The 576,716-nt window shown below is 38.6% G+C and overlaps 2 protein-coding genes and 1 pseudogene across 2 annotated transcripts; 2 read left to right on the forward strand and 1 right to left on the reverse strand.

The window, feature by feature from the left end:
• Window positions 1-73,753: 73,753 nt before the first annotated feature.
• LOC149189610 (uncharacterized) lies at window positions 73,754-394,267 on the forward strand. The gene is made up of 18 exons (XM_089411857.1): window positions 73,754-74,173; window positions 106,105-106,326; window positions 140,463-140,558; window positions 156,582-156,634; window positions 199,627-199,723; window positions 202,183-202,256; window positions 203,292-203,403; window positions 223,157-223,270; window positions 261,762-261,838; window positions 301,101-301,167; window positions 312,779-312,844; window positions 342,176-342,283; window positions 342,536-342,666; window positions 342,867-342,933; window positions 343,149-343,219; window positions 343,316-343,409; window positions 392,983-393,053; window positions 393,264-394,267. The coding sequence occupies exons 1-18, from the start codon at window positions 74,024-74,026 to the stop codon at window positions 393,655-393,657; spliced, it is 2,064 nt and encodes a 687-aa protein (XP_089267983.1). The 5' UTR covers window positions 73,754-74,023; the 3' UTR covers window positions 393,658-394,267.
• On the reverse strand, window positions 227,296-228,919 carry LOC149189611 (uncharacterized; annotated as a pseudogene).
• LOC149189612 (uncharacterized) lies at window positions 236,627-237,603 on the forward strand. The gene is made up of 2 exons (XM_089413247.1): window positions 236,627-236,892; window positions 237,003-237,603. The coding sequence occupies exons 1-2, from the start codon at window positions 236,765-236,767 to the stop codon at window positions 237,463-237,465; spliced, it is 591 nt and encodes a 196-aa protein (XP_089269373.1). The 5' UTR covers window positions 236,627-236,764; the 3' UTR covers window positions 237,466-237,603.
• Window positions 394,268-576,716: the final 182,449 nt, after the last annotated feature.

The raw sequence follows: 576,716 nt of genomic DNA on the forward strand, positions 1-576,716 counted from the left end.
TTAAACGAAGAGATGGGATCACTATGGCATTTATTTCTATATTATAAAAGGAAAGAGGCAGATTGTTATCAAGCTGCTTACCATTAAAGAGGAGCCGCAGAAGGGAGGAAGGGATCCCCAACCTCTGTTCGAGAATCTTTGAGAGATGGCGCACTGTGAAAGATGGCCGGACCTCAAGGTGTTAGGATATTCCGACACATAGGAAATAGTTAAGTACAACTTGGTCTAGTGTAGATTTAGGTATAGAGTTAGGTAAAGTGTGTTTCTTTACCGTTGTACATTTTGTAACTTACAATCCGACGGTCACGATATGTAGTGATCCGACGGTTCATTCTCTCCTCGGTATTACCGACACTTGATCCGTGGCTTGACACCCGATTGGTCCATGAATTATATTTAAAGCGCATGGAGGGTCGTTTGTAGGGTAATCCGTGCATGAGAGAAACATATGTAAATTTTCATTCTTTTATTAATAAATTGCCTGAAGTGGCCGCGTTGGCTCAGGCCGTGGACTGTTTCCCTCTTTGAGGGTTTTAACCACGTCAAAAATACTGGTGTATTGATCTGCGATCTGGTTGTGAGCGGTGTCCTTTTGGTGTTCTGTCTGAGGAACTTACCCTGTAAATTCCTACATGGTATCAGAGCAATTTGAGGGTCGCGTCCGTTGGTGATCCAAATCTGAAGCCGGTAGAACTGCATCCGACTGTCGTTTCCTAGATCTGTTGTTTCTGACTGCTTTCGGGCCGAGAGGACTGCTCTGTTGTGTTCGGAGCATCTGTTCCAGTGAGGAACCCCTTTTGTTTCACGCGAAAAGGTTTCTGGTAGCCCTAGCTGCGTCATTTTTAAGATCTAGAGGTATATAGTGTTTATTTGCAGTTTACTGTTATTTTCTCTCTGTTTATTTCGGTTTCGGTTTATTTAGCCTTTTTATTACCGGATCTATACCTTTCATTTCTACGTATGCTCTTTGCCCTGCGACTCTGTGCAATCTGGGCAAATCGGAAACAGAAAGGAAGGATTTTTCTCATGCGTATGCTCTTTTCCCTGCGCCTTAGGGTGATCTCGAAAAATCAGAAACATTGAGAAAAATATTTAGTTTCCGGCCAAAGCTAACTTTGAGCCGAAAGGTTCATTTTTGAAAATATTTAGTTTTTCGGCTAAAGCTAACTTCGAGCCATAAGGTTCATTTTCTTTGCATGTCCGTGTTGGGTTTTGTGTTTTGTGTTTTGTAGGGAAAAAGAGCTTTCTCAAGGCAAGCACGCAACCCAAAGCACCCCCCCCCCCCCCCTCTCTCTCTCTCTCTCTCAAATTTTTTGTATAGATCAATTGGTTCAAAGCTATTTTAAGAGAGTAGAGGTCTTGGGTTCAAGTCTCCATTTTGTGGGGGCAGACTTTTTCATTCCCGCACTTCGTCGGCAACTTCAACAATTTTTTTTCAAAAAGCCATAACTTCTTCATCCGGAAGCCGTTTTCAGAGCCGTTAATTTTAAACCAGCCTAATTTTTTGAGATCTATCCATTGGAACACTTACACTCTGCATCTTTAGCTTCAGTTTTTGTTGAAATGGAAAGTCAATACCAAGTTACCCTTGACAGCACCAACTACTTCCAATGGTTGTCCTACATTGAGGATTTACTTAGAAGTAAAGGTCTCTACAGAATAGCCACAGGCCAAGAGAAGAAACCGAAGGATGAAGATAAGGTTGCTAAATGGGAAAATAGACAAGATCAAGCACGTGGTTTGATAGGGATGTCTATCTCTCCTGATCTTAGATTCCATATTGCAGAACTTGATACTCCTAATGAAGCATTGGAACAAATCACTAAAGTTTTTGGGATTAAAAATGAAATTAGAGCCCATCAACTTGAAAATGAGTTGCTTACATTGGACCCTAATAATTTTTCTTGCATTGAAGATTTCTTGTCCAAGTTCAAGACCCTTAGATATCTCTTGGAAAGTGTTAAGGTTAAGAAAGAAGATAGTAACCTTATTTATTCCATCCTTACTAAGTTGGGACCAGCCTACTCTGTATTTGTTTCCACCTTCCATTCTACAAGAGAAGCCTTCATTTCTCAAGGAAAAGACTACAAGCCCCCTTCCTTTGACTCTTTTTGTGATTCTTTAATAAGAGAACAAGAAAAACTCTTACACCTTGGTCTTCTTAATCTTGGAAACTCTTCCAAGAAAGCGTTAGCCGCCCAGCAGCAACCAAATTCAAAGAATCCTAAGAAGTCATATCCTAAAAAGAATGGTCCTAAACCAAACAAGGGTCCTAAGCAATTTCAGCCCCAAAATGAAAAATCATTTCAACAAAATGATAAGACAAATAAAAACAAAGGGAAGAAGACTGATAGACATTGCAATTTTTGTAATCGAGATGGCCACTTAGAATCAAAATGCTTTAAGAAGATGGAAGCCTTGGAAGCAGCAATGAAGAAGCATAACATCCATTTGGGGCAATCTTCAACTTCAACTTCATCTTCAGGAATGGCACTTTCTGCATGTGGTTGTCAAGCATCTCGATCTGGCTATGCATTAAATGTATCTTCTTCTTCTCATTCTCATGAGTGGCTCATTGATTCTGGAGCTTCTTATCACATGGCCAAAAACAAAGCCATGTTTTCTTCTTTAAATGATTGTAACACCAAAAATATATATGTTGGTGATGATAGATCTCTTAATGTTGTAGGGACTGGAACTGTTCATCTAGACAATGGTCAGTTTAATGATGTATTATGTGTTCCAACCTTATCCTGCAACCTTCTATCTGTATATCAGATAACTCATTCAGGTGAAGGTAAAATCGTTGAATTTTCACCTCATGATGTTGTAATCAAGGACTTAAGAGATCCTAAACAGATTTTGGCTACTGGCATTGCTGATGATTCCACAAGGTTGTATAAGTTTCACAACTTTGGGTCATCAAATCTTCCCTCAGGATTTGTTGCTCATAACGATGAAGTGAGCAAACTTTGGCATGAGCGATTTGGTCACTTAAACTATCGCTCCCTTCAGCATCTATGTAAAGAAAATATGGTGACAGGTCTTCCTATGGTATCTTGCAGAGATGGTGTTTGTTCCGGATGTGTACTCGGAAAACATCATCGGGACAGTTTTGAAAAGCGTGCCTCTTGGCACGCCTCAGCCCCTTTACAGCTTGTGCATAGTGATTTATGTGGTCCACTTCCAGTTGTGTCATTCTCTGGCTGCAAGTATTTCTTAACTTTCATTGATGATTTCTCCAGACGCACTTGGGTATACTTCTTAAAACTCAAGAGTGAAGTATTTAACACTTTTTTGGCCTTCAAGGCCTTTGTTGAAAAACAATTTGGACATCAAATTCTTAAGTTAAGATCTGATAATGGCGTAGAATATGTTAAAAACACATTCATCAACTATTGCACTGAGAATGGAATTCAAATGCAACATATTGTTCCATATACTCCACAACAAAATGGTGTAGCTGAAAGGAAGAATCGCACCTTAAAGGAAATGGCTAATTGTATGCTACAATCTAAAGGACTTGGTCTTAGTTTTTGGGCAGAAGCAATTAACTGTGCAAATTACATAATAAATCGCACTCCTGCTAAGGCTTTAAAGAATATCACTCCAGAAGAAGCATGGAGCTCAATCAAACCAGATGTAAGTCACTTTCGTGTCTTTGGAAGTGAAGCGTAGGCCCATATTCCAGATGAAAAGCATAAAGCTTTAGAACCTAAGAGTGAAAAATGTACTTTTGTTGGATATTCTGAAGATGTCAAAGGCTATAGACTTATTCCATTTAAGTCCAAAAATGTTATCATTAGAAGAGATGTAAAATTTGATGAAAATATATCGGCTTGCGAGCCTAGTCCGGCGGTTGTGCCACCTCTCCCTATCTCTTCTACTTTTGAAAACATTTCTTCTTCAGATGATGAAAGTGAGGATGACAATCCTCCCCCACCATCTCAGGATCCTCCTTCAGCTCCTGAGCTTCCAAAATGGGTTCGTGCTACTCGAGATGCAGCAGGTGACCTTGCCGGTGATCCTACAGATCAGCGACGTACACGTTCTCAGTTCGAGAGAGCCTCTTCTTTACTGGCTCAAGCTCCAGTAAATTATGATCCTGACACCTTTGCAGAGGCTTCAGGCCATCCAGATTGGGAAGCAGCTATGAATGAAGAATATCATTCATTATTGGCAAATGATACATGGGATCTTGTTCCTCTACCAAAGGGACAAAAACTTGTCAGATGCAAATGGGTTTATAGAACCAAGTATGGACTAGATGGGAAAGTTGATAAACATAAAGCTCATCTTGTTGCTAAAGGTTTTTCACAGGTTGAAGGCATTGACTACACCGAAACCTTCTCCCCTGTTGCCAAAATGAACTCTATCCGCCTTGTTCTTTCCCTTGCTGCCTCTTTCAAATGGGAAGTCCATCAGATGGATGTTAAATCTGCCTTCTTACATGGGGACTTGCATGAAGAAATCTATATGGAACAACCCATTGGCTTCATACAAACAGACTCCAGCCTTGTATGTCGACTTAAGAAATCCCTTTATGGTCTCAAGCAAGCTCCTCGGGCTTGGTATGCCAAAATGGATAGCTTTCTTTTAGAATCTGGCTTTTCTAGGTGTCATTCTGACAATACTGTCTACACCAAGAAAGTGGGCAACTCTCCTATCATCCTTGTTCTTTATGTTGATGATCTTATCCTTACTGGTAGTGATCCCAACCTTATAAACCATGTGACGTCTAGCCTTAAAAGGAAATTTGAAATGACAGACTTAGGACACTTACACTATTTTCTCGGTCTTCAAGTCTTGCAATCCAAGGAGGGTATTTCCCTTTCCCAGTCCAAGTATGCTTGTGATATTCTACGTCATTTTCACATGGAAGACTGTAAGCCAGCCCCTTCTCCCTTTCAGTCTGGAGTCAAACTTTCAGTCACTTGTACTTCTCCTAAAGTTGATGCTACATTATATCGTCAACTTGTAGGAAAACTCTTGTATCTAACTCATACTCGTCCTGACCTTTCCTTTGTTGTTGGCCTTGTTGCTCGGTTCATGCAAAACCCCCGTGAAAGTCATTGGAAAGCAGCTAAAAGAATACTTCGTTATGTTCGAGGTACAGTTCAGTTTGGGATTCATTACAGTGCCGAAGCATCTCCTCTATTGGTTGGTTTCACTGATTCCGATTGGGCTGGTGACCCTGATGATCGGAAGTCTACTGCCGGTTATGTGTTCACTCTTGGTTCAGGACCTATTACATGGGCTTGTAAGAAACAAGGTTCCATTTCTCTTTCATCAGCAGAAGCAGAGTATCGTGGTGCCGTAGAAGCTAGTAAGGAAGCCTTGTGGCTTCGTCAGATCCTGTCAGATTTTGGCTTTGAGCATCAGCATCCGACTACACTTTGGTGTGATAATCAAAGTGCCATTCAGCTATGCAAAGATCCAGTCCAACATCAGCGCAGCAAACACATTGAACTGCACATGCACTTCATCAGAAAGCTCATTCATGACCATGTTCTTGAAGTGCAATATTGTTCAACAGATGATCAAGTTGCAGACATCTTCACAAAGGCTCTCACAGAGGCGAAGTTCACTAAACTTCGATTTATGGTTGGAGTTCAGGAAGTTGTCACTAAGGGGGGATAGGCTCTAGTGCCTCCTTCCTTCTCCTATTGTGTCATATTTGTAAATCCTTCAATCCTATCCCAAGTTGTTCTTAAGGGGGGATGTTAGGATATTCCGACACATAGGAAATAGTTAAGTACAACTTGGTCTAGTGTAGAGTTAGGTATAGAGTTAGGTAAAGTGTGTTTCTTTACCGTTGTACATTTTGTAACTTACAATCCGACGGTCACGATATGTAGTGATCCGACGGTTCATTCTCTCCTCGGTATTACTAACACTTGATCCGTGGCTTGACACCCGATTGGTCCATGAATTCTATTTAAAGCGCATGGAGGGTCATTTGTAGGGTAATCCGTGCATGAGAGAAACATATGTAAATTTTCATTCTTTTATTAATAAATTGCCTAAAGTGGCCGCGTTGGCTCAGGCCGTGGACTGTTTCCCTCTTTAAGGGTTTTAACCACGTCAAAAATACTGGTGTATTGATCTGCGATCTAGTTGTGAGCGGTGTCCTTTTGGTGTTCTGTCTAAGGAACTTACCCTGTAAATTCCTACACAAGGAGAAGGGTTTTGCCTGTCAAAAGAATTATTTGGATCTGAAAACTTGCTTGCTGGAGATGAATAAAATCTTGGCTGCCTGAATGAGGGATTGAGGTTGAAACATTGAGAATGCGGGCCTGCGGAGCCATCACCAGATCCTGGCTATACTGCTGCTGCATGTGGACGAGAGCGGTAGTTGCCGGGGAAGGGAGTCTGCAGGCAGGGACGTGGAGTAAGAAGAGCCGACGGCCCAAAATGGAAAAGGCCAGAGCGATCCATCTTGCCATAGCGCAGTTTGACGGCCAAATAGCAATGGCGTCCAGAGTAGTCTCAAGCTGAGGGGCCAATGCACCGAGGAACCCAGCTCTTTTTCTCCACATCGCCCACCCTTTCTGCCATGGCACACAGTCTAAAGGGCAGCATCTCGCACCATTCTTACTCCTGGCATGTCTGCAGGGGTTCCAAGTGGTAACCACCGTGGGAAGTCGGTCCTGAGCCGCGGGTATGATCCCATCATTCTCGTTGCTGTAAGAGAGCAGAGACCCATTTCTTTGCCCCGCATAAACCTCCCTACGTTCAGATCCATGGCTGCACCTCCAGGACGGCGCGAACCAGCAAGCAGCTGCAGCGTTCGAGACCTGAAACCCTAGGGTGGGAGAAAAAACGCCTGCGCACTCCATCTCTCTAAACTTTGCAATGTTATGTACAATGAGAAAAACCACTTGTTATTGTCGTCTATGTCTTCTTTTTAATATAAAGAAAAATTGTTTACGATATTGTACTGGTGCAGACTCATACCAGTACCCATGCAACCACCTGCAGAAGGCTACAACCTTCTCTCGTTCTCCAGCTTCTACTGGAAGGGAGCTAAACCCCCTAGCTCTTGTACTAGCCGACATGTTTACTAGTACGTAGGCATCGACCTACAGAAGGCTACGACCCTCTCTCTTCCTCCAGGGACCACGTTTCATAAATTTTCATACTGGATGCTCCTGGTACACAACAACATAATATGAAGGCCTCGTTTCATCAAATTTTCACACTGGACCCATCAGAAACTTTGAAACTCAAACTCTATAATAATAACTACATCAACCAACAATCAGTCAATCTGAAGAATCATATCATTGTCACCAAAATAATGTGCTAAACCTAGAAACATTCATCATCATTCATAACCAGCTGCAACCTCAAAAACCATACATCAGAATACATATGCTACTTTAATGAACCCAACCTGCATGTATATGCTACTTCCTTTAACCAAACCTGCAGATACCTCCAAAACTACTAAATCATGAAGACTTCTGAATCAAATCTGTACCAAACAAAAATATTATGAATATCTACTGTCAAATTACAGAGATCTAGACAGTCAGCATTAAAGATCACCCTTCTCTCTTAATCAATCAAGCAATCAAACTGAATCTCCTTATGCATTAAGTTCTTCTTTCAGATCTAAGATGACATCAATGAAAGACAACAATAAACCAGCAGCACTAATCAGATAGATTAGTCATTTCTAAATAATAGGATTTTATTTTGTATATACTACTTGGAAGCTTCGAACCAGTGTGTATACGCGCCTTCATCAACGCGAACCAGAGTATATATCTGTAAATACTAACTTACAACTTCGCTGCTATTCCAGATTTTAGACATACCCAGATCATGATATTTAAAGAATAAAACATGTGTAAGCAATCAGATCTAGCCCAACCAATATCATATCATTCAATGATAAGTCATTTCAGGTCTCATGATCCTGATCCAACATTGAATTCAAGGTGCACACAATATTTCAGATTATATCATAATCATAGCCCCTGCAACATAAAATATACTTCAAATAGAAGTATTCCTGAGAAACCCTTTCACTTTCACACATGGCCCTTTGATCTTCTCCTCCTTATATAGTTTTTGGCATTTCTCAATACCTTGGACCAAAACAACACTTAAAACCTGTGGTATTCTTGGACGGGATCAAATAGTCATTACTCTGCTCAATATTGTGGGCTAATACCATGGTATTGACCCTTGGTATTCTTTAATCTTGAATTTCCTTGATTTTCCAACCCATACATGCTTTTCCTCTTGTGAAAGTGCGTGCATACATATACGCCCTTTTTGTTTTGTTAACCCGCATGTATACATTTCTTTGACAAGGTGAACCTACATATATAGCTTAAACTACCTTACAACATCCTTTTCCTTCAACTTCTTGATTTTGATCAGTAGACCTTTGTTCCAACTTCCTGTTCTTTTGTACCAATGCCCTGTTACCTTTGAATTGACCCGTTACAATGTGAGTTGACCTTTATCAAATCTGAACTGACTTGTGAGTGAGTTGCCATCAAGGACAACACCTATATCATAATTCCAACAGTCTCCCCCTTTGGACTTGATGGAAACCATATTGGTGTTGATTACTTCAAGCTGTTGAACCTATTAGAGTTATCAAGCAACACCAAAATACTCTACCCCTTTCACATCAATGGCAAAGGGCCGACCAAGATATTCTCTCCCTTTGAGATACACTATGTTGTCCATGCTCCCCCTAAGTACATGCAAAGTCTACAGAGATATTTTTCAAAAGAATAACATGAGTCTATAACTCAACTATGTGAGTATGACCTTCCTATCACCAATGACTCATACATACATCAATCACCCAACCAAGTGGGGATATACCAATTGTTTATACATGACTGAAATATAGCAATTATTACATCATCCTTCCCATGCATAGTGGGGATACAAATTACATCACATGTCCAATAAGACTCACTCAAAAAAAAGACTAAGACAGAAGAATAAATCAACAACCATAATGCCAACAATGCAGAATGATTGTGAAGGCTAATGCTCCCCTTGAACCTGTGCTACCTGTGCATTGTCAACAAATCATTCATCAAGGCACCTTCATCTGTCAAATAAAAATCAATGAACAATGCATATCAGCACACTGTAATCATCAATATCAGACTGAGCACCCATGTCAGAGTCTGACCCACTATTTTTCTATCAGAAAAACATATACGCTCCTGCAACGACAAAAACTCATGTATATATGTGATTATCCTTCATGAAACCCTTGTATAGGAACCTTCCTCTGAAAATTGATTTAACAACAGGATGATGCAGAAACTACTCCCAGCTTTTGTATAAGATATTCAAATGTTTCTCTAGGAAGCGGTTTGGTAAATATATCAGTAATTTGTTCTTTGGAGGGAACATACTCCAATTTAACCTTTTATTCAAGAACTTGTTCTCATATAAAATGGTACTTAATGGGGTTGTGCTTGGTCTTGGAGTGCATGACTGGATTTTTCGAAATGCTAACGACACTTGTATTATCACATAGAATGGAAATGAGTGGATAACATGTGATTTGAATGTCTTGCAATGTTTGCATCATGCAGAGTAGTTGTGTGCAACAAGATGCAACAACAACATATTTTGCTTCAGATGTAGATAAGGCAATCGAACTTTATTTCTTTCTTAACCAAGACACTAACCGTGATCCCATATAGAATGCACCTCCACTAGTTCTTTTTCGATCATCAACATTTCCTGCCCAATCCGTATATGTATATGCATGAAGAGGGAGATCTATATCTTTAGGATACCATAGACCAAAGTCTTGAGTTCCTTGAGGATATTTGAATATTCTTTTTATAGCCTGAAGATGTGATTCCTTTGGATTTTCTTGGAACCTTCCAACAAGTCCTACAACATGCATGATATCAGGTCTAGTGCCTGTTAGATAAAGAAAACTTCCAATCATAGATCTGTATGCTAGTTGATTCACTGTACGTGATTCAGTGTTAGAGCTGAGACTACATCCTCTTACCATTGGAGTACATACTAGTTTAGAATCTTCCATTCTGTATTTCTTCATAATCTGCTTGAGATATTTGGTTTGTGAAAGAAAAATACCATCTTTTGTTTGTTGTACTTGTAGACCAAGAAAATAAGTGATTTCACCAAGGACATTTCAAATTCTTGCTGCATAATCGAAGCAAATTTCTGACTCATAGATTATTCATTGCTACCAGAGATGATATCATCAACATAAACAACAATAATTAACAGTTTATCATTCTCAATATTTGTGTATAAGTTGTTGTCTGTAGATCCTTTTGTGAGACCTTGTTGTTGTAGATATTTGTCAAGACGATAATACCAGGCCGTTGGAGCTTGTTTCAAACCATATAGATCCTTTTTGATCTTGCATAAAAGTTTTGCATCATTTCCTAGAATGAATCCTTCTGGTTGTTCAATATAAACTTCTTCTTCTAAATCTCCATTAAGAAAAGCTGATTTTACATCCATTTAATATACTTTGAATTTTCAAAAACTTGAAAGAACAAGAAACATTATTATGACTTCAAGTCTAGCAACAGGTGCAAAAGTTTCTTCAAAGTCTATACCTTCTTGTTGAGCATGCCCTTTACAAACAAGTCTTGCTTTATTTCTAATAACCTCTCCATTTTCATTCAACTTATTCTTAAATGTCCATTTTGTTCGTATAACATTTTTATCATGAGGTCTAGGAACTAATTACCAAGTATCATTCTTCTCAATTTGGTCAAGTTCTTCATCCATGGCCTTAACCCAACATTCATATTTTCTTGCTTCATTAACATTCTGTGGTTGTATGGAGGATAGTAATGCTAGATAACTGGAAGTTCCTGTAAGAGTTCTTCTTGTCTGTACACTAGACCCTTTTTCTCCTAGAATTTGAGATTCTGGACGATTCTTTTAAACATACCTGGATGGAGTCTTTTCCCTGTCAGTTGTATCTTCTTCTGATGCTTCATTAGTTTCTTCCTCTATATCATTTTGATTTGATACGAGAAAGCATTCACCATCTTCCTCATTGTCATCTTCCTTTGTTGATTTCATTTGTTCCAAATTTCTGCATGCTTCATCAATTACTACATCAATCCATTCAACAATTTTCCAAAGTCTCTTATTATAACATTTGTAACATTTACTTCTAGATGAATAACCAAGGAGAATTCCTTCGTTTGCTCTGGGTTCAAACTTACCAAGTTTTTCATCAGTCTTTTTGATGAAACATTTGCTTCCAAAAACTCTAAAGTGTTTTACAGTAGGAGGCTTATCAGACCAAAGTTCATATGGAGTTTGATCACTATTTACCTAAACATTAGCTTTGTTGAGAATAGTCACAGTAGTAAATGCAGCTTCACCCCAGAAGGTGGTAGGAGTTACTAGATTCATCAAGCATAACTCAAGCCATTTGTTGAACTGTTTTGTTCATTCTTTCCACTACACCCTTTTGTTGAGGAGTTTTGGCAACAAAGAACTTCCTTTTTTTCCATGTTGTTCACAAAAATAAAAATAAAAAATTCATATGATATGAATTCTCCCCCTCGATCAGATCTGAGACGTTTGATTTTTCGATCTGATTCATTTTCAACTAAAGCTTTAAAGGCTTTAAACTTTTCAAATGCTTCATTTTTATGCTTTAGTAGACATATCCAACACATTTTAGAAAAATCATCAATGGATAAAATAAAGCATTCTTCTCTAGGAGATGAATTTTTCCTTGTTGGTCCACACAAATCAGTATGGATGAGTTCAAGAGGCTTACTTGTTGATCCTTCCTTTTCGTTGAAATGAACTCTGGTTTTCTTACTCACTTGACATTGTTTGCAAATGGAATTTTCTGAGATGCTGATATCTGGAAGATCACGAACCGCATTGATCCTGCATTCTTTTCTTATTTGAGAAAAGCTTAGATGCCCCAATATTCTGTGCCATAACCAATTTTCATATGTTTTGCTTAGATATCATTGTTTTTTTCCTCCTTTTAGTATATATAGATTGCTTGGATTTCTTGTGCCTTTGATTACGGTCTTTCCTGTATCAAGCTCACGAACCACACATCCGTTTGATCGAAACACAACTTCATTTCCTTGATCACACATTTGACTGACACTCAACAAGTTATGTTTAAGCCATCAACATACATGACATTTCCAACTTTAACCTTTTCTTTCAAATAAAATGAACCTTTACCTCTAATGACAACTAGTGTGTCATTTCCAAAGGAGACATTCTTTTCCTTTTCTAAAGCATTATATGAATGAAGTTTCTCTTTATCACCTTTCATGTGTTTAGAGCATTCTTTGTCAATGTATCATTGATTTTCTTTTCCTTCTGCAAACAGAGCTATGCCACATATTTCTGATTGAAATTCCTTCTTTCTCCATACCTTGGAGTTTGATGATGTTTGCTCCTTTTGAAGTGTTGGCCGGAATTTTCTCCTGCATTTAGATTCTTCATGACCAAAGTTATTACAAAACGAACATTCAATTTCATCTTCAAGAGGAGAAAAGTTATTTTAAGAACTTTTCTTGATTTGTGTTATGCTCCTTTGATTTTGTGCTTCTCTAGTCATGATAGTTTTGTAAGCAACACATTGAGTAGCCTTATGTCCAAAGTTATGGCATGAAAATCATTATCATTAAAGAAGTGTATGTGATCATAGAATCTTTTGGTATTGTTTACCTTTTGGTTGATGCTTCTATTGATGTTCATCCTTGGAGTAAATTGAGCATGATTTACCTGATGAGTACTTTTAGGCTTTTACTGACGATTAACATATTGTTCACTGGTCTTTGTTGCATCAAGATATCTTATGGTGGAGGCTGACGGCTTTTGTGATTGGGATGATTCTTCAGTATATCCAAGGCCAGTCTTTATAAGAGGAGAATGTTGAACCTTAATGATTTCATTTAAAGTTTCTGATCCTTTAGCAAATATAATATTAAGAGATTTTGTCTTCTCAAGTTCTTTTCTTAAACCCACGATTTCACATTCTAGTTTGTCATTGTGCTTTTCTCTTTCAGTGAGTTGATGTGTCAACATATCTATGATCATATTCTTTTCTTCCAAACATATTTTGAGTTTAGTGATTTCTTCAAGAAAGTCTTCCTCTTCTAAGGCATCCAAAAAATCATCATTGTCATAAGCCATGAGTAGTTTATAATCTTGTTCAATTTCATCTTCATCACTATTAGATAATCCATCACTATCTTCATGAGTATAGTAACTTCTTCTATTAACAACTTTTTTTTTTGGTGACTAGTGGTATCGTACTCGCGTTACACAAGGTCGAATCCCACCGGCTGCCACTATAACCTCTAGGAAGAACCGCCCAGCCTGCAAGAATGGCCCCCAGTTAAGACGAGACTCGAACTTGTGACCTGCACAGCGACACGGACAACTTAGCAGATCATCCGCTGGCCACGAGACCAAACCTCTGCGGGCTATTAACAACCTATTTTCTATTTCCTTTTGCAGACTCCTTTCATTTTTCATGATTATCTATATGAGGACATTTTGCAGCATAATGACCAACTCTACCACAAGCAAAGCATTTGAATGGTAGCTTAACTCTGAATATTTCAGAACCCCGTTGAAGCTTCTTGACAAAGTTTACCTCATCTTCTTTTTTTGAAATATATCCTGATTCATTGAGCTCTTCCTTTTCTTTTCCTTTTGCTGAAGCTTTGAAAGTGGCTTCTCTCATATTTGATGGACCTCCTTTCCTCATTTCAAAGGCAGTTAGAATTCCATGAAGTTGAACAACAATAATAGATTGAATATCCTACTTTTCTTCTATGGCAGATACTTTTGACTCAAATTTAGAAGACAAAGATCTCAAAATTTTCTCTACTAAAGTAGCCTCCTTTATCTCTTCACCCAGATTCTTCATACAATTAACAATCTCATCTACACGTAAAAATTAACTAGCAATACTTTCATCACTATGCATCTTAAGAGTTTCATATTGAATTCTGAGAGTTTGGAGCTTAGCACATTTTACTTGGGAGTCTCCTTCGTAGCTCTGAATGATTTTGTCCTATATCTCTTTGACTATCTTGAGCTGCATTACTTTGACAAATTTTGATTCTGACAAACTTCCCAATAAAGTATTGACTACTTTGGCATTGGTTTCGTATAACTTCTTACATGTTGTATCTGTAGGTATTGCTACTAGAAATTGTTATCCTCCTTCCACAATTTCCTAAACATCGGCTCCAAGCGACTAAAGATAGGCAATGGTTCTTATTTTCCAATATACTAAGTTGTTCCCATTGAAGATTGATGGTCTAATAGATTCCATGCCTCATGATTGTTCATCTTGAAAGATCTTCCTTCAAGCGATCAAGCTTCTTCTGAAGGACCCGCTCTGATACCAATTGTTGGAAATAATATTGGGAGGGGAGGTGAATCAATATTTACAATTCAATACCTTTTCATTTCACAATCATATTTATATACGCTACTTCAATGAAGTGAACTTGCGTGTGCACGCAACTGTGATTAAGGAAACCAGCGTATACCCAGAGAACTTATGATTTAGTTAATTCATCATGTGTTGATCTTTAATCAGTGCAATACTTTATTATACAGTAATTATGTGCATTAATAACATAATAAACCATCACACATAAGCAACACACATGAACACCAAGATTTAAGGTGGAAACCCAATGCGGGAGAAAAACCACCTATTGTTGTCATCTTTGTCTTCTTTTTAATATAAAGAAAATTTGTTTACAATCTTGTACTGGTGCAGACTCATACTAGTACACAGGCACCCACCTACAGAAGGCTACAACCTTCTCTCGTTCTCCAACTTCTACTGGAAGGGAGCTACAACCCCCTAGCTCTTGTACAAGCTGATATGTTTACTAGTACATAGGCGTATAAAAGGCTATGACCTTCTCTCTTCCTCCAGGGACCATGTTTCATAAATTTTCAGACTAGATTCTCTTGGTACACAACAACACAATATGAAGGCCTCGTTTCATCAAATTTTCACACTGAACCCATCAGAAACTTTGAAGCTCAAAATCTATAATAATAATTGCATCAACCAACAATCAGTCAATCTGAACAGTTAGATCACTGTCACCAGAACACTATGTTGAACCCAGAAACCTGCACAATCATTCAGAACTAGCTGCAATAAAAAATCACACATCAGAATGCATATGCTACTTTAATGAACCCAACTTGCATGCATACGCTACTTCCTTTAACCAAACCTGTGTATACCTCCAAAACTACTGAATCATGAAAACTTCTGAATCAAATTTGTACCAACGAATAATATTTTGAACATCTATTGTCAAATTACAGGGATCTAGACAATCAGTTGTAAAGATCACCCTTCTCACTTAATTAATCAATTAATCAAACTCAATCTCCTTATGCATTTAGTTCTACTTTCAGATCTAAGAAGACATCATTGACAGACAACAATAAACCAACAGCACTAATCAGATAGATCAAACATTTCTGAATAACAGGCTTTTCTTTTGTATATGCTACTTGGAAGCTTCGAACTAGCATGTATACATGCCTTCATCAAGGCGAACCAGCGTATATATCTATAAATACTAAATTACAAATTCGTTGCTATTCCAAATTTCAGACATACCCAGATCATGATATTTAAAGAATAAAACATGTGTAAGCAATCAAATCTAGCCCAACCAATATCAAATAATTCAATGATAAGTCATTTTAGGTCTCATGATCCTGATCCAACATTGAATTCAAGGTGCACACAACATTTCAGGTTATATCATAATCATAGCCCCTGCAACATAAAATATACTTTAGATAGAATTATTCCTAAGAAACCCTTTCACTTACACACATGGCCCTTTGATCTTCTCCTCCTTATATAGTTTTTGGCATTTCTCAATACCTTGGACCAAAACAACACTTAAAACCTGTGGTATTCTTGGACAGGATCAAATAGTCGTTACTCCGCTCAATATTGTGGGCTAATACCAGGGTATTGACCCTTGGTATTCTTTAACCTTGAATTTCCTTGATTTTCCAACCCATACATGTTTTTCCTCTTGTGAAAGTGCGTGCATATGTATATGCCCTTTTTGTTATGTTAACCTGCATGTATACACTGCTTTGACAAGGTGAACCTGCATATACAGCTTAAAATACCTTACAACATCCTTTTCCTTCAACTTCTTGATTCTGATCAGTAGACCTTTGTTCCAACTTCCTGTTCTTCTACACCAATGCCCTGTTACCTCTTAATTGACCCGTTACACTGTGAGTTACCCTTTATCAAATCTGAACTGACCTGCGAGTGAGTTACCATCAAGGACAACACCTGTATCATAATGCCAACATAGTTGTTTCTCTCACTATAATGGAGTGGCAAATAAGGTTATAAGATAGAGCATACCATGGAAATAATAAACAAGTAAAAAGAAGGAAACACACACTCCAACTAACCTAGAATTAAGCCCGAACTCCAACAACAAATCACTTTGAGATTCTAAACTATAGCATTGAAAATGAGGTTGAGGGCATTTGGAAAGAAACAACAAACAAGGAACTAGATGAAGAAGAGAAGGATATCACATCAAATATGGAATATTAAGGACCACAAGAAGATAAATCGATGAAATAAGTTGCAATTAGAAAAGGGTAAGAAGAAGTGGCCACACGAATTAATTATTACTTAGGAGTCATCCACTAAAATCCCTCTCCGCATTTAGCTCAATCCCACTTACTGGAGGCCATAGGTTATAGAAAGTGCTACCATGTGAAAAATAAGTAGACATGAATAAATCTTTGCGATACAGATCCTCATTGGCTATATACAATTACATATCAAGCTTTCAAATAATATTTAGTTATATTCCCTTGATCTATATTGCTTTGCAAACAACTTGTCAAGCAAGTTAAAAGTCTTCTTACCGTCAGCCATAGAGAATTAAGAAATAAAACTTATGTGTCCCAAACTTGGGGTGAAGTGTAATTTGATAAATCTCCATAACCAATAATGGATTGCACATATATAATGACAATTCTCCACCTTTTTATAATATAAAAAACCATAACCATTAATGTTTAAGAAACAAAATATAGTATAAATATACAGCAATTTCCAACCTTATATTTTAAAAACATCTTCAATAAGTCTCAACAGCCTTATCACTTAAAAATATCTTCAATAAGTCTCAAGAACCTTATCTCTTAAAAATATATTCAAAAGTCTCAACAAAAATCTCATTTAGTAGAAACCAAAACTTTTAATATAACTATATTTAGTTATCTATATAAAAGTCTCCTTACTATCAATTATAGAAAATCAAGAAAGAAAACTCATGTGTCCCAAGCTTAGGATGAAGTGTAATTTGGTAAGTCTCCATAAATAATAACAGATTGCACATATATAACGACAAATCTCCCCTTTTTTATAATATAAAAAAACCATAACCATTATTGTGATAGAAACAAATATAGTATAAAATACAACAATTTTTCAACCTTATCTCTTAAAAATATCTTAGTAAGTCTCAACATAAATCTCTCCCTTTTTTACCTTATCTCTTAAAAATATCTTAATAAGTCTCAACATAAATCTCTCCCTTTTTTATAAAATAAAAGTTTTCTTACTATCAACTATAGAGGAAAGAACCCCGGATGCGGGTGGTTGTTAGACACATAAGGCTCATGGCTTGTCCGCAGGGCATGTGTCCGCCCGGACAAGCCACGTATACCAGGAGGACGCGCCTTAACAATTCCGGCATGCAGCATTTAAGGAGAGGAGTTATGGTATTCTGCAGAGATGTCCCTTCGACATTCACTGCTCGCCTTGAGAAACGTAACATGGCGCTTCATAGCCGGGAGTTCTCAGACATTCTCCCGCATTTCTCGTCTTCTCCTGTTCTTGTCTTGAGGGAAGTGGCGGAGGCTCATTGTCTCGGCTCTCATTCAGGCTCTGAGAGCGACTGTGATGGTTTAGAGCCCATCGTTTTGGGCAATTGGAGAGCATACGGGCAGTTTGGTTGCGAACCTGGGAGATTGGCGGTGTTGCAAACCTGCCATCCGCATTCTGGTTGGGGGATTGGGCGTCCAGTTCAGAGGAACAATCTGTGTGTGCACACTCGCCACCCGCTCACATTCAGTATGCAGCGTGAACGCCTAAGGGGAACAAGTCGGCGTGGCAGCTATAGTGGAAGAGCCCCTTCGCCCTCTTCCTCAATTGAAGAATCCTCTGAACGCAGAAGACCGAGGGGAAGGCCCCCGGGCAGAGGAAGAATGGCGGAACCTCCAGAGAGAATGGATTGTGGGCACACTGAGCACCCAATGGTAAGATACCGCCTTCCATGTACTTTGTCCAATTCCACTTTCTTCATAACTGTTTCAGTGGAGCATTGCAGCAATCCGTGGGGTGAAGAGGAAGCTCCTCGTGCCAACCCTCCGCGTATTCCTGGGCTTGTTCCAACAGTGGACATGGAATTCCCTGCCATAGATATGCTGAGGCCTGTACATGATCTTGGAGCAGGCCCGAGTGAACCTGTACAGCGCAATGCTAGTAAGGCTATACTCCAGCCTCCCTGCTACAAGATGGAGGATGAACCGCAGACTACGGAAGAAGATTAGCATGCCCAGCTCGCGCTCCAGGTTTCACTGCACGAATTTTTCTCTCTGTCAGCTCCCTTCGCGATCATATATGTGTCTGCTCTTTGTCACTATGTATCTCTGTCCATCTCTGTTATGGTGTCAGTTATCTGTTATCTCTGTCATGGTGTCAATGTCCTCCATGTGTTTCTGTTGTTTCAGTCTCCTATTGCTACAGTCCATGTGTCGGTTACATGAGTATCACTCTGGTTTCCATTTTTGTAACCCTGGAATGCATACTCCCGAGTTTACTGTCTGTCCCAGGACAAGTTTTACAGAGCCTTGACCCTGTTGTAATACTGCTGATGTAATTTTTCTCTTGCTGTAATATAATAGTTCAGTCTTATTTAGAAAAAAAAAAAACTATAGAAGAAAGAAAACTCATTTGTCCTAAACTTAGGATGAAGTGAAATTTGGTAAATCTTCATAACCAGTAATGGACTGCACATCTATAAAGAGAACTCTCTCCTTTCTATAATATCAAAAAATTGTAAGCATTATTATGTCACTTCCAAATGACATATAGTGATAGTGTAGGAGCACTAGTTTCTCCATACTAAAAAATAAAAAGAAAATTATATGACTTTCCAATGTTAAACATTGGTTTGAAATCATTCGTACCACAAAATTCAGCTGACATATTCATGTTGCCACCGCCAGGGCTACATAGCCCAAGGGAATACGTCAGCATTTGTGAAATTGAATCAGATTTATTGCAGACGGAAAATTAAAGCCACTCAATCACATCTTATCTGCATGACTTCGTAGAAATTCCGAGCGTGGACAATGTTTGGGTCACATCCTTTTTACATAACGCCACCAAGGCTCTATGAGTGTCTTTTCACCCAATATCCAAGAAAAAAAATCGTTATGCGCTTGTCACATGCATGTGATTGCAATATCAGTCTAACTTTTCTGGCACATGCCTCGTGACAATGGACTACAAATTATCTCCTTCAGCGGATGTAGACCAATCTGAACAAACGTTGGTAAGTAGTCAAACCTTTATACCGATGGACTTCAAGATAAGTACCAGGCATAATGGAACTTTGATGCGATCGATAGCAGGTAGAATCCAACATATATGAAAGATCTTTGTAGGGATTGGTCAAGTAAAGTTGCGAAGGTTCGGAATTTTATAATAAATTTTGTAAATATATGAAAGTAATGTATTTTGTATGCAATTCTATATCACAATCAATAATTTCAATAAGTTAAATCTCGCATCCACATATTCTTCCCCTAGTTGAACCCATAACCAATTGGAAAAAAAAATAATGTCTATTAATGTGTCATCAACCAAACAACACAGTGGAATTATTCACATTTATAAAATTTGATAAATAATATGATATTTCAAAATTCTAAAAAGAAAACCATCATATCAAAATTTGTTATTTATTTCATGTTCACACAAAATAAGAAACTTCAAACAATACAACAATCTGCTTATCGAACAAAATCAGGAAATTTTAACCAATACGCAATAAACATATCAAAGATATATCATATGCCTAGCTATTTTAAGCTTCTCCATGACAAAAGTTGAAGCTTCCTTCTTGAATTGGCCAAGATGCAAACTACCCATCATTGGTTTTGCCCAAATATGGATATGATAAGTTCAAACTCTTACGATTATTCGTTATTATTGGTTTATACTTCAGATTTAACTGTGGGTAGTGAGGCTTCACATTACATGCAATTATAATGGTGCATATACATGTCATAGAACCCTGTTAGACAAGTAAAATTCTATTTTATGAGTACACGGAATTTTGATTGCAACAATTATAAACCATAAGCCAATGCATATTTATGGACATCTACAAGTTGAATTACTATGAAATCCATTCATACTTCAACCAGAGTTGATCAGTTGTATAGAAATTGTCATGATAGCTTTTAGTTGGATCCTAATTGACTAAATGTATGTGCAAGCCTCCTTATCCTCCTCTTTGGAAAGAGAAAATAATATCCCTTGGTTCATGACCAGCTTTGTCCTTAATTATCCACATGGTTTGCATTTTCAAGGATAGTCTTGTGGGTATGGAGGTTATCTTATGACCTCTGCCCATTTAAGGATCATTCTTAACATATTTATAAACTGAATTTAGACTTAAGTAGAATGTACAACTATGACCAAGCTTCCTACTATGTACAAATATTCATTCATTCACATGAATAGTTGTTAGAATCATTAAGAAACATACACCTGCAAGTATTCTGAAATATGATTAAAGAAACTTTGTTGCCAAGTTTTTGGAAGCATTTTACAATTTTAGAGGGTCTCTTCTCCACTGTGACAGAGTTAAAGAGAAAAGTATATCGATCAACTAAATTTTAGAATGGGGTACAAAAAATTATTTCAATTTAATTAATTTATTGGTCACACTATAATTTTGACAATATACATAGATTCGAAAACCACAAAGCTTAGATCACATTTTTTGGTTAATAAAGTTTCAATTATGAGATTCTTGCCATTTCCGTTGTTTAATTTGGGGCAAAAATGTGTCCGAAAAACATTGTAAATTGGACGATTTAATTTTTCATCAATCCACATTGACTAGGAGGAGCTACATAGTACTAGTCAATGACAAAAACTTTCCTATTTTCAATCAATTGTTTTTCTTTTGTATCACTTAAATTGTGTTTCTTTCCGAAAGATGGTTCAGGATTTACTCTATGTTGCTATTGCTTGCGCTTTTTTTAACCATTACTTTAATGTTGTGTTTTCCAACAAGTTGGGCCTTTTCCAATTTTACATGGTATTCCATGATATTAAAAAGGGGGGGGGGGGGGGGGGGGGAATTAACGCCTCCCACCTGCTTGTAAAACAATATTAATATTTTGCATCCAAATTTCAAACTTTGATCCACAAAATATCTTATCAGCATTAATATTTTATCCATTCAAACTTCAAACTTTCAACAAACCGCAAAAGCAAAAACAAGAGCCACGTGGGAAAAAGTAGTGACCTTGCCACCACGTTGCTCTTGTTGTTATAGAAATAAATATATTATAAAATACAACAATTTCTCAATGTTATCTCTTAAAAATATCTTAATAAGTCTCAACATAAGTCTCATTGAGAAGAAAGCAAAACTTTTAATATAACTATATTTATTTATTTATACGATTCAAATTATAGTGTTATATTAATATTAATAGAAATATAAATATTTAATAACCATTCTTTAAAATTGAAATGTAAATCTCTTATAATTATGATCGATGGTTATTAGATGGATGGTAGGGACTTAATGCCCACCAAATATTTTAGTATGTTTTTAGTACGGCTTAATCTAACGAATAGACAAAATGGCTTTTTGGCAGGAATCCAGTAATACAATTTTCAGTAAGATTGTGATTTCTTATTATTTAGAATGCACTTTTGAATGCATAAATAGATTTAGCACCCTAAAAAACTTAAATATGATTTTGCATATTAAACAACTTAAACTTGTGATTTTTAAACTTTGGACAAAATTAACAAGAAAATTTGTTCAAAGAAGAGTCATTTCCTCTATTAGTGATTATGTGTTTTTAGTAATATTCACAAATTAAATGTTGAGATTTATCTCAAAAGTAACTAGGGCATCCATATAAATTAAATGGTTGATAAATGTGGATAAGCATCAATCCGTAATCAACATCAAAAGACTTACTTCATGATAAGTCTCACGTTAGTAAAAAAAAAAAATCATAAAAATTAACTAGATTATAACTTTATTTTAACTTATTATTATTAATAATTATAAAAATAAATAATATATAAGTTAAACATACAAACATTTCAAAAAACATATAACAAGATTCTTAACTGTAGATATTCACCCCCACTCTAAACATACTTTGTTACAATAATATGGGCTAATACCATGGTTTATCAATATTAGATGTTCAAAAAACCATAGCTCATTTCACATGACACTTGTTCATATGACATTCTTTTTAATTAATCAAATAAATTAAAAAGAACAACCTTTGATTTGTGAATACTACTAAGATTAGTGCAGCGAGATAAGTTGAATAACTAATAAACGTGGACGGACATCAATCCATAATAAACATCAAATCACTAACTTCATTATACATTTGAAGTTGACCAAATTAAAAAAATAACAAGAATTAACTAAATTATAACTTTAGTTAAAATAATAAAAATATTTATCAATAATAAAAATAATTAATATATAAATTTTTCCATATAATATTGAGCGTTATATTACTGACGCAAAGTGATACATAGAGTATATTTTTCCAAATGAGAAACAGACCCAATAACACAAATTTAGTTGCTTCATATTACATATGTTTTTACTTACAAACATGTCCATCCAAACAAAAAGAGTGCCTAATTTCAAGTTGTTGTACCTACTCTAATAAAATTGGCTTTGTTTATCAGAGCGAGCTACCGTAAAACAAAAATGGTAAGCATAATCTATAGTTAAGCAAAGACATCATTTAAGACCATTGAATGACCTAGAATTGGCAGCGAACAAGCCTCCAGAGATGGAGCATTGACTTGGTACCCACTTGGAGCATGTTTCACCAACCCCAGACCAACTTCAGTGAATTATCATGTGACATGATCCATGAAGAGGTTGTGAGTCATTGACCAGTCCAGGGCTGTGAACGGAGCATCATGCTTGATGATATCCTGAGTTCTGAACCAGAGTCATTGCGCTGCTGTGAGGCGTTGTAAGACATTTCTCCCAGAGATGTTGCTTATTGTTGACCATTCCTGACAAGAAGAGAGACGTTGGACTCCTGTGGGACCAAACCTGGCAAATGTAGAGCCAATCCGTGAAGTTGGTTGCTACCCTAGCCCCATGCAGATGTTGGTTGACATATAATTGAGTCAATCACCATGGATTGTGATCCACAGTGGCCTTTGAGAAATGGAGAGTTTGCAACAGAGGTTCGTTCTGTCGTTCAAGGAGATTTTGATGAAAATGGAGTGGTTGGACTTATAAAATGAGGAATGACTGAAGGCAAAGACCGATTTAACGACCATTGGACTGCTTGACACTGTGAAATTGCTCAATCCCATACCTTTCACCATCAATTGGGCTGGGCGCTGAGCCTGAAAGCTGGAATTTGGCCATACCTCAAAAGAAACCTCAATGATCAGAGCTTCTGAATTATGAAGAAACATAGCAGTCGCGGTGAGGGTGGTAACAGAATAGTAAATATTGGGGGCCAATGGAGGTTGCATAACCATCCTGCAAGCAAGGGAGTTTTGGGGTGCTCGAGAGCGAGACCTACAATGGTACTAACATTCCAATGTTGAGAAAACCACAAGAAGCTCAGAAGCGGCCCCATAACAAACTGCGATGACAGTATAAACACGAGGCATGATTCGCTTTCGATGGCATAATAAATCATGTCATTCTCCTTGTCGAATGATTCTCATGGTGAGGAAAAAGTGAATGAAATAAGGATGATGGAGGTCCATGGCTCATCGTGACACCACCCTCGTCCGACTAAGCAAGGAATTGCTACATACAATTATGAGGATCCATTATGTTTATGCAATGCAAGTCAATTACAAAGTAAAGTGACCAAGGTTCACCTAATATGGCCATTATTTCAATGTAATTCCAAATGTGTTGGCGAACTGAATGCTCGGTCGGATGACTTGCATTCCAATTCAGCCTTGAACACTTACCATGGGGAATTTTATAAAAAAAAAAATTGTAACTTGAGTAATGGTGAGGCTATAATTAATATAATGTGTTCGCGAATTGAATGCTCGGTCGGATGACTTGCATTCCAATTCAGCGTTGAACACTTATTATGGAGAATTTTATAAAAAAATTGTAAGTTTAGTAATGGTGAGGCTACAATTAATATATAAGTTAAACATATATACATTTTAGATAAACATGCAACAAGATTCTTAACCAGGGAGATTCACCCTCACTTTACTATGGAGATTTTTAATATGTAAATAGACTTTGTTACAATACCATGGGCCAATATCATGGCTTATCAATACTACATGCCCTAAAAACCATAACTCATTTCAAGTGACACTTGTTCACATGACATTTTTTTAAATAATGAATTTAATTCAAAGGGAAAAAAACATAACTACTTGCAAATAGATCTCAACATTTGATTTGTGTATACTACTAAGAATATTTTAGAATATTCTATGGAGGTTAAATCCCTATTGTCCACCTAATAATTATTGATAATTAAATTAAATTTTTGGAAGCCCTGTTCCAAAATAGACATGCCTATCGACATAAGTATTTTAAAATATTCTATGAAGGTTAAATTCCCATTGTCCACCTACTAATTATTGATAATTAAATTAAAATTATGGAAGTCCTATTCCAAAATAGACACACCTATTGACATAATTATGCCATGTATAAGCTTTTATCTTAATTGATTAATTGAAAATGTCATATGAACATAAGTTATGGTCTTTTTAGCATGTGGTATTTGTATGGTATTAGCCCATGGTATTGTAGAAAAACCTATTTATAAGCTAAGAATCTACTTGGTAAAGTGGGTATTAATCCACCATTGAAATGTAGACCAGTTAGTCATAATGGGTTTTAGTCCCCCACCTCCCCCCCTCGAGCTCTCGGGTTAAAACTTCATCAGGAGGGGTTGAGGATGGAAGCCACTTTGGGGAAATTAAACTATCTCAAGCCTAAAATAGCCTCACACAAAGACAAATAAAGCTTTTAATGAATGTTAATGAGTGTTGATTTTACAATTATTTTCTTAATTGATAATTACTTCCAATGATTCTTAGCCCAATTCATTTTATATCACATTCATTATTAAGCAATTATACAAGAAAATCATAAACAACAAAACAATAAAGCCAATAAGAACAAGAAGATACAACTAAACACAAGAGACACAAGTTTACTTGGGAAAACCCAAACCATGGGAAAATACCAGCAACTTTTTCTAAGAGAATTTGTTCATTTCACCATGAGATACAATCTAAAACATCATTAAAATCAAAGTCAAAATGACCAGTAACCAGCCTCAGAAATTCATCCCTCTCTATCTTATAAATTCATCCTTCTTTGGTCTACAAAAATATCAACCCTACTCCTTAGATATGCCCATAAATTAACCTCAAAATGTATCCTTATCTGCGTCAGAATAGTGCCTCAGATGATTGAATTCTTCCTCAAATAATCTGAAAATGGATGCCCAAAAGTAAAGGATGAATAGGAAATGCATAGAGGTTATATGATTCGAATGAGTGTGACCCTGGGCTAGAGTCGATCTAACTTTATGCAAGGACGACTTTCTACAAATTTGAGGAAAAATTCATATTATAAAATTCAAATTTTAATCCTTTGAGAGCCGACTTGAAGCCAATTTAAATTTTCCAATTTTGGAGGGCTAATACAAATAATGAAGACTGAACGGAGCTACAAAAATCCAACACTCACTCTTAGCTAAGAAGGTATTCATAACGATTTCCACATATGCTTTCTTGTTGGAAATTTCTCTATTCTAATAAAATTTTTTATCTATTCAATACCAAAACCATGTGGAAAGCATACCAACATCCACATCAGGCACAAGCTCAACCCACTAGCCAAACCCCATGGCAATAAGGTCATAGCCCTATTGATTGGGGGAGAATTCTATGTAGTTCATGAGGCCAATCTCTCCAACCATAAATAATGGTTTCCTAGTCAAACTCCATGAACTAAGATAATAATTAGAGTCAATCTCCACGACCATAACTAATGGTCTCCCTATCAAACCCCATGACCTAAGGGAGTAATCAAGATCAATCTCTCCAACGATAATGGTATCTCACTCAAACTCCGTGACCTAAGAGAGTATTCAGGGTCAATCTCCTCGACCATGAACAATGGTCTCCCGGTCAAACTCCATGACCTAAGGGAGAAATCCCAATCTCAAAGTCAATCTCCCCAACCATATGGTCTCCCAGTCAAACTCCATGACCTAAGGGAGGAATCCTTATCTTGATGTCAATAGAGTCAATCTCCCCAACCATAACTCATAGAGCCAAACTAGGCTTGATGCTTATAAAGTCAATCTCCCAGTCAAACTCCATTGCAATAAGGTCAAACCCCATGACCAAGGGAGAAATCTAGGCTCATGAATGTTGTAACATCAATACTTCATTTCATCAAGGAAGACATTCTTAATTTATCCAAGCTTGTCCCAGAAGTACACCAACTTCATACAAGGATAGAGGTGTTAACCAACTCGACCATAGAAATACATAAGAGCCTCACTGCTCTACCTGCACTGACCTGTCATCATGGTAGTCCTTGCACTTGATCAAACAATCCTAAAGCTACCCTGCTTCATAGATTTGCAAAACAAACTATAATACATGAATTTGTATATCCAACAGTCGTACTTTATGAAACATATCTCAATCACACATCTTGTGCCACATGCCTTGGCTTAACCCTAAACTAACCATTTTGAATCCATCATCGCAATTGAAACAAATCTAGGTGATACATTCCAAGTGGCTCCCTTTATCATGGAAGAAAATATTCTAGCCACTCTTGTTCCCTCTGAAACGAGAGTTCTTCAAATCTACTAGTTTGCTTACTTCTTTTTAACAATGAGCCCTTCCGACATGACTCCAGATATCAATATAGTTTCTCCCTCCTAATCATGAATCATTCCAGGGAGAATCCTCTTGTCACATGCTTTTCTTCTTTATTCCAATAATTCCATCTATTGCCAAAGCCTTGACAACCTACACAATGTACTTGCAATATTCATCAGGAGGCCATGGAAGAACGATTACAACCCAATAAAAAGAAATAAAGACAAGAGGTTAACTAATAGTAAAAATAACAACAATAATAATCAATGAAGAGAGATATAAGATACTTATATTTTGAGGATAGAGGGGAATTTTTCATCTCCATATTAATCCTTGCCATATTGCAAAATCCATATGCAAGCTCGTCATCCTTGTCTTCATCATCAACATGTTGTCATTCCTTCCTTGCATGAGCTAGGAATTCTTCCTTCAACGGAAATGTTGAGCTAGGTCAGGTTCTAGGGTTTTGTTCATAAACCTTATGGCTTTCTTATTTAAGCCCTTTTTCCTGCTAGGGTTTACAAACCCTATATTTTCAATTATGCAAGTTCATATTCAAGTGTCCAAAACCCTAGAAACGCTTACATGAGATGAAATCCATCATTTTCATCAATCAAGAAAATTGTATCCAATAATTTGGCTCTAAGTAGTTTGGATTCTTCAAAGCATTGTAGCAACAAAAAACAATAGATTTCATCAAAATGGATCCCAAAACCCAAATACCCATAGCATGCAAGGTTTTCCATGACATCAATAAATTTTTTACAACAACAAATTTAATCAAAAACTTCAATCTAATATGTCTTTAGTCAATTGTATCCTTGGTCTACCTTAGTACTAGGTCTACAAATGACTTTATCAAGCCAGCCTTTGATCTATGAGCTTAAAGAGGGACTTGACCACTTTTTACCCTTTTGAGCTAGAGATATTTGAGCCAAATAGATTCAATAAGTGACCTTAAAATGACCATCTTCATATTTTGCAAAGTTAATATTCAGGCTTCTCAAATTCAATAATTTGATCTTTTTTTGCTAAGGTAATCCTCTAACCATTTCAATAGCCTTTCTTAACTCCCTCTACTTTTAGTAAAACATAATGTTATGGTATATCATTATCCTTAAAAGATAGCCTCACATCTTTAGGGCCTTGCCTTAACAGTGTGAGAATCAACCAAGCTTGTAGCTTCAAAGTAATGCCCGCTTTTGAACATATAATGCAACACCTTTCAAGGAAACACATAGGTTCATTAAAATTTCAACACATGTTTATGGTTTACATATTTTCCTTTATGAGACATTGTCTTGCAACACTACGAATATTTCTTGAGCCAAATGGGAGGTCACCTGTGAATCTTATCACTTGTAACTCCTTCAAAAAGTCACCACAGCTGCCCTAAATTGATTCTTCAAGAATCCCATAATGACAATCCTCTGATATGACTAACCACACTCCTATTTATGAAAACAACTTTGATACAAGTTTTACATTCCAAGTAAGTGATGATACATACTTTCATTTCACATATGTATAACTTCAATGGTCTCTTTGTAGATCAAGATTCATATCATTGTACTTTGTATGAGACAAAGTCATGTTTGCTTAACACTTTGATCTTGCTTCAGGTATTCGTCCTTCTCAAACTTATCATCAGTCTAATCTTTTTTAGTACAATGCCTTCCACAATCAAATGGCTAAAAAGAGAAACAATATTGCTAAATTCTTTTTTAAACTTCTTTATACTGCTTTGTTAGTATAGAAACCTCACAAAGACAAATTACAAATCAACACAAAATAATGTAGGTTGGATTTTCCATTATCTGAGGCATTTTTGTCACTGTAGTTAGATCATATTCGACCTCTTTCAACCATTTTTAGTTTATGAGGTTATGTTTGAGGATTCTTAGTCTTCAACATAGAGATTTAGACTTCCATTATACAAGGAAAGACGTCTTTTGCACTTCATGGCTTCTCTTTAATTAAATAGTCCAAGTCAGGGTTGTAACCAAATCATAGGTTGGCCCTTTTTTTTCCAAAGGTAACTCTTGGTCACTGTCTCGGATCTCTTGAAGATATTCCTTAACAAATCTAGAGTCTTAGAATGAGATTATTTTGGCCTCTTAGGATTTTTAGCCTACCTTCAATACAAGGTTAAGACTTTGAGCTTCTTACTAATGAATCATGGTTTTATTCCAACAAAGAAAGGTTTTGAACTTAAACTAGGGTTTCGACCCTTTTACAGAGAATTGGGTTCTTGTGGCTCGAATTAGGGCTTCTTACTTACTATACTTTCGACCTTATTCTAGAATGTGATTCTTGAAATGGGACATCTAGGGCTAGTTGACTAATCAAGCCCTAGAGGTGACCATAGCTCTTAAACCATGTTGATTTTACAGTGATTTTCTTAATTGATAATTACTTCCAATGATTCTTAGCTCAATTCATTTTATATCACATTCATCATTAAGAAATTATACAAGAAAATCATCAACAATAGAACAATAAATCCAGTATGAACAAGAAGAGATAACATAACACAAGAGACGCAAATTTACCCTTGGAAAACTCCAAACAAGGGGAAAACCCAACAATCTTTTCTAAGAGTATTTTTCCATTTCAACATGAGATACAATCTGAAATATCAGTAAATCAAAGTCGAACTGACCAGTAACCAACCCTTAACAAACCTCAAAAATTCGTCCTTTTTTATCTCAAATATTTGACCTTCTTTGGTCTCATAAAATCTCGATCCTACTGCTTAGATATGCCCATAATTTAGCCTCATAACTCATCCTTATCTGCCTCAAATTACTTAAATTCTTCCTGAGATAATACAAAAAAGGATGCCCAAAAGTGAAGGATGAATAGACAATATATAGAGGTTATATGATTCAAATGGGTGTGACCCTAGGCTGGAGCCGACCTGACTTTTTGTTGGGCTGAATTAACAAATTTTGGAGGCAAAATTCATACTATAAAATTCAAATTACGTTTCTCTGAGAGTCAACTTGAAGCTAATTTAAATTTGCCAATTATGGAGGGTTAATACAAATAATGAAGACTGACTAAAGCTACAAAACCTGATCAACAAGTACACAACCATGTTTAAATAGATTGAAGTTGTTAAAGGGAGAAAAAAAAGAGATATATAAAGGTAATTAACGAAAGAAATTAAGCTGGGGACAATTGACCGAAAAAATAGTAATATTAAAATGGATAAAGATTATGTGTTGGGTCCCTATAATACTAGTGATTACCCCATTAATATTGTAGTTGCATTCCTATTAATATTGTTGTGCCCCTATTATCCCCATATTGTTATTACTGTGCCCCATAGAATCCCTCTATTGTTATTTTTGTGGCTTTATATTATTATTGTTAAGTCGGCTGAGTTATATTGTGACTCCTTAGACTCCTATATATAGAAAGGAGGTTTTGTCATTTGAATCATGGAAGAATTATTCATTTATGTGATGTAAAGGAGGTTGCCCCCTCGAAGAGGCTGAATTCTAAGGCGTGGATCTATCTTTTCTATATTTTTCTTGAGCTGGTTTCATAACATTTGGTATAAGAGCTTTGGATTCTAGGGTTTCGCTGCTCTAAACAGGTCATTGTGCCATTTTCGTTATAACTTTTTTTCTACGACGTTTCAGAAGCTAAAAAAAAACCCATTTGAGAAGAAATCGTGCTGAATCTTGGGTCCACATTTCAGAACTTTTTGCGCTATATTTGTGGAGATATGATCTGAGGAAGTTGGTCTTCTTGCAGACTTCTGAATTACATTCCAAACAGGTGACCTAGGGAAAATCGTCATAACTTTCTCTCTGAGCATCGGATTGAAATTTCGTAAGAAGGTACAGAAAGAGGACGGAATGTAGTTGCTTGTATGTATTTTTTTAGAGCCAAAGGTTGAAACAGTGACTTGTGGCACGTCGTAGAAGTTCGCTCTACTGAACTAGTCTATAAGCAGGTCACTGTGGGAGATTTTGCATAACTCTTCCTTGGAGAATCCAATTTGGATCAGACTGGTGGCATTGGAAAGAGGACACAGAGGGCTACTACAGATTGCAATTTCAAAACTAGATGATCCGAAAGTACAGAGATACATCAAAGGCAATATCGAGCTCCTACAAAGTGAAAAAAGGTGTGTAGATTCTTTTAAATTTTTGCTTAAGATTTGTTTGAAAATTTATTTTGAAGGAATTCAAAGGGTATAGTAGAGAATTATTATCGGTAACTAATGCCCCGAGGAAAGAAAATGCAAACACCTAGTAAGGAACCTGAAAGCTCTAGCATGACTCATGAAGAAGAGGAAGAAATGCTACATGATATATCAAAATTACAAGAACAAGTGCAACAAATGTCACACTCATAAAAGCTAACCGAAGCTAAGAATGGTGGGGAATCTAAGATAAAGGACATGGAAGCTAAGATGGATGATTTAAAGATAGATTTGAAGACAGATTTGACAAATTTTCTACAAGATATACTTACTAATGGTGAAAAGCTTGTAAAGGAAACTCATGATGCGAACAAAAGAAATGTCAATCATGATTTCATATACTCTAATGTGGGATCGAAGACCCACCATATTCCAAAAATCGATATGGGGAAGTTTGATGGCAAGGATCCCGCAACATGGATATTACAGATGGAGCAATTTTTCGATCTCAATAATGTGCAAAACACACAAAAGGTACATATTGCAACTTTATATTTGGAACCAAATCAGTTTGTATGGTATCAATGGCTTTGCTCTCATAAACAAATTATTACTTGGGCAATTTTTAAGGAAGAATTGACAGCACATTATGAAGATACAGAAAGCAACACTTTTTTTAGCCAATTGATAAGTCTCAAACAAAAGGGTTCAATAATGGAGCTCATTGAGGAGTTCCAAAAATTGAACATAAGGGTAAAAAATATTCCAGAGGAGCATAGAATTGATGTGTTCATAGGGTCTTTAAAGGATAATATCAAACATGATGTTCCCCTTTAGGAACTTGATTCATTAGAGAAGGCATTCAGGTTAGCAAGAAAAATGGAAAGAAAAATTATGGCAACCAGGAAGCATACCACTCACAACTATAAAGATGGAAGTGTTGTTTCCTATAGTCTTCCACAACCTATAATGTTGACACAAAAACAATTGGAAGAAAAAAGAGCAAAAGGGATTTGTTACAGTTGTGATAGAAAATACACTAAAGGTCATAAGTGTGCTGAGAAGAAATTATTCTACATAGATTGTGAAGAGGAAGAAGAAAAGGAGCAAGAAGAGGATATACTCCAAGAACAAAGTCTAGATAAAGAAGAAATGAATCCGACCATATCTTGTAATGCATTGGCTGGAATTACCACTCCTCAAACCATCAAGATAGAAGGACAAATCAAGAAGAAAAAGGTAATAGTGTTGATTGATTCAGGAAGTACCCACAATTTTATTGATTGTAAGGTAGCAAAAGAATTGAATTACTTCTTATATCCAGCACCAGAGTGTCAAGTGATGGTTGCAAATGGAGGAACAATAAATTGCTCTGGAAAGTGCCATAATATCAAGCTATCGATGGGAGAATATGTATTGAGTAGCCCAATGCTTTCCATTCCAATGGGAGGTGCTGATGTTGTACTAGGAGTCCAATGGCTACAATCCTTGGGTACAATAACTTTTAATTTTCAAGAACTTTTCATGAAATTTTCTGTGGAAGGAAAGGAAGTTGAATTAAGGGGTATTGTAGGGAAACCAGGAAAGATAATCAGCTATAACGGTATGACAAAGCTTCTAAAAAAGGAACAAAGGGGTGTAATTGCACAATTATGTTCGCTAGATGTTTCCACATTGGAATCATCTATTTCTACAGATCTCCAAGAAGTCTTGAACAATCATTCCAAGGTATTTGAGACTCCCAAAGGTCTCCCACCTATTCGTGATCATGATCATGCTATTCATCTGATTCCAGGAAGTATTCCTCCAAACATCAGGCCGTATAGATATCCCTATGCCCAAAAGAGTGAAATTAAATGAATGGTTGCAGAAATGCTAGAGGCTGGTATAATTCAACCGAGTCAAAGTTCTTTCTCTGCCCCAGTAGTATTAGTGCACAAGAAGGATGGATCATGGCGCATGTGTTTGGATTATAGGGAGCTCAACAAGCTCACTATTAAAAATAAGTTTCCCATTCCTGTCATTGATGAATTACTCGATGAATTGCCTAGATCAATTTACTTCACCAAGTTGGATCTTTGTTCAGGATATCATCAAATCAGAATGAAGACTGAAGACATTCTGAAAACAACATTTAGAACTCATGAGGGTCATTATGAATTTTTGGTCATGCCTTTTGGCCTTACCAATTCACCTTCAACATTTCAAGGTTTGATGAATTCCATTTTCAAACCATTCCTTAGAAAATTTGTGTTAGTATTTTTTGATGATATACTAATCTACAGCAAGTCTTGGAAGGATCATGTTGAACATGTTGACAGGGTGCTTGATGCAGGAGCATCTGGTCAACAGGGTGAAGACCGAGGGAGGGCGGACAAAGTTTCTGAAAAAGATTGGGGACGAGAAATAGTTCACTGAACGGACAGCAAGTCTGTCACGTTCTTATGTTTTTCTTTTTTCTTTCTTTCTTTGTCAGCTACATTGTTAACCGTTGTTATTTTGGTTTCTGTTCATTATGTCTGAATTACTGTAATAGGTTCTAATTAGAAACGATAATAGTAGGTTAGGGTCATTAGACAGCTAACAATAAATTCCTATTGTAAAGAGTAGACTAAGTAAACTAGTTAATAGTCAAAGAGAGTCATGTCTGTAGTAACTGCTAAAACTGTAATTGAGCAACTACCAGCAGTTATCAAACTGCCTGGAAACATTGTATAAAATACAAGCAAGCAAACCCAGTGGGGTTCAGCAGCGAAGCATACACAAGAGAATAACAGAAAATCAATATACATTTCCTTCATTTTATTTCAGTGCACAAGCAAACAGATTATTCATATATGTGTCCTCAGTAACAAAAGCCTGTATGTACAGTGTTGTATAAATACTTCACTTTTATTTACATATATCAAAAATTCTTTACAGTATTCGAAGAGTTACGAACTGGCAGAGAAGAAAGCGAACAAGAGGCGAGAAGGACCATCACCCACTACGGGTTCAAACCAAACAAACACAGTCACCAGGTAAGCGACCAGAACTGGCAGTGAATGAGTCTATCTTCTACTTAATTTTACAATGTATCTTCTCAGCATAAAAATTACATAGAACAGTTCATCATAGTGCAACCGAACAGCGTTGCAACCGACACCACAAACCCTTCTAAGTTACGGCCAAGGGTTTGACAAACCCAGAAATTCCAAACACGACAACTAAACAGGTATTCCACATAACAAGCGACCATAATCCGTGACCAGGACCAAGACTCATTACAGAAAAGCAAAACAAGAACAGGACTACCCGGAAGGAGTCGACGAGTGCCACTGCCACGACACAGAGGACGGCCACACCTGCAAAAGACACAAAAGGCGGAAGGTCAGGGTTTCTTTTAAATAAAACCCTTGCATAAGAAGTGAAGCCGTAAAGCCTGGAAACGAAAACCCTGAGCATGGATATAAGAGAGTGACCATACCTTATAGTGAGCCGGAACCGTAGGCCAAAAGAACCCGAACCAGAGACCCCTGCCCACAGAGGGGCCGAAGAACGTTAGTCTCTGTGCAAATAAAGGTAAAGAAACTCCAGCATAGAACTGTGACATACCTTGTCAAAATAGCCGAGCGCCGGAGAGGAAAGAACCCGGAATTCCATCGACCTGGGTAACTGTCGAGCTGAGCGGACCGAGCACCATTACGCCATAGCAGTTAACCAAAGAATTGTCAAGAAGACCAGACCAGACAGTACCCACGTAACCAAACAAAGGAGAGTGTTCACAGCCATGAAAAACGAAACGAGCATATGATGGAACCGTAATAACTTACCACAGAAACCAAGCGCCGGACAGACAAACCAACACAGGAACGACAGAGTATAGCTGAGCCCTCATCATATCACCACGGAACAGGCGGAAACCCAAAGGGTTTCATCACAGACAAATAACCAGAGGCGGAACCAAACAACACAGAGGCCACCGAGACCAAGCACCGAAGGTAGAAATGACCGCAAGGGCGCGAACCGGGTAACAAAAACAAGGTAGGGTTTGCTAGGATCCCGAGGAGGACAGGTGTCCAACGGAGGAGTAATGAGAGTACATGCCAAGTTGATTGCAAATTAAACAATAATCAATTTCCAATTAACGCGCATCTAACCAGTTCAATAACGTAAGTCCACATCAGCTGAGGCAAGGCGGGACCACGTGGGTTGGCCCCATCAAGTGGTATCAGAGCAGTTTCTTTTTAGAAATAGAAGAGGATGGAAGTACCAAGACGAGGACGTGGAAGAGGTGCACGTAGGGGAGCAGATGAAGGATTGAGGGAGCAGATTAGAGTTCTTACAGCTCGTTTGGAAGCAGTGGAGGCGGGTAGGCGAAGAGACCCGGAACTTGGAGATGACAGTGAGGAGGAAGCGGTAACTGCTACAGACGGGTCAGACGAAGAAGCTCCGGAATTGAGACTGCTGCGTTCAGTTCTATTGGCCAGCAGCAAACCCAAAACAGAGATTTCTAATTACGATGGCAGTCTGTCCGCAGATGTCCTGTTGGACTGGATAAGCGAACTAGATAAATATTTCGAAAATGAGGAAGTCAGTGAGGATAGAAGAGTTAGGTTCGCTGCAACTAAGTTAAAGGGACACGCCCTCTTGTGGTGGGACAGTGTCCAAGCGGACAGAAAACGAATGAATAAGTTGCCGATACGAAAATGGTCAAGGATGGTGGCAAAATTGAAGGGCAGATTTCTGCCAAAAGACTACCAGGTGGAATTATATCGGCGAGTACAGAATTTAAGGCAGAAGGGTATGACTGTCAAGGAGTACACGGAAGATTTTTACCGAGTGAATTTACGTGCTGGTTATATGGATGATACCCTAGAAAAAACAGCAAGGTACGTAAATGGCTTGAGGATGGAAATATTGGATGAAATCAGTATTCTTTCTCCCCGGAATATTCAAGAAGCCTTTCAGAGTGCTGTAAAGGCTGAGGAGAAAATCAACAGAAAACAGAACAACAGGAGAGGGAGAGGGAATGGCAGAGGACGGGGACAGTCCTACGACAGAGGAAGGACTGTTGCGAATAGCGAAGAAGGCAACAGTTCTAAAACTTCGGGGACAGTAGAGAAAGGAGAAAGCACCAGAGGAGGTCGGTCATATCAGCGAGGACGAGGGAATGGCCGCGGAAGAGGGACTAGTGTCCAGTGCTACAGGTGCCATAAATGGGGGCACAGATCCTTTGAATGTTCAAAAGTTGAACAGGCAGGTCAGAGGGGAACACTTATGGCATAGCCTGAAGAAGCTGAAGCACAACCCCGGGAGGTGGAAGACATGGCGGAAACGGGAGAAGCTTTGATTTTGAATAAAGTGCTGTTAAAACCAGCCAAGGAGGTGGCTGAACCAACACAGCGGAAAGCACTATTCCGGACAGTCTGTAAATCGCATGGAAAATGTTGCAAATTGATAATAGACAGCGGAAGTACGGATAACTTGGTTGCCATTGAGATGGTGGAAAAGTTGGGGTTGAAGCGGCTGAAGCACCCCACACCTTACAAGGTGTCGTGGCTACAGAAAGGCCACCAGCTGTTAGTTGATGAACAATGCGAGGTAGAGTTTCACATTGGCAAGTACCACGACACAGTGGTCTGTGATATTATGCCAATGGACGTGTGCCATATACTGCTTGGAAGACCATGGCAGTATGATCGGAAGGTGACACACGATGGAAAGACCAATTGTTATAAATTTACAAAGGATGGGGTCAAACACACACTTGTACCCATCAAAGAGGAAGGCACAGTAGAATCAAGTGGAACAAAGGCGCTGTTAATTGGAGGAAAACAGTTTGTAAAACAGGTTGAGGAAAATGAAGTTAATTTTGCAGTTGTGAGGAGGATGAAGCCAGTATTGCTGAACTTGGAGAAATCAGAACTGCCCAAAGAAATACAGGAGCTGTTGGAAGAGTTCCAAGACATTGCGGCTGAAGAGTTACCTGATAAATTGCCTCCCAAAAGGAGTATCAGCCATCACATTGATTTTATACCAGGAGCAAGCTTGCCGAACAAGGCAGCGTACAGGATGAGTCCAAAGGACAATGAAGAAGTACGCAAACAAGTGCAGGAGTTGTTGGATAAGGGACTGATCAGAGAAAGTCTGAGCCCCTGTGCAGTACCAACAGTACTTGCACCCAAGAAAGGTGGCGAATGGCGAATGTGCACGGATTCGCGGGCTATAAACAAAATTACGATTCGATACAGGTTTCCCTTGCCTAGAATGGACGACATGATGGACTGTCTTAGTGGGGCAGCTTACTTTACAAAAATAGATCTGAAGAGTGGGTACCATCAGATCAGAATTAGGGAGGGAGACGAATGGAAGACAGCCTTCAAGACCAACGAAGGACTGTACGAATGGCTGGTCATGCCATTTGGGTTGAGTAACGCTCCGAGTACTTTTATGAGACTGATGAATGAAATGTTAAAGGAATTTATTTGAAAATTCGTGATAGTCTATTTGGACGATATTTTAATTTTCAGCAGGACGAAAAGAGAGCACCTTCAGCATATTTGAAGGGTATTCGAGAAGCTGCAGCAGAAAAAACTGCTGATAAATTTGAAGAAATGCACTTTCTTGCAGAAGGAGTTGATCTATCTAGGATTTGTAGTTGCAGAGAACGAGTTAAAGATGGACCCAGAAAAGATTGCGGCAATCATAAGTTGGCCGTCACCTAAGAATTTGTTTGAGGTACGTAGCTTTCACGGTTTAGCAAGTTTTTATCGAAAATTCATTAAGAATTTCAGTGAGATCTGCGCACCAATGCTAGAGACCATCAAAAAGGCCAGCCAACCTTTTTGTTGGACCAAGGCGGCAGAAAACAGTTTCCAACTTCTGAAGCGGAAAATAACGGAGAGGCCGATCTTGAGACTGCCCGATTTTAGTAAACCTTTTCAGGTTCGTTGTGATGCAAGCGGGACAGCTATTGGCGCTGTGCTCAGTCAAGAGGACAGACCAGTGGCGTTTTTTAGTGAAAAACTGAATGAGAGTCGGCAGAAGTATTCGTCATATGACAAAGAGTTCTATGCAGTGGTCCAAGCTTTGAAACATTGGAGGCACTACTTACTGGGCAATGAGTTCGTCTTTTTCTCTGATAATTCAGCATTACAATATGTAACGCAGCAGCACAAATTGAACCATAAGCATGCCAAGTGGGTAGAATACTTGCAGAGTTTTACTTTTGTGTTAAAACACATAAGTGGGCAAGCCAAAAAATTGGCGGATGCTTTAAGCAGAAGAGCCTTGCTCTTACAAGAAAGTGGCATACAGGTGATGGGATTTGAGTATCTGAAGGATTTGTACCAGATGGACGCGGACTTCAAGGAAGCTTTTGAAGCATGCCAAAATCCCGTATTAAGGAATACAAGCCCATGGCTAGATTTCAATTTACAGGAAGGATTATTGTTTCGAGGTGGACAGCTATGTATTCCGGATTGTTCGATGAGGGAAAATTTAGTAAGAGAGAAACACAGTGGCGGACTAGTGGGACATTTTGGCATCGATAAAACGTTGGAGCAGCTCGGGCATTTTTATTATTGGCCAAAAATGAGCCGGGACGTGCAGAGGTATGTAACCAGGTGTAAAATCTGCCAACTGGCGAAAGGACACAGCCAGAACACTGGACTGTACACACCCCTACCTGTTCCAAGTAGGCCGTGGGATTCAGTCAGTATTGATTTTGTCCTAGGATTACCCAGAACGCAGCGGGGATATGATTCAGTGATGGTGGTGGTAGACAGGTTCTCAAAGATGGCTCATTTCATTCCTTGCCGAAAAACTAGTGACGCCACGAATGTGGCACACCTGTTTTTTACAGAAGTAGTTCGATTACATGGCTTACCTAGAACTATTGTTTCAGACAGGGATGTGAAGTTCACGGGACATTTTTGGCGCACCCTGTGGAAAAATTTGGGCACGCAGTTAAATTTTAGCTCTGCGTATCACCCGCAGACTGATGGACAGACAGAGGTGGTGAACAGGAGCTTAGGAAACTTATTACGAAGTTTGACAGGAGAAAATTCACGATTATGGGATCGAGCTCTTGCCCAGGCAAAATTCGCTTATAACGATTCGCCCAATCGAAGCACCGGATTTAGCCCATTTCAGATTTTGTATGGTATGCATCCTCGAGGGGTACATGAACTACGAGATTTGGGACAACTAGAACGGAGAAGTGCAGATGGAGAAGATTTTGCTGAAGCAATGAGTGAACTTCATGAAAAGGTCAAATTAAGATTGCAGGACAGCACGCAGACACAAAGCGACGAGAGGTACATTTTGATGTTGGAGACGAAGTCCTTGCGCATCTGCGCCGGGAACGGTTTCCTAAGGGCACATATAACAAGTTGAAATACAAGAAAATCGGTCCATGCAAAATTCTGCGGAAGTTTTCGGCTAATGCGTATGAAATTCAGCTGCCACCTGATATAGGCATATCACCTATATTCAACGTGGCAGACCTGTTCCCATATCATGCCCAGGCGGAAGATGATAGGATGGTACAGCCACAACGGGACACCCAGTTAGAGAGCAGTCTTTGGAAGAAGCAGATGCCTTCGGTCCGGACCCATGAAATTGAAGGAATCCTCAGCACCCAGGTAGCCAAGAAGACGCGCAGGAAGGAGTATCTGCGTTACCTCGTCAAGTGGAGAGACCGTCCAATGGAGGACAGCTCATGGCTCGACGCGGCGCAGATTCAGAAGGCTGGTTACTCGGTGGAGGAGCTCATGGGACGGAGCCATGAGTTCTCTTTTACCCCGGAAGCCTGATGCAGGAGCATCTGGTCAACAGGGTGAAGACCGAGGGAGGGCGGACAAAGTTTCTGAAAAAGATTGGGGACGAGAAATAGTTCACTGAACGGACAGCAAGTCTGTCACGTTCTTATGTTTTTTTCTTTTTCTTTCTTTCTTTGTCAGCTACATTGTTAACCGTTGTTATTTTGGTTTTTGTTCATTATGTCTGAATTACTGTAATAGGTTCTAATTAGAAACGATAATAGTAGGTTAGGGTCATTAGAAAGTTAACAATAAATTCCTATTGTAAAGAGTAGACTAAGTAAACTAGTTAATAGTCAAAGAGAGTCATGTCTGTAGTAACTGCTAAAACTGTAATTGAGCAACTACCGGCAGTTATCAAACTGCCTGGAAACATTGTATAAAAAGACAAGCAAGCAAACCCAGTGGGGTTCAGCAGCGGAGCATACACAAGAGAATAACAGAAAATCAATATACATTTCCTTCATTTTATTTCAGTGCACAAGCAAACAGATTATTCATATATGTGTCCTCAGTAACAAAAGCCTGTATGTACAGTGCTGTATAAATACTTCACTTTTATTTACATATATCAAAAATTCTTTACAGTATTCGAAGAGTTACGAACTGGCAGAGAAGAAAGCGAACAAGAGGCGGGAAGGACCAGCACCCACTACGGGTTCAAACCAAACAAACACAGTCACCAGGTAAGCGACCAGAACTGGCAGTGAATGAGTCTATCTTCTACTTAATTTTACAATGTATCTTCTCAGCATAAAAATTACATAGAACAGTTCATCATAGTGCAACCGAATAGCGTTGCAACCGACACCACAAACCCTTCTAAGTTATGGCCAAGGGTTTGACAAACCCAGAAATTCCAAACACGACAACTAAACAGGTATTCCACATAACAAGCGACCATAATCCGTGACCAGGACCAAGACTCATTACAGAAAAGCAAAACAAGAACAGGACTACCCGGAAGGAGTCGACGAGTGCCACTGCCACGACACAGAGGACGGCCACACCTGCAAAAGACACAAAAGGCGGAAGGTCAGGGTTTCTTTTAAATAAAACCCTTGCATAAGAAGTGAAGCCGTAAAGCCTGGAAACGAAAACCCTGAGCATGGATATAAGAGAGTGACCATACCTTATAGTGAGCCGGAACCATAGGCCAAAAGAACCTGAACCAGAGACCCCTGCCCACACAGGGGCCGAAGAACATTAGTCTCTGTGCAAATAAAGGTAAAGAAACTCCAGCATAGAACTGTGACATACCTTTTCAAAATAGCCGAGCGCCGGAGAGGAAAGAACCCGGAATTCCATCGACCTGGGTAACTGTCGATCTGAGCGGACCGAGCACCATTACGCCATAGCAGTTAACCAAAGAATTGTCAAGAAGACCAGACCAGACAGTACCCACGTAACCAAACAAAGGAGAGTGTTCACAGCCATGAAAAACGAAACGAGCATATGATGGAACCGTAATAACTTATCACAGAAACCAAGCGTCGGACAGACAAACCAACACAGGAACGACATAGTATAGCTGAGCCCTCATCATATCACCACGGACCAGGCGGAAACCCAAAGGGTTTCATCACAGACAAATAACCAGAGGCGGAACCAAACAACACAGAGGCCACCGAGACCAAGCACCGAAGGTAGAAATGACCGCAAGGGCGCGAACCGGGTAACAAAAACAAGGTGAGGTTTGCCAGGATCCCGAGGAGGACAGGTGTCCAACGGAGGAGTAATGAGAGTACATGCCAAGTTGATTGCAAATTAAACAATAATCAATTTCCAATTAACGCGCATCTAACCAGTTCAATAACGTAAGTCCACATCAGCTGAGGCAAGGCGGGACCACGTGGGTTGGCCCCATCAGTGCTACAACTATTTGAGGAGCAACAATTATATGTAAAAAGATCCAAATGTTTCTTTGGAGTACAAGAGGTGGAATATCTGGGTCATATTGTATCTCATGAAGGAGTTAAGGTAGACCCTAGCAAAATTAAAGCCATTAAGGAATGGAAAATCCCCACATCCATAAAGCATCTGCGAGGATTTCTCGGGTTGACAGGGTATTATCGCAAGTTTGTTAAGATTTATGGGAGAATAGCAGCACCTCTAACAACATTATTGAAGAAAGATGCATTTTCATGGACTCCAGAAGCAACAAAGGCCTTCGAACATCTTAAAGAGGCAATGTGCCAAGCACCGATCTTAGCTACACTAGACTTCACAAAAACCTTTATTGTGGAATGTGATGCTTCAGGAAATGGAATTGGTGTTGTTTTAATGCAAGAAGAAAGACCCATTGCTTTTGAAAGTCGTCCAATCAAGGGAAAGTTTTTACACAAAGCTATTAATGAGAAGGAAATGTTGGCAATACTCCATGCACTTAAGAAATGGTGACCCTACCTAATGGGAAGACACTTCAAGGTAAAAACAGATCATGATAGCCTTAAATACTTTTTAAAACAAAGATTATCCTCTAAAGAGCAACAAAAGTGGGTCACAAAGATGTTGGGTTATGACTTTGAAATCATCTACAAAAAAGGGAAGCAAAATGTGGTGGCAGATGCACTCTCAAGAAAGGATGAGGACGTGGAAGCATTGTTGTGCGCCATTTCTATTATCCAACCAGATTGGATAAACGAAGCAAGGGAGGAATGGAAGAATGACGAAGAAGTGTGGGCACTTATTCGAAAGTTACAACAAGATTCCAGTACGTCTGATACATTTAGCTGGCAAAATGATTCTTTATGGTACAAAGATCGCTTATACCTCCGTAAGAATTCCCAGCTAAAACAAAAGATTCTTATAGAATTGCACACTTCTCCCTTAGGAGGGCACTCAGGATTTTTAAAAACTTACCACAGGGTTAAGAAGGAATTTTTTTGGGATGGCCTTAAATCAGATATTCAAAAGTTTGTGGCGGAATGTTTGGTTTGCCAACAAAATAAAGTTGAAACAATTAAGACCCCGAGTCTATTACAACCTTTATCCATTCCAAGCCAACGTTGGGAGGAGGTTTCAATGGATTTTATCACAGGTTATCCAAGTCTGAGGGAAAGAGTGTCATCATGGTGGTAGTTGACAGACTTACCAAGTATGCACACTTTTGTGCATTATCACATCCATTTAAAGCCAGTACAGTATCTATTGCATTTATGGAAACAATTCAAAAGCTACATGGAAACCCAAAGATTATTGTAAGTGACAGAGATCCCATTTTCACTGGAAATTTTTGGACAGAATTATTTTCTTGTCTTGGTACTCAGTTAGCTCATAGCTCATCTTATCATCCTCAATCTGATGGGAAAATTGAGATAGTAAACAAATGTTTGGAAGTATATCTTCGTTGCTTTGTATCTGATAAACAGACACAATGGGTCAAATGGTTGCCTCTGGCTGAATGGTGGTATAACACTTCCTTCCATACAGTAAGAAAAATGACCCCATTTATGGCACTTTATGGATATCAGCCACCATCCATCACATCATATTTAAGAGAAAATTCTAAGGTTCAAGCAGTGGAACATCACATCGAACATCAACAACAAGTCCTCCAACTCCTAAAGGATAACCTCTTGTTGGCACAGAATAGAATGAAACAACAGGCATATCAACATCGCAGTGAAAGAAGTTTTGATGTAGGTGATTGGGTATTCCTACGGCTACAACCATATAAGCAAATTTCCCTCAAGCAAGCTAAGAAGGATAATAAATTATCACCAAAGTATTATGGTCCGTACAATGTGTTGCAAAAGATTGGTACTATGGCATACAAATTGGAGCTTCCTGCAGCTTCTTGATTGCACCCAGTTTTCCATGTTTCATGTTTAAAAAAGGTTATAGGCAACAAGCTCCAAGTTCAAACAATATTGCCAGAACTTGACGAGGAAGGAAAAATTATATTGGAACCGGAAGCAGTCACAGAAACAAGAACTCGACAACTACGAAAGAAATCGATCAATTTCAGAGTATCTTATCAAGTGGAAGAACTTATCCGCTGAAGATTCCACATGGGAGGATGAGAATTTTATACAGAAGCATCCAGAACTACTCAAGCGTTGAGGACAACACTTTTTTGAAGGAGAGGGGCATGTTGGGTCCCTATAATACTAGTGATTACCCCATTAATATTGTAGTTGCATCCCTTATTAATATTGTTGTGCCCCTATTATCCCCATATTGTTATTACTATGCCCCATAGAATCCCTCTATTGTTATTTTTGTGGATTTATATTATTATTGTTAGGTCGGTTGGGTTATATTGTGACTCCTTAGACTCCTATATATATAAAGGAGGTTTTGTCATTTGAATCATCGAAGAATTATTCATTTATGTAATGTAAAGGAGGTTGCCCCCTCGAAGAGGCTAAATTCTAAGGCATGGATCTATCTTTTCTATCTTTTTCTTGAGCTGGTTTCATAACATTATGATTATTAATGACCAAATTATTATATAGTATTAATATTAATTATTATAGTTTCATAATATTATGTTATGTTGCATTGCTTTTTAAGACGAGGAAATGATGGGAATGGTGGGATGCACCTTTGCGATGGCTAGAGTGCACACCCAAATTTTTCAGGGGACGACAATTATCTATATATATATATATATGAAAAAATGATCACTATTAGCATTTGTAGTTGCTTTAGGCTTATAAGCATAACAAGCTATATTACATAGTATTATGCATGTCCTTTGCACTTGCTAATTTTGAAAAATATCAGGCAACTTAGAAAAGGGTTGAGTGACTTTCCATTATGGGCGAGTAGACATGAGTAAAATGCAGTCTCACTTTATGAAGCATAAGTGTAACTATTTTCAATTTGTAATAAAGTTCATGGACAATCTATGAGATAGATAATTGTCTATGTAACAACTGTTATTTTCAGAGATAAATCTTGGTCATTGTCTTGGATCTCTTGAAGATTTTCCTGAACAAATATTGAGGCTCAAAATGAGATTATTTTGGCCTCTTAAGGTCTACAAGTTTTTAGCACATTTAAACATACTGAGGTTTTTCTAGGCCTAAGGCTTTTCATCCTACCTTCAATACCAGGTTAGGACTTCGAGCTTCTTACTAATGAATCATGGTTTTCTTCCAAAAAAGAAAGGATTCGAACTTAAACTAGGGTTTCAACCTGTTTACAGAGAATTGGATTCTTGTGGCTCGAAATAGGGCTTCTTACTTACTATACTTTTGACCTTCTTCTAGAATGTGATTCTTGAAATGGGACATATAGGGATAGTTGACTGATCAAACCCTAGAGTTGACCATAACTCTTAAACCATGTTGATTTTACAATGAATTTCTTAATTGATAATTACTTCCAATTATTCTTAGCCCAATTCATTTTATATCACATTCATCATTAAGCAATTATACAATAAAATCATTAACAATAGAACAATAAAGCCAGCCTGAACAAGAAGAGACAACATAACATAAGAGACGCAAATTTACCCTAGGAAAAACACAACAACCTTTTCTAAGAGTATTTTTCCATTTCAACATGAGATACAATCTGAAATATTAGTAAACCAAAGTCAAACTGACTAGTAACCAACCCTTAACAAACCTCAAAAATTCGTCCCTTTCTGTCTCAAAAATTCGACCTTCTTTGGTCTCATAAAATTTTGATCCTACTACTTAGATATACCCTGAACTTAGCCTCATAACTCGTCCTTATCTGCCTCAAATGACGCAAATTCTTCCTCAGATAATCCAAAAAGGGATGCCCAAAACTGAAGAATGAATAGGAAATATATAGAGGTTATATGATTCAAATGGGTGTGACCCTAGGCTGGAGCCGACCTGAATTTATGCTGAGCTGAATTAACAAATTTTGGATGCAAAATTCATACTACAAAATTCAAATTACGTTTCTTTGAAAGTCAACTTGAAGCTAATTTAAATTTGCCAATTATGGACGACTAATACAAGTAATGAAGACCGACCGAAGCTACAAAACTCGATCAACGAGTACAAAACCATGTTTAAATAGATTGAAGTTGTTAAAGGAAAAAAGAAGAAGAGATATATAAAGGTAATTAACAAAAGAAATAAAGTTGGGGACAATTGACTGAAGAAAAAAAATAGTAATATTAAAATGGATAAATATTATGATTATTAATGACCAAATTATTATATAGTATTAATATTAGTTATTATAGTTTCATAATATTATGTTATGTTGCATTGCTTTTCAAGACGAGGAAATGATGGGAATGGTGGGACACACATTGGGATGGCTAGAGCGCACACCCAAATTATTCAGGGGACAACAATGATATATATATATATATATATGAAAAATTGATCACTATTAGCATTTGTAGTTGCTTTAGGCTTATAATCATAACAAGTTATATTACATAGTATTATGCATGTCCTTTACACTTGCTAATTTTGAAAAATCTCAAGCAGCTTAGAAAAGGGTTGAGTGACTTTCCATTATGGGTGAGTAGACATGAGTAAAATGCAGTCTCACTTTACGAAGCATAAGTGTAACTATTTTCAATTTGTAATAAAGTTCAAGAACAATTTATGAGATAGAGAATTGTCTTTGTAACAACTTTTCTTCATATTTCTTGTGAATGATAATTATTGTAAACATAAAAGACATTCCCTTCTCAAGATGTTTTGAAAACTTTTACATGTGTATTAAAAACCACTACTAACTACTTTGATTCCATAAAGAGATTAGATTCATATTTCATTAAGCAGGTGGTTGAATAGGAATTCATTTAAACAACTGGCACCCAATCCAAGTTACTACTATCTAATTGTTTTTCACAATGCTTGAGGTTGGGATGGTGGAATCGTTGGACTTGGATGACTCCTGGAAACACATATACATTGTTGAGCTGACCCAAAACATGAGAAAAAGAAAGAGTAATAACAATAAGGATTAGCCCTCTAAAATGTTGCATTTCCTGTTTTCCTGACATCGAGGCTTTGTTTACTATAATTTGTTGTTGAAAATACGACATTTAAATTACTAGAAACCCAACTGAAACACATCATCATAAAAAACCCATGTTTGAGTTGCCACTTGTACAATATATGTAGATTCGGTGCAATACAAAAATATTGGATGGGAAAAGTGATCATATTGTTCAATCAACAAAGTCCATGATTGTCAAAACTGAAGATATATGATCATATTATCCCTAAAACCTACCCAAAAATCCTTAGAGTCTTTCCAATACATCCCTTAAATATGCTTGGAATATCCTGAAATCTTCCCAGAACGCATTAGGGACAACAAACAAGTTCCCGACTCCCTAAAGGAGTCCACAACAATTTGGGGATGTTTCCTGTGTGTCCATAAGTTCTTGGAATGATTTTGATTTATGAAGGAACGAAATGAAATACATATATGTATAGAAACACAAAGATACAATGTAAACATAACTTCAATTCATTAATAATAAAGTACTGAAAAAAATGTTACAAGCTGAATGGAAATAAAGTAGCTCAAGCGATGGTAACTTATCTTTGAGAAGATATGTGGTGGCTACATGCCTATGAATTGTGTTACAATGAGGCTCGAAGGCCTATTTATCATTGAGAAACAATGGAAAACCTTAAACATCCAAAAACCTAACCCTAGGAAATCAAGCGTCAAAATTGTGGGCCCTGTTGGGGTAAATTGGTACATTAACTTCCCAAGGTCGTAACTTTGGCATACGATCTCCATTTTACACGCACGATACCTCGTTAGAAATATCTATCCGAGTAAAACTTTCGACTACAAATGTGAGGTAAAGCCCAATATTTTCCTGTTTTCCAAAAAACGTCATTTAGGGCCTCAAAAAGGCTCGATAAGTTCAGGACAAAAAAAAAATGCAAAAAATAGTAAATTGTGCTACAATTGAGGAAATTGAAAGAAAAAATGGTGGGGGCCCAAGTGGAATAGGAGGGTGGCCACCAATATACACTTGGAGCAATTCTCCCCCCTCAGGAAGCAATGGTCCCCATTACATTGAGTGTCTCCATGAGATGGGGAAACTTCTATTTGCCTTCGTGCAGGAGCTAGTCTACTTTGACAACTCGATACAGTTGGATCTTCCGTTGGCGAGCTTTATTGATCTACATGTCCATGATCTGATCAGTTGTGGCCCGTTCCATGTAGTCTGGGTTTAGCTCTGTTGCTCTGAGTTGCTCTGCAATGTCTAGTGTGTCGAATAATGGTGGAAATTATGGTCAAAGGCAGTCCACATTGAAAACTAAGTGTAGACCAAGGAATGGGGTAATGTTGAGCTCAAAAGCATTGTCTCCCACAACCTTGGTAATGGTGTAAGGCCCATATTAGAGTGGTCTAAGTTTTCAATGGGCTCTGATAAGGCGTTCTTTCTGCAAATTCAACCAAATTTTGTCGCCCACCTGAAACTTGTGTGGCACTCAATGTTGATCATGCCATTGCTTATACTTAGAATTAGACTTCTCCAAGATGTCATGAATTTGTTGGCGGATGTGCTGGATGCATTCAATAAACTTAGTTTCTTTATCGACCTCGGACTGTACATTTGTGGATTCTATATGTGTAGTCACATGAGGCATGACAACATCAATCAGACACAATGGTTGAAATCCTAGACCCACTTGAAAGGGGTTGCAACCAGTCGAGCTATGGAGAGCTCTGTTATAGTTGTGATGCACATAGGTAAGTCTCTCATCCTAGCTCTGTGGATGATTGGAGTTGTACATGTGGAGTATGTGTACTATTACTCTATTGACGACCTCTATCTGGACATCAGTCTGGGGGTGGAATGCAGTCAAGTTGGTGAACTTGGTGTCCAATAATGTCCAGAGGCTTGACCAGAATGTGCTCAGGAACCTGTTATCCCGATATGATATAATGGTATGCAAGATCCCAAAATGCACCCACACTCATTCAAAGAAAAGTTTGGCAATGTCCTCTGTTGTGATATAACCATCTTAGAAAATCTATCCACAACCGCAAATACACAGTCATTATCATGCTTGATAGAACGGAATCTAGACCGATAATCCATGGATATGGATTCAAAAGGTTGGTTGGGGGTAGGTAGAGGAGTGTACAAGCCTTTCTTCTTAATGGTTGGCTTGGCGATGGCATAGGAAGCGCAGGATCTAATATATTTACAAGTCTTGCTTCTTGATGGTTGGCTTGTTAACGACATAATAAGCACATGATCTCATATATTTTCCAACATCCTGCCGAAGTTTTGGCCAATAAAAGTACTTTTGTAGTACGACCATAGTTTTCTCCACACAAAAGTGTCATGCGACCTAATTGTAGTACACCTCCTAAATCAGCTTGGCATGCTCACTTGAAGGAACACAAAGGTGGCATAGGTGGCATAATAATGTGTAGTTGAGGTGGAAATCAGGAACTTGCTTGCCATCCATGAGCATCTAGTATGTGGTGGTGAAATCTAGATCATTTTTGTACAGTTCTGACCATGCAGAGGTCTTGTGGCCACACGAGTTGAGAACTGTAGCCAGTGCTACATCCGGGGGCTGACTAAGGCAATTTGCAACATGATTTGTGCTACCTTTTTTGTATTTAATGTTCAAGTGGAATTGTTGTAGACATGAAGACCACTTCTGATGATGATCGTTTTGCAACTTTCCTTGTGTCTGTATAAAATAAAGAGGTTAGTGATCAGTGTCAATCATTGTCTCCTTCCCCAAAATGTAATGTTTCCATTGTTGGAAAGCCTGTACGATAAAGTACATCTCTTTATCATAAGTGGGGTACTTCCGAATTGTATCAGAAAGTGTCTCACTATGATAGGCCATTGGATGCCCGTGCTGGGTGAGGACTGCACCAATAGCATAGTCGGAGGCGTCTGTCTCAATTTCAAATGGATGTTGCAAGTTCAATAATGTGAGTATAGGTGCAGAGCAGAGGCTATCCTTCAACTCAATGGACACCTTTTTTTGGGACTTGGAACAAGAAAACTTGGCTTTCACTCCGCCATTGGTAATCTGACTTAGAGGCCAAGTGATATGGGAGAAGCCCAACACGAACCTCCGATAAAAAATTGCAAGGCCTAAAAAGATGCGAAGCTCTGTTAGAGTGGTCGAGGTTAGCCAATCCCAAATTACTTGGACCTTAGATAGATCCACTTGCACGCCTTGCTCATTAATGATGTAGCCTAAATATTGGACTTGACCCATGCCAAGTGTGCATTTCTCCAAGTTGGCACATAGTTTGTGTTACCGAAGGGTTTGAAGGACCTACCGAATATGTTATAGGTGTTCTTCCCAACTCTTCCTGAAGATGAGGATGTCGTCCAGATATACAACCAAAAACAAGTTGGTGAAGGGCTGCAAGATGTCATCCATCAGCCTCATAAAAGTTGCATGGGCATTTGTTAACTCGAAAGCCATGACCAATCATTCGAAAAGGCCCTCCTTAGATTTGAAGGCGATCTTCCATACATCTGTGGGCTCTATTGAACACTGGTGATAGCCAAACTTTAGATCGATCTTGTTGAAATACTTGGCCCCCTTGAGCTGGTCAAGAAGGTCATCAATCTACGAGATTGGATACTTGTTCCTGACATTGATTTTGTTCATTGCCCAATAATCAATGCAAAGCCTCCAGGCCCCATCCTTCTTCTGTACAAGTACAATTGAGCTCCCATAAGGTGAGGAACTTAGTCGAATGTGTCATTTTTGTAGCAACTCCTAGATCTGTTGCTTGATCTATTCATTTTCTAGAATGGAGAGACGATATATCGACCCATTGGGTAGAGGTGCTCTGAGGGTCAGATCAAACAAATGATTGAACTAACAGTGTAAGGATGCCAATGTGGGTGAGGAGAAGATGTCCCTATATTATTCCATGACCTTATCCACCTTCTTCTGCTGCGTGGAGGAACCCTTCCCAGGGGCCATGGATGTGGCCACAATCTTCCCCTTAATTTGAGAGCGAATACAAAAAAAAGCAAATTTCCCAGTCTTGGAGATAATCTTATTGCATTGCTTAGTAGAGATCAAAGAGATGGTGGCAGGCAGGGCTACCTTTGGTATCTTGCATAACTTATTGCCCAAAGTAATAATAATAATGTGAGACCTAGACTCATATACAACATGGTGTTTCCACAAGTATGGTTGGCCTAATAATACATCACAAACTTCAAGAGGAGAAACATCACACAATACCTCATTTGTGAAGTGTTTGATCTTGTAGGGTAGGCATCACTATTGGATGATGTGGAGATCTTGTCCTTAGTGAAGCCACCAGATGGTGTATGATTGCGGGTGTGGTGTGGTCGGTAGGCCCTACCACTTAATGACCTCTGCGGAGATGAGTTTAGTTTGGCTCCGACTATCAACGGTGAACTGTAGCGAAGACCCCTTCACCTACATCTACGAGTGGAAGAGACTCTCCCCTTCCTCTGGATCTTCAAGCTAAATCTTTTGGATCTTAGTGGTGGCAACGGTAGTACTAGGCTTCGCATCAATAATCTGCTTCAATTTTTCATTCCCCTTGTCATGTTATGACTTGGAATCAGAACATGCATCTGACTCTGAAGCCTTCAACTCGACCACTAATGACTGCTTGGATCAACAATCACTTGTGTTGTGAGTGGGACTCTTATGGAACTCACACCACTTTCCTGTGTCCTTATTTGTCTTCGTGGTGTTGTTCTTTGCTTGTGACTTTGACGGGTTGACTTGGGTCACCCTGTCTTGGCTTTGTCCTTTGTTATGTGGTTTGGGGGCTCCTTTCCCTTTCTTTGGATTTGTAGATCCAAAGTCTCTCTTCTTCTATTTAAATTTATGCTTGATCTTGACAGCGGATCGATAAGCGGTGCCAAGCAAGCAGATGTCCATGAACTCCATCTCATCCTAGATGTATTTGTGTAGACATCTACGGTACTTAAGTGCCAGATGCCACTCAAAATCCTTGATACCCAAATTTGTACGAAGGGTATGAAAAATATTTGTGAACTTTGACACGTTTTGGTCCCTTCCCTGACGAAGTGTGGTCCATTTTATGTACTTGTCTTCATAGCTCCCAACAGGATAATACTATTCCTTGATGGCGTCTTAGAAAAAATTCCAAGTGGGTGCGACTAAAAATAATGAGGGTTCATCTCATCCTTCTTCTCACAATAGGTTTCCCACCAGTCCTTGATGTGGGGGGCAGCTTTGAGGAGTGAAAAAGTAATATTTTCCCTATTGGAAAAATCATGAACTGAGAAATACCCTTCCAACAAATTTAACCATTTATCTATGACATCTACATCTATTTGGCCTTCAAATACAGGAATTTCAAAGTTGACTTGTACCTTAAATGGAGTGGTTCCTCCAAAGTTGTTGTTGGATGAAGATGCATCGCTTGTGGTCATCCACTGAAGGATCTAAGCAAAGTTATCCATCATCGCGTTCCTTTGTTGCTTGAGGGCTTCTTTGAGCAATATTTTGAAAGGATCTCCTGCTCCCTCGTCTTTATTTTCTTCCACCATTGGATGTCATCGGGGTCGGTGAGGCTGGTCTTGCAAAAGTTCAACCAGTTCAAGCCCTAACTCCTTATACCCCGACCTCGTTGGGGACATGCACAAAAAACGAAGAAAGAGCAGACCCCTCTGATACCACTGATCTGAATTTACGAAGGAATGAAATGAAATACATATATGAATAGAAACAAAGAGATACAAAGAAAACATAACTTCAATTCATTAATAACAAAGTACTAAAAAAATGTTACAAGCATAATGGAAATAAACTAGCTCAAGCGATGGTAGCTTATCTCTGAGAAGAGATGTGGTGACTACATGCCTCTGAACTATGTTACAAAGAAGCACGAAGGCCTATTTATCATTGAGAGATAATGGAAAACCTTAAACTTCCAAAAACCTAACCCTAAGAGATGAAGCACCAAAATTATGGGCCTCATTGGGGTAAATTGTTACATCAACTTCTCGGGGTCGTAACTTTGGCATACGATCTCTATTTGACTCGCACAAAACCTTGTTAGAAATATCTATTCGAGGACTATAACTGTCAACTACAAACGTGAGCTAATGTCAAGACTCATATTTTCCCATTTTCAAAAAAAATGATGTATAGGGCCTCAAAACGACTCCGGAAGTTCAGGACTCGAAAAAATGCCAAAATTAGTAAATTGTACTACAATTAAGGAAATTGAAAAAAACAATGGTGGAGGTCCAAGTGGAATAGACGAGTGGCCACCAATATCCACTTGGATCATGGAATGCGAGAATGTATGGTACATAAGATATTTTAGGGGGGACGAGTCCCCATGCAACATAATAATTATGATATTGATACTAATATTAAATAAATTAAAAGGTATTAAGAATTAAAAATGAAGTAAAATTTATAAGATTCAATTAAAGGAAAGGGATTTAAGGAGACTAGGAAGATTTATTATAATAATATATTAATAATGATAATATCAAGTAATTAAATTTAAGGAGATATTATTAAAAAAGGAGCAGAGAACATTAATGTTAAACTTAAGGGGTAAGGATATTAATATTATTATATTTTATTATTGCAATATATGATAATTAGATTATTATAAAATATTATTATAGTAATTATAAATTTAATATGAGAAAATGAAAGAAAGGAAAGGACAATAGTAAGGTTAAATTTAAAAACCTAAAACCTAAATCCCCAGATGGGGTGCTTGGGTTGAGAGAGGGTGGGGAGGTGGGTTATTGTCATCCCACTAGGCCACATGTTAGGGGGACATGGAAACATGCCCCCATAATAAATCATGTGAAAGCATGCAAGAGGCACATGGGAACCATTCATACCACCATCTTGTGATTAGCACGACATATCAATTCAACCTTTGGAATCGTTGTTCGATGGATTCTTGTATAGTAAGGGCATATATCACATCCCTTGAGGATACCTGTCCACCTAGTGTGCCTATCACTTGGTTGTGGCTTAAAAATAGGCATTTAATGATTGTCAAGCAGAGAAGGAATGCAACAACTCACTACTTAGAGGATTTATTTTGCATCATTACCCTAGTGGCTCTCCACTCAGACTCAAGCTTCAAAGCATTTTCATGGGGATGAGGCTTCAATAGTTGCCCATGGCAGGGGTGTTTTATTTATTATTCTCATGTAGATTTTGAATATACCTCTTAGGCAATTCAATAAGTTGATATTTTGGCCTTCAATTTGCTTCGACACCAGCCTAGGGGTCTCGACGAAAGATCGAGCAAGTTAATGATGCTTCCCTCACCCTCCTGGATTCCAATCTCCTTCACAAATTTTTATTGGTCTTTATTATGCCTTGGCCAAGCTCGAGGACAAATTTGTTTAGTTGTACCCAATGCCTATAGGCTTTCCATGTTTGGTAAAACATACAAACTACATATAACCTTGGAATTGAGGTTTGGATCCACTCCTTTTAAGTAATTTTTTTAATTCCTCATAATTATTAGTTTGGTATTAGTTATTATTGCAGGTAAAGGTGAATGAAACATGTTCTCTTTCGAAAGAGAGTCTCTCCCCCATATCAAGGCTGCCAGATTATTGCTCCAAGCACAGATCCTTGGCTGCATTTAGCATAAAAGGCTCTCCCTGGTGAGCACATATTTCAAAGGTTCATCAATTTCTCAAGATTTTTCCCTAAGCCTGGGGGCCCCGTGTCTTCCATTGGGCTAGAATCTCATTCAAGACAACTAATATGCCATGTTAAAGAGCTTGGGTTCACCGCAGGGAGGCATATTATCAAGAGTGAGGGTGCACTTAAGCACAATTGAGGGTTGAAAGCTCTGTTGTATGGTTTAGAGAGCTCACTCCTCAAAATGTCTAAGAGGAAATTGCTCAAGTTGAATGAGAATTAGCAGACCAGTGACGTACCCTCGCAAACACTAAAGTTTTAGCATAAGTAACGAACAGGGTTCCTTATGCAGGATACACTAGAGGGTGTTATAATCAATACATGTATGCAATGTACATATATTGGCATCTCAAGTTCCTACTTGGTAGAGTCTTGGTGGACATAAATGAAAGCAGGGAGGAAACTCTCCTCTCTTTGGATCACATGCAGTGACAAATGAAAGCTCTGGATCACATGTTAGGCCGTATTAAGAAACACATGGACATCCTTCCTGAACTAAGTTGCTCCCCAGGCAACAACAAGGAACCCATACCTGTTGAAGCAACAAATTTAGATAATTCCTCTTAATTGTCTTTTATCTTCTTGTCTTTTCCTTTCCGTTTTTCAATTTTGTAATTCCCAGTTTAAAAATGGCCCAGGAGGCCCCACTTCCAGCATATGTATTTTGGTTTTTTAAAAGTGTGGGTAGATTTTTATATTTTGCACTTTTGAAAATGATCCGGATTTAAACAGGAACACAACAAATTACAGAGATAACCATAAACACAAAGATGCAACGGAAATAATACTTCATTTCATTAATGTAAAATACTGAAATATGCTTACAAACAGAAATGGAAATAAACCAGCTAGGGTGATGGTAGCTTATCTCCTAGAAGAGATGTGGTGGCTACATGGCTCTTAATTTTGTTACAATGAGGCTCGAAGGTCTATTTATTGTTGAGAAATAATGGAAAACCCTTAACATCCAAAAACATAACCCTAGAAGATGAAACACCAAATTGTGGGCCCCGTTTGGGTAAATTGATACATCAACTTCCCAGGATCGTAACTTTGGCATACGATCTTCGTTTGATGCGTATAATAGCTCATTAGAAAGATCTATCCGAGCACTACAACTTTGGGATCCCAGATTTCCCAAAAAATGTCGTTTAGGGCCTCAAAACAGTTCTGGAAGTTCAGGACCCGAAAAATTGCTAAAAATAGTAAATTGTGCTACAATTTATGAAACTGAAAAACTGAAAGACAGTTGTGGGGGTCTAAGTGGGATAGGTGGGTGGCCACCAGCATCCACCTGTATCATTCCTCCCCCCTTAGGAAGTAATGGTCCCCATTGCGTTGAGTTCCTCCCTGAGATGAGGAAGCTTCTGCTGAGCTGGGTCCTTGGTGAGCTGTTTTGCAACCCCTGATGTGTCCAGTAATGGTGGGAAGCACGGTCGAGGGCGGTACACATTGAACACTTGGTGCAGGCGAAGGAATGAGGGAATGTTGTGCTCCAAAGCATTGTTTCCCATAGCCTTGGTAATGGTGTAAGGACCATGTCGGAGTGGTCCAAGCTTCTGATGGGTTCTGGTAAGGCGTTCTTTCTGCCAATGCAACCAAAATTTGTTGCCCACTTGAAACTTGTGTGGTACCCTTGTGGGTGAGGAGAAGTTGTTCTTTTTTGCTTTCATGACCGTATCCCTCTGTTGTTGCTACTACGTGACCATGTCGGAGTGGTCCAAGCTTCTGATGGGTTCTGGTAAGGCGTTCTTTCTGCCAATGCAACCAAAATTTGTTGCCCACTTGAAACTTGTGTGGTACCCTTGTGGGTGAGGAGAAGTTGTTCTTTTTTTGCTTTCATGACCGTATCCCTCTGTTGTTGCTACTGCGTGGAGGAAACCTTTGTGGGGGTCATGGATGTGGCGACGATCTTCCCCTTACTTTGGGAGCGAACAAGACAAAAAATGCATTTCCTAGTCTAGGAGACGATCTTGCTGCATTTCTTAGTAGAGATCAAAGAGGTGGTGGTAGGTGGGGCTACCTCCGGTATCCTGTATAATGAATTACCCAAAGTAATAATAACAGGGCGAGGCCTTGACTCATATATAACATGTCAGCTCCACAAGTATGGTTGGCCTAATAATACATCACAAACATCCAAAGGTGCAACATCACATAACACCTCGTCTGTGAAGGGTTTGATGCTGTAGGGAAGGCGACATTGCTGGTGAACTCAGAGATCTCGTCCTTGGTGAAGCCACCCGATACTGTACGACTACAGGTGTAGTGTAGTTAGTAGGCCCAACCGCTTCACGAACTCTGTTGAAATGAGGTTCTTTTGGCTCCCACTGTCAACAATGAATTGCAGCGGCGAACCCTTCACCCACATCTGTGAGTGGAAAAGACGCCCCCCCTCCTCTGGATTTTCGGGCTCATTCTTCTGGATCTTGGTTGTGGCAACAGTGGCGCTAGGCTCCGCATTGATGATCTGCTTCCCTTTGCCATTCCCTTATCGAGTTCTGACTCAGGGTTGGAACATGCATCTGATTCAGAAGCCTTCAACTCTGTCACCAACGACTGCTTGATCCGGCACTCACTTGTGTTATGAGTGGGGCTCTTATGGAACTCACACCACTTTCCTATGTCCTTCTTCGACTTCGTGGTGTTGTTCTTTTCTTGCAGCTTCGACGGGTTATCTTGGGTCACCTCGCCTTGGCTTTGTCCTTTGGTCTTCAGATTTGCAGATCCAAAGTCTCGCTTCTTTTGTTTCAACTTCTGCTCGATTTTCACAGCATATCAGTACGTCGTGCCAAGCAAGGAGATGTTCAGGAACTCCATCTCTTCATGGATGTATCTGTGTAGGCAACTGCGGTATTTGAGTACCAAATGCAACTCAGAATCCTTGATACCCAACTGTGTGCGAAGGGTATGAAAAATGTTTGTGAACTCTAGCACATCTTGGTCCCTTCCCTACCACAGCATGGTCCACTTTATGTATTTGTCCTCATAGCTTTTGACAAGGTAGTACTGCTCCTTGATGGCATCTCGGAATGAATTCCAAGTGGGTGCGGCTGAAAATAGTGAGCCCGTACTTTCATCCTTCTGCTCGCAGTAGGTTTCCCACCAATCTTTGACGTGGGGGGCTGCTTTGAGAAGAGCGAAAATAATCTTTTCCCGACTAGAAAAATCACGAATAGAAAAATACCCTTCTAACATATTTAACCATTTATCTACAACATTTGCGTCTATTTGACCCTCGAATATGGGGATTTCAAAATTAACTTGTACCTTAAAGGATGTGGCATTTCCAGAGTAGCTGTTGGAAGCCAATGCATCGCCTTTGGGTAGCCGCTGAAGGATCTGCACAAAGTTGTCCATTATCGCGTTCCTTTGTTGCTAGAGGGCTTCTTCGAGCAAGATTTTGATAAGATCTCTTGCCCCCTCGTCTTTCTTCTCATTCGCCATGGAAGGCCGTCGGGATTTGCGAGGCTGGTCTTGCAAAGGTTTGACCAATTCAAGCCCTAACTCCTTATATCCCGACCTTGTTGGGGACATGCAAAGAAAAACAGAGAAAAATCAGACCGCTCTGATACCATGGATCCGAATTTAAACAGGAACGCAACAAATTACAGAGATAACCATAAACACAAAGATGCAGCGGAAATAATACTTCATTTCATTAATGTAAAATACTGAAATATGCTTACAAACATAAATGGAAATAAACTGGATAGGGCCATGGTAGCTTATCTTTGAGAAGATATGTGGTGGCTACATGCCTCTGAACCGTGTTACAATGAAGCTCGAAGGCCTATTTATTGTTGAGAAACAATGGAAAACCCTTAACATCCAAAAACCTAACCCTAGAAGATGAAACGCCAAATTGTGGGCCCCGTTTGGGTAAATTGGTACATCAACTTTTCAAGGTTGTAACTTTGGCATACGATCTCCATTTGACACGTACAATAGCTTGTTAGAAAGATCTATCCGAGCACTACAACTTTGGGAAGAGAAGAATTGGTCCATGGACCCATGTTGCTCCCATATTTCCAAATAAACATCGTTTAGGGCCTCAAAACGGCTTCGGAAGTTCAAGGCCCGAAAAACTGCTAAAAATGGTAAACTGTGTTACAATTTATGAAACTGAAAAACTGAAAGAGTAGTTGTGGGGGTCCAAGTGGGATAGGTGGGTGGCCACCAACATCCACCTGGATTAGAAAAGGTTGAAGTTCTAGGTCTAGTTAGTCCTTCCTAGTGACCAACAAAGTCATAATTCAACAACTTAGCATGTAAACTTTCTTTTTTAGGCAATACGAATCATTTACTTGAAATACAAAAAATACTAATCATTTACTTAAAATACAAAATATACTAATTCAATTCAAAGAAAAAATGAAAGAATGAAATTGAGAGATAAAATTAAGGCTAAAAAAGATAGATTAGAAGGAAGGCGAACTTGGAATAATAACGAGGAGGAGGAGATAGGTTGATAAAGAAAGTTAAATGGATAGAATAAGAACTGGGGGCATAAATAAGACTAATAGAGGGTAAAGATGGAATAAAGGGAAGAGGAAATGACAATTTGTTTTGAAAATTAAGAAGATTAAAGGAAATGAAAGATGAAGAATAATGAGAGAAAAATATTTAAGGTTAAAATGTTGTAATTTATGGAGTAGGAACATAATAGTTGGAAGAGAAAAGGGCTAGGTGCTTGAATTATTGTGATTTTTAGAGATATGATGGATAGCGGGTTTCCGAAAATGAGTTAATTTGTATCTTTCCTCCCAATTAAAATTGTTATAATGTTTCTCAATTTCAAGGGCTTATATGATGATGCGATGAGGGTAAAAGGGAGAGGATGAAATAATTTTAAATTCATCAAAATTAATTAGGTGTTTGGAATTTTGTGAATGCTTATCAATGGTTGATTTAGAGATTCTATCATGTTGATTGTTTGTTATGTGCTCTTTAAGCCAAACCTTGAAATATTTTCTTGTTTAACCTATGCAAGTTTTTTGGCAAGAATAGGGGATTTCATAAATATCTGCACTAAGCATTGGATCAATTTTGTCTTTAGTAGATCCAAACAACCGTTTAAGGGTGATGTGGGGTTTACATAGTGTTTTGATGTTATTTTTTGCTAAATTTTTTGAATGTGATCAATGATTACTTGGATGCAAGGAAGAAAACTCTGGCTATGGGGGTAGAGGTAGGATCGTTATTGGTTTGGGATTGATCGTTGATCTGAAGGCTTTATTTTTTTTATGCAGGGAGGTGGTAGCCATTGGTTGATAGGGCTTTGGTTAAACATTATTTTCTTTTCAAGGAATTTGGTGGGGGGGTGCGGGGAATTTTGAAAGGCCCGAGTAGCTAAGGTGTCAAGAACAAATGATTTTTGGGCTGGTTGATGTTGATAATTAACGTGAAGGTACCTATCAATGTGCACCTTCTTTCTAAAAACTTGGTGAGTGGGGGTCCCATAAGGTTGGAGTGAGATTGGAACATTAAGATAAGGGAGTGAGTTAGACTGTTGAAGTTACATGGTAAATTAGATTTGGGGGGAAATGTTGTTTGTGTGGACCAGAAAGGAGTTTAAGCTTAGAAGGCCATGGGGCCATATTACAAAGATTTCATTAACAAACCTACACATCATCTGAGTTGTAAATAGAAGTTGTTTAAATCTTTAGTTTCGAAATGTTCCATAAAAATGTTGTCAACCACAGGGGACAAAGAATATCCCATATTGTACCTTCAGTTTCTTCATAACAAATCCATTTGAAGCTAAAGAAAGTGGAGGAGAGGCAAATATCAATGAGATTAACGGTCTTAGAATTGGAGATAAGATTGATGGCTTAAGTGTTATGAAACTACCTCACAAAAAGATAGAAAAGATAGATCAACGACTTAGAATTCAGCCTCTTCGAGGGGGCAACCTCATTTGCATTACACAAATGAATGATTCCTTGATGATTCAAATGAAAAAACCTCCTTTCTATATATAGGATTCTAAGGAGTCACGATATAACCCAGCCGACCTAACAATAATAACATAAAGACACAAAAATAACAATAGAGGGATTCTATGGGGCACAATAATAACAATATGGGGACAATAGGGGCACAACAATATTAATAAGGGATACAACTACAATAGTAATGGGGTAATCACTAGTATTGTAGGGACCTAACATGCCCCTCTCCTTCAAAAAAGTGTTGTCCTCAACGCTTGATTAGTTATGGATGCTTCTGTATAAAATCCTCATCCTCCCATGTGGAATCTTCAACGGATAATTTCTTCCACTTGACGAGATACTCTGAAATTGATCGATTTCGTAGTTGTCGAGTTCTTGTTTCTGTGACTGCTTCTGGTTCCAAAATAATTTTTCCTTCCTCGTCAAGTTCTGGCAATATTGTTTGAACTGGGAGCTTGTCGGCTATAACCTTCTTTAAACATGAAACATGGAAAACTGGGTGCACTCGAGAAGCTGCAAGAAGCTCCAATTTGTATGCCATAGTACCAATCTTTTGCAACACCTTGTACAGACCATAATACTTTGGTGATAATTTATTATCCTTCTTAGCTTGCTTGAGAGACATTTGTTTATATGGTTGTAGCCATAGGAATACCCAATCACCTACACCAAAACTTCTTTCACTGTGATGTTGATCTGCCTGTTGTTTCATTCTATTCTGCGTCAACACGAGGTTATCCTTTAAGAGTTGGAGGACTTGTTGTTGATGCTCGATGTGATGTTCCACTGCTTGAAACTTAGAATTTTCTCTTAAGTATGATGTGCTGGATGGTGGTTGATATCCATTAAGTGCCATAAATGGGGTCACTTTTGTTGTTGTATGGAAGGAAGTGTTGTACCACCATTCAACCAGAGGCAACCATTTGACCCATTGTGTCTGTTTATCAGATACAAAGCAACAAAGATATCCTTCCAAACATTTGTTTACTATCTCAGTTTTCCCATCAGATTGAGGATGATAAGATGAGCTATGAGCTAACTGAGTACCGAGACAAGAAAATAATTCTGTCCAAAAATTTCCAGTGAAAATGGGGTTTCTGTCGCTTACAATAATCTTTGGATTTCCATGTAGCTTTTGAATTGTTTCCATAAATGCAGTAGAAATTGTACTGGCTTTAAATGGATGTGATAATGCACAAAAGTGTGCATACTTGGTAAGTCTGTCAACTACCACCATGATGACACTCTTTCCCTCGGACTTGGGTAAACCTGTGATAAAATCCATTGAAACCTCCTCCCAACGTTGGCTTGGAATGGATAAAGGTTGTAATAGACCTGGGGACTTAATTGTTTCAACTTTATTTTGTTGACAAACCAAACATTCTGCCACAAACTTTTGAATATCCGATTTAAGGCCATCCCAAAAAAATTCCTTCTTAACCCTGTGGTAAGTTTTTAAAAATCCTGAGTGCCCTCCTAAGGGAGAAGTGTGCAATTCCATAAGAATCTTTTGTTTGAGTTGGGAATTCTTACAAAGGTATAAGTGATCTTTGTACCATAACGAATCATTTTGCCAGCTAAATGTATCAGATGTACTGGAATCTTGTTGTAACTTTCGAATAAGTGCCCACACTTCTTCATTATTCTTCCATTCCTCCCTTGCTTCGTTTATCCAATCTGGTTGGATAATAGAAATGGCGCACAACAATGCTTCCACATCCTCATCCTTTCTTGAGAGTGCATCTGCCACCACGTTTTGCTTCCCTTCTTTTTAGATGATTTCAAAGTCATAACCCAACATCTTTGTGACCCACTTTTGTTGCTCTTTAGAGGATAATCTTTGTTCTAAAAAGTATTTAAGGCTATCATGATCCGTTTTTACCTTGAAGTGTCTTCCCATTAGGTAGGGTCACCATTTCTTAAGTGCATGTAGTATTGCCAACATTTCCTTCTCATAAATAGCTTTGTGTAAAAACTTTCCCTTAATTGGACGACTTTCAAAAGCAATGGGTCTTTCATCTTGCATTAAACCAACACCAATTCCATTTCCTGAAGCATCACATTCCACAATAAAGGCTTTTGTGAAGTCCAGTGTAGCTAAGATTGGTGCTTGGCACATTTCCTCTTTAAGATGTTCGAAGGCCTTTGTTGCTTCTGGAGTCCATGAAAATGCATCTTTCTTCAATAATGTTGTTAGAGGTGTTGCTATTATCCCATAATTCTTAACAAACTTGCGATAATACCCTGTCAACCCGAGAAATCCTCGCAAATGCTTTATGGATGTGGGGATTTTCCATTCCTTAACGGCTTTAATTTTTCTAGGGTCTACCTTAACTCCTTCATGAGATACAATATGACCCAGATATTCCACCTCTTGTACTCCAAAGAAACATTTGGATCTTTTTGCATATAATTGTTTCTCCTCCAATAGTTGTATCACCCTGTCAACATGTTCAACATGATCCTTCCAAGACTTGTTGTAGATTAGTATATCATCAAAAAATACTAACACAAATTTTCTAAGGAAGGGTTTGAAAATGGAATTCATCAAACCTTGAAATGTAGAAGGTGCATTGGTAAGGCCAAAAGGCATGACCAAAAATTCATAATGACCCTCATGAGTTCTAAATGTTGTTTTCGGAATGTCTTCAGTCTTCATTATGATTTGATGATATCCTGAACGAAGATCCAACTTGGTGAAGTAAATTTATCGTTGCAATTCATCCAGTAATTCATCAATTACAAGAATGGGAAGATTATCTTTAATAGTGAGCTTGTTTAGCTCCCTATAACCCGGACACATGCGCCATGATCCATCCTTCTTGTGCACCAATACTACTGGAGTAGAGAAAGAACTTTGACTAGGTTGAATTATACCAGCCTCTAGCATTTCTGCCACCATACGTTCAATTTCACTCTCTTGGGCATAGGGATATCTGTACGGCCTGATGTTTGGAGGAACACTTCCTGGAATCAGATGAATAGCATGATCATGATCACGAATAGGTGGGAGACACTTCGGAGTCTCAAATACCTTTGAATGATTGTCCAAGACTTTTTGGAGATATGGAGAAATAGATGATTTCGATGTGGAAACATCTAGTGAACATAATTGTGCAATTACACCTCTTTGTTCCTTTTATAGAAGCTTTGTCATATCGTTAGAGCTGATTATCTTTCCTGGTTTCCATGTAATACCCCTTAATTCAACTTCCTTTCCTTTTGCAGAAAATTTCATGAAAAGTTCTTGAAAATTAAAAGCTATTGTACCCAAGGATTGTAGCCATTGGACTCCTAGTACAACATCAACACCTCCCATTGGAATGGAAAGCATTGGGCTAGCCAATACATATTCTCCCATGGATAGCTTGATATTATGGCACTTTCCAGAGCAATTTATTGTTCCTCCATTTGCAACCATCACTTGACACTCTGGTGCTAGATATAGGAAGCAATTCAATTCTTTTGCTACCTTACAATCAATAAAATTGTGGGTACTTCTTGAATCAATCAACACTATTACCTTTTTCTTCTTGATTTGTCCTTCTATCTTGATGGTTTGAGGAGTGGTAATTCCCGCCAATGCATTACAAGATATGGTCGGATTCATTTCTTCTTTATCTAGGCTTTGTTCCTAGAGTATATCCTCTTCTTTTGACCTTTCTTGCTCCTTTTCTTCTTCCTCTTCAAAATATATGTAGAATAATTTCTTCTCAGCACACTTATGACCTTTAGTGTATTTGCTATCACAACTGTAACAAAGCCCTTTGCTCTTTTTTCTTCCAATTTTTGTGGTGTCAACCTTATAGGTTGTGGAAGACTAGGGGCAACAACACTTCCATCTTTATAGTTGTGAGTGGTATGCTTCCCGGTTGCCATAATTTTGCTTTCCATTTTTCTTGCTAACTTGAATGCCTTCTCTAATGAAACAAGTTCCCAAAGGCGAACATCATGTTGGATATTATCCTTTAAAGTCCCTATGAACACATCAATCTTATGCTCCTTTGGAATATTTTTTACCCTTATGTTCAATTTTTGGAACTCCTCAATGTGCTCCATTATTGAACCCTTTTGTTTGAAACTTATCAATTGGCTAAAAAAAATATTTCTTTTTGTATCCTCATAATGTGCTATCAGTTCTTCCGTAAAAATTGCCCAAGTGATAATTTGTTTACGAGAGCAAAGCCATTGATACCATACAAACTGATTTGGTTCCAAATATAAACTTGTAATACGTACCTTTTGTGTGTTTTGCACATTATTGAGATCGAAAAATTGTTCCATCTGTAATATCCATGTTGCGGGATCCTTGCCATCAAACTTCCTCATATCGATTTTTGGAATATGGTGGGTCTTTGATCCAACATTAGACGAAATCATGATTAACATTTCTTTTGTTCACATCATGAGTTTCCTTTACTACCCTTTCACCATTAGTAAGTATTTCTTGTAGAAAATTTGTCAAATCTGTCTTCAAATATTTTTTGAAATCTATCTTCAAATTGTCCATCTTAGCTTCCACGCCATTCATCTTAGCTTCCACGCCATTTATCTTAGCTTCTGTTAGCTTTTGTGAGAGTGACATTTGTTGCACTTGGTCTTGTAATTTTGATATATCATGTAGTATTTCTTCCTCTTCTTCATGAGTCATGCTAGAGCTTTCAGGTTGCTTACTAGGTGTTTGGATTTTATTTCTTTGGGGCATCAGTTACCGATAATAATGCTCTACTATGCCCTTTGAATTCCTTCAAAATAATTTTTCAAACCAAGCTTAAGCAAAAATTAAAAAAAAATCTACACACCTTTTTTCACTTTGTAGGAGCTCGATATTGCCTCTGATGTATCTTAGTAATTTCAGATCATCTAGTTCTGAAATTGTGACCTGCAGTAGCCCTCTATGTCCTCTTTCCAATGCCACCAGTCTGATCCAAATTGGATTCTCCAAGAACGAGTTATACCAAATCTCTCACAGTGACCTGATTATAGACTAGTTCAGTAGAGCGAACTTGTATGACATGCCACGTGTCCCTGTTTCGACCTTTGGCTCTGAAAATACATACAAGAAACTACAGTCCGTCCTCTTTCTATACCTTCTTACGAAATTTCAATCCGATGCTTAGAGAGAAAGTTATGACGATTTTTCCCAGGTCACCTGTTTGGAATGTAATTCAGGAGTCTGCAAAAAGACCAACTTCCTCAGATCATATCTCCGCAAATATAGTGTGAAAAGCTCTAAAATTCGGACCCGAGGTTCAGTGCGATTTTGTCTCAAATGGGTTTTTTTTTCCGCTTCTAAAATGTCACAGAAAAAAGGTTATAGTGAAAATGCCACGATGACCTATTTGGAGCAACGAAACCCTAGAATCCAAAGCTCTGATACCAAATGTTATGAAACCAGTTCACAAAAAGATAGAAAAGATAGATCAACGCCTTATAATTCAGCCTCTTCGAGGGGGAAACCTCCTTTACATTACACAATTGAATGATTCCTTGATGATTCAAATGACAAAACATCCTTTCTATATATAGGAGTCTAAGGAGTCATAATATAACCCAGCCGACCTAACAATAATAATATAAAGGCACAAAAATAACAATAGAGGGATTCTATGGGGCACAATAATAACAATATGGGGACAATAGGGGTACAACAATATTAATAAGGGATACAACTACAATAGTAATGGGGTAATCACTAGTATTGTAGGGACCTAACATTAAGTGATTGGGATTTTGGTAAATAAGGAGACTATGTTAAAATCACCATAATGTCATGTCCACCTAAGTGGAAATGTCTATTTTTGGATGACGTCAGAGAAATATTTGATAAAATAGGAGGTATGGATGGTAACAGGCTTGAGCTTATGGTTAAGAAATTACGAGAGGACATGAGTGGGTGCACTAATGGCATTGACAATGACTTTGAAGGGGATATATTTTTTATGAATCTTAGGTTGCTTGTAGATTCTAGGGATGTGAGGGTTATGAGGAAGGAATTTTTTTTAATAGAAGGGTCTAGAGAGGAGGATTTAATAACTTCATCAACAAGATTAGAAATGGAGTTGAGGGGGTTATTGGAAAGGGATTTGTAAGAAGAGGTGAACAAAAGGTTAAGCATTTTAGAATCATAGTAAGTCAAATTCATAATCACAGTGACATTTCCCTTATCATCTTTTAAAATGTTAATGTTTGGGTTATTATTCAGGCTCTAGATAGTGAGGAATTCTTCCTTAAAGAGGTTTGGTTTGTGGAGCTTGGATTCACTAAGAGTTATGCCATTTTCTTGGCAAATTTCTTTGGCTTCATGCAGGAGGAACTGAGGGGCTATGGGTTCAATGGAGTATAAAATATCCTAATGGGGAATGCACTTGGAACTAGAGTGAAATTAAAGTCTTATTTTAGAAAGTTCAGGATTGAGGGTTCAAGGTTAAAGGATGAAAGATTGACTACGATTGAAGGGAGGGAGGTACTGCACATCGAATGGTCAGAACTACTGTGATTAGGGTTGGGTTCTATGTTGGATTGGTAAGGAGAAAATCTTACAACTAGTTCAAGATATAAAAAAGGGATACATTTAGTGAATGGCTCAATCGGTTGATGGTTGCACAAGGTGGAGTTAAACTCGTGATTTGGTGCATTGGAGGCGTGAACAAATCTAGTAACATTATGTAAAGGACCACAATGCATAAGAGCTGTTGAGGAGGGAGACTTGGAAGAAAGAGAACCAGGGTTGGTAGCAGGGTAGAGAAAGGCATACTAGAGTTGATAGGTTGAGGGTTTTGGATGTAGCATGGGTGCAGACCGGGGGCTGAGAGAGGAATGCTCGAAAGAGAAGAGGAAATGCACCTTTGGGGGGGGGGAGAATGACTGACATGATTAGGAATGGGATCAAAATTGGAATGACAAGAAGGAATGGTTATGGTTTGTGAAGGAGGATTGGAGGGGAGACCATCATCACTTGGTTCAACTAGATGAGTGATGGAGACAACGAAGTTAGACAACTCCCGTGCAGGATAAATGGAGTTGTGGTTAGGTTTGCAATTAGGTTAACACCAAGTAATGGACATAACTGAGTGTGCATTGTTGAGGTATGAGAGCTGGTGGAAGGAGACATAAGGGTGGTTATGAGGTGTAGTCAGACACGAGTTGGTTGGATTGATTTTGCCTAAAATCCAATAGATATTTTTAAGAATAATAAGTTTAATTTGCAAATTTCCAACGCACGATGTATTCTTTTAGGATGCTAAACCCATTTATGCATTCAAAATTGCATTTTAAACAACAAAAAACACAACCTTGTTTGAAATTGTACTCCCTAATTTGGACCAAAAAAATATTTTATTTATTAATTAGATTGCTCCATATTAAATATTTCCTCTCTTTAATATTATTAAATTTAACATTAATATTCTCCACACCTTTTCCAACAATTTATCCTTAATTTCTATTACTTAATATTATTATTACAATATAATAATATAAATCTTTTTAACGTCCTTAGCCCCATTTCCTTTAATTAATTAACAATTAAAATTTTATTTTTTTAATATCTTTTAATTTATTTAATATTAATATTAGTATCATAATAATATTAATTAATATTATTACTATATAATATCGTATTTATTGGTTTTAATATTATTAATCTTTTTATCAATTCCACCCCACCTTATTTAACTACATTTATTACTAATCTCTTGCACGGCAATTTAGTTCTTGCCACTCAAGTTAAAAATTATATTATGGGAACACTTGCATAAAAAATTATAACCTATATTGGTCAATGTTAACTAACTTAATAGTGGTTGATAGGCAAATGGAATCCTATAGTGTTATGTTGGGAGGAACCAATAAATTGAGACGTGAAGTGGATAAATTAATTGCTTGCTTAGGCACATGGACTTGCATAAACCAATAAATTGAGACGTGAAGTGGATAAATTAATTGCTTGCTTAGGCACATGGACTTGCATAAATTTTGGTGGGTAGTAGCCACAAGTCTACATATTTACAATTTTACTCCTACATAAGTGCTCAGTGAACCATAAATAATGGTGAGAAGTAACTAGTGGTAAATATATTAATTTAGATCTTATTTCTATTCATTTTTTATGTAAAGACTTGCTTAAATTATGGTGGCAAGTAACTAATGGTAAATATGTTATTTAATTCCTTCAAAGCTTAAGAATTAAAAATCACTATACAAATATCAAAAAATGATGCATGAATATTGCAACTATATCCATAAATTAGGGCATAAAATATGTGATGCAGCTATCCACATGACATTATCTTGTGCAAAGGCTACAATAATACCTTTAAGTTATGGTCCAATCAAATGTTTAAAAATTAGTTTTTTTTTTTGTTAAGTTGGGCAAGTCCATCCATTTTTTATTATATATTAGGCAAATTTACACTACACAGATTGACCGGGTGACCTCAACTTGCCTCGAGGGGAAACCAAGTCTGTTGGCCATCAGTCAGTGTTATAAGCCATCCAAAAACAAAATTGCTTCAGTCTTTCTAGCCAAGCTAGATAAGTCTCAATCTCATGTCCAGATACTACATAACCATAAAAACTAGCATATGCAACATGAAACTTAAAAGCTAACCGCATAAACAAAAAACTATGCATGAAGAGTCTAGTCTTTTTGCTCTTTCGGTTCATCTGAGATAGAGGCTACAGGAGCAAGATCTTCAGCATTCGCCCCTGTCATTCCATACAACTCCAGTATGTAAGGGATGTGGCGGTCAATTGGATCCATCCTAATGTCCTATTTGTGCAACTTGAAGAGGATTTTTTCCATGTCTTTTTTATAGTTTGGCAAGCCCTGCACTATTACAACCATCCCCATAGGGATTTGTTTCCAAGAAGACTTTTCATTAAGAAATACAAATAAAGGGTGTGTTTAAACTGAGTAATTCTACCATGGGTATTCCCTGGATCTGGGACCAACGTCCTCCAATTGTCAATCTCTTCCTCTGATTCACTTTCCTGCTTAATCTCTACTTCCCAGTCTTCAATTAGCTTCTGAATTCCCGTGCTCATTTCATCTAAGTATGTCGCTGCTGCCTCTGCTATGAGGTGCTCGACAGGCTTACGACCCTTGCGAGCTTCTGACATGCTCGACCCCTTGTCTGCCCGGTGGGCTGGGCCTCTCCTACCACACCCATGTCCTCTTGCTGCTCGAGCCATAACTTGTGCAGTGGCGCCCGAGAATCTATTTCTTGTCTACAACCAAGGTTACTTGCTTGCCTTCGCCCCTCCCTAGGTTTGAGTCACCTCCCATCTCCACAGATGCTCTCTCTTACCCTGCACGTCAAATGCCTTAACCTTCTTTGCCACCCTTCCTTATTCCTTCCTTCGCCACCTTACCAACTCACTGTCCATGCATTCATATCGAAGGACACTGCACCCCTTGCCTTGAGCATGTGGGGGACGACAGTTGTTATGACCTTCGTACTGCCCATATCACATCGCAACCTAGCTTCTTTGACATCGGCTGACATCCCAATCAGGAGAAATTTTTTTTAATAATATTTATTTTTCAAAGTTAACCATTATAAGTTGCATTGGTCAATGCTAAACTAATAGTGGCTCTGTTTGGCATGGTAGTAATGACATAGTCTAACTTATAAACAAAATAACCTTTTTTACCCGAATGTATGATACAATTTGAAGCAAAATTGTGTATGGTGTGAGTCATAAGGCATTTAAAAAAAAATGAGCAAACAGAAGAGGGTAGATGACCTAAGATTGTCTTTAATGACATTGTGCAAAAGAAAAAAGACTTGGACACAACAAAATAATAAATGGTTTAGTAAATGGGGTATTTGCTTGAACACGTGCCCCGCAAACAATAAAGAGATAAAAACTTTTGTTATGGATAACTTCCATAAGCTTACTTGGGATAAGGAGCTAGGGAGAAAGAAACAATACTATATTGAAGTGTTTAATCCCACTCAGAGTCATCAACAAAAAGCGTACATAGAGGCCAATATTTATTGGAGATTCAAAATTCTTATTACTCTATTAAGGACTAATTCTCATCAACTCCATTGTGAGACAGGGTACTCAAAAAGGCAAAAAGAAGAGGAAAGAGTATGTATTTTTTGTTCTTCGAGAAAAGTGGAAACAAAAAAGCATTTCATTTTAGATTGTGAGGCCTTCAATCTAACAAGTAGCACTTAGGATAAGGGTTTGTTGAAAAGCTGGGAGCATTTATTGTGAGACTTCACAGGAAAAGGGCCAAATACATTAACCATATGAAAAAAACAATCTGTCCCATAGGCTATCTTTAGCCTCGTAGACGTTAAAATAAATTTCTTTAAACAAAGTCTTTTGGTAGAAATCACATGAGAGAATTTTTTGGCCAACGTGTTTTGAACCAACAAGTGTGGTTCATCAAGGCAGACCATGGCAAAGGCTTAAATAGAAAGCAATGTAGAGACAAAATTTCAAATAACGACTATAATTGAACAATAATGTTTAAATTATAATATTAATTTATTAATATATTAAAAACAAATATTATTAAGTAACGACTATATTAAATGGCTAGTTTTTGAAAAAATATATTTAAATGATGATATTATTTCATTAATTTATTAAAAATATTAATAGGTAACGATTAAATTAAATGTCTAATTTTTGAAGAATAATATTTAAATTAATTTATTAAAACCAAATATTACTAATTCTTGAAAAATAATATTTAAATACTGATATTAGTTTATTATTTTAGTAAAATATTAACATGTAAGGGCTATATTAAACAACTAGTTTTGAAAAATAATATTTAAATTAATTTATTAAAACCAAATATTACTAGTTTTTGAAAATAATATTTAAACTGTGATATTAGTTTATTAATTTATTAAAAACAAATATTAATAAGTAATGGCTATATTAAACAGCTAGTTCTTGAGAAATAATATTTAAAATAAATAAATAAATAAATAATCAAAGTCAAACTTTAAAGGAAGAGAGTAAAAAATGAGAAATAATATTTAAAATAAATAAATAAATAAATAATCAAAGTCAAACTTTAAAGGAAGAGAGTAAAAAATTATAAAAACCAGTGAAGACCCTAATCAAGACAAAATCATTTGATAAATAAATAACTAATGGAAAAAATAAATTAAAAATAATTAATGGAAAAATAAATAAAATAAAACAAAAATATACACAAGTCAAAATAAATATATATAAATAAATAAATAAAACAGAAACATATATATATATATAGCCAATAAATAAAACGGGTCAACAATAAAATATGGGGCTAAGGCCCATTAAACACGTAACAAAATACTAAAATGAGTTAAAGAACAAATAGGATGATAAAATACATAAAAAAAAACATGAAGTATTAAGAAAATATCCTCTAATGAAGAGTAAATCAACAACAAATACTATAAAAAGGATGTCAATACTTACATAGATAAACAAACAAACAAAATAAATCTCAAAAAGAAGCCTAAAAGACTAGGAGGACAAGACACGGACCCAACTTCTACTAATATTCCAACCATCATCTCTATTCAAATTATTGGGTCTTTTTTTCAATTTCTAGGAACTCCCTCAATTTACGATGATGGAAATGATTAACCTTAGCAACGACTTGGGCCTCCTCATTGCAGATGTGATGCCTACATTTATCTACATGCTCCGCCAAAGCAAAGGAGCAACTCCTGCCATGCTTGAGGTCAGCGACATGCTCACGAATCCTTTGATTAATCGAGCGACCAGTATCACCAATGTAGGGAGTCCCACAAGAGCATGGGATAACGTAAACACCCTTCATATTTTTTTTTCTTACACTTTTGAATGCATAAATTGATTCAACACCTTGAAAAATACCTCATAAATTAACATTTATTAAAAAATTTATTTATCCCTTATAATAAGTGAAGCATCATAAAATATTCCACACACTTTATAATTTATAATTTATCCTTGATAATAAATAAATAAAACATCATAACATGTTTCCCACACTTTACAAAATCATATTTAAAAACAATTAATTAACACCATAATTTCTAATTATGAAAAAATGTACACTTAGATTTAACATACCAACAACTACCCTTAAAAACAAATATATATAAATTAAATTTAAATTTTATTAATAAACACCATATTTTGACTTACTAAAATTTAGTACTCTATAATATATTATATATATATATATATATATATATAATTTATATTTTATTAATATACACCTAATTTTGAAAACAAATATATATAAATTAAATTTAAATTTTAATAATAAACACCATATTTTGACTCAGTAAAATTTAGTATTCTATAATATATATATATATATATTTATTATTATTTTTTTTTAATTTTTTAATTTTATTTATTTATTTTTTTAGTGTGGTTTACAGATACCTGTGGTCACTGGGTAGCCGCTATGTCCATGGATCACCTGTAGGGTGGATCCCACCCGAAGGGGATCACACCCTTCGTGGCCATATTTATTTGCCCTGACCCCAAAAGCTTTCGGGAATTGACCTTGTGACCTCTCCATTGGAGAGAAACTGATTTGACCGATAACTCTGGAGGCTTTGACTTAATAATTTAACAACATATAAATTGAATTTAAATTTGATTAATAAACCCCCTATTTTAACTTAGTAATTCAATCTATTAAATTAAATATTACTAATATTATAATTTTATTTTTTCAGTCACTACATTAATAAAAGTAATCGATAAAACACAATATTTTTTAAATAAAAAAACCTAAAACCATGAAATAAACCAAAATAAATTAACAATGTTAACTGACTCAGATTTTGAAGTACAAAATAAACCTACAGAGTTAATCACAGCAACGCTGATTGCATACAAATGGATTCCAGTAATAAGTTAAACGGATTTCGTTCGAAATAAGTGCTCCCTGCTTCCGCTATAAAAATAGAAGACTACTTTCCAACCAAAATTTTATCCTTCTGATGTCAAAACGGAGTGGTTGTTGTAGACTATCAAGGGCCTACCCCTACACCACACCTCGGCAAAACCGACCCCGGATTTCATTATTTTAATGCTCAAGACACCGTAAGTGTTTTTTCAAAGACAAGGAAGGTTTGAGCTGGAGTCACGGCAGGAAGCACCCGTGGCAATAAAATTGATCTCTTTTTCGTTCATTTCTTCTCCGTATTGCAGAAGGAGAAAACAGAGGATACCATTTCAGAACAACACCAGATCCCATTTATCGGAATTTCTGTGAATTGGAAGCAATGTCGTGGTTAAGAACAGCCATGAACAAGGCCGCTGAGGTGGGAGGGAAGAACAACTTAAGTCGCACGGTAAAAAACTATGCAGGCACCGTTGTTCAACATGCTGGCCAAGCCGTCGTTGAAGGGGCCAAACTCTTCCAAGATCGTATCGTAAGTCGTATTAAAAGCTTGAGTTTAACTAAATTCGTGATTTGCATGCCTATATTGAGCTCATTTTGCCAACGTTGAATTTATTTTCAAGGAGCAGGTTAGGTTTTGATTACATTGCCATATGCACAAAATATCCAGGTTACTGCACACGCCGTTCGTGTAAGGTCAAAACTCTTAGGGTACTTGATTTCAGATAGAAAGCTCACTTTTAAACAAATCTAAGGAATATGCGTATGCAATGGATAAGTTTAAGTAAATACTGTGGCATGTGACTGATCTGAGTCATTGCTATATAAATTTAGCTTAATAAACCTTTATAACATTTTAGAGTAATAACCTGTAGTTTGTCAATTATGAAATCAACCGCTTCCAGAAAAGGATAAAGAAAGTAAAAATTGTATCATTTTAGTTTGACTTATCTCAATATAACCGAGTGAAAGATCGCGGTGTGAAGTAGCAGGTCTATAATGCAAAATCTGTCTCTATTTCTTGAGCTGTGGGATAGGATCCCAAGTTTTGTAAGGGAGATTGCCAAGGAACCATAATTTCCTTAACATCATTTTTAAATATTTGGTGAGGATATTGTGAATATATTTAATTTTAGGGCGTCCATATGTTTAGGCCAAAAGTTGGCAAACATTTTCATGCAAACTAGCTTGGACCTATAGAAATCTGGGTGCATACTCATTTTGAAAAATCATTTTGGACAAAGTTTGCAAACAAGTAGCCTGGCGAATTTTAACCCCCTAAGATTTTCTCTGATTTTATAACCACGTTATTGTGCAACTAGTTATTAGGGAGAGCGGACACGATAGCTCAATGCAAGTAAATTTCGAGGGTAGGGCCCACGGCCGAACAATTATAACAGATTATAATTGCACATTACAAGGCCAGAACTTCTAACACGCCATGTCCTTTTCACAAGAAGTATTCGTTTAGCTATAAGTTTCTTTATGAGCAATATGTTCTTGGCGGTGTTACACTACTTGACTATTGAGTTTGAAATTACTCTTTGAGGAAACTGAATCAAGTCAGCTTCTCAGATTATTGTTAGATTCTCTCAAACCATGGTAAAATGATTCTGCGTTTTAAAAGAATTTCAGCAGGAAACTAAACAGCAAAAAATTGCATTCTGTAATCAACCTGGATCTATAAACACATGCTGCAGAAAATATATTACAGAAACACAATAAATTGACTGTCGAGACTCAAAACCCTGTACTGCTTTTCAGTATATCTGAAAATTAGTGAACTGGTAACTGCTGAACCGAAAACTGAATGACTAAAAACCTATACCCTATCTTTTCCTTTATAGACTAGAAGGTATAAAGATTCTGGACACATGTACAGCAGTGCTTTAAGTGGAAATATTAAACCTAATCCTAAATTGCCTTCCTTGCATGGGTACATGTGCTTATGTGAAGTGTGCCTCTAGTGGAGTTGAACTGAGGCATGGAAGCATGCATCCTGCTAGATATATGTGCCCTAACTCATACTGGATTCCACATGCATGGGCGCCTTGCTTAATTATGAAACTGTATCCTTCAATTGTGCATTCACATACTAACTAAAAAAAACCAGAAATAGAACTGGACTGCTAAATATAAAATAATCTAAACTAGAATGAAACTGAGGATGTTGCATGCATGCATGCACACTCTATCTCTCTCTCCACAAATGCTCCTGCTACCTCATTACTGTTGTATGAAATTGGTGAAGGATGGCTGTGTGGAGCTGCAGTAGAACTCTGCTGGAAGAGGGTTGCCTTGCTGCTGTACTGAAATCCACACGTCATGCATGCCTTCTCTGGATGCGCACACGGGTCTTCACTACTTGCTGCTGCCATCAATGGCAGCTCTGCTGTACACTTTCTAAGCTAGCAAAAATCCAACACTCCTGCTTACTGAGGAAGGTGTTCTCTGCCAAACTGAAGATACTCACTTTGCATTTAGAATCTTCCCTCTTCTAGGAGCTTGGTTGAATAGTTGACCATCAATGAACCTGAAGAAACATGAATCTGAATCACTGCTTTCTTCTGTACTGTGAACTCTGTTTAGCATCTTCAAGGTGAAAACCTTTTGTACAAGGAACACTGCATCAGCAGCTTGCCAACGGTAGAAGGGTAGGACCCTTCTTAACTTCGTATTTGTCCCAAGGGGACAATGTTTTGTGAAATCTGTTGATGCATCTGCACATATTAAAGATGCACAACTATCATGTGAGTTGTTGGACATTTTCATTCAGGAGTTAGGTCCACAAAATATTGTCCAAGTCATAACGGACAACGTTGCAAATATGTTGCTGCTGAGAGGTTGCTTATGGGGAGGTATCCTAATTAGTTTTGGACACCTTGTGCTGCACATTGTATTTACTTGATGTTATGTGACGTAGGGAAGATTCTTTTTGTGAGGGATATTGTTGAATCATCCAAGAGTGTAACAAAATCTATATGTAGTCATGCATCTGTGCTTAACTTGATGAGAAGATTCACCAATAACAAGGAGTTGGTGTGTCCTACCATTACATGGTTTGCCACTGTTTCATATCTTTTCAATCTCTGTTGAATTCTATGTGGGTTGTGAAGACCATGTTTCTTTCACGAGAGTAGCGTGGTTTATTCAACTTTATTTTCTAGTCGGCAAAGTGGAGGGAGAGGCCATATGCATACTAGTTTCATGTCAGGAGATCTTTTGGGTAAGAGTTGAAGTGTGTGCCATTTTGAACCGTTCATGGATTGGTTGTGTTGATTTTTTAATGTACCTTGGACAAGTGTTAAATTATGGTATGTTCTATATGCTTAAGAGCAATTTACTTCAATTCTTCTTATTAGCCCAATATCAATTTCCAGTATTGCAATCACATCAACATGATAGTAAAATGCAGATATAACATAAATGTAAACAACAGAAGACAAGCCAAGACAAGAGACACAAGATGTGGCACCAACCAGGGACAAATCCCAATGCGGGGAAACCCTTTGATCAATTCTTCTATATTCTTTAATAATTCAGCAAAGAGAGAGAGATAGTACAATATCACAAATCTGTGATTTACAACAGCAGAAATGTAATTCTGATCAGCGATGTCAAAGCTGGTCAAACAGCTCCAAAAGACCTCAAGACAACCTAGGAGAACTCGACCTCCAACAATAATAGATAGCAGCCCAAAACAGTTCTCAAAACATGGTCAGAACAACAGTCAACATATCAGCTCCTGCAGTCAGCCCTAACCAGTCAACGTTTCCCAAAAGTGTGGTCAAACAGTGGTCAACAAAGGCTGATCTGAACTGTGGCTAGCAAGATAGAGGCTCCCCACACAAATCCGCAGTCAAGGGTGTCTTCACGCTGGTCAATGCTGTCCTCTAGCACCTCGGTCAACCCAAATCAATGCTGTTGTACCTTCCTGCGTCCTCCTGCACTTAGGTCAAAGTTGCTGCTCCTAACTGCGTCCTCCTCCTCCTCCCCACGTGAGAGAGTCTTCCTCCTCCTATGCATACCCAAGAGACTAGGAGAGAGGAGATGTGGAGGTGAGATGAGTGTCATAATGCCTGAAGGTCTCCTCTACTTATATGCCACGTTGAGGTTTAGCTCGGGGTGTGCAACACTATTTTACTTGCTGGCCAACCTTGTCAAATTGTCAAGAAATACAAATAAGTTCATATCTCCATGAATACATGTCGGAATCGGAAGATCGTTAGATCAATCCTACACCTCTCGACGAGAGGAATCCAAGAAAAATATCAACTGCCATAAATAAGATGACCCACATGGAGTTTGGCTCTAGTTGCCAATTTTAATACTCCCTCTCAACTAGGGAGAACTCCATTTGGTAATCCATCTGTCTGTTGGTACTATCTTTGCCATCAAATACACTGCCCTGCACTGCTCGGCTCTGCTGAACTATGAATAAGAAGAAATGATCGAGAATGTATCATACCATCCTCTGCTGACCCGAAGTCAGTACTAGATAAAAGAGAGTGTCCAATAGCACTCTTGCTGACCCGAAGTCAGTCCTAATGAAGAGAGTGTGTCATACCACTCTGACTGACCCGAAGTCAGTTCCAAATAAAGAGAGTGAGTTATATCACTCTTACTGACCCGAAGTCAGTTCCAATTGATCCCAGGTCATTGTCATCCTAACATAGGGAGTACGGTAGGTACATGGTGTGTTCATCGGTATTACTGTTGTCCCTACCTATCCTCATTTCCCTACTCATTGGCTAGATGAGAGGTGCTTCCCATGAGTCCCAGACTGCATGGGTAGGATGTCTCGGCATGAGAAGGATGAATTACTCATCCTGCCTACATGTCGCCATGGGGTATCACAGGGGAAGGCTGAATCATTCGCACTGTACATAGCGCACCACTAGGGGAGGGTGAGTCACCCTATGGTCGCTCGTCGCTCCAAGAAGTACCCCAAGCACCTCGGAGCTCCCAGAGCTCAATGTACGCATCATACAGGGCCCTCATAAGAGGGTCTCTCAACGACTCCTAGTCGTTCTCGGAAAGTCAAGAATTTGACCTTTCCTAGGGGCATTGTCAGAATGTCGGCGACTTGCGCATATGTCCCAATATGATGTAGCCTTATTGCTCCTCGTTGTACCATATCTCGGATAAAGTGGTACTTGATATTGATGTGCTTGGAGCGATCACGAAATACGAGATTCTCGGATAAACGAATCCCACTCTGGTTGTCGTAGAGGATCATGGTAGTATCCAACATATGTCCAAACAGCGCACTGAAGAGCTTCCTCAACCAGACAACCTCACAAGAGGCCATACTCGCAGCGATGTATTCTACCTCAGCGGTGCTCAAAGCCACCGACTTTTGCTTCCTGCTCATGTAGGATATCGAGGCAGATCCCAAAGAGAAACAACACCCGGAAGTGCTCTTTCGGTCCACCACACTGCTTGCCCAATCAACATCGGAATATCCATGTAACCTCACATCTACGGCAGTGTATCTCAACCCATGAGTGATTGTGCCCCAAAGATATCTTAGAAGATTCTTGGCACCAATCCAATGTGAGTGATGAGGCTCAACCATATATTGGCTCAACGTGTTGACTACAAAACATATATCCGGATGGGAGTTCACCAAGAATATCAATGCTCCTATGAGTTGACAATACTCAGAAGCATTTCCCAAAATAGGTCTGGCAGCACTACCGCATAACTTCTTGAAGTTAAGCTCCATCAGGGTAGTCACGGGCTTGCAGTCCACCATACTAAATCTTTCCAATATCTTCACCACGTATTTTTCTTGCGATAGGAAAATTTCTCCTGGCTTTTGCCAGACTTCCGGCCCTAGGAAATAATGCATTAGTCCTAGGTTCTTCATCTCAAATTTGGAAGCCAACTCCCTCTTACATTTGTGAATGAGAGGGTCTGCACCTGTCAGAAAGAGGTCTTCAACATACAACACCGGTATGAGAGGCTTATCATCCTCAACCTTAAAGTAAAGGTTTGGATCGACTTCACTCCTAGTGAATCCTAGCTTCATCAAGTAGCTATCGATCCTCTCACACCAAGCTCGAGGTGCTTGCTTTAGCCCATAGAGAGCTTTCTTCAACCCACATACGTGAGATTCCTGATTATGAATCTCAAACCCCTCGGGTTGTTCCACATAGACTTCCTCTTTAATCGAACCATGCAAGAACGCGGTCTTGACATCGATCTGATGTAGATTCCATCCTTGCGAAGCGGCAAGGGCTATGATCGAGCGGATAGTGGTGTATCGGGCAACAGGTGCAAATATCTCGTCATAATCTACACCTTCCTTTTGAGAGAAACCTTGAGCAACAAAGCGAGCCTTGTACTTTTCAGCACTCCCATCAGCTCTATGCTTGATTTTGTAAAGCCACTTCGAGGTGACAATTGTTTTGTCTTGGGGTCTGGGGATCACATCCTAGACATCATTCTTCATAATGGACTTGTATTCCTCATTCATAGCATCCTTCTGCACTTGATGCTTCACGGCTTATTCTAATGATGAAGGCTCATTTTGAATGATGGTGCTCATAATGGTCAAGTATCCCTAATACTTGGTCGGCTTTTTACTTTCATGGAAAGTCCCTCTGGGTGCAATATGTCTCTCGGCATCTTCAAGGGGCCCCCTAAGCCATGAGGGCCTCTCCCTAGAAGAGGAAAGCTCTTGCGGAGGGGGATCAATAAGATCCATAAGTTCTTCCACATCGGGCATCATCTCATCTTCCTTCTCATCTGACTTCCTGGAGTTAACTTCTTTATCTTTCCTTAAAATAGGAAGATTGTCAACCTTGCTAAGAGCCATATGTTCGTCAAAGGTGACATCATGACTTATCTCGACTACCCTTTGACCAGCCACATAGATTCTTAGCCCTTAGAATTTTCGCTATAGCCCACGGAGATTCCCTTCTTTTCAGATGCACCAATTTGCTTCTTTTCTCTTTCAGCACATGAAAATATACGGGACTTCCAAAAATTCTAAAATGAGAGACATCATTTTTCTTATTAGTGAACATCTCTTCGGCGGTCTTGGAATCCAATGCTTGATGAGGGCATCGATTTTGAACATATACGACGGTGTTCGCAGCTTCGGCCCATAGAAACTTTGAAAGCCTTTGATCATGGAGCATGGCACGAACAACTTCCACAATCATACGATTCTTCCTTTCTGCCACACCATTCTGCTCAAGAGTGTATGGTGTTGCGGTCTCCCTCTTAATGCCAACTTCTTTGCAAAAGTCATGGAACTCATTGGATTCATACTCGATCCTATTATCAGTTCTTAAGATCTTGATCCTCTTCTCGGTTTGATTCTTGATCAAGGCTTTGAAGTGATGGAACTAGGAGAACACTTCATCCTTCTTTTTCAAGAAGTATATCCAAGTCTTGCGAGGATAATCATCTGTAAAAGTGATATAATATAGATATCCTCCCAAAGAGTTCACGGGCATCATACCAGATATGTTGGAGTGAATTAACTACAAAATGTCAGAGGTCTTGCTATGGATTGAGGGGAATGGTCCCCTTTTGAGTTTTCCTTCAGCACATCCTGGACATACACCTTCATGCTCTATTTTGAACTCGGGCATCCCTGTCACCATTTGTCTCACATTGGGTAGAGCCTTATAATGAAGGTGGACAAACCTCCGGTGCCATAGTTCAGACTGAAGAGATGTGTCGCAAGACATGACTCCCAACGGACTTCCTCCAACTTGATATAAAGAGTCAACTCGAAACCCAAGAGTGAAAGCATCCTTAAAATTTTTTTTCCACACAAGTACCTTGCCATTGATGAAGGCCACTTTGTAGCCTTTGTTTTCCATTGCCGAAATGGACACCAGGTTCTTGAGATCAGGTACATATAGGACTTCTTGCAAATGGATTGTGTTACCTTGATTTAATCGAAGAGTAACATTCCCTACACCCTTTACGGGATAGGTGGAATTGTCTCCAAGAATAATCTCCAAGTTTGTCTCCTTCTCTATCAGATTAGAGAGAGCTTCCTTGTAACCAGTGAAGTGCCTTGAGGCACCACTATCAATAAGCCAATTGCCCAACGAGTCCGGAGGAGAGGTGGTGGAGAGGGCCAATATGAGATAATATTCATCTTGCTTTGATTCATACCTGGAGTTCCTTGCTTTCTTGTTGGGTTGGCCACTTCCTTGATTTCCCACATTCCTCTTTCCTTTGCTATTGAACCTGCCATTCCTTTGATTGTGGTTGTTGTTGCCCCGAGAGTGATTTTGATCATCGTTATTCAATGTGTCCTTTCTATTTGGAAACTCCATCACATAGTGGCCAAATTTATTGCAAACGAAGCATCTTCCTTTCCTTCCACCCTTCGAACCGGTCTTTCCTTTGAAGTGACCTTTAGGCCCATAATTATTTCTCCTTTTGGCATGAGAGGAGAAAGCAGTGGGATTGCCTTTGCCTGAAGGCATTTCTTGCTCCACCATCCTTGTCTCTTCTTGAATGCATCTCGCCATCAATTCTTCAAATCCTGGAATTCGATCATTGTTGAGAAGAGTGGTTCTAAATACATACCATTCGGATGGGAGTCCTCCAAGAGTAGTGATAGTTAGTTCCCTGTTAGAAATGACTTCTCCAATTGATAGGTGATCATTCTTGATCTCAGTGATCCTTAAGAAGTAGGATTGAATATCTTTATCCTTGCCCTTCCTAATATCCTTCAACTTATTTTTGAGGAACAAAACTTTATGTGCATCACTAAATTTAAACAAGCTTACCAGTCTATCATAGATCTCCTTGGAGGTGTTCAACTCGGAAATGTAGGCCACCAGAAGCTTGTCAATTGAATCCCGTATGATCTTCTTTGCTTTGACTTCACCCTTAGTGTACTTGTTCCTTGTAGCAGCTGGTGCATTTGATGGAGGCTTCGTAATTCTGCCCCTCACATAGTCCAACACTTATTGCTCTTCCAATGTCAGATCATGAGACATCTTCCATCCGTGATAGTCAGACATCTTCCATCCGTGATAGTCAGACTTCTCACATAGCTTGTCTTCGGCGGGGAAGTGTGATGAGGAACCAATGAAGCCTTTTGACTTTTTCCAACTATCTTCGGTGATTTCTCTTGCTCTTGTTTGGGCTTTGTCTTCACCTCACCCCTGATACCATGTTAAATTATGGTATGTTCTATGGTTAAGAGCAATTTACTTCAATTCTTCTTATTAGCCCAATATCAAATTCCAGTATTGCAATCACATCAACATGATAGTAAAATGCAGATAGAACATAAATGTAAACAACAGAAGACAAGCCAAGACAAGAGACACAAGATGTGGCACCAGCCAGGGACAAACCCCAATGCGGGGAAGCCCTTTGATCAATTCTTCTATATTCTTCAATAATTCAGCAGAGAGAGAGAGATAGTACAATATCACAAATTTGTGATTTACGACAGCAACAATGTAATTTTGATCATCAAGGTCAAAGCTGGTCAAACAACTCTAAAAGACCTCAAGACAACCTAGCAGAACTCGGTTGAACTATGAAGAAGAAGAAATGATCGAGAATGTATCATACCATCCTCCACTGACCCGAAGTCAGTACTAGATAAAAGAGAGTGTCCAATAGCACTTTTACTGACCTGAAGTCAGTCCCACTGAAGAGAGTGTGTCATACCACTCTGATCGACCCAAAGTCAGTTCCAGATAAAGATAGTGAGTTATATCACTCTTACCGACCTAAAGTTAGTGCCAATTGGTCCTAGATCATTGTCATCCTAGCATAGGGAGTATGGTAGATACATGATGCGTCCATCGGTATTACTATGATCCCTACCGATCCTCATTTCCCTACTCATTAGCCAGATGAGAGGTACTTCCCATGAGTCCCAGACTACATGGTTAGGATGTCTCGGCAGGAGAAGGATGAACCACTCATCCTGCCTACATGTCGCCACAGGGTATCACAGGGGAAGGCTGAATCATTCACCCTGTACATAGTCCACCACTAGGGGAGGGTTAGTCACCCTATGGTCACTCGTCGCTCCAAGAAGTACCCTAAGCCCCCCAGAGCTCCGAGTGCTCAATGTATGCATCTTACAGGACCCTCATAAGGGGGTCTCTCAATGACTCCTAGTTGTTCTCGGAATGTCAAGAATTTGACCTTTCCCAGGGGCTTCGTCAGAATGTAGGTGACCTGCTCATCTGTCCCAATATGATGGAGCCTGATTGCTCCTCACTGTACCATATCCCGGATAATGTGGTACTTGATATTGATGTGCTTGGAGCGATCATGAAATACGGGATTCTCGCATGAACGAATCCCACTTTGGTTGTCACAGAGGATCATCGTAGTCTCTGACGTATGTCCAAATAGCTCACTAAAGAGCTTCCTCAACCAGATAGCCTCACAGGAGGCCATACTCGCAACAATGTATTCTGCCCCAGCGATGCTCAAAGCCCTCAACTTACACTTCTTGCTCATCCAAGATATCGAGGCAGATCCCAAAGAGAAACAACACCTGGAAGTGCTCTTTCGGTCTACCACATTGCCCGCCCAATCAACATCGGAATATCCATGTAGCCTCACATCTACGACAATGTATCTCAACCCATGAGTGATTGTGTCTCAAAGATATCTCAGAAGATTCTTGGCACCAATCCAATGTGAGTGATGAGGCTCAACCATATATTGGCTCAATGTGTTGACTACAAAACATATATCCGGACGGGAGTTCACCAAGAACATCAATGCTCCTATAAGTTGACGATACTCAAAAGCATTTGCCAAAACAGGTCCGGCAGCACTACTACATAACTTCTTGAAGTTAAGCTCCATCAGGGTAGTCACGGGCTTGCAGTCCACCATACCAAATCTTTCCAATATCTTCACCACGTAATTTCCTTGAGATAGGAAAATTTCTCTTGGCTTTTGCCAGACTTCCAGCCCTAGGAAATAGTGCATCAGTCCTAGGTCCTTCATCTCAAATTCGGAAGCCAACTCCCTCTTACATTTGTGAATGAGAGGGTTTGCACCTGTCAGAAAGAGGTCATCAACATACAACACCAGTATGAGAGACTTATCATCCTCAACCTCAAAGTAAAGGTTTGGATCGGCTTCACTCCTGGTGAATCCTAGCTTCATCAAGTAGCTATCGATCCTCTCACACGAAGCTCGGGGTGCTTGCTTTAGCCCATAGAGAGCTTTCTTATCCCCACATACGTGAGATTCCCGATTATGAATCTCAAACCCCTCGGCATGTTCCACATAGACTTCCTCTTTAATCGAACCATGTAAGAACGCGGTCTTGAAATCGATCTGATGTAGGTTCCATCCTTGCGAAGCGTCAAGGGCTATGATCGAGCGGATAGTGGTGTATCGGGCAACAGGTGCAAATATCTCGTCATAATCTACACCTTCCTTTTGAGAGAAGCCTCGAGCAACAAAGCGAGCCTTGTACTTTTCAACAATCCCATCAACTCCATGCTTGATTTTGTGCCACTTCGAGGTGACAACTGTTTTGTCCTGGGGTCTGGGGATCACATCCTAGACATCATTCTTCATAATGGACTCGTATTCCTCATTCATAGCATCCTTTCGTACTTGATGCTTCATGGATTATTTGAACGATGAAGGCTCATTTTGAATGATGGTGCTCATAATGGTCAAGTATCCCTGATACTTTGTCGGCTTCTTACTTTTAATGAAGTCCCTCTGGGCGCAATATGTCTCTCGGCATCTTCAAGAGTCCCCCTAAGCCATGAGGGCCTCTTCCTAGAAGAGGAAAACTCTTGTGGAGGGGGATCAATAGGATCCATAGGTTCTTCCACATCGGGCATCGTCTCATCTTCCTTCTCATCCGACTTCTTGGCGTCAGCGTCTTTATCTTTCCTTAGAATAGGAAGATTGTCAACCTTGCTAAGAGCCATATGTTTGTCAAAGGTGACATCATGACTTATCTCAACTTTCCTTTGACCAGCCACATAGATTCTATAGCCTTTAGAATTTTCGCTATAGCCCACGAAGATTCCCTTCCTTCCAGATGCACCCAATTTGCTTCTTTTCTCTTTCGGCACATGAAAATATACGGGACTTCCAAAAATTCTAAAACGAGAGACATCAGGTTTCTTACCAGTGAACATCTCTTTGGGAGTATTAGAATCCAATGCTTGATAAGGGCATCGGTTTTGAACATATACGACAGTGTTCGCAGCGTCGGCCCATAGAAACTTCGGAAGCCTTTGATCATGGAGCATGGCACGAACAACTTCCACAATCATACGATTCTTCCTTTTCGCCACACCATTCTGCTTAGGAGTGTATGGTGTTGCGGTCTCCCTCTTAATGCCAGCTTCTTTGCAAAAGTCATGGAACTCACTGGATTCATACTCGGTCCCATTACCAGTCCTTAAGATCTTGATCCTCTTCTTGATTTGATTCTCGATGAAGGCTTTGAAGTGACAGAACTAGGAGAACACTTCATCCTTCTTTTTCAAGAAGTATATCCAAGTCTTGCGAGAATAATCATCTGTAAAAGTGAGACAATATAGATATCCTCCCAAAGAGTTCACTGCCACCATACCAGATATGTCAGAATGAACTAACTGCAAAATGTCAGAGGTCTTGCTATGGATTGAGGGTAATGGTCCCCTTTTGAGCTTTCCTTTGGCACATCCTGGACATAAACCTTCATGCTCTATCTTGAACTCGGGCATCCTTGTCACCATTTGGCTCACATCGGGTAGAGCCTTAAATGAAGGTGGGCAAACCTCCAGTGCCATAGTTCAGACTGAAGAGATGTGTCGCAAGACATGACTCCCAACAGACTTCCTCCAACTTGATATAAAGAGTCAACTCGAAACCCAAGAGTGAAAGCATCCTTAAAATTCTTTTTCCACACACGTACCTTGCCATCGATGAAGGCCACTTTGTAGCCTTTGTCTTCCATTGCCGAAATGGACAGCAAGTACTTGAGATCAGTTACATATTGGACTTCTTCCAAATGGATTGTGTTGCCCTGATTTAATTGAAGAGTAACATTCCCTACACCCTTTACGGGATAGGTGGAATTGTCTCCAAGAATAATCTCCAAGTTTGTCTCCTTCTCTATCAGATTAGAGAGAGCTTCCTTGAAACTAGTGAAGTGCTTTGAGGCACCATTATCAATAAGCGAATTGCCCAACGAGTTCGAAGGAGAGGTGGTGGAGAGCGCCGATATGAGATAATACTCATCTTGCTTTGGTTCATACTTGGAGTTCCTTGCTTTTTTGGAGGGTTGACCACTTCCTTGATTTCCCGCATTCCTCTTTCCTTTGCCATTGAACCTGCCATTCCTTTGATTGTGGTTGGAGTTGCCCTGGGAGTGATTTTGATCATTGTCATGCAATGTGTCCTTTCTATTTCGACACTCCCTCGCATAGTGGCCAAATTTATTGCAAACAAAGCATCTTCCCTTCCTTCCACCCTTCGAAATGGTCTTTCCTTTGGAGTGACCTTTAGGCCCAGAATTATTTCTCCTTTTGGCATGAGAGGAGAAAGCAGTGGGATTGCGTTTGCCTGAAGGCATTTCTTGCTCCACCATCCTTGTCTCTTCTTGAATGCATCTCGCCATCAATTCTTCAAATCCTGGAATTCGATCATTGTTGAGAAGAGTGGTTCTAAATACATACCATTCGGATGGAAGTCCTCCAAGAGTAGTGATAGTTAGTTCCCTGTTAGAAATGACTTCTCCAATTGATAGGAGATCATTCTTGATCTCAGTGATCCTTAAGAAGTAGGATTGAATATATTTATCCTTGCCCTTCTTAATATCCTTCAACTTATTTTTGAGGAACAAAATTCGATTTGCATCACTAACTTTAAACAAGCTTACCAATCTATCGTAGATCTCCTTGGAGGTGTTCAACTCGGAAATGTAGGCCACCAGACGCTTGTCAATTGAGTCCCGGATGATCTTCTTTGCTTTGACTTCACCCTTAGTGTACTTGTTCCTTGTAGCAGCCGGTGCATTTGATGGAGGCTCCGTAATTCTGCCCCTCACATAGTCCAACACTTCCTACTCTTCCAATGTCAGATCAAGAGACATCTTCCATCCGTGATAGTCAGACTTCTCACGGAGCTTGTCTTTGGCGGGGAAGTGTGATGAGGAACCCATGAAGCCTTTTGACTTTTTCCAATTGTCTTTGGTGATTGCTCTTGCTCTTGTTTGGGCTTTGTCTTCACCTCACCTCTGATACCATGTTAAATTATGGTATGTTCTATGCTTAAGAGCAATTTACTTCAATTCTTCTTATTAGCCCAATATCAATTTCCAGTATTGCAATCACATCAACATGATAGTAAAATGCAGATAGAACATAAATGTAAACAACAGAAGACAAGCCAAGACAAGAGACACAAGATGTGGCACCAGCCGGGGACAAACCCCAATGCGGAGAAACCCTTTGATCAATTCTTCTATATTCTTCAATAATTCAGCAGAGAGAGAGAGAGATAGTACAATATCACAAATCTGTGGTTTACAACAGAAGCAATGTAATTTTGATCAGCAAGGTCAAAGCTGGTCAGACAACTCTAAAAGACCTCAAGACAACCTAGGAGAACTCGGCCTCCAACAGTAATATTCAACTCCAAAAGACCTGAAGACAACCTAGGAGAACTCGGCTCTGCTCTGCTCTGCTGAACTATGAAGAAGAAGAAATGATTGAGAATGTATAATACCATCTTCTACTGACCCGAAGTCAGTACCAGATAAAAGAGAGTGTCCAATAGCACACTTACTGATCCGAAGTCAGTCCCAATGAAGATAGTGTGTCATACCACTCTTATTGACCCGAAGTCAGTTCCAAATAAAGAGAGTGAGTTATATCACTCTTATTGACCCGAAGTCAGTGTCAATTGGTCCTAGATGATTGTCATCCTAGCATAGGGAGTACGGTAGATATACGATGCGTCCATCGGTATTACTATGATCCCTACCTATCCTCATTTCCCTACTCATTGGCCCAAAACAATCCTCAAAACATGTTCAAAGCAACAATCAACATATAAGCTCCTGCAGTCAGCCCTAACTAGTCAACTCTGTCCCAAAATTGTGGTCAAACAGAGGTCAATAAAGGCTGATCTGAACTGCGGCTAGCAAGATAGAGGCTCCCCACACAAATCCGCAGTCAACGGTGTCTTCATGCTGGTCAACGCTATCCTCTAGCACCTCGGTCAACCCAAATCAATGCTGTTGTACCTTCCTGTGTCCTCCTGCACCTAGGTCAAATCTGCTGCTCCTAACTACGTCCTCCTTCTTCTTCCCATGTGAGAGAGTCTTCCTCCTCCTACGCATACCCAAGAGACTAGGAGAGAGAAGAGATGTGGAGATGAGATGAGTGTCATAATGCCTCAAGGTCTCCTCTACTTATATGCCACGTTGAGGTTTAGCTGGGGTTGTGCAACACTATTTTACTTGCTGTCCAACCTTGAAAATTGTCAAGAAATACAAATAAATTCATATCTCCATGAATACATGTTGGAATCGGATGATCGTTAGATCAATCCTACACCTCTTGATGAGAGGAATCCAAGAAAATTTATCAGCTGCCATAAATAAGATGACCCACATGGAGTTTCACCCTAGTTGCGAATTTTAATAGTTAGTCTCTAGTCTCTACCAAGGGAAAAGTGTCCAAAATAATTCTTTTCCTAAATGTGACTTTATAAAGTGAAAGTGACTTTATAAGTCGTAAAGTCAATGTTGCCAATTTTAAAAGTTAGTCTATACCTAGGGAAAAGTGTCCAAAATAATTCTTTTCCTAAGTGTGACCTTATAAAGTTAAAGTGACTTTAGACATAAAGTACATTGTGGGTACTTTATTTAATGGGTGAGTTAAAAAATAGAAAGTGAGAATTAAATGCACATTTATTCTCATCCCTTGATCTAAAAGAATTTGAGCCATTAGATCTTAGGGTTGCCCAAAAGTCATTTAGGGAAACAAAAGGGGGAAATGCAAAGAGAGACTGATTCATTTTTCATGAGCAGATTGGAGAAAGGAGGTTGAGAGCTGGAGAAAAGTTCTGAAGGAGATATTTGTTGCAGCAAGCTAAAGGAGTGATTTATGGGCAAAGTTGGGCATGAAAATCGAGGCATGGAAGACATCAGAAGGTACAGTACGAACAACATTTAATGTTGTGAGCTGCACGCCGTTTGGGAGAAGTTTTTGAGATTTTTTTGAAAGAATCTGTACAGTCCGTACAACGGCATGGAAATTCGTACAGTCTGTACGGAATACGTACAATACAATCTATACAGTCGTATCCATATAGTACATATTTTCAGCTTCAAGTGGGCACAAAAATCGAGGCAACGTGGGCATGGTTTTCAAGGAGTTTTGGGCTGAAGAGATAACTTGTATTTTGCTTTTCTGTTTTGTCTGCAAATTTGCACTGGTAGCACAAGAATTTGATCTCCATGAAATCGAACTATTGCAAACCCTTTCTAGATTTTATTGACCCGGTTCAGAGATGAATTTTTTGGTACACTATTTTGACGAGGTTGTTGTCAAGGACTATCTAGTGTGTGTTGAATAAAAGCAGCAGTAAATAAGTTTCCAAAACTTATATTTTGGCATTTATAACATCATCAAGTCTTGTCTGATCCTATTTAAAAGAGAAGAAGTTGAATATTTGGTTCTGATGAATTTGAAAAGTCCATTTAAGAATCTCTTTCTGAAGCATTTCTCTTTGTGAGTTAAAATACTACCAGAGGTAGAGGCACATAGTAGTAGCATATATTCTCAAGGCATCAATTGATCTACAGATGTAAACAGGGCATCTGCATATCAAGGAAGTCATCTACAGGCAGAGGCATTATCGTGAGTACTGGAAATGGGGAAGGTGTTGAATAGAGATATTGATGGTTTGGAGCAGTGGAGAAGCCACTGAAAACCAACTATCGACATTGCTTAATAATAACAGCAACAATCTTCTCTAGTGAGCAAAAGGGCCAAATATGGTTCTCTCTCTCTTGTTGACATACCGTCACCCAAAGTATGAATCCTGTTGAGGAAGATGATCAATATGAAATTGCTGTCAAGATGCCCCATGATCTGAGCCTGAGGGATTGTCCATTTGCAACAGATCATACACTACAATGAAAGGTTGAGATCAACAGGCTGCTTCCTAGTAGGAACTTAATAAGATTATAATTCAAGTTGAAAAATATGTGAAAGCTTCATTGATTAGCATTTCTTTAACGACCAAGGAAACATAAAATATGTTACATTGCATTCAGGCAAAAACTGTTATTGTTACAAAATATGCTTTAGTATACTTCACTATGCCTCTATTATAGTATTAGCCTCAATATGCCATGATTTTCCTGGAAGATGAAGAAATCCTTGGTCAATTTCATCTCTCTCAGCATACTGCTATTATGTTATGTTATTCCAAATACCAATCTCGCTATTATTTGGGATACTTGTTTACATCTATGTTGCATGAGGACCTAGCCTTGTCAGTCGTTCTTGTAATATCAATTATAAGGTTCTATTGATATACTGCTGGTGAGATCTGTCAGTTGAACAAGCAGAGCATGTAAGCGATTTCACCTGTGTTTTAAGGTTTGGTATGATAACATATCATCTCAAATATGACGAAAGGTTGGATGTCCAACTGAAGCAGAATTCAGAGGGAACTATATAGATGACCTTGGCACTTGGATCCAAGGAACAATGACAGAAATGCTAGCAGGTTGTAGACAACTTGCTATTTAGAAGAAGTCATGAACACGGGTGCAGCCATTAATTTATGACTGCCTATGGTCTGATGTACTATGCTGGAAATTTGAACTGTCAGGCATAAGCCCAAATCTAGAAAGAAAGGTTTGAAGACTCCCTAATTTCTTACCTCAAGAAGATAGGTACATGATAGGATCCTCTAATTGATTATTGATGTTTATATATATAAGGATGAAGCTCTTTTGAAGCTGCCTTCAGATTTTGAGACTAATCATTACATACTGAGTCTCCATGGGAGTTGTTTGTTGGACCTTCCCAGCAGTATAACAAAGAGCATCACCCAAAATCATGGCATGATTAAGTGTACTAATAAATTGTCTACAAAGTGGATGGATCCAATGATGAGTAGGTTCCCAGATAGATGATTTGCACTTTGGAAAGATAAGCTTAGGCTTGTGGTCTCCCTGAGTAAGAGGGAGTAAGATTAGTTAAATATTTTCTTCATCAAGACATGCAAGAAGCAAAGGATTTCTCTGCTGTAAATCAATATGTTTGCTGTGTATACTAAAAATCCAATACCGTCACCAAGATCTAGTCTTGATTTTTCAAAAAGCAGCTGGGCACTATTCAAGGATCTTTGGTTAAGATTGAACATTGAGCTCTAGGAGCTCCTGGGGGGTTTTGGGTACTTATTGAGCTATGAGCGACCATAGGGTGAGTGGTTCACCTTCCCCTAATGGTGCGCTGTGTACAGGGTGAGTGGTTCACCTTCCCCTACTGTTGATGACATATGCATAGGATGAGTGGTTCACCTTCTCCTATGGTATATGAGCAGGATGAGTGGTTCACCTTCTCCTACGGATGCCCTAGTGAGAGATGCATATAGGCATCTGTTGACATGTCAGTGGGATGTGGTTCATCCTTTCCCACACGTAGGATGCTCATTCCCCACGATTATTGGTTGACATGTCTGTGGGACATAGTTCATCTGTTCCCCACGTGTAGGATCCTTCCTACAATTGATTGTTGTGCCTTGTGTTTGTAGGACGTAGTTCATCCTTTCCCTATGTGTGATTGTGATGTGTGATTGTAGGATGTGGTTCGTCCTTGCCCTACGTGTGATTGTGATGTGTGATTGTAGGATGTGGTTCGTCCTTTCCCTACGTGTGGTTGTGAGTAGGATGTGATACATTTGTTCCCTGCTATTGATTCAAGATCATCCTATCCATGTACTCCGAGACACATGGAAAGTACCTTTCATCTACCCAATGAGTTGGGAAAAGTGATTAGGGACCATAGCAATAACGATGGATGCATAGGGTATTGCCGTACCTCCTATGACTAGGATGCATGGTGTTCAACCACTTGATCTGGGATCAAGTCCGATGGTTATATAGATTGACTTTTTGTCAGTAGAGAGTAGCAAGGTCTTGTGACTCACTCTCGATCGATTCTTCTTTATTATTCATTTTAGTGTTCAGCAGAGCAGAATAGAGAAGCACAAAGTAGTGCAAATACATAGATGGTTCATGATGACAGGATGGCATGCTGATCTATGATTCATAGGTGGAATTCTCCCTAGTTGAGAGGGAGTGTTAAAATTGGCAAGTAGGGCCAAATTTCACTTTGGAAAACTCCTCTGAGGAAGATAATTGAAGCATTGAATTCCTCTCTTCGAGAGGACCAAAATCGATCTAAAGATCGTCAAATTTGGATAAGTAGAAGTGGGATTATGAATTTATTCTCTCACTCGAAAATTATTCAAGGTCGGCCTTATCTCTATGTCGGCTCAACAATCCAAAAGACACGTCTCTTGACCCCCACCAACTCCTATATATAGAAGCGTCCTCCAACCTCTTTTGGCACATTAAAAAGGGTTGATTATGTCTGGGACAACTGAGCTTTTGGAGGAAGATGAAGGGCATTGTTTTTAGGTCTCTCTTCTACAACAGGGGCCGAGATTCTTTTATTAGGTAGGCCATAGATCTCAATGGAAATTTTGGGTTGTATTCATCATCCAAGTGCAAGCATCTTCTCTGTTTTGGGGCCGCAGGTCAAGGAGCATGTACAGTGAAATAACATGAGCCATTTGAGTTTGTTTAGGGTTGTGTTACCTCTGTAATGCAGGTCATAGAGGGCCGAGTTAATTGGAGGAGATATGGGCAGTGTGGGTGCCTATTGGAGCTGCATACTAACACAGATAAGGGCTGCAGACTTTCCTGTAGTGACAGTATGTGTACAACCCTCATTTGAGGAGGCCGAAAGGTGTATCACCTTATTTTGGCTAGGCCGCAGTCAAGGGAATATATATCGAAGTGTTGAGACCAGTCTTAAAGCATAACGCTTGGGTTTGCAGCAGTGTGTGAGGTTGTTGTAAAGCCCTAACAACAGGATGAGAGGCCTGATTCTAGATCATCTTCTAAAGTCAAAAAATGGCAGTGTATTGTTTTTCTCTGTTGAGCCACAACTAAAATAATGTATCAGGTGAAACATGATGAACTGAAGAAACCCTAATTCGATCAAGGGTTTTCTCGATCTTGGGGTTTTTCCCCGGCTTGAGCCATATCTTTGTGTTCTCTTGTCTTGGCTTGTCTTCTGCACTTACATTTAATGTTCTTTCAGTAGTTACTATTATATGATGATGATGATGGTCAATGTGATGATAAGATAATGGGTTAATGATCTCATGATGTAACTAACCTAAGCAAAGAACATGTTAAGCCAAAATTAACACCTCAACTGTGCATTTTCTTACTCCCGTGGTTTCAGATTTGATGCCAAGGTGATGGATGGATTCCTCACTTGCGTTGAGAAGATGGTGTCATATGAGCAAGCATGTGAAGATATTTCTGAAGAAATGGAGATATGTACATTGGCAGGTTGCACATTTAGTTTTAGCATGGCTATTAAGGATAGGAAGACCAAAATGCCATGTAAGCTTCAATTTGTGTCAAATTTCAATGTCTCTTCATAATTTGCTTCAAATTTCATATTTAAATGTTTTTCTTATTTGTTCTAACTTTTAGATTCTTGATGGACAAACTATAGTGGTAGAGTACCCAATCTCCAAAAGCTTGCCTTTTGAGTGCTCAGCCAAACATGTAGTTCATCCGGATGTGAGCACAATTGGAGTGTATTTGAAAAATACACACCAAGAAGCGCAACAAGTTAAAAAAATTCAAATTAAATATTTTAATTCATTATATATTATAATTTATTTTTTTAATATCTAAATATATAATTATTAATTTATAATTTATGACCCTCTTACAAGTTGGAATTCCAACGCATTAATGACAGTCTACATTTACTACAATCTCGATTGTGGGTGAGGCAACTTAGAAAACCCCTGACGTGGATGCCATCTCATTGGATAAGATTGACACCACTGCTGCATGGAGGGTTGAGATCGAGAGGCTTGTCATGGAATCGATTTTTGATTGGTTAGAGAAGGAGGCATTGGAGGAGCTAGCGGCTTTAGGGGAGAAAGAGGTCTAGGAGGAGGAGCAGGAGATGGCGGAGGAGCAACAAGAGGAGGAGGTGACACCACCTAGAATGGTCACCAATAGAGGACATCAAATGCTACTTCCTATTTCTTCTTCTAGAGTACGTCAAAAGTCCAATTTTAGTCGCAGGGCCTTCTTCCTCTAATTACCTTTTATTGTAAAAGGGATAGAGGAACTCACTCCTTTATGTACCTAATATGATTGTAGATGACTTATGATGATGAAATACATTAATTATATTTTTTGTTGATATTTTGACTCTTACGGATGAGTCAAGACACTGGATTTAGGACATGATTCACTATTGATATGTGATGTAGCACTAGATTTCTTATAAAAGAATATCGAATGAATTAATTAGAAATGAGCAAACAACTCAATGATAATACAAAGATATTTACAATAATAGAAACATCAGGTTTCTATGTAGAATATGGAAACAAACAGTTTCATCTAAGAAACTGCTAAAAGAATAAAAATAGCAACAGCTAAAAGACTGAGCATTAAATACTAAATATGAATATTCTAATACCCTCCCTTAATGCTCAATCTATTTACAACACCAATAGACCCTCAAAATTTTACAAATTTATCAGGACCAAGAGGCTTGGTGAAAATGTCGGCGGGCTGCTCTGTTGTGGGAACATATTGCAACTGAACTGAGCCATCTTCAACCAGCTGGCGAATGTAGTGGCAATGAGTTTCCACATGCTTTTTCGTTCATGAAAGACTGGATTCTTGGCAAGTTTGAGCACTCCCTGATTATCACAAAACAAAGAAGTAGGCCCTGTCTGGAAAACATGCATATCTGCAAGCATACGACGAAGCCAAACTGCCTCACAGGATGCCTTAACTGCTCCCCGATACTCTGCTTCTGTTGAGGAGAGAGCCACTGCCTGTTGCTTCTTACTAGCCCAAGTAACAGCACCAGATCCTAGACTAAATACATACCCAGCTGTAGATTTACGGTCATCAACCGAACCGGCCCAGTCAGAGTCAGTATAGCCACTGAGAATAGGATTGGAGCTGCGAGTATATAAGAGGCCATAATCAGAAGTACCACGCACATATCGTAGCACCCGCTTTGCTGCTATCCAATGATTAGCTTTAGGAGCTGACATAAAGCGAGAAATGTAGTTTACTGCAAAACTGATGTCAGGTCTGGTAGCAGTAAGATAGATGAGACTGCCCACTAATTGCCTGAATAAAGTTTCATCCACAAGGGGAGAGGATGACTGAGCTGAAAGTTTGAGCCCTGGTTCCATAGGAGTCGTGGCCGGTTTGCAATCCTGCATTCTGAACCGTTCCACAAGATTTTTGGCATACTTGGACTGAGAGAGAAAGATCTGATTTTCAGTCTGCCAAACTTCAACCCCCAGACAGTAATGAAGAAGTCCCAAGTCTGTCATCTCAAAAGTTCTGCATAGATCTTGTTTGATCCCATGGATCAAATGTGCAGAGCTGCCAGTAATGATAAGGTCATCCACATAGACAACCACAAACAAGATATCATCACCAGTATACTTGATATACAGGTTTGCATCAGATGGACTCCGCTGAAAACCCTGATCTGTCAGGTACTGATCAATTTTCATGTACCAAGCCCGAGGAGCTTGTTTCAATCCATAGATTGCTTTAGCTAACCGACACACTTTTTGTTCTTGACTAGGAACCTTAAATCCTGGGGGCTGCGTCATGTAGACTTCTTCTTGAAGATCACCATTTAGGAAAGCACTCTTTACATCCATTTGATGGACTTTCCAATTGAATTGAGCTGCTAGGGCAAGGACAAGCCTTATGGTACTCATCTTGGCTGTAGGAGCAAAAGTCTCCTCATAATCGATGCCTTCCTTCTGTGAGAACCCTCGAGCCACAAGACGAGCTTTATACTTGTCTATGGTTCCATCAGCTTTGTATTTCACTTTATACACCCATTTGCAGCCTATGGGCTTTTTTTCGGCAGGAAGATCAGAAAGTGTCCAGGTGTGATTCTTCTGAAGACTCTGGAATTCGGCTTCCATAGCCTGCTCCCACTCAGATGTACCCTTAGCCTCTGAATAGGTTTGAGGCTCAAAAATACTGTGGAGGTTAGCCATAAGAGCAAAATTGACTATAGACTGTTGTCTGTTCTTATGTCTAGAAGTTCTACCTTCAAGGAGCTCATCATCCCGGAGATCACCAATGGTTTTAGCCCACCATTTAGGCCGAAGAGAAGAAGAACCAATATCAGGAGTAGAGGAACCAATATCAGGAGGAGATGGAGAAGACTCAAGAGCAATAGGGACAGCAAGGGGAGGGTTAGCTTCTGGAGAAAGCTCAGATAGAGTATTATCAAATACTGATGCTACATCATCCCTCCCATCAGGTGGACCGACCGGAAGAAGAACACTGTGAGACTGATCCTCAGAACGCTGCTCAGAAGACGAAGACTGAAAGAATCCTCTGTCTTCATCAAATACTACATCTCGACTGAAGCTAAGACGACTAGTGGCTATATCTATCAGCCTATAGGCCTTGTGATGATCACTGTAACCTGTCATCATGAGTTTCTGGCTTTTGGAATCCAACTTAGAGCGCTTAGCAGATGGAATCCAAACATATGCAACTGAGCCAAATACTTTGAGGTGACTGATCTTAGGCTTACGACCAGACCAAACTTCTTCAGGAGTCTTCCCTTTAACAGCTTGAGTAGGTGATCGGTTAAGAAGGTAAACAGCAGTAAATACTGCTTCAGCCCAGAATTTGTTTGGAACACTCCTGTGTTGTAACATGGAACGAGCCATTTCAACAACCGTGCGGTTGCGACACTCGACAACACTGTTCTGCTGGGGAGTGTAAGGGGTGGTTAATTGACGTTTGATGCCATGAATATCACAAAAGTTGGCAAAAGCTGAGGAACAAAATTCCCCACCATTGTCGGTCCTAAGGGTCATGATACTACAACCAGATTCTTTTTCAACTAAGGTTTTAAACTTCTGAAAGGTACTAAGAGCATCAAATTTATTTTTTAAAAAATACACCCACATCTTTCTACTGAAGTCATCTACAATAAGTAAAAAATATTTGCAAGCAGTGATAGAAGCTGTATTCATAGGACCACAAATATCAGCATGAAGTAACTGAAGTACCTTAGATGCTCGCCAAGATTCTCCATTTGTGAATGAAGACTGATGTTGCTTTCCTGCTTGACAGGCGCTGCATACCCCCAACTGCTGAGTCTGAATATCAGGTAATCCTGACACAAGTCCTTCCCGAGAGAGCTGAGAGAGATACTGCATATTTAGATGCCCATATCGCTGATGCCATAGAGTGCTGATGGGAGAGACACGTGCTGCTAGAGCCACTTCTGGAGAGTCACCGGTGTCAAGTAGCCTGTATAGACCATGGTCCTCTAGCCCAACAACAACTGTTAGACTGGTCTCCCTGTCAATGATGGAGCACTTGTGTGCACTGAACACAACATCAAGCTGAGGAGAATTCCTCATAATCTGGCTAACAGATAGCAGATTAATATCCATACCAGGAACATAGTATACATTCAGAAATATGAGTGTGCGTCCACCAGACTGAATTTGAACTGTACCCCTGCCAGCTACAGTATACTTTTCACCTCCACCAAATACCACGGAATCACTGAATGGTGAGAAGTCAATAAACCAGTCACGCCTGTGAGAGAAGTGGCGTGATGCACCAGAATCAATGTACCATGCAGAGGAAGGAACATGTTCTGAAGACCTTTTAGCCATAAAGGCGTAAAAGGCAGAATCTGTCTGCTCTGAATGTTTTGCAACATTGGCTGTCTGATGTGGCCCTCCCTGTTTCTTCTGTTCAGAAGCAATCCTCTGTCGGCAATCTTTCTTCATGTGACCGAAACTGTGACAATAATTACACTGCACACTTTTCTTCCTAGCAGGATCCAAAGACTGAGAAGAGCCTTTCTGCTGCAAGGACTGAGAGGACTGGTATTTTGCAGTAAATGCATTTTCTGAGGACACTGATGAAGCACCACTACCAAACTGCTATTTCCACCGATCCTGCTGCAGAAGTTTGGTACATAAATCTGGAAACTTCAGATCAACATTTGTGGTCGTAATGTTGAGAGTTTTATGAAGTGTTCATAAGATTTTGGTAGACTTTTCAGAGTAATGACTACCATATCTTCTTCCTCCATGGTCCGACCAATGGCTTCGAGTTGATCTCGAATGTCTCTAATTTAGTTGAGATGTTCCTGTAAAGACATATGTTCATCCATCATGATGGAGAACAACTGATTTTTGAGAAAAAATGCTCTGCTTTTGTCAGATGTCTCGTGCAGTTCTTTCAATTGTTGCCAGATTTCGGCAGCGGTCTTGCCAGAAGGAATCTGAGGTAACTGATCATCAGCGACAGAGAGCTTGAGAAGCATAACAGCTTCTCGATTTCGATCATCAAATTTATCTTGATCGGTACCAGCTGTACCGGGACGAGACTCTTTGCCCAAAATGAGCTGATCAAGATGCCTGTATTAAAAAATGGTCAGCATTCTTTGTTTCCAAATGTTATAGTTGCTGCCATTAAAGTGTTGATTTCCTTCTAACATCAGATTGGTGAGCGTGGCCATTTTCCCAAAGACAATACAGAAGACTGAAAAAAATAATATAGCTGTCTGCTTAAAATCCCTCTTTCAGAATGACTGTACCAAACCTTAACAAATTCTGATTTGAAAGAAAATAGGCTTTCACAATGACTCAGATCTGTACCAGATCAACACACCAGACCAAGAGGTCACATGTATCGATATACACGCTGATGATATATACGCTGTTCTGTTCAGATTATATATATATGCGTAGACTGAATGCGTGATATATATATGAGGTTATATATGCGTGATATATATACGCTGAACTGGAGAAAGCCGTCACTATAATCGGGAGCCGTGATATATATATATGCTGTTATATATGCGTGATATATATACGCTGAACTGGAGAAAGCCGTCACTATAATCTGAACTGATATATATGCGTGATAGCCGTCACTGGAACTGAAGAAAGCCGTCACGTGATATATATGCGTGATAGAATCTGAACTTGAACTGGAAAAAAATGCCGTCACTGTAATGCCGTGTAGTTGGTTATCACGTTAGTCTTACACACTGAAGATCCACAGTTCGAGTCTGGGCTTAGTTACTGTTTCCGTCGATGCCAAACTGTAATATGAGAAATGCGTGATACCTTTTGAAACAAAAATGCCGTCACTGAAAAAATGCTTTACGTGGTGAAAACGACACTGTAATCTCGATCTGTCGAATGAGCCAAAAATTCGTGAGCAAAAAGGAAAACGATTTTCCGCTTCCGGTTCTGATACACAGGCTCTCGATACTCGAACGCGATTTCCACTGACGCTTTTCCTTTTCACATATATAGTGACCCCGAGCCTTTTGTGTGAGATTCGAGTCACGATAGTGGCATCAATGGCCCCGAGAGCAGAGAAGAGACCCGCGGCTGGAAAAAAAACGGTGATGAGGAATTCGCTAAGTTGCAGGAAACGTGGCCCTAGGGGGCGTTTCGCTAGGGGAAACGAAACGAAACGCGTTTCCCCATACCGTACGGCCTTGAAACGCGTTTCCGGCCGGACGGCCACGTTTCCCGAAACGGAAACGTGGCCGTGCGGCCGGAAACGCGTTTCCAGGCCGTACAGGCCACGTTTCCCCCAAAAAAACATTTGTTTTTAATTTTAATTTTTTTCTAATGTATATCTCTTACATTTGTTTGCCCTAGTGTTGATATGCAGTTCATGGTAATGTTAAATTCTTAAAGTAAAAGTGATATTCTCCTTTATTTTTCATTTTCATCCTTTTACTTAAATTTTTAACATTACCATGAAATGACTCAGGATGTTTGAGAGTGGTTTCGCCGTCATTGGATTTCATATGGAGAAAGTAGAATTTTAGATCTTACTCAAAATCCAGCAGATTTATCTGTTTTTCAGGATTTCAGGATTGGGGGGATTTCAATGTTTCCATTGGATTTTATCATGTACTAGGGTATGGAACTTGTATTTAATTGAGAGAACAAAGCCCTCTATGCAGGGGAGACTCCCAATAATCAAGAGAATGTAGGGTACTAGGGTATGAAACTTGTATTTAATCAAGAGCACTAAGGTCATTCGACTATGTAGGAGGAGACTCCCAATCAACCACGAGACAAAAAATTAGAAATTTCTCGTGGCTGATTTTGGATATTTCTATTTTCATTATGTGATTATTCATGAGTAAATGTGATGTAAATTTAGATACTTATTCTATGCATTGACAATTGACAATTTTATCATAATGTAATAAATTAGAATGTATCATATATGCTTTATGATTGCACATATTTCTTAAATTTCTAATATATATATATATATATATATATTCGCGTTTCCCCGTTTCCAAAATTTGGGGAGGTCGCGTTTCGTATCGCTTCCCGTTTCGGAAACTCGTACCCGTTTCCCCGTTTCGTGCGACCTTGGGAATTCGTTTTCAACAGAAAAGAAGCCTTTGAAGCCGGAGAATAAGCTATTAAGGGAAGGCGACAGAAAACGCAGAGGCTGGCTATTACAGCGAGGGTAAAAAACTGAATACGGGTTTTACACTGTTCCTTTCAAAGCAATTTTACAATTCCGAGCACTGCTACAAAATTCCTCATAAAGTGATAATGCAGGAGAAGAATCCCTTTCTGTATCGAGATTGACGACTGTAAGCTTTTATCACAGTGAGCAAAGCCGAGGCTAAGACTCAGTGAAGGCTACCTGGCTTACAGAGGGCTCGACCTTAGAAAGGAATGAAGGAACTCAAGAGGTTAGGATACGAAGAGGATAGCTAATCAAGAAATCTACAGATCCTGAGAGCAGTTTCGAAATGAACTACTGAATTTTTCAAACTATGAAAAATTATTTCGAAAAAAAATCCCTGTGCTCTGATACCATAAAAGAATATCGAATGAATTAATTAGAAATGAGCAAACAGCTCAATGATAATACAAAGATATTTACAATAATAGAAACATCAGGTTTCTATGTAGAATATGGAAACAAACAGTTTCATCTAAGAAACTGCTAAAAGAATAAAAATAGCAACAGCTAAAAGACTGAGCATTAAATACTAAATATGAATATTCTAATATCTTATACATCTTATATATTAGTTTTCTTTTCATATTTATGTTACAATGCATTTATCTGATGTTGTGGATACTTTATATGCTAAAAAAATTGAAAAGAATGAATATATATATATATATATATATATTTTTTTTTTTGGTCTAATTTTAAAATTTTGCTGATGTTTTGTCGATTTTTACTGATTTTTTCTTGACTTTTATGACTTTTTTTTTTTCGTTTTTTGGATCCTTTCTGGTTTATTCATGATGCCGACGTTTTCAACATTGATTCTTAGAAACTTTCTCAATTAGCCATGATCTAGGGTTGATGGCGTTCGAACAAGATGTAACCATCTTAGTGAAAATGCCTGAATCCAATATGCCATTTTCTCTCATGAATTGTTGCAATGGCTATTGATATCCTGTCAGAAAAGATCATGGTAAGCAGATTTTGCACTAAAGAATTTAACCTAAATCTCAGATATCTTGATATTGAAAACTCCAACCAAAATGACACTATAAATTATATTAACCTACTAACAAATATTGTTGATGATATCAACAACGAACTTGTAGATCTAAACTCTCAAAATACAAAGCAATTGCAAATCTCCAATTTGCTCACCATCAGAGTGATGCACCCTTCATCTCTTTAATAGAGTAAAAAACAAAGCTAGATACAATGTATTTGGACTCAGGCATGAAGTACTTTCAACTGACAGGGTTGAATCCTAACCTTAATCAATACAGTGAGTGTGCCCTTCTAAATGTATATTAGTGCTAGAGCTAATGTGCCCCAACTAGAGGATCAATTTGGCATGTATGCATTCACACTTATTGGGATCTACCCACTCAATCAACTCTTGCAAGTGCCCTAACTACCTAGGGTTTTGTGCCTCTCTCTAGGAATATATTATGCATGTGCTTTAAACTGAACTGAACTGCAATAGAAATTGAACTAAACTGGAACTTTCTATATCTGAAACAACAGTGAACTGAAGGTGGAAAAAAAACTAAAAATAAACTAACATTGGAGGCGTGCATGTGCCCTCTACTCACCCACATAATTGTGCCTCACACACTATGGTATGCATAGGAATCTAGGCAGACTGCAGTATGGACCTGCTCTTGTGTGTGCCTTGTTCTAGTGGAGACTAAAAAATCTAACACTCCCTCTTAGGGAGGAAAGTGTTCTCTATCAATCCCGCTTTCTTCTTGAACATCTCAATTGTCCCCTTAGCTAGGGGCTTAGTCAAGATAGTTGCATCTTGCTAATTTGTTTGAGCATATTCAAGAGCCACTGATCCTTTCCATACTTTGTCTCGTAGAATGTGGTACTTAATGTCAATATGCTTTGAGCAATCATGGAATACTGGATTATTAGAGAATTCAATACAACTCTGATTGTCACCATAGATCACAATGGGTTAAACATTTCTCTTGTCAGCTTTCCCATCAACCTGCAAATCTAGATGGCTTCACAACTGGCAGTGTTGGTTGCCTTGTACTTTGTCTCTGCTGAACTTAATGAAACTTGCTTCCTATTGAACTAAGATGTTACTCCTAAACCCAAACTAAATCAACAACCTGAAGTGCTCTACTTGTCACCAACCTTTGCCTGGTTGAGAATCAACGAATCATGTAACATCAACTCATCATCTCTTGTATACCACAGACCATATTGTACTATGCGCTTCAATTAATGGAACACATGTTCTGTAGCTACCTAGTGAATCTGAATCATGTAACATCAACTCACCATCTCGTGTATACGACAGACCATAATGTACTATACCCTTCAATTAATGGAACAGATATTCTGTAGCTACCCAGTGAATCTGCTGTGGCTCGATCATATACTGGTTCAATGTTTTTACTGCAAAACAAGTATCAGTTAGGTATTAACCACATATAGCAAAGATCCAATCAATTGTCTATACACTGAAGAATCAACCAAATTTGAATCCAAATCAACATACAACTTTAAATTTGGTGCCATGGGAGTAGGTAAGGGCTTATAATCCATCATCTGAATTCTGAAATCTCTTTAGAATATCAATTGCATACTTACCTTGTTTGAGGAACAACTCACCTTCGCTATGCCACACCTCTAGACCTAAGAAATAGTGCTTCTCAGAACTCCCTGTAAGTATTAGGGCATCTACACACATGACCTGAACAAGCAGATCAGATCTGTCAAATAAATAATAAAGATTGAGTTTTGGAGAAGTTTTGGTAAGACCAAATCTAAAAAGTGCTCATCAATCCTAGAGTACCAAGCATGTGGTGCTTGCTTTAGCCCACAAAGGGATTTGTTTCAACCTACACACATGTTTGTCATGCCCATGCACAATCACACCATTGAGAAAGGCTGTCTTTACATCTATATGATATAACTTCCAATCAAACATTGATGCTAAAGACATGATAGTCTTGATAGAAGTATACCTGACAATTGGAGCAAGGGTCTCCTCACAGTCACTCTGTTTTTATGAGAGAATCCTCTAGCTACATAACAAGCCTTGTACTTCTCTATGTTGCCTTCGGCTGTGTGCTTTAACTTGTACAGCCACTCAAAATCAACCATTGGTTTCCCCTTTGGTCTAAGCACAATCTCGCACACATCATTTTTCATGATGGAGTTGTGCTCCTCCACCATGGCATCCTGCCATACTTACTCACCCCACTGCCTCCTATTGAAGGGCTCTGCTTCTATAATGGAAGACATCAGTGCAACATAATTGCGAAACTTCTTAGGAGGATGTTTTACCTGAAAATAAGTATTTGAAGCACCAACTTGTTCTTCTGCCTCCTGCAATGTCTATGTGGGCCACATAGGCCAGCTGGGTGTAGTGGCACAGTGGCTGATAAGGTTGTCTTGGTACCTGTACCATAAGCTGACTGATCCAACTTTGATAATACCTGGAATCTGTGGATCAGTGTTCGAGGCAGCAAGCTTCTCAGCCTTCTCGATTTCAGCTGGAGGGTTTTGAGATTTAGAGAACCCTGCATCATTGCCAAACTTGACATCTTGGCTTATGACTAACTTTCGTTGAGATGGAATATAGACTTTCTAAGCCTTAGAAGTCTTTCTGTATCCCGGAAAAATACCCTTTAAACTAGAGGGTTCCAACTTGGTTCTTTTATCCTCGGGAATATAAATATATGTAGGACAATCAAGACTACAAAAATGTGATACTTATGCTTTCTTATCAATAAAAGCTTCTTATGGTGCCTTGTCCTTCAATATCCTGTTCGAGACACATGTTTAAACTTTAGAATGTAGACTGCTTTGCAACATGCTTCTGCCCCAAGATACACGGGTTTTTGTTCATGGATCATTGCCCTGGCAGTTTCTATGATGGACTTGTTCTTCCTTTCTGCAACTCCATTCCACCATGGGTTGCAAGGCACTGTCAGTTTCCTCTTGATCCTTGCTTCCCTGCAAAAGGTGCAAAACTCCTTGGAGACATATTCTCTTGCATTATCTAATCTCAATACTTTAATCTTCTTACATGTGTGATTTTCTACAAGAGCTTTAAACTATTGAGATTTCTGGAAGACCTCATCCTTGGTTTTCAAGTAGATATGGGTCTTCTGAGAGGAATCATGAACAAATGAAACATAATTTATGTTACCTAATAGCGAACTATCATTACTTTATCTAGCATTTTTATTGACATTTTCTTTTTAATCATTCATCTGTTTGTTGATTAAGCTTCCTTTTCTATTGGTTTGGTTTTATAAAAAGCATTATATCTTCATGTTTGAGCTCTCAAATTTCTTTGAACTCTCTCCCTATAGTTATTACTACCTCTCATTTTCTTTATGAACTTGACTGTTATCAGTAAGATATATGGAGATGAGACTAGCAAATGCACATTGAATCAGATAGCTTTGCAATGCTAATATTGCCCTCTAAGAGAAGTAATTTTTTGTGCATTGGCTAGTCTCCAATTTGAGGTATCCTGTCTTGAATTGTGGCACAATAATGATACACTAAACTTTCCTGTTTTTAGTTTGTTCATGACTGTATCTATGTTGTTTGTCGACAATCTACATCATTGCATATGCAACATATGGCATATATTTATGGAGATATTTCTTATGTTTTTGCAGTCTGTACGAAACCCAAATAGCTTCAAACTCGCTGTGAGAAGATTGGAAGAGGTTGCTCTGTCTGTAAGGGGAATAGAGAGGGTCCAGGCACTACGAAGGTGGTTGGTTGCGATCAAGCAAATTGACAAGGATTCCAAATCTTCGGTTCATCTAGGAGAGAGAAACAATGAACAGGTTCACATATCTGATGATGACAGTGCATCACCAAGAAAAGCTTCTATGGTGAGTCTACTTGATTGACAATGTTTTGGTTATGGTATTTTTATTTTCTCAGTGCATTACAGGTTCTACTTGTAACATCAAGACGCGGAGAAATTGATCATAGTATCCAAACATTGGTTGGACTAAAATTTTTTGTTACTACATTTAAGGCATGCCTACTAAATTTAAAGCAGAAATATATTAAAAAAGTATCACACATCATGAATGTTCTCAAAACCAACCTGTCTCGTTCTTTTATAGTATCGTTGCATGAACTTTCCATGATCTGATTTCATATAATCTTATTGTCTTGATCAACTTCTGTGTATATATGCTTCTATCTAGTCTGCATTTATAAAAATCCTTACTAATGGTAGTTCATGCAAGTCATGTTCATGTCTTATTTGAATTCCATCAAGATTACGTGTGCAAAATTGAACCAAACAATTTTCTATACTTTATCCTTTATCATAAAGATATGTTAGATTCTGATGTGCCATTGCCATTGTGGCAATGCTGGCATGGTAACTGGTTTACAAAAGCCATTTTGTTTTCTTTGGCGCTAAGTATGTCCACAAAACTTTTCAATTTATCCTTGATCAATGGCTTAGTGAAAATATCTGATCTTGACATATGCAATAGATCAATATGATCCCCTTTGTCTATGTTTGTTCTCTGATGTAAGTTGGATACACTACATTCTTGCATGAAACACTATTTTTTGTAAGTTGGATACACTTTGATTATCAGATAATTATCCTTGTGAATAATATTGATGCATTAACTGCTGCTATCTTGTACTTATGCTTCTTTGGAGGATGATGCACTGGTTGATTGCTTTTTTCTACCCGGGGAGATTACTTTTAAGCCCCATGTTGAGTGGATATCTTGTGTAGATTTTCCTTTGTCTATGCAACCTGCCCAGTCTGAATTTGTGTGACCAGTCAGCCTAAAGCTATCATTTTTGCAGTGTGCACATAGTTAAGGGCAGATTCAATGTTCCTTTCCCATATTTCAAGATTCTTTTTGTCAATTTTAATGAATAGCTTTGAGAAAATCCATAAATCGTCCTACAGTGCCAACAATACAACTTATATTTAGTCTTGTAATGCTAAGTTTGATGAGATTCCATATCAGATGTGTATAGGGTATTGTATCCACTTACTTTGAGTCTTCATAAGCCAACAATTTCATATCTGTGTTAATAGGACTTGCTGCAGATTTACAATCAACCACGTTAAAACTTAAATTTCTTCTTCACACTTAGTTTGGGATATGAACATGTCCAAAGCCACTGTGCTAAGTCCTTCTAGCACTGTTGCTAGTTTATAGATCCATTAGGATTCCCATTGTGGATCTGTCTTGGTCCTTTGAGACACCCACTAAAATAATCTGTTGCCAATCCCTTGACTTGTATGGTTTCCCTCTCTCACTTTGAAGGATGACCTCTGCCAATCTTGTTGGCAACACTGGTATAGTCCTTCATAGTATCTTATCTTGTCACATCTGACTGTTGTGACCTGCGTCTCATTCAATGGTTGTTCTGGGCTCTTGCAGCTACACGTATTCAGTACTGCCCTATCTCTGGCTGCTAGCTAGCTGGATGCGGTCCTGTGGCTTCCTTTATCCAAGGCCCGTCTCCTTGGCGGCAACTAGGTTTGATCCTCTGCAGGATTGTTGCCACAATCCAACCCTGTTTGCTTCAATGGCAACCACCTACTAGTGGCTGGCTGGCTATGCTCAACCTTGCTTGACCCTTGCTTGTGGCCTATTTCTCATGCCCAACACACCCTTGCTTGGCTCCTGTGACACTCTTTCTACTTTCCACGGTATTTGCATGTTGCCGGCCTGACTCAGACTGCTACCTTATTTGCTGGCTCGACTCGCGGCCCAGCTGTCTCAAGTCCTCTGTTTGCCATTTTGTCGGGGGCTGAACCTCAGGGTCCTTGTAGCGGCTATCCTGCTGGCCTTTCACGTAATCTCCCTGCCCGTCTGCTAGTCACTAACTTACCTGCGACTGCGGCTAGCCCGAATCTAACGTGTTTTGGCGATCGCTTGTGCTTATTTGTTGGTTGTTGGCAATCACATCTTTCTCTCTCTTCATCTGATTGGGTCGTACGAATTTCAGGAAGCCTGTTCTTCTTCACACTTGCAAAGAGTTGATTGGATATTTCTGTTCTCTGCGTTGACCGAGTTGCAGCGAACTTTGACCAACGTTGACTGGGCAGTGTTCGACTTTGTTTGACTGCGTTTTTTGTGGGAGACTTTCTGTTTGGCAGGCTGCATATTCTGGCACAGAAATCGAGATTTTCTGTGCAAGTTGACCAGCGTTGACTGCAGCAAGTTTGATTGCAGCGTTGACCTTCGTTGACCAACTTTGACCGAGAATTTCCAGACTGTTTTGGGCTGATTTGGACTGTCCCTGAAGGCCGAGTTGACTGGGTTTGACCGAGCTGTTTTGGAAGAGAATTTCTGCTGGTTTGACCAGCATTGACTTTTTGGTTAGGGCATCCTGTTGATTGCATTTTGACTGGACTGTTCTGACAGTATTTGGGCAAGGAAATTTTGTATGATGTACTCTCTCTCTCTCTGCTGAACTTTTGAAGAATAATAAGAAGATTTGATCAAAGGGTTTTCAAGTATGGGGGATTTACGCAGTGCATTATATTAGATATCATTTTTGGGATTCAACTGTGTTAAGTAAGTCATTCAAACGTATGACCATTTCCATGAGAGGTAGTCGTAACTGACTAATTTCTCATGATTTTTGAATAGTTCACTTAGCACTCATTGCATCGGGTGATGCTCACAGGGGTGAAGAAGTGGGATTGAAACTAGTGAAATGTGGAGAACGAATCACATAGCATCAATCATCACTTCCGGGGCTTGCACCCGGTAACCAGGACTTCCCAGGAGGTCACCCATCCCAGAACTCCTCTGGCTCAAGCGCGCTTAACTGTGGAGTTTTCCCCACAATCAAGCCCACTTAGCTTGCTACCCCATTTGCAAAACCTTAGCAAGTATTGTGCCTCATGAACCATTCAAGTAGAGATCCCTTGACTCTTTTTGAATTTAAGTATGGGGGATTTACGCAGTGCATTATATTAGATATCATTTTTGGGATTCAACTGCGTTAAGTAAGTCATTCAAACGTATGACCATTTCCATGAGAGGTAGTCGTAACTGACTAATTTCTCATGATTTTTGAATAGTTCATTTAGCACTCATTGCATCGGGTGATGCTCACAGGGGTGAAGAAGTGGGATTGAAACTAGTGAAATGTGGAGAACGAATCACATAGCATCAATCATCACTTCCGGGGCTTGCACCCGGTAACCAGGACTTCCCAGGAGGTCACCCATCCCAGAACTCCTCTGGCTCAAGCGCGCTTAACTGTGGAGTTTTCCCCACAATCAAGCCCACTTAGCTTGCTACCCCATTTGCAAAACCTTAGCAAGTATTGTGCCTCATGAACCATTCAAGTAGAGATCCCTTGACTCTTTTTGAATTTAAGTATGGGGGATTTACGCAGTGCATTATATTAGATATCATTTTTGGGATTCAACTGCGTTAAGTAAGTCATTCAAACGTATGACCATTTCCATGAGAGGGAGTTTTCCCCACATTGAGGTTTTTCCTGGCATCTGCCAAATATTGTGTCCTCTTGTCTTGGTTTGTCTTCTGCTTATTGTTTATGTTATATCTGCATTTACTATCAATGTTAATGTAATTGCTAATCTGGAAATTGGTATTGGGCTAATAAGAAAAATTGAAATAAATTGCTCTAAAGCATAGAACATACCATGGTTATCTAAAATTAACAATTTTGCTACCACATATGGTTGCGACTGAACCTGGCCTTTTTGCAATGCCTGTCCGAACTTGGCTTCCATGGTTATTCAGAGATCGGTTTCAAATTTTACACTCAGATACCATGTTAATTTCTATACCTAGTGCCTGACACTTTATTAACCTAGTAGATTACAGATCTATTGAATGACATGGCATGGCAATACGCTGAAATGTAGCATGGCGACAGGATGCCATGTGGAGCAATTGAAGGCTACCATGTGGACCTTTTACAAAGCATATGTGGCACTTGTTCTTATCTCCTGTGTGGCGGTGGAATCTTTTGTGTAGCATTGCATGGCAGAGTTGGTTGGCAGGTTTTTAATTTTGGTTTCATAATTCATAATTTGGTTAAATATGGTTCATGTCCTAGTTTGTAATGAGTATCACATATATGTTATATCCGAAAAGTCTCGTGTTGGATAAAGTTATATCCCACAAAATTTTGTAATAGCAAGAGTTGAACCCAGGACCGTGCCATATATAACCAAACGACTTACCACTACACCCGGATGTAGTCGTGAAGATATGGGCACATATTTTATTAAATGGGTGGTTTGAAAATATTGTTTCTGGAAAATAATCCACAAAATCATGTAATGGCAAGAGTCGAACTTGCGACCTTTCCAGTATAACCCACATGCCTTACCATTACATCAAGACTTTTTCATATAAATTATTGAGCCCAAAATTGTTTATAAGGTGCTATTTTGCAGCAGTTTGGGGAATAAAGGTCATAAAGGTAAAGGTCATAAAGGCTTTTTATTTGCGAGAAGAGGCCGGGGAGAGTGCTCCAACAGTGCTATAGTCTTCCTAGAAGAGTCTGAGATATTTCTATTGCATGTTGGAGATCATTTTGATGTAAGAAGGCGTTTTGATGTATTTTTGCACCTTTCTAATGGATCGGATTCTCATTTGAAGTGGACCTAGAGATGTAGCCGAGGAGAAGTGAACTCTGTTAATAACTTGCTATTATTTGCCTTTTTTAAAACTGTTTATTCTTTAATTTTGTCTTTTAAATTCTCATTAAACTTTATTAAGTCCATTTAATTAATGAAGTTTAGAAAGCATACAAAGGCAATTTAAGCATTTAATTTTGGATCGCCCTTTCATCTCCAAAATTGCTACTTATGCACTTCTCCATAAAGGGTATTGAGAAACATGCTCAGCGTTCAAAACTATGAATTTGATAAAACTATAAACTTTACCAAAATATCAAATCTTAGAAAATGAGAGGACCCTTTTGAAACTCTTGCTTCTCCATAAAGGTATCTAGAAACATGGTCAGTATTCCAAAATATGAAGAATACAAGGTTTACCAAAAAAACAAATCTTGAAAATCTGAAAGTATCCTTTTGAAACTTTCACCTTCCATGCACGTGCCACATATTGCATGTCAGGTTTAAGCATGAGAAACCTGTTGAACTCAAGAAAGCTATTAAACTCTCTATTAATATGAGCGTGATCGGCTGTTGAAAAAAATTGCAAAGAAGATCTCCTACAAGAAAACTATTGATTGTTTAGCTCTAAGAATGAAGCTTTGTGACCATGGGCTAAGGTATAGCTAAAGCACTTATGAACCATTGATGTCAAGTCATTTTCTAATGTATCAAAAAAAAATTAAATTTTCCGAACTTCATTCTAATGCATTTATGAACTATTGTTACCTATTCAACCAAGATATTCTTTCAAGAAGTTTGTTCTAAGTGATAATAAAATACATTGTTATCAGTTTTGTTTTCCATTTCTATCAAAGAGTTTGATGCTAGTTGTAGAAATTTGATAAGACATGCAAGATAGGAAAGCATAACAATAGATCTGCTGGCTATTTGCCAATTAAAAGCTTCAAATAACCAAGCATTCATAAAATGAGAGATTAGACAAGCCCTTTTTTTAATGAACAAATCTCCCAATACAATGACCTGTCACTCAAGTATGGAGTTCATATGGAATGCATACACTGACCACAAGATATGAAAATAAGAGATAACTTGAGATACTTAAGAAGACCATATCAACCTCCTTATATTGTTTTGTAACTGGAGTGATCATATCCCATGAACAATTTGGGACAAACTCTTACACATTAATGAGTAATTAATTGCACTAAAGGGCCCAAATGTGTAATTAAGTAAGACATTAGAGATTCTCACTACTGGAACTGTTAAATTTGGCAACTAGGGCCAAATTCCACCTTATAACAACTCGTTTGATGGAGATGATGATTGCATTAAATTCCTCTTTTCGAGAGGACCAAAATTGATATAAAGATCTTCTCATTTGGACAAGCAAAAGCGTGATTTTGAATTTATGCCCTCACATGTGCAAATTGTTCAGGTAGGCCTCATCAACATGTAGGCTCAAGAAGCCCAATGGACGTGTCTCTTCACCCACAACGAATTGTATAAATACAAGTGACCTCACACCTCATTTGGCATCATCATCACTCACACATTCTTCTCTCTACTTTTCTCATTGGTTCCTATAGCTATTGGCCAGCTCCTCTCTCTCACACGTGTGGCAAGAAGGACAAGTTTTCTGGGCTGAGTTGCAGGACCAAAAATTACAGGCAGCAGACCAAGTTTGATCAACATTGATCGAGGGTTCGTTGACCAGCTTTGACTGCGTTTTTATTGAGGATCTTTTCTGTCTCTTTAGGCCCCATTTTTGGGGTACAAAAATCGAGGGAATTTGAGCTGTCTGACCAATGCTGACTTCAGGGTTGACTACAGAAAATTACAGTAGTTTTTTTCTCTCTTTTGACCAAGTTTGACTGAGCTGTTTTGGGCTGACTTTGACCTTTTGGTAAGGCCGAGTTGACTAGGGAATACCGAGCTGTTTTGAGGATGATTTATTGCTGATTTGACCAACATTGACTTTTTGGTTAGGGCTGAAGTTTGACTGCAGAAATTGACAGGGCTGTTTTGACTTTGAATTGGGCAAGTCAATTTAACTTCTATACTCTCTCTCTTTGCGTAACTTTTGATATAATAATAAGAAGAATTGATCAAAGGGTTTTCCCCACATTGGGGTTTTTCCTTGGCATCTGCCAAATCTAGTGTCCTCTTGTCTTGGCTTGTGTTCTGCATTTTGTTTCATGTTCTATCTACTTTTACTGTCAATGTGATTGCTACTGGAAATTTAAATTGGAAATTGCTATTGGGCTACTTAAGGAACATTGAAGTAATTGTGCTAAGCATAATACATACCATTGCTAACTAAAATTAACATGGTTTTAGAGCCTAGGTCAAGACAAAGCCCAAGCAAGAGAGAGAAAAGCAATCACTAAGAAAAGAGTTGTTGGACAAGAATATTGGTTTAGCTTCAATGGCGACTACATCATAGTTCAAATCTGAGGATAAGCTCAAGGACAAATCCGGCTATCATGCATGGAAGATGACTTTGGAAGAGAATGATGCTATGGACTGTGTAAAGGGAAGAGTGCTGGGACCTCCTTCAAATGCACCTGCTACTACAAAAATAAAGTATAAGAAAGGCGAGGTCAAAGCTAAGACAATTATCATAAACTCCATTCAAAAGAATTTGGTTGCCTATATTTTTGATTTGGAAATATCTAAGGAGATGTATGACAAGCCAGTTGGCATGTTCAAAATGAGCAATGCAAATCAAATCCTCTTTCTCAAGAACAAGTTGAAGGACATCAAAATGGACAAAGGTGAGTCTATCCAATCCTACTTCACAAGGATCACACAAATCAAGAATGACATTCTATCTATTGGAGAAGTTGTTGCTGACAAGGAGCTCACTCTCATTGCACTTGGAAGTCTTACAAGAGCATGGGATGTGCTTAACATCACCATCCTCAACAATGACATGATTCCTGGTTTCGATGAATTATTGGCTAGATGCACTCAAGAAGAAACAAGGATGATGGAGAGAGATAAGCCTTCAAATGGAAATGATCCTACTACTTTCTCCCCTCATGCTAAGAGGAAGAACAATGCTGGTCCAAGGAAACAAGGTCAAGGATTTAAACTAGGATTCAAAGAAGGAAGAAAAGGAAGGGTGCTATAATTGCAATAGGGTTGGCCACTATGTCAGAGAATGCCCTCACAAGAAGGATACTTCACAGAATGACGACAAGAACAATCACAACAATTTCAAAGGCAATGACAGTCAAAGGAACAACAAGTTCAACAACAAAGGAAAGAGGAATGCTTCGGTAACTTGATATGGTAATGCTCGACCACCCAAAAGGACGAGAAATTCCAAGTACGAGGAAATTAATGTTGTAGAAAAACAAAAAGAATTTTATCTTATTTCTGTCCTCACTGCTACCTTTCCTCCGGACACTTTGGATCATTGGTTGATTGATAGTGGTGCCTCTAGGCATTTCACTGGGTACAAGGAGGCCTTGTCAAATTTGATTGAAAAGAAGACTAATTTGGAGATCATACTTGGAGACAATGCCACCTACCCCGTGAAAGGGATAGGGACTGTCACTCTTCACTTAAATCGAGGTCAAACCCTTCATCTACAAGAATTATTATATGTACCTGATTTGAAAAAGAACTTGGTGTCTATTTCTATGATGGAAGATAAAGGCTTCAAGGTAACATTCATTGATGGAAAGGTACATATTTGACAAAGAAACCCTAAAGATGCATTTACACTTGGATTTAGGGTTGAAGGTCTCTTTCAAATTGGAGGAAGTTCTTTGGGAGCTATGACTTGTGATGCTTCTCTTCAATTTAAATTATGGCACAGAAGATTTGCTCACCTTCATTACAAAGACTTACTTGGGGTAAGGAAGATGGTCACAGGTATGCTCGAATTCAACATAGATCATGAAGGTGTTTGTCAGGGTTGTGCAACTGGGAAACATAAAAGGGGTCCATTCCCTTCAAGTGAAAGTCAAACAACCGACATTCTTCAATTGGTCCATTTTGATCTATTTGGTATGTTGCTCATAGATCCATGTTTTGTGAATGACTTCTCTCACAAAACATGGATCTACTTCTTGAAGAAGAAGGACGAAGTGTTCAAATGGTTCCGTTCTTTCAAAGCTTTGGTGGAAAATCAAACAAGGAAGAAGATCAATATATTGAGGACCGAGAATGGAAACCGAATATGAATCAAACGAATTCAATGACTTTTGTGGAGAGGTTGGCATTAAGAGGGAGACAACCGTTGCATACACTCCTGAGCAAAATGTTGTCGCTGAAAGGAAGAATCGAACAATCATAGAAGCCACTCGTGCACCAAGGCCTACCAAAGTTCTTATGGGGAGAAGCTGCCAACACTACCGTATATCTTCAAAATAGGAGCTCGTATCAAGCATTGGATTTCAAGATACCCGAAGAAGTTTTCACTAGTAAGAAACCCGATGTCCTGTGTATTTTCATGTTCGACATCGGGTTTCACCTTCCTCTGTGATACCCCATGATGGTAGACATGTGTGTAGGGTGAGTGGTTCGCCTTCCCCTACAATTACAGACACATGTATGTAGGGTGAGTGGTTCACCTTCCCTTATGATTGACATATGCATAGGATGAGTGGTTCACCTTCTCCTATGGCATATGAGCAGGATGAGTGGTTCACCTTCTCCTACCGATGCCCCTGCATACATCCTACCCATGTAGTCCGAGAATCATGGGAAGTACCTCTCATCTGGCCAATGAGTTGGGAAATGTGGATAAGGACCATAATGTGGATAGGGACCATAGGGACGCATCGTGTATTGCCGTACTCCCTATGTCTAGGATGCATGGTGTTCAACAACTTGATCTACGATCAATAGAGGTTCTACCTTTGGACTGATTTTTGTCAGTGGAGAGTGGTAAGGTCTTGTGACTCACTCTCGATCTATTCTTCTTCATTATTACATCATGGTTCAGCAAAACAAAGATGAGATGACATAGATGATTCATGACGACAAGATGGCACGATGATCGATGCTGACAGATGGATTGGTAGAATTCTCCCTAGTTGAGAGGCGGTGTTAAATTTGTCAACTAGGGCCACATTCCACCTTAGGACAACTCATTTGATGGAGGATGATTTAATTAAATTCCTCTTTTCGAGAGGACCAAAATTGATATAAATATCATCTCATTTGGACAAGCAGAAGTGTGATTTTGAATTTATGCCCTCACATGTGCAAATTGTTTAGGTCAGCCTCATCAACATGTAGGCTCAAGAAGCCCAATGGACGTGTCTCTTCACCCACAACGAATTGTATAAATACAAGTGACCTCACACCTCATTTGGCATCATCATCACTCACACATTCTTCTCTCTCCTTCTCTCATTGGTTCGTACAACTATTGGGCAGATCCTCTCTCTCTCACACGTGTGGCAAGAAGGACGAGTTTTTTGGGTTGAGTTGTAGGACCAAAAATTATAGGCAACAAACCAAGTTTGACTAGCATTGACCAAGGGTTTGTTGACCAGCTTTGGTTGTGAGTTTTGGAGGATCTTTTCTATTTCTTTAGGCCGCAATTTTGGGCACAAAAATCGAGGGAATCTGGGCAGTTTGACCAGTGCTGACTTCAGGGTTGACTACAGTTTGACCACAAAAAATTACAACCTTTTTTCTCTCCTTTGATCGAGTTTGACTGAGTTGTTTTGGGCTGAATTTGACCTCCTGATCAGGTCGAGTTTGATTGGGGAAGATCAAGTTGTTTTGAGGACGATTTATTGCTGATTTGACTAGCGTTGACTTTCTGGTTAGGGTTGCAGTTTGATTGCAGTTGAGTGCAGAAATTGACAGGACTATTTTGACTTTGAATTGGGCAAGTCAATTTGAGTTTTGTACTTTCTCTTTGCTGAACTTTTGATATAATAATGAGAAGAATTGTTCAAAGGGTTTTCACCACATTGGGGTTTTTCCCTGGCATCTGCCAAATTTGGTGTCCTCTTGTCTTGGCTTGTCTTCTGGATTTTGTTTCATGTTCTATCTACTTTTATTGTCAATGTGATTAATGGTTAATGTGATTGCTATTGGAAATTTAAATTGGAAATTGCTATTGGGATGCTTAAGGAACATTGAAGTAATTGTGCTTAGCATGGAGCATACCATTGTTAACTAAAATTAATAGGAACACATGAGAGGAGATGACATTCCATTATAATCCACCATAACGACAACCTTGAATAACCCTGATTAGGGTGAAAAGATAAGTGAACTTTGCCTCCAGTAAGAACAAATTATGAAGTAGATGATTGAAGAAGCCATTGGTAATAAGATCTTGAATAAGTTGTGATTATGGAAAACCTTGTTTCCATCTAGAACCAATGCAAAATTGGCAACATCATTTTGTCGATAATAAAGTGAAAACATAATCTATATAGAGTATCAACATGCACAATCAACTTGTCTCCAAACTCTTCACGCACATCTTCAAAATAGGTGAAGTAAATAGAGAGTGAGCTGCAATGTGTTAAGAAAAATCTCCCATGAAAGATGCTAAAGAAAATGAACGGAGGACTTGGACAAGATCACACAATGACCAAGTTCCACAAGTGCTTGTGCGTTCATCACATGCAACAATTTTGACTGGTCATTAATGCACTGTTCTAGGATAAAGCGCCATAACTATCCTATTAAGAACACTACCCAAAACTAGGTTGTTGGTACATACAAGTATAGGAAAAAGTTGATGATATACAAATAAACTATTGCATGGCTAAAATACTTGAAATTGAGATGATTGATACAAAAAGGTCAACTTTAATGCACTTGAAAAAATTACACTAAAAGGTGATTAAGTTAGGGAGCTATGCCCATTTGAAGTTCCAAAAATGGGGCCTATATTTGGTTTTTTGAAACAAAGGCAATCAACCAGGTGTAAATAATGCGATTTATTGAAACCACTTATTTCACTCAGTAGATGACATATTAATACTAAATAGAGAGTTCGTGAAAGACCGCACCCAAAGCATATATCGTATGTGAAAATTATCAAGTTTAAAAAATGCCTTCCAAAATCAGCTACTAAACCCCCATGGATAATATCTGTGGCATGCTGACTGGGCATAACTGCTGACATGGCAAGTTGAGCTTGTTGTTGTAGTGCTAACGTAGGTCGTGGCGTTGGGCAATGTACATGTCACAAAGCCATGTGGTGGCAACCAGGTGTTTCTTGTAGATGTGGAATGGTACCATATTCGTTAGATAGATGTTAAATTTGGCAACTAGGGCCAAACTTCACCTTGGACAACTCATATGAGGCAACTGATATTTTTACTGGATTCCTCTCTTTGAGAGGTGTAGGATTGATCTAAAAATCATCCCATTTTGACTTGTACAAATGGAATTATGAATTTATTTTGATTATGGACAAATTGTCAAGGTCAGCTAGTCATCTAATTTGCACCTCAACATTGCATATAAATTCAAGAGGTGTTAAATTATGGTATGTTCTATGCTTTAGAGCAATTTACTTCAATTCTTCTTATTAGCTCAATGTCAATTCTCAGTATGGCAATCACATTAACATAAAAGTAAAATGCTGATAGGACATAAATGAAATCAACAGAAGACAAGCGAAGACAAGAGACACAAGATGTGGTGCTAGCAAGGGACAAACCCCAATGCGGGGAAACCCTTTGATCAATTCTTCTATATCTTTCAATAATTCAGCAGAGAGAGAGAGATGGTACAATATCACAAATCTGTGATTTACAACAACAGTAAAGGAATCCTTGAACAACAATAACAAGGGTGATCAATCAGCCCCAAAAATGTCCTCAAGACAACCTAGGAGAACTTGGTCTCCAATAGCATTAATGGCAACCCAAAACAATCAAAGTAAGATGGTCAAAACAACAGTGAATGCTACAACAAACTATAGCCAGACCTAACTAGTCAACGCTGTCATAAATGTGCCCTCAAACAGTCAACGCAGACTTGTCTAGCACTTCAGCTGCCCTAGGAGAGGCTGCCCATACAAAGTCGCAGTCAATGGAGGTAATACGCTGGTCAACGCAGGCCTAAATCACCCCAAACAAGATGTTGCACCTTCCTGCGTCCTTGCTGCCCTAAGTGCATCCTCTCACAATGATGCCCTAGCTCCGTCGTCTTTTCCACATGAGATCTGCATCCTCCTTCCTTCGTATACCCAAGAGACAATGAGAGAGGATGCGTGGATGAGATGAGTGCTCTACTGCCTAAAGGTCTCCTCTATTTATATCCCACGTTGAGGTTTAGCTGGGGGTGTGCAACACTATTTTACATGCTGGTTGACCTTGACAAATTATGAAGAAATACAAATAAATTCATATCTCCATGAATACATGTCGGAATCGGATGATTGTTAGATCAATCCTACATCTCTTGATGAGAGGAATCCAAGAAAAATATAAATAAGATAACCCACATGGAGTTTGGCTTTAGTTTCCAATTTTAACAAGAGGCCTCCTCCTCATTTTGGAACTTCACTCACTCACTCACACATCTCTCCCTCATTGTTTGGGTACAAATCTTCTGAGGCTTCTCTCTCTCCACACGTGCGAAGAAGGGACCGTTCTTCGCTGTCCCTGCGTTGACCATCTTTGATTGCGGTTTTGTGTGGGGTATTTTTATTTGGGCATGCCGCAGTTAAGGCTTGCTGCTGCGTTGACCAGGTTTGAATGGATATTTTCGGAATGTTTTTGGGCTGATTTGATTTGCTGTTGGAGGCTGAGCTGACCAAGTTTGACCGAGCTGTTTTGGAGGTCAAAATCTACCTTGTTGACCAATGTTGACTTTCTGGTTAGGGCTTTCTGTTACTGCTGTTTGACTGGTCAGATTTCACTTTGATTGGGCAAGTGAATATTGTATATTGTACTCTCTCTCTGTGTTGAACTTTTGAAGAATTATAAGAAGAATTGATCAAGGGTTTGCTCACATTGGGGTTTGTCCTTGGCTGGTGCCATATCTTGTGTCCTCTTGTCTTGGCTTGTCTTCTACTATTATTGTTTATGTTTTATCTGCATTTTAGTATTATGTTGATGTGATTGCTAATCTGGGTATTGATATTGGGCTAATAAGAAAATTGAAGTAAAATTGCTCTTAAGCATAAAACATACCATTGTTATCTAATATTAACAATAGAACATTTGGAAGCTGATTTAAGCTAAATGAAAGGTGATCTTGCTTAATTTCCTTGCTCTGGTTGCATTGGAAATGTTAGATATGACAAAAGTGTTAGTTTTCCCCATTGTTATTAGAACTGGACCTGTCATCAAACCGGTAGACCCCACAGACTAAGAACTGGTTGGAAACCAGTGAAAAAACTGGACCAAAAATCTGGTCAACCAAAAACACATAAAATATTTAAATTTTAAAGAAAACCACATATGTTCATGTGCATCCATATAAATCCAATGTTAGAAACCAGGACAATACTGAGAGGGGGGGTGAATCAGTATTGTAGAAATTTCACAAACTTTCTTTCACTTGCAATGATACTAGGACACCAAGAAATACTTCAGCAATTAATTTAATTGAGCATGACAAGGATCAACATAACTAGCACCAATAGTACACAGATTCTTCAAATTATTATTCAAATTACTTCACAAGGCAAGCTACTACTTTGCTGTTACAAAGGGTTTTTATCTACAACCAACAGGAAGCCACTATTCCCTGATTTATTAGCTACAACTGAAAGGAGATACAACCCTTGAATTTATCAGCTTATACTGAAAGGAGCTCCAACCCCAAAAAATTTACCAGCAACCACTGGAAGTAGCTACAACCCTTGATTTGCAAGCTACAACTTGCTTGACCTCAATGATTCATCTTTCATGCAATTTTCATACTCAAATCAAGAAGCCATCCTTTTTACAAGATAAAACAATTTTTCCACCATCACCAACACCTTCAACAATCTTTGATTTCTTGTAAATACACCAGCACAATCCAACCCAACTCCTACATGCACTCCATAATTTTGCATAAACTTGTTCCATTGATTCTGTTTATAAAGAATTTTGACTGATAAAATTAGCTTCTTTGCTTTTTAGTTAACTCCCGACCCTTCTTCATGCATAAACTTTGTTTTTGTCTTTCTTCTGCTCTTTTGTATGTCATCTGCCGGTCTTCAAACATTTCTTTGTTGTTTAGAGCTCAATCTTTGAATTAAACTGATTAAATCTACTCAAACAGGCAATTCTGGAGCTTTATCAGAGTTTAACTAAGACTTTCCAATTTTAGTTAAATTCAAAATTTAGCAAAATTGCTAAATATGCCTTTGTAATTATCCATGCCGCTAGTGGAGCTTCCAACTCGTTCATGCCTCTTTTAGAAGTTTTAGCGCTGCACTTTATTTGTCATAAATGCCATATTATAATGCCGCCGACCCGTTCATGCACAAGTCCGAAGGATTTATATAAAAATGCGACCAAATATGTGCTATAATCTCGGTTGGGTGCTCTTTTGTTCTATAGCCCCAAGGGCTAATATAACATTGCAAACACTCCGCGCCTTTGGTCATTATGCCGCATAGAACCTCGTCTTGTCGCTAAAACTTGGCCCCCGACTCCTTTATCCCGACGCTCCTCTGTTGTACCTTCAATCGCCTTGTAGAGTTTGCCTTGCAGGATTACGTGTTGCGTGGGGCCACCTTTCCGCTTCTCCCATTGGTTTCCATTGCCCGATTGTACATGCCATTGTGTCCTGACAGTTGTGATCCCACCGTTCTTCTTCGCGCACTCTTAAAACCTTCCAGGGTCAAGGGATCAGGATGAGCTGTCCTAGTGGGTCTGCCTGTTGTACCTGAACACCAATCATCTGCTAGCCGTGTTGAGTTATCTCTGACAACTGCCATGTGTGCCCGTCGTCTAGTCATCCCGTAACTCTTCTCTGTGCTCTACTCAAGGTCTTCCGGGGTTGACGTTCAGGGATTACATCATGCTCTCGTCATCATGCTAGGTGGTGCCATCGGAGTGGTGACACATGTCACTTAGATTTGGCCCACTAGGGTACCTGAAAAGTCCAAAAATGCATGACACGTGTCCATCGTTCTTGATGACACATGAGTGACGCTGATGTCATATGCTGATCAAGTAAATGTTGCCAATTGTCGTCGTCGGACCCCTATCTCCTGCTAGTTAGCCACCTGTTGGCTTGCAATTCCACTTCTGTGATCACATGTCGTGGTCACGCTATGGTCACTATTATAAAAGACCTGTTGGTGGTTTGTGCACCCCCCATGCATGGTTTGTGTTAATGAAGGGTGGGGGGTCTGGAATTCATCTCCACTGTTGATTTGGAGATCGACAGTATGCGAATTACCGCCTATTGGTTACCCCCACTGCACATTAATGCTCAAAAGTGCTCGGGCCTGCGCATGACCAACAATTTGTCAGTGGGCGTGCGTGGTGGCAAATTTGCCTGCGAACATGCTCGTCGTTTAAACGGTCTACTGTGGTAGTCTTTTTGTCGTCTACTTTGCCAGGTTTGGATGAATGCCAAATTTAATGCCTGCTAAGTCCACCACACCATATTTAACTGCATCCTTTGACTTTTCGGGGTTCTGCATTTGACTAACCATATCTTCTGATCCTTGAGGCCATTTTCTAACTTCCATATACCACTGGAAAGCTCTTTTAGAGCTATTTCCATCTATAAGTGGGTTCCACCTGCTCTTTAAGTGATCTTATGCTCTAGAAATGGCTTAGAAGTCACTGCACTTTTCACCTTTGCTCTCCTTTGCCATTCCTTCTACCTGTATCTTGATCACTTGTGTCATCATCATTAACACCTTTGACACTTTTGCCATCCTTTTCCATTATTTGCCGTCAATGACAACAAAATTCTAACATTCGCCCCCTTTGGCATTGATGGAAACCTCTTGATCAAACAAAACATCATCATGAAGACAAAGTGGGCTATAAACAAAATGTGTTTTTTCTCTTATTTCTCCTTTGGATGCTGCTCCCCCTCTAATGCACTTCATCTTCTGCTGTGAAGCACACTCACCTCAGCACCAATACTATTGTCTTTTGTTTGATCACCAAGACTTCTCCCCCTTTGACATCAATGGCAAAGACTCTAATGGATTTCCCTAGTCAACAATTTTCCTTCTTCATGTTGATATGCTGAATAATATTGGCTTCCTTTCTTCCTTTTGGAGGAAGTTCTAGTGGAGGGAGCCAAGAGGAACAAAAATTCAACACTCTCCAAGCTCCCATTGAAACTCACAAAACTCCAAATGAGATGTGTGAGGAAAATGAGAGGGGTGAGCTCCTTTCAAGGGCTTGGAGAGGGTGTTTTTGGAGGGAAACAACCGTTACTTTCCCTCCAAAACACCCAGGAAGCTTCCAAAAAGAGTTCTTGTGGGTCTGTTATCATCCGCCGTGGCCTTGGTAATGAACCGGCCGGTTTGACCATAAACCGACCGATTCCGTCATAAACTGGCTGGTTTGACTGGTTTTTGTGATTTTTTGGCGAAGTCAGCCCTAAAACCAGGGTTTTTGCCCGGTTCGGCCCGACTGCCTAATGAACCGACTGATTTCTGGTTCATGCCGACCGATTTTTAAAACTATGCTTCTAATCCCATAGTTCTGCTTGTCTACATCTATTCTGAAGAAGGCATGAAGCTTTCCACCCTCCTTGGATTCTCCTTGATCTACATGTCTCCCAGCTGAGTCTATAGTGGAAATTGATTCATAGATACTTGTACTCATCTACAACCTCCAAGGGGCTGCCCTCAAAGAGAAAAGTAACCTGTTGTTTCTTTCTTTTCAAAGAGAAAATCATGACTTTAGTTTTGCTGGTATTTACTTGCATTCCCACCTCTTGACAAAAGAGTTCCAGAGCTTTCAAGTGTTTTCTCAAACCTAGTGTAGATTTAGCAATAAGAATAAGGTCATCTGTGTATAAAAGAAGTTTCACCCCATATCTTGCTAATTGGATGCCTTCTCCTTTTCTCCAGTTGCTAATGGAGAAAATGAAATAGTAGTTGTAGGTCAATGAATAAAATAAAATTGATGAGAAACCATTTTACCATTGATACCTTGATTAGACACCACACATTTTACCACATTTGTTGGGAATAATATATGATCATAAAGATAATAATAACAATTATTATTATTATCCAATTTTAAGGTCACGACCAATCCAGACACCACATAATATATTACTAGCCTTGAGGGTTGGCTCAATTGGTTGGTCCGACTGTTGCCAAGATTTTGTTGATAACTTTACATGTTGTGTAGGTCCTTTATTTAATTTCCAAGGGGTTAGGCATGCTAAGTTGAAGTCACCTACTTTACATTGGGGATTGTTACCACCTGCCTTCTACACCTTGTTAGTTTTTGGTAGCATCTGATGTGCTCTAGCCTTGAAAATTGGTGGAGAGGCTTAGGCACATGAGTTCTAAAGAACTCAGAAACCGTTTGGTGAAATTACACTATTGTATTTTATTAAAATAAGTAATATTTTTAATGGGGTTCTTAAGTCTAAACTTAGGGAAATTAAAATATTAATGGGTATTAATCAAAATATGGGTGAGAATGATCTAGAAGGCGGATCAAGTCATGTTTTAATCTTAGTCGTTGATTAGAGATTTAATCTCGGCCGTTGAAGACTCAACAGGAAAAGTATAAAATGGAGGCTTGGGGTTCATTTGAAAACACACAGAGAGATTGAGGAAATTGATTTTCTGAGCTGAGAAGTTCTTAGGAGGAAAATCAATTGGGGAGATCTTGTAGCTGAGGGGTAGAGAGAATCCGGGAGAAGGACTTTCCGGAAAATACAGAACAAAGAGGCGGAGAGAGTTTGACGCAGAGGCAACGCAGTCGCTGGGAACTGCTAGAACAACTGGGAGAGTTGACGTAGAGGCAACATAGTAGCCGGAACAACTGATGTAGAGGCAACACAGTAGCTGGGAGAGCTGACGCAGAAAAGTTGCCTGTCACGCAGAATCTAGAATTGTAGGAACAACCAGAACTTTCGGGAACTGTCGGGACTGCCGGAGAGCTGACACAGAGGGCAGAGAAGGTGATGCAGGGCTGATGCAGAGCCAACGCAGAAAAAGCTGGGGTTAGTTAGTCTTGTGCTGGATCAGTTAGACTTCTGCAGGGTGAAGTGAGGTAAAACTCACTCAGATTTTTCGCCAGTATTTTCTCTATAAAGGATTGCTAGATGAGCATCCTAGATTTGTATTCAGATATTTTTCCTGCATAATAATAAACCCTCAGAGCTGCTGCACCAGTGTCCCGCATCGGGTTTTTCCAGGGACTATTGTGTCCAAAAATAAATGTATCCTATGTATCTTGTTCTTTGCTCTGTTTTCTGTTTCATGAGATCAAATATTTAATTAGTGTACGCTGCAGAAGTAATTTGCTTCAGTATTCAGAAGAATAACTTGGTTAATGTATATTAAAAATCAAGTAGGTGAAGTAGATATAGACTTGCTGCAGTAGGGGTTCCTTCAGAGTGTAGGAATTTTCACATGGTATCGGAGCATTGATTTTGAAACAAGAAGAGTAGATCCAATGTTGAGCAGTGAGGTTGAAAGCTGCACTTAGCAGCAATTTGAATCCCCTTGAAGGGATTGCGCAGTCCTTGCCGGGAAGTAGATCCGAGAAAATCTCTCTGAGTGAGACGCCAGAGAGGTACGATTTCCAGTTCGTGAGTTTGCAGAGGCAGAGGGAGTGACACAGTGCTTGAAGGGCGTAGTTTCTGCCAGGGCAGAAATCCGCTGGAAAAGAACAAAGACACGTAGAAGGGAAATTTTCTCCTCAGAGAACTTTTTGCTAGAAAGCTCGAACTTCTCATTTGCTGAGCAGCTGAGCAGTGCTAAGCAGTGACTAGAGGAGTCAGTTCAACAGTTGGGTGAGATGGCATTGCATGGGCTCAGAGATCAAGACAGGTTGGACGAAGCTTCCAACTATGTCATATGGAAGACCATAATCTTATCTGTTATGGAGGAATATGATCTCAAGGCTTACGTCAAAAGTGTTGTAGCTGTTCCTGTTGACAATGACCAAAAGAAGAAGTACAAGGCCGAGCAGGGAAAGGCAAAGAGGCTCATGCTCAATGGAGTTTGAGATCATGTGGTCTCACACTTGCAGGGCAAGGATACAACCCGAGAGATGTGGGAAGCCTTGTCTTCTTTGTATGAAGACTCTTCCGAACAGCAGAAGATGTATTTAGAGCAGAAGTGGCAGCGAACTTTGATGCAGAAAGAAGGGGTGAACCTCTATCTTCAGCATCTTCAGGACACTAGAGCCCAGCTTGCTTTAGTGGGGTCCACTCACCAGCCAACCGCGACGGTGAGGATAGCCTTGAATGGAGTCTCAGATGAATGGCAAGTTTTCGTCCAAAGCATATTGGGCAGAGAAAAACTGCCTTCATGGGAGGAGATGTGGGTGACTCTTCAACAGGAGGAGTTAAGGAGGGACCTAGTGAAGGTCAACCTCAATGGCAGCAGTGGGAGTGACACAAAGACGAAGGAGGAGGAGGAGAACACAACTCTAGCATCGAAGGGACAACAGAACCCGAAGTGAAAGAAGGACATTTCCAAGGTGAAATGTTTCAGTTGTGGTGAGTTGGGCCATTATGCATCCTAATGTCCTTTGAAGAAAAAGGACAAGGATGAGAAACATGATCCTAAGGCTGCTCCAGCAAAGATTGATGAGGATGAGTTTGCCATGAGTGCCCATGCGTCTCCAGGAGGGAGATGGGGCGATATTGAGCTGTAGTCGGGAGGACTACATGTGGGCAGGATCCTTGAGGAGTCCACCTCTTGGATCAATTTCTTGCTACGGGAGCCCAAGATTCAAGAGTAGCGAGTTGGACTTAGTGTCAGATGATGCAGTGGAGTGTTTGGAGTACAATTGCAGTAGCGGGGGACCAAACACTGATTAGCGCAGAGCAAGGTTGGCAGGAGTGCAATTGGCACAGTGCAGAAGTTAGTAGCAGTGCAGAAGATTCAGAGGGTCAGAGACTAGTAGTTGTCAGATTCCAACATTCATGGTATTATGTTGAACACATTTAAGTTCAACTAATTTTGGATGTTTTTTAGTTGCTTCTCTCATCAACTGAGTTGCAATACGAATGCAGTGTTAGCAATGGCAGTGCTAGCAGCATAATAGATGCAACATTTGAGAGGGAGCTGTAGTACAGATGCAACAGCATAATAGTAGCGACAACACAGTGTTGGTGGCAATAGCAGTGCATAAAGGAGGTGCTTCAGAAACAAAGCAACATGCAGGTGGATATTGTTACTAGAGCACTTTTCTCGCTAAGAGGGAGTGTTAGTTTTTGGTAGCATTAGATGTGCTCTAGCCTTGAAAATTGGTAGAGAGGCTAAGGCACATGAGTTCTAAAGAACCCAGAAACCGTTTGGTGAAATTCCACCTGGATTGTATTTTATTAAAATAATTAATATTTTTAATGGGGTTCTTAAGTCTAAACTTAGGGAAATTAAAATATCAATGGGTATTAATCAAAATATGGGTGAGAATGATCTAGAAGGTAGATCAAGTCATGTTTTAATCTTAGCCGTTGATTAGAGACATAGTCTCGGCCGTTGAAGACCCAACAGGAAAAATATAAAATGGAGGCTTGGGGTTCATTTGAAAACACACATAGAGAGATTGAGAAAATCGATTTTTTGAGGTGAGAAGTTCTCAGGAGGAAAATCGATTGGGGAGATCTTGTAGCTGAGGGGCAGAGAGAATTCGGGAGGAGGACTTTTCGGAAAATACAGAACAGAGAGTTGGAGAGAGCTTGACGCAGATGCATCGCAGTAGCGGGGAACTGCCAGAACAACCAGGAGAGCTGACGTAGAGGCAGCGTAGTAGCTGAGAATTGTCGGAACAGCCGAGAGAGCAGAGATGTAGAGGCAGCACAGTAGCCGGGAGAGCTGATGCAGAAAAGTTGCCTGTCACGCAGAATCCAGAATTGCAGGAACAACTGGAACTATCGGGAACTGTCGGAACTGTCGGAACAACAGAGAGAGCTGACGCAGAGGGCAGACAAGGTGACGCAGGGCTGACGCAGAAAAAGCTGGGGTTAGCTAATCTTGTGCTGGATCAGTTAGAATTCTGCAAGGTGAAGTGAGGTAAAACTCACTCAGATTTTCCGCTATTATTTTCTCTGTAAATGATTGCTAGATGAGCGTCCTAGATTTGTATTCAAATATTTTTCCTGCATAATAATAAACCCTTAGAATTGCTGCACCAGTTTTCCAGCATCAGGTTTTTCCAGGGACTATTGTGTCCAAAAATAAGTGTATCCTATGTATCTTGTTCTTTTCTTTGTTTTTTGTTTCATGAGATCAAATATTTAAATTGTGTAGGTTGCATAAGTAACCTGCTTTAGTATTTAGAAGAATAACTTGGTTAATGTATATTAAAAATCAAGTAGGTGAAATAGATTTGAACTTGATGTAGTAGGGGTTCCTTTAGGGTGTAGGAATTTTCACACACCTACCTACAAGTCAGTGGGAAAAACCTTCAACCCCACAAGGTGTGGTTGGTGGCAGGGAACTCAGAGAAGGGGTTGTCACACTAATCCCGACTCTCTCCGTTTGGGCTATCTCCTAGGTTAGCTAAGGGGCGTGGTCCCTAATGAAAAATTACTTTAAAAGTTATATGAGTTTCTAAGAGAGTTAGAGTTAAATTGGATTACTTCAAGATTATGAGCGAGTTGAACAAGTATGATGGGAAATACAAGATATGAAATGAATATATTCCCAATAATCATCAACACATAATTCAGAGATAAGCATGTAAAACCAGTGCCTTAACTGCCTCAAAATAAACACTTGCTCAAAAGAAACAAACAAGTAATCTTGCAAAACAAATCAATATTAGATCAAGATGAGCATATAAGTATCACTTGCAACTATAAAGAAAATGGTACTTTGGAAGAAAATGTCCCACATAACAAGATGCATCAATTACTCATGACCATAATGATCATCGAAGCAATAACATGAAATAGAACTACACTAATGAACAATATTTTAAGTACAAGAAAATTAAATTGTTGCAAAAGTAAAGGACTCACAATACTTGCATCATAAATGCTTCTTGAAATGAAAAGAATGATATTTGCAAATGAAACTCAAAACACATCAAGATAGTAAAATGGGAAATTGCAAGTAAAGTAAAATGACGATGTAAATGTGCTCTTGGTTGATTTTATTAGTTAAACTCTAAAAGCAGGATTTCAATTAAACTCCAATCTTCAGACCTCACCCTTGCCAGAAAATTCAGATCTCACAGTGAGGAGTCAATAGCGGTGGAGGGTTCCTAAATGTCTGTAAACCAACTTAAGTGGAGATTAATTTTGAATGAGGCTTTGGAAGCTTGTAAAATGCAACTAATTTAATATGCCTACTATGTCATGCAAATAAATTTGCAAAAGTTAAGTAAATGATAGAAATTGCCTTAAACACAAGATTGCATACACATATAGGATTTGTGAAAAATATTTGCTTTGCCTTATGATAGGTTTGTGATTTACCCAAAAGCAAATAAAACTTGAGAGATGCCTTGCATGCAAGAAAATAACAATTCTTGTGATTAAGTGAATTCAAGATTGATTAACTTTGCAAAAGAAATGGACTTGAATTTGCAATATGGAATTAAAATGACTTACAGAAAAATTAAGTTAATGAACATGTGAAAATTAGATGGTTTGAAGTAAAGTGCTTGTAGCTCAAATCAACTTATAAAATGGAGAATGCAAAACCTTAAGTTGAATTTGTAACAAACTTATTTGAACAAAATAAAAATGTGATTAGTGAGGTTGTGTAAATTTTAAACATGCAATTAAAATGGAAAATGAGAAGATGCAAAAGTCAATTCACCCACATGTTTCTTTCCCTAGATGGAGAGAAAGGATGCCATGGGTAAAACCCAAGCTCCTACAAGAAAAATAGATCTTTTATTAGCTTTTTACAATGAGTAGAAGGCCTCTTAATGGGCTGCCCAAAAGATGGAAGAGACAATTACAAAATAGGAGTCTATAGCAACCAAGATCTCCTTCCAAGAAGTGGCAACCACAATGGCTGAGAAACAACTCTTGAAATCTGAAAATTACAAGTGGGCCTAACCAAGATCTCCTTCCAAGAAGTGGCAACCACAATGGTCGAGAAACAACTTTTGAAATCTGAAAATTACAAGTGCACAAAGGCCCATGACCAAGCTGATTTGCTGCTATCCAAGATTGCTCACGACCTCCCTAAAGTTGATCTTCAAGTGCTCTTGGGGTCCTACAACAAATAGTTAGAGTTTCAAACTTTAGTTTTCTCAATCCTGTCAACACAAAAGGTGAACATAGTCCATAAATAGATTTGAATTTTTTGCAAAACCCACACTCAAACTTAGTGTAAAACAAAGAGGAAAGTTAGAAAATACAATCTACAAATATTCTACAAAATTTAGACTAAGGAATTGGAGTGAAACTCCAATTCTTGCCTAATTTTCAACATGCTCCTCAATAGCGAAATAAAATTGTTTTTAACACAAGAAATTGAGACAAATGATTTTAATTGAAATTGGATTTTGAAACACAAGCTAAACACCAAGGATTCCTGCAACACAAAATCGTGAGATGAGGCTTTGGGAGATCACAAATGCGGGTTCTTCATTGAACTTGCTCAAGAGGGATGATTCTTCCAAAAATTTCGCCTCACGCTTGAAGCTTGATCCAAGAGTTGTCTCTACACAACTTCGAATAAACATTAGATCCACATGGGTTAAACGAAATATAATGATAAAGAGATCATAGAAATTTATTGGAAAATCAACTAAAACTTTATTTAGAACAAACTCTCAAAACCAAATGCCAATGTGAGATAGCTGCACATTAACAAAACTCTAAAAGCATAATGGAAATTAATAAATACAATAGCATAAGTAGAAAATGAAACACAATGATCACGATATTACCTTGCTCAAGAAGAACAACATCTCGTATATGAAACCCCAAAGTCTTTTATCGCAATAGAACATAAGTGTACATAAGAGCAACGATTCCCCAAGCACAATAGCTCGTTTTCAATTCATACAAATGAGAACTTAAGGCTCTATTATATAAAACTATGAGAGCTGATTCCAATGTAAAATCTATCAAACAAGTGGCATATAATTGTCAATCTCAATGTGAAGTCAAGCTACATGTGGAGAGATCACGGTTTGTAGGTTGCCAAAGAAGCTACCAACCTATTTCCTTTCCTCATGTGCCAATTTTTTTATGGCTGCCAAGTGTGAAATAAGTGAGACTCGAGGGGAGAAAACTCCCACAAAATCTGAGCTAAAAATCAATCAAAATCCTTGTGTGATCTTCTGTTGTCAACTACTGTGCGTAACTCTCAAATAGACCTGTGTATTTGGCTTTTTATTAGTTGCTAGTGGGACATAGGTGGAAGCTTCCAAACATGTGTTGCGTACATATGATTGTGTTTGGGTGAGTGGAGACAAGCCTCCACCAATTTTTCCATTAGATCTTTCAAACTAGATTTCATTTCACTCGCTGATTTGTACCTGTGACAACTGCGTTGAATTTGGGCCTACGTGGAATTTATTTGCTATTGTGCGTATATATTTGGGACTGGCTAGCAACACATGGATTGTTTGCATGGAGTCATGTGTATCCAAGTGGCCAACCAAATCTTCAACAAACAAATCATTTAACCCTCAACAAACTCGTGCTCATTTTCTGCTAGCAGCATAACTACCTGTGACATATGCATTGAACTTTAAGTGGGTCAACATGGAGTTTTATTTTTAGCATGTGCCTTTTGTCTCTGAGTTATACGTAAATCATATATAGTGAGGTGGGGTCCCTTCCCACTCACTTAGTTTACCTTTGCACTTTTAATTCCAAATTTGATTTAAATTAAATCAAAAGTGAACTTTAACAATTCGATGTGCCTTATGAATTTCAACGGGGAACTTTGTTGACTGCATTTGACTACCCTTTGACTTTGATTTGAAACTTTGACTTGAGTTGTGGCTTGCTTGGTGGGCCCCACATGATTGCCACATCACCTTTGACTTTCATTTGAATTGCCATCTCACTTGTTTGACTTTCTTTGACTTTGGAATTTTTTTATTTATTCATTTTTTTTCCAATTATTGAATTTTTTTCCTCATTTTTGCTTCTGTCATTAGGAAAATCGGCTTTTGAGGGACTATAAGTCGTTTTTTGACTCCCAAGGAGAGTACTAGGGTAATGTTGGGTCTCTGAAGACGAATTTCGAGTAGTCACACGCCCTAGATCTTTCCTAAGGCCACTTATTTACATCATTACATAGAAAATAATTAAAAACTCTCGTTTTGTAGGAAATTTTTAAATATTAAAAAATTCTACCTAGACCTAACCAAATTCAACGAAATCTTTTGTGTGATCTAGTATGGTAATATACATCGACTCTAGACAATAAGATGTGTTAAGGGCTCAACCTTCAAACCGTCCCCTCGACTTTGGGGTAAAAATTGAGTGAAAAATCCCATAAAATTACCTACCTCTGAAAAAGAAGGGATAATTAACTAGATAAAAAAAACACTTCAATGTGTACTCGTTTGCTGATCGAGTCCATACATCCTAGGCTTGTTATAGACTCAAAAAACTCATCATTATTAGTATCACTTATTACAATTCCTTGCAAGGTGTGGAATTTGGGTACGAGAAAGATGATGATAAGATAGAAGTAGAGTTAAAAAAACCTTGTTGAATGATGACATTTGATGGTACAAATGTCCTCTGAATCATCATTGTGTGTGGAGTCTTCATATAATCATCAGGTGCCACTCTAGTGGTCAATAGGGACAATCCCTAGAACCAGGGGAACTACTCAAGAGTTTCCCAAGGAGTTAATTCCAAGCAAATATATATATATATATATATTAAATTTAAAAAGACAAAACACACACACACACAAGTAACCAAGCACCTCTGGTCTTCACCCTCTAGCTTGTAAGAAACAGTAATATATTCCTACTGGCTTACAACCTCAACAATGAAGGGAAAAACATGTTGGAAGAGGGATTTAAACCTTCATGGGGACAACAACATTTTTGTTCCCTAACAACCAAGTTAGACTCAGTTGACACACACACATAAACATAATTGTTGTATAAATACAAGTTTATCACATTTATAATTTTTTTTTCCTTTTCTTCCAAGGAAGACCTCAAGGGATCTTACTCTCTTCATTGGGATATGTGGATGGAGGGTGGTTCAATTGCTATGCATAGTAGTCAATAGTAACTTGGTGAGATGGAGTTGGAATAAATAGGTACCGTACAATGAACTCTGTTCTAAAACCTAAGTTGCAGGAAACATTGGAGAAGGGTCCGTTTCCGGTCGGAAACGAAATGGAAACGAGGAAACTCGTACCGTACAGCCTGGAAACGCGTTTCCGGCCGTATTGGCCCATTTCTCGAGGAGGAAACGTGGCCAGTATGGCCAGAAACGCGTTTCCAGGTCGTACGACGGAGTTTCCTCTTCTAAATTGACTTTTTCTTGTATTTTTATTTTTATTTTTTCGCTTCTAATTTTTTATTGGGCGACTAAAATATCTTCTAGATGCCTCTCAAGTTATAAAAAAGAGGATTTTTTGAGTGGGGCAACTTAATGTTCAAGCCTATGGCCCTAGTGTTGATATGCAGTTCATGGTAATGTTAAATTCTTGAAGTAAAAGTGACATTCTCCTTTATTTTTCATTTTCATCATTTTACTTAATTTTTAACATTACCATGAAATGACTTAGGATGTTTGAGAGTGGTTTTGCCTTCATTGGATTTCATATGGAGAAAGTAGAATTTTAGATCTCACTCAAAATCCAACAGGCTTATTCGTTTTTCAGGATTTTAGGATTGGGGGAATTGTAATGTTTCCATTGGATTTTGTCATGTACTAGGGTATGGAACTTGTATTTAATCAAGAGAACCAAGCCCTCTATGTAGGGGAGACTCCCAATAATCAAGAGCATGTAGGGTACTAGGGTATGGAACTTGTATTTAATCAAGAGCACTAAGTTCGTTCGACTATGTAGGAGGAGACTCCCAATCAAGCATGAGACAAGAAATTAGAAATTTTTCGTGGCTGATTTTGGATATTGCTATTTTCATTATGTGATCATTCATGAGTAAATGTGATGTAAATTTAGAGACTTATAGTTTATGCATTGACAATTTAATCATAATGTAATAAATTAGAATGTATCATATATGCTTTATGATTGCACATATTTCTTAAATGCCTTAATCTATATATATATATATATATATTGCGTTTCCCCGTTTCCAAAATTTGGGGGGGGGGGTCACGTTTCGTACTCGTGCCTGTTTCGGAAACTCGTACCCATTTCCCCGTTTTGTGCAACTTAGTCTAAAACAATCCATTCCAACTGATTGAGCTAACCCACTGGGCTTATCTCATTTATAATTATGTTATATATATAACTCAAATAATAAGCAAAAGGGTACTGTTTTTAAAGTACCATAGAACACTTCACCTGTTGAAAGTGAAAGAGTGATTTTTTAACAAAGATATACAAATGGATCCTAGTATGAGGTTGAACTCAAGTAAAAGCTCTTTGATGTCGAGAGATGGCTCAAACAATTGCCTTAGTCCAAACATGAGTTGGTTGATGATTTGAAGCAAGTGTGGGACTATTTATCTATGGTGGAAGCTGTGACAATAACCTCTTGACACATTGAAAAATGCAGTATGCTCCTTAATGAGTGCATTGGTAAAGCCAAAGCTTTTAATTTTCTAAGATAAAGATGTTGGGCTTGTTGTACGTTGGGGGACAATATTTGGCTGAGTAGGGATCAATGCCCAAGACATTTACTGAAAATTGAAAATTGATTGATTTGTTGGCCCATCATCTTGTAAAACCACAAAATGTTTATTTTTAATCCTTTAGTCCTCAATATATGAACAATGTCTCTCAAGTGGAATTCAAATGTTGAATACAAATGGAAAGGAAATAGTAAGAAGTGCTGGTGAAAAGTTTCAGATAACAGGCTGTTTATACAAAATCTTTTATCTTTGACTTAGAAGAAAGTGTAATTGGCATGAAATGGAATTCAAAAAGAAGAGCGTTTTTAAAGGATTTTTAACCTTAGATTTATAGAAACTTAAAACCACAAAACTGCAAAATTAAGGCCTGACAGAGAAGACAAATCATACCCAACAATTTCTGGAATCACTGTGAAAATCTTTATTTAATATTATATGAAGATCCAAAGTATAAAACTGTAGTCTCTCCTGAGGTGCCAAAATGTTGGAACTTTCATTCATCTTCTTCAAGTTCTTTTTACAAAATTTTCAAAAGGATAGTTATGGGCACTGTCAACTTTCTAAACTACCTTACATTTGATCATTACATTAAAACAAAAAAATTACATGACTTCATAAAATGAAAACTATTAAGAAATAGAGCACTTCATCATTGAACAATTTGTGACTGCGGGGTAGTAGAAGGTTTTGCTTTTGTAGTGTTTGCCTGTGGAGACATACATCCCCTGCTTTTCCTCGAAATCTCTACATTTGTACTTGGGCAATTTATAAACTTTACATGTGCCATCCTGAAATTTGTAACCCTGTTGTATGTTGGCTTCTCAATGAAAAGAGTTTTCATCATCCAGAGGAGTTGAAAATCTTTATGCAAATAGTTAACAATGGTAGCTCCTTTCAACACTGTAGTCTTCTCATGTGTGGAGCTAATTTTGCTTTTAGCCTCCACCAATAATGTTTCATATATTTCCCAGGATAACAAATTTCCTTGCTGATCCCAACAGGATGGTAAACCAACTCTGGTTCTTTTGTCGAAAATGACATTGAACTTCATCACTGCTTCTTTGACTTCAGTAAGCTTTTTCTCTGCTGCTTTCCTATATGAATTCTTCACTATCATCTTATTGATTTCCATTATATGTTTAGCTTTGACCTCTACACCAAATTCCTTCCTGTGCAGACCTAGAATTCAGGAAATCAATCATCTTCTTAGCAAATTGGGCTTTTAATTGTAGTTTTTGTTTGTTAGCCATAATGATTTCTTCTAAGTCTCTAACAATAATCTTTTCTTCTTCCATGATGACTAGAAATTCCCACATGTTCTTCATTGTATTAATTATATCATTCCACAATATTTCCCTTGCCTGTATAAGGGACATGTTGCCTTTCACCTTTTCTTTTAACTCCTTGATTTCCTAGTGAGCAATTTGATAATCTTTCTATATTTCTTTGCAGTTTCCTTAGACATCAGTAATTCTTGCTCAATGGCCTTGACAACTTTCATGGAATTCTCAAAATCTCTTTGTTTTTTCTTCAGTTCATTTTCAGCAATTTGTAACTCAGTCATAACCTGAGTTAACTTAGCAGTGGGGTCCTCTGAGTCTACTACTACCACAATTGTACAGACATGTGAATCAATCTTCTGCTGTAGAACAAGATTCATTTCCTTCAATTTTGTTACCTCTTCATTTCTTTGCAAAAGCTCTTGAATCAATGTTTCTTTTTCCTTTTCAACTTCTGCCACCTCTGTAGCCATTGGATGTTCTACAGAAGGAAGCTTCAGTTTCTTCTTCAACACCTGAATCTCTGTTTCAGCACCCTGTAATAGTTTTTGGATTGTAGTTCTGTCTTCTGGGTTCACTCCAATTTTAACAATTAATTTTTTCAATTCTTCATTTTGGGTATTTAGAGCTCTAGAATTAGCTTTCTCCAGCTTCAACTGATTCACTACTTTTTCTAGCATACCTTCAACCTTAGTAGCAACTGAGAAAGATTTGTTCAAATCATTAAAAATCAATTGACCAGTCTGCGTATGAAGATTGATCTTATCAGGCAGAGGAATTTTCTTTGCATCCACTGTTAGATTAACAGTCTTAAAACCTGCTGAAGATGATACAGACATTGCTGAAGGATGAGAAAAATAAATTTTCAACTGACTTCTTTCTAAATCCATGGCTGACAATAACCTTGTTTGATATTTAGAAGAAATTTGAGCCTCTGACTGAGACTCCATATTCTCTCTAATCTTCTTGTTTCTTTCCTCAACCTGCAAAAACATTTGTTTAATTATAGACACAGAACTTTGAGAAGATTCTTTTGGAATAGGAGAAGAAGGTGTACAAAGTGTCTCCCCTAGCTGCAATTGAAAACCAAGAACTGATGATGAACTGGCCTCATCAGACATCTTTGCCCTTTTTGCTGCTCTATCCACTTCTTCATCTAAATCAATCACCTCTGCTCTACCTCTCTTCAAATTCTTTTTAGTAGGGAGAGGGGTTTCAATCTCTATGCCCCTTGATGAAGCAGACTGTCCCTCATTAGCCAAATTTTCAATTTCTGGTCTAGAATCATGTATAAAAGGGGCATAACCATTCTCCACTCTTCTGTTTGAAATTATATGACATGGGTCATAGGCCCATTTTTCTCCCAGCAATAAATTCATCCCCTCCAACATTTTTTGGACTTCTTATGCTACCTGTCTAGTATTCACAATGAAAGGTCCAATAGTTCTAGGCAATCTGAAAATATGTCCTTTCTTTGCAGGCACAAAATGTATTTGATCTACATTTAAACTCTGCCTTATGAATTCCAGAGCAAACAACCTCATAGGAACAAAAGTTGGCAACCTATAGGGCACAATTTCAGCTCCATACAATCTGATTTCCACATGATCTTGAAAAGAAAACCAATCTCCAACCTTTGCATCTTTGCTCAATTGAAGAAAAGATTGAGCTTTTGGTAACAGGCATGGTGTAGGTGAACTATTTATAATTGAATATACTACTGAGAGAAAAGAGGAAGCAAAATCAAACAGGCCTTCATTTTTAGGATCACTCCTTATTGTATCAGTCTAGAAGACTACTGATTTCTTATTTTGTGAGGATCCATAATGTTCAACCCCAAATGCATAAAACTTTCAACATGAGTGTACAAGAATAGATAAGTTATTAGGGAGGGAAACCTAAAGCAACCAGTAAGTGAAAGATTCATGAACTGAACATTAATCACTCCTTCCCAAAAAGTAGGTATATCTAAAACAACCTCAGGTTTCATCATCACACTAAACATCCCCAAAACTGCTTTATCAATCACTACAGTGTCTTCTTTTCCCAAAATTTTGGCTAAAATCTGAAGAACAGGTCTAACATCTTCAACAAAAACATCTAAAGGAAATTGTGTTGAGTCCAAAGAAAGCTGCTTTCCATCAGGCATAGGGTAAAAGATGACTTGAACATACTCTGGTCTAGTTAAATCTTGAAAATAGGCAGATCTTTAGAGAGAGAAAAATATGTATTCGCAGAAGGATAACACAATGCTTGTTGGATTAGAAGTGAAGATACTTGAAAAATATTTTCTCCTAATTCATTCATTACGAAGAATTTCTAAGCATACATTGCTGAGACTAGCCAATGGATAAACTCTGGAAAAAGATAGGTCTGAGGCACAAATGCAGATAAAACACTTGACCTTATTACTGCGACATAAATGGGGGAATTGGATTGGTTTAGATGAATATGTTGATAGAATTCAAGGTGTTGTACGAGACATATAGCATCAAATATGTCCCTTTCTATGTCCATGAGGGGAATATGGGAGGATGATCTAGTTAAAGCAACTTTTTTGGCCATTTTAATTATTATATGATGACTAACTCTAATATAAATACCTGGTGCTGATGGGTTACGATGACTGGGATGCTACTTGAAGTTTTCGGAATCTGCAACAACCATAGCGAAAGGACAAGTGAAAAAGAATGACTCGGGAATGAGGTTTTATAGGTGAGATGGAATAACAATAGGGGGAAAACAACATTTATTGTTTTCGTGGGAATTTCAATTTTTTTGCAGGATGAATTTAATGAATGATTGGACAATTCGGATGACAGTTGGCAAAAGGGGAATGACATGGCAGAGGAATGGGTGGGGTCCGACTTACTTGATGACGCAATTGGCTCGCCTAATGACGCGATTGCGGGGGACTCCTCTATACGGGGCTTTTTCGGAGTAGTGCCCCTGTAGTTAATTTGGGCCGTTTATCTGGAGTCAATGCGCCCAGCTCCAAGTCTTTGCGGATGCACCCACTGTGATAACCATCGAGCAGTTTGTGAAGTCGGGTTTGCACCATCGTGTAGGCCCCATCACTATAACACATCTCCGACATTTAACTTGTTTGTTCGTTAACCTTACAACCATCGGCACACGGTCCCACCTTTGTTGTATGAAATCTTATGAGAAGTGCTTAGCACCAATGAATAGTCTTTAATAAAATAATTTAATAAGAACTAAATCACTTAAGTATGATCAAAACTGAAACTATCTTTCACATATTTTCTTTCTTCCCTTTTTTTTTGCTTGAGTATTTGATTTTTTTTTACAATAAGGTAAGATATATACAACATAGGCAAATTTTAAAAGGAGTTACAACAAGGCTCATTATTGTTAATTGCATCAGCGAAATCAGTATAATAACAAAGATTACACCATTACATCAATAGATAAGTTGATAAGCACTGCATACTTAGATGAGGTTTTGGTTAGTTCCTCTCACATCCATGATATTTCCAAAGGATCAAAAGAAACCTTCCTTGAAGATCTTATATCACTAGTGGAATTCCAGGATCAAAATTTGTATTGCATCACTATTCCTACATCATCTCCTACTCATTATTTCTCTAATTGATGTCGTATGTATGGCATTATTTTGATTGCTTGTGGAGTCAATTTGCTAGTCTTTGTGATTGATAGAGGCCTCTGCTTATTAGATGAAGATTACAATGTGTTAATTCATGGTATAATTTTTGAATTCACATTCGTACTTATTCTTGCTTCGAGGATGAAGCCTTCATATGTAGGAGGGCATGTAACTTACCTGATTAACCCAAGTCACTCAGAATCAAGACTATTCATTGTGGCTTTGCCACTTCAACAATATAATAAATTATAACATATGCATTCATCGAATTGTACTTCGTATCAATATTTGTTGTTTTTGTCCTTTTGGGCTATATCACTGTGTTGTTATTTATGAAAGCTTGTGGCCTCCTGCTAGTACCACAAGGTACGTCACGGACAATTACCATCCAACATAGATGTGGGACTTGAAGGCAACTCTTGTTTTCCATAAAGTGTAACACTTTTTATTCCTTTTGTCCTTTTTACTGTGAATCACTCAACTTTTATTACGTTGTTTCGCTATTGAAGAGTTCGCTTGTATTTTTTCATAGAGTTATTTTGTCACATCAGAGTAGGGCTTATCGTATCTCCCCAATTGACATTCTTTGAATTCTTTGGGTTTCCTTAAAGTGTGCTTCAATATGCATCTATCCTTTTTGATCTACAATATAATTATCCTTTTATATGCATGCAGGTTCTTTTCTATGATCCAGACAATGGAGATGAACCGATGAATTTTCGTGATGTCTTTCTTCATAGTCAAGCATTGGAAAACATTGCAACATCTATGGTAAGTGTTTTTGGTTTCATTATTTATTTAACTAACTTTTATAGCTACTTAAGATAATTTGAGTTGTCCATGAAAATTCTTGTGTTGAAACTTGATATGCTCTAATGGACAAGAATTTGGTGATTATTTTTAAACGATTAATGGTAGCCCACTAGCTCAAGTAAAACTTGTCTAGGTTATTTGCAAATGCTAATTTCGTGCTGTAATGTCACATGCATATGCATTATGATGGTTTTTGTTAGATCTCACTATGATAGCCAGGAGTTTATATCCTGGATGCTCATGTTCAATGCAAGCTCAAACTGAGCCTGCACCATTTTTAGGGTCTGATTAGAATGTTAGTTATACAAATGCACTTTGTGAAGAAAATTTTGTTTATGCTGTAGCCCAACCAGTTTCAAGTTTTTGCATGGTTTAATGCCCAAAACCCATTATAAACATATGACTGATATAAAATTAAATTTGCATTTTACTTGAAACAAAGAACTACTCTTCCATTTTTCACTTTTCAGCTGATATGAGAGAAAATATACAAGCAAGCACACTTAGACGATGAACACAATATTTTTGGTCTAAGACCCTAGAAAAACCCACAAGGGTAAACCAGTTTTCGAGGAGGATTTATTTGTTTCTCTAGAAAATTAGAAATTTATTACAATCTTTAATACAACAAGAAATTTGAGCTTATCTCTTCCCTTAAAGGAGTGCCTCTGAAGTTTTTTTTCCAGAGTCCTGAACTGATATTTCTTACACACAGTCAGCTCTCTCCTCAAGCAAAAATTTCGGGCCTCTTGTCAGCTCCCTCTACACAGGAAATTGGACCACTGGACAGTCAATAAGTCTGCTTGGAAACTTGGGTCTTCTCAGCTGAAAATACACCCTCAAACTACAAATGTTTCCTCCCTAAACAAGAGCTGATCCACACTGAGAAAACAGGCCGAGAATCTCACTGACACTGCCCGGAATTCTAGGAATACATGAAGCTGTCTTGAGATAAACTTCAGGCTACTGTACGCTGGTTTTGACATGTAAATAACTTGTCCAGACCTGAAGATAATCTTGACCTGTGTGCAGATGATTGCAATGACTGCCTCCTTGAGATTCGACCTCCCCTATTGACTTGAACTCGTCCTCCAAGAGTGATTCGACCTGCTGTGGTGTTGCTATCTTGTTCTCTGCTATAGAGTTTTTCTCGCAAAGCTCTCTTCCTCCTGTCAAGCTCCTTGCTCTCCTCTTCTCAAATCTCTTGAGAATAATGAGTCCCTCTTCTCTCCTCTTCCCTCAGCTCATTAGATCAAGGGTGGAGATCATTCCCTCTCTTGACACCCTGTATTGTCCCCCTCAATTAATGAGCCTCCTAGTACTTTTTAATGTTTTGCACCATGTGCACTTTTTCTTTTATAGTCACTTTTAAAACATAAAAGCCACTTTAATAATATAAAGTGTACTTTATACTTTTCTCATAAAGTCACTTTATGACACAAGTGACATTAATAAATTAAAGTACATGGTACATAATTCATAAAAAGTACTTTGGTCCATGACATTAATGAAACTCATAATGTCACTAGACAAAAGGGTCATTAATGTGTCTCCCTAGGCCAGAAGGATAAATGTCTAGGAAACATCTCCTTGGTATTCTCACCACTCCCATACTTGGTGAGAATGTCTACTACTTGTTCATCAATGGATATATACTCGAGCTTCATAGCTCCCCTCTGAACCCAGCCTTTGATGAAGTGGTATCTGATCTCAAATTCTCAATACGCTTTGACCGGGTATGAAATACTCGATTCTCAGAGAGTTTGGTACAACTTTGATTATCACAGTATATCGTAGTTGGTCCCAGCGTTCGACCAAATAAACCATGTAGCATCTTATGAAGCCAAAGTGCCTCGCAACTAGCCTGACCAGTTGCAATATACACTGCCTCTGCGCTGCTCAATGCCATTGACCTCTGTTTCCTACTGAACCATGACACAATCGCTGAACCCAATGAGAAACAACGTCCGAAAGTACTCTTCCTGTCACTAGCACTGCCAACCCAATTTGATTCCATCACCCCTGACATGGTTCAGACCATAGTCCACTGTGCCCCGTGGGTACCTCAATACATGTTTCGTAGCCATCCAGTGCACTCTCTTGGGTTCCATCATAAGCTGACTCAACGTGTTGACTGCGGATCAAATATTCTTTCTAGTGTTGACCAGATACATCAAAGAACCGATCAGTTGACAATCCAAGGTGGGGTTCACCAACTCGAAATCTGAAGCATGCAACTTCTTCCAGTTGGTGGTCATAGGAGTAGCCATAGACCTGCAACCCTCCATACGAAATCTCCTCAAGATATCCCCTGCATACCTGTCTTGGCCATTGAAGATATGCCCATCCTTTTGCAAGACCTCTAACCCCAAAAAGTAAAGTATTAGTCCCATATCTGTCATGTCAAACTTTGAAGCAAGATCTCTCTTGCAATGTTGGATGAGTTTGTCATCCACATACATAAACAAGTCATCCACATACATAACCAGAATGAGTGGATCGTCACCAACTATGATGAAGTACAGGTTCGGATTTGCATCAATCTTCTAGAAAGCCATCTGTTGCAAGTAGGCATCTATCCCCTCTCATACTATGCCCTCAGTGCCTGCTTCAGTCCATATAAGGCTTTCTTAAGCCTACATACATGAGATTGCTTCCCATGCACCTCAAAGCCCCTTGGCTGCTCAATGTACACTTCCTCCTATATAACACCATTAAGAAAGGCGGTCTTCACATTCGTTTGGTGATTTCTCCAACCCATCTCAGCTGCTATAGAAATCACTGCTCTAATGGAAGTGTAACGATCAATAAGTGCGAAGATATCCTCATATTCAAGGTATCTACCTGTGAGAACCCACGTGCCACAAAACAAGTTATGAACTTCTCCACACTGGCATCCGTAGCATGTTTGATCTTGTAGAGCCACTTGGAAGTCACCACGGACTTTCCTTCAGGTCTCAGCACTACCTCCTAGATGTCATTCTTCATGATGGAGGCATACTCCTCCACCATGGCACCCCTCCAATTTTGTTGATTGGTGACCTCCTCATAACTAGCTGGCTCTGTATCCACAACATTTGCCATAAAGCCACCCAACCTCTCTGGTGGTCTGCTCTCCCTCACTGACCACTTGGGTTTCCCCACTACCTCTTGGACTTCCTTTAGGGTGTCACAAAGCCATCTTGGCTTCCTGTTCCCTGTAGTAGCCTCCTTTATTGATATGGGAAAATCCTCAACTAGAGCCTCCTCCTGGTGAGGAAGACCCTCTTGTGATTAGTGGTGATCCCGCACTTGGCGATCCTGCACTTGGCGATCCTGCACCGGGTGATCCTGCACTCGGTGATATCAGACTCTATGAACTTGTCACCCCTGAAGAATGTGATCCTCTTGACCCTGGTGTACCATTTGAAGATCCTGAAATTTTTGATGTGGCCCCTTGTTTAGTAGCATGCTGCTTTCCCTGATCAACCTCCCGAGACCTCCTCAAGGCCCAGCCCTTCTCAAATCTCACATCTTGCCTTTGGACAATTTTCCTCTGTGCAGGAATATATATGCGTTAGGCCTTGCTGGTCTCACTGTAACCCACAAGGATACCCTTCTCTGCAGTAGGTTCCAACTTCATCCTCTCCTCCTTAGGGACATGTGAATAAGGCACCCAAATACCTTGATGTGCCCAATCATAGGCGTCTTCCCCCAGAAAAGCCTCCTCGGGAGTCTTACTCCCTGAAATTCTATGTGGGCTCTTGTTATGCAAATACACTGCAGTGTTACATGCCTCGGCTCATAAGAAGAAAGGTAATCTCTGATCATGCAACATAGCTCACGCCTCGGCCCACAAGAAGAAAGGTAATCTCTGATCATGCAATATAGCTCTAGCTGCACCCACTATGGCCCCGTTCATCCTTTCCGCCATCCCATTCTGTTGCGGGTTATAAGGCACTATATACTCCCTCTTGATGCCTGCACTCCTACAAAACTCCTTTATCTCCTTGGAGCTAAGTAACCGGATTCGTTGAAACAGCCCGACAAATTCGAATCCCGCGAATTGGATACGATTCGCTGGGAATTCGAATCCCAGAACAAGATTTGACGAGTCCGAATAGGATTCATACGAATCTTGTACGAATCCCGTACAACCTACACGAATCCCGATTCTGGGATTTGTATCCCAAAAAACAGACTCCCGCGGGTTAAAAAAGACGCATTTCCTTTATTGCTTCATGCTGTTTGTCATTTCACTTTGCATTGTTTGAGCTGTGGGCAAGGAGATAAGGGTTTGGAGCAAGGAGCTAAGGGAGTAGAGCGTTCGGCAAGGAGATTCAAGCACCAGGTAAGTGCATTTCAGCTCCATTTTTTTGCATTTCTTATTCTATTACAGCAGTTTGTATATGATTTTTTGTTTACAAATTTGTGCATGTTTTGTTCATTTTTTTTCAGTATTTCTGGCTCAATCAAAGGCAGCAGTTAGGGGGCAAAGGAAGGGCAAGAATGTCTCCATTGGAGATGCCCCTCCTCCCCCAATATCATCAGAGTCTGCTGCAAGTAATGTTGAGGGAAGAGGAGGACCTAAAGACAACATTGAAAAATATCCCTTGTGGAAATATGTCACAAGAGAGGATGGGACAAGCACCAAGGGGAAGGGAGGAGGCAATGTGCAATGGAGATGCAACTTTTGTCACATTGCTTTCAAAAGCACATATTTCCGTGTGAAAGGCCATTTGTTGGCTTTACCGGGTTGTGGGATTGGAGCTTGTAAAGCTGTTCCTTTACAAAAAAGGAAAGAAATGGAAGAAGAGTCCACTGTTGGTATGGAAAATGTGGCTTCAAAATCAAGAAAACCCAAGAATGAAGACCCCCTTCCATTTTTGAGGAAAGGCACCACCAAATTTCCATTTGAGAGTTCTACTTCTGTTGGGGGACAAGCAGCAAAAAGAAGAGCAATTGTACTTGGTCCAATGGACAAGATTTTCCAAAAAGAGAGTCGGGAAGAGCTTGATCTCACCATTGCCTTCTTCTTCTATCAAAACTTCATATCATTTAATGTTGCACGCTCACCTCTATTTATTGAGATGTGTTGAGCTCTAACTCAAGGGGTTCCATCAGGGTATGTGTCTCCTGGGTTAGAGAAGCTGAGAACCACATTGTTGATGAAGACAAAAAAAAGGGTGCAAAAAATGCTTGAGCCTATTGTAGCTTCATGGCCAACATGTGGGGTTAGCATTATTTCTGATGGATGGACAGATCCAGCACGACACCCAATCATCAACTTCATGGTGTCTTCCTTGAATGGTCCAGTTTCTTGAAAGTAGTGGATACACTTGGAGAATGCAAGGATGCACAATCTATTGGTGAGTTATTTATTAAAGTTATTGAAGATGTAGGTGTTGATTCTTGTGTGCAAATCGTCACAGATAATGCACCTGTTTGCAAGGCTGTTGGCATGATTGTGGAAGCTAAATATCCACAAGTGTTTTGGACACCTTGCATTGTCCATTCACTGAAATTAGCATTGAAATCCATTGCTTCTGATGTGCTTTGGATTGGTAACATTATTGAGGATGCACGACATATTCGTAACTTTGTGCAAAATCATACAAATGCCCTCACTATCTACAAGGAGTACACCAATCTATCATTGTTGAAGATTGCTGATACACGGTTTGCCTCTTCATTCATGATGTTGAAGAGGTTGAGGGAGGTCAAGACCGCTCTTGGGTCCATGGTTGTTTCTAAGTTTTGGTCTTTTTGGAGAATGACAGATCAGGTAGCCTTTAAAAGAGTGAAGGACACAGTGCTAGATGATGCTTGGTGGGAGAGGGTAGATCTAATTATTCGGATCATGGACCCTATCATTTCTTTGCTTCGATTTGCAGATATACAGACAAACCCATCCTAGGAGAGGTTTATGAGGGATGGGATTCCATGATTGAGTCTGTGAGGAGCATTATTCTACAGAGTGAGTGCCCCGAGTATGAGACATCACCAGAGGCCTTTTGTGAGACTATACAGGATATTCTTGTCAGCAGATGGGACAAGAATTGTACACCTTTACATTGTTTGGCTCACTCATTGAACCCAAAATACTACAGCCATGAGTGGCTGAATGGTGGACCTTCCCACAGATTCCCTCCTCACATGGATGGTGAAATCTCACAGGGGAGGAAAGATGCATTCAGGCGGGTTTTTCAGGATAGAGCATTGCTTGATGAGGTGGAGGATGCCTTTGCAGAGTTTTCCACTGGCACTGGTTGATTTGTAGGAGATAATGTGATTAGAGATAGGGGGGCTAAGAAGCCCTATTCTTGGTGGGCAAATCATGGGGCAACAAGCCCTCCTCTTCAGCAGTTAGCCATGAAGCTCCTCTCTCAGGTGACTTCATCCTCTTGTTGCGAGAAGAATTGGAGCACATATGGGAATTTGTATAGTGTGAAGAAGAGCAGGCTTGAGCAGTCCAGGGCAGAGACAATGGTGTATGTGCACACCAACCTTCGTCTTATTTACAGGCAGAGGGAAGAGTGGTTGAGGGGAAAGACAAAGATGTGGGATGTCTTTCCTGATGATATGGGTCTGGACAACAGTGTTGAGTTGGCATTGGCCAACATGGATCTCAATGATCCAGTGCTAGAGCCTGTTAGATTTGATGACTTAGAGGGGTCATCCTCCACACCAGTAGATGCAGAGGCGACTATGGATACAGGGGAGGAGGAGGATGTAGAGGAGAGCAGTGGTGACCATGATGATGAGGACATTGATGTTGATTCTGATGATGACTCTGAGGATTGATGACTACCTATTGCCTTGAGGCTTGTATACCTGTAGTTGTTTTATATTTTCTATTTCTATTTGCCATTGGCATTGCACCAGCACTACCTATGTAACACATGCTGATTTGATGACTTAATGAGAAAACTACAGTTGTCAATGTCTTTATCTTACTATCTTGTAGTTGTAAGTTGTCTTTCATTTATGAATTATGAATCATGATTTATGTGACCACTGACATGTATTTGAATTTTGTATGTACTATGCATGCTATAGATGAAGATCTATGTTTGAAATCAATGAATTTGTATCATTAATTAGAACTTGTCTAAGAAATATCTAATTTTTAATATATATATATATATATTTTAATAAAATAATATATAACGAATCCTACATGTCCTGTTCCTGGGGGTCAACGTGTCCGAATCTGACACTCGAATCCCCGAATCCTATGAATCTCGAATCCCCGTGTCAGGTGACTTAGCCTTGGAGGTATACTCACCCCCATTGTCTGCTCTCAACACCTTGATCTTTTTCCTTGTTTGGTTCTCCACAAGAGCCTTAAACTCATGGAACCTCTTGAAGACTACATCCTTGGCTTCAAAAAGAAAATCCAGGTCTTCCTGTAGTGCTTATCAATGAAGGTCACATAGCATTCCCATCCACTCAAAGATACATGAGACATATGACCACAAACATCAGTGTACCAAGTCTAGGATACCTGCGACTCTGGTGTCACTGCTTGGGAAAGGTGTCTTGCTGTACCTCAAAGCACACCCCTTGCACACATTATGATGCTCTGTGCTGAACGCAGGTAAACTAGTAACCATCTCCCTCAGCATCCTGAAAGATCCATGGTGCAAGTGGGCCATCCTCCTGTGCCAAATCTCGCACAACTCACTGCTGCTGGATTGTGCCACCAAGGCTCTAATAGGCTAAAACATAAACCTGTTTAGTATCCCATTATGGACTCCAATCACACGAGTAGACTCGATACTGGATCCTCTGGGATATACCTCCTCTGAACACTACCTCATACCTGCTGTCCTCTTAGCTAGAGACTAATATCAAGTACTTCTTTAGCCCTGGAAGATAAAGAACATTTGTCACTTTCAAAGGAGGAAATGACTCCATTTGAAATGACACTGTCCCCACTCTTGGTACTATGACCTTGGAGTTATCTCTAAACACAACCTCCAAGTCATTATCATCCTCTGAGAGACTCGTGAGGTGCTCTCTCACTCCGGTCATATGGTAGGATGCTTCACTGTCAACAAACCACACACAGGAAGATGTGACATGAGGGCTAAACTCACCACTAAGGCAAACTCATCCACCTCTGCTGATATGGCAAACTCTATGTCAAATATGAAAGCGATCTCGTTCACCTCTACTGAAGTTGCAACTCTCTTCTTCTTATTGCCCTTCTTGTTGGGACACTAAAGTTCATAGTGACCCATCTTGCCACAAGCAAAGCACTTCACTTTGCCCATGTCCTTCTCCTTCGCCTTTAGCTTCCCTTTCTTTTGCTTTGCTCCACTAGAAGAGTCCTTCTTGGCCTTCTTCTTGCCCTTAGCTGCAAGGGAAACATTCTCCTCCTCACCTACCCCACCACTCTGACTGTCAGCCTTGGCACTCCTCCTGCTCTCCTCTTCGATGAAATTTTCCCACATCCTCCTCTAGTCTGGAAAGTGCTCTCTGGCCCCAATTCCATGAATGAATCCATCCCATTATTGTGTGAAACCATCTAGTGCAATCCTGACCAACTGGTCCTCTGGATACCCTCTCCCACAATAGCCAACTCATCCTTCACCTGTGAGATCTTGGTGAGGTATGTGGTCACATTGTCAGTCTAGGTCATCTTGCTATTTCTTAGCTTCTGCCTCAACACAATCTTCCTATTCTCATTAGAACTATGGTGTAGTGTGACTAGGGACTCCCACATCTCGTAGGCAAACTTCTTTCCAGTCCCGTGAGGGAATAAGTGATCTTTGATGGCATCAAAGATGATTCTCCTTGCCTACATATTCCTCTTGTTCAAGTCCACCCACTGAGATGGATCAATAGGAGGTTGCACAAGAGCCTCCACTATATCCCACACTTAAACTTCTTATAGTAAAAGTATCATCCTCTCCTTCTAGGGGCCAAAATTGTCAGCCCCACTCAATTTGTCCTCCACCCTCAAACCAATTGCCATGACCCTCATAACCAACACAAAGTAACAAATCTGTTACTAGGCAATCTCCTCCCTCACAACCAACAATTCGTTGGGTTTCTGGCTGAAGTTTAGTGACTGCTATTCACTTATATGGAAAAAATTTGCTTGTTGGTCCTTTTATCAACTGATATATATATATATATATATATATATATATATAAATATATTTTCAGATTTGACTCCCTCAGGCTTTGATACCATGAAGAAAATTTTGTTTATGTTGTAGCCCACCTAGTTTCAAGATTTTGCATGGTTTAATTAAACATAATCATTAAACATTTTATAGTTTGCATATTGAGGACTACTAATATTTGCCAAGGTTTCTAATTCCATCCTTAAGATCTTCCTTGACGGAAGGGAGAAATTCCTTGAGGCGTGTGGAGGAGAAGTTAATGTAATCTCGATCAAAGAGTAAGGTGGTATGGTGGTTTGGCAGGGTGGTCAAGAGCTGGGGAAGAGGGGAAGTGGTATAGAGGGAGAAGGTGAGGAGGGTGTGGTTTGCCAAGGTGAGATGAGAGATTGTGAAATGCCCGTTATGCAGGAGATCTTGGGTGGTTAAGGCATACTCAACAATGTTGGCCCCTCCCACTATGGGGGAAGCAAGTAAAGTCACTAGAACTCAGAAAGCTAGGAATCCCATTTAGGATCAATAAGGCATGGGATTCACCTAGTTGCAAGAGATGTCTCCTTTAAGTTGTGAGGGCCCCATCATTGTCCTACGAAACTCCAATGGAAGCCCATATGTTCTAGTTCCAACTCTTGGAGGCAAAGTGTGTCATCTGCTCTATCAACAAGAGCGGAGCAGTAGGAATCCCATTTAGGATCAATAAGTGATTGGATTCACCTAGTTGCAAGAGATGTCTCCCTTAAACTTTATGTGAAGTGTATGGTGTGATGAGGTTGGGGGGAAGTGGCAATCTACAATTTAGCTGTCTCTCAATGAAGGGAGCCATACCAATTGAACTGGATCCACAAAAATATGGCATGTTCATCCGATGACAACACAATGACCTTGCTCTAGAGAGAATCCCATATAAGAGAAACAACTATCCTAGATCCTCTGACACTATTAGATCTTGCCTCTTGTTGGAAAGACCACAGCTAGTGATACCCATGGATCTTGGGTGGTGTGCGCATGGGATTGACATGTGTTTCTATGAGGAAAAGAAGGTCACAAGACCCGATTGTGTCATGAAGTGTACCTGGTGAAGACCAAAATGGGCCATTACAATTCTCGCAACCAATGGATATGGTGGGCCAACTCCCTTTAACATATCCTCTAGCTAAATGAGACCATGATTTGGTCCAAGGGTGAGAGTATCCTGGAGGAGCCAAATCACAGATTATGGCTTTGAGATCTCGAATTACCACCCACTTCCCTTCTTTACATGTAATCCTTAGACAACTTGAGTTCTGCCTATTGAGATTTGGTGAGGTCAACATCAAATAGGATCTTCTGTATGGGTGGGAGTGATGTCAGTCTTGTCATGCTTTGGAAGGCTTTGAGTTGATTCTCTAGTGACTAAATGTAGAGGAAGAGTGTGCAGTCGGTACACATTAATGCCTGGTCAAGGGTGATGTCCTTCAGATCCAAAGTGTCATGGTTGTATTTCATCTCTCAAATACTTTCCTTCAGGTTGCTATTCTGCTGTGCTCACAAGAAATATGTTAGGATGAACTATGGAAAATACACTTGGGTTGGAAAAGCTCTAGTTGTAAAGGTTACATAGCTGCTACTGAAGTGATTGTGGGTTGTAGGATTTTCAAGCATTACAGATTACACCCTTTGGCCAGAGGACTCTTCTTTACCTACGGTGGGGAGGTCTTAAACAACCTCCAATGGGTGTCCTTGATCTTGTCCCAGCCGCCCGAGTACATTTGGCAGTATGAATTATGGATGCTTTTACTGGGTGTTTCATAAGGCTTCATGACTATTTCCATTTCTCAATACTTGATATATGATGCTAATGAAATTGGTAGATTCTCTTGCATTAACTTTTGACATACTGCTTGAATTCTTAGATGAGGTGATTTTGTCTAAGATTCTTCCTTGATTGATTTCCTTGTGCTTGTTTTCAAGACAAGGTTTTAGTCTGTCCTTCAATTGCTTGCATTTATTTCTATATGGTGGTCATTGTGGTCCCACACTTTGAGGACTAGGGGATGTTGTTCAAGAAAGTGTAACTAGGTTCGATATTTATAATGATACATGATGTTAATTTGTATCTAGCAAATTATTTTGTAAAATTTGAGTCATGGGTTTCATGCTCAAAATTGTTTTAGTAACTCCCATTGTGAGCTCTAGGCTAGGTGATAGGATTATGTCATTATTGTAATTGTTACACTTGTAAATAATATGTCAAAATGAGAAGTTGTGTCTCCAAGATCAAGGGCAATAACCATGTAAAATTCCTCCTCCAAAAGCAAGGCAACAGAGCCATTAATTTGGCACAAAGAAGGCTTACAAATGCATTGATAGAAGATGACTTCAAGGCAAATTTCAAGTCGGCTTAGGGACAGTCATCAAGTCGGCTTAATGAGGCATCACAAGAAGACTATAAAAGGACCCCTCTCACCTCATTCAAGGACATCAATTCGGTCACTCTATCATACTCCAGAACTCAGTCAAAATCAGAGATAAAGGTGCAACGAAAAGGTGAAGATAAGGAGTCTAAGGTCAGCGAGAAAAAGTGTTAATTTTAGGTATGTTTTGTGCTTAGAGCAATTTATTTCAGTTTTCACAGTTAGCTCAATACCTTTTCCAGATTAGTAATCACATCAGCATTAAAGTAAATTGTAGATAGAACATAAATATAGATCGCAGAAGACAAGCCAAGACAAGAGGACACAAGATGTGGCGCTAGCTAGGGACAAACCCCAATGTGGGGAAACCCTTGATCAATTCTTCTTATATGTTCTTCAATAGTTTAGCAGAAAGAGAGAGAGAGCATATACATCAGAAGTCAACATTTTGACTTGTCATAATAAGAGTAGAGATCGTCTCTAAGAAGATGATACATGAGGTAGCTAGACTCAGTTGAAGACATGCTGCTTCAACTGATTCTCCAAGGTGACTCCATCACCATGTTGTGCATATCACTGTGCTGCACCATGCTGCACCATCATACCATATCCAGCATCACTGAGCTACACCATGCTGCACCATCACTATGTCCAACATCACTGAGCCATGCTGCACCATCACTATGTCCAATATCACTAAGCTACACCATGCTGCACCATCTCTATGTCCAACATCACTGAGCTACACCATGCTACACCATCACGATGTCTAGCATCACTGAGCTACACCATGCTGCACCATCTCTATGTCCATCATCACTGAGCTACACCATGCTGCACCATCACTATGTCCAGCATCACTGAGCTACACCATGCTGCACCATCGCTATGTCTAGCATCACTGAGCTACACCGTGCTACATCATTGCTATGTCCAGCAACACTGAGCTACACCGTGCTGCACCATCGCTATGTCCAGCATCACTGAACTACACCATGCTGCACCATCACTATGTCCAGCATCACTGAGCTACACCATGCTGCACCATCACTATGTCTAGCATCACTAAGCTACGCCATGCTGCGCCATCACTATGTCCAGTACCCATCATTGCTACTGTGTGCACTATACTGCACTATGCATCCTGTACCCATCACTGCTACTGTGTGCACTATGCATCCTATAGTCATATACTATGCTGTCTATAATGTTATAACATTCATCATAAGACCAAGGTGGCTAGCTATAGTGCTATGGCTTGCGACCTAGCACATAGCAATGCCAATGTCTTCTCCTATATGACAGCGTTAGAGTGACAACGATAGGCTTTTGTTAAGACAATGATTGGATCTATCATTCATGACTGTGTTTCAATCAAAACAGCAATTAGAGCATCCTTACTTAGAACAACGTTAAGGATAGCTGAAGGTGTGGCTTCTTTATCTCAACGTTTAAGTGTGAGAGCATTCCTTCTATACTTTTCATGACTGCGTGTAGGATGAGGGTTTTTCCTTCCATGACAGCGAGGGCATTCCATGTGTAGAACACTCTTCTAAGACAACGTTTAGGTGTGAGAGCATTCCTTCCATAACAACGAGGGCATTTCATGTGTAGAACACTCTTCTAAGACAACGTTTAGGTGTGAGAGCATTCCTTCCATAATAGCGAGGGCATTTCATGTGTAGAACACTCTTCTAAGACAATGTTTAGGTGTGAGAGCATTCCTTCCATAACAGCGAGGGCATTCCATGTGTAGAACACTCTTCTAAGACAGCGTTTCCACTTAGGGATTCTTCTCTCCACTAAAACCCAAAACGAGTGGAGAAGAAGAGATCTCAAGTGAGTTGTGTCTTTGCTAGGCACTTGTATTTATACTAAAACGTGGAGCACAAGTGGGGGCAGTTTGGTTGCTGGCCGACCTTGACGAATTGTCCCATCACACAAATAAATTCATATCTCCATGAATACTTATCGGAATCGGATGATCTTTAGATCAATCCTACACCTCTCGATGAGAGGAATCCAAGAAAAATATCAGCTGCCATAAATAAGATGACTCACATGGAGTTTGGCCCTAGTTGCCAATTTTAACAAAAGGGAGTCTGTTCTGCCATCCGAAATAGCAAGAAGTCTGTTCACACGTGCGGCAACAGATTGAGACTAGGACATCATCTTGTGTGCTCGTTTTGGCAAGGAAAGGGTTCGTTTTTGGGACAGTTTGAAGGCAGAAATAAGTGGAAGTATCCTACTAGAAGAGCGAAGGTTTAGGAGGGCTATAAGAGCCCTAAACCTCTCCCACGTGTGAACTTGAATTGCAGACCTGTTCTTCTCTGATTTAGGGCTGCTAGGACAGTCATCCACAAGGTCTCCAAAAGGTTCATTCTAAGGTCAAGGGTAAGGATCTTGATACACAAGACTAATCCTTAAGGTAAGCGAAGATATAGGAGGCCTAGGAGAGCCACTCCTTGACATCTAGTGAAGTCATTCACAGTGAAATTGCAGACTTACAGGGCTGACTGAAATTGCAAGAGGAAGATCAAGTTGTTGGGTAAAAACTTGATTTGTAATCACCCTTGAAACAAGTACAATTTGAGGAAAGGTACAAGGAAGGTAGAAGCTGCTCCTAGCTCATCTAGAAGCTGATCCATTTCACTGTACAGCGGTTAGAGGACAGTAGCAGTAAGAGGACAGCAGCAGTCAAAGGTACTTGCCTTGATCTTGGAGACACATCAGTCAACGGGTCTTTGTATAGGTCTTGGAAATTTTGTCAAGTGAAGATTCTATAAAAAGATTTTCCGTGGGTTTTCCTCTCAAGGTCTTGGAGAGGTTTTGCCCTGGCTGCTGCCTATATGTTGTGTTATTGGTCATGGTAGCTGGTTGATGAAGTTAATGAACACACACATAAGGAAGAAATTGTTTATATAAATAAAAAGTTAAAAAGGACTTCACAAGTAGTTACCTAGATCGAGAAATCATTAACATATCAAAGCCGTAGATTTCTCAACAGATGCTTGGGGAAACATTTCCCCATGTCCCCCTTTTGGTGAAACTTGGGGTAACACATGTGAAAAGGTTTCCCCATTATGGGAGACATTTGAGCACTTCCCTTCCCCAAAAGGACGCCTAGGTATCCCCTGATATTTTTTGTTCAACAACCCATGACGATAGAACAAAGACAAGGGATTGAGCTTTTGAGGAGTTTGTGACTTTGGTAATTAATGGTAATATTAAATTCTTAAAGTTAAAATGGCAATTGGAATTCTCCTTTATCTTACCTGACAAGTGACATTCTCCTTTATCTCACGTGTAACAAGTGACATTTTCCTTTATCTTACCTTTTCTATCATTTTACTTAAATTTGTAACATTACCATTAGTTGTTTCAGCCTTATATGATGTTTGAGAGAGGTTTCAACCTCATCGAATTTCATATGAAGAAAGTAGAGTTTCATATCCCATTCAGAATTCATCAGACTTAACAGTTTTTAGGATTGGGAGGATTATAGCATTTCGATTGTGTAATATTTGTGGGTGCTTCCACACTTCCCCGTTGTGCTCTCTCATCCCAGAAAATTGTTGGAACATAGATAAATGTAGGTCTGCCCTCTTTACTTGTGTAGGATGGATGCATTAATTGCAGAGGTTAGCCTGCAATGAGTGCATTTATTGTGGCTAGTATGCATTATTATTTCATCTTGCTATGCATAATGGTGGTTGCAATACATATAAGTTTGGTCCCATGATTTGGGGATTCACAATTAATTATTCAGTTTTATTTCTCTTTGTTTTTCGTAGGGTAATATCTAGACTATATTCTTTTTTCTTTAACTAGGCTGTCTTCTATTGTCTTAAAGATGTATTAGGATGTTCCTTATTCCACATTATTTGCCTTGTGCGGGGATGTAAAACCCAGTGATATTCCTCTTGACATAATTCTCATGGCGGATCTCTGTTAATTTCCTGTCATTGTTTACTTTTATTCATTTCTTATGGTATATAGAGTGTTCACATGCACATGGCTTGCCCTGCCATGATCTTTTTTCATCTCCTTGCACCACCTTCATCATCTTCCACAATGTAAGTCTGTCATGGCTAGTTTTTCACCACATTTATCACCACACGTTGTCTTAATTTAGGTCACATCAAAATAACGGTGGTCCTAATGACTTTACATGAAGATTCATGTCAAACTTTTACTTAAAAATAACATTAGGGTGCTGATGTTTTCATATTGGAGTGGATGGTTGTGGCAGGGCGTTATATAGCCTGCTTGTACTATCCTCATACAATGGTAAGGGCAGGAGCACAATGTGAAAAAGAAGGAAAATAATGCAACTAGTATTAGGAATTGTATGTGTGTCTTGCAGAACATGAAGGACTAGGGTTTGTCAATTTATTTTGTCAGACTTTTTGTTTGGCTTACTTTTTCGGCTGACAGTAGGTTAACCGCAGGTTGGCTCTTGTCTCTGAATTCAGATACTTGAAGCGCCAAGTGATGATGAGGTTTCTTTGCTGCTGGGACTGTTTGAGTAAGTGCTCTCTACACGATGTTGGGAATCTCTAAGTAAGTCTGTCTAAATCAAGTGGTTTCTAACATTTTCCAATAAAAATATTTACATTTCATAATAATGACTTTATGTTTTAATTTATCCCTAATTTATGACTAAGCAATGTTTAAGGCATTTTGAAGCAATTAGCAATTGCCAAATTAAAGCTGTGTACCTTGGAGGAAAAGTGATGACAACCAAAATACTAAATCAAGGGACCAATTTGAATTACTTTGAATTTTGATAGATGGTTGAGATGGCCTATTCAGATTTTGTCGTACTCCTGATCTTGCTTCTAAGCAGTCATCTTACTCTTGGAATTTGGTATCTGTAATCGTTTTAAGCATGTGCAGAACTTGTGACTGTGCCTTTCCCTTCTATTCATGGATAAAGGTAAATATTTTATAATGTGTTCTGAATTGTTTGCATCATATGCAAGTTAGAATATTTGTATCAGCTTTCATGAACACCTATATTCCATTTGGACTTTGGTACAGTGGTCTTGTTAGCATTAGGTTTTGGACACCAATTATTCAAGATCATTTTTCATTAACTTAAATCGATGATTGGTCTATTTAAGTCTGCATAGACTTCTTGAGGATCTTATAGTTTTTTTTTGTGAAATCCTTGTCCCACTACAACTTTAGCTGCTAGTAAAAAAATGAAATGTCTATATTTTTACCAAACATTTTAATTACTGCTCTAGAAAGAAACTGCAACACTGTTTACTCTAACTCAAGAAACCGTGGACTATGGTGCCCTCTTCTTCAGTTGTTTATTTCATGGGCCAGTCCTCTTTCTGCTGATTTTCTTGATGTCAGTATGATGGCTTGCAGAACGGTTTGTCTTGACTATTTGTTTCAATTATGTTGTGGTGCATAATTTTGTTAGTGCCCACATGGATTTTGGTTGTCCAGGCCTCTTAGGTTATATTTTGTCGTCTATAGATTATTCATGAAATTATTTTCTAATTTACTGGCCTCTTAGAAGAAGGCTCTAACATTTCTTTCAAATGTTGTTAATATAGTCTTTGACTGTTTATGCAACCTTACGAATGGACAAACTTTCTTCTATATGAAACATTTGTATGTGATTAGAAAGGAAAAGATTCAGTGCTTGTAACTGCAACAACTAGTATAGCTTCTTTATTTAAAGTAGGTAAGAGATTGATTATTGAAGTTCCCATTGATGCAAGTACTTTGTTATGAGGTAGGAGAGTTTTCGTCACTTACGAATTGAATGTGTGGGGTAAGGTGGAAAGTGCCAAACAAACGATGGTTGAGAGTTGCTGCTGACATTGATTTGCAAAATCAGTGGCCTAAATTATTTGGCCAATTTTATGAAAATGCAGTGAACAATAAAATTTGACCTCGAGGCATTGGTTTATGTTCTTTCTTGTATTAAAAATCATCTGCATCCCACTTTTAAAATATTATTCAAAATTGTTTACCACATGTTCAGAGGTAATCTCGGTTTAGCCAAATGTTATCATGACCACAACCAGACCAGAACAATTTTTCCCATAATCTCAACTCCAACTGTAATGGACTGAAGAACTAGTAAACAGGTCGGTGAAATAAAAAATACATAAAATATTCAATTTTTAATAAAACATATATCCATGTTAGTCTTGCAGGAACTGTAGCTCCCCACGCACCGGACCTCAGAACTCTGCACCGTGCAGAACCATGGTCAAAGAGCCTCTGAATCACGCTTCCAAAAATCAAAATCACACTTCTGGCTCAATTTGCGCAGTTCCTGCAAATTTGGAACTGCCATGTGCCAAATCGTGCTCCTGTCATGCTTCCTGGATGTTTTCATCCATTTACTTGAATTTTTTACTTTACTATTAGTTTTTTCAGGATGTTTGAGAGTGGTTCCAACCTCACCAGACTTCATATGGAGAAAATAGAATTTCATATCTCATTCAAAATTCAGTAGGCTTAACAATTTTCAGGATTTCAAGATCAGTGGGATTCTGGCATTTCATTAGACTCTATCATGTATGAGGGTATGTGATTGGCACTTAATCGACATCACCAAGCCCTATATATACCCTAGTGTTCGTGGTGTTGATTGTTGAACTCCTTTGTCATGGCCTTCGCATAACATTGTCTTCCCCTCAGAAGATATGCTATGTCTGCAAAGCATAGGTAGCGAGGGATGTTGTTGATGAAATTTTTTTGTCTCCCAAGAGGCTTCTTCTTTCGGTAGGTTCTTCCACTTAATAAGATATTCTTTAATTACTCGTGGTCATAATTTATTTTCTTTGGTGGTAACGATAGCTTTTGGTTCTAAAACGATCTTCCCTTCATCATCTAATGTGGGAAGTGTTGTCTATGCTGCTTGTTGCTTACCTGGTGCCCTCTTGAGGCAAGATACATGGAAAACATTGTGAATGCAACTTTTGTCAGGGAGGCTCAATCTGTATGCTACTTGGTTGATTTTTTTTGTCAATTTGATATGGTCTATAGAAATTTGGTGCCAATGTGTTCTTTCCTTGCCATTTCAACGATAATTGTTTGTAATGTTTGTTGTTGCCTAAGATGTACGCCTAAGTGTGGGAAAAGTTTTCAACCCCACAAGGTATAACATTAAGGTGTAACGCTTAGAGAAGGGGCTGTCACCTATTCCCAACTCTTTCCTTTTAAGCTCTCTTCTAGGCAAACTAGGGGGGTAGTCCCTAAAGATGGTTAGTAAAAGAAAACTTGTTGAAAAAAACAAGCACTAGGAGACAAAGGGCAAGGCAATTACCTCTCAATATAACTTGAATTAAAGATTAATTAGAAAAGATGATTATTATGAGCAATGCAAATAAGATATATTCAATTAAATCATTAAGACATTGAATAAGATATATTCAATGAAATCAATATGACATTGAATAAGAGAGAGAGTGATAGACCAGTTCCTTATAAACATTGCTCAAATAAAGATATAATACTTGCATGATAAAAAAATGATTCTTCAAGTTACAATATAGACAATGTGGCAAGGCAAGGTTAGTACAAGAGATTAAGAGATTTTATGCAATTAGAAATATGAGCAGTGAAACGAGAGATAAAACTTGCAAGAGAAGAAAGCTTGTACTTCAAGTAAAAGATGATTTAATTATGATATGATATTCAAAAGACAACAAACATGAAATTAATAAGTACAAGGATATGAAGTAGAGCTTGCAAGTAAAGAACTGGCCCACAATTCCAATTATAATAAAAAAATTGAAATGCAAAATATGACAATGTTAGATGAATGAATGCAAAACTATACTATGTGTGATGCAAGAATCTTGGTTGATTTTAATTGATATGCCTAATCTATGGTGAAAATTTCCTCTCAATTTCACAATACTTGGTAAGGACTAGGGTGGCTTGCAAGAAGGATAGGCCGAGGAGGCGCTCAGTCCATTATTAACGATAACCACCTAGCCTCCTTGACAATCCAGGTCCCTGAGTTCCTACAAGGGCTCGACTGCAAGAGAACTGTGAAGTCACATGTTTTAACCAGTGTTGCACTAATCGCGAAAATATCGCAATAAAATCGTTTTATTGCGATTTAAAAAAAACGATAACATCGTGCAATAAAAATGTTTTTTATTTTTTTATCCGATTTTTATGAAAAAATTAAATTATGAGGAGGAGGAGGTGACCCAAGCTAACCTTGTCACCAGTAGAGGACGTGGTCTACCTCCTGTAGCTCCTAGTTCTTCAGCTTCTAGAGCACAACAGAGTCTAATGCCAAGTTCCAACTCCACCGACATCTACATCTAGAGGGGCAAAGGAAATCAATAGTATTAGACTTTAGTTATTTGGTTCATTTCATTGTATATGACATTATGAATCATGGTATGAGATACATTATTATATTTTTTGTTGATATTTTGAGGCTGAGTTGGGAGTCATGAGTCAGGACTTACTATTCAGGACATGATTCACTGTTATGTGTGATGTGGCACTAGAAATGACATTAAATATCTTATATATTAGTTATTTTATCATATTTATGTGTCAATGTATTTATTTTATGTTGTAGATGCTTTAGATATTAAAAAAATTGAAAAAATATGAATATTTTTGTATGTTACGATTTTTTCCCGATTTTTACCGATTTTTACGATTTTTTCCGGTTTTTTTCCCTCGCCGATAATATCCCGATAACGATTGGTGTCACATTGGTTTTAACCTTACTTAAAACTCAAATTTATCAAATTGAATGAAATTTAGGGAGTTGGCCCTAAAATTTCTATCAACCAAGCTTATGCTTGGAGGTAAATTTTAGAGCATGCAAGCCTAGATATTATATGCAAATGAAATGCAAATGTTAGTGCAATGTCTCAATGAGATATAATTATAACAAGATGCTTCAAAGAAACCAATTCAATTGTAATCACGATTATGGTAAGCACTTAGAACACACGATTATAATTAGACTAGCTTATTACAATGATTCAATGAAGCAAGTAAAGGTTTACTCAATGAAACAAGGCGAACTAGAGAAATAACACAAGTGCTTTTGATAGCGAATGCTCTTAATGTGAAAATGAATTATTGATTAGACTAGAATTTCACTTCACTTATAATATGCCTTTAAGAGTGTTTAAGAGCAAATATGAATTTAAGAGCACAAGTAGTTATTTAAGTGATGATAGATGAGATTAGAAAATTGAAATATACTACTTTAATCTAAAACACAAGTGAGATAAAGACAGTGATCACTCAAATGTAAATTAGATCAAGTAGCAATTAGATCAGATAGTTAACAATGAAGTCTAGATCTAATAATAATCAATTTAAGGGATTAGAATTAAAATGCAATGAACATGAGACTAATATTAACCTAATGAAATGAAAGAAAACCAGTTAGGAATTAGATCTAAAGACTAATGAAATGAAAAACTAAGTTAGGAAGTTAGTCACTACCACAAGAAATCCTCCCTTTTAAATAAGGAGGTGGTATACCATGGGAAAATCCCAAGCTCCCTCTAGGAAAAATATGATTTTATTAAAATTACAAAGAGCACCCTTTAGACAAGAGAAAGGGTTTTAAAATTTAAGGAGGGTTTACAAATGAAATAATTAAATACCCCTCAAAATATTAATGAGAGAAATTCTTTACAATGATCTTATTAAAATAATAGACATTCTCCCAAAATGAAATCGATTTCCTCCAAAGTGAAATACGCTCCATAAATAAATGACGTCAAAGTTTCAAGGAGGAAAAACGAAAGGGATTAAGAGGAGAACCTTGCGGTTAGGAGATTGGAAACTTCCAAAAATTGAGTCTTTAGATTATCGAACCTTATAAATGTTGATTTTGGGTAGCATCGGATGTGCTCTAGCTTCGAAATTTTGTGGAGGGACTGGAACACATGAGATCTCCAAGATCCAGAAATCATTTGGACAAATTCCACCCAGATGAGGAGTTATTAAAATAATTAATATTTTTAATGGGTTCCTAAGTCTAAACTTAGTAAAATAAAAATATTAATGGGTATTAATAAGAATATGGGTGAAAAACTTTTAAGTGACGAGGATCAAGTCTGTTTTAATCTTAGCCGTTGATTAGGGACTTAATCTTGGTTGTTGATTCATCAACAGGAAAAGTATAAGAGGAGGCTTGAGGGTCAGTTGGAGATACACTTGAGAGATTAGTCAGTTTGATTTTTCTGGGGCGAGTTTTGCGGAGAAAATCGAACAAGTGATCTATTGTAGTGAGATGGACAGTAGTAGAGGGTTGGATCGAAAGGGAGTTCCGAGCCAACGAGTACCAAACAGAGAGGCAAAAGTAGCATCAAAGAGGCAACACAAAGGCCTATGCAGCCCATGAAGGGGTTCACGCGGAGCTGACGCAGGCCAAGAGCGTTCTTGTAGTGGTAGTGCGAGATAATCGTCGGGAGTTCAAGATTTTGCTGGGAGTTCAATGTTCTGAGCCGGGAGGGTTGAAGTTGAAGCTCTTGTGAGCAAATAGAGCCAACAGAGAAGTGACAAAGTCTCCCAGAGGCAAGACATTGGCCCACACAGAGTAGATTGTGCTGGGATTTTCGCAGTGCTTACTGAAGTCAACCATTCAATGGATCAATTGTGACTTGGAGAACGAGGTAAACCCTAGTAAGCATTTCTTGTTGTCGAGATTTCTCTGAAAGGTTAGCCGGTGTGAGGGGAAACTTGTTGTACTTAGATTCTACCTGTTTAATAATACAAACCCTCATGCTGCACTAGTTTTCTTGCATTGGGTTTTTTTGGGGATGTTTGTCCAAAAATAACAGTCCCTTGTGTATTTGTCTCGTTCTATTTTTAGGTCATGATCTGTATGTATGTGTAGTCTGCAATAGTGCTTTCATCGCTGTTTAATATTTAAATAACTTGTTGAATGTAAAAACAAGTAGGAGATGATAAACCAATGATTGCAGTAGGATTTTTGATGTATAGATTCATAAATTTTCACATGGTATCAGAGCATTGCAGATCATAGGAGACTGAAGACACCATCGGGAGATCCAGAGAATTTGCTGCAGAGAAGCAGTTGTCCCGAGTGACACTGTTGTTTCAGAGGTAGAGGAGTAGCTGCAAGAGTGACGCAGAGCCAGAGGAGTGACGTAGAGGCTCACGTAGTGCCTGCATCAACATTCCAAGCCTGTAGAGGGTGATGCAGTACTTGAGAGGAGCTCACAAAGTGACTGCGTCAGCGCTCTGGGCCAGCGCAGAGCTTGAGAGGCTCAATTCAGTCAGTTGTCGGGGCTGGAGAAGCAGTGCAGATTCAATCAGTGGAGCTGGTGGGACGCTGTTGCTATTGGTGCAGAACAATGTCTGTGGAGACAAAGCTGAGGTAGAGGGAGTCACTGCCTTGACAAATTTCTAGCCAAAGAAATCTAGATCCGGGTTGCAGCAACAAAGGAGGATTGTAGAGGACTGATTCACATTTGGCCGAAGGATTTTCGTGAAGGAAACTAAGACTTAGAGGGAGTCTAGAGGAGCTTGTTCCTTAGAGGGTTTCTTGCACCAAAGAAATCCAAATCCAAGTCTTGTTGGATTAGCAACAGGAGAGGGAGAAGAAAACTAGTTCTATTTTTCTAGCAGAGATGGTGTCAATGGACTAATGGATCAGGACAGACTGGATGGAGCTTCTAATTTTGTCATCTGGAAGCCCAAGATCCTAGCAGTCCTGGACAAAAATTGCATCAAGGACTCTGCCTTGAAATTAGTTGGTGTTTCGGTCGACGCTGATCCGTTAAAGAAGTACGAGGAGGCCCAAGCAAAGGCCAATTGCATGATCCTAGACGAGGTAAAAGATCATGTAGTACCACACATTGCTGAGAAGGAAACAACAAGGGAGATGTGGGAGGCATTGACCACCTTGTACCAGGGTACTTCCGTCTAGCAGAAGATGCTGTTAAAAAATCAGCTGAGACAGTACCAGATGCAAAAGGGAGAGGAGATTGATCCCTTCCTCCTCAGGTTGCAAGGGATTCACAACCAGTTGACTTCCGTGCGGTCTACACCAGATCCTGAGTTCATGGTTAGGACTGTCCTGAATGCAGTCACCGAGGACTGGGAGACATTTGTCCAAAGTATCTTGGGCAGAGCGACTCTCCCTAGTTGGGAGGAGATGTGGGCAAATCTTCGACAAGAAGAGATCAAGAGGCTGACCAAGGCGAGGGGTAGCAGTAAAGGAGCCCGGGTCAAGGAGAAGGAGGAGGATGCAACTCTCGCATCATCGAGACAACAAAGGCAGCAAAAGCGGAAGGAGGAGGATATTTCCAAGGTCAGATGGTTCAAGTATGGGGAACTTGGACATTTCGTCACTCAGTGCCCCCAGAAGAAGGGCAAGGAGGAGGATTCTGACTCGAAAACTGCTCCAGCGAAAGCTGACAGGGAAGGCAAGGATGACGATTGTGCCATGAGTGCTCATGCGCTTCTGGAGAAGAGGTGGGGCGACATGGAGTTGTAGTCGAAAGGACTACATGAGAGGCAGGATCCTTGAGGTGCCCAAACTCTTGGATCACATACGGATATGGGAGCCCTTAGTGACAGTAGCAAAATGACGGGCTGTCGGTTGGAGCGAGGTGTGATGGAGCGACAGTGGCAGAGCTAGAGTGCCAAAGTCTGAGGCAACGCAGTGGATGTTGTAGCAGTGCAAGAGGCACAAAGCAATTTGCAAGCAACCCAGTAGCAGCAAAGGGTCAACACAGATTAGTGGCAGAGGTAGCTTCAACATCACGAGGCGTCCATAATGACCAGCATGTCAGTTTTTGGGTGAAAGTTTCAGTTGCTTACTTCTCAGCAACTGAGTTGCAGTGAAATAGTTAGCAGTGGTAGTGTTATGGGCAGCATGAGGCAACATTTTGAGGAGTAGTTGTAGTATAGATGTAGCAGTGGCAGTGGCATAGTCATGGGCAATAGTACAGGAAGCAACAGTGCAGTGGATGAAGGGCATCAGGCCAAGCATTAGCAGCATAGAGGACCAATGCAGTGGATCAGTGTAGTTTTTCTATTGATAAGTGTTACTAGAGCACATTTCTCGCTAAGAGGGAGTGTTGATTTTGGGTTGCATCGGATGTGCTCTAGCTCTGAAATTTTGTGGAGGGGCTAGAACACATGAGATCTACAAGACCCATAAATCATTTGGAGAAATTCCACCTGGATGAGGAATTATTAAAATAATTAATATTTTTAATGGGTTCCTAAGTCTAAACTTAGGAAAATAAAAATATTAATGTGTATTAATAAGAACATGGGTGAGAAACTTCTAAGTGACGAGGATCAAGTCTGTTTTAATCTTAGCCGTTGATTAGGGAATTAATCTCAGCCGTTGATTCATCAACAATAAAAGTATAAGAGGAGGCTTGAGGGCCAGTTGGAGATACACTTGAGAGATCAGTCAGTTCGATTTATTTGGGGTGAGGTTTGCTGAGAAAATCGAACAAGTGATCTGTTGCAGTGAGAGGAGCAGTAGTAGAGAGTTGGATTGAAAGGGAGTTTCGAGTCAACGAGTACCAGACAGAGAGGCAATAGTAGCATCAGAGAGGCAACACAAAGGCCTACGCAGCCCGGGAAGGGGTTCACGCAGAGCTGACGTAGGCCAAGAGCATTCTTGTAGTGGCAGTGCGAGATAATCGTCGGGAGTTCGAGATTTTGCTGGGAGTTCAATGTTTTGAGCCGGGAGGGCTGAAGTCGAAGCTCCTGTGAGCAAATCAATCTAGCAGAGAAGCGACGAAGTCTCCTAGAGGCAAGACGTTGGCCCACATAGAGCAGATTGCGTTGGGATTTTCGCAGTGCTTGCCGGAGTCAACCATTCAGTGGATTAGTTGTCACTTGGAGAACGAGGTAAACCCTTGTATGTATTTCTTGCTGCCGAGATTTCTCTGAAAGGTTAGCTAGTGTGAGAGGCAACTTGTTGTACTTAGATTCTGCTTTCTTAATAATACAAATCCTCTATATGTTGCACCGGTTTTCCGGCATTGGGTTTTTCTGGGGATGTTTGTCCAAAAATAACGGTGTCCCTTGTGTATTTGTCTCGTTCCAGTTCATGATTTGTATGTATGTGTAGTCTATAGTAGTGTTTTCGTCACTGTTTAATATTTAAATAACTTGTTGAATGTAAAAACAAGTAGGAGATGATAAATCAATGATTGCAATAGGATTTCTGATGTATAGATTCATAAATTTTCACAATAAATACTTTACTCTTTCAAAAATGAACTCACATAATGAGGAAATGAGCTCCTTCAGGGTCTGTGGCTAAGCAGAAAATGGAAAACAAAAATTTAAGGACAACCTCCACAATTTTTTTTTCAATCTATAAGTGATATTTCTCCAAATCGATTGAATTTTCCTCAAATGAATTTAAGACTTTCACACCCTTGAAAGATTTATGCTCAAGAAAAAGAATCGACCTCTCAACCTTGCGGCTAGTAGAGATAGGCTCCAAATGCAAGCCACCTTTTCCAAAAATTTTAGATTTGACTTTAGAAGTGGAGAAGGCTACCAATTTTTTTTCGATTTTTTCCTCAACAAAAAGAACATGGTAAATTTTTTTGATTTATGAAAACCCTAGTTGCTTTAGGTGAGAAGAATTTGCACGAGAAGAGAGGAAAAAAGCCTCTTCTGCTCACGACTTCTAAAAAAAATTTGATTCTGAATTCTAGAAAATGAAAATAGCGTTCCAAGGAAATCAATCGAGTTTGCAAGCTTCAAATGGTAGATATTTTGCAAAGTCAAACCTGCCACAACCTTCCAAACCCTAGCGATTTAGGATTACAAGGACAAATGAAGACAAGAGGGTTTAATAGCAATGAGCAGGGATTTTCTTCCAAGGAAAATTTTTGATTTTGTATTTGATGCCCAAAAATCCACTTGCAAAGAAAATTTATGCCAAGTTTCAAGATGAAACCCTCTTCTCTTAAGTAGTTCTGCACAAGCCAAGGAATATAGATACACGTATAATAGAAGATGAACAAAATTATATTTTCAATTAACCCTTTTCAATGGGATAAGTGACCTCCTCATGAAATTCATAATAAGATGGAACTTGCTTCAACAGATTGGGAGGCCACTCTGTTGAACGTTCTTTGTTTTTCTGCCATTCCTCATTTGTCCTATGCTGGAACTTCTGTACTAGTGATCTTTCCATTTCCTTCAACCTATTTTGTAGGGCGCTTATTTCTTTGGCATGATTTGCTTCCATGTCATCTAACCTGTTTTGAAGAGTGACTTTATTAGCTTCCATGGCACTCATTTCCTTCACATGATCTGTTTTTAATTTTGCTTGAGTGTGTTCCATGGTTTTTATTAACTGTGCTTGATTGTGTTGCATATCCTTAATCATTTGTGCGTGATTCATTTCCATATTCTTAAACATTTTGGTCAACTCCTTAATGGGATCTTTATTATTTTCCTTCTCATCATTAAAATTATTCATGCTATAAGAAGATTGGAGTGTTTTCACATCATGACTTTTTTCCACAACCTCCATCCAATCCTTTATAGACAAGTGATGTTTGACACCAACAACATTAATTTGATCACTTGTCCCCGCCATTCCACTATCCATGATTCTTTTCACAACACGACAAATAACATCATTATGAAGATCGTCGCAAGTTCCAAAATAAGGCAAAGCTTGCTAAACAAGATTGGTAAACTCAAGCGGATTTGGCAGTCTTTGCTCATTAGGAGGGCCCCCCTTCTACCATGCATTATTATTTCTATTGGTTTGCAACCTATCTCCTTGAGACCTCTCCATATTAATTAAACGATTTTGAAAAGTAGTGACTTGATTCACATGACCAATTTGCATATTCTTAATGAGTTGCATCAATTCCTTAATATGATCACCTCAGTCTCTTTAATCTCTTCTCCTTTTGACTCATTCTTATGGTGTCTTCTAGAAAAACCTGGAATTTTAGACTACTTGGATGCTTTCCTGGATTTTCCAATTCTTTGGATAAAACTTGAGCTGCCTTCACATCAACAAGTTTCTCATGCTTTAAGCCATAAGAAATATCAGTTGCAAATGCATCAAAGTAATAGATTAACAGAGACTTGTTCGAGGATTTATAATCCTGAGTTAAACTCTTAACAATATCATTAAACCTCTTATTGAATTCATCCAATGTCTCTTTTTCATTCTTCTTCATATTGCTAATGGTTTTAAGCAAATCCCTTTCGTCCTTCTTATCTCTATATATATTATTGAAGGCATTGAGGATGGATTGCAAAGAATCGAATGTGTTGGCGGGAAACTCTATGAACTAGTCCAAAGCATCCTCTTCTAAAGAAAGGACAAAGAGTATCATCTTCACATCCTCATGGTTAGCACCATTACACCACCTACTCACACAAAGATTAAAATTCCTAATGTGAGTGTTGACATTAATGGTATTATTGCCTTGAAGTGAAGGTAACTTCTTGATGGATTTTTCCGGAATATCATGCGAATAGCCTTGAATGTTAGCAAAATTACACGGGGCAAACAAGTTATTCACGAGGACTTGTCCACTTGACCCTAAGAGAGAAAATGGATATCAGAGGGAGTCTCCTGTCCAAGATTAGCAAGAAGTCTACGAGAAGAAAGCTTCAAGCAAAAATCCTTGTAGAAAATGAAGCAAGTGGAGTCGCCACTTGAATAGGAATCTAACTCTAAAAATCCAAATGCAAGAACTAAAAGTTAGTCGAAAAGCCGAGTCAAAGAAAACTTCTCCTTGACAACGACGCTAGAAAATGTCGTCGCCTAAGATGTACACCTAAGTGGGAAAAATTTTCAACCCCACAAAGTAATAGTCTCTAAGGCCCAACACTAAGAGAAGGGGCTATCACCTATTCCCAACTCTCTTCGTTTAAGCTCTCTCTTGGGAAAGCTATGGGGGGTAGTCCCTAAAGATGGTTAGTAAAGGAAAACTTGTTGAAAACAACAAGCTATCAGAGACAAAGGGCAGGGCAATTACCTCTCAATATAACTTGAATTAAAGATTAATTAGCAAGTATGATTAGCAATGTAAATAAGATATATTCAATTAAATCAATATGACATTGAATGGGATATAGAGTGATAGACCAACACCTTACAAACAATGCTCAAATAAAGATATAATATTTGCAGGATAAGAAAATGATGTCTCAAGTTACAAGATAGGAAACTGTTAAAATTGGCAACCAGGGCAAAACTTCATGTGGTTCATCTTATTCATGACTAATAATATTTTTATTAGATTCCTCTCATCGAGAGGTGTAGGATTGATATAAAGATCATCCAATTCCGATAAGTATTCATGGAGATATGAATTTATTTTGATTATGGAATTATTATCAAGCCGACCTACAACTCATGTAGGCTCAGAAGCCCAACAGTCGCATCTATTCACCCACCAACGTTGTGTATAAATATAACTGGACTTTTCCTCATTTGGACTCACTCATCTCATCACATCTCTCTCTCTCTACTGCGCAGATATGAGTCTCTTCTCTACTGCGCTGAAATGGGTCTTTCTCTCTCACACATGTGAAGCCGGAAGCTGTTGAATTTGAAGCTGCAACTGCAGAAGTAAAAATTGACTTGCGTGGCCTAGAAGATCTGCTCTTTGGAACTGCGCTGTGGGTTCATCTGAACCTCCTTTGAAAGCCGCAACTTTTGGTGGTGGAATGAAGTCAATTCGACGAACGGTTTGCAAGATATCGACTGCCCTAGTTTGAAGCCGGAAACTGCTGAAACTGAAGCTGCAACTACAGAAGTAAAGATTGACTTGCGTGGCCTAGAAGATCTCCTCATCTGAACTGCGCTGTAGGTTCATCTGAACCTCCTCTGGAAGCCGAAACTTTTGGTGGTGGAATGAAGTCAATCCGACTGTCGGTTTGTGAGATATGGTCTGCCCTAGTTTGATAATGACGCCGCTAATGTTGATGCTACTGATCTAGGGTTTGCTACTGCTGATATGAATCAGATTTATTGTACTGTTTCTCTCTGCTGAATTATTGAAGATAAAAGAAGATTTGATCAAAGGGTTTCCCCACACATTGTGGGGTTTGTCCCTGGCTAGCCGCCACATCTTGTGTCTCTTGTCTTGGCTTGTTTTCTATCGATCGTTTAATGTTCTATTTGCACTTTACTTTATGTACATGTGATTGCTAATTAGTGGAATGTAATAAGAAAAAGAAGTAAACTGTTATAAGCATAGAACATACCATAACTTAACAGAAACGCTGCAAGGTAAGGTTAATACAAGAGATCAAGAGACTATATGCAATTAGAAATATAAGCAGTAACTTGAGATAAAACTTGCAAGAGAAGACAACTGATACTAGTAAAAGATGTTTTAATTAAGATATGATATTCAAAAGACAACAAGCATAAAATTGATAAGTACAAGGATATAAAGCAAAGCTTGCAAGTAAACAATTAGCCCACAATTCCAATCACAATAACCAATTGAAATGCAACATATGACAATGTTAGATGAATGAATGCAAAACTATACTATGTGTGATGCAATAATCTTGGTTGATTTTAGATTATATACCTAACCTATTGTGAAAATTTTCCCTCAATTACTTAGTCCATCATTAACGATACCCACCTAGCCTCCATGACAATTCACTGCCTTCGTTCCTACAATGGCTCCACCTCAAGAGAATTGCGAGGTCACATGTTTTAACCTTACTCCAAACTAAAATTTATCAAATTGAATGAAAGTTAGGGATGTTGGTCCTAAAATTTCTATCAACCAAGCTTATACTTGGAGGTAAATTTTAGAGAATGTAAGCCTAGATCTAATATGCAAAGGAAATGCAAATGTTAGTGTAATGCCTCAATGAGATATAATTATAACAAGATGCTTTAAAGAAACCAATTCAATTGTAATCAAGGTTATGATAAGCACTTAGAACACAAGATTTAGGGTTATGAGCCCCCTAAGTGGAAAAAAGGTTAGCTTTACTTGATCCATGACTATATGCTTCCAAATAATTCGAACCCTTGATCACCTGCATAGATCCTGAGGAGGAAATTTGATTTGAATTGATGGAGGGGTTAAATGACCAAAATATGATTTTTTTGAGTGGTTTGGACCACTAAAAACAATTTTATCCCCTTTTTCTCGAAAAACTCTTAGTCAAAATAAACTCCTTAGACCAAAAATTCGATTTTGTTGGACCATTAGTTGTTGAAGAGTGGCGACAAATTTTCCTGGGACCAATTCTTCTTGGAAATAGGACTCACATTTTTTTGATTTATTTCCTTCCTTGGGAAAGTCCACATCCTTTTAAAATTATTTTTCCACTTGGAGAGAATTTTTATTTTCTCTCATTTTAATTTCTGTCTAATTTCCAGCTAGTTATTTGCCACTTTTTGCCGGAAAATAGAAAATATGGCTCTTGTGCGGTTTAAACATATTTTTTCATCCTCAAAGTGTGTCAAGATAGAAAGTTTAGGAGTTGAGGTGTAATTTTAAGCATTCACACCCCCTACAACTTCTATAGGCAACACATTTTTATATTTTACATCAAATATTACATAAAAATCCCATTTATAAGGGGAATTTCGACAATTAAGAACTGACCCCTAGAGGCAACCAAATTCTGTGAAACTTTAGACGTGATCTAGTATGGTAATTTACATAGACTCTATACACTAGGGCTCACCTAAGACTTCACCATCAAGCCTCACTCTAGCTTTGGGGTATATTTCGAAGAAAAACTTAACTGATTGTAAGTGTTGAAAAACACAAATAGTGAGCTAAGGAAAAAAAACTCCTTGGGGTGAAAACTCTCTAGCAAAAATCTTAATCTACCTAGATGTGTTACATGGCTTTATATTCAACATACTAGAATCATTTTGACATCATGACCCACAGGGTTGCAAAATTTGGATTGCAACATGACGACTAGATGCTGCATGATGAAGATGAAGTTTGAAAATTCGATTGTTTTGAAATGTACTTTGCTCATGGGGTAGTTGACACTTGAGTGGTCAACAATGTCAAAGCTTAACAAATACCCAATCTCCAACCTCAGATTCTCTCTCTATTTTATGTTGGTCAACTTGTTGTTTCATATGATTTCTTGCAACATTTAAATTTTCCTTTAGTGTTTGAAGGACCTTTTGGGTTTCTTTTAATTTATCTTTTATTGTTGTAAATTTTGTTTCGTTTATAGCAAATTTTGTCCATTTAGGGGACTCATAACTATAAATAGCTTGAAATGGAGTCATTTTGGTTGAAGTGTGATAAATAGAGTTGTACCACCATTCAACAAGGTGCAACCATTAAAGCATTATGAATAAACAATTCATTAAAAATATTAATTAATAAATAATATTAAAATATTAGTATTAATAATAAATTAAATAATAAAATTAATTAATGGCCCATTAATTATGAAAGGGCAATGTTCAAAAGGTGTGATCACTCACCTTCATGGCCAGTGAATGCCTATATAGGCACACCACCACAAATGATTGTAATCACCGTTCAGTTCTTATTTAATAATACAACTACTTACTTACACAATGTTAAGTTATGGTAAGTTCTATTCTTAGTGCAATTTACTTCAATTTCTTCTTATTAGCCCAATGTCAATTTCACCGTTTAGCAATCACATTAACATAAAGTAAAATGCTGATAGAACATAAATAAATCGAAAGAAGACAAGCCAAGACAAGAGACACCAGATGTGGCAGCTAGCCAGGGACAAACCCCAATGTGGGGAAACCCTTTGATCAATTCTTCTATAATCTTCAATAATTCAGCAGAGAGAGAGAGATAGTACGATTTCGCAGTTCTGTAATTTTATGACAGCACTAATAAAACCCTAACCAACAACTTTAAAGCTAGTCAAACAACCCACAAAAGACCTCAAGTCAACTCAACCTTCAACAACAATGAAGGTCAACCCAAAATAGTGCAAGAGAGATGGTCAAACAATGGTCAACGCATATGTAACCCTCCTGTCAACCCTAACCAGTCAATGCTGGTCAAATCTGAGGTCAAATCAAGTCAACGGTTTGTTGTCCAGATCTGTGGCTTGCTTGATAGAGGCTCCTCACACTAGACCGAAGTCAAACTGACCTCCTCGCTGGTCAACGCAGTCAAACCCAGCCTGCTGCTCCTTGGTCAACCTCAGTCAACACTGAAACAATCCTGTGTCCTCCTTCTTCCCACGTGAGAGATGCTACTCCTTGTATACCCAATCAAGTAAGGAGAGAGAAGAATGTGAGATGAGAGATGAGTGAATAATGCCACAAGGTGACTTCTATTTATATGAATCGTTGAGGATGTGTGCCACACATTTTGTTGCTGGTCGACCTTGACAAATTGTCAAGTAAATACAAATAAATTCATATCTCCATAAATACATGTCGAAATCAGATGATTGTTAGGTCAATCCTACACCTCTCGACGAGAGGAATCCAAGAAAAATATCAGTTGCCATAAATAAGATGACCCACATTGAGTTTGGCCCTAGTTGCCAATTTTAACACTCCCTCTCAACTAGTGAGAACTCCACCTGCTAATCCATTTGATCGTCGATACTATCTCTGCGATCAAATGCACTGCGCTGCACTGCTCGACTCTACTTTGCTGAACTATGAAGTAGAAGAAGTGATCGAGGATGTATCATACCATCCTCCACTGACCCGAAGTCAGTCCCAGATAAAAGAGAGTGCTCGATAGCGCTCTTATTGACCTGAAGTCAGTTCCAGAGTGTGTGTCATACCACTCTTACTAATCCCAGATCAGTGCCAAAAGAGAGTGAGCTATATCACTCTTAGTGACCCGAAGTCAGTTCCAATTGATCCCAGATCAATGCCAAAAGAGAGTGAGCTACATCACTCTTACTGACTTGAAGTCAGTTCCAATTGATCCCAGATCAATGTCGGTCATCCTAGCATAGGGAGTATGGTAGATACATGATGCGTCCATCGGTACTACTATGGTCCCTAACCCCTTTTCCCTACTCATTGGCCAAATGAGAGGTACTTCCCATGAGTCCCAGACTGCATGGGTAGGATGCCTTTACAGGAAAATCACTTATCCTATCCATAAGTTGCCACAGGGTATAGCAGGGGAAGGCTGAACCATTCACCCTGTACACAGCGCAACATTAGGGGAGGGTGAGTCCCCTTATAGTTGCTTGTCGCTTCAAGAAGTACCCCAAGCCCCCTGGAGCTCCCAGAGCTCAATGCATACATCATAGAGGACCCTCATAAGAGGGTCTCTCAACAACTCCAAGTCGTTCTCGGAAAGTCAAGAATTTGACCTTTCCCAAGGGCTTCGTCAGAATGTCAGTGACTTGCTCATCTGTACCGATATGATGGAGCCTTATTACTCCTCATTGTACCATATCCCAGATAAAGTGGTACCTGATATCGATATGTTTGGAGCTATCATGAAATACGAGATTCTCTAATAAACAAATCCCACTTTGGTTGTCACAGAGGATCACGATAGTATCCAATGTATATCCAAACAACTCACTAAAGAGCTTCCACAACCAGATAGCCTCACAAGAGGCCATACTTGCAACAATGTACTCTGTCTCAGTGGTGCTCAAAGCCACCGACATCTGCTTCGTGCTCATCCAAGATATCGAGGCAGATCCCAAAGAGAAACAACCCTTGGAAGTGCTCTTTTGGTCCACCACAATGTCTGCCCAATTAGCATCAGTACATCCATGTAGCTCACATCTCTGGCAGTGTATCTCAACCCATGAGTGATCGTGCCTCAAAGATATCTCAGAAAGTTCTTGGCACCAATCCAATGTGAGTGGTGAGGCTCAACCATATGTTGACTCAACGTGTTCACTGCAAAGCATATATTCAGACGAGAGTTCACTGAGAACATCAATGCTCCTATGAGTAGATGATACTCGGTAGCATTTCCCAAAGTAGGTCCGACAACACTACCGCTTAACTTCTTGAAGTCAAGCTCCATCGGTGTAGTCACGGGCTTGCAGTCCACCATAGCAAATCTCTCCAATATCTTCACCACATATTTTCCTTGAGATAGGAAAATCTCCCCTGGCTTCTGCTAGACTTCCAGCCCTAGAAAATAGTGTATCAGTCCTAGGTCCTTCATCTCAAACTCGGAAGCCAACTCCCTCTTACATTTGTGAATGAGAGGGTCTGCACCTGTCAGAAAGAGGTCGTCAACGTACAACACCAGTATGAGAGGCTTATCATCTTCAACCTTAAAGTAAAGGTTTGGATCGGCTTCACTCCTAGTGAATCCCAACTTCATCAAGTAGCTATCGATCGTCTCAGACCAAGCTCAAGGTGCTTGCTTTAGCCCATAAAGGGCTTTCTTCAACCTGCTCACGTGAGATTCCCGATCATGAATCTCAAATCCTTCGGGTTGTTCCACATAGGCTTCCTCTTTGATCGAACCATGCAAGAACGCAGTCTTGACATCCATCTGATGTAGGCACCATCTTTGCGAAGCAGCCAGGGCTATGATTGAGTGGATGGTGGTGTATCGGGCAACAGGTGCAAATATCTTGTCATAATCTATACCTTCCTTTTGAGAGAAGCCACGAGCGACAAAATGAGCCTTCTGCTTTTCAATACTTCCATCAGCTCCATGCTTTATTTTGTAAAGCCATTTCGAAGTGACAACTGTTTTGTCCTGGGGTCTGGGGACCACATCCTAGACATCGTTCTTCATGATAGACTCGTATTCATCAACCATAGCATCCTTCCATACTTGATGCTTCACGACTTTTGCGAACGATGAAGGCTCATTTTGAATGATTGTTCTCATAATGGTCAAGTATCCCTGATATCTATTCGACTTCTTACTTTCACGGAAAGTCCCTCTGGGTGCAATGTGTCCTTCGGCATCATCAAGTGTCCCCATAAGCCATGAGGGCCAGGGCCTCTTCCTAGGAGAGGAAGGCTCTTGCGGAGGGGGATCAATAAGATCCATAGGTTCTTCCACTTCGGGCATTGTCTCATCTTCCTTTTCCTCCGGTTTCCTAGTGCCAGCTTCTTTACTTTTCCTTAGTATAGGAAGATTGTCAACCTTGCTAAGAGCCATATGTTCGTCAAAGGTGACATCATGACTAATCTCGACTTCCCTTTGACCAACCACATAGATTCCTGGTCGTCTTAGCTTCAGTCGGGATGTAGTGTTAGATGAAGACAGAGGATTCTTTCAGTCTCCTACTTCTGAGCAATGTTCTAAGGATCAGCCTCACAATGTTCTTCCGTTAGGTCCACTTGATGGGAGGGATGACGCAACATCAGTATTTGATGATGCACTACCTGAACTTCCTCCAGAAAATAATCCTCCTCTTGCTGCTCCTGTTGTTCTTGAGCCTCCACCCACTCCTGATATTGGTTCATCTACTCTCCGGCCTAAATGGTGGGCTAACACTATTGGTGATCTTCGGGATAATGAGCTCTTTGAAGGTAGAACTTCCCGAAATAAGAGCAAACACCAACCTACAGTAAATTTTGCTCTTATGGCTAACTTACACAGTGTTTTTGAGCCTCAAACTTATTCAGAGGCTAAGGGTATACTTGAGTGGGAACAGGCTATGGAAGCAGAATTCCAGAGTCTTCAAAAGAATCACACTTGAACCCTTTCTAATCTTCCTATAGGGAAGAAGCCCATTAGCTACAAATGGGTGTATAAAGTAAAATACAAAGCTGACCGGACCGTCGACAAGTATAAGGCTCACCTTGTTGCTCGAGGATTCTCACAGAAGGAAGGCATAGACTATGAGGAGACCTTTGCTCCTACAGCTAAGATGAGTACCATACAACTTGTTCTTGCCTTAGCAGCTCAGTTCAGCTGGAAAGTCCATCGGATGGATGTAAAGAGTGCTTTTTTGAGTGGTGACTTACAAGAAGAAGTCTACATGACGCAACCTCCAGGATTCAAGGTTGCCAGTCAAGAACATAAAGTTTGTAGATTAGTCAAAGCACTCTATGGTCTGAAACAAGCCCCTCGGGCTTGGTACATGAAAATTGATAAGTATCTAACAGATCATTGTTTTCAGCGGAGTCTATCTGATGCAAACCTGTATATCAAACATACTGGTGACGATATTCTGTTTGTGGTTGTCTATGTGGATATCTTATCATTACTGGCAGTTTAGCACATTTGATCCATGGGATCAAACAGGATTTGTGCAGCACTTTTGATATGAAAGATTTGGGACTTCTTCATTATTGTTTAGGGGTGGAAGTCTGGCAGACTGAGAACAACATCTTTATCTATCAGTCCAAGTATGCTAGAAATCTTGTGGACAGGTTCAGAATGCAGGATTGCAAACCTACCACGACTCCTATGGAACTCGGGCTCAAACTTTCAGCTCAGTCATCCTCACCACTTGTGGATGAAAATTTATTCAGGCAGTTAGTGGGTAGCCTCATCTACCTTACTGCCACTCGACCTGATATTAGTTTTGCAGTGAGCTACATTTCACGCTTCATGTCAGCTCCTAAGGCTGATCATTGGATAGCAGCAAAGCGTGTGCTGCGTTATGTAAGAGGCACTCCTGATTATGGACTTCTGTACACTCGGAGTTCAGATCCTACACTCAGTGGTTACACAGATTCAAACTGGGCTGGTTCAGTTGATGATCGTAAATCTACAATTGGGTATTTGTTTAGTCTGGGATCTGACTCTATCACATGGGCTGGTAAGAAGTAGCAGACAGTGGCTCTCTCCTCGGCAGAAGCAGAATATCGGGGAGTAGTTAAGGCATCTTGCGAGGCAGTTTGGCTTCGACGTATGCTTGCGGATATGAATGTTTCCCAGGCAGGTCCTACTCCCCTGTTCTGTGATAATCAGGGAGTGCTCAAACTCGCTAAGAATCCAGTCTTCCATGAATGAACAAAGCATGTGGAAACTCATTGTCACTACATTCGACAGCTTGTTGAAGACGGATCCATTCAGTTGCTATATGTTCCCACAACGGAGTAGCCAACAGACATCTTCACCAAGCCTCTTGGTCGTGATATGTTTGTAAAATTCAGAGGGTCTATAGGTGTTGTAAATAGATTGAGCATTAAGGGAGGGTATTAGAATAATGCTATTTTAGTGTTTACTGCTCATCTATGATTGTAATTAGCAGTTTCTTGTTAGAAACTTGCTATTTCTATATTTTTAGTAGAAACTTGCTGTTTCTACTTTCTTAGTAGAAACTTGCTGTTTCTACTTTCTTAGTAGAAACTTGCTGTTTCTGTAAATACAATTGTATTATTTATTGAGCTTTATTGCTCATTGTAAATCAATTCAATACATTCATTGATTAATTAGTCCAAAAACAACGGTGTCACTTGTTTGCTTGTTTCTGTTTCCTTCAGTTGATGATCTATAATGTGTTGAGCATGCACTTTTATTTATTTCCAGTATTTACATGGTAAATAACCTGTTAATTAACAGAACAAGTAGGTAGGAATAAATCATAAAGTACATGAAGGGTTTCTAACGAGTTAGACTTAGAAAGTCCAAGATGGTATAAGAGCATGGTTGCAAATCACAGGAGAACTGAAGACATCAACTGAACAAAGCAGCAACAATAGAAAATATTTGTCTCGAGTGACAGAAGTTGTCCCTAGCAGAGTAGCAGCAAGGAAGGGGTGACACAGTGCCTATGTCATCAAGATTGAGCCAAGAAGAGGCAGCGCAAAGGCTGAGGGAGACAAAGGCAGGCTCATGCAGAGCCACATAGAGGCTAGGAGGGTTGACGCAGTAGGTCGAGGAGGCTGATTTGCCAGTGCCGGGATTGCGCAGAGCCTAGGAGCTCTAACCTTCAGTTTGCTGGGGTTTAGGAGGCTGTGGGTAAGTTGCAGAGTGGAGCTGGTGGGATATTGTAGTCAGAATAGTACCTAACAGGGCAAGACCAAGGTAGAGGGAGTTGTTGCCGAGGTGGATTTCTAGCCGAGGAATCTAGATTAGTATTGCAGTTGCACAGACGATTGGAGAGGGGCATCTTGACATGGGCAGAAGGGTTTCTAGCAGGGAAATCGAGGCTCAGAGGAGTCATACCAAGAACTTCCAGGAGGGAAGTAGAGGAGCAGCGGAATGGCACTAAACAGAGTAAGAGACTAGGACAGACTGGACGGAGAGCCTCAAACTTCGTAGTCTAGAAGGCCATAATCTTATTCGTACCAGACAGGAATCGTGTCAAGCACTTCGCCTTGAGGACGATAGCTATCCCAGTTGACCCGGCTGATAACGACAGGTACGAGGATGCAATGGCGAGGGCTAAGAGTATCATCCTTGACAGGGTCAAGGATCATATAGTACCACATATTGCCAAGAAGAACACGGCACAGGAGATGTGGGAGGCCTTGACCAAGTGGTATCATCATACTTCCGTGCAGAGGAAGATGCTACTAGAAAATCAGCTGCAATCATACAAGATGAAGAAGGGAGAACATATCGACCCATTCCTCAATCGATTGAAGGAGATCCGAGATTAGCTGACTTCCGTAGGGGCAGCGCCGGATCCAAAATTGATGGTGAGAACAACCCTAAACGGAGTTTCGGAAGACTGGCAAGTGTTTGTCAAGAGCATACTGGGCAGGGTGACCCATCTAGATTGGGAGGAAATGTGGGTTGCTCTTCGCCTAGAGGAGATTAGAAGGTTGAGCAAGGCGGGAAGAAGCGACAAGGGGATCAGAATCAAGGAGGAGGAGGAGGAGGAGGAAGATGTTGCCCTAGCATCTGAGGGAAAGCAAGAGAAACGAAAGAAGGACCTCTCCAAGGTCAAATGCTTCCACTATGGGGAGCTGGGTCATTATGCGACCCAGTGTCCAAGGAAGAAGAGTAAGGGAGAGGCCTACGAGACCAAGGCAGCACTAGCAAGGGCAAAGAAGGAAGTGGAGACAGACGATGATTGTGCCATGAGTGCTCATGTGCCACTTCAGATGAAGTGGGGAGACATCGAGCTGTAGTCAGGGAAACTACAAGCGATGAGGGGCAGGATCCTTGAGGTACCCAGCCTCTTGGATTAGACCTTGCTATGGGAGCCTCGAAGAAGAGTCGTAATGGTGATGTCAGTAGAGACGGATGCAGATGGAGTGAAATAGGGAGTTACAGTGCAGAATTCCCAGGACAGCGCGAGGCTAGCAGGCTGCAACAATGCGAGAGGCATGGGAGTGTTGCACTAGTGCAGGATGGCACAAAGAGGTGTGCAACAATGTGAGATGCGTGGAGTTGTTGCAGCAGCGTAGAGGTCAGAGAGGGAGCACTTGTCAGTGACAGAGGGAGCTTCAGCATTAGGAGTGTTTCTAGCCTGACGGAGATGTCAGAGTTGGGAGATCAGTTACTTACTTCTCAGTAATTGAGTTGCAATGCAACAGTAAGCAGGGGTAGTGCTATGGGCAGCACGATGCAGCATGATGAGAGGGGTTGCAGTGCAGATGCAGCAGTGGCAGTGGCAGGGCCATGGGCAGCAACACAGATGCATAGGGAGTTGCAGTAATGGATGTAGCGGTGGCAGTGGCAGGGCCATGGGTTGCAGTACAAGATGCAACAATGCAGAGGATGTTGGGCAGCAGGCATAGCATCAACACAGGGGCCTATGCCGGATGATCAATGTGATGCTCAGTGAGGAGTATTGCTAGAGCACAGTCCTCGCTAAGAGGGAGTGTTGATTTGGGGTAGCATCAGATGTGCTCTAGCGACGAAAATTGGTGGAAAGGCTAAGGCACATGAGATCTCCAATGCTTAGAAAGGGTTTGGTCAGATTCTAAACAGTTTGGGAGATATTAAAATAATTAATATTTTTAATGGAGTCCCTAAGTCTAAACTTAGGGAAAATAAAATATTATTGTGTATTAATATAAAACTGTGCTAGAATGATCCAAAAGACATAGATCAAGCCAGATCTAATCTTAGCTGTTGATTAGAGACTTAATCTCGGCCATTGAAATGTCAACGAGAAAAGTATAAGAGGAGGCTTGAGGGTCACTTGGAGAACACACCAAGAGATCAAGATTTCGACTTTCTGGGGCTTGGTTTGCTGAGAAAGTTGAGAGAGTGATAAGAGTTGCGGCTGAGGGGCAGTGAATACAAAAGCAGAGAGGCAGAGATAGCATCGGGAGGATTAGTGTAGTAGCCGGAGAGAGGGACGCAGAAGCAGCCAAGAGTTCACGCAGAGCCAGCCAAGGCTCACGCAGAGTCAGCTAGGAGCTCCGCAGTGCCTTAGAGGGCCAACATGGGTGACGCAGAGGGTTAGAGGACTGATGCGGTGCCTCCAGAGGCTGACGTAGCCCAAGATGGAGTGATGCTGGGCTAACGCTAGGCCAGAGAGAAGCTGACGCAGTCCCAAGAGGCTGACGCCGGGGTTTCATGGGGCAGATTGGAGCTGTGGAGCTGCTGGAGTGTTTATCCGTGGTTTTAGCCGGAATATTTGCTTTCGAGTAGAGAGGTACTACAGCCGAGATTTTTCTCTGTTGGGTGAGCTGGATTTGGCACCCAGATTGTATTCTGTAATTGCTTAATAAATCAAACCCTCAGATAGCTGCAACTGTTTTCCCGCATTGGGTTTTTCTGGGGACATTAGTCCAAAAACAACAGTGCACTTGTGTGCTTGTTTTTGTTTCCTTCAGTGGATGATCTGTAATGTCTTCGGCATGCACTTGTATTTATTTCCAGTATTTACATGGTAAATAACTTGTTAATTAATAGAACAAGTAGGTAGGAATAAATCAGAAAGTACATGAAGGGTTTCTAATGGGTTAGACTTAGAAATTCCAACAATGATCATATGACAACACAACCATTGTCATTGATCGGGAAGGAAATCCAAAAGGAACTCCAGTTTTTGGTTCAATTGCTCAGGAATTGATAAATTGAATTCTGTGAAAATAGTTTCATTGGCTCTCGAAGTCTTATAAGTACTGACAGATCTATTAGAAATATTCTACTTATAGATCATCAACTTGTACATGGAATTCATTGTACCTCAATCATATTCCTTGAAGAAGATAGAACATGCCTTTTATATTGATACCAAGAATTCCTAAGAATTCATTCGTCATGGGTAACGATACTATTGCCAATCTAATTACTTCTATAAAAAAATCTGACATGGTACAAAAAGGAATGAGTTTAGGTTGTCGGGCACTCCCACTCATTAATGAAAAAATATAATTACTTTTCTAATTTTTAGGTGGAGGTGGGACCTAGGATAGGTTTAGGGTTTAGGGGAAGTGAGGATGAAACCAAGAGAGCTCTTCCTCCCCTCTTTTCCTCATTCCATTATCTTTGTTTGCTTGAGCTTATAGTGGAAAGAACAAAGGGGAGCTTGGAGGAGAGAGCTAAGGAGAGTTTGGAGGTGTGAAGGAGGAGGAGCTTGGAGGAGAACAAATGTTGCCATCTATTTCAATAGCTAAATAGGTATGTGCGAACCTCAACTCCCTCATTTCCTTGCGTTGTTTGTTTGTGATTTTTTCCTCTTCTCCTACTACTTCCCATTCCTTCTTCTCCCTCATTTTAGTGCAATTTGTTCATCTAATACTTGAGAAATATGTTCTTCTTGTGGTTTATCATTCTATTTTTGATTCTGTTGGTGTTGGTGGTGCATATTGATTAAAGGAAAGAAGATGATAGTGGTCGCTCTCATAATGACCCAATGCATGATCATGAAGAGTTTGAATGGGATGAAGGCAATGAAGGTGGCAAAGCTTCATTGATACCCTTGTGGAGGTATGTGACATAATTTGAAAGGGAGAAAGGTGGTGGAAGTTGGGACCATTGAATTTTCATGTCATCATGATTATCATTAAGGAAAACCTTATATTAGTTCATATACTCAAGTGAGGAGGCGTCTTTGTGGGTCAATGGAGGTTGATGACAATAAGGGTGCCATTGGGATATCAGTTTGCCGTCGGATTTCTAAGGAAGAAAGACAAAAATACATCAAGATAGGGGAAACTTCACAAAGAAAGCATGGTTAAAAACAACAACTTCAACCATTAGATGCATCATTTGGATTTGCTAGAAACACATGTCCATCTCCTCATGGTTCTGTAACCTTTGGATTTAGAAGAACAATAGCATATTTACTTAAAAGTTAATATTGGTTGTAGGGATGAGGTGGATACAAAAGTGGTGTTCTTTTTCTATGCTTGTGGTATACTATTCATTGTGCTTCTCTCCTCATCTAAGTTGCACGAAACGTCGAAACATTTCAGAGTTTCCGAAACGGGTATGTTTAGAAACGTCACCTCCCAAAAATGGAAACGTCGGCCGAAACGTTGGTTGAAATGCCATATATGTTCATATATATAAAAGGAAATTTATAAATAAGTGAATAACACATTATCTTGCAAGAAAAAAGGGAATGAGACTCATATATGATAATTTAGAAGAGACCCTAGATGATAATTTAGAACGAAAACCAAGTCTATATTAACTCTCATAGATGATTAGAAAATGGTCGAGTTTCGGTCAAGTTTCGGCTGAGTTTCGGAGTTTCGGGTATGGGTATGTCCCGAAACGTCGGGTTCCTAGAAGTTTCGTGCAACATAGCTCCTCATATTGGCATGATATGGTTAAGGTCATCAATGAAGCTCCTAAAGGATACAAGAACCCAAACTATGAGAAAGGCAAAACTATGTTGCTAGATAGGGAAAGAGCAAAAAATCAAAGGGATTTAACACAATATATAGATAAGTGGAGGAGCATTGGGGTATCCATTGTACTTGATGGGTGGACAAATGTGGAGCATTGGGGTATCCATTGTCCCTTGATGGGTGGACAAATGTTAGAAATCAACATTGTCTAAATATTTTTGGTGTTTCTGTGTAAGAGATCTAAAAATATAAATATCAATAAATAAATAAACAATAATAATTAATAAATATAATTAGTAATAACAAAAGGACATGAATCTTAATCAAAGGGCACTTCTGCCTAGGTATATATGTGGGTTCTCGTTTATAATTGATATCGTCTCTTATCATTTTACTATATATATATATATATTGTCCTTATGGATATCTTTATATTCCAAGTATTTTGGATGTTTTATTGGTGAGCCATATTTGGTTGTCACATTTTGTCTAAGTTGCAGGGAACATTGCCCAGGGGTTCGTTTCTGGCCGGAAACGAAACGGAAACTCGTACCGTACAGCCTGGAAACTCGTTTTCGGCTATACTGGCCCGTTTCATGCTGGGGAAAAGTGGCCAGTACGACCGGAAACGAGTTTCCAGTTAACACTCGATGTTTTCTTTTATTTTGTTTTAATTTTTTTGCTTCTAATTTTTTATTGGGTGACTAAAATATCTTTTGGATGCTTCTAGATGCCTTTCTCAAGTTATAAAAAAGGATGTTTTTTTCTAGTGGGGCAACCTAATGTTCAATCCTATGGCCCTAGTATTGATATGTAGTTCATGGTAATGTTAAATTATTAAAGTAAAAGTGACATTCTCCTTTACTTAAATTTTTAACATTACCATGAAATGACTCAGGATGTTTGAGAGTGGATTCGCTCTCATTGGATTTCATATGGAGAAAGTCGAATTTTAGATCTCACTCAAAATCCAACAGACTTATCTATTTTTAAGGATTTCAAGATTGGGGGGATTGCAATGTTTCCATTGGATTTTGTCATGTACTAGGGTATGGAACTTGTATTTACTATTTAATCAAGAGAACCAAGCCCTCTATGCAGGGGAGACTCCCAATAATCAAGAGCACCTAGGGTACTAGGGTACAAAACTTGTATTTAATCAAGAGCACTAAGGTTGTTCAACTATGTAGGAGGAGACTCCCAATCAAGCATGAGACAAGAAATTAGAAATTTCTCGTGGCTGATTTTGGATGTTGCTTTTTTCATTATGTGATCATTCATGAGTAAATGTGATGTAATTTAGAGACCTATAGTTTATGCATTGACAATTGACAATTTAATCATAATCTAATAAATTGGAATGTATCATGAATGCTTTATGATTGCACGTATTTCTTAAATGTCCTAATATATATATATATATATATATATATATATTGCGTTTCCCCATTTCCAATTTTTTTTTGGTAGGGGGGGGGGGGCACGTTTCGTACCCATTCCCGTTTCGGAAACTGATACTCGTTTCCTCGTATCGTGCAACTTAGCATTTGGTATTAGAGGTTCATTGTCTAATCTTGACACTTGGTCAACATTTTGTTTCCCTTGGCAACATATTTATTGTCTTTTGGCCTCATAAAATTTCAGTGGTTCTTTGATGTTGGCCCTTGGCTTTTTACAGTAAATAATCTGGTCTCAAAAATTGAAGAATAAATTATTTAAAAATAAAAAAATCGATTTATAGCAATTTGAAGAAGCTGGGATTTAAGGGAAAAAATTAAAAATTAAATTGAAAGAAAAATATCTACCACTGGCACCAAATAGTTCATACATATTGCTGAAAATATCACTGTCCCTACACAGTCACCGTCCATGTGCTGTCATCTGTTATGCGTGCAATGATTAAATAGAAACTGTACAAATAATTCACTTTACAAATTTTTTTGTCCATACAAGTCAAATGCTGCCAACTGTACCACAGCTTCCATTTAGAAACTAACTGCTTTTCTGTACAACATTGTAAGTGCAAATTATAGTCCACGCAAATTGATAATATCTACAGTTATATGTTCTGCTGTAAGCTGTGATTACTTTTTAGGTCCACCTTACACTACCATCAATCATTGTTTCTATACAATTGTATTAAACCATCCACATGCTTTTTCATTGCAAAAATCAGTACCATCTAGTGTGCTTTAATTTTCCACGCGACTGCCCTTACAGTCACGTCTTATCTCACTTTTTTTTTTAATTGTTGGAGGGAGGGAAATTCAAGTAATTTTTAATTTTTGGAAGAAAGTGTCCAAGTAATTATAAATTACAAGATTTATAAAGGGGAAAAAACTATCATTAAAAAAGGTGTTATAAACAGCGAAATTATTAAAGAAGCTATAAGTGGTGAAATAAAAAAGAAGAGAAAATGGTAAATTCCACAATTTATTTATTTATTTTTTTTCGAAATGTCCTTTTTGTGAGAAATATCCTAATTGCCGAGTCATTCAGAAATCAAAATGTCGTCTTCACAAAGTGTTACAAAATGTTCACTCTGATATAGTATCGAGGTGACACACAATTACAACCACATATACATGAAGGATTAGAACAAGTCTTGGCGAAACTTGAGCAAATAGAAGATTCCAACAGAGAACATGTGTCTCAAGGATTGAAGAAAGCAAAACCCAACTTGCAAGTTCAACACTAAACACCACTCCTACATGACGCCACAAATTAGTGTAACCAAAAATCACAGTTAGAAGATCACAAGAACTCACATATAAAAAAAAGTAGATGATAAAATAGCAAAACTTCAACAAAACAAGAAGGAATCACAATAGAAATATAAACAACTCGAGGATATGTTTTACAAGGAAGTAATGAAAATGGCTGAAGAAATTTCTCACTTAAAAGATCATAGTTAGAAATTACTTGCACAAGTCAAGAAGTCCAAGGCTACGAAGCAAAGTAATCGAAGATTAGCACAAGAAAAGGAACTCAAAAAAGAATTCAAGAACCTATTAACTAAAGATGAAGAAAATTCTCGCTAGAAGATTCTTAAGTTGAAGAAATTTTACATCCCGAGAATCATAATCCAATTTTACTTACGCAAATTAAGAAGCTTAAAAATGATAAAAAATGATTGGAAAACCAAATAGAACAACTTATGCAAAAGAAAGCATTGAAGTCATCAGGTAAAAAAGTCCAAGTTCAGAAAGGAACAATACAAATTCCACTGATATGATGACTAAGAAAGATGCCAATCCAATTGAAGTAAAGAGATACTTGGATGTTGTAGTAAAAACGATGGAAATTCAAAGTGACTATCTAATGGCAAACCAAGCAACATCAATGCATGAATGAAATTATATATCGAAAGTAAACCGAGAAAATGCCACAAGTATGACAAGAGGAAGTTGTATTACAAAAACTCCTTATTGACATGCAATTCATAAGAGCAGACATCTTAGCTAGTCATTCTATCAATATCACTTAGGAAGTTAGGACAAAAACAACTAACTTATGTTCCAAGAAGTATTGATGCGACATCAATTTAGTCACATAATAATAATTCATCTTCAAAATCCTATGAGTGCAATGTTCCACAAAAGATCAAATTAGGATGGTTAGATTGTTTTATGACTAGATAATTCATAGCTAAGAACAACTCCAACTATGTGTTGGAAATGTAACTGGTTTCGGCGTTCATAAATGTTATTGTACTCATTTCAATATGTATCTTATGTAACAAACAAAAGAAGAAAAAAAAGCTATTATTTTAAAGCATGGGTTTCATGTTCCTAATTGATGGTCTTCTAGGTAAAAGGATGTTCCTCATGCTTCCATGGTTTGTTAGGCTATAGGATATATTGTCATGAGTCAAGATAGTCAACACCATGTTTATAAGACCCTTCCGAGCAAGATGTAACTTGTAAAAGAATTTATTGTGTCTAGAAATTCCTGGAAACCTTCAAAGTACAAGTTGGCCTTGGCATCAAGTTGGCCCAAAAGAGGGAATTTGACCCCCTTGGAAATGTTATATCAAGACGCAGATTCTATAAGAAGAGAAGATATTTTATGGGTTTTCCCCTCGGAGGGGTTTTTCCCTAGCTTGGAGCCTAATATTTGTGTTCATTGTCTTTATTGTTTTGATCTTGATATTTATTTGATGAAGAGATCTAATAGAGAAACACAAGAAGATAAATAAGATTCACAAGCAAGTATGAAGGAAAAAGGAAAATAGAAATTAGTAGCTACCACATGGCATTTTCCAACACTATGTTATCTCCCAAAACAAAGAATGATGCAAGGACATTACAATCCAAGGAATAGACATCAAGCCATTCCATAAATGTGCTTTGAGGACAAAGCATTTCTTAAGCAGAAGGCAATGTAATAGATATAAAAATATAAATATCAATAAATAATAATAATAATAATTAATTAGTATACTTAGTAGCAATGAAAGGACATGTCTCAAAGGACACGACTCTTAATGAAGGGCTATTTCTATGTAATTATATATATATGAGGCCCTCATTTGTAATTCATATCATTTTCTCGTACAATTTATATATTTACCAGTGTTGCAAAAATCACGATTTTTTTGGCATGGCAATTTAATTAGCAATTTTATCATTTTGAAAAAATTTCCAAAAAATCGTGAAAAATCTCCAAGCTTTTTTCCAAAATGAAAAAATCGCGATAAAATCCTAAAAATCGCCAAAAAATCTCCAAAAAATCATAAAAATCATCAAAAAATCGTGGATGCTTTAGATACTTTAAAAAATTGAAAAAAATGTTTTTTTTTTTTTTTGTTAATGTTGCCGATGTTTTACCGATGTTTTACCGATTTTTTTCTTGTTTTTTACGATTTTTTCTGATTTTTTCCCCTCGCCAATTTAATCCCGATAGTGATGTTCACAACACTGATAGTTACTGTCCTTGTGGATATCTTTATATTCCAAGTATTTTTGATATTTTATTGGTGAATCATATTTGGTTGCCCCATTCTGCTACTGATGCAATGATTCTTGCAGTGCATGATCACTTCTCAATCATCACATCTACTCAAAACATTTTGGAGCTCCTATTGAAAACTATTAATGATTTTGGTCCTTTTAATGTGATTCAAGTAATCACTAATAATGTAGCAGATTGTAAGAGAACAGGTAAAGTCATTAAGTGAGTTCATCCACAGTGCACACATCTTATGGTTTGGGTATTTGGTGCACACTTTGAAGCTTTTGATGCATGATATTGTCAATCATAAAAAATGTGGAAGGATTAATGACTTGTACGAGAGTGGGAGACAACTCATCAAATTTGTCATTGGGCATACAAGGGTGAATTACTTTTAGGTCACTCACTTTAGTTTGCTACTACTTAAGATTGGATTGGAAAAATTAGATTTGCTAGCTATTTCCTCACCTTTAGGCAACTATTGAATGTGAGACAAGCTTTGGGTGCTGTGGTGATGAGTGATAAATGAAAGGAATTGAGCACAAGTAAAGATGTTGCTAATGCAATGGAGACTGTTGTTGGTTTTCATTTTTGGTCACGGGTTTAGTATGTTTTGCAGTAACCAAGCTAATTAATCACATGATTAAGTTTGTAGATTTAGATCAACCAATCATTGGAGAGGTGTATGAGTGTATGGATGGCGTGCTAGGGAAATTTAAAGACATTGTTGAACGTAGAGATATCAACTGGTATAATCATATTACTATAGAGGTGGAAATCCGAAAAACTATGGGAAATGCTAAATAGTCCACTACATACCTTAACATATGTGCTTACACCTAAAGACTATCATGTATCATGGCTTTCATCACCGATACTTGGTGGTGGGTCAAAGCAAAAGCGACAGCAAGATTCAGAGGTTCAAGCTGGTTATATGAAAGAATTAGACAAATCTCTCCTTGATGAGAAGTGTGACAACATATGGAGATAGTTGAGCTATTACATCCTTAGCAATGGCGGCTTTTGGAGAAACCATGCAATCAGATATTGAAGGAATTTGACTTCTCTTTAGTGGTGGAACATGCGTGGTCATGCTAACCCACAGCTACAATGCTTGGAAACATGGGTGATTTCATAGGTGGTGAACACTTCTTTTGTAGAGAGGTGTTGGTGCAACTACAGTTTCATGCATAGTGTGAAAAGTAAATAGGCTGAATGCAAACTGGTCAGAGAGCTTGGCTTATGTTCATTACAGCTTACGATTATTATTCCATTAGTGTGAGGTGGAAGAGCTGGATAAACACTTGAAGGATTGGGACAACAATCCACAAAGGATAATTTGGGGGATGGAATATTGGTTTTAGAGCACTTGGAGAATCCTCCCATACACTGCCATGGTCCCCATGTCTAGGACTCCAACTCCAAAACTAGGGGCTTCATCTTCAGTTATATATACTTCTTCTTTTACACAATTTCATCTTCATCCGTCTCCAGTACCACCACATAAAGGCCCATGTAGCTGTGGTGGTTGCAAACAATTAGTAGATAGAGTGATAGATATTAGAATAATTGTTCTCCTTTTTCACTACTTTATATGTCATAGATGATAGATTTATAGTATTTAGTGACTATCTTAGTTTATTGTTTTGAACCTTTCGGTCGTCATATCTTTGTGTGTAGATGGCCTACATCATAAACATAACTATTTGGTCATGTTGTTGTTGACAAATGCTGGATAACCTATTTCTTTCCATAAGTTAATGGTCTACTTTCTGTTTTATGGCTTAGAAATTTGTATGTTTATTTGTAATTGCTAGAATCTAGATGGTTGATGCTTGAATGATTAATCATTAATGTACAAATATGCATGTTTTCATATATTTTGCAACTAATTTGGCATTTTGCATGTTATTTTTGAATATAAATGCAATACTCTCTCTCTCTCTCTCTCTCTCTCTCTCTCTCTATATATATATATATATATATTCCATGTAACCAAGCATCTCACTGTCCAGCTCATAGGGAAGGGTAAGATATTTTGTAGGGTTCGAGGCTGTACAATAACAAGACTCACATATATATAGGATGCTCTTGAGAGTCTCCACTTCTGAAGTTTTTTGGAGAATGATGCTCCTAACACTTCCATTCTCTAAAATTTTCCTGCTCCGCCCCATGCTCTGCAAACGTTCAACATGACTAGGTTGAAGGTGGTCGATTGGATGATGAAGGGAATTAGATCTCATTTTTTTGTTTGGTATTTACTATTTCTAATGATGATTGTGCAGCTGTTAGGTAGGCTTGTCAATATACTGGGACTAACCAATTCAGAAGTTGAATTAGCCAAGTGACTAGTTTCACATTGAGCTTGTCATTTCGTGGTATGAACCAGTAGGTTGATGTTGATTTGGTTGCTGAATCAGCCTTTGGGCCATTCAGCAATCAATTGTAACCAGCTTGGTGATAATAGTGTCAGAGATGACTAATTTGGTTTCAACTGTCCTATTATGACCATGTTGGGTTTATCAATATCCTTAGTATAAAGTTGTGATTGTTGTTATTTATTTTATGGAATTGTGCCTTTGCAAGTACAATTTATTGTACATATTCTTATCACTCTAGGCTAGAACTGTGAATGCCTACAATATAGAGTAGTTGGAATGCAAAGAATTTAGTGCTAGGAATTTATTGAAGGATCATGGGTCTGTATACCTGTAGACATTTAAAACTTTGATTTAATAGGGGTTCTTGTTTTGACAGCTTTCTATTTTTTTATCATTGACATTCCCCTGGTGACAGCATTAGTTAGTTTATTGATGCCTTCTCAATGATTGATGTTGCAGGGGTTACTTAATTAACTAAGGCTGTTGTGGTTCTGAATTTGTTACATTTGTTGGATCAATGCCCAGATGGGTATGGACCACCTTTTTTTAGCAATGTTTTGAAACACGGAATCAATTGAGGGTTAAACTGCACTCTATTGCAATCTGATTATAAGCAGTTGATGAATCAATTTATGGACTAGTTTACCAAAAAAATACATAAAATATGAAAATTTTAATGAAAGAAATATATGAATGTACATGAATGTTGAACCTGTTGAATCAGTTGAACCGGCCACTCTGATGGGTTTCATACTGAACAGACTGGTTTGGTATAGAACTGGTTTGTCTTCTTTTAGGGTCAAGCTGGCCAATCTGACCTGTTTGGGTTTCAGTTCACCTGTTTCAATATCCTTAGTATAAAGTTGTGATTGTTGTTATTTATTTTATGGAATTGTGCCTTTGCAAGTACAATTTATTGTACATATTCTTATCACTCTAGGCTAGAACTGTGAATGCCTACAATATAGAGTAGTTGGATTGCCAAGAAATTAGTGATAGGAATTGATTGAAGGATCGTGGGCCTTTATACCTGTAGACATTTAAAACTTTGATTTAATAGGCGTTCTTGTTTTGACAGCTTTCTATTTTTTTATCATTGACATTCCCCTGGTGACAGCATTAGTTAGTTTATTGATGCCTTCTCAATGATTGATGTGGCAGGTGTTACTTAATTGACTAAGGCTGTTGTGGTTCTGAATTTGTTACATTTGTTGGATCAATGCCCAAATGGATATGGACCACCCTTTTTTAGCAATGTTTTGAAACATGGAATCAATTGAGGGTTAAAGTGGACTCTATTGTGATCTGATTATAAGCAGTTGATGACTCAATTTATGTACGGGTTTACCAAAAAAATACATAAAATATGAAAATTTTAATTAAAGAAATATATGAATGTACATGAATGTTGAACCTGTTGAATCAGTTGAACCGGCCACTCTGATGGGTTTCATACTGAACAGACTGGTTTGGTATAGATCTGGTTTGTCCTCTTTTAGGGTCAAACTGGCCAATCTGACCTGTTTGGGTTTCGGTTCACCTGTTTTTAAAATGTTTCTTATCAGGTTAACCAAAAGTTCACTAATGGGATTTTACTGTTCAGCCTTATCATTAAAGAGGGTAAGTTGGACAATGGCTTGGGTCATTGGAACCATACGGGTAGTGCTTGTTGTCTCAGTGATGGGAAAGGTGAACAAATGGGATTTTACCCCATTATGATTTTAATAAATCACCCGAGGGCATCTCAACTATGGCCCATGTTGAAATTTCATCTGTGCAAGAAATAAAATGCTACATAAAACTAATGATGCCGGAATTAAATGCCACATAAGCATCCTCAAATGCATCCATACAAGTGCATGGAATTATACCTAATAAATAAACCATAACACTAAACTATAATTCAATGGCACGATGATGATCATACCAACATCTAAAGATGTCTAATAATGTTGAAGTGGAGAAAAAATTTCTAATGCTATGGTTTAGGACCTATTTCTATATTTCCAGCTCCATGTTTGCTCAAAGTTTTGCCTAAAACTAAATTGGCTGTAATTTTTTCCAATTTTGAAGTAAAGATCGTAAATGTTCTGAAATTTTCTGGGAGCTGCACGGTAGGCCTTTAAACTAAGTTACCAGGATTCAGATAGGGATGCGGATCTGGATCTGGATTTGCTAGATTTTTGAAAATCCAGGATCTGGATATGGCAAGGATACGTCAAGTACAATTGGAAAAATATAATAATATTTTTTCAAAGTGCTGATCTTCGTCGAAGAAACTCCAGATTCTCCTTTAGGTGAGAATATTACTCAGCATCATTATTTCGATGACATGAGTCTGATATATATATATATATATATACATATAACATATTTGGTTCTGGAGCGTGTTTGACGAAGTGCATCTAAGTTATTGTTCAAACTGCAAAACTGTATAATCAATTGTCAATCTATGATCTGCAATCCTGGTGACATTGATCAGAAAGCTAGAATGCTATTCACATAATATGCAAGCATTGCATGACAGTTCAAAAGGTTTTGTTTGCTTTATACTGAAAATTTGAGAAAACATTATTTTGTGATTGTACGCTCATTATTTTCTTGCCATCTTACCTACTTCTATAAGTAAAAACCTGGATTTTATTTGTGTAGGTCCAAGTTCACTCTTGGATAGCTATCCATAAAACATATTAAAACATAAACTACGGATAACCAAAAAGAGGAATAACATAAGCATAAACTACATATAACATACTTGAAGTCATACTTGAAGTCAAGGATTTGTGGTCAAGTGTCAGTGCTCAAGAGTCAAACTGTTGTGGCCAAGTTACAAACCGCCATGGCCTCTTCACTGTTGCTTCCTCCTCCGCTGCTACTTCACTGCTTCACTGTTGTGGCCGACCAAGACAAAGCATAAAGACAAGATACAAATCAAGATAAGACAAAATCTAAATTGTAAAAACCGGTTTTTAATTTTTGAAATCCGTCGATTTTTTTTGAAGGATCTGATTCTGTCATCGGGATTCATTTCTGGGCGTTGGGATACGTTTCCGAATTTCATGGATCCTCCACTAAGGCGTATTTTTCCAGTTCTAGCTGGATTCGGATACACGGATCTGTGGATCCTGGACCCTCGACCAGCAGATCCAGTAACTTAGCCTACAAATTGCCTAGTTGACCATAGGAAACTTCTTGTTTTTGTTTGAAAATATGGTTGTTTATTCCCATAGAGGTTGTTTTCCTATTTCTGATCTTAAATTTAGGTTGCTTCCCCTTAGAAGTACCATGCTATCTATGGTTACCATTTTTGTATTTGACTTTTATTTTCCAAGGTAGGCAATTGAGGGTACTTAACATACTCAAAATTCTGCACAGGATGGAGAGATATAAACTTCATGTTTAATGCAGAAAATTATTTGCAAGTATGGCGAGTATTGCATGGATGTCAGCCATTAGTAGGCTAACTGATGTATGTATGTATTCATTGTAGCATGGTTGCAGCTAGTTGTGTTGGCACTGATGTCAAATTTATGATGTCAACCTTATGAGGTCATGCACTTATGTCAACCTCAAGATGATGTAGCTTGATGGAGCAGTTGGTGTTTGTCGGTATGTGTTGGCATTGATATTGTTCCTATGATGATGGCACATTCATGTTGGTCAGATTTTGGCATTGGTTTGGTTGACAATGCTGCTACAGATGGATGATGGAGATCTATATGTGATGGTGATGGGTGATGGCACACTAGTTGAGTTGTCAACTAGGTCTTCATGTCCATGCTTATAAAGATGACTTGTTGGAGGGATGTGTTGGCTTGATGATGGTGCTACAAAGTATTGCAGCTCTGTTCAGAGGTGTTGCAATTTGTGGAGATGATTGATGGAGAGTGGAGGACTTGTTGGCACTCTTGCCAACCTTGTTTGTTGGCCTTTTAGGTCAACTTGGCAAATGACACTTGGGAGACATGTTTGATCCACTTGTAGATGTGTCAGAAGCTATGTCATAGGTTTGGAGGCTTGTATAGGTGCTTAGAGAAGAAGATCAATTTCAGGAAGTTTGGAGCCAAGAAGAGTTGGAAAACTTGGTTTTTGAGGGCATACGCTGGTTTTCTTCATAGGAACCACGTACATATACAGGTTTCCTTCATAGGAACCGCGTACATACGCAGGTTTCCTTCATAGGAGTAGCGTATGCATTTGGGAAGTGATTTTTCTCCGTATTTCTCGTGCTGTTTGGGAAAAAATTGACATGGTAATTTGTGGAAGCTTCTAAATTAATTAGTTAAGGTCGAAAATGGCTTGAAAAGGTCCTACAATGATGTGAACACCTTAAGTGCACAAGTAGTGGTCTTCGTGGATTGGTTTGGTCCAATTTGTGCACCCTTGATCCTAGCCCTAAGCTCAATTTTGCCCTCTAGGTTTTATATTCTTGACTTTGGATCTTAGTGACTGTTGATGGTATGTAGATGGTGAGTGTATGTGTGTAAGAGAAGGCTCCATAGAGTGATTATATTTCAGATCTATTGGAGAGCATAGATGCTTCAGTGTATGCGTGTTAATGGATGCATAGTGGGCAGATCTGAAGCATGCTGCAAAATAGATCAGATTTGATGCTGTTGGAGTAGAGATTGTTTGGAAAGTTTTTGTGTGCTGCTGGAGAGTGTTTTTGTTGGTGAATTTCACATTTTGTTTTTGCAGGAGCTACGGATGCATTTGGCAAAGAGGCATAGTGTCTTATGATGTTAATTGTATTATGCAACATTATATTGTTGTGAGGGTCTGATTGTATTCAAATTTATTGTGGCCACAATTTTTGCTTGGTTTGAGAGCATATGTTTGTGGAGATTATTATTTTGATTTTGATGAAAGGAAATTTTGGGGTAAGGCCAAAACCCCTTTCATTTACATTTTCCATCCTGAGGCCTGTGGGTTATGGCCCACAAACCTATCAGAAGCATTAAATAGCACTTTGGCCTTAAAACACCCGACCACCACATAAAATCGGGACCACTCACTTGATCGGAATAACACGGGAATACACCGGGAAACACAAGAACAAGCGCCGAAACCCTTAAGGCCGGACTTCAGAAATTATAAACCCACATCTATAAATATCGGCGGGTCTGTTCTTCGTCCATCACCTTCTCGCTGCGCTCTCCGATCACCGATCTCTGATTGGCCCAATCTCCGCCATTGATTCCGTTTTCCGATCCAACGGTTATCGCGCTTCACTTAATCGCCCATCGGTGTATCGGCCATCACTTATTGACATTCCTTCGTCCTTTGATCTTTCTCTATTGCGATTTGCGATTAGACCTTGACCGTCCATTGTATCCTCCAATCCAACAGTTGACGTTACACCCGATCAACAAACCTAGTCGCTGATCCCCCACTGTCGATTAACCCGCGACAGATCCAACGGTTCACAAAGATTTCAGGTGAGCAACATGCACGAGGATTAACCGCCCGAAAAGTGGTTTCCTCTCTCCTCCTCGCTGCTATGTGTCCTCCTCTAAGTGGAATCGGGTGCCAACCTGAATTACCACTTACCACTTGTGACCTCGCCCGAAATACCACCTTTGGTTGCGAAACCACTTCTCTCGCGCATTAACTTCCGCCATGTGATGACTGTTGATTTCTTCCATCGGATGGTACTCGCTCACTTCAGGTTTAGCTCAAGTTTGATCGGGTTTCCTCTGTTCCACTTGGACTTGGCGTTTAACACAGTTTCTCCGCCATTTCTTTGTTACACATGACATCACTCCATACAACAGTTAACTATGATATTTTAGATTGCCATCGATCGTTTCAGTGATCGATGGTCAATCAACACACTTATAAATGAGATTTAAACCATTCACGGATATATACAGCATAACTAAAATACACAGGCACGCGGAAATCCACAGAACACACAATCTATTCATTATACAATATTGAATACAGACTAAGGCATTTCAGCCTTAAAGACAAGTTCCCCTCTCGACTACATCGAATCTATCTATTGCTCTCTGTCTCTTACTCTGTCTGTCTCACGATATATATAGAACATACAGGTTCATCGTTTACAGAAATATTAGATCGGATCACTGAAAGGATCCGATCGATCCTCTCCTTGATTTCCTCAACAACCCCTAATTCTCTCTATTCATATAGATACATATGGCAAATTACATTAGATAAGTCATCTAGAGACTTATCGCTTCCATCATTTTAGTCCTGTTTTAAACAGAATTTGTCCCTGTTTTGCTCTGATTGTCCACATCCTCTCGTTCTCAGCCTTGGATTCTTCTTTTGATTAAGGAGGTAAGATGCTCCTGCATCAGACTCTCGAGGCACAAAAATTTATGACCTCCTGGTCATATGCTTCTCCTTATCCTTAGCAATTTTACTCACATCCCTGTGGAATTGCCTTCATGATCTTCTGTGAACTCCAACCAACCTCTGCAGTAACAGTCTTCCTCTGCTACACGATACCTCACCAATCTTTCTCTTCTAAGCTTAGTCTTTTGGCATCGTTCTGGTTCTCTCCTCTGGAACCAATTGAGCACACCTTGCTCTAGGTTGCTGCAAGTCTTCTCACCTTCCGCTGCCGCTATCTGCACGATGGTAAGACCATAACTCTTTAACTTTAAACAACTGTACCCTCTTCTCCTTCTGCTTGCACTCTTCTTCCTTCTCGCAGGAAATCCTTTCCCTACTCTGATACCAAATGATGAAAGGAAATTTTGGGGTAAGGCCAAAACCCCTTTCATTTACATTTTCCATCCTGAGGCCTGTGGGTTATGGCCCACAAACCTATTGGAAGCGTTAAATAGCGCTTTGGCCTTAAAACACCCGGCCAACACATAAAATCGGGACCACTCACTTTATCGGAATAACACGGGAATACATCGGGAAACACAGGAACAAGCGCCGAAACCCTTAAGGCCAGACTTCAAAAATTATAAACCCGCATCTATAAATATCGGCGGGTCCGTTCTCGGTCCATCACCTTCCCACTACGCTCTTTGATCACCAATCTCCGCCGTCGATTCCATTTTCCGATCCATCGACTATTGGCGCATTGCTTAATCGCCCATCGGTGTATCGGCCATCGCTTATCGGCATTCCTCCTTCCTTTGATCTTTCTTTATTGCAATTTGTGATTAGATCTTGACCGTCCATTGTATCCTCCGATCCAATGGTTGACGTTACACTCGATCAATGAACCTAATCGCTGATCCCCCACCATCGATTAACCCATGACAGATCCAACGGTTCACAAAGATTTCGGGTGAGCAACGTGCACGAGGATTAACCACCTGAAAAGTGGTTTCCTCCCTCCTCCTCGCTGCTACGTGTCCTCCGCTAAGTGGAATCGGGTGCCAACCTGAATTACCACTTACCACTTGTGACCTCACCGGAATACCACCTTTGGTTGCGAAACCACTTCTCTCGCGCATTAACTTCCGCCATGTGATGACCGTTGATTTCTTCCATTGGATGGTACTCGCTCACTTCCGGTTTAGCTCAAGTTTGATCGGGTTTCCTCTATTCCGCTTGGACTTGGTGTTTAACACAGTTGCTCCGCCATTTCTTTGTTGGTTGACATAATAGAAATTCAGAGCAGAGCAACAACAATAAGGGTGGTTTTTCTCCTAGAAGGGTTTCCACCAGAAATCTTGTGTCTCATGTGTGATTGATGTGATTGTGTGCATTGTTCATTGTTTATATTGCTGCTTATGGTTTAGGTTATAATATGACGCACATGTTTAATGAGTTGCTGCTAACATGTGTGATTCAGTAAGGGAAGTTAATAAAAGGTAAAAATCGTATATAGATCACACTATTGATTCAGCCCCCCTGTCTCAGTAGTGCTCAAAGGTTTCCAACAAATTTCCGAAAAGTTTGGTTGTGGTGGAAAAAAACGAGGCTGGCTCCATAGACCTAAATTTTTGTCAAGAAATCAGAAAAGAAAGAAAATTCTACCATTGATAGACAGTGTCTTATTCCTTCTGATGGTTTGCTTCTAATGCCAGCAAAAATCTCAAGCATCATGTAGCTCTAACATTATGCATGGACAATGAATTGATAATGAAATGAGGAAGATGGGGTTATTTATACCTGCAAAATGCTGTTCGGATGCCATCTTTGCTGATGTATCCTGTTTAGCCAAACCACTGAATTGCAGTATCAGAAGTCATGGTGGTATGTTTTCATATGTTACTGATGTGAATTGATGACGTTGTTGATGTGTTAGCAAGAGGTGCAGTTTCTTATTGTCATCAACTCTCTTTCTCATGAACATTATTATCAATTTTTTGAAAAATACAACATTTGTCACTCAAGTAGAAACTAACTTTTGTTTTTGCATCAAGTTGTGGGCTATGGCTTGTTTTGAATTTCATAAAGATCTAAAATGCTTGACTATGATACACTGATGAAAAACTGCTTTTGCTCTGTAAATGTATCTGCAAGGGCTACGCACTTAAAGCTCTTGCACTGATAAAGCTGAAATATAGCTTCTTTGTTATGTTTTAAATTTTTTTAGAACTATTTTGAAGGTTTAACTTTGAGTGAGACTCCATAATATGATTCTTAGATTGGTCCTTATCTTGTGCCCATGTATTGCAGAGTGTGCTTGATAGGGGGTAAAGAGGTGCACAATGCTATCATAAGTTGCATGCAAGACCTGGCAAAAGCATTTTCTAGTTATCAAGAAGAAGTGCTGGTAAGTCCTATATCAACAACAAAATAATTTGTATGAAGTAATTGTGGGATTGAACAAAGAGATTGGTATGAAGTTTAATATGTATATGCAGTGGAAATGAACTCCCTGACATTTTTTGTGGGATGAATACTGCACACCTGCATTATACTTGTTTCCTTGGAATAATGTATATTAGTAGGTAAAACATTGGTAGAAGAAGACCCTAGAGTCATGCTCGACACAAGGAATATTTCGGTTTAATACATAAACAAAATAAAAATAAAATTATGGAATCTGGTGAGGCAAAGGCTCAAGAGTTTTGTTGGAATATATATAGACCTTTATTTAAATTATAATCCCAGCATTACATTGTACGTCAAGAGGTTGATTAGTCTTCAAAATTTTAAATATGTTGTAATTATTTGTTATATGTTTTCCGCTGAAGATGATAACAAGAGTGGTGATTATAAACTGGATGCAGATACAAACAATTGATAAATCTACTATAATGGAAAGAAGAAAATAGCTGTGTATGTTGGAGAGGACAAAGATTACAATTAGAAATTCTGCTGAAGCTGTGAATAACAATCTTCTGACATCAAAATCATCTGAATAACATTTTCTGATCATTTAATGATTCTGAATTTTATTGAAAATTTTCAAAAAACAGATTGTCTTTCCCAGTTTATTCTCTTTAGGCCAGGGCATGTTCATAAATCATTGAGACAATGGTCTGCATAATAGAAAAGCTGGAGGTCTAGGTCATCCTTGCTGGCTACTATTAGAACAAGGGAAAATAATAGTCTACCTTGCTTGTCACAACTAGGTCAAGCTCTTCCTTGCCAACTACAATCAGACCAACAGAAATTAGTAACCTACCTTGCTGGCCACAGTTGGACCAGGGTCTTCCTTGCTGGCTACAATTAGACCAGGACAATTATGAATAACAGGACAAGAGCTTACATAAGAATTTAAAAATTTAAAATACCTCATATTACATGTTTGCTTGGGTGTCTATTAAGGGTGCCCTAACATTTCTTCATCGTAAACACAAAGACAATTGTCCTGCAATTTCATCCAATTTCAAGTTATGCTCATATATTTTATGACGAATCAGAATTATTTGGTTCGCCCTGAAATTAGATATAGATGCTTATATGGCAATGTATCATCATGTGGGGTAGTTCTGGGCCTAGACTTGGTGATTGCAAGCTTGCATTTGTGCTACTGTGAATATAAAATTATGAATTGCACTGTATGAGTGACCAATAGACAATAGCATCACATTAGCTTCCAATATAAAATGGTAACATTTGAATGCTCATTAGGAAATGGTAGCATATGAGTGATGATTATAAGTGTTAACAAGGTACAAATATCAATGGTGGTATTTACGTGGCCAATATAAAACTGCGTGGATGAGTTGCTAATATGTAAAGTACTCTACGTGTTGCCAAATTAGCTCATTATAATGATTGATAGACATGCCAATTTCATGGAGGCAATGTGTATATATATTTTCCCAAGGAAAGCCTCAAAAGGAAACTGAAGGAATGCTTACAACATTTGGTGTATGGCATCCAGGAAACTGAAGGAATGCTTACAACGTTTGGTGTATGGCATCCCAAGTAAACCTGTAGATGTAGGCTATTGCAGCTCACCTAGAGGGATTTGAACTGGGCAACTGCTGGCACAGAACTTGCCAAATGCCCAACAACATTGGTGACAGCTTTTTGAGCTAACCTTTTGGGATCATGGAGGCAATATATTGTGTGGTAACACATTGCAGGGTAACAGGGAGGCCATATGTTAAGGTGATGTTGCACAATGCAGTGTGAGAGGGATGCTAATCCCTAGCAGATATCAATCCTACAAAATCCATCACTAATACAAGTTTAGAACTTGACAGCAAAGACAATACATGCATAAACATAAATTGTTGGTCTTCTATCAAAGCAAAGCCTAGATTCATGAGTTCCATTCTTCCTATTACATACCTGATGACAATAACAACATTTCCATAAATCCAACTATATATATAATAAAATAAACTTAAAACTAGTTACTTGTTGAACTATATAGAACCAAGGTAGGGCATGTCATTGATTACCCTGAATGATGAACTGACCTGTTAAACTGGGAATCCTGATGGCATCTATGGTTTTGTCTAGAGTTGCTGCTATGCAATCTAATGAGGGGACATGAGATTATGATTTTTATGACAAGCTTAATATCATTGACATTTTATTCTTTGTTATTCTTGTATTTTTAAAATTTTTTAACTGTTTTAAAGAATTTCTTTATTCCTTTATTGCCTTGTTGAAATAGAAGTGCTTTTAATGTTCGATATTTTAGAGTTCCCTTTCCTCTGGATGGATTTTATAGCAATCTAGGAAGCATCACATCACATGTGAAGCATTGCAGCAATAATATGCAATATCCTTGAGCCTTCATTTTGATTATTGGCTGCTTATTTTCAGGTGAAACGTGATGAACTCTTGCATTTTGCACGAGCCGCGATTACTGGACTCAAGTTGAATGCTGAGATGTCAAGGTGGTTACTGGTTAAGATGTCAACTCATAATTGCCACTTTTATTTTTTTTTTGAGATAGCCAGAATTGTCTTTGATTAAAACAGTGTAAGGATTCATAAATGTTTTTAATAGTTTTGTATTCTGACCTTTACTCTTTTATCCATTGATTTGTTGTTAAAGGTTCACTGATTGATTGCTGTGTTCTAAAGATAAATTGAAGATTAGTGATAAGCATCTTCATGAATACTTTTAATATTTTGTCATCTTCAATGCGATTTTGTCTCACCAGCAATGTCTTTTTTAGTGCATAGGCTACTGGCGGTTGCCTGTATTATGTTGTTAAACCGACATTCTCTTTGGCTTCAACATAAAGAGGCTTCAAATGTTTGTTGGAGTTTCTTTCCTGTCAGCTATTGCGAGGGTAGATGTCCATCTAAATAATGTGCCAATGTGGGGTTGGCCTCCATAGCTTCAATTTAAAGAGGTTCTCTATGGCTGCCTTTGTAATGCTCTTGTTATATAGCAATTTGTGTCTGTTAAAATTAGAGGACAGGTCATGTATCAAAGTGTAATCTTCTGACCAATTTGTGATCTGGAGTGTTTCTAGATAACATAATTGACTAGCTATTGTTCTTAGATAACATGATAAACTCATTGTTTACCAGAATTCATAATTTATCTGTCATTATGTCATATTTATGGTCCAGGATAAGATCTTGCAAATTGTGAGTGATTCTAAAATAAGGGATTTTAGGGAAATTATGAACTGTTTTCCTAGCTATGCTAAGCGCAGTAGTAAACCATAAATGGTCCAATGTTGATGGTGATATGTGCTTGATTGACGAATCCTGACAATTATTTGTGGTCTGCACTCCAGATCCCCCCAGTTTTGTCTTTTGGTTGATTGCAAACTTTGACCATTTGTTTGTTGGCAAATATTTCATATCCCGGTTTTAAGTCAAACCTATTGATTCTGATTTGGTGCTAACTTCAATCCCTGTATCCTGTGATGTAAATATATACATGGACTGATTGATCCATTTTGCTCCAAGCAGAATAGATGTGGAGATCTTGGATCTGAAACGTCAATTAATGGACAATAAATTCGTGGACTCTGGAAGGGATGATCAAGGAAAGTCTGATGAAGTTTCACCTGCTATTATTGAGGTAAGCTCCTTTAACAATTTCAAGTGATGGTTTATCTGCTGTGCAAAACTATTACGTTATGAAGAAGCAATTTAGCAATTTTTTTTTTGCTCTCATTGGGTACAAATAGTTTCAGTTCTGTACCTTTAATGATCACAAAGGCCACTGTTATTTTCTTACGGATTTGACTTTGTGATTGAGAAGATTATTTACAATGAATATGATGATGTATTTTTTGTATAAAATATGAGGCAAGAGCTGAGGTATGTTAATTGGGCAGCTCAGGGACAAATTCTCTCCTTTGGACATCCTTCCTCATCAAGAAAGATCCCTCCTAGCCCTTGGAAGAATTTAATTTGGTCAAGGAAAAATTTAATTTTTAAAGTGAAACCCACAAGTACACAAAAGTACAAGTCGCCCTGGACAAGTTAATTCGACCTCCTAAGATGCATATAAATACACCACATGTCACATCACTTTGGAGCATCAACACATCATCACATCTTCTCTCTCTTCTCTTGATTGGTTCATACAGGTCTGCAATTGGAGGTCCGAGCTCACATGTGCGAAGGGAAGGAGGCTAGTTCTGATTTCTGCATTGACTAGTTTTGACTTGACATTTTAACTTGAAAAAATCTGATTTTAGGAGGCCGAATTGATTGGTGAAGGAACCAAACTTTTCTGGGCAGTTTGACTTGGGTTGACCACAAGCATGTTGACTGAAGTTTGACTGCAGAATTCTGATGTTTGACCACAGACTTTCTCTTTCCTTTGACTGAGCTTCTTGGGACTGTCTTGACTGATCTTTGACTAGTAAGGAAAGCCAAATATTTTGACTGTTGACCAAGCTGATTTGACTGCTGAATGTTGACTGATTAGGGCATCTTTGACTGCTGTTGAGTTTGACCAAAAGTTGCAGAATTTGACTTTGGATCAGATTTGACTTTTGGGCTCATCTCCTGGGTATTGGTTAGTTGATTGTTGGACAAGTCAAAGATTTGACTATGACTCTTTATTGATGAATTGAAACATTGTATCTCTCCGCTGAACTTTTGATGACAATCTAATAGAAAAAGAATTTGAAAGGGTTTTCCCCCTTGTGGCATTTTTGCCCGGTCTTTGACCAAATCTTGTGTCTCTTGTTATTTCTCTTGGCTGTCTTCTATTTTCCATTGGATTTACTGTTCTATCTATAATTGCTTATTGTTACTAGAAGACTGAATTTATGGGATAATTGATTGCTAATTGAAGAAGAATTGGAATAAGCATAGCATTGAACACTCGAAAATTAACATGGTATCAGAGCTGATGTGAAGACAAGCCCAAGGAGACAAGAGACTAAAGCAATCACCTTTGAAGGAATTTATTTGGAAGAAGCTACTTGGTCAAGATGTCTACCTCATACTTCAAGGATGCAAAGACGCTAGGTGACTCATCAAATTTTGCTACTTGGAAGATCAGGGTAGAAGTGACATTGGATGAAAATGATGTTTTGGAATATGTGGATGGAAAAATACATGAGCCATCGGAAAATTCTCGTGCTGTTGCCAAGGCCAAGTATAAGAATGGTGAGATTAAAGCCAACAAAATTCTTATTGATTCTTTGCAAGATCATTTGATTACTTACATTGGAAAGTTGATGACGTCCAAGGATATCTATGATAAGTTGGTGGGATATATGAGGTCAACAATTTGAATCATGTTCTCTCCTTGAAAAATCAAATCAAGGACATTAAGATGAACAAAGGAGAGACAATGCAGTCATATTTCACGAGGCTATCTCAACTATGGGGTCAATTGCTGACAGTTGGAGAATCCATGTCTGATAGAGAGTTGGTACTTGTTGCCCTTCAAGGTCTTCCTCCTATTTTGGAGACAGTCATTACAACAATAAGCAACAATGACAAATTCTCGACATTTGATGAGCTGGTTAGAAAATGGACTCAAGAAGAAACTGGGATGAACTCTAGAGGGAGGATTCAAAAGCTTGAAGAAGGAGAGCCCTCTACATGTTGTACGTGACAAGAAGAGGAATGGAAGAGACCATCTAACTTAGAAAGCCTGCTCAAGAGTCCAGTGATTCCAATAGAAGATTCAAAACGGAACTATCAATAATTGAATGCTACAATTGCCACAAGCATGGTCACTGTGCCCGAGTTTGTTCGAAAAAGATAGATGCTCCCAGGTCCAACTATAGCAACAATCGTGGCTTCAACAACAATAGGTTCAGTGATAGAAGAATAGGAGATGATATTGTTGATTTTTGGGTAGCATCGGATGTGCTCTAGCTCCGACATTTTGTGGAGGGGCTAAAACACATGAGATCTCCAAGACCCATAAATTGTTTGGAGAAATTCCACCCCGAGTGCATGTTACTCAAATAATTAATTATTTTTAATGGTGCCTAAGTTAAAACTTAGGAAATTAAAATAATTAAAGTGAATTAATGTAAATATGGGTGAGAAGCTTCTAAGTGACGAGGATCAAGTCTAATTTAATCTTAGCCGTTGATTAAAGATTAGATCACGACCGTTGATTTCTCAACAGGAAAAGTATAAAGGAAGGCTTGGGGTTAGTTGGAGAAAACACACAAAGAGAGTAGCACTTGAGCTAAGTCGAAATTCTGGGGCGTGTTTTGCAGAGAATTTCGGAGTGAGCTTCTAGTGCAGAGAGGGGCAGTTCGACATAGGGATATATGAGGTCAACAATTTGAATCATGTTCTCTCCTTGAAAAATCAAATCAAGGACATTAAGATGAACAAAGGAGAGACAGTGTAGCCATATTTCATGAGGCTATCTCAACTATGGGATCAATTGCTGACAACTGGAGAATCCATGTCTGATAGAGAGTTGGTACTTGTTGCCCTTCAAGTTCTTCCTCCTATGTTGGAGACAATCATTACAACAATAAGCAATAATGACAAATTCTCGACATTTGATGAGCTGGTTGGAAAATGGACTCAAGAAGAAACCGGGATGATCTCTAGAGGGAGGATTCAAAAGCTTGAAGAAGGAGAGCCCTCTGCATGTTGCACATGACAAGAAGAGGAATGGAAGAGACCAGATAACTTTAGAAAGCCTGCTCTAGAGTCCAGTGATTCCAATAGAAAATTCAAAAGGGAACTATCAATAATTGAATGCTACAATTGCCACAAGCATGGTCACTGTGCCTGAGTTTGTTCAAAAAAGATAGATGCTCCCAGGTCTAACTATAGGAACAATCGTGGCTTCAACAACAATAGATTTAATGATAGAAGAATAGGAGATGATATTGTTGATTTTTGTGTAGCATCGGATGTGCTCTAGCTTCGAAATTTTGTGGAGGGGCTAAAACACATGAAATCTCCAAGACCCATAAGTCGTTTGGAGAAATTCCACCTGGAGTGCATGTTATTCGAATAATTAATTATTTTTAAGGTGCTTAAGTTAAAACTTAGGAAATTAAAATAATTAAAGTGAATTAATGTAAATATGGGTGAGAAGCTTTTAAGTGACTGAGGATCAAGTCTAATTTAATCTTAGCCGTTGATTAGAGATTAGATCACGACCATTGATTTCTCAACAGGAAATGTATAAAGGAAGGCTTGGGGTCAGTTGGAGAAAACACACAAAGAGAGTAGCACTTGAGCTAAGTCGAAATTCTGGGGTGTGTTTTGTTGAGAATTTCAGAGTGAGCTTCTAGTGCAGAGAGGGGCAGTTCGACATAGGGAATTTTGTCCAAGGACGAGAATACATAGTAGAGAGGCAGAGCGGCACTAGGGAGAGACATCGCAACTCCAAAAAGGGTGACGTAGAGGCTGGAGGGCTAACGGAATCACTTAGAAGCAGCGCTGGGATTTCTGTGAGGCAGATCAGGCAGCAGTTCAGTAGATTGATTTCTGAGGCGGCAAGGCTCATTGGGAGGGTGACGCACCTCCTAGAGGAGGTGATGCAGTTCCAACCCAGAGCTGGGAGTAGCCATTGCTGCATAGCACTAGGGACAACACAGTCACCTATGGGGTTTGTTCATCCAGTTGCTGGATTTGCCAAAATATCTATCCGTGGATAAAGGCACTTCTGCTGGGTTTATTCTCTGTTGGGTGAGCCAGATTTTGCACCCTAGTTGTATTCAAAAATTTTCTTAACAATAAAACCAACATATCTGCTGCACTGGTTTTCCTACACTGGTTTTTTCTGGGGATGTTTAGTCCAAAAATTAGCGTGTCCTTTGTGTGGTTATTTCATTTATTTTCTAGTACTTGATCTGTATATTGGTGTAGGCTGCAATGTATTTGCATTGATATTTTCTGAATAATTATGAAAATAACTTGTTAAATGAAGAACACAAGTAGGTAATGCAAATCAGTTTACTGCAGTGGGATTTTTGATTTATTAGATTTAGAAATTTTCACATGGTATCAAAGCGATTACAGATCAAGGAGGACTGAAGCCATCAACGAAAGGACAGAGGAAAAATCTGTGCGTGAAGACAACTGTCCTGAGAGACAACACAGTTTCAGGCCAAGAGAGCAGAGGAGGGGTGACGTAGTCACCAAGGGAGGCTCACGCAGAGCCTGCATTAGTATGATTGGGTGACGTTGTTGCTGTAGAGGGCAACACAATCGTTACTGGGCCAACGCAGAGACTGTTGAGTCTCGATTTTCCAGTTGCAGTGGCTGGGTGGCAGCACAAATTTTATTTGGAGTTGTTGCTGGGGTGTTGATTCTATTGGTGCAGAACAATACCTAGTGGGGCAGAAGAAAAGTAGAGGGAATAAATTCCTTAGAAGATTTCATGCCAAGAAATCTAGATCTAGTGCTGAGCAACAACAAAGAGAGATCAAAGAGGGGTGGTCCGACAGTAGTTGGCAGAAGGATTTCTGTGAAGGAAATCGAAATTCAGAGGGACCTTATTCCTTAGAGGTTTTTTATCGCCAAAGAAATCCAGATCTGAGTTTTGCTGGGACAACAGAGAAAGAGGGAGAAGAGAACCAGTTCGACATTCATTTGGCAGAGATGGCAGCTGCATCTCCAGGAGGGAGGTGGGGAGATTTAGATTTGTAGTTTGAAGGAGCTACAAAAGTGGGCAGGATCCTTGAGGTGCCCAAAATCTTGGATCACATACGGCTATGGGAGCCCTTAATGACAGTAGCAGAATGACGAGAGTCAGTTGGTGCGAGGGATGGTGGAGCAACAGTGGCAGAGCTAGAGAGCCAAGGTCTAAAGCAACGCTGTGGAGTGTTGCAGCAGTGCGAAAGGCACAGAGCAAATATAATAGTAACGCAGTAGCATCAGAGGGTCAACAAAAATTAGTAGCAGAGGTAGCTTCAATGTCAAAGGGCATCCACACTGACCAACATGTCAGCTTCTGGGTGGCTTTTCAGCTGCTTACTTCTCAGCAACTGAGTTGCAGTGCAGCAGTTAACAGTGGCAGTGCTATGGACAACATGATGCAGCATATTGAGAGGAAGCTGCAGTACAGATACAACAGTGACAGTGACAGTGTCATGGGCAACAGTACAGATTGCAACAACGTAATGGATGAAGGGCAACAAGCCGAGTATTGCTAGAGCACATTCCTCGGTAAGAGGGAGTGTTGATTTTTGGGTAGCATCGGATGTGCTCTAGCTTCGAAATTTTGTGGAAGGTCTAGAACACATGAGATCTCCAAGACCCAGAAATCGTTTGGAGAAATTCCACCTGGAGTGCATGTTATTCAAATAATTAATTATTTTTAATGGTGCCTAAGTTAAAGCTTAGGAAATTAAAATAATTAAAGTGAATTAATGTAAATATGGGTGAGAAGCTTCTAAGTGACGAGGATCAAGTCTAGTTTAATCTTAGCCATTGATTAGAGATTAGATCACGACCGTTGGTTTCTCAACAGGAAAAGTATAAGGGAAGGCTTGGGGTCAGTTGGAGAAAACACATAGAGAGAGAGCAACACTTGAGCTAAATCGAAATTCTAGGGCGTGGTTTGCTGAGAATTTCGGAGTGAGCTTCTAGTACACAGAGGGGCAGTTCGGCAAAGGGACTTCAATCCAAGGCCGAGAATACATAGCCAAGAGGCAGAGCAGCACCAGGGAGCACTGCTTTAAGAATCGGCCGGCTTGAAACTGATTCAGCCGAGCTGGTCCGAGTCAAGCCCTCACCGGGTCGACTCGGCCATCAAATCGGTTCGGCCGGCCGGGTTATTACCAAGCCCGCTGAGTTGTCTAACAACTCGGCCGGCTCGGCCGAGTCCGAGCCTACTTGGCCAGCTCGGTAACAGTGGCTTGAAAACTAAAAAAAAAAACGATTTTTTTACTTGCTTTTTGATGAAGAGATTTGTGTTAAAAGCTGGTGGACACATGAATTCCACATTAGCTGACTGTTTTAACTTTTCATAGGTTGTTTACTTGTTCACATGGCTTCTTGTGGCATGAATCGTTTAGTGCTTGAAAATAGAAAGTGATGAGTCTGGTGCTGGCAATTTGATAAGATCTAATGTTGTGAACTTTTTGCCAAGAACATGAAATCTCCTGTAAGAATGGAGCAAGACATCTGTTGCCTTTATTGTATAAAATTCCTCTAGGAACAATTTGAATTTCTAAGTAAACAATGATACTATCTGAGAACCACGTAATAAAGAGGGCACATGAAATTGAAATGTTGATCAGACATGTGATCCTAGTTAGAATGTTTATAGGTGCAATTCTCTTCTTGAAGATGGCAGTTTATCTTTACACATATTACAAAGTTGATGGGAACAAACTTGAAGTTGCCCCAAGGGATCCAAAAACTAGAGAATAGCCACAAAATATTCTATGGGGTGTAGATGGGTCTGTCATGATTGCATGTAGATGTGGATGCAGAAGTTTTGGCGTTAGGGATCCTATATCTTGATCTGTGTCACATAGAAATTGCTTTTGTAGTTCTTCTCATGAATGCATCTATTAACATCCATCTTGGTGAGATGGTCTAAGATGATTGATGAGGGTACAAGATTAAAAATGAGTTACAAACTATGAAGCATATAGATATGCTACCAATGGTTGATCCAAAATGATCTTGTTTCCTCTAGCAGTAGCCACTAGCCAGTAGTACTGGTCACAATTTACTTTTGTTGTAGAGGCCATTTCTAGCCTCCTTGGTTATGTGTTTTTGTTTTGATCTCTATATCATCATCATGTATGTATTGGACAGTGCACTGGGTGCCATTTTGATATAATGGATAGATTCGTGAGCCTACTTTGATCATATGTTGTCTTCTATCTATATTCTAATGATGTGTGTTTGGGAACATGAATGAAAATCTTTAAAATTATGTTTTTTTATAAAAAAAAATATTTAATGTATTTTTTACAACGACTAAGTCATTGAAATCAAGGCGACCGAGTCGATACTGAGTCGGAGTCAGAGTCAGAGTCAACCCTCAGCCGAGTCGGAGTCGAAGTCGGAGTTTTGAAACATTGCCAGGGAGAGACAATGCAACTCCAGAAAAGGTGACGCAGAGGTTGGAGGGCTGACTCAGTCACTTAGAAGTAGTGATGGGATTTTTGTGAGGCAGATCGGGCAACAATTCAGCAGATTGATTTTTGAGCCGGGAAGGCTCACTGGGAGGGTGACGTGGTTCCTAGAGGAGGTGACATAGTTCCAACGCAGAGCTAGGAGCAGCCATTGCTGCATATCACTGGGGACAACGCAATGTTTTTAAAACCGGAACTGGTGATCGGACCGGTCCACCTAATGACCCGGTTTACCGACCGGAACCGGTCTAACCGGGACTGGTTTGGTCTAAACGAACCGGTTTTAAAAAAATACATTAAATAATTAATTTTTTATGAAGCAAAACTATTTTTAAGATGTAAAACCATGATTCCAAGCCAATAGAGACAAAATATGCAAAGTTTGCTCATTTATATACCATGTAAAGGTGAATATATCAAAATGGCACCGAGTGCAATACATATCATCATCAAAATAGCAAAATACATAAGAAATGAGGCTCTAAATGGCCTATAAAGTCCAAAAACAATGCTGCAAGCTATGAGGCCATTGGCTTACTACAAGTCTACAATGTACACATGATCAATCATCAAGTTCATCACCACTACTAGACACAAGATCATCATCAGGAGCTACATAGACATCATCTGGTTTAGAGTCTGAGGATGCCTCAGCTTGATCTGCAACCTCAGTATCAATGCCACCAATGACAATAGAAGTGGACCTAATGGAAGCACGAGTTTGTCGACCTGCATGACTAGTGCCTTCCATTGGTTCTTTGCCTTTCCTTGATGCCGCTATTGATCCTGGTTCTGATGCCACCACATAATCTGCTTCATCCCCTGCCAAAGCCATGTCGATATCAAAATCAGCCTCAAACACAGGTTCGTCAGTCTCCTCCACCCATTCTGATGTTGGATCAATATCGTCCAACACAATGGGATCTAGATCAAGAGTTTTTCTCATCATTTGGAGCTCTAATTGCATTTATTGTTTACCCCCAAACCATGAAATCCTGAAAACCATTAAGTCTGCTGAATTTTGAGTGAAATCTAAAATTCTAGTTTCTCCATATGAAATCCAATGAGGTCGAAACCACTCTCAAACATCCTGAGTCATTTCATGGTAATGTTAAAAATTTAAGTAAAAGTGACATGATGAAAATGAAAATTAAAGGAAATGTCACTTTTACTTTAAGAATTTAACATTACCATTAATTGCCAACATTGTTAGGGTTGAAACACGCTTAGTTCCCCCCCAAAACCCCTCAAACACAGTAAAAATATGCTTTTTTAACTTTATGGTGGGTGTGCCTAAAACCGGCCGGTTTAGGACAGACCCGGCCGGTTTGTTACAAACCGGCCGGTTCCGTCCCGGCCGGTTTTCACCGGTTAGGGCAAAAAAATGGAGAAATCAGCATTTAAACCGGGTTTTTTGGCCGGTTTAGACGGGCGGGCTTGCTAACCGGCCGGTTAGACCGGTAACCGGTTTTTAAAACGGTTTTTAAAACACTGGGACAATGCAGTCACCTGTGGGGTTTGTTCATTCAGTAGTTGGATTCGCCAAAATATCTATCTTCGGATAGAGGTATTTTTGCCAGGTTTATTCTCTGTTGGGTGAGTTAGATTTGGCACCCTAGTTGTATTCAGAAATCTGCTTAATAATAAAACCCTCATATCTGCTGCACTGATTTTCCCACACTGGGTTTTTCCAGCGACGTTTAATCAAAAAATAAGTGTCCTTTGTGTGGTTGTCTCATTTATTTTTCAGTACTTGATCTGTATATTGGTATAGGCTGCAGTGTATTTGCATTAATATTTTCTGAATAATTTTGAAAATAACTTGTTAAATGAAGAACACAACTAGGTAATGCAAATCAGTTTACTGTAGTAGGATTTTTGATTTATTAGATTTAGAAATTTTCACAGATAGAAGAAGAAGAGATGTTCCTGATGATCGTGAAGAAGGCAATCGTCCTCAAAAGAGATCAAGGAACTCCAGATATGGAAATAATGCAGCTGCCACTCAATATGCATATGTTCTTATTTCTGCTCTTTCTAGTTCCTCTCCTTTGGATTTGTGTAATGGTTGGTAGATAGTGGGGCCTCTAGACAATTCTCTAGGTATCGTGAAGTCCTCTCAAATCTGGTTGAGAGGGAGACTAATCTGAAGATCATTCTTGGGGACAACTCTACTTATCCTATAAAAGGGTTTTGGTTTTGTCAAATTTCATTTGGATTATGGGAAACTGTACTTCATGATGTTATGTATGTTCCAGGATTGAAGAAGAACCTAGTATCTATATCTGCCTTGGAGGACAAAGGGGTGAGAGTTGCCTTCATAAGAGGAAAGGTCCTAACCTAGCCTATGGAATATCGCATGACGGATGCATTCACCTTGGGATCTAGAATTGAAGGTCTCTATAGAGTCAGTGAAAGGCCACTGCGAGAAATGGTATATGATAACAATCATCAAAGTGAGTTGTGGCGTTGAAGGTTTGCACATCTACACATGAAGCCCTACCAAAATTAAGAAGAATGGTTTCTAGAATGCTTGAGGTTCAATCTAATCATGATGGGGTATGTCCGAGATGTGCCGTGGAAAGAAGTCAAGGGGACCATTCGCCTCCAGCACAAGCAAGACTAGTGATATTCTTCAACTCATTCGTTCTGATCTATGTGGACCCATGTTGATAAAATATTTAGGTGGCTATCTATATTATACGATCTTTGTGGATGATGATGGTATGTAGATGGTGAGTGTGTGTGTGTGTAAGAGAAGGATGCATAGAGTGATTATATTTCAAATCTACACACAATCCTTGGGATGATGATACTTGATCTTGATATGCTTGGAGTAATCATGAACGCTGGATTCTCAGAGAGCTTAATGCAACTCCGATTGTCATAGTGTATCACAATAGGCTCCATCCCTTGTTTGAAAAGTCCCACAAGCAACTTCCTCATCCAGATAGCCTCAACAACTGGCAACCATGTACTCAGCCTCTGCTGAACTAAGTGCAACTGATGTCTTCTCTTGCTGATCTAGGAAACAATTGCCAACCCAATGTTGAAGACGCAACCGAAGTACTCTTCCGATTTGTGGAGCTCCTTGCCTAATCTGCATCTGTGAAGCCCTTTAGCCTCACTCCATCAACCAGTCTGTACCATAATCCATAATATGCCATGCCTCTGAGATACCTCAAAACATGCTTTACAACAACCCAATGAAGTCTGGTAAGATCCATCATAAATAGGCTGAACTAGTTCACTGCAAAACAAATATTTGGCAGTGTGTTGACTAAATACATCAACGAACCAATGCGCTGCCTGTACAATGTAGCATCTACTTGTTCTGCTCTACTAGTGTCCAACTTCCTCCAATTTGTGACTGGAGGCGTCGTCATGGGCCTGCAATCCTGCATATGAAACCTCCTGAGGATATCTGTAGTGAACTGCCCCTTCCCCAAGAAGATTTCCCCATCACCCTGCCATACCTCTAACTTGAGGAAATAGTGCATAAAGCATATATCCTTCATCTCAAACTCCCTTGCAAGGTATGCCTTGCAATCCTAGATCAAGTTGTTTGCTCAAGTTAATATAAGATCGTCAACATAGAGCACTAGAATGAGTGGAAGCCCTCCAACCATGATGTAGTACAAGTTGGCATCTGCCTCACTCTTAGTGAGACCTAATCTCTAAAGGTAGCTATCAATGTGAGTGTACCATGCTCTCGGAGCCTGCTTGAGCCCATATAGAGCTCTTTTCAGCAAACAAAAATGAGTGTCTTTGCTGAAAGTCTCAAACCCCTCTGGCTACTCCATATAAATATTTTCCTCTACAACCCCTCTGAGGAATGCTGTCTTCATGTCCACCCCATATGAGCTGCAAGTGCTAGAATTGTCCTGATGGATGAATAACGAGCCATTGGGTAAAAAGTCTCATCATAGTCGATGCCCTCAACTTGTGAGAAGCCCTTGGCCATAAACCTGGCCTTGTACTTCTCCACACTTCCATTTGCTCCATGGTTCACCTTGTACACCCAGTGTGACCCTACTTTTGATTTGTTCTCTAGTCGTGGCACAATCTCCCATACATCATTCTTCATGATGGAGGAATATTCCTCCACCATGACATCCCATCAAACCTGCTGAAAGGCTGCCTCCTCATAACAAGAAGGCTCTGTGTCCAACAACTTAGTCATTAGTGCCATATATCCGGTGTACCTTTGTGGCTTCTTTCTCTTCCTGAGCATAGAGCTAGGAGTCTCAACTCACTTTGGGCCTCTTGAATCAACCTCTCGACGCACTTGGTTCTCTTCCTCCCTGTGCTAGGAGTCACTCATTGAGTGGCAACATCCAGTCGTCGTATTCCCTCCTCCTCATCCTGTGTTGACTCTTGGTCATCGTGATGTGCGGCCCTCTTGCGACTTGGATGAGACTCAATATGTGATCTTGGCTGAGGCTCCTCCGCAAATACTCCAACTTGCTCTTGCTCTAAGGACTCCCTTAAAGCTCTGTCCTCCTCAAACCTCATGTCCCACCTGATAACTGCCTTCTTGAGTGATGGTATATACACTTTGTACGCTTGAGATGTCTCACTTTAGCCCACGAAAATTCCCTTTTCAACTGTGGTCTCCAGCGTCTACTTGCTCTGTTTGGACACATGGCACTAAACTTTTGTGCTAAAGATGCGAAAGTGAGAAACATCAGGCTTCTTGCCTGTGAAAGCCTCCTCTGGTGTAACTCGTCCAAGCACTCTATGTGGACTCTTGTTTTGCAGAAATACTGCAGTGTTGCATACCTTTGCCCAGAAGAACATGGATATATACTATATACAACTTGTACGCTTAAGATGTCTCACTTTAGCCACGAAAATTCCCTTTTCAACTGTGGGCTCCAACTTCTACTTGCTCTCTTTGGACACATGGCACTAAACTTTTGTGCCAAAGATGCGAAAGTGAGAAACATCAGGCTTCTTGCCTGTGAAAGCCTCCTCTGGTGTAACTCGTCCAAGCACTCTGTGGACTCCTGTTCTGTAGAAATACTGCAGTGTTGCATGCCTTTGCCCAGAAGAACATGGGTATGCCGCAGTCATGCAACATGGCCTTGGCCCCTCCAAGTATGTTGCGATTCTTCCTTTCAATCACCCCATTTAATGGAGGGTTATGGGGTGTTGTAAGTTCGCTCCTAATGCGCTCCTTGGCACACAAATCCCTGAAAGCATTGGAGACCAAGGAAAATTTTAAGGATGGAAATTTATCTTAACATTTAGAAACCTTGGCGAATCTCACTAGTCCATGATATGCCATATATAAAATATTTGGTCGTATTTCTATAAAAATACTCAAATTTATAATAATTTTATATAGTCTCTATTTAAAATTTTAGCGATTTTTAATGTAAAATAATTTTATACTAGCCCCTTGTGAATATTAGCCCCTAAAAGTTTCCCTGTTGGAGACATATTCTTCGCCATTGTCACTCCTCATTCCCTTGATCTTCTTCCCAGTCTGGTTTTCTACAATCCATGAACTTGGAGAAGATTTCCTCCTACTTCTTCATAAAGAAGATCCATGTCTTTTGGAAATAATCATATATGAAAGTGACATAGTACCTATGTCTCATGAGAGATGGAGAAGAGAATGGCCCACATATGTTTGAATATACGAACTCCAAAATCCCTTTCTCTTTGTTGGCTCAGCCTTGAAAAGATGACTTGGCATACTTGCCAAGTTTGCACCCTTGCACAGATCATGCTAGTTGAATTCGCACTGTGGCAGTCTTGTGGCTATCTGCCAAGTCATATTCAGCGTCCCATGATGCCAGTGTCCCATGTGCCTGTGCCAAAGTTCTCACATGTCTCTACTCTGCGCACTTCTTGCCTTGTTGCTCAAGGCTGTGCATGTCTCAACCTCTATGTTGCACGAAACTTCAAAGAACTCGACGTTTCGGGCCGTATCCATTCCCGAAACTTGGTCGAAACTTGACCATCATGTAGTCATCTATTAGAGTTAATATAGACTTGTCTTTCCTTTTAAATTGTCATATATGAGTCTTATTCCCTTTTTTCTTGCAAGATAATGTGTTATTCACTTATTTATTTATATATGTATATATATTTTTATATATACATATATGACGCTTTGGCTTGTGTTTCCATTTTTGGGAGGTGACGTTTCTAAACGTACCTGTTTCGGAAACTCCGAAACGTTTCGGCGTTTCATGCAACTTAGCTCAACCTGTAGCCTATAAAGATTCTTCATCCTCACACCAATATGCTTCACTGATCCAGAAGCTAAGTGCTTGAGGTAAGCCTTACCTTTGCTGAAGATGGCATCATAACCCTTGTCCTCTAGGTAGCCACTGAAACAAGGTTCTTCTTCAGGCTTGGAACATATAGAAGATATCCTTGAGATGGAGAAAGCTACAAGAATCCCTCTAAAAAATGACAATACTAACTCCCCTAGTGATGTACTTTCCATCATATCCTAGCTTAATGTTAAACTACATGTTCTTCTTCTTTAGTTGGCTGAAACACTCCTTGTTCCCGGTCATGTGGAAGGATACTCCAAAATCAATGTACCATACATTGTTGCTTACTGAGCTTGCCATGCACGCTATCAATGAGAAATCTTTCTCGAACTAAGAGGAAAACACATCTACCTTAGCTGATGCAACAATATGATCCTTACTAGACCCCTTCTTTTGATTAGGACACTTAGTAGCATAGTGCTCGAACTTGTGGCAATGGAAGCACTTGATCTTGCTTTGATTTTTCTTCTTCTTGTCACCCTTCTCACTGGACTCGGCCTTTCCTTGGCCCTTCTTGCACTTGGCTTTGTTGCCTTTGCTTTCCAGGGCAAAGTTCTCCGTGTCCTCTACCGTTGTTGATTTTCCAGCTCTTGTCCCTCTCTGTATTTCTTTTTGAACGTAGTCTGAGGCTTGAGCACAACCTTTCTTAGCTAGGAAGATTCTTTCTGCCATTGACTACATCCTAGAAATTCTTCCAAGACTTTATGAAGTCCCAGAAGCGCAAGACTCACAATGTCATTGTTTAGTACAGTAGCACCCACTCCAACTAGCTCATCTCGAACTTGAATGACCTTGGAAAGGTACATAATGATGGGCTCACCTTTTATGATCGAAATATTTCTTAGCTTGTCCTTCAATGCAAGCTTCTTGGTATCACTGGAACCCTGATACAGATCCAAGATGACTTTCCACGTCTCGTATGCTATCTTCTTCCCATGCAGATGAGGGACACTATAGTCTCTGACCCCCTCAAGAATGATCCTCCTGGCCTAGGTGTCATTCTTGTTATGCTAGATAATTGTTTGGGATCTTGAGGTGAAACTATTTGATTTGCTACATATTCTAGCACCCCATTATCCTCCAACACTACTGAGGTCTGCTCCTTCCATGAGCAGAAGTTAGACGCTGCCTCGAAACTGTGATTTGCCCTTTTAATCCTTGGAACTATATCTTGGTATCCAAAAATGACTCTTCAAAAGTCAAGTGCGAGCCTCCTGCTTAAACTGCGCTCTTCACTTATTGAACAATTTTGTGCTGGTCTTTATATTGAGCTCTGCTATGATATCATGTTAATTTCCCTTGAAAATCTGCAACTACTTTGATGAATTACTGAAAAAAGGAAACTGAAAACTAAAACCAAATTTATTTTCACAAAGATACAGAGTTTCTTAACAATCTACGAGCAACAAAAAAACACCAGAGATAAAAAAAAACACCTACACACAAATTGACACACTTGTTTACCCAGGAAATCCAAATGGGAAAACTGGCCTTATTTGTTGTGGTATTTTATTTATGTTCTTGAGAAATTGGATCTATTACAATTCACACTGCTCCCTGCAGCTAGCAATCAGTCTCTGAGGATACACGTGTTCTCCTGCTGAATAGCCTTGTCTTCCCCTTGCAATCCCTGATCCCTCCTCCTATTTCCTTGTGCATTGGAGCCGCTATTTCCTTGCACACTTCCTCCTATTTCCTAGTGCAAATCCTGGCTCCTATTTTCTAGCACAAATCCCCTATTTCATTGCACACTTGTGACCTCCTAAATCCTAATGCACAAGCTCCTCAACTTTGCCTACATACCTACAAAGGGTTGATCTCTCAAGAATGATTGATCCTGTGCATTCGTCCTCTTTATAGAAAAAATTCGAGCATTGAAGAAGGAATTTAGAGGTTTGAGTTTTGATTGCGAGTTAATTGAAAGTTCTACTCGTCCTCTCTCCAATCAACACTTGGAGTCTTAACTCATTCTCTCTCTAATAAACACTAAAGACTCACTTGTTCTAACTGAACTTGTAACTGTCACCTCATTTTGTAGTCAAACCGAAGAAGACTCCACAAAACTAAAGCTCCAACTTTATGCATGCAATCTTGATGATCATTCCAGTAAACTGGAAATAAACTCATCGTAATCTATCTCATGAGTTCACAGTCATGCTGAGAGAAAGACAAACTCGTGGTCCTAACTGGCTAAGGCATAAGCCAAAAGACCTTCACTTGCTACATTTTCAACATCTAGCCCAAAAGCAAAACCAATGATAGGAGTTAGGAAGGGAAAGTTGTATAGGGTACAGGGTGAACTTGTTTAATCCCTAGTTCATAACAATAACAACTTGTATGAGTTATGGCACAAGAGGATGGGGCAACTGCATTATAGAGCGTTGCCTATTCCAAAGGACATAGTCACAGGTCTTCTAGAGTTCAACATTGAGCAATAGGGAGTATGCATAGGGTGCACATGTTGAAGGCACGACGATGCTGCTTTCCTAGGTAGTGAGCATAGGTCTAAGATGATTTTATACCTGATTCATTCAGATATTTTTCGACGTGGATTTATTTCTTAAAGACCAAGTATGAGGTCTTTAGTGGGCTTCAAGAGTTCAAGGCACTTGTTGAGAACCAGATAGGAAACAAGATCAAGGTTTTGAGATCAAACAATATCGATGAGTATACCTCCAACGAGTTGAAGGATTTTTACAAGGAGGTAGGAATCAAGAAGGAGTTGTCAGTTCCAAACAATCCGCAACAAAATGGGTTGCTTAAGCAAATTAATCGATTCATCATAGAGGATTCTATGGCCATGTTTCTTTGGGAAGAGACATGCAACACAACAATCTACATCCAAACACTAGAGGAGGCATTCACTAGTGTGAAGCCAGAGTAAGTCGTTTTGGCATCTTTGGTTGTCTAGTTTATATCCATGTACATATAGAAAAGGGGACCAAGTTGGAATGCTTTGGTAGGAAGGGTTTATTTGTGGGTTATAGTGAGACTTCAAAGGCCTATAAGGTTCATATTATAGATTAGAGGAAGACAATAGAAGCAGGGAATCTTAAGTTTGGTGAATATTTTGGTCTAGGAAGTCACATGAGCCTGTTCTAGTAACAGAAGATGAATAATAGGAAGCTTTAAAGGTTGAGCTAGGGTCATCAAAGACATGAACGGTTTCTAGTTTAGGACGACAACCTTTAGGTGAGGAGGAGGAGACATTAGCCCCTTCCAATTCTGTAAGGAGACCTCAATTGTTCACATAGACATCGAGGGATGCTCACGAGTATGTTTTGAACTTCTAGCTCCTGGGAGCATATTTAGGGATATTAAGTGTCATTGACGTTGTAGACTATAGATCTTATTTAGCATAGTTTATATATGCGTTTATCATAGCTTTATATGCTTTTATAGTAGTGGCCTTAGTGCTCCCATGATGTATCCCATATTGTTTTACTTATTAGTCCCTTTCTATAACCTTAGTTTAACTAAGATGAACCACATGTTAGCAATGATTACAAATGTGGGTCGAAGCATATTGAGATTCATTAAAGAGAGGATCAAATGGAGCCAACCGACAAATCCCTAATTCTGCAATAGAGAAAATAAGCCAACACTAGAGTGAAACAACCCTTGAGAGAATAAACCCAAGCAAAGTGTGCTAGAGAGGGAAATAACTCAAGGGTAAGTCCACTAGAAAGAGAAATATAGGAAGCACGAGCAAGCACAACACTTTGAAGGTGTCCTAATTCATAACTCTTTGTCAAAGATAGAAAAGTATCCACTTAAATAGTAAACTACAAGCAAATGTTGTGTATTTATACATATGTTACGAGCAGGGCACTTTCCTTGAGAGGGGTTATGAACCTACATGTACAAAGTCAACCTTAGACAAACCTAGAGATACAATAATGATTAGAGTATAACATTGTTTCTAAGAAGAAGAGAAGTGTTTATACCATTTTGCACCATCTCCCCTTATGGTGAATAGGGGCCATGGATAAAAATGTTGAAGTTAAATGAGAGTGGTGTATAGATACCCAACTCAGTGTAAGGTTTTCCGAGGTTGACATCCAAATGACCATGGATGTATAGAGTAATGAAGCTGAATACAAATGAGAATAGGTGTAGAGATTCCCAACTCAATATAAGGTTGGATGTTGCTGAAAGTACAAATGAGAATGGGTTTATAGATATCCAACTCAATATAATTTCAGCTATGGATGAAACAAAAATGAAAGTGGGTGTATGGATACCCAATTCAATATAAGGCCATGGCCAAAATACAAGTGAAAATGGGTGAATAGATACCCATTTGAGTACAAGGTCAGTTGTGGCCTAAAATGAAGATTAAATCCGTATTTTTAACATCAACTTTTAATATGAACTGGGGGCTGTGGAGAGAAGACATCACATCACAAATTTCACATGACACCTTAATGCTGAACTAGGTCCAAATAGATCGGTTATTACAACTAATACACAGTGCTATATCTCCCACAACAATATGATTCCATGAGTTGATGATAGTGGCCTTTGAAAAAGGTTATGTGAAGATTTTGACAAGCTGGTCTGCTGCTTGTAAAAGAATTGTCACCAGCTGTCCCTAAGAATGGTGCTGGCAAATGTTGTGTAGGCTCAAATAGAATTTTGGAGGATGGGATCTGAACAAGTCATTCATATGATAGATTCCAAATAATATCAGTATAGAATATAATAGACTGCAAATAATATCAGTATAGAATATAATAGATTCCTGGAAATTGTCGATAGAGGTTCCAAATAATATCAAGAGTAAAATGAAATGCAATGCAGTCTTTTATCATTCCTGATTCACATGATTAAATGAGACAGTCTGGTATTAAACTGCTTCTTGTAGTAGTTGTCCAATTTGTTGGCCTAAGCATTAACTTTGTCACAGTAATGTTATTATTATTTTTTTTGCTAGAGGAATAGGCAACTAGTCTGGTTTCATACTCATGTGACATGGGGTCGATTCTGACTGCTATCACTATACCTCTAGGTGCCGACGTATACCCTGCCCGCAGGAACGGGTTAATCAATGGGATTTGAACCTTGAATCTCATAATTTACATGATACTTCATATCACAGAGATTGCCAATTGAGCTGCTGCTCGAGGGCTGTCGCACTAATGCTATTACATTACATTATAGTACCTTATTTATCCTAGAAATGCCCAACATCAAGTACAAATGGTCATCAATTCTGAGAAGTTTGTTCCTGCTTCTCTCACCACCTAGTTTTGATTCTTGAAAGAACGTTCTCATAGGATCTACCTCTATTACATTTCCTGTGTTTATCCTTGGTCACCGTCTTTGGGCTGTCACAAAATGCATTGTGAGAGATGAATGAATAATCACAATAAGGAAACATATGCCACCCTTGCAAGATGGGCATAAACGACATAATTTGTTTACTTACTTAAATGTTCACGGTTCATAGTTTCATAGTTTACTTAACGTGTTGTGCTTAAGAGAAATGCAATATTCGTTAACTGATTTTGGAATTTGAGGCCAAATTGCATGAGGGGTTTTGCCAAAATTTAGGGGCTTCTCTTCATTCTGTAGAAGAGGATGAAAGAAAAAAATCCATTTCTTTACCTCAACTGTAACCCTACTCTTCCCTGGATACCAATTGGTAGAATTGTTGTTCCTTGAAAAAACAGATGTCCGTCATGAAACTTAAGTGACAAGTGAATTAAGTTTATTCTTTAGAGCATTTGTTAGGTAAGCTCCCTGTATGTTCGTCATAATTTGAACAAATCTGCTCTTTGACGTATAGCATGCTCTATCTAATGAGAAAGTGAGATGTAATAATCAGGCAGCTTGTCCTCCTTGTTGTTGTTGGACAGTCTCAGTATTTGGATGGTATCGTTTCATTGCCCAAATCTTTAGTAGGATTTTACTAATTTGTTGAGTTCTTTACGATATTTCTGGTGCATGAAAAATCATATGTAAATGCTACTCTTTTTGTAATGTCTTACAGGATATAAAGAAATCACAGGAAGCTATTCGGATAAGCTCAAGATTGCAATTCCTCTTGGAAAGGAAGAAATCTATTATACGCAATGGAGATTCAAAGGAGATGCATGCCCAAAAGGTAATTGCTTGTTACTTTTTCCTAAAATGTTGTTTCAGGTTGTTGGCACTGAGAGTTCTTCATTGTATTTGTTATCATAAATGGTCAAGTTCGAAACCTTGTAACCACGGGGCTTCACTCACTGAACCTCTGACATGGCACGTGCGTTCGTGGCATACTAAAAAATATTCTTAATTTGACTACATATTGGAAAACACCTCTAAAAACTCACATTATTTAACCCCCTACCAATATAAATCCAATACACCTTCCCAATTTATAAAACCCCTATTTTCACTAAATATTGTATGTCTGTTTTTTTATTCACATTTTTTATACCCTTTTATTTTTATATCCCTAGTATAGTGACATGATGCCTCTCTTATGACCCCACATGAATTCTACAATGCACCTTTCTTCTTTTGATATACATTGTAAATGCATATTAGTTCTTCTTTTGATATACATTGTAAATGCATATTAGTTGCACCTTTCTTCCTTTGATAGACGTTGTAAATGCATATTAGTTATCTCACAATGCAATTAATTAACCCACACTCAAGCACATCTCACTATGATTTGTGGCATTTAATGGCCGACAGGATATGTACCCTATTGAGCCATCATACCTGAGAGAGGAGAAGGCACCCTGGTTTCCAGCATACTCGAGAGAAAGAAGAGAAGTCTGCACTGCCAGAACAGAGGGAAGTCTGCACTGCCAAACCATGAGAGAAGGAACCGTCACAACTTGACACATCCACCCAACATGCACAGTATGGTACTATGACATGATATGGCACTGAATGATACACACTGTGAGGGTTAGGCACACTGCCTGCTCATTGATAATACTTGCTGCTTGCTGAAGGGAAGTTCGGGCTTAGAATGAAAGTAAGGTTATTATTCTTTCTTTGAGGAACAAGAAGTGGTAATGAAAGGCCTTGCCTTAAGGTCAAGCTCTTCTTTTAGTTTGAGGGAAAGTGTAACCTCAAGCTCAAAGTCAAGCTCAAGGTCAAGGTCAAGCTCTTCTTTTAGGGACAAAGAGGTAACATAAGGTAGTTAGCCCTTATGGGAGATTAGGTTTCATTAGGTTTCAAGGGGCAGTGAACAAGCTAGACTGATTCTACTGAACGACCCATCCAAGCAATCTAGCCATCGCCATAGCCATCTCACCATCGTTGATCCTACAAGGTGCTTGCTTTGTCCTATTGATTAGTGCTGGGCTTGTTGTTCTTGTTGTAATGCTCTCTGCAGGTCTTTTCTATTCCCCTTCCCTTCTTTGTTGAGCTCTGTCGTTGTTTTTTCGTTTGACAAGAACCCCTTTTTTTTTGTTTTCCATTGGTTGTTTCATAGTTGGAAGGTATCATGGGGGTGGATAATCTTTGAGAGATAACAGAAAGAATGAACACAACACTGAAGCGAAGAAATACTTTCAATCTTTATAAAGGAAGAGTACTATTCAATGGCAGTTGGGGAGGGAGGGCCAGCCAACATGATAGGATGGACTTTCTTTGATTCCGGATATAGAAGCATTGTTTCTCCTTCCACCTGGAGAAACATTGTTGGCTAAGGCACACAAAGATCAACCATGTTTAGGAAGATTGATTATGTGCATGTTTATAAAATAACATATAAATTGATCTATATGATGATGAAAAATCAATTGATGAATCTTTATGAATAGATTTGCACCAAATAAGGTGTTCAAGCACAATTCTAGACCCTCTAGATGCAAGACAACTATCTACAACCAAGGTTGGGGCCCCAAATCTCAAATCAAGGGTGCAATCCCAACCTAGACATGCTTAGAAGAAGAGGATGGAAAAGTACCAACACATGCGCTCTTAAGGGAATAACACGAAAGCATGAAATCACCTTTTGATTCACTGTCATCTCACCAATGAGATATGGACTATCACTCATAGACTATGTAAAATGCAACAATGGATTGGAGATAACACAAAGGCATTAAATGAATGGACTACAACTAGAACATAAGACAAAATTTTGGTTGTAGAGGTGATTTGCTCCATTTGGCTAGCTCAAAACAATGGTGTATTCCAAAATAAACCTCCAAACGTCTACAATATTTTCTACATGTTGAAGGCAAGCATTACCTTATCATGCACCTCACTAAAGACAAGGCTTCCTTGCACTCTCATACCTTTGAAATACAATTCTAAAGGTCACAACCAAGCCAGACCCCACATTGGTGTATGAGACCCCCTTACTTGTGGGACAAGGGACCCACCTCCGCACAATGATTTGAACGCTAAGTCAATGAAGGCATACATACTCTACCCCCTCTGGTTTTGAACCTGTGACCTCTTAGGAGGAAACACATGCTCTTAACCATTAGGCCCACTCAATCTAGATATAGTGGATTTCTCTTTAAGGTCTCTTTTACATAATGAGTGATTACATTGGAACCACATTGGAACTAACATCATATAGGAAATAGAAACGACTCTGTAAACAATATCAAGAACTAATATCACTTCCTTGAAATAGGAATGACCCTGACATTTCTATAATCAGAGATTCTCTTGAAAATTTAAGCTAAACAATATTAAGTAATGTCTTGAACACTAAGAACCAAGAGCCTTATCGCCCTATAACGAAGCAACCTATGCAAGATCAGATTTAAGGCCTAAAATTTCAACGAAATAGAAGGCATACAGTTTTGTGCCGTCAAGCAAAAAGTAAATCCACACTTACCCTAAACTCTACATGGACGTTGGTTCTTGCCACTAATACAGTGAAGCCCTTTCTATTTTCCATGACCAAGAGTTTATTAAGAGAGGAGATACAATTCACATAAGTACCAAAACATTGATAAGTAGCTATAAAAACTACAATAGCCCATAAACATTATTAACAGAATTATATACAAAAATAATACGACCAACTAAAGCAGTATCGTTCCCTTCCTTTCGCACCTCAATTCCTACAGGTTATTACATTCACTTCAATAGAATGTTATCTTTACTCCATCACAAAAAATGTTTCATGGTCTATATAAGGTACATCTGTTATAATACATGAAGAACGCAAAGAAAGGCTAGTGGAAGATAAATCTGACACTTCAAATCAACAAATCACGAACCACTAAATCAAAAGCATTCAAGGTTAAACACAAAAAAAAATAGCTTTAGACCCACTCCAACTGTAAAACAGATATAAAAAATGCGGGAATTGTTTATTTTTAATCTTTAAGATGCTTTAAGGGTTCCCAATAAAATGCCTATAAATCAGATGTCTCATTAAAACAAAGAACATGATCCAACAACTTAAAACTGATACTAAAAAAAATATAATGAAGCCTATCTTTGTAGAATAAGAAAGACAAATGAACCATAATCAAGAAGGTATTAGCAACACATAATTCCTAGAAAGACTCACCCCAAACAGATTTTGCATCGGTGTTACATTTGAGATTTGCTCCTAAATCCTGCTCTGTTTAGGTCTCAAGCTTCATGAGATGCAACAAGATAGAGACCTTGGCTAGGTTAAAAAGCTGAAATCAACAAAATCTTGAACAGGAAAATTAGAATATTGGGGGTACACCCAAACACCTCTAGGTTTTCAAAGCCACAGATATAATGGACTCTGAGAAATAACATTTTGCATCTCCTTGCTTCAAAGAATGTATAATAGGCAATAAGAAATATAAAGCATCTAATCCTAACCATTTTTTATACTACTGATAAATTGAATATATTGAGAACTAAATATAGCTACATAACAATTCATGGATAATTTGTTACATCATAAAGAAAAGACTAATAAAATCATATGCAAGAAGCTAAAAACTGTAGTGAACATTTATAAAAGGAACTAGATAAGTTAAATTTACAAAAAGTAAATTGATAAGAAATGCAAGTCAAAGAGCCAAAACCATGGCAACTAATCGGTGACTATATAATTGTAGCAAGAGTTGCTGCAAAAGCCAAGTTCCATTTTCGCTATGATATGTAGGATAGCAGTAATCTATCATTGCAATATTAAAGAAACACTCCTAGAGTTTTCCTCCTCTCTTCAAACTCTAAACCTGGGGCAGAACTCCCAATGAATAATGTGTAAATTAAGAAGCTAACCTCCAACAATGCAAAAATTTAAACCATAGAAGTTCAGCTGGATGCATTAAGTGGGGGCTCAGGGGTCTGTTTTACTGCAGTGTGGTTGGAAAGTGAACCAATCTCGTTTGCCATTTGTCCTGCTTGACCTTCAAGTATTTTTTCCCTCGGGTCATGCACTTCCTTCACTGGCTCTGCATGTTTGACCTAGGCACAGTTCTCCAGTGTACTTGTACCATCAAAACCATTCTCCTTTGTTACATCAATTGAATCTTGCTTGGGTTCTTGAGGCTCTCCCTTACTCTCCAAATCCCTGTGCTTTTCTTCATTCTCCAGCACTAGATCTTTCTTTATGGCACCTTCTGCCCCTTATGGTGCCATCTCTTTTGCCTTCTCATCCATTTTATTTATTTCTTCAGTTTTGGACCCATGTATTTTTTCTTTGTTTTCTATTTCCCTTTTGTCATCACTCTCTTCTTCTGCTTCCTTCTTCTTATCAAGATCATCTTTTCCCTTCCCTTCTTCTTCCTTTTTGTGATCAACATCTTCCCCTGTTTCAACCATATATTCCCCGTGTTTCAGCCATATTCCCCTGTTTCAGCCATATCTTCCCCTGTTTCAGCCATATTTTCCCTTCCCTTCTTCCTTTTTGTGATCAACATCTTCCCCTGTTTCAGCCATATCTTCCCCATGATGGGTATCATGCATTTCCTCTTCCTTACTAGGTTCTACTTGTGATTCTTGTTTCTCTACATCTTCTGAATCTCCTTTTGATTTTCTAGATCTCTTTGGTTTTTTCTTCAATTCACTTTTTGGTGTTTTGACTGGTGATTTCTTTACTTTTTCACTTATCCTTGAAGATCTCCTTGTTGGTGTTACCTCACCTATGGTACAAAGAAAATGTCAAATTATATTTTCTAAAAGATTTATCCCAATATCCTCACAAAAAGGGTATGGATTTCAAACGGAAAAAAAACAAAGACATGTAAGAACATAACTTCAGATTAGGAAAAACCAATAAAATAACAAACTTTACCTGTGCTCCGAACATAGTTCAGATCAGGAAAAACCAATAAAATAACAAACTTTACCTATGCTCCAATCAAATTCAGAGATAGACGGCCCTCCTGGATTTGCCTTCAAGTACCTCTCTATTGCCTTTTTTGTCTTGAATTCTTCACCTGTTGGGGCGATAAAAACAACTTCATATTTTTTGGGTGTCCCACCCTTCTTTGGAATAAGCTGGAAAAAGAATTTCCAGAATTTCAGCACAGTACAAGATATACCATTGAATCTCTACAATTAGTTTAGAAATTCAGAAGAGCAACTCATATATGAATCCAAAACCTGTACTGTGCACACTGCATCTACAATATAAAAATTCTTAAACAACTGAGCAATAAATAATCTTTAGGACATGGATTTATTTGACAGCTAGTTAGGGCTTAATCTTTTAAATTTTCCACTCAAAATTTTGATTTGCATTGTGACAGGAAGGCAATAGCTTCCTTTGGAAATGACACAAAAGAAAATTTGAGTTGGCAAAGCTTAGGGCTGAAATCTTAACACCATGTTCAAGCACCTGCATTCTCATTGTAACTTGAGAGGCCCACACTAACACCTTATCTATTCACTGTTTGCTCTGGCACTCCTAAAGTCTGAAATTGATTTGGTGAAACATGGGGCTCAAAACCTCACTTCATGCTTATTAAGCACCCAGTCCCTATTTATTAGGCACCCACATTCTCCTCTATGTTTGCACCTGCATTTCCAACTTATGTCATTTATGTGAACACTCTTGACAATGCCACCAATCATTGTACAAGAGAAATGTGCAGGGTTAGCAGGAATACTCATCATGGATGGATATGACTGACACGTAAGGAAAGGAGATAGGTAGAAGAATATATGCCACTGAGAAAAAAATCAGTTTATATGGCGGAATAAACTATTAATAATTGCATTCTATAGTTTTCTTGGGAGAAAGAGCCGCAGGTATGTGGCTCCATGCGTGGAGGATAGGAGGTCTGTCTGGGAAGCGTATCACTTAATTTTGGGTACAGATTCCTTGTTGAATATAGCCGCTATCAGAGGAATACATGTTGGATGTTTTTCTGTGCTATTTGGTGAGGTTTATCTTTGTTACAGGCCGTAGGAATAGAGCTGCTACAGTAGCTTGTTGCTAAGACTATTCGGTGGGTATGAAGGCATGTATAAGTCCTCTCTAGGACGCATATGCCCAGGCTTGAGTGTAGACAAGTCAGAATTCTTCCATGTAGTTTGGGACTGTTTCAAGATTCGTTGAGAGGCCCACACTAACACCTTATCTATTCACTGTTTGCTCTGGCACTCCTAAAGTCTGAAATTGATTTGCTAAAACATGGGGCTCAAAACCTCACTTCATGCTTATTAAGCACCCAGTCCCTATTTATTAGGCACCCACATTCTCCTCTATGTTTGCACCTGCATTTCCAACTTGTGTCATTTATGTGAACACTCTTGACAATGCCACCAATCATTGTACAAGAGAAATATGCAGGGTTAGCAGGAATACTCATCATGGATAGATATGACTGACACGTAAGGAAAGGAGATAGGTAGAAGAATATATGCCACTGAGAAAAATCAGTTTATATGGCGGAATAAACTATTAACAATTGCATTCTATAGTTTTCTTGGGAGAAAGAGCCGCAGGTATGTGGCTCCATGCGTGGAGGATAGGAGGTCTGTCTGGGCAGCGTATCACTTAATTTTGGGTACAGATTTCCTGTTGAATATAGCCGTTGTTAGAGGAATACATGTTGGATGTTTTTTTGTGCTATTTGGTGAGGTTTATCTTTGTTACAGGCCGCAGGAATAGAGCTACTACAGTAGCTTGTTGCTAAGACTATTCGGTGGGTATGAAGGCATGTATAAGTCCTCTCTAGGACGCATATGCCTAGGCTTGAGTGCAGACAAGTTAGAATTCTTCCATGTAGTTTGGGACTGTTTCAAGATTCGTTGAGGAGGAGCTACCAAGCTATAAATAAATGATTGGGTGTCTTCTATGGATAATCTCAGACTATTGAGGGAGAGGAGAATGAGGACTGAAGCTGACAGCCCTAACCAGTGACCAGGATTACCATCAACACTTGAAGCTAACTGTGTTTGTGCCCTAACCAGTATTCAGAATTGCAGTATAGAAATCTCCAGCCCTTGGTGCCAGAATTGCAGCTTCATTAAGTCATATTCATGTTTAAGTGCTTTGGTGTTAGATCTTCCATTTGGAAAGTCAGTATTGACTTTAAATCATTGTTCTCTATATCTCTCTTTGTTGAACAGTTGATGATTAATAATAGGAAGATTCGATCAAGGGTTTTCCCCATCTTGGGGATTTTCCCTGGCTTGAGCCATATTCTTGTGTTCTTATGTCTTGGCTTGTCTTCAACATTTATCTCTTATGTTTTTTCATTAGTTACTGTATGATTGTTGATGGATTAATGGGCAAATGGATGTATGAAGTAACTAACCTAAGCAAAGAACATGTTAACTTAAAATTAACATGGTATCAGAGCTCAGGTGAGGACAAGCCCAAGTATAAGAGATTGCAATCACCAAGAAGCTTCTGAGGAATTTCATTGATTAAACCTTTAGCCCTCTGAGATAACTCTAAGTTCAAGAATAACAAATATGTGACATTCTCTTAAAGATCATGGATACCAATCCAAGAGCTACTCGAAAATCACGGGGAAAGGTTGGAAGTCATCAAGGTATGTTCCTGTATTCATAAGGTATGTTTTGAGTAATGTCAAGATATTTTCGAAGGATTATTTAACAGTCCTAGCTTGAGACTGTATAAGCATATAGGAGGATATACTTAAAGATTGAAATCTTCTATGATCCTTGGAGATAGGGCCTAACCTCTGTAGATGCTTGATTGAAGTATTACAACCCTCATTTTAGAGGACTGTATCATTCTTAAAAGAATAATTTCTCTTGGAGATTCTCAAATCCTTGGAACCTTTCAGATGACAGCTATGGTTTCACATCCATCTCATCCCTTTTCGGTTCATTGCTTATCACTGAGCATTTAAAGCCGAGTTGTTAAAGGGTATATTGAAGACAACCCAGTTTGAGCATGAGTACTGCATCTTTGTTGAGAGTTTGTTGACAATTCTGAATATAAGGATCAACCTTGATTATCCTATGTGGCATACTTTCTGGGAAATTTTTCAGATCAAGGAGCAATATTAGGTAATCAATGATTGTATTGACTTTTGCAGCAAATTTTTTTGGGATATATGTATATTTATGTTATCGACATAATCTGTTAGGTCTGTGAAGGCATTATGGGAGATGTATTGATCACTTGATATCTCAAGGCAATACGTCCTTTCTTCTTAATACCAACTCTAAGGTTCTAAGTGACCTTGCTCTGAACTTGATTTAAGAATCTTGATCTCTAATGATGATGTAATCCTAGCAACATTTGATTGATGCTCTTCTTGAAGGTATCTCGTCTTCATTAAAATCAACAATTAAGTTCCCCACAAGAATTATGGGCTATGCTTAAAAGCCTGACCTATTAAGTTTTCTTGTTGGTAAGTAAGGCAACCATATTTTTTGCTAAGAGGTTCAAATTTGAAGATTGAAGTCGAAGCACATAGAAATGTAAGGAATTCTATTACATCTCATATTCGATGCCTTGACAACCTTATCCTATCTCTGACCTTGATATCAAATTATAGTATCATTTTCTTCAAAGTCAAATGCCTTATCATATTGTGAAATGTGGCTCTTGGTTGTCAAATCTACTTGACCTTCTCTCTCTTGAATTATTGAAATCATTCAAAGCTAAGAATGGAACATCTCCAAGAGCAAAGGTATCAGCTTGATGGAAAGTCATTTTGAAATCATATAAGTGACAACTGAATTAGGACAATTTTATGAAGATATGTCTAAGATTCAGGTTGAAAATTGACTGCGTGTAGAAGTTGTCATGGAATCATTAATAAGTAGAAAAGGGTTCCGCTCTTGTTGTTAAGTTGTATCACTAATACACATCATCGGCTGAATGTTGCAGTGAACCTGTCAGAGGCTGAAACATTCAGATCAAGGACACAACTTGTTTTCGCTGATGAATATGTATAAGGAAATGTTGAGATTAGTTACTGCTGGACATGTATTACTATTATCTCTGGAATAAAACTAAGAAGCCTTGTTAAAAAAACAATGCTTGTATGGACCATATTGGTATATTGAGTAATGATGGGGTTGTCCTGGAAGTATGAAGATCTATAGCTATCAAGGATAGTATCCTGTGCAGTAAAGATACAATATCAGTGGCACTGTCTATGAATGACATCCCTGTACATGCAACACAACATCATTTATGCTCTATTGTCAGCCCACCATTTTGTATGATATTGCTACAAGTCTAGTAGCAGTGGTGATATGTTGTAGGCCCTATATGTTGATGCCTGTGTTACAGGATTGTTCACAATCAAGCTGTAAACCAGTCAAATGCATCTTTTGAAGCTTTTATTCTTGAAGATCGGCTAGGAAAAGAATGGCCTTTGTTGAAATCATCTCAAGAAAGATGTCTTCTCCTGATTAAAGAAGAACCTTGTCAATTCTTCAAAAAGTTCCTCTTTGGTTTGGAGCTTCCTTGAAGCCCATACGAGAAGCTCAAGAAATTAAACATAGCAAGGCTCTACTATAAAATCTTTGGATTAATAGCAGGTTGAAGACAAACCTATGAATACAATTTGAGTATGAGGGAGCTATGATTCAGCTATTGATGACATTTGTCCTACAGATGATAACCCTCTCATTTATCAAAGTAAGAGGGAGATTTTTCTTGAGGGGTCAAGATGAAGGGCTCTAAGATTAAAAGGTTTGATAAGATGGAGATGCTGTTAATTTGGACATAGTCATCTTATGAGGTCTCTATATGAAGACTTTTGAGTGGATCCATGGATATGAATTGTTGCTTACTCAGATATCTTTATTGCCTGAAATACATTGCTGAAATTTTTGTTGGTTAGACAGTATGGTAAATGAAAAGTGCACATCTAAAATTCACATTACTTTATGAATAAATCAAAATCTGAAATCTGGATCATTATGAAGGCTGAAATCAGCAAGTATGGCTTCAGTGAGCCATTTATGCACTCCTTCGTTGTATATTGTAGAAGAAGATTTCGAGAATCCAGTATTTCTCATACCACCATATATGGTACAACAAAGGACAAATTTCTATGACATGTTTGGGTGGACAGATCTTATGATGAGAAGGCTGTCAGATGAACACAATGCACCCTGAAAAGACAAAGAGGGAGTAAGATCAATCAAATAATGCAAGAAGCAGAGGACTGTGCGACCAAGATCTCTGCTATAAATCAATGTGTTTGCTATACATACATCTATATGTTATGAGGATCCTATTGATCTAGTCTTGACTTTCAGAAAGCAGCTTGGCACTATTCCCTATATGAAGGGATCCTTGATTAAAGATTGAAGATTGAGCTCTGGGAGCTCCTGGGGGCTTGGGATACTTATTGAGCTATGAGCGAACATAGGGTGAATGGTTCACCTTTCTCAATTGGTACATTGTGTACAAGGTGAGTGGTTCACCTTCCCCTGTGATATCCCATGATGGTTGATATGTATGTAGGGTGAGTGGTTCACCTTCCCTTGCTGGTGATGACATATGCACAGGACGAGTGGTTCACCTTCTCTTAATGGCATATAAGCAGGATAGGTGGTTCACCATCTCCTACGGATACCCTAGCGAGAGATGCATATAGGCAATTGTTGACATGTCGGTGGCAGTGTTGTGAAAATCGCGATTAAATCGCGATTTTTATACGAAAAAATCGGCTACTTTTTTTTGCCGATTTTTACTGAAAAAATCGCGATTTTTACTGAAAAAATCGTGCGGGGTCGGGGCAGCACGATTTTATAAATTTTTTTTGGTTTTTCAGTTGCTCATTTGGACAGTGGTGCGCGAGGAGGGAAGAGGAGCTCTTGGAGAAGAGGGTTTTTACTATTTAGCCAAATCTAAGTGCTTAGAGGAGAAAATCAAGAGGAGACCACCGATTTCTCCATAGAAATGGTATGCGGATTAATTTTTTTTTTGTTTTCATTGTTTAAAAACATTGTTTTTGTATGTTTTTCATTGTTTTTGGTTGGGAAACTTGGTATGGGCAACATTTTTCTTTTGTTTTCAAATTTTCATTGTTTTTAAAAAAAAATTGTATTTCTTCATTGATTTGGGATAGGTAACTTGCTATGACTATGGGAACCAATTTTTTTTTTTGTTTTCATTTTTTTAAACATTGTTTATGTTTTTTTCATTGTTTTTGGCATTTGCCATTTGGTTGGGTAACTTGGGTTTGGATTCTGGAATGGTTGGGTAATTTGTGTTTGAAACTTTGAACTTTGGAATGGTTGTTTTAGGTTGGGTTATGGGTAATTTGGATTTTCATTGTACAATCATCAATGTAAAAATTAAAAATTAAAATACTAAATTGTAATTTGTAAATTTGTAACTTGTAATTTTGTAAATGCTAAATTGTAATCCTAATCCTTATTTTCCCATAGGTTCACAACTGCACCAAAACACCATTCAAGACTTCAAGTTTGCAAATTCAAAGTTCAAAAACAAACATGCCAAGGAAATTGGATCCTTTCTGGGAATATGGTGAACCTAAAGCTCCGAATGATAGACAAAACTTGAGTTGCAAGTTGTGTGGAAATGAGATATACGGGGGGGTGTACAGGTTGAAGTTTCACCTTGCACAAATCCCTGGACATGATGTGGGGCCCTGTATAAATACAAATTCTGAAATTATCCAAAGAGCCATGAGATTGGAAGAATTAGAGCACACTAGAGAGGCCAAAGAAGAACTCAAAAGGCAACTAAAAAGGTCAGCTGAAGGAAGTGGGCCAAGTGGCACTGGTTCTACTGCAGCATTAGTCAATCCGGTAGCTGCATCATCATTTTTTGTTTCTCGAACCACACCTGGTTCACAACCATCTATCGGTTCAATGCTAAAAAGAACTGATAAAGAACAAGCTGACAGGTTGATGGCAAAATTTCTCCTCTGGAGTGATCTTCCTTTCAGCGTTGTAAGGAATAATCCATTTTTCCAACCTACTGTTGATGCTATTGCTAGTGTTGGCCCGGGGTACAAAATCCCTTCTTATCATGATTTCAGAGGTCGGATTCTTCAAAATGAAAAGCGCGACTGCACCCAAAGATTGGAGGATTTTAGGGCATCATGGGCACAAATAGGATGCACTGTTATGTCAGATGGTTGGACTGACCAAAAGGGGAGAACCCTTATAAACTTCTTGGTTAGTTGTCCCGAGGGGACTATGTTTATCAAATCTGTTGATGCATCTCATCAAATCAAAGATGCAAGAACTTTATGTGATTTGCTGTATGTGTTTATTTTGGAGGTGGGTGAACAACATGTTGTCCAAGTCATAACGGACAATGCTGCAAATTATGTTGCTGCTGGTAGAATGCTTATGGACAGGCATCCTACTTTATTTTGGACACCTTGTGCTGCGCATTGTATTGATTTGATGTTAGAGGACATAGGGAAAATTCCCTTTGTCAAAGATATTGTTGACTCATCAAAACGCATCACAAAATTTATATATAATCATACATCTGTGCTTAGCTTGATGAGAAGATTCACCAACAACAAAGAGTTGGTGCGCCCCGCCATTACACGGTTTGCCACGAGTTTCATATCTCTTCAATCCCTCTTGAATTCTATGTGGGATGTGAAGAGAATGTTTCTTTCAGAGGAGTGGCGTGCTTTGTCAATGAACCGCAAACCAGAAGGAGAGGCCATATGCAGACTAGTTTCATACCAGGAAGACTTCTGGGCGGGAGTGCAGGAGGTGTGCGCCGTTACTGAACCTTTGGTAAAGGTTCTTCGGTTGGTTGATGGTGAGAAGCCCACAATGGGCTATTTGTATGAAGCCATGGACAGGGCCAAAGAAGCCATTCGGGCCTACTATGATGATAAGGGAGATGATAGGTTTCAGAAACAACTCCTTCTATGGGGAGTTATTGATGAGCGATGGAACAACACACTCCATCGTCCCATTCATGCTGCTGGGCTTTCCCCGAACCCTGCATTTTCTTATGCATGTGGGTTTGATTTTGATGCTGAGATCATGGATGGATTCTTATCCTGTGTCTAGAAGATGGTGCGATCTCCAGAACAACGTATAGAGATCTCTAAATAAATTGAGACATATAAGATGGCAGGTGGCACATTTGGCTTTGAGATGGCTATCACTGATAGGACGATTAAAATGCTAGGTATTTTTTAGTTTGTAACTTTGTTTCAAATTTCATTGTCTCTTCAAATTCCATTTTTTTCTTATGTTTATTTAAAATTTTATTTGTAATTTTGTTGTAGATGCATGGTGGAAAATGTATGGTGGCAGGGTACCCCTTTTGCAAAAGCTTGCCATTCGCATCCTCAGCCAAACATGCAGCTCCTCAGGATGTGAGCGCCACTGGAGTGTATTTGAAAAAATACACAACAAGAAGCGCAACAGGTTAACACTATTTAAAATATTGCAAATTTCCAAATAAATTTTTGAATTCATTAAACAATATTTTTTTTATAATATTAATTATTAATTATTATTTCATGATCTTTGTACAGGTTGGAGTCCCAGCGACTTAATGACATGGTCTACGTCTACTACAATCTTCAATTGTGGGTGAGGCAACTTGAGAGGACACCTGATGTGGATGCCATCTCATTGGATGGGATTGACACCACTGCTGCATGGAGGGTTGAGGCCGAGAGGCCTCTCATGGATTCTACTGATGATTGGTTAGTGCAGGATGTAGTGGAGGGGGAGGAAGAGGAGGAGCAGGAGGAGGAGCAGGTGGAGGAGGAGGAGGAGGAACAGGAGGAGGAGGTGACACCGCCTGCCCGGGCTACCACTACCACCAGTAGAGGACGTGGTCTACCTCCTATAGCTCCTACTTCTAGTTCTTTAGCTTCTAGAGCACATCAGACTCCACTGCCATTTCCACCAGCACGGGCACCAGCATCTACATCTAGAGGGAAAGGGAAAGCTGTGGCATTTTCTCGCAAGAGGGGCAGAGGAAATCAATAGGATTAGACTTTCATTTTATTGTATATGACATTATGACATGATGAGATACATTATCATATTTTTTGTTGATATTTTGAGGCTGAGTTGGGACTCAGGAGTTAGGACTTACTATTCAGGACATGATTCAATGTTATGTGTGATTTTAGCACTAGAAATGATATTAAACATCTTATATAGTAGTTTTTTTATCATATTTATGTGTCAATGTATTTATTTTATGTTGTAGATGGTTTAGATATTAAAAAAATTGAAAAAAAATGAAAAAAATGAATATTTTTGTACCAAACGATTTTTTCCAGATTTTTCCCGATTTTTTCCCGATTTTTCTGATTTTTTCCGATTTGTTCCCCGCGCCGATTTAATCCCGATCGCGCTTTTCACAACACTGGTCGGTGGGAGATGGTTCATCCTTTCCCCACATGTAGGATGTTCAGTCCCTACGATTGTTGGTTAACATGGTGGTGGGATGTCGTTCATCCTTTCCCCACGTGTAGGATCCTTCCTACGATTGATTGTTGTGACTTGTGTTTATAGGATGTGGTTCGTCCTTTCCCTACGTGTGATTGTGATGTGTGATTGTAGGATGTGGTTCATCCTTTCCCTACATGTGATTGTGATGTGTGTTTGTAGGATGTGGTTCGTCCTTTCCCTACGTGTGATTGTGATGTGCGATTGTAGGATGTGGTTCGTCCTTTCCCTATGTGTGGTTGTGAGCAGGATGTGATACATTCTTTCCCTGCTATTGATTCAGTATCATCCTACCCATGTAGTCTGGGACACATGGGAAGTACCTCTCATCTGGCCAATGAGTTGGGAAAAGTGGTTAAGGACCATAGCAATACCGATGGACGCATTGGGTATTTCCGTACTCCCTATGACTAGGATGCTTGGTGTTCTTCAACTTGATCTGGGATCAAGTCTGATTGAGGTTTTACCTCTGGACTGAATTTTGTCAGTGGAGAGTGGTAAGGTCTTGTGACTCACTCTCAGTCAATTCTTCTTCATTATTACTTCAGTGTTCAATAGAGCAGAGCAAAATTGAGATTCAGAGATGGTTCATGATGATCAGAGACATAGTTGTTGGTTTGACAGGTGGAATTCTCCCTAGTTGAGAGGGAGTGTTAAATTTGGCAACTAGGGCCAAATTCCACCATTGGACAAATCATCTATTGGAGATGATTATTGCATTGAACTCCTCTTTTAGAGAGGACCAAAATCGACCTAAAGATCACCGAATTTGGATAAGGAAAATATTTATTTATTTAAAAAGAAATTCTACAAGTCATAATCTTATTAAGGCGGGAAAATTGAAAATTTGAAATTCAAATTTGCCTCCAAGTGTCAAGGTCGGCTTCACCTCCATAAGGACAAATTGTCATATATATATAGGCATCCTCCATCCTCATTTAGATCATCCAAGTGCTCATCCTCTCCTCTGAAATAGGATGGCATCTGAGGCAGGACGCAGGTGGCAGGGGTCAAGATTATGAGGAGGCATATCTCTGTTTAGGGTACAGTTTTCTTGGGAGAAAGAGCCACAGGTATGTGGCTCCATGCGTGGAGGATAGGTGTATCTAGGCAGCATATCACTTGATTTTGGGTACAGCTTTCCTGTTGAATATAGCCGCTGTCAGAGGAATACCTGTTGGATGTTTTTATGTGCTATTTGGTGAGGTTTATCTTTGTTACAGGCCGCAGGAATAGAGCTGCTACAGTAGCTTGTTGCTAAGACTATTTGGTGGGTATGAAGGCATGTATAAGTCCTCTCTAGGACGCATATGCCCAGGCTTGAGTGCAGACAGGTCAGAATTCTTCCATGTAGTTTGGGATTGTTTCAAGATTCGTTGAGGAGGAGCTACCAAGCTCTAAATAAATGATTGGGTGTCTTCTATGGATAATCTCAGACTATTGAGGGAGAGGAGAATGAGGAATGAAGGTGACAGCCCTAACTAGTGACGAGAATTTCCATCAACACTTGAAGCTAACTGTGTTTGTGCCCTAACTAGTATTCAGAATTGCAGTATAGAAATCTCCAGCCCTTGGTGCCAGAATTGTAGCTTCATTAAGTCATCTTCATGTTTAAGTGCTTTGATGTCAGATCTTCCATTTGGAAAGTTAGTATTGACTTTAAATCATTGTTCTCTATAACTCTCTTTGTTGAACAATTGATGATTAATAATAGGAAGATTCGATCAAGGGTTTTCCCCATCTTGGGGATTTTCCCTGGCTTGAGCCATATTCTTGTGTTCTTATGTCTTGGCTTGTTTTCAACATTTATCTCTTATGTTTTTTCATTAGTTACTGTATTATTGTTGATGGATTAATGGGAAAATGGATGTATGAAGTAACTAACCTAAGCAAAGAACATGTTAACTTAAAATTAACACACTCGCATAAGAAGACCCACGTAGACGATTACCAAAGGCAGACTCGCATAAGAACATCCAGGTAGACAACTACCAAAGGCATATGTGCAGAGACAGGTACAGGTGTGTGGATCTGGACCCATTAAGAACCTCTCACACTATTATTTCTGTTATTGATAAAGCAAAATTTGTCACAAGGAAAACAGGTGAATGAGGCTAGGGGCTAGAAAATCCAGTTAACAAGCCTAAGCTACAAGCTATGGGATACAAGTGAAAACAAGAAAGAAGACCCTAAGAAAGGGTGACCCACGAGTGTTAACCCTAGAAAAGGGAGATGTGCTACTCAGCATTAGATAGTGCAGGCAGATGTAGATGGAGATGTAGAGAGAATACAACCAGTGAAGAACCTGATAAATCTAATGTGTAGACAAAACTTAAAAGAATGAAATTAAAGGAAAATGTGAAGAAGTTTTGGACCCTACTCACTAGGGGAAATGTTAGTAGAAACTATACTTAAAGCATGGTCAACTTTACATGGGGAAATGTCCAGAATTATGTCAATAACTACAAAATTGAGATTTGAAGATCAATACTCATTTCCTCTGACATGGGTATGTTCAACATTTCAGTTATTTACCAGTACCCAAATCACTTTGTTAATATTGAATTTAATATCCTCATACTCTTCTCAAAGGATAAAGAGAAATATTAGGGTTAACCATATATATCCCAAAATTATATGAATAAAGTGTAATCATGTAAATAATTTCTAGATATAGATGAAAAAATATAACATACCTGGCATGCTTTGCATATGCTTCATAGTGTTCCATGAGCATCTTCCCAGCTTGTTCATTCAAAGAAGACTCCAGGAATGGTTCTACAAGTAGGCATCTTATGACCTACAACAGTAATCCAAAGTTTAGAAAGGGAAATAAATTACTATTGTTTATGGCAAAAATCATGTACCCCGGTCCCTATAACTAAGATCCAAGAATGCATACAAACTGCATGAATGTCCATGCCAGTTTACTGTTGCAGAGTTGATAAAAATTGGAGTTCAAACAATAATACAAGGTGTGCTAACTATGCAACAAATAACAATAAAAAATCTTCCAACAATTTTTTTTCTTCTTCACATGAATTCCAGTCAGTTCTCATTGTGCAGTGCGCACAGATCACGTCAAATGTAACATTTGAATACATTTTTAAAATCAGTCAAGGCCCAGACATTCGGGAGAAAAAGCGAAGGTCTGTATTGACCTCATAAAGCCGGATTCCAAGTCATCTCATAGATCTGTAATTATGAAGTCCTATCCATTATTGAAGCTGTTGTCACTATGAACAGGAACCTAAATTCTTGTGAAAGCATTTTTGAGCTGTCTAACTTTCAAGGCCGAGACATCCTAAAGAAAATCTGAACTGTTATGTCACATTCCTCGGCATGTGTTTAAGATTATATCTCTGGTTATTAAGCCACAGACCTGTTCTAATTCTTGAAGAAGGGTCGAACCCTTGCTCCTTTTTTAAAGTCTATACAGTGAGCTAGAAATAGCTCTACCAGCAAGGGAAGAGTTAAAGATCCTCACAAAAGGATAGCCGCAGTTGTTAGAAGACTATTTATGCAAAATATTAAGGCTGTAGAGTACTGGTGATTAGCCCTAACCAGGCCAATGGTAAAGAAAGCCAAGTAGCATTTTGATATGAATAGCCAGGCTGCAAGCTTAAGGACCGAACTTCATATAGACCTGTGCATACATATTTATAGGGAGTCCGAAACCTGTAAGTGACAGGGACGCTCACACTTCTGTCACTTTGTTTAAAATTCATTTTGCAGAAGATGAAATCGTGTATCCCTGTTCTAAGGATATATATAGATAGTTTGATCAGAGATATAAAGCGCCGACCTATGGAACCTAGTGACATGGATAGACTGCAGTAATGTTTTAACATATCACTAATGGAAATCGCTCTCTATGTCATGGATCAAAATTACAGTGAGACATCTCAATTATGCTCACAATATTACAATGGTTTGTTTATGGCTTTCAATAGTGACATCAAAAGAAGCATCAATATATCTTGGTTCATTCTTGTATGGTATCTCTACAGTGGTATCAATATTAAGGTACTTCTACAACAATCGCATATATGGTATTCTTTTTTCGCATATACTGGTTAGTTCTATTGTTTATTTTGGAGTGACTTGTCTTAGCTTATACTTCATATAGAGGTCACACAATATTTTCTGTAGCCCTCATAATGAACACATATGTTACAGTGAGATATACACAGTAATCATGCCTATGATGAATGTACATTGAATCTCATTATATGACTATGACAGTAACCTATGAACAATTTCTTCATGCCAACTCTCACCATTCCCGAGCCCAAAAATTTGGTGTTCTAAATACCTTTGCTACTAGTGCACTGAGGGTCTCGGATGAAAACCACATGGATGAAGAAAAATCCCACCACCTTGATGTTTTTGAAAAGAATGGATATAGTAGACATCGAGGTCTTTTGGCTTTTCAAAAAGCTAATAAAGGCCCTTCGATTAAGAATCTCTTGATGAGCATTCTTCAAATGTTCCTCTTCCTTTCATCCATGGAACCACAGATAAGATTGCTCGTATTCTTAAGCATAATAATGTCTCTGCTACCTTCAAGGCCCTTAATACTATTAGGAGCTCCCTTAGATCTGTTAAGGACTCGGTAAACCCTAAGGACATGAAAGGGGTTTATTCAATCCCCTGCTTGTGTGGGATTCCCTACATTGGAGAGACTGGTCGCTCCATCAATCTGAGAATTCGAGAGCATGTTGCAAACATCAGACATAATTGTTCCCGCTCCTTAGCTATTGTTGAACATGCGGAGAAAACGCAGCACCATGTCTGCATTGAAGATTCTAAGGTCATTACGAATATTGATCATTTCCACCATAGGAAGTTGAGAGACGCTATTGAAATTGAAAACAGACCAATAATCTCAATAGGGATGATGGTTGGAAATTGAGTAAGAGTTGGGTTTCGACCCTTTCTTTTTATTTTCATTTTATTTTATTTCTTCCTCTTTTTTATTTTTTTTATATATTTAATTGATATCTATATATATATATGTATGTGTGTGTGTATTTATAATAACTATATTAATCCATTAGTGATTCCATTTGTATGTAATTGTTACTATTATATATATATATATATATATAACCACCTCTTGAATAATAATCAATTAATAATCTTTCTTTAATTTCATTTTAACCATTTTGATAAGAATCATTTATTATTTTTTGGAATTAATTCCATTATAACTTTCTTAAAACTAAATTAGTTTTTCAATATTAAATGATTTTATAATTAATAAATAATTAAATTCTTTGGTTTCAATTTCTTAACTAAAAACTAGCCGTTGTGGTTAGTTTTTATTAAATAATATTATTTTCCTAACGGCTAATTCTGGAACTTGATGCATCCTCTCACTATTTAATCCATTCATGGATCTGTTTTTTTCACCTTGGTCCTGAAGATGAACCTCATTAGTAGGTTCGAAATGTTGACCAGGAAAACACTGTGATTAGTCCAAAAGTTCGCCTTGAAAACCTCTATATATGAAAATAACCTCAATCTTTGACCTTGATGCATGTGCAATAACCTTATGGCAGTGTATGGACATGACAATATTCATTGTTGCATGTCCTTGCTCTATTTGAGAATGGTTGACCAAACACTTTGTCAAATGATTGCTCCGGCATCAGAGTTGCAGATCGAATAAGGGTGTTTAAGGTAAAGGATCCACCTTCAAATTAGACAAAGAGTATCCGATCTTAAAATAAAAGCATATCTTCTGAATCAGTGTTAGAGAGATCACGCATCAAATAGATCATCCTCAGGCATTTACATAAGTCAATGTACGGTTTTCTTGAGGTAGGGATGGCATCAGACTTGCAGTTAGTCATACGGTCAGTTGGAATCAGAATAAGAATTGATATGACAGTCTAGAGGTCTTTATTTTGGCAAGTCTCTGGTATATGAAAAGTCTGATCTAAGTTGATCTCAGACATCTATCTCTCTGGTCCTCTACAAAATCAAATAAAGGAAGAAGCACAATCTTCCTGATTGCATCCATAAAGAAAAAGCAGTCTAGAAGACCCAGGACAATGAATTATTACAAACAACAAGAATTGAAAGCATCTGATTCATTCATCTCATATAGGAATGGTCTTCCTGAAAGTTACAAGGATACCTCTCTGTAAAGATTCCTATACAGCATCAGTCCTACTATGTGTACCACAACCCCATGTATGACATCTCAACGAATATAACTCAGCATCATCTATGTTCTCTTCTCAGTCCAACTTCATGTCTGATATCGTTATAAGTTCAGTAGATATGACCGTGTTATAGTCTTGTTCACAAACGGAGTTGTAAACAAGACAGACGTAAACTTTGGATAACCTATTTTTATTAAAGGTCATCTACTATGAAGCTACAAGAATCTGTCAGTCACAACTTATGATAAGAAGTGCAGCTCACTTGAAGTCCTCATACTTAAAGATCAGCTTGTAACATCTCTCTGTATCTATCAGCATGCAAACAAAGGTACCTTGATGAAAGTGCATGACCTAAGCACAATTTTAGCATCTTGATTTCTCATAGATATATTGGCCAAGCTGATATACTAATAGCTGTCATCTAGTAATAAAGGATCACAGTTATACTGAGATAATCTCATGAATAGATTTCTTCTTCCTGGGTGAAGAAAGGTTTTAGAATTTCTCTTTGAAGCTTCCTAAAAGTCTGTTTCTCCCATAAGAGAAGTGCTTGATAACCCTCCAGGACAAGACTTCAGAGGGAGCTCCTGATGATCTTGCTTTCATGGAAAGCAAGTCATATCAGTTGAGTATGATGGATCTATAACAAGATGGTTATGATTAATGCAAAGTTACTCCCCCGATATTCAACGGGAGTTGACTCTTGGAAGTCAAGATGTAGGACCTTGCTTTGATTCTGAACTTAAAGGTCTGATAAGATGGAAAGTTACAGATTTGGATATGGACAACTTATGGACACTAGAGTTCTTGATAAACAACTAATCAGGCATATGTCATTCACGAAGATTTTAAGACAACTTATGGCTATGCCTCATTACTGCTCATTAAGATTTATGCTAAGGATTGCTGAATTGGCTGTATGGTGAATGGAAAGAGCACATATAGGTTTTGGATCTCCTAGGACCTCCCCTTTACCTTGTAAGATAATCAAGATTGAAGTCTGCTGCTCTAGGAGCACCATTGAGGCTGAATGAATAAAGCTGCTAGCAATTCTTATAACAAAGACATTTGAGAAAGCTCTTCTGTGAGTCATTTGAACATGTGTTGGAAATCACCATTAGACATCAGGTACCACTTTATTTGGGATATGGCTCAATGGGGAGCAATCTAGCTCCATCACTGCAGGATGGATGTGCAGGTTATCAACATTCTCTCAAACCCCATGATGAGGACTGGTTTAAACTTCCTTCAGAGAGAGAGATTGGGAGTCCTGGAAAGACCCTACTACGAGGATCTCAGTTGAACATTGAGCTCTGGGAGCTCCTAGGGGCCTGAGGTAGTTCTTTGAGCTATGAGCGACCATAGGGTATGTGGTGTGCAGGGTGAGTGGATCACCTTCCCCTCTAATACTCCATCGCAGTTGACATGTGTGTAGCGTTAGTGGTTGACCTTCCCCTACGATTGCGGACACGTGTGTAGGGTGAGCGGTTCACCTTCCCCCACTGTTGATGACATATGCATAGGATGAGTGGTTCACCTTCTCCTATGACATATGAGCAAGATGAGTGGTTCATGTTACACAACAATTTGTCACCATCCCTGCTACCCTTGTCCCGTATCTTGGAGGACTCATTCCGGGACCTATGAGAAGTGACATGGCCTAAAAGCACTTGCATTACATTCCTCTAAACATGAGCTTTGTTTGCCCTGAAGACTGAAAAACCCTAAAACTAACTCTTTTTCCATTGGCGCGATTCCACAGTTTAGACCTCGCGCCAAGGGGGCAAATCCTCCAAAGAGGGCACGCCCATTGGCGCTCTGTCATAGAACCTCACCCGCGCCAACCATAATCAGAGGTGTTTTTTAACAAACAAACAACGGAAGTTTCGTCCTAACAAATTCCTGGACTGAATCTATCTTGAGTTGGGTGGGTTGGCTACGGATTTCCATAGAGAGGAAGTGGTTTTCCACCTCTCATGGAAGCTTCCTTGATGATATGGCCAATCCCATGATTATTGTGGATGATCCCAACTCCCCTTCCTCCATCTATAAAAGCTTGCCCATTTCCTTTGCAAGCTAGTTTTGCTAGTTCGATAGTTCCAGAGATTGAGAATTGTCAAGTTTCCAAGAGCTTCATGCTGCAAGAGCCTTCTTAGTTCCCACAGAGCTGCATCCTGTTCCTTGCTTGGATTTAGAGGAATGTAACTTTAGAGGAGTGTGTTTAGGCCATGTCACTTCTCATAGGTCCCGGAATGAGTCCTCCAAGATATGGGACAAGGGTAGCAGGGACGGTGACAAATTGTTGTGTAACAGTTCACCTTCACCTGTAGATACCCCAGTGAGAGATGCATACAGGTATCTGCTTGTGGACATGTCAGTGGGACGTGGTTCATCCTTTCCCCACCTGTAGGATGCTTATTCCCTACGATCTGTGGTTGACATGCCAGTTGGATGTGGTTCATCCTTTCCCCACGTGTAGGATCCTTCCTACTATTGCTGGTTGGCATGCATGTAGGATGTGGTTCATCCTTTCCCTACTCTCGATGATTTGCATGCATGTAGGATGTGGTTCATCCTTTCCCTATGATGGTTGTGATGTGTTTGTAGGATGTGGTTCATCCTTTCCCTACAATGGTTGTGATGTGTTTGTAGGATGTGGTTTTTCCTTTCCCTACGTGTGATTGTGAACAGGATGTAATATATTCTTTCCTTGCTGACGTTCTTGCATCATCCTACCCATGTTGTCTGGAACACATGGGAATTACCTCTCATCTGGCCAATGAGTTGGGAAAAGTAGAAAGGGACCATAGCACTATCGATGGACGCATCGTGTACTGTTGTACTCCTTATGTCTAGGATGTATGATGTTTCTTCAAATTGATCACTTGGGATCAAGTTTGATGGTTATGTGGACTGACTTTTGTCAGTGGAGAGTGGCAAGGTCTTGTGACTCACTCTTGATCGATTCTACTTTATTATTCATATCAGTGTTCAGTAGAGCAGAGCAAAGGTAAGATACATAGATGGTTCATGATGACAGGATGGCATGATGATCTATGATGATGGATGGATTGGCAGGTGGAGTTATCCCTACTTGTGAGGGAGTGTTAAAATTGGCAACTAGGGACGCATTGCATTTTCGACAACTCCTTTGGGGAAAATAATTACAATATTGAATTCCTCTCTTCGAGACGACCATAATCGATATAAAGATTGTCTCATTTGGACAATCAGAAGTGGGATTTTGAATTTTCGTATTATCTCATGCAAATTATTAAGGTCGACCTCTCCTATATGTCGGCTTATCAAGCCCAATGGACACGTCTCTTGACCCCATCGAATAGTATATAGAGAAGTACTCCCTCACATTATATCACATAATATATCTCTCTGAAATGGCCATAGGTAGAAGGTTAGCTCCAACGAAGATGGATGGGACTGTTTGTTGTTTTGTTTGTGCTACTTTTTGTGCTGGGTTCCCTAGGCTGGAGGCCGCATCCACTAAGGAATGTTTGGGCTTGTATGAATTCTTTTCTGGGCTTCCTTTGCCTTCTACTTCAGATCCGAGCTATCCTGGAAGATGACCGCAAGGGTTTTATGATGTGAAAACCCTTCTCTTTGGTAGGCCGCTATCTCTGGTAATCTAATTCATGCTAGCCGTAGGCTCTATCATGCTACTCAGATCGTCAAAAGGATGATCTTCATCTTTGGTTAAACGTAGACCCTTCTTCATGGAAGTTGGTTGGTATTCAGGTTTGTTTATGGGCTGGATTAAGCATTAGGAGGAGGACAAAGTGATTTCAAGAGAAGTTGCAGCAGTAGAAGTGTTTACAAGGGTTGTATGTCACAAGCCCTAACGTGGAGCAGCAGAGGCTCATACAAAAATGGTATATCCTCCTCATTTCTACCTCCGTATTTCTACTATGATTGGGTCATCTATTGATCTAAGGGATGTGCCTCTAGATGTTCTATTGACAAGTCAATATTGACCTTTTATTGTACTCTCTCTCTGCTGAACAGTTGATTATAATAATAAGAATAATTGATCAAGGGCTTACCCATTGTGGGGGTTTTCCTTGGCTCGAGCCATATTTCGTGTTCTTTTGTCTTGTCTTATCTTCAACACTTATCGTTCATGTTCTTTCGTTAGTTAATGTTCAATGTGATTGCTAATGATTTAATGGGCATATGGTTGAATGAAATAATTAACCTAAGCAAAGAACATGTTAATCCAAAATTAACTGTAACCCCTATTGTTACCCTTTCAACTTTCAAGTAGTATGGCATCAAACAACATCTCTATATAGACATGTCTTCCACCCACCCTCGAGTATATTAGAAGCCCTTCAGGTGCACTTGAAATCAGTGTTATATAAACTAATCCACCATCTTGTTGTTATAGTACACCAAGACCAACATTCAAGGAGATCGCTCTCTAGTACTTGGGAATCAGGTAATATGGCTAAGGGTACAATATATCCCCCTTAGTGTCTTGAGATATTGGGTCAAGTACTATCACATATACTTATTTGTCCATAGGACCTTGAAAACCCTAGCCTTAACAACACCAAGCCACATATTTCCTACATAAATTTGACAATCAAGATTTTGGGCATTCCATTAGTTTTGTAATATTTAATTGGGAGGACTACTATTTGAGCGCACTTGAAATCAGTGTTATATAAACTAATCCACCATCTTGTTGTTGTAGTACACCAAGACCAACACTCAAGGCGATCACTCTGTAGTACTTGGGAATCTGGTAATATGGCTAAGGGTACAATATATCCCCCTTAGTGTCCTGAGAGATTGGGTCAAGTACCATTGCTAATACTTTTTTGTCCATAGTAGCTTGAAAACCCTAGCCTTAACAACATCAAGCCACATATTTCCTACATAAATTGGACAATCAAGATTTTGGGAATTCCATCAGTGTAGTAATATTTAATTGGGAGGACTATTATTTGATTTTTTTTTGGGTCTTGACAACACCCTTGGACGAAACCCATCTCAAAAGACTTGTGTAGTGCTTATTGTTGTGAATACTACTCTCAAGCAATCATTTTTAAGAGGACTCAACCATACACTTTTGAGCAACACATCTTGAAAGACTCCTTGTGAGGTGCTGCTACAACTCTCTAGTAGTCCTTTTTGTGGGCCAAGGAGACAAGCTTGAAACTATGTCCATAAACGTGGATTTCATGATCAGGGAGATAGGTAACAAGATCAACTAGTTGGAAGCTAAGTTTGAAAACCAATATCGCCTCACAAATCACCAAACTTCTCAATTATCAAATTCGTCCACCCTAGTGAATTGATCTACAAATCCATGGATCAGGTATAGATTTAGATCCAGATTCACCTGGATTTGTGAGTCCCCTGATTGAAAATGGATATGGATCTGAATTCACCTAGATCCACTTTGAAAAGGATCTTTAATTAGTGAAACTCATTTTGGTAGTGATCTAACCCCTAAAGACTGCTTGTTGGAAGTAAAAAATGCATCACGACCCCTAACCCCTAATGGTTGCTTACTAGAAGCCAACAATGCATCACACTCCATACTGTCAATGATTTATTTTTGGAAGTTGATATCACATCATGCACTTGGCTCGCCAATGCTGTATAAACGAGAGTGACAGTATGTCAAATGAATAAGAGACGATGCATAAGAGTGACTATAAAGATGATGCATTCCACATGACTGTTGGTATTAGAATCATTGTTTTTTGGATCTTAGATGTACAAACTTGGTTGTTTTTAATTTATTAGTGGAGCATGAATTTCAGAATTGAAGCCACACTCATTCTAACCTGTCTAAGACCCACCCTCGTTGTCGCTAAGGTATGTCCCACATAAGCTAAGCACGTTCAAACTCATGTATGGTTGCATCGAGAGGTTCTCGCCAACCTAACGTGGAAGAGATGTTATCTTGTCCTCTCCTGTTATGTTATGTAAACATTTGACTCAATCAAATTACATAGAAATAAAAATAAAATAAAATAATAATAATAATAATAATAGTAATTATAATTATTAATTAAAACATTTTTACTCGGTCAAATTACATAAAAAATTAAATTTAAAAGTAAAATAACATAAAGATAAATTAAATAATAAAATAAATAATTATAGTTATAATTAATAATTAAACCAACGTAGATCGATTTTAGCTCCGGATCTACCAAGCGTTGAGAGGGATAAAATCTTTCAAGGTGGTGTATTTTATTTACATTAATTTAATTATAACTTTATAGATATGCTATATTTTATTTATATTAGTTTAATTATAAGTTTGTAGATATGTTACATATCATTTACATTATTTGAGATATGTTATGCTCTTATAAAGTAGTTTTATTGTGTATATATTATAAATTGACTATTTAAAATATATCAAATTTATTATTTATACGTTTTAAACTAAGCCCCTTGGCACAGGGACACGGGACACACAGGACACAAAAATTTGAGTGTCTGACACGGGCATGTTGCCCCCCCAGAACAGGACATGTAGGACACGTTATATATATATATATATATATATATATATGTATATATATATATATATATGTATATATATATATATATACATTAAAAATTAGATATTTCTTACACAAATTCTCATTCATTATACAAATTCATACATAGGTCTAGATTCTACATTGTAAATTTAAAATTTGGAAGTTTTACAAAGTAATATTATGCATACAAATACATTTGTGACAGATTCATCAATGATCCAATAGGAGAAAGACAAGAAACTGCAGTGTTCTCATTAAGTCATCAAAATCAAAATGTGTTACATAGGTAGTAGCAATGCCAATGGCAAATAGAAATAGAAAATACAAACAACTACAAGGTAGCAGGTAGCTCATGAGTCATCAATCATCATCATCATCATCAAAGTCAACATCACTGCCATGGTCACCACTGCTCTCCTCTTTTGCATCCTCCTCCTCTGTATCCAATGTCATCTCTGCATCTGTTGGTATGGAGGATGATGCCTCAAGAGTATCACCATCATCAAAAGTGACAGGCTCTAGCACTGGGTCATTAAGATCCAAGTTGGCCAATGCCAACTCAACATTGCTATCCAAACCCATATCATCAGGAAAGACATCCCACATCTTTATCTTTCCCTTCAACCACTCATCCCTTTGCCTGTAAATAAGATGAAGGTTGGTGTGCACATACACCATTGTCTCTGTCGTGCATTACTCAAGCCTGCTCTTCTTAACACTATACAAATTCCCATATGTGCTCCAATTCCTCTTGCAACAAGAGGATGAAGTCACTTGAGAGAGGAGCCTCATGGCTAACTATTGTAGAGGAGGGCTTGTTGCCCCATGAGTTGCGCACCAAGAATAGGGCTTCTTAGTCTCCCTGTCTCTAATCACACCATTGCCTGCAAATCGACCAGTGCTAATGGAAAACTCTGCAAAGGCATTCTCCACCTCATCAAGGGATGCTCTATCTTGAAAAATCCGCCTCAATGTATCCTTCCTCCCTAGTGAAATTTCACCATCCATGTGAGGAGGGAATCTGCGGGAAGGTCCACCATGCAACCACTCATGTCTATAGTATTCTAGGTTGAATAAGTGAGCCAAACAATGCAAAGGTGTGCAATTCTTGTCCCATCAACAGACAAAAATATCCTATATGGTGGTGAAGGAGGCCTCTGATGATGTCTCATAAAAGGGGCACTCACTCTGTAAAATAAGGCTCCTCACAGACTCAATCATGGAATCCCATCCCTCATAAACCTCTCCTAGGATGGGTTGGTTTGTATCCGCAAATCGAAGCAAAGAAATATGGTTTGGACGATATGGTTTCTTAGGTTTTAAAGTCATAGATTGTAACTTGTATTATTTATATATAACAAACTTATGATTTAATTTATATTAAATATTGAATGTATTAAATTATTATTATTTATCATTTAATTATTTTAGATATATTATAATTTATAATTTGACTTTCATAAACTAATTAATGTATTATATTAGTTATTATTTGTAAGTATTATACTTTAATTATCTAGTATTTTATGTTTTTTCCATGAAATTCATGCAGAGGAAACTTTTAAAATTTCTTGCTATTTATGGGTGGTAATCACAACCAACATTGCAAACATCCTAATTTTATCGCAATAAAATCACGAAATCTTGGATTTTTGGCCTAGTCGATGTTTGCCGATTTTTATCGATATTTTGGTGATATCATAAATGTGTCGATGTTTGTCGATTTTTACGATATTTTGGTTTTCTAGCCCTTGCCGATGTTTTCAACATAATTCACAATAAACCTTAAGACGTCAATTACAAACATATTAACATGTTACATATGCATCTAAAATCAAATCACTTCGCCACTCAAGCTAACCCATTAAACCATAACATCAATATTATATATTATAAATGTAAATATAAATTAATATTTTTAAAATTTTTATTTATATTAAAAAAATTAAAAAATATATTTATATTGATCGCACTTGTTATTTCCTTGTTGTATAAGGATCTCGGCTTTTAAAAAATGTCGTGGATCTGAATCGGGATTTGAGTCCATACCCATATCTAATTCTTTGTAACTTAGCCCAACTTGAATCTAACCTAGAGAGCAAGATTGATAACCTCTAATGCGATGACCAAGGCATATGCAACCAATAAGCTCTTAACAAGAAAGGTATTCAATTGGAGTCACCAGAGCAACCAGAAAGGGGTGAGTCCTCTATTAGTGAAAGGCATAACCGTGTCTCTCTCTTCATCAAAACTCAAAATAACTTGTGGCATAGATATTCGAAAGTAGTGTTGAATAAGTTTGACGGGCCTAACATCACTAGTTGGGTTACCCAGATGGAACACTATTTCAGCTTTCATGGAATTATTAATGACATGATGAAACCTAAAGTGGAAGTATTATACCCAAACCTAGAAAGATGGCAATAGTGTCAATGGGAGAAGAAATCTTATGGAGGTTACATTTTTGGAGTTAGTTTGTGAAATCCATCTAAGACAAATACCAACCTCTTCGGATGATGTGCTATCCTTGATCTAGTCAAACCCACTCAAATCTCTTCCAACAACACAACTTCGACTTTTTGTTGCAGAATTTCGGCCTCCACTATAGACCTGGACTTTTCGGCCCTCCTACAGTTGTTGTTGTCACACGTGTGAGCCTCGTTTAGCCTTCCAAGGCTTCGTTAGACCTTCGCATGAATTTCTTTGATTTCTGGAGCTTGAGGATGACCTCTAGTGATCTTCACTTGACCTTCTTGCCTTCTTTTCTCCAAGATCGAACTTGTAGATGAAAACCCTGGATCTGTTGTAGAAACCCTAGTCCTCCTTCGCAGGTGTGAGAGAGAAATAGCCCAAACCAAAGTCTTCTTCGTTCTCTTCCTTCTTCGTTGCCTTCTTCTTCCTCCTTTTTTCGCTAGAATGAGTTAGTGATGAATGTGCTTCAAGGAGGTCGAGTTTCCTCCTTTATATAGGCTCTTCAAGGTGGACATGGCTCCTCTTTTTAAGCCGACTTGCTCGCTGCCAGGCCGACTTGGTCTTGGAGGGTATTTTGACACTTCTAAAGACAAATAATTTTCTTTACAAGTTACAATGTGTCCGATGGGATCCTCAACTTATGACAATGACTCTTTTGTCCTCAACTTATGACAATGACTCTTTTGACTTCTTGACCTAGGACAAACCCTAGAAGCACTCAATGGGTGCTTGACCTATAAAATAAAAGACCTTGAGCATGAAACCCATGCTACAAAAATAATAATAATAATTTTCTTTCATTTTACAATTTACAAGAATCAAAAGTACATTTCATATTTATGAAGATTGAACCTAGTTACATATTTTTTCAACACCTTTATTGCCCCCTTGATCCTGAAAGTGTAATATTTGGGGGTTCTTGAAAGAGATGCGATAGTACCACCCTTGATTTTTGGATGGGGCTTCTCCTCTTCTTTAGTCTCCTCAATGGGCTGCTCTTGCTTAGAGCTGCTAGGTTCATTGCTTGACGTGGGTGCTTGATCTTCTTTGTTGTTGTTGTCAGACATTACTTCAATATAGTGGGTTCTTTTTTCTTTGCCCAAACATTAGTGACCAAGCTCCCATCGTTCTTTGCAAGTGAAATAGAGCTTCTTCCTCCTTAACTCTCTCCAAGGTTCATCATCCAACTTGTCCTTTCTACTCCAATCTTTCTGAAATAACTTCTTATGTTTGTTCTTAAGAGGGACTAGTGGTTTAGATGGGAGTTTCATCTTTGGTGCAACATCAATAATATTTCGAGTCTTGGTAATGGTGTCATGTAAGGTGGTAGGCTTGAAAGCCTTGACCCAACCATGTAGTGGCTTAGCCAAACCTTCTATAAAGAGCATAGTCAACCTCTATTCGGAAATATTTGTCAGCATGACTGCTAAGTGATGGAATTCCTGAGATGTAGGACTCCGGTGTCTTGGTTTGCTTGAGCTGTGCTAGCCCTCTGAAATGTATATTAGGATACTTCTGGTTGCAACGATCTATCAATCTTTGAGTGAATTCCATATAAGAGGTTATTCTGGAGTACCCCAAGGTGACCAATCCATGGTGCCACCATTCATGTGCCTCCCCTTCCAAGTGTAATGTGGCAAATTTGATAGTGTCTACTTCTAGCATGGGATTAAGTTAGAAGAAGGTGTCCAACTTTTGTAGCCAAGCACTCGTTGAACACTTAGATGACCCATCAAAAGAGGGAATGGATAGTTTACCCCCCTTGCGCATCAAATCACGATTTTGCTATGTCTTGAGTCTATTCTTGTAATTGTTGTTGTTGAACTCTTGAAAGGTCATGACTTCTTGTACATTTTCCCCTAGTGTTGCAGACTCTCGAAAGTATTCATCAAAGTTTCTATTCTGTTCTGCTACTTCTTGTGTTGCTGTTGTCAGACAGTCTAAAAGTTGTGGAAGTAAGGGTCTATGATTTCTTCCACTTGTTTCCCCTGCGTTAGATTGTGCAAAGATATTGAAAGGGCCAGGATTATGGCTGCTGCTCCTTTCAACAAAAGTCATGTTACCAGTATTCAGTCCATTAGCAATATCGTTACCTGTGATGTTTAGGTTTCCCATGACCTAGGCAAAAAAATGAGTCAATTGCTGGTCCTTGAGCTATCTATTGCCGCCCCAGTGTTAACAATTGGGCTATTTGTTGCTGCCCTTGAATTTAGCTCATCCAATAGTTGTTGTTGTCCCCTATTTAGATCATTCAAGAGGCCCATGGGGTCTGCTTGTTCTCCCCTGTCCTTGATGGCTGAACTATGGGTAACTCTTCTTTTTTTGACTGTAATGTTTCCCCTATCTTCTGGAAGCATACAAAACTCATATGCTTACGAGCTGGTAGGATGCACAACTTTGATACCACTGTAAGCTCTTCAATCTCCCTAGGAAATTTTTGCCCTTAGGGTTACACAACCACAAGATAAATTCTACTAATTTCCAATTTCAAACATGTATAAACATACAACAGTATCATAATACAATATCAATCCAAATTTTACAATTGACCTTTGGGGTGTTCACTAGTAGACCTGATTGTTTAACATTCATAACAGTGGTAGTCTATCCAATATACAACTAGCAATGTATATGCGATTTGAACAATAATCAAAACCTTAACCAACAATCCTATCCCACAACCAACTTACAGGATCTATAACAATTTAAATCTGTTACTCTAGTGGTGCCGTAGCTGGCTGGCCATATTGCTTTCTTACACAATGTGCTAGTCCAAGTCTTGACGCTAGTGCCAAATTTGTCCTTTGTTGCCCAAGCCTAATCCGTCACCTAATAGGGCCTCAGAAAAGTAGGTCGCAACCTCTCAAAACCCTTTTTGCTATTACAGAGCTTAACTTGCAGTGTGAATCCACTTTGCGTTTGCTGCTTTGATAAATTGTTACCCAACACCCTGATCATGATTGATCTACTGTACAGGGCCACTTTTTCTATGCAAATCCATTCCCTGGTGTTGAGAATGGTCCCTCGTTCCTCCTAGTTTGAATGTCGCAGGGAAGCCCTAACTAGCCGCAGAGATACCCTAATTAGAGTGTTCTTTCTGTATTAACTGCCGCAAAGGGTGTCCTAACTAGCCACAACCAACTCCTCTTGTCCAAGAAGTATTCCGCCTTGGTTAACCCACTTTCTTAGCATGCTTCTTCAATTCCTCAATCGTAGAATCTTCTTGTTGCCAAAAATCAATCGAGGTGTGCCTCAAAAAATTATGCTAGACCAAGGTTGCGGGGGAGTGCCTCCCCCTCGATCTCGCTCCCAATCCGCGCTTCAGGCGAGAGCAACTTAGGAGCGGGTTCGGAGCGCGCTCTCGAAATTGCTCACGACCTAAAAAATTTGCTCCCTGGTTTTTTTGGGAGCGATGGAGGGAGCGTCACTCCCGTCGTTCTGGGAGCGATTTTTCCAACTGGGGAGCAATTGCTCCCGACCACCCCTGGGTTGGAAATATTGCTCTCGTCTGGCAGAGAGCGATGCCCGCTTGGGAGGGAGAGGCAACGTCGACGTGGAGAGAATGAAGGGGAGGGGAGGGGAAAAAGGAAGGGAGGGAGGAAGGGGAAGGGGGGGGAATAAATAAACCCTCTCCCTCTCATTATTCATTTCATTCTAAATTTCTAAGTGTGAGAGAGTGAGAGAGAGCAAGAGAGTGAGGGAGAGCAAGAGAGTGAGAGAGAAAGAGAGAATTTGGAGCAAGGAGAGGCATCCAAGGGGAGATTGAAGAGAGGGGGAAAAAGGGAGGGAGATTGAAGAGCTTGCAAGAGTTTGCAAGGGGAGATTGGAGGCCAAAGAGGTAGGATCTACACTCTAATCTAGCAATTTTTTTTTTTTTATGTTCATTCCTAAAAGATTTTTTTTTTTTGTTTCTCTATTTCCCATTCCCATTCCATTTTTTTGTAGATTCAAAACTTCAAATTTCAAACATCATGGTTATATTGCTTGGAATTTTCTTTTTCTTGGTTCCTTTTTTGGTTATTATGGTGCTGGAGAGTAGAAAAAGGAGGGTTGAAAATGAAGAAGGGGATGAAGAAGTGGGTTATAGTGGATTTGAAGAAAACCCCAGAGAGGAGTACCTTGGTGAGGAGGAGTTGGAGGAGAGTGAACATGAGTCAGCTCAAAAAACTAAACAAGACCAAACCTCATTGTGGAAATATGTTAATAGGCCTGAAGCAGGGAAAGGGGGTGGAACCATTAAATTTCACTGCCCCCATTGCAACAATAATTACATAGGTTCATACACCCGTGCCAGAAAACACCTCTGTGGGAAAAGGCCATGGGATGGAGATAAACAAATAGGAATCAAAACTTGTACATGTGTGTCAGTAGCTGATAGAGCCAAATACACAAGGGAAGAGGAGGAAGCTCAATACAAATCTTAAAAATCAAAGGGTTTCCTTGAACCAAGCTCACAATCACATGCACAAAGAAATCCTTTAGCATCCTCCCATGGCAGTGGATATGGAGGCACATGGTCACCAAACATCTCTTTAAGGCGTAGAACCATATTAGATTTCCTTGATGAAGGGTGTAGGAATGATGCAGATTCAAAAGTTTACAGGTTTCTCTATGCATGTGGGATACCATTCAATGTTCTGCGCTCACCTTATTGGCATGAAATGGTTTTTGCATGCCCCTAAAATACAAGAGCCCTAGGTATGACAAGGCTAGAACCATTGGACTTTATCACGAAAAAAGAAAAAATATCACATTCTTTGAGTAGAATGACAAATTATTGGACTGAGCATGGGGTTTCCATTGTATCTGATGGATGGATAAATGTAAAAGCAAGCCATTGATAAATGCTCTCACTGTGTCTGTTAGTGGTGCCATCTTTCTTTCAGCATATGATTACTCAGACAAGTTCAAGACCGACATCAACATTGCAGAACCATTAGTGGAAACAATTGACCGTATTGGGCCATACAATGTCATCCAAGTCATCACTGATAATACTCCTAATTGTAAGGTAACAGGAGCAATTATTGAGGATAAATACCCCAACATATTTTGGTCTAGGTGTTTGGTTCACACAATGAACCTTTTGATGCATGATATTATTAAGAACAAAAACCAACAATACAAATGGATTGGTGATTTGTACAAGAGAGGCAAAGAAATGATAAAATTTATTACAAATCATAGCAATACCCATGGCCTTTTCCATAGTCACTCAAGATTGGAGTTGTTGAAGATTGCGAAGACTAGATTTGGTAGCTATTACCTCACCTACAGGCGCCTTTTGAAGGTAAGAGAGTCATTGGCTAGCATGGTGTCAAGTTCACACTGGCAGGTATTAAAGGAAAGGGCTACAAATGTAGCTGACAGACAAGGTTTTGAACAGGTGGAGGAGACCGCTCTTGATGGTCAGTTTTGGGCACGTGTGAGGCAAGTATTGGGATTCACCAAGCCCATTTATCACATGATTTGGTTTGCAGATATAGATAAACCAATTATTGGGGAGGTGTATGAGCAGATGGATACCATGTTGGGACAAAAAAAAGATATTGTTCAGAAAGATGATTCCAACTTGTATAAACGGATTCACAATTGTGTGTGTACACAGTGGGATAAACTTAATGTTCCACTACATACCTTGGCATATATCCTTATGCCAAAATACTACTTTGCATCTTGGTTGGGCCAACCTGCACCACGGGGTGGGGTTAGGGTCAAACCCCATATAGATGAAGAGGTATCTACAAGATATTTGCAAGCATTAGACAAGTTGACACTTGACAAGGAGGAATGTGCTAATCTGTGTCTTGAATTAGGCAGATACTTCAGTTGCACTGGTTTGTTTGGTTCCTTCCATGCAATGGAAGATAGAGATAGATTTGATGCTCTCACACAGTAGGAAGCATATGACGGCCAGGGACTTTTGCCAAAATTGGAAAAAAAGTTCTCTCACAGGTTGTAAATACTTCTTTTGCAAAGAGGTGTTGGAGGACCTACAACTTCATACATAATGTGAGAAGAAATAGACTCAATGAAAACTGGGTAGAAAGCTTGGTTTATGTGCACTACAACTTGAGGTTGTTGAGTCATTACTGTGATCAGGCTTATGAGGATCCAACATATAAAATTTGGGACAACCACCTAGAGGATGATAATTTGGAGGATGGTACTATACATCTTGAAGCACTGGAAGCAGAACTTATGAGAGAGGAAGATGAAGCAACAACCATGCCACCCCCACCATCCAGTAGCAGTGCTCGAGTTCCAAGTTTTGTTCCTTTGCTGTCGCCGCCTCCATGTACATCCTCATGGAGGGAATGTGCCTTCTGGTTCTGGTCATGGGTCTGTGCGGGAGGAGACTCTAGAAGACCACCACGACCTGCTCGGAAATTAGACATTATTCGTGGTTGAAAGAGGAAGATGTAGATGATAGATTTACTTGTCTTTTCTAGTTTCGAGTAGTTTTTATAACTGTTGACTGTTTCATATTTATTATGATATTTTTGTAAACAATAAATGACAATCTAAGTTTGAAGTGGGCAATTATAACTCATTGGTAATGAATTATGAATATGATGCTTTGTGAAAGTTGTTTCATTTCATTTTATGTTCGATATTATTTGTTGTAATGGTTAAACTTAGCTTACAAGTACAACTTTGGGGATCAATGATGATAAATGTTATATATTGAATTTGAAATTTTGAAAGATTGAAGTTGAAACTTTAAGATTGATGAATCATGATTCATGAGACTCAATATGTTGCATGTTACTAACTTGTGGACATGGTTGATGAAGATTATAACTTCTAGATGATTGCTGTTATATGGTTCAATCTATGTTGTTGTTGTTGTTATATATATTATATAAAAAACGCTCCGGGATTCGCTCCCAAACTGGGAGCTTTTGAAAATGTCGCTCCCGCACCCGTTTTCGCTCCCACTCCCTGCTTTCGCTCCTGCTCCCAAGTAACCCTATGCTAGACAAATGAGAAAAGAGAGGAGTTTGGCTAGGGTGGGATATTTCACCATCGAAACCAATCGAAGAGAAAAGGGGTTTTAAAACCTTCAGAGCCTCAACTCACAAAACAGAAATATCCAGTTCAACCTTGATGAGAAAATGATTTCTCCTCTCCCTTATTATAAATTCCTTATGGGGTCTCTTCTCCTTAGTTTCATGTGAGGGGTTGCACATTTCCCTTCACTTAACCCCCAATTTTGGCTTCCTCCACAAGTTTTGCTCCAATTACCCCAAATTTACCTAAAGTTTCCTTGAGAACATTGGATAATGGGTTTCCCCCTTTATCATTGACTATTGCCTATGGGGTTGGATAGGCTATTTCGTTCTCCCTTGGCCAGTTAATTAGAAGAAGACATTACAATCCCCCCTTCTTGACATTGCTTTCCCTTAAGCAATTGCAAACTCAAGTGCTGCAAAATTTGTTTTCCTTCCCATGTTGTGTCCTCTTCAGGTACGTTCTTCCATTTAATGAGATATTCTATGATCATTCTGCCCCTCAATCACCTTTCTTGAACTGCCATGATTGCTTGTGGAATCAATTCTAGCTGTCCTGCTTTGTCCAAAGGGGGTAGTTCAATAGAAGTTGTGACCTGCTGCCTGATGGCCTTCTTAAGAAATGATACATGGAATGCTTTCTTCTGGCAGTTTCAGTTCATATGCTACCTCACTGATCTGTAGGAGTACTTTGTAAGGTCCATAAAACATTGGCTTCCGTTTTTCTGCACTTCTCTTCTTGAGTGTAGATTGTCTAGACTCTATATGGTCATAATTTCAAGAAAACAAGCTCTCCTATCTCAAAACTGCGTTCTGTTTGGTGCTGGTCCACATACATCTTTTGTTGGTTCTGGGCAGTCTGTAGTTTCTCCTTGAGTACTTTAGGAATGTCCTGGCTTTCCTATATCCAATCTTTAGCTTTTGGGGCCCTGCTATCCCCGAAGGCCAAATTGATAAAAAATTGGGATGTCATACCCATACAGTTCCTTGAATCTGGTCATCTCAATAGACAAGTGATAAGTGGTGTTATAACAGTGCTCCCCGAGATGCAACCATGTGGTCCATGCCCTCTGCTGTCCCGTCACATAGTTACACAAGTACCCCTCAATCCATTTATTCACGATCTCCATCTGGCCATCTATCTGAGGGTGATAGCTAGTACTAGGGGTCAATTCTGTTCCCACTAGTCCGAAGAGCTTTTGCCAGAATGCACTCATAAATCTAGTAGCAGTATTAAATGTACTAAGAAAAAATTTAGATAAAATTTGAAATAGAAGTTACACTGTTACAGAAAAAGTTGATGATGAAATAGGCTAGTAAGTTTCTGTCTATCATCTTAAGAAAATAGTGATAGGTGCGAGCCTCAACACAAACTGACGTACTTTCATGCGGTTATCATAAGCATTATTTTTCCTTGGTGCAGCTAATTTTTACAATCAACCATCTCAATTATGAATTGCCATTTCTTTTGTCCATTCTGCAGTTTTCTTTAATTGGTAGTAAGCAGAGGTGAATTTTTTAGTTGACATGTTGGCCTTTTAGATATCTATGCATTTTAAATTTTATGACGATTATAACTTGGGAATGGTGTTGAAAAGTACTTGCTGGTTAATGTCGATGCTGTTTTTCCTGTAACCATTCTACAGGTGGATAAATTGACACTTCTTGCAGAATCCCTGGCCATTTCAACGGCCAAGGCAGAGAAGCAAATTGCAGATAACAGGTGTTTTAGCATTTACTTTTTTGGCGGGAGAATTGCTGTTCCATAGTTAACTGTTTTATACTTTCTTTGAATATTTTTTGGTTCTTCTGTGTTTATCACTATTTTTGAATTGCCTTTTGTAATGGAAGCATATTACATGCAACGTTTACTGTTTAATTAGATGTCATGGCTCTCCAATTCCATCATTCACGGCATTTTCACTTATTAAAGAAACTGAATATGCATAAAATGAAGTATGTAATTAATCATGAGAAGCTTGAATAAAAGGAGACTCTGGTGTATGATTCAGTGTTGGAGAGACAATGAGACTAGTAAGTTAGTAACTACGTCATGCGTAATATGCTATTTTACACGTGCTTTTGGAATGTAGGTATGGATGTTCAGAACGTCTTTAAGTTCTGCCCAAATTTCTAGGAAACAGCAGGTTTGCAATGGCAAAAACGGAATAGAAAATATAAAAAATTTAGGGGAGTTTCCAGGGACGGTGGAAGTGGTTCTGGGGGTGGTTCCATAATATAAATATATTAATAGAGTGCTGGGGGCATCTGCCAAGTTGGAAACCGTATACAAATAATAAAGAAATTGCAGTGTAATTGTTAAGCAGAGGACATAATGTAAAAGCAGGACTGGAAGTTTTATACAACTGTCAATGATCAAGTCTTGTTCTCCTGCATTAACTGCTATAAGTTTAATGATATTTTACCCAAGTGTGTCACAAGTGAAGATTATATAATAACAACAGTGACCTGAACAACGTTGGATTGTTATGTAGCAGCACCCCTTGAAGAGATGGTGTCTGTCCCATAGTCACAGTGTGCATTAGAAAGTCTTGTATGTGAAACAAAAGTACAGCACTCGTTTGAAAGTATGCAAAAATATGTTGGGAAAGGAATGCTAATTTTTCTGAGGGCTTTATTGTTCTTTGTTTTAGATAATCACATTACACCTTCTGCACATTAAATTCACCCCACAGCATCATAACATCATTACACCAATAGCAGTTATGTAGAAAGAACAATATCAACAACAATGCAACAGAACATAAAGGAACAACAGAAGAAAAACACATACACATAGAGACATTAGGATTTGGTCGGAGACCAGTGCAAAACCCTACAAGGGGGAAAACCCAGAATTCAATTCTTCTTCTTCTATTACATATTCATCAATTGTTCAGCTGAGGTACAAAGTACTAATATCATGAGACATAATCCAACACATCAGGCTACCTAGGGCCTATACGAGTATTGTTCACAACTATGTTTGTGAACAAGATTCATTGTGAATACTAGCCATACAAAGCTGTTATCAAGAAGAACAATGTCACTGCAACAAAATCACTGTATCATCATCCCTGTGTTAGGTCACTGATATCATATAGCTCCCATTGTCATGTCCATCAAGGGATGAGCCATTACTGGCATATGGAATTATCACATATCCACCATCAGTTACTGTCATGCCAAATTGAAGTGCTGTACATTATCGTCCACATAAGTTGGTTCCAGAATTTAATTTCCACAGGTCACTGTTATGACGAGGTTCCAACATACATCAAAGTTCCAGCATATATCATGGTTCCAGCGTACATACATACTCTACAGATCACTGTTATATTTCTCAAATACAAGCCACTATAAAGAATCATACTGCCATATGCATAAACTGCTGTAGATGGAGACAAACCAACCCTTACAATCCTCAGCCAATCTTTGCCATACTCAACTTAGCAAAGTCATAGAATGATGCCACCATAGAATATAACAGAGAAATAGCTATACATAACAGAGAGATGCCATATATATATATATATATATATATATGACTGGAAGACAGAGTATCGATGCCAATAAAACCATACACACGATGCCTACCATACTCTATTAAATAATTCATTGTTTATGTCTTGCATAGTGATTAGTGAAGCCCCCATAGAGATATACCATGTCATGCGTAGACCACATTATCGCTGCAGAAAGAGATGGCACAGAGCTACTGTCAAGAGCAACCGATTCATTATAAAATATGAGCCACATATAGAAGAAAGCAGACAGTGATGCCAATGAGTTGTGAGTCATCATACTATGATGTATGCGTCACACTTAATATATGCGGGCCATAACATAATTTATGCGTTATATTGTAATGTGCGGGCCAGAGCATAATGTATGCGACCATACTGTTCAAACTAAGATGTGTGCGTGCCATACCTTAATATATGCGTCATATTGTAATGTGTGGGCCAGACCATAATGCATGCGACCATATTGTAATGAAGAACGAGCCACAAAAATTAAACCACAGAGTGTGATCAATTCAAGCCACAGAGCTAATCCCTAAAATGCGAACCACAATATCAAGTCAATAAAACCCAGATGTGAAACATATAAACCGCAGAGCCTTTTCAAGCTGCCCATATGAAGAAATTAAACTTGAGTGGCGAGCCATAATAATTTTATAGTTATTGCCATGAAGGGTCACGATCCTTGAGGGGAACCAACATGAATCTTTTGAAGCTTATCTTGAACTTTCAGGGGGAATTTAAATTCAAATAATTATTATGTATAAATGCTTTCCTTCTATTTTTCCCAAATAAACTTGTGCCCTTAACAATTGATCTCTTTTGGGGCACAAGGGATCGCTCTTGGGGACTTAAGGTTTCCATGGGAAATTTGTCTCGACGCTGCCCAATTTTAACACTCCCTCTCAGCTAGGGAGGAATTTCCATATGCATCAGAGGTAGATATACAAGTATACTTCATCATGTCTCATTTCGAATGACATGTTTTAATATAAGAGGACATGCAGCTGCATCATCATTACATCTCATCTCACAGAAGAAGAACAACACACAACCAACGATAGGGGATATCAATCAAATATCCAGGTCAAATCTCATGATCTCCATCTTAGCTACATAAACAAAATATTCATCTTATCCTCCTTTGATCATCAACTGAACAATCTTGATCTAAAGAAGAAGAAGAAGAATCATCTTAGGGGAGCTCAGCTACCACCCTATCAACTCAATCATCATCATAAGGGAGTCCATCTTAACCCATATTATAATCGAGGAGCCTAGCTGAACCCTCTATCCAATGATCAATATGGTCATCTGAAGTAGAATCATCATCTTCATCAAATAATGTCTCGTCTTGGCTCATCTCCCACTGTTGGACAATCTCGAATCTGAAGAAGGAGAATCTGACATCATAGGGGAGCAAGAGCTACCACCCTCTAGCCAAGGACAATGAGGAAGGTCCTATGGGACACTCTCACCTCATGTCTTCGACAATGGGGAAGGTACATGGGACACTCTCACCCCAAGTTATCTCATCACAGGGGAGCTTCAGCTACCACCCTATATTGAGCAATAGATGAGATACAATTTACCGAGCATGGATCACAACCATCCCATTGTCTAATCAATGTGTGAGATACCACTTGCTATGAGAGGTAAGGATCACATCCATCCTATTGCCTACTGATCTTCCCAGCAATGGCCCTTGAGAGTCATGTGGTAGAACACCTGCATCATTATCCGAGCTTGGGTGAGATACTCGTCTTACCAAAGGTAAGGATCACACGCCCCAATCCTCCTCAAACCATTGGCCAGATGGGGGGTGGGGGGGGGACAATCGCAACAAGCCCGACTTGTGCATATGATGCCAACTGGGGTATACTCTGCTAATCCCGATAGGGGGAGATAATATGACTTGTCATGAGAGACAAGGATCATGCACAACCTATAGTGACAATAGGGGAGATACCTAACCTACTACAAGAGTAAGGATCACACATACCTATTGTCCATAGATCCCTCAACCCTAGGAGCACTCAATGCTCCATTCCACACTCTAGCAGCTCAACAGGGGAAATAGCTATGCTCAGTGTTCTCGATCAACAAGGACCTCTTCCTCTCATTATTACCTTCACTAGGCTTACTGCTATTAGTCTTGGCCATAGTGCGTGACACTGAGAGATCATCGGGTCAACCACAATCATACATGTTGCAACTCAAGAATCCAAATATCTCCCTGCTCATTAATCAAGAAGGTGATGGAGTCTCATATCTTGAATATCTGATATGTCATGGAACACATGATTCTGGAAGAGTTTAACTGTTTTTCCTTGTGCAATACTTTCAATCAAAAGTCCTCTGCTTTCCTGTTTATGCAGGACATCAAATCAAATATTATGTTAGACCAAACACATATCATAAAGAAAGGAGTACCATATTCATCCTTTCTTCCTCTTATGTAGGTAGTTAGTAACCACAAGCCTAAGCTTGTCTCATATATGCTATAACAACATTCTCTCAATCCATGAAGATGTTTTTGTCCCAACTATATATGACTAGGCTGTATCTAATTTAAACTGCATACAAAGATCCATATGGGATCCATCAAATCCAATAACAATAATCCATTACTGTAATCCAACACATCATAAAAACATTGCTACACAAGAGGTGGATCCTAATATTACATGGGGTAAACCAGTCCTATCAACAAAGAATTGTTAGCTCATAAAATTAATAGGCAAAGACATATCTTTAATAATATTAGATGTTCATTAATAGAAGACTTGTTTCATTTTGCAATCATAATCATTTGCCGCAGATAATAATAGGTACTGGGATCTCATCAAGGGTTTCGCCCTTTGAATGGGAAGCCTCTTCAATCATTGTCAATCAAGACATCAAGCTATCTAACATATTACTGCCATGCATCAACAAAGCTATTAGATCACAAAGTTAAATTATATCAGGGTCTCATATATGTATATATCATAGTCATGACAAGTCACCATCAACTGCTTTACTGTCACATATGAGCATGTCATCGAACATCCATGAAAGGTTAATGGTCACATCTTCACTTTATTTATCACATTATACAAACATTCTCCATCAGAGTCCTAACATCATCAAGTCAGGGCATCCAATTTAGTCACATTGTCAAATGTTGTCAAGTCATCATAGCAGTTACAACTTATCAAGGCCTTATCTAGATCAATCAAAGAGATATCAATGGATCCTGAGAATCAATCTTACAACCACACTTATCCATCAGGGTTATCATACTCATTATTAGTATAAAAGATGCACTATTATATCACATGTACATGGAATCAAACATACATATGCATGCGAATGATGGGCATCACACAAGAATATGAATCAAGGTTTCACTGAATCATACCTCAGGACTTAACTTGCCATCTGATATTACTGCTAAACAAAAACATAAGAATTATGCATACCTCCTAATATTCAGATACCTTGACAACTTGTAGCCTATACACTTGGTCATCTCGCATGGGCCTGAAATACCTTTTACTAGCTTCCAAAATAGATTTGCATCAGGCTCCTTTCCCTGTTCTAGCTTCCTCCTTCCTGCATCAACATTCTTCCTAGACAAGCTCTCTTTTCTTGTACTTATTTAGCGTCCAAAAGATCCTTAAGAAGGATTTGATTACATCTTCATTAGGAAGTTAGAAGTATTCAAATGTTCATGGAGGAACAATAATCAAAATGATAAGTCTAAAAGCAATGTCATAAAGAAATAACATAAGTTTGGAAGGTACCTATCTTTAACGAGAGGTGATCAACTCCCTTTTGATCCAGATTTCAAGAGTCACTATTACCCATCATTCATATGTTAATGTTGCTTTCAGAAGAAATACATCAATAGGTCCTTTCCTTCTTCATCATGAGGTACCATAGGCCATCAACCATATATCATAGTTATCGTAGATACCTCAACAATTAATAGCCAATTTTAACAGCCAAATCCAATAATTATCATAACATACTATCTCCAGGAGTGAATCTAGGGTTACACTAAATCTGTCACAATAACTAAAATAACTTCTTACTAATCATGCTAGGGTTTCAAGACTTGTTGAACTCAAGCCTTTATCATATCCAGGTTCTTCCAGACATACTTCAGGTTTTTCTTCCAAACCTTAATCTCATGTTATCCATCAAACCCTAATAACCATATTGGCTAGGGTTTCCTTCAAACTTAACATTCTTTTAGGTCTCTGCCATCTTTACATGCTTCAACAACGGTGTCTTCATAGGGGTGATATCCATGACTTTTCTTCATCCCAACTTCTGATACCATGTTAATTTTTTTTAGAGCTTTATTGTTCTTTGCTTTAGATAATTGCATTACATCTTTTGCACATTAAATTCACCCCACAACATCATAATACCATTACATCATTAGCAATTATGTAGAAAGAACAATATCAACAGCAATGCAACAGAACTTAAAGGAACAACAAAAGAAAAACACATACACATAAAGACACCAGGATTTGGTTGGACACCAGGGCAAAACCACCCCAATGGGGAAAACCCGGAATTCAATTCTTCTTCTTCTATTAGATATTCATCAATTGTTCAAATGAGATACAAAGTACTAATATCATAAGACATAATCCAACACATTAGGCTACTTAAGGCCTATACGAGTCTTGTTCACAACTTCGTTTGTGAACAAGATTCATTGTGGATACTAGCCATACAAAGATGTTATCAATAGGAGAAAAGTGTTAAGTTTTGATAATCATGTTCTTTGCTTAAGATAGTTTCCAAGATAGCCCAATTTATATTTTTGTCATTATCATTACATTGATGGTAACTGAAGAAAGAACATAAACCATAAATGCAAAAGACAAGCTAAGACAAGAACACATAAATTTGGCTTAAGCCAGGGAAAAACCTCAAGATGGGGAAATCCCTTGATCAATATTATCATTAATATCAAATGCTCAGCAGAGAGAGAGTACAAAAATGGTCAGTCAAAATTGACTTGCCATATTACAGATAAATAGAAGACCCAAAAATAGCAATCCTGAAGAAGACAAACTTGGCCCTGATGACAAACTGTTGTAGAAGCGTGATCTGGATAGGGCTACCACTGCTATCTTACTCAACAAGACTATGGTGGTGATGACTCCTCTAAACAATCATTATAACCACTGCCTTCTCTGCAATAATACTAGGGATCTGTTGCCTATAGTACTGAGACGAGATCACACACAAAACTTGCACATACCAAATCAGAATTGTGCTACTCAAGGATAGAAACCCTTCAACTTAAATACAACATTCTCATACCTCAAGTCTGGTGTGTTTCTGTCACAGGTTAGGTTGACTGGTTAGGGCTTCTATTAGCTCCCAATTAGCCCTTCCTTTCACCTCTTCAAGGCCTCCAATAGTCACGACATACTTCTCTTGTTTTACTGTAGTTACACGCTGGCTGTAGGGTCAATCTCCAGCTATCTGTTCATACTTTTGGCCCTATCCAAGCAATGGAATAGAGTTCGGCTCTCTGTCTAAGTTATGATGCAGACCTATGGTTTCATCATAAAGAAAAGCAGCCCCAAACGAGTCATAGAAACAACCCAGATTTGCACTAGGAGTCTTGGCCTACCTGCACCTATACTCGGCCTGCTCGAACAGTCATAGAAAGGACAAAGCACAATTCCTCCTTCCTTTGTTTGGGCTTCTTATTATCATTGTGGCTACAGAAGCTTTGGAACACGGTCTTGAAGAGGGGTCGAAAATCCTTCTGTAATTCTGCCTTAGGAAGATTGGATGATGCCACATACTTGCCTCAGGACTTAACATGGTGTCCCAGAAATGAATATCACAGTGAAAAACTCGGCCTTCTATGATTGTTGGAGCGAGTGAAAACTAAACGGATTTCTCCCTTCTATTTTCGTCTTTAATATCCTTTCCTTTGCTTAGATCAGAGATAGATAAGCAGATCGAAGTGTCTTCTTGAGGTAGATGAATAGACTATTTATATCCTTCATGGGTAGGCAAACTTGGTCACTTGTGGAGGCAAATTCAAATTTCAATTTTTCCCGCCTTAATAAGGTCATGCCTTGTAAAATTTCTTTTGAATAAATAAATATTTTTCCCTATCCAAATTTAGTGATTTTTAGGTCGATTTTGGTCCTCTCGAAAAGAGGAATTCAATGTTGTAATAATATTTCCCATAGGAGTTATCCAAAGTGGAATTTGGCCTTAGTTTCCAAATTTAATACAAAGTTAGTGCAATAAGATCACTGTATCTGTTAAAATTGGCAACTAGGGCCAAACTCCACATGGGCCATCTTATTTATGACAATTGATATTTTTCTTGGATTCCTTTCCGAGAGGTGTAGGATTGATCTAAAGATCATCCGATTCTGACATGTACAAATGAAGTTATGAATTTATTTTGATTATGGTCAAATTGTCAAGGTCGACCAACAAACTTATGTAGACTCGGAAGCCCAACAGTGATGTCTATTCATCATCAACGTTACATATAAATAGAAGGTTAAATAGCCTCATTTAGACACACTCATCTTCACACTTCTCTCTCCCTCCCTCTCTCTCTCTCTCTCCCCTCATTGATTGGGTATGGATTTCTGGGCCTTTCTCTCTCCACATGTCCAAAATTTCAGGAGAGCGAAATTTCAGGAGGCTGAAATTTCAGGGGAGCGAAATTTCAAGAGGCCAAAATTTCAGGAGGCTGAAATTTCAAGAGACTGAATTTCTGGACAGTTTGACCAAGCGTTGACCAGCATGTGTTGACCTCCTTTGACTGCGTTTTTGTGAGGGCTATCTCTGTTTGTGCAGGCCACATTTTTGGGCATAGATAACAAGGCTAAACATTGACTTTGACCAATGTTGGCTGCAACTAGGGCTGACTGCAGGTAGGCTGTTTGACCAGATTTTGACTGGGCTATTTTTGGGTTGTTTTGAGGGCTGATTCATCTTGTTGTTTGGAGGCTGAAGTTGACTGAAGTTGACCAATTAGTTGAGGGTCAAATTTGTCCTGTTGACCAATGTTGACTTTTTTGGTTAGGGCTCTTTTGCTGCTGTCATAAATTATCAGATTTGTAAATTGTACTATCTCTCTCTGTTGAACTATTGAAGACTATAAGAAGAATTGATCAAGGGTTTCCCCACATTGGGGTTTGTCCCTGGCTAGTGCCACATCTTGTGTCCTCTTGTCTTGGCTTGTCTTCTACATTTTATATTTATGTTCTATCTACATTTTACTACCATGTTGATGTGATTGCTAAATTGGATATTGATATTGAACAAATTAAGAAATTGAAGTAAAATTGCTCTAAAGCATAGAACATACCATTGTTGTCTAAACTCAATATGGTATCAGAGCTGAGGTGAAGACAAAGCCCAAGCAAGAGTGAAAGAGAAATCACCAAAGACAGTTGGACAAGGACAAAAGGTTCAATGGGTTCCTCATCCTGCTTCCTGGCTGAAGACAAGCTCCATGATAAATCTGACTATCATGGATGGAAGATGTCTCCTGATTTGACCTTGTAAGAAAAAGAAGTGATGGACTATGTGCAGGGTAAAATCCTTGAACCTCCTTCAAACGCACCGACTGTTGCGAAGACCAAATATAATAGGGCTGAAGTCAAAGCAAAGAAGATTATTAGGGATTCCATTGACCACCATCTGGTGGCCTACATCTCCAAATTGAAGACCTCCAAGGAGATCTACGATAGGTTGGTCGACATGTTCAAGGTTAGTAATGCTAATCAAATTCTATTTCTCAAGAATAAGTTGAAGGATATTAAGAAGGGCAAGGACGAGGATATTCACTCCTATTTCTTGAGGATTACGAAGATTAAGAATGATCTACTCTCGATAGGAGAAGTCATTCCTGACAGGGAACTTACTCTCACCACCCTTGGAGGACTCCCACTTGAGTGGTATGTATTTAGAACTACCGTCCTTAACAATTATCAACTTCTAGGGTTTGAAGAATTGATGTCGAGATGCATTCAAGAAGAAACAAGGATGGTGGAGCAAGAAATGCCTTCTAATTGAAGCAACCCCACTGCATTCTCTGTTGCCAAAAGGAGAAATAATGCATGGTCTAAATGTCATTTCCATGGAAAGCCTGGACGTAAGGAAGGAAGGGCAGGTTCTTTGTTTGCAATAAGTTTGGCCACTATGCAAGGGAGTGTCCAAATAGAAGGAACACATCGCATGATCACAATCATTCCCGGGGCAACTTCAACAACAATAATCAAAGGAATGGCAGGTGCAATGGCAAAGAAAAAAGGAATGCGGGACATCAAGGAAATGGTCGACCCTCCAAGAAATCAAGGAACTGCAGGTATGAAGAATCAAATGTTGTTAACAATAAGCATAAAGAGTACTATCTTATATCGACCCTCTGCACTGCCTCCCCTCTGGACACTTTGGGAAATTGGCTGATTGATAGTGGTGCCTCAAGGCACTTCATTGGATACAAGGAAGCCCTCTTTAATTTGATAGAAAAGGATACAAACTTGGAGACCATCCTTGGAGACGATGCCACCTATCTCGTGAAGGGAGTAGGGAATGTTACCCTTCAATTGAATCAAGGTAACCCTATTCATTTGCAAGAAGTACTATATGTACCTGATCTCGAGAAGAACCTAGTGTTCATTTCAGCCATGGAGGACAAAGGGTTCAAGGTGGCATTCATCGATGTAAAGGTAAATGTTTGGAAAAGAAATTTTAAACATGCTTTTACTCTTGGGTTCAGGGTTGACACTTTGTATCAAGTTGGAGGAAGTCCATTGGGAGCCATGTCTTGCGACACATCTCTACAATCTGAACTATGGCACCAAAGGTTTGCCCATCTTCATTATAAGGCCCTACCCGATGTCAGACAAATGGTGACAGGTATGCCCGAGTTTAAAGTGGAGCATGAAGGTGTATGTATGGGATGTGTCGAAGGAAAGCTTACAAGGGGACAATTCCCCTCAAGTAATAGCAAGACCACAGATATATTGCAATTGATCCACTCCGACATATCTTGTATGCTGCTCGTAAACTCTTTGGGAGGCTACTTATATTATCTCACCTTTACAGATGATTATTCTCGCAAAACCTAGATCTACTTCTTGAAGAAGAAGGATGAAGTGTTCACTTGGTTCAGACACTTCAAAGCCTTGATCAAAAACCAATTCGAGAAGAAAATCAAGATATTGAGGACTGATAATGGGACCAACTACGAATCTAATGAATTCCAAAATTATTGTAGAGAAGCTGGCATTAAGAGGGAGACTACAACACCATACACCCCCGAGCAGAATGGTGTGGCTGAAATGAAGAATCGCTCTATTGTAGAAGCTGTTCATGCCATGCTTCATGATCAAGGCCTTCCAAAGTTTCTATGGGCTGAAGCTGCAAATACGCCTTGTATGTTCAAAACCGATGCTCTCATCAAGCATTGGACTCCAAGACTCCCGAAGAAATGTTCACTAGTAAGAAACTCGATGTGTCTCATTTTAGAATTTTTGGAAGTCCCATATATTTTCATGTGCCGAAAGAGAAAATAAGCAAATTGGGTGCATCTGGGAAGAAAGCAATCTTTGTGGGCTATAGTGAAAATTCCAAGGGATATAGAATTTATGTGGCTGGTCAAAAAGAAGTTGAGATAAGTCATGATGTCACCTTCGACAAAGATATGGCCCCCAAGAAGATCAACAACCTTCCTATCCCAAGGAAGGACAAAGAAGCATAAACCAGAAATCATGGTGAAAAAGAAGACGAAATGATGCATGATGTTGATGAACCCATGGATCCTATAGATCCTCCTCCTCCTCATGAGCCTTCCTCCTCTAAGAGGAGACCCTCATGGCTTAGGGAGACTCTCGAAGATGCTGAGAGACACATTGCACCAAAGGGGACTTTCCATGAAAGCAAGAAGCCAAACAAGTATCAAGGATATTTGACCGCCATGAGCACTATCATTCAAAATGAGCCTTCATCATTCAAAGAACCCGTGAAACATCAAGTATGGAAGGATGTTATGAATGAAGAATACGAGTCAATTATTGATGTTTGGGATGTGGTCCCTAGACCATAGGACAAATCGGTTGTCACCTCTAAGTGGCTCTACAAAATCAGGCATGGAGCTGATGGAAGTGCAGACCCTCTCATTCACAAATGTAAGAGGGAGTTGGCTTCTGAATTTGAGATGAAGGAGTTAGGACTGATGCACTATTTCCTAGGGTTGGAGGTCTGGCAAAAGTGAGGTGAAATTTTCCTCTCTCAAGGAAAATATGTTGTGAAGATATTGGAAAGATTTGGGATGGTGGACTACAAGCCTACAACTACTCCGATGGAACGTAACTTTAAGAAGTTATGTGGTAGTGTTGCTGGACTTCAATTAGGAAACGCTTTTGAGTATAGTGAACTCAAAAGAGTGTTGGGTTGTGTTATATTCTTTCCACGTAGTTAATAGGGGGTTTGAAGGGCACCCGTAACCCGGAAAATTTTGGTTTTGGACCATATGTTAGGTTGGGCGGACCCACCTATGGTTTTGTGCATGATTTTCGCACATGTTTTTTGGACGCGATGGCTTTCGGTCCATGGTATTGGACGCGATGGTTTTCGGTCCATGGTATTGGATGCTTCGGCATGTATAAATATGTATTGTAACATTGAAAGGAACATAATGAAAAATCAAGCTGGTAGTCCCGGTTTTGGGATCCAGGGAAAAATCTCTGTGCATATGTGTTTTATGGGTTATGCTCTCGCATTGCTTATTTTCTTTGTTTAAGAATTCGTATGCAGGTAATTTCTGTACAGGGTTAAAACCTACAAAGAGCACTAATGTTCTTGGTGAACTCCTGTTTGGACATATGTTTTGCAGTTAACACATTGAGCCAATATATGGTTGAACCTCATCATATACATTGGATTGGTGCTAAGAATCTTTTGAGATATCTTCAGGGCACAATCACTCATGGACTGAGATACATTGTCGAAGTTGTGAGGCTGCATGGTTATTCTAATGTTGATTGGGCTGGTAGTGTAGTGGATCGCAAGAGCACTTCTGGATGTTGTTTTTCTTTGGGTTCTGCTTCGATATCCTGGATGAGCAGGACGCAAAAATCAGTTGCCTTGAGCACTGTCGAGGCTGAATACATAGCTGCTAGTATGGCCTCCTGTGAAGCTATTTGGTTGAGGAAGCTCTTTAGTGAGCTGTTTGGACATACGCTGGATACCATCGTGATCCTCTGCAACAACTAGAGTGGGATCCGATTAGCAGAGAATCCTGTGTTTCATGATTGCTCCAAGCATATAGATATCAGGTACCACTTTATCCGGAATATGGTACAATGAGGAGCAATAAGGCTCCATCACATTGGGACCTTAGTCACCAGGTTCGAGTTCGAGTTCGAGTTCGAGGACCATGAAATTCGAATAAAGTTCGGCAACTCAAATTTTGTCGATAAAATTCGACATATAGAAATTCGAAAAAAAAAATGTATATTAAAGATAGATATATCATATGCATATGAGAAATGGTATGGAGTGAATTTTATCATGATTATCCTTATAATCAGACTATTAAATGCTTAATATCAAATTTTATATCAGAATAGATCAATTTTTCAATAGCTGCACTCACCAATTGTTAGCTCAAAACCAAATATCAGACCTTTATGACTGCTGCAACCACAGTTTGTTAGCCCACATACACATGCCAATAACAGATCAGCCTTATAGAGAAATAACTAGCAGAGCTAGGAAATGAAAATTTGGAGATTTGACCACAAAAAAGTGATGTTTAATGCTTGATACTTGGTGACCAACCCTTGCAAGGTCTGAAAAACGCCGAATTTCCCTTGAAAAACGCCGAATTTCGAATTTAATGCTTCAAATTCGGCGTATCTGGTGACTAAGATTGGGACTAATAAGCAGGTCACCGATATTCTGACAAAGCCCCTGGGGAAGGTCAAGTTCTTGGCCAGGTCAAGTTCTTGGCCTTCCGAGAACAACTTGGAGTCATGGAGAGACCCTCTTATGAGGGTCTTGTATGAGATGGACATTGAGCTTTGGCAACTCTGGGGGGCTTGGGGTACTTCTTGGAACAATGAGAAACCATAGCTTGAGTGGTTCAGCCCAACGTTGCATGAAGCGGGGATGAAGCGAAGACGTTTTTTGTAAGCGGGGATGTGGAAGCGTCATTTCCTAAAAATCTAGGAAGCAAAGTGTCTCGGAAGCGTCTACTATATATACAATTTTTTTTTAATCCATTTTTGCATTTATATTAAAAAAAAACATCCAAAATACCAAATTAGTTGTAGAAGATATGGAAGTATGCATATTTGTACATAAATCAAGATAGATATGGCATCCATTGTACATTAATGATTAATTAATCGAGCATCAACCATTTGGATGCATCAACCATCTAGAATCTAGACTCTTCTCCTCTTGTCTAGCCTTTGCCTCTACCTCAATTGTCTAGGGATATTAGGCAACATTGCCAAATTTTGATCAAACTACCTAATCCAAGCCTTAAAATATGGTAGAAAAATATTAACATGCTTGATCAATGATTTTGACTTTGATTGAAAGGTAATTTTTTGTTAAGGGCATGACAAAGGAGTTCAACAATTAACACCACCAACACTGGGGTACATGTAAGGCTTGGTGCTCTTGATTAAATGCTAATCACATACCCTCATACATCATATAATATAATGAAATGCTACAATCCCATTGATCCTGAAAACTATTAATTCTCCTGAATTTCGAATAGGATATGAGATTCTATTTTCTCCATATGAAGTCCAATGAGGCTGGAACCACTCTCAAACATCCCGAGTCATTTCATGTTAATGTTAAAAATTTAAGTAAAATGATGAAAATGAGAAATAAAGAGAATGTCACTTTTACTAAGGAGCATCAAGGGAGCACCTTGGGAGTGTCTGAGAAGCCCCAACCTAACTTAGAACCCTACGAAACCTTATGGAACCGCCCGTCTCCCTTCGGATCTGTGTCTGATCCGCCGCAGATTCGGGGAGGACCCGTTGTCAGATCTGCTGTTCAGAAATCTAGAGCCACGGATCGCGCTGGCACGGTTCTGAATTTCCAGGAACTGTCTTTGCTGGCTCGATCTGCGGTTCCGAAATTCCGAACCGCGGATTGGACAACTGATCCCCTACAGATCTGTACGGGACATGGTTCCTAGTTTGGATACTTGGGGGGTGGGTTTGTGCAACACTGGTTCGACCTTCCCCTAGTGGTTTGCTGTGTATAGGGTGAGTAGTTCAACCTTCCCCTGCGATACCCCTTGGCGACATGTATGCAGGATGAGTGGCTCATCCTTCTCCTGTTGAGACATCCTACCCATGCAGTCTAGGAATCATGGGAAGTACCTCTCATCTGGCCAATGAGTAGGGAAATGAGGATAGGGGCCATAGTACTATCGATGGACACATCGTGTACCACTGTACTCCTTATGCTAGGATGACTGATATTGATCTGGGATCAATTGGAACTGACTTTGGGTCAGTAAGAGTGGTATGACACACTCTCATTTGATTGGGACTGACTTAGGGTCAGTAGAGAATGGTATGATACATTCTCGATCACTTCTTCTTCTTCATAGTTTAGCAGAGCAGAGGAGTGCATTGATGGTAGAGATAGTATAGATTGGCAGATGGATTAGCAGATGGAGTTCTCCCTAGTTGAGAGGGAGTGTTAAAATTGGCAACTAGGGCCAAAATCCACATGGGTCATCTTATTTATGACAACTGATATTTTTCTTGGGTTCCTCTCTCTGAGAGGTGTAGGATTGATCTAAAGATCATGCGATTATGATATGTACAAATGAAGTTATGAATTTATTTTGATTATGATCAAATTGTCAAGGTCGGCCAACAAACTTATGTAGGTTCAGAAGCCCAACCGTCACGTCTATTCATCCTCAACGTTCCATATAAAGAGAAGGTGACGTAGCCTCATTTGGACACACTCATCTTCACACTTCTCTCTCTCTCCTCATTGACTAGGTACGGATTTCTGGGCCTCTCTCTCTTCACACATCCGAAATTTCAGGAGAGTGAAATTTGAGGAGGCCGAAATTTCAGGAGACAGAATTTCTGGACAGTTTGACGAAGCATTGACTAGCATGCGTTGACCTCCTTTGGCTATGTTTTTGTGAGGGCTATCTTTGTTTGGGCATGCCACATTTTTGGCTACAGAAGTCGAGGCTAAACGTTGACTTTGACCAGTGTTGATTATAGCTAGGTCTGACCGTAGGTGGGCCGTTTGACCAGATTTTGACTGGGATGTTTTGAGGGTTGATTCATCTTGCTATTTGGAGGCCGAAGTTGACTAAAGTTGACAAATTAGTTGAGGGTCAAATCTGCCCTGTTGACCAGTGTTGACTTTTCTAGTTAGGGCTCTTTTGCTGCTGTCATAAATTATCAAATATGTAAATTGTACTATCTCTCTGCTGAACTATTGAAGACTATAAGAAGAATTGATCAAGTGTTTTTCCACATTGGGGTTTGTCTGTGGCTAGTGCCACATCTTGTGTCCTCTTGTCTTGGCTTGTCTTCTACTGTTTATGTTAATGTTCTATTTGCATTTTACTATCATGTTTATGTGATTGCTAAACTAGATATTGATATTGGGCTAATTAAGAAATTGAAGTAAAATTGCTCTAAAGCATAGAACATACCATGTTGCCTAAAATTAATAGTATCATCATCCCTGTATAAGGTCACTGATATCATATAGCTCCCATTGTCATATCCATCAAGGGATGGACCATTACTGGCATCTAGAATTATCATAGATCCCCCATCAGTTATTATCATGCCAAACTAAACTATTGTACATTATCATTCACATAAGTTGTATCTAGAATTTAATTTACACAGGTCACTGTTATGATGAGGTTCCAACATACATCAAAGTTCCATTGTATAAAAAGTTTCTAGCATATATCATGGTTCCAACATACATACATACTTTACTAATCACTGTTATATTTCTCAAATACAAGCCACTATAAAGAATCATACTGCCATATGCATAAATTGTTGTAGATAACCAACCCATACTCCTCAGCCAATCTTTGCCATACTCAACTTAGCAAAGTCATAGAATGATGCCAGCCTAGAATAGAACAGAGAAATACTAATACATGACAAAGAGATGCCATTTATATATATGACTGGAAGATAGAGTATCGATGCCAACAGAACCATACATACGATGCTTGCCATACGCTATTAAATAATTTATTGTTTATGTCTTACATAGCGGTTAGTGAAGCCCCCATAGAGATATATCATGTCATGCGGAGATCACATTATCGCTATAGAAAGAGATGCCACAGAGCTACTATAAAGAGCAATCGATTCATTATAAAATCCAAGCCACATATAGAGGAAAGCAAACAATGATGCCAATGACCCGTGAGTCATCATACTATGATGTATGCGTCACTCTTAATATATGCAGGCCATAACATAATGTATGCATTATATTGTAATGTGCGGGCCATACCATTATGTATGTGACCATACTGTTCAAACTAAGATGTGTGCGGGTCATAGTGAGCCACAAAAATTAAACCACAGAATGATCAATTCAAGTAACAAAGCTAATCTATAAAATATGAGCCCCGAAATCGAGTCAATAAAACCCAGATGCGAAACATATGAACCGCAGAACCTTTTCAAGCTGCTCGTACGGAGAAAATAAACTTGAGGCATAGTAAATTTATAGCTATTGCCATGAAGGGCCATGACCCTTGAGGGGAGCCGACATGAATGAAGCTGATCTTGAACTTTCGACTAGAATGTAAATTCAAATAATTATTTAAATATAAATGCCTTCCTTATGTTTTTCCCAAATAAACTTGTGCTTGTTACTGCTCAAACTAGCAGGGGTCCGAGGAGGGGATCCTATAGAGCAACTACTAGGTCAAGTGGCAACAATGGAGCAATAGCCCACTGTCACCTCAGTTAAAGCTCCCTGCTCTTTACGGACTTTCATCGATGGGAGGAGTCCCGGTATGAGAGGAATCACTAGAATAGATGGATCAATGATAGGATGCAGGGTGATTCCTAAAGCCTATTCACAAGAGAGGCTCAGATAATGGGCTTACTTGCTATAGAAGCAAGATGGATGGCTCTCTTAGAAGGGCTAAGAGGATGCCTAGACCTAGGGTTTGAGGAGTGTTACTTGAAAAGAAGTGCCCAAGATCAAGGAATCCTAGAAGACTAGGGTTTCTAAGTGATCTTTGTGAAATTGAAGTTATAATGTAGTGGGACCACAAAGAAGCCCAAGTGGGCCCAAATGAGGTCAAGGGTTTGGATTGGAGCGACAAATGGATGATCTTGACCAAGTTGAGGAGGGGAATAAGATCAAAGGAATTGATTTTCTTTTGGAATTTAAGTACAATGATCCTAATGAAGCCACCAACCAAAGGGAACCTAGGCATGGGAATGGTCTTCAGGCTAGGGCTTGCAAGATCTTGAGATTCCACCATGGGAGCGGCCTTAAATTTGGAGGACCTCTCAAAAAGACTCCAACGTAGCAGTTGACCAATTTTCAAAGATTTTCAATGGCTAGAAACGATTTTAGGTGATGCCCTAGGAGGCCTACTAGGTTAGGGCTTAGAAGAGAAGGTAGGAGGTGAAAAAAGTTCTTTTGCGATCACCTTTGGATTAGACCAATGCCTAACCTATTGGGAGAATGGAGTCTAATGGAAACAATGTTTAGAGATGCTTAATTCCAATCATGCAGTTCCCCAGCGACTTTGCATGGCATTAACAACAACTAGGTTACAAGGGAAATTTATACTTCTAATTATTTGCAAGTGATGACTTATCAAGATATGCATGAGCAATCATATATCCCTAGGACAATAATGCACCATACATTTCAATAATCAATATGAAAAATCTCTCACAAAGACAAGATAAGCAACTTCACATAAGCCCAAGAGTAGCTACACCAACTTCATGAACGAAAATATTCCATAGATCATTTCATGAGACAAAATTATAAGATAAGAATGAAAAGAGTACTCACAATGTATAGCAAAATTATTCCAATCATCAACTGCAAGAAAAGCAAAGCTCCAAGACAAAAATTAAGACCTTCCAAACATCAAAATGTAGTAATTCTCCAATTCGTCCAACAAAAGGTCTTGCGAAAATCTCAGGAGATACCAATCATCCAAATCCAAGTGATGATGAGATTCAAATGAGCTCTCATCAATTTATATCCTTCCTAAAGAGTTCAATTTGCCTAATTAGGCCTAATTAAGCTCCAAATAATAAAATAATGTACAATAATGACATGACTTGGTGACAATCCCACCAAGATGTGAAAATTCTATCACTGCAGCAACTAATTTACTCTTCCTACTTATTCCACAATAAGTTATTCATGAAATTACTTCAATAAACATTAAAATAAATATTGCTGCAGATATCACATCGTAATACAGAAACAAACATAAGCACAAGAATCAACACATTGACACAGTTATTTTGGACAATAGTCCTCGGAAAAACCCAATGCAGGAAAACCGGTGCAACAAGGGAGGTTTTTATTATTCAGCAATTCTTTAGTACAACATTGTGTCAAACTAGCTTATCCACAAAGAGAAATGATTCTCCAGCACTTCTCCCAATCCCAACGTCAGCCCGACTGACCTCTGTGTGGCTCTCCAACCCTCTGCGTCAGCCCTGGGCCTCTCTGCGTCACCCACGCAGGCCCAACTAGTGATTGTGCAGTCTTCTGCTGCCTTTGCGTCTACCTGAAAAGTCCTGCGTTTGCCTCTCCTGCGTCAACGCTGATCTTCAGTGGCTGATCCCGCCTCTCTGCTCCGTATTTGCTGCCTCCTGATTGCTCACCAGACCACTAGTTCAATTTCTCAGCTAACCCCGCTCCAAAAATTGAACTGATTGCTCTTCCTCGGTGTGTTCTCCAAGTGACCCTCAAGCGTCCTCTTATACTTTTCTCGTTGACACATCAATGACCGAGATTAAGTCCCTAATCAATGGCTAAGATTCGATCTGGCTTGATTCACATACACTTTTATATTAATTCACATTAATATTTTATTTTTCATAAGTTTAGACATAGGGACTCCATTAAAAATATTAATTATTTTAATATCTCCCAAACTGTTTAGAGTCTGCTCAAACCCTTACTGGGTATTGGATATCTCATGTGCCTTAGCCTCTTCACCCATTTTCGTGGCTAGAGCACTTTTGATGCTACCCCAAATCAACACTCCCTCTTAGCGAGGACCGTGCTCTAGTAATACGCCTGACTGAGCATCACTCTGATTATCCAGCATCGGTCCCTGTGCTGATGCTAGGCCTGCTGCCCAACATCCTCTGCACTGCTGCATCCTGTATTGCTACCCATGGATTTGCCACTGCCACTGCTGCATCCGTACTACAACTCCCTCTGCATCCGTGCTGCTGCTGGTCCTTTCTCCCACACTGCATGCGCACTCGAAATCCCTCTACATCCTCGCTGTTATTACTCCCATTTCTGCTACTGAAATGGGTTCTTTACCATCCCCATCTTTTCCCTGAAGTAGTCAAACTTAGTCCTTCCAAGGGCCTTGGTGAGTATTTCTGCCACCTGTTCTCTTGTGGGAGTGTAGCTCAACCGTACAGCTCCTCGTTGGACACAGTCCCTGACAAAGTGACATCGGATATCAATATGCTTCGACCTATCATGAAACACTGGATTCTTAGAGAGCTTGATGCAACTCTGATTATCGCACATGATCCTGGTTGCCTCCATATTCCTTCTGAATAGGTTCACAAGCAATTTTCTAAGCCATATGGCCTCACACGAATCTGTGCTTGCCGCCATATATTCTGCCTCAAATGAGCTAAGAGCAACGAACTTGTGTTTCCTACTGCACCAGGGGGTCATTCCCGATCCAATGTTGAAACAATACCCAGAGGTACTTTTTCGATCCACTAAACTTCCTGCCCAATCTGCATCAGTAAATCCACTCAATTTGATATCCTTACTCCTGGCGTACAAGAGTCCATAATCGACTGTTCCTTGTAAGTACCTGAGAACATGTTTGTAGCTGCCCAGTGCTCCCTCTTCGGTTCCACCATGAACTGACTGAGGGAGTTGACAGCGTAGCAAATTTCTAGCCTGGTATTGACCAAATACATCAGGGACCCTATGAGCTGCTTGTATAGGGTGGGATTGACATCCTTGTCTTCTGATGCATCAATCTTCTTCTAGTTGGTGATCGTTGGCGTAGCCATAGGTCTACAGTCCTCCATCCCAAATCTTTTCAGGATTTCCGTAGCATACCTCCCTTGCCCAAGGAAGATTTCTCCCTTCTACTGCCAAACTTCCAACCCTAGGAAGTAGTGCATTCGTCCCGAATCCTTCATATCGAATTCAATGGCTAGATTCTTCTTGAAGTCCCCAATGAGTCTGGATGATTCTATCAGTATGAGATCATCCACATACAATACTAAGATTAGGGGCTCGTTCTCTACAACCAAATAGTAGAGGTTTGGATCCATGTCACTCTTGACAAACCCCATCTTCTGCAAGTAGCCATCTATTCGACCATTTTGATGCTCTCGGTGCCTATTTCAGCCCATACAAGGCTTTCTTCAATCTGCATACATGAGACTTCTTCTCATGGGTTTCAAAGCCCTTTGGTTGTTCAATGTATAGTTATACCTCCTCTTCTATTACCCCGTTTAGAAATGCCGTTTTGACATCCATCTGATGGGTCTCCCATCCCATCTGGGCTGCAAGAGATATCACGGTTCTAATAGATGTATACCTGGCTACCGGGGCGAAGGTATCCTCATAGTCAATCCCTTCCTTTTGAGCATACCCCTTAGCCACAAACCTGGCCTTGTATTTCTCAACACTGCCGTCTGCAGCGTATTTGATCTTGTAGATCCATCTTGAACCTACCACAGATCTGTCTTGAGGTCTTGGCACCACCTCCCAAACATCGTTTACCATTGTGAAGTTATATTCCTCCACCATCGCATGAAGCCAAACTTGATGTTGAGTTGCCTCCTTGAAACTAGCAGGCTCTCCATCCTGAGCTACTAATGCCTAATATCTATCTGGTTGTTTTCGCTCCCTCTTATTGTTTCTTGGCGCACCGATGAAGTCCTCTACATCTCGCAGAATCTGACAAAGTTCCCTGCTAGTTCTTCCTTTGCCAACAGGTGCTTCTGTTCACTCCTCCTCCTCATCCCGAGAATCTTCCTATTCTGAGGAAGAATTCTTTACTTCTGTTGGTTGAAGAGGCTTAACCAATGGCTCCTCTTTCAACGGCTCCTCGGAAGACATCTCGCGAGATCTTTTGAAAGCCCTGTCCTCCATGAATTTTACATCTCATCGTACTACTACCTTCTTGCTCCCTGGAAGATAGATTATGTATGTTGTAGCATTGTCGCTCTATCCCATCAAATATCCCTTTTTCGCAGTCTGATCTAGCTTCTTCCTCTTTTCTTCAGGTATGCAACAATATGCTAAATTGTCAAATATCCTGAAATGATTGACTTCAGGTGTCTTCCCCGTGAAGACTTTCTCTAGAGTAATCTTGCCCAATGCCCGATGAGGAGTCCTGTTTTGAACATAGACTGCTGTGTTGCATGCTTTCGCCCACAGGAATTTTGGCATATCCTGATCATACATCATGGCCCTAGTTGCTTCTACAATAGTCCTGTTCTTTCTTTCTGCTACCCCATTCTACTCCGGATTGTAGGGAGTTGTCCACCCTTTTCTGATGCCCTCCTTAGCACAAAAAACAGTGAAGTCTTTATCGACATATTCTCCACCATTATCTGAGCGCAAAACTTTTATTTTCTTCCTAGTCAGATTCTCCACCAGAGCCTTGAACTCCTTGAATCGACAGAAAACCTCATCCGTGGTTTTCAGAAAATAAATCCAAGTTTTCCTTGAGTGGTCATCAATGAAGGTAAGGAAATACTCGGCACCACCGAGAGCTTTGACGGACATAGGTCCGCAGATATCTGTGTATCATTCCTAGTACACTCTTGGCCCTGTGTTTGCTCCTAGGAAACGCTGCCTTGGCATACTTTCCTAGAGCACATCCCCTGCATACATCATCTCGTAACGTACTCATATCCGGAACTCCTGTTACAGTGCTCCTGAGAATTCTCAAAACTCCATGGTGCATGTGACCCATTCTTTTGTGCCATAGTTCGTTCAAGTCCTTGTCTCCATGACTGCTTATTAATGCCATTGGTGATTCTAGTTGTAATCTATACAACCAATTACTTTTGATCCCGATTTGCACTTTCTTTTTCCAGCTTGGGTGTTTGACATATACCTTCTCCTTGATGAACTAAACGTCATAGCCCTTGCCTTGTAGTTGCGATACGGAAAGTAAGTTCATCCCCAATCCTGGTACATGTAGCACATTTGTAGCATAGAACCGTTTTCCCGATTCTGTCTGAAAGACTATGGAACCCTTCTCTACTGGAGTACACTTTGCCTTGTTCCCCATGGTGATCTGAAAGTTCATCTTCTCTTCTTGATATTTTGAGAAACACTCCCTGATTCTCGTCATATGCCACGAGGCTCCACTGTCTATATACCATACTTTTGATGATGCAACACTAGTCATACACGCCACTTCTTCTTCCAGCCTGGAAGCTAACATAGAGAAATCGACATCTCTTTCTTTTGTGTAATCTTCTGAAAATCTGTGTTAGTCCCCTGACGTGGATGCCTTTGCATCGTGGTCTCGACCCATAACTAATTTTCCCTTCCTGTCTTTGATTACTCCCTTTGATACCATGTGAAAATTCTATCACTACAACAACTGATTTACTCTTCCTACTTATTCCACAATAAGTTATTCATGAAATTACTTCAATAAACATTAAAATAAATACTGCTGCAGATATCACATCGTAATACAGAAACAAACATATGCACAAGAATCAACACATTGACACATTTATTTTGGACAACAGTGCCCGGAAAAACCCAATGCGGGAAGACCGGTGCAACAAGTGAGGTTTTTATTATTCAGCAGTTCTTCAGTACAACAGGTTGCCAAACAGGCTTACCCATAGAGAGAAATAATTCTCCAACACTTCTCCCAATCCCACCGTCAGCCCGACTGACCTATGCATGGCTCTCCAACCCTTTGCGTCAACCCTTGCTTGACTGCGTCAACCCTGGGCCTCTTTGTGTCACCCACGCAAGCCCAGCTAGTGACCGTGCAGTCTTCTGCTGCCTTTGCGTCTGCCACTCCTGCCTCCGCGCTGATCTTCAGTGGCAGATCCCGCCCCTCTACTTTGTACTTGCTGCCTCCTAACTGCTCACCAAGCCACTGGTTCAATTTCTCAACTAACCCCGCTCCAGAAATTGAACTGACTGCTCTCCCTCAGTGTGTTCTCCAAGTGACCCTCAAGCTTCCTCTTATACTTTTGTCGTTGACATATCAACGACTGAGATTAAGTACCTAATCAATGGCTAAGATTAGATCTGGCTTGATCCATGACTTTTGGACCATTCTAACACAATTTCATATTAATTCACATTAATATTTTATTTTCCGTAAGTTTAGACTTAGGGACTCCATTAAAAATATTAATTATTTTAATATTTCCCAAATTGTTTAGAAGCTGCCCAAACCCTTTCTGGGTATTGGAGATCTCATGTGCTTTAGCCTCTTCACCAATTTGTGTGGTGAGAGCACATCCGATGCTACCCCAAATCAGCACAAGGTAACTCCATAATACAAAGATAAGCCACTCAAGGATGAAAAATAGTAAATACAATGAGTCGTTGGGCCCTTGAAGAGGCCTAGTGGAGTCCAACTTGTGCCAAGGTGAGAATAGGCTCCAAACATAGTGGTCAAGGGGGTGGCCCCTTGATATCCAAGAAAATCAAATGTGGTGTCCCCAAGTGGGTGTGGGGGCACGATGACATCCTCATGGGTCTCCATGTGGATCAGTAATGCCTGTATACCATCTGTAAGGGCTAGAATGATGACATAAGCCCTCCCTCTATTTCCCACGGTGAGACATATCCCCATTTGGGCCTTGGAACATCTGCCAAGTGTGTGGTTCAAGTGTGAAGCTGACATGGTGGTCTAGGTGCATCATCCTCATCCAAAAAAGGTGGAACACGGGCAATCAGTGAGTGGTGCTGAGGGATCCATGAAGTGGCAATGTGATCTTTGCTACGGTGGAGGCCCATGGCTCTCAACGCTCACCCTACAAGTGCCAATATGATCCCTTGGACGGCTTGGACCCTGGATAGGGAGACCAAACCCAAACCCAAATGGAGACCCACCTGCAATCTTGCATAAGATCCAATACATCCCCTCGCCTTCCAGTACACCAAATCATTAGAGTAATTGAGTAAAAGAGCTTACAAATCATGGAATCAAATGGACACTTCATAGTAGTATGCCCTTCCATAGTGGGCTTTAACATGTACTGGTGTCTCCAAGCTCAATAAGTTTTGAAATATGTAACTAGGTTCGGTTTTCATAATGACATATGTAATCATGATTTTATGTATTTGATGTAATGAGAAAAAAATAAATTTATTATTGTTATTCTTGAGGCATGGGTTTCATGCTCAAGGATTTCTTTTTAGGTTAAGCTCCCATTGTGAGCTCCTAGGGCTTGTCACTAAGTCTACAAGACATTAAGTCATTTTCATGTATGAAAGACCTATTTTGGGGCATGTTACACATTGTAAAAGAAATTATTTGAGTCAAAATAAAGTCAAATAACCCTCCAAGACCTCATCAAATGCTAACAAACAAGTTGGCCTATCTAGAATGTGAAGTCGGCCTAAAGGCAGTTACAAGTCGACCTACAATGATGGACATGAAGCCTTTATAAAGGAGGACTCGACCTCATTCAAGGACTCACTCAACACACACAAGTTCAAGCAAGGAAGAGCAGAAGTGTGAGGAAGAAAAGGACAAAAGGGAAGAAGAAAAATCAAGTTTTGGGACTGTATTCTTGGGTATTCTTCTCACACGTGCGAAGTGAATTAGGGTCTCCTTTTGTAGCAAGTTACAGTCATCATCAAGGACTAAAATCTGGGTCAAGGAAGGTCTCTCTAGCAAGCCGATTTGTTAAAGAAAGGAAGTCAAGTCAAGCGAAGTTGAAAGGAGGCAAATTTTTCGATTTTCAAGTGACACGTGACCTAGGGTTTCTGCTGAAGAAGCAAGCCAAAATTTTGAGCTAGGGCCAAAATTTGAGGCAATGGAACAAGTTTGACCAGCGTTGAATTGAAGGAAGAGATGTTCATCAAGAAGAAACTTTGAATTGGTCTTGGAGGGGTTTTGGTCAAGGGTCTAGGTCTTGGAATTCGTCAATTGAAGATTCTATAAGAAGAATAATTCTTGTGGGGTTTCCTCCCAGATTAGAGAGGTTTCGGCCTTGGTTGATCGCTTATATCTTGTGTCCTTTGTCTTATTGTTCTTTACAGATTGGTAGCTATTTGATGAAGAAAAACGCTAATAATAACAAGTGAAAGAACAAGCTAACTATGTGAAGTAAAAATGCACCACAAACAGTTATCAAAACAAGAGAAATCTTTCTATGTTGATACCCCTAGATTTCTCAACAATAAGGGGGTTAACCAAGGACTGTATTAAGTGGTTTCTACTTCTAAATGGGGTGACATGTCCATTGTACATCCATCAAATGGTAGGTGACATGTGATTTAATGGTGGAACAAAATGGGGTATCAGGGGAAGGCTCCAAGCCACATGCCACAGTATAAGGGTAGCCATAATAAGGGGAGCCCACACTTGGGTGTATGAATGTAGGAGGGAGCAATTGTGGTACATGAGTTACCCTGACCTTTGTTTTCCACCCTTCTTGATATGCCTTTTTCCTTTTATTGTTTTTTCTTTTATAATTGCTAGGGGGTCGAGGGGACGAGATCATGATTTCTAAGATGTAGCAGTGGATACCCCCTTTAAGGTGGGGTAGTTCATCACCCACCAAGGGTTGGGACAGTCATGGTTTCCTTAATGATGAAAGGGGTCAATATGAGGGGTTCTAGGAACCAGGGTGATGGCCATAATCAAAGGGGTAGAGCTCATTTGGCTTTTCCCCACATGCTAAATGTGTATGTCTCGACCATATTTTGCATTTTATGGTGCTTTTCCTTTTGAGAGTGGCCAAATTATGCTTTTTATTTTTCTTTTAGCTGCATCAACCACCAGGGCATCATTGCAGGCCTGACCCAAAGTGTGGGCAAGGGGAGGGGGAGGCTAACTCCTTGTGGACCTAATGGACAAATGTGGACCCAAAAGGGAAATATGGTGAATGGGGTTATAATGAGCGAAGGGGAGTGATGTATGTGGTGCCTGCGGAGGGGAGTGATGTATGTGGTGTCGGGAAACAAGACCACACAACCAAATCAGGGTTTCCCATCTAGTGCCACCCCTAAAGCTAATAGCCAATAAAAGAGATCCCACGAGACTAGGATATAAGGCTAACCATCAAATTGGACAGAGGAGATGAATACAAACCAAACCCACTCTTTCAGTTGAATCCCCCCACCAATCCATGCCTAAAAGTGTCCATGATAAGTAAACAAAATTACCCAACTACACAATTGAAAGCCATAGCTTCGGGGTTGGGAGGCCCATCATCAAACATACGATCATAACAAATGGGTGAGGGACCACATGGCTGGCTCAGGTGGCCGACATAGTGGCATATCGAGCTATCTGGTGGCTGCAAGGGGTTGGTGATTGTCGGTTGAGGACCATCTAGGACAAAATTTTTCTCCTATGGATACCATCCACAAGTGGTGGGTAACATCTGGCTCCAATTGGGACATGATCTCACAAAAGAGTGCTCGAACATACTCGAACGAGGAGGTCATGAGAACACCGACAATCTCTTGGGACCGCAGACCTATCACCTGCACATATCAAAGATCAAGCACATGGGGCAACATGTTTTTGTGGTGTCTTATGATCACCCATGCTTAATATTAGGCCATAAAATCAACACAAAATAATGTCAAGTGTCAAGAAAATGGGTGATATGACTCAATTTGACTGGTTGTGGCCAAAGTTCGTCGTTAAGTTTGGAAATGTAATAATAATCTTCTCTGACCTTTCCATGAATCTTGACAGGCACAGGGTTTTTATCTACCAAAACTACACCCCCAACCTTTTATTCCTTTTTGGGCTTCCATTTCTTGTTTGTCTTGTGATTGTGCATCTTAAGGATACGTATTACAGACCTCTTGAGAAGGGAGAATAAAGGACGACTCCTTGGTCTCAAGAATCTTATAATAAGGGATGGGCCCTGGTTTTACCACGTGAGTAGGGTACATGGGTTCTCTATAAAGGGTAAAGGGAGTTCCATCAGACTGCGGGATGGTGACATAGGATAAGTCCATTTGGAGTTGACCACCAGAAGTAGCCACCCCATTTCCTAGACAATAGCATTCCTCACATATTGTGAATATCGATGACCACAACATCCATGAGTAATGATATATCAGGTTCATAGCTAAGGAAACCTTTAGATCCCTTATGAGGCCTTCTGCTTCAATAGGCTTGGAGTTGAAACCACAAACCACCTTATATTCATGGGTAATGCTAAGATTTAGTTGCTTCATGACTTTTAATGGCATGATATTTGCGGAAGCCCCTGAATCCCGCATACAATTATGTAAGAGGAGGTCATTGATAGCTAAGGTCAGCAAGAATGGTTCCTGTCCCGGATTTCATTTGGAAAGGTGAATATTCTGCAATGTTGTTGGTGTTAATTTTTATTATTTATCCATAATTATAATTATGGTTCTTTACTGTCACATCTTTTCATTGTGACTTTATCTCTTCGGCATCATATAAAGAGGTCATATTGATCAATTGTAGTCATTCATTCATATTAATTTATATATGTTTTCTTGATCCTTTTGGATTATTTAGACTTGTCCTTTTATTTGTTTTAGACTTCACGTTATTTTGAATCCTTTCCAAAACATTTTTAGATATAGAGGAACATGACGAGAATAAGTGGGTAAATTTTTTGAAGAAACCATTCGAAAAGATTGATTTACAGTTTGAAAACAAGCTCCTTGCTTGTGAAGGTGATTGTGTAAAGCATTAGCTAGAAAGTATTAAAAATATTATGAGGAATCACAACAAAAGAAGGAAGATCTGTAGAATTTTTTTGACTAAATTTTCTCATACAAAGATAAGGAAATCATTCCTATTAAAAGTCATAGTCAAAGCTTTGTTACTGAAAAAAGAGTAACATGTGAAGACATCAATCCAGAGGTTGGTAATGTGACATCTACCGACCCAATTAGAGCAAGAATGTTTTCAGGAGTCAAAGTGCAAACCAGAGAAAAAAGAGAGCTATATGTAATCAATTGAAATGAAAATTCAAAATATTATTGATCTACAAAATGACACAAAGTATAAGATGAATATTTTAATAGACAAATTATATTGAATTGGAGTATCTTAAAGATGAGATCAAGACGCACCATGTTACAACTACAAGGACACGTTATTGTCATCCTAATTCCAAGATTTGTCATATTGACCAATTGACTTATTAGTATTGACAGTACTCATAGCAAAGTAAACGGTTTTTACATTCCAAAGAGACACAATTGGGAAACAACTGGGAGAAACAAGTCATACTTGGAGTTACAAACCAAGAAGTTCCAATCAAGAATCTTATTAACAGACACTTTATTTAATCCATCTACGATGGGCACTATTGTTTAAGACTTGGAATATCTTTTCTTTTTGTTTCTTCAATTGCTTTTAGGTTGAAGCATCTCGAGGAGAGCTGACTGGCAGTATTGTTTAGGACTTGGAATATCTTTTCATTTCGTTTCTTCAACTGCTTTTAGGTTGAAGCGTTTTGAGGAGAGTTGAATTATAGTATACCTAATCAAATCTTTGCATTGTGAATTACCTTGTCAACATTATATAAAGAGGTCATATTGATCAATTGTATTCCTTCATTCATATTAATTTATACAGATATTTTTAATCTTTCTGGATTATTTATACTTGTATTTTCATTTATAATGGCTATGCATAGTGACCATTTGGCATGTTACATTTTTGTTCAGTTTTTCACAATCAATTTTATCTTAAAACATTGAAGTAAAGACTTCCAATATCATATAATCAACACTTGCATTTTGAACTCTACTAAGCACCATTACAAGTTCCCATAGTTTGTAATTTTGTACATATTGAATAAATGGATTTTCCATAGATATACAAATCACTGAAGGTTTGTTGTTAACTTTGATTGACAACTCTTACTAACTGGATACCCATACATCTTCTGATATTTGTTTTTCATTCATAGAGATTCTTATGCCTGGCTTGCATGTCCTTATTTGTGGAAATAAGGATTTTCTGAGCCTTTTATTGGTAGATGTGAGAGCATTAACATGAACATCATTAGGTCCACAGAAGCACAAATGAAAACAAGGCATGGAAGAACCCTATATTTGGATGTATTTGACATGTTTTTGTAGAATGGGTGTTTCATCGGACTTTAGATGCAACATTTTCCTTATACAAAAATATCTTACTTATGTATCAGATATACAGCTGCTATAAATGATAGTTAACTATTGGGGAATTAAATATCCAGGGCTCTGAATGTGGACGATTTAAGAATGTTGCATCTGTCATCAACAAAAAACCTTTTGCTTCAAAGCTAGTGCTTGCAAGTTCCTGGGGGTGTGTCCATAGTTATCAGAACCGGACTGGTCATTGAACCAGTAGACCCCCCCGGGACTTGGAACTGGTCAGAACCGGATGGAAACCGGTAAAAAAACAGGACCAAAAAGCCAGTTAATGTAAAACACATAAAATATTCAAATATTAAAGAAAAACATATATATTCATGTGCATCCTTATGAATCCAAACCATTTCTACACAAATAAGCAAAAGTTCTCATTTATATAGCATGTAAGGGTGCACATAACCAAAATAGCACCGAGTGCAATCCATCTCTATACTGAAAATAAATCAGTAAACAAGCTCCACATAGCCTCTAACATCAAAAAAAATTATGCTACAACAAATATCTACATATCATCAAAATCATTGCCTATATTGGGAGCTTCATCATCAATATCACCCTCTAAGCATTAAAATTAGATAGAAAAATCATAGAATGTCAAGTCAAGGTTTTGTTTGAGTGATGGGTACTTTTTTTAATAGGCTCATGATAGAGTAGTTCGAAACCAATGCCACTAACATTAAGGTACATAGAGGGATTGGTGCTCTTGATTAAATACTAGTTCCACACCCTCGGACATGACAAAATTCAATGTAGCATTGCAATCCCCCCAATCCTCAAATCTTGGAGAACTGTTAAGTCTGCTGGGTTTTGAGTGAGATCTAAAATTCTACTTTCTCCATATGAAATCCAATGAGGTCAGAACCATTCTCAAATATCTTGAGTTATTTAATAGTAATGTTAAAATTTTAAGTAACTTTTACTTTAATAATTTAACATTACCATGAATTGCATATCATTAGTAAGACAATATGGTCAAATAATAGGCTTCCCTTGTTATAAATCAATTTTTTTGAAAAGAAAATTGTGTTCACAGGGTCCTTGGTAGAAATGTACAAAATTGGCGAGTTCAGTATTGAACCCGCTAGTTCAATGAAAAAAGGCCGGTTTGGTACCGAATCGGCCAAAAACGGTTTAAGTCACCATTCGAAACTGGTTTTGGCCTCAAACTGGTTGGACTAGCCGGTTCAGACCAGTTCAGTGTGGTCCTGATAACATCGGGTGTGTCCTTATGGTGATTCATTGATTCAACTTCCTTCCTGCAACTTAGCTACAACCATTTATTGTGATAATCAATGATCATAGTTAATCAATGTTAATTTTAGTTATGTTCTATGCTTGGAGAAATTTATTTCAATTTTCACAATTAGCTCCGTGTCTTTTCCAGATTAGCAATCACATCAGCGTTAAGGTAAAATGCAGATAGAACATAAACATAAATCGCAGAAGACAAGCCAAGACAAGAGGACACAAGATGTGGCGCTAGCCAGGGACAAACCCCAATGTGGGGAAACCCTCGATCAACTCTTCTTATATGTTCTTCAATAGTTCAGCACAGAGAGAGAGAGAGAGAGAGAGAGAGAGAGAGAGTACATTTACAATAGAATTCAACACTTTGACTTATCTAGATAAGAGCATAGATCATCTCTAAGAAGATGATACATGAGATCAGTTGAAAACAAGCTGCTTGAACTGTTTTTCCAAGGTGACTCCTTCACCTATCATCGTGCTGCATCTCGTTATCATGTTGCACCTCACCGTGCTGCACCATGCTACACCCATCATCACAATGCTGGACCTCATGACTGCTGTACCTAATGCTGCATGGTTGTCCCATGTGCCATGGTTGAGCCATGTTATCATATAGCATGTCTTATGTGCTTGCCACAGCTATCCATGCTGTCCATGCTTGTTGTCCCATTGTGCCACTGCTGCACAATGACATGGCAGTCCCATCATTGTTCTGTTTCATCATGCTGCTGTCCCATTGAACATTGTGGCACAATATCATTGCTGCTAGTACTGCTGTCCCATCATGACTTGTTATCTCAATAAACTTATAACAACCCAACATTGCTGCTGTCCCTACAACAACATAGCATACTTACGCTGCTCCAAATATGTATGTACCATTGCCTAGCTGTCCTAGTTGTACTGCTACACTGCTGTACCTAACAGTCATGCCCAAAACACTGTTGTTTTGGGCATATGGCAGTCTTGCTGTCCATGCATCATGGTTCCACCATGCTCCATTGTTGTCACATTGTTGTACCATTGTACCATTGTTGTCCCATTGTGCACTATATGCCATTGACCATTGCTGTCCCATTGTTGTACCATATGCTGCACCATGTTCCATTGTTGTCACATTGTGCACTATATGCCATTGACCATTGTTGTCCCATTGCTGTACCATATGCTGCACCATGTTCCATTGCTGTCACATTGTGTACCATTATTGTACCATTGCTGTCCCATTGTGCACTATGCTGCATTATACATCCAACTGTCATATTCAAGGTGGCTAGCTATAGTGCTATGGCCTGCGGCCTAGCACATAGCAATGCCAATGTCTTCTCCTCTCAGCATTTAGGTGACAGCAATAGGCTTCCATTAAGACAACAATCTATGACAATCAAAACAACAGTTAGAGAACAACGTTAAGGATAGCTGGAGGTGGCTTCTTTACCTCAGTGTTTAAGTGTGAGAGCTCCATGACAACGAGGGCATTACTTGTGTAGAAATTCTCTTCTAAGACAACATTTAGGTACCATCTCCATTAGGCAATGTAGCAACTAAGATTAGGGCATCTTTCCTCCTTAGACCTGTGGTTAGGGTTTCTGCCTTCATTTCCATGGTTGTGTATTTAGGGCATCTCCATAACTGTGGTTAGGGTCACCCTTGGGACAACGTAGTAGATGAGGGTTGTCTTCGTTGACAGTGTAGAGGATTAGGGTTGACTGCGTCCTATATCTAGGTCATGCATAGCGCTGGTAGGGCATCATCTAGGACTGCGTTTAGGGCATCCTTTAGGACAACGTTTTATCCCTTAGAGATTCTTTTTTCCACTAAAACCCAAAACAAATGGAGAAGAAGAAATCTCAAGAGAGTTGTGTGTACAAATGACTTGCAAGGCACTTGTATTTATACCAAAACGTGGAGCACAAGAGGAGGCAATTTAGTTGCTGGCCGACCTTGACGAATTGTCCCATAACACAAATAAATTCATATCTCCATGAATACTTATTGGAATCGGATGATATTTAGATCAATCCTACACCTCTCAATGAGAGGGATCCAAGAAAAATATCAGTTGCCATAAGTAAGATGACCCACGTGGAGTTTGGCCCTAGTTGCCAATTTTAACAATCAAACTCTCTAAGAGTACAATATTTCTTGACAAATCCAAGCATTAGAGATTATGTATCAGTTCATACAAGACAAGATTCAAAAGTGAGTAGTAAAGCTCTAGTTTATTCCTAGATATCCATAGGTAGCTTATATTTTGACCAAGCCATTTGCAAAAAAAAAGTTTGAGCCATTCAGGGATAGATTTGGATTCGTTCAGAATTGCTTCTTTGCTAAGAGGGAGTGGTGAGAAGTGTAGCTTGGATAGGAACTACTGCATAGGTTTAGTGTGCATGTGCGAGTAGTTTGATATATTTTCAATTTTCAAAAAGTATTTCTATTTTGTAATTCACTTCAATAAGAAAGGTGAAAAGTCTTATGTCTAACTGTTTAAGTCTAAAAAAATTGCGTCTCATGCGTGCATGTCTTAGACTAGGAGTAAGCTCAAAAATACATTAGGATTTTGGTCTTGGCTAAAAGTATAAAGATAGGTTAGAACATGTGGCTAGTGGATTACACAAAGTGGAGCAGTTGAGCAAGTTAAGAAACTACTAGAGAGAGAGAGAGCAGGATGATTCAGTAAAGAGGCAACCCTACAAGAGCAGTTTTGTACAGGCTGCACAGGCAGACCATCATTGTCATACATATTTGTACACTATGGACATATTTGTATGGCCATATAAAGTATCTCCAACTGCACAAAAAATTTTGTTTTTTCATATAGACAAGCCATACAACTATTTGTTTGTTGTTTTTAGTTTTTCCAATAGGATGTGTTACCCACCACTAGTGGGTGACCCCATAAGAGAAAAAATTCTCGTAGATTTGTCGTTAGTCGACAACTAGTAGCCCCTGACAACCACTAGTGTAGCTAATATTGTGCCAATTGATCTCTACTCCTTGAGCTAGTCATATGTCCCCTCGCCCGTCTATCGAGAGCATATGTTTGAAGGTGGGCCATCCAATCATAAAGTTATGTCTTTCATTGTGCAATCGGGTGCTTATGCTTGTTTTTCCTTGGGCACACTTGGGTATGGATAATTGGGTGACTTTTAAGGAGGAAGGGTTTTGACTGTAGTCTTTTTCTCACCTTAAATGGGGGGTTAATTCTCAACCCTAGTCCCGTGGGATCTCCCCTATTGGCTTATAGCTTCAGGATGGGCTCTACTTGGGAAACCTTGATTTTGGTAGTGTGGTCCCGTGTTCCCGTTTCATAGTTTCCGCTACCCTTCGCACATTACATGCCCTGTTTCATCATCTTCCCTCTCTGGGTCCACATGATCACTGGGTCCACAAGGCTCCGGTACTTCCCCTACCCTTGTCCAAATGTTTGGGTCATGCTTGGAATGATGCCCTAAAGGTTCATGCAACTAAAAAAAGAGATTAAAAGCATATCATGGCCACATACAAAAGGAAATAATACCATAAAATGCGAAAGATGGCCGGGATAGTATATTAGCACGTGGGCAAAAGCCAAACATGAACTCTACCCTTTATCATTTTGGTCATCGCCTTGGTTCCTAGGGTCCCTTGAGTGCCCCCTACATCACTATGGAACCCATGCATGCCCCAACCCCTGGTGTGTGATGAACTTCCCCACCTCAAAGCGGTAATCATTACTTATATCATACACAACATGCTCTCATCCCCTAGAGCCCCAAGCATTATAATAAAAGAAAAATCAAGAAAAGGCAAAAGGAAAATGAAGAAGGATGGAAAAACAAAAGCCGGGGTAACTCATGTACCGCGATTTCTCCCTCCTACATCTATACACCCAAATATGTGGACATCCCTCATCATTACCACCCTTGAACCCATGGCATTTGGCCTTGAGACCCTCATGTGCCAATCCACCTCATTGTTATCCACATGACCCCTATCACTTGAAGGACGTACCTTGGACATGTCTTTCCCTTTAGGGGATGGGAACACCTAATTGTTTATTAGCCACTCCTACCTAGGGAGGTAACACTGTTACATGCTCAAAACCCCAAATTTGGAAGGGTAACCCATTATGAAGTTTCATTTGTACCCTTTACTAACAAGCTTGGTTCACTTAGATGAACTAATAAATTATTGTACCTGATGGTGAGGATATGCATTGGATCTTATGCATAATTGGCAGGTGATTTCATCATGGGCTCGGCAACTTAACTAGGGCCCAAGCCCACTAGAGGATCATATTGACACTTGTAGGGTTACGTTGAGAGCCACGGGACTCCGTCATGTGATAGAACATTATATCATCTCACAGGCACCCTCAACACCTTAAGCAACTTATTCATTGCCCCATATTATTCGCGAGATGATACACTTGGACTAGCATTGTCGCCGACTAGCTTAGCATTGTACACATGGATTGGCATTTGATCCAAGGCGAAGAGGAGGTTTGTCTTACCCTTGAGACATGGGAGGACAAGCACCATCGACAATGTCCTCATCTGGAGTAGTCCACAGGCTTTCACTAGGGGACCCATGAGACCAACACTTATGCTCCAGAGCGACTTGGGAGCACCACATGATGGTTTACATGGAAATTAAGAGGCCACCCCCTTATGCATTATTTATGGAACCCTCTCTCTCATCTTGGCACATAGAGGACTCAACTCGACCTTCCAATGGCCTCATTCCACCATGAAATCATCATTTTCGACCTAATATTGGATGGTTTATTCATAATTGTGAAGCTACTTGGTGGGCTTGTCACCGAGGCCTTGTTGGATATATATCTTGTCATCTTGTAAGTGCTATTTTTGTTGAAAATTTCTTTGAAGAGTGTCTAATGTGTGGAACTATTGCAACTAGCTAATTCTTTTTGCCCTAATTTATTGAAAATCATTGTAAAAGATTCTTTGGTTGTAAATTGCACATGTTACTCATTGATTGCCAATAGATGAATGTTCCTAGTGGATGGGGTCTTGTTCTTCTTCCATGAAAAACCATAGATATTGAGTAGGTAATTGTTGAAAAGTGGTTGCTAGGGCATCTTTTTAGCCTCCTTGAAGACAAATTTGGCAAATTTTGAATTATCATTGACTCCATAGCCAAGGGAAGTAGGCATTGGTCCAAGCAAAATTGGTGGTCAACGTCTCTTTCCTCAACTTTTCTTCTCTCCAAAATCCCCCCCCCCCCCTCCCCACCAACCCCTTTTCCTAGATGGCTAGCTAGGTCACCCTGCGGAATTCTTTAGGGGATGATTTTCCGAATTTGCTTGGATAGAAACTTGCCCTGGTGTCTCCTCTAGAGGATATTTAAGTTTGGTGGAATTCCTACAGTTAAATCTCTGGAAACCTTATGGCCTAGGTGTGCCCTTGAAAAGAAGTGTAGTTGGTTTTTCCTTATATAAGGTGGTCTTCTTTAGGGCCTTATGAACATAGTATTTGGAGGAATAATTCTTACTAGACCTTTCTTTCTATCTTACCTTACCTAGTGAACACCTTGGAGGAATTTCTTCCCACGAATATCCTAAAAACCCTAGGTCTTGAGTAAGCCCAAATTAAGTCTCTCAAGGATAGCAAAAGCTCATTTGAAGTGACAAATCATCTCGCAAAGCTTCTTGAGAGGTCTTATCTCATATTGGCAGTCTTGTTCCCAAGCATACCCATCCTCATTGCCAAAAATCTCAAGCCTTGGGTCTTGATTTCTGTCCTAGGTCTTTCTTGGAGAGCTTTTCTTTCATTAAGCCAAATAGAGCCTGTTCTTGAATGGGCTTAATGGAATCACTTCATATACACCATTGACCCTTCCCTTTCTAAGTGATTCCTATCCTAGCGTGACTCCTCCCATTGATGAAAGTCCATAAAGAGAATGGGACACTGATTGAGGTGATAGTGGGTCTTTGTCCCATTGTTGTTATTTGGTCTAGTAATTGTTCCATAGGTTCCCCTCCTAGGGCCCCTGCTAGGTCTTTCTTGGAGAGCTTTTCTTTCATCAAGCGTCAATTGAGCTTGTTCTTGAATGGGCTTAATGGAATCACTTCATATACAACATTGATCCTTCCCTTGCTAAGTGATTCCTATCCTAACATGACTCCTCCCATCGATGAAAGTCCATAAAGAGCAGGGGACACTGATTGAGGTGATAGTGGGCCTTTGTCCCATTGTTGTCATTTGGTCTAGTTGTTGTTCCATAGGTTCCCCTCCTAGTTGCCCTGCTAGATTGTGTGGCAACATGACGTACTGTTAGTTTTCTTTAAAACCTAGTAACTGATTTATGTTCTTCTAAGCATGCAACCAGAAAACAACTAAACTGTTGTCCTGAAACTTAAATCACAAATACACCAGAGTTTTCTAAACTTTCACATTTAAAATTTTTAATTTTTATGTGGCCTATGGCCCATTAAAAAGTTAAATTTAATTAAGTTTTCTTTTTATTTTTATCTTTGGTCGCATTAAAAAATTAATTGCCACATTAAATTTGCTTCATAAGCTTAGAACATTAAAAATCTACCTAAGAGATAAGTAAATTCTAATCTAAAGTTTCTTGGTGTCTTTTTGTGTTAAGTGTAAAATTTTGTGGTATTGATTTCTCTATTGTCAAGTGCGATTAATGTTTTAGAATCATATCTAAAGATTGACTATAGGAAAAAGATAAATTATAGATCTGCGTTATTGATGAAAATCATTTTAGATCTGGAATCATTGCTTATCAGTTAAATTTCATAGCTCTTCATGGTATTTAATTGCCAAAATATCTTGCATGATAAAGTTTTGAGCATTTAATCGTTCATAATCGTCACTTTCATCACATTTATTAATTCTCTAGATAACTTGTTTTCATTTAGTTTATGGTTAATTGAATATTAAAATTTAAGGCACTGATCTAAAATCATTTCCATCTTGTGGTAGTGTTTTATTTGTCTTAATTATTAGATCTATCCATCTCTGTTAACCAGGACTGGTTTACATTCATCAAGTTATTCATTCTTAAGTCTCCTAGAGCCTGTGTTCCACAAGCTACCCTCATTCATTCACCCTAGGGACTACCCCCCTTGACTTGTCTAGGAGAGAGTCTAAACGGAGTAAGGATTAGAGTGACAGCCCTTACTCTGAGTGTTGTTGTGGTGCCTAGATACTTTGTGCGACAACACTCTATATTGTGGTTGTATATATACCAGATGATGAAATATATAATATATACCTATTGTGGGACTTCGAGCCTCATGCACACAAACATAAATGCTATTTTCTGTGTTTTTTAATGTGACATATATCATTTATATAAGATATCCAGTCATATAGTATTGATTTAAATTTTTTTGTATCCATATTGGCTCCTGTATCTGTTTGTTTGTGATCAGTTTCTCAATGTGCAAGTGTACAGCTATAGTTCACTTTTATCATGTTAAGGCTGGTTCACATTTTGTGGTGATGAAAAAATATTTTTTGTTGCACATGCTTCTGTTTTTGGTGTACGTTGAATGTTCTTGTTCATTACAGTCAGACCACAACGATATGCAAGTCTGTATGTGCATCTCATTATTCTCTTTGTTTGCAGGCATCAAAAAGAAGAGGCACTAAATTACCGTGTAGCGAAATCTCAGGAAGTAGAACAAATAGAAAAGGTGTGACTTTAACTTCATGATTCTCTTTCTTCGAGAGCTGTTACTATTCGGAAGTTTGTATTCTGTTATTTTCACTGTCCTTTTGATTTAAGGTGATATACTGTGCATGCATCTGCTTGTTTTGAAGTGTTTTAATATTTATAACATGCTTCCTTGACCAATCAATGCCTCTAACTTGTATGGTGACCTTTAGCTAATGTGTCTCATTATATTCAATTAGAATAAAAAACAAGTGGTCCCTCTGTAAATTTCAAGAATACACCAAATAATGCAATTCAGAAATTTCACGTCATTTACTTGAGGTTTCTTGGATCTGATCCCTGTGAACTTTCAGCCTTAAGGCTGAACTGAATTATTAAATTACAGCAATAATATTTTGCTTCCCTTCAATCTAATTTAATCTGACATTCCATGAGAATAAATACTATATGAGTGTACTTCAATACCACAATGCTACAGCCCTTAGGGCACAAGGCATATAACAAGTCTGAAATGTTTTATTGCAGTAGATTATAACATCAGCAAATCTGTTCCTTTATATTTCAGATGTGTTGAGTCACATAACCAATTCAACGATATGTTATGTCAAATCAGCATGAACATGAAGGGTTGAAATCTACTCAGTGAAGTGATCATAGGTGGAAAATCAAATATGAGTACACCGAATTCAGACAGCTGGAAACTTGATATATCAAAGTTGAAGTACATGCCACAACTTTATCATAAGGCTGGTACAAGTCAAGATTTTCAAGCCTCAGCCAGGAAACTATAAGAAGACCTTAGCCACCAAGTCCTAGCTAGGAAACACTCCCAACCAAATCTGGTCATTCCACCAGATAACATCAGAATACAAAAAGCTTGTATTCCACAAGCTTTCCACTCTAGCACTATTGTCTTCCATATGGTTTACAAATCGTAGTTATGTTACATCAGACAAATACATGACAAGACAGCTCTAGCACTAACCTCCAAATCTATATGTTCATCCTAAGGTTTGAATTCTCAAGCCCTAGGTCTTCAACTTTTGGATTCGTGTAAGCTGCAAGACCTCCATGGTGTTAGAAAATCAGAAAGGCAGAAAGACTTTCTTATGTTGATAATTACTTGTGATATTCTTATGATCTTATTATCTTTTCTTATGTTATTCTTTTATCTTTGTTTCATCAAGCAATTATCAAAAGTACAGTATGAAGATCAGGCACAACAGATGTAGGCGAACAGACAGGGCTAAAACCCCTATATAGGGGAAAACCCAGTCAAGAACTCTTCCTTCTGTAATTCAGATTGAGATGGACCAATACCTTAGATGAATAGACCTTCCTCCTCCACCAAGTCAACCTTCCAAGATGATGTAGTACTCTCTTCTTATTCAGCAGCTTCAGCCCAGCAACAATCCAACACTTCGACCTTCTAGTTGCAGAAATTTCGGTCCCTTTGCAGCAGCTGCAGAAATTTTGGCCCCTTTGCAGCAGCTGCACAGCTTCACACGTGTGGGAAAAAGAGAGAGAATCTTTACTTTTGTACTTGAGAGAGTCCTTCACCTTCGCTATTCTTCTTTTCCTTGTTCCTTGAAATTCACACTTTTTCTTGCCCCAGTAACTGCAGATCGAATTACTTGAGTGTGAGTGACAAATGAGGTAGAGTTGTTGCCTTTATATAGTGATTCCATTGCCCATATTTAGGCTGACTTGTACAGTTTGAGGCTGACTTGGCGGAGGAGGCCTAGAAGACTTATTTTAATAGAAAATAAATTTCTTTCTTGATAGATAATTCCCAAGAAGGGTCCTTTACATTATGACATGGACAAAGACACTTGACACAAATCCTAGAAGCCTACAATGGAGGCTTTGACCTAAAAATAATTGACCCAAGCATGAAAACCATGCTTTAATAAGTCAATTTTAATAATAATAAAATTCCATTTTCTTTCTTTTGACAAATACATTATATTGTGACTTAAATACATTTATGAAGACCAAACCTAGTTATATTTTTCAACATATGGAACATGAAGGATACAATGATTGAGTTTTCTTCCAAGCAAGGCAGCACACCAAGTTGAAGAATCATTAAGCTAATCTCTCCATGATCTTGCCCTAGCCGCATGTCCCATAGGAACAAGGGTCCAAAATCATGCGAGGTGTTAGCTCTATTCTCAATACCTTCTACTAGGGTACAAATCCTGGTGCTAAAATAAGAGCCATATGCACCATCATTATCTCCAACTTATTTTGTGGTGCTAAATCCTAGCATCATAAAAGTAAATGCTAGCATCCCGAAAGAGTAGTTTCTCCATGAACATCCAAGATGTTTGTCTCTCTCCCTTTCCTTGACTTCTCCTAGCGTTTCCACATGAACCCTAGTGTATAGGTGTTAATTTTTATTTGTATGTTCTATGCTTCTAACAATTACTTCAATGTCTTATTAGCCCAATAACAATTCCACTTCAGATTCTAATAGCAATCACAATTAACTTCAGTAGGAATTACTTAGCATTTACTTATTGGCAATAATTTTAGATAGAACATCATCAACAATATGCACAAGAAGACAAGCCAAGGCAATGAACACAGAGATTTAGGCTAATGCCAGGGCAAAACCCCAAAGAGGAAAACCCAACCAATCCTTCTTATTGATAAATATCAAATATTCAGCAAAGAGAGAAAATCCAATTTATTGCAATAGTAAAAGTCAAAGTATTGACTTATCTAATAAAGTTGACCAACCAATCATATGAAGTTAAATTTGATCCAATATAATCCTGGTCAATAGTCTGCATTAGACCAGTCAATGTGCCCTAACTAGTCTAGTCAATGGCAGTCAAAAAATAGTCAAATAACCTCCAATTAATTCGGTCAATGTAGCAAGGAACTTGACCTTAATAGCTGTTCAAAGTCCACCCAAAATAGAGATGAAAAACCAGTCAAACTTAGTCAGCATTATGCTATCAAAGTCTGCAGTCCATCCTATGGTCAATGCTAGTCAACTTGCCCAAACAGAGTATTTCCAATTCAAAAACGCAGTCAAACTGTCCCTGAAAGTCCTCGGTCAACGCTGGTCAAAGGTAACTGAACAAAGAGTCAACACAAAATATAAAGATGCTCAGAAAATCCTTGCACATGTGGAGAGAGGAAGGTTGCCTCAGGCATACGAACCAATTAGATGATGTGATGAATGTGTCAAAATTAGGTGACCATATGTTATATATATGGTGGTTAATGTGGGGTCAAGAGTCATGTTTATTCACCAATGGGGTCGACTTGTAGATGGGGCCGACTTGAAGAAAGACCATTTGCAAGTGTGCAAAAATTCTAATTTTGGAGGAGAGGTGAGATGCCATCAAGGGTAGTCTAATGGAGTGATGAATCGTTAAAGAAGTGGCTTCTAGGAAGGGGAATTGGCCCCTAGTTGCACTCTTTAACACTCCCTCTCAACTAGGGAGTAATTCCAATTGTTAATATCCATCCACTGTTATCATGTACCATCTCTGCAACTTGTCTAGTCTTTGCTAAAGATTTATATCATATACCAATAAGAAAGGATCAAAAGAGGGTGGGTCACAAGACCCTGCCACCCTCGCCAAAATGACAAAGACAAGTCCTCTTGTCCAGGGGACAAAACCCCTACCAGGCTTGATCCTCATTGATCAGGCTGTTGAACATCATGCATCCTAGTCATAGGGAATAAAATAGTACTTGATGTATCCATCGGTAATACTAATTAACCCTAACTACTTTTCCTAACTCATTGGCCACATGAGAGGTACTTCCCAAGAGCCCCTGACTGCAAGGGTAGGATGTATGCTGGGGTATCCATAGGGGAAGGTGAACCCCTCACCTTGTTCTCATATAGTGTACTCCATAGGGGAAGGTGAACCACTCACCCTATGCTCACATGCTGGGTTAAGTACTCCACAAGGGAAGGTGAACCACTCACCTTGTGCTCATATAGATCCAAGAAGTACCCCAGGCCCCAGAAGCTCCTAGAGCTCAATGTCTAGCTGAAGTGGGACCCTCAAGTGACGATCTTTCCATGACTCGAAGTCTCTCTCGAAAGGCTAAGAACTTGGCCTTCCCTAAAGGCTTTGTGAGGATGTCAATAACCTGTTCATCCATCGTGATGTGTTGGAGCCTTATCGCTCATTGTTATACCATATCTCGGATAAAGTGGTACCTAATATCAATATGCTTAGGTTGGTTGTGGTAACATGGATTCTATGAAAGGCGAATCCCACTTTGATTATCGTAATAAATGACCGTGGTATCCAATACGCACTCAAATAGCTCGCTAAAGAGCTTCCTCAACCAAATGGTCTCAAAACAAGCCATACTAGCTGTAATATATTCAGCCTCAGCGGTGCTTAATGCAATAGACTTTTGTTTTTAGCTCATCCATGAAATTGAAGCAGACACCAAAGAGAAGTAACACCCAGATGTGCTTTTTATATCCACCACACTGCCAGCCTAGTCAACATCAGTATATCCATGTAGTCTCAAATCCCCGACAGTGGACTTATAGTACCATGAAGATATCTCAAAAGATTCTTTGCAACAACCCAATATATATGATGAGGCTTAACCATAAATTGACTCAATGTATTAACAACAAACCATATGTCCGATCGTGTGTTCACCAAGAACATAAAAGCTCCCACAAGTTGTCTATATTCAGTAGGATTTGCCAAATCCAGACCAACAACACTTCCACATAGCTTCTTGAAATTTAGTTCCATCGATGTAGGCACTAACTTGCATTCCACCATGCCGTATCTTTCTAACAACTTCACAATATATTTTCCTTGAGATTGGAAAATCTCACTTGGAATTTGCCAAAGCTCCAAGCCTAGGAAGTAATGCATTAGTCCTAGGCCCTTCATTTTGAATTCATAAGTCAACTCCCACTTATATTAATAAATGAGAGTTTGCACCAGTCATAAATAGATCATCAACATACAAGACCAAAATAAGTGGCATGTCTTTTTCAACCTTAAAGTATAAGTTCGGATCAACATAGCTCCTTGTAAATCCCAGCTTCATAAGATAGCTATCAATCCTCTCCTACCAAGCCCTAGGGGCTTGCTTTAACCCATAAAGGGCTTTCTTCAACCTACATACATGTGTCCTTCTATCATGTTCTTCAAACCCCTGAGGTTGTTTCAAGTAGACTTCCTCCTTAAGTGAGCCATGTAAGAATGAGGTCTTGATGTCCATTTGATGCAAGCTCCATCCTTGATTTGTAGCAAGAGCAATTACGGATTGTATAGTCGTATTTCGAGCAAATGGCGCAAATATTTCATCATAGTCAACTCCTTCCTTTTGAGAAAAGGCACGAGCCACGAACCTTGCCTTATATTTTTCTGCACTTCCATCAACCCCATCTTTAATCTTGCAGATCCATTTCAAAGTGACCACAGACTTGTCCTTTGGTTTAGGCACCACTTCCTAGACATTGTTCTTCATGATTGACTCATATTCCTCAACGATAACATCTTTTCATACCTGGAGCTTCACAACTTCTTCGAAAGTGCAAGCTTCGGTTTGAATGATAGTACTTATGGCAACCAAGTATCCTTGATACCTGGTGGACTTCTTACTTTCCCAAAATGTCCCTCTAGGAGTAACATGATTTTCAACATCTTGAAGTGTATCTCAGAGCCATAGAGGTCTTTTCTTTGAGGTAGAGGGATCACAAGGAGGTGGATCAAGTGGTTCCATTGGGACATTGAGATTGTGCATGGATTCATCCATCAAAGGTTCTTCTTGACTTTTAGTAGCATCATCATCCTTCCTAGTGATAGGGAGGCCCCTAGCTTTTCCGAGGGCAGTGTCTTCTTTAAAAGTAACATCTCTACTCACTTCCACATCTCTTTGACTAGGTACATAAATTTGATATGCCTTTGAATCTTCACTATATCCAACAAATACACCTTTCTTTCCAGAGGCTTCCAACTTGTTCCTTTTCTCCTTTGATATATGAAAATATACAGGACAACCAACGATTCTAAAATGAGCAACATTAGGTTTCTTACTAGAGAAGATTTCTTCGGGTGTCTTGAAATCCAAGCTTTTGATGAGGGCTCCTATTTTGAACTTACACAACAATGTTCACAACTTCTCCTAATTAAAACTTCGATAGATCTTGATCATAAATCATGTCATGCGTGGCTTCCATAATAGTTCGATTCTTTCTTTTCGCAACTCCATTTTGTTGTGGATTATATGGAATGATTGTCTCCCTCTTAATACTGACCTCCTGGCAAAAGTCATTAAATTCATTAGATTCATACTCTGTTCCATTATCAATTCTCAACGTCTTGATCTTCTTTACATAATTGTAATAGGAAGTGCTACAATTTTGATTGATAAAATGAAAAGACAACTATTAGAATTTACAGGAAATTGAAATGAAGGACCTTGGATGGATTATTGTTTAGGGATTGAGGCATGGAAGGAAGATGGTATGCAAAGGAACTTATCAAAAGATTAAATATGAATGACTGCAAATCAATGTCTACCCCAGTTGTATGGAATGTTAATTTTTATGTTGATGATGATACAAAAGAAGTAAATGGTACTTTGTTTAGGCAACTGGTAGGAAGTTTAAATTACTTACCAAGAATTGATATTGCATACCCAGTTAGCATACTTAGTGAATTCATGGGTAAGCCACATGAGAGCCATGGGAAAGTTGCCAATAGAGTCATTCAATACTTAAAAGGAACTATTGATTTTAGTACTGAATACATTAATCATTTAAATCTTGTGTTGATATACTATTCAAGTTCTAATAGTAATAGAAAATTGAAATATTATCCATTTTTCCACCGACACCCACCTGATGAATTGTTGGAGACCATTTAGTGTTTTCTAGTAGTATAAAATTACCTCCCTAGTTATGAATCACTAGTGATCTGGAATGTTCTTAGGAAAAATTTTCTTTCATAGGACCTGCCATTGTTTTTGGAGGTTCCTGAGTCTCCTTGCTTCGATATCTCCATGCTTGTACCTATCTTAGTTGCAAATGAGTGCACCATTTCTCTTATTCAATGCAATTTCATTAAATCAACTTTCACAAACCTAAGAAATAAACTTTTGTTTTTGCATCAACAACCGTTGAATGTAAATATGTCTCACATATTAGCATAGAATGGTGTCTCACATATTAGCATCTGCTAGTGGTATCTATTTGATGGAGTTTAAAACTACTTAATTAGAGATTGGTGATGATAATTGGAAAAAAGGTTGAAGTTGGGAGATTATTGAGATGTGTACATAGCAAAGCTGCTTGGAAGCGGGAAGCGGGGACGGGAAGCGACGATTTTCAGAGGATTCTGAGTCGGAAGTGATTTTAGGAGCATTTTTTTATATAATGTATTTTTTTTAATATATTTTGATGCATATATGTCAGCAAAAGCATGTAGAATGATGAATTGGTTATAACAAGCATAAAAACATGGATTAAACCATATAACATGAATCATCTAATAGCTATAATTTTCATCAACCATAGGTCCACAACTTACAACATCTCGATTCTCATCATGTTGGGTGTGAAACCTGATTGCCTTTTTGTTTCAAAGGTCTTGTTTCGGCCATGTTTGGATCCCAGTCCCTAACAAAGGGGTGTGAGGGGGCTTGCACCCCCCATTACTATTGTAGGAAAAATATTGTAATTTTGTTGTCAATCTGGATTGTTCATTAGGTGAAAGATATGACATTAGAAGTTATGTTAATTTAGGGTTTTTTTCACTAGAAGGCAGCCCTCGGTTTGTATGGGGGAATTGTATTGCAGTTGGGTATTATTCTATATCTATTCCTATCTTTTGCTAGCACTTGATCACGATTTTTGACTTATATAGTCTTATATTCATCACATGGCATAATCTTGTAGAGATGCTTTCTTACACAAGTATATGAACCAGTGTAGGTTGTTTTACAATGGAAGCATGTACAATTTGTTGTTCCAACCCTTTTCCTTCTCACTAGCTAGGGGGTGTGAGGGGGCTTGCACCCCCCATTACTGTTGTAGGTAAAATATTATAATTTTTTGTTCATTAGGCGAAAGATATGACATTAGAAGTTATGTTAATATAGGGTTTTTTGCCCTAAAAGGCAGCCCTCGGTTTGTATGGGGGGATTGTATTGCGGTTGGGTATTATTCTATATCTATTCCTATCTTTTGCTAGCACTTGATCCCAAGTTTTGACTCATATAGTCTTATTTTCATCACATGGTATAATCCTGTAGAGATGCTCTCTTACACAAGTATATGAACTAGTGTAGGTTGTTTTACAACAAGAGCATGTACAATTTGTTGTTCCAACCCTTTTCCTTCTCACTAGCTATGTTGCATACGTTTACAAGGGTGTGGAACAATAGAGCAAATCTTTTTATGTGAAGAAAAGATAGGGAGCGATTTTTTTTGTTTTTTTCTTTTGTAATCTTTAATTTAGTAGCGGGAGAGTGCTCCTGAAAATCGCTCCCAAACCGGAGCAATTTGGGGGTGTGCTCTCGGGGTTGCTCCCTAAACGCACATCAGGAGCAGATGCAAGGGGTGGGGGGATGGGGGAGGCGATGGAGGCTATCCCGCAGAAATGGTGCATAGCTATTGAGACAAATAATCTTTTCAAAGAACTTAAGATTTATTTATTTACGGGCCTTACTCAGCAGAATTAGGTGCACAAACACAAAGGCAACATCTACTAATTTATTCTATCTTTTTATATATCACATCCTTTACTCACAGAAGTTGATCTATTTGGAACATAGTGTATTGGGTGTTTTAATGTGTCAGGCAAACACTAAATAGATGTCTCCAAACCATGCTTTTCCCTTTCTTACTCAGTTCTATAGCCTGGATATCATAATATCCCCGCCCCCCCTCATCCCCCCACCCCTAGGGGGGGGAAGGCTATCCCGCAGAACTGGTACATAGCTATTGAGACAAATAATATTTTCAAAGAACTTAATATTTATTTATTACTGGCCTCACTCAGCAGAATTAGGTGCACAAACACAAAGGCAACATCTACTAATTTATTCCATCTTTTTATATATCACATCCTTTACTCGTAGAAGCTGATCTATTTGCAAACACTAAATAGATGTCTCCAAACCAGTGTTGCGGGGGAGCGCCCCCCCCCCCCTCGCTCCCGCTCCCGATCCGCGCTCCGGGCGGGAGCGACTCGGGAGCGGGTCGGGAGCGCGCTCCCGAAAAGGGAGCGATTTCGGGAGCGCGCTCCCTAAAAAAAATTTCGCTCCCTGCCTTTTCGGGAGCGTTTTCGGGAGCGTTTTGCCTTTTTTGCATTTTTTTTTTTGTAATAATGTTCGAAATGCAATTTTTTTTGAAAGAAACAAATAGTTTTTGAGTGGGGCAACTTAATGATCAAGTCTAGGCCCTAGTATTGATATGCTATTCATGGTAATGTTAAATTCTTAAAGTAAAAGTGACATTTTCTTTAATTTTCATTTTCATCCTTTTACTTAAATTTTTAACATTACCATGAAATGACTCAGGATGTTTGAGAGTGGTTTCGTCCTCATTGGATTTCATATGGAGAAAGTAGAATTTTAGATTTCATTCAAAATCCAGCAGACTTATCAGTTTTTCAGGATTTCAGGATTGGGGGATTGCAATGTTTCCATTGAATTTTGTCATGTATTAGGGTATGGAACTCATATTTAATCAAGAGTACCAATCCCTCTATGTACCTTGATGTTAGTGACATTGGTTGTCGAACTCCTCTATCATGACCCTTCTAAAAATGTACGCATCACTCAAACAAAATCTTGACTTGACATGCTATGCTTTTTCTATCTTATGTTAATGCTTAGAGGGTGATATTAATGACAAAGATCCCTATACAGATACAAAGGTAATGACAAAGATACCTCTGGATATTAATGCTTGGAGGGTGATATTAATGACAAAGATCCTGATTTTGCAACAAGACTAAAAAATTAGACATTTCTCGTGGTGGCAAGAGGCCCAAGCATAAGAAATAGATAATAGATTTACTTCTCTTTTCTAGTTTCTAGTAGCTTTTATAACTATTGACTCTTTCATATTTATTATGATATTTTTTTAAACAATATATGACAATTTAAGTTTGAAGTTGGCAATTATAACTCATTAGTAATGAATTATGAATATGATGCTTCGTGAAAGTTGAAAGTTGTTTCATTTCATTTCATTTTATAACATTTCATTTCATGTTAGATATTATTTGTTGTAATGGTTACACTTAGCTTACAAGTACAACTTTGGTGATCAATGATGATAAATGTTATATATTGAATTTTAAAAGCTTGAAACTTTAAGATTGATGAATCATGAGACTCAATATGTTGTATGTTACTATGTTACTAACTTGCGGACGTGGTTGATGAAGATTATAACTTCTAGATGATTGTTGTTATATGGTTCAATCTATGTTTTTTTATGTTTTTTATGTCTATTTCATCATTCTACATGTTTTTGTTGACATATATGTATCAAAAATTAAAAAATATAAAAAATATATATATTTTTAAAAAATCGCTCCCCGATTCGCTCCCAAACCGGGAGCTTCTGAAAATGGTCGCTCCCGCTCCCGCTTCCGCTCCCGCTCCCCGCTCCCGCTCCCGCTCCCAAGTAACATTGCTCCAAACCATGCTTTGCCCTTTCTTACTCAGTTCTATAGCCTGGATATCATAATATCATACGACTGTGCTTTTGAAATTACATACAATTAAAATTTGAATTGTGAGTTCACTGAAAAGGACACTTAACATGTTCCATTGTTTTGCTTCAAAATTTATTACTAGGCAGAAGTGTCTAAATTATAGAGCCTTGTAGATGTTTTTAGTCTAACCAACTTATGAATGAATTGTTGATTTGCAATTAGTTAATTTGAATGCATAAACTTGGTCAAAAGATCTATTTGAATTTTGTCGTTCTGAAACATCAATGTCATTAGCAATTCAAAGGCAAATCATATGCATCAAAACTTAGAAGTATTTTTCTAGATTAACTTTTGTTGATGCTACTGTTGAATAAGAGCTTTCCTGTCCCCATCTCTGAAAGTGTGCTCCAAATGGGAGCACTATGGGAGTGTGCTCCTGACATGTCCTTGATCAGAAGCATTTTTGGGAGCATGCTCCTGATATGGGAAAAAGTGCTTTTGAGGGTTCCCCATACATGTGAAATATGCCTCGTTTTTTTAATTTTTATTAACTGGGGCCTATGGGAAGGCCCCAAAAGAACCAGCACCCTATGGGAGAGGTTCATAGCCTATAGAATCCAAAATCCTTTTTCTTTTTAGTCCATTTGTTGTTGACTGATTTCAGTCATCACCGGTTAGTGTTTTGATAATTACTTGCGGTAAGAGGAAACCACAATGGATACTATTGCCTTCCTCCTGAGAGTGTTTTAGGAAGGACTGCTGCTTCCTCCATGCTTTCTACTTCCATGCACACTTCTGCTTTACTGCATGCTCTGAAGCAATAATTAATTGATATGGCTTTATGAGCTAAGCAAATTTTCACCTTTTATTTTTTGTTAGGGTTCTGTTGTCTATATTGTGCCCACTGTTCTCTTATTTTTTCACATTTATGATGTGGATGTTTTGTAGGAATTGGCGACAGAGATTCAAGAGCTTGAGAAGAAGCGAGCAGAGCTTGAAGCAGAACTTAAAAATGTGAGTTTTAGAGTTTTCATATTATTAGCTAGGAATCCTCTGTTTTCCTGTTTCAAGTTCATGCTATTTTTCTATTTTATCATCCTATCTTTAGCGATAATGTCATGGAATTTTATTTCCAGGCTCTTCCACTGAAGCACTATTATTTAGAAAATTATATTGAAGACGAAGTGAATTCTTGATAGTTGAATAATTGCTTCTCTTGGGTTTCCAATGGTTATACAAATCGAAAATCCTAATAGGATGAGGATTGCTTTTCTCTTCCGTTGTCAATGGTCGTTTCTATTAGTTGATGGTGTTATTTATCACAAGTAAACAGCCAAAGCTATGTTACCGGATCCACAGCATCTTGATGCTGGATTCGTGGTTCCCCATTTTGGATATGGATATGGATACTGATACACCCAGATCTACGTAGGATCCACCACATAAACAGATCCTTCAAACCTGGAACGAATCCCATGCTATTGAAACAGATCCTGTGTCAACTAGCTCACACACACCGAATCCCAAACAAATAACATTAGACATTTTGGTTTTTTTCTAAATATTCTGTTTAGATTTTTAGTTAGATCACTTATTAGTAATCTGTTGGCTGTATAGTTGTATAAGTTATTAAACACCTATGGCAATAGGCTATGTAGCACATGATAATGCTACTAGGAAAGGTTTGACACGCCAAAATGTTAATTTCATTTTTTGATAATGCTAACAAGAAAGTGTTAAGACAATACATAGATAATAATATGTAGTGTACAAAGGATGGTTGTGTCATTAATAATTTAATTAGATCAATCCCATCCAACTCTAGGTGAAGAGTCAAGAAAGACTAGGCTATAGCATATTCTCAAACAATGTAGTATGTACAGTATTCATTTACCAAATTTTTAGATTTTAAGCCAAATGTCAAGAAAGATGACAGGTTGATTAAGACGTAGAATTGAAATATCCATCTGATGAGCATATAGAGCCATTTTTTGACATGTAGTTATACCTACCGTACATCATCATATCAATAGAGTGATCATTGATGAGACGCTCAATTTTGTATTAACAGTCATCCTGTTGTATAAAGCACGGTGCATCATGATTTCAATCTTCAGATTTATGAATTAACTAATGATTTCAGTTCTAATGTTGTCATTCATCAATGGTTTTGATTTTTCAATTTGAATATATTTAAAGAAAAAAAAATATTAGTGTATTTTGTATACATGGTGATTCCCCACTGTATCCAGATCCTGGATTTTAAAAAATATGGTGGATCCGTATCTGTATCCGTATCCGTTTCTTGGTAACTTAGAGCAAAAGCCATTATGCTATGTTACCGGATCCATGGGGCTGGGTAGTTGGATCCGCAGATACCTGGATCAGATACGGTTTCAGATCTGGATTTGCTCTGTGCACTTGAAGAGCCGTCTTCGAAAAAAATGGACCCTTTGTAGTAAGCAAGATCTACAAAATCATGTGTGTTTTATGGCGAAGCTTGATTGAAGATTCTATGTGTTGGTCGGACAAGTTGGGTAACAATATGTGCAAAGGTATTTATAAATGTGTGGCAAAACATTTGACGTTATGACCCAGAATGGACCCTTCGTAATAAGCAAGATCTGCAAAATTAAATGTGTTCTCCTGAGGCTTGATCGAAGAGTCTGAAAACGAAAAGGAAGGCATGCTGGTCAGACTGTCTGGTCACAACATGTGTAGTCCTGTTAATGTATGTCGGGATATTTGACATATTATTAACATTATGTTAATCTATTTTATCAACCATTATAATGGTCATACTGTAATACACACCAATCTTATTTCTACATTTGATTACTATATCTAGACCAAGAGGCTTGGTGAGAACATCTGCACTCTGCTTGCTGGTTAGACAATGTTGTAATGCATTCTCTTCGTTCTCCACCAGCGACCAAAGTTAGTGACAATAAGACCAGATTTGATGTTTGCAATTAAACGCTGCAAATATGCAAGAAAGGTGCCCTATAACAATCATTGAGATAGGAGACAGAATCACTTAGATCCAAATAAAAAGATTCAGCAAGGTAATGACCAAGTGTGTATGTTGCTGAGAATTATCTCAGAGACTGCAATATATATTCGTGAAGGCATAATATTTGTATGGATATTCACATCAACCCACAATAACAAATTAGTGTTGTCGAACTGTGTTGAGAATATCTGCAGTCTGCTTGCTGGTCAGACAATGTTTTAATTCATTCTCTTCATTCTCCACCAGAAACCAAAGTTAGTGACAATAAGACCAGATTTGATGTTTGCAATTAAACACTGCAAATCTGCAAGAAAGATACCCTATAGCAATAATCGAGATAAGAGACAAAATCACTTAGATCCACATTGTAACTTTTCTGATCTGAACCAGTAAACTCAAAATATGCATGTAATTAACCATATCAGCAACTTAGATATTCAAACATTCAAGTACAGTTTACAAACCTACAACAATGATCATATGATGCTCTGAAATAGTGGCTAAAACCTGAAAACCAGTAACTGAATTGTCTGATGATTTTCAAGGGCAGTCATCTTTTTTATCATAATCATAATGGCTGATGCCTTGTTGTTAAACTTGGCAACTAGGGATCAATTCCCTCATTTGGCAGCTCCTCTTTATTGGCACTCTTCACCCTTGAAGTGCACTTGATGGCATCATTCTTCATTTGAAATTTTGGAAATTTTCTCCACCTACGAATGCCTCAAAATCAAGTCGGCCCAAGCTGCCCCTCTTCAAGTCGGCCCAGTGATGAATAGACATGTCTTTTCACCTTACGACAACAACTAGAAATATAAGTCAAGACCTTCTCATTTTGGCACATTAATTCACAACACATTCTCTCTCATCTTCTGATTGGTTCGTATGCCTTCTGAGGTAGCTCTATCTTCCACACATGTGAAGGGTTCCTTTGCTGTTCTGTTTTCCTGTGTTGATTTTCTTCTGCAGAATTCTTTGACCAGCATTGACCGAGGACATGGGGAGATCATTTGACTGCATTTTGACTTGGAGAAACTCTGTTTGGGCAGGCCACATCTTCTGACACAGATTCTGAGGTTTTCTGGGCAGGTTGATCAGTGTTGACTGCAGGCAGACCGCAAACTGTGACTGCAGGGTGTTGACTTTGGTTGACCGTGTTTTGATCTCTGTTTTAGGCTGATTTTGACCTGCTGAAAAGGCCGAGTTCCTTGCTGATTTGAACAAGCTGATTGGAGGCCATTTGACAGCTGTTTGACCACCATTGACTGGGCTGGCAAGGGCACATTGACTGCTGTTGACTATTGCAGAACTGTTGACCAAATTACTTTGATCAGATTGGGTCTCATCTCATTGGTTGGTCTACTTCATTGGAAAGTCAACATTTTGACTTTGAGTATTGTACTCTATTGGATATTCTCTCTGTGCTGAACATTTGATATTTGTTAATAAGAAGGATTGATTAAGGGTTTTTACCCTCTGGGGATTTTTCTTTGGCTTTAGCCAATATCTTTGTTCTCTTGTCTTGACTTGTCTTCTGCATTTTATTATTTATGTTCTATCTACAGTTACCGTCAATGTTGATCTAATGGTTAATGTTGATCTATTGGTTAATGTTGATCTAATAGTTAAGTGGAAATTGTAGTTGGGCTGATAAAAGGACATTGAAGTAATTATTACAAGCTTAGAACATACCATTGTTATCTAAAAATAACACTTGTCCATGGACTGTGGAGTCAACTCAGACCAAACATATATGATGGAAGAAGAAAAGGAATGAAGATTGAAGAGAGATTCAGCAAAGCAATGACCAAGTATGTGCCTCGCTCAGAATGATCTCAGAGACAACAGTGTGAACTCATGAAGGCATAATCTGTGTATGGATATTCACTTCAATCCACAATGACAAATTAGAGTTGTTGAACTGAGTTTTGAAATACCTCAAATTTGTCAATACATAGATGTTCTTTTTCATTGGAAGGATATCTATTCACCTTTACTTATCTTATTGATTGAGGGGATATATCATCATATATCACCTTGAAGAAAGTTCTTATTCATGGGAAGGAATATATGACCTTGAAGGAAGCTCTTATTCATGGAAGGGATATTGCATTTCCTTATCTTATTATTTATCCCTGTCCTTCTTTGTATGCTGTTTCTAGCTTCCAGCTTCCAGCGATGAAATCTTATCTTACTGGTGGATAAATGCATGAAATCGAAAGCAAAATACCCATCCATTGAGACATATTACAAAGAGTTGTGCAGCACCATCAGGGTAGAAAACTTGACTTCCTCTTGTGCTTCATCTGTTGAATACAAATAAATGTTTTTGAAGAAGATGCGAGAAAGGCAATCATTTTCATTTTGGATTCGAGCTCAAACAGTAAGTATCTGAAATGTAGAAGAATAAAAAGATGGGAGTCGAAACAAGAAAAGTAAGTTAAACAAGAGAGCTTAAAGCCTTGTGTCTCAACCGATAAGGTCTCTCATTTATAGAGATCTCTTGATTTAAAGATAAAAGTTCCCTGTCCTTCTTTGTATGCTGTTTCTAGCTTCCAGCTTCATGCTATGAAATCTTATCATACTGGTGGATAATGCATGAAATCGAAAGCAAAATACCCATCCACTGAGCCATACTACAAAGAGTTGTGCAGCACCATCACGGTAGAAAACTTGACTTCCTCTTGTGTTATATCTGTAGAATACAATTTTTTTTTTTGAGGAAGATGCGAGAGAGGCAATCATTTTCATTTTGGAATTGAGCTCAAACAGTAAGTATCTGAGACATAGAAGAATAAAAAGATGGGAGTCGAAACAAGAAAAGTAAGTTAAACAAGAGAGCTTAAAGCCTTGTGTCTCAACCCACAAGGTCTCTCTTTTATAGAGATCTCTTGATTTAAAGATAAAATTTCCCTGTCCTTCTTTGTATGCTGTTTCTAGCTTCCAGCTTCCAGCTATGAAATCTTATCATACTGGTGGATAAATGCATGAAATCGAAAGCAAAATACCTATCCACTGAGGCATATTACAAAGAGTTGTGCAGCACCATCATGGTAGAAAACTTGACTTCCTCTTGTTTTTTATCTGTAGAATACAAATATTTTTTTTGAAGAAGATGCCAAAAAGGCAATCATTTTCATTTTGGATTCGAGCTCAAATAGTAAGTATCTGAGACATAGAAGAATAAAAAGATGGGAGTCAAAACAAGAAAAGTAAGTTAAACAAGAGAGCTTATAGGGATCTCTTGATTTAAAGATAAAAGTTCTCTGAAAATATCAACTAAAATGCATGCCTTTATTCTCATCTTGAGCATCCCCTTCAAGCTAATTTCAAGTTGATGCATGTGAAATATTAGTGTTCATTTGTCCTCCAAATAATCCCCAAAGACGCCAATATTATCATCCGAAGAGTGCACACTCTATGCTGATAATAAAACTGATGCATGTGAAACAAGAGAAAATGGATAATCCTCAAGTATGGTGCCCTTAGGCCAAACATAAGAGTTAAAAAATCCTAAGATAAATTAGGGGAAACAACTTAGATGCATGTGGATTTTATCCACACAGAGACTGTAACTACTGTGAAATCAACTCTTAAAGATGCAGATTGTATTGCCAAGAGGAGCGTTTATGTTGTTGTGAGTAGGCAAGAGGATAAAGGTAAACCAAAGACATGCTAAAATCATGCTTTCACAATAAACAAGAAAAAGAATCCTCATGCTTTCACAATAAACAAGAAAAATAATCCATTCTAAGAAAAGGTATGAAGAATTACTTCCATTGATTTCTTAATTAATTCTTCTTGTGTTACATTCATCATTAAGCAATTACATTATTATGCATAGAAAATCTCAACTGTAAAACAATAATGACAGTAGGATCATGAAGAGATAGCTAAACACGAGACACAAATTTTTACCTTGGGTAAACCCTAACTAGGGAAAAACCTGACAACCTTTTCTTAGAGAAATTGTCCAATTCAACAAGAGATACAATCTGATATTTCTCAGCGAAACAACATTAAACTGACCAGCAACTAACACAGGTCAAACCTGGTCAAACTGACCACAAAATAGCCTTAGTCAACCTGCGGTCAAACTTCCAGAGACAGGCCGAATTTTGGCCTCCTGCACCTGCCCAGAAAAACTTGGTCTGCTGCCCAGAAAGATTTGGTTTGCTTCCTAGAAGATTAGGTGGTCAATGCGGGTCAATCTTAGGTCTTCTTGCTTTCTCTTCTTTGCACGTGTGAACAGAAAACAGATGATTGAGTGATCTGAATTTGGTGCCAAATGAGTGAGGACGAATGGGAATATATATTGGTTGAAGGAGCCCAAATTGGTTTGTCTTTTAGGGATGGACCAACCTGATCTTTTGGAGGCAGAATTTTGAATTTCAAAATTTAACTTTTTCCTGTTTTATTTGGAGCCAACTTGAATTCAGATTTGTATTCTCATTTCCATTTTTTTCGGGGAGGGGAGGGCGGGAGAGGGGGCTAATACAATTAAAGAATACCGACTTTAGCAACCAAAATCCAACACTTCCTCTTAGCTACGGGGGTATTCTATTTGACCTCTCCAGATGTTCTCTTGTTGAAAAATTTCTCCATCCCAAGAAAAGGTTTTGAATGAGCTGGGCAATGTTGATGTATCCATCCACTACATGTGGAAAGCATCCTACATGAGCATCATGCAAAGGGATCTGGTTGTCTACTAGTCAACTCTCCTTTGCAAATGGATCTAGTCATCCACTGGCCAAAGGCCTTTTGGGGTCCCACTGGCCAAATACCATTTGGCTTTCTGGGGTCAAGACTAGTCCCGGGTCACCAATTTTCTAAGTAGTCACCTGAAAATTGGTCAACACTTGTGACCTATAGTGAAACCCTGGGAAATTACCATTCCTACATTCCAATTGAATGGTAATACACTTGCCCGATGCTAAAGGCACTCACTCTACCCACTAGACAAGCACCTCTTGGTAATATGAGCCCAAGAAAAAGTGAGGGAATGATCTCCACCCTTGAGAGAAGGGGTTAAGTGAGGGAATGATCTCCATCGTTGATATAATGAGCTGAGATATAATCTCAGTCATTAGATCCCAAGGGTTATGGTTCTCATCTTTTGAGAAGACAAAAAGGGAAAAAGGAAGAGAAGCTCTCATTCATTATTCTCATGAGCACTTGAGAAGAGGAAAAGGAGGAGAAGAAAGAGTCTGATACAACCATTAATTGCAGAAGGAAGCTACAGCACTTAGGAGGCTCGAATCCCAAGAAATCAGTTGGCATGAATTCCAAAGCAGACCTGACTTTCTAGGCACATAAATCAAGGGAGCAGTTGTGAATTTCAAGGCAGTTTTTGGAGTTTATCAAGCCCGAAATTCAAGGGCACATTCTGCTGACTGAGCACGCAAATCAAGGCAGGAATTCTGGCACAAATTCTGAGATCAGTCTCTGCTGAAATTTTCTGGGCTGTCAGCGCATTTTTCGAGGCTCCTGTAGTGACTTTTTGAGGCAGTTTTGGTCAGTGCTGAGGCAGAAATTTCAGGGAATATTTCTGCTATTTGTGGCACAAAATTCAAGGCACTGTTGGGTGGCAGCAAGCACAGAGTTCGAGGCAAAGCACAGCTGAGTTATATGGCTGTGGCACGAATTTCTATGTAACCTGGGCAGTGACATCAACAAGCAAAAAGGGAGATAAGTTTGTTTTCATGTCTGCTGTGTAATTATTTCCTAAGAAGCAATTAAATCCACCTTGAAGGCTAAGTATCCCCTTGTGGGTTTTTCGGACCAGAAACAAGTGTCTATTTTATTATCATTTGTTTGCATTTAAGTTCTTGTATCAGCGGTTAAAGTCAGAAAGAGTAGAGTAGTCTCTTGTTTTAAGTTGAATGCAAAGCTAACATTTACATCAGCTATATGTCATGTTGGGGTCTGGGTATTAAACCTTATGCAAAAACTTAAAAGTGGGTTAGTATCCAAGTTTGAACAAGAACAACTAACTAAGAATAAGGCTATCCTTGGCACTTTGATAAGATTACAAGAAAGCGACCAAAGCAATACCAATCTACTATGCCCTCAAGCTATCCAAATGCACAATGATCAATTTCATAGATGGAAGGAAAGCAACAAACCCTGAAAGATACCATTGTCAAGAAAAAATCAGTCCACTGTCAACAAGATCAGTCACCAAAGAGAAAGAGCAGGAGCTAGAACACTTATTAACTTTCTTGTGATTGATGTGTGATCAAATTTTAATTGTTTTAGGCTTATTATTATTATTAGTATTCTTTTATGATTAGCCTCTCTATGATAATGCTTCAGATCCGATTGTTATGATAGCCTGCAATAGGTTATTGTGGAGGAGGATCTAGGCCTCAAAGCCTTGCGGCCTCCCTTCAACAGCTGATATTAAATGTAGTGACCAAATAGTAATGTCTTGGCTCCAAATAAGAGGCGTGACCCTTACAAAAGACAATGCTGCTCCTGCAACCACAGAAAGTTAACCCTAGGGATGACAAAATGTGGAACAGACCGCCAAATGCCTGCTGCGAGGGCTAGAAAGGCCTCTAGGCCTTGCAGCTAGGGCTGGAGAGCAAAATTTGATGAACCACTGAATACCCAAGCCCGAAACAAGAGTGAAAACCCTTTCCCAAGATGATGGTAGACCTGCAATCGACCACAGTCAGTCAATAAATCAATTAAAATGAGTTTAATAAGCCTTTCAATGGATCAGAACTTCTAATGGCAATTTTTTTGTCAAGATCAGAATCAAACCCTTACAAAAAATTTCGTTTAGGCCTCCAACAAGGTCAGATTAGCATAATGATAAAATGCAACAATTTTGTGAGCCTTCCAACCCATGTGGCTAGGATATTTTGGCAATGTTAGGCTTGTGGCCAAGGCTAGCTAGCCTCAAAAGTTAAAACCCTTGCGGCGACCCAAATGGGGCTAGAGATCAGACTTTTCGGCCCTTAAAAATTAGTCTATGAGTTTTCAATGCAAATAAGTTAGGTTTGATGCCAAAAATATGATTTATAGCCACTAAAATTATTTGCAAAATCTTTTAAATGATAAACCCTTGACAAACCCTTATTTGCAATGAAATTAGCCCTTGTAGAGCTTGCCGACTCCAATCCAAAAACTGATGTCCAGGAATAGATGCTTACGAATGGTGGATCTAGGCCTTAAGAGGCCAGATCTAGGGCCAAAACCCTTGCAGCCCTCTCCAACCAGCTGGACGGCTTCCTCCAAAGTACAATGATGCCCAAACCCTAGCGGCTAGGCTAGGTGACGGCTAACACCTTCAAAAAATTCGAATTTGGTCTTTGATCTTGAAGTATGGCACCTGCAAAACGACAAAGCCCTAGTTGTCCCAATAGATCTACAAGAAAATGAGAAAACAAAACCCCAATAGGCTATATATACAAGGAAAAATAATTACAAGGGTTAGAAAAATTCAAAAAAATTATTTATAAATTATTTACAATATTCACAATAAATTTCTAGCTCTAATTAGCAGATCTATCTTTATTGCACAATTAAATTGAAGATAAATGATTAGAATAAGAATTTTAGATTTTTTTGGGTGATCAATAGCCAAAATCTCTGCAAAAACAAATCGTTAGATAAGCCTCCAAATTTAACAATAGTGGGCTCTTGAGTTTTCTTGACATCAGAGTGGGTTGATCTAACCGAAGACTTCCTCTAACACCCAAGATCTGAATACCAGAAGTCTCTACACACTTAAGATCAAATTATTAGATCAATAGAGGCATAGATAACATAATAACTCTCAAAATATAGAGATACTTGCTAGACAAATCAAATTAAAATGTTTCTCTAAAACCAATTAACTAAAGCAAGATGCCTGTGCAAATAGTTAATCCAACAACTAGCTAATGAAATAATAACTTACAAAATTTTATTCAGTAGAGTATTAAGCACATGATCCAGAAAACATTACCACAAGAAGCTGAAGAGGAACACCACCATGAATAAACCCCAAAGATTTTTCTTTATTAATTCAAAAAAAAGTATTACAACTAGCAGAGGTTGACTTAAAGCTCGATTACAATTTTTTTTAATACCAAGTGAGGAGCAAATAGCTTCCTTATATAGAAAATGAGAGCATCAAACCCCTCCATGTGGAAATAACGACTAGTTTCCCTGATCCATGGCTTGATCCTTGTTAAATTAACTCGATCCCTTGATAGCAAGTGCACAAATTTCCAAAAGAATTCAATTTCCTTGATTGCTGAGCTGGATGGACCAAATTTTGACTTCTGGATGGTTTTGGACCGCTGGAGAATCTTCAAAAATAGAATTATTGTAATTCTCACATTCAAGCAACTACCTTGACCCCATAAATTTGATTTTCTTGAGAAAGTATTATTTTCTGGCCCAACGAATTTTTGGACTTGGACTTCTTGCCTTGGAAATGGGTCCTTTCTGTTTTTTTGAATTTGGAAAAGGACCTCATCAACTTTTATAATTTTTTCCACTTGGAGAGAATTTAATTTTCTCTCATTTTATTTTTTGATTAACTTCTGGCTTAATAATTTTGCCATTTTTTGCAAGAAAATAAATGAAAATGACTTTAGAGGGGATTGGACATATTTTCACCCTCAAAGTGGGTCTAAAAAATATTTAGGCGATGCTGTCTAACTATGATTAAGCATCCACCAAAACCATTCCTAGACAACACTTTTTACATTAAGATATTACATAGACATCCCATTAGAAGGGGAATTTTTACAATTGACGCGTGACATCTAGACTTAACCAAATTTTGCGACACAAGACATATGATCTAGTATGATAAAAATACATAGACTTGATAACACTAGGACTCACCTAAGGTGTTACCATCGAGCACCACTCTAGCTTTGGGGTATGTGTGGGAGAAAATCTCTACCAATTATTTGGGTTCGAAAATGTGAATAATTTGCAGAGGGTAAAAAATCCCTAGAATGAAACTCTTTTGCAAGGAATCTTAGGCTACCTAGATGTTTTTACATGGCTTTATAGTCATACTAGAATCATTTTTACAATAATGGCCCATAAGGCAGCGAAATTTGGATTACAATAATAATTTGGAAGCTGCATAATGAAGATGATCTTTGAAATTCTTTATCTGCTGGGGGTGTTGACACAACTGTGGTTAACATCTGACTCTACTTGGGGACACATTGCTTCAATGAAGGAATGTGAGAATCTAGAATTTGTATCCAAGAAACAAAGTAAATCAAATAGATATCCATTCAAATACAATTTATAATCATCATATAATATCAAGCGCTGGAATAGAAAACTTCTACTCTAACAATACAGAAACAAAATCTAATCTAATGACATAAAATGTAAATGCTGAAATGAAACCCAGGCTAATAACATAGATGACACCTAATCTACGAGAATATGGTTAGAAATACAATACAAAAAATGCCCCATGCCATTAGGTGTAGTGTGCTAGGGTAATTTTACCCTAGGTTTTCTTAGGGCATCAAGGTTCCGATAGATTTTAATATTTCAAACAATAGTTGACTCGATACAACAATAACTTCTTCAATGATCAATTTCAGTTTTGTCGGTAATTGAACAACCATCTAACATTCAAGCATTTCAATCAACCAATGCAATAATCCCCACAATATGGTGTATCATTCACCAAATCAATGCAACAAAACACGTTAAATGTCCACGTAGTATGCTCACATTAAAGGTCCACGTAATATGCTTATTAAAAGTAAAAAGAACCAATCATAAAATATAAACTTCCCTAGACACTACAGGTGGATAAAGGTTTTCAACGCGTCTAATGCTATCTGTTGCAAATTTTTTTGGATTCCATCCTTACATCGATTCACAAAAGCCTTCCTATACATTGTTACAGGATTGTTGTTTTTCCAAGATGCCATAGGAAACTCGACCTGTCACCGAATTGTCGTCTTGCCAATTTGCGTTGCCATAGGGACCCACAAAACCTTCTAGCTAATCACGCTCACGTCATACTGTGTGGATATTTACTAGATCACCACAGGAAATATTACCTTGATTACTTCAACAATTATAGATCGGTCCCTTCATGTGCCATTTAGGAAGTCCGCAACAGAAACTAAATTCGCTGCAGGGATCCCGTATTCAGTTCTCGTTCATAGGGTCTACATGACTCCTTATTTAGAACCCACTATCTACATGAATTGATTATAATGTTTCCAGAATGCTATAATCCATTCACAGTGTTATTTAGGGTGTCAAATTACCTCAGAGCGTAGATATTTGTACGGAAACCCTACCAATTTTGACCTTCAGGTACAATTACAAAGCAAATTCTGAGATCAAAACATTTGCTATTATTGGCCACCCAAGAACTTGTTTGTTTGTAATGCTGACTAAGGAAAGATTCCATTGGATTTAAACTAGCAACGCTCATCAATACACCTGCACCAGAATAGAATTTGTTGCCTTCTCAATGATATCGCCATGCTGCAAACAAAATTTATTTTACAATAATTCGCTTACGCCTTAGAAAAAATATTATTGTGCCAAAACAAAATTTAGTTTCCAAGAATTCGCTTCCTTAGAGAAGACCTTCACCCAAACAAGGAGGAATAATGAGAGGATGTCAACTAGGGTGGAATCTTTCACCACCGAAATTGACAAGAGAGAGAAGGGGTCTTAAAATCCTCAAAGCCTCAGGCTCAAAGAAAAACAAAGATAAATGATCCAATTGATTTCACCCCTCTTGTATTTATAGATTTCTTTGAGGGGATCTTCCTTATTAATTGATTGAGTAAATTTTACTCCAAACCTCAACTTTTCGGTTTCTTCGCCCAACTGCCCCAAAACTTTGCCAACAATAGGAATTTTGGGGTTTTCCCCCTTTATGTAGGACTCTAACCTACGAGGATTGTAGGCTATTTTGTCCCATAGGCAATTTATTTTCCAGGAACATTATAGCCCCCCTCCCGACATTGCTTGTCCTCAAGCAATGATAGTGTCTGTTGCTGCCCGAACTGTTGCTGCTATTGTCTCACAGCCTTGCCAACCTCTACTTGCAATTCTTCATTAGTGAGAACTTCCTTTGAATTTAGAGGGCACTGAATGGAACCCATTTCCAGAGTTCGCAAAAGTGACTGAAATGGAATAGCTATCGATGCCTTGATTTGCTCCACTTTGCTTCTTGTTAAATTTTGGTATGTTCTATGCTTAAGAGCAATTTACTTCAATTTTCTTGTTAGCCCAATAGTAATGTCCAATTTAGCACTCACATTAGCATGCTAGTAAAATGCAGATAGAACATAAACATAAACAATAAAAGACAAGCCAAGACAAGAGAACACAAGATTTGGCACCAGCCAGGGACAAACCCCAATGTGGGGAAACCCTTGATCAATTCTTCTTATATTCTTCAATAGTTCAGCAGAGAGAGGGATAGTACAAATATACAACACTGATATTTATGACAGTAGTAGGAAAGACTGGACCAGAGAAGACAATGTTGGTCACACATGAATCTTCCTCTGAAGATCATTCATATGGTATCAACAGGATGTTCAGCAAACTGAGTCAATCATGGTCAAACCTTGACCCAAAACATCTCCTAGAACTCCGATGTGTTCTGCTGCACTAGCTGTCATTGCTTCATGAAATAAGACACAGTCAATAATAGATTTGCTGTTGTCATCATGATGTCTGGTTAGGGCACCAAGCACTATTGTAACAGTCCTCCAACTGTCATCAAAACAGCCTAGGACAACTCCTGGTTATGCTGTTGATCTGGGCATATATATAAGCCCTCAAACACCCATAAACAATCCTTGATTGTGGTGTTATGGCCTGCGGCCTAACACACAGTCTTCCTGTAGCTTCCAGGCAGCATAAACATTATCCTTGTCCCTCCAATGATACCCCAACAGATCTGATCCTAAGCTCCTCTAACTCGGCCCTCCTACAAGAAGAAAACAGCCTCACACAGTTACAAAAGGGATGCCCAAACAGTTCCTTAACCCATGCCTCTTTCATGCTCTTAATAGGTTTATACTCGCTGCGTTTAGGGCTCCTTTTGCTGCGGCCTAGCGCTTCTTCTTAGCTATGTATTAGGGCTCCATTGTCTGCGGCCTAGGGCTCCTTATTAGCTGTGTATTAGGGCTCCATTGTCTGCGGCTTTAGGTCTTCTTTTACTGCAGATTTAGGGCTCTCTTGACAGCAGATAAGGCTTCTTTATGACTGCAGATTTAGGTCTCTCTTGACAGCAGAGTAGGGCACCTTTAGGACTGCAGCTAGGGCTTCTCCTTCAGCTGCATATTAGGCCTCCTTCATTGCGGCTAGATCTCCCTTTTTGGATAGCATATAGAGCCTACCTTAACTGTGGATTGGAGCCTTCCCTTTGATGCAGATTAGAGCCTCCTCTGCTGCGTATAAGAGCTCTTTTGATCTGCGGCCAGATCTCCTTCAAGATTGTGGCTAGGGCTTCTCCCTTAGTCTCCTTTTCACCTGCAGCTAGGGATTCTTCATGAGGACTGCTGCTAGGGCTTCTCCCTCTTGACCTCTCTTGCCACCAAACCCAAACCAATGGAGAGAGATCATGAGAGAAGTGTGTGTGTCAAATGACTTGAGGCCTCCTCTATTTATAATGCCACGTTGAGGTTGAGCTGGGGTAATTTGCTTGTTGGCCGACCTTGACAATTTGTCAAATAATACAAATAAATTCATATCTCCATAAATACGTGTCGTTATCGGATGATCTTTAGATCAATCATACACCTCTCGAAGAGAGGAATCCAAGAAAAATATCAATTGCCATAAATAAGATGACCCACATGGAGTTTGGCCCTAGTTGCCAATTTTAACACTTCTTGCACTATCCTGCTTACTATCATACACTTTAGAACTATTTCACTCTTTTGTCTCGATCTCGAGTGGCCCAACATAGCTGCCAATCCTCGAGTTGGCCTTTTTTGCGCCTGTACTTCATTTTTTTGACCAACTGCTCTTGGCTGAGGTTTTCTTCTTGAAACCTATAAACATGTAAATAAGGCGCTTCTGTCAGGGGTTCTTTTTCATAGAGCTGCAAACATATTTCATGGCTGAGTTCATAAATATCAAAAAGTGGAGCCTCCCTACTCTCCAATGGCATGGAATTTAATCTTTGTTGCATTATGTCATGGATACACAAAAGATAATGAGTATCTTCTCTCGTATACTTCAACATTTCTGAAGGTTGTTGTTGCAAATTCCAATCAACAGTTTGTTATTCTTTATCAACGGTGATATCATAGAAATGCTGTAGTAGAAACTTCAAGCTATTTCACTCCAATTGCAATACTCTTGGGGCCTGGCCAATATCAAATAAGTTACATATGAAAATTCCAAAGTCATGCTGCAGCCATAGTATATCTCAATATGCTACATTCATCCTAGATTGCAAGCGGGGCCTTCCTTGTGTTTTTCTATTCAACACATTAGGAGAATGCTTTGTCAACATTTTGACTTGACAACTATGCTTTACTTACACTTTTCGATCCAACATTTTAGAAGATCTTGTCTCTAAGTAACTTTCTTTTGCAGGTTCAGTTGATATTGTGCATGTTTTGACTAATTCTGTTTAGTCAAATCACAGGCTTGACAGAGCCAATTAAATAAATTTTCATGGATTTGGGAGGGAAATAGGCGTTAAGCACCCTATATGTGATGAAAATTCTATGGCTTCACGAATCATATCTAAAAACTTGTTAGGCCCAACACACTTGCTTGCTTCCAAAACATCACGCAAGGAATTCCCATTCACAAGAATTATGAAATCATGCCTTGTTGTACTACCACCATGTTCCTTAAATTTGCAGATACTGACCACTTGTCTTCCTTTGGAAATGTAGCAACTCCATAATATCCCTTGCCCCTTAATCACTCTTGTGAGCTTTACCCTTTTTTTGCAGACTATATATTGAACAAAACATCCTTCATGTAACTTAGTTGAAGACATAAGTTTAACAGTTGAGAAAACATGATCCAAAACTATTTTCTTTGGCATTTTACTTTCGAGTTTTTATTTTAGTGGAATTACACAATGGCAGGGTTTTGGATACAAAAATATTTCTTGGCAAACTTTCGAGTGGAGTTGCTACTTTTGAAGGAGAAGCATCCAATTTTCTATTCTGGGGATACCCCTGTTTAACACTAGGAGGGGAAGTATTGTCAATGAGTGATGCACAAATTATCGTGGTTTGAGTTTGATCCAGTGTTATCAGAACCGAACTGGTTCCGACTGGTTTGGGAGCAAAATCAGTCTGAACCGGCCCTCCGAACCGGAAAAGACCGGTTCAGTACCAAACTGGTCGGTTTCGTGACTGAATCGGCCAATTTTGTACCGAACCGATTCAGAGACCGATTCCATCGATTCACAAGGCCCATGATCGCGTGGCCTAGGCAAAAAAAACATATTTTTTTTTTCCTAGTTTCTAACGCTACTCTAGCATCCCCTAAAGCCATTTAAACACCACCATCCCCTCTATTTCACTCACACTATTATTTTGAGTCTATTGCAATTCTTGAGCTAAGTTCGGTGTGGAGAATTCAAAGAGTTTTTTGCAAGGTTGTTTTGAGGGAGATTTTTTGCAGATTTGAAGAGTTGATTGGAGTCTTGGAGAGCTGTTGGAGAGTGTGTTTGAGCATATATACACTAAGAAGAGGAACCATTTGGAGCAAAAGAAGTTAAATGTCATGGTTTTTGTTCAGTACAACCTTAGGTTAAGGCACAACCAATTGTTGAATAAAACCCCTAAATCAAGCAACATTGTCTTGGGTGACTTTGATGCAGTGTTGCGGGGGAGCGCCCCCCCCCCCCTCGCTCCCGCTCCCGATCCGCGCTCCGGGCGGGAGCGACTCGGGAGCGGGTCGGGAGCGCGCTCCCGAAATCGCTCCCGAAAAGGGAGCGATTTCGGGAGCGCGCTCCCTAAAAAAAATTTCGCTCCCTGCGTTTTCGGGAGCGTTTTGCCTTTTTTGCATTTTTTTTTTTGTAATAATGTTCGAAATGCAATTTTTTTTGAAAGAAACAAATAGTTTTTGAGTGGGGCAACTTAATGATCAAGTCTAGGCCCTAGTATTGATATGCTATTCATGGTAATGTTAAATTCTTAAAGTAAAAGTGACATTTTCTTTAATTTTCATTTTCATCCTTTTACTTAAATTTTTAACATTACCATGAAATGACTCAGGATGTTTGAGAGTGGTTTCGTCCTCATTGGATTTCATATGGAGAAAGTAGAATTTTAGATTTCATTCAAAATCCAGCAGACTTATCAGTTTTTCAGGATTTCAGGATTGGGGGATTGCAATGTTTCCATTGAATTTTGTCATGTATTAGGGTATGGAACTCATATTTAATCAAGAGTACCAATCCCTCTATGTACCTTGATGTTAGTGACATTGGTTGTCGAACTCCTCTATCATGACCCTTCTAAAAATGTACGCATCACTCAAACAAAATCTTGACTTGACATGCTATGCTTTTTCTATCTTATGTTAATGCTTAGAGGGTGATATTAATGACAAAGATCCCTATACAGATACAAAGGTAATGACAAAGATACCTCTGGATATTAATGCTTGGAGGGTGATATTAATGACAAAGATCCTGATTTTGCAACAAGACTAAAAAATTAGACATTTCTCGTGGTGGCAAGAGGCCCAAGCATAAGAAATAGATAATAGATTTACTTCTCTTTTCTAGTTTCTAGTAGCTTTTATAACTATTGACTCTTTCATATTTATTATGATATTTTTTTAAACAATATATGACAATTTAAGTTTGAAGTTGGCAATTATAACTCATTAGTAATGAATTATGAATATGATGCTTCGTGAAAGTTGAAAGTTGTTTCATTTCATTTCATTTTATAACATTTCATTTCATGTTAGATATTATTTGTTGTAATGGTTACACTTAGCTTACAAGTACAACTTTGGTGATCAATGATGATAAATGTTATATATTGAATTTTAAAAGCTTGAAACTTTAAGATTGATGAATCATGAGACTCAATATGTTGTATGTTACTATGTTACTAACTTGCGACGTGGTTGATGAAGATTATAACTTCTAGATGATTGTTGTTATATGGTTCAATCTATGTTTTTTTATGTTTTTTATGTCTATTTCATCATTCTACATGTTTTTGTTGACATATATGTATCAAAAATTAAAAAATATAAAAATATATATATTTTTAAAAAATCGCTCCCCGATTCGCTCCCAAACCGGGAGCTTCTGAAAATGGTCGCTCCCGCTCCCGCTTCCGCTCCCGCTCCCCGCTCCCGCTCCCGCTCCCAAGTAACATTGCTTTGATGCAACATCAGAATGCGTTGTGGAGAGTCAAGCACTAACATTTGACAATGAAGGCCTTTCTTAGTTGGACTTGGACCCACCTCCATAGGATGCAGAGGCATATATATCAGAAGCACCAGTAGCAGCTTCAGGGCTAGGGGAATCAAACCATAATCCCATTGCAGCCTTGGATGCTACTCATTCTTCAAATGAGAATTAGGAGTATAATTAGGAACCAGATGATGATTGATGATTTGATCATTGATTTGTTGTAGTTGTAGCTTGTAGTATTATAGGTTGTAGTATAATATTGTGATCTATCATGTTATTTGGACTGTAAAGGCCTTTTAGAGCCTGCTTCTTGATGTTTGTAACATTTTTGGTTCAACGATGTTTTGCGCTAAGTGTTATTTTGGTTATATGCACTATTACTTGCTATATAAATGAGAAATTTTGCATATTTGTGTATAAATGGTTTGGATTCATATGGATGCATAGGAATATATTTGTTATTATTTATTTTTTTCATCTATTTTTTATTCTTATGGTTCCGTTCCGGTTCCGACTGTTTCCCAGTCCACAAGGTTTTTCGGTTCAATGACCGATTCGATTTTGATAAAATTGGTTTGATCTATGTGTGGGCTTTCAAGATTTTTAATTTGTATTGTTGAAATATCCTTGTCCATTTTAACACATGCATTCTCAGAATCATCAACAACTACCTTTGTAGATAGTGTTTCTTGACCATGTGTTGTTCCTACTCCATACCCAGAGTTTGAAGCAACTATTTGCAAATCATTTTCATGCTTCTTTTCCTCCTTTGCTAGATCCTCACAGACAGTTGTCTGCTTCTTGTATAGTCACGTCCAAACATTGGATTGTGCCTTTGCTTCAGTTTCTCTTGTGCTTTTCTTTACTTGCTTGGGCTTCTCGTCAGTGTTGCTTGATTTATTTTTCTTGTAGCTAGTCCAAAAATCATTCCATTTACCTGTCTTCTGCTGTGTGTCCAAACATTGGATTGTGCCTTTGCTTCAGTTTCTATTGTGCTTTTCTTTACTTGCTTGGGCTTCTCGTCAGTGTTGCTTGATTTATTTTTCTTGCAGCTATTCCAAAAATCGTTCCATTTACCTGTCTTCTATTGTGTGTCCTCAGTCTTCAATGCTAGTGTTTGCTTCGACTTGGAGGTCACAGGTGTGGTAGCTATTATATTATGCTGAGTGGATTGCCCAAACATGCCCTGCCCAAAAAATGGAGTTGATGTGCTGTTAAGGAACAAGTTGCTGTCAAAAGCAAGAGTGCTTTGGCTAAAATTTGTTGTTGAATATTGACTCATTATTGCTAAGTACTTCTAAGGGGCGAGCTCCTATCATTAGATTCAGAAGATTGATCTCTTTTATTCTTTGCCTCCAACTTCCTCAATTCCTCAAAAACCATTATGTTCCAATATTGCATTTCTTTCATGGTTTCTGCGTGTTTCCTTTCCAACTGCTGCCAAGGTTCTGCATACTCCTCACCAAGTATTGTTTCTTGAGGTTCCATCTTTAAACTAGTGTTATCAGAACTAGACCGACCAACTATTTTTGGCCCAAAACTAGTCCGAACCGGTTCCGTGCGGAAATTTTTTTCCTTTTATTTTTTTATTTTTTAGTTCGTTGGCCCACTTCTTACTCTCCGCTAGGCTAGCCTAATATTCAAGCCTACGACCCTCAACCTAGTAATCAAGCCTATGGCCCTAGTATTGCTATGCAATTCATGGTAGTGTTAAGAAATGACTCAGGATGTTTGAAAGTGGTTCTAACCTCATTGGATTTGGTACGGAGAAAGTAGAATTTTAGATTTCACTCAAAATCCACCAGACTTAACAGTTTTTCAAGATTTCAGGATTAGAGGGATTGCAACGTTTCCATTGGATTTTGTCATGTACAAGGGTATGGAACTAGTATTTAATAAACAACACCAAGCCCTCTATGTACTTTGATGTTAGTGGCATTGGTTGTTGAGCTCCTCTATCATGACTGCTAAAAATGTACCCATCACTCAAACAAAATCTTGACATGACATGCTATGTTTTTTCTATCTTATTTTAATGCCTAAATGGCTATGTTGCACTAAACTTCTAGGAACCCGATGTTTCAGGCCATACCCATATCTGATACTCCGAAACTCGGCCAAAATTCAACGATCATGTAATCATCTATGAGAGTTAATATAGACTTGGTTATATTGTTGGCGAAGACCCCAATATAGGCAATGATTTTGATGATATGTAGGCATTTGTTGTGGCATGATTTTTTTGGATGTTAGAGGCCATCTAGAGCCTATTTGTTGATGTATTTTCGGTTCATAGATGGATTGCACTCGATGCTATTTTGGTTATGTGCACCCTTGCATGCTATGTAATTGAGAACTTTTGCATATTTGTGTATAAATGGTTTGAATTCATATGAATGCACATGATATATGTTTTTCTTTAAAATATGAATATTTTATGTACTTTTGGTATACTTTTTTTAATAGGTTCCAGTTCCTTCTCGACAAGTTTTTTTGGTTTGATCACCAGTTCGGTTCTAATAACATTGCTTTAAACACCCTCCAAGCTATCAGGCAGGCCTGCTTTGATACCACTGTAGTGTGCTAGGGTAATTTTACCCTAGGTTTTCTTAGGGCATCAAGGTTCCGACATAATTTAATTTTTCAAACAATAGTTGACTCGATACAACAATAACTTCTTCAATGATCAATTTCAGTTTCTCAGTAATTAAACAACCATGTAACATTCAAGTTTTCAATCAACCAATGCAATAATCCCCATAGTATGGTGTATTATTCACCAATTAAATGCAACATAACACATTGAAGGTCCACGTAGTATCCTTATATTAAAGGTCCACATAATATGCTTATTAAAATTAAACATAAACAATCAGAAAATATGAACTTCCCTAGACGTTACCGGTGGATAATGGTTTTCAATGCGTCGCATGCTATCCATGCAAACTTAACTCAGTTGGACTTGCTATAGGATCCACACCTCTGATTTCAGAGTCTTGGTTCCGCTGCAATTTTTTTTGGCTTTTATCCTTACATTGATTCACACCAACCTTCTTATACATTGTTACATGATTCTCGTTTTTTCCAAGATGCCATAGAAAACTCGATGTGTCATAGGATTGCCAGGATTAGAACGCCATAACTCGTAAGAAGCTTTAGTCGGAAAAGCATTGATATAATACACCAATTGAGACTTCGCATGAGGCTTATATTCCTGAGGTAAATCCCTTAATATATCATTAAACCTTTTGTTAAATTCTTCAACCATCTCATTTTCTTTCTTCTTAATGGTGTTGATGGCACTAAGCAAGTACATCTCTTGCTTCTTATCTCCATATCTATCTCTAAAAACAATAACAATTGCTTGCAGAGAGTCAAATTGATTAGTAGGAAAATCATGGAACCAATCCATAGTGTCATCTTCCAGAGAAAGGTCAAAGAATCACATCTTAACATCTTCATGATTAGCACTAGCACACCACATATTCACACAAAGATCAAATTTATTGAGTTGATCATTAGCACTAATTGCATTATTGCCTTGGAAAGAAGGAAACTTATTGATGGCTTTCTCCGAAATATCACGAGGATAGCCCTGAATGTTAGCGAAATTGCATGGGGCAAACAAGTTATTCATGATGACTTGTTCAACTGGGTCAGGCAAAAGCAAATGGATATTAGAGAGAGCTTCTTGTTTGAGATAAACAAGAAGTTTACTAGAAGTGAGCATGTTTAATCGAACTCTAAAGACCTTTTTAGGATCCAAAGTAGGATTAACCAGGCTACTTGGATGCCTCCTACTCCTAGTATACGTTCTTATGAAAGGTGGAATAAGTGGAGTCACCACTCAAACATAAATCTAACCCTAGAAATCTAAGATGCTAGAACAAAAAGTTAGTCAAAAACCAGGAACAAAAAAACTCTATCCCCGACAATGGCACCAGAAAATGTTGTCGCCTAAAGTGTACACCTAAGGTGCAATGCTTAGAGCAGGGACTATCACTCTAATCCCTACCCACTTTGTTTAGGCTCTCTCTTGGGCAAGCTAAGGCGGTAGTCCCTAAAGGTGGAAAATCTAAGAAGAACTTGTTGGAACAACAAGTCTAGGAGATCAAGAGGGAAGGCAATCACTTCCCTAAATAACTTGAGTTAAGATTAGATGGTAAGCTAGGCTATTAAATTGAGCAATGCGAGATAGATATGTTCTATTAGATCAAAATGAAACTTTAGATGAAACAATAAGAGACCAGTGCCTTAATAACAATGCCCAAATAAATTAAGAACTTGCACAATCATACTTCAAGACAACCAAAGATATGAGCAGTAAAATTTAATAAAAGACAATTGCAAGGAAGAGAAAAGATGATATTCCAAACACAATAAACTTGCAATTATAAATTTAGTCCACAATTCCAATTATCAATGATCACTGAGGAATGAATGCAAGATCTAAACTAATGTGAAATGCAAGATCTTGACTACTTTTAATTATATGCCTAACTTAGATGAAGGCCTCCTCCTCAATTATTTTGAAGCAAGTCTCACACAAGGTTGTAGAAAGAAGTAGGGGAAGGAGGCTAAGGCCTCATTAATGCTGACTTAGGAGTTCTAATGACCCAAGTGTCTCCGTTCCTAGAAGGGATTGCCCACAAGAGAACTGCAAGGTCCCCTATTTAAATTTTTGTGCAAGGGTCAAGCATCTCAAATTGAATGGTGGAGAAGGTGTCCCAGACTTTCTATTCAACCAAGCTTATGCTTGGAGGTCAATTTTAGAGATGCAAACTAAGCCAGGATGCTAATGCAAGATGCTGACCAAGTTATATAGTTTCAAAGAGATGAGATAATGATAATATGCTTCAATGTAAAGATTCAAGCCACTTATAACCATGCTTTATTGAGATATCAAATTAGAATACAAGGCTAAAAGGTTCCAATAGCAATCAATGAAGCAAGTTTAAAGTTTCTCAATGAAACAATGATGACTACAATATCAAATGCCTTTAGTTATAGTGTTTATTAGAATGTTCTTCACTTAATGATATATAGAAATTGGGAACTAGTAAAACTCAAATGATATCAACATAATTAACTAAAAGACATAATACTGCTAACAATGATTTTTTATGAAAGAGACAAAACAACTCAAATAAACTAGATCTATCAAATGAAACCCTATTTAATAATGAGAACAAGAAGGAATTAGTATCCAAGTTTGAACAAGAACAACTAACTAAGAATAAGGCTATCCTTTGCACTTTGATGAGATTACAAGAAAGTGACCAAAGCAATACCAATCTACCATGCCCTCAAGCTATCCAAATGCACAATGATCAATTTCAGAGATGGAAAAAAAGAACCAGACGCTAAAAGATACCATTGTCAAGAAAAATCAGTCCACTGTCAACAAAATTAGTCACCAGAGAGCAAGAGCAGGCGCTGGAACACTTATTAACTTTCTTGTGATTGATGTGTTATCAAATTTTAAGTGTTTTAGGCTTTTTATTATTAGTATTTTTGTGTGATTAGCCTCTGTATGATAATGCTTCAGATCTGATTGTTATAGTAGCCTGCAATAGATTACTGTGGAGGAGGATCAAATGTAGTGAGGTGTGACCCTTCCAAAAGACAACGCTGCTCCTGCAACTACAAAATGTTAACCCTAGGGATGACAAAATGTGGAACAAACCTCCAAATGCCTGCGACCAGGGCTAGAAAGTCCTCCAGCCCTTGTGGCTAGGGCTAGAGATCAAAATTTGATGAACCACTAAATACCTAAGCCCAAAACAAGAGTGAAAACCCTTTCCCAAGAGTACGACCTGCAATCAACCACAGTCAGTCTATAAATCAATTAAAATGAGTTTCATAAGCCTTCCCATGGATCAGAAATTGTAATGGCAATTTTTTAGTCAAGATCATAATCAAACCCTTGCAACAAATTTTGTTTAGGCCTGCAACAAGGTCAGATTAACATAATGATAAAATGCAACAAGTTTGTGAGGCTTCCAACCTGTGCAGCTAGGCTATTTTGGCAAGGTTAGGCCTGCGTCTAAGGCTAGCTAGTCTCAAAACCCTTGCGGCTACCCAAACAGGGATGGAGATCAGACTTTTTGGCCCTTAAAAATTAGTCTATGGGCTTGCAATGCAAATAAGTTAGATTTTATGCCAAAAATATGATTTATATTTGCAAAATCTTTTAAATGATAAACCCTTATCAGACCCTTATTTGCAATGAAATTAGCCCTTGTGGGGTATGTGACATCCAAAAAATGATGAGCATTGAGGAATAGAGGCTTAAGGATGGGGGATCTAGGCCTTAAGAGGTCAGATCTAGGGCCAAAACCCTTGCAGCACTCTCCAACCACTTGGACGGCATCCTCCAAAGTGCAATGATGCCCAAACCCTAGCTGCGAGGCTAGGTGAGGGCTAACACCTTCAAAAAATTGGATTTAGTCTTTGATCTTGAAGTATGGCACTTGCAAAATGACAAAGCCCTAGTTGTCCCTCTAGAACTACAAGAAAATGAGAAAACAAAACCCCAATAGGCTATATACACAAGGAAAAATAATTACAAGGGTTAGAAAAAAGTATTTATAAATTATCTACAATATTTGCAATAAATTTCTAGCTCTAATTAGCAGATCTATCTTTATTGCACAATTAAATTGTCGAGTCAACGAGGAGACTTTGACTCATAGCTGGATTACAATTTTTTTCATTACCAAATGAGGAGCAAATAGCTTCTTCATATAGAAAATGAGAGCATCAAACCCCCTGAAGTGGAAATAACAACTAGTTTCCTTGATTCATGGCCTGATCTTGTCAAATTAATTTGATCCCTTGATAAGAGGTGCATAGATCTCCAAAATATTTTGATTTCCTTGATTGTTGGGCTGGATGGACCAAATTTTGAATCTGGGGTGGTTTTGGACCACTGGAGAATCTTCAAAAAATAGAATTATCATAATTCTTGCATTCAAGCAACTACCTTGACCCCAAAAATTCAATTTTCTTAAGAAAATTATCCTTTTTGGCCCAACGAAATTTTGAACTGGGACTTTATACCTTGTAAATGAGTCCTTTCTATTATTTTGACTTTGGAAAAGGACCTCATCAATTTTTATGATTTTTTCCACTTGGAGAGAATTTATTTTTTTCTCATTTTTTTGATTAATTTATGGCTTAATAATTTTGCAAGAAAATAAATTAAAATGATTGCAAAGGGGATTAGACATATTTTCTCCCTCAAAGTGGGTCTAAACAGTATTTAGGCGATGATGTCTAACTATGATTAATCATCCACCAAAAATATTCCTAGACAACACTCTTTACATCAAGATATTACATAGACATCTCATTAGAAGGGGAATTTTTACAATTGATACATGACCTCTAGACTTAACCAATTTCTGCGATACAAGACATATGATCTAGTATGATAAAAATACACAACCTCGATAACACTAGGACTCACCTAAGGTGTTACCATTGTTGAAGAATGTAACTAGTGTCGGTCTTCATAATTGTATTTGAGTCATGATGTAATGTATTTGTCAAAAGAAAAGAAAAATATTTTTTTATTAGAGAGAGGTTGACTTACTAAAGCATGGGTTTCATGCTTGGGTCATTGGTCAATAGGTCAAAGCACCCATTATGTGCTTTGGGAATTTTTGTTGAGTCAAAATCAATGTCATAATGTAGAAGTCCCTTCATCGGATCCTTATGTAAAAGAAGAAAATTGATTTTGTGTCAAAATAGTCTCCTCCACCAAGTCAGTTCCATCTCCTTCAAGTCAACAAGCCCTTAGTACAAGTCAGCCTCAAAAAACCTTCAAGTCGATCTCAAAGTGCAACGTCAGGTCACTATAAATAGTTGGGCTACTCGACCTATTTGTTTATCAAGCCAAGAAGTTTCAATCTGTGATAGTGGAAGAAGAGAGATGCAAAGAAGCTTAAAAGAGCCACAATCACCTACATATATATGGACTCAACCTATTGAAGGTAGAAGAAAACAAGTCATTTGATGATGAATGAAGGGTTCGATCTGCAATTCAAAAGGATGCGAAGTTCAGGAAAGGAAACACGTCAAGTAAGAAGTCAAGAACCAAAGTTTCAATTACACGTGTAAAGGAATCTAAGCTATAATTACAGGGGCCGAAGGTACAAGGTCAGTTTCAGAAATTGAAGTGAAGGAGCCAAAATACAAGAAGACTTGATGTGAAGAAATCTGTGCTAACAACTGACTTGGTGGAAGGAGGAACTCTATGTTTCAGTCAAAGGTCTAGGTTGTCTCAACTTGATTTGATTCTACTAGTGGAAGAGTTTGACTGGGTTTTCCCCTTCATAGGGGTTTTGCCCTGGCTGTGTGCCTATCTCTGGTGTCCTATTTGTGATCTTCTTGTTTGGCATTTATCTTGATGATGAACAAAACATAATAATGATAATGAAGAATCAATATAATCACAAGAACTTGTCAAATTTTGAGAAATCATTAATAAAATTTCTAATCAAGCAATGCCCTAGATTTTTCAACAACCATCAAGCCCCCCTCTAGCTTTGGGGCATGTGTGGGAGAAAAACTCTACCAATTATTTGGGTTCGGAAACACGAATAATTGATGGAAGGTAAAAAAAACTCCCTAGAGTGAAACTCTTTAGCAAGGAATCTTAGGCTACCTAGATGTTTTTACATGGCTCATAGGGCTGCAGAATTTGGATTACAATGATAATTTTTGGAAGCTGCATGATGAAGATGATCTTTGAAAATTTTTATCTACTAATGTGTACTCTGGTTCTCGTGGGGAGGTATCTCTTGGGTTTCCCTGTGAGGGTTTCTTTTGAAACGTTTTTTTTCCATGGACCATGGGTCTTTGAACAAACTCACAATAAGAGAGGATTACCATTGTACTAAAGAATTGTACTATCTAGTATCCATAGACCATATGTCCCTTGCAATTGGTATTAGGTATGGGCTTCTAAACCACTAAATTGTTGGAGTTACATAAAGCAAAATCCAAGTTATAATAGGTTGATTAGAAATTGAATCAAAATTTATCTTAATGTCCACTAAAGGCCAAAATAGGACAAGTAGAGTAGTGATTACATCTAACAATTATAACCCAACCAAAACTAGATGGGTCTAAAGGACCTCCGTAAGATGAGACACTATGAAATGAAGAGTAAGTACAAGAAAAATAGGGAATGGAATGGCATAAGCATCGGTATAGAAGTAGACCATCCCAAGGGGAAAACACTATAAATTGAAGAAGAGGTAGTGAAGAAATGTAACATGGATAAAGATGTTGTTGTTACAAAGTCGGAGCTACTTAGCCATGCTCATTATTCGAATCAATAGTACAAATGTCAATACCAAGTTCTTGGCGAATCGCCGAATAGTATCCTAAGGAAAGTGGCTTAGGTTTACGAGGTTTTGGGGATAATCTTTGGTGGCATCGACATACCCCTAATGTTTGAGGAGGATGTAGAACACTCTTAGAATCCAAGATCTATGAACTTCAAATTGAAGGGTAATACTAGTCAGATGCTGTAAATAATTTTCCTTCTTGGATGACTCTCTTTGGCAGCTCTGAACCTCCTAGAAGTCCTCTGCATAGCACTACGTGGAGCTTGAGTGGAGGGGAACAATGTGAAACAATCCTAGTGTTGTCTAGTTAGGTAGCAGTGCAATGCTTCACCCCTCGATGCTTCACCCGACTAATGAGATCTGAAATAGATGTCACCAGAAAGAAAATCAAAATGCCTTCTTAATGTGTAATGCAATGCATTGCTGATTAGAGTATCTGGAGAATGTTGATAAAGAGCACCCCGAATCCCTGTAGAGATGATGAGATGTCCCTCTAATCTACCAGTAATTAGGAAATCTAAAGTTAAAATGCTCGGTCTCATTCTTACTCGAAGTACAAAGCTTTTGATCTGTTCCATTCTGGGAAGATCTGTCTCAATCGTCCACTGGTGCAAGCACACATGAATCAAGCTGAGTGGCATGCAAAGGCCACGTAGTAGATGGAATTGAAGATAGCATGGCTGAACCATAAGGTTTTCAGAAATCTGGAGGAAGGTATTAGTGTAAAAGGCCAACTTGGGACGTAGATGTCCTTTGACAATTGCTATGTAAAACTAGTTTTACATGCATAAAGATACACAAAGTTACAAACTAAATCAGATTTCACATGCAAAGAGAAATATTAACTATAATACATGTGATGTGCTCATATTAATAAAATACTGATATCGTAATATGTTTCTATTTTCGCTCACCATAACTGTTTCAACTTTCAATTTTCAAAAACCTGTTTCATGCCATTTCCCAATTCTAATTATTGGGGGCATGTTTTTATAATACGGTTAGCTTGTGTGCAAGTAACCCTTACATTTCATAATAGAGTGCTAGGTTGCATGCCATTTTATTCTTATTTACCATAATTTGAGTATGTAGGCCAATAAATGTACGGCATTCACAAATTTAAATTCCAAAAAACTAATCCTTTGACCATCTTTTAACCTGACTTATTCATGCATGCCTGTCATCACCATTCTACTAATGCATTCCTACATGTCATCGTTCTGCTTATTCATTGTTTGTTCTTGTGCATTCAATTTTAACTCTTTTCCCTTATTGTCCTAATGGAATTTGACATGAATTTACTGTTAGTGTGTCTGCACACTGAGGACAATGGTTAAAAATATAATTCTTTGTCAACGATATCTACAGAAAGAGACTTTGAGTCTTGAAGGTGAATGGTCTCATATTACAATTATAGGGAAATCTTTGTTGAATTAATAATTACTAGTACTTGATGACTTTTTTGAATTTATCAGTAACAATTTTACTTTACAATTTTTTTCAGTCATCAAACAATATTAAATTCCTGAAAAGTGTCACATAGAGGTTTTTCTCTTCATAGTGAGTTGTTCAAGAGTAAACATTTCTGCACTTCATTGATGTAGGTAAATGCTGCTCTGGCAGCTGCCAATGGTCGCCGCATAAACATTCAAGAAGAGAGGGAACAGTTTGATGAAGCAAATGTTCAAATTATTTCACACTTGAAATTGAAGGTATGTCACAGTGATATTGACATTGCTGCATAGCTGTTTCATATCTAGATTGAATTCTGTGTGGATAGGAAATGTAACATAGACTTGGCACTGTTTTTAATATTCTTGTGGCTAACACTTACAGATTAATTAATTAAAATGAAAAATGACAATATGGAAAGCTTCCAGTAAATTAAGCATGACTATTAGTTTATTCTTAAAGTTTAGAGTTTTTACGTTTGGCCATTTAGTCCAATGGTGGCATGAATACAGGAAGAAGAATTGGTAAGATCTGTCGCTGCACGGAAAACAGAAGCCAGCATTGTGAATGCTTGGACAAATTTTCTTGAAGATACATGGAGATTGCAGTTGTCTCAAATTAAACAAAGTGAACATGCTATTGAGTAAGTAGAAACTTAATAATGTAACTTCTACTGTAGGATAATTGGATTTTCACCAGTAAGCAATCTTAAGTTTTTAATATGAACCAAAAGTATCGTCTATTTTGTATAGACCTTATAAAACTAGGATCTTCAATATCTTTCTTGTTATCACTTTTGGTCATCAGTTTTTTAACTTTTTTTGTTCATTTAAATTTTGTAAGGGACGCTTTGGAGGAAGTCAATCGGCAATTTCTACAGTTTGTCATTTCAAACATGTCCACATACAAGGTGAATTTTCAGTGAATTCCCTAATGTCAATATACATTTATCATGTTGGTATGAAACACTTCATGGATAAATAGTAAATACTATTCTCTTCACATAGGCGTAGGACAAACCAAATGGTCTTTGGGATGGTAATAAGAAATTCAATCTTTGTTGTAAAGGTCCAAATTCAGAGCCATGTTCATCATTTTTATTTTTATTTTTTTAATACTTTGCAGAAGGACTTGCATCATTTACTTGAACAAATAAAAGCAAGTATAAAAGCTATCAATGATTTATCAAATAAGAGGTAAAATCAAATGTCTAGTTCTTCTTTATTCATATGGTCAACTTTAGGAGTCCTTGATGTGCTTATATAGTAGACTCATCTTATGGATTTTGACAGATCACAGGTTGATGAATCAAATGTTGCGGAGGTGTCCGAAGTTTTTCAAGAGAGGAGAAAAGTTGAAGAAAACTATTTGAAACTAGAGTCTCAGGTTGGTTTTACATGATTTAATATACATCCTCACAGTTCTGTTATTGAGTCTTCTAGAAATAGATTTGAAGAACTATGCATCTGGCATTATGAAACTATGTATATTTGCTCAAAATAATTATTAAATCCAAAAGAAAGTTCTTAATGTGCATTGGTGCATAATGTCGTTCCTCCATCAAAATCTCAGGGGCACTAACTTTTGGTGCACCTCCATAGTAAGCTACCTGAGTGATACATAGTTTGTCCATGGAAATGTTTGTTTTGTGAGGTAATTTGGTTAAGATGACAGTCCAAGTGTCTGCATTGTGACGAACCTTTTGATATCTCTATTTTTGTTTATCTAAATGCGTCCTCTGGCAAGTGCAAATGGCAAGGCATCCACAGAAGCATAAAAGTGAGATAGATGACCAGACCAATTCATCAGAAACAAATTGAGTCCAAACTCTGGTGGAACTGAATTCCAAATTCATTGAAGGAGCCCTGACTATGCATTAGTTCTTGGCTATGTTGCACGAGTTTTTGGAATGTGGGAACATTGGGAACTTGGGTATGGGTGTCCGGAAGGCTAGAGGTTTCCCCAAAATTTCCAGGAAACGGCTAATTGGAGCGGTAATATTTTATAATAAAAAAATAAAGAATGTTTTTTTCATTATATCACTGTTGATAATATCGCAATATTCGAAAATATCACGATATTTTTGGCAAAACAATATATCGCCGAGAAAATATCGCGATATTTTCAAAATATCGGCTACGTTTTAGAATTTGAAAATTTTATTTTTTATGCTTGCCGATATTTTTGCCGATATTGCCGATAAGATGTTTTCTGGACCCTCGCCGATATTTTGCAGATACCGATATTTTCAACACTATATTATATAATTTATATAATAATCAAAATATTCAAAAATGAAAAATTGAAAATGTAAATGATTCAAGGGACACTTTTGAATTTAAGAAACATAGTGAAAATCAAAGAACTCATCATATTAATATTCATATTGCTAGCATGCCCAATGTAGTACATAGTAAAAAAAATGGCAAATGCCCAAAGTGGCAAAGTAATACATGGTCCAAAAATGCTCAAAGGCCAAAACATAACATTAAAGACTAAAGTTGAAGATGATCATAAAGTGCAATCTTCAGCATCAAGACTATCCATATAACCTTGAGCCTCGCTAGGCACTCCAATTCCATCATCACCATCATCAATATCAAGATCACCTGCAATGCTACCCAAAGGTATGCCAACTAAACCTGCATCTAGTGAAGGATTATCCTCATCATCATCAATCTGAGAAGCCTCCTCAACATCAACATCCCATCTTGCTACAGGGCCCTCTAAATACTCAGGTAGCTTCCTTGAGCGAAGTTGAAGACTACTATGCATATAAACCACTTTCTCTACTCTCTTAGAGGTAAGCCTATTCCTCTTAACAGAGTGAATGAATCTATAAGTAGGCCAATTCCTTTCAGCTACTGATGAACTAGAATCCTGAGATAGCAAGCATGAGGCAAGATTTCGAAGATCTTGGGCTTCCCCCCCCATACATCCTTGACCATCCAATGGGATTCATTTGTGCATAAATGATAATGTCCAGCCTTGCATCTTGAGAGAATGTGGAAGGGTTTAAGGTAGAAAAATCAATAAATTGTTCCTGCATTATAGTTGCTTCATTAGGTGTATAGATTTTTCATATGGCATCAAGAAAGCCTTGTTTCACTTCTTCATCATCAATGGGTAGAACTCTGTTTGGTCTCTCCATATACTACTTTGGATTAAGGGCATAAGCAGCCATGTGAAGAGAGGTATTGAGTTTGTTCCATCTCTCCCCTATTATCTTATGAATTTCATTGAAGAATTCCAAAGAGGGGTTTCTATCCTGAATGATGTGCCTTATCTTGCCTACCACGCTATCAACACATTCGTAAACTTCTCCAAGGGTGGGGGAATCATAATTTGCATACCTAATCAACTGCACAATTGGAGCGATGAAAGAAACAACATATTCACAATCAGACCACCAATCATCATTGAGAAGTTGCTCTCTTATCTTCTTTGCCTGCACTGATTTAGATTCAGACCATCCATTCCACTTTTGGGAAACAACAGTGACTTGTAAGGATGCATGCACCTCAACCATACGTTGAGGAAGAATGAAGTATGTAGCATATCTTGCATCTAAAATGAGTTTTGCAATCCAAGATATTTTGCCAATGTCTTTGAGTACATTATTCAAGGCATGTACACAACACGGAGTCTAAAAGATATGCTTATATCGACTTTGAACCATCAAACCCGTTGCTTTGCAAACAGGGGGATCTGTGATTACATGTACTACATTTGAAGGACCATCAATTGTTTTTTTCAATACTTAAACATGAAGGTAGCATCCTTTAGTTTCCCACTACAATCAACTGCTCTTAAAAAATAGGGCCCAACTCGAGATGTAACAATAATATTCAACAATGGCCTTTGTTGAATGTCTGTCCAACCATCCATAACTATTGAACATCTTGAATAAATCCAAGATTGTTAAAGGGGGCCCATAAGCCCTTGCATTCTTGTAATCCCCTCATCTATCAATGATGTCCTCATTTTGTTGTAATTTGGAGGTGCATATCCTGGCCCAACAACTATGATTTTTCGCACCATTTCTTTGTAATGTGGAGAACGGGTAGCATTAAATGAAATTTCATTTGCCATAAAAAATCAGCAATAGCATCATCAACGTCATCCCTTTGTACTACATTATAGATTTTATAAATTTGTTCATGTTGGAATTTCTAAGTTTGACCCGTTAGAAACCCTTCATGTACTTTCTAATTTATTCCTACCTACTTGTTATGTTAATTTAACAAGTTATTTACCATGTAAATACTCGAAATAAATACAAGTACATGTTGAACACATTACAGATCATCAATTGAAGGAAATAGAAACAAGCACACAAGTGACACCGTTGTTTTTGGACCAATGTCCCCAGAAAAACCCAATGCGGGAAAACCCGTGCAGCTATCTGAGGGTTTGATTTATTAAGCAGTTTCATAATACAATTTGGGTGCTAAATCCGGCTCACCCAACAGAGAAAAATCTCGGCAGTAGTACCTCTCTACTTGGAAGCAGATATTTCAGTTGAAACCCAGATAAACACTCTGGCACCTCCACAGCTCCAATCTGCCCCACGAAACCCCAGCGTCAGCCTCTAACGATTGCGTCAACCTCTCTCTTGTTGATTTGGGGTAGCATCAGATGTGCTCTAGCCACGAAAATTGGTGGAGAGGCCAAGGCACATGAGATCTCCAATACCCAGAAAGGGTTTGGGCAGATTCTAAACAGTTTGGGAGATATTAAAATTATTAATATTTTTAATGGAGTCCCTAAGTCTAACTTAAGAAAAATAAAATATTAATGTGAATTAATATAAAATTGTGTTAGAATGGTCCAAAAGTCATGGATCAAGCTAGATCTAATCTTAGCCGTTGATTAGAGACTTAATCTCGACCGTTGATTTGTCAACGAGAAAAGTATAAGAGGAGGCTTGAGGGTCACTTGGAGAACACACCAAGAGATCAAGATTTCACCTTTATGGGGCTGGGTTTGTTGAGAAAGTTGAGAGAGTGATCAGAATTGCAGCTGAGGAGAGATGAATACAGAAGCAGAGAGGCAGAGACAGTGCCGGAAGGATCAACGTAGCAGCCAGGAAAGCTGACACAGAGGGTAGAAGCTGGAACTGCCGGGAAAGCTGACGCAGAGGGCAGAAGCCGAAACTGTCAGGAGCTGCCAAAACAACCGGGAAAACTAACATAGACGGCAGACACTGGAACTGTCAGGAACAACCAGGAACTACAGACACTGGAACTGTCAGGAACAACCAGGAACTACTGAAACCACTGGGAAAGTTGATGCAGAGGGCAGAAACCAGAACAGCCAGGAAAGCTGACACAGAGGGCAGAAGAGGCTGACGCAGTACCTAGAGTCTAACACTGGGTTTTTTCGTGGGGCAGATTGGAGCTGAGGAGCTGCCAGAGTGTTTATCCGGGATTTCAGCCGAAGCATCTATCTCTGAAGGAGAGGTACTACTGTCGAGAGTTTTCTCTATTGGGTATGCCGGATTTGTCACCTAGATTGTATTCTAAAACTGCTTAATAAATCAAACCCTCAGATAGCTGCACCAATTTTCCTACATTCAGTTTTTCTGGGGACATTAGTCCAAAAACAACGATGTCACTTGTGTGGTTGTTTCTATTTCCTTTAGCTGATGATCTGTAATGTGTTGAGCATGTACTTGTATTTATTTCTAGTATTTACATGGTAAATAACTTGTTAATTAACAGAACAAGTAGGTAGGAATAATTCAGTAAAGTGCATGAAGGGTTTCTAACATGTCAGACTTAGAAATTCCAACATCTCTGGCCCAGTGTTAGCCCAATGTCACTCTGGCTTGGTCTGTGTCAGCCTTTGGAGGCATTACGTCAGTCCTCTGGCCATCTGCGTCACCCACACTGTCCCTCTGAGGTACTGTGCAGCTCTTGGCTGCCTCTACGTCACCCACGCTGTCCCTCTGAGGCACTACATAGCTCCTGGCTGCCTCTGCGTCACCCACGTTGTCCCTTTGAGGCACTGCACAACTCCTGGCTGCCTCTGCGTGAGCCCTGGTTGGCTCTGTGTGAACCCTTGGCTGCTTATGCGTCCCTCTCTCTGGCTACTGCGTTGATCCTCCCGATGCTATCTCTGCCTCTATGCTTCTATATTCACTGCCCCTCAACTGCAATTCTGATCACTCTCTCAACTTTCTCAGCAAACCCAACCCCAGAAAGTCGAAATCTTGATCAATTCGGTGTGTTCTCCAAGTGACCCTCAAACCTCCTCTTATACTTTTTTAGTTGACACATCAATGGTCGAGATTAAGTCCCTAATAAACGACTAAGATTAGATTTGGCTTGATCCATGACTTTTGGACCATTCTATAACACAATTTTATATTAATTCACATTAATATTTTAATTTCCCTAAGTTTAGACTTAGGGATTCCATTAAAAAAATTAATTATTTTAATATCTCCCAAACTGTTTAGAATCTGCCCAAACCCTTTCTTGGTAATGGAGATCTCATGTGCCTTAGCCTCTCCACCAATTTTCGTGGCCAGAGCACATCCGATGCTACCCCAAATCAACAGTGCCCGAGCAAAACTAGCGGGCCTCTTACTCCTCCCATAAGTAGACCCCTCCACAGACTCAAATTGGTTTGACGCATTCTGATTAACTGAATCTTCCATATCACAGGAAGAAGATCTAGGTACTTTAAAAGTACAATCACTGTCCAAGTTCATTACATTGGATCCTAGGGAAGCCATATGAAGCTTTGTCAACTCCATCCTTTTCTCAATAGTACATGTACAACCCTTTACACCATCACTAGATAGGGATAAAAGATGATGCCACACCCTAGTGTAGCTTCCTTTAAACACATGGTTACGCAATGTGCACATCCATTCTTCACAACCGCCACTATTCTTATTCTTGGTTTTAGTAATTTTCTTCACAATTTTTAACAAGGGTTTCTTGAGGTTCGTGCTTTGTTGGAGCTGACCACATGGAATTGGAGGAAGAGAAGAATTGTCATATCCACATGGTATTGAACTACCACTCTCCATGATTTCCTTGATTAATACAAGAGACAAAAAAACAAATTATAAGAAAAATGTACAATGAAAAAAAAAATAACATGTACTTGTATACAAAATTTAAATGCGATTTTTCTTAAATTTTCAAATGAAACTAAACAAGCTACTTTGTACTTATGATTCAAGGAATGATATGAGAATACTTTGTATTTATGATTCAAAGAATGATATGAGAATTTATTTTTTTTAGCTCCATAATAAAATCTCTTTTCCATAACATTGTGCTTCTAAATGTTGATTTGGGGTAGCATTAGATGTGCTCTAGCCACGAAATTTTGTGGAGAGGTTGGGGCACATGAGATCTCCAATACCTAGAAAGGGTTTGGGAAGATTCTAAATAGTTTGGGAGATATTAAAATAATTAATATTTTTAATGGAGTCCTAAGTCCAAACTTAGGGAAATTAGAATATTAATGTGGATTAATATAAAATTGTGTTAGAATGGTCCAAAAGACATGGATCAAGCCAGATCTAATCTTAGTCATTGATTAGGGACTTAATCTCGGCTGTTGATATGTCAACGAGAAAAGTATAAGAGGAGACTTGAGGGTCATTTGGAGAGTACACCAGATGATCAGTCATTCTATTTTCTAGAGCGGGGTTTGCTAAGAGAGATAGAATCAGTGATCGGAGTTGCAGCTGAGGGGCAGTGAGTACAGAGAGGCAGAGATAGTGTCGGGAGATCAACACAGGAGCCAAAGAGAGTGACGCAGAACCAGTCAGGGCTCACACAGAGGTAGCCAGGAGCTGTGCAGTGCTTCAGAGAGGCCAGCATTGCTGACGCAGAGGGCCAGAATGCTGACGCAGGACCAACGCTAGGCAGAGAGAGGCTGAGGCAGTCCAAAAAGGTAGACGTTGGGGTTTCTGGGGCAGATTGGAGCTGAGGAGCTGCCGGAGGATTTATCTGGGGTTTCAGTGGGGACATTTGTCTCAGACTAAAAGGTATCACTGCCAAGTGCATTCTCTGTTGGGTAAGCCAAATTTGGGACACAGATTGTACTTTGAAATTGCTTAATAAAAAAACCCTTAGATAGTTGCACTGGTTTTCCCACATTAGGTTTTTCCGGGGACATTGGTCCAAAAATAACGGTGTCATTTTGTGTGCTTGTTTCTGCTTCCTTCAGTTGATGATATGTAATATGTTGAGCATGCACTAGTGTTTATTTTCAGTATTTACATTGTAAATAACTTGTTAAGTAACGGATCAAGTAGGTAGGAATAAATCAGTAAAATGCATGGAGGGTTGCTATTCGGTAGACTTAGAAACTTCAACACGGTATCAGAGGAAAATTGTAGATCATAGGAGAACTGAAAACATCAGCCAAGCAGAGCAATAACAGTAAAAAATAGTTGTCGCGAGTGACAGAAGCTGTTCCTAGCAAAGCAACAACAAGGGAAGGGTGACCCAGGAAGAGGCAACGCAGAGGCTAAGCGAGGCTCACGTAGAGCCACGCAGAAGCGAGGAGGGCTGACGCAGTTTGCTGAGGAGGCCGAGTTGCTGGTGCTGGTATTGCGCAGAGTCTAGGAGCTCTCACCTTTAGGTTGCTAGGGTTTAGGAGGTTGTGGGAAAGTTGCAGAGTGGAGCTGGTGGGGTACTGTAGTCAGAACCACTGTTGATAATATCGGCGATATTCGAAAATATCGCGATATTTTCGGCAAAACGATATATCGCCAAGAAAATATCGGCAAATATCGGAAATATCGGCAAAATATCGCGATATTTTGAAAATATCGACAAAATATCGGCTATATTTAAAAATTTGAAAAAATTATTTTTTATGCTTGCCGATATTTGCCGATATCTTGCCAATATTTTTGCCGATATTGCCGATAAGATATTTTCTGGACCCTTGCCGATATTTTGCCGATACCGATATTTTCAACAGTGGTCAGAACAATACCTAACAAGGCAAGGCCAAGGAGGAGGGAGTAGCTACCGAGGGTTTCTAGCTGAGAAATCCGGATCAGTGGTGCAGTTGCACAGACGATCAAAGTAGGGGGAATCTCGACATTGACAGAAGGATTTCCAAGAGGGAAATTGAGACTCAGAGGGAGTCACATCGAGAACTTCCAGGAGGGAAGTAGAAGAGTAGCATGGCACTACACAGAGTAAGAGATCAGGACAGACTGGACGGAGCCTCAAACTTCGTAGTCTGGAAGGCCAAAATCTTATTCGTACTTGACAGAAATTGTGTCAAGCACTTCGCCTTGAGGACGATAGCAATCCCATTCGACCTAGTTGATAACGACAAGTACGAGGAGGCAATGGCAAGGGCCAAGAGCATCATCCTTGATGGGGTCTAGGACCATGTAGTACCACACATTGCCGAGAAGGAAACGACAAATAAGATGAGGGAGACCCTAAAGAAATTGTACTGGCATAATTCTGTGTAGAGAAGGATGTTACTAGAACATCAAATGAGGTCATATCAGATGAAGAAAGGAGAACCGATCAACACCTTCCTCGGAGGACTGAATGAGATATGAGATCAACAAACTTCCATAGGAACCACGCGGGATCAGGAATTGATGATGAGGATAGCCCTGAATGCAGTCTCAGAAGACTAGGAGGTATTTGTCCAGAGTATGTTGGGCAGAGGGACCCTTCCACCTTGGGAAGAGATGTAGGTGACTCTTCGCCAAGAAGAGATTAGGTGGCAAACCAAGGCAGGAAGCAGCAATAAGGGAATCAAAGTCAAAAGGAGGAGGAGGAAGATGTTGCCCTAGCATCTGAGGGAAAGCAAGAAAAACGGAAGAAGAAGGATCTCTTCAAGATCAGGTGCTTCCACTGTGGGGAGTTGGGTCATTGTGCGACCCAGTGTCCAAGGAAGAAGAGTAAGGGAGAGTCTTCCGAGACTAACGCAGCGCCAGCAAGGGCAGAGAAGGAAGTGGAGAGAGACGATGACTATTCCATGAGTGCACACACACCACTTGAGCGGAAGTGGGGAGACATCGAGATGTAGTCAGATGGACTACAGGCGATGAGGGGCAAGATCCTTGAGGTACCCAGCGTCTTGGATTAGACCTTGCTATAGGAGCCTCGATGAGGAGTAGCAGGACTGGCAGATGTGGGTAGAGACGGATGTGGATGAGGCGGCAGAGAGAGCTACAGTGCAAAATTCCCAGGATAACGCGAGGCTAGTAGGTTGCAGCAATGTGAGAGGCACGGGAGTGTTGCACCAGTGCAGGTTGGCATAGAGAGGTGTGCAACGATGCGAGATGCAAGGAGTTGTTGCAGCAACATAGAGGTCAGAGAGGGAGCACTTGTCAGTGACAGAGGGAGCTCCAACATCAACAGGTGTCTCTAGCCCAATTGAGAGGTCAAAATTGGGAGATCGATTACTTACTTCTCAATAACTGAGTTTCAGTGCAGCGGTGGCCAGCACGATGCAGGATGAATGGTCCAAAAGACATGGATCAAGCCAGATCTAATCTTAGCCATTGATTAGGGACTTAATCTCGGCTATTGATATGTCAACGAGAAAAGTATAAGAGGAGACTTGAGGGTCATTTGGAGAGTACACCAGATGATCAGTCATTCTATTTTCTAGAGCGAGGTTTGCTAAGAGAGATAGAATCAGTGATCGGAGTTGCAGCTGAGGGGCAGTGAGTACAGAGAGGCAGAGATAGTGCCGGGAGATCAACATAGGAGCCAAAGAGAGTGACGCAGAACCAGTCAGGGCTCACACAGATGTAGCCAGGAGCTGTGCAGTGCTTCAGAGAGGCCTGCATTGCGGACGCAGAGGGCCAGAATGCTGACGCAGGACCAACGCTAGGCAGAGAGAGGCTGACGCAGTCCAAAAAGGCAAACGTTGGGGTTTCTGGGGCAGATTGGAGCTAAGGAGCTGCCGAAGGATTTATCTGGGGTTTCAGTTGGGACATTTGTCTCAGACTAAAAGGTACTACTGCCAAGTGCATTCTCTGTTGAGTAAGCCAGATTTGGGACACAGATTGTACTTTGAAATTGCTTAATAAAAAAACCCTTAGATAGTTGCACTGGTTTTCCCACATTAGGTTTTTCCGGGGACATTGGTCCAAAAATAACGGTGTCATTTTGTGTGCTTGTTTCTGTTTCCTTCAGTTGATGATATGTAATATGTTGAGCATGCACTAGTGTTTATTTTCAGTATTTACATTGTAAATAACTTGTTAAGTAACGGATAAAGTAGGTAGGAATAAATCAGTAAAGTGCATGGAGGGTTGCTATTCGGTAGACTTAGAAACTTCAACACGGTATCAAAGGAAAGTTGTAGATCATAGGAGAACTGAAAACATCAGCCAAGCAGAGCAATAACAGCAAAAAATAGTTGTCGCGAGTGACAGAAGTTGTTCCTAGCAAAGCAACAAGGAGGGAAGGGTGAGCCAGGAAGAGGCAACGCAGAGGCTAAGCGAGGCTCACGTAGAGCCACGCAGAAGCTAGGAGGGCTGACGCAGTTTGCTGAGGAGGCCGAGTTGCTGGTGCTGGTATTGCGCAGAGCCTAAGAGCTCTCACCTTCAGGTTGCTAGGGATTAGGAGGCTGTGGGAAAGTTGCAGAGTGGAGCTAGTGGGGTACTGTAGTCAGAACAATACCTAACAAGGCAAGGCCAAGGAGGAGGGAGTAGCCACCGAGGGTTTCTAGCTGAGAAATCCGGATCAGTGGTGCAGTTGCACAAACGATCAAAGTAGGGGGCATCTCGACATTGACAGAAGGATTTCCAAGAGGGAAATTGAGACTCAGAGGGAGTCCAGGAGGGAAGTAGAAGAGTAGCATGGCACTACACAGAGTAAGAGATCAGGACAGACTGGAGGAAGCCTCAAACTTCGTAGTCTGGAAGGCCAAAATCTTATTCGTACTTGACAGAAATTGTGTCAAGCACTTTGCCTTGAGGACGATAGCAATCGCATTCGACCTAGCTGATAACGACAAGTATGAGGAGGCAATGGCGAGGGCCAAGAGCATCATCCTTGATGGGGTCTAGGACCATGTAGTACCACACATTGCTGAGAAGGAAACGACAAATAAGATGTGGGAGGCCCTAAAGAAATTGTACTGGCATAATTCTGTGCAGAGAAGGATGTTACTAGAACATCAAATGAGGTCATATGAAATGAAGAAGGGAGAACCGATCAACACCTTCCTCGGAGGACTGAATGAGATATGAGATCAGCAAACTTCCATAGGAACCACGCGGGATCAGGAATTGATGGTGAGGATAGCCCTGAATGCAGTCTCAGAAGACTAGGAGGTATTTGTCCAGAGTATGTTGGGCAGAGGGACCCTTCCACCTTGGGAAGAGATGTAGGTGACTCTTCGCCAAGAAGAGATTAGGTGGCAAACCAAGGCAGGAAGCAGTAATAAGGGAATCAAAGTCAAAAAGGAGGAGGAGGAAGATGTTGCCCTAGCATCTGAGGGAAAGCAAGAAAAACGGAAGAAGGATCTCTTCAAGATCAAGTGCTTCCACTGTGGGGAGTTGGGTCATTGTGCGACCCAATGTCCAAGGAAGAAGAGTAAGGGAGAGTCTTCCGAGACTAACACAGCACCAGCAAGGGCAGAGAAGGAAGTGGAGAGAGACGATGACTATTCCATGAGTGCACACACACCACTTGAGCGGAAGTGGGGAGACATCGAGATGTAGTCAGATGGACTACAGGCGATGAGGGGCAAGATCCTTGAGGTACCCAGCCTCTTGGATTAGACCTTGCTACAGGAGCCTCGATGAGGAGTAGCAGGACTGGCAGATGTGGGTAGAGACGGATGTGGATGAGGCGGTAGAGAGAGCTACAGTGCAAAATTCCCAGGATAACGTGAGGCTAGCAGGTTGCAGCAGTGTGAGAGGCACGGGAGTGTTGCACCAGTGCAGGATGGCACAGAGAGGTGTGCAACTGTGCGAGATGCAAGGAGTTGTTGCAGCAGCATAGAGGTCTGAGAGGGAGCACTTGTCAGTGACAGAGGGAGCTCCAGCATCAACAGGTGTCGCTAGCCCAATTGAGAGGTCAAAATTGGGAGATCGATTACTTACTTCTCAGTAACTGAGTTTCAGTGCAGCGGTGGGCAGCACGATGCAGCATGATGAGAGGAGATGTAGTGCACATGCAGCGAGCAACAACACGGATGCAGAGGGAGTTGTCGTACAGATGCAGCAGTGGCAGTGGCAGAGCCATGGGTAGCAGTATAGGATGCAGCAGTGCAGAGGATGATGGGCAATAGGCCTAGCATCAGCACAGGGACCGATGCCAGATGATCAGGGTGATACTCAGTGAGGAGTATTACTAGAGCACACTCCTCGCTAAGAGGGAGTGTTGATTTGGGGTAGCATCAAATGTGCTCTAGCCACGAAATTTGGTGGAGAGGTTGGGGCACATGAGATCTCCAATACCCAGAAAGGGTTTGGGCAGATTCTAAATAGTTTGGGAGATATTAAAATAATTAATATTTTTAATGGAGTCCCTAAGTCTAAACTTAGGGAAATTAAAATATTAATGTGGATTAATATAAAATTGTGTTAGAATGGTCCAAAAGACATGGATCAAGCCAGATCTAATCTTAGCCGTTGATTAGGGACTTAATCTCGGTCGTTGATATGTCAATGGGAAAAGTATAAGAGGAGGCTTGAGGGTCACTTGGAAAGTACACTAGATGATCAGTCATTCTATTCTCTAGAGCGAGGTTTGCTAAGAGAGATAGAATCAGTGATCGGAGTTGCAGCTGAGGGGCAGTGAGTACAGAGAGACAAAGATAGTGTCAGTAGATCAGCGTAGGAGCCAGAGAGAGTGATGCAGAACCAGCCAAGGCTCACGCAAAGGCAGCTAGGAGCTGCGCAGTGCTTCAGAGAGGCCAGCATTGTTGATGCAGAGGGGCAGAACATTGACGCAGGGCCAGCGCTGAGCAGAGAGAGGCTGACGCAGGGCCAGTGCTGAGCAGAGAGAGGCTGACGCAGTCCAAAAAGGCAGACATTGGGGTTTGTGGGGCAGATTGGAGCTGAGGAGATGCCGGAGGATTTATCCGGGACATTTGTCTCAGACTGAGAGGTACTACTGCCAAGGGCATTCTCTGTGGGTAAGCCAGATTTGGCACCCAGATTGTATTCTGAAATTGCTTAATAAGAAAACCCTCAGATAGCTGCACTGGTTTTCCCGCATTAGGTTTTTCCGAGGACATTGGTCCAAAAATAACTGTGTCATTTTGTGTCTTGTTTCTGTTTCCTTCAGTTGATGATCTGTAATATGTTGAGCATGCACTAGTGTTTATTTTTCAGTATTTACATTGTAAATAACTTGTTAAGTAACAGAACAAGTAGGTAGGAATAAATTTGTAAAGTGCATGGAGGGTTTCTAACTAGTAGACTTAGAAATTTCAACACTAAAATCAACATTTCTTACATTTCTTTTACTGTTATATAAAGATAAGAACTATGAAACATATAAGATATCTAAAGGTAGAGTGGCACTAGAAAATAATATTTAGAAGATAGCGAATAACACTCTTACACACTCATATGAACTTATTCATACTCTTAGATTCTAAATTTCTTCTACTTTTTTTAGTGTTTTATGATCCCGGTTTCTTTATAGACAAATTATATGCCTAAATGTAATGATTGAACTTTTTTTATATATTTAAAATTGTATACCTAACTCTAATGGCTGAACTTTTTTATATATTTAAATTTTTTAATGAACTTTTATATGATGTAAACTAATAATATAATTTCTCATTAAAAAAAAGCTATTATTACCTTTTTTAAATTAAAATTAAACTATAAAAATAAACTCTAATACTTTCTTCACTTCTATCACTCAAATTATATTTTATAAATAACATTACAAACTAAATAAAAGTTAAAAAGCATATAATAAAGGAACAACTAAATTTCATAAATGGCCGAAGATTTGTCTTCCAATAAATTTGAACAGCCAGTATGTTTGGGTTCTCGAGAGTCTGCTCAAACTTCTTATGCAAGATAGGAAAGCACCAGAACACATGAGAATAATTAATAATGAGTTCGAATGCGATTTGAAAGTGTTGGCAATTGCTGATAGAGTATTGAATGAGCATCACATAGATAGTAGAAGAGATTGTCAACAACTTGCTAAAGAATCCTAAGGAGACATGTATTTCTAGTCAGATACCTTCTGTCTTTGGATTTCATGCTGATTGTGATGCAAATACTGCCTCTTTCATATCGGAGGTTGATCCTTCCAAGCCTGACACTTCTGAACCAATTTCAGCTCACAATGATGACAACGATGACAATAAGCCAGTAAACATAGTGTTGTCGCGCAGATTGGCACGACAACGCTCGGACCGGGGACTGTCACTCTGATCCCCGATCCCTCTGTTTGAGCCTGTCTCCCGCGGCTAAGGGGGGTAGACCCTGTGAGATGATGTGACCAACTGTCGACCAATTGGTTGGGAGACACGAGACACGATGTAAAAAAGCACACGATGATTTGGTTAATTTAGCAGACCAGTGCCTTGTGGAGTTAATGTTTAAATGATTACTTTTTAAATGATATAGAAACATGGACCATGAATAGCAACCATCTATCATCAGCTAAATCATATGACCAAAACGATACCCGGCAACTGAAAATTTGAAAAGATGAATGCTTTTAATCACCACGAGAATCATAAACCATTAACCAGATATCAATTTCGCATCTCGGCTTGAAAAAACTTTAGATCTCAGCAATAAAGATATAACGTGAAAGCAACTGAAATCTGGCAAAAATAATTTTCCAAAATTTTAATATTTTTTTTTCAAAAAAAATTTTAAATCTTTTTTCCTTTTTTTTTTTTTTTTTTTTTTTTTTTCAAATTTTATATTTTTCAGAAAAAATCCTAAAAAGGGTTAAAATTCTAAAACTAAATTCTAATCATTAAAAATAAAACTAAAAATATATTATTATTATTATTATTATTTTTTTTAAATTAAAAAAAAAGAGAAACGATTTAAAAATGAAATTTAAAATCTAAAATTAAAAAAAAACTATAAAATCTAAATTATAACTAAACTAACCTAAATCTAAACCTTAGACATACATATATACAAAACTAAATCGAAATATATCTAAACTATCGAGACCTATGCTGCCAACATAACAAAAAAATATCAAAACGCGTTAAAACGAGAATGAGAACCCAATGCTCAGGTGAACCCTAGCCGTCGAGACCAATAAACACACAGTATCGCACATGAATACAGCAGTCAGCCCAAAAAAACGACGGAACCTGAGACTGAAATCAAAAGGCCGCAGAGGAACAGTATCGCAGGCATCGAAAAATAACAAGAATTGCTGAACGATTTTGTAAATGCATATAAGATGACCCACGCAGAGATTTTAGGACAATAAGGAAACGATTTCAGGATATCACCTGCCGGGACGATGAGGACGCTAGACAAATTGCGGCGGTTTGAGGATCGAATAGAAGCTGGCTTTGATACCTGGAACTTCCGCGGATTTGCCCAGAATCGAAATTTAACTGAGCAGCGCGACAGTGATTGACGGCAGACAAGGAATCGATGGACTTGGTGCTGAAAACCGCTGCTCGTTTATGTGAAGGGAGACTGAGCACTGTTTCGTTTGTTAGCCAAAAACATTTCGATGATGGTTGCAGGCCCACGAAAATCTCAGCCGCTGGGGATTATACATTGACGAATGCTGAAGCCACTGTTTGTCTGGAGCAAAATGTTTTACGCATGGGAGTTTGCAGTCGGTTCTCTTGCCTGGATAGCTTGCGTATGAAATGATAAACCTTTAAAATCGAACAGCAGTATCGAAATGAGCCATTTGTGCATAGGCCTGGGGTTTCAACGCTTTCTCTTTCTTATATGTGCGTGAACGTGTGCGGGGAAATTGTCGACGGAAAGGCTTTCACGAAGAAATGCCAATGACTGCTTGCTGAATACGATGGTAGACAGCTACATAAATTGATGCCCAGCATGAAACCTTCAGTCTCAGATCCAAGTGCGTGAGGTGTACTGAAATTTAATGGTAAATCAATTGTTGTATGGCCCTTTCTCCAAACTTACGCTGTTGCTTTCAGAACCATCTTTCCAGAGAGAGATTAGTGCAGAAGGACTGCTGGCGAAACAAGATCACCCAAAAAAAATACACCTGAAACCAAAAACTGGAAAACCCTAATGAAGAATGCCAGAAAATAAACTACAAACCCTAAACCCTAAATGAAGACTGCATAAAACAAAATATGAAACCCTAGATCAGCTAAATAATTTACAGATTTGGCCCCTGAAATGCCAGATTTAACAATAATTGCAGTAATGTTTTCAGTATATCATAATTTGAACTTTACTGTGAAAATAAAGAAAAAATCTCTCCTGTAAAACAGAAAATGAACTTTAAATAATTAACCCAGGGCACAATCAGCTGGACTCTGCACAGAACAGCCTGTGGGAGTCGGCTGGTTCAGCCCAGAACTTCCCCAAACGCCCACAAATACCCTTCACCTAAAGGTTTCCTGCACACCTCAAGCAAACATCAGCAAAGAGGGCAAGAAATGCTGCTAGATTTCAAGAAATAATGGAGATATCTGCCATTATTTCATAAACCCTACAACATTCAAACCCTAGCACGTGAGCAAGATACCTGTACTCACAATGCTCTGAAAAACCAGCTATTTTAACTGCTGAAAACTGAAATATGCAGAAAAGCAAACATCTCACAGCAATTCCGGAGAGTAACACCAGCCAGTTTGAACCCCAAAGTCTTTTATTAATCAGAAAATCAGATTACAAGAGAGCTTTCTCAGTACAGACTCACAGATCAGATGATCTCAAATGACTCCCTAAGACCCTATATAAAGGAAATGATCCTAACGGCTAGTTCGAGTGATCCATGTAGAAATGATCTCGACCGTTGATGAGGATCAAGGCATCTCTTGATCTCATCCGTTGATTATTAACTTAAAATATTATTATTTTATTAGTTAGGGTTTTTTGCTCCATTTTATAATTTTTATTTATTTTTTATTATTTTATTATTTTTATTCATTTTTTAATTTTTTAATTCATTTTAAAATGGATCACTGAACTAAACCTTCGGAAACATCACCTAGGACCTAGGACTTAGGAGTCATGAGGGGATTTAAAACATTTCTCGACCCTCAGGACACATTACATCATGACTTTTACAAAATTACATCTTAAGGGACAAACCCATTTAATACAGACCCTCACAAAACACCCAGCTCTGCGACACAACGATAATCTAGCAGATCAACACACTAGGATTCTCCTAAAGTTCAAATGACAAAATCAATCCCGGCTTTGGGGTCAGGTTTGAAGGAAAACTCTGCCGATCCGTGGATCGATGAGACAAAAAACCTTCCGGGACGTAGATTATCATCAGAAAGTTAGGTCCACCTAGGCAATTTTACATACATGACTCTGATCTGCTTAGATTATTTACAATTCATACATGCCGACTGGGTTTACAAAAAAAAAGATCAAGTTGTTGATGATGGCAGGATGGCACAGACATGCTGATCAGGTGCTGCTTCTTTCTGTCAAGAAAAAACGGGGTGCACTGCATGGGTAGTTGACCAGTAGGGGTACTTGGGGACACGTTGCTGCTTGCAGGAATGTGAGAATCCAGAATCTGCATCCATACAACACAAAAATAAGTAGCGTCCATCCATAAATCAACATATACATTAAGCACATGAAAAAAAAGCTCTTCATTTATTAACTATCTAAAGCAGAAATGAAAATGCGGAAAAAAACAAGGAGTAGGGTTAGAAATACGCTACAAGGATGCCCTACGGCTTCAATATAGTGCATACTGAGCATTTGCCTGCTTTCAGGCAAATCTGTCGGCTGCTTGTCGGATGTGCCATGTCCAATTTTGCATATGGTAGGACTCTTTCCTATCCGAAAATCAAGCTGCTCACGGCCGTCTGATGCATCAAATCTTCGTCTAATCTTCTTCCTCTTGCGCTTCTTCTTTCTGGCAGGATGAATTACTGATGATCTGGAACTTTCTGTTTCGAAACTATCAGATGAAGTGTGTAAGATATGCATGCTAAGTCTTTTTGTGTCTTGCATCTGATTTTTATCGTTTTTAAGTCCATCCTCGATCAACCATCTTTCAACTGAACTAATAACCTCCTCATAATAAGATGGATCTTGTTGCAACAAATCAGAAGGCTCCTGATCTATTGATGTTATCTGTTTTCTTTCATTTTCCAATTGCTGAAATTTTTGAACCTGTATTCTAATGGCATCCATCTGTCTAGAGTGTTCAACCTTTATAGCACTAATTTGTCTGGCATGATGTTCTTCCATGTCTTTTATTTCTTTAACATTTTCTTCCTTTATGTTCATCAAGCAATGCTGCATGGAATTTATTTCTTCTTCATGATTCGCTTGCATGTTTCCAATTTCCGTTTCATGTTTAGTTTTCATGGCCTCAATTTCCTTAGCATGCTGATTTTGCGTGTCTTCAATCTCCTTATTACGTTTTTCCAGATGGGTGCGTAAAGTTTTAACATCATTGATAAGATTAGTTTGGTTGCTTTCCAGATTTTTCACCAGCATCTTTAAATCTTGTATTATTTGCTTTTGCTCCTCCTTTTCATTGTCATTTATCCCTGATTTTTCACTATGATGATCTGCAATATTTCCGGTGGATGACACATTCTGACCTTGAAATCTTTCTTCAACAGCTGAATTACTTTCTTTCTGTTCAACAATTTTAGAAGTAGAAGGCAAGCTGTTTGGACTATCATATCTATCTTTAAAAGCATTGAGAATGTCTTGTAAAGAAGTGAAAAAATCATTAGGAAAGTTATTAAACCAATTCAAGGCATCACCCTCTAAAGAACGGACAAAAAGACGCATCTTGAAATCTTCATTATTATATTGAGGAAATCTACAATATAAGATCATTACACAAGTAAACATGTTTAAATGCCTTTTAACAGCGACCGAATCATCACCCGAGAACTTAAGTAATTTACCAATGGCCTCTTTCGGAAGATCATGGAGATTATCAGTAAAATGACATGGTTTAAATGAATAATCCATGATGAACAATAAGGGATCAGATGGATGATAGAACTAGCTCTTTGCTCAAGAAAATCAAAAGATGAAAGAAGTGGAGTCGCCACTTGAACAATAAAACTGATTCTAAGATCCGAGAAGTAACCAACAAACAGATATGCGGGAGGCTTCTTGTCTGGGAAAAAATAAAAAATGGAGTCGCCACCCAAACAAGAAACACACCGAAGAGATGTTGCTGATATGTGATGAAAAGATGCCAAAATATTGAATCTGCCAGCTCAAATGAGAGATGAGAAGATGAGAAGATGAATGTCGATGAAACTCCAGGAACAGAAAAACTCTGTCCCCGGCAACGGCGCCAAAAATGTTGTCGCGCAGATTGGCACGACAACGCTCGGACCGGGGGCTGTCACTCTGATCCCCGATCCCTCCGTTTGAGCCTGTCTCCCGCGGCTAAGGGGGGTAGACCCTGTGAGATGATGTGACCAACTGTCGACCAGTTGGTTGGGAGACACGAGACACGATGTAAAAAAGCACGCGATGATTTGGTTAATTTAGCAGACCAGTGCCTTGTGGAGTTAATGTTTAAATGATTACTTTTTAAATGATATAGAAACATGGACCATGAATAGCAACCATCTATCATCAGCTAAATCATATGACCAAAACGATACCCGGCAACTGAAAATTTGAAAAGATGAATGCTTTTAATCACCACGAGAATCATAAACCATTAACCAGATATCAATTTCGCATCTCGGCTTGAAAAAACTTTAGATCTCAGCAATAAAGATATAACGTGAAAGCAACTGAAATCTGGCAAAAAAAATTTTCCAAAATTTTAATATTTTTTTTTCAAAAAAAATTTTAAATCTTTTTTCAATTTTTTTTTTTTTTTTTTTTTTTTTTTTTCAAATTTTATATTTTTCAGAAAAAATCCTAAAAAGGGTTAAAATTCTAAAACTAAATTCTAATCATTGAAAATAAAACTAAAAATATATTATTTTTATTTTTATTTTTTAAATTAAAAAAAAAGAGAAACGATTTAAAAATGAAATTTAAAATCTAAAATTTAAAAAAAACTATAAAATCTAAATTATAACTAAACTAACCTAAATCTAAACCTTAGACATACATATATACAAAACTAAATCGAAATATATCTAAACTATCGAGACCTATGCTGCCAACATAACAAAAAAATATCAAAACGCGTTAAAACGAGAATGAGAACCCAATGCTCAGGTGAACCCTAGCCGTCGAGACCAATAAACACACAGTATCGCACATGAATACAGCAGTCAGCCCAAAAAAAACGACGGAACCTGAGACTGAAATCAAAAGGCCGCAGAGGAACAGTATCGCAGGCATCGAAAAATAACAAGAATTGCTGAACGATTTTGTAAATGCATATAAGATGACCCACGCAGAGATTTTAGGACAATAAGGAAACGATTTCAGGATATCACCTGCCGGGACGATGAGGACGCTAGACAAATTGCGGCGGTTTGAGGATCGAATAGAAGCTGGCTTTGATACCTGGAACTTCCGCGGATTTGCCCAGAATCGAAATTTAACTGAGCAGCGCGACAGTGATTGACGGCAGACAAGGAATCGATGGACTTGGTGCTAAAAACCGCTGCTCGTTTATGTGAAGGGAGACTGAGCACTGTTTCGTTTGTTAGCCAAAAACATTTCGATGATGATTGCAGGCCCACGAAAATCTCAGCCGCTGGGGATTATACATTGACGAATGCTGAAGCCACTGTTTGTCTGGAGCAAAATGTTTTACGCATGGGAGTTTGCAGTCGGTTCTCTTGCCTGGATAGCTTGCGTATGAAATGATAAACCTTTAAAATCGAACAGCAGTATCGAAATGAGCCATTTGTGCATAGGCCTGGGGTTTCAACGCTTTCTCTTTCTTATATGTGCGTGAACGTGTGCGGGGAAATTGTCGACGGAAAGGCTTTCACGAAGAAATGCCAATGACTGCTTGCTGAATACGATGGTAGACAGCTACATAAATTGATGCCCAGCATGAAACCTTCAGTCTCAGATCCAAGTGCGTGAGGTGTACTGAAAGTTAATGGTAAATCAATTGTTGTATGGCCCTTTCTCCAAACTTACACTGTTGCTTTCAGAACCATCTTTCCAGAGAGAGATTAGTGCAGAAGGACTGCTGGCGAAACAAGATCACCCAAAAAAAATACACCTGAAACCAAAAACTGGAAAACCCTAATGAAGAATGCCAGAAAATAAACTACAAACCCTAAACCCTAAATGAAGACTGCATAAAACAAAATATGAAACCCTAGATCAGCTAAATAATTTACAGATTTGGCCCCTGAAATGCCAGATTTAACAATAATTGCAGTAATGTTTTCAGTATATCATAATTTGAACTTTACTGTGAAAATAAAGAAAAAATCTCTCCTGTAAAACAGAAAATGAACTTTAAATAATTAACCCAGGGCACAATCAGCTGGGCTCTGCACAGAACAGCCTGTGGGAGTCGGCTGGTTCAGCCCAGAACTTCCCCAAACGCCCACAAATACCCTTCACCTAAAGGTTTCCTGCACACCTCAAGCAAACATCAGCAAAGAGGGCAAGAAATGCTGCTAGATTTCAAGAAATAATGGAGATACCTGCCATTATTTCAGAAACCCTACAACATTCAAACCCTAGCACGTGAGCAAGATACCTGTACTCACAATGCTCTGAAAAACCAGCTATTTTAACTGCTGAAAACTGAAATATGCAGAAAAGCAAACATCTCACAGCAATTCCAGAGAGTAACACCAGCCAGTTTGAACCCCAAAGTCTTTTTATTAATCAGAAAATCAGATTACAAGAGAGCTTTCTCAGTACAGACTCACAGATCAGATGATCTCAAATGACTCCCTAAGACCCTATATAAAGGAAATGATCCTAACGGCTAGTTCGAGTGATCCATGTAGAAATGATCTCGACCGTTGATGAGGATCAAGACATCTCTTGATCTCATCCGTTGATTTATTAACTTAAAATATTATTATTTTATTAGTTAGGGTTTTTTGCTCCATTTTATAATTTTTATTTATTTTTTATTATTTTATTATTTTTATTCATTTTTTAATTCATTTTAAAATGGATCACTGAACTAAACCTTCGGAAACATCACCTAGGACCTAGGACTTAGGACTCATGAGGGGATTTAAAACATTTCTCGACCCTCAGGACACATTACATCATGACTTTTACAAAATTACATCTTAAGGGACAAACCCATTTAATACAGACCCTCACAAAACACCCAGCTCTGCGACACAACGATAATCTAGCAGATCAACACACTAGGATTCTCCTAAAGTTCAAATGACAAAATCAATCTCGGCTTTGGGGTCAGGTTTGAAGGAAAACTCTGCCGATCCGTGGATCGGTGAGACAAAAAACCTTCCGGGACGTAGATTATCATCAGAAAGTTAGGTCCACCTAGGCAATTTTACATACATGACTCTGATCTGCTTAGATTATTTACAATTCATACATGCCGACTGGGTTTACCAAAAAAAAGATCAAGTTGCTGATGATGGCAGGATGGCACGGACATGCTGATCAGGTGCTGCTTCTTTCTGTCAAGAAAAAACGGGGTGCACTGCATGGGTAGTTGACCAGTAGGGGTCAACACATAGCAGACAAGGACTCAGACACAACCCGCTTGAATAAACATCAGACTCAGCTAGAGGAGTCCTCAGTCAAAGTCTTTCAACAGTTTCCACACCAAAGAATAAAAATTCTGAAACTAAGATGGTCAAGTCTGATAGAGTGACAGTGGAACGTTAAAAGGTGATACATCACAGACAAAGATGCATAGATCAGTTGATTTTACTACCTCATAAAAAAATCAAAGTTCTGGAACTGAGATAATTAAGGTTGTTGGAGGTACTGGTGAAGGCCCAAAAGAGGATGCATCTCAAACTACAATAAAAGAATCAGTAGATTCAACATTCCAGCCTCTGAAACTGTTAGCTTTAGCTAAGACGCATCTTGATTGAGTTCAAAGGCTCTAAAATATTCACTGATTCAATTAATTTTTACTGATTGTACTTTCATGGCAGGTAAGCTACAAAGTATACATTCCACAACGAGCTGCAACACTGGATAAAACACAACTGAAATGATGATGCTCTAAATGTGCATGTGCTGGTGCATTCAAGGCATGAAAATATTCGCTTGATTTTATTATAAAACAGAGGAAGATATTACTCAGGACAACAATACAACAATAGGTTAATGGTATAAAAAATGCAGAACAAGCGAATCAAAATGCAGACCAACAATACAACAATAGCGCAGAGGTTATACCAGACAGCAGCGCCGCTCCCTCTGCCACTGTTTGCAAGTGAATACCAGCAAACAACTGCGCTCTCCAACAGCAAACAAGTTAACAACTACAGTGGAGTGAAAAGGAGGCTGAGGAACAACATTTATGGAGGATTGTGAGTGAGTTTGGTGGGAAATGGAGATATTTTCCCAGGAATTGGAGTTTAGTTGGTGTGAAATTTACATGGGAACGCGGGAACTCTAAAAATTATAAGCTTCAAAGCTTCCGGAATGATCCACAGCTCCCAATGCAGCTCCCGCCTGAAAGGGAATGATCTCATACCGTTCCAAAGCTCCCGGGAGCGCAGGAATGATCGGAATGAGTTTCCCACCTCCCGGGAGCCGTTTCGGGGTAACAAAGTTTCTTGGTAATAAAAATCTTAGAAGCTTTAGCTTTTTCTTTATTGAGGTGGAAAATGGAACAAGATTGATTCGAATTAAGTTCAAAACCAAGTAGCATACATTTACAATGTTCATTTGAGTGATATGGTTGAAGTAAGAAATATATAAATGTGTGGAAAAATGTTAAAGTACAATGTTTAAGTTAGTTTTTCTGCAAGAAAACGATGCAATTGCTGGTGTATGCCCTTACACAATGCAACTACCTTATTAGGCGTCTGTTAATAACTAACAACAGGTAGTTATGGTATTGAGGAAAGGATTTTGAATTTTAAAGGTGTAATTGTAAGTCTGTTATTTTAGGAGTCATTCAATGGTTGAGTAATTTTCAATGTAGGATTGGCAGAACAAATCAGTCTGTGTTTATCATGGTCAACACAAACTACTAAAATGACACTAGCTGCACTCAATCTTTGTTCATACAGGGATTGTCTGCGCCAACCTTCCCGAAGTAATATCAGCTAGTATTCTACATGACAAATACATTAGTGTCAAGGTAGAGCTAGTCATCATTTTAAGATGTTTCTTAAAATCAATGACTAGATGTCCCCTTAGTAGGGCCATGCTGGAATGGAGCCAACCATAAGTCCCTTGGGTGAAGCATGATATATAGATTCGGTTCTAAGAAAGGCTAACATCTACTCTATGTTGTTGTTTTTCTATAATCAATATTGTTGCTGAGAGGAACAAACCTACCTACAACATTGTTCACTCTGTGAAGAGGAATGACTTTCCTTGAGGAAGGCATAGAAGCTAGTTTTTATGTGGTAAAACATAATGGGCTATGGATCCACAAGATGGAACATATACTAGTAGGAGCAATGGTGCAGAATTGCAGTAAGGCTTAGTTGGAGAGCTATTAAACATCTTTGACGAGCCAAAAGATAATGAGAGTAAATTGATGATGGCACTGATAAGGCCTGAGCATTGTTGGATCACCTATGGATGCAGAAAACACTTGAGCTATTTTAACAGCATAGATGATGGGATTAGACCTTTTATATAATAGTATAAGTTATCATGTATCATTTTGATGATATCGTGGTGTGTAGATTAGTGTTGCAGTTATCACGTTATTATCAGAATTATCGCGATAATATCGCCAAAACAAACCTCAGTGATACTATCGGCAGCAATTATCACGATAATTTGGCCTTTTGAAATTATCGCAATAATTTCAATTTATCGTGATAATTTAGGTAATTATCACGATAATTTTGAAATTATCGCCCTGTTTTTGTCAATTTCAACATCGCAACATTTTAGGATTGAAAGAATTGCAACATTTCTACAACACTCTGTGATGTACGAGCGTATGGAACTAACATATAATCAAGATCACCAAGCCCTCTATGTATATCAATGTTGGTAGCATTGACTATTGAGCTCCTTCTAACTCTAGCAAAAATGTACACTTAATCAATTATTCATGACCCTAATAAATATTTACACTTCACTGAAGCAGAATCATTGATTAGGATGTTAGGCCTTTTCTATCTTATTTTAATGCTCATAGGGTGATTTTGATGAGGAGGAAACAAGGGAAATCCATTGTTTTAATTGCCATGATTCATCTTATGACATACATTTATTAGATCGTATGTCTTAGGACAAATCTCATATTTCAATATCAATTTCTAATGTATCACTTCACATCTTATACATCTTACATAATGATTTTCTTTTCATATTTATGTAGAAATGTGTTTGTTTGATGTTGATGTCGTTTTATAAATTAAAAAATTGAGAAAACTTGCTATTTTTGTAATTTTTTTAAGATTTCCTGATAATTTCCGATATTTTCCCCGATATTTCTGATAATTTAAATTTTGGACCCCGACGATAAATTGCCAATAACGATAAATGTAACATTGTTGTAGATATATCATTGAATGGTAATTTTGCTTACAATGAGAAAATTAATTGTCAGCACATTTCATGTTTCAACAATAGTCTAACTGGATTTTCCATTGTGTATAGTTGTTTTTCGGAAATAAAAGATTCCTTTGACTATTAGTATAAACTGCTTTTATAGAGTTTTTATGCAAGAAAAAGTGGGCTGTCAGTGCAGCCTCCACAAGCACAAGCAAAAGATAAAACTAAAAAAGATGGGTTGGCATAGGCCGAGACATCAATAGCCATACAAGTGCTAATTGAAGGCCCATAGTCCAATGTCACATAAAAGAAATAAATAAAGGACCAAAACACGAGCATAGATTAACTACGAATTAATTTCGTGAGATTTGGGAAGAGGTTGGTTATGATCATCTGGATTACAGCCTTAATTAGAGATGGAGTATCAAAATCAGTGGGTTGCACAGGTTGACATTGATTAGTGGAGGCTTTCACCCTTCAAATATGGCCAAGAGCAGTGTCAGGAACAATGTTGTAGGATCCGTCCTCGCCCCCAAGGATCTAAGGTCGGAATCACATCTCGTACGGATCCGTGACAGATCCTTCAACATAATCGCGGATCTGAAAATCAGATCCGCCGTTTTGAGGCGATTCCTAGAAATTCGGAACCACGCGGGTCCAATCTGTGGACTTGGAAAGGATTGGCCACGGATCCGTGATTGGCATTTACTCAAGAGCACCAAGCCCTATATGTATCCCAGTGTTGGTGGTGTTGATCATTGAACTCCTTTGTCATGACTCATGGCCTTAGCAAAAAGGTACCCTTCACTCAAGTCAAAATCATTGATCAGGTATGTTAAGCTTTCTCTACCATATTACAAGGCTTGGATTAGGCTGTTTGATCAAAATTGGGCAATGTTGACTAATATCCCTAGAGAATCAAAGTAGAGGCAAAGGCTGGACAAGATGAGAGGAATTTAGATTCTAGATGGTTGATGCTCAAATAAATAATCATTGATGTACAATGGATGCCATATCGATCTTGATTTATGTACAAATATGCATGTTTTAATATCTTCTACAACTAATTTGGTATTTTGGATGCTTTTTTAATATAAATGCAAGACAATATAAAAAAATATGTATATATAATAGATGCTTCCGAGACGCTTCACTTCCTATATCTTTGGAAAATGACGCTTCCAACGCTTCGCTTCCAAAAAATGTCCCCGCTTCGTGCAACATTGGTCGGGAACTGTTTGTCATTACATTCCATCTGTTGGGGCTGGGTCCAACTCCTCTTGTGTTCGTATCCCTTGTGCAGCTATCTGATAGCTCAATGGTAAGGCCTACTATTGCCTCTGTAGTTCCTGTTGGTGTGGGCTGAGAGGGGTTAAGTGGCTCTCTATTTGTAATACAAGGGGTCCTAGAAATGGTATATCTCCAGCTTTAATATCCACACTTACACACCGTGATCTGTATAGAGTCATAGACATGATGGCACAAATTAATGTGGTGCTGTACCAATGAGAACTCTTTGACGGGGCTGCGGAATTAAAAGCAACATCACAACACTTATTGTAATGTAACAGACTAAAATACCCAACAGAATTTAAAAAATGTCCTTTTAAAATTTTTGACAAACAGTTGGAGAACAAACTTCTGTCAAACACTTTGCAGATAATGTAAGAACTCTGCAACAAAGATTAATATAAGAGGCAAATAGAATTTTTATTAACTTGCTTGGAGTTGAATACAATGCTCAGATGAACCTAGTATAGTCTTCAATACTGATTTGGTCCTCAGAAATACTGATCAACTCAGCCTCTTTATAGCTGATGACAGACACAATAGATTTGGTGTCTTTAAGAGTGCAACTCCGATGAGTAAATTCTGTCTCTGATATAGATTTTGCCTCAGGGTCTGGACTCGAACCACCTCCAGATTGATCTTATTAATTGCCAAATGATCTCTGCCACAGGAAAATCGAAGGAACTCTGCTATTTGGCCTCCAATGGTCACACGAACTCAAACCTCCAGAGATATTGTACTCGACCCTCTGAGATCAGCTTGGAAACAACAATGCCACTCTAATTTTCCCCCTTCCAAAATTTATATTCGTCCTCCTGAAGAATTTAGACAATTTTTCGGCCTCCCAAACAATATACAGTCTACCAAGGAAAGGGGGATTCAGCCTCCAAATGGTTCTCTGATTCCTGAATTAAACTCGACCTCAATGGTTGAAGAAAGATAATGCTCGGGCAGATCACCCAATTTAGTGTACTTGGCCTCAAAGAAACCACAAACTCGTGTCCCTTCAGATATGCTATTCGGCCCTTCAAAAATGGCAAACTTGGTGTATGATACTCGATCTGCAAAGAAGATGAACTCAGTCCCTCTCACAGTGATACAAAATCGCCCTTAAGGATCGACAATTTGACCTCCAATCTGGTAATGAAATTCAGCCCTCTTTGTAAAGCAATTTCGGCCTCTTGAGAGATGTAAATTCGGCTTCTTAGAGTGAGAATTTTAGCCTTCCACAGTGAAAGAATACCCCTGCAAACTCTGCCTCTAGGAGAACGAGGGAAGTCTGGCAGAAGATGGTGATCGAGAACTCCAACAACTCTGCCCTCAATAGAAAAAGAATTCGGCTCCTCTATAATAATAAAAGTGACATTCTCTTTTATCTCTCATTTTCATCCTTTTACTTAAATTTTTAACATTACCATGAAATGACTCAAGATGTTTGAGAGTGGTTCCGACCTCATTGGATTTCATATGGAGAAAGTAGAATTTTAGATCTCACTCAAAATTCAGTAGGCTTATCAGCGTTTCTAGATTTTAGGATTGGGGGAATTGCAATGTTTCCACTGGATCTTGTCATGTACTAGGGTATGGAGCTCGTCAAGAGCACCAACCGCTCTATGTACCTTGATGTTAATGACATTGGTTGTTGACTCCTTTAACATGACCCTACTAAAAATGTACCCATCACTCAAACAAAATCTTGACTTGACAGGCTACATTTTTTCTATCTTATGTTAATGCTTAGAGGGTGATATTAATGACAACGTGTTGATTTTGGGTAGCATCGGATGTGCTCTAGCTCCAAAATTTTGTGGAGGGGCTATAACACATGAGATCTCCAAGATCCAGAAATCGTTTGGAGAAATTCCACCCGAATAAGGAGTTATTAAAATAATTAATATTTTTAATGGGTTCCTAAGTCTAAACTTAGGAAAACAAAAATAGTAATGGGTATTAATAAAGATATGGGTGAAAAGCTTCTAAGAGACGAGGATCAACTCTGTTTTAATCTTAGCCATTGATTAGAGACTTAATCTCGGTCGTTGATTCATCGACAGGAAAAGTATAAGAGAAGACTTTAGAGTCATTTGAAGAAACACCGGGCAAATACTCAGTGACCCGAGGGAAATGGATTCTCAAGAAGGAGTTCGATTTCGGAGGGAGAGTTGAAGGGTGAAGGAAGAGGAGGGTTTCAACATCAATCAGAGACTGAGGAGGAGGTGACACAGTGCCTCAAAAAGACAGCGCAGAGGGAGAGCTCTGAGAGACACTGGAGGTAGGGATGAGATCTCAACCAGTCCTCACGCAGATGATGCAGGGGTGATGGAGTGAAGGATAAAGGGTCTTTGTGGTGTCAAATTTTCTCCTAGCTGAGGAGGAAAATTATCTCAAGTGTTTTCTTGAAGGTTTCTCTATGTACTGCAAAATTATTCCTTGTAAAGAGATTGTTGTTGAAGAATAATAAATAAACACTCATCTGTTGCATCGATTTTCTTGCATTGGGTTTTTCCAGGGACAATTGTGCAAAAATAACTATGTTGATGTGATTGATTCTTGTGCTTGTATATCACTGTTATTTTCTCTATGCTATTATTTGATAATTGTAGTAGAATTTACTTTAATGTTTGCTGAAGGGTTTTGTAAACAACTTATTGTGAGAAATAAGGAGAAATAAATCAGTAACTGCAGTAGAATTTCACGTTAGAAATTCTAACATGGTATCAGAGCAGAGATCAAGGAACAGGAGTAAAGAATATGCTATGATTCAGGAGCATGATGTCGGGGCATCAATTCAGAAAGACCCACGCAGATCTCCAGAGGGAGAAGAAAGCACGAGGAACATGGATCATGATTATTCTATGTAGCTTCTAGACTGGAAGAAGAAGTCGCTTGCTTAGTAAGATTTGCCTCTTCTGAGCTTTGGTATATAGATAGTGGAGCTTCTTGGCACATGATAGGAATATGAGAATGTTTTTTGAATTATCAGGAAGAAAGGATGAACTTCTATATCACCATGGGAAGTAAGTCAAACTGTACCCCCGTAGGAAGAGGTACTGTAGTATTTCAAACAGAAGCAGGGGATCGACTTTGAGCAACCAATGTGTTGCCTGTGCCGGGATTGGGGATGAACTTACTCTCTATATCTCAACTTCAAAACAAGGGCTATGATGTTTTCTTCGTTAAGGAGAAAGTATATGTCAAACACCCTAGTTGAAAAAAGAAGGCCCAGATTGGAGTCAGAAGTAACAAGTTGTATAGATTACAGCTAGAATCTCCAATGGCACTGATAGGCAGTAGTGGGGAAAGATATTTGAATGAACTATGGCACAGGAGAATGGGACACTTACACCATGGGGCTCTAATAATTCTTGGGAGAACAATATCAAGAGTTCCAGAGTTGAGTGCCGAACGAGATGATGTATGCTGAGGATGTGCACTAGGCAAATACGCCAAAGCTGCATTTTCCAGAAGCAACAATAGGGCTAAGAATGTTCTAGGAATGATACACTCAGATATCTGCGAACCCATGTCCACAAGAGCTCTTAGTGGTGTCGAGTACTTCGTCGCCTTCATTGATGACCATTCTAGAAAGACTTGGATCTACTTTCTAAAAACCAAGGATGAGGTTTTTGGTCGATTCAAAGAGTTCAAGGCTCTAGTTGAAAATCTGACAGGAAAGAAGATAAAGATATTGCGCTTAGACAATGGTGGAGAATACATCGACAAGGACTTCACTGATTTTTGTGCAAGGGAAGGCATCAGAAGAGAGTGGACAACCCCCTATAATCCGGAGCAGAATGGAGTTAGCAGAGAGGAAGAACATGACTATTTTTGAATTAGCGAGGGCGATGTTGTATGATCAAGATATGCCCAAGTTTCTATGGGCAGAAGCATGCAACACAGCAGTGTATGTCCAAAACAGGACTCCTCACAGGGCATTAGGTAAGATTACTTTGGAGAGTGTCTTCATTGGTAAGAAGCTTGAGGTGAGCCATTGCAGGATATTTGGGAGTTTGGCATACTGCCATGTACCAGAAGAAAATGGATCAGACTGCGGAAGAAAGGATATCTTGTGGGATATAGCAAGAATGCTAAGGCATATAGAGTCTATCTTCTGGGGAATAGGAAGATCGTTATTCGACAGGATGTAAAGTTCATGGAGGACAGAGCTTTTAGGAAATCCTGAGAAATGCCTTTCGAAGAGTAGTCAAAGGATGATCCGTTGGTCCAACCACTTCGTCCAACAAAAACTAACACTAGTACTTCTCCTAAAGGCAAAACTCCAGAGGTATCACTACAAGTGGAGTCTCAAGAAGAGGAGGAGCAGATAGATATACCCACTACGAATTGTAAAACGAGTCAGGAACTTCGACAGATACTACGAGATGCAGAGAATTTCATCAATGCTCCTAGGAATGAGAAAAGGGAGCATAGACAGCCAGATAGATACCAAGCCTTGGTGGCTCAGGTTGGAGAACTCTCTAGTTTTCAGGAAGCTGTTCAACATCAAGTATGGGTAGATGCTATGGTGGAGGAATACAGTTCCATAATGGTCAATGATGTCCGGGAAATAGTACCTAGGCCTTAGGATAGGTCAGTTCTAGGTTCGAGATGGCTCTACAAAGTCAAATACGCTGCAGATGGCAATGTGGAAAAATACAAAGCCAGGTTTGTGGTTAAAGGGTATGCTCAGAAGGAAGGGATAGACTACGAAGTAACCTTCGCCCCAGTAGCCAGTTATACTTTTATTAGATCCGTGACATCCCTTGCAGCACAAATGGGGTGGGAGATTCACCAGATGGATGTCAAAACGACGTTCTTGAACGAGGTGATAGAAGAAGAAGTATACATTGAACAACTAGAGGGTTTTGAGACACATGAGAAGAAATCTCATGTATGCAGGTTGAAGAAAACCTTGTATGGGCTTAAATAGGTACCTAGAGCATGGTACGGTCGAATTGATGGCTACTTGCAAAGGATGGGATTCGTCAAGAGTGACATAGATCCTAATCTCTAGTATCTTGTTGTAGAGAATGAGCCTCTAATCTTGGTGTTATATGTGGATGATCTTTTCCTGACAGGCTCATCCAGGCTCATCAAAGATTGCAAGGAGAACCTAGCCACAGAATTCGACATGAAGGATTTGGGACGGATGCATTATTTCTTGGGGTTGGAAGTTTGGCAGCAAAAGGGTGAAATTTTCCTTGGACAAGGGAGATACGCTACAGAGATTTTGAAAAGGTTCAGAATGCAGGACTGTAGACCTATGGATACTCCAATGATCACCAACTGGAAGAAGATTGATGCATCCGATGATAAAGAAGTCGATCCCACCTTGTACAGGCAGCTCATAGGGCCCCTAATGTATCTTGTCAATACCAAGGCAGACATTTGTTATGCTATCAACACCCTCAGTCAGTTCATGGTGGAACTAAAGAGGGCGCACAGGGCAGCAACCAAGCATGTTCTCAGATATATACGAGGAACAATTGAGCATTGACTAATGTACACCTAAGCCAATGACATCAGGCTGAGTGGGTTCACTGACGCAGATTGGGCTGGAAGTTTAGTAGATCAGAAAAGTACCACTAGGTATTGTTTCAACATTGGATCAGGAATGACCTCCTGGGTGTAGCAGGAAACAGAAACCTGTGGCTCTGAGCTCAGTTGAAGCTAAATATATGGTAGCTAGCACAGCTTCGTGCGAAGCCATATGGCTTAGGAAATTGCTTGTGAATCTATTGAGGAGAAAGATGGATGCGACCAATATTTTGTGTGATAATCAGAGTTGCATCAAGCTCTAGGAGAATCTAGTCTTTCATGCTCGGTCGAAGCACATTGATATTAGGTGGGGCAGTATAGTTGAAGTGCACCCCAATAGGAGAACAGGTGGCAAACATCCTCACCAAGACTCTAGGAAGAACAAAGTTTGTTTATTTCAGGGAGAGGATGGGGATGGTGAAGAATCCATTTCAGTAGTAGAAGCGGATAGTATAAGGAGTTGCAGTGCAATAGTTAGCAGTGGCAGTGCTATGGGCAGCATGATGTGGCAGTGATAGTTGCAGTGTCATGGGAAGCAATACATGTTGCAGCAACGCGGTAGGTGAGGGGCAGTAGGTTGAGCATCAACAGCGCAGAGGACCAATACCGTGGATCAATGTAATGCTTCTATTGGGAAGTATTGCTAGAGCACATTCCTCGCTAAGAGGGAGTGTTGATTTTGGATAGCATCGGATGTGCTCTAGCTCCGAAATTTTGTGGAGGGGCTAGAACACATGAGATCTCCAAGACCTACAAATCGTTTGGAGAAATTCCACTCGAATAAGGAATTATTAAAATAATTAATATTTTTAATGGGTTCGTAAGTCTAAACTTAGGAAAACAAAAATATTAATGGGTATTAATAAAGATATGGGTGAGAAGCTTCTAAGAGACGAGGATCAAGTCTGTTTTAATCTTAGTTGTTGATTAGAGACTTATTCTTGGTTGTCGATTCATCAACAGGAAAAGTATAAGAGAAGACTTGAGAGTCATTTGGAGACACACTAGGCAAATACTCCGAAATCGATTCTCAAGAAGGAGGAATTCGATTTCAGAGGGAGAGTTGCAGGGTGAAGGAAGATGAGGGTTTCAGCATCAGTCACAGACTGAGGAGGTGACGCAGTGCCCCAGCAAGGCAGTGCAAAGAGAGAGCTCTCAGAGACCGTGCAGGCAGGGACGAGATCTCATGCAGTCCTCACGCAGATGACACAAGGATGACACAGTCCTCACGCAGATGATGCAGGGGTGACACAATGAAGGATAAAGGGTCTTTGTGGAGTCAGAATTTCTCCTAGTTGAGGAGGAAAATTATCTCAGGTGTTTCCTTGAAGGTTTCTCTATATATTGCAAAATTATTCCTTGTAAAGAGATTGTTGCTAAAGAATAATAAATAAACCCTCATCTGCTACAACGGTTTTCCGCATTGGGTTTTTCCTGGAACAATTGTGCAAAAATAACTGTTGATGTGATTGATTCTTGTGCTTGTATATCACTGTTATTTTTCTCCATGCTATTATGTGATAACTGCAAAAGAATTTATTTTAATGTTTGTTGAAGGGTTTTGTAAACTACTTATTGTGAGAAATAAGTTGTTTACAGGGTAGATTTGACACTCAACAAATCGGTTAACTTCAGTCGACTTTGGCCTCCCAAACAAGATAAAATAGCCCTCAAAACAGTGAAATTCAGCTTAGTCAAAGTTTGGTCAAACAGCCCACTTGCGGTCAGCCCTAGCTGCAGTCAACGCTAGTCAATAGTCAATGTTTAGCCTCGATTTCTGTGCCCAAAAATGCGGCCTACCCAAACAGAGATAGCCCTCACAAAATGTAGTCAACGAAGGTCAATGCATGCTGGTCAACGCTTGGTCAAACTGTCCAAAAATTCGGCCTCTTGAAATTTCATACATGTGGAGAGAGGAAGGCCCAAAAATCCGTACCCAATCAATGAGGAGAGAGAGAGAGAAAGAAGTGTGAATATGAGTGTGTCCAAATGAGGCTAAGTCACCTTCTATTTATATGCAACGTTGAGGATGAATAGATGTGATTGTTGGGCTTCTGAGCTTACATAAGTTTGCTAGATGACCTTGACAATTTGATCATAATCAAAATAAATTCATAACTTCATTTGTATATGTCAGAATCGGATGATCTTTAGATCAATCCTACACCTCTCGGAGAGAGGAATCCAAGAAAAATATCAATCGTCATAAATAAGATGACCCATATGGAGTTTGGCCCTAGTTGCCAATTTTAACACTCCCTCTCAACTAAGGAGAACTCCATCTGCTAATCTATCTGCCAATCTATATTATCTCTGTCATCAATGCACTGCTTTTCTCTGTTGAACTATGAAGAAGAAGAAGTGATCGAGAATGTATCATACCATTTTCTATTGACCTGAAGTCAGTCCTAATCAAAGGAAAGTGTGTCATACCACTCTTACTGACCTGAAGTCAGTTCCAATCAAAAGAGAGTGTCTCATACCACTCTTACTGACCTGAAGTCTGTTCCAATTGATCCCAGATCAATATCGGTCATCCTAGCATAGGGAGTATGGTAGTACATGATGCGTCCATCAGTTATACTATGGTCCCTATCCTCATTTCCCTACTCATTGGCCAGATGAGAGGTACTTCCCATGAGTCCCAGATTGCATGGCTAGCATGTCTCAGCAGGAGAAGGATGAACCACTCATCTTGCCTACATGTCAGCAAAGGGTATTGCAGGGGAGGGCTGAACCACTCACCCTATACACAACAAACCACTAGGGGAAGGCTGAGCCACTCACCCTATGGTTCCTCGTCGCTCCAAGAAGTACCCCAAGCCCCCAGAGCTCCTAGAGCTCAATGGACATCTCATACAGGACCCTCATAAGAGGGTCTCTCCATGACTCCAAGTCGTTCTCAAAAGGCAAAGAACTTGACCTTCCCTAGGGGCTTTGTTAGAATATCGGCAACTTGCTCATCAGTCCCAATGTGATGGAAACTTATTGCTCCTCGTTGTACCATATCCCGGATAAAGTGGTACCTGATATCTATATACTGGAGCGATCATGAAATGCGAGATTCTCTGATATTCGAATCCCACTCTAGTTGTCGCAGAGGATCACGATGGTATCCAACACATGTCCGAACAACTCACTGAAGAGCTTCCTCAACCATACAACTTCACAGGAGGCTATACTAGCAGCTATGTATTCAGCCTCGGCAGTGCTCAAGGCAATTGATTTATGCTTTCCTGCTCATCGAGGACACCAAAGCAAAACCCACAGAAAAACAACAACCAGAAGTGCTCTTGCGATCCACCACACTGCCAGCCCAATCAACATTAGAATAACCATGCAGCCTCACATTTCCAGCAGTGTATCTCAGCCTATGAGTGATAGTGCCCCGAAGATATCTTAGAAGATTCTTGGTGGCAATCCAATGTATATGATGAGGCTCAATCATGTATTAGCTCAATGTTATTTACAAAACATATGTTTAGACAGTTGTTCACCAAGAACATCAGTGCTCCTATGAGTTGACAATACTCAGAAGCATTTCCCAATTTAGGTCCAGCAACACTACCACATAACTTCAAGTTAAGTTCCATCGGGGTAGTCACAAGCTTGCAGTCCACCATCCCAAATCTTTCCAATATCTTCACAAGGTTGATTTGGGGTAGCATCAGATGTGCTCTAGCCACAAAATTTTGTGGAGAGGTTGAGGCACATGAGATCTCCAATACCCAGAAAGGGTTTGGACAAATTCTAAACGGTTCAGGAGATATTAAAATAATTAATATTTTTAATGAGTCCAAGTCTGAACTTAGTTAAAATAAAATATTAATGTGTATTAATATGGAACTGTTTTAGAATGGTCCAAAAGACATGGATCAAACTAGATCTGATCTTAGCCATTGATTAGGGACTTAATCTTGGCAGTTGATATGTCAACAGGAAAAGTATAAGAAGAGGCTTGAGGGTCACTTGGAGAGTACACCAGAGTGATCAGTCATTCTATTCTCTAGAGCGGGGTTTGCTAAGAGAGATAGAATTAGTGATCGGGAGTTGCAGCTGAGGGGCATTGAGTACAAAGAGGCAAAGAGGTAGAGATAGTGTCGGGAGAGTAGCGCAGTAGCCAGGGAGAGTGACGTAGAGCAAGCCAGGGCTCACGCAAGGCCACACAAAGGCAGTTGGGAGCTGTGCAGAGCCTCAGAGAGGCCAGCGTTGCTGACGCAGAGGGCCAGAGGGCTGATGCAAGGCCTCCTAAGGCTGACGCAGACCCATCTGGGGTGACGCAGGGCCTTTTCAGTATTTACATTGTAAATAACTTGTTAAGTAATGGAACAAGTAGGTAGGAATAAATCAGATAAAGTGCATGGAAGGTTTCTAACTAAGTAGACTTAGAAACTTCAACATGGTATCAGAGTGTGATTGCAGATCACAAGAGGACTGAGGACATCAGTCGAGCGGAGCAATAGTAGTAGAAAACAGTTGTCCCGAGGTGACAAAAGTGGTTTCAAGCAGAGCAGCAACAAGGGGAGGGTGATGCAGTGCCTGTGTCATCAAGCATGAGCCGAGAAGAGGTAGCGCAGAGGCTAAGGAAGCCAAAGGGAGCCTTACGCAGAAGTTGGGAGGGCTGACGTAGTTGGCTGAGGAGGTCGGGTTGCTGGTGCCAGGATTGTGCAAAGCCTAGGAGCTCTCACCTTCAGGTTGTTGGGGTTTAGAAGGTTGTGGGAATATTGTCGAGTGGCGCTAGTGAGGTACTATAGTCAGAGCAGTACCTGACAGAGAAAGGCCAAGAGGAGGGAGTTGCTACTGAGGGTTTCTAGCCAAGGAACCCGGATCAGTGGTGTGGTTGCACAAGACGGCCAGAGTAGGGGGCATCTCGACAATGGCAGGAGGATTTCCAGAAGGGAAATCAAGACTCAGAGGGAGTCCAGAAGAGAACTTCCAGACGAGAAGTAGAGACTCAAAGGAGTCGAACAGAGAACTTCCAGGAGGGAAGTAGAAGAGCATCATGGCACTACACGGAGTAAGAGACTAGGATAGACTGGACAATGCATCGAACTTCGTAGTCTGGAAGGCCAGAATCTTATCCGTACTTGACAGAAATCGTGTCAAAAACTTCGCCTTGAAGGTTGTAGCTATCCCAGTCAACTCCAATGATAACGGCAAGGACGAGGAGGCAATGGCGAGGGCCAAGAGCATCATCCTTGATGGGGTCAAGGACTATGTAGTACCACACATTGCCGAGAAGGAAATGACATATGAGATGTGGGAGGCCCTCATGGAATTGTACCAGCATACTTTTGTGCAAGGAAGAATGCTACTTGAGAATCAGTTGAGGTCGTATCAGATGAAGAAGGGCGAATCGATTGACACCTTCCTCGAAGGTCTGAATGAGATCCAAGATCAATTCACTGCTATAGAAGCCACGCCGAATCAGGAGTTGATGGTGAGGACAACCTTAAATGTTGTCTCAGAAGACTGGAAGGTATTTGTCCAAAGTATACTGGGCAGAGGGACTCTCCCACCTTGGGACGAGATTTGGGTGGCTCTTCGCCAGGAAGAGATCAGATGGCAGTCGAAGACCGGTAGCAGCAGCAAGGGGATCAAAGTCAAGCAAGAGGAGGAAGATGTTGCCCTAGCATCTGAGGGAAAGAAGGAGAAGCAGAAGAAGAAGGATCTCTCCAAGATCAAGTGCTTCCATTGTTGGGAGCTGGGTCATTATGCAACCCAGTGTCCAAGGAAGAAAAGTAAGGGAGAGTCTTCCGAGACTAAGGCAGTGCCAACGCGGGCCGAGAAGGAAGTTATGACAGAAGATGACTGTGCCATGAGTGCACCTGCACCACTTGAGCGGAAGTGGGGAGACATCAAGCTGTAGTCAGGTGGACTATAGGCAATGAGGGGCAAGATTCTCGAGGTACCCAACCTCTTGGATTAGATCTTGCTACGGGGGCCCTGAAGAGGAGTAGCAGGACTGGATGAGTCAAGTAGAGATAGATGTGGATGGAGCGGCAGAGAGAGTTATAGTGCAAAAGTCCCGAGACAACGCGAGGCTAGCAAGCTGCAGCAATGCCAGAGGCACAGGAGTGTTGCACCAGTGCTGGATGGCACAGAGAGGTGTGCAAGATGCAAGGAGTTGTTGTAGCAGCGCAAAGGTCAGAGAGGGAGCACTTGTTAGTGGCAAAGGGAGCTTCAGCATCAGTGGGTGTCTCTAGCCCAACAGAGAGGTCAAATTGGGAGATTAGTTACTTACTTCTCAGTAACTGAGTTGCAGTGCAGCAGTGGGTAGCACGATGCAACATGATGAGAGGTGCAGTGCGGATGTAGTGCTGGGAGAAAGGACCAGCAGCAACATGCAGAGTGAGTTGTTGTACAAATGCAACAGTGGCTATGGCAGAACCATGGGCAGTAGTATAGGATATAGCAGTGCAGAGGATGGTGAGCAACAGACCTAACATCAGCACAGGGACCGGTGCCGGATGATCAGAGTAATACTCAGTGAGGAGTATTGCTATAACACAATCCTCGCTAAGAGGGAGTGTTGATTTGGGGTACATCGGATGTGCTCTAGCCACAAAATTTGGTGGAGAGGTTGGGGCATATGAGATCTCCAATACCCAGAAAGGGTTTGGGCAGATTCTTAACAGTTCAGGAGATAGTAAAATAATTAATATTTTTAATGGAGTCCCTAAGTCTAAGACTCTAAACTTAGGGAAAATAAAATATTAATGTGTATTAATATGAAACTGTATTAGAATGGTCCAAAAGAAATGGATCAAGCCAAATCTAATCTTAGCCGTTTATTAGGGACTTAATCTCGACCCTTGATACGTCAACAGGAAAAGTATAAGAGGAGGCTTAAGGGTCACTTGGAGAGTACACCAGAGTGATCAGTCATTCTATTCTCTAGAGCGGGGTTTGCTAAGAGAGATAGAATTAGTAATCAGGAGTTGCAACTGAGGGGCATTGAGTACAGAGAGACAGAGAGGCAGAGATAGTGTCGGGAGAGCAGCGCAGTAGCCGGGGAGAGTGACGCAGAGCCAGCCAAGGCTCACGCAGGGCCATGCAGAGGTAGCCAGGAGCTGCGCAGAGCCTTAGAGAGGCCAATGTTGCTGACGCAGAGGGCCAGAGGGCTGACGCAGGGCCTCCTAAGGCTGACGCAGACCCATCCAGGATGACGCAGGGCCAGCGCTGGGCAGAGAGGGGCTGACACAGTCTAGAAAAGGCTAACGCTTGGGTTTCTAGGGCAGCTTGGTGCTGAGGAGCTGTCGGAAGGTTTATCTGGGGTTTCAGCCAAGAGATTTGTTTCAAACTGAAAGGTATTACTGCCAAGGAAATTCAGAAGCCAACTCCTTCTTACATTTGTGAATGAGAGAGTCTGCACCTATCAGAAAGAGGTCGTCCACATAAAGTAGTAGAATGAGAGATTTTTTATTTTCAACCTTAAAGTAAAGGTTCAGATCAGCTTCACTTCTAGTGAATCCCAACTTCATCAGATAGTTATCGATCCTCTCATACCAAGCCCGGGGTGCTTGCTTCAACCCATAGAGAGCTTTCTTCAACCTACATACATGAGATTCCCGATCATGTACTTCAAACCCCTTGGGTTGTTCTACATAGACTTCCTCTTTGATTGAACCATGCAAGAAAGCGGTCTTAACGTCATTGGGCAACAAGTGCAAATATCTCATCATAATCTACACCTTCCTTTTGAGAGAAGCCTCGAGCAACAAAGCGAACCTTGAACTTTTCTGCACTTCTATCAGCTCTATGCTTGATTTTGTAGAGCCGCTTAGAGGTGACAACCGATTTGTCCCGGGGTCTAGGGACCACATCCAGACATCATTCTTCATAATTGACTCGTATTCTTCATTCATAGCATCCTTCCATACTTGATGCTTCATGGCTTCTTAGAATGATGAAGGCTCATTTTGAATGATAGTGCTCATGGTGGTCAAATACCCTTGATACCTGTTCGGTTTCTTTCTTTCATGGAAAGTCCCCCTTGGTGCAATGTGTCTCTCGACATCTTCAAGAGTCTCCCTAAGCCATGAGGGTCTCCTTTTGGAGGAGGAGGGCTCATGAGGAGGATCAATAGGATCCATAGGTTCATCAACATCAGGCATCGTTTCGTCCTCTTTTTCACCTTGATTTTCGGTGTCAGCTTCTTTGTCCTTCCTTAGGATAGGAAGGTTGTTGATCTTCCCGAGGGTCATATCTTCGTCGAAGGTGACATATTGAATTATCTCAGCTTCCTTTTGACCAGCCACATAAATTCTATATCCCTTGGAATTTTCACTATAGCCCACAAAGATTCCTTTATTCCCAGATGCACCAAATTTGCTTCTTTTCTCTTTCAACACATGAAAATATATGAGACTTCCAAAAATTCTAAAATGAGAGACATTGGGTTTCTTACTAGTGAACATTTCTTCGCGAGTCTTAGAGTCCAATGCTTGATGAGGGCATCGGTTTTGAACATACATGACGATATTTGCAGCTTCAGCCCATAGGAACTTCGGAAGGCCTTGATCATGAAGCATGGCATGAACTGCTTCTACAATAGAGTGATTCTTCCTTTCAGCCACACCATTCTGCACATGAGTGTATGGCATTGTAGTCTCCCTCTCAATGCCAGCTTCTCTGCAATAATCTTGCAATTCATTGGATTCGTACTCGGTCCCATTATCAGTCCTCAATATCTTGATTTTCTTTTCGAATTGGTTTTCGATTAAGCCTTTGAAGTGTCAAAACCAGGTGAACACTTCATCCTTCTTCTTCAAGAAGTAGATCCAGGTCTTGCAAGAATAATCATCCGTAAAGGTGAGATAATATAAGTATCCTTTTACGGGCATCACACTAGATATGTCGGAGTGGATCAATTGCAATATCTCTGTGGTCTTGCTATTACTTGAGGGGAATGGTCCCCTTGCAAGTTTTCCTTCGACACATCTCGGACATACACCTTCATGCTCTACTTTGAACTCGGGCATACCTGTCACCATCTGTCTCACATCAAGTAGGGCCATATAATGAAGATGGGCAAACCTCTGGTGCCATAGTTCAGACTGTAGAGATGTGTCGCAAGACATGGCTCCCAATGGACTTCCTCCAACTTGATATAAAGTGTCAACCCTGAACCCAAGAGTAAAAGCATCTTTAAAATTTCTTTTCCAAACACGTACTTTTCCATCGATAAAAGCCACCTTGAATCCTCTGTCTTCCATTGCCGAAATGGATACCAGTTCTTCTTGAGATCGGGTACATATAGTACTTCTTGCAAATGAATAGTGTTACCTTGAGTCAATTGAAGGGTAAGATTCCCTACTCCCTTCACAGAATAGGTGGCATCATCTCCAAGGATGATTTTCAAGTTTGTCTCCTTTTGTATTAGATTAGAGAGGGCTTCCTTGTATCTAGTAAAGTGCCTTGAGGCACCACTATCAATCAGCCAATTTCCTAAACTGTCCAAAGGAGAGGTAGTGGAGAGGGCCGATATAAGATAGTACTCTTTTTGCTTATTGTTAACAACATTGGATTCTTCATACCTGGAGTTCCTTGATTTCTTGGAGGGTCAACCATTTCCCCAAGATGCAGGTCAGCTGAAGGAATATAGGAAGGAAATTGCGAAAGCGAAGTGGTTGATTCTGGATGGAGTCCAGGACCATATAGTCTCGCATATATTTGGCAAAGATACTGCCAAACAGATGTTCCTTGAAGAAAAATTGAAATGCATCAGGATGCAAAAGGGGGAAGGCATAGATCCCTTCCTCACAAGGATTCAGGAGGTCTGAGATCATCTTGCGGTTGTTGAGGCAACCCATCAACAATCAGAGATACTACGATTGTCACTGAACAGTGTCTCAGAGGATTGGTAAGTCTTTGTCCAAAGCATTTTGGGCAAAGACACACTACCAGGATGGGACAGGATGTGGTCCAACTTGCAACAGGAAGAATTGAGGTGAGCTTTGCTAAAGAGCTCCATCAATGGTAGCAATAGCAGCGGATCGAAGGGTGTGAAGGAGGAGGAGAATGTGGCCCTCGCATCAAAGGGTCCCAGTCAGGGGCAGGGGGAGCAAAAGAAGAAGAAGAAGTGTTTGTCAAAGGGAAGGGCCTTTCAAAGGTCAAGTGCTTCAGGTGTGGCGAGTTTGGCCACTATAGTACACAATGTCCTCTCAGGAAGAAGGACAAGCAGGACCAACAAACAACATCCGCGGAAATAAACAAGCGGAAGAGTTTGTTGTGTTCACAGACATACCTCTAGGAGTGAGGTGGGGTGACTTGGAGTTATAGCCCCAGAGAGCTACAAAGTTGGGCATGGTCCTTGAGGAGCCCACCTCATGGATCAATACCTAGCTGCAAGGGCCCACAATATTCAGAAACATAATGGAATAGTGACAATGATGCAGTCAAATTCCAGAGTGATAGTTGCAGACTAGTAGCAGTCAGGTACTGAGGAGCATAGTGCAGTGTTGGCAACAATGCAGAGTCAGCAATAACGCAGATTCTTCAATGACAGTGCAGTGACTAGTAGCGGCCAGAGACTTGGGTGACAGATGCATCATACTAATCACAGATGATTCAGTATTTTGGATGCTTCTCAGCTACAATAGTTGCAATTACATCAACAATAGATGAGAGGGATTTGCAGTGCAGATGCAGAGTTGGAAGCAGTATAGCAGTGTCAGCAGCAACATAGATGCAACATCAAAGTTGCGCGGTGGTTGGTGGACAGCAGTAGCCAAACATCAACAGCATGACAGGAGGTGATATAGAGACATGGTGTTGTGACAAGATGTGCAACACTAGGACATAGTCCTCGCTAAGAGGGAGTGTTAATTTTTGTAGCATCGAATGTGCTCTAGTAGCAAAACTTGGTGGAGGTGCTAGAATACATGAGATCTACATAACCCAGAAATTGTTTTTGGAAATTCCACCTCGAGATGGCTTAATTAGATTATTAAACTATTTTTTAAATGTTTCCTACGTCTGAACTTAGGAAAACTGGTTAATTAATCATAATTAATTAAGTCAAGGTGAGAATTCTCTAGAAACTCACACGAATCGATCTAGAAATGATTTGAGCCATTGATTAAGATTTAGTCTTGGTCGTTGGAGTCCCAACAGGAAGATATAAGAAGGGATCAATGTGGTGATGCAGAATACACTTCAGCAGTTCGATTTCCTTGGAAAATTGATTTCTAGAGAGCAATAGTAGTTGTCGGAGAGCCAAAGATCGAAGCAAAGACAGTGAGGTGCAGGGACAGTGAGGCTAGTGGAAGTTTTCCAGATCCAGTGAGTGCATTTGCAAAGAGGCCAAAGTTTCTCCAGGAGATCGCGCAGTCCTGGCATAGAAGCCTTAGAAGGCAGTTCGATTTGCTGAGAGGGGAAGACGTATTCAGTTCTAGAGGTCGGGAAGGAGTCCCAGAGTGTCAGAGAAAAATTTTCCCAGCCAGTAGCAGGAAGGATGGCTTGATTAGTAGACGATTCGGGCCACAATTGTAGTAGGAAACTTCAAGTTGATGCAGACCCAAGCTCCAACACAGTCCCAATTCGATAGCGTGCTTTTTAGTAGCAATCGAGAGCCGAAATTGTCCAGAGCGAGGATAAATTTGTAATGAACAAAGTTCGTACACTTTAGTGGTATGCCCTGATACCAATGTAACAAACAAGGTTTGTTATAGCAAGTTAAACACTCCAAAAGACTTGGAATATGTAGATCTCCATTGAAGATACAAGAATATATATTAAAATGTATGAATGAGAATATGATGTTACAAATGAGAGTGAAGGCTTGCTTAAATACCCTAGGCAGGTGTCCCTTAATGGAAGGTCTTGTCCTTAGGGACATAACTCTTCATTAAGTAATTAGTCATTATTTATTAGGTGTTATTATTATTTATATCTATATTTTATTCATAACATTGCCTTCCTCCTCAAAAAGCTTTGTCCTCAAAGCTTACGGATGAAAAGGCAATTTCCCTCTAGTATTTTTGCCAATTATTTCTTTGCAGGATTGCCTATATTCGGCATCCAGATTGTACTCAGAATTTCTCACTGTTGTATAATAATAAAACCCTTAGTTGCTGCACCGGTTTTCCACAAATTGGGTTTTTCCGGGGACAATTGTCCACAAATAACTGTGTCAAATTTTATGTATGTGTGTGCTAAATTTTTCAGTGTCCAATGCTATTTTCTTCCTCAGTTAATTTGTGAAAATCAGTGTGAATTATTTGGTATTTGTCGTAGCAAACTGCAAATAATTTGTTAAATAAATTAACAATTAGGAAAATAATTTCCAGTCGTTGTGATAGATGAAATTTTCACATATAAAACATGTCCCTCGTGTCCTGTTTCCGAGCTCGCTGTGTCTCGTGTCGAATACTTATATATGGGTGTCATCGTGTCATGTGACTTATGTTGATTTCGGGTAGCACTGGATGTGCGCTAACCACGAAAATTGGTGGAGAGGCTAAGGCACATGAGATCTCCAATACCCAGAAAGAGTTTGGGGAGATTCTAAACAGCTTGAGAAATATTAAAATAATTAATATTTTTAATGGAGTCCCTAAGTCTAAATTTAGGGAAAATAAAATATTAATGTGTATTAATATAAAACTGTGTTAGAATGGTCCAAAAGTCATGGATCAAGCCAAATCTCATCTTAGTCGTTGATTAGGGACTTAATCTTGGCCGTTGATTTGTCAACGAGAAAAGTATAAGAGGAGGCTTGAGGGTCACTTGGAGAACACACAAAGAGATCAAGATTTTGACCTTGTGGGGTTGGGTTTGCTGAGAAAGTTGAGAGAGTGATCTGGAGTTGCAGCTGAGGGGGAGTGAATACAGAAGCAGAGAGGCAGAGATAGTGTCGGGAGGATCAGCGCAGCAGCTGAGAAAGCTAACGCAGAGGGCAAAAGTCGAAACTGTCGGGAAAGTTGACGCAGGGGGCAAAAGCCGGAACTGTCGGGAAGACGCAGAGGGCAGAAACTGGAACTGTCGGGAAAGCTGACACAGAGGGCAAAAGTTGGAACTGTTGGGAAAGCTGACGTAGAGGGTAGAAGCCAGAACTGTCAGGAAAGCTGACGTAGAGGGCAGAAACCGGAACTGTCGGGAAAGCTGACGCAGTCCCTAGAGGCTGATGCTAGGGTTTTTCGTGGGGGCAGATTGGAGTTGAGGAGTTGCCGGAGTGTTTATCCGGGGTTTCAGCCGAAGCATCTGTCTCTGAAGGAGAGGTACTACTACCGAAATTTTTCTCTGTTGGATGAGCCGAATTTGGCACCCAGATTGTATAATGAAACTGCTTAATAAATCAAACCCTCATATAGTTGCATCGATTTTCCCGCATTGGGCTTTTCCGGGGACATTAGTCCAAAATAACGATGTCATTTGTGTGCTTCTTTCTGTTTCCTTCAGTTGATGATCTATGATGTGTTGAGCATGTACTTGTGTTTATTTTCAGTATTTACATGGTAAATAACTTGTTAATTAATCAGAACAAGTAGGAAGGAATAAATCAGAAAGTACATGGAGGGTTTCTAACTGTTAGACTTAGAAATTCCAACATGGTATCAGAGCGTGGTTTCAGATCACAGGAGAACTGAGGACATCATCCGAATAGAGAAGTAGCAGCAAAAAACAGTTGCCCCGAGTGACAGAAGTTGTTGCTAGTAGAGTAGCATCAAGGAAGGGGTGACACAATGCCTACGTCATCAAGATTGAGCCAGGAAGAGGCAGCGCAGAGGCTGAGGGAGGCAAAGGCAGGCTCTCGCAGAGGCTAGGAGGGCTGACGCAGTTGGCTGAGGAGACTGATTTGTCGGTGCCGAGATTGCACAGAGCCTAAGAGCTCTAACCTTCAATTTGTTGGGGTTTAGGAGGCTGTGGGTAAGTTGCAGAGTGGAGCTGGTGGGGTACTGTAGTCAGAACAGTACCTAACAGGGCAAGGCCAAGGTAGAGGGAGTTGTTGCCGAGGCAGATTTCTAGCCAAGGAATCTGGATTAATGTTGTTGTTGCACAGACGATTGGAGAGGGGCAACTTGACATTGACAGAAGGATTTCTAGGTGGGAAATCGGGACTCAGAGGGAGTCCAGAAGAGAACTTCCAGATGGGAAGTAGAGAGACCCACCAGGAGTCGAACCGAGAACTTCCAAATAGGAAGTAGAGAGACTCAGCAAGAGTTGAACCGAGAACTTCCAAACGAGAAGTGGAGAGACTCAGCAGGAGTTGAACTGAGAACTTCCAGGCAGGAAGTAGAGAGACTTAGCAAGAGTTAAACCAAGAACTTCCAGGCAGGAAGTAGAGAGACTTAGCAGGAGTCGAACAGAGAACTTCCAGACGGGAAGTAGACTCAGTAGAAGTCGAACAAAGAACTTCCAGACGAGAAGTAGACTCAGCAGGAGTTGAACAGAGAACTTCCAGGCGGGAAGTAGAGAGACTCAGAGGAGTCAACAAGAAGTGCAGAGAGATGGCCATCAATGGGCTGAGGGATCAGGACAGGTTGGATGAGGCATCCAACTTTGGCATCTGGAAGGCCAGGATCCTTTCTATTTTGTGTGCCATGAGTGCACACACTCCACTTGAGCGAAAGTGGGGAGACATTGAGCTGTAGTCAAACAGACTACAGACGATGAGGGGCAGGATCCTCGAGGTACACAACCTCTTGGATTAGACCTTGCTACGGGAGCCTTGAAGAGGAGTAGCAGTATTGGCAATGTCAGTAGAGACAGATGTGGATGGAACGACAGAGGGAGCTACAGCGCAGGATTCCCAGGACAACGTGAGGCAATAGTGTGAGAGGCACGAGAGTGTTGCGCCAGTGCAGGATGGCACAAAGAGGTGTGCAATAGTGCGAGATACATGGAGTTGTTGCAGCAGCGCAGAGGTCAGAGAGGGAACACTTGTCAGTGACAGAGGGAGCTTCAGCGTCAGGGGTGTCTCTAGCCTGATAGAGATGTCAGAGTTGGGAGATCAGTTACTTATTTCTCAGTAGCTGAGTTGCAGTGCAGCAGTTAGCAGTAGTAGTGCTATGGGCAACACGATGCAACATGATGAGAGGGGTTGCATCGCAGATGCAGTAGTGGCAGTGGTAGGGCCATGGGCAGCAGCACGGATGCAGAGGGAGTTGTAGTACGGATGCAGGAGTGGCAATGGAAGGGCCATGGGTAGCAGTACAGAGGATGTTGGTCCGCAGGCCTAGCATCAACACAGGGACCGATGCCAGATGATCAGGATGATGCTGAGTGAGGAGTATTACTAGAGCACACTCCTCGCTAAGAGGGAGTGTTGATTTGGGGTAGCATTGAATGTGCTCTAGCCACGAAAATTGGTGGAGAGGCTAAGGCACATGAGATCTCTAATACCCAGAAAGGGTTTGGGCAGATTCTAAACAATTTGAGAGATATTAAAATAATTAATATTTTTAATAGAGTCCCTAAGTCTAAACTTAGGGAAAATAAAATATTAATGTGTACTAATATAAAATTGTGTTAGAATGGTCTAAAAGTCATGGATGAAGCCAAATCTAATCTTAGCCGTTGATTAGGGACTTAATCTCGGCCGTTGATTTGTCAACTAGAAAAGTATAAGAGGAGGCTTGAAGTTCACTTGGAGAACACACAAGGAGATCAAGATTTTAACTTTCTGGGACTGGGTTTGCTGAGAAAGTTGAGAGAGTGATTTGGAGTTGCAGCTGAGGGGCAGTGAATACAGAAGTAGCAAGGCAAAGATAGTGTTGGGAAAGCTAATGCAGAGGGCAGAAGCTGGAACTGTCGAATTGCCGGGAAAGCTGACGCAGAGGGCAGAAGTCGGAACTGTTGGGAACAGTCGAAACTGCCGGGAACGCTGACGTAGAGGGTAGAAGCCGAAACAGCCAGGAAAGCTGATGCAGAGGGCAGAAGCCGGAACTGCCGGGAAAGCTGACGTAGAGGGCAGAAGAGGTTGATGCTGGGGTTTTTCGTGGGGCAGATTGGAGCTGAGGAGTTGCCGGAGTGGTTATCCAGGGGTTCAGCCGGAGCATCTGTCTCCGAAGGAGAGGTAGTACTGCTGAGATTTTTCTTTGTTGGGTGAGCCGAATTTTCCACTCATATTGTATCCTGAAACTACTTAATAAATCAAACCCTCGGATAGCTACACCGGTTTTCCCGCATTGGGTTTTTCCAGGGACATTAGTCCAAAAATAACGGTGCCATTTGTGTGCTTGTTTCTATTTCCTTCAGCTGATCACCTGTAATGTGTTGAGCATGTACTTGTGTTTATTCTCAATGTTTACATGGTAAATAACTTGTTAATTAATCAAAACAAGTAGGAAGGAATAAATCAGAAAGTACATGGAGGGTTTCTCATTGTTAGACTTAGAAATTCCAACAACTTATATATATATATATATATATATATATATATATATATTTGACAACAAGCAAAACATCTGGAATATTTTTCTCTATGAGATTTCATGGTTTTCTAATCTAGTCACTACTTTTACGTGTCTAGATTAATGTAACCTGAAATTCATGTTTGGAAATGTCCTCCAACTGACAAAATGAAACTGCACGGTTTCAGCTGGCTACCTTGGCTTTTCAAAGTGAAATTAACCTCAAGCAATGTTGTACCTTGATTTAGAAAAAAAAAAATATCTGATAACCTCTTATGCTATAAAGAGAGAAATGCTATTTAGGCTATCAAGAGCATTTGTGATTAATTTTATTTGGGCTATCAAGAAATTTGTCATTACTGTTTCCTCCTCTGTCATTCTTTCATGCTACAAATGGATGAGAATCATTACAAATGGAACTCCATATGGAGGGTAGATCAACCATTAACCATAATGGTGGCTGATGACCTTGAGGAACTCAACTAGATCAAAACCTCTGACCTATGGCCTCCCCATTGGCAACATCTATTGGGCTGATGGTTCAACCAATTGTGCCAAACCTTTGGGCTATATATCTCCTAGCCCAGTCGGTTCAAATGAACCTTTTCAAGCAGATTTCATCATTGAGGTCTCCAGTTCTAGTTCAGCCGAGTCCACTGGGTTACCAGATGCTATTGTGATTGCCCATTGAGCTATCCTCGACCTGGATAGTCTGGGGAAGAGGGGGTATTCCTTGAGGTTTTTGTTGGAATATAATAATATATATATCAAGGGCAAGTCAAAGTTTCCACTGATGTATGGCACTGTGTATTTCTTGCTTTAACATATGCAAATTTTATCGAAGGAAATAGCACGGTATCCTAAATGGACTAGGTGCACGTATACAAACTTCAAATGCAGCAGAGAGTCCTTAATTGTAGGCAAAAATTATGGTGTATGCCTATAGATAAGGAATCACTTGAATTCATTTACGATTTCCATTTTAACTTCTCTGTTGTAAATCACTCAACTCTTGTTAAATATTGCAGCGGTTTTCACGAAAGTCTGACATTTGCTTGAGCAGGTAATTGCAATTTTTAGTACAGTTGATGGCATGAAGACAGAATTTTATGCACATGATGGAACCAAGTTTAGGTATGCTTGTTTTAATTAGCATTCTTAATTTTATTTCTTGTTTGAAAGTTTGAAAATTCCCTCTTTTATTTCTCTCAAATGAGAAGTAGACTAGGACTCTCCAGTATCTTGATATTCAATGCCTTCATTGTCCATAACAGTCTAGATATTCAAAGCTCTTAGTGGACCTGCAATTTATTTGCATTGATTCATTTATGTTCGAATGCTCAGGAATGCTAAGGAGGCAGGTAAAGTTGTGGAATCTTTTGGTTCAGTTGACCAGATAAGACAAGAGTTTGAAGCCATCCAAAGACCAACTCTAGAATTGGAGCCTGTGACACCTAAAGAAAATAATGTGTCTTCTGAGGACAAACCATTGGAGCATTTAAAGGAAAAACATGAATCGTTCCACCCTGTGGAAGACACAGAGCAGCTATCGAGATCAGGTAATGAGTCTGATGGAGCCGTGAAATCACCAGGCATCTTGGATCCAGAAGCAGAATTAGCAAAGCTGGAGTCTGAGTTTGGCAAAACAAGTGAAGGGTATTCTACACAAGAGATCAGTTCTTGGGAGTTTGATGAGCTTGAAAAGGAACTGAGATCTAGTTTAAACAAGGATGCATGAACCTTTTTGAGAAACGGATTGTATTTATACTTTATTTCAGCAGGATGTTCTTTGATCTATCCTCTTGGTATATATCAACTGATATTCACAACTGAGATTTTATGGTCCTATTCCAGTCATTCTGTATTATTAATTGTAGGAAAGTTGTGGCTGTTAAAATGAGATGAAATTCGCTGATCTTTCGAATTGATTCTTTACAATGAGGATTGTCTTAAGTGGGTAAAATCTTGAAGCATTCAGTGGCACGACATTCTGGCTGGTCGCAGCTGAAGATGGACTTGATGAAACTGTTCATTATTGTAATTATTTATGACTTGGTGATCATCTAGAATTAGAATAATTTCCTGGTGATCAGCTAGAATTAGAAAAATTCCTGGTGATTAGCCAGATGCCCTCTACAATGGGGTGCCAACAGTATCGGAATTATGTTGTATTTGAACATTTGAAAGCTATCTGTATTAAGCTTGTACATTATAATATATGTGAATTATAATATATGTGAAGTTAAAACCATTCATCATGGATATTGACATAATCCATTTGTATGATCCAAAAGATCTGGAAAATATTTATTCCATGCATTTAAAAAATTATGAGATTATTTACCTAATTTATGTTACATGGTACTTTTAACCATGGAAGGTTTTTATAAATAGAGATAATGTTAGAGATTGGCGGAATCCAAAAGATGGTGACGATGTTATTTCGAGGCGTCCATTTGCTGAGGAGCTTTAGACTTTGGATGGTCTTTTTGCAAGTATGTTTTTGTTACGACACTAATTATTGGATTTTTGCGGGGATCTTTCTTGCTGCCACAAATTTGTATTTAAATGAAATGAAATGATGTTTTAAGGTCGACGAGACTAAAATAGTCTATGAGACCATTAGTTCCTTGTTTTTTGCCTTTTTGCAATTCAATTCTTTTCTTATTCAAATTGATGATGAGTTGGCCCAACCTTCCAACAATTCCCTCGCTGAAAAGACAATGCCAAGAAACCAATGCTAACATATTCCCATAATTTTCTCTGATGTCTTTGAATGCATCACATTCCAAAATGAATTGTTTTTCAGATTCCACTGGCCCAGACGTGCAAAATGTACACATATGTTCTTCCCAAGCTTTTTTAGGTCTTTTCCACCATCCTGTTTCACATCGAAGTTGATGCGAGTTGGTCCTTAATTGAGCAATAAGAATTTTGCCCTCCACGAAATGCTAGCTCCAATGAACTCTTTTTGTTGTAGATCACATGTAGAGTTGAATTTTTCAATGTGGTAATTTTTCTTTCTACACAACTATTTTCCCCATACCCTTTTATGAAGCTTCTCCGTCACAAAATTCTTTAGCTCTTTGCTATTTGTGGGACATGCATTGAGGTAGATATTCCATTTTTGCATCCATGTGTAATTTTGTTTCATCCATGTTTTCTTTCTTTCACTCATGTCTTCGTTGAAGATAACTCTACCTACTCCCATTTGCTCAATTCTTTTTAGATATCTTATGAGCCGCACCATAGCAATTGCTTTGATGAGAGTTGCTCCTGTTTCACTCAACATTGTCTCATAAGGTACCAAACTTTTTATTTTGAACTTGCTCGCAATCAAGTTTTTTTGGATTTTCTCAATTTGTTTCCATTTTGAGATGGGGTGCTGCTAGCTCACAATTCACACCCATATAGTATCACTGGACAAACTAGGAGTCCAAAATAATCATTTTCCAATCCCATAACTTTGCCTCTCTACATCTGTTTTGAGGAGCATATAATGCTGTCCACCCTCAAATTCTCTTCTTTCTGCAGTCGTCCCAATTAAGTTTGTTGTTGAAATCAATCCCGATGTACTTGTACTCATTTACTTCTTCAAGAATGTTGCCTTCAAAGAAGAAAGTATGTTGACTTTGCCTCATTTTATTAGAGAAAATCGTTATTTTGGTCTTGCTAGTATTGACTTGCATCCCCACTGCTCTACAAAAATGCTCAAGGGCATATAGGTGCATTTGCAATCCATGGGCCGATTTAGAAATCAACACAATATCATCAGCGTATAAAAGAAGCTTTGTCATAGACTCTCGGAACCGAACACTATCGCCACTTTGCAGATTGAACCACTCTTCTAGTTTATCAATATATAAACCAAAAAGAGTAGGGGATAAAGGGCAACCCTGCTTGACTCCAATGTCACTTTTAAAGCATTCTGAAAAACCTGTTGAGGTTCTAATTTTTACTTTCACCTCTTCATAAAGTCTATGGACAATGACTTTATAATGCAAAGGAATTTCAAGCTCTTCCATTCTACGCCACAACTTATCTCTAGGGACTGTGTCAAATGCCTTTTTGAAGTCAACAAAGGAGTAGAATACTTCTTCTTTGTCCTCCCAAACCTTTTCAACAATGTGTCTCAACGTGATACTATGATCCACTGTAGAATGTTTCGGCCTAAAACCCGCTTTCCCTCTTGCCCTTTTTACTTTTACTTCTGCCCATTTACTGATTCTATTTCTTACCATGCTGCCGAAAAGCTTTGCAAACAAAGGATTGATCATAATAGTTCTATAGTTGGATGGATTATTAATGTCTCCACTTTTAAAAAAGGGTATTGCTAGGGTAGTTGTCCAGTCTCTTGGGAATCCTTGCTGAATGATGTTGAATATTTCCATGATGTGCAATGCAAGTGTTCATTCCCCATTTTAGATACTTTGCATGAAGTTCAACCAAGTCCTTTGCCTTTCTTGTTTTCATCTTCTTAATTCCAATCTCCACATCCTGTAACGTGAAGAGCTTTGAAGTTGTGTTGATCCTAGGGGGAGGCTCCGCCTCAAATTCTTTCTCATAGAGTTTCCTTTGCATATTCAAGCCGTTAATTCGCTGTAATATTATTTTCAATTTGCTTATTCCTTGGTTTAAGTTCTTGCCAGAAAAGCTTTGGATTATTCTTGCTTAGATATATTAACTCTTTAGTGTTTGACAAGTAATCAAGAGGCTCACTCTTATTTTTGTAGTGAACGAGATGTCGTGAATGTTTGAAGATTTGCTCTAAGAAGTGATATCTTAAATTTAATACTTTTTTGGATTCAGTCGATTTTTAATATTTTTGAATTTAGATTACTTGTTAAATGTTCAATTTATGCAGTTCAAATTCTATATTTATTTAATTTTTAGTTATATTCTTTTAAGTAAAAAAATTCGAAAGGCTAGATGTAGATGTTAAATCTCATGCTCTAAACCTTGCAGCCTTTCTGATAATATAGAAGGTAAGCTTATAGTTGCATCCCTTGCAAGCACAATTCTCAAGCTAGTTCTTGAACCATAAACTTGTAGGGCCACGATCTATCTTTGCCAACTAATGTGAGCTTCCATTTTTCCTATAAAGGAAAGTTTCTTGGTTGTGGAATTGAGTGTGTAGTTTTCAGCCACTTTTAAGGAATATTTTGCAATTAAAACTATTTTAAGGGTAAATTAAGGTAAAAAAATGCTTCTTAGGGGCATAACTAATGGTAATGGTTCAGCGCCAGTCGTGGAGGACCAATATTGACTATAACATCGAAGAGGGGTTTGGATCTAGTATACATGTGACATGACCTTCATCATTGCAAACTTTCTTTTTGTTGTCTAGCCTTGAGTGACCATCTATCACCAATTGATTTCTAGTTCTTTATAATGGAATGGTTTGAATTGTTTTGGTTGACATATTCTTTAATTGCAAGGATTTTTTAGCAATATAGCCTTGTGTATCTGCTATTTTATTTTACCATATAAAATGAGGTTTTGTCTGACTATTGGAAACCTAATGCCTTGGGGTAGCTCTGCATTAGTAAGGAAATAACTACGCAAATTAAAAATCGAATGACCAATAACAACCATATATGAGACTTTTGGATGAAGTCTAACTCTTTTCAGTTTTAGCCATGTAACTATTCTATGGGGAGTGGTCTAGTCTGCGTGGGGCATGTTGTAATTTAGTTGGACATCACAATATTCCTCTCTAGTTTTCCTCAAAATTGCCATTGACAATCTTTGTGCCAATCCAAATGAGCAATATCAAGGATACTTATCAAGTATTCAACACTTATTTCATTTGAGAACAAAATATTTACAACAAATTTTAGCTAGGAATTATGTACATATTTACGACTTTTTGCTACCCCACCACAACATTCTTCTTGGTTATGAAGTGTAAGAATATAGGCTCAATGTCAAATCTTTATGGAACTATTTCAACCTTAGATTGTGTTATATTTGTTGTGAATAAGGCTTTGTAGGTTGTTATATTATAGAATCTTCAATCAAAGTTTCCGTAGGAGCAAAGTTCCTTTGGTTATTTATGATTGCATACTTTTCTTTATATATGTTTAGGATATTACCGACTCTATGGCAGGATGTAGAGTACTAACCATAGGTGTTGCCCATGTAGTTTGCTAGTCAATGTTTATGGGATGCTATCCTTGAATGTAGGGAAACATCCCTTCAATTTCCCATGAGGTACTCTTAGGATCGAACACACACATACACAAAATCTCTCTCTCTCTCTCTCTCTCTCTCTCTCTATATATATATATATATATATATATATATGGAATCTGATGGTGGAGTGCGAGGGTGGGGGTTTGGGTGTTCATTGAAGAATGAATGTATATAGATATATAGATGGAATCTAATGGAGCTAGGGGTGGCTCATTGTAAGAGAAGTTAGAGTTAGGGTATGTAGAAGATCTAGGATTTTATGAGATTTTCATGCCTATGAAAATTGAATTGTTGCTAGGAGAAATTTTTAAATAATAGGTGTTTTCATGGAAATGATGTGACATATGGTAGAGATTTGAAATTTGTTCCGAGGTAGGGTGAAATTTGGGTGCCTTTAGGACAACAAGATTCTTTGGTAGACTTTCTTCTACAGAAGTCGGGGGATGGACACAATTTAGTACATAAGGTTTGCAATTTTTGGGATAGTAATGGAGGTAAGCTTTCGGAAATCGTCTCGTCACAAGTGTTGGTACAATGGTCTATGTAGGTTCGTCACACCTCTACACCTAGAGATAGTTAGTTGATAGTGGAGAGTTGAATGTTTGACTGATTAGATGGTTGGCTAGGCATTAAATTAGTCATATTGTTAGAATAGAATAATCATTTGTTGCATTTAATAAGGCATCAATAAAGTAGTATGTTATGTGCCCTAGCCAATCTATGTGGCCTTTGTCTTCCTCACTTTAAGGGAGTTGGTTACATTTTGGTTATATATCATATGGCCTTGTGGGTCAATCTATAACATGATGAATGTGTAAAATTTTGGCTTTTTACACTGATATGCATGATCAACTATGCTAAATTGTATTTAAGTGTTGTAATCGTGTCTTTAGACACCACCTCTCTCTTGAACTATTAACTCTCTTATCTATCTACATGGTATTGGAGCTAGTGTTTTGAGATCTAGGCTATTGCTTATAAGTCTTGCAGAGGATGTCAATTGTACACACTCTTGGCAAGTCAAATATGTCTAGTAGATAGATGTAACACTCCCTACCACCCCCATGTAATAATGTGGGATGTGGAAGGTGTTACTAACATCTTGAATCCAATTTTTAATCTATTGAGAAAATGGGTTCATGGAAAAAAAAGTTGTCATTTCCTAAAGCTTGACGAATTAAATGTTGATGTTGTCATCACGTCCAACCCAATGAGAGCTTTTTGACGATGTAATTTTTTTCATTGATCAAAGTCCTAAATCGAAAGTTACACATAAAAGAAAACTTGACATATTAACATTTGCCTCATTGAAAAATGTGTAACTAGCTTCAGTATTCATAAATATGAAATGTACTTTTGATTCTTGTATATTGCATTGAAATGAAAGAAAAATTATCGTTATTATTTTTGGAGCATGGGTTTCATGCTCAATGTCTTTTATTTTAGAGTTCAAGAAGTCAAAAGAGTCATTGTCATAAGTTGAAGACCCCATTAGACACAGTGTAACTTGTATAGAAAATTATTTTGTCATAAAAAGTGTCAAAATACCCTTCAAGACCAAGTCGGCCTCACAGCTAGAAATTCGGCCAAATTTGAGGAGCCACGTCCACCTTAAAAAGCCTATATAAAGGAGGGAACTCGACCTCCTTGGAACACATTCATCACTCACTTATTCAAGTGAAGGAGGAAGAGGGAGAAGGTAATGAAAAAGGAAGAGGATGAAGAAGACTTGTTTCTGGGCTATTTCTCTCACACGTGCAAAGGAAGGCTAGGGTGTTTCTTCTGCAAGTTCGATCTTGAAGAAAGAAGAGAGAAAATATCAACGAAGGTCACATTAGGTCATCATCAAGCACCATAAGAAGGAGAAAGCCAAGCGAAGGTCTGAAGAAGCCTTGGGAGGTCGTAATAAGCTCACACGTGTGGCAACAACTCCCGTTGGGAGGGCTGAAAATTTCAGACCTGCAGTAAAGGCCGAAACTCTGAAGCTGGGGGTCAAAGTTGTGCTACTAGAAGATATTTGAGTGGGTTTGACTTGAACAAAGGAAGCACCTCATCCAGAAGGGTTGGACTTGTTCTTAGATGGTATTGGTTTTGGTCTAGAGGTCTTGGAATTCGTTAATTGAAGAATCTATAAGAAGAGAAGAGAATTGTAGGTTTTCCTCTCAAGTGGAGAGGTTTTGGCCTTGGCTTGTAACTTACATTTTGTGTTCTTGTTTTGGTAGTTGTTTGATGTTATACAAACATAATAGTAAGTGATGAAGCCAATAAGTAAGAAAAAAACATAAATAGATCACAAGCAGTTGTCAAGAAAAGAGAAATCATTATATCTATTGCCCTTTATATTTCTCAACACGGTATCAAAGCTAAGGTTGGCTAAGGGCATTATGAAGATTTGTACTACAGCCCTAAAGAAGTGTGCATAGGTAGCAAGTCATCTCAAGAAGGGCATCAAAGAAGTATGGGATCTCCTATTTACTCCAAATAAGGAAGTGACCAAGACATCTAGAAAGGACGAAGGACTCTTCTTAGCACTCACTGACACATTTCAACATGAGAGCATTTGGGTGATCAATAGTGGAGCATCAAGACATATGATCAGTCATCACAAACAACTAAAAACATTGTCAAAAGGAAAGTCCTCCTACTCCGTAGAGCTTGGTGATAATAAGAGCTACCTTGTGGTGGAATTGGATCAACCTCGTTGGAGCTGGAGAATGGAAGAAATATTCATCTCAACAACATCCTATTTGTTCCAGGTTTGCATAAGAATATACTTTCCATTTCAAGTCTAGAAGATAAAGGTGATAGAGTTGCCTTCATAGATGGAAAGGTTGTGGTATGGGATAAAAACTCGAGCATAGAAAATGCAAGAATAATTGGGATTGATGAAGGAAGACTTTACAGGTTGTTGACTCCCCTTGCTCAAGCCTTGGTTCGCACTGAAGTCAACCCATGTGAACTTTGGCATAGAAGATTCGGTTATCTCCACTAAAAAATCCTCCCAACCTTAAATTCAATAGTAAATGGAATCCCTGAACTGAAAGAAGATCATGAAGGAGTATGCAAGGGATGTACATTAGGTAAGAACACCAAGAGACCATTTGGAGGCAGTGTTTCAAGGTCAAAAGAAATCTTGGATCTTATCTATTATGATGTTTGTGGTTCTCTGACTCCTAAATCACATGGAGGTCATCTATATTATGTCACATTTATAGAAAACCATTCAAGGAAAACTTGGGTTTACTTAATGAAATCCAAGAATGAGGTATTCATTAAATTTCAAGAATTCAAAGCTGAAGTAGAGAACCTTACAGAAAGGAGAATTAAGATATTAAGGTCTAATAATGGAGGATACACATCTGAGGAAATGATAGCCTTCTGTAAGGAATGTAAGATTAAGAGGGAGTTAATAGTCCCATATAATCCTGAGCAAAATGGATTTGCAGAACAAAAGAATTGGTCCATTGAAAGCATAAAAGCTATGATACATGATCAAGATTTACCAAAAATTTTGTGAGGTGAAGCTACAAATACAATTGTATGCATACAAAATCGAAGTCCCCATAGGTCACTAGATAAGATGATTCCTGAAGAAGCATTCACTGGGAAGAAACCAAGCATGGATCATCTCTGAATTTTTGGTTGTCCTGTTTATATTCATATACCAAAGGACAAAAGAAAGAAATTGGATCCATCAAGCATGAAGGGAACATTTGTTGGTTACAATGATTCTTCTAAGGCCTAAAGGATCTACATAAAGGAAGGACACCAAATAGAAGTCAATCGAGATGTTATATTTGACGAAAGTAGTGCATTCAAGAAATTAAAGGATCTCCCTACAGACTCTAATGATGAAGAACTTCTGGTATTTGAAGAGGAAGTTACTAGGGAGGAAGAATAATCAAGTCATGAAGATGAAGGTCCCATTGAACCTATACAACTTGTGGTAATCACTGAAAATAGAAACAGACCTAACTGGTTGAAGTCTACACCACTTGATGCAGGAGGCCATGTGATCCCAAAAATCTTTTCCTTGTGATGCGTTAAAGAATTACATATTAAGTTTGTATTTATCCATGGAATTACAAGTGCATAAAAAAAGAGAAAGAGAAGAATAGCAAGTCACGCATAGAAGACACCAGATTGATATCGGAGTTCGTCCAGGAGGGATTGTCTCCGGGCCCTGCTCGAATTAGTGGGGAGGCCTTGTTTTCATTAGATGGCAAAATAATGAGAATACATCAAAAGTCAAAATGACGACCTTATACCTCCAAAATTGAAGAAGCCCGAAAATTGTAGATCTCTGATCGAGAAACGAATAGCACCGTTGAGTTCGTGGCGTCGAGAAATTCTAAAACCATATAAAATCTGTCGAAAACTGACAAAGTGAAAATCTAGCCCCTTAGAGAAACTGCTCAGATCATGGTTCCGGCCCCCTCTTTGCACTGCTCATGGTTTCGCCCCCTGCAATGGATTTGCCTCGCACTACGTTTGCGCTCTCCTCCTCCTCCCGCATTGAGAAAATAACTCCATTTAAGGTTTGGAGGGCGGATCCACCAAGAAGGCGATTGTGGCGCAATGGTAATTATAACAAGTTGTTGAGGAGGGGTCGGGGGATCAAATCCCGCCCCTCCCCTTTTAACCATAATATATAACAAAGTTTGTTTTTTGGAGGTGGGTCCGCCGGTCTCGGTGGCCTGCTTCCCCCAATCTATGTTGCGTTGTTGTGTGTTAGGTGAGGTGGAGGGGCGGCGGGGTTGACAGCCCACACCCCCCACTATTAATGGTAACATTGAGAGCGGCTCCGGGGTGGCGGGGTCATGGCCACCCACCCCCTTAATTAATTGTTCGGTGGTTGAGGGAGGGTTGGCAGGGGTCGTGGCCTGTCGACCCATTATTAATATATTTTTAGTATTTGGATATGTGGGGGAGGCAAGGTTGGTGGCCCACCACCCCAAAATTATATTTTTTTTGTTTTAATTAACAAAATTTAGACATTTTTGAAAATTTGAAAAATGACTGAAGGAGACAAATTAAACAGGCCACAAATTTTCTTGGAATCTAGCCCAGGTTGGCTGGAATCCGGTGGCCACATATTGTCCAAATTGTTGCCTCCTTAAGCCTGCCCAGTCACCCAAGTCAACCCTGAACTTTGACTGCTCCTACCTTTCGCATACGAACTCGGTTTGACAAACCATTCACACCACCGTGATCACGACAATGAGATCTTCAATATGAACCTAGTTCGAGAACAATCCAAACCCTTTGATTTTTTACCCTTCTTGAGTCCTCTTGGACTTCTACATGTGTCTGAGCAACCTAGATCAATCCTACCCACCAAGGAGCTTTTGGACCCCAAAAGAATTTACACTTAGCACACTGTTTGTGTCATTTTCAACCCACACTTTCAATCACCTACACGGGAAACTAGTACATTCTTTGACATCATGCACACCACACATGACTTCACAACCCTTCCTTGCCAAGATTTTATAGCACACACTCCTTGGCCAAGAATTACATAAAAAGTAATCAGTACCTCAACTACTAATAAAGAAAGACAAAAATATCATCATTGTGTTTTGAAGTGATAGAAAACACACCATCACTTTTACATTTACTTGCAACGTATGATTTACAATGGTGGCCATAACAAGCTACTACCTTAGAAAAACCAACTTAATAAAGTAGACCACTGTGAATGGGGTGGATTCATTTGTTGAACATGTTCACCTTTCGACTCCTCTAGTGATGTTTCCAGAGCATGGAGCATCGGACACGCGGTTTGTTGGTGTCCCTCTTTGTTGCAATGGCTACAACGATTCTTTTTCCTCCAAACTTTCGGGGTTGCCTTGGGGCGCTTTCCCCTGGTGTTCCTCTAGTAAGTGTTTATGGGGCCCTCACTATCGTTGGACTGTGAGGAGGGAATGTCATCATCTATCGTTGGTTGGTTACTAGTTTTATTGAAGCTTTCTCCCATTTCCTTTCTGGCGTATCTGAGTCCTGCACGACACGACGATTCCTCGATTTCAATGGGGTTTATGATGCCTTGGCCTTTGATGTCGAGGCCCTTTCCCTAATACCCCATATTCTTCAATAGTTTGGATCCAATCCCTATAGTATGTTTTTCAAAAGCAGCGAATTCACCATCATGAAAATCATATGAAACTAGGGAATCGCTTTTTACCTCCGAATAGCGATGCTGCAACTTTTCCAAGGCCTCATCCTTAGCTTGCAATTGGAGTAGTAATCTTTGTTTTTCTTCCTTTGCCTCCTATAGAATCCTCCTTAGCTCAACATTCTCTGCTTGGATGTGGTGGTTGATCTCCTCAAGTCCTTGGAGTCCTACTGCAGTGAGTGCCCTTTTCATTATGTCTATAGAAATCCTTAATTCATGGCCGGAATCAAACCTTGTATCTATGGTTCCTCCTATCGCGATCCCAAGGGCTGCAAACTTTGTTTCATCGCCGGAATCGGACCCCAAGTCAATGGGCTTACCTCGTGCAAATCCTGCAGCTGCAACCTTCTCATCCTCCTCTGACTCGGAATCTTGGTGTTGTTGCACGGTGGTGATGACCTTCTGCTTCCCCTTTTGTCACTCCTTTCAGGTCTCAGCTCAGGATGCAACTTCCAGCAATTTTCTTCATCATGCCCCTCTTTCTCACAATGTGTACAAGAGGGCTTTGTTCCCCTTCTCTTGGCTGTTGCGGTTCTCTTTGGGTGTTCATCTCATTCAGGTTATCTCTAGGGACTATGTCAATTCCTCCAACTATGACCTTCTCATCCTCCTCTGACTTGGAATCTTGGTTTTGTTGCACAGTGGTGACGACCTTCTGCTTCATCATGACCCTCTTTCTCACAATGTGTACAAGAGGGATTTGTTCCCCTTCTCTTGGTTGTTGTGGTTCTATTTGGGTGGTCATCTCATTCAGGTGTTCCCTTGTTTTATAGATGAATGGCCTTTCCACTAGCCGAGTCAATGATAGTAGGTTCAAACAATAATAATGAATGTCTAATGTAACTATGTAATGATCCAATATACTTAGTTACTACTTCAGGTGAGTCAAGCGAAATGCCCAAATTAAGTGCTTGTTTTCTAAACTCCTCGGTAAAGCTTTGAACACCCTGACCTCTGCCTTGCCTTAAGTATTGCCAATCCATTAAGGATTTTTGCTTATAACCCAAGGGATAAAATTGTTCCTTTAATGCGGAAATGAAACTAGGCCATGAGGAAAGATTACCCACACTCTTAGTGCTTCGCAATTTGCTTTCCCACCAGACGAGAGCGATGCCACTCAGTCAAAGAGAGACCAACTGAATCTTTGCCTCATCCTCTTCAATCTGTTGAATCCTGCGGTAGATATCAATCTGCCTAATCTAGTTATTAATCTTTTCTGCATTACTTTCACTGTTATACATGGGAAGATCAAATTTGACATCTAATTTAAAGAAAGGTTTCTTAGATGCACCCCTTGAATTTCTACGATGATGGTGATGAGAGGAAGAAGAGCTTTAACTCGTGGAAGGAGAAGGAGGGGGTTCTTCTCCACCATTTCCACGCACTGATCCTTGTTCTTCTGCCTTTTTCCCTTCAGCGTTCTCCAACCTTGAGAGCAACTGACCAATATTTTCTGCCATTGTATAGAAGGTTTTGCATAAATTAAGCTCCTCTTCATAACGAGCCTCTTCATCTGCCATGTTTCTCCTCCGATTTTCATGCCTTGCTTCGGGATCGAAAGACCTTATTTTCCGTTCGCCTCTTCGAAGCCTTTTTCTTGTTAGCATACAAACATGAAATTCACATCTACAAAGACTAGCTCTGATACCACTTGATCCCAAAAATCTTTTCCTTGTGATGCGTTAAATAATTACATAGTTTGTATTTATCCATGGAATTACAAGTGCATAAAATAAGATGAAGAGAAGAATAACAAGTCATGCATAGAAGACACCTGATTGATATTGGAGTTCGTCCAGGAGGGACTACGTCTTCGGGCCCTACTCGAATTAGTGGGGAGGCCCTGTTTTCATTAGATGGCAAAATAATGAGAATACATCAAAAGTCAAAATGATGACCTTATACTCCAAAATTGAAGAAGCCCGAAAATTGTAGATCTTTGATGGAGAAGTGGATAGCACCATTGAGTTCGTGGCATCGAGAAATGCTAAAACCATATAAAATTTGTCAAAAACTGACAAAGTGAAAATCTGGACCCCTAGAGAAATTGCTCAGATCATGGCCTCTCTGCACTACTCATGGTTCCTCCACCTGCAATGTATCTGCCTCGATCTGCATATGCTCTCTCCTCCTCCTCCCGCACTAAGAAAATAACTTCATATAAGGTTTGGAGGGCGGATCCACCAAGAAGGCGGTTGTGGCACAATGGTAATTCTAACAAGTTGTTGAGGAGGGGTCAGGGGATCAAATCCTGCCCCTCCCCTTTTAACCATAATATATAACAGAGTTTGTTTTTGGGAGGCAGGTCCGCCAGTCTTGGTGGCCCACTTCCCCCAATCTTTGTTGCTCTGTTGTGTGTTAGGTGAGGTGGAGGGGCAGCGAGGTTGACAGCTCGCGCCCCCCACTATTAATGGTAACATTGAGAGTGGTTGTGGGGTGGCAGGGTCATGGCTGCCCACCCCCTTAATTAATTGTTCGGTGGTTGAGGGAAGCACGGTGGGGGTCGTGGCCTATCAGCCCATAGTCAATATATTTTTAATATTTGGATATGTGGGGGGTGGTGGGGTTGGTGGCCCGCCACCCCAAAATTATAATTTTTTTGTTTTAATTAAAAAATTTAGTCATTTTTTAAAATTTGAAAAATAACTGAAGGAGACAAATTAAACAGGCCACAAATTCGCTCGGAATCTGGCCTAGGTTGGCCAGATTTTGTCCAAATCGCTACCTCCTTAACCCTACCTAGTCACCCAAGTCAACCCTGAACTTTGACTACTCCTAACTTTCACATACAGACTCGGTTTGACGAACCATTCACACCACTACGATCACGACAACGAGATCTTCAACATGAACCTAGTTCGAGCACAATCCAAACACTTTGATTTTTGACCCTTCCTGAGTCCTCTTGGACTTCTGCATGTGTCTGGAGCCACCCGGATCACCATGGAGCAGTTCAAGGCACATTTAGGGAAAGCAAGAAGCCTAAACGATATTCTGGGTATGTAGACTATATGACTAAATTGACAGAAGCAGAGCTATCCACCTTTGAAGAACTTGTCACACACTAAGAATGGAAGGATGCCATGAATGAAGAACATCAATTGATAATGAAAAATGGAGTTTGGGAGATCGTACCTGTTAGTGTCAGTCTTTCTAGCCTTCCTCCAGTGATCAAATGTGCTCTTACAAAGTGATTTTGAAGTGTCAAGGTCAAATTTTGTCATTTCAGTGAGTCTTCAAGCAAAATTTGGTCACTAGGCATTAGGTCTAGGGTTTGCCCAAATGTCAGTCCATGTCATCATTCAGCTGAGCTTATCATCATTCAGAGGGTTTTCATTATCATGTCAGTGTCGAACGAGTCATTTTACACCTTATTCATGCTTCAGTTGCACCTAGGCAAGGTCATTTCCCTCTCCTAGGGTTTTGAAGGCAATTTCTCTTGGATGGTCAAATCACCGGCAAAACTTGTTTCCTGATGTTCATACACCTTCCCCTATCCTTAAAGTACCTTATCAAACACTTCCCATCCCTTAAATCCGCCAAAATCCTCATTTTTGCACAAACCCTAGTTTCTAGCTACAACTTGGCAATTTTCTAGGTTTGGCCTGTGTTTTGCCCTTTTCGACCCCTTCCCCTCACTCAATCTCTGAGATTCCACTTTCCCCTGCTTCCTAACATCCCTCTCCACTCCCAAAAATTTCCCCAAGAATTTAGAAGCCCCTTATCCCCTTCATTTCGCTCCATTTCGACAAAATTCCTTGTTTCACACATCGGGACAAGTTTCACTCAAAAGCTGTTTCTGAGGAATAAAAGATGAATTTTGGAAAACTGAGAGAGGTTTTTGTCCATAACATGCCAAAGAAGAAAAACCTCCTTCACTTTTTACACAGGTTTCATGGTTTGAGAGAAATGTCAAAAATACCGGCGAGAACGAAGGTGCTCCAAGGACGGTTGGCCAAAGCACAAAAACGAAGGAAAACGCCCGATCCACTCCAAACTTTGGCCAAAGCCTCTTTGAATGAGCATGGTACTTGATTGGGGACTCCCAGCCCAAATTTCAAGAAATTTGGAGAAAATTTTGTCATTTGTGAATTTTTTGTGCAATTTACAGGTTTTGGCCATTGAAGTGGTCTCACCCCCCGCGCGACCACTCGGGAGGACTGCTCAGAATCACAAAAAGTTGACATTTTTGGAAAGGGCATGCAAAAACTAGAATTACCTATACTTGGGGTCAACTTGATTTTGAGATTTGGGCCTCCAAAAGCTCAAAATACATCAAAATTTTGACTTTCTGCCCACTTTTTGAGTTGCAGAAAGTGACCTTGGGAGAATTGACTTTTGGGATGGAAAGTAGACACACAGAGCTTTCCAATGAGCCATCTTGCACTTGATTTGGACAACTGGAACCCACTCAAAAAGTGTTGCAAAGGGGCGCGACCACTCGAGCAGGGGGCGCGACCACTCGAGCTAAAATTGCCAGTTTTGACTTTTCAGGCCTACAAACTCTTCTTTTTACCTTGGTTGATCATTTGTACTTGTAAATGATGGATGTATGGATAATTTTCATGGCACATTGATAGATTTAATCTCTCTTAACCCTTCTAGAAGCTTCCTTGATGTAAATAGTGAATATTAAATGCATGAATGGGTTACCTAAGTTTTAGAGGCAAGTTGTTTTGACTGCCTATTATCTAGTGCTCAGTTTAGAATTAGTTCAAACTGCTCCTAGGAAGCTGAGCTCGACCCCTAGAGGTGGGGAAAGGAGTTAGATTATCTATATTATGCCTTCTCTTGCTCATTTTCATGGTTGGACTCTTGAGGGAGAAGCTCTATTGTATATTTTACTTGTATCTCTGCAATTTGAGGAAAAGGAAGGCCAGGGTTTTGCAGACATCATTGTGGATTCTTGTGGATTATTGTGTTGATGGTGTGTTTCCTACTTGTCATTGTAATTGTGTTTATGTGTTCCATCTCTTATTCTATTGCTGCTAATTGAACAAAAGAAGTGATAAAGTTTGAATTCATGCATGCCATGCTCAGCTTTCAATTTTGTTTAATATTTATGTTTTCCACTGTCTAAAGAGGATTCAAAGTCATTGTTTGCCCTCTTTAGCTCCCTCTCTTTCTTCCTTGATCATCCATCTCAGCTTAAGGCATCAGCACCAACTCCTTCCTTGCCCCAAAGACCCACCTGCAAAAACTGAGCTCAATCCCCACACCCTGAATTGCACTCCCTCCAATTGCCACCAAAAACCCCAAAAACTTTAAATCAACCCTCCTCATCAGTTTACTAGCCTAATATCTTTGATCCTAATTGGTCTGCTCACCCCATTGAGAAAATACCTTGAGTCTGAACGGAGAGAGCCTTCTCATACCCCGTAGGGCTAGCTACGAGGTGAAATGGTTTGATATTGCCTTGAAGGTTTACCTTCCTCAGCCTAGGGTGAAATCTCAAGCGCTAACAGTACCTATGCCTGAAGACAAATTTGTTGTAACTTCCAAATGGCTCTACAAGATTAAACATGTAACACATGGAAGTATTGATAAATGTAAGGTAAGAAATGTGGTTAGGGGCTTCTCTCAACAAGAAGCCATCGATTATGAAGAGTCATTTGCTCCTACAACAAGATATACAACTATACATCTGTTGGTCTCTTTGGCAGTATCAATGGGATGGAACATCCACCAAATGGATGTCAAGACTGCATTCCTGAATGGCACAATTCATGAGGAAGTCTATATAGAGAAACCCTTGGGATTTGAAGTTAAAGATAGAGAGGCATAAAGTTTGCAGATTGAAGAAGGAATTATATGGCCTCAAGCAAGCACCAAGGGCATGGTATTCTAGGATGGATGAATACCTACAGAGATTATGCTTCACAAAGAGTTTTGTTGATCCAAACCTCTATATTAAGCTTGTGAAGGGTGAGTCTGTAATCATTCTTTGTATGTGGATGATCTTCTCTTGACAATTGTGGAAGGTCGAATTGAAGAATGTAAGAAGCAACTAGTAACATAATTTGACATGAAGGATCTAGGGCTAATGCACTACTATTTGGGACTAGAAGTTTGGAAAGGACCTGATGAGATCTATCTAGGTCAAGGGAAGTATGTGATCAAGATGTTGAAGAAGTTTGACATGATGGATTATAAACCAATGATAACTCTGATGATCACAAACTTGAAAAGGTTGAGTTCTGAATCGAGCCCTGTGGATCCTACCAAGTATAGACAATTGATTGTCTCACTAATGTACTTGGTGAATACATGACCAAACATATGTTTTTCAGTGAATATTCTCAGTCAGTTCCAAGTTGAACCGAAGCATGATCATTGGATAGCAGGAAAGCATCTACTGAGATATCTGCAAGGAACAATCCACTACTGCATGAAATATGATAGGAGGAATGATGTCCATTTGATTGGATATACAAATAGTGACTAGGGAGGCAGTGAGCAGGATGGAAGGAGCACCATAGGAGGATGTTTTAGTTTTGGATCCTCCATGATCTCATGGATGAGTAGAAAGCAAGAAACAATTGGTTTGAGTAGTGTTGAAGCCAAGTATATTGCAGCATGTGAAGTAAGCAGAAAAGTTGTTTGGTTGAGGAAGTTGTTGTCCGACTTGTTTGAAGGACCAATGGACCCTACAATGATACATTATGATAACACCAGTTGTATAAGATTATCTGAAGACCTAGTGTTTCATGGAAAGACAAAGCATATAAACAAAAAGTATCACTACATTCGGAAGCTAGTAAAAGATGGTGTATTGCAACTACGGTATAATATCTCCATTACTGAACATGTAGCTGATATTTTGACAAAATCTCTTCCTAACAAGAAACTTGTGTATTTGAGAGACAAGATTTCTTTGGTTGATATATCCTCCTTGGTTGAGAGGAAGAGATAGACACATAATTCTTGTCTTCACCTGGGAAGAAATAATGGAGGATTGGGTAAGCATCTAGCATCCAATACTCTTTGAAGATGTGGTAGGGCATCCAAGATAAGAGTAGTCGTAGAGGAACAATATCCTTTGAGGATTGGCTATCCAAGATAAGAATAGTCTTGGTGGAACATACTCTGAGAGAAAAAGGGTGGGGTATGTTTCAAGAGAGATGATGATGATAGTGTCTATAAATCATTGGTTTCACCAGCATTGTGCTCTGATCTTGTGGACAGATAGAGTTGTTATTCGAGGCCTTGCTATATGACAATGTTGGTTGGTATGATGCTAAACAGATGGGGTACCAATCTGATTCTTCTTATGATATCTCTTTAGATTGGGAATGTACATCTACCATTTATGAATACCTCCCTAGTTAAGAGGGAGTGTTGAAAAATGTGTAACTAGGTTCGATCTTCATAACTATGAAATGTACTTTTGATTCTTGTATATTGTAAATTGAAAGAAAAATTAATATTATTATTATTATTTTTGGAGCATGGGTTTCATGCTCAAGGTCTTTTATTTTAGAGGTCAAGCACCCATTAAGTGTTTCTAGGGTTTTTCCAATGTCAAGAAGTCAAAATAATTATTGTCATAAGTTGAAGACCCCATTGGGCACATTGTAACTTGTAAAGAAAATTATTTTTGTCATTAAAAGTGTCAAAATACCCTTCAAGGCCAAGCTGGTATGGCAACTGGAAAGTCAACCTAATTTGAGGAGCCACATCCACCTTAAGAAGCCTATATAAAGGAGCGAACTCGACCTCCTTGGAACACATTCATCACTCACTCATTCATGTAAAGGAGGAAGAGGAAGAAGGCAACGAACAAGGAAGAGGACAAAGAAGACTTGTTTCTAGGCTATTTCTCTCTCACACATGCGAAGGAAGGCTAGGGTTTCTGCTAGTGGCCTAGGGTTTTTCTTCTATAGGTTCGATCTTGAAGAAAGAAGAGAAAGAAGGTCAGCGAAGGTCACATTAGGTCATCCTCAAGCACCAGAAAAAGGAAAAAACCAAGTGAAGGTCTGGAGAATCCTTGGGAGGCCAAAATAAGCTCACACTTGTGGCAGCAACTACTACTAGGAGGGCCAAAAATTCCAGACCTGTAGTAAAGGCCGAAATTTTGAAGTTGGGGGTCTAAGTTGTGTTGTTGGAAGAGATTTGACTGAGTTTGACATGAAAAAAGGAAGCACATCATCCGGAAGGGTTGGACTTGGTCTTGGACGGTATTGGTCTTGAAATTCATCAATTGAAGAATCTATAAGAAGATAAGAGATTTATGGGTTTTCCTCTCAAGTGGAGAGGTTTTGGCCTTGGCTTGCAGCCTACATTATGTGTTCTTGTGTACTATTGTTCTTGTTTTGGTAGTTGTTTGATAATATACAAACATAATAATAAGTGAAGAAGCTAATAATTAAGAAAAAAGCAAAAAGAGATCACAAGTAGTTATCAAGAAAAGAGAAATCATTCTATCTATTTCCCTTTATATTTCTCAAAAAGCCTTATCAATTTCATGTTTCTTTTTGGATAGTATGCTTTTTTATCAAATATGCTATGTTTTTTGCGGTCTTATGTCAGATAGTATTTGAACTTGCAAGTTTGTGCTCTAATTGGAAAACTTGATTTTTCTTGGGATCCTACAGTTTGTAATTTTCTTCTCTTAATGAAAATGATTGATTTTTCCTTTTTAGAAAAACACATTGGCCTTGTTAACATTAATGGGCCACATGACACTAGTGTGGTCTTTGGATTTGGTGCACATGGTGATTCCATGTGGGCTACTGGTCCAACGCATGAGCTCAACAGGGGCACGCACGCACACACACGAGTTGTATGAGTCATAACCGTTGTCGGCCAGAGGTTCGACCAATTGGCACACATCGAACAATAGTTCAATTTGATGGGTAATTGGGTTTCCCACCATATGCCATGTCACCTCATTGAAAACCAATGGAGGCCTGCAACCAATAGCTTGGTGGCCCTTTTCTCACATCATACCACATCGTTAGCCTTGCCAACAACGATATCATTTAGTGTGTGGGGCCTAGGCACCAAGGGCCACTAGCTTAGACGTAAAGTGTGGACCTGCCTCATAGCACCATCGAGGGTTGAGGTTTAAATGCCAATGAAAATAGAGGCAAGGGAATTTGCCCGATGTTGCGTGAGACCTACCCCATTGCCCCATTGAGGGGCGGGGATTTAAGTAGTAACAAAACCCGATGCAAGGGAATCTATCCTGATGTTAGGTATAGTGTAGGATCTACCTTATTTCCCCATCAGGAGTCATGGGTACCAACTGTATACATATACATGCCGACACTCCATCAATAATTTGGCTAAGTTGTATGTGGCATGGAGCCGAATTATTTCCATACATAGTCCAACAAATTCCATTGATAATTTGATTTAGTTATATGTGGCTTGGGGCCGAATTATTTTCATACATACATGAACAATTTTCATCAATAATTTTATTAAGTCATATGCTTGGTTTGACGAAGAATGCAAAAAGGTGAGGAGAATGTGGAAATAGTCAAACAAGGATAACATAAAGCTCAAAGCTTACAAGCAATTATTAAGCAAGAAAAAGGTTGATTTCATGGTTTCAAGGAGGGAAGAAGTAATCTTCCTTGGGAAAAATAATCCCAAATTATTTTGGAAGGAGCTCCAACCAAAAAAGATACAAATTGGAAATAACATTGCAGCTTCTAAATGGTTTGACTATGCAAGAAAACTCTATGAGCAGGTTCCCAAGGTTGACCCTCCCCCCTTCGTCAACACTGATATTGACTCTCCACGGTACAAGAGGTAGAGATGGGTATCAAGAAGTTGAGTGTTGGAAAAGAAAAAGGCTTAACTGAACTCCAAGCAGAATATCTAAAGTGGGGCTCAAAGATTCTTGCACCTCATATTACAAAAATCTTCAACAACATCATACAACAAGGGCTTCCCACAAATGGGACAACTAGTGTTGTGGAGGTAAATCCCCTCTGCGGACAGAGGCGATCCCTACTAGCCCAGATCGGGTCTAGCAACAATCAAACAATGTTATCACGCAAGTTCCTAATTTCAAATTAAAGGTGGATGATGAGAACCTACTTGGATTCCAACGCTAATATTCGTAGAAGAGACGTCACTCTCGTTCCTTTGCTTTGGTCGGTCACGATCCCCACGATCTCCGTGATTGGACACGTGCACATGCAAAGAACAACACAAATACAAGCATAAAATCCAATAGATGCAATTATATATCAGTCAGAAAAGATATAACTCAACATCCATCATTACAAAGGACAATGAGAGTGGAACCATAATGATAGTCATCTATTATTGATAAATAACAAAGAAGAATACAACCATAGTTCTGACGTCAAATCCTCCTTTGGCTGGGTAGTCAGCTACACAAATCTTGCAAAGCTTGTTGGGATGGGGAACAAGCCTCTCTCTCTTTGGTGACAAGAATCTCCTCACTTAGATTTGGCCTTATGGGTGCAAAGAAGGCTCTTGCAACTTCAATCTCTTAAACTCCTGGAATTCACACTATCTTAGCACTATGCTGGAACTGGAACTAGCTTGCTCAAGGCATAGATACAAGCTTTTATAGATAGAGAGGAAAGAGATAGGATCAACCACATTATTCATGGGATTGGCTTTATCACTTGGAAACTTCCATGAAAGGTGGCAAACCACTTCCCTTCTATGGAGATTCGAAGCCAAACCATCCTAGCTCAACATAGATTCAGTTGGTGAATGGGTTAAGGAGAACCTTCGGAAGCTTGTTCGTTGAAAACTTTACTCAATTCGGTTGCCGCGAGTGCGACTCTGAGACAGAGCGCCAATGGCGTGCCCTCTTTAGAGGATTTACCTCATTGGTGCAGGCAGTGAACTGTGGACCCGCACTAATGCAAAAAGAGCTGTTTTCATGGATATTTTGCAGGAGATGTCTTCAGGGCATATGAAGCTCATACTTAGAGGAATATGATGCAAGTGGTTTCAGGTCGTGTCACTTCTCACAGGTCCCGGAATGAGTCCTCCAGTGTGCGGGTGAGGGGTAACAGGGACGGTGACAAATGGTGACAAATTGATGTGTAACAGATGCCCCCTAAAGAATGAGGCCCGAGAGAGAGAGGGGTGAAATGCTTTACAAGAACATGCATGACTGAAAACACGGCCGCTGGAGAACCTGCGTAAAGAAGTAGAACTGATATCTCAAGTACATGATATATGTGGTATGGGCGCAGCCATCCATAACAGAGTACATAATAATTTAGATCCAAGGTATGGGCGCAACCATCCAGAGAGGATCGATAAATAGACTCAGGCATGGTCGCAGCCATCCAGTGAATGAGTCATGTAATGATCATAATAAGCCACAAACCGCAGCCTGGATTCCAACAAACAAAATCCAAGGTCTTGCGCTCCATCTCGACCCGAACAGAGTACAAGTTCAGGCATGCGAATACATGAGTTGAAGTCGAACATGCATGAACATCATCTGATTACCAGTCAATGATGAAAACTGTTAACAGACGTGAGAGGTACCACCAATAATGACAATGGCCCTCAAGGTACTATAGGTACAATCTACGGCGTGCGAATAAGTGAGCTGACGTTGAACACCCGTAGAATCATTCGATCAGAGGCCAATGATGAAAACCTCTCGTCGAACACGAAGAACCTGCCATTGAGGCATGCAGGCTCCAAGGCACCGGAAGGGAGTCGCTAGATCAGCTTCCTGGATAATGAGCTGAAGTCAACAGGAAGTGACCTTGATCAAAGGTGGGCCATAGTGTTTCCCACATCAGTGACACGAGACAGAGGAAGAATGTTGTGGTGAATCAGAATTATGTGAGGTATCAGAGGGAGGTTGTAATTCTGCAGAGGTCAACTTTTCTTGAACATATCGGCGGCACGACAGTGGACTTGGCAGTATTTGACATCAAATGAGCATAGGTCATGGTGACAAGGCAATGAGCAGATGAGAGGTCAAATAGGATAACCCAAACCCATGGAGGCTGGTGTGAAGCAAGATGAGATGTTCCCGTCCAGACACGAATGCAGACTAGTGCCATGTTCAAGAGCGACATACTGCCGACACGACAATAATTATGGGTCCATTTTCCCCACCATTTCTGGCGAGTACCCCAGTTATTTTTAACAAGCTTGACGGGGATAGCATATGCTTGTGAGCGTCATTTCAACGAAATCCGATCTCATTAGGTTTTAGTGAGCCTGACAAAGGAAAAACTCGGCGTCTTTTCATGTTTAGAGAGTTTGAAAAGACAGCAAAAAATAAAACTCCAGGGGGGGTCCTTTTTCGTAAAGTTGTGTCTCCCGAGCCCGAAAAAGTATAAAACAATGCTCGAAAGAACCGCCCTACCATTACGATCGAGGAGTACTTTTCATATATAGTGACATCGACCTGAAAAAGTAAAAAAGTGATCAACATCACATCGTTTCGTAACCATTAACGAACCTGAAACGACAAGGGTCCGACGATCTTTTCGTTTTTACACGGTCGGAAAAGGGTTTAAAGACGACCGCCTCTTATTTACATTTAACGAGTCAAGAGGGAACTCGGCAATCTTTTCATCTTTAAACGGTCGGAAAAGAGCTGAAAGAAGACCTCCATTTTTATTCTTTTTAACGAGTCAAAAAGGGGAAAAAATACTCGGCAATCTTTTCATGTTTTACAAGTCAGAAAAGAGTTGAAAGGTGACTCGTCCTGGAGGAACGAGTGGTATAAAGGGTAGCAACTGGTTCCGGCAATGGTGGAACTGCTCAAAACATGCAATGGTTAAGAGGCTGGCTAATAAAACCACTCATCGTTGCGGTTCCTCAGGAAAGGAAAAACGACCAAGTGAGAGCATATGATCGGCCAAAGAGATGGTAGCAATGGAATGAAACAACCAAGGCTCATCTAACAGAATTTAGCGGATAAAGACAGCAACCACGAGATGTAAAATGGGTATGGGTTCATTTTTACACAAGCTTGAACCATGGAGAACTTTGCTTGGATTTAGTTTCATGTTTACACAAGCTTGAAACGAAAAACTATCCTTGTTATGAGTTCGCATGCCCCCAGGCATAATGACGCAAAACGAGGTACATGCCCCCCAAGCTTCATTGCATTCAACAAAGTGGATGGAATGAAGGTTCACTCTCGAGATATATGAAAGACTCAACTTATATTTTACGAGATCTTAATCAAAGACTCGATTTGGAAAAAGAGGAGTTGTTTCATTTTTTAATGAGGTTGACATAGGAAAAGAACTATCCTCATAACCCTTATTTCATTTTTTAATGAGCTTGACACAAGATCAGGAACTATGCTCGACCACCTTCTTTCGTTTTTTAACGAGGTCGACAAAATATCAAAAACTATCCTTGGGACACAAGCTTGAACCAGGAAGGACTCTGCTTGTTGGAAATGTGCATGCCCCAAGTGCAATGGCGCAAGATGAGGTACATGCCCCCCAAGCTTCATTGCATTCAACAAAGTGGATGGAATGAAGCTTCACGAGATCTGAATTGAAAGACGCGATTGGAAAGGGGGAATTGTTTCATTTTTTAACGAGCTTGACACAAGACAAGGAACTGTGCTCCGACCAAGCCTAGTTTCATTTTTTAAGGAGCTTCACATAGGAAAGGAACTATGCTCCACCCGAACTTCATCATAATGAATAGAAAGTCAGGGCTTCCAAGATTGCCACTCCCGGTGGAAGGGAAACATCTTGGAAGTCAGGGCCCAATGCCCCCAGGACACTATGCACGATGGTGGCATCACTGGATCTAGGCATGGGATAGGTGGCCACGTAGTTGATATGTGGTGGGGTAGATGCAACTGGTGGATGGAAACTAGGAGGGGACGACAACGGCGCAGGAGGCATCGGGGGACTAACGAATGACACTTGATCGATACTCACAATTCTTCCATCATGCAGAAAGCAAACCACACGGAACAGCGAAGAAATAAGAGCCCCCATGGCGTAAACATAGTCACGACCAAGGAGAAGACTAAAGTCTAAAACACCTTGGGTAACCAAGACGTCTATATAGACGGTTTTGCCTCCCAAAGTAATAGGGAACTTCGGGAGAACTCCTAGAGATGGACAGGCTCCTCTGTCGAAGGCCAACAGATTCTGAGTGACTGGCCCAAGCTGCGGGGAACCTAAAGCTTGCCAAGTAGTGTACGGCATAAGACTGACAGACGCCCCTTCATCCAAAACAGTGCCAGGTACTGCCTTAGCACAGGCATGTACTGTGATCTGGAAAGGCATATGGGATGGAAGGCGACCGACGATCAGGCGATTCCAATCAAAGGAAGCGACCAGACTACTTGGTGGGGGAATCGTATGATTGCCCCCATGTGCTAAAGGAACCGAAGGAGAACCTTCGGGAGCAGCTGGGTTAGGAGAGTCATTTCGGGACTCAGGAGAATCTGAGGAGATGAGAAGAACATGGGAGTGATGCTCTTCCGAAACAGAGTGATCGACGGGTGGTGAACTCGAGTTGACACTCTTTCCGACCAATGGTTGGGCTGGAACAGGCTGGGCACAGCCAGGTTCGGGAAGAGGAGGCTGGACAAGAGAAGAATATGAATCAATCTCTTTATCAGCAGGGGAACGATCTGCGGCTACGGAGAGACGTTGATAACCAATAGGAAGTTGGGGTGAAGGAGCTATAAGACTTTCCAAGACAACGGAGGCTTTATCCATGAGTGGACAAAGGTGAAGGGGATGATTGCCTTCACAAAGTCTACAGGGGATTCGAATCTTCCCTTTCTCCTTACCTTTGTGAGTCGATAGGGGAACATCGCCGTGAGCCTCAGTGGACGATGAGGGGCGGACGGATCACGAGACCATACTTCTAAGCCCCTAGGGATGCCAGGACAATCGCGAAGAAGATGGTCCTCCTTGCATAATCGACAAGGAAACTTGACCTTCCGTGGAGGAGCGGAAGGGGGCCCAACTTCAAGTGTACTCGAGGGGGTAGCTACACTTGTAACTTCTCCCTTAGGAGCCTTCTTCTTCTTCGTCTTCTTCTTCTTCTTCTTCTTAGTCACCTGGTTACTCGAATCTAGACTTTCACCAGGTGAAGTAGAAGATGAGGACGTAGAAGTGGGCGTAGAAGGGGAGAGATCCACCTTAGAATCAACATGATGTTGTTCAGGTGGAGGGACGGATTGACTAGACAGTGAGACGGCAGGAACCAAAGAGGTTGAGAACAACCAAACCGGTAACCCAACAGTGAACCCTGGGAGGGACAACGTTGCCATATAAGGAGCACCAACATTTCCAAAAGGAGTGAAATGACCAGGGTTCCCGTCAGAGGGGATCCCTGGGTTGGTGAACCCCGGAAAAGTTGCCATCGAGAACGAAAAGAAGCCTACTCAAGCTAACGCAAACAAGATCTAACCGGGTAATGTTAATCGCAGCCAAATAAATTTTAAGACGCAAGGACACAACTTGACCTTTTCATGTTTTAAGAGTCGAGAAAAGGACAAAAAGATGACTCTAGTCTCCTTCAAATGTTTAGTGAGCCCGAAGTGACAAACGCTGAGATGAGCCTTTTCGTTTAAGGAGTCTGAAAAGGATCAAAAGTTACTACTCTGGAGAGCTAGGCAAAAAGGTTTACCAAACAAATCCGTAAAACTGCATATACACCTTAGCAGTCATATGAAAACCAAGGACTTCCCATACGGCAGTCAATCTTCCCGAATGTTGTGTTCAGTGTGTTACGGCTTGTAAGGAGGCAGATACAGCTTCCTGTGGATAAAGGATGATAACCTAGTGGGGTCTCCCCATATACTCGACAGTACGTGGGAGCTCAAGTCTGTGCTAGACCACTTGTTGTGTCACGGAAGGAGGAATCACCCAACCTTAAGTGAAACAAAAGTGACTAGGTTTAACGACGCCGGAGCACGTCTCTAGCCTAGACCTCTAAACAGTGAGCATTATGTTCCAATGCGTTTTTAAGTTTATTCAGTTCATTTTACGATTGATCTTTGATTAGGTTTCGATTTCCCGGTCCTACCGTATGTAATCTCTCACAATTCCCTAAATGCAAGCTATATGCCAAAAAGTATCATTTCGTTCGATGAACACTAACTACGAGAGAGTTGAGAACTTTTCAATCAAACAAAATGACCATAAAGAATCAAGAACCACTCTAATGCAGCTAATGGCAATAAACGAAACTTTTCTTTAAAGTCACTAATCAATGAAAAGCTCTAATTTCCATTAACTAATTCAATGCAAAAGAGACTGTTTGTTTTCTTTTCAACGGCAAAGTGCACTAAACCAATTTTGAGAGATAATAACACCGAGTAAAAGAGACAAACTTCACTCAATGAGAACACAATCAAGTCCCCGAAATACCAAGGCAGTCCTTCAAAACGAAGAAAAACACCAAAGACTTCAATGAGCCATGTGATCTAGGCCCAAAACGAAGCCGAGCGGAATCCAAGCAAAAAGAAGAGAATCACTCGAATAACGCAATAAAAAGTTTAACAATCACTGAACAAGTGCAAGAGAGTAACCAAAAACTTGACTGGACCAACAGAAGACCAAAACTCCTAAGGAAGGCTCGATGCACAAAGCCACTAGATGCCCTAGGGCTAAAATGTGAAATCGATAGAAAGAGGCAAACACCCGAAGGATGGAGGTCTAAAACCAGTCAAACAAGGATCAAACACACTCCAGTAATTGAAAAAGACGTGGCAAGATACCAACCCAAGCTCAGAAGGCTCAAAAACAAGCAAACTGGAAAAGTTGACAGGCCTGGCACGACTGTCAGGCTGCAACTCGCGCTTTTATGGGATTGGCACGACTGTAAGGCTAAAAAGCGCGCTAATCAAGTTTGCTAAATCAAAAACGAAAACAAGCAATCCAGGGCTTGAAAACAGTATCCAGGCAAACCAGGAAGCAAGAGACAGCAAGAAATCTAACCCAGAAAGCTATCTAAGCAATCAAACGAGAAACCAAAGAGACAAGACTCCCCAGTGGAGTCAGCAAATTGTTGTGGAGGTAAATCCCCTCTGCGGACAGAGGCGATCCCTACTAGCCCAGACCGGGTCTAGCAACAATCAAACAATGCTATCATGCAAGTTCCTAATTGCAAATTAAAGGTGGATGATGAGAACCTACTTGGATTCCAACGCTAATATTCGTAGAAGAGACGTCGCTCTCCTTCCTTTGCTTCGGCCGGTCACGATCCCCACGATCTCCGTGATTGGACATGTGCACATGCAAAGAACAACACAAATACAAACATAAAATCCAAAAGATGCAATTATATATCAGTCAGAAAAGATATAACTCAACATCAATCATTACAAAGGACAATGAGAGTGGAACCATAATGATAGTCATCTATTATTGATAAATAACAAAGAAGAATACAACCATAGTTCTGACGTCAAATCCTCCTTTGGCTGGGTAGTCATCTACACAAATCTTGCAAAGCTTGTTGGGATGGGGAACAAGCCTCTCTCTCTCTTTGGTGACAAGAATCTCCTCACTTAGATTTGGCCTTATGGGTGCAAAGAAGGCTCTTGCAACTTCAATCTCTTAAACTCCTGGAATTCACACTATCTTAGCACTATGCTGGAACTGGAACTAGCTTGCTCAAGGCATAGAGACAAGCTTTTATAGATAGAGAGGAAAGAGATAGGATCAACCACATTATTCATGGGATTGGCTTTATCACTTGGAAACTTCCATGAAAGGTGGAAAACCACTTCCCTTCTATGGAGATTCGAAGCCAAACTATCCTAGCTCAACATAGATTCAGTTGGTGAATGGGTTAAGGAGAACCTTCGAAAGCTTGTTCATTGAAAACTTTACTCAATTTGGTTGGCGCGAGTGCGACTCTGAGACAGGGCGCCAATGGCGCGCCCTCTTTAGAGGATTTCCCTCATTAGCGCGGGCAGTGAACTGTGGACCCGCGCTAATGCAAAAAGAGTTTTTTCATGGATATTTTGCAGGAGATGTCTTCAGGGCATATGAAGCTCATACTTAGAGGAATATGATGCAAGTGGTTTCAGGTCGTGTCACTTCTCACAGGTCCCGGAATGAGTCCTCCAGTGTGCGGGTGAGGGGTAACAGGGACAATGACAAATGGTGACAAATTGTTGTGTAACAACTAGTCTGGCAATACCTCTTTTCAAGAGTGGTGACGTCAATAATCCTTCCAATTATAGGACCATCATGATAAACACTTTGTTTGCAAAGCTATTTGGAAGCATGCTAGAAAACAAAATTAGCAAGTGGGAAGAAGAAATAGATAAGCATCCTAAAGGGAAAGCAGGTTTTAGACCTAAACATTCCATGGTTGATCATTGTATAACTTTAAGGCACATCATTGAAAAAGTTTTAGAGAAAAAGGAAGAAGTCTTTTGTTGCTTTGTTGATTTCAGAAAAGAATTTGACTCGGTTCCTAGGGATAAGATTTGGCACAGAATGGAGGAACCTGGGATTCCTAAACATTTGAGAGCAACTATGCATAGGTTGTATGAAGAGGTGAAAGTCAAAATTAGAACTTCAGCAGGAAATTTTGAAAGTTTTAGAAGCAATATCGGGTCAAGCGAGGTTTCCCACTATCTCCTACCCTTTTTGGTTTATATATCGACAAGCTTGAGGAGTGGTTAAATTCACAAGAGGGTGATGGTATATATTTGGGCAAGTTTGTTATAAGGCTTCTTTTGCATGCAAATGACCTTATTATGATTGCTAAATCGGTTCTTGGTTTGCAAGAGCACTTACTATCCCTTGATCATTTTTGTAGAAGTGTGGGGATGCAAGTCAATATCAACAAAATGAAATTAGTGGTTTTCTCTAAGAAAAGAAAACATAACCAACATAAGTTCTACTTTGAAGGCAACATTCTGGAAGAAGTTACGGATGACAAATACCTTGCAATTGACTTCAACAAAAATCTAAGTTGGAATGGTTGTAGAAAGAAAAGAACTTTGGGGGGTTGGAAAGCATTTTATGCTTTTCAAAATAGGTGTAGAGAGGCAGAGTTATAGGACTGGGAAACCACTCAAACTCTTTTTGGCCTTCTAGTGATTACGGTGATTCTCTATGGTTGTGAACTATGGGCTAGCAGTACATCTGACATACAGTGGAGACAAATTGGAAAAATTCAAAAGCGTTTGATTACAAACAAATTTAAGATTAAAAGTGCAGTTCCTTCTACTATCTTGTTAAGTGAAACAGGGATTGCTGCTATTGAAGCAATTGCTATGGTGCGAGTCATAAGGTATTTAAAAAAAATTGAGCAAATGGAAGAGGGTAGATGGCCTAAGGTTTTCTTTAATGATAGATTGTGCAAGAGAAAAAAAAATTGGATGCAGCGAAATAACAAATGGGGTATATGATTGAACGCATTTCTCATAAACAGCAAAGAGATAAAAGCTTTTGTTATGGAAAAGTTCAACAAGCGTACTTGGGATAAAGAGCTAAGAAGAAATAAAAATTACTATATTGAAGTGTTTAATCCCACTCATAATCATCAACCAAAAGCATACATAGAGGTCAATATCTCTTGGAGAGCCAAGATTCTTATTGCTCAGTTAAGGACTAATTCTCATCAACTCCATTGTGCAACATGGCACTGGAAAAGGCCAAAGGAAGTGTGGGAGGAAAGAGTATGCATTTTTTGTTCTTCCAGAAAAGTGGAAACATAAAAACATTTCATTTTAGAATGTGAGGCCTTCAAAGACAACAGGGAAAGTTATGCAGATATGATGGCAGCTAGCTCTTGGGATAATCTCTTTAGCGAGGGGTTTGTTGAGAAAATGGGAGCATTTATTTTGAAGCTTCACAGAAAAAGGGCCGAATACATCAAGAAAATGAAAAAGAAATCTATCCCATAGGTTATCTTTAGGACGTTAAAATAAATTCTTTCTTTCTTTCTTTATTCTATGTGACATGGGATTGGATTATTTACATTGTCGATTTCATAACTCGTGAGGTTACTTGCGAACTTTCCTCATCCATTAACTCAATATTCCACGTGTGAAGGGAAATGACATGGCCCAGATTTAAAAGACTTTGTAAGAATGTGACTTCAAGTCAAAGTATACTTGCATTTACATAAGCTCAAGGAATTACAATACACTATTTAAGGTGAACATGAAAGCCTGGACATAAAAATCACCTAGGCTTCATTGCTGAAAATCAACGATTCGACATCCAATCAACGAATAGTTTGAACAATATCTATAAATCTATAAGGTATAATTTGAGCATTGTTTAAACATTATCAACATATACATATGAAATTCAAACATTCAATCAATATGTAGGCATATACCATAAACACTCTTTCTAGTGATCTAGTTAACATATAGAGAGAGATTTAAGCATTCCAAATTTTTTTGGCATATAAGTAAATTCAACATTCAGAAATAGTACTCAAAGAGACTTTTGTATAGGTTGAATTTTGCTGGTGACTAGAGAAGGGCTTCACATTATCCTCCCAATTTTAGGCTAGTTATGCTATTTGATCTCGTAACTAACCCCCCTATGTCAGGTCTAAAGTTCAAGAGTTAAGATTCACCGGGAAATACACCAATTTAGCTAAGGGAGTGATATCACTTGTAGGTGGTTCATCAACAGTCCAGCAAGCATTAGTTGTTCCTCAGCCATAGCAAGCACCAATAGTTTTTCAACCAACCACAAGCACTAAATACTCACTTTATGTGTGGTTTCATAGCCTGAGACAAGCACTGGTGGTTTCTCAATCATAACAAGCACTAATGTTTTTCACAGTCTCAACAAGCACCTTGTATGTTTCGTCAATATCACTTTACACTCAAACTGGGAACACTTGGTAAAGTCAAAGATTCGGAAGTGGTCCAGTGCAGGTTGGATACTCTTTGTGAGTTTTTCCTAGTGCTAACTCTTCACAGAATTCTCTAGAAAATGCAAAGTGAACCCCTTGTTTGAATTTGGCTAGCATATTTATGCCATCATGCTATCTCTCAGGTATGGCCCAAAGGGGACTCCTTACCCATGCGTTGCTTTCCTTTGCACATTATCCTTTCGATTTATGAGAAGGGAAAAATTGGGACGACATCGCCAATTGTGTTAATAACGAAATCTGATAAGAGCAAATTTTGCCAGCGATAATGGTTTGGAAATAAATTCGGTGGGATGGGCATTGCAGTTCATGTCAAGTGGGTGAAATCAAAGACCTCATATCCTCATAACTCTATCTCGTCATCCCTTCTCCTTGGATTTCAATCTTTGATAATAATAAAAATTAACTAAATATTAATGTTATAATTGATAATAATCATTATTAATTAAAACATAAATCTTTAATTAATCGTTTTTAAGCATTAATATATGACCACTCTAATTTTTATATTGACTAAAGAATCAATGCATAATTAGCATTAGATAAAACATTCATATACTTCGGCGCCATGAGCAAGACAATGAATTTCAACATCAATAATTTCATTATATTAAAACAAAGTTTCCGTCAACAATCATATATTATCAACTAGGGTGCTCACTTATACAAAAATGTTTATAAAGTTCATATTCAATGTATGGGGTGTTACAAACCCCACCCCCTCAAAGGAACATTGTCTTTGGTGTTCTGCAAAATTGAGAAAGACAAGAAAAATATGAACTTTATAGAAACAACGCTTTTACATCCATTACATATTGAACAAAAAAGGGTACAACACTATCATTGGATTTGCATGCTCCTAGTTGCCTCTTTGGGTCCAAAGTGCTTCCATTACATCATGACATGTTCTATTACTCAATTACTAACTCTGGTCTAAGATACACAAGGGTTCGAGCTAAAATTCTTCCTCCAACTCTACCTATGTTAGATCAATCAATCACATGATTAGAATCGTGCACATACTTTTTCAATAAAGATATGTGGAATACATCATGTGCCTTTATGGTGGGAGGTAAGGCTAGTCTATAAGCCACTGGCCTCACTCTCTCCAAAATATGAAATGGTCCACAGAACCTGGGTGCCAACTTAGCACATGACCCCGCTTTCAGTGAGCTCCTTGGATTAATGCAAAGTTACACATGATCCCCCACTTAAAATGCTCCATGCATTCTTTGTATATATGCATAACTCTTTTATCTATCCTAGGCTACCTTGAACTTTTGTCTGATTGTAATAACCTCTTGTTCCATCTCCTTTATCATATCAAGTTCGAGAGTTACCTTGTTTATTGGGTCATACTAACTAATGGGTGTATTACATCTTCTTCCATACAGGGCCTCAAAGCGGATCATCTTTTGTGACTCTTAATAGTCGTTGTTATATGAAAATTCAACTTGGGGAAGGAATTATGCCCACCTTTTTGGCTAGTGCATAATGTGCATTCTCAGCATGTCTTCTAACACCATGTTCATTCTCTTGGTTTGTCCATCTGACTCTACAAATGGTATATTGTACTAAATTCCAACTGAGTTCCAAATCTTGCAAACAATGCTTTCCAAAATTTTGGCGTGAATTTGGCATCCTGATCTGAGATTATCTTCTTGGGTATGCCATGTAGTCTAAATTTCTCCTTCATGAATATCTACACAATATCAATCGCCTTATGAGTGGAATTGATAGGCATGAAGTGAGATGCCTTGCTTAATTTGTCCACTACCACCATGATGGCATAATGTTGTCTTGATGTCTTTGGCAATCCCATGATGAATTCCATGGATATGAATTCCTACTTCACATAGTGATTGGAATTAGTTGCAACAATCCAACTAGATGTCTGCATTCCACCTTAACTTGTTGACACTCCAGAAACTTGGCATTGTACTCAACAACTTCCTTTATTATACCTGGCCAATAATAGATCTTTTTTATAGTGGTGATCATCTTCTAATATTTGGGATGACCTAAATAGGGTCTTTTATGAAACTCATCTAGAATGAGATAATAAAAGTTTCCCACACAAGCTATATACCATTGGTCATTGAACTTTAACATTCCATCATATGTGAGTGTGTAGTTTTTACTCAATGGTTCTTTTGGCTCTTTTTGCAAACAATCCTTCGCATACTAGAAGTGTTCATCCTGTACCAATGTTGCCTTTATCTTTTTCTTGATGTTAAATTCATAAGAGCTCATCGCTGCCAAGTGAGCTACTTGTAGACCTCTGCTAAGCGCATCGGCTACCTTGTTCTCTTTACCCTCAACGTGCTTGATTTTGAAGTCAAATTCATTAATGAGGGCTAACCATATGACTTGTATTGCATTCAATTTAGGCTGGTCGAACAAGTATTTCAACCCTCCATGGTATGACATCAACACAAATTTCCTTTGGAGTAAATAGTGCCTCCACATTTTCAATGCATGTAAAACTACTGCGAGTTCTAAGTCATGGGTAACATAATTTCTTTCTTGTTCATTTAACTTCCTTGATTCACAATAGATTACATGTCCTTCCTCATTAATGCTCCACCCAAGCTCTCTTTACAAACATCTTTGCAAACTATGAAGTCTATCTCTAGATCAACTATCGTTAAGATGTGTGCATGTGTGAGAAAATGCTTGAGTTTCTCAAAGGTGGCTGCGCATTTTGATGTACACCGAAACTTTATCCCTTTCCTCTACAGGGTTGTAATTGGATGCCCAATTTTTGAAAAATCTCAGGTGAATCTCCAATAAAATATGGCCAAACCCATAGAATATTTGACTTTTGTGACATTCTTGGGCACGGGCCACTCCATGATGGCCTTGATCTTCTCAAGGTCCACCGCCACACCTTTTGAGATCACATGCCTCAAATATTGAACCCGATTCTTAAATAATTCACATTTATTGAGTTTAGCATAGAATTTTTTCTTCCTCAACAACTGTAATATTTCCTTCAAGTGATCCTCATGATCCTCTTTGGTTTTTAAGTAGACCAGAATATCGTCAACAAATACTAACAAAAACTTGTTTGGGTATTGGCTAAGCACATTATTCATTAAGCACATAAATGTGTCTAGAGTATTTGTAAGTCCAAATGGCACCACCATGAACTCGTAGTTCCTGTATCTTGTTCTCAATTATAATCTTATCATTTTCTTCATCCTTAATCCTGACTTGGTGATAGCACTACCTTAAATCAATTTTTGAAAAAATAGTAGCTCCTCTTAGCTAGTCAAATAAGTCATCAATTCTTGGTAGTGGATATTTATTCTTCATTGTTTTCAATTGCTAGTGATCGATGCATATTTGTAACGTGCCATCCTTCTTCAGAAACAGATCCAGTGCTCCCCAGGGTGACACACTAAGTTTGATATACCCCTTATCCAACATATCATTTATATATAGTTTCAATTCCACTAATTCATGGGTAATCATGTGATATAATGTCTCAGAGACTCACACCAAACTAGGAATTAGCTCGATAGAGAAATTAATGTCTCTCTTAGGTGGTAACCATGGTATTTCATTTGAGAGTACAACACTATATTGGTGTAAAATACAATGATCCTCAAGTTTCATTTAATGCCCTCTGCTACACTGTGTCTCTGTATTATGAGTATAATACATGCTTTTCTACTTCATTTCTTTACTTGCAATGTTGAAATCTATTTAATAGAAATAGGCTTTTTGTTCCTTGCAATGTCCTTTCCTTGCCTTCATCATTAAGGAATTTCAATGATTTATTGTAACAATCCACTTTGGTCTTATGGGTTGCTAGCCATTCCATACCAATTACATCGTATGCACCCAACATAAGGATGTTGAGGTTTGTTGTTGTAGACATGCCATCTAGTTTTAAGTGGCATGATTCTACTAACTTTGTAACTTTCTTCTTGGCTCCTAGGGATAACTAGACCCCCCATGGCTTGGTATGCTCTTTCTTTTGCATGATACAATATGTTACAAATTTATGGCTAATATAATGGAGGTTAAATACTAGATCAATTAAAATTGAAACTAATTGGTTAATGATATTACCTTCCATCTCGATGATTGAGGCCTGATGATTCGCTTGACAATTTTCTAACGCTACGTAAATTCAAGGCATAATTTGAGCCACATCATGCACTATTATTACCTCTTCTACATTGTATAATATTTTGTCATTTTTCTTCTAGGGTTGACAACAATCCATTCCAGTTGGTTTCACCCACATGTCCAACATCGAAGTTTCTTGTATCCCTCGACTTCTTCTCTTATTGGTTTAGATTATTTTTCTTTGTTAGTGGGATATATCCATTGGAATTCACCTTTGAAAGAGTGGTGAATTTTCCTCCTTTCCTTGTCTACATATGCTCGAAGGGTTTTGATTATTTCAATTTGAAATTGCTTTCATCCTTCTTCTTCCAATCAATTCGGTTCTTAGTCTTATGTTTGGATTTTTCATAGCAATAATTGGTTTTCTAGATAGTATCCTATAAAGCTTTGGGCTCATCGAACTCAATCATGTCCCTGAATGCTTGAGGTAACCCACTGAGGTGCCTCTGAATCTTTACTTTTTCATCCTTGATGTGAGGTACATACCTCATTAATTCTAAAAATTTATTTTTGTACTCATCAACGATATGGTGTCCCAACTTGAGCTTGTGAAAATCCTTAATCTTGCCATCATAATACCTTTCTGACAAATATTTCTCCTAGAAATATTTTTCAAACTCATTCCAAAACAATTCCTATTCTCTAATGTATTTACATTACTTAAGTCCTCCCACCATATATCGACCTCCTTTTAAGTTGAAAATTGTTGCCTGACCTTCATGTTCTCAGAGTTTCTGTGTACTCTGAAGTATTTTTTCTTCCCCAACAACCGTTCCTCCACCTCTTTAGCTTTCTTATTCTTTCCAATGAAGGTGGGGGGCATTTCCTTTCTTAAATTCCTCTAGTATTAATCTTTTTTCACTCCTTCCTTGTCGATAATGTCTTCTAATTGCAATCCTTGATGATTGATCAAGCCTATATGCCCTTCTCTCTAGAGTGTTCAATGGAGTTTCTCCTCTCACAATATCTTCACTAACTTGCCTGTTCTTTTTTTATTTACTCCCTTCTGTTCTATTAACTTCAAATCCATGCCTCTCTATCTTAGTTGGGCTTTTCCTAGAATGGAGTTTGTCCAGGTAGCCGGTGCCAAGCTCATATTGTTTTTGCATTTGTAAGTCTAATAGACTCTGTAAGCTCATCGCGTTCACTTCTACTTGTTTCTCCTGTGCCCTGATGATTCTTTCATTATCTGCTTTTGCAACTTCTTAAAGCAGCCTTCAAACTCATGAGGGTGTCCATCCAGTTAGGGGAATTTTCCTCCACACTCTTCCCAATAGATTCTTCCTCTTAATCATACTGGGCTATGCCAGTACTATATTGCACCATCCTACTACTCATCCTTTACTTTCTGGCTAGAATGTGTACTACCTCATGTGCTATTACACACATATAACCGTTAGTTAAATCTGACATAAATATGTCAATTCATCAACTCAATCTTGAGGCTTATTTAGATTTCATGTTAACTAAAATTCTACAAAACATGTCAACATGCTAGAAAGAGTATTCATTCATATTAATTATAAGTGCAATTGTTGAGATATATTTAAATTCTATCTGTGAATTTCATTTTTCAAGGCCCATTTAGTGCAAGTGTTGAACCTATGCTCTAATACCACTTTGTAACACTCCCTACCACCCCGTTGAAATAATGTGGGTTGTGGAAGGTGTTATTGACATCTTGAATCCAATTTTTAATATTTGCCAAGAAAATGGGTTCATGGAAAAAAATGCCATTTCCTAAAAATTGTGAATTATATGCTAATGTTGTCATCATCTCCAACTCGGTGAGAGCTTTCCCATGATGTAATTTTTTTCTTTGATATGAGTCTCGGATTGAAAGATGCATAAAAGAAAACTTGATCGATTAATATTGGCAATGTCAACATTAACGTGCACGTGATACCAATGTGGTCTTTGGATTTGGTCCATATAGTGATGCCACATGGGCCAACGGTCCACACATGAGCTCAAGACATACACACACAAAATGCAAACGAGTTTCTTAGATTGGAGGAATATGCAACTTGGAGTTGGATATATATATATATATATATATATATATATATATATATATATATATATATATATATATATATATATATAAGTTGTATGAAGCATAACCCTTGTTTCCTAAAGGTTTGGCCATTTTTTGAATTTGATAAAACCCATGGAGGCCTACACCCAATACCCTGGTGGGTCTTTTCTCACATCATAACCTAGCGTTGGCCCTACCAACAATGATACCTTATGAGATAATGTTGAGTGAAACATGAGCAACTCCCATCGAAGCAATTTCTATGGTGTGGCTCATAAGATATCTAAAAAGAATTGAGAAAATGAGAGTAGGTAGCTAGCCTAATGTTATCTTCAATGAAGGCATGAGTGAAAGAAAGAAAACATGGATGAAACAAAACTACACATGGATGAAAAAATGGAATATCTACCTCAATGCATATCCCAAAAATAGTAGTGAGCTAAAGAATTTTGTTATGGAGAAGTTTCGTAAAAGGGTATGGGGAAAAGAGTTGGGTAGAAAGAAGAAGTACTACATTGAGGAATTCAACCCTACGTGTGATATACAACAAAAAGAGTTCATTGGAGCTAGCATTCCCTAGAGGGAAAATGTTCTTATTGCTCAATTAAGGACAAATTCACATCAACTTCGGTGTGAAACGAGATGGTGGAAAAGACAAAACGAAGCTTGGGAAGAACGGGTGTGTACAGTTTGCATGTCTGGGGCAGTGGAATCGGAAAAACATTTCATTTTGGAATGTGATGCATTCAAAGACATTAGAGAAATTTATGAGAACATGTTAGCATCAGTTTCTTGGTATTGTATTTTCAGCAAGGGGATTGTTGGAAGGTTGGGCCATCTCATCATCAATTTGAATCAGAAAAAGATTGAATTGCAAAAAGCAAAAAACAGGAAATTGATGGTCTCATAGACTATTTCTAGTCTCGTGGACCTTAAAATATCATTTCATTTCATTGTATTTGGTGCATGGGGCCTAGGCCTTGAGGACCACTAGCCCAAATGCAAAGTGTGGACCTGCCTCATAGTCCCATTAGGGTAGAGGTATAAACAGGAACAAAAACGGATGCAAGGGAATCTACCCTAATAACCAGACGCAGTCCGAAACCCACCAGCACAAGACCTACCCCATGACCCTATTGGGGATCTGGGTTTAAATAGTAACAAAATTGGATGCAAGGGAATCTATCCAAATGCCAAATATGGTGCAGGACTTAACCCATCACTCCATCACGGGTCAAGGGTCCCAACCATATATATATATATATATATATATATATATAAATGCGACACTCCATCGTTAATTTGTTTAAGTTGCATGAGGTTGTTGTAGCGGCTACAACCACCCTCCAAATTTTTTCCTTAGCCTATTTTGGAGCCTCCCTACCAACCTTCACAACAGCTTGCCTTGCTTCGTCAAATCCTCAAGCTTCAGTGTCTTTCTTGCTCAAAGGCAACCTGTTGATCACAGTTTGATCTTTTCCCTTCATAGGCTTCTCATCCAGACTTGGTCTAGCTACAAGTTGAGCAGCTTCCCCTCCAGTAATTGCACACTCCTATAGGGAAACCAGCCTTTCCCTCTAGTGATTGCGCAATGCTCTCTAACAGCCTACTAGTCTCCAGGATTGCACAATCCTGCCAACCAACCCTCCCAGCGGGATTTGCGCAATTTTTCCCATCAATAGGTTGTTCAGCCCAAGATTTGCGCAAATCTGGGTAGTAGTCAGTTGTTGGGCCCAGAAATTGCGCAATCCCCTTAGGCGGTCATCTCAGCTTACAGTTAAGAATGCGCATTTTTCTCCAGAAATCGAGCAGTCGCTTGCATGTGCAGCTGAGTTGACCAGTTCCCTCTAGGACTGAGCAAAATAGACTTGCATGCATAGGCTACTTCTCCCAAGGCAGCATGCAAAGGCATCCCTTGTCTCAGGGATCTATGTTTAGAAGTTGGAGGTTACATGCAAGGAGCAATTCAGAAACCTCCCACCAACTGTCGCTTCCCCTAGATTTGTGGCATGCGCGTCATAACCTCGATGTTATCAAAACTCATCAACCGGATGTTGCAGAGTTCATTCCTAACATCAACCTTGCAGCTTTGACATCCCACATCACATCTAGGAGCATTCGGCACATTCAACTCAGTTGTTTTGGGGTAAGCCCTCTTCCCATGCCTTGTGTTGCATTTCAATCGTTTTCTGGGTTTTCGCTTGTATGAGTATTGTTTGCTTGATTTCTTTGAACGATTGTTGTCACTTACATGTACACTAGCTTGTTCCAGCTTTGTTTTAGTTTTTGTTGCTATCTCACGGTTGTCGCATGCATGAAATTGTTTTGCACAAACGTTCGCCCAATTGGAAAACAACCTCACCCACATACATGTTGATCTGTTTGCTCAATCTTCCATTCATGTTTTGCATGCACTGATTATCACTTCTGCTATCACTTAGTGTCGCCATGCATTTCATCAACTTACTTGCTTTCAGTTGCCCGTCGGCGAGTCAAGACAACCTTGGCTCAGTCTTTGCCTTCACCAATGCTGCATTGCGCAATCTGGAGAAGGAAGGCTCACCTTCCTCTCCAGATTTGTGCATTCTAGCCCAGCACTGGCCTCCTGGACTGAATTGCACATTTATGGAGGTCAGTGGCTACTTGGCCAAAAATTTGCACAAATTTGTCCCTAGGCCAGCAGTCTTTCCCAACTGGAATCACGCATTGCACAATCCCAGCAGCCAACTGCCCGACTGGACTGTGCATTGTACAGTTCCAGTAGTCAGTCAGTCTCAAAGCAGCCCGGACTGTCCCTTGTGCAGTCTTGGAAGTCAGTCTCCCGACCTCCCTCCTAAAATTGTGCAACCTTCATGATCATTCACCCAGGTATGTTGCAAGTCATTTCTCGTGTTCATTTTCATTTTCGGCTGACAGATTGCTTGATATGAGTGTTGCCATGCCTCCAGGGATCACAGGTGTTCATCTGCCTCTCAGTAGTATAGGTACAATTGTTTCCAAGAGAGCAGAGACGAAGACACCATTCATAGCATGCTTGGGGATGAAGTCGATCAAGTGTCCATGAGCTTACCTACTCACGAAGACATCAAGTTGTTCGTGGAAAAGGACATCGAGCAGCATCATGAACAACAGCTAAGGGCAGCATACCGAATGCAGTGAACATAGCGAATGCAACAAATGAAAGAGGAAGGTTGTTGACAACATAGAGGCAGAGCAAAGTTGCAAGATCAAGTAGATCCACTGATAATGAAAGCAACTTTGGAGACACAGGCTATGAAGTGACGACGTGACATGAAGATCGTGCGAAGGTGGAAGATGGAACAAAGAAAGAGTTGCATGTGTTGAAGCAGCAACTCAAAAAGAACATGAAGCTGCACAGATAGTCTAGTGAGTTGCAGCAGGAACAAGAACAGCAGTGGGCGCAACATGCACTCGCGGATGAAACTGCGCTAGTACGAGTTAATGATCCATCCCAGTAGCTGACACAACGCAGACATGGTGAGCAGTGTGGTTGATCACATGTAAGGGATTCGGTAGCATGCATGTCATTGTGCGCATGCATGTAATCCAACCCATTCAACACACTCACCAAGGTGGAGACAAGAAGCAAGTCCAACTGGGGCTGAACATGTACTTCAGCAAGTTGATGTGCATGACCACCAACACACACTTGAAGATCAACATGGACATTATGCAATAGTGTGCTTCCAATTCAATCGTACCCAAGAAGACCATGCGCATATTAGCAGACAAGTTGGATGAAGGGGTCGAACCAATGCACCAGTTGCAACAGAGACAATAGTTCACTTCAGCAAGATGTCACCATGAGGTGCATGTACACCATCACGGACGACCAAGCTTGGCATTAGCTCACAACCTTCACCATTAGAAGCATGTCAAAGAGTTGGTCTCATCACAGCGGACCAAGTGCCAGTGATGTCTTGCAAGGCTTGCTCTAGCCATGTTGTCTCACATGAGTACATGTGCATTACAATGATGAGTCATGTCAAGTGTAAATCAAGTGTCAATGGTTGGATGTAATAGTCATAGAGTAGGTGAAGATTCATGAGGGTAGTTGAACTATCACAAAGGGGAATGTCAAGGGTCACCCCACCCTTTGCTATAAATAGTCCCTCATAACTCATTGTAAGGGATTTTGGTCAGTCAAGCTTCTACTAAGACTATTTTGAAGAAGGCTTGGACAATGTTGTAACACGCCTTAGCTTCTCCACTGCACGGAGCTAGTACATCTCTATGGAGGAGCAAGCGGATGTGGTTGTAACGTTCCAATGATGGGGCTAGCAGGTTTACATGGTGTATTGTATGATTGTGACTTACACTTCTCTATATAATAAAATCCAACACATTTTCATGCATATGTTGTTATTGTAGTTGGACTGCTCTGGTTGCCTTAATGATATATGTTGTTTAACTTACGTACTTGTATATGAACTAATTTGTATGCAATTACAAGAATCTTGTTGTTAATGTTGTCACTGTTTGTGTCCACTGCTCTGCTGGACATCAGATAGACCCTTCTCTGAACCTTGTTATATCAACCATCACACTCGCCTCGGACTGATCCATGAGTGTTGTTTGTGTTATATTACCTTGTATGTTGTGACTTATGCATCCGTGTCGACTGCTCTGCCGGAAGCTGTACATGTCCTTTGTGTTGTGTGTTCCTAGCCGAGTTGGGACTGATCCCTTTCAACCTGGAACTCACCTTCACCTTCCTCTCCCTTTGAAGTGTTGGAACCTCTCATACTGATTCCTTGACTCACTGCATCAGTCACACCCTTGGTACTGACAAAGTTATCTTACTTGCCTCTGTGCGAAATCGCGGTCAAGGCATTACCTTACAACCCACTGCTGGGACTCCTATACCAAACAGTCTGAGGTCTAATTTGGACTTCTTACCGTGGAGATCCCCTTGACATGTTGGTGGGTCCAACACCGTCAACATTTCTAGCGCTAGAAGGAGGGCCTGATGACAAGCAATGTCCTCCCATTCAGTTTTGAACCTTTGCATATCTTTCATGGAGTCTTGCATTCTTCTTCCCCTGATGTGTTTTTCGAATCGTGAATATGTATCCATCTCGGGAAGATTTTCAATCTCCTATCCACTCACACATATGATGGTGAAGATGAAGTGGCCTGGCCTAAGCACTTACATAACTTCCTTTCCATGATTTATGAGGAAGATGAGTTTACTGACGAAAAGGTTGGTCTGCTGCTTGCATTCACACTTCGCGAATCACCATTTCGTTGGGTGCTTAGCCTACTGGCTGACACCGTGCACTCATGTGAGCACTTCTGTGATCTTATTGAAGACATGTTCCATCATTTTGATCCAGACCATCTTAACCAGAAACTGTTACAGCAACGGAGGGCTCCGCATGAATCCGTTATTGATTTTTGGTAGCGCTTCCATGACTTGCAGTTTCAAGCTCCGAGGATCCAGATGAAGTTTGCTTATCTTTGGGACCGATTCGAGTATTGTCTTAAGAAATCTGCCTGTCCCAAGAGGAAGCTTGATGTCAAGCCTTGCTCAACCTTCTTCGTTGATGGAACTGCACAATCCCATGTGGGAGCAGGCACTGTCTCAACGGATTGTCCACCTCCCTCTCATTCAACAGTTCCACCATCGCCCAGTGATTCTGAGGATCATGTTCGCACATCTGTTCACCCTTCACACCCTCCCAACATCACTCCACTCAATTTTCGCGCAGAGTTGGTTGTGATTCCTTTGAGTTCCCATATGCATTCTTTTCTTCTTCCTTCGTCTTTGCACTCAGGTGTTCCTTCGAAAGATGTTGTCTTATGTTCGTCCATTCCGGACTCTTCACTTGTTGTGAATGAGGAACAACCCACTGACAAAGTTGGTGTTGCACAACCAACATGCGTTGTCATTCATGAAGAGTATGAGTGGGAGTTTGAGCATCAACACTTAGCGAAGGATGGCTCCCTTCTGTCCAAGCCCCCTCCATTCTTTCCTAGCTTCTTTGGTGAACCTGCCATCCATGATTTTGCATGTGTGTCTTCATCCACGGATGCACCCATTGTTGATCACTCACAGGACTCATTAGATGCTAGTCTATCATTCAAAATGGAGAGGATGAGTTATTCATTGAAGATCCACTTAATCCTTAATCTGTCTTTTCCAAAAATACAGGATGAGTTTGTTCTCTTTTCATCTACCCCTTTGTTTGATTCATTTGATCATGAGGATGCTGAAGAATTCATTGATTTTTCTAATCGTGATCCATTTTCTTCCAATTTTGATCACGATCATGAATCTATCATAGTTGAGTTTTCGAAGCCACTGGTTTATGATGATCTACCTGATGATGAAGTTGAGACACCAAAGATTATCGAGGCACTTCAGCCCGAGCTAATAGTTATGTCAGGCCATCGCTCTCTTCGGGTTAGTCTCACTTTTGATCATGAAACTATTCAATCACCCAAGGCTCCTCATCACTCGTCTGTATGCATTGAAGATACATCTCACACACAGACCACACTTTTTCCACTCGAACTGCATGATCCCATTGTGCATGCATTGGATGAGTCTTACATTACAAGCACTCGTTCACGATGCAAGTTGTCTTTGTTTCTTTCATTTGCTTGCATGTCTCAATCAAGAGTGTGTTTTTGCTTCAAAGTTGCACTTAGTGTCACACAACACCATGATAAGTCCAGGGACTGTCCGTCACGCACATGCACTCACTTATGTCCCGTGGGCACTTTGAAACACAAAGTGTGGCTGTCTTCACTGTTATATATTTATTGTACGTTGATCCGAACAAGTGGGTTACTCGCGGACCATGCCTTCACCCACATGGGTCTACCAATGCATTGGTGGCTGCATTGGAAGTATCACTTCACGTGATCAAGCCCATGCACCGTTAGTGTAGGAGTACGAGTAGTGTTTGCTTTTAGTTGTTTGCTTGCATGCTTGTTTTCTTACATGCTTTGTTTGCTTGTTTGCTTGCTTGCTTGTTTTCTTGCTTTGCTCTCATTTTTGAATTTGCTTTTGCTTGGCTTTGTTGTTAGTTCGTTTGCTTGTTTTTTTCGTAGGTTAGTTCACATGAGACCATGTGTAACTAATGAAACAAGCTGGGTAAAATGCAAGAGGGTTTGAACAGCTATCGCTACTTAGTTATTTGTCATCTTGCCACTGTATGATGAACTTGTTACTTTTAGTCCATGATACATCGAAGTAAAATGCGTACTCTTCGAAGTGAACCTTGGTGTAAACACAACGCTTGTGCGCTAACTAGTGTCACCTTCTCTAGTCGATTGTTTTTGGGTTAGCCCTTGTCAGCTCAGTCAAGTAGAGTAAGGTGAAGGGGGAAACCTTAATAGGCACGTCAGAGATACATTAAACTACTTTTCTGCTGGAAAAACCTCTTCTGCTCTCAATAAGTCGGGATCCCTCTTCCGCCTCTTAAATGAATAAGTGTTATACACAGTGAAATGAAAAATGAAAAATTAAAAGTCAAAAAATGAAAAATGAAAAATGAATAAGGCGAAAGAAGAGAAAGGCTTCTTGTGCAGGGAGGTGATGCAAGTAACTCTGTCGGGGACCTGACCAAGCTCATTGGTTACAGAGCCATGCTTGTGTTCTTATGTGACTCCACCGGGGTACTATCTAGGCCTGCTGCAATCGAGTAACACCAGAGATGAAACTAAGACTCTGACGATTATATTGCGTGTGCACCTATATACCCATCAACCCCAATCGAAACAACTGTGCTGCCCTTGCTTGGAATGTGTGTCAATCGATAAAGGGCTTGGCAAATGCTACATCTTACAATCAAGTTAGTGTGAAATCAAGATGAGTTGAAAACTGAACAATACTTCCGGAGGTGTTAAACTCGTTTTTCACGAACAAGGTCCATTTAGAGAGCTAGAGTTCTACCAGTGTGTCGCCAAGTGTTGTAGCGACTAGAACCACCCTTCAAATTTTTGCCTTAGCCTATTTTGGAGCCTCCCTACCAACCTTTACAGCGACTTGCCTTGCCTCATCAAGTCCTCAAGCTTCAGTGTCTTTCTTGCTCAAAGGAAGCTTGTCGATCACAGTTTGATCTTTTCCCTTCACAGGCTGCTCACCTAGACTTGGTCCAGCTAGAGGCTGAGCAGCTTCCCCTTGAGGATTGTGCATTCCTAGAGGGCAACCAACGTTTACCTCCATGAATTGCACAATCCTCTCTGACAGCCTACTAGTCTCCAGGATTGCGTAATCCTACCATCCAACCCTCTTAGCAGGATTTGCACAATTTTCCCATCAACTAGCTGTTTAGCCCAGGATTTGCACAAATTTGTGTAGCAGTCAGCTGCTAGGCATAGAAATTATGCAATCCCCTTGGGCAGTCAACCCAGCTTACAGTCAGGAATGCGCATTTTTCTCCAACAATGGAGCAATCGCTTGCATGTGTAGTTGAGCTGACCGGTTCCCTCCGGGATCGAGCAAAACAAACTTGCATGCATAGGTTGCTTCTCCCAAGGCAACATGCAAAGGCATCCCTTGTCTCAGGGAGCTATGTTTAGCAGTTGGAGGTTACATGCAAGGAGCAATTCAGAAACCTCCCACCAAGTGTTGCTTCTCCTAGATTTGTGGCATGCGCATCACAACCTCGACGTTATTAAAACTCATCAACCAGACGCTGCGGAGCTGATTCCTCCAATCAACCTTGCAACTCTGACATCCCACATTACATCTAGGAGCAGTCTGCACATTCAGCTCAATGTTTTTGGAGTAAACCCGCTTCCCATGCCTTGTGTTGCATTTCTGTCGCTTTTTGGGTTTTCTCTTGTATGAGTATTGTTTTCTTGATTTCTTTGGATGCTTACTGTCGTTTACATGTACACTATCTTGTTCCATCTCTGTTTCAATTTCCGTTGCTATCTCACTGTTGTCGCATGCATGAAACTATTTTGCACGGACGTTCACCCAACTGGCAAACGAATTCACCCACATGCATGTTGATTTGTTTGCTCAATCTTCCCTTCACGTTTTGCATGCACTAATTATCACTTCTGCTATCACTTAGTGTCGCCATGCATTTCATCGACTTGCTTCCAGTTTCCCGTCGGCGAGTCGGGCAAACCTTGGCCCGGTCTCTGCCTTCACCAAGGCTACATTGTGCAATCTAGAGAAGGAAGGCTCACCTTCCTCTCCAGATTTACGCATTATGGCCCAACACTGGCCTCTTGGATTGAATTGTGCGTTTCTGGAGGTCAGTGGTTGCTTGGCCTAAACATTTGCGCAAATCTACCCCTAGGCCAGCAGTCTTTCCCAGCGGGAATTGCACATTGTGCAATCCCAGCAGCCAACTGCCCGACTGGATTATGCATTGTAGTTCCAGCAGTCAGTCAGTCTCTCAGCAGCCCGGACTATCCCTTGTGTAGTCTTGGCAGTCGGTCTCCTGACCTCCCAACCGAAATTGCGCAACCTTCATGATCATTCACCCAGGTATGTTACAAGTCGGTTCTCGTGTTCATTTTGGTTTTCGATTGACAGATTGCTTGCTATGAATGTTGCCATGCCTCCAAGTACCACAAGCGTTCATCTGCCTCTCAGCAGTATAGGTACAATGGTTTCCAAGAGAGTAGAGACAAAGACACCGTTCAAAGCATGCTTGGGGATGAAGTTGATCAAGTGTCCATGGGCTTACCTACTCACGAAGACATCAAGTTGTTTGTGGAAAAGGACATCAAGCAGCAACATCATAAACAACAGCTGAAGGCAACATACCGAATGCAATAAACGCAGTGAATGTAGCAAATGCAAGAGGAAGGTTCTTGACAACATAGAGGCGGAGCAAAGTTGCAAGATCAAGCAGATTAACTGATAATGAAAGAAACTTTGAAGACTCATGCTATGAAGTGACGGCGCTACATGAAGATCGCGCGAAGGTGGAAGATGGACAAGGAAGGAGTTGCATGTGCTGAAGCAACAACTCAGGAAGAACATGAAGCTGCATAGACAGTCCAATGAGTTGCAGCACAAACAGGGACAACAATGAGCGCAACATGCACTCGTGGATGAAATTGCGCCAGTACGAGTTAATGATGCATCTCAGCAGTTGACACAGAGTAGACATGGTGAGCAGTGTGGTTGATCACATGCAAGGGATTCAGCAGCATGCATGTCATTATATGCACGCATGCAATCCAACCCATTCAACACACTCACCAAAGCGAAGACAAGAAGCAAGTCCAATTGGGGCTGAACATGTACTTCGACAAGTTGATGTGCATGACTACCAACACACACTTGAAGATCAGCACGGACACTATGCTTCAGTGTGTTGCTAGTTCAACCGTACCCAAGAAGACCATGCACATGTTAGCTGACGAGTTGGATGAAGGGGTCGAACCAATACACTGGTTGCAACGGAGATAAAAGTTCGCTTCAACAAGATGTCACCATGAGGTGCATGCACACCATCACAAATGACCAGGCTTGGCATCAGCTCACCACCTTCAATATCAGAAACATGTCAAAGAGTTGGTCTCATCACAGCGGACCGAGTGTCAGTGATGTCTTACAAGGTTTGCTCAAGCCATGTTGTCTCACATAAGTACATGTGCATTGTAATGTTGAGTCATGTCAAGTGTAAATCAAGTGTCAATGGTTGGATGTAAAAGTCATAGAGTAGGTGAAGAGTCATGAAGGTCGTTGAACTATCACAAAGGGGAATGTCAAGGGTCACCCCACCCTTTGCTATAAATAGTCTCTCATAACTCATTGTAAGGGCTTTTGTTCAGCCAAGCTTCTGCTAAGACTATCTTGAAGAAGGCTTGGACAGTATTGTAACTCCCCTTGGCTTCTCCACTGCACGGCGCTAGTACATTTCTTTGGAAGAGCAGGCGGATGTAGTTGTAACATTCCACTGATGGCGCTAGCAGGTTTACATGGTGCATTGTATGATTGTGACTTACACTTCTTTATATAATAAAAGCCAACACATTTTCATGCATATGTTGTTATTATAGTTGGATTGCTCTGGTTTCCTTAATGATATATGTTGTTTAATTTACGTACTTGTATATGAACTGATTTGTATGCAATTACATGAATCATGTTGTTAATGTGTTGCATATGTTGTTAATGTTGTCACCGTCCATGTCGACTACTCTGTCAGACATTAGACAAACCCTTCTTTGAACCTTGTTATATCAACTGTCACACTCGTCTCGCACTGATCCGTGAGTGTTGTTCGTGTTATCTTACCTTGCATATTGTGACTCCCTCATTCGTGTCTACTGCTCTTCCAGAAGTTATGCATGTCCTTTGTGTTGTGTGTCCCTAGCCGAGTTGGGACCAATCCCTTTCACCTGGAACTCACATTCACCTTCCTCTCCCTTTGAAGTGTTGGAAGCTCTCATACTCATTCCTTGACTCACTGCATCAGTCACACCCTTGGTACTAACAGAGTTATCTTACTTGTCTTTGTGCGACATCGCGATCAAGGCATTACTTTACGACCTATTGTTGAAACTCCTACACCAAATGGTTTGAAATATAATTGGGATTTCTTACCGGGGAGATCCCCTTGACATGTTGAAGAATCCAACACCATCAACAAAAGCCTAAAGCCAAATTATTTTCATAGATACTCTGACAAATTCCATCAATAATTTTATGAAGTTATATGTAGCGTGGGGTTGAATTATTTTCATACATACGAAGACAAATTCTATCGATAATTTTATTAAGTTATATGTGGCCTGGGGATGAATGGTTTACATTGTTGATTACATAATTCGTGAGATTACTCACGAGTTTTCCTCGTCCATTAACTCAATATTTCACATGTGGGAGGGGCGATCTCATGGCCCAGATTTAAGAGTGACTATGTAAGAAGATAACTTCATATCGAAGCATACTTGCATTTATATGTATGAAGCTCAACGAATTACGATACACTATTTAAGATGAACCTGAATTCCTGGGCATAAAAATCGCCCAGGCTTCATTGTTGGAAATTGAGAACTCACCATATTTCATAACATAAATATATAAAATCACATGCCTTTCATCTTTTATATATATATTTTGCTGAGGTGTTTATATATAGCATCTCTGCAAGATTCAATTTAGCGTTTTAAATAGAAATTGTTGAGACCCACATAGGTATAATTCCAGTAGTACAAAATTATATTTGTATATATTGTTATACACAAATACATGCAATTCCAGATATGTGAAATGATGCACAGTACGATTCGACATCCAATTAACAAAGAATTTTAACAATATTCATAAATATGGAAGCGATAATCTGAGCACCGTTTGAACATTATCAACATATACATATGAAACTCAAACATTCATTCCATATACAGTCATATACCATAACACCTCTGCTAATGATCTAGTTAACATATAGAAAGAGAAAATTAAGCGTCCAAAAATATTGTACATAGGAATCGACACACATAAATTCACAAATAATGATCTAGCCTGCTAGTGATCTATTTAACATATAGAAAGAGAAAATTAAGCGTTCAAAAAAATTGTACATAGGAATGGACATATAAATTCACAAATAATACTCAGATTAAGTTACTTATGGTTGAATTTTGTTGGTGACTTGAGAAGGGATTCACGCTATTTTCCGAATTGTGGGCTAGTTACACAATTTTGTCTCATAACTGGCCATCCTCATGCCAGGGTTTAGAGTTTGAGAGAAGATTTTCTGGGAAATACACCGGTTGAGCTAAGGGATGAAATCACTTGCATGTGGTTTATCAACAATCTAGAAAGCATTGGTGATTTCTCAGTTCTAGCAAGCATCAGTGGTTTCTCACCAACAACCAGCACTAGTGACTCGTTGTACGAGTGGCTTCACATCCCGAGACCAGCATTAGTGGTTTCTGAGTCGCATCAAGCACGAGTGGTTTCAAAGTCTCAACAAGCACCCATTACGTTTAGTCAATCTCACTCTATGCTCAAACTAGCAACACCAAGTAAAGTCGAAGACTAAGAAGTGGTCGTCGAAGACTAAGTGGTCTAAATACAGGGTGAATACTCTTCATGAAATTTTCCCAGCATTGGTTCTCCACAAAATTCTCTAGAAAATCCAAGGAAAACCCCATGTTTGAATTTGGCCAATGTATTTATGTTGTCATGTTGCATCTCAGGTATGGTTAAGAGGGCACTCCTTCCCCCACATTGCCTTCCTTTGCACGATACCAGTTCGATTCACGGGAAGGGAAAAAACGAGATGACATGGCCAATGGCATTTATAACCAAAACCGATTAGAGCGACTTTTCTCATCCATGAGGGTTCAACATTAAATTTGGTGGGATAGGTATGTGATTCATGCCAAGTGGGTGAAATCAAAGGCCTCATCTCTTTATAATTCTATCCCATCATCCCTTCTCCTCGGATGTTATTTTTCGATAATCATAAAAATTAATTAAATATTGATATTATAATTTGTATTATTTTTATTAATTAAAGCATAAATCTTTAATTAATTCATCTTAAGCATTAATACATTATCACACTAATTTTGGTATGTATAAATGCATTAATGCATAATTAACATTAGATAAAGATTCATACACTTTGACAGCATGGTCAGGACATAATGAATTTCAACATTAATAATTTCATTATATTAAAATAGAGTTTCCACTGAGAATCAAATATCGGGTGCTCACTTATGCAAAGATGTTTTTAAAGGTCGTAGTCAATGCAAAGGGTGTTACAATAGACACAGGTTTTTGACTTGTAGATTGAATCTAGGATTAGAGTGGTAGATCGACATTATGCGTTCCAAACTAGAGCCTATGGTTCTAAGTGGCCCTAATTATGGAATTTGAGCATAAGCAATGGAAACATTGATGAAGAACACAATGTTTCCATAATTTACAAAATTTACAGTTCTAGATTCAAAGGATGACCAATAGATGTTTATCATTGATGTGAAGAAGGATGATATTATAGGAGTCTAATGACCTACATTTCTAGAGAAATCCACTTTTATACAAGTAATATTGACTAATAAAATTCTATTTGGAAGAGGTTGAAGTGTTTAATTGATAAAATTGATGAAACTCACACTATGTGGATTGAAATTGTGGTGATTTCTCTAGATGAAGGAATTGAAGACTACTTGGCCCATGTGTAGGAACTTCGGCGGAAATTTGGTGAATGTGGAAGGATTTTCCTAAGAAATATGGTTTTCTCATAGAACTGATCATGACGAATTTGAAGGCACCATATGATGTGTTATGTTTGATGTTCTATGGTAGCCATCCGAAAAATATGATGCTAAGGATTATTCATTTAACTTTTTTGTGGTTTATTGATTAGGGAACAAAAAAAATGTTCCATGAAGAGAAAAATGAGGGCAAGAAACATGCTCATTTCCTAGATGGAAAAGGTTAATATAATTGTAGGGAAATAAGTTGACATGAGAAAGGCAACCATTACATTGACCAAACTAATAATAAGGATGTTGATCAAAGTTTGATTAAGAAATCTAGAAAGAAGAAGGCATGAATTGATTGTAGGAAATTTATACATATGGAGAAGGATCATTGGCAGAAAACCAAGGACGTAGAGGAGAAAATGAAGAAACATGAAGATGTGTTGACTAAAATATTAATTGACTTGTAGAGTTGAGGTTAAAAGGATAATGTCTATAATTATATCTTCTTTGGTTCTTTTTCCCTTGGGAGGAATTCCTATTTGGAAACATCTTTAAGTTCTCTAAAGACATCTTGACTATAAACAACCTTCTTATTTTTAGGGTTTCAAAATTTATAACCTTTTATACCATCTTTATATCCAATAAAGGTACACTTTTCAACTTTAGTATCCAAGTTTCAGTTGATGATCTTAGTCTGGCACCATTGAGCATGCTCCTTGTTTTTTCCATTGAATTGTTAATTCTTTAAACCCCATTCAGTTGAGGTGTGTATGGAGTAGTGTTCTGCCTCACTATACCACACTTATAGGATTCCTCAAATTCATTCTTGTAGAATCCTCCACCATTATCTGTCTTCAACATCTTAATTTTCTTTTGTATTTGATTCTCCACATGAGCCTTAAACTTTTTAAATTTTCCAAATACATCATATTATTTCAAAAGAAATAAATCCATATATTCTTTGAGAAATCATATGTGAATGAAACTTAGTGCATATATTTACCTAATGATGGAACAAGCATAAGTACAAACACATCATTATGTGTTCTAACTCCAAGATTTCCTTTTTTCTTGTAGCATAAGTTGAGAATTTTACATAATTTTATTTACCATAGATACACATGGCTCATGGAAATCAAAATCTATTGTGCAATTAGACATCCCTTTATCATGCATTAGGGGAATTATGAGGTAAAAAATGGGTCTCAAAACATGAAATGTGCTGAAATTGTAAATAGTGTCGGTCTTCATAATGTAATGTAAAACAATCATTGATGTATTATAACTTGTTCTATTGAGTTACATTTTATAGATTCTATAAGAGAGGGATTGATGGGTTTTCTCCATTGTGGGGTTTTTCCCTAGCTTGGAGCCTAAATTTTGTGTCTCTTGTCTCTTTATTTTCCGAGAAGATTGAAAATTTTATTTAATTGCTTGATGAATAAGACATAGAAAATAATAAAGAAGAAATACTAGCATTCACAAGTAATTATCAAGTAAATAAATCAAGCCTAATTCCATTACACTTGGTTTCTCAACATGGTATCAGATTTATGGTTAAGACGTGAGCACTAATGAAAACGCCCCAAGAAGGAATAAGTTTGGTGTGAAAGAGGACCTAAGAAGATAATACCATTGCATGAAGATTATTGAGATCAATTTCTCAGTATCTCCTCATGTCTAATGTCTAAACAAATTCTAAAATCCTAAGGACACGAAGAAAGGAATGAAGACTGAAGTATAAAAGAGAGAAGAAGAAATTTGTATACTCTCGCTCCAGCTAGAAAAAGAAGATTAACAGTATAATTCAAACTTTTATGACAATTCTCTATTTCATTCAAACCTACTGTGGTAACATTTATGTGAGGCATCTGAGCTTACCGTGGACATCCAAGCTCACTGTAGCTGAATCATACCTTTGAAATCTGAGCCAAATTCTATGGTACTTATCTAAGGATCATAACACATAGTTTACAAATATAGAGAAATTCATATTATATCCAAGACAATGAAGAATAAATAATAACAAGGACTATTGAAGGACGGAAAACATAACTTATATTTGATCTCTGCAAGTTCTCGCTCAAGTGGATAAGAAGGCCAAAGTTTGCACTTGATACTCTTTGAGGTTTATACTGATATTCTGTAACACCATATCTGAAGTTTCTAAAAGGCACTGTGGACTGGATTGTATCATATGTCCTTATGGTTCTAAGGTATCCAAATATGAAGTATAGAATACAAACCATATCAAGCATTCTCTGTATTAGTGACATTCGATTTTAAAAGGAACTAATTTGAGCATGGAAAGTAACAAGTCTGAAATATCTGTGAAGAAGACAGACACCCAATTCCTTGACAAACTATTGTAGAAGCAGGATTTATTCTTTTTGGAACCATACAAAAGGGCATCCATTCACTTATGGAGAAAAACTATTTACCGTACACTTGCATTTCTCAATTGGAGCTCTACTCGCCCATGTAAATTTGGGAGGCTAATTAAAATATAGGTTTGAAACTGAAAGTATGAAATCTGAAGGTAAAGATAGACAGTGAAATATGACAACAACCTCTCTAAGGCATGGAATAATGTGAGGAACTGAAAAACTATAAATATCCTATGTGTGAAGAATCTATGGAAAAGGACCAAATTACAAAAGTTTACATCCGATCATAAGAATCATATCTTCTTAAGGAGGAATCAAGTTATCAGTATAATGTCAAGCCTAAAGATCTAGTTTTATAGATCCTTGTAGGAAGGATTGCAATAAGAAGATATATAAGGCTCATCTTTGGGACACAAATGTATGAGGAAGCCATGTTATACATAAAAGAAGGACTAACTACAAAGTCGATCATTCTGGTACAATGAATGACTGTGATAAGATATATGTATATTATGGAAAGACTAAGGCCTTTTCTATAGACAATATATGTAGAAAAATGGTTGACATCCTAGTTTGATAATTGAAGGTTTGAAGGAAGATAATACTGATCAATTGAATAAAAGTCAAAGGCTCAAATATCTACAAGAATGGATAAGGTAAGATTGAAATAGGTACAGATAATCTTTGTTCATTTGCAATCAATGATCTATAGTGCATATAATACTAAGATAATGATCTCTTGAAATATAGTAATGCAATATTAAAAGGTTATGTATAGGGATCATTGACATGTTAGCATTTGAAGTCTTTCCTTACATATAAATACTAGGTTTCTGAAATCAAGGAATGAAATGAACTCCATTTCACATATAGAAAACTGGTCAACGACATTTTTAGGGTTTACATCCAACTAATTAGTATGCTTATAGAAATCGCAATTTTTTAAAGAATGGTAGGCCTTGAAAACTTTGGGCATTGAAGCATTTATTTTTTATAAACCCTAACAAATACTTGAATTAGAAAACCCTAGAAACAAAACCCTGAACTAACCATTTCCGTTGTAAGAAGAAAACCATAGCTCTTGAATATGACAAAAATTACACCATGTTGATGCAAGAACAAAGTTGGTGAAAAAGGTCCAAGTTTAAGAGGGATCTAAACTTCCTCAAAAGATAAGTATTCTAGACCTCCTTTATTTGATTACTACTATTGTTATTTGTCTATGCACTTTTCCTTTTTGTTCTTTCATAGTCTTTAAATACAGTTTGCAGGTCAAGACAAGAACTATCTAAGCTTGACTAATAAATGGAATATTTGGAAGAATGTAGCAAAGCACAAAGATTTTTTTGAATCTTTAAATAGACGTAAATGAAAAAAGTGTTGGAAAATGTAACTATGTTCAGTCTTCACTAATGTACTTGAGCCATTATGTAATGTACTTGTCAAAATAATAAGGAAAATATCTTTTATTATTATTATTGTGACTTATTAAAGCATGGGTTTCATGCTTGGGTCACCATGTTTTAGGTCGAAGTCCCCATTGAGGACTTATATGATTTATTCTAATTCAATAGAGTCATTGTAGTTTTAAAGAGACCCTTCTTGGGCTTTTGAATCATGTAAAAAGGTTAAGTATTGAGTCAAATATGAATTATGTAACCTCCACACCATGTCGGCCTATAAGAATATCAATTCGGCATAAGGACCCTATTTGACCCCACATGAAACCTATAAAAGGAAGCTCATCGAATTCATTTGGATCATCATTCTCACGCACAAGTTCAAAATCTCAAGAAGCTCGTCTACTACTTGTTCGAAAGTTGGATCATCATTCTCACACACAAGTTCAAAAGTTGGATCAAGAAGCTCATCTGCTACTTGTTCAACAAGGTCAAGAGTAAAGGATTCTTGGTTGCTCTTACAGGTACTCTTGTTGATTACTATTTTGTTAGAGGCCTAGGATCAATATTGTTAAAGCTAGATAATGGATCAAAGTTGCATTCTATATGTTCCAGGTTTGAAAAGGGATTTTATTTTTATTGTTTAGAATATAAAAGGGAAACAATTGTTGTTGTTAATGGAAAAGTATTGGTTTGGGAGAAAGATTCTAGTATTGATAATGCTAGGGTTATTGGAGTTCGTGAAACTAGGTCTAAAGATATATTAGACCTCATCCATTCCAATGTGTGTGGGCCCATGTCTGACAAATCACTTGGAGGTCATATCTATTTGATAACCATTCTAGAAAGACATGGCTCTACCTCCTCAAGGCAAATATGGAGTATTTTATAAGTTCAAGGAGTTTAGGGCTGAAGTGGAAACCCTAATTGAAGGAAAGATAAAAAAACAAAACTCTAAGGTCTGAAAATGGTGGGAAATACACTTCTAAGGAAGCTAATACGAAGAATAGGTCAATTGGAGAAAGCATTCAAACTATGCTCCTTAATCAAGATCTACCAAAGTTCTTATGAGAAGAAGCAGCATTGGCATCCGTATACATTAAAAATAGGAGCCCTCTTAAGAGTCTTGATAATACAACACCCGCAGAAGTATTCACAGGAAATAAGCCGAGTGTGGATCACCTCTGAATCTTTGCAAGTCCAGCATATATTCATGTTCCATAAAATATCATCTATATTCTCAAGAAGTATGAAGGAGAACCTCTCAAGACAAGGTAGGTAAAGGAACAAAGGTATGCTTTAAATTCATTGATTTCTTTATATTGAAAATATTATTCATTTGATAGTATATTACTAACATTTTATGTCTAGCTATATTGAATCATAATGATTCTTGTTTTTGGGTGATTCATCTCTTGATAAATCTACCCACCCCCTCTCATATTCTACACTGATTTTGTAGAACCATAGACAGGTTTTGGAGAACCCTAACCGAAGGGTATGCTAATGTGAATGTATGAAACCCTAAATTTCTTAGGGATATTGTGAAATGCTATTTGAATTCTGATGATGTCATGTTTGGGATTTTGGTATGATCGGGAAAATCCAACTTGTTAGGATTGAATGATAAGATCTAAAATACCAAACCTTTGAAGTTTTGGTAATGTTCGGTTTGCTATGTTTCTACATTGAAATCCTAGCTCATTACGATTTGGTGGAATGTGTGAGAAATACCCTTATGGAATGTGTGAGAAATACCCTTATGTTGTCTTCGAGATGATTTCCTTGGTATGTGTGTTTTTGTCTTACCAAAACCTAGTCAAATAAAGTTTGAATGTCTAACTCTTATTTGATATTTTCTGTGAAGTTGGGTTTGACTAACACATGATATGGAATGTATTTGCATGATGATTAAATCTAGGCATATATAGATGTGTCCTTTTGATTGAAACCCTATCTTGGTCTAAGTCAGATGTATTAATATTGTTGGACATATGATATGATTATGGATGATTATGAACTCCTAGATATGTGTGTTGACCTAGTCATTGATGGTCATGAGTCTTAGCATTCTAGGATGTTGATATTTGGAAGTCTAGGGTTTTGCAGCTAAACCCTAGTAGTAGTTAAATTGTTGAGTATGTGTGATATAACAATCTGAGATCTACTTAGTTGATTGTTGAAATGAAAATCTAGGGTTTTGCAGCTAAATCCTAGTAGTAACATTGTCTATTGTGGAATGTAACAATCTGAGATCTATGTATTTAATGATTGTTGAGATTGTTAAAATTGAATTCTAGGGTTTTCGAGTTGAACCTTAGTCGAAGCAGAAATCTCTGATGTATGATATGATAATTTGAGATTTGTGAAATATTGTTGAAGTTTGATTTTTGGATGGATTAGATAGTTGATCATAAATATAGGGTTTGCAACTAACCCTAGTGGAAGCTAGTCAGGTTAATGACTAAGTTGTGATTGACTTTGATTAATTATTTTGTATGAAATCTAGGATTTGTATGAATCCCTCGTGAGAAGCCTAACATATGAATTTTGAAAGGTTTTTGGATGCTTTATATTTATCTGAATTGTTTCTAGCGTTTACTATATGTTGTAGTATGGTATGTCCTACCTTTGGAAGTAACATTGAAACACTAGATGGAATGAAAGTTGTTATGAAGAACTATAGGGTTTGTGACTAAGTCCCTAGCAAGATGATGAAGAATATATGTCTCTTGTTTTTAAATTAAGTTTGGGTATCTGATATGTATAAAGTTGAAATTCTTCTGTAATTCTGATATGGCTAACATCATGCTTCTGTAGAATTGGTTGTACTTGATATTTAAGTTATGCAGGTACACAATCTTCAATTTGGTGAAGATGCTCTTTGATGTGATAAGCATGATAGGGATGATGATAAATCTGAAATGGTTAGAAGCCATGAAAGATTCTCCGATGATGAAAAGAATAAGTAGAACTCCCTAAGTTAAGAGGTAGCTTGAATGGAAGGAATCTCCCTAAGATAAGAGGGTGATTGAGAATATTCCTTGTATAGGAATGATTAGATCCTCTCTGTTTAAGAGGGTGTGGCAGATATGATTCTCTGCTTCATGGGTAATGCACTAGACTAGGACTAACATTTGTAAGTTTTACTAAAGGCCATGAGTAGGAGAAGGAAATTGGAGAATGCATTTTGAGGTGTTGCTGAAAGAAGGAAAGCAAGATTTGATTAAAGAATATGTTGTTGCATATGAAGTAGGAAGTATAATGTATAATTGAGGAATCTTTTGTTAAATATTTAGTTGATAGTCCTACTATGGAAAGTTGAGAAGCAACATCTGTTGTCTAGAAAACCCCGGATGTTTGTATTTGAGTATGTACATGTGAAAATATTATTGATTGGGGTTGTGTTTGTACAGGTGAATCTCTCGAAGGTTTTGATAGCATGTTGGTTATCGATCAGTTTGATCAAGCGATATTTGTGGTCCTTGATCTGTTGGATCAAGGGGTGTTGAGGCTTTATGAGTGAATCATTTCCTGGGAAGACATATGGTCGACACTTTGTGTTGATGTCTGGAAGTCGGAAAGGTGGTGTTGAGCTCTATTTTGGAAACACACCTAGATTTTTGGGTTGGTGGTTAGCGACTAAGCTTGATGGTACCTAGAGGGGCTGAAAGCTTGAGTCCATCTTATTCCCACTTGGATAGATTCCCCTAGTCAGGAATCTCGTCCATGGCATTGTAGTGCCTAAATTGTTGACATACCACTTGGATAGATTGCCCTAGTCAGGAATCTAGTCCATGGCATTGCGGTGCCTAAATTTCTTCATGGTTCATATAGTTTGAGATATTCTAGATTATGAATACCTCCCTAGTTGAGAGGGAGTGCTGTAAAATGTAATTATGTTCGGTCTTCATTAATGTACTTGAGTCATTATGTAATGTACTTGTCAAAAGAATAAAGAAAATAATTTTATTATTATTATTTTGACTTATTAGGGTATGGTTTCATGCTTGGGTCACCATGTTTTAGGTAAAAGTCCCCATTGAGAACTTCTAGGATTTATTCTAAGTCAATAGAGTCATTGTACTTTTGAAAATACCCTTCTTGGGCTTTTGAATCATGTAAAAAGGTTAAGTATTGAGTCAAATATGAATTATGTAACCTCCAAACCATGTCGGCCTAGAAGAAGATCAAGTCGGCCTAAGGACCCTATTCGACCCCACATGAATCCTATAAAAGGAAGCTCATCAAATTCATTTGGATCATCATTCTCATACACAAGTTTGAAATCTCTTGTAGCTGGGAAAAATTGTGAAGTCCTCTTGTAGCTAGGAAAGAGTGTGAAGTCTGTTGTCGGGAAGCTAAAATGAATGCGAATTTGGGGAAGCCTAAGGAGAAAGGAAAAATCGAAATTTTGGTGCCTCTCTCTCTCTATTTCGTGGTATGGGTTGGGAGATTGAAGTCTCCTAAGTTCCGTTGTTGCCAAAAGTTGCTCCCTAGTCGAAGTTGCTGGGAGGGGTCGAAGATCTGAGAGGCTGACTTGGTGTGGAGGGAAAGTATTTTCTTGGTCTAGGGTGAAGAGTCTCAAAGAATGCTATTGAAAGGAAGAATTATCTTGACTAGGTTTTCCCGTCGAGGGGGGTTTTTCCCTAACATGTGCCTATATCTTGTGTCTCTTGTTTTGTGATCTTCATGCATGCATAATATGGTAATTTATTGATGAAAGATAAAATAATAAATTAAAAGAAGCCAACACACTCATAAGTAATTATCAAGAAAGGAGAGTCAAACCCTAATATATTTATTTTAATTTTCCAATAGAAAGAGAGAGCAGTTTGAAGTATGCATCAAAGAAGTCGATTATATGGCAGCATGGAAGCAATACTTTATAAAATGGAAGAGGTTCACTTACCTCAGTTGGAAAGAGGGAGCTGAAAGATCATGGATGAATATATCATTACTTGATCTAACTAGATTCCTAATTTATTCAAGGACAAATCAATTCAGTTGTCAATGCGGATGATGAATACAAATACAACCGAATGTTGAATATACTTGTAAGTTGGTATGATTTCTTGATAGAGCATGAATTAAAATTTTGTTGCACTATGAAGGAAGATAACATGGAATTTTGTACAAATAGTTATGAAGAAATTTGGATTCGTAAAATGTTGTGATGAACTATTTGATGACATGTTGGATTCAATATGAAATATTTTATAAAACCAAGAAGGTTTAAGCTCGTTATGATGTGATGCAGATAGGAGACGAGAAGCTACAACGGATCTCTATGGAAGAAAAAATAGTTGATGTAAGGGAAGTATGAGTACTTTTGACACAAGCCTGGGCTTGTAGTTGTCTCTTCCCTGGTTTAGAGGGAGTGAGGATCTCGCCCCTAGTTAAGAGGGTGTGAGGGTGGACATTGTGTTCTCCATGTGTCACATAGTATGGCTAGGACTAACAGTCATAAGCCTAGTTCATGAACACTGGTACAAAGAACGGTGGATTAGATAAGCATCGGGGACTAACATTCTTTCAAGATTTGTATTGTGACCATGACTAACATCCATAAGTCAAGTACATTGATCTAAGATAAGAATGGTCTTGAGGACTGACATTTCCTATTGTTGAGTATTATGACAATGGATTAAGAAATGGTCCTATGAGGACATACCTTGGTGAACACCCAGGTGGGGTATGTGCCTCAGAGAAGCAGTCTGGTGTCTTATTGAATACCTCCCAACATTGTGTTATAATCTACTAGAGAGATAAATCTTATTTGTTAAGGCCTTCGTATTTTGACAATGTTGGTTATGATGATGCTATCACCATTGATGCTTATCAATCCAGATCCTTTCTTATATGAATATTTCAACTTTAAAATATCTTTTTGAGTCATTATGAATACCTCCCTAGGTAAGATAGAGTGTTGAAATTGTAACTAGTGTCAGTCTTCATAATGTAACGTAAAACAATCATTGATGTATTTATTATTATATTTATTTTTTGTCAAAGCATGTTCTTCATGCTTATAGAATCAAAAATAGTAAAAAATAATTTATTATGAGTCAAATAAAAATGGACTTGAGTCATGTCCTATTTGGACATTTATAAGAAAAGAATTTTGAATGTTATGTTGAGTCAATAAGTCCAAAAAAAAAATCAAGTCGGCCCTCCTTGGAACAAGTCGGCTTGGGCCTCCAAGAACTACCTATTCCATACTCCTGGAAAACTATATATAAGAGGTAGTTCAACTCATTTGAGAGCTTATTCAGTCACACAATGAGAAGCACATATGAACCATTCAAAGGAGAAAAAGGAGTAGAATTCAAGGGAGAAAGAAAGTCTTATGTTGACTGAAATTTCTGATGTGGACAAAATTTTGTATAGCCCAATTTTCTGTGATGTTGCAGATTCGAAATTTAAGGAGACGACTAGATTTGGATAGTTTGATCAACGTTGATTTTGAAATTGGTGTAACAGCCCCGGGTTAAAGTTTTGTGTTTTATCACTCCGTAATTTCCCTAGGCTAAGGAGAGAAACCTAGAGGTAACCGCAAAACCACTTTTAAAGTTGGGATCTAACCCTTCTAGCTTCAGAGAGGGATCTCTTTGTCTGATTTAGATATCTGTTTTTAAGATTTTAGGCTGGCTATTTAAGTTTGAGTTGACTTTTCAAAAGTTTGGTTGAAAGATGCTGGAAAAGTCCATTGGTCATGGAGTCATAAGATTTTGAGTAATCAATCATAAAAATAACAAAAAAATTGTACCAAGGCAAGGTAAGCAAACTCCTTGATCTTATAGAGTGCTTGTGGTGTGAATAAGATGAATGATATTTGAGTTCAATTAAATATAGAGCATGCACAGATGAATTATATACTTAATATCAGAAAGAAAACATTGATATTGTTAACAATCCATAGCATAGTACACTTAAGCAAATTCGGCCCTTAATCTTCTTGCAACAATAAGGAGGGAAAAAAACATGTGGAAATTAAGGAAAAGAAAGAATTTTACATGAAAGAACACATCACCAATTGCTTGACATGGGAATCCTAGAACAAACTTTCTCTATATTTTTGTAAATTGATCACTTTGAGTACAATCGACGACTTACATCGATGTAAAATTCTTTTCTTCATGCATAATCCAACACATTCCAACCCTCACTAAGTCTTTATTACAAAATATTTATAGACTTCCTATTGAACTAAATTTAGATTCCAAAAAGGAATTGATTACAAAATAATTATCTAACAAAATTACATATATTTCTAAAACAGAACTATAAAATAGGAGTTCTAGACAAATTCAGCTGTTTGTTGAATATGTGAAGGAAATATGTCGTTGACCGTCTGGAAAAAACTAACTGAAAAAATATACTAAAAATAAAAATAAACATTGGAAAACAACAAGAAATTTAGAACTACTGGAAAATCTTCATCCTTCAAATCTATAAATTAGTTCATTAATGTTGATCATCTGCCTTTAAATATGGAGTGGTTGTAGTTGTTTCTCCACAAGCTGTGAACTGCCCTTTCAAGCTACCATTCCCTTCTTTTCCTGCGATTTCAACAGCTACCGACCCATCCATTTGTTAACTCTTTATATGGTATTATTGGAGAGGTTTCCACCTTATTGTTTTATCGACACCCTTTAGCCCCTTGCGCTTGCTCCTTTGGCCTTTATTTTGTTATATAAACAGGTTGGTGATTCTAGGGTCAATGCCATATCATCCCCTTTATAACGTACTGTTACTGCATAATTTTGATTTTTCTTGGCTCCTTTTGCTTTAACCCTTTCCCGCATTTCTTCACATAGGACCGAAGGTTGTGACCATCGGCCTAGCCTTAAGGTGCTAAGGCTTTTATTCGCTATCGAGGGATATTTCCCTTTGTTAAATGCTTTAGCGCCTTAATTCTTTAAGCCTTAACGACCGTGCACTAACCCCTCTATCAGAAATTTTCAATCGAAGCTTTTTAAAGTGGCAAGTGTTACAAAGCACCAATTTTCTCTAGACCTCCAATCACCACTCAATGATTGTGGCGTCATCACTGCCACGTGGAACCTCATGAGTGGTGACACGTGTCACCCTAATTTCCCCCCATAGGAGCCCTTAAAACACTAAAACTACCTACCACATATCCTTTCATACCGCTACATCATGCTGACACCAAATGCCAGGTAGCTTTATCGAAACCATTCATATTTCACCATGTGTCCCTATTGAAACCAATGATATTCTAAACATGTCCCGCTAGAGGAGAGAGAAAAGGCTCGTCCACCTTTGGTTTTTCGATTAATTCCTTTGTTAATCTATTTAGGCGTTCCCCGACGGTTTAACACTATCGACACTTTTCCCCAGCAGTTTAACACTATCAGCCCTTTATATATCGCAACATTGCATATCAACACATTTATATATTTCAACATTTGCAATTCACACTATTTTCAATTTGTCTATTGTCGAATTTCGATATGCTCTGGACTTGTAACTCGTCAATCGCTAATTGTCGACTTCCCTAGACCTCTAATCGCCGATTGTCGATTGCCCCAGACCTTCGATCGTCGATTGCCACTTGCTTCGATATGCCTCTCACGTATCCTTCCGATATGAAAACATTATAAATTCTCTGATGTCACACTGAGCTGACACGTGGTAGAAGGAAAATACCTAAAACTTAGAATTTTTTCATGTTTTTCCTTTGTTTTCTAGTGTTGAGGAGCAAAAATTCAACATGCTCTATCTTTTTATATAGAAGTCAGTTTGAGGAGCCAGATATATTGTTGGAAAGCTACTTTTGAGCACTTTCTAATGAAAATAGCCGCAACATGATATGAACCAGAATTTATATGAAAAATACCTCCCAAACTTTCAAACTTGTCTTGACCACAAGGATTCAAGAACTAAATGGCTCGTTTGACAAGTAAACCTTTAGTCTATGACACCTTAGTGATACATATGCTAAATTGACCATCAGATTCTCAAAATGAATAACAGGAAGGAGATACTTCAAACCTAAATTATATGATCCTAACATTGACTCCAATGAGGATGGCATATTCCTTGTGAGGTGTCAAGAACACCTTAGATCAGAAGCCTTCTCCCTTGGGCAATGGAATAAAAAACAAAAAATTAAAACTCAATTGACTAAAAATTGGTTACAAAGTTGAAAAATTTAAAGGAAATAAGAAATTTGACAACACATCACCAAAGTCTTAGGGCCTTCTTCTCGGGCTTCAAACGTTGACGATGGTTTTCCACACTTGCTGAAAGTATATACACTCGGTGATATCTTCTCTCCAATGTATCCAATCAAGAAAATGGCTACTTGACTGAGTTCTACTCACAGTTACCTTGAGCATACAGAAGAAGAAAGAGAATGGCAACTCAAATCTCAAATTGAATCTAATCTTTGCACTGGTGGACAAAACAAGATCTACCTTGACTGATGATTCCAACAAGCTTGTAAAAGGATCTTCAAATGAATGATCACTGAAATTCAACTCATCTGACATATTACAATTTTGCTCCAGGTGGTATACATACTGGGAATACAAGCCTTTATATGCATTCTTTATTTTATGCAATTTCAACTTATAGATGTCATGATAGGGCTGCAAATTTTCATGTGACTATTGTAATGAAACCACTACTGGAAAAAACAATGATGTTGGCTTCCAAACTAAGTGTTCATCACCCCTGTTTTCAAGTTCACAACTAACTAAATGAGGAGAAATTTGACTGCAGAAACCATCCAAAAGATCGGTTATTGTATCATTGAAAACTGAAAAAGGGTTGATGCAATTTATTGTCTATTGGTTCCAAAAAACTATAGGTCCCTCTCTAAGCTCACCATCCTTTGGTCCAGTGATAGTTTTAACATTTTTCTTCAAGAACTCAAATGAACCAAAACTTAATGGCACAGAACCACCTTGAATTAATTCACAATGTTCTTCATGTTTCAACCCTCCAACCACATCTTCAATCTCATGGTTACTCAATGGTTGTGATTTTGAACTGAAAGAGTCTTCCATATAACAAATAACAGGGTCATCAAATACATGAGAAGGTTGTTTCCAATCTATGCTATTGTCAACTTGCTTCCTTGCTTCATTAGTAATATTATAATTTTTTTTCAACAGTTCAAATGAAGCAAAAGATAAGGGTAGAGGGTTTCCATCAGCTAACTCATTTTTTTCCTCATGTTTGATGTTAAGACTATGAGATTGTTGACTTATAACACTATGAAAGTTCTCCTTTAGTAATTGAAATCAAGAAAAACACAAGGGAAAATTTTATTCACCTGATTCGGTATCTTCTTCATGTTCTTCATCTTTCTCTTCAAGTGAATCAATAACATCTCCTTCTTCTGCAAAATTTGCTTGGAAAGGAGGTCCCCTTTGTTTCTCCCAAACAATAATTTTGTTTTGCAAAGTGAACTTTTTCATCAACCTTTGCATGATTTTCACTAATGCATCCAACTTATTGTTTGATGATGGAGGAAACTCCTCCTTAACCACTCCCCTTCTTTCAGCTTCCATTTTGGCCCTTTTTATCAGCAAACTTGCTTCTATATCAACAACATTTTTCTGCATTTCTTCCAAAGTTGCTAGGTTTCTTTCCCTTAATTGATAGGCTATGTTTGCATCAAATCCATAAGGATAATGAAGTAAATCCAATCCTGGGGGAGGCATTATGTATGATAGGATGGAATTTTAAACCTTATTGAATCTAGTTGAGAAATATTAGACCGATTCTCTTGATTGCCTCTCTAGATTCCTATACTTAGCCATAATTTGGAAAGGGTTATTTTTGACCTCCCATATATCAAGAAAAGTGTGCTCAAACTGTTGAGGATTAGAAATATTGCCTGCTGCTAGTCCCTTGTACCATTTTATAACCTCTCCGGCCAGGGTTTAGGCATAAAGCCTCGTCTTAACATCATCAAAATCAACTTCAACATCTACAAAGTCATTCATTTTGTCTATGTGTAGTTGTGTTGTAGTGGGTCCAGTGCCATCAAGTTTAGGCAACCTTTGACCATAGTTCTGTGGTAAATCATGTAAAGGAGCTTGCAGATCTAATGGAGCATATCAGGTAACAACCATGACTGTGGTTTCTTGAGATGGAATTGTATTGATTTGACTATGATTATCATTTAGATATTTTTCAGGATCACTTATACAATAATGAGATGCATTTGCAACTTCAAAGGAATGATATACAATTTTAAAAGGATAAATATGTGCAGATTTGTAATCTTCATTTAGATACAACCGGTAAAGGAAAATCCTTTTGACATTTTCAGGAAAGGAAAGAAGGTACCTGATGAAAAAGAATACCTGATACCTGATTTTTCTGAGATGTGCTTCCATTCCTCTGTCAACAAGTTTCATTCTCCAGTGGAGTCTCTAAATCTAAATGTAACAATGATTGGAATCGCTAGGTGAATGTTTCAGCCTTCTTGTGTCTGATCATTGTCCACCATCAACAATCAGATCTAAACTATGTTGATCTTTCTAGGGAATATGGAACCTTTCGTTCCCTAGTATGGTCGCTAGAATGTTATCACTCTGTAATTTCCCTAGGTTGAGTAGAGAAACCCAGAGGTAACCAAAAAACCACTTTTAAAGTTGCGATCTAGCCCTTCTAGCTTTAGAGAGGGATCTCTTTGTCTGAATTAGATTTATGTTTTTAAGATATTAGGATAAATATTTAATTTCGAGTTGGGTTTTCAAAAGTTCGATTGAAAGATGATGGAAAATTCCATTGGGCATGAAGTCATAAGATTTTGAGTAATCAATCATAAAAATAACAGAGAAACTGTAACAGAGCAGGGTAGGCAAACTCCTCGATCTTATAGAGTGCTTATGTTGTGAAGAAGATGAATGATATTTGAGTTCAATTAAATATATAGCATACACATATCAATTCTATACTTAATATCAAAAAGAAAACATTGATACTGTTAACAAGCCAGAGCATTGTACACTTAAGAAAATTTGGCCCTTAATCTTCTTGCGATAATAAGGAGGGGAAAAACATATGGAAACTAAGGAAAAGAAACAAGTTTACATGAAAGAACACATCACTAATTACTTGACACGTGAATCTTGGAACAAACTTTCTCTGTATTTTTGTAAATTGATCACTTTGAGTACAATCCACGACTTACATCAATGTACAATTCTTTTCTTCATGGATACTCCAACACATTCCAACCCTTACTAAGTCTTATTACAAAATATTTATAGACTTCCTATTGAACTAACTTTGGATTCCAAAAATGAATTGGTTACAAAATAATTATCTAACAAAATTACATATATTCTGAAACAAAACTAGAGAATAGGAGTTCTAGACAAATTCGATTCTTTGTTGAATCTGTGAAGGAAATCTGTCACTGATTGTCTGGAAAAAACTAACTGAACAATATACTAAAAATAAAAATAAACACTGGAAAACAACAAGAAATTTAGAACTGCTAGAAAATATTCAGCCTTCAAATCTATAAATTGGTTCATTAATGTTGATCCTCTGCCTTTAAATCTGGAGTGGCTATAGTTGTTGTCGCAAAAGATGTGAGCTACCTTTTCAAACTACCATCCCCCTCTTTTCGTTCGATTTCAATAGTTGCTTACCATTCCATTTGTTAACTCTCTATATGGTCTTATCGAAGAGGTTTCCACCTTATTGTTGTACCGGCACTCTTTAGCCCCTTACGCTTGATCCTTTGGCCTTTATTTTATTATATAAGCGAGCTAGTCAGTCTTAGGTCAATGCCATATCGGCCCCTTTATAACGTAACTTACCGTAGAATTCTTATTTTTCTTGGCTCCTTTTGCTTTATCCCTTTCCCATATTTCTTCGCATAAGACCGAGGGTTGTGACCATCGACCTAGCCTTGAGGTGTTAAGGTTTTTATTCGTTGTCGAGGGTTATTTCCCTTTGTTAAATGCTTTAGCGCCTTAATTATTTAAGTTTTAACGATCACGTGCCAACCCCTCTATCGAAACTTTTCAATTAGAGCTTTTAAAGTGGCAAGTGTTACAAAACATCGATCTACTCTGGACCTTTGATCGTCAATTGTGACATAATCATTGCCACGTGGCACCTCGTGAGTGGTGGGTGACATGTATCACCTTGATTTTCCCCCTTAGGACCCCTCAAAATGCCAAAATTCCCTGTCATGTGTCCTTTCATATCGCCACATCATGTTGACGTCAGATGCCACGTAGCTTTATCAGAACTAATCATATTTCACCATGCGTCCCTTATCAAAACCAATCATATTCTGCCATGCGTCCCGCTAGAGGAGAGAGAAAAGGCCCGTCCACCTCTCGTTTTTCAATGAATTCCTATGTTAATCTTTTTAGGCATTCCCCAACAGTTTAACACTATCGGTGCTTTTTCCCAACAGTTTAACATTATCATCCCCTTTATATATTGCAACATTGCATATCGACACATTTATATATTGAAACATTCGCAATTCGTAGATCGTTGAACATCGATATGCTCTGGACTTGCAATTCATTGATCGCCGATTGCCAATTTCCCTGGACCTCTGATCATCGATTGTTGATTGCCCTGGACCTCCGATCGATGATAACCACTTGCTCTGATGTGCCTCTTACGTATCCTTCTGATATGAAAACGTTAGAAATTCTCCGATGTCACATTGAGATGACACGTGGCAGAAGGAAAATATCTAAAACTTAGAATTATTTCATGTTTTTCCTTTGTTTTTTGGTTTTGAGGATCAAAACTTCAACTTGCTCTATCTTTTGATCTGGAAGTCAGTTTGAAGAGCCGAATATACTGTTGGAAATCTTCTTCTGAGCATTTTCTAATGAAAACACCTGCAACATGATCTGAACTAGATTTTATATGCAAAAAACCTCCCAAACTTTCAGACTTGTCTTAACCACATGAATTCAAGAACTAAATGGCTCCTTTGACAAGTAAACCTTTAGGGTATGGCACCTTAGTGATATATAGGCTAAATTTACCATAAAATTCTCAAAATGAATAACAGGAAGGAGACACTTCAACGCTAAACTATATGACCCTAACATTGTGTAATAAAGGAAAAATAAGACCAAGGTCATGAGACACGTATTCCAAGCTGAAGGTTGGGAAAACATTATAGTGGGCATCACTTATGATTTATTAATGGCTATGGAAATTGACAAAGGCATTGGGAAATGAAAAGAGACATTAATTGGCATTTAATTATGAAAATAAAGGAAAACAAGGGAAAAGGAAGGGGAAGAGACACAAATTTTCATGCAAGGGAAATTAAAGGAAATGAAGAAAAAAGGAGACATCAATGATAAAAAGGCTTCAGAGAGACAATTCACAAATTTTGTCAATTTAGCTTTAGGCTTTCTTACATTCTTGCCCACTTAGAGAATTCTTGGAGCACTTTAGCATTCACTTGGATTTGGAGAAAACAAAGCAAGCAAGTAAAGGAAGGAAAAGGACAAGAAAAGGAAAGCAAAGGAAAGCAAGGAGAAAGTTGCATTAATATCTACAACAGGAGGATTTTGCAGGTAATAGGTTGCATGTGTGAATTCCTAGCTGAGGTGTGAATGCATGGTGCATGCATTTGTTTATTTGGTTCATTTGTTGTCATTAGCATGGGTTTTTCCTCGTTTGATAGTGGTTTCAATCTTGTCTTGCCATTTCTTGGATAGCTAAAGTGGGATGGGATTCATTCTCGCCTAAGCTTTGGATTGTTGGAAGGTTCTGGAACCGGGTGAGCATTAGAAGGGTCTAAAATGGGCCTCAAAACAAAAATGCAAAACAAAAATCAACTTTATAAGAACCAATAGCATTCAAGATGATGATGTCAACCATGGGGGATCATTCACCATTTTTGAAGTAAAAAAGTAAAAATATTAAAAAAAAAAACTATTTTTTCAACTTATCTCCTTAAATTTTTACTCAAATTTTGAGTGGGAGCACTCGTTGGATGAAAAATTTAAGTCCTCATCTAAGGAGTACCCATGATGCATATTTTTTATGGACCATGCTACATGAAAATTGAGAAATACATGAAAAACGTGATTGCAATCACATTTTTTCATGTATTTATTATTTTTCGTATAGTAGGGTCCATCAAAAGTATGCAACATGGGTACACCTTGGCTGAGGAATTAAATTTTGCATCCAACGAGTGCTCCTGCTCAAAATTTGAGTAAAACCATAGGGAGATAAGTTGAAAATACGAGTTGAAAAAGTGGTTTTTTCTTCTTTCCCTCTAAAATTTGATGATATATTCTAATCTTATTTTATTATTTCCACTATAATTTTATAATATTCCTTAGGAGGCCCATTTTAGACTTCAAAATTTATCTAATGGTCATCTTAGGATAATTCCCAAGGGTTAGGGGTGGAGATGGTTTTCTCCGGAAAGCCTTACCTAGGTGGGTGGAGACAGGAAATTTCCTCAAGGCGTGGTGAAGGAATTTTGAGGCATCCAATCTTGGTTAGGTTTTGTGATCTCAGAACTAGTTTAAGTGAGATCATGGTAGCTTGAGGGTGGATTTGGTTTAACCTCTGGATTCCATATTTGATTTTGTCTTGGTTTATCCCATGAGATCCCACATTCATGCTTGGACTATGGCAAAGGGGTGATTGGATGAAAGAAAGATTTGGTTCAGCCCAATCTATGATTAGGTGGTACGTGGAATTCCTTGACTTGGTTGGATTTTGAATACTTTAATAAGATTTATTTTCGTATTGTGATCTATGAGCACTTGTACTTGTTATTATATGGATTTTATGGCTGATTTGGCATGGTTTATATTCTGGTTATATATTGGTTATAAGAATGGTTCTAGGATGTGCTCTAATTATGGCTCTTGTTCATGATTTTATAGTTTATTGAATGGCTGATGAACGCATGGACTAACAAGTGTTTTTGTAACTAGCTTAAGAGGGCATTGAACCTTCTTGGTGATCCTCATATGAAGTTCAAAAGTTTATGATCATATATTCATTCTTGACGTGTAGCTTATATGTTTACCATATGTTTGACAAAATGTCTATCATGGGTTAGGCATGGATAGGTCAATTTATTGTTCAATTTTTGAATGGTTAGCCTTGTCATCATGTTATTTATGATTCTAGAAAGTTACAGGCAATTTTGGACAATGGTCTGGAGGCTAGCTTGGAAAAGTGGCTTAGATCTCGGAACCGTTGGCATAGAACTAGAATTTTTGGGTCATAACCACATGGAAGCAGGCTTATGAGTGTGCTTATAGCCTCATAACCACATTTAGGGAGTGTCAAGGGTGTGGTTATGGAGTTAAATCAGTGAAAAAAGGTTCCATCTCAAGGATTGATCACCTGCGGTGGTTATCTGGCAACTGAATTGTTTGTATTCCCTTAGGGATGTCAGGAAGTTTCCAGTTTGTAGGCCCCACCTACATCATTGGAACTTGGAGGTTGGGTCATATCATAGTGACACTCACTTAATGTTTATCCTAAGGATAGTGTAAAAGTGGGTAATTGTGGAAGGAGGCGTTACAATTGGAGGTGACTTAGAAGAGGGTTTGACTTGGTATTTTTGGTGGCAGTCTTGGTCTTGGGTCTTAGATATCTCATTTTGATTTTATTATGTAAGATAAGGATTGTTGGGTTATACCTTGGCTTGGAACCTAATTTTTGTGTCTCTTGTCTATTTATTTTCCTAGAAGATTGAACATTTTGTATAATTGATTGATGAAAAAGACAAAACAAATAATAAATTCACAAGTAATTATCAAGTATAGAAATCAAGCCTAATTCCACTACACTTGGTTTCTCAACAAAATGTAATAACAAAATCAACTTTAAAGGAACTAATAATATTGAAGATGATGATAATCCCAAGGGGTAAATATTTTTGGAGGGAAAATATGAAAACTATTTATTTTTAATTGTTTTTTTTATTTATCTCATTATAGGTTTACTCAAATTTCAAATGCAGGTACTCGTTAGATGCATAATATGTTTGGCTTATCTCCTTATAGGTTTACTCAAATGTCAAATGCAGACACTCATTGGATGCATAATTTTAATTATGCATCCAACAAGTACCCAATATGCATATTTTTTAGTAGACAAAATTGTGTATCCAACAAGTATCCACTCTACAAAATTTTGAGTAGAACCACATCGAAAAAATTAAAATATATTAAAAAAACATGTGTCTTTCAAGAAACACATTTTTCCATCATTTTCAATTATTTTGGTATGGGTCTACTCAATAGTATGCAGACTAAAAGAAACATGTCTTTTTCATGTATTTTCAATTTTTTTCGGTGTGGGTCTACTCAAAAGTATACAAATTTGGTACTCATTGGATATGCTATTAAAATTATGCATCATTTCACACTCAATAGGAACCTACAACTGACATTTGCATAAATCTATAAGGAAATAAGCTAGAAATACAATATTTTTTTTTCTCTTTTAAAAATTCATAGCTTTTATTTCATTATTTTAATTATTAGTTTTTTTTTTCCTTAGGAGGCCCATTTAAGACCTAAAAATTCCCCCAATGTAATGCTTGAAGTCCCTTTCCTCCAATATGATTCAATCTTTGATTCCATGGCATCACCTTTAATCTAGAGACAATAGGGGTTTTGTCCTCTTCATTTCCATCGAGAACAACCACATTGTTACACCCATTTGTGAGAGTGTTTCCTAACAACTTGTACATAGTTCCATTTTGAACTCCCCTTATAAAGACCATTGCTCCTCAAACCATCCTACAAGTTTCCCTTTCAAACACAATATTTACACTTGCATCACTCAACTTTCTTACATATATCGAGTTCCCATGTAGCTCTAGAATGTGAAAAATCATATGGAGTTTTCTAATCCTTTCATCCTTGACTAACTACTCAAATTTCTTTGTCTTTTTATTTTGGTGGTTGCGTCATCTTTTAGGTGAACACCACATCCATCATACTTTTCATATGTAGAGTGTCATATGAAAAGAAACAGTTGAGTCAATCAAGAATACATCATGGTCTGCATGTGTGCTTGAAGAGGCCAAGTACACGTCCCCTCCTTCCTTTGAGAAACAACATCATTAGATCCCTTCCCTTTATAAACATTCTTCGATCCATAGTCCTTGTAATTCTTATCTTTATCACATTTCCAACCTTTTCTTAAGGACTTTCCTAGAGGTTTGGATCTCTCATTAGATGGCTTATTTTTATTTTATGTAGGGAATGTCCTTTTTTATATAATACATCTATTCTCTAATTATCCATGGTTTTCCACCCCATTTAATTTGCTAACAAGGATAAGATCACATCATCAAACTTTAATGTGCTTTCATTATGTTATGAAACCAGCTCAAGAAAAGATAGAAAAGATAAATCCACGCCTTAGAATTCAGCCTCTTCGAGGGGGCAACCTCCTTTACATTACATAAATGAACAATTCTTGGATGATACAAATGACAAAACCTCCTTTCTATATATAGAAGTCTAAGGAGTCACAATATAATCCAGCCGACCTAACAATAATAATATAAAGCCACAAAAATAACAATAGAGGGATTCTATGGGGCACAGAAATAACAATATGGGGGTAATAGGGGCACAACAATATAAATAGGGGGTATAACTACAATAGTAATGGGGTAATCACTAGTATTATAGGGACCCAACATGCCCCTCTCCTTCAAAAAAGTGTTGTCCTCAACGCTTGAGCAGTTCTGGATACTTCTGCATAAAATTCTCATCCTCCCATGTGGAATCTTCAGCGGATAAGTTCTTCCACTTGATAAGATACTCTGAAATTGATCGATTTCGTAGCTTTCGAGTTCTTGTTTCTGCGATTGCTTCCGGTTCCAATATAATTTTTCCTTCCTCGTCAAGTTCTGGCAATATTGTTTGAATTGGGAGCTTGTCACCTATAACCTTCTTTAAACATGAAACATGGAAAACTGGGTGCAATCGAGAAGCTGCAGGAAGCTCCAATTTGTATGCCATAGTACCAATCTTTTCCAACACCTTGTACGGACCATAATACTTTGGTGATAATTTATTATCCTTCTTAGCTTGCTTTAGGGACATTTGTTTATATGGTTGTAGCCGTAGGAATACCCAATCACCTACATCAAAACTTCTTTCACTGCGATGTTGATCTACCTGTTGTTTCATTCTATTTTGTGCCAACACGAGGTTATCCTTTAAGAGTTGGAGGACTTGTTGTTGATGTTCGATGTGATGTTCCACTGCCTGAACCTTAGAATTTTCTCTTAAATATGATGTGATGGATGGTGGTTGATACCCATAAAGTGCCATAAATGGGGTCATTTTTGTTGTTGTATGGAAGGAAGTGTTATACCACCATTCAGCTAGAGGCAACCATTTGACCCATTGTGTCTGTTTATCAGATACAAAGCAACGAAGATATCCTTCCAAACATTTGTTTACTATCTCAGTTTTCCCATCAGATTGAGGATGATAAGATGAGCTATGAGCTAACTGAGTACCAAGACAAGAAAATAATTCTGTCCAAAAATTTCCAGTGAAAATGGGATCTCTGTCACTTACAATAATCTTTGGGTTTCCATGTAGCTTTTGAACTGTTTCCATAAATGCAGTAGAAACTGTACTGGCTTTAAATGGATGTGATAATGCACAAAAGTGTGCATACTTGGTAAGTCTGTCAACTACCACCATGATGACACTCTTTCCCTCAGACTTGGGTAAACCTGTGATAAAATCCATTGAAACCTCCTCCCAACGTTGGCTTGGAATGGATAAAGGTTGTAATAGACCTGGTGTCTTAATTGTTTCAACTTTATTTTGCTGGCAAACCAAACATTCCGCCACAAACTTTTGAATATCTGATTTAAGGCCATCCCAAAAAAATTCCTTCTTAACCCTGTGGTAAGTTTTTAAAAATCCTGAGTGCCCTCCTAAGGGAGAAGTGTGCAATTCCATAAGAATCTTTTGTTTTAGCTGGGAATTCTTACAGAGGTATAAGCGATCTTTGTACCATAACGAATCATTTTGCCAGCTAAATGTATCAGAAGTACTGGAATCTTGTTGTAGCTTTTGAATAAGTGCCCACACTTCTTCGTCATTCTTCCATTCCTCCCTTGCTTCGTTTATCCAATCTGGTTGGATAATAGAAATGGCACACAACAATGCTTCCACATCCTCATCCTTTCTTGAGAGTGCATCTGCCACCACATTTTGCTTCCCTTTTTTGTAGATGATTTCAAAGTCATAACCCAACATCTTTGTGACCCACTTTTGTTGCTCTTCAGAGGATAATCTTTGTTCTAAAAAGTATTTAAGGCTATCATGATCCGTTTTTACCTTGAAGTGTCTTCCCATTAGGTAGGGTCGCCATTTCTTAAGTGCATGGAGTATTGCCAACATTTCCTTCTCATAAATAGCTTTGTTTAAAAACTTTCCCTTGATTGGACGACTTTCAAAAGCAATGGGTCTTTCATCTTGCATTAGAACAGCACCAATTCCATTTCCTGAAGCATCACATTCCACAATAAAGGTTTTTGTGAAGTCCGGTGTAGCTAAGACCGGTGCTTGGCACATTGCCTCTTTAAGATGTTCAAAGGCCTTTGTTGCTTCCGAAGTCCATGAAAATGAATCTTTCTTCAATAATGTTGTTAGAGGTGCTGCTATTCTCCCATAATTCTTAACAAACTTGCGATAATACCCTGTCAACCCAAGAAATCCTCGCAGATGCTTTATGGATGTGGGGATTTTCCATTCCTTAATGGCTTTAATTTTGCTAGGGTCTACCTTAACTCCTTCATGAGATACAATATGACCCAAATATTCCACCTCCTGGACTCCAAAGAAACATTTGGATCTTTTTGCATATAATTGTTTCTCCTCCAATAGTTGTAGCACCCTGTCAACATGTTCAACATGATCCTTCCAAGACTTGTTGTAGATTAGTATATCATCAAAAAATACTAACACAAATTTTCTAAGGAATGGTTTGAAAATTGAATTCATCAAACCTTGAAATGTTGAAGGTGCATTGGTAAGGCCAAAAGGCATGACCAAAAATTCATAATGACCCTCATGAGTTCTAAATGCTTTTTTCGGAATGTCTTCAATCTTCATTCTGATTTGATGATATCCCGAACGAAGATCCAACTTGGTGAAGTAAATTGATCCATGCAATTCATCCAGTAATTCATCAATAACAGGAATGGGGAACTTATCTTTAATAGTGAGCTTGTTGAGCTCCCTATAATCTGGACACATGCGCCATGATCCATCCTTCTTGTGCACCAATACTACTGGAGCTGAGAAAGAACTTTGACTCGGTTGAATTATACCAGCCTCTAGCATTTCTGCAACCATACGTTCAATTTCACTTTTTTGGACATATGGATATCTGTACGGCCTGATGTTTGGAGGAACACTTCCTGGAATCAGATGAATAGCATGATCATGATCACGCATAGGTGGGAGACCTTTGGGAGTCTCAAATACCTTGGAATGATTGTCCAGGACTTTTTGGAGATCTGGAGAAATAGATGATTCCAATGTGGAAACATCTAGCGAACATAATTGTGCAATTACACCTCTTTGCTCCTTTTTTAGAAGCTTTGTCATGCCATTAGAGCTGATTATCTTTCCTGGTTTCCCTGCAATACCCCTTAATTCAACTTCCTTTCCTTCCACAGAAAATTTCATGAAAAGTTCTTGAAAATTAAAAGCTATTGTACCCAAGGATTGTAGCCATTGGACTCCTAGTACAACATCAGCACCTCCCATTGGAATGGAAAGCATTGGGCTAGTCAATACATATTCTCCCATGGATAGCTTGATATTATGGCACTTTCCAGAACAATTTATTGTTCCTCCATTTGCAATCATCACTTGACACTCTGGTGCTGGATATAGGAAGCAATTCAATTCTTTTGCTACCCTACAATGAATAAAATTGTGGGTGCTTCCTGAATCAATCAACACTATTACCTTTTTCTTCTTGATTTGTCCTTCTATCTTGATGGTTTGAGGAGTGGTAATTCCCGCCAATGCATTACAAGATATGGTCGGATTTATTTGTTCTTCATCTAGGCTTTGTTCCTGGAATATATCCTCTTCTTTTGACCTTTCTTGCTCCTTTTCTTCTTCCTCTTCACAATCTATGTAGAATAATTTCTTCTCAGCACACTTATGACCTTTTGTGTATTTGCTATCACAATTGTAACAAAGCCCTTTTGCTCTTTTTTCTTCCAATTGTTGTGGTGTCAACCTTGTAGGTTGTGGAAGACTATGGGCAACAACACTTCCGTCTTTATAGTTGTGAACGGTATGCTTCCTAGTTGCCATAATTTTGCTTTCCATTTTTCTTGCTAACCTGAATGCCTTCTCTAATGAATCAGGTTCCCAAAGGCGCACATCATGTTGGATATTATCCTTTAAAGACCCTATGAACACATCAATCCTATGCTCCTCTGGAATATCTTTTACCCTTATGTTCAATTTTTGGAACTCCTCAATGTGCTCCATTATTGAACCCTTTTGTTTGAGACTTATCAATTGGCTAAAAAAAGTGTTGCTTTTTGTATCCTCATAATGTGCTATCAATTCTTCCGTAAAAATTGCCCAAGTGATAAATTGTTTACGAGAACAAAGCCATTGATACCATACAAACTGATTTGGTTCCAAATATAAAGTTGCCATACGTACCTTTTGTGTGTTTTGCACATTATTGAGATCGAAGAATTGCTCCATCTGTAATATCCATGTGGCAGGATCCTTGCCATCAAACTTCCTCATATCGATTTTTGGAACATGGTGAGTCTTCGATCCAACATTAGAGTCTATGGAATCATGATTAACATTTCTTTTATTCTCATCATGAGTTTCCTTTACTACCTTTTCACCATTAGTGACCCTTTCTTGTAGCAACTTCTTCAATTCATCCATCTTATCATCCATGCCATCAATTTTAGCGTCCATGCCATTCACCTTAGCTTCCATGCCATCCATCTTAGCTTCCATGCCCTTTATCTTAGATTCCACGCCATTTACCTTAGATTCCACGCCACTTATCTTAGCTTCTGTTAGCTTTTGTGAGCGTGACATTTGTTGCACTTGTTCTTGTAATTTTGATATATCATGTAGCATTTCTTCCTCTTCTTCATGAGTCATGCTAGAGCTTTCAGGTTCCTTACTAGGTGTTTTCATTTTCTTTCCTCGGGGCATCAGTTACCGATAATAATGTTTTACTATGCCCTTTGAATTCCGTTAAACCAAGCTTACACAAAAATTAAAAAAAACTACACACCTTTTTTCACTTTATAGAAGCCTGATATTGAATCTGATGTATCTCTGAAATTTCGGATCATCCAACTCTGAAATTTCTACCTGCAGTAGCCTACTGTGTCCTCTTTCCAATGCCACAAGTCTGAGCCAAATTGGATTCTCCAAGGAAGAGTTATGTGAAATCTCCCACAGTGACTTGCTTTTAGACTGGTTCCGTAGAGCGAACTTGTACGACGTGCCACGAGTCACTGTTTCAACCTTTGAATCTGAAACACACATACAAGAAACTACAGTCCGTCCTCTTTCTGTACCTTTTTACGAAATTTCAATCCGATCCTCAGAGAGAGAGTTATGACGATTTTCCCCAGGTCACCTGTTTTGAATGTAATTCAGGAGTCTGGAAAAAGGCCAACTTCCTCAGATCATATCTCCGAAAATATAGCGGAAAAAGCTCTGAAATTCGGACCCAAGGTTCAGCACCAATTCTTCTCAAATGGGTTTTTTTTTCGACTTCTGAAACGTCACAGAAAAAAAGTTATAGCAAAAATGCCACGATGACCTGTTTGGAGCAGCGAAACCCTAGAATCCAAAGCTCTGATACCAAATGTTATGAAACCAGCTCAAGAAAAGATAGAAAAGATAAATCCACGCCTTAGAATCCAGCCTCTTCGAGGGGGAAACCTCCTTTACATTACATAAATTAACAATTCTTGGATGATACAAATGACAAAACCTCCTTTCTATATATAGGAGTCTAAGGAGTCACAATATAATCTAGCCGACCTAACAATAATAATATAAAGCCACAAAAATAACAATAGAGGGATTCTATGGGGCACAGAAATAACAATATGGGGGTAATAGGGGCACAACAATATAAATAGGGGGTATAACTACAATAGTAATGGGGTAATCACTAGTATTATAGGGACCCAACACATTACTACCAATAGCTACAACTATATTATTTCATGAATGTGGCAAATAACGCATTAAACTAATGCACTTATCTTCTTCTAAAATCCTAATATTTATAGACAACAATTGGCTTACCACAATATTGAAGGCATTTATATGCTCTATCACCGAGTCTCCATCACTCATCTTTTTGAGGTATAACTTATTTCAAAGGGAAAGATTATTTATTAGGGAGAAATTTATACAAAGCCCTAACTTATCCCATAATTCCTTCATTGTAGCTTCTCCCAAAACATTCATAACATTTTAGAATTTGAAAGACATAATCAGATTGTTCCCTTTTACTTCCTATCCAACTTTGTCCAGTCTTCTATTGTCATGATTGTAGGTGCAATACTTAGATCTACAGTGTCCCAATGTTCTTTTTCTACCAAGAGGTCTTCCATTTTAATCTTCCATAGTTCAAAGCTTTGTCCACTAAATTCCCCACACTACTATACCTCGACGACAATATTGCCTGAGTTATATGATTATTGTTATACATATTTTGTTTTCGACTTATTCAAGTGTATTGTACCTTGATGACGATATTGTTGCTTGTGCTAGATGAACATTTTTCTATATATGTTTAGCTTTGAAAGCAGTTATCTTAGTTAATAGAACTTGTTTTGCTTTACTTCATATTCTGGCGCATGAATGGTGTTGTAACGTATGAACATTTGCTATAATTCACTCCTTTGTTTTTTTTTTCTTTTGCTACAGTAAATATTTCTAGAGCTATTAGGAGTTATGGTTATGAATGTCCTGTATCGTTATAAATGTTAGGTATTTTTCTCTTTTCGCTTGGGTTTCTTTTGATTGAAATAGGGGAAGGCATCAGAGTGCTCAACTCCCAAACGCCTCATTTTAATATTGTAATTGCTATGATGGTGTCCTAATTTTAACTTGCGGCACATGCCTTTATGATCTTTGTCTCCCTTACCTTCACGTTATGTACTCAAAATACTACATGTGTGTGTGTGTTGTGACCTCTTTATAAAAGTGTTTTCGTATGGATTTACTTGATTTTTCTAGCTTTCTCAGTCTATTTTATACTGGTAAATCTTTGTAGTCAACTTCAATTATAGTTTCGCTCAACTTACTTATACTCAATAGCTTGTTACATAGATATTCATAAATCCTTATTCAAAGTTTAGTCCTCATTGATATAAATGTATCTAGAATCCCTCTGGTTTATACTGTTATATTAGTATGGTTACAGGTCATAGTATGGTGACTAATTTCATAGGGCATATGTATTGTCCATACTTAGTTCTAGAAGGCCACTTAGAGCCTCCTTCTGTCATAGTTATTTCTACTCCACTTTCGATAGGTGTGTCGAGCACCGATGTAGGATACGGTGGCCTAGAACCCTTGGCTGCCTTGAGCGGAACTCAGGTTCCTAACAAATTCCTTGTTTCAATCTCATTCCTATACATTAATCTTTTATTTTTTCTTACCCTTTCATGGCTTGCATACTAAACATGTCTCAAAGAAATGGTGTATTTCGCTCAAAAATGTCAATAAGAATAAGTTAATAACAATAATATTCATTGCATGAATAATTCAATAAGCATGCTCAGTTTAGCTACATATTCATTAGAAATCAAATGCATGTTTTGATTCAGTAAGTATATTATGCGTCAGTTCATAATATCAAAGTCCAAATGCATTATTTGTTTATGTATAGTAATATGTTCCATAATAACTACGAGGAATTTACTTAAGCATGATTTCTTTGATTTGTATGTTCACTCTGCACATGGAACCTACAGAATCAAACATAAGAACAAACATACCACTATGACCTCTACTTAATAAACATACAGATTTCGATCTACACAACTATTATGCCTCACAGTAGAGCATACACATAATAAAACTCTGTAACAGAATTTATAACATAATCAAAGCAAGATAATGGACACGATGTTACTAGAATTTCAATTCATGTAACCGAATCACATTGGTCAGAACAATTTTCCTCCCAACCATGAACCTTTTCTGTTGGTTCCCCTTGAGTTGAGATCGAACCTTTTCCCCCCAGAATCAACAACCCCCATTGGTCTATGATAGGTTTTATTTATATTTTTATTTCCCAGCATAATTCTAAATCAACGTCCCGTTTTTTGGGAATCTTCTTATCCTCATAGCCTAGGATTTTTTTCTAATAAAAGGATTCTTTTTTTTGTTTTTTCATCCTTAAAGCATGCCCTTATTTACTACAGCGCTTTTCCACCCCTTTAGTGTTTCTTCCCCACCGCACTGGGTGATTTTCCAAGATTCCTTTCTTTACTTATCTAGAAAATCACCTAGTTCTACTCCAACATGATTTTTCTTCGGAGTGACTTGGGAAAGTTCAACATTTTTTTCCGCTTTTCCTAATCTGGTCCCTTCTCCAGGATAAAGGATCAGGGTAATGATCTCAATCTTCTTTTGTTCTTTCCAGCTAATTCATTTCAACCATCTTAATTATTAATTCCACATAAATAATTACATTATCATAAACATGACTTGGACAACCTATCATTATTACCAGTATTTTTACTACTAATTATAGTGTCTTAGTCATTATGACTTTACAAAACACAAGAAAAAGAGGGATATTACATTATACTAAAGTCCAAGGGTTGAAATTTTTATGAGTAAAGTTTAGAGGTTGTCATTATATCTTTTAAGAGTTAAATTTAAATTTCATTGCTAATGAATATTTGAATTATAAATTCAAAATTTTAACCATAAATTAAATTTCATCGTACATGAATCTTTAAATTTTAAATTTTAAAGTTTAACCCTGAAAACATTAAAATATTAATTTATTTTTAAACTAAACTTTTCAGAGTGTGGATCAAAAAAAAATTATTATAACTTTATTCTAAATTATTATTAGTTATAAAAACAATTAATATAGAAGTTAAACATATTTACATTTTAAAAAAATAGAAATTCCTATAAGTCATTAAGATCAAAACAAAAGCTATAATACCATATGTACTTGCGAGGTCTACAACCCTAAATAGATATATAGAGATTTATAATAATGAGTAACAAAATGAAATTCATTTTACTATGAAATCCAAATGAACATGTTGTGATGGAAATTACCTACAAGGATACTATCAACATAATGAAACCCTGTGCATTCCAAATCCATTGGGGTTTCAATGGGGGAGAAATACCATACCACACCACGTGGGTTCATAGTGATTTGTTTTTTAATTAATCAATTTAATTAAAAGGCGAAAATAGGGAATAACTACTTTGCAGATAAATATCAACCTTTGATTTGTGTATACTACTATTCTAATATTCATAGTAGTATACACAAATCAAAGGTTGAGATTTATCTCCAAAGAAGTTATACCTTTTTTTCCTTTTAATTAAATTGATTAATAAAAAAAACAGTTAATTTGTGAGAGAAAGTATCGACGATTATAAATTTCAATTTTTTTATAAATATTAAAAATATGTTCTTAAATGAATGATAATATAATTGGTGCATTCATATAAAAGTATTGAACAAAATTATTAATCGATTAACACTCACTTTATGATGGAAAATATGCTTTGTTATAACATCATTGGAAAATATGATGAATTAAACAAAATTCTTATCCAATTTACACTCACTTTATGATGGAAAATATGATTTGTTACAATATCCACCTCATAAACCCAACTGGGTGAGGGTTATCCTTACCAAACAGAGGGCATAAATAAATGTCCAAACAAATTACAAATAGAAAACTTCTATAGGAAGTAGAAGGTCCCGTTAAGAGCAAACCGCAAGACCATAACAAAGAAAAGAATTTAGACTATAACAAATGGCAATGCAAGAGGGCAGCCATAACAAAACTGAAATAAGACCCATTACGAGAAATGGGGCAACCAAAGCAGAGAAGCCTTTTGGGTAGGAAGTTTAACCAAGACAGAAGCCATTAGAGGAACTGAAGAATCCGGGACCAACCTGGTAGAGGAGCACAACATAATATTAGCTCGACAATAAGACGAGAAAGTCTTTACAAATTTCTACAGGGCTCCCCATGCAAGAAGGGACTCCTCCAACCAACTCCATCTAGGTTTTCTCCACCTTTTGTGGATGCATTTCAACCCATATTTTAAACCTTTATCTTTTAGCCACTATGAGCAAGTTTTCTTAGTCAAATCCAACCTTCTTGGAATGTTGGGTTTATCCATAGGTGATGTTCGCCTTCCCCACACATTTCACACTGTCATACACCCTTCCAACACTTCATCTCACCATTCTTTCACTCCATAACCTCTCAGCCAACTTCTTGTAGTTGTTCAAGGTGTCATGTAGCAATTCAGGACATCCTGTAGTAAACATATAGCAGCCTGTTTTGAACTGCAATGTTAGCCTAGCCTAGTTTAGGAGTAGTTTAACCCCTCATCTTGGACTCCATGACCAGAAGTGCCACCTAGACCAATCCTTTTAGGGATCATTAACCTTGCAGAATATAATGCATTGTTGGCATTATGGTTGCTAAATTATGCTACTATTAATATCTTTTGGTTTCAGTTATTAATGTCATATCTTTCATTTGATGTAAAGGTCATGTTCAGACCTATGATGTAATAATTTTCATATTCAATCATGTATGTACTTTTGAGGTCATGTCAAATATGTAATCCCACTTGGTTGGTTGGTAGTGTCAAAAATGTAACGCCACTTGGTTGGGTGGTTGAGTCAAATATGTATCCCCACTTGGTTGGTTGATTGATGTAAGTATGAGTCCTTGGTGATAGGAAGTTCATACTCAGTTGAGTTATAGATTCATGATCTTCATTTGAAAATATTTATGAAGATTCAGCATGTACTCAAGGGGAGCATTGACAGTATAGTGGTATCAGATCCAAAGGAGGAGCTTTGGTTCACCCTTTTCCCTTGATGTCGAAGGGAGAGACTATCTTGGTGTTTGAATAACGGTTATTTCATGTATCTAATAGGTTTCTATAGGTTGAGGTGATCAACACCAACATGGTTGCCATCAAGTATGAAGGGGGAGGTTGTTGGCATTATGATGCATGTGTTGTCCTTGATGGCAACTCACTTGTAATAGAACTTGTATATGATAACTAGATGAATCCATAGGTCAGTTCAAAGGTGACAGAGTGATGACATAATAACAGAATGATGGGACAAAGGTTTACAGATCAAAATCAAAATTTTGACAAAGGTGAATATTTGAAGATCTATATGAGGGTTTGTCAAGGCCAATTAGCATATACACACTGGTACAAAGAAGCAAAGTCACGTACATGATGGTGCACTAATTTAAGAATACCAAGGGTCATTACCATGGTATTAGCCCATAATATTGAGCGCAATAATGGTTACTTGATCCCGTCCAAGACTACCACCAGCACTAGCGTAGTTTTGACTCATGGTATTGGCTAGGGCTCTAACTATATAAGGAGGTGAATATCAAAGTGCTAAGTGTGAATGTGAAAGGGTCTTTGATGAATACTTCAATATGAAGTATATTCGCATTGTAAGGGCCATAGTTGACACATAGATCTAAAATAATTATGCAGCAATGAATACAATGATGGGTCAGAATCATGAGCCTTGAAATGACTTTCCATTATATGATATGCTCATGGATTTGCTAGATCTAAGTGTTGGGAAGATGTCTTAATGGATTTTATCACAGGTCTACCCAATTCCAAAGGAAATAGCGTCATCATGGTGGTAGTTAATAGACTTACCAAACATGCACACTTCTGTGCACTATCTCATCCTTTCATAGCCAATACAATCGCTATTGCATTTATGGAAATAATTCAAAATCTACATGGAAACCCAAAGATTATTGTAAGTGACAGATATCCCATTTTCACAATAAATTTTTGGACAAATTATTTTCTTATCTTGGTACTCAATTAGCTCATAGCTCATCTTGTCATCCTCAAACTAATGGGAGAACTAAGATAGTGAACAATTTTTTGGAAGGAAAAATTTTGTTTCTTTATATCTGATAAGAAAACACAATAGGTCAAGTAGTTACCTCTAGTAGAATGGTGGTATAACACTTTTTTCCATACCGCAACAAAAATGACCCCATTAATGGCACTTTATAGATATCATCCACCATCCATTACAACGTCTCTAAGAGACAATTCTAAGGTCAAACAGTGGAAGATCACATCAAACATCAAAAAAAAGTTCTCCAACTCTTAAGGGATAACCTGACTCCGCCGCAAAATCAAATGAAACAACAAGCATATCAACATCGCAGTGAAATAAGTTTTGATGTGGGTGATTGGGTATTTTTGCAACTACAACCATACAAACAAATGTCCCTCAAGCAAGATAAGAAGGAGAATAAATTATCACCCAAGTATTATGGCCCTTACAAGGTGTTGCAAAAGATTGGTACTCTGGCATACAAATTGTAGTTGATTGCATCTTCGTGATTACACCCAGTTTTCCATATTTCATTCTTAAAGAAGGTCACAGGTGACAAGCTACTAGTTCAAACTATATTGCCAAAACTTGACGAGGAAGGAAAAATCATATTGGAGACTGAAGTCATCACAGAAACAAGAATCTGACAACTAAGAAATTGATTAATTTTAGAGTATATTATTAAGTGGAAGAATTTACATCTTGTTCAAATTCCACATGGGAGGATGAGTGTTTTATACAGAAGCACCCAAAACTACTCAAGCGTTGAGGATAACACTTTTTTGAAGGAGAGGGGCATGTTAGGTCCCTATAATACTAGTGTAACCCCTATATTATTATTGTGTGCCCCATAGAAGTCCACTATTGTTATTATTGTGCCCTTACATTATTATTGTTATGTAGGGCCTAATTATATTTTGACCTTTTAGATTCCTATATATACCAAGGAGGTCTTATCGTTCTAATCATCCAAGTATTGTTCATTTATGTGATGTAAAGGAAGGTTTTCCACTTGAAGTGGCTTATTATCTAATCGTTGATCTATATTTTCTTTTGTTTTTGTGTTATTTTTATCTAGATACATAACAATTTGAAGAGGACATGAAATAAGAATGCCATAATATATTGGATTCAAATGTTCTGGATGGTGTGGCAATGGATTTTAGACACCAACAATACTAGAGCACGCGAGAATAATTAGCTTACACAGTTGACCTTTACTAGCACATAAAATTTCTTCTTGGGAAGGTTCTTATTAATATATGAGAGGCAAAATACAACCTTCTACATATGCTATAGGAAGTCGAGATGCTAATGATGGATGTGGAGGGCCGCTTGGCATGTTTTCATAGGGGATCACCTCCAAGAGTTTCAATACCACCCCCTAGCAAGGGAGTGAACTAGCCAATCAATTTGGATACATCATTTTCCTCTTGATGTCCAAGTTTCTCATTCTTGTGTTATGTATATATAGTTTACCATTTTAGTTCTCTTGTTGGCTCTATTAGAGTATCACTCTCCCATTTATGGGATAAATGCTTTTAATTTTAGTTATACTCAGTTTAGTTTGGACTTGCAATTATACAAGTTTTCCTTCATGTTCATGTTTTAGATGTTGGTTTCCCCCTCAGTGGGACAGCATTACGAATCAAACTTTTTGCAGGTTGGGTGTGGTTTTCCTCTATCGATTTTTTGACTATGGACTCTAGCACCCATGACTAATGACCTTATAAAAACCTAAGGAAAAAAACCAGATATTCATTAAATCACTCTTGTTATTGACTTCTTGATGTGACTTAATGTCCAATGCCAACAATAGGGATTCAACCCAAGGAGAAGTCTCAATTATACCTCAACTTGTTTTGAATAGGGAACCCATCCATATTATGGTGGTTTCAGGTTTTATTGGTGATGGTTCGGTCCACTATTAAGATTGTTTGCATTTAATAAATGAACTATCTCTAAACCATTCTAGATCCATCTTAACTCCATATCTATCAAGTGTCTAGAGGGATCAAATCTCTTTAGGTGCAAACCTCTTTTTTGAGTGAAAAACTTGAGGAAAGGTTTATACCTTGAGAGATTTGATCCCTATGGAAGCTTGATAGATCGGGAGTTATTTAATTTCACTGAGTCAAATTTTTTAGATAACATAACATAATATAACATTACAACATCTCTTCCACAGGCTGGAGAGTGTCTGGCCAACCCAAAAATGTAATAAAATTAAATTTGTAAAATATTTTGATTGTGAAATGAAAAATGGTTTTTGGGCATGTGGTATTGATGAGCCATGGTATTGGTCCATAGGAAAATAGGGGCAAATATCCATGGTTAAAAATCTTATTATATTGTAACTATTAAGTTTTTATGTGCATATTAATGAAATTTAAATATGTTTACAAAATTATTATTTTAATTTATATGATAAAATGGATCTTAATTTATAGTTATAATTTATATCTTACATATTTTAATGTGATATAGGGTTTAGATATATCTCAAAAGTAATTATAATCTTTTTGCTTTTAGATTGAATTAAAAAAATGTTATAAAATTAAATTCAAATAAAATATTTATAAAATATTTTGATTGTGAAATGAGAGATGATTTTGGGCATGTGGTATTGATGAACCATGGTATTGGCCCATTGTATTGTAACAAAGCTTATTTACAAGTTAATTATATTTACAGTAAAGTGGGAGTGAATATCCATGGTTGAAAATATTATTATATTGTAAATTTATTGTAAGTATTAAATTTTTTATCCTCATTTTAATTTATAAGGTGAAAATGATATTAATTTATAGTTATTATATTTTTAATGCGATATTTATATTATGATTTTCTTTTATCTAAAAATTTATTAATAATTTTTATTAATAAAAATAAAATTACAATATAACAATTCTAATTTTACTATTTTTAACTTTTTACTAACAATACAACATCTCCCTCATACTCAGTTCTACAATACTTTTAAATTTTTATTATTATTTACTAGAACCGACATGTAAATATTTACAACTTTACCTTTTATAAATTGAACATGCTAATATTAATAAAAAATGTTACTCTTTATCAAGAGAAATTGCATTTATAAAACTTTGCTAATAACTACTTCTTAAATTTCTATGTAACAATTTGTTTTAATTCAAAAAGTTACATACATGATGTAAAAGTATTATTTATATTTAAATTAAAATATTTTCATATAAATATTTTCGTGATCCATTTCATTTACAATCTAGCTATTTTTTCCAAATACATTTCCCAAAAAAATTTCAAGAATTACTTCAACACTCACAAAAACAAAACTTTATAGTAAAATCAATGATCTACCATTTGAGGTTTGGTAATGGTTCCTTTATTTCAAGTTAAATATTGGTTTAGTTTAATTTAGTTATGAAAGATTACATTTATGAAACTTTGCTAATAACTACTTGTTAAATTTCTATGTAACAATTTGTTTTAATTCAAAAGTTTAAATATATGATGATGTAAAAGTATTATTTATATTTCAATTAAAATATTTTCATAATTTGGTTATTTTTTCTAAATACATTTCTCAAAGAATTTCAAGAATTACTTCAACACTTACAAAACTAAACTTTATAGTAAAATCAATGATCTACCACTTGAGGAGTGGTAATGGTTCCTTTATTTCAAGTTCAATATTGGTTTAGTTTAATTTAGTTATGAAAAATTGCATTTATAAAACTTTGCTAATAACTAATTCTATGTAACAATTTGTTTTATTCAAAATGTTACATACATGATGTAAAAATATTATTTATATTTAAATTAAAATATTTTCATATAAATTTTTTTCCTGATCCATTTCATTTACAATTTGGTTATTTTTTCTAAATACACTTCCCAAAAAAATTCAAGAATTACTTCAACACTCACAAAAACGAAACTTTATAGTAAAATCAATGATCTACCATGTGAGGAGTGGTATTGGTTCCTTTATTTCAAGTTCAATATTGGTTTTGGTTTAGTTAATTTAGTTATGAAAAATTGCATTTATAAAACTTTGCTAATAACTACTTCTTAAATTTCTATGTAACAATTTGTTTTAATTCAAAAAGTTGCATACATGATGTAAAAGTATTATTTATATTTAAATTAAAACATTTTCATATAAAATTTTTCTATCCATTTCATTTACAATTTAGTCAATTTTTTTTAAATACACTTCCCAAAAAAATTCAAAAATTACTTCAACACTCACAAAAACAAAACTTTATAGTAAAATCAATGATCTACCATTTGAAGAGTGGTAATGATTCCTTTATTTCAAGTTCAATATGTTAAGCTCCTTTAAGTTTTCCCCACTAATGCCTACAATTACGGAATTAAATTGCAGTCGTGTCCTTAATTTCTGGAAACCAACTGCAGTAATTAAATCAACTGCAGTTAATTAATTTAATTTCCTTAAATTACGGAAATCAACTACAGTTAATTAATTTCTTGTTGGGAGCTTCTAAAGTGGTCCATTACTCCATCTGGAGTTCTCTACCATGATCTATGGAACACCTGACACATAGCCAACAGAAGCTTGATGGAAGCTTGGCTATATATATTTCTGTTTGGTCCCTAATCTTGCATCTCAATCTCCTTTAGTTTTACACCATCAAGTTGAGAGAGCAAGGCTTGGAAGTGCCTTCAAATTTTCTTATCTGCGTGCTTTGGCGTATTCCTCTTAGACATGATTTCTAATGATGTTCATGGCTACTAAAGTTAATTGGAGCGAATGGGAACACTGAGCACCGTTAACAAAAGGCTTCCCGTAAAAAGAATAGACCATACCATACCAGACCACAATGCACATTAACTACGGTTACAATTTTTCAGTTGAACCATTGGCATATACAGCGTGAGATCCTCTTAATGTTATGCACGTTCATCGCGCTTTACATCATAGAATGTGCAGTGTGCCTTTTTAAAAGTGAACAGAGGCAGGGTCTGGGGTTAGAGCATACGCTTACTATTATATTTCGTCAGGCTTAGATCGGTTTCTTGAGCGCCGTGTTTTCCACAGAACTGGAATATCAAGCTGTCGCTGATCAACAAAGGAGAAAACACATCAGTAAGTTTGGTATTGAAGTGTGATTAGCATCAATGGCTGTAGGTATTTTTCTTGGGCATCAAGTTTTTTTTCATTCTTTACGATTTCTTTAAGTTTTAATTCTACGTTAAAGAATCGCTATTTCTAACATTTTGTATCGGAGCCAATTTTATCTCTACCTTGGTGTAATTGTTGTGCAAATTTATAATTGTGCTCATATTTTTTAATTTGCATAAAGCGGTGCTTTAATTTTATTTTATTTTGCGAGGAATTATTGCCGTTGTTTACAGTAATGATGATATTTATGGCGGTTTTTACTCGTACTCTGTCACTCAAAGTTTTGGTTATATTCATGCTTACCTTTACACTTACTTCGAGCTGAAGCCTTTTGTTTTACAAGAAACAATGATATGGAGTTTATTTAAGATTGCCATTTTGACTTATTCCTTTCACGAAACATTGTTTTTTTACTCTGGTTAAAGATTAGTTTATAATCTTATAAGTAATTTTTAAGTGCTTCATCAGTGCAGTGAGTGTTTCCACTTTCCATATTTTTAATTGCTTCATATTAAACTGTGTATATGCCATTTCACGTAGCATGAATTGTGAAGTATTGTGTATAGTTTTGTTTATGCAATTTATGTGAAGTATTATGTATGGTTTTGTATATGCAATTTATGCAAGAAATAATGTCTAGTGATCCATATAATTTTAATTGATTAGAGAATAGCCACAGCATCTCTAATTAAATAAAATTATATATTATGATTGGTTAAGATCACATAAAGATTATTTAGACATTAAATTGTAATTAATTATACTAAATATAATAAATTTTATCCCACAATAATTTTTATTATATTTATATAATTAATTAGGATAAAATATTCATAACTTACCCACAGGAATTATGAATTAATAGTTTTTTCATAAAGTTCAAAACTATGAATAATTGAATAATTGAATCTGCTTGAATTGAAAATTTAGCCCACAGGCAATTTTTATGTCAATAGACTCAATTTTAAGTATGATTTGCATTGGTAAAACATGAAATTTTATTTAGGCTTTAATTTTAACTTAAGCATGTGATCTTTAATTTTATGCAATTGTACAACCTGCAAATTTCTCTGAAATTCGTTGTGATATCCCTCAACTTAAGGGAGATAACTATAAGGTTTGGAAGGAGAGGGTTCTCCTTCATTTGGGGTGGATGGACATAGACTATGCTATTAGGAAAGATGAACCATCGAAACTCACTAATACCAACACTGCAGCAGACATCATGCTTTATGAACGATGGGAGAGATCTAATCGCCTAAGCATGATGTTCATTAAGACTAAAATTTCAGCTGGTATTCGTGGTTCCGTTGATTAGCATGAAAAGGTCTGAGACTTGCTAAAGGCCATTGATGATCAATTCGTCACTTCAGATAAGGCACTAGCAAGCACCCTAATCATGAAGTTCTCATCCCTAAGGCTTACCAGTGTGAAAGGTGTGCGCGAGCACATCATGCAAATGAGGGACACTGTGGCTCAATTGAAGAAACTCGAGGTTGAAATATCGGAGTCCTTCCTGGTGCACTACATCCTGAACACCCTTCCACACCAATACAGACCTTTCAAAATCTCATACAACACACATAAGGATAAGTGGTCAATTAATGAACTCACGACCATGTGTGTTCAAGAGGAAGAGAGACTAGTGATGGAACTGATAGAAAGTGCAATGCTGGCAACGCGTGGAAAGGGAAAATCTCAAGCCAATCGGAAAGGGAAAGGTAAAGTACCTCCCCAAGCTGATATCAAGAAGGATTCCAAGTGTTTATTTTGTAAAAAGAAGGGACACATGAAGAAGGAATGCACCAATTTCAGAAATGGCTTGTGGACAAAGGTAATTCAATCTCGTTTGTTTGTTATGAATCTAATATGGTTAATGTTAATATTAACACATGGTGGATTGATTCCGGATCAACAATTCACATTTTGAATTCCTTGCAAGGTTTCCAAAACCTAAGGAAGCCAGTGGGAAGTGAGCAAAGCATCTTATCAGGAAACAAGATGGGCTCGCATGTGGAAGCTATAGGAACATGCTATTTAACTTTAAGTAGTGGCTTTGTTTTAGAATTAGAAAAGACCTTTTATGTTTCAAGTTTTTCTAGAAACTTGATTTCAGTTTCAAGGCTTGTGCCTTTTGGATATTCCTTTAACTTTTCAGAAAAATCCTTCAGTCTATTTTATAAATATGATTATGTTGGGAATGGTATTTTTTCTAATGGTCTTTACTACATTAATTTGCAAAACAATGTCACTTATGATTCAATGCATGTTCACACTGGCACTAAAAGATGTGTTATTAATGAAGATTCCTCTAAATTATGGCACCGGAGACTAGGTCATATCTCCATAGAAAGAATTAAAAGATTGGTAAATGAAGGGGTACTTAAAACTCTGGATTTCACTGATTTTGAGACTTGTGGGGACTGCATAAAGGAAAAGTAGACCAACAAGTCAAAGAAAGGTGCCAATAGGAGTTCGGAAATATTAGAGATCATACATATTGATATATGTAGTCCAGACATGGACTCACATGGTCAGAGATACTTCATCTCCTTTATAGATGATTACTCACGATATATGTATCTCTACATGCTTCATAAAAAGAGTGAAGCATTAGATGCCTTTAAGATCTTTAAGGCTGAAGTAGAGAAACAATGCGGCAAGCAAATTAAGATTGTGAGATCAGATAGAGGTGGAGAATATTATAGTAAATACAAGAAGATGGACAAGCACCTGGGCCATTCGCTAAATTTCTTCAAGAGCATGGGATTGTTGCCCAATACACCATGCCTGGTTCACCCGACCAAAATAGTATAGCAGAAAGAAGAAACCGAACATTATTGGACATGGTGCAAAGTATGCTTAGCAGCTCCAATCTTCCTAAATCCTTGTGGACTGAAGAACTTAAGACGAAAGTGTATATATTAAACCGGGTTCCAACCAAGGTTGTTCCTAAAACACCATTTGAATTATGGAAAGGTTGGAAACCGAGTTTGTGACATATGCACGTTTGGGGATGCCCATCTGAAGTGAGAATATATAATCCACAAGAGAAGAAGCTGGACCCAAGGACCATTATTTGGTATTTCATTGGATATGCTAAAAGGTCTAAAGGTTACAGATTTTATTGTCCATCTCACAGCACTAGGATTGTGGAATCAAGAAATGCAAAGTTTCTTGAAAATGACTTGAACAGTGGGAGCAATCAAACCAAGAACATAGTTTCTGAGAAGGATCATTCAGAATCTCAACCTTCCACCTCAAGTGATAGATTGGTTATTGTTCATAGCACCCCTCAAGTAAAAACTGGTGTTGAACAACCAATTGTTGAAGTTCCACAAGCTGCTGACAACATTCCAGTAGATTAGGTAGTTCAAGAGTTGCAAAGAAATTTTGAACAACAAGTTGAACCACATACTTCTCAAGAAGATGATGGTACAACATTAAGAATATCTACTAGACCAAAGAGATCAGCAATTCCTGATGATTATGTTAGGTATCTGCAAGAATCTGACTACAACATTGGAGCCGAAAATGATCCCGAGTCATTTTCACAAGCTATGAGTTGCAAAGAATCAGAATTATGGTACAATGCCATGAAGGATGAAATGAATTCCATAAAGAGTAATGAAGTTTGGGATCTTGTTGAGTTGCCTAATGGTGCAAAAGCCATTGGATGTAAATGGGTCTTTAAGACAAAGAAAGACTCATTGGGCAACATTGAGAGATACAAGGCAAGACTTGTTGCTAAGGGATTCACTCAGAAAGAAGGAATCGACTACACGGAGACTTTTTCTCCTGTATCTAAGAAAGATTCCTTGTGCGTTATTATGGCATTAGTATCCCATTTCGACTTGGAGTTGCAACAAATGGATGTGAAAACGGCTTTTCTCAATGGAGATCTAGAGGAGGAGGTTTACATGAAACAACCTGAAGGATTCCCCTCTAGTGATGGTGAGCAATTGGTTTGCAAGCTCAAGAAGTCATTATATAGTTTAAAACAAGCATCCCGCCAATGGTATTTGAAATTCCATAATGTAATTTCTTCTTTCGGTTTTGTAGAAAACATTATCGATCAATGTATATACCTAAAAGTCAATGGGAGTAAAATTTGTTTTCTTGTTTTATATGTGGATGACATTTTGCTAGCAACCAATGATAAGGGTTTGCTACATGAGGTGAAACAATTCCTCTCTAAAAATTTTGATATGAAGGATATGGGTGAGGCATCTTATGTCATTGGCATTAAGATCCATAAAGACAGATTTTGAGGCATCTTGGGTCTGTCACAGGAAACCTATATTAATAAAAAATTTAGAGAGATTTCGGATGAAGGATTGTTCACCAAGTGTAGCTCCCATTGTGAAGGGTGATAGGTTCAATTTGAACCAATGCCCGAAAAACGACTTTGAAAGGGAACAAATGAAGAAAATTCCATATGCTTCTACTGTCGGAAGCCTAATGTATGCTCAAGTCTGCACAAGACCTAACATTACATTTGTTGTGGGAATGTTGGGACGATATCAAAGTGATCCAGGTTTAGACCACTGGAGAGCTGCAAAGAAAGTAATGAGGTACCTTCAAGGAACCAAAGACTACATGCTTATGTATAGGCGGGCGGACAACTTGGAAGTAATTGGCTACTCAGATTCTGACTTTGCTAGATGTGTTGATTCACGCAAATCAACATCAAGATACATTTTTTTTATGGCCGATGGAGCTGTATCATGGAGGAGTGCCAAGCAGACCTTGATTGCCACTTCCACTATGGAAGTCGAGTTCGTCTCCTGTTTTGAGGCTACTTTACATGGTGTATGGCTTAAGAGTTTCATTTCTGGGCTTAGAATTATGGATTCTATCTCTAAGCCATTGAGAATATATTGTGATAATTCAGCTGTTGTTTTTATGGCTAAAAACAACAAAAGTGGGAGTCGAAATAAACACATCAACATTAAGTATTTAGCTATAGGGGAACATGTTAATGAAAAGAAAGTGTTCATTGAGCACGTCAGCACTGAGTTTTTGATCGCTAATCCTTTGACTAAGGGCATGCCACAGTTTAAATTCGAGGATCATGTAATGAATATGGGACTTGGTTCCATTATGTAGTTTCTCATTGTGTGGACAATGTTATTTTATTGAAATTCTTAATTATTGTGATGTTTTTCTCATATTTATGTGCCCATTAATTTGATTTGAGAAAATTCATCTGTGTAGGACCAGGAATAAACATAAGGTTTATTCATTAAAAAATTGTTGCCACATAAATTATAATAAGAATAAATACATAGTAATACATGGAAGATAATACTCGTCATTAGAGGACTTATCGCCATGATTCATGTATCTATTACTTAATACAGATTATCAATGGGTTTTAAGATGAGACATTAAGATTGGAAGTATGGACCAAGCGGGAGAATGTTAAGCTCCTTTATGTTTTCCCAACTGCTGCCTACAATTACGAAAGTAAATTAAAATCATTTCCTTAATTTCTAGAAACCAACTGCAGTAATTTCCTTAGATTACGAAAATCAACTGCAGTTAATTAATTTCTTGTTGGAGCTTCTAAAGTGGTCCATTACTCCATCTGGAATTCTCTACCATGATCTGTGGAACACCTGACACATAGCCAACAGAAGCTTGATGGAAGCTTGCTATATATATTTTTGTTTAGTCCCCAAGCTTGCATCTCAATCTCCTTCAGTTTTACACCATCAAGTTGAGAGAGAAAAGCTTGGAAGTGCCTTCATATTTTCTTCTTGGCGTATTCCTCTTAGACGTGATTTCTAATGATGTTCTTGGCTGCTAAAGTTAATTGGAGCGAATGGGAACACTGAGCACCGTTAACAAAAGGCTTCCCTTAAAAAGAATAGACCGGACCATACCAAACCACAATGCACATTAACTACGGTTACAGTTTTTCGGTTGAACGACTGGCATATACAGCGTGAGATCCTCTTAATGTTATGCACATTCATCGCGCTTTACATCATAGAATGTGCAGTGTGCCTTTTTAAAAGAGAACAGAGGCAGGGTCTGGGGTTAGAGCATACGCTTACTATTATATTTCATCAGGCTTAGATCGGTTTCTTGAGCACCGTGTTTTCCACAGAACTAGAATATCAAGCTGTCACTGATCAACAAAGGAGAAAACACATCAGTGAGTCTAGTATTGAAGTGTGATTAGCATCAATGACTGGAGGTATTTTTCTTGGGTATCAAGTTTTTTTTCATTCTTTACGATTTCTTTAAGTTTTAATTCTGCGTTAAAGAATCATTATTTCTAACACAATATTGGTTGAGTTTAATTTAGTTATGAAAAGATGCATTTATAAAACTTTGCTAATAACTACTTCTTAAATTTCTATGTAACAATTTGTTTTAATTCAAAAAGTTACATACATGATGTAAAAGTATTATTTAAATTTAAATTAAAACATTTTCATATAATTTTTTTCCTGATCCATTTCATTTATTTCATTTACAATTTAGTTATTTTTCTAAATACACTTTCCAAAAAATTTCAAAAATTACTTCAGTACTCACAAAAACCAAACTTTATAGTAAAATCAATAATCTACCATTTGAGGAATGGTAATAATTCCTTTATTTGAAGTTCAATATTGGTTTAGTTTAATTTAGTTATGAAAAGACATAATTTTTTTTAAAAGCTACATTATTAATCAATCAGAACCATTCAAATTGCTTATAAATTAACTTACCTTAATTCACTTCTAACCATGGAATTCAACTTTCCTATATTTATTAAGTGCTCAACAATGTAATTTATTAAGTGCTAAACAATGTAATTGCTTTTTAATTTTTTAGTTTCATTATTAGTGAGAACCATTAATGCTTATAAAACTAAGTTAACCCACCTTAATTCACTTCACTTCTGACCATGAAATTCAACTTCCATGTATTTTTGCGCGCTAAACAATGTAATTAATTGCTCATTGTGATGACCCCGTAAAAATGTAATTATTTAAAAGTTACTGCAGCAAAACACTGAATTGAAATAATATGAAGAATTTATTTTCTTTTGAGGATATTATGTTAATTTTACATGTGCACTAAATTGATGATTAAAGGAATTAATCATGAAGATATCTGAATTCCCAAAAAAAAAGGGAATTGGAAAAAGAAAGGATAGTTAATATAACTAGAAATAACCACCTTTCCCAACTGGAAGGGTTTCCAGGGAAAAGGGAGGTTGGTGGAGAAACGCTGGGCTGTAGAGACAGGCAGAGAAAAAGGGAAAGGGGAGGAAAAACCCTGGATGGACTAAGTTTGGTAAGGACCAGATAGTCAGGCACAGAGAGTGCTGGCTTACTTAGGATAGTGATCCGGTAAGCATAAGCTTGGGGGGAGACTCAGGTCTGGAAGGACTGGTCTCACGGTTGGGTGGAAAACAAGCGATACACAGCGATTTGGCAGGAGATTTGTTCCAGACTCATCTTACCAGTGGGGATCAGGTAAGTAACGGAACCCTCATGTGCCCTGGTTATCTGTGTAACTTGTAGAAGAACTGTGATTGTCTGAGCAAATACTTGTAAATAGCGTATAGTGTAAACTGTGGTTATAGACAGCCTAGCTGTAAAAATCGAAAGATAGCATGACTATGCATATCTGTACAAACTATAGACAGCCTAGTTGCATAGATCAAAAGACATTGTAACTGTGATTATCTGTATAAGGTATAGTCAACCTCGCTGTAAAAACCAAAAGACAGTGTAACTATGAATAACTTTACAAGGTATCAACAGTATATCTGTAAGGACAAAAGATGATATAGCTATAACATTCTGTGCGAAGAAAACTATATACAGTATAGCTGTAAACTTTAAAGAACTGAGAACAGTTGAACCATCGAACAAATGAAGCGGACTATTGTTGAAACAGGTCTGACTTTATCAGATAAATGATCACACAGTCTAGAGATATCCGAGTCACGGAAAACGGAATTCTTCTTGCAACCAACAAACCTGGGTCGATATGATATCAAGACCCTAATGGTCGTAGACGACCATACAAAATCCGTAACACTTCTAAATAAAATGCCAACAGAGGTATTAACAAATAAAGAAAGGCATAAACGGCGCTGAACCCGAACTCGGCATAGCCGTAGCAAATGGGGTTCTTGCAAATCCAAGTGACGAAGAAGAGCTGAGATATTGTCCAAGATTAAAGACCCATGTTGTGGGTAACTGAAGAATATAATATCAACTGTGTAAAACAATACAGAGACGAGCATAGAACAATGCGACAGAACCAAATCGATATTTCTGTAAACACAGCAAAACCATTTTTATGCATTAAGGAAAGTATGGAAACATGCATTCGCCGAGGCCGCGAATGTAATGACTGCCAATAATGAACCAGAACTTAACAACTATATGGTTTAACCGAGTGTATATGAATATATATTACAGACCCTCAGGGTTCTAGTCACGGAGAGTCCCTAACCAGTCGGCCATACATCTATAGTAATCAGATGTTGGCGCGACAGATTGACTCTTTACATATTCATTCAAGACATTGACGAAATGGAATAGAACCACAGATTATACTATGACCATTTGCATGTATACCATATTCAAACAAGCATGATTCCGAAAATCGAGGAAACGCATTACACATCTGGTAGTAATCAAACCCTACTTTGCATAATAGTAAAGTCATTCTTATCTGCAGGAGAAAATCAAGTCGTGGCATAACAGTAACAGAAAGTTACAATAAACCATCGGCCTTAAGCCATATGGGTACAAAAGTTAAACAAGCCGCTGGCTTCCAACCAGGGTTTGATGACAGTCATAAATCTATGGCTACAGTCACGACATATTAACCAAACAAAAATACAGATAGCTGTATATAAAAACTCCAGCCTCGGAGAAATACGGGTAAGGACCCAAATCACCGTAGATGAAGAAAGACCCAACTCTTAAAACAGTCCCAGAACTCTTGAAACAGTTAAGAGCGTTGGTCCATCAAGACCTGCGGCCAACCGAGCAACAATAAGGTTGGGGTCTCTTTTCTAGCACAGAGGAAACCTCTGGCAAACTGAAACCGAGACAGAGGGGGACCAACCGAAAACTAAACCCTCGAACCAGATAAATACCTGTGGAAACTCGGCGGGCTTCAACGGGATTGACTCTCCTTTAAGCTGTAGATGCTGGAAGCCACTTGTTCGCAACCTGTCATGCCAAAGATAGGAATTAGACTTCTGTGCAAAACATTAAAATCAAATAATAACTACAGATCTTTAGCTGAGGAGTAAGGCACCTGGTTGCTTCGATAATGAAGCCTGTGAAGTTGAAGATCTTCCGGATGGCGCCGGTGACTGGAATAGCGGAGGTCGTGGCGCGGAGCTGTGAAACAAACCCTTGCAGCGAAGAACAGAGAGCGAGAGCGTATGGAATGACAAGAGGAAAATCTCGAATAATCCGGAGAGCACCATATATAAACCAGGACTGCCAGCGGTGGAACGTGGAGCCTTTCCAACCCTTGATCTCACCCAACAATTGTGCACCGTGGATGGAGGCGACTTTACCCAAAAGCCCGGCGCGGGAAAGTCCCAAGCACAGCGACCATACCCTAATCACGTGATCTGTCCGGCAAGATTCAATGCCATCGCCAGATGTCCAGCGCAGGAGGCGCCAACAGAAGAGCTCAGTACAGTCTCGATACACTCGAGGAGTAAACATAAGAGTTTCATACCATGTGGTTAACAATTAAACATAGGCATGTATTAATCGCTGAGTAATCAAAGTTATGTCTAACATTGCCTGCCACATATACGTTGCCTCAGGTTAGGCATGTATACGGAGTGGTGGTGGCCATAAAACATAATTCATATTTAGTTAATATGCAGGTGTAACCAAAGTATGGATGCGGTATGTATATATATAAAAAAAAAAAAAAAAAAAAAAAATATTGTGTATGTCATAGCATGTAGGTACGTGACAAATTGGTATCAGAGCCCAGATTACCCATACTGTGGCCTCTGGGATGTGAATAGGTATTAAAAGATGAGAAGGTTATTATGACATTAATAATCTTTCTGGGGTAACAAAATTGTGCAGGTAGCTCACAATGTTATATGTTTTATGATCAGACCAGGCCAGGTACAGGCTAGTCAAGAAGGAGGAAAAGAGCAACAAAGGTATCACAAGTAATAGTTAGCATGCAGGGGTCTGGCAGCGCACCGCACAGGCCTGCAGCCAATTGGGGGCCTGCAACAAATTTTGGAGACAACCCAGAATTGTGGGTGCAGCTGGGTGAGGAGACCCGCAACACGAATCTGGCCATACTAGAAACAGTTCAAGAGCTGAAAAATGAAATGGCTCGGCTCCGGGAGGATAATGCACGATTGACAATGGAACAGGAAAGGATTTTAAAAAGTTTGTCTGACAAACAGAACCCGCCACTAACTAATCCCAGCGCAGAACAACAGAAACTAACAGAGGAGGAACGTTATCACGCAGAATCTGAAATTCCTGAAGAAGGAGAGGACCAATCTGATAATGCATCAGAATAGCAGACCTCAAAGCGCCAAAAGGTGGAATTGCAAGGAGAATTTCGAAAGATTAAACCCCCACATTACGATGGGGAACAAGAGGAAGCAGCTGAGGCATGGCTAATCAATATGAATAAATATTTTCAGTTATATGAATACGATCATAATTTGAAGGCACGGTTGGCCATCTTCCAGTTACAAGGGAAGGCGACATTGTGGTGGGAGGAAGTGAAAATCGTTAAAGGGGTAACTGAACGAACCATAACATGGGAAAAATTCCAGAGATATTTTAAAGAGAGATACTTGACAGAACGGTTTTATGATGAAAAGGCAAAGGAATTCCATGATCTGCGATTGGGACAGCAGACTATGGATGAGTTCATCAATCGTTTCACATCCTTGCTCTGCTATGTACCTTACCTTAAAGAAGAAAAAGCCAAGGTGCAGCGGTTTGTCAGCAGTCTACCTATGTATATGAGGGAAAGGATTGAATTTGACAATCCTAGAACCATGGTAGAGTTTGAAGGTAAAATTTTAGACCTTTCCATCTCTGTTCTAATTGATCTTGGAGCTACTTTAAGTTATATTAGTCCAAAGATAGTTGAACAGTGTAAATTGCAGCCTGAAAAATTCAGGAATCCCTGGCTGGTACAGCTAGCTACAGGGACCAAAAGACGAGTAATGGCAAAGGTCAAAAGCTGCCCTGTGGTGATAGCAGGACAGCCAGTGGTGGCAGACCTGAACATGCTTCCCCTCGGGTCCTATGATGTCCTAATTGGGATGGACTGGCTAGAAAAGCATTGGGCTTTAGTGAACTGCAAAACAAAGGTTATACGGTACAAGGATGATGCTGGAATAGAACAAGAAATGCAGGGAATTAAACGACCAGTTCAGGTCCGACCAATCACTGCATCTCAGCTGGCAAAATGCATCCGGAATAGATGCCAAGTGTATGCGATTCAGGTGGGCTATGCAGAAACCAAGAATAAGGAAAACCCGCTAGAACACCTCCCAGTAATAAAAGAGTTCGCAGATGTATTCCCAGAAGAAATTCCTGGATTACCTCCAAAGAGGGACATAGACTTTACCATTGAGTTAATACCAGGAGCTGCTCCAGTTTCGCGGACACCTTATAGAATGAGTGTGCCAGAGTTGACTGAATTGAAAATGCAACTACAAGAATTGCTGGATAAAAATTATATCCGCCCCAGTGTATCTCCATGGGGAGCTCCGGTGTTATTCGTCAGAAAGAAGGATGGAACTCTTAGAATGTGTATTGATTACCGGCAATTAAACAAGCTCACAATTAAAAATAAATATCCTTTACCGCGGATCGATGAACTTTTTGATCAAGTCAAGGGAGCGACAGTATTTTCTAAAATTGATCTGCGATCTGGATACCATCAGATCAGAATTAAAGAAGAAGATATCGCTAAAACAGCCTTCCGGACCCGGTATGGACACTACGAGTTTGTAGTGCTGCCTTTTGGATTGACTAATGCACCTGCCACGTTCATGTGTTTAATGAACAGTGTGTTCCATCAATTTCTAGACAAATTTGTACTAATATTCATTGATGATATTTTGATTTATTCTCGCTCTAAGGAGGAGCATGAGGAACATCTTCGGATGGTACTGCAAACTTTGCGAGAACATCAGTTGTATGCTAAGCTCAGCAAATGTGATTTCTATAAAGAGGAAATCCAGTATTTGGGTCATGTGATTTCAAAGGAAGGGATTGTCGTTGATCCTGAGAAAATAAAAACCATACTGGATTGGCCTGTGCCAAAAGATGTGGCGGATATCAGATCCTTCATGGGATTGGCTGGATATTACAGAAGATTCGTGGAAGGTTTTTCAAGGGTGGCATATCCCATCACGTCCTTGCAAAAGAAAGGGAGGACATTCAGATGGAGTTCCGAATGTCAACAAAGTTTTGAGAGGCTTAAGCAATTACTCACATCTGCTCCTGTTTTAAGTATAGCTGATCCGAACAAGGACTATGTGGTATGTACCGATGCCAGCGGAGAAGGCGTTGGGGGTGTGCTAATGCAAGAAGGGAAAGTCATCGCCTATGAATCAAGAAAATTGAAGGAACATGAGCAGAAGTATTCTGCCTATGATCTGGAATTAGCAGCTGTCATACATGCGCTTAAGATGTGGCGGCACTACCTTTTGGGAAGGAAATTTTTGCTACTCACAGATCATCACAGCTTAACAAATTATTTTAGTCAGCCCACACTGAACGCAAGACAAGCTCGTTGGGCAGATTTCTTAAGTGGGTTCGACTTTGACATTAAACATCTGAAGGGGAAGGAAAATCGTGTAGCCGACGCACTGAGTCGAAAGGTGCAATGTTTGTATGAAGTTACATTCAGTAGGTGGGAAAATTCCTTGCTGGAAAAGATGAAAACAGCAGCAAGTCAAGATGCTGAATACCAACAGATGAAGCGACAAATGTCACTTTCCAGCGAGGGAAGTCCGCAAGATTATGAGGTTAGCAAGGATGGAATGCTACTTTACAAAAAGAGATTGTTTGTACCAAATGACAACAGCCTCAAAAATTTAATATTGAATGAGTTTCATGCCAGTCACTACGCTGGTCATCCCGGATACCAGAAAATGCTGACTGCACTTCGGAAGGAATATTACTGGCCAGGAATGAAAAAGCATGTGGCTGAATATTTAGCGCGATGTTTGGAGTGTCAGCAGATCAAGACGGAGCACCAGCATCCGGCTGGATTATTGCAACCCCTGCCCATCCCAGGATGGAAATGGGAAATTATATCAATGGACTTTATAACTGGGCTGCCTAAAACAAAGAAGAACAATGACTCTATTATGGTAGTGGTTGACAAGTTAAGTAAGGCAGCACACTTCATACCAGTACAATCCACCTACCGGGCAGTGCAAATTGCACACGTCTTTATGCAAAATGTGTTCAGACTTCATGGACTCCCAAAAACCATAATATCAGATCGGGATGTGAAGTTTACATCCGCCTTCTGGAGAGCGCTATTTGCAGAATTGGGTACACAGCTGAATTTTAGCACTGCTTACCATCCCCAGACTGATGGGCAGACGGAGAGAGTAAATCAGATGGTGGAGGACATGTTGAGGGCATGTGTCATGCAAAAACCGACACAATGGGAGGACTATTTACACTTAGTGGAATTCGCTTACAACAATGGATATCACACATCAATTCAGATGTCTCCATTTGAAGTCTTGTATGGACGGAAATGTCGGACGCCCTCAAATTGGAGTGGCCCGGAGGACAAATTAAGATTGGGACCAGAAATGCTCAAGGAGATGGAGGACATGGTCAAAAAGGTGCGAGCCAACCTGAAGGCCGCTCAAGATCGGCAGAAAAACTTTGCAGATCGGAAAAGAAGGTTCAAAGAGTATCAGGTGGGCGATCACGTTTATATCAGAATTCAGGCAAGGAAAAGCACTCTGCAGTGGAGCAGCTGCGCTAAACTTGCACCCCGATACTTCGGACCTTTTCAGGTCTTGGCAAGGGTTGGGCCTGTAGCTTATCAGCTAGCCTTACCAAGCCACATTAGAATTCATAATGTCTTTCATGTATCCATGCTTAAGAAGTATATCTATGACCCTAAGCATGTGATCAAGTGGCAAGATATAAGGGTCGAACCGGAAGGAGAGGTTCGGGTCGAACCGAAAGGAGAGGTTCGGGTCGAGCCGCTGAGCATACTCGACCGGAGAGAAGTGCAGTTGCGGAAGCGGGTTATTACCCAAATTAAAGTGCAATGGCAGCACTATGGGCCTGAAGAGGCTACTTGGGAGGACGAAGAGCTGTTTCAAAAAGCTTATCCGGAATTGTTTGGAGACACTAGACATCGGGACGATGTCCAATCTCAGGAGGGGGAGATGTGATGACCCCGTAAAAATGTAATTATTTAAAAGTTACTGCAGCAAAACACTGAATTGAAATAATATGAAGAATTTATTTTCTTTTGAGGATATTATGTTAATTTTACATGTGCACTAAATTGATGATTAAAGGAATTAATCATGAAGATATCTGAATTCCCAAAAAAAAAGGGAATTGGAAAAAGAAAGGATAGTTAATATAACTAGAAATAACCACCTTTCCCAACTGGAAGGGTTTCCAGGGAAAAGGGAGGTTGGTTGAGAAACTCTGGGCTGTAGAGACAGGCAGAGAAAAAGGGAAAGGGGAGGAAAAACCCTGGATGGACTAAGTCTGGTAAGGACCAGATAGTCAGGCACAGAGAGTGCTGGCTTACTGAGGATAGTGATCCGGTAAGCGTAAGCTTGGGGGGAGACTCAGGTCTGGAAGGACTGGTCTCACGGTTGGGTGGAAAACAAGCGATACACAGCGATTTGGCAGGAGAAGTGTTCCAGATTCGTCTTACCAGAGGGAATCAGGTAAGTAACGGAACCCTCGTGTGCCTGGTTATCTGTGTAACTGGTAGAAGAGCTGTGATTATCTGAGCAAGTAATTATAAATAGCATATAGTGTAAACTGTGTTGATAAACAGCCTAGCTGTAAAAAGATCAAAGATAGCATGACTATGCATATCTGTACAAACTATAGACAGCCTAGTTGCATGAACAAAAGACATTGTATCTGTGTAACAGTGAAGTATCTGTATAAGTATAGTCAACCTCGATGTACAAACCAGAAGCCTGAAACTATGAATAACTTTACAAGGTATCATCAGTATAGCCGTAAGGCAGAGGATGATATAGCTATAACAATTTGTGCGAAGAAAAGAAATATATGTACAGTATAGCTGTAAACTTTAAGAACTGAGAACAGTTGAACCATCGAACAAATGAAGCGGACTATTGTTGAAACAGGTCTGACTTTATCAGATAAATGATCACACAGTCTAGAGATATCCGAGTCACGGAAAACAGAATTCTCTTGCAACCAACAAACCTGGGTCGACATGATATCAAGACCCTAATGGTCGCAGACGGCCATACAGAATCCGTAACACTTTTAAATAAAATGCCAACAGAGGTATTAACAAATAAAGAAAAGGCATAAATGGCGCTGAGGGCGAACTCGGCATAGCCGTAGCAAGTGGGGTTCCCACAAATCCAAATGACGAAGAAGAGCTAAGATAATGTCCAAGATTAAAGACCCATGTTGTGGGTAACTTAAGAATATAATATCAACTGTGTAAAACAATACAGAGACGAGCATAGAACAATGCCACAGAACCAAAACGATATTTCTGTAAACACAGCGAAACCATTTTTATGCATTAAGGAAAGTATGGAAACATGCATTCGCCGAGGCCGCGAATGAAATGACTGCCATTAATGAACCAGAACTTCAACTATATGGTTAACCGAGTGTATATGAATACATATTACAGACCCGTAGGGTTCTAATCATGGAGAGTCTCGAACCAGTCGGCCATGCATCTATAGGAACCAGATGTTGGCGCGACAGATTGACTCTATTCAAATTCATTCAAGACATTGGCGAAACAAAATAGAGCTACAGATTATGTTATTACCATTTGCATGTGTACTGTATTCAAATAAGCATGATTCCGAAGCTCAAGGAAAAGCATTACACATCTGGTAATAATCAAACCCTACTTTGCATAATAGTAAAGTCAATCGCATTCACAGGAGAAAGTTAAGTCTTTGCATAATAATAACAGAAAGTTGCAATAAACCATCGGCCTTAAGCCATTTGGATATAAAAGTTAATCAACCGCTGGCTTCCAACCAGGGTTTGAAGACAGTCATAAATCTATGGCTACAGTCACGACATATTAACCAAACAAAAATACAGATAGCTGATATAGAAACTCCAGCCTCGGAGAATACGGGTAAGGACCCAAATCACCGTAGATGAAGAAAGACCCAACTCTTAAAACAGTCCCAGAACTCTTGAAACAGTTAAGAGCGTTGGTCCATCAAGACCTGCGGCCAACCGAGCAACAATAAGGTTGAGGTCTCTGTTCTAGCACAGAGGAAACCTTTGGCAAACTGAAACCGAGACAGAGGGAGACCAACCGAAAACTAAACCCTCGAACCTGATAAATACCTGTGGAAACTCGGCGGGCTTCACCGGGATTGATTCTCCTTTAAGCTGTAGATGCTGGAAGCCACTTGTTCGCAACCTGTCATGCCCAAAGATAGGAATTAGACTTCTGTGCAAAACATTAAAAATCAAATAATCGCTACAGATCTTTAGCTGAGGAGTAAATCACCTGGTTGCTTCGATAATGAAGCCTATGAAGTTGAGGATCTTTCGGATGGCGCCGGTGTCTGGAATAGCGGAGGTCGTGGCGCGGAGCTGTGAAACAAACCCTTGCAGCGAAGAACAGAGAGCGAGAGCGTATGGAATGACAAGAGGAGAATCTCGAATAATCCGGAGAGCACCATATATAAACCAGGACTGCCAGCGGTGGAACGTGGAGTCTTTCCAACCCTTGATCTCACCTAACAATTGTGCACCGTGGATGGAGGCGACCTTACCCAAAAGCCCGGCGCGGAAAGATCCCAAGCACAGTAACCATGCCCTGTTCACGTGGTCTGTCCGGCAAGATTCAATGCCCTCGCCAGATGTCCAGCGCAGGAGGCGCCAACAGAAGAGCTCAGTACAGCTTCGATAAACTCGAGGAGTAAACATAAGAGTGTCATACCATATAGTTAGCAAATAAACATAGGTATGTATTAATCGCTGAATAATCAAAGTTATGTCTAACATTGCCTGCCACATATACGATGCCTCGGGTTAGGCATGTATACGGAGTGGTGGTGGCCATAAAACATAATTTATATTTAGTTAATATGCAGGTGTAACCAAAGTATGGATGCGGTATGTATATATATAAAAAAAAAAAAATATATTGTGTATGTCATAGCATGTAGGTACGTGACACTCATCTTTATAAAGTGGCTAAATAATCTATTCTTATTTGGATGGTGGCTTCTGTTGCTCTTACCGAAGTGCCATTTAACAGTAGCAAGATGTCCATGCCATCTATATCAGTGTGAATGAAAAAACACCATAAAATAAAATAAAAGTTTGGCATCTGGGGAAGTAAAATAAAATAAAATAAAAGGGGAAATAAAATAAAATAAAAGTTTGTCATGATTGGGGAAGTAAAATAAAATAAAAGTAAAATAAAATAAAAGTTAGTAATAGAAAGTATTGTATTGGATTTGTGTAATATTTGATATTTGTTAGAGAAGTTCTCTAATCTAGTATGGAAGAGATAAAGAGAAAAAATATTATAATGTTATTTAAATATTTTAAATTAGTATAAAAAATAAAAAAATTCAAATATATCAAAATTAAAATTCTAAAAAAATATACTAATAATTATAATTTTAACTATAAAATTATAAAGTTAAACAAAATTATAAAATTACCATGGTTTATAAACCCATGGTATTTGTTAAAATAAAGTCTATTTAAAGACTTCTAACATAAAAGAGATGTTGTTCCTGTTATGCTATATAAATATTTTCAAAAATAAAATAAAATTTAAAAATAATTCAAATTATAAAATATATATATATATATATAATTTTAACTATAAAATTATAAAGTTAAATTAAACTATAAAATTAAAATAGTTTGTTAGAGAACAAATTTAGATCTATCTTAATTTTAGACATTTTTTATATTTGGTAAATTCATATTTAAAATATATTTCTGCATAATAAATTTAAATTTAAAATGTATTTGAGTTATTTTAGAAGTAATTATTAAACTTAATTCAATTATTAATTTCAAAATATTCCAAAATCCAATAAAGTAAAAAATAGATCTCACCGGCGTTTACGTTTAAAAAAAAATACAAACTTGTGCCAGAGAATTTGACAAAGCAGGTTGCAATGATCATATTCCAATTGAAGATGCATTTCTCTGCCCCGGAATTCTTTACGAGCTTCAAAGCAGTGAACCTGTAGATTCTTCAATATGAGTACCGCCATTTGCTAGAGGAAAATCACCGACTGAAAGTTAGAACATCATCACCCAAAATATTTCTCACTGGACATGGAACATCATGACCAAAATATTCCTCACTGGACAGCCCAGAGGAATTGTGATATCAAAATATCTTTGCTAATTTGGTGAATGTTGTTTAGGCTTATGTCTATGAGGTGTAATTAAAATAATTATTTCTAAATTTACTATTTTGAATTCCATTATTAATTTTATGTTTTTTTATTTTATTTTATTAATTTTATGTTTTTTTATTTTTTTTATTGATTTTATTTTTATTTTATTTTATTTTGATTGAGTTAAAATGTTGAACATTACAATATCATCATATTGGGTTCAAATGTTTATATAGGAGTTAAGTTTAGTTATAAACTTCAAATATAAATATATTTTTTTAATAAAAAGTGTATCGGTGAAAAGAAATCTTGAATAAAATATAATATTATAATATTATATTTTAACCAATATTTATTACTACTCTCATAGAGTAAAAAGTAGCCAAGGGTAGGGAATTACTAATTAAAATGTAATATTATTACATTTTACCTAATATTTCTCATCACTCCCCAACTTAAATGTAAAAAAAATTACAATAAAAAGTGGACCAATTGAGCAGAAATATTGGATAAAATATAATATTATAGTATTATATTTTACTCAATATTTCTAGCAAGCTAGTAAAAGTCAATGAAGGTAGGCATAAATATTAGATAAAATGTAATAATTACATTTTACCTAATATTTCTCCAACCTCCTCCCCTCACTCCAACTCACTTTCATAGTTAAGCTTATTCATTTCTAAACTTACCATTCTAGATCTATCGTAGCTCTATTTCTATAGCACATTATTACACATAAATTAAGATAATGTATACAGCTTGAGTGGGCCTAATGGTTAAGAGCATGTGTTTCCTCCTAAGAGGTCACAGGTTCAAAACCAAAGGGGGGTAGAGTATGTATTCCTTCGTAGGTGGGTCCCTTGACTCATATTTGGTGTGCGCGGAGTCTCATACACCAATTTGGTGTGCGCGGAGGTGGGTCCCTTGTCCCACAAACAAGGGGGTCTCATACACCAATTTGGTGTCTGGCTTGGCTGTGACCTTAAAAATGGATATTATTATTATTATTATTATTATTATTATTATATTAAAGTGATTAACAAAGAAGTCATTAGAATGAAGAAGAAACTATAATTTGTGCAATTGTGTTTGACCTTACACTTCTTAAAAACAACTTCCTCAATCGCCCAATAACCTCCAAGAAGGTCTAAAACTTCTACTCATATATACACATTATGTATTCATCCATTCAACGTCTTCATTTTCTAGAACTAATTATGTATCTAAATATAACATGAAACTAAGATGGATCTAGGCTAGTTTAATTTCCCCTTTAAATAGGTTATATTCCACATGAATACCACCATTTTCTACAACTAATTATGTATCTAAATATAACATGTAACTAAGATGGATCTAGACTAGTTTAATTCCCCCTTAAATAGGTTATATTCCACATGAATACCATGGGTCAATACCAGGGATTCTTAATACCATGGGTCATTTTTATTTTTTTATTTTGAAGTTTTATAAGGTTATTTTTATTTTAATTTCACCAAGTTAACATCCTATGTGGAGAGCTCTTCTCAGCCCAATAAAAACTAAGTAATTTTATTTAAAATATTATATTATATTTTAAAATAAAAATATTATACTAGTGTCCACCAACTTTCAATTAACTATTTTACTTTAATTATTTTACCCTTTCTCACAAACAAAAGTCCACCTAATCAAACCAATTCTTGTTAAATTTATATTTTGTTATACATAATAATTATATTTGTTTTTACCCCTGATCAGGGTGAGAAGAAAAGAAGGCAAGGGTAGAAGGACAGCTCATGGGAGCGGTAGGACAGAGAGACCACCTTCTGCCCGCAGCACCGTCCAAAATGCCACGGTGGAGTACTGCATGTTAGTGCGAGTCTCGAGAAAATGGAGTGGAAAGAGTGGGAGGAGAGAGAAGTGTAGAATTGGTGGCGGTAGTGGGATGGGAAGTGGGACAGGTGGGATGAATTACTTGAGGGTGGCGAAGTGGAGAAGGAAACTTAATCTGCGTCGAGAGGAAGAGGAGCAAGGTGCAGCGCAAACGTTGGGAGCCTCGATGGGAAATCACTATTTCAGGTATGTCTCCTTTGGCCCTCCTTCTGAATTTCTCTCTGATTTGCATGGCATGATGGAAGAGAGAGGTCTATTGGCAACCTCCGGGGAGGAAGGGAGTATGAGCGGGGTAGTCTTTTACTCCACCATGCAAAGTAAAGAAGAAGCGGGGGTTAAGCAGGGTGCTGCATAAGATGGGTGGAGGATGAGTGATCCAGAAGACCGTCTGGGGAGAAATACCAAAGACCAGACTGCTCATACTATGACGAATGGTAAGAGGGGGGTAGAGAGTCAAGATGTGAAAACTATGAACCTAGCCTAGGTGTTGGTTAGTATGACAGAGGGTTTACTTACCTTCCTGCATCCGTGAGAAGAAAATCAATGGAATTCTCAGAAAAATGGAGAAGATTGGCATAGGTTAGGAGGGATTAGAGATAAGGAAGTGAAGGATGATGGAAAGTCTGTAAATCATAGAAAACTAACTTATGTTGATGAAAATTGCAAACAGACGACAATAAAGGGGAAAATGGCATGCCTGGGCAGAGGCAGGGGGCGTGGAGGCAGAGGGCGACCAAGCCAGCAGAACAGAGATGACCAGCCAACCGCGATGCCTGTTATAGTCAGCGGCGGGGGAGGATATCCATAATGACCGCAGTCCAGGAAGCCGCTAGAGCCTACCGAGAGGGGACGGATGAAGACATCCGCCATCTTATCCAGGAAATGGAGGAGAATGTGATGGAAGAGCAGTCAGATCCTGAGATAGAGGAATGGGCAGACATCATCCATGACCCTGGCAACACCCGAGGACGTATGACGCTCTATAGGCAAGCACTTCATGTGTACTAGGTGTTAAAATGGCTTCTTGCGAAGGCTCTTGAGCAGGTGGCAGGAGAAGTGGCAGAAATTGCCCAAGGAATGCCAAACCTCAAAAAGGAAATGAAGAATTTGCAGGTGATCATGATAATGCAGGACAACAAGCTGGATGAGATCCAACAGAGGCTGACTTAGATGACCCAAGCACCCAAGGATTCCATGGCAGCTCCTGCTAACGCTGATCTGATCACTGATGACCGGAAGGAATAATCCTTCACTGTTTCTTCTATTTTTTTGCAGATAGCTCTTTTTTTGGACGTTTATATGGTAGTTCTTAGTTTGTTAAGTGTTTTTAACTACATAGTGCATATAGCTTGGATGGAAAGACTGGTTAAATTTTGTTACTGGACGGCTTATAGCAAACTCAGGTGGCCAACAGACTTGGTTTCCCTTTTGGGCAAGTTGAGGCCACCAAAACGTTGTATTTGGTTTTATTGGCTATTATAAATAGAAAAGGAAGGTACTACCCATGCTTACAAAAAAAATGATTTATATATGTTTTTAATTAGGGCAGATAATGACATTAGATTAAATTTGTTAAATGTTAAATGTTAAACATTTACACTTGACATCTACCGCATACTAGGTTGTACAAAGTCTCTCGGCCCAAAAATATTACAAAAATAAAGTAGAATAAGATATTTTATCTGTAAAATAAGTTATAGTTTTTGGGGCATGTGGTATTCATAAGACATGGTATTGACCCATGATATTATAACAAAAGCTATTTGCAAGTTACTAATCTCTATGATAAAGAGGGGATCAATCTTTATGATTAAGAATATTGTTACATTGTTGATAATAATTTAAAATAAATTTATAATTTAGTTAATTTTTATGATTTATTAATTTATTTTAGCAATGTATTATGTATTATAAGATAAGTGTTTTGATTCATATCATGGATTGATGTCTATAAATATTTACCAACCATTTAATTTGTATGGGTGTACTAGTTACCACTAATCTTTGTTTATTGTTCACTACAACTAAATCCCACATGTTTCAATTCTTTAACACCATCAAGAGTCGCATGAAGGCTATATAAACATTAATGTAGTTTAACAAGGCTATCTTTTGGTTTTTTTGGAGTTAGAATCAAGATACATGATTCAATTCTACGTAAAATGATAATGGTTCAAAGCTAAACTATAATATTGTATTTTTAAATGTATAAATGTATTTAGTATTTAAATTGTATTTTTGAATGGGTAAATGGATTTAGTTTCTTTAAAAATTAAAAAACTTTAAAACAATCATATTGTATATAAAACAACAATTTAAAGCAATAATTTTCTAAAGGAAAAAAAAAAAAAAACAACTACCCATAAAACTAAAATTAGCATAACCACATTAGTAAATGTGATTAATATATGCCAATATGCATATACAAGGTGGAAAATATTTTCATTCAACGTATATCAACCACATTTACTAATGTGGTTGTACTAGTTGACAAATTGCATGCATGGGGAGGATTAGTAGGCCATGGTTAACTATAGTTGATTATGGCTAAATATGTTTAAGTTATGGTTAAGGAGGGTTTATTATGGTTAATATATAGTTGACTATGGATGGCCATGATTGTCCACAATTAACGTTAATTTACTATGGTGTACTATGCTTGACGATGATTACTCATGGTTGTTCATGTTTAATGATGGTTGACTGTGTTTGACCATGGTTGACTATTGTTGTGCATGTTAATCATGGTTCGCCATGAGTGAACATGGTTCGACCAATTTGACCATAGTTTTCTATCATAGATTATGGTTGTCCATGTTGACAACAGATGGCCATGGTTAATCATGTTCAACCATGGTGACCTTGGATGAACACGTTTAACCATTCTAACCATAGTTGACTATGTTTTTCCATGGTGAGCATGGGTTGACCAGGATTTTCCAAGGTTGACTCTGGTTCACGAGAGATTGTCATGGTTGACCATCATCGACCATGGTTAACTATGGCTAATTAAAATTGATTATGGTTGACAATGTTGACTATGGTCAACCATAATAAACCATGGTGAACTTAATTGTCTATGATTTATCACATTGGCTATGGTTGAAAATGGTTGACTATGGTGACTATGATTAATTGAAGATGATCATGCTTTCTCATGGTTGAATGAGGTTGACCATGGTTGACTATTGTTGACTAAAATTGACATTGATGACTATGGCTAAGTATAGTCAACATTAGTCAACCATGATCAACTATGGTTTACTATGATCAACCATGGTTTGATTTTTGTTTGTCACGCTAATTTTTTATTTGTCACATTACAATGTAGATATTTGTTCATCACATGCAATGTCTATTTTTTATCATCACATTGTGATATTGATTTGTTTATCATATTGCAAGGATTTTGTTAATTATGTTCAACATATGGTTAACTATGGTTGACTATTTGTTCATCATAGTGTGACATCATTTTTTTTATCGCGACATTGTGATGTTGATTTTGGTTCATCATATTGGAATGTTGATCTTTTGTTCATCACATTACAACATTGATTTTATGTATAGCACATTGCAACGTTGATATCATGGATATCAAACTGCAACATTTGTTTTATGTATGTCACATTGCAACATTGATTTTTTGTTTGTCATATTGCAATGTTGATTTTTGTTCGTCAGAATGGGATGTAAATGTTTTGTTCATCACATGCAATGTTAATTTTTGTTCATCACATTGTGAAGCCGACTTTTGTTCATTATATTGTGATGTTGATTTTTGTTTAATACATTTTGAGGTTGATATTTATTTATCACATTACGATGTAAATTCTAACAAGGTTCTTTGTGATCAACTGTGGTTGACTATGTGTGAACATTATTAACCATGGTTATCAATGTTTAACTATAGATGAATATGGTTGACCATGTTCACTATGGTTGACCTTGTTAACCATGGATTACCATGGTGACCACGGTTGACCATGTTTAATCTACTTTGACCATTGTTAGATATGCTTGCACTATTGAAAATAGTTACAAAAGTTATATTAAAAATTAAATATTGGAAAAAAAAAACCTAAATATTAAATAAATCTTAAAAATTTATTGAATACAAACCTCAAACCTTATTGATAAATACTAGTATTTATTAATTAACTATATTATTAAAACTTAACTAATATTAATATTAAACCTTTTTCAACTTAAATGTTAATATAAACCTTAAACCTTATTAATAAACATTAATATTAATATTATAAATAAATAATATTAATAGTAATATTATTATTATTAAACTTTTGTAAACCTTGACTAAGGTTTATTATAGTTGATTATAGTTAACCAGGGTGAACTATAGTTGGATATGGTTGACCATGCTTGACTATATAACCATTGACTATGTTTGACTATGTCATCATGATGTGACACTGTCATTTGTTCGTGACAGTGTGACATCTTTTATTTGTTCATCACATCGTGATGTTGGTTTCAGTGTGTAATATTATGATGTTGATTTTGGTTTGTCATATCGAAATGTTGATTTTTTATTGTCATATTGTGACATTGACTTATGTTCATCACAATGCGATGTGAATTTTTTGCTCATCACATGCAACGTCAAATTATTTTTCATCACATTGTGAAGTATATTTCTGTTCATTAAATTGTGACGTTTTTTGTTTGATACATTGCAATGATGATATTTATTTGGCACATTGCGATGTTGTTTATGGCCAACTATGGTTATAACTACAGGTCAACATTGTTGACCATGGTTGTCAATGTTTAACTATAAATGACCATGGTTGACCATGTTAACCTTAGATGACCATGGACCATTTTATATTAAAAAGTAAATACTAAAAAAAACTTAAATATTAAATAAACCTTAAAATACCTTATTAAATGAAAACCTTAAACTTTGTTCATAAACCTTAATATTAATATTGTTCATAAACCTTATTAATATTAATATGAAACCAGCCCCAGGGAGCATCTCAACTCGCAACCATGATGAAAATGAAGTGTGATAATGTACCAACCCCAAGGGTTAGCTCAATTGGTCGAGTTCCTATTGTTAAGTATCTTGCTAATTGGGAGGTCACAGGGTCAATTCTCCTCAATGCCCTTGGGGTTAGGCCCTACTAATTAGGCCGATGGGATTTGATTCCCTTCAAGGTTGATATGCCCAGATTTTCTCGTGGATGTAGAAGTGTGATAATGTACCAAGAGATTTGAGGTTCAAATCTCCACAATTTACTCATGTTTGTGGGAGGGGCATATGTAGCGCCTATAGGTATAGTGGAAGGGTCGGAATCAACCATGTGTCACACGAGTATGAAACCAACCCAACTGTTGATTCCTCTAGTTACAAAGAAAAAAATAGTATTAAACCTTTTTAAACTTAAATTGTATTAAATATAAACCTTATTAAAAAAAGATTAATAATATAGTATTATTCTTAAATCTTTTTAATCCTTGACTAAGATTTACCATGGTTGATTATGGTTGACTATGGTTCGATAGGATTGAATATAGTTGAATATGGTCGACTAAGCTTGAATGAGGTTTACTATGGATGAATAAGGTAGATTCTGGTTAACTATGGTCAACATATGGTTGGTTAAATTTGTCAATTGTTGACTATTTAAATGTTGAATATAAAGGTTGATTACAAAGGTTGGCTATGTTTGACTATGTCATCATGTTATGACATTGTTATTTTCTCATCACAATGTGACATCATTTTTGTGTACATCTCATTGCAATGTTGATTTTGGTTCATCATATTTTGATGTGGATTTCTTGTTTTTCACATGGCAACGTTGATTTTCAATTTATCACGTTTTGACACTGAATTTTTGTTTGTCATATTGCAACGTTGATTTTTAGTTTATCATATTGCAATATTAAATTTTGTTCGTCACAATGTGATGTGAATTGTTTTCTCATCACATGTAACATCAATTTTTGTTCATCACATTATGACATTGATGTCAATTCATTAGACTACAATGTTGAATTTTGTTTGATACATTGTGATATTGATATTTATTTGTCATAATGTTATGTCAATTTTTTATCATGGTTGTTTGTGGTCACCTATGGTTCACTATGGGTGAACATTGTTGACCATGGTTGTCAATATTTAACTATAGATGAATATGCTTGACCATGTTCACTATGGTTGACCATGCTAACTATTCTAGCCAAATTCTACAAGGCTAAAATGTCCAAGGTTTCTTCAAGAGAACTTCATCCAAGGGCCAAAATTAAAAGCCTACCAAAAATCTTTTACTATAAGGAAGAAATTTGTTCCTTTCATTCACTACTATGAGTTAGTTCATGCTTACATGGTTAACAGATGGAAAATTTTATTTTGTGTCTTTAAGGACATAATATTTTGTTGTAGCAATATTGGAAAGATTGCTCTAACACATGAAATGTAGAGATGTGCACAACATGACAAATATCAGGTTATCTTGATTTTTATTGAAGTTTGAATGCTTGAAATTCCTTTTATGGTTTGCAATAATGTTATTTTTAGGCAGGGCTCTTACCCATCTTCATTGGAGAATCTAATCCCAAGACAAAGAGAAGCAATAATTGCTCTTAATTCTAAGGTTTTGCGAAGAACAAGTTATATTTGATTTTTCCTTTCAATTGCCTTGGAAGTGTTCCTTGTTGTACTTGTTATGATCATGACAATAATAACATGGTATTTTACATTAAAAAATGCCCAACATCTGGTGGTTGTTGCTTCCAATAATCTTTGTGGTGAATGCCTCACATATGCCAAAGCAAGAACAAGGTTGGTTTTTGAGGAAAATGATGCATTTGCAACCCACTTAGCTAATCTAATGGTTTCATGTGTACTGAAGGGGAAGCTTATATTCATATTCAATGTTATAAGAGCAGAGCAATGTATTAGTTGAAAGGAGTTAAGGATATCTCTAGTACTCACAACCAGCCAAGGTTAGCACATGACAACCAATGGGAGAGGTGATTTCAGCATTGCATGTGTTTTCTAGGAAAAAAAATGGTTTCAAGATGCATTTTATAGAGAGTCTAGACTTATTACTTGGGGTTTGACATTAGATCCGTCATCACAGAGGAGTCAAATGTGGAATAGTTCGCATTAGCATATTCTTTTTGGAACACATGCCAAAGGATATTTCATTCTTGCATTAAGTATAAGAATGGTTGATTATTTGTATGTCAAGTTGTCTCTCTTTCTTGCTTCAACGACAATGATTATCACGTTAAAAGAGAAAATATGCATAGATTGTGAAAATATACATTGACAATAAAGTCATTTGAATCCCCAAGACGTGAGCTCCTTATGATTCCTGGAAAATTGGATGTATGTGTTACTGATTTCAATATGGCAATTAAAAATAAGACTACACTTAAATGTTTCTATCGAAAATATAATATTATTGATTAGAGATATCTAATAAAAGTGGGAATTCATTTCTGGTGAATTCAACAAGTTTATAAGGTTCTTCAACTATTTCTTCTGCAATAAACGCTTATGGGAAGCTTGTTGCTTCTATTTTAAAGAGAATCATCTTGACGCAGTCAAAGTTATGTTAAAAAATGATAACATTGGTTTTCCCCTTAACTTTGGAAACTTGAACTTCATAGAATTATGATTTGCATGCTTGACTCTAAACATAGGAAGACGTTGTTGATTTGTAAATGCTAGAAAGAAAGAAAGAAAGAAAATTATTTTAACCTTCACGAGGATAAAGATAGCTTGGGGGATAGATTTCTTCTTCATCTAATTGATGTATTCAGCCCTTTTCCTATGAAGCCTCACAATAAACCCTCACATATGGAACAGATTGCTTCTTCATAAGGTTGATGTATTCTGCCCTTTTCCTATGAAGCCTCACAATAAACCCTCCCATATTCTCGACAAACCCCTTGCTAAATAGATTATCCCAAGAGCTAGTTGTCAGAATATCTACATAACCTTCCTTGTTGTCTTTGAAGGCCTATCATTCTAAAATGAAATGCTTTTTTGCTTTCATTTCTATGTCATGACACATCATGAGAAATATTGTAGTTCCTTCAACGTCTTCTTTGATTTTTCTCCTGCAACCAAATGGAATTTTATTCGATATAATAGCATTATGCGGCTTGTAATTCCATGGAAGTACAGTTGAGCTATGTGTCATCACTATCATCGTACAAAAAATGCTTGAATTTGGTAGTCATTCCTAGACTTGGATACCCATCCTCATGTGAGGACGATATATCAGTCAAATAGCTCTCTTCCAAGCATATTGAAAGGTTGATCATTGGGGTCAAATCTTTGGTTGCAAAGATATACATTTAGTATGCTCATGACAGTTGGATTTTATTTTGATATGAGTAACAGTTGAAAATTAATGTAGAAAGTTTGTTTCACGGTTATGTGTGTCTCCTAGATTAGAGTTAGTTCCTATTTTCTAAGAGATGGTTTTAATCTCCCTAAATTGAATGTAAACTTACATATTTTTTATTTAATGATTAATGTGAGAGAGCATACTGCTTGGGCAGTCTCTGGGTGTAGCTTTCTCACCTGTGAGTTGCTAGTTTTCAATGTGTAAGTTTCATTCCAGTTTTGTCTTTCCATTTTTTAACATGGTATTAGAGCACGGAGAATTGGGTCTACGTTGAGTGTGCCTTGGTGGCTAGATTGAGATCCTTGGTGGCTGAGTTGAGCCTTGGTGGTTGGTTTAATTTCCTTTGTGATAGAGCGTTGAAATTTTGAGGAAGCCTGATCAGCGTTGGTTTTAGAGGTCAAACCTGTGTTGGGCAGTGTTGGCTCTACACTGTGAAAGAGTGTTGATCAGTGTTGGTTTTAGGGTTCAAACCTGCGTTGATCCAGAAAACTTACAAAAATTTTCAACAGCACGACCTATAGTATGGTGAAAGGGCACTGGTGTTCTTTGCCTATTGGAGGTGGCCTGAGACCAGAAGTGCCTGAGTTGGTGGTCCTATCCTATGTTTCTTGAAGGCCATCTGTCTGGAGTTAGATCCGTAGATCGACTGTTGGAGGATCTAAAGTTCGATCTGTAGATCGACTGTTGGAGGATCTGGGGTTGTATCCATAGATCAGGTGCTGGATTAGTGGATATGAGATTGGACCAGTGGATATTTTAGTGGAGTCATCGTATTGTCACAATGAATAACCACATTGTAGAGACATACCTTAATGAGAGAAATAAGCTCGATGGGTCAAATTACGCCAACTGGAAGTTCAAGTTGCAAACATTTCTTGAGTGTTCCAGTGTGTGGATAATTGCAAATGGAGATGAAGTAAAGCTGACTACAGCTGGTGGTGCCAAAGCCACAACGGTTCAGTATTGGAAGAAGAGGGAAAATAAAGTGAAGGTGTTATTGAAGATGTTAGTAAAAGATAATATAATCCCTCACATCCGAGAATGAAAAGCCACTAACGACATTTGGGTGACGCTAAAGGATTTGTATGAGACTAAAAATAAAAATCGCCTGTTGTTTCTAAAGAGTAAGATCCTCTCCATTAAAATGGAGGAGAATGAATTCGTTGTTGCGTTCATCTCACGAATCAAAGAACTGAGAGACAAGTTGAGCGACATAGAGGATAAATTGTCCAATACAGAGCTTGTCACAATTACCTTAAATGGTATGACAAAGGATTATCAAATGTTCATTACAGGGCTTGCGGCGAGGGAGAAAGCTCCCACCTTTGAAGAGTTGACAGGGATCTTGATGCAAGAAGAAGAGAGGTGTATGAATCTGAAGCCTCCGAATGCAGATCTGGCATTAGTGGCGAAGAAAAAGTTCTTCAAAGAGAAATTAGGAGGAGGACAGAAAAGCGGTGGTCCATATCAGAAAAATCCATTTCAAGGGATGTCATATGCTAGAAATGATTCAGGAATTAAGTGTTTTTTACTGTGTCAGAATTGGTCATATTGCTAGATATTGTTATAAAAAGAAGGCTAGTGAAACTAGACATAGACACAAGAGGCATACAGGGCATTTTGTTGGCAAAGATCATAATCATGATCTTAAATTATTTGTTTCTGATGTTGCTCTTTATGTTGAGACCAATGAGGCTGAAACTTGGTTTATGGATTCTAGAGCATCCACTCAAATGATAGGTAATAAAAATTGGTATGAAAATTTTAAGGAGACCAACAATGGCGCTAACATCTACCTTGGAGATGACAGAGTATATCAAATTAGATGATATGGAGATATTCGTGTGATACTTCCTAATGGTAATATCAAGCACATCCAGAATGTAATGTATGTACCTGGTATTAAAAATAATTTGATCTCTGTATCCATGATTGAAAATCATAATTTAAAGGTAGAATTTTTCAAAACTTATTGTGTTATAAAGGATTTGCTAGATGATCAGAAGTCGGTCGCATCAAGAGTATGAGTTGGAGGCCTTTATAAGTTGAATGTTACAAGCATGCCACATCAAGCTTTAACTTCAACGACTATGACAACAGAGAATATTTGGCATCAAAGTTTTTTTCACATCAACCTTCATGACTTATTGTTGCTACAAAAACAAGGTATGGTTGATGGACTTCCTGTTTTAAAGAATCAACATATTTATTGTGAAGGTTGTGCACTTTTGAAAAGGAAAAGGGATGAAATTCCCTCTAGTTTAAATAGGAGAAAGAAAGATATACTCGACCTTGTGCATACTAATATATGTGGACCCACGCAGACAAGGTCCTTAGGTGGAGCTTATTATTTTTTGCTATTTGTTAATGACTGCACAAGATATTCTTGGGTATACTTTCTTAGAAGGAAAAGTCATGTTTTCAAATATTTTAAAGAGTTTAGAAATATGGTTGAAAAGCAGATAGGGAAAGTCATCAAAATTCTCCGCTCAAATCAAGGGGGAGAATACAAGCTTGGAAACTTCATCAAATATTGCAGATATCATGGGATAGCACAACAATTTACAATACCCCACACTCCACAACAGAATGGGGTTGCAGAGAGGAAGAACATAACTCTAGTGGAGTGTGCACGCAACATGATAAAAGGTAAGAACTTATCCAATAGATTTTGGGCAGAAGCAATTAGCATTGCAGTTTACTTAAAGAACAGAAGTCCAACTAGGTGTCTTGATCTCAAAACTTCATTTGAGGCTTTGTATGGTTTCAAACATGTAGTCCATCACTTGAGAGTATTTGTCTCTAAAGATTTTGCACACATTCCTAAGGAAGATAGGAAGAAATTGGATGCTAGACCTATAAAGTGCATATTTGTAGGGTATTGTTCTAATTTCAAAGCATATAAGATGTTTAATCCATATACTCACAAGGTGTTTGCAAGTAGAGATGTTATATTTCATGAGCAGATTGATGAAGGGAATAAGGAAAAAAGTTATGTCGAGTGGCACATTCCTTTATTGATTGATGACAGTAATGATGAAGCCAAAGACAGTCATTTATGGTAGTAACAGCAGCAAAAAAAGGAACTAGTGATGTGGATACATTCAGCAGTCGAATTCCATTCAGAGGTGAGCAGGAAATCACATAGGACAGAATTGAGGCAAGTCCGTTACCAAGGAGATAAGGTAGGCAGACTCACTTTCCTGCAAGGTACAAATATTATGCTCTTATGACTAGTATTTTAAATGATGTTGAGCCCATGAATTATAATGAATAAAATCAGTATGATGAATGGCAGTGTTGTACTACGAAACAACCCCCCCATTTATAAAGAACAATAGCTTTAGTGTTATAAATGTGGACCCTTTTAAATTTTTAGGCTTAGGATAATAATACCTAACTCTAAGAAAATACCTAGCAAAACCTTGCAAAATGAACTAAGGATGAAATCCACATCGCAAATCGCAAATCGCACTTTTTCACGTGACTATCTTAAAACACCTTCAAAAAATTGTGATCTGCGATTAAATCTCCCGCTACGATAACCCGATAAATAGCACCTTGTCATTTCGCAATCGCATTTCGCACTTCGCAAACTTCGCAAGAAACTTAGCTATGCCATTAGAATGTTTGTTAGTGATTTGCGAAATGCGATATTGCGATATCTGCAATCACATTTCGCTTGATGCATCTGGTAGCGCTATACTGTATCCCTTTAAATATTGTGATGTGCGATTAAGAGCGGTAAAACGTGTGAAATAATTACATTTTAAATACTAAAACGAACGAATTGACAGGTTAGTAAATATTTAGCGGCCTGAGGAAGGATAATCATTTTCCAAGTTATGGGTAGTTAACATCGAGTATCTCATTAAACCTTTCTCATGATCCAAATTCATTTTAGAGAAGCTTTCAATCTTAATTACCTGATACCGTCTACGCTGATATATCTTTTCTATTTCAGGCAAGCTACAAAAGACATGTCACTAAGAAATGTGATGCACAAATAGAGCAAGCAGACAATTGTTGAATCCGAGTTTACATAGATGGCTCCTATCTTCGTTGATATAGTTTGTGACGTTGTCGGAAGCACAACAGCTTGCGAGGTCATATACAATAGGCTTGAGGACGAAAATCCTAAAATCACTGTCACGAGAACAACAGTTGACTCAACAAGGCCTTCAAGACTTCAATGCAGAGATGCTTCTTGTTCTTTCCTTCATAGGATAGGAGCAAGAGCTAAAATCCTCCCATACACAAATATGATCAGGTGGGTGATCGAAAACCTTATCATTGAAGATAGGCAATTCAATAATTCAAGAATGGAGCTCATAGGATCGTTCAGAGCAGAGGAATTGAAGAAAATGTACCACATACCTAACCTGCAGGATATCTACGACAGCACATTCGTGGCTAACTTCGCAAAGAAGAACCCAGACCCCTTCAAGTTGATTCAAGGTTGGAGAGTGTTGGACAACAAATTCAAATATGAAAAATCAGGTATGTATGCTATAGCCTCTTTGGCAAACCCCTACAACTATGCAGCAACTATGTTATGTAGATTATATGGGCTACCCAATAATACTAAGTTTTCCATAGAATGGATTCCTTTGATTGATGCTTGTGTTAATTCCCACATCATGAATTGGCCCTCCATCATATCTGATAACCTAGCCACCACCATTACCAAATATCGACAAAAGAAAGCCTCCTCTTCAAATAACCTCCCTTCGTTCTATTTTAGTGCCTACATTATGGATGCTATTTGTTTTTGCACAACATTTCCAACCATGGGTTGGAAATGGACCTTACAGGACCCCTACCCAATCCATCTCATTCATAAAAAATATGGGAATTGCATTACATACCTCACTTCTATAAGATATTTCATGTTATTTTGTTGCCCCTACATCAAATAATTTTCAATAAGAAAGCCCCCAGGTTTTCCCAAGAAGCCGTGGCAGACCTGTTTATTGTCGACAAATATTTCATTAAAAAATGGTTCACCTACATTAGTGTTTTTGGTAACACAGTCAATCCACATGTCCTTCCTTTATATGTTTCTAATAAATTATTAGCAAGAGAGACTGCCTACCAAACCGTGGGAAAGCGCCTAACTAAAGTTCTCAAAGACGGCAAGAAGTCATTATGTCCCTCTTTCCCTGTCAAATGCGGTTCTTTTGCTTTAGCAAATTTTGTTCATGCTACTAAAGAGTCAGCACATATGGAAGCCCTTAGGCTTCATACATTGCCTAAGAGGCAATTTGATCCAAACAAAGTGGCATATAATGTCACTACTAGAGTAAAGCTCAAGCCATACAACCATGAGGATAATTATTTTGAAGACTTGTTACAGTCGGTTGTATCCTTCGAACAAGCGTTCGAATGGGCAAAGGCGAATCTGAAACCTGAAGATTTTCAAAGCTTTCAGGAATTCAGAAATGAGAGGCTCCAAGTGATCCCAATGCATTTGTTAAAGCCTGAGGATAAGCCTACACCAAGTGTCACTATTGATAGTGAAGGTCCTAGTTCTTGAGTAGACTCTCAAGTAAACACTGAGAAGACACCAGACACAGGGAAACCCCAAGACGCAGATAACATAGCTAAGTCCAGCAGGAAGTCAGCTGAGAAACAAGTGATGAGCACCCCGACTATAGAGATCAGTTCAGAGGTCAAAGGCAGTAGTTTGGAGTAGGAGTGGGATCAGTTTAATCAGAAATTGCAAGGCACTCCCAAAGCGACAAATACCTAAGAAACAGTGGAATGTAAAACTCCTCTGCATGTTCATAAGGATACAAAGCCCAATTCTATCGGCAAACATTCCACGCTTATGGATGAACAAGTGACAACGTCCCAACATACTTAAATTATTCCTATTCTTCCCACAACAGAAATTGTTTTGGAATCAACTGAAATACCTCCACTTGATGTGTTCTATAACCCTCTCCACAAGGTTGTAGTAAGAAGGCAGAGAAAAAGGAGAAGGGTAGACGCCCCCGAATTCCCACTTGGAAACGAGTCGATGGACATTTTTTGGAAGGACATTCCTTTCAATCCAGCCGAGAATTTGACTAGACTATCACAGTTCACAAGAGCATACACATCGGCCACTATGGACAAGGCTACTAAAGTCTCTATTTTGTTAAGGGAAAAAGAGGAGAGGATTTCACAGCTTGAACAGCAACTCGAAGCAAAGAAAGCAAGCGTAAACAGGCAAGCGGCTGAGTAGCTCACATAATTGCAGCAAGACATGGAAGTCCTGGAAATAAGCCATGAAGCCGATATATCGGCCAAAAACATGCAACTCCAAGAAATGTAGCAAGCCATGGAAAGATACAAGGATGTTCCCACTACTAAGGATTTTATTAAAGAGGCACTGGAATTAAATTCCCTTATGGTGAAACAGTAGGAGTATTTCTGCCGAAAGGTATCACACATTACTCCCTATCTGACTACTAGTGACCAGCTGATAGATAAGGCAATCGACCAGAGAACTGAGTTTAACGATTTAAACACTAGAATCTCTGAGTTCATCAAATGGCAGGAAACAGAAGACGGAAGGAAAGCCAATCTACCCGAGATTGAGGAAACTCATAAAGACATTCTCTTCACGGATTGGGATGCGAGAATCAAACAAGTCGAGCTAGCAGTCGCAAGGGCAGCCGAGGTATCAAAGAATATCATTAAGGCAGTAAATCACATCATGTTTACCACCAATCTCATTAAAGAAGGCAATCCAAAAGAAATGCCTGATTTAAATGCTATGTATAAAAGCTGGCAAGAAAAGGCAGGGACTCAAAGAGAGGCAATTAAAAAATTGACCAGGACTAACTGGGAGTCGTATTGTCAGTATCTTGTTAAGCCACATAGCCATATTATGACTCTCAATTGTTCCCTTCATACGACTCAATGGATGTTGGCACCTCTCACCAATGTGATTTTCACGGGACAGCTCAGGACACATTTTGGGGCACCTCCTCAAATTCAATCGATGACCGATATATACGATTTAAAGGACAAGCTAGCAGACAGCAAGTCATCCTCTTAGTTCTGTTCATTTAGCCTCTATTTATTTTTGGAGTTAGTTAACTAGTTAGGAGGAAGGTTGTTTGAAACCTCCTCAAATTTTGTATAATCTATTTTTGCACATTAGTTAGAATAGTATTTATACCCTTCTCATGCATTTAGAGAAGGGTCCAGAATTTTATCAAAAACATTTGCAAAGAATGCACTATTGTAAGTTTGTGAATGCTTTGGTGAAATTATGGAACATGATCGTTTCTTTTAGATATCAGACTACTTTCCTTTGTTGATGCACTATTGTATTCTTGGGAGACAATTTGATTTGAAGAAAGAAGTTGGTCTATGTCATTTTTCAAATGAGCAAGACTTCACACATATGGTACTATTATCTTGTATGATTGATTTTGTTTACATTTAATTAGTGGCAAAAAACTTTACTTTCATGAATTGTATGTGAGATTTATTGTTTCTGTTAAGCGTTAATTGCACTTTTGTATGATGCCTAGCTGAAATTGTGATTTTCATATATAACTCATCATATATGCGATATATTTTATAAATTTCTTTGACTAAATATCTAGTCAAAGGAATTATCTTCAAATGTTATCATCTATGTTTAGTTGTGTTCAATCTTTATTATCACATGCTAAACATATATCTTTGTAGATAGCATACCACACACAAATACCCGGGTTTATATTAGAAAAAGTTAGTTAGAGAATTGCATCATAGAATATGTCATTTAAATTATCATTATTCTATTGCAAACACTCATGAACCACCCACTCTCATATCAAAACCCACACTAGGACATTGGTCCCATTATCCCCAGTCGGAGCCACCACTTTAAACGGAAAAGGAGTTATCTTAAGGTCCGGACCGGGTGGTTATCCCCCATGTTTCGGCAGCAGAATTATGAGGCCGCAACATTTTGGCGCTAGAAGGAGGACATTCAACTATGAATGGCATATAAACCTAAAGATCCTATCATTCATAAGAGCCAAAACCCCTCCACCATTTCTACACCTTTTGAATCTCGTTCAGAATCTCCTGATTAGAAGTATGAAGTTGTACAAACATCTCCCTCATCTCCTGAAGTAGTAAGGCAACCACCCTCTTTAGATTACACTCTCGAGTCTCTCGAAGTTCATTATTTGATACAGAAATTGGAACGGATATCCATTTCTGCCGAGAAACCAGAGAGACCCGAATTTTATGAAGAAAGTGTTACCTCCCTATTACTACAAATTGGTGTATTGACTATACTGCAAAGTGAAAGACTTTGGGTCACCCCTTTCGAGTTCCCCATCCCTCCACAATGTAGGAAAGTTACTTCATCAATATTTGAATCAGATACCAGCGTGATCACATCACTTTCCCATCCATTCACTTCCCCATCCACTTCTACTCAATCCACGACTTGTCAACTATCCACTTCTCCAATTAGTACTACCATTAGTATTACTAACCCAGTAGTAAGTTCTTTGCCATCTATACCTACTTCTGGACTGACCTTCCCATCTTCTCATTTCCCAACTCAAGTTATGGCCAATCAACCTTGGACAAATCTTAGTGTTGTCCTAGTTGCAAATCCAAATTCACTCCCAGCAAACCTAGAAAAAATGGTTGCCTAAGTAAAATCCTGATGATGCTCTCCCGACCGAAAAACATCTAAATAATTTTATGTTAGTCATGAATCTTAATGGGGTTACACATGAAGATGTTGTAATCAGACTGTTTCCTTATACTTTCCAAAGATCTACTTGATCTTGGTATTTTTCCCTTCTAGCAGGTTCAATTAGAGACTGGGATACTTTTCAAGAATTATTTATTGCAAAATTTGGTGATTATAGGACCATAGCATCCTTGATCAATGATCTTTCTAATTTGAAAGCTAATCCAGATGAAAAGATCAAAGATTCCAACTCTAGATTTAAGAAATTGCTAAATAAAATCCCAACTGCCTTAAAGCCTATTGTAGATGTACAAATAGAATGGTATATATCATCTCTTCCTTCTAATGTTGTGATTTTTGTAGATAGAGCCAATAAATCTACCCTTGTATAAAACATGAAAGAATCCATGTCTGTAGAAATAAGAATCATAGCTTTGGAAAATAGATCACAAACAGACGAAAGGAAGTCAAAGAAAGTAATAATTAAGGATGACTCTTAGAAGAAAGCTTCAAAGGACCCTTTCGATCTTGAAGGCCTTCAGAAAGTGTTAAAAACAATGTCTAATGAAATGGTCGAAATCAAAAAATAGGTCGCAGAATCCTCTGCTCCCAAGAAACCTTTTTGATCATTCAAAAGGAACCCTTCTTCTACATCACAACCCCCAAACACCATTTCAAATGTTGAGTCTAACCAAGAAGCAGAAGAAGATTCACCAAACGAAGAGGAAGCTGAAACGGAAGAAGAAATTGAATTAAATGGAATGTGGGATTTCATCCTCCCAACTGAAGAAGAGGCACAAGCAATTCCAATGACTACAAGAAGTAAAAACTCTCCTGACATGTCTATCACAAATCAAAAGCAAAAAACTGCTACTCCTACAAAGGAGAAAACAGTAGCTAAGAAATCAAATACTAGCCAAACCAATCCTATTCCTCTAGATTCCCCAAATGCCTCAAAAACATTGGTAATCTCAGATACAGTGGAATACAATATAGTGGAAGACATGAAAAAGACTAGAGCTAACATCTCGTTACATGAGCTCACTAAACTCAAGAAGCAACAGAAAATTCTATTAAGAGAGTTGAAAGTAGTTCCAATATCTCCTCTGCCATCTGTTGTAGTTACTCAAGTTGCCTATGATATGGGAAAACCTCCCTCATCCTCAAACAAAGTAGATCCTTCAGATCTAGTTCTAATTGGTGATAGGTCTATTTCCCATGTTCCTCCATTTCTGCTCACTTATGAAATTTTCAACAGGAATGTTCATAACTGCCTTATTGATTCAGGAGCCTCCTCAAATATAATTCCAAGAGCTGTGTGTACCAAAATGAACATTACACGTCAAAAATTTGCAGTACACATAGTTTAGTTGGATAGGGAAAAAGTAGAGGTGCTTGGAGAGATAGCATCAATTTCAATTAGGCTTTCCTCTAATCCAAAAGTTTCACAAATAATTAATATCTTGGTGGCTGATATCCTTGAATTTTATTGTTTGATTCTCAATAGGGATTGGTCTGAAAAGTTGCACGGTTATTTCACAACTAATTGGTCTCATATGTGGTTTCCACACAATGGTAAACCAAACCAAATCCGGGTAGACCGAGAGAAATTCATGAAATATACAGTCACTGACCTCAAGGGAAGCAACAAACCTGTTGCCTTCACCAATAATATCATTGGAAATTACTCAGCCGAGTCATTTTTGGGATCCTTTAATGCTCAGAGGTCTCCCTTTTTAGATAACGTTGTAGTTTCTCAAATCGAAAAATTTTCACAAACAGATGCTTCCAAATGTCTAAATTTAGTAGATAAAGTTTCAAATAACTCTCTTTTCTAGCCTCTCTATTTTTACGGTTCTAAATCTGAAGACGACGCAGGCGCAGGATGCAATTTGATCAATCTGCAAGTAGAGAAAACCATGCTAGTCTGCAGACTTGAATTCCAGTGCACTAATAATATCGTTGAATATGAAGCACTGATCTAAGGACTGTATAAAGCCATCGGTCTTAATGTCAAATACCTGCAAGTCTATGGTGATTCTGAAATAATTGTGAAATAGGTGAGAAATACAATTCATTGTGTCTCTGGGCACCTTAAACACTATCAATCGTTAGCTCAGAAATTGACTTCTCATTTTTCTGCTTTTAACATATCTTTAGTCCGTAGACTGCAAAACACAAGTGCCGACTTACTTGCTAATGTGGCATCTAAGCTTATACCCTCAGAAGACTTTAGTCCAGACAGATTTTCAATAGAATTAATATTTATGCCATCTATTCTCGATAATGTAACAAATTGGAGAGTATTCAACAATGATGCGAATATAGTTAATTTCTTTACATCAGAAAGGTCGTATGAAGAACAGACCATAGATGAACATGAGCATGATCTATAAATCAAACATAATCACGATCAAAACCCAATCCCAAAGTTTATAGTTAAGATGGAAGATCTCTATGATCTAAAGGATAGGTTCAAGAAAATTACCAACTCCAAAACTCAAAGTTCTACTCTGAGATTTGAAGTAGTAAACCTAGGGTCAACCAAAAAACCTCAAACTTTCAACCTAGGTCTTCGCCTATAATCTGAAGAAAAAATATCATTCATTAGGTTGTTGAAAACATACAAAGGTGTCTTTGCCTGGGATTACGCGGATCTCAAGACCAACGATACCTTTGTAATTCAACATACCTTACCTTTGACTTCGAATGAAAAGCCAGTTCAACAGAAGCTTTGCAAAATTCACCCAAACCTTGAGATTCAAATCAAATCTGAATTGAACAAGCTTTTGAAGGCCAAAATAATCTTCCCTGTTAGACATTCTAAGTGGGTATCGAATATGGTACCCATAAGGAAAAAGAACAGTGATATTAGGATTTGTATTGATTTCAGAAACCTGAATAAAGCTTGTCAAAAAGATATTTTTCCCTTGCCTACTATGGAACAGATATTGCAATCAGTTGCAGGTTCTGAATTAATGTATTTTCTAGATGGATTCTCAGGATATAAACAAATTCTTGTGCATCTAGATGATCAATTAAAGACAACATCCAGGACCAAGTGGGGAACATATGCCTATCAGAAGATGCCTTTTGGACACATTAATGTTGGTGCCACATTTAAACGTGCTATGGACATTGCCTTTAGAGGTCTAATTAATAAATTAGTTGTTATTTACTTGGATGACATCAAAATCTATTCTAAGGATAGGAACAATCATTTAAGCGACATGAAGCACGTTTTCGAAAGATGTGAGAAATATGGCATTTCCTTAAATCATAAAAAATCATATTTTGCTTTACCAGAAGGAAAACTCCTTGGGTTTATTGTATCCAAGAAAGGAATTTACATTGATCCTGATAGAGTCCAAGAGATCGAAAAGATTCCCCTCCCACACAACAAAAAAAACATGCAATCATTCCTAGGCCAAATAAATTTTGTAAAAAGATTTGTTCCAGATTTTTCACAAATTGTCCTACCCCTTCAAGCAATGATAAGAAAAAACACAGTTTTCAGATGGAACAAGGATGAAAGAGAGTCATTTGAGTTGATTAAAAAAGCCATTATTAATGCTCCTTCATTGACAACCCCTAACTTTCTCAAACCTTTTGTATTATATACTTTTTCATCCGATACATAATATGCAGCAATTTTGACACAGTTGAATGATGAAAATATGTTATGAAACCAGCTCAAAAAAAAGATAGAAAATATAGATCAACGCCTTAGAATTCAGCCTCTTCGAGGGGGAAACCTACTTTACATTACATAAATGAACAATTCTTGGATGATACAAATGAAAAGACCTCCTTTCTATATATAGGAGACTAAGGGGTCATAACTTAATCAGAGCCGACATAACAATAATAATGTAAGGGCACAATAATAACAATATTGGGCTTCTATGGGCCACAACACTAACAATATGGGCACTACATGGTTACATCAATATAATAATTGGGTTGTACTAATAACAATAAGGGGTTACACTAGTAGTATAGGGGCCTAACATGCCCCTCTCCTTCAAAAAGCGTTGTCCTCAACGCTTGAGTAGTTCTTGATGCTTCTGTATAAAATTCTTGTCCTCCCATGTGGAATCTTCAGTGGGTAAGTTCTTCCACTTGATGAGATACTCTGAAATTGATCGATTTTGTAGCTTTCAGGTTCTTGTTTTTGTGACTGCTCCAGGTTCCAATATGATTTTTCCTTCCTCTTCAATTTCTGGCAATATTGTTTGAATTAGGATCTTTTGCAACTTTTGAATAAGTGGCCATACTTCTTCGTCCTTCTTCCATTCATCCCTTGCTTCGTTTATCCATTTTGGTTGGATAATAGAAATAACACAAAACAATGCTTCCACATCCTCATCCTTGAAGAGTCTTCACATTCGGTAAGGTCGCCATTTTTTAAGTGCATGTAGTATTGCCAACATTTCCTTCTCATAAATAGCTTGCTTGAGATGTAGCAGTAAAAATACCCAATCACCTACATCAAAACATTTTTCACTACGATGTTGATCTACCTGTTGTTTCGTTTGATTTTGCACCGAAGTGGCGTTATCCTTTAAAAGTTGGAGAACTTGTTGTTGATGCTCGATGTGATCTTTCACTGCTTGAACCTTTTTCTTCTTGATATGTCCTTCTATCTCTAAAGTTTGAGGAGTGGTAATTTCTTCCAATCCTTTACAAAATATGGTAGGATTCATTTCTTGATGCTCGATGTGATCTTTCACTTCTTGAACATTTTTCTTCTTGATATGTCCTTCTATATTGATAGTTTGAGGAGTGATAATTTCGACCAATGAATTACAAGATATGGTTGGATTCATTTCTTCTTTCTCGATGTGATCTTTCACTTCTTGCACCTTTTTCTTCTTGATATGTCCTCTATCTTGAGAGTTTGAGGAGTGGTAATTCTTGCCAATTCTTTACAAGATATGGTCGGATTCATTTCTTCTTTATCTAGGCTTTTTTCCTGGAGTATATCCTCTTCTTTTGACCTTTCTTTCTCCTTTTCTTCTTCCTCTCCGCAATCTATGTAGAATAATTTCTTCTCGGCACACTTATGACCTTTAGTGTATTTGTTATCACAACTGTAACAAAGCCCTTTTGGTCTTTTTTCTTCCAATTTTTGTGGTGTCAACCTTATAGGTTGTGGAAGACTAGAGGCAACCACACTTCCATCTTTATAGTTGTGAGTGGTATGCTTCCTGGTTGCCATAATTTTGCTTTCCATTTTTCTTGCTAACCTGAATGCCTTCTCTAATGAATCAGGTTCCCAAAGGCGAACATCATGTTGGATATTATCCTTCAAAGTCCCTATGAACACATCAATCCTATGCTCCTCTGGAATATCTTTTACCCTTATGTTCAATTTTTGGAACTCCTCAATGTGCTCCATTATTGAACCCTTTTGTTTGAGACTTATCAATTGGCTAAAAAAAGTGTTGCTTTTTGTATCCTCATAATGTGCTATCAATTCTTCCGTAAAAATTGCCCAAGTGATAATTTGTTTACGAGAGCAAAGCCATTGATACCATACAAACTAATTTGGTTCCAAATATAAAGTTGCAATACGTACCTTTTATGTGTTTTGCACATTATTAAGATCGAAAAATTGCTCCATTTGTAATATCCATGTTACAAGATCCTTGCCATCAAACTTCCTCATATCGATTTTTGGAATATGGTGGGTCTTCGATCCCACATTAGAGTCTAAGAAATCATGATTAACATTTCTTTTGTTCGCATCATGAGTTTCCTTTACTACCTTTTCACCATTAGTAAGTATTTCTTGTAGAAAATTTGTCAAATCTGTCTTCAAATCTGCCATGCTTGTCTTTAAATTTGTGTTCAAATCTATCTTCAAGTTGTCCATCTTAGCTTCCATGCCATTCATCTTAGCTTCCACGCCATTTATCTTAGCTTATGTTAGCTTTTGTGAGAGTGACATTTGTTGCACTTGTTCTTGTAATTTTGATATATCATGTAGCATTTCTTCCTCTTCTTCATGAGTCATGCTAGAGCTTTCAGGTTGCTTACTAGGTGTTTTCATTTTCTTTCCTTGTGGCATCAGTTACGGATAATAATGCTCTACTATGCCCTTTGAATTCCTTCAAAATAATTTTCAAACCAAGCTTAAGCAAAAATTTAAAAAAATCTACACACCTTTTTTTCACTTTGTAGGAGCTCGATATTGCCTCTGATGTATCTATGTAATTTCTGATCATCCAGTTCTGAAATTGTGACCTAAAGTAGCTCTCTGTGTCCTCTTTCCACTGCCACTAGTCTGACCCAAATTGGATTCTCCAAGGAAGAGTTATGCGAAATCACCCACAGTGACTTGATTATAAACTATTTCAGTAGAGCGAACTTGTACGACGTGCCACGAGTCACTGTTTCGACCTTTGGCTCTGAAAAATATCTACAAGAAACGACAGTCCGTCCTATTTCTACAACTTCTTACGAAATTTCAATCTGATGCTCAGAGAGAAAGTTATGACGATTTTCCCCAGGTCACCTGTTTGGAATGTAATTCAGGAATCTGCAAAAAAACCAACTTCCTCAGATCATATCTCCGCAAATGTAGCGCGAAAAGCTCTGAAATTCAGACCCGAGGTTCAGCGTGATGTATTCTCAAATGTTTTTTTTTAGCTTCTGAAACGTTGCAGAAAAAGAGTTATAGCGAAAATGCCACGGTGAACTATTTGGAGCAGTGAAACCCTAGAATCCAAAGCTCTGATACCAAATGTTATGAAACCAGCTCAAGAAAAGATAGAAAATATAGATCAACGCCTTAGAATTCAGGCTCTTCGAGGGGGCAACCTCATTTACATTACATAAATGAACAATTCTTGGATGATAAAAATGAAAAGACCTCCTTTCTATATATAGGAGTCTAAGGGGTCATAACATAATCAGAGCCGACATAACAATAATAATGTAAGGGCATAATAATAACAATAGTGGGCTTCTATGGGCCACAATACTAACAATATGGGCACTACATGGGTACACCAATACAATAAGTAGGTTGTACTAATAATAATAAGGGGTTACGCTAGTAGTATATGGGCCTAACAAAATATCGAGGCACCCATCTCCTTTTTCAATTCTAACTTGCAAGGCACTGAATTAAATTATTCAGCTGTCGAGAAATAAGCATTTGTTGTTTTTAAAACTTTGAAACATTTCAGACCTTTTCTTCTTAAATACCATACAAAGATAGTTGTACCCTACCCTACAGTAAGACAACTATCAATCCAAAGAGAAGTAGGGGAGAAAAGAGCTAATTGGGTGGCTGCACTTCAAAAATATGATGTAGAAATCTGGCCAGCGAAAATTGTCAGGGGCTAAGGTTTTTACAGGATGTTAACATGAGCTTCTCGGTTACCACCAGATGAAGATCAAGATAATGAAGTGCAAATCTCAGAGGTAAGCTTTAATGATACGCAATCACAATATGTTGATTTGAAATTTTATCTAAAAAATAGATATGCTCCTATGCATCTTAATTATAAAACAAAGTGAGCTTTAAGATTGAAATCAAATAAGTATGAACTAGTTAATGATGTATTGTTTAGAAAAAATTATGATTCAGTATTGCTAAGATGCCTGGAGAAACCTAAAGCTGAAAAGGTCATGCGGGAATTACATGATGGACCAGCTGGAGGACATTTTGGGGGAAATACCACAGCACACAAAATCCTGCATGCAGGATATTATTAGCCAACGATGTGTAAACATGAACATGAATATGCAAGGAAGTGTAAAACTTGTCAAACCACAGTCAGAAGAGAAAGAAAACCAGCATTCCCTTTACAACCAGTTAACATCCAACAACTATTTGAACAATGGGGATTAGATATAATTGGTGAGATTTTTCCTAACTCTTCCAAACAACATAGGTACATCCTTACAGCTACTAATTATTTTACAAAGTGGGTATAAGTTGTCCCATTAAAGATATCTAATACATAAAGCATCACAAACTTCATTGATCAGTACATAATTACCAGGTTTGGCTTACCCTCAGCTTTAATGTTTGACAATGCATCTTACTTTTCTAGAAATACAATGGTAGAATTTGCTCTAAAGCGAGGTTTCAAGTTGAAATATTCAACCAATTATTATCCGCAAGGTAATGGATTAGCAGAATCAACAAACAAGAACCTCATCAGAATTATCAAAAAGACTATTGATCAAAATCACAGGAATTGGCACAAAGCATTAACATTTGCTCTATGGGAAGACAAAATTACTCAGAAATCCTCTATTGGTTCTTCTCCTTTTGCTTTAGTTTATGGAAAAGAAGTTGTTCTTCCCACAAACATAGCAATCCCATCTCTTGCCCTAGTATAATTCATCGATGAGAGCCCTTCTTCTCTCTAGGCTAGACAGTATTAGATTCTCAAGCTTGAAGAAGAACGGGAAAAGGCTAAAGCAACCCACTTCCATCATCAACAATTAGTCAAAGCTTCTTTTGACACAACTTCTGCCAGTCAAAAAACTCTTGAAGTAGGTGACTTGGTTTTGAAATGGGACAAAGTACACAAGGAAAAAGGTAGACATACCAAATTCCAAAGACTATGGATTGGCCCTTTTCAAATCATTGAAAAACTTGGACAATCAACACGTTTCTTTTACAAGACTTATCAGGTAAGAAGGATTCTTTGCCCGTTAATGGGAAAATTTTGAAAAAATACTTTTCTTAAGAGATAACCTCTTCCAATTTTGTACATATTTCTTTTTAGGAAAATAATGGTTAACTAGTATTTATTTTTGGCTTTTCAAAATAAAATCTTTGATAATATTTATGTTTTTCGCTTTTATAAGTAAGCAAGAGTTAAAAGAAATAATTAGGGCATTTGAGTACTAAAGTAAACTTGATTTCTTTGGAAAAACTTGATCTTGCTTAAAACATTTATTCTACGAACAAACTCTTATCTTTATAGAGTATGAAGGTTTTGTTATCAGTCAAGAAAAGAATCTTTAACCTAGTAAGGACTTTCTGCAGATGAGTATCTTAAAAACTCTATCATTATCACCCAAAATTCTCAAAAGAACCAATGATTCACCCCATCTGTTAAAATTTTCCTTTTTCAGAGTGTAATTCTAAAATATATAAACTTAGAAGATAAAAAGTCTCATTACGAGCTTGTTTACCATGTTCATAGGGAAATGATTAAACTGATATTACCAATACTGCATATCAAACAGGGTAATAGCTAATGATCTCCTCGATCAGAAGACAAGGGGTCTCATCAAGAGCCAGCTTGTTCAGTTTAGTTACAACCAATGAATGGCATTGTCATTAGTAGGTTACCACGCCTAGACAATGTATTTTAAGAAACCAAAAAAGAAAAAGATTATATTCAATAAGGAAAAATGGGACAAGGTCCAAGTGAGATTCAAAGCAAGTGAATATCATTTTGAAATTTGAAAATTCAACCAGATCGGATAATGAATCATTGTTGGTTAAAAGATAACCCTGTCGAGGCTATGAATGCCTGCTGGAAATAGAGGCTCTATCTGTGATAAATCTGTAAATACCAAAAAATAATCTGCAGAAGACACCTGCTATATTACTTTAAATCTTATTATTGGCTGATGCGAACGTTTATATTTTTATCATTACAAGAGTAAAGTAATTAAATAAGTAAAGTGAGCAAGTAATGATGATTCCAGAGAAATTTTGTTTACCTTATAACTCATGTAATCATTATTCTTATAACTCTAATTACTTTGAAAGTTTTTATAAATTTCAGAAAACTACTCAGAGATAACTGGTTCTCCCAAGTGAATCGCCAATTGTTGTACTATGAAACAACCCCCCCATTTATAAAGAACAATAGCTAAGGTTAGAGATATAAATGGGGACCCTTTTAAATTTTTAAGCTTAGGATAATAATACCGAACTCTAAGAAAATACCTAGCAAAACCTTGCAAAACGAACTAAGGATGAAATCCACATCATCAATCGCACTTTTTCCCGTGACTATCTTAAAACACCTTCAAAAAATTGTGATCTGCAATTAAATCTCCCGCTGCGATAACCCGATAAATAGCACCTTGTCATTTCACACTTCGCAAACTTCACAAGAAACTTAGCTATGCCATTAGAATGTCCATTAGCGATTTTAGAAATGCGATATTGTGATATCCGCAATCGCATTTTGCTTGATGCATCTAGTAGCACTATATTGTATCCCTTTAAAGATTGTGATGCGCAATTAAGAGCAATAAAATGTTTGAAATAATTACGTTTTAAATACCAAAATGAATGAATTGACAGGTTAATAAATATTTAGCGGCCCGAGGAAGGATAATCATTTTCCAAGTTATGGGTAGTTAACATCGAGTATCTCATTAAACCTTTCTCACGATCCAAAGTCATTTCAGAGAAGCTTTCAGTCTTAATTACTTGATACCGTTTGCGCTGATATATCTTGTCTATTTCAGGCAAGCTACAAAAGACATGTCACTAAGAAAGGTGATGCAGAAACAGAGAAAGCAGACCATTGTTGAATCTGAGTTTACAAAGATGGCTCCTATCTTCACTGATACAGTTTGTGACACTGTCGGAGGTGCAACAACTTGGGAGGTCATATACAATAGGCTTGAGGACAAACGTCCTAAAATCACTGTCATGAGAGCAACAATTGACTCAACAAGGCCTTCAGGACTTCAATGCAGAGATGCTTCATGTTCTTTCCTTCATAGGATAGGAGCAAGAGCTAAAATCCTCCCATACACAGATATGATCAGGTGGGTGATCGAAAACCTTATCATTGAATATATGAAATTCAAGAATTAAAGAATGGAGCTCATAGGGTCATTCAGAGCAGGGGACTTGAAGAAAATGTACCACATACTTGACCTGCAGGATATCTACGACAACATATTTGTGGCTAACTTTTCAAAGAAGAACCCAAACCCCTTCGAGTTGATTTAGGGCTGGAGAGTGTTGGACAACAAATTCAAATATTACAAATCGGGTATTTATGATATAGCCTCTTTGGCAAACCCATACAGCTATGCAACAACTATGTTATGTATATTATATGGGCTACCCAATAATACTAAGTTTCCATAGAATGGATTCCCCTGATTGATGCCTGTGTTAATTCCCACATCATGAATTGGCCCTCCATCCTATCTGATAACCTAGCCACCACCATTACCAAATATCGACAAAAGAAAGCCTCCTCTTCAGATAACCTCCCTTTGTTCTATTTTAGTGCCTACATTATGGATGCTATCTGTTTTTGCACAACATTTCCAACCATGGGTTGGAAATGGACCTTACAGGACCCCTACCCAATCCATCTCAGTCATAAACAAATATGGGAATTGCATTACATACCTCACTTCTATAAGATATTTCATGTTGTTGTGTTGCCCCTACATCAAATAATTTTCAATAAGAAAGCCCCCAAGTTTTCCCAAGAAGCCGCAACAGACCTGTTTACTATCGACAAATATTTCATTAAAGAATGGTTCACCTACATTAGGGTTTTTGGTAGCACAGCCGATCCACATGTCCTTCCTTTATATGTTTCTGATAAATTATTAGCAAGAGAGATTGCCTACCAGACCGTGGGAAAGGGCTTGACTAAAGTTCTCAAAGACGACAAGAAGTCATTATGGCCTTCTTTCCCCGTCAAATGTGGTTCTTTTGCTTTAGAAAATTTTGTTCATGCTACTAAAGAGTCAGCACATATGGAAGCCCTCAAGCTCCATACATTGCAATTTGATCTGAATAAAGTGGCATATAATGTCATTATTGGAGTAAAGCTCAAGCCATACAACCATGAGGATAATTATTTTGAAGACTTGTTACAGTCGGTTGTATCCTTCGAACAAGCGTTCGAATGTGCAAAGGCGAATCTGAAACCTGAAAATTTTCAAAGATTTCAGGAATTCATAAATGAGAGGCTCCAAGTGATCCCATTGCATTTGTTAAAGCTTGAGGATAAGCCTACACCAAGTGTCATTGTTGATAGTGAAGGTCCTATTTCTCGAGTAGAATCTTAGGTAAACACTAAGAAAACACCTGACACAAGGAAACCCTAATACACAGCTAGCTGAGTCCAACAGGAAGTCAGCTGAGAAACAAGTGATGAGCACCCCGACTATAGAGATCAGTTAAGAGGTCAAAGGCAGTAGTTTGGAGCAGGAGTGGGATCAGTTTAATCAGAAATTACAAGGCCCTCCCAAAGCGACAAATACCCAAGAAACAGTGGAATGTAAAACTCCTCTACATGTTCATAAGGATACAGAGCCCAAGTCTATTGGCAAACATTCCAAGCTTATGGAGGAACAAGCGACAACGTCCCAACATATTGAAATTATCCCTGCTTTGCCCACATCATAAATTGTTTTAAAAGTAACTGAAATACCTCCACTTGATGTGCTCTATAGCCCTCTCCACAAGGCTGTAGTAAGAAGGCAGAGAAAAAGGAGAAGGGTAGACACACCCGAATTTCAACCTGGAAATGAGCCGATGGACATTGTTTGGAAGGACATTCCTGTCAATCCAACCGAGAATTTGACTAGACTATCACAGTTCACAGGAGCATACGCATCGGCCATTGTGGACAAGGCTATTGAAGTCTCTACTTTGTTAAGGGAAAAAGAGGAGAGGATTGCACAGCTCAAACAGCAGCTCGAAGCAAAGAAAACAACCGTAAACAGGCAAGCAGCTGAGCAGCTCACACAGTTGCAGCAAGACATGGAGGTCCTGAAAATAAGCCATGAAGGTGATACATTGGCGAAAAACATGCAACTCCAAGAAATGTAGCAAGCCATGGAAAGATACAAGGATGTTCCCACTACTGAGAAGTTTATTAAAGAGGCACTGGAATTAAATTACCATCTAGTGAAACAACAGGAGTCTTTCTGCCAAAAGATATCACACATTACTCCCTATCTGACTACTAGCAACCAGCTGATAGATAAGGAAATCAACCAGAGAATTGAGTTTAACGATTTAAACACCAGAATCTTTGAGTTCGTCGAATGGCAGGAAACAGAAGACAAAAGGAAAGCCAATCTACCGGAGATTGAGGAAACTCATAAAGGCATTCTCTTCATGGATTGGGATGCGAGAATCAAACAGGCTGAGCTAGCAATCACAAGGGTAGCTGGGGTATCAAAGAATATCATTAAGGCAGTAAATCACATCCTGTTTGCCACCAATCTCATTAAAGAAGGCAATTTGAAATAAATGCCTGATTTAAATGCTCTGTATAAAAGTTGGCAAGAAAAGGCGGGGACTCAAAGAGAGGCAATTAAAAAATTGACCAGGACCAACTGGGAGTCGTATTAGCAGTATCTTGTTAAGCCACACAGCCAGATTATGACTCTCAATTGTTCCCTTCATACGACTCAACGGATGTTGCCACCTCTCACCGATGCGATTTTCACAGGACAGCTCAGGACACATTTCGGGGCACCTCCTCAAATTCAATCGATAACTGATATATGTGATTTAAAAGAAAAGCTGGGAGACAGAAAGTCATCCTCTTAGTTCAGTTCATTTAACCTTTGTTTATTTTTGGATTTAGTTACCTAGATAGGAGGAAGGTTGTTTGAAACCTCCTCAAATTTTGTATAATCTATTTTTTCACATTAGTTAGAATAGTATTTATACCCTTCTCATGCATTTAGAGAAGGGTCCAAAATTTTATCAAAAACATTTGCAAAGAATGCACTATTGTAAGTTTGTGAATGCTTTGGTGAAATTGTGGAACACGATCGTTTCTTTTAGATATCAGACTACTTTCCTTTGTTGATGCACTATTGTATTCTTGGGAGACAATTTGATTTGAAGAAAGAAGTTGGCCTATGTCATTTTTCAAATGAGCAAGACTTCACACATATGGTACTATTATCTTGTATGATTGATTCTGTTTCATTTAATTAGTGGCAAAAAACTTTACTTTCATGAATTATATGTCAAATTTATTGTTTCTGTTAAGCGTTAATTGCACTTTTGTATGATGCCTAGATGAAATTGTGATTTTCATATATAACTCACCATATATGCGATATATTTTATAAATTTCTTTGACTAACTATTTAGTCAAAGGAATTATCTTTACACGTTATCATCTCTGTTTAGTTGTGTTCAATATTTATTATCACATGCTAAACAGATATCTTTGTAGATCGCATACCACACACAAATACCCAGGTTGATATTAGAATAAGTTAGTTAGAGAATTGCATCATAGAATAGGTCATTTAGTTTATAATTATTCTATTGCAAACACTCATGAACCACCCACTCTCATCTTAAAACCCACACTGGGAGACTGGTCCCATTATCCCCAGTCGGAGCCACCACTTTAAACGGAAAAGGACTTGTCTTAAGGTCTGGACCGGGTGGTTATCCCCCATGTTTCGGCAGTAGAATTCTAAGGCCGCAACAGGCGGTGAGCTATGAAAGAAGAGTATGAGTCCATAATTAAAAATGAAACTTGGGAATTAGTTGAACTACGAAAAGGAAAACAAGCCCATAGGTTGTAAATGGTTATTTAAACCTAAGTTCAAAGCAAATGGTAGCGTAGACAAGTATAAAGGTAGGCTGGTGGCCAAAGGGTACTCACAGAGAGAAGGGATTGATTATGAGGAGACTTTTCTCCTATAGTTAAGTTAAATACCATTAGAATGTTAAGAGCTCTAGCTACTAAGTACCATTGGAGCCTACACTAGCTAGATGTGAAATCTACTTTTCTAAATGGGGAGTTGAAGGAAGAGGTATACTTAACACAACCAGAAGGGTTTATTAAAAAGGGGTAGGAAAACTCGGTCTGTAAATTAAAGAAGGCGTTGTATGGATTGAAACAGGCTCCCAAATCTTGGTATGAAAAGATAGACTCTTTCTTCTTACAACATGGTTATAAGAGAAGTAAAAATGATCCAAATATATATACCAAATTTGATCTAAAGGGGCATATTGTGTTGATTTCCGTATACATTGATGATTTGATTGTTACTGGGAATTCTAATGAATTGGTTGAAGAAATTAAAGTGCAAATGTCACAGGTATTCTAAATGAAAGACCTTGGAGAACTGCATTATTGTTTGGGTCTTAACGTCAAGAGGGACTCTGACCAGACTTTTTTTACTCAAGGGAAGTATGTCAGGGAATTATTTAAGAAATTCAAAATGGATCAGTGTAAAGATTTTTCAATACCTATACAACAAAATGTTAGATTTCAGAATGATGATGGTTCTAAACAGGTGGATGCTACATTGTACAGACAACTGGTTGGAAGTTTGGTTTATTTGACTACAAACATACCTGACTTAGCATATTCAGTTAGTGTGTTGAGCGAGTTCATGACAAAACCTCTTGAAAATCATTGGGTGGCAGAAAAAGGTGTGTTAAGGTATCTTCAAGGAATTATAAATTTTGGCATTAAATATACTAATTCTTTTGATGTTAAATTGGTTGGCTATTCAGATTCATATTGGGCTATAGATCTGAACGATATAATATCTATAACAGGGTATGCTTTCAATATTGGGTCGAGGGTCATTCCTTGGTGCAGTAAAAAATAAAGTATTGTATCTTTATCATCAGCAGAAGTAGAGTATCAAGATGTATGCGCAACCACTTGTGAAGCAATTTGGTTGAGGAGACTCCTTCATGATGCAGGAGAAGAAAAAAGGATGATCCAATGATCAAATGCGACAACCAAAGTTCAATCAAGTTGGCAAATAATATTGCTTTTCATAAAAACATAAAACATATAGATACTCAATTTCATTTTGTTACAGAAAAGGCTCAGTCCAAAGAGATTTTTATTGAATATTGTAATACCTGTGAAAATGTTGCAGATATCTTCACCAAGCCTCTTGGGAAGACTAAATTTGAATTGTTTACGGAGATGTTATGTGAATCCTTTCTCCATTAAGTGGGAGAGTTGAAAATTAATGTAGAAAGTTTGTTTAATGGTTGTGTGTGTGTCCTAGATTAGAATTAGTTCCTATTTTCTAGGAGATGGTTTTAATCTCCCTAAATTGAATGTAAACTTATATGTTTCTGATTTAATGATTGATGTGATAGAGCATATTGCTTGGGTGGTCTCCAGGTGTAGCTTACTCACGTGTGAGCTACTAGTTTTCAGTGTATAAGTTTCGTTCTAGCTTTTTCTTTCCATTTTTTAACAATAACAGCCAATTAAGATTGTTGTAAAATTTGTTATCTAAGCCCTACAATTCATTGCTAGCAGTTGTAACAATTAATATTGGCTGGAATTCATCTTAAGTGACATAGGTAAACCCAGTTTATTTTTACTATAAATCAATGCCCCGCAACATTGCACTCCCCAAACTTGTGTAGATTTACGGTATGCGGAACCCTTAGGCCTGAGAAAGTTTAACAAGACAGGGCGTGTCGCATAGCTATATTGCAAACACCACCAGTATAGAGGATCAACAAACCGAATGGAGTGCGATGGGTACCCCTATCATTTCCAAAACTACCAGAGGAGGTGTTGCACAGTTGTTTCTGGTTTCCACAAAACCATCTACGGATTTCGACGTATACATGAGCACAACCTGGGGCCCACACAACCCTTCATTTAAAACATGATCATGCACATATGTTTATTTATGTTGGATAAAAAGCCCCAGGAGCATATTTTATAAACTTTGTAAAAGAGACGGGCTCTATTTTATAAAGAGGTTCATTTAAACTTTATAATATGAGTTATTTTAAATAAGTCATTGTAATTTCTATTTTCACTCTTTTAAAATAGTTTAAAAAGGGAAAATTTTATAACTATTAACAAAATTAATTTTGTAATTCATCAAAAACGGTTAATTCTAGAGGGATAATAAAACTATGAAATGAACGTTTTGTAAAGGTTCGAAGGTTGGGAGTTCAAATGGATGTATTGATGACGTCTCTCAGAAATTTTGTTAATAAAGGCCAGTTTGATTCGAGCCTTGGGAAAGTTATAGTGTTATTTTTCTTTCTATGATTTTATCATTTCATTTTTCTTCTACTAGAATAAGTGTATGTAGCAGTGGGATTATTTAAATCAAAACTACAAATTTACTCACATGGTTGTTTGTCATAAATGATATTTTTGGTGTGGAGTAAATCTCTTAATAGATGCTTCACTTTTTCTAAAAATTCATTCACATTGTTTTGTTCCTTTCACCATTCTTTCTACAAGGTTAAAGCTAAGATTCTTGAGTGTCAGAGTTTTTAAACTGCCTCTTCTCTTTTTGCTACTAACCATCTCTTTAATTTAAAGCTTTGCAATCCCCGTTGACCTGACCATTTCGGTTGTAAATGATAGCTTTTTGAACTACAATGTTGATTGCATCCCTCATGATCCTATTCTAACCAATCATTAAAAAAAAATCTCAAGATTTTAGGGAATGTTCTGGGAACTGACCTCCTACAGCGAGAGGTTATCTCCAGGATACAACACTAACCATGGATGGTCATAGTTGATCATAGTTGAACTAGTTTGACCAAGGTTGAATATGGTAATGTTATAAAAGTTATATTAAAAATTAAATATTGAAAATATTTAAATATTAAATAATATTAAAGTTATTATATAAAGTTATTAAAGTTAATGTTATTAACTGGAATGAGTATATTAATGTCTATGTCCATGCTCATCATGGACTTGATGTTGCTTATGGTTGACCATGAGTATGTTGGCCATGATGTCTATGGTTAACTATAGGCAAAGTAAACGGTTAATCATGATTGAACATAATGTCATGTGTTAATATATAGTTATTAATGTATCATTATAAAGTAATTAAGGTTTAAATAATATTATAAAGATATTTATATTATTAATAAAGTTATTAAACCTTATTAATTAATCTTATTGTAATATTATTAATAAACATAGGTGAACTTAGTAAACCTAAGTCAACTTAGTAAACCTAGTAAAGCTAGGTCAACATAGTAGACCTAATAAACCATTTTCACGGTAGGCTATGGTAGATCAAAGATGACCATGGTTGCTCATGGTTGATTATATGCTGACTATGGTTGCTTGAAGATGACCATCTTGCTCATGGTTCACTGAGATTGATATGGTTGATAATGATTACCATGGTTGAATATTGTGACTAAAATTGACATTAGTGACCATGGTTGGCTATGGTCAACCTTGGTCAACCATGAGAACCTTTGGTCAACTATGATAAAACATGGTTTGATTTTTGTTTGTCACATTAAAACTTAAGTCAACTTAGTAAAGCAAACTAGGTCAACATAGAAAACCTAGGTCAACATTAAATCTAGGGCAACGTAATAAACCTAATAAATCATCTTCAAGGTTGAATATAATTGACCATGGTTAACTAAGACTAATTATGATTGACTATGGTAAGCCATTGTTGACTGTAATTGAACATGGTTGACTAAAATTGATCAAAGAGGATTAACTATGTAAACTATGAGATGATGTTGACGATAAAGATGATCGACCATATTGCAATGATTGACTGTTATGGTTACTTGTAAATGAAGATTTCAACATTACTAATAATCCTTAATAATATTTATAAATCTTATGAATACGTAATTATTAAACTTTCAGTCTTATTAGTAATTAATTATTAAGTTTTAAATATTATTAATAAACGTTATTAAATATAAATCTTATTAACCTTTTTAAATATAAAGTTTATTAAATAAAAACTTTTATAATTTTATTATATATATATATATATATATATATATATATATATACCTGAATTATTATTTTAATTATTATAAATGGATATTTATATAAGATTCCATTATCTAGGTATAAATCATAATCACGGCAGCTGTGTGCGCGGAGACCTTGCTTTGCTTCTCGCAGAAACCTTTTGGCACCGACAGTCGATGGATCCCAGCAATAACAGAAGAGACGACAATGGAGCACGAGGAGTTCACTTCAGGGGCGTGAGGAAGAGGCCCTGGAGTCGATACCTAGCGGAGATCAGGGATCCATGGAAAAAAGTTCATCTTTGGCTTGGCACCTTTGAAATGGCCGAGGAAGTCATTCGGGCTTATGACACTGCCTTTATCTCCCTCAGAGGTCCGAAGGTGAAAGCGAATTTTGCATACTCCTCACCGTCCTCCTCATCATCTTTGCACAATAATCAGAGCAGTAGCCAAAACAGCAGCACGGTGGAGAAGGAAGGAGCCAAAACCCTAGCCCACAAGTTCCTCTGCGAGAAAAAGGACGCCAAGAGTCTTTGGAGATTCATCGTGGAATGCAGGAAAGATATTACAGCACTCAGGGTCGAGCTGTCGTCAGCGCTGGAAAGTGCCATTGATCCCGCTCGGTTGGTTTCACAAGCTCTTGAGGGTTTTTATGACAAGGGTATCGGGAAAACGGAGAAGAAGGACTCGGGTCTCAAGGACTAGAGACGAGCCTGTTCTTTGTTGCTGGAATTGCTTCTTCCCCTCCTAGCAGACCCTTCAATGGGAGTCGAGCAGCCCATTGTGTCTCCAAGAACTAAGGAGCAGGCGAGGGTTATCGCCAATGAGTGGAAGTCGAGGATCGATATTGATGCGGACCCCGCCAATATCGCCAAGCTCTGGGAGATTCCAAAGCTTCGTGGTGCTCTCGAGCCTACAGAGAAAATGCTAGATCGAGCCCTACACCAGGCAGATTTAGTCAATCCTGACCTGGATCTGATCCAAATCTTCATAAATTCGCAAGAAGGAAATATTATCTGCATGAGAATCATGAGAGGGAGACAGATACAAGACTTAAGACGTGAAATCCAGACACACTTAGTCATACCAGCCAATATGCAAAACCTGATTTACTCAAGACACAGCCTACAAGATAACCACACACTATAGGATTATGGTATTGACACAAACTCGAATATCATAGTCAATTTGCGGCTGCGAGGAGGATGCTCTGGTACCAGTTCAAAGGGCATAAGCACATTTAAGGACGCAGTCAAAGGAAAGGAAAGAATCCCAAACCAAACCAGCATTATCCCCTGATCTACCAGCATTAGCTTATTTAATATTAATAATTTATTTATTTAATATATGATTTAATCAAAATTAAAAGTGTGAAATGCCACTTTTATTTTAATAATATATAAAAAATTAATTTAATATTAAATTTTATCTTCCGGGACAACTCAATCTGCAATTGTCATGAAAATGAAGTGTTATGTATGAAGAGATTTGAGGTTCAGATCCCTAAATCCACCCATGTGTGTGGAAGGGGGATGTGTAGGCATCTTGGGACTATAGTGGTAGCTATAGGAATCGACCTCATGTCATGCGAGTATGATATGTGTATATATATATATGACATAAGTAAAAATAATTATTAATTTAATATTAAATTTTAAAAAACATAATATTTTCGAATCGAATGTATTTTTACACCAAAGGTGTTCCCTCTATGGAGTTAGTTGGGAAAACATTGTTCATCCCAACCAATCCCTAATTGTCATTTTCGTCCTCCTTCATCAAGTAATTTTCTGACATGTGGAACTCGCTTGCAAGCGTCAGAATCTTTCTCAGGATCGTACCATAAACAGATTTTCTAGTCATGACTTTGCGTTAGATTTTCCCCTTGAGTTAAACGGTGTCGAACGACCCGAGGGATTGAGGATGCGAGGAATTAGAATTGACTTAGTGATAAGCATCAGTTTGCATTTTATCAAATGAAAAACAACGAAATTTTTGTATGCTTGGGTGCTCTCAAACTCATTGCAAGATATTTTGATGTTTTATTTTTTTACCCTTTCCCATACAAATTACTAGTATAAAAATTTTAATCAAGTATAATTGCATTACTGATCAGCCCAGCGTCATGTAGTTTAGGTTAACCAAGATATTGGAGCTTCGCATATCACAACACTAGAGATCATGGCAGCTCGCCAGTACAAATAATTGACTATCCATTGTTTAGTATCTATGTATGATTCAAGATTTATTAATTTTGTAATTGCATAAAGAAATATGAAGAAAATAATGGGATAAAGATGAGTATATGTATTTTGTTATTGTTTTCAATTTTTCTTGCGAAGGGGTCACATATTAGATTTGATAGCATGAATAACATGAAGGATGTAGCCTCATCTCTTGAGATTTTCGTGGACAAGCTCACGTATATGCCCAGACTCAAGGGGTATATCTCGAAAGATGGAGTGTTAAAGTTTTGGAAACTTTGAATAGGGATGTTTGTGACAAATTGACTACAAATTCTAATTTCTACAACCATTCTATTTCAAGTGATCTAGACTTATGTAGGAACGCAACAAAATATAGATATACACATAAACACACATATGTAGCACAAATAAAACTTCATTTCATTATTATCAATGAATTGAAATACACTTCCATACAGAAATGGAAATCAACTAGCTCGGGTGATGGTAGCTTATCTCTTAGAAGAGATGTGGCGGCTACATGCCTCTGAACTGTGTTACAATGAGACTCAAAGGCCTATTTATTATTTAGAAACAATGGAAAACCCTAAACATCCAAAAACTTAACGCTAGCAGATGAAGCGCCAAAATTGTGGGCCCTATTTGGGTAAATTGGTACATCAACTTCCGGGATCATAACTTTGGCATACGATTTATGATTGGCTATCATAATACCTTGTTTCTAAGATTTTGAAGAGGAGGCTAAAAAAAAATTTGTAAATTAGTTTAGGACTTTTCCAATCTCTCTGTTTTCCCTATAAACATCTTCTAGTCCCTCAAAATAGCTTAAGAATTTTAGGACCGAAAAAATGCCAAAAATAGTAAGTTGTGCTACAATTAAGGAAATTGAAAAGAAAAAATAGTGGGGGTCCAAGTGGAATAGGCGGGTGGCCACCATAATCCACCTAGATCAGTCCTTCCCCCTTAGGAAGTAATAGTTCCCATTGTGTTGAGTGCCTCCATGAGATGGGGAAATGTTTGTTGAATTTGGACCTTGGTGAGCCACTTGTCTTGGTGCAGGAGTTGGCTAGCTTTGACAACCTGATATAGTTGGATATTCTACTCGCGAGTATTCTTGATCTGCATGTCCATGATCCAATCCATTATGGCTTGCTCCATGCAGTCTGGGTTTAACTCTATTGGTGTGGGTTGTTCTGCAATGTATGATGTGTCCAATAATGGTGGAAATTATTGTAGAATGTGGTCCACATTGAACACTCGGTGCAGGCCAAGGAATGGTGGGATGCTTATTTCAAATGAATTTTCCCCTAAAGCCTTAGTGATGGTGTAAGGCCCATATCAGAGTGGGTGAATCTTGCAGTGGGGCCCAGCAAGGCGCTCCTTCTGCAAAAGTAACCAAAATTTTTCACCCACTTGGAACTTGTGTGGCAACCAATTTTGATCATTATGTTGCTTATATTTAGCAATGTTTATGTCCAATATGTCATGGACCTGTTGGTCAATGAATTTGTTAGCCCTGTCAGCCTTGGACTGGACATGAGTTGAATATTCTTAGGTATCTACAAATGGTATGGCCACATCAATGGGACATAGTGGTTGGAATCCCAACCCCACCTGAAAGGGGATATGGCCAGTTGAGTTATGCAAAGCTCTATTGTAGTTGTGTTGGACATAGGAGAGGCTATCATCCCATGTGTGTGGATGCTTCGAGTTGTACATACATATAATGTGTACAATCATCTTGTTGACGACCTTTGTTGGGCCATCATCTTAGGGGTGGAAGGTTGTGGACTTAGTGATCTTGGTATCCAACATCAACCAGAGACTTGACCAAAATGTACTTAGGAACCTGTTGTCTCAATATGATATAAGGGGAATTGGGATCCCAAAGTGTACCCACACTCATTCAAAGAAGATCTTAACAGTGGCTTCTACTATGATACTCTTCTTGCAGGCCACAATAATGGCCAGCTTAGAGAATTTGTCGACAACCACGAAAACACAGTCGTTGCCATGCTTACTAGAAGGAAGACCCAACTTGTAATCCTTGGATATGGATTCCCAAGGTCGACTAGGAGTAGGAAGAGGAGTGTATAGGCCTTTCTTCTTCATGGTTGGTTTGGCAATGGCACAAGCAGTGCAAAATATGATGTACTTCCCAACATCTTGTCGAAGGTTCGACCAATAAAAGTTCCTCTACAACATCGTCACTATTTTCTCTACCCTGAAATGTCCAGCAACTCGATTGTAGTGTGCCTCCAAAATCATCTTGGCATCTCGCTTGAAGGAAAAAAGAGGTGTCCCATGTTGCATAACATTGCATCCTGGAGGTGAAAATTTGGAACTTGCTTGCCTTCCAGGAGCGCCTAGTATGTGATGTTGAATTCTGGATCGCTCTTGTAAAGATGCGATCACCCCGTATCCTCGTGCCCACAATATTTGAGCACAATGGTCAGCGCCATGATCAGCATTCAGCTGACGTAGTCAACAACATTGTTGGTGTTTCCCTTCTTGTACTTAATGTTCAAATGGAATTGTTGCAGTTGTGGACCATTTCTGATAGGGGTCGTTCTCCAACTTTCCCTATGTTTGTTTGAACTATAGGGGTTGGTGGTCTGTGTGTATGATCGTTTCCCTTCCCATAATGTAATGATTCCATTTTCGGCATGCCTGCACAATGGAACACATATCTTTTTCATAGGAGGGATACTTTCAGACTGTCTGAAAGCGTCTCACTGTGATATGCCACAGGATGCCCCCACTGAGTAATAACTACACTAATAGCATAGTCAAAGGCATTTGTCTCAGCCTTGATAACGTATTTATATGCGGTGCCAAGCGAGGAGATGTCTAGGAACTCCAACTCATCCTGGATGTACTTGTGTAGGCAGTCGCGGTACTTGAGTACCAAATGCCGCTCAGAATTCTTGATACCGAGCTTCCTGTGAAGGGTATGGAAAACATTTGTGAACTCTGGGACATCTTGGTCCCTTCTCTGCCATAGCATGGACCACTTTTTTATCTTCATAGCTCTTGAAAGAGTAATATTCTTCCTTGATGGTGTCTCAGAAAGAATTCCAAATGGGTAGGGCTGAAAACAGTGAGGAATCCCTCTCGTCCTTTTTCTCACAGTAGGTTTCCCACCAGTCCCTGACATGTGGGGCGGATTTGAGGAGTGAAAAAGTAATAGTTTCCTAATCGGAAAATCCATGAACCTAAAAATATCATTCCAACAAATTTAACCATCTATCTATGATGTTTTCATTTATCTGGCCTTCAAATATGGGAATTTCAAAGTTAACTTATACTTTAAAAGGAGTGGCGCTTCCAGAGTGGTTGTTGGATGAAGATGTGTCACCGAAGGATAGGGGTAAAGTTATTCATTATCGCATTCCTTTGTTGCTCAAGGGCTTCCTCGAGTAAGATTTTGAAAGGATCTCCTACCCCCTCGTCTTTCTTTTCTTCCGTCGTGGGAGGTCACCGGGGTTTGTGAGGCTGGCCTTGCAAAGGTTCAACCAGTTCAAGCCCTAACTCCTTACACCCTAACCTCGTTGGGGACATGCAAAGAAAAACAAAGAAAGAGTAGACCACTCTGAGACCACTAATCCAAACATATGCAAGAACATAAAAAAATATAGATATACACATAAACATAGAGATGCAGCAAAAATAAAACTTCATTTCATTAATATCAAATAACTAAAATATGCTTACATACAAAAATGCAAATCAACAAGATAGGGTGATGGTGGCTTATATTTGAGAAGAGTTGTGGCGACTACATGACTGACAATTGTGTTACAATGAGGCTCAAAGGCCTATTTATTATTGAGAAAAAATGGAAAAACCCCTAAACATCCAAAAATTTAACCCTAAGAGATGAAGCGCCAAAACTGTGAGCCTCATTTGGGTAAATTGGTCCATCAATTTCCTAGGGTCATAACTTTGGCATACGATCTCCATTTTCCTATCATAATACCATGTGTCTAATATCTCCAAGAGGAGACGAAAAAAATAAAAAAAAATTGGCACTTTTTCGATCTCTCCTTTTTCCGTAAAAACATCTTTTAGTCCCTCAAAACGGCTCTTGAAGTTTAGGACCCGACTGTGAAAAATAGTATGTCGTGCTACAATTAAGGAAACTGAAAAGAAACAAAATTGGGGGTACAAGTGGAAGAGGCAAGTGGCCACCAATATCCACATGGACCATTCCTCCCCCCTTAGGAATCAATGGTCCAAATTTCGTTGAGTGCCTCCATGAGATGGGGAAATTTCTGCCAAACTTGGTCCCTAGTGAGCCACTTGCCTTGGTGCAAGAGTTGGCCAGCTTTAACAACCCGATATAATTGGATCTTCTACTAGTGAGTGTTCTTGGTATGTGTGTCCATGATGCAATCAGTTGTGGCATGTTCCATGAAGTTTGGGTTTAACTCTGTTGGTGTGGGTTGTTCTGCAATGTCTGATGTGTCCAGTAATGGTGGAAAGTATGGTCGAAGGCAGTCCACATTGAACGTTGGGTATAGGCCAAGGAATGGTGGAATGTTGAGCTCAAAATCTATGTCCCCTACAGCCTTAATGATGGTGTAAGGACCATATCGAGTGGGTGAAGCTTGCGGTGGGACCCAACAAGGCACTCCTTCTGCAAATGTAACCAAACTTTGTCGCCCAACCTGGAACTTATATGGCACCTGATGCGATTCATGACACTGCTTGTACTTAGCATTGGCTCTGTCCAATATGTCATGGACCTATTGGCGGATGTGTTGAATGCGCTCAATGAAGTTGTTAGCCCTGTCAGCTTCAGATTGGACATGAGTCGAAACTTTCTGGGTAGTTGCAAATGGTATGGTCACATCAATGGGGCATAGTGATTGGAATCCCAACCCCACATGAAAGGGGCAGTGGCTAGTTGATATATGGAGAGCTCTTTTGTAGTTGTGTTGGACATATGGGAGCCTATTATCCCATGTGCATGTATGTTTCAAGTTGTAAATATGCAAAACATATATGATCATCATGTTGATGACCTCTATTAGGCCATCACTTTGGGGCTGGAAAGTCATGGACCTAGTGAGCTTGCTATCCAACATCGACTAGAGACTTGACCAAAATGTACTTAGGAACCTGTTGTCCCAATATCAGATAAGGGACTGTGGGATCCCAAAGTGTACCCACATTCATTTAAATAACAGCTTAGCAGTGGCTTATGTTATGATATTCTTCTTGTAGACCACTAGAATGGCCATCTTAGAGAATTTGTCGATGACCACGAAAACGCGGTCATTTCCATGCTTAGTAGAAGGAAGGTCCGACATGTAATCCATGGAAATGGATTCCTGAGGTCGACTAACATTAGGAAGAGGAGTGTATAGGCTTTGCTTCTTGATGGTTGGCTTGGAAATGGCACAGGCAGTGCAAAATCTGGTGTACTTCCCAACATCATGTCGAAGGTTAGACCAATAAAAGTTCCTCTGCAACACTGTCACTATTTTCTCTACCCCGAAATTTCCAACGACCCGACTGTGGTGCTCCTCCAAAATCATCTTGGCACCCTCACTTGAAGGAATGCAAAGGTGTTCCAGATGGCAATATAGTGCATCCTAGAGGTGAAAATTTGGAATTTCTTGCCTTCCAAGAGTGTATGGTATGTGTTGTTGAACTTTGTATCTCTCTTGTAAAGATGTAGTCAATCTCGCAGTCTCGTGCCCACAAGAGTTGAACACAGTTGTCAGCGCCATGACTGGTGGTCGACTAAGGTAGTCTACAACATTGTCGGTATTTCCCTTCTTGTACTTAATGTTCAAATGGAATTGTTTCAAGTATGTGGATCATTTCTGATGGAAATTGTTCTGCAACTTCCCTATGTCTATATGAACTACAAGGCTCAATTGTCAGTGTGGATGGTCATTTCGTTTCCCAGAATGTAATGCTTCCATTGTCGGCAGGCTTGCAAAATGGAATACATCTATTTGTCATAGGTGGGATATTTCCAGACTGTGTCTGAAAGTGTCTCACGTGATATGCCATGGAATGCCCCTTCTAAATAAGAATTGCATAAATAGCATAGTCAGAGGTCTCTATCTCGATCTTGATAGCGTATCGATAGGGGACACCAAGAAAGGAGATGTCTAGGAACTCCATCTCATCCTAGATGTACTTGTGTAGATAGTCATGGTACTTTAGTGCCAAATTCCGCTCATAATCCTTGATACCCAGCTTCGTACGAATGGTATGGGAAACATTTGTGAATTATGGCACATCTTGGTACCTTCCCTGCCACAGCGTGGTCCACATTATGTATTTATCTGTATACCTCCAAACAGGGTAATATTGTTCCTTGATGATGTCTCAGAAAGAATTCCAAGTGGGTGAGGTTGAAAACAGTGAGGATTCCCTCTTGTCCTTTTATTCACTGTATGTTTCCCACCAGTCCTTGACATGTGGGGTGGCTTTGAGGAGTGAAAAAGTAATATTTTTCCCGATTGGAAAAGTCATGAACTGAAAATATCCTTCAAATAGATTTAACCATCTATCTATGGCACCTGCATCTATCTGACCTTCAAATATAGGAATGTCAAAGTTAACTTATATCTTAAAAGGAATGGCACCTCCAAAGTGGTTTTTGGATGAAGATATGTCACATGTGGGTAGCCGTCGAAGGATCTGGGAAAAGTTATCCATCATCAGGTTCCTTTGTCACTCGAGGGCTTCCTTGTGCAATATTTTGAAAGGATCTCTTGCCCCCTCATCTTTCTTTTCTTCCGCCATGGGAGGTCGTCGGGGTTTTCGATGTTCATCTTGCAAAGGTTCACCTAGTTCGAGCCCTAACTCCTTATACCCTGACCTCGTTGGGGACATGCAAAGAAAAAAATGAAAGATCTGACCGCTCTGATACCACTGATCCGGACTTATGAAGGGATGAAACAAAATATAGATATACACATAAACATAACGATGCAATAAAAATAAAACTTCATTTCATTAATATCAAAAAACTTAAATATGATTACATACAGAAATGGAAATCAACTAGCTCAGGCAATGGTAGCTTATCTCTGAGAAGAGATCTGGTGGTTACATGTCTCTGAACTGTGTTACAATGAGGCTCAAAGGATATTTATTGTTGAGAAACAATGAAAAACAATAGAAATCAAAAAACTTAACCCAAGGAGATGAAGCGCCAAAACTATGGGCCCCGTTAGGGAAAATTGGTACATCAACTTCCTAGGGTCGTCACTTTGGCATATGATCTTCGTTTGGCTATCATAATACCTTATTTCAAAGATATCAGGGAGGAGGTCGAAAACAAACTAGGAAATCAGTTTGGTACCTTTTTGGTCTCTGATTTATCCCTATAAATGTCTCTTAGTCCCTCAAAATGGCTACGAAAGTTTAGGACCCAAAAAGCTGCCAAAAATAGTAAGTTGTGCTACAATTAAGGAAACTAAAAAGAAAAAACAATGGGGGTCTAATTGGAATAGGCAAGTGCCCACCAATATCCACCTAGATTAGTCATCTCCCCTTAGGAAGTAATGGTCCCCATTGCGTTGAGTGCCTCCATGAGATGGGGAAATTTCTGCTGAACTTGGTCCCTGGTGAGCCACTTGCCTTGGTGCAAGAGTTGGCCAACTTTGATAACCCGATATAGTTGGATCTTCTGCTAGCGAGTGTTCTTGATCTATGTTTCCATGATCTGATTAGTTGTGGCTTGTTCCATGCAGTCTGCATTTAACTTTGTTGGTGTGAAGTTTTCTGCAATGTCTGATGTGTCAATTAATGGTGGAAAGTATGGTTGAAGGCAATTCACATTGAACACTGAATGCAGGCAAAGGAATGGTAGAATGTTGAGCTCAAAGAATTGTCTTCTATAGCCTTAGTGATGGTGTAAGGCCCATATCGGAGTGGGTGAAGCTTGCGATGGGGCCCAGCGCGGTGCTCCTTCTGCAAACGTAACCAAACTTTGTCGTCCACCTGGAACTTGTGTGACACTCAATGTTGATCATGACACTGCTTATACTTAGCATTATCTATGTCCAATATGTCATGGACCTATTCGAAGATGTTTTGAATGTGCACAATGAAGTTGTTATCCCTCTCAGCTTCGAACTGGACATGAGTTGAATCTGCCTGGGTTGCTGCAAATGGTATGGCCACATCAATGGGACATAATGGTTGGAATCTCAACCCCACCTAAAAGGGCTTGTGGTTAGATGAGCTATGGAGAGATATATTATAGATGTGTTGGACATTGGGGAGGCTATCATCCCATGTGCATGGATGCTTCAACATTTACATATGAAAAATGTGGACGATCATCCTCTTGATGACCTTTGTTTGGCCATCAATTTGGGGGTGGAAATTCGTGGACTTAGTGAGCTTGGTATCCAACATCGACCAGAAACTTGACCAAAATGTACTTAGGAACCTTCTTTCTCGATCTGAGATAAGGGATTGTGGGATCCCAAAGTGTACCCACACTCGTTCAAAGAAGAGCTTAGCAGTGGCTTCTGTTATGATACTCTTCTTACAAGCTGCCAGAATGGCCATTTAGAGAATCTATCGACGACCACGAAAACACTATTGTTGCCATCCTTAGTAGAAGGATGGTCTAGCATGTAATCCATGGAGATGAATTCCCAAGGTCGACTAGGAGTAGGCATTGAAGTGTATAGGCCTTGCTTTTTGATGGTCGGTTTGGAATTGGTGCAGGCAGTTCAGGATATGATGTAATTCCCAACATCCTGTCGAAGGTTCGACCAATAAAAATACTTTTTCATCACTACTACTCTTTTCTCTACCCCGAAATGTCCAACGACCCGACTATAGTGCGCCTCCCAAATCATATTGGCACGCTTTCTTGAAGGAACACAAAGGTGTCCCAGGTGGCATAACAGTACATCCTGGAGGTGAAAATTTGCAACTTGCTTGCCTTCCAGGAGTGTCAGGTATGTGTTGCTAAATTCTAAATCACTCTTGTAAAGATGTGGCCAACCCACAGTCTCGTGCCCATAAGACTCAAGCACAGTAATCACTGCCAGCTGAGGCAGTCTACAACATTTTTCATGCTTCCTTTCTTGTACTTAATGTTCAAATGGGACTATTGCAAGTATGTGGACCATTTCTGATGGTGATCGTTCTGCAACTTCCCCTGTGTCTGTATGAACTGCAAGGGTCGATGGTATGTGTGGATGACGGCTTCTGCCATAGCTGGGATAATTTTATATTGTGCCTGAAACTGTCTCACTGTGATATGCCACAAGATGCCCCTATTGAGTAAGAACTTCACCAATAGCATAGTTGGAGGCGTTTGTCTCGATCTTGAAAGTGTATCGATAGGCAGCGCCAAGCGAGGAGATGTTCAGGAACTCCATCTCGTGCTATATGTACTTGTGTAGGTAGTTGTAGTACATGTGTACCAAATGGCGCTCAGAATCCTTGATACCCAACTTTGTGAAAAGGGTATGGAAAACATTTTTGAAATCCAACACATCTTGGTCCCTTCCCTGCCGCAGCTTGGTCCACTTTATGAATTTATCTTCATAGCTCCCGACAGGGTAATATTGTTCCTTGATGGCATCTTAGAAAGAATTCCAAGTGGGTTCGGTTAGAAATAGTGAGGATTCCCTCTTGTCCGTTTGTTCATAGTAGGTTTCCCACCAGTCTTTGACATGTGGGGCAGATTTGAGGAGTGCAAAAGTAATATTTTCCTGATTGGAAAAGTCATGAACTGAAAAATATCCTTCCAACAAATTTAACCATCTATCCATGATGCCTGCATCTATCTAACCTTCAAATATGGGAATGTAAAAGTTAAATTGTAACTTAAAAGGAATGGTGCCTCCAAAGAGGCTGTAAGATGAAGATTCGTCGCCTGCAGGTAGCCGTCGAAGGATCTGGGAAAAGTTATCCATCATCACATCCCTTTGTCACTATAGGGCTTCTTCGAGCAATATTTTGAAAGGATCTCCTACCCCCTCATCTTTATTTTCTTCCACCACTGGAGACAATCAGGGATTGTGAGGTTGGTCTTGCAAATGTTCAATCAGTTTGAGACCTAACTCCTTATACCCTGACCTCGTTGGGGACATGCAAAGAAAAACAACAAAAGAGCAGACCACTCTGATACCACTGATATGGACTTATGGTGGAATGTAACAAAATACATATATACATATAAACACAAAGATGCAGCAAAAATACAACTTCATTTCATTAATATCAAATAACAGGAATATGCTTACAATAGAAATGGAAATAAACTAGCTTAAGTGATGGTAGTTATCTTTGAGAAGAGATGTGGTGGCTACATGACTCTGAAATTTTTTACAATGAGGCTTAAGGACCTATTTATTATTGATAAACAATGGAAAACCCTAAACATCCAAAAACTCAACCCTAGGAAATGAAGTGCCAAAATTGTGGGTCGTGTTTGGATAAATTGGTACATCAACTTCCCTGAGTCGTAGCTTTGGCATACGATCTTCGTTTGGCTATCATAATACTTATTTTTGAAGATTGCAAAGAGCAGGCTGAAAGGTATCCCAAAAGCCATTTTGAGACTTTTCTAGTCTCTTAGTTTTCCCTAAAAATGTCTTTTAATCCCTCAAAATGACTTTGGAAGTTTAGGACCTGAAAAACTGCCAAAAGTATTAAGTTGTGCTACAATTAAGGAAACTGAAAAGAAACAACAATGGGGTTTGAAGTGGAATATAAGATGGCCAACATTGTCGACTTGGATCAGTCCTCCCCCTTAGGAAGCAATGGACCCCATTGCGTAGAGTACCTCCATGAGATGGGGAAATTTCTATTGAACTTAGTCCCTGGTGAGCCACTTTCCCTGTTGTAGGAGTTGGACATATTTGACAACCTGATAAATTTGTATCTTTTGTTTGAAAATGTTCTTGATTTGTGTGTCCATTATCTAATTAGTTATGGCATGTTCCATGCAGTCTTGGTTTAACTCTGTTGGTGTGGGTTGTTCCGCAATGTCTGATGTGTCCAGTAATGGTGGAAAGTATGGTCAAATGTGGTCCACATTGATCACTGGGTGCATGCCAAGGAATGGTGGAATGATGAGCTCGAAAGAATTATCCCCTAAATCCTTAGTGATGGTGTAAGACCCATATCAGAGTGGGCAAAGCTTGGGTGGGGCCGAGCGATACTCTCCTTCTACAAATGTAACCAAACTTTGTCACCCACCTGGAACTTGTGTGGCACCCGATGTTGATCATCACGTTGCTTATACTTAGAATTGGCTTTGTCCAATATGTCAAGGACTTGCTAGCGAATATGTTGAATGCATTCAATGAAGTTTTTAGCCTGTCAACTTCGGACTGGACATGAGCTGAATCTTCCTGGGTAGTTGCAAATGGTATGGCCACAACAATGGGACATAGTGGTTGGAACCCCAACCCCACCTGAAAGGGGTTGTGGCCAATTGAGTTATGGAGAGCTTTGTTGTAGTTGTGTTGGACATAGGGGAAGTTATCATCCCATGTGCATGGATGTTTCATGTTGTACATATGCAGAATGTGTACGATCATCATGTTGACGACCTCTATTTGGCCATCAGTTTGGGAATGGAAAGTCGTGGACTTAGTGAGCTTGGTATACAACATTGACCAGAGACTTGACCAAAATATACTTAGGAACCTTCTATCCTGGTCTAAGATAAGCGACTATGGGATCCCAAAGTGTACCCATACTCATTCAAATAAGAGCTTAGAAGTGGCTTCTACTCTGATACTCTTCTTGGAGGCCACTAGAATGGCCATCTTAAAGAATCTGTCGATGACCACTAAAACACAGTTGTTTCCATGCTTATTAGAAGGCAGACCCAACATATAATCCATGGAGATGGATTCCCAAGGTCGATTAGGGGTAGGTAGAAGAGTGTATAGGCCTTGCTTCTTGAAGGTTGGTTTTTCAATGGCGCATGCATTGTAGGATGTGTTATACTTCCCAACATCTTGTCGAAGGTTTGGCCAATAAAAATACTTCTACAACACTACCCCTATTTTCTCTACTCCAAAATGTCCAACGACCCCACTATAGTGCGCCTCCCAAATCGTCTTGGCACACTCGCTTGAAGGAACACAAAGGTGTCCCAAGTGGCATAACAGTGCATCCTGGATGTGAAAATTTAGAATTTGATTGCCCTCCAAGAGCGTCTGGTATGTGTTGTTGAATTATGGATCGTTCTTGTAAATATGCACCCACCCCACAGTCTTGTGCCCACAAGAGTCAAGCAGAATGGTCAACGCCTTGACCAGAGGTTGGTTGAGGCAATCTACAACATTGTTGGTGATTCCCTTATTATACTTAATGTTCAAATGGCACTGTTGCGGGTATGTGGACCATTTCTGATGGTGATCGTTCTGCAACTTCCCCTATGCATGTATGAACTGCAGGGGTTGGTGGTTTGTGTGGATGACCAATTCCTTTCCCAGAATGTAATGCTTCCATTGTTGGTAGGCCTACACAATGGAATACATTTCTTTTTCATAGGTGGGATACTTTCAGACTATGCCTTGTAGGTTTTAACCTCGTATAGAAATTACCTAGATACGAATTCTAAGAACAGAAAATAAATAATGTGAGAGCATTACACATAAAACACATATACACAAATATTTTCCCCTGGATCCCAAAACCGGGACTACCAGCTTGATTTTTCATTATGTTTCTTTAAATGTTACAATACATATATATACATGCCAAATCATCCAATACCATGGACAGAAAACCATCACGCCCAAAACCATGTGCGAAAATCATTCACAAAATCATAGGTAGGTCCACCCACCTAATATAGGGTCCAAAAAAAAATTCCATTGGGCGTTGCCCCAGACCCCGTAGAAGGGGGCTAACCACCCCCCTCAAACCCCCCTGTGACCCTCCCGCTGCGCAATCGGCACAACGAAGGGGGGGCTCCGCCCCCCCTCTAATCCCCCAGTTCTATGACATAACCCAACATGTCTGAAAGTGTCTCACTGTGATGTGCCACATGATGCCCCTGTTGAGCAAGAACTACACCAATAACATAATAAAATAAATTTGTCTCGATCTTCAAAGTGTATTGATAGGTGACGCAAAGTGAGGAGATGTCCAGGAACTCCATCTCATCCTGGATGTACTTGTGTAGGAAATGGCGGTACTTAAGTAACAAATGCCACTCAAAATCCTTGATACTTAGCTTCGTATGAAGGGTATGGAAAACATTTGTGAACTTTGGCACATCTCTATCTTGTCCCTGCTGCAGCGTGGTCCAATTTATGTATTTATCTTCATAGCTTCTGACAAGGTAATATTTTTCCTTGATGGCGTCTCGAAAAGAATTCCAAGTGGGTGCGGCTAAAAACATTGAAGATTCCCTCTCGTCCTTTTGTACATAGTAGGTTTCCCACCAGTCCTTGACATGTGGGGTGGATTTGAGGAGTGTAAAAGTAATATTTTCCAGATTGGAAAAGTCATGAATTGAAAATATCCTTCCAACATATTTAACCATCTATCTACGACATCTGCATGTATTTGACCTTCAATTGTGGGAATTTCAAAGTTAACTTGTACCTTAAAAGGAGTGGCGCCTCTAGAGTGGTTGCTCAATGAATATGGGTCATTTGTGGGTAGTCGTCGAAGTATCTGGGCAAACTTATCCATCATCGCGTTTCTTTTTCACTAAAGGGCTTTCTCGAGCAATATTTTCAAAGGATCTCCTGCCCCCTTGTCTTTCTTTTCTTCCACCATGGGAGGTCATCGAGGTTTGTGAAGCTGGTCTTGCAAATGTTCAACTAGTTTGAGCCCTAACTCCTTATACCCTGACCTCGTTGGGAACATGCAAAGAAAAACAAAGAAAGGGTAAACCGCTTTGATACCATTGATCCAGACTTATGCAGGAACGCAACAAAATAAAAATATACACTTAAACACAAAGATGCAACAAAAATAAAACTTCATTCACTAATATCAAAGAACTAAAACATGCTTAGATACAAAAAAGGAAATCAACTAGCTCGGGCGACGGTAGTTTATCTCTGAGAAGAGATGTGGCAGCTACATGCCTCTGAACTATGTTACAATGAGGGTCAAAGGCCTATTTATTACTGAGAAACAATGGAAAACACTAAACATCCAAAAACTTAACCCTATGAGATGAAGTGCCAAAACTTTGGGCCTTGTTTAGGTAAATTAGTAAATCAACATCCAAGGCTTGTATCTTTGGCATACGATCTCCGTTTGGCTATCATAATACCTCGTTTTGAAGATCTTGAAGAGGCGTTCCCTTTTTAGATGTAGCTAAACTTTGTCTCCCACCTGGAACTTGTGTGGCACCAGATGTTGATCATGTCGCTCCTTGTACTTAGCATTGGCTCTATCCAATATGTCATGGACCCGCTAGCAGATGTGTTGAATGTGCTCAATAAAGTTGTTAGCCATGCCAGCTTCGAACTGGACATGAGTTGAATCTGCTTTAGCAGCTACAATTGGTATGGCCACATCAATGGGACATAGTGGTTGGAAGCCCAATCCCACATGAAAGGGGATATGGCCAATTGAGCTATGAAGAACTATGTTGTAGTTTTTCTAGACATAGGGGAGGCTTTCATCCCATGTGTTTGGATGCTTCGAGTTGTACATGCGTAAAATGTGTATAATCATCATGTTAACAACTTATGTTTGGCCATCAGTTTGAGGGTGGAAATTCGTGGACTTAATGAGATTGGTATCCAACATCAACCAGAGACTTGACCAAAATGTACTTAGGAACATGTTGTCCCAATATGAGATAATGGACTTTGGAATCCCAAAGTGTACCCACACTCGTTCAAATAAAATCTTAACAATGGCTTCTGTTGTGATACTCTTCTTGAAGGCCGCAAGAATGGCCATCTTATAGAATCTGTTGATGACCATGAAAACATAGTCGTTTCCATGCTTAGTAGAAGGAAGGCCCGACATATAATCCATGGATATGAATTCTCAAGGTTGACTAGGAGTGGGTAGATGATTATATATGCCTTTCTTCTTGATGGTTGGTTTGACAATGGCACAGACATTATAGGATCTGATGTACTTCCCAACATTATGTCAAAGTTTAGACTAATAAAAATACTTTTAGAGCACTGCTACTATCTTCTCTACCCTGAAATGTCCAGCGACCTAACTGTAGTGCGCCTACAAAATCATCTTGGGACACTCATTTGAAGGAACACAGGGGTGTCCTAGGTGGCATAACAGTGCATCCTTGAGGTGAAAATTTGAACCTGCTTGCCTTCCAAGAGTGTTTGGTATGTGTTGTTGAATTATGGATTGCACTTGTAAAGATGTAGCCACCCAACAATCTCGTGCCCACAACAGTTGAGCACAGTAGTTAGCGCCAGGACTGGAGGTCGGCTAAGGCAGTCTGCAACATTGTTGGTGCTACCCTTCTTATACTTAATGTTCAAATGGAACTGTTGCATGTATGTGGACCATTTCTGATGGTGATCGTTCTGCAAATTTCGTTGTGTGTCTATGAATGGCAGGGGTCGGTAGTCTATGTGGATGATTGTTTCCTTCCCCAAAATGTAATGCTTCCATTGTCAGAAGGCCTACGTAATGGAACACATCTCTTTTTCATATGTGGGATACTTTCGGACTCTATTTGAAAGTGTCTCATTGTGATATGCCATTGGATGCCCCTCTTGAGTAAGAACTGCACCAATAGCATAGTTAGAGGCATCTGTCTTGATCTCATATGGTTGTTGCAGGTTTGGTAATGTGAGAACTGGTGCAAAGAAGAGGTGATGTTTCAACTCGGAAAATGCCTTATGTTGGGCTTTAGACCAAAAGAACTTTTCTTTCACTTCTCCCTTGGTGACTTGACTCAAAGGCCAAGTGATATGAGAGAACCCTTACACAAACATGTGGTAGAAGTTGGCAAGACCTAGAAAGTTGTGAAGCTCTGTTAGAGTGGTTCGGGCTCACTAATCCTGAATGACTTTTATCTTGGTTGGGTCCAGATGTACACCACACTCATTAATGTTGTACCCCAAAAATTATACCAAAAGTGCATTTCTCCAAATTGGCACACAACTTGTGTCATCACGGGGTTTGTAGGACCTGTCGAATATGGTGGAGGTGCTCTTCCCAACTCTGGCTAAAGATCAGAATGTCATCCAAATACACCACCAAAAATGTGCTAGTGAAGGGTCATAAGATGTCGTCCATCAACCTCATGAAGGTTGCAAGGGGAATTTGTCAACCCAAAAGGCATGACCAACCATTCAAAAAGGCCCTCCTTGGATTTGAAGGTAGTATTCCACACATCGGAGGATTCGATTAGTATTTGGTTATAACAGAACTTCAATTCAATCTTGCTAAAATATTTAGCCCCTTTGGGTTGGTCCAGAAGGTTCTCAATCTGTCGGATTGGATACCTATTATGGACAAACATCTTATTCAGTGCCCAATAGTCAATACAGAGTCTCCAAGTCCCGTCCTTATTTTGTACCAACACAATTGGGCTCCCACAAGGTGATGAACTTGGCCTGATGTGCCTTGTCTACGACAACTCCTAAATCTGCCTCTTGATTTATAGATCGGTCCATCAGGTAGCGGTGCACCCAAGGTTAGATTGATGGAGTGCTTGACCTAACAGTGTAGAGGTATCCTTGTGGGTGAGGTGAATATTTCCGTACACTCCTCCAAAACCTTGTCCATTTGTTGTTGTCATGCGGAGGATCCTTGTCTGGAGGTCGTGGCCATAATCTTCTTCTTTCCCTAAGGGCGGATCATCAAGAAAAAAAAATTCCCTGTATGGGAAATGATCTTACTGCATTACTTTGCAGTGATCAAAGAAATGGCGGTAGGCAGTGCTACCTTTGGTATCCAGTACAACTTAGTGCCCAAAGTAATAATAACAGTGTGAGGCCTAGACTCATACACAACATGTTTCTTCCACACATAAGGTTGGCCTAATAATACATCACAAACTTCAAGAGGAGCAACATCACACAGTACCTTATCTGTGAAGGGCTTGATGTTGTAGGGAAGGCGACATTGTTGGTTGACGAGGAGATCTCACCCTTGGTGAAGCCACCTGATAGTGTATGACTACCGGTGTGGTATGGTCAGTAGTCCCAACTGCTTCACGACCTCTACTAAAATGAGTTTCATTTAGCTCCCACTGTCGACAATGAACTGCATCAGAGAACCCTTCACCCACATATGTGAGTGGAAGATCCACTCCCCCTCCTCTAGCTCTTCGGGCTCATCCTTCTGGATCTTGGTGGTGGCAATGGTGAGACTAGGCTCTACATCGATAATCTGCTTCCTTTTTTCACTCCCCTTTTCGGTTTCTAACTCAGAGTCAGAACATGCATCTAATTCATAAGCCTTCATCTCGAACACCAGTGACAGCTTAGATCGACACTCACTTGTGTTGTGAGTGAGGCTCTTATGGAACTTGCACCATTTCCATGTGTCGTTTTTATCTTTGAGGTGTTGTATTTGCTTGCGGCTTCGGCGGGTTGTCTTGGGTCACCCCGCCTTGTCTTTTTCATTTGATCTATTGTTTGGGGGAACTTTCCCTTCCTTCAAATTTGCAGATCCAAATTCATGCTTCTTCTATTTAAATTTATGCTCGATCTTGAAATTGTATTGATAGGCGACGCTAAGCGAGGAGATTTCAAGGAACTCCATCTTGTCTCGGATATACTTGTGTAGACAACTGTGGTACTTAAGTACCAAATTCCACTCAGAATCCTTGATACCCAGCTTCATGCGAAGGGTATGGAAAACATTTGTGAACTCCAACACATCTTGGTCCCTTCCCTACCACAGCGTGGTCCACTTTATGTATTTATCTTCATAGCTCCCGACAGGGTAATATTATTCCTTAATGGCATCTCAAAAATAATTCCAAGTGGGTTCCGCTCAAAACAGTGAGGTTTCCCTCTCGTCCTTTTGTTCACGTTAGGTTTTCCACCAGTTCTTGATATGTGGGGTGGCTTTGAGGAGTGCAAAAGTAATATTTTCCCGATTGGAAAAGTCATGAACTAAAAAATATCCTTCCAACAGATTTAACCATCTATCTACGACATTTTCATCTATCTGGCCTTCAAATATGGGAATGTCAAAGTTAACTTGTACCTTAAAAGGAGTGGCACCTCCAGAGTGGTTGCTAGATGAATATGTGTCACCTGTGGGTAGTCGTCGAAGGATTTGGGCAAAGTTATCCATTATAGTGTTCCTTTCTCGCTCGAGGGCTTCCTCAAGCAATATTTTGAAAGGATCTCCTACCCCTTCATCTTTCTTTTCTTCTGCCATGGGAGGTTGTAAGGGTTTACGAGGCTGGTCTTGCAAAGGTTCAACTAGTTCAATCCCTAACTCCTCATACCCTGACCTCATTGAGGGAATGTAAAGAAAAATAGAGAAAGAGTAGATCACCCTAATACCATTGATCCAAACTTATGCGGGAACACAACAAAATATAGATATACACATAAACACAAAGATGCAGAAGAAATAAAACTTCATTTCATTGACATCAAAGAATTAAAATATGCTTACATACAGAAATGGAAATAAACTAGCTCAAGCGATGCTGGCTTATCTCTGAGAAGAGATGTGGTGGTTACATGCCTCTTAACTATGTTACAGTGAGGTTCAAGGGCCCTTTTATTATTAAATGACAAGGGAGAAACATAAACAACCAAAACCCTAACCATAGGTGATGGAACACCAACTTCCCGGGATCGTAACTTGGTCAGATTATCTCAGTTTGGTGTGTACGATACCTCATTGGAAAGATATCTTCGAGTACCACAAGATTTTTTATAGGCTTGCGTACAATTGCAAACCTGTTGCAGACCTCAAATAACGTCGTTTAGGGGGTAAAAACTGCTCCGAAAGTTCAAGACCCAAAAAAATGCTAAAAATAGTAATTATTGTTGTAAATAAGGAAACTGATGCAACCAACTAGAGGTCTAGGTGGAATAAGCGAGTGTCCACTAATATCCACCTGGATCATGGTGGTATATGGTTCTACTTTTGGTATTCTGTATAAATTATTGCCCAAATAAATAATAACAGTGTGAGGCCTAGACTCATACACAACATGACGCTTCCACAAGTACGGTTGGCCTAATAATACAACACAAAATTCAAGAGGAGCAACATCACACAATACCTCATTTGTGAAGGGCTTAATGTTGTAGGGATGTTGTAGGGAAGGTGACACTTTTGGTTGACGCTAAGATCTCGTCCTTAGTGAAGCCACTTGATGGTGTATGACTGTAGGTATGGTGTGGTCAGTAGGCCCAACTGCTTCACAATATTTGTTGAAATGAGGTTATTTTGGCTTCCGATGTCGATAATGAACTGCAACAGAGAACCCTTCATCCACATCTATGAGTGGAAGAGTCGCTCCCCCTCCTCTAGATCTTCAAGCTCAATCTTCTGGATCTTGGTGGTGGCAACAGTGGCACTCGGCTCTGCATCAATAATTTGGTTCCCTTTGTCATTCCCCTTTTCGATTTCTGACTCAAAGTCAGAAGATGCATTTGATTCAGAAGCCTTCAACTCGGCCACCAGTGACTGATTGGCTCGACACTCACTTATGTTGTGAGTGGGGCTCTAATGGAACTCACACCATTTCCGTGTGTCCTTCTTTATCTTCGTGGTGTTTTTCTTTGCTTGCAGCTTTGGCAGGTTTTCCTAGGTCGCCTCACCTTGTCTTTTTCCTTAGTTTTGTGGTTTGAGGGTGCCTTTCCCTTGCTTCAGATTTGCAGATCCAAATTCTTGCTTCTCTGTTTAAATTTATGCTTGATCTTGGCAACGTATCGATAGGTGGCGCCAAGCGAGGAGATTTCCAAGAACTCCATATCGTCCTGGATGTAATTGTGGAGATAGCCACGGTACTTTAGTACCAAATGCCTCTCATAATCCTTGATACCAAACTTCGTGTGAAGGGTATGAAAAATATTTGTGAACTCTGACACGTCTTGGTCCTTTCTCTACCACAGCGCGGGCCACTTTATGTATTTATCTTCATAGCTCTCGAGAGGGTAATATTGTTCCTTGATGGCATCTCAGAAAGAATTCCAGGTGGGTGTGGCTGAAAACGGTGAGGATTCCCACTCATCCTTCTATTCATAGTAGGTTTCCCACTAGTCCCTGACATGGGGGGCGACTTTCAGAAGTGCAAAAGTAATATTTTCCCGATTGGAAAAGTCATGACCCGAAATATATCCTTCCAACATATTTAACCATTTATCTATGGCATATGCATCTATTTGGCCTTTAAATATGGAAATGTCAAAATTGACTTGTACCTTAAAGGGAGTGGCACCTCTAGAGTGGTTGTTGGATGAAGATGCATCGCCTGTGGGTAGCTGCCGAAGGACCTGAGTAAAGTTATCCATCACTGTGTTCCTCTGTTGCTTGAGGGCTTCATCGAACAATATTTTGAAAGGATCTCTTACTCCCTTATCCTTATTTTCTTCCACCATGGGAGGCCATAGGGGTTTGCGAGGTTGGTCTTGCAAAGGTTCAACCAATCTGAACCCTAACTCCTTATACCCTAGCCTCGTTGGGGACATGTAAATAAAAACAACGAAAGAGAAATCTGCTCTAATACCATTGATCCAGACCTATATAGGAATGCAACAAAATAAAGATACAAACATAAACACAAAGATGCGACATAAATAAAATTTCATTTCATTAATATCACAGAACTAAAATATGCTTACATACAAATGGAAATAAACTAGCTCAGGTGATGGTAGCTTATCTCTGAGAAGAGATGTGGTGGCAACATGCCTCTGAATTGTGTTACAATGAGGATCAAGGGCTTTTTTATTATCGAACAATAAGGGAAAACCCTAAACAACCAAAACCTTAACCCCAAGAGATGGAACACCAAGAGTCTGTGGGCCTCGATGGGGTTAGTTAGGAAACCAACTTTCTAGGGTCGTAACTTGGCCATATGATATCCATTTGGCGCGTACGATACCTTGTTGGAAATATTTCTTCGAGTATTGCAGGATTTGAGGACCTCAAAAAAATGTTGTTTAGGGGGTCAAAACAGAATTTCAGTCGCCAAAAAACTGATAAAAATAGTAAATATTGTTATAATAGAGGAAATAGATGAAACCGACTGGAGGTCTAGGTGGAATAGGCAAGTGGGCACCAATATCCACCTGGATCACATAATTAGTTTATATATATATAAAAATAATGATAATATACACAACTGATTAATAGTTGTTGGGGAGTTTTGGTGTTAAGGGGTTGCGAGGGCAGAAGAGGCAGTTTTAGGGTTTTCACATTCGCTCGATGAGATTTATCATTCAAGGGAGTTCACATATTCCAAAGGGATCGACCATTCTGAGCTCTTGAATGAGATTAAGAACCTCCATAATTGCATACTTGTTGACACTCAAAAACTAAATCCAAAGCCAAAGGTAGTTTGCAATGAAAATTTATTTCTCTTTCTGGTTCCTATCCCAACTGCTGCTCTTCTGATTTCTTGAACAATCATTAAAAAAAACTACTTTTTCCACTTTAATAAAGAGGGAAAAACCCATAAATGTGGTTTTCAACGTCGACAATAGTCTTGGAAACTTTTCGCTTTGCTCTCTTAGAAACATGTGCCTTCGGTCCTAAACTCCCAAAACTGTTTCCAGATCTTAATCAAGTTGTTATTCGGTCACTCCTTGCTTTTGTGGGTCAAATATACAGATTAGTGAAATGTATCAATATTTCTTAGGAGCTCAAATTGGTAGTAGATCCTTATCATGGCTACCTTTGTTTGATGGCTCTAGGTTATGCCTAAAACCCTCGTCGTGGAGTTATTGGTTGCAATGGGTCATTAACCTTTATTTCCATATGAGGTGAACTTGCTTGCATCTGTAAATTTATATATCGTATTATGATCATTTAGTAGTTTTCATGATAAGTCATGGCCTAAACCCGACACTATTTGGAACAGAAAAAGGACTGCTAAGTCTGAATTTAAAAGGATCATATGTTGAATGGGGAAAATCTCTTTTATTAACTGTATATGTTTTTGCCATAAGGATTAACATTAGATCTTTGACGCTGAATTTGGGGTCGTTTATGTTGGCTTTCTGTAGTGGCTATCATTTCTGATTAGTCTACATGCTAGCAAATTCCATTCTAAGTTAACCAAGTAGAAACAATGTATAATTTAAAACTACCATGAAACGCCAAATGTTAAGCTCAGATTCCTGGGTTTTCTTCTATTTTTATTTCTCAAGGTTTGTTTACCACCAAATTTTATTTTTCCTACTGTACCCCTTCTTACCATTTTACAACGTTCAATTTTCTTTAGTATTACGATACAATTTATATGTTTTTTAATTCGATCTAAGGCATCGAATATATGTCACATGCATGCGTAAATTTCACTCATTTTCATTGTTTTTTATTCATATATTTTTTTGGTTGTTACATTTCTGTTACAGTGAGGTTTCCTTTACTACACTCTTGTGTTTGCTCTTTTATTTTCATTCTCCGTGCCAAAATCACACAGATTAGTTTAGTCTTCTAAATAAGTACATAATTTAGAAACATCATCATGAATTCACTTAGTGCATAACTATAAGGGAAAAAAAAAAGTATGCATCACTTATCTTATTCTTCAATTTGGTATGCGAGGAAACAAATCATAGAGAGTAAGAGATGCTCCTCCCAACCAAGGAGAATTGGTTTCCTATAACCAGATCTCCCCTTGATCCAATTTCACATCCGAGATAATTCCTTGACAATGACCACGCTTGGTCCAACACAAGATTCCTCTTCGCAACATCCTACCTTACTTTGACAACATCCTGTCTCGAGGATTTTTAGCTCAACAACTAACTCTTTTGGGCCTCTTCCAACCAATCTCCAAAACCACAAGGTTGCTTTAGGCTTTTCCCCTCTCACATCTATGCTAACCCTTTTCTCTTGCTAAGATAATCTATCTCTAGGGAGAGGAAATCTGGGCAAGCAACTGCGTTTTCCCATAGCCTTTCTCGGGCCGGTTGCTTTAGGTTTTTCCCCTCTCACATCTATGCTAACCCTTTTCTCTAGCTAAGATAATCTATCTCGGGGGAGAGGAAATCCAGGAAGGCGACTGCCTTTGCCCATAGCCCTTCTCGAGCCTTTCCTAACTGTCCTATAAATGTCTTGGATAGCGCACTTATCCACCATAGTTCACATGGTTGACCATATGTTAATTTTATAAATTTAATATCAAGGCAAAAAGAACATTTATGTGCATCTTGTGTTGATACTCAACCCTCAACATGGGTTCCTTGGTCTGTGAAAAGTAAATTTGTCAAGAACAGTAAAAATATTTACAAGTTACTAGGTATTACAATTAATTATAATTATAATTATAATTGATTAATTTTATATTTTATTTTTAGTTTTATGTAATTTGACGAAGTCAAATTGTTAACGGGGCATTACAACATCTCTACATATTGGGCTAGAGAGTGTCCCTTTAGGCAATTACTTTTAACCTTTTTTATTTTTTAATTGAGCCCATATGTAAAGGACATTACAACATATTTAAATATTGGGTTGGAGAGCACCTCTCTAGGCAATTACTTTTAACCTTTTATTATTTTCTAATTGAGCGTACATATAAATATTTACAAAAATTTGCACCATTACAACATCTCCTCATTGCCTTTTGCTTTTAGATTTAATTAAAAAAATGTTATAAAATACAATTAAAATTAAATATTTTGATTTGAATTGAGTTATGGTTTTTGGAAAAGTGTTATTGATAAGCGATAGTATTTGATCCATCGTGGTAAAATGACAGCGAATATCTATAATTAAGAATATTGTTATATTGTATGATTATTTTTTTTCCAAAGAAAAAATCATAATTTTATTAATGAAAACAAAATTACATGTTGTCGCTGCTTACAAGAAGTCCATCATCTAGTCAAAGACTAATGATAATAAGTTCATAAAAAAGCAATCAACTAAAAGGCAAGGAGAAAAGTTAGACTTTTCTCCATTTCTTCTTTTCAACCTTCCGTCATTCTCCTTGAGATGTCGTGGATGAGACAATAGCTAGCTGATTTCCTTCTATTCTTGAGGTTTTCTTGTCCGAATCTGAATTATCGCGGGCATGCTAACGTTTGATTCCTCCATTGTCCTTTTCTTCAGGTATCCTTATTAGCTTATTTGTAAGGTCGTGTAGTTCTGTTGGTATGTGCGTCTTTTCAGCGTTTTCTTCTTTTTCTTGTATGTGTTGTTCTTTTGGGATGGATTCCTTTTATGGTTCTTCCTCTTCCTCATCTGATTCATTTGGGGGGAATTTCCATCCTTTTAGTTGCTTCCCTGGTTTCTTCTTCCTTCATTTCTCTTTATTGGCATCAGGGCATGTATTTTTTAAGTGTCATGTTTGGCAACATATTCAGCATCTTAAGGTTGTGTTCTCAAAATCCAGAATTTGAGTCCAACTCTGCTTGTTGTGTGTCAGTTGGATACGGTCTAGTAGGCCTTTACTGAGGTCCACCTCCACACATATGCATGCGAAAGTATAGATTCGTTCTTCCATCCTTTGTTCACCGGTCTTTATGTAGTGTCTTAAGATATTTCCAATGCCTTCTAGCACTTGATTATGCCCAAAGTGAAGGTGAAGGTTATGTAGCCTAACCTAAATCGACATCCTTGATACAATCATAGTGTTAGCATCAAAATCTGGGAACCATGGAGTGATGAAGAGCCCCATTGATCTCGAAAACCACAGGCCTTCCCGTATGATAGTTTCTCGTGCTTTCGATGATGCAAACTTTACAATGAAGAAAACTTTGGAACACAGGTGTATGTCACAATTTATTGTCCAATTTGTGAAGATCCAATGAAAAAGATCCATTGGTTTTGGCCAAAAACTGTTAAATCTACATATGAGGGCTTGTGCCTCATAGATTGTGCAAAAATTGTTTGTTTTTGGAAGGTCTATGTTCAGTTCTGGGACATAATTTGTCTGCTCCACAATGTATGGATTAAGATTATTATGTGTCTGATTTGAGTTTTTTGTAGCTGTTGATCTCCCTTAGAGGATGTTTTTGTAGGAGAGTCCAACATTATTATGTTCCTGATTCGGTTATGTTCCTTTGGGTAATTTAGATCCAGCAACACCTCATGTTCCTTTGTATCTACTTGATCCCACTGCTCCTCCTCTCAATCTCATATTGAAGATGATGGTGGTAAGTATGTTGCAGTCATGTATACTTCGTTCATCCTGTAAAGATCTACCACCGTAGATTAGGTTTTGTAGGTGGTATGGATATCCCAACTGAATCATAACATTCTGCTTCAGTTGTAATACCCTGTCAAAATTATGTATCCAAAGTGCTTTAGATTTACCCATTGGGGTTTTTAAGAAAAAATTGAAAAAAAAAGTTCTTGTTTTAGGAAGTCAATCCCCTTATATGCAGCGATCTGCGAGGTTGGAGCGATCTCTAACCATTATAACCAGGCAGTGATTTGGTTTGTGTTGATCTGTAGAAGAGAGGTACAAACCATCTTCATCACCTTCGTGTTTCCATTGTTGCAGGTCATGATCGCCTCTGACCCCTCTTTGCCGCAATCCTCCGCCATTTCCTCCCAGACAGCACGTTGTGGAACCACTCGAAACTAGAAAGAGCAAATCAGATATGTCCCATAACGGGGGTCGATCTGCTACATAGAGCTCTAGATCTAAGAAATTTGACCAAAACGGAGATCGATCTACTACTTGGAGCACCAAATCTGGGGAGCGGTCGCATATCCTCGAGAAAAAAACCAAACTCGTCCAATGCGGGTGTCTATCTACCACTGTGGAGTCGAGATCTTCGATAGGGTGAGGTAGACCTGGATCTAGATTCCCCGTATATCTTAGAATGCAACTTTGCAGAAGTATACCAATCTTCTTAAACCCTCGGCTCGTTTGCAGCGTGACCATCAATATTCCAGATGATGTGGAGGGCAAGTGAATGAGGATTTCGTTGCACAGGAGCGCTTGAAAATCACCTACATAGTCTGCAACATCTGGTCGACGAGGAGCAATGGCTTTCCTCAGCACTGTTGCAATTGTTGTTGTGATTTCTATCTTCAGAGCTCGTCTGATTTGTTGCAATGATGAATTCTCATCTATTGTATGTTTATTGTAACTTAAGTTTTAATTTTAAAATTGCTATAAAATTAAATTAAAATAAAATATTACCAGCCTTGATCCATCCTAACTCCATATCTACCAAGCTTCGATATGGATCAATTTTTTTGCATCTTATGATATTTGCATCTCAAGAGATTTTATCCCTCTAATCGCTTGGTACATCCAGAGTTGAAAATGAATTTAATTCCCCTGTTTAAATAGGTTATATTCCACATGAATACCATGGGCAATACCAATTCAAGTTTACCTTAACTACCAAACAAAAATTAATGAAAAATAATAATAACTTGTCATTTTTATTTTAACATAGGGTTATTTTTATTTTTATTTTTAATTCAAGTTTACTTTAATTGACCAACAAAAATTAATTAAAATAATAATAATAATAATAACTTAGAATTGTTATTTTAACATAGCTTTATTTTTATTTTATTTTTATGTTGACCAAGTGAAAATGTTTACAAGACATTACAACATCTCTTGCATGCTGGTTGGAGAGCGCCTCTTGGCATAATAATTTTTAAGCCTATTTAGAAGTTCATAACATCCATGGTAAAATAGGGGTGAATGTTCATGGTTAAGAATCTTGTTATATTGTAAATATTAATTTTTTATGTGTTTTTTAATTAAATTTAAATATGGTTACATAATCATTATTTCAATTTATATAGTAAAATGGATGCTAATTTGTAACTATTATTTATATGTTATAGATTTTAATGTGATATGAATATTACGATTTTGTTTTATATAAAATATTGTTCATAATTTTATTAATAAAAACAAAATTACAATAAAAAAAAATTCAATTTAAAAAATATCATCTAACATCTAACGCCAACACATCTACCCTATACTGAGTTGTAGAGCCCATCTCTAGGAAATTACTTTTGGACTTTTATTATTTTTAAATTGAGCCCACATGTAAAGGACATTATAACATCTCTACACACTGGGCTACAAAATTAAGCCCACATATAAATGTTTGTATTTATGCCACTACAACATCTCCCCAGAGCTTTATACTTTTAAATTTAATTTAAAAAATGTTATAAAATGAAATTAAAATAAAATATTTTAGTTTTGAATTGAGTTATGCTTTTTAAGCAAGTGGTATTGATAACCCATGGTATTATAACAAAGTCTATTTACAAGTTAATAATATCCATGGTAAAATGAGGGTGAATATCCATAGTTAAGAATCTTGTTTGTTATATTATATGTTTATAATAACTTAAGTTTTAATTTTAAAGATGTTATAAAATTAAATTATATATATATATTAGAAATGAGTTATGGTTTCTCAATATGTGGTATTGATAAGTCATGGTATAGTAAGAAAGGCTATTTAGAAAATAGTATCCATGGTAAAATGGGGGTGAATAGTCATGGTTAAGAATCTTGTTATATTTTAAATATAATTTTTTATGTACTTGCTAATTGAATTTAAATATGGTTAAGAAATAATTATTTTAACTTATATGGTAAACTCGATGTTAATTTTTAATTGCTATTTATATGTTATATATTTTAATGTGATATGTATATTACCAACCTCGATCTATCTTAACACCAGATGTACCAAGTGCCGAGAGGGATCAAATCTTTATTTTACTCTAAAAGAAATTTGCACCTCAATCGATTTGACCCCTCTTTGTGTTTGGTAGATTCAAAGTTAAGATGGATCTAGGCTGGTGTGTGTGTGTGTGTGTGTGTATAGAAAGAAAGAAAGAAAGAAATTATTTTAACGTCCACGAGGCTAAAGATAGCCTATGGGACAGATTGTTTCTTCATCTGATTGATGTATTCAGCCCTTTTCTGTGAAGCTTCAAAATAAATGCTCCCAGCTTTTCGACAAACCCCTTGCTAGATAGATTATCCCAAGAGCTAGCTGCCAGCATATCTGCATAACTTTCTTTGTTGTCTCTGAAGGCCTCACATTCTAAAATGAAATGTTTTTCTATTTCCACTTTTTCGGAAGAACAAAAAATGCATACTCTTTCCTCCCACACTTCCTTTTGCCTTTTCCAGCGTGTTGTTTCACAACGGAGTTGATGAGAATTAGTTCTTAACTGAGCAATAAGAATTTTGGCTCTCTAAGAGATATTGGCCTCTATGTATGCTTTTGGTTGATGACTATAAGTGGGATTAAACACTTCAATATAGTAATTTTTCTTTCTTCCTAGCTCCTTATCCCACATACGCTTGTGGAACTTGTCCATAACAAAAGCTTTTATCTCTTTGTTTTTTATGGGACATGCATTCAAGCAAATACCCCATTTATTAAACCATTTGTTATTTTGTTGCATCCAAGTTTTTTTGCTCTTGCACAATCTATCATTAAAGACAACCTTAGGTCATCTACCCTCTTCCATTTGCTCAATTTTTTTTTAAATACCTTATGATTTGCACCATAGCAATTGCTTCAATAGGAGCAGTCCATGTTTCACTTATCAATATATCATAAGGAACTGCACTTTTAATCTTAAATTTGCTTGTAGTTAAACGCTTCTGAATTTTCTCAATGTGTCTCCACTGCATGTTGGATGTATTGTTGGCCCATAGTTCACAACCATAGAGAATCACCAGAATCACTAGAAGCCCAAAAAGAGTTTGAGTGGTTTTCCAGTCCCATAAATCTGCCTCTCTACACTTACTTTGAAAAGCATAAAATGCTTTCCCGCCCCCAAAGTTCTTTTCTTTCTACAACCATTCCAGCTTAGATTTTTGTTGAAGTCAATTCCAAGGTATTTGTAATCCGCATCTTCTTCCAGAATGTTGCCTTCAAAGTAGAACTTATGCTGGTTATGTTTTCTTTTCTTAGAGAAGACCACTACTTTCGTTTCGCTGATATTGACTTGCATCCCCACACTTCTACAAAAATGCTCAAGGGATAGTAAGTGCTCTTGCAAACCAAGAGCCGATTTAGCAATCAGAATAAGGTCATCTGCATACAAAAGAAGCCTTCTAACAAACTTGCCCAAATAGATACCATCACCCCCTTGTGAATTTAACCACTCCTCAAGCTTGTCGATATATAAACCAAAAAGGGTAGGAGACAGTGTGCAACCTTGCTTGACCCCGATATCGCTTCTAAAGCTTTCAAAAATCTCTGTTGAAGTTCTAATTTTGACTTTCACCTCTTCATACAGCGTATGCACAGCTGCTCTCAAATTTTTAGGAACCCCAAGTTCCTCCATTTTGTGCCAAAACTTATCCCTAGGAACCGAGTCGAATAATTTTCTGAAATCAACAAAGCAACAAAAGACTTCTTCCTTTTTCTCCCAAACTTTTTCAATGATGTGCCTTAAAGTTATACAATGATCAACTATGAAATGTTTAGGTCTAAAACCCGCTTGCCCTTTAACACGCTTATCTCTTTCTTCTGCCCACTTGCTAATTTTGTTTTCTAGCATGCTTCCAAATAGCTTTGCAAACAAAGAGTTTATCATGATGGTCCTATAATGGGAGGGATTATTGACATCACCGCTCTTGAAAAGAGGTATTGCAAGACTAGTTGTCCAATCTATATATATATATATATATATATATATATATATGAGTTATGGCTTCTAGGTATGTGGTATTGATAAGCCATGGTATTGTAAGAAAGCTTATTTAGAAATTAATATCCATGGTAAATGGGGGTGGATATTCATAGTTAAGAATTTTGTTATATTGTAAATATTAAATTTTTATGTGCTTGTTAATTAAATTTAAATATCTTTACAAAATAATTATTTTAATTTATATGGTAAAATGGATGTTAATTTGTAACTGTTATTTATATGTTATATATTTTAAAGTGATATGCATATTACCAACTTAGATCCATCTTAACTCTAGATCTACCAAGCACGAAGCACCGATACAGATCAAATTTATTTAACTCTAAAAGAAAGTTTGCACCTCAATAGATTTGATCCCTCCCTGCGCTTGGTAGATTCAGAGTATGGATCTAGGCTGGCATATATATAAGTTTTGAAAACCCATGGTTTTTCCCATGATATTCATATGTAAGAAGAGTGTTTGGCATATATATAAGTTTTGAAAACCCATGGTATTCTTATGTAAGGAGAGTGTGTGTGTCACACACACAAACACTCTTCTTACATATGAATATCATGGGAAAAACCATGGGGTTTCAAATTTTGTAGCAAAAAGACCACCAAAGATAAAATAACTATTTCACTCAATTTTATTTTAATTATTTATTTTATTTTATTAATTAATTTTATTTTAATTTCATTTCATTTTTATTTTTATGTAATTTCACTAAGCCAAAACGTTTACAGGATGGGACATTACAACATCTCTACCATACTTAGTTGGAGGGCGTGGCGCAATGATTCTTTTATCTAAAAAATCATTAGTAATTTTATTAATAAAAACAAAATCACAATATAAAAAATTGAATTTAAAAATATTAAAAATATCTACATCTTATACCATGTCTCTTCCTCATAAATCACATAGAATTCTATTGTGGTTCATCATGATGACAAAGATAGATAACTTGACCAAAAGAACAAATAAATATAGTGGAGATGCAACGGTTAAATCCCAAAAAATAATATTACATTCACAAATATAATTAGGCTACAAAAAAACATCGAATTAAGCTTCTTCTTTTTTTTTGGTAAATCAGCACACTAGATTTCATTATTAAAAACCTATTGATTACAGTGAGTAGATCAAAGTAGCTAGCACCATACTTAATGTTGAGCCATGGAGGCTTGTAAAGCATTTCTAAAAACCTATTGTTAACACGGAGTACATCGAAGTAGCTAGCACCATACTTAATGTTGAGCCATGGAGGCTTGTAAAGCATTTCTTTCCATATAGACATTGATTTCCATATAAAAAAAAAATGCCACGCAGACCCTAAAATGCTAACTTGACAATTCAGGATTACGAAACTTAGCCCAAGAGCAAAAACCTAAGCAAACCACTGAGTAAAAAAATAAGCGGACATTCACTGTCATAGGTAGCATGAGAGACCAAGGCAAAAAACATGAACGAAAGTAAGAGTCCTTCTCCTTTGCCATGAAGAAACAAAAAACCAGAGAAATCAAAATGCAATTGAAGAGCAACTGAAGAGCTAAAGCCTAAATCAAATGTAACTAATGGGGACATTAGAGTCCCATTTGTTGAAGGAACATTATGAACAAATAGTACAAATTTGACAACCATGGAATCAATTGGTGTAATATTTCCTTGTGTAATGTTGATTATTGTTGGGGTGTCAGAAGCATTTATTGAATTAGAGTCTGAGTTTGACACCACATACTTCTCCACCCTTTATAGCTGAATGAGGATATCGTACAAACAATACTTTATGCTTCTGAGAAGACCTTTCAAGTCCTCTATCCCGCAATTATCCTGTCGTGATCCACCTACTTGTCCCTGATAATCAAACGAAGCAGAGAGTCCACTTATCGGTATCCTGCAACAGAGTGTAGAAAATGTGATTTATTTTACGGAATTTACCAGGATTTGGAATCCAGTTAAATTCTTAGTTATCCACTTCGGAATTCGAAAAATAAGCTTTGTCTCCAAATTTCTGAGATTCAAGTTGACGAATTTCCCTTCAGACTTACGGGGGATTGTGTTAAACACAGTTGCCACATAATTCCACCCAAACAACCCCCTGGAGTGAGAGGTAGTTCTACTGTTGGAGCCTCCCCTACGGCTTGTCATTCTCTGTCTAGGTGGCATGGCCAATTGGAGGTGTGCACAAGAAATATATTGTGACTTCTCTACAAGATAGTTGGGAATTAGAAAAGTGACAACATGACGTATTTTGACTTAAGATTATGTCGTCAATGTAGTAGGAAATCCACCAAAGTGGAATATACATATACCACCCAAAGACTCGATTGACCACAATTCCAAAAATCGTAAAGGAAAACATAATTGGAGGAGCTAAAGACTGCATTGGTTGTTAATACACTTTAAAATTCGTGTTTGTCATGACTAAGAAAGGAAAATAAAACACGATACTTAACTGAAGGACCAAAACTTGTATGGAGAATGGACTAAGACTTTTTTACGAACTAGACACGACCACTATGTAGACTCTGTTAAAACATTTGAGCAACCAAACCCATGTAAACCTTGACTGGAGAACAAATTTCCCAGTTTTACATATGAAGAAACAGAATAAACACCTTCTTGATTTTATGGAGATAAAGATAAATACACCATTAAAACCAAATAGAAAAATTACATGGGTACCAGACTCTACATACCAAAACTGGACAGTTGAAGGAGATACCAGGGAATTCAAGACCCTGCAGCGCCGATGAGGGTAACACAACCACTAATTCAAACATCGGCCCATAGGTCGCGTTGTACAAAAATAAAATGAAAAACATTGACTACAAAGCCTTTGGAAGTATATGTAATCTTTGTTGTCCTGGTATATTTGCCACCAAAGATGAAAAAGTGATTGTATGCTCCCTGAATGAGTCGTACCAAGCATGAGAAACATATAAAACTAAAGGCCTTTCAAGTTTTCCAAAATCACTGCATAATGTTACATACCAATGCCACCCCTTGCGTGATTGAAGTCCTATATAATCACACAAAGCAGAGAAATTGCTTGTCGTTGAGGGATATCATGCTACTAGGAGAGGACGAGGGTAGGACATGTGTTTACTGCGGCACACAAGTTAAGAAAAACATTATCCCTATTGTGCGAGGAGCCATTAATGGCTTGTAGACATCCTTAATTCCTTCGCATGGCTAATAGTGTCAAAGCAATTAAGGCAAACACTCGAAGGAGTGAACAGGTCAGAGATGATGCACAAACCTGAATCAAATCCCACCATCTCCCACTACCTTCGTGTTTGGAATAAGGATCATTGCCACCCAATACATCACAATTTTTAACGTGCTCATCTTACACGTAGCCACGTAGAAGGGACATTTGTCAAGAGTGATCCTCATTCTCTAGATATTTCGGTGGAGCTTTAGACACTTGATATTCCTCGCACGCTCTAGAGCCTTCAGTGGTGCGTTAAACGATGATGTCATGGTGTTGGTTAACACCTCAGGGATTTTTTTTTTCAATTCAAAATTGGAAATAAATAAAACGGAAAGTCAACAAAATTAAATAATAAGAAAACAAAATAAATAAATGGACCCAAATTTATAATAAAACAAGGGCTACATACTAGCGAGTACCTACAACTTAGCTTAAATATAGCTTAATGAAACAAAAAAATAACAAAAACAAAGATTTCATCACAAAAATAAAACAACTAATAAAATATTATATTGTTAAATGCCATCATCAAAAATTAAGAAATATGATTAATTAATATTGTTTATATTAAAATACATATATCTATATATGTGTGTGTGTTTTATTTTTATTAATATATATAATTGTCTATAATTAAATTTATTAAAATTTATTTTTAATATAATAATAAGTCACCTTAAATTGAAAATATTGTGAAAAATTTATAATTCATGAATAATAAAAAAACAAAACAAAAC

Source organism: Pinus tabuliformis, chromosome 3_1 (genome assembly GCF_031772625.1).
Source record: "Pinus tabuliformis cultivar Carrire ecotype Pingquan chromosome 3_1, CPIR1, whole genome shotgun sequence".
Classification (NCBI taxonomy): domain Eukaryota; kingdom Viridiplantae; phylum Streptophyta; class Pinopsida; order Pinales; family Pinaceae; genus Pinus; species Pinus tabuliformis.

Excerpts from the sequence above, each read along its gene's own strand:
- LOC149189610 (XM_089411857.1), top strand. The coding sequence starts at position 74,024 with ATGTCGTGGTTAAGAACAGCCATGAACAAGGCCGCTGAGGTGGGAGGG. Across the intron at positions 140,559-156,581 it reads AAAACATTGCAACATCTATG|ATACTTGAAGCGCCAAGTGA; the intron begins GTAAGTGTTTTT and ends CTCTGAATTCAG. Across the intron at positions 223,271-261,761 it reads AGGAGATGCATGCCCAAAAG|GTGGATAAATTGACACTTCT; the intron begins GTAATTGCTTGT and ends ACCATTCTACAG.
- LOC149189612 (XM_089413247.1), top strand. The coding sequence starts at position 236,765 with ATGTATGGTGGCAGGGTACCCCTTTTGCAAAAGCTTGCCATTCGCATC. Across the intron at positions 236,893-237,002 it reads CACAACAAGAAGCGCAACAG|GTTGGAGTCCCAGCGACTTA; the intron begins GTTAACACTATT and ends ATCTTTGTACAG.